Here is a 422309-nt window from a genome sequence, read left to right as displayed (position 1 = left end):
TGATTGTTTATGTATGTCAGTCAGAAACTCAAAAACTAAAACAATGAATGAGTTGGATTCATCAATCAATCAAAGGTTACAAACATTGTCTTTAATATGAAAAAATACTTAGATTTTTTTTTTTCTTAGACCTGGAAACTGATCAGATCAAATTTTCTATTTCTGCTTTACATTGTAAGATCGTAGAAACCCCATTCAAAGAAAAGATTTGGCACAAAGTAAAGCAAAAGGAGGACAAATTGTGATTATTTATTTAATTTTTTTACAAAATTTAAGCATTTGTGAATTTGCTTTTTCAATGTTTACATTACAAAATTTGAAGAGTATTTTTAAAATGTTACAAAACGTTTCCAAAGAAGAAAACTGGAAAAAAAAGAAACCCATAGAAATATTAATAACAAAAATAAAAAAACAACAGTCACATCCTTGAGTATCATAAAGATTAAGCATTATTTAGTTGAAACAAGTCTAGTTTTAAGAACATGGGTTATGAACTGGCATATGAGGCATAAATACTCCTACGCCAAGTGGATAAGCAACACAGTTATATACTAAAATGAGAATAACACTGAGAAACATGACAAAAAAGCTGAGAGTGATCATCAGTTGGTTTGTTCTCTTTTTGGCTGATCACTTGATTTGACAGTTTCCTCTTGGTTCAACCTCTCCGAGAGAAAAGGAAGACAAGAAACTTTGATTCTTCTCCCACTGAAGCTCATTCAAGCGACAACTAATTTCATAAAACTGTACAGGTTTTAATGGCTAACATTCATGTTCACACGTTTACACTTTTATCAAGTCATCAAAGTACAAAATAAAAAATGAAAGCCTAGATGCATGTACTGATATATACAGCCTATGTACGATGGAGATCCTAGTAAATGTTAACACTCACATGCAGCAAACATTTGAACATGTACAGTGGGTTTATTTTTGTCAGACAAGTTTGTAAATTTACCATGCTTTGCTCCTTTTCTTTTTGTCTTTTCTGGCTTAAAATTGTAAAATTTGAAAGACAATTTTATCCATGTGCTTATGCTGTGTTGCAGGAATTGTAGCGAGTTTAAGCCAGATGACAGGTGTTAGGGTGCTGGATTCAGCAGCATGTCACTGGCTGCAGTCTTCATAAGAGTTTGTGATGATTAATTTAAAAAGAAGAGCTGCCAACCTCCTCTTGTTGGTCTCAGTCTGGCTGCCGTCAAAAACCCAGGGACTGTCTTCGTCATCATCAGCACTATTTTTATCTGCCAATATTATCATCATCAGACTAGGTTTCCTAATGTTTGTTGAGGCAACAGCCAACGAGGAAGAGAACCACAGCAGAGCTGTGTAGCTCTGAGAGAAGTTATTATAATCCCTGCTGTTTCCTTTGCTGTGGCCTCTATGGCTGAACAGGATGAGATACCAAATTTCTTTGTGTGGGCATGTATGCATCTGTGTGGATAAATGTATTAGCAGGAGGAAGTTCCTGGACTGCAGCAGTTGTGGGGTGATTTCACAGCTCTGTGTCTGCCGTCTTTGCAGTGGAGTGGCCGTTGGTGGGAGGAGAAGTCTCGGTCTTAACCGCCTCCAGGGACTCTCCGTTAACGCTGGGTTTCTCCTGAGTTTCTGGAGGGGGGTTCAAAGGAGCCTCAGACGCAAGGGTGTTCCCCTGATTCTCCTGATCCACTGAGAAGGCTTCCTCTGCCTGCAGCAACAGTACAATTTAACATTTTAAAAGATTTAAATATTGCCATTTTTTAAAATCTCTAGTCCTCTTTTTTATACCACTTACTGATTATATATTTTTATCTTTAATCTCAAATGTACACAATGCACTGCCCCATTGCACATTTATCAACCAAAGGCAAATAATGTGTAAAAACAACGCATTTGCCTTGTAAAGCATTTAGATAATTAAGTAGCAACTAATTAAGCTTTCTTAATTAATCAGTCATCAACAAGTTTGAGCACCACTATAAAACCATAAACTATTTATGTGTGTATCAACACAATGCCAAGAAAGAATGACCTTTGAAAAACAATTTAAAAAAGCTTAAAATGAAATTTCTAGCCACTTGAAGACAAGCATTTCAAAGTGACAAACACTATGCCTGAGTGAAAAGCACTCAGCACTTTTTTTCTAGGAGCTGATGTGTCATTAAGTTCAAAATCTGAATTTCTTTATCATCAAGAAACCCCAATAGATGACAGTTTAATCCTCAAACATATATATTTAAAAAAGAATCAAAAGCCTGACTCCTTTTCAACACGCAGTTGTGTTAGAAAGGGATAAACATACCTTCAAATATTCTGATCTTTATTAAGAAATGTTCACATGTGGAAGTCTGATCTACAGTTTTCAATTCATAATTGGAAAAAAAAGTTATTTAATTGCACTTGAAGAACAGATAACAGACCATTGACTCTAGACCTAAATGATCCAAAGCAATAGTAGAAATATGATGAAGAAAATATGTCTACATAAAATTACTTTCTTATGATAAAGTCATAAGAAAGTCAATATTTTTGCCTCTGCACTATGATATTTTGGTACGTGAGCTTAAATGTTTAGGGAAAACATATTATTTTTTCATCATATTCAACAGATCATCCCAGGTGAAAAAAAGTATACTTTAGTATGGGCACCACCAGCCCCCCTCACCACCCTACAAGGATCAGTGTGTTCAGATCATGGATGGAAAGATTTTAAGGTAGTTTGTCTCCTTAAGTCCATACTTAAAACAGCTTCATAGTTGATTCTAACATCAACTGACTCAATGACATTGCTGACTATTTTTTTTCTACTTCTAACATAAACGGGCAAAGACGACACCCAGAAATGTTTTTCCACCCCAGGCATCCGGTCCCAATCATCATCAGTTCTTATGATGTCACATACATGGCGAGTCCACAACGTCTTAAAATTGTAAGTATTATTTTTTTATTTGCCATTTTTCTGTTCTCTTTAAATACAAATGCTTTCTCTGTTTAATTGCTGTTTAATTGTAAAGTTCATAAAGTTGTGAGTAAAATTGGACAATTTTAAAATATAGGTAATAAAACAAAATATTTGAATTGCCTTGGGCATCTTGTGTAATTAATCTTTACATGTAATTTTAGCCTAAAACAATGTAAGTACTGCAGTGTAGTTTTGCATGTCATGTACAAAATAGGTACGTAGGAATAAAGACTTTCATGAGTAATTAAAATTGTAGTTTATTATCAATACCAAATAGTATATTTAAAATATATTTGAAGTATATTACATATATATATATATATATATATATATATATATATATATATATTTAATATAATTCTGAGACAGAATTATTACACTCAAAATATAATAATTATATCAAAATATAATAATAAAGCTCTGAAATATTCTATTTAAAAAGTATACTTTAAGTACACTTGAAGTTGTTCCAAAAAAGTACATATAGTATACTAAAATATACTATTAGTTGTAATTTAATACTATTTAAATACTACTAAACTATACTAAGCACAAAATTAGTTGTTCCAAAATAGTACAGTTTAAGTACATCGATAAAAGTATACTGAAGTATGTTAAAATTTAGTATACTAAAGTATACTTTCTTTTTCACCTTGGCAAACAACAAATGCATCAAATATGAAGCAGTTTTCATGTTCGGATTAAACACTAAGACAGATGGACCCAATAAGCCAGAATGTTTCCAGCACTACCCATAAACACACAAACAAAATACAACCTCTTGTACGACCTCTGTCATGTTATGTGAGAGTTACAGTGAAACAACTGGGTAGATGAAACACTGATCATCGCAAATGCATAAGGCCGTGGAGAGCAGGGTGTGGGGCTCTGGATGAAGAACGCCGTCTTTCTCTGCAGCTCGTCTGATGGTTGGCCAGCTGCTTTCCCCAACTGGAGCACTGCCAGGCATTATCTACAAGAAAACTTTGCTGCTGCTTTGATTTCAGATATTCTAGTGTTACTTCATTAGAGCTCTGACATACAGATCCAAAAATGGGATCTGTACTGGGAAGCTCAAAAAGAAACCAATCATATGTTCAAAAGAATGATATACAACCATAAATCAGATGGGATCTGGCCAATGCCAGAGCTATTATTAAATTATAGGAAGAACACTCGTAAATAAAATGTTTCAAAATATGTCCTAAAGAATGATCTGCATTTACCCAAATGGAGGATACTAAGAGTGAACGTTACAAAAGTAAACTTTGTCCAAAAATTGTGGACTAACCAGATAGTTACCAGTTAATTTAGAATAAAGCATTTTATCCATTTTTACCAGGGGCACAAATAAGTGAGGAGGGTACTGTGAGAAACTTGAAACAGAATAAATAAAAAACATTCTTACCAGTTTTTCTCCCTTAGCGTCAGGCTTCCGTTGACACTTGAAGTATCCCACAATCATGCCGAGGGCAGCAAGAAGACCAGTGACCAGTACTCCAACAAATACAGAAGTGTTTGATGATGGTGGGATGCCATTTTTCCTATCCAACTACAAGAAAGTTTTATTAAAAAAATATTGGAGAGAAAAAAGTGAAATAAAATGTGGTTAATAGAAGTAAAACAGATTTAGTTCTCAAGCCATTGAACCATCGTGCATTTAGCATGCTGAGGTGAGTGATTCTTCACCAGTACAGATGGAGTGTTTACTTAGAGTTATTAAATTAAGTTTATTCATGAGCAGTATCATCACTTTAATTAATTAAGTTAATTGATCTGTGGTAAATAAATAAAGAACTGCAAGAACACAAACTTTAAATAAGTTTAAATGCGAGTTTTCTTCAGCAGTGGAGTCTTGCACAGTTAGTGTGGATATACGCCATGGTGGTTGACTGCATTACAATTTGTAATAATTAGATTATCTGCATTTCCTTTTCTTTATGTGTTAAGTACACACTCCCTTTGTATCTAGTGTGAGTTTCCTGTCAGTAGCCCCATTTTAAATACTACTAATTCTCTAAAAACAACTTGACAATTTAATGCATATTTTTTCCATCAGATTAAAAGTCAGGCGTTTTGGAAAACCATGGAAATGCAATTTAGGTAGTACTGTGATAAGGTAGGGTATAATTTAAGATTAAAGGATTACAAAATGATAAAAAAAAATACTTTTGACTGTTATCAGGTGTTAGAATGGGGACAAAATAACCTTTGATGAGGATTGCTTAGGTTTTAATTTATTTTTTAAAGACTATTGTAGATGTGTATTAAATGTTGAATGCCAATTTTTATCTTAAGTAATCCCAGAACAAGTAAGGATTTCTGTGCATTAAATATCTGACACTCATGACAAGACAAGAACTCATGACAGGTAAGGAATGTCTCAGAAAAGTCTGGACCACTTTTTACACACTCTAGCAGATGCATCTAATTCCTTTACATAGATTATTCTACGTCACAGAAGGTCATGTAAAGATCTTTTTCCAATAGAATAAAGCCAGTCGGAGTGACACAAAGATTAGCTTTCTCTGTGGATGACCTTTGAATTGGGAGGAACATTGGAGTTCTCCTGGGCACCTCTAGCTTGTTCATTGTGTCTGCTTGTCGCGACAACTGTTGAAGCAACTGTTGAAGCAACAGTAGAACCTGCAGAATCTCCACTGGGTCCATCAGCGGGAGCGGCACCGGGGTCTGATGCAGCAGTGGATGCTGGAGCAGCAGGTGGGGCACCACTTCCTGAGAACATAATACAGAAATAAGGCCTTGACACTTGCTGTGAAAAGTTTTAACTCTTGCCGTCAACGGCAGTAATTCAGTCATGTCTTTCAAAAATTGCATTTTTATCCCAAATTTCTCACCAGCATTAGGAGTATTTGTGGATGGGGTTGATGTAGTTGAATTGTCTTCACATGTCACCTCGCCTGTAGTGAAACAAAAAGAAACAAAAAAAAAACTTGAAATACTCTAATGTGCACATAGCAACGATACAGTATAAAGATAGTTTACAATTCCAAGCATTTTGCTTTTTTTTTAGCTGAATTTGTGATCCAAGCTAAAGATTCAAAGCAGCTTTTTTGTGATATATTTGATTAAAGAAATATCAGTAAGTGTGACTAAGATTGCTAATGCAGTTTTGAGGAATATGAAACATGATCTCCTGCACCTTCTTATGTCATTAAACCTCATTCATTAAACATGTTATTTGTTAAGATAAAAAAGAAAAAGAAAACTTAACATCTAAGAGACAATATTTGTAGACAGCAGATCGTGTACTAAAACAATTAATTGTATGAACCTGTGAAGTACATGTGATTAAATGCCAGCTGATTGTGCAGAACTTAACACACATTAGTGGTTTCAGTCAGGATAATCAGATTAATTCGTTGCTGTGGTTCACGTATGAGCCACAACCACGAAAGCAACTTTTTGACTTGCTGGGTTGCTGAAACATGCTGCGGGAATCCCCTTGAAAAATGCAATTACGTTTTTGTTATTATGTGGGATAAGTCGACCACTTCCTGGGTATTGAGCAAAAATATTCATTTGCTGTGGTTTCTATATTTTTAAGAAACATTGTGACATTTATAATTGGTTACTTGACATTTACCAACAAATGCTTATGCAAACAAACAGCAGTAGGATTTTCAGCTGGATAATAAAACTAAATGAAGTGACAGTAAATATACTGTATAACATAACAGTTACCCAGATGCAGCTTAAAACGTAGAACAACTGCAATTTAGGTTTTTCCTCTCTGTTCAGTCCCTTCCTACTTTATCCTAATTCTGGATTGTTTATGCCAGCAAGTATGCCTGCAAAATGTACATCTATAAAACACATCTTTGTGTTTTGGCAAATAAATTATGTGAATAACAACTCTTCAATCACACAGGACTCTGGCCAGCTTCTCAAAACATTTAGATACCGAAAGAGTGAAAACATGAATTTGGACACTGGGCATCATGGACTAGTACTGAAGGGAAGATGGATCTCTGTTGGCTTAGCTTTAGCAACTCTTGTATGCGACATTATTTTTGGTCTATGTAGTTCTGCACAAGATTCCACTGGACAGGCAGGTTTAATTTGGTGCTGTGCAAAAATGATATCTGTCTGATGAAAGCTGGAAAATTCAGAAGTTCTAATTTGTCAAATAGGATATTAAAATATGAAGATAATACACATTTGCAGAGGCCTTTTGTGTGAGAAATTGTTCAATATTTTTCCTTTTACTGTCAATCTTGTTTTACAATAACCTTTTCCACCTGAGAGTCTATTGAAGTTTAAAATTTTACAGGTGACAAAACCTAAAATAATTATGACCATGGTTCCTAAATGACCATTTTTACAGCTTTTTGTTTTATCTAAATCCAGCAGTTCATGTGCTGGGATTGACTGGCGAACACATGGTTTCATCGGCCGCTCATGGATCCTACACAGACGCTATTTACTGCTCCTAAATCCATGCCAAGTTTTAAATGAATGAGGCCAATTATGTTTATTTTAGTATCAAATTTGTCAAGTTTTTCATTGTCTTGTTTTTCTCCTTTTTTTAAAGGCGACTTGTAATGACTGTCTTGTTCTGTTTTATTTTCTGCAGTTTCCCCTGTGCTCTACATGTGACTTTATTGATGGCTTTTTATTTTGGCTCGTTAACTCCTAAACTTTGTGTTCTCTTGTATTTCCTTCTTTGTTTTTCTAGCTTTCCTCCGTTTTTTGGTTGTAGTTGGTACACACTGCAAAGTGTGTCCAAGAAAACATTTTACCAAGACCTATAAGCTTAGAATATGGGTGCAAACTAAAATCTTACTTTGCTCTGAAGGTCATTTTTTTTCATAACCAAAAACACACAGGGACCAATTACTTCTACTATGTGCTAACAGCATTCAGAAGCAGCTGATGGAGCGCTACAGCTTGTTTTGACTTGGGGTCACAAACTATCTAAAGGGAATGCAGCAAGAAATGACACATGACTTCTGTGACACTGGGGCTATTGTGAAAAGTATGAAGCATGCAGAGAGTAAAAGGTCAACGCAGAATGTTTTAGCTTTACATTTTTGGATTTACATTGCAAATGTAATGACGGGATGTATTACCAATATTTATATGATCAATTAATAAGGTGGAGTGAATAGGAGAAATAAGCAGTGAGGGAATTACAGTTGTAAATTCAATCATTTTATTCACTGATGAATTGAAATTATGATTTTCTATTAGGAGTTTTCACTAAGTATAACACACATTATAAACCTGAAGTTTACTAAATTCTCTCAACATGCCTTTTATTGTTTCACATGCTTAATTTTTAAATTCTTGCCTTGTTGCTTTGATTGTTAAGAAAACATCAGTTCATTTGTTGCTTTCTGCTTATCTGAGATCAGGTCATGGGGGCAACAAGTCCGGGAGGGAAATCCAAACCTCCCATCCCCCAAAAATATATTTTCCAGATTATTCTTGGGGAGCTTAAAGTGTTCCAAGAAGAGAATAGCTTAGAGATGTAACTATCAAGACTTTTCTGGACTATTGGGAGTTTTTGCCTTTTAAAATTTTCAGCAATTTTACTTTTTCTATTCCAAGGATTGCAACACATTCCTCAGATATCATGCTTCACTGATGGGGACCAAGCAAGTGATCTTGGTTCTGCATTAAAACATGGATGTCGACGAACATGTATGTGGATCCTGGTGCTTTTTGCAAAGGAGAGAGAAATGGATTAATAACTTAGTATTGGGATCTTTTTCTTGTATTTAATGATCCACATCTTATGACCGTAGTTGAACCATAAATTGAGACATTAACTTTTTTACTTTAACACAAAAAACTTGACAAATGCTCACATAAATGCAGACGAGACCTCTATCTGGGCTTTCAACCTCCTGCTTTATTCTATCATTTATGAACAAGACACCAAGATCCTTGAAGTCCTCTACTTGAAGCAGAGACTGTTCGATGGGAGCAGACTGCACAAACTCCAATAGGAGATCCAGTTACAGCACATTGATATTCTAAAATATGTATTTCTACGCAACGTTTGAATAGAAATGCAAGAACAAAGCATTCTTAACTTTGGAAATCTACCAGTTTCACTGGAAATATGCAAAAAAAAATTACAAAATCCTTTGACAATTCCTATTTTCCCACTTCCTTTCTTAGTTATTTCCAATTGCAGCTTGTCCTGTAGAGTGAAACCTCCTGTTAAGTTAATCAGTAAAAGCAAGATGTCTAGACCAAACATGTCCTAGGGTGGATCCTTCTTTTGAAGTTAACTTACAATACATTTAAGCATTGTTTAGGCGTGTAAGCTAAGCACTAAAAACAAGAGAGAGAGCCTTTCCAGGGTTCATGTGAGGTAAACGAACTTGACTTGGGTTAAATCAACTGATAATTATAATTAAATACAAACCGTCTAGAACTCTGCAAATCTATTAAACAGATGATGTTATTAAACTACTTTGGCTGAACGGTTTCCCCTTAAAAACGTGCAGATTTTCTACAGCCACCCAAACGAAGGTGAAACTGTCTGAATACAAGATAATATAATGACAGCCTTGAAGAAGAAAAAAAGGCAGTGAATGAGTATTAGGGATCAGGCTTCCCTTTTCAGCTTAGTTTCCATAAAGACAGTAAGTGTGTAACATCTAATCAAAACTTTCCTCCAGTTTTTAGCAATGTGATTTGTGGACTGATGACAATTTAAGGTCACAAAGTTCTTGAAAAATGTTTGAAGTGTTTACAATCCCTTAAACACGGGGGATCTAAATTCACTCTGTATTTATTTTACATCAGATCAAAAACAAGATCCTGTTCCAACATCATTTTCACAATGCTTTTCCAACAGAATAGACTGTAGTCAATGTAAAGAACTAAGGATGAACTCCGCAGGTGTAAAAATCTGAAGTAGGAGACATGTAAACAAGTTATTGCCTCGTTTGTCTTTGTGCTAGCATGATGCCTCTCTAGGCATTTGGGATTAACCCCACCTGGCCAATGAGACTCCAACTGGCAGAGGAAACGCTCTCCTGAATACGCCGGACCATAAAGCCGTTATATCAAACTGTGATGCGATGCTTAGTAGAAATGAGGCGTGTTAGTCATGCTTTTGAAAAATCTGGAATTTATACAGGAAGCGGGGGGGAAAAAACATTTTTGAGAGAAAGCCAGATGTAGAGCACACAACAAGCGCTGTTTTGGTCAGATCATGCCAAAATGTTTTGGTGTAATTGCGAAACATTGCATGAAAAAAATCCACCATACCCCATGAAACATGGTGGTAGCAATATCACAATAAGGACATGCATTTCATTTGCACAACTCACAAATTGTGGGTGCTAGTTACTTTCCCCCTGCTGGTCTTACTGCTTTATTCAAAAGTGCAACAATATGGAACTATTTTATTTATGTTCTATGTTGAATTGACTTTATCCTATTTTCTCTTCTCTTTCACTTTTTATAATCTTCAGAAGGTCTAACTTCTGTTGAATCATACATTAAGCTATTTATATTGTGTAAATGTAATTATAGTTTTTTTTTCCTGCTCAGTGATAGTTTCTTAAATCAGTTTTATATAAAAACGTGTCTCTAGGCATGGATGTGGACATTTTTAGCACTCCACCACTGTGTAAGGAATCTCCCACTAATTCCAGTCAGACATCCCAGCATCGGAAAACCATGGAAAACTTTGGTCTTAACACAAACACAGGAAAACATACAGAAACATAACCTTAGCCTCTTCCCACTGAGTTTCAAGATGGGAAATGAAAGCATGATGTTATGATGTAACCTCTGGGTTTGTGTGAATTTGTTCAGTTCTAATGTTATTTATCACATCTATTCAGTTACCCGGATAATCAGATTATAATTAGTGTTAGCTCTGCAGTGCTTTTTGTGCATATTTTCTTCAGAATTGCCATTCAATTCTGAAGAAAATAATGTTAACTATCTGAGAGTTGAACATAAGCTAGTAGCAAATAGTTTGACTATCTGCTCAGGCAGCCAGTCTGCAGTTAGCTGCTGAACATGTTTACTGCTCATAATTTGCCAAATCTAGATATACAGCAGTGTATTGTAGTGATGGATGAGGCTTGTTTTAGTGTTAGAGCTTTAACAGTTTTTACCAGCTGAAAAATATGTCAAAACTACAAATTAGTCCTGCAAGCAAAAGACTAAACTCCTTTTTTTTAAATATATGCAATAAATCAAAATGTACATAGTGATGAGGCTTGTTTGTCAGTTTCTACTTTTTAAGAGCCAAGATTACTTTTAATTGACCTAGATTTATGCTGATTATTTTTTATTGGTTGGATGTAATATTCATATCTTAAATGTGCTTAATTAATCTGCATATTGTGGTACACTTTGTGAATTAAGTTGATGAAATAAACAAACTTTTCAATGATATTCTGATTTGTTGAATATTTGGAATGCATAAAAATATCCATGACCGCCTGGTTAAAGCTTGAGAACAAGTTGTGTATTCTACTGTATCAGATCAATAAACACTGGAGTGTTATTTACTTGAACCCGCGTTTTACGCAATCGTGAGGTTGGGATATGAAGATATGTAACAATAAAGATTTCCTAGACAAACTAACATTTAATTAATTATGGGAGATCCAATCTCTCAACCCTGGAATGCGCTGCCATGAACTTCCCAGTCTCTGAAGACACATGGGAGAGCAGGGAGGTGTGATGATTAGCCGGAGGAGGGAGGCCCAGGTCTTATCATCAACTCTCACACTAAAAGTATTGTGAAGACTAGTTAGAATGTTTTTAAAAATGGTTCCTTCATTTCCTTTATCCTCCTCTCAGCCCCTCCTCCACCAGCTCTCACTGGGGACAACCCTTCATCCTCCCCCTCTCTGGCTAGCAGATGCAGTAACAGCATTTTGTGAACTCATCTTTACTGGAAAAGCCAGGTAACATGATTTCCTCTGGAGGGAATACAGTAAAATAATGATAGTAAGTGTAGGCACCAGAATTTACCAGTTAGTAAGTTTATGTTAACCTTGGTAACACTCCTGTTTCCCTGATTCTTTATTAACTTGAACTCACACATGAATGTAAAACAGCAACCAACCAAACTCGGCATGTCTCCATCTGCATTTGCACTACATGTAGATATTTATTATCTCCCAACTTCACCCATCTGTCACAGCCTTTTGTACTGAGGTAACCGCCACTGTTACTACCATCCCTGTGTTTAAATTTAGGGCCGGGGTGTTGCAGGAAATGGCTGCAAACGCAAACATTGTTGTCGCACTTGATTAAACTGCTCCAGCTGAGAGTGGGAACAGGGGGACATGACTTTTTCACTTATAAATTATGGCATTTGAAGATGAGTGTTGCTTCCTCCCTATGGGAGACAAGGGAGGAGACCTAATAGATGGATGGGGGAGAATAAAGGGTGCAGCTGCTGTAAGTGTCCTTTGGGAGCTCTTTCCCTCCCTGCGTACGCACTGTGCTGTGAACTCATGAAGGAGGAGGAAAGCCTCAGCCCAAAAGCTTGGGATTACGATTTGACCTCCACCCAGACTGCAGAGACAACACCTTGGATGTCATCATATAGCCACACCCTCATTCCATTACTCATCCAGATGTCCAAAGAGGACCCCCAAAATCTTCCAACCACACTTTTTCTGTTTATGTTCCTTTAACAGAAAGTGGCTGACTTAAGATCATTTTAGAAAACACAATGCAGAATAAAAACACTGAGACTAAGGCTGCGGATGCTCTTTAAACATTTGTAAACTGTTACAACCACAAACTTCAGTGGACTTTTGGATTTATGAAAAGTATAATGTACATCTGCTTTTACTGCTCAGCTTTTCCCACGTGTGTCATGTCACTTAAGGGGGTTTCTTTATTAACACTGCTTTTCTTCTTGCTAGATTTCTTGTGTGCACAGCCAATGATTCTCCTTCCTGAAGAGTGGATCTCTTCAGCTCTTCTACAGTTTCACTGGACATTGTGTCTACTTCTCTGATCAATGTACTCCTTTTAATCTCATTTTTAATCAACGTACCATTTTCTCTCAACTTCACAAAATTGAGAGAAATACAAAGAACTGAATATATAATTTTGTTGCCGATTATCTTTATCCAGCCAAGTTTTTTCTTGTATTTGTGAACAAACTTTGTTTGGGGTGGTAAAAGTTGACTTTTCCTCTCTGTCCACACCCTTTGTGTTTTCCAACAAAACACACGATAGTTTTTCAGGAAAAAAAATGGAAAAGAATGGACGACAGTGTTGGAATGATGTCCGTGCACATCCAGAGAGGAAGTGACCCCTTTGAACTGCAGAGGGAAACATACCGGGACCTACACATGCACATCATCCGTCACCAGAACTACTACGAACTCCTGGAGCAAACAACATGACCATTGTGTTCTATCCTGTCATCAGATTGGACTAAAGGACCTGCAGGCTGCTGAAAAAGTTACAATTTCTCTCCCCCAAAAAATTACTTTTTCTCTATTCTCTCTCTTCTTACTACATTTCTGAGTGAAACTGGGGCACAACAACTGAAAACACTGCCTCATGATTGATACTGACCTCTGAGAAATGTCTGTTTTTATTCAGTCTCGAGTTTACTCATTAAAATAGTTTGAGCCGGGCAGTGAAACTCTAAACCTGTTTCCAAAACAGACTGTTCATTTTCCAAGTGGATTAGAAGCTGGAAGCAGCAGCAGCTGCTTCAAGAAGCTGCTAACTGCCCTCCTGTCTGTGTCCGAGCCGACACCAGCAGATGTTGATGGACTCATTCCAGCCGCCTATCTCTGCGGGGGAAAGAGGTTACGCAAAGACATTAGAACCTCTGGCCGTACACGCCCAGGCCCAAGTGGAAGAGCAAAACTTCATAATAAACATTTGATAAACTTTCTGTGCTTGTCATGGAATCACACGGTATTAAGTATTCACACGTGTAACATAAGGGAAAGAGTCGTCCAAACTCAGGACTTCCTGGAGTAATAACAGGCCAGACCTTGTTTTTAATTAAGATGTATAAAGTATGCCTTTAATAGCATGCAATTTGGCCCACGTTAATTACCAGGAGCCATTATTCGAGTCGTCAAATGGCTCCAGCGAAAGCTCGTTAGGCGCTTTTGTTTCCGTGGATAAACAGTAAAACCTTCTGCAGGTACAGCACAGCCTGGTTCTCCAGCACAGAGTTTGTGCATTCCCTTCAATTCCCATCTTTATTTTCCTTTAAAACAGCTGAAGCTGTGCGAGAGAAAAACGTAGCAGTCCCCCTTTCAGCTGTCTGGTAGTGTGCAGCACCATACTGGAGAGGAACTGGGTTATTCTGTGCTTCAGAAGAAAAAAAACAACCTTTTTTAGGTACCTCATTAAAAGGCCTAAGACCAGTTTTAACACTCGTTCTGGGTTTTTTTTGCATGGACTGGAATCTGGAATTTAATCAATTTGAGAAAATTTCAGACATGAGGAATAAGCCTTTATATTGACATTTAAATTTAGAGAGAAGCTGTAGCAGTTTCCTGGCTGGGGCATGTGACCATCTCTTCTTGTGCAGACAACGTAGTCCCTGGCTAGCCCTCAAGTGACTTAATAAAAAGTGACAAGCAACAAATCTAGCGACTTGTTTATGTTATCTAAGATTTTTGGAGACTCTCAGCATGAAAGCACATATTGTTCTTATTCTTCTCAATGAACAGTGGGTGCTGCCGGGTCCCCTCCCCATCCCAAGGCACTCACAGTTGACCCAGTCTTCATGCTTCAGTCTGTCTCAGCTGCAACTATATTCACAGCCTCCAGCTATCTGAATCTAGTTAACATGTAGGACCAACAAAGAGGTCGACAAACAGAAAGTCTAACAATATAAAGGAAAGGAGAGAACGTAAAATCAAGTGTAATCCTAATTAAAGACTGTACTTGGTGTTAGTTTACCACATTTTTAGATCTACCACATTTTCACATTCTGTATTGTTGTTGATTGTATTAACTTTAGTGAAGTATGAGAGTGTTTTAACTGATTCAGTTCAGAATCTGTGATAAAAATTCCTTGTAGAAAAAATACGAAGGAGACTGAATCAGTTTCAAAGCCATGTAATTTTAATGTTAGCACAGGTTGTCCAAGCCTTGACTAGAGCAGAGATTTCATGATCAAAATTGGTGTGGCTCATATACTTACAATTTTGAGTGCTGAAAAAAGAATTATCAGTTTTTTTCTGCCTACTTTATGCCAGTCACAGCCAACAGCTATAAAACAGCAGCAGGGTGCCAGGAGAACGAGAAACAATACGTTCTCCAGAACGCCAGTAATTGGGAAAGGAAGATCTGAACTTTGGCGTGGCTTCTGCTTTTCATTAAGTTTTTTTTTTTTTTTTTTTAAGTAAACACTGTTCCTATTTCCCTCAAGGCAACCCCCTTTCCAGAAAAATATTTATCAGTGGAGGTGGTGGTTTTGTTTTCTGTTGAAATGTTTTCTTAGGAACAGTCAGTGATAAAGAAAATACATTAAAAATGGCACTGACACATTCAATGAACTAATGAACGAACAAAAGATTCGACAATAGCAGCTGCTTTGCAACATTTGGACCATTTTTAAACTTGATGCAGAAGTTTCTGAAGTAACGAGACAAAACCCAGACTCTAAGGTTAATTATTTAGCAAGCTCACGCAGGATCTTAGCCACAATTTCTGGCCCAGATGGACACACACCCTGCCTGACATAAGACCACTATCTGCCAAAAGCTTATATAAAGACCCACACCCTCTAGCTGATGACGTAATTCAAACTCTAACATCACATCTTGGGACTTAAAGAATGCTGGTCAACAGCCCGGGACCATGAGAAAGAGAGTGGCAATATTCTGCCTGTGTTTTCATTGGCAGAGCAAAGTTTCTAACCGAGATGCAAAAGTTTCAACTGTTGGAGCGGTTGATGTTGTCAAACTCCAAGAGATCCGCTGATCTCCTGGGGATTTTTGCACACCAGAATCTTCCAAACAAGAGTGCAAATCTTTGTTTTAGTGTGGCCCTTTTGAAACAGCAATTGCCACAGCTTCTAATGCTCTGCCCAGAGGCCCTGACTCTAGCAACAGGAGGAGTCATTGTGGATGACATGGTGAAATAAGCGAGACAAGATGTTTTTCTCCCTGGCTGGAGCAGATGTAAAGCTTGGGTTTTCCCCTGAAAGAGAGACAACTTATAACGTACTCTGAGAACTTTCGAATGACATCATCCAACTCTGCAAAGCATGGCCAGCTCAGTGCTGCATATTTGTACGCCTGCATAACTACTGACTGGCAGCCATGGGAAGTGGGAATATAAACCAAATCTGTTTGCTGGAGAGTCGGGATGATCGAGTTGCTTGCGTATCGCAAAAATCTCTCAACAAATCCTGCCTCTACATCTCTCTCTGTTCTCAACCATCTACTCTTGTTTGATTCACATTTGTGTTAAGAAACTGTAGCTCTCTACTGCTCTCCAGATGCAAATAAACAAAAAAAGACAAAACTACTTCATCCATGGATCATTCAACTCACTATAGTGCTTCAGATAGATGTATGTATGTTTTCTGGTAAACCAGTCTTGTCCTCCTGGAAGGCAAAACCTTTGGCCCAGTCTCAAGTCCTTTGTTGTCTCCAGCTGTTTTCCCCCCTACATTTACCTGAGTTTAGCTCTGTCCACCTTTTTGCCAACTCAGACAAGCTTCTATAGCCATGCTTAAGAAAAGTAATGCCAAAGTATAATGTTGATGTTTGTATTGAGGATAATGAGTAGTGTTAGTTTTCTGCCACTCACACTGTTCCATTTTAGTCTGATCGGACCAAAACTTAATCTTATACATTTTTGCCTTGCTCTCTACAACCAGCAAAATTAAAAATAGCTAAACAACACCTCTGACCTTGTCAAACACAGATTTGACCCCCTGAAAAATGCTAAAATTGGCCACTCAGGACACTCCATAGGTTCACTAAAAGTAGCCTGAGGGATCTGTCTTTAAAAGGTTAAGACCTTATCATTTAAGCCTCGCAAGTTGGGAGCTGCAGCAGCTCCCAACCAGACACGTTCCAGCACATCCCCTGGCTATGGGCTAATGGTTTCATCTACCCTGCAGCTGGTCAGAGTATAACTGACCAGCTGCACTACGCAGGACGTCCTCCTCTAGGCATGAGGTGACCCTGTTATTTGACCTTTGTTTACACCATTTTCAGAAGATAATGAACAATACGCCTAGCAGGCATGAACTTTGCCTAGCAAAGGACTTCTTCCATTCCTAAACCAGATTACGAACGACAATAATTAATGGTCCTAATTTGGTGAGGCATGGACTGATTGGTTATTTCTCCCCAAGGTGAACCAAATTTGAACAAGACATAACATCTGCATTGAACAGAATTAATAAAGAGGGTTTTTCATCGGGATGAAAACAAGCTAATCAAGCATGAGAGATCAAAACAGTTCATGTCTTTGAACGTCTGTTGACGTCATTGGCCAAGCATCTGACCCACATTTTGAAGCATTGGAACCACACTGTCTTATGTTTTTAAAAGTATCTGGATTGCTTTTTGTGACTTGTATGGTGCCATTAAGGCAGTTCAAATTGTGTTAATCTGAAACTCAGACAGCTACATGAGGTGACAAACTCTTGTCTGAGAATCTCTGCATATAAGTAGGTATGAAACTATCAAGTTTTCCTTTTCGGAGCTGTAAATTTGCCTGTGCAGTTATAACTTTTCACCATGGTGAAGTCACCAGACACAAATATGAACATTGTAGCAGGTCTATGTGATCTCAGAGCCAACGCTACAGTATAGAAGCCAGGGTGGGTCTACAGACACCCTCGTGATATTCCTTAAGGATATTAGTCTATAGGTCACTGAAAGAGCTTATATGTACTTTGTAATTAAAATGATAATTAAAATATTTGTTACCGTGTTATTTTCTTTCACATCAGGTCAAATCAAAGAGCTATTTCCTGGATGTTGGTCACTTTTTTTCATTACTAGCTTGACAGGAAGACCATGCAGTAAATGGCCCAGGGATCAAACCATCTGTAGTAAATATTCGCTGCTCTTGTCTTAACTTCTCAATGCCAACACAGCAGTTAAAAACATTAGTAAAATAACATTGATATAAACTTCTATAACTCTTTGGAGATTTGTGTTGTTTTAAAATGGTAGAAGTCCACTTTAGTGTTGGGTCCTCTCAGAATAGCTGTTAGCTTAATGCTTCCAGGTCAAACTAAATCAAACAGCATTTGGTTAAGCGGCTGTGAAATTTCAGGGATTCAGGCTATTTCAAGATAACAGAAGTCTGATTAGGTCCTGAACTCTCTCTGACGCTGGTGACTGTTGACATAAGAAAAGGAGGTAGGGAGTGGTCCACAACCAGTGATTTTCCTGTGTCAACATTGTGCTGAGAACAGAGCATCTAAAACATTTCCGGTCAGCATGACTGTCTGATAAAAAAGGTAAAGCGAGGTTAAAGTGAAACAAATACCACAATTAATGCAAATGCTATTTTGTACAAATTTGTTACAAAATAGGAACCAGAGATGTTATCAGTGTTTTTCTCATGTTATTATTAACTCTGCAGCAATGCCTCTTACAAACATTTCATAGGTGATCAGCCATCTGTTGGGAGAAAATGACTCATCAAAACAAACATGATCAGGGATTAGAGGTTTGTAAAATTGTCTTTGCATGTACAGCTCTGACCTTTTGGAGATTACATTAGTTTATGCATCTGGGATTAACAGTGTCATCTACTGCAGGTAAAAACTTGAACCACACATTTCACATCATGCCTGTTTTGCAGTCACATTTGGGGATTTTCTTTTTGGCTCTGCAGATTATTTTTGCTCTGTTGCTTTTCCAGATTAAGCTGACAAATAAAGACCAAGCTCTATGCCGTGCAGTGAACTTGGCGCCAAGTTTGTTATGAGTGAGATTGGGCAGCAAAATAACAAAAAAAACCCACTTGACTTGATTGGGAGTACCCAACGTAATTTGATTCTCATGTAAATCTAATTACCATCTGTTTCTCTGCTGCTGCGGCATAGGGTTTGTGGTATGCCCTTTTATTGCACAAGTCATGAACATGTTCCACCATCTCATGATCGTTTCCCTTTTAAAGTAAACGATTCGCTCTTTCCTTCAGTCTGCAATATTCCTCCTGGTTCTCCCAAGGTCAGTCCAAAAATTTAAATGCATCTGGGGCCTGACAGCTCTGCAGAAGTCGTTACAATTGGCTGGAGTAAAACCAGCACCGCCTTACAACTACTCCTTCCAACCCATGCATCACCCTGCAATTAGCATCATGCCTTGAATTGATTTGGAGCATGCTGCCCCAGTGAGTATGCAAAAACATGAAAGCGCGCACATTTACTACATACATGGTAGATTAGGAAAAAGCGCATGTAGAGGATAGATTTCCATCCTCATTTCCAATTTAAATGTGCTCTGTGAGGCCATGAAATCACACATATTTTGAAAAAATGCAAAGACAAGTAAATTGTCTATTTGGTGGGCACGTGGTTTGAATGTGGCTTTATCCATTTTTCACAAATTCAAAGACGTTGTAGCTCCACCCAGATGCTCGACAGGATGTAGAGCATAAGGATTTTCAACTGAAACTTTCCGTCTCCGAGCAGATCCTTTGTGTCTGCAGCCACCACACCACTAAGAATACGTCTACATGTTCACGTGCAAGCCTACTTTATGTAAACCCCTCATGCCCAATTAGGCATGGGATTTCTACTAATGTATAAATACAATTTTTCTTTCCCAAAAATGTGGAGACAAAACCAAAAAAAAAAAAAAAAAAGAATCTTGAAATTCTACAAAGAATAATAAAAAAAAAACCTTTGTGGAAACTACTAAAGGTGTGAATGAAACAGTGAAGAAGACATGCTATAATCAAAAACAGACTACTCACTGCTAAACAATAGAGCGCAAAGAAGCAGAACTCCAGTCATGCTTCTGCAGAGCCCATTCATTCTCCACATGGATGCGGCCATCCTCTGTTCGAATTCGACACGTCTGGCGGGACTTTGTGTCTGAAGGAAAAAAAAAACAGTGGGAAGTGAGGGCGAGCCGGTGGGCTGGGGTAGCTTCTCTTGTGAGGTCTGAGAGAGCGGGACAGGAGAGAAGGATAAAGCCTGGCTTGTGTTCTGTCTCTCTTTATACGAGCCCGCTCCTTCAGCCTCCCTTGCTCTGCTCTTTCCACACCCCTTTTCTAACTGCCTCATGCTAACCCATTTCCCCCAAAGCAACGGCCCCTGCTTCCTCTCTACTCTCAGTGTGTGTGTGCATGTGTGTGTGTGTGTGTAGGGATGTAGAGCAGGCAGCAAAGTGTGACGAGATGTTTCTGGGAAGAAGGCTGGGTGTTGTTTCAACTCGGCTTTGTTGGTACTGGGTCATGTTTCTTAAACAGAGGTACAGGTTCTATTGGTAGTACTCAGGTTGTTTGTGGTGGTGCTCAGAAGAATTGTTGATATTAGTGTTGCAAAAGAACAGTTTTCTACCTTACAGATTTGTTCTGTTTTTGCTTTTCTGTCACACGTTTCTGATCATCATACAATTTGTAATACAAGACAAAGATTACCTGATCAAATACAAATTGCAATGTGTTAAAAGCCATCCAAAATAAATCCCTGTGCCAAATATGAAAAGAATTGGTTATGCATTATTGACTGTTAAAATTGTATTATTTTTCTGAAATCATTGTTGGTTTTACAACAAATGCAAGGAAACACACATTTCAAAAAGCTCAACTTCTGTCTCATTGGTACACAGAATATTTCCTAGAAAAGTCGTCAACCGTGGTTCTTACATTGGTGCTTCCCTACAAATCCCTTTTATGTCAAGTATCTTCTGGTTGAATCATGAACACTGACCTTAACTGAGGTAGGTGAGGCCTGCTGCATTTTTCCATGTTGTTTTGGGTTCTTTTAAGACCCTCAAAATAATTCTCAAACGTACTCTTGGAATACTTTTGGTTGACTAGCCACTCCTAGAAAGATTCACAGCTGCTTGACGTTTTCCCCAGTTGTAGATAATGACTGATTCGTTGTAATCCCAAACATTCAATTTTATTTTTGAAACCCTTTCCAGACTGACTTTGTCATCTTTCTCATGTGTTCTTGAATTAGTTTACGTTGGCACATGATGTGCTGCTTTTTAAGATCTTTATGCATATTTTATGTTGCTAGAACAACATGAAAGCCTCTGGAAGTCATTTCTTCATTCTGTACATCAGGAAGTCTTCAGGACTGGGTGTGGCTTTGGTGACTTAAAATGAAACTTAATTTGGTCCAGATTGGAGAACCAAGCTTTGGAACTTGCACAAAAAGTTAATCCATTTATTTATCCTTTATATTTATAATGTAGGATTTTTTTTATCATTTCATTAGGGATAAGACTTAACTGGTTGCACTGGAGTCTGCTTGGCAACCATCATTGGCAGATGATGGTGGAGTTTGCAGGTTACTGCAAGAGAAAAGAGTCTTAAAAATCAAATCGGAAATTTCCAATTGGCTTTAAACTTCAAGATTTATTTTGATATGTTTTTTGCTTTTTTTTGACAGGACCTAATGCATGTTCTCGTCTTACACACAGAAAACAAAAACCCCACTGAAAAATATGAATAAAAACCCATAAATGTATTTGTGAGAGGTTCATTGGCTTTGTTTAGCAAAACCGATGTAAAAAGTGCAGAATCAGGTTCCTTAGAGGGTATTGCAAGTTTGAAATAGGACCAAAATTCAGACAAGAGTGTTAGAATAAAGTTTTAATGATGAAGATGACAAAGCTTACAGGTTGGGCATGGGCAGAACAAAAACACCAGAGAATCCCTGTACAGAGGAGATCTGATCAATGGGAACCAGGTAAGTCTAATCAGGGGAATGTTGAACAGCTGTCAGCAGAGGGCAAACAGGGAGACTTAGGGAATGAGACTTATTAACCCAGGTGATACACAGGGAGTTGAACTGGACACAAAGACAGTGCAAAACAATAACAAGGTTTTTCTCTACAGTTGTTGAAATCACTTATGCTTACTAACAGATCTTGAAGTAGAAATGGAAAGTCATTAAGTGGGATACAAACTGAAAGAGGAACAAATAAACAGCTTTTCACTGAAGATGTGTCTTGCAGTCATGTCAGTTTTAGATGGTGACAAACTTCCAACTTCATCATTTGGAAGACTTCATGACAACTGTGTTTGTTTTCCAACTTGGCACTTCAAGAGTGTGACTTTTAAAGAACGAATGAAGCACAAATAAACCACACCCTTTAAATATGCGGCACCAATAAAAAAATAATGTGTTTTTTGCTTTTCTGCTAAAATAATACCAAGGGTTTTGGTGGCTTTCGACATGAAGTTTAAGAAGCACTGATTTTGTGATTTGCAAGCATTAGATTTTTGGAAGTGCATAACAAAGGAAGGAGACAGAAAATAAGAAAAACAAAAATTCAAATAAAGCAAACTAAAAGAACATAAAAAAGAAAGTAAAAGGAAAAGATGTATGCCAAAGTGGTTTAAACAAGAAACATATAAACATAAGGAGTGTATACAGGAAGACGCCCAGAGCAGTTTTTACTCCACACCTGCAATGTTCGCTTTCCAGTCTTCCGGCTGACATTTACAACAATGGAACACATGTATTCTGTTTAAATTTCTCTTGGAGATTCACCTGGACATCGGGGCCGGCTCTTCCTCTCTCCTGCATGTTACAGCTGAGCCAGTAAAAGTACATGGCGTCTCTCAAAATGCCTGGACGCACGTTTTGTTTGTCTCTGGACAGACAAAAAGCAGCCAGCAGTGAGTCATTACTAAGCCCCAGAAGGACACACACAGACACACACACACACACACGCACACACACGCATACACACATACTGTAGCACATGTGCTTCATTGAACAATCACACGAGTTGTTAGGAGGAAAACACCAAGTCTGAGACCTGAAGTGTTTCAGAGTTAACAGCGCATGTTCACAGACTGAAAACTCAGAGATCTAAAACCTGCTCAAATATTTATTGTAGAATAACTTAACCAACTCAATGGCTAAGTTCTGTTGTGTTGGTAAAGAACTTTACCAACACAAATAAATTAAATCAGCTATTAAGTTTTCAGTTTTTATAATTTTTGTTATTGGGAATATATCATATAATTGCAAATGACTTCACTTTCATACTATGATTAGTCTTCTGACACATGCAAATCTACTATGTTGTCTTATTTCCCAAAGAAGAATCACCTAAGTATATACAGTGGTTTGCAAAAGTATTCATACCCCTTAAACTTTTCCATATTTTGTCACATTACAACTAAAAACATAAATATATTTTAGTGTAATTTAATGTGAAAGACAAACACAAACCAGAATACAATTGTGAAATAGAATGACAATTATAGAAAAAAAAATCTGGACAGTGCGGTGTGCAAATTATTCAGCCTCCCTACTTCCCTCAGTACCACCTTTTGCTACAATTACAGCTGCAAGTCATTTAGTGTTTTAGTGTCTACCAGCTTTTCACATCAAGTGACTGAATTTGTTTGTGCATTCTTCTTTGCAAATTCTATAATCGTGTATAATTTTCTGTTTCATCACTTTGTTTACATACAACTTTGTTTTGGTCTTTCAAATTCAATTCCAACGAAATTTATTTATGTTTGTGACAAAATATAGAAAGGTTCAAGGGGAATGAATACTGTTGGAAGCCACTGTAGTTAATAGCAAAAAAAACAAAAACTGGACAGCATATCTGTAAGTAGAATCCTGGTATTTGGGGATTTTGCTTTTATTTATCAAAATACACAAAGAATCCCTGTGTTACAGCAAGGGGGGCGATGAGGGGTACTGCCAGGACATCACGAGGATCAGCACATGGAAACAGGAACTCTGACCCTCAAGGACATTCTTTCACTTGTTTGTTTTCTTCCTCTTTTTTAGATGTTTATGCTGTTCAGGACTAAAATATCTGGTCTTATGCAACGAGAATTGAAAGGAAGAGAGACAGAATTTAGAGTGTCGGCCAAACCCAACTGGACTGTTTATTGCTGAAAAGCTCGATCACATTCTCCATGGACCAAAGTCTGCGGTTCCAGTTAAAGTCGGAGTCGGCATCTGACAGCCCAGCTTTGCAGTGGGTGACAAAAACAGAAGAAAAAACAAAAACATTGGCTGTCTTCTGCCCTCATTTCAGGAGTGCTCAGGCCTCCTGAAATGAGCCAACTTAACAAGGACTGATCCCACCGAGAACACAAAGTGTTTTCTTTTCTCCTGCCCTGTCGAGAATAAAAGGACTAAAGAACAACTTTAACCCAAGAACCATCAGATCAACAGTTCTGAGCACTAAGCCTTTAATCTAGATAAACTCCACAATTATACAAAGACTTTACAATATATCTAAATATTGATACTATTACATAATTACTCAGATACATTTCAAATTGAGTTTATACAATACATTTCAAATTCTAATCAGTATTTGCTTTCAGACATTTCAAAGTCTAAATGAAGCTACATGTTATATTTATTTTGGTACGCGCTGTTAAGCCTAAAATAATTCATATGTCTGGCAAATTTTGATTTAGAATCATCTTAATTCTGCCAAGAAGTTTGTTTCTGATGGGAAAATGAGCAACTGTCAAAATATAATAAAGCAGTGCCATGTTAGCGATCTAACTTTTCTTATAATCACTGGCTTTTTGCCTGATTTCACAGATATTTTCACAGCTTTTCTTTGGTGATAAGCTGTCAGTCTTTAGGAAGGCCTCCTTGCAATCACCCATCAGATAAAAGTTTGGACTGGGGCTCCCCAAAGAATAAATACATTGCAAAAATAAATAATAAAAAATACTTTAAACCTTAAGCTGCAAGGAGTGCCAGTAATTTTCAGCTTAAATTCAATGTCAAAATTACATCAAATTCACCAAATAGCAGCTTGTATGATATATCTAATAAATACTTTTTAAAGCTTATGAACTAAAGTAACACGATTAATAAACACACTTTGAGTTTTTTCTCAGTTTTTACACTTGCCACTTGTAGTAATTAGATCCTCCACCAGAGGGAGTAAGACATTTGTAGTGTTGAAGACCGCAGGTTTCAGAGAATAGTAAGAACTTTACAGCTGTTCTAACCTTTTACAGATTAAATTAAATTGCAACTATTAACTATTAAACATTTTAAAGATTTTATTACATATTTCAACAATTCATCATGTCTGTTTGCTTGTTTTTGTCTTATGTGGAGAAGTCTCATTGCTATTTGCAATCACAAAGGCTTTCAATTGTATCTGTTCCATTTTTTTCCTCATTGCAAGAAGAGATTAATTTGTTAATGTTAACAGTTATGCTACGTTTAAACAGTTATGTTTGACCAACATTTTCTTAATTAAAAAAATAAGATTTTAATGTATTCCAGCGTTCCCAAAATTCTGTAATATTTATCATCTCAGCTGCTAAATTTATGCATCTGATGTTGGCATGAAGTGTAGTAGGAGTCCCTCCAACTGGCCAGATATACAACCGACATCCAGAGTTTTAAGGCATTACTTGAAATGTAACGCAGTGTCAAAATTGTCAGCCAACAAATCTGTTCCAATTGCATCATTGCAAATATTGACATTCCGATGATGACTGGAACTCATAATATTAAGTAGCTCTAAAAGCTCAATTGCAGCTTGAAGCACAGAAAAACTGGAGGACTGTCATCTGAGCATGTGAGTGAAAAAGTATACTTTCATAAAGTCTTGAGAAGAGAACCAGGATCTGGCCCTTTCGTTCCAAACTGCCCAGGTATTTGCCGTTACCAGCGCTGCCAAAAACTTAATTTGAGCCTCCGACTGTAAGTCCTTTCTGCCTAAAGCTGAAGAGTGACGAATCTCCTCAAAATATCCGTCCGTTAAACTGGGATTCTAACATGACTTTACTTTTCCATTGCTACCCATTCCATTAAGTACATGCGATATAAGTCAGTATTGTTTTATTGTAATGTTTTCTTTGCTGAACAAATATCAAAGTACAAGCATCATGTGTCCAACATGCAGCACAAAAACATAGCTGATAGATGGAATGGCCTCATTGTTTGAGGTTTAATCTGGAGAAAAGCTGTTTCTGTTTGTATGCTAGTGAAAACGCTTCCAGATTAGTAGAACTGCTCTGGCTGCTCTACAGGCCTGCACTGAGCAGAATTAGTATTATTTATGACGGCGTTAACTTCTTCTGCTTTGCTGTGAATGTTGTGTAATCTCAGTGCGTTGCTGCCTGTCGTGGCCAGGATTCTCTTGCAAAAGAGATTTTTAAACTCAATGGGATTTTAATGGTGAAATAAAGGTTAAATAATTGAAGTAAAAATATTAACCACATTCTTTGACTTGATTCCTGACATGCGTAACTTTGAGGAGTTGAGATGTACAGTAGTTTCTCTCCAACTCAGAAAAAAGAAAAAAAATTAAACATGGACCAATGAGAAGCAAGCAATCATGATGGACAGTTTGTGCTATGAACAAGGTCTCAATCCCATTAGCAATTGATCAAATTAAAACCTTTCTATCTTTTAGTAATACTATAAATGACCATCGTTAGCATTGGGGTTGGTGACTGAAGCCCTTTTATAAGCCCTTACTGAACCACAGGCTCGCTCCCTTAATATCTTTAATGAGATTATTGGGGTATTTATGTCAGAGATTATGCTAATACATCAAAAGATGGATTTAATATTAAAGCCTGTGCTGTCAATCCGATTCATAAATATATGGATGTTAGGATAATAACAAATTATGGTGACTAAGTTTTACTTTTTATTTGGTCTCTCTGGGAAATATTAGATGTTGAAATCCCATGAGACTGTCTGACCAATGAAGAGCACTAAAGTGTGAGATAAAGTAAATTTTTTTCATCTAAAATTTTCCTTAATTAAGTTTGGAGTTTCTAAAAATATGGTTGTGTGTTTTACAGAGCCGTTAGAAATGCAGGTCCGGACTTTGTGAGGTTTCAAAATGTGCCGCATTATGAAGGATGTATTTTCATCATGTAGTCAGAAAAAGGACAATATTAGATGGGATGTGTGATAAATATAAAGCTTTAAACAATGTTTGTAGGATTTGGGAGATTTTCCTGCCTTTGTTTCAGTGTCGCTGAGGAAACCGTGTGCAAAACACCTGGCGTTATATTTTCCTACTTTTCTGAAAGGAAATTGAAAACGTCCTCAATTTTCATGCGATGTCACCATCAGGACTCCCCAGTTTAATCCACCTATCATCACACTAAGATATAAATACATTTCTGCTTCCTGCTGTTCTGTGTTTCACTCTTAACAGAAGAGCATCCAGTCTGTCATGTGTCTTCTGAAGGATGCAGAAAAACCCACTGATGACTTCAAAGACGACCACAGAATCATTGCACTATCTTCATGGCCTGCTTTTCATGCCCGTTGCATAAGAGCATGTGAAACATGACTGAGCTGGCCAAGAGTTTCTTTAATTTCATAGATGGGCAGCACCAGGGTGCTCGGCTAAAAATTAGCAACACAGAATGACTTGATGGTTTCAGCAATTAGCTGAACACAACAAAACAGCCAGGCCTCTAAATAATATTTCCCACATTCTCAGTGACGATTTAAACACTCCAAATCTACTTCTGAGGGGGAAATAAAGAGTTATTTTATTCAGCTTTTGTAGGATAAGATTCTATGTTTTTTTTTATACAATACTATGTTAGGAGAGAATCTATATTTCACATAATATTTGTCGACTTTTGCCAATCTGTTAAAAATGAAGTCAGCAAAAGCAGTGCCAAAAACCAGTGGCTGCAGGATTGGGAAGACAACTATGTGAATGCCGCTGACACTGCCAGACAGACAGAGCATGTTTCCATCTCATTTCACCTTCTGCAGGTAATTTGTCCTTCTGGCAACTGGCACGTTCTGGCAAAACTGTGTAAATTGTTCACGCTTCTAATTTGATCTGAACTGGTTTGTTTGTTTATTTAAAAACGTAACAGTCTGAAGTATTTGGGAAAATACTTTAGTCCAGGAAAAAAAAATAAAAAAAATTGAAATTAGAAATGAACAAAGATTGAGTTCTAGCTGGGTCCATATTCTCAAAGAATGTCAAGAATAAAAGTAGCTCCTAGTGAGGTCATTTCAGGAATATTCCTAGAAATCTTTCTTAGATTTTTATCTCGGAAAGATAAAAAAAATGAAATAAAAGATTTTTAAAAATATCCACCAATGTGTCTCTTATATATATATATATATATATATGTATATAATGTTTTTCTCTCAGACCAGTTTTAAAGAGCAAACCCATATTTTCTTTTGCTTTACTTCTCATTCTTCCTGACTCTCTGCTGATCCTGTACATATGTTCATTTTAAGCTCTCCCCTCTGATGGGAGCCTCCTCCTATTGTTCAGAGGCTCAGTCCCTGCAGACTCAACCCAATTCACAAAGCAAATGTAAGTACTTCACAAGCAGAAAACCATGCATACCTAATCTTGAACATATTCTCTCTGAACTCAGGAAGTTAGACAACATGTCAACATTTTACGATACGCTGGAGAATTGCACCTCGGAGGAGAATACTTAAATACCTAAATTCATTGTTCTCTAAGCGATTCTGCTTCTTCGTCCTCAGCTTCATTATGTCCTCTTTTTGAAAAGGGCAAACTCTGCAGGCATGCTACTAGCCCTAATTGGCTCTGATTGGGAGACATCTTGAAGTGATTTATTCTCAAGGACGAGAGGACTGTGAAAGCTCAGGGTGTAAAGGGTTTTGAATCACAACCCAAGGATTTTTAATCCCTTCTCCACATTTTCTTTCAACACGTGTTCATCTCGATGCAGAAGAAAGCACACACACACGGGATGGAGGCCAGATTGTATAATACTTCAAAAAGCATATCACAGCTGGTATTTCATCTTCATGCATTTGATAGACCGTGTACTCTTACATTCAGGAAATATGTCAGACTAAACCGTATCGTATCTGAATGCCATGTTACAGTCAACTTCAGTATATCATTTACTGGCCTTTAATGTGTTACACCAACAATGTAGTGCATATTTGTAAAGCAAATGGTAAATTACACACTGTTTTTTATATTCATTTATTTTTACAAATACAATTCCAAACTGTGTGACGTGTTAGTAACAAGGGCATGGCTTACTTAAAAGTTATGTGTACATATATTTATTGATTTATGAATAAATATAACTGTTTTGTTTTTGAGTGGTCCTCATAAAATAAAATGAAACAATAAAATTTAATTTAAGAACATACAGTATATGTGTAGTGCTGATTGGAGGTAATAATCCTACTGCAAGACTTGGTTATTTTGAATAGCATGACATCTGAACTTTCCAGCTAAGCTAATGCTAAGTGTATGTGTGTTTTTACCAGTGTTACAGTTACTTTATAATACCTTTGTGGTGACAAACTTATTCTAGAAATGGTAAAACAAATGTCCATTTCAAATTCAAAAACAGTCGAGGACCTGGTGACCGTGTTACAGGTTTATTTTATTTTATTTTATTTGATTCGAATGCTTTGTTCAAAACTGTTTGTCAGTTTCTGATATACATGTTATATCGGTGGAACATACAAATAAACTTTCACTTTTATTTATTTGTCCCATGTATTTTAACAATGTCAGACTATCCCCCTGGTCTGTAATCATGGTTTTGACTTCATTACCTGTCCTGTTGTTTTAGGTTATATTTATACCACACTTGCACATCTACAGATTTAATTTTTGTATAATTCTTCAATACAACACACCTCAAGCTTAGTTAGACGGATTTGGAGCATCTATAAAAATCAGTTTATAAGTCTTCCTTTACAGTCTCTACTAGATTGAAGTCTGGACTTTCCAGCTCTTGCTGTAGGTTCTTGGGTAGCTGTTGTGATGAAATCTACATTCCTGTCTTATTTTTCACCAGATGTATCCATACGTTCAGCACATCCCCACAATGTTCTTTAGCGTATCATTGTATAGAAATGTATGAAACAGTTGCAATAAGCAGGAAAAAAAACCTAGAACTATACCATTTTTGTCATGCCTTGTTGTTTTCATTCTGTTTTTATAAATATCTTAAAGATAACAATTGCTCGTGAGAAACTGTGCATATTTAAAACAGCAAACGATCAGATAAGATCTGTTAAAATTAATTTAATCAAATTAGGCCGCTCAAACGGCTCTAATTATCAGTCTGATTAATCTCTATGGCAGATTCCCATTAATCAAACTGCTGTCAGAAATGGTTATTAATGCTAATTTTAAACCTTCTGTATAAAATTTGTAGAAACAATATTTGAAAAATGTAATCTACCCACCTAAATCTGTGATGAAGGAAAATACTTCCATTTATTCTAAAACAATATGAATTCATTGCAGAAATCTTTCATTTACAGGAATTTGTAACTCTGTTTTGAGGTTTATATTTAAAGTGATTTTTCCACGCAGAACCATTAGATGGCACTATGAGATCAGCTTATTTTAGGACTATCTCAAGCCGGCTCCAAATGGGAAAGCTGTTGCGTTTAGAAATAAAGAGACTCTGCCCTCTTGTGGCAAAAAACGGAACAAAACAAGGTCCAGCCTGTGCTGCTTTTCAGGTTTTTGTCATGAGAAACTGTTTATTTTTTCCATGACATAATGACATAGGCAACTTCTTAATTAAGTTAAAGAGCAAGATATGGCATCTATTTGTATGTCATGTATTTGTTATGAAATACATGAAAGAAAACCAATATAATACAAAAGAAAATAAAAATAATGGGCAAAGAAACCCTAATTTTTAGACACATGTTTTTCGATCAGGCCTCCAGCCATCACAAAGCAAACCCATCATGAAACTGTCTGGTGTTTCTGGGTGTGGCGACGGGTGGAGGAGGTGATGTGTGTTCTGCTGTCTGTTTTGAAGCTCTACACACCTCACCCCCAGCCGCTCTGTGAAGTGTTGCTCTGGGCTCGTCGGGAGACGCTCAGGTCCTCCACATCAAATATTCATTCCACAGAAACTCCTAAGCCTTAAATAATTCTCAAAGAAGTGAGCCGAAAGCGTGGCCTTGCTATCCAAGGCACGTTTCCATCCGGACAATGGATTCACGAGGGGTGGGGCGAGGGTGTGGGGAGGCAGAATGAAAAGTGGGTGCTGGCAGAGAGGGTGAGACGGGGAGAATTGGATCAATTGTATGCAGCTATAACAGATGGCTCGGTTTAATAATAACTAACTGAGCAGGCCGAGATAAAACACATTAAAGCGGTTTTATTCAGACAAATCAGCTGACTGATCACATTTTAACCAGACCTAAGAAAAGGTGATAAGGGGGCAGGACAAACCAGTGGTTTTCATTGATTTAGAGGAGTGAGTGTTGATCTGAGGAGGTAAGAAAATCTTTTCTCATTCAGGTCCAGGTGATAACACATCTCATCTGATCTGACCCTGCTCTCATCCAGGCTTTTATTCCAACCGCATTAAACCATGATACCGAACACACATTAGCCCGCCATATCCGTGTCCCTGCCTGAGCAGGATCTGTCCTCTCTGGTGAGCCTGTGTGGCAGGTGGTTCATCGACTCGGCCCCCCGCCCCGGCCCACCGGCCCCCACACTCTGATAAGAGCTCAGCGTGGAAAATCAGACAGCGGCGCCCTGGCCTTTCAGCAGCAAGCAGGAGAAAATGAGCCATGAAGGAAATCGGAGGTGATTATCTTTATTATCAGCCGAGGGAGTAACCGTGGAAACAACGACCTGTGTGTATGCGTGTGTGTGTGTGTGTGTGTGTGTGTGTGTGTGTCTGTCTTGGGGTGCGCAAGCTGTTCCAGCAGCCTGCTGATTGGCCCATACAAGCACCAGTGGTAATTAACATCTGCATATGCAAACGAGCGCACCGGCAAGGGAAATTTGGCAACCGTTTCTCACCTGCGCCATGAGCCCGGAAGCAGCAGGGTTAGTTCGGTTAGTCTCGCTGTGTGGATGTGTGGGTGCGTGGCCTCCAACACATGGGTGCACGCAAACACACATCAATAGTACAATTATGTATGTTCTTGACTTTATATTCATGGCACAACCCGGCTTTTTTGGGCAACGTCCCTGTTTATTTGCATAGCTGAGAACTACCAACACCTGCACATTTTGGAAGCGCGCGCGGCGTGGATGGATGGACCTGGAGCGGAGGGGTGGAGTGAACGCCAGCCCCACACCTCTCCATGTTTGCTTTTCAGTCCTAAGAGATCAGGCCACACAACAGGAGGCTGTCAGCCGGCCTGCTGAGAGAGAGAGAGCCTCATTATCATCTCAGGGTCCAGGGACAGGCCACGTCCACAGAAAGTCAGCTAAACAAACCAAATCACAGTCTGCAGCCACGTGGAGCGGGAGTTTGAAGCGACGCCTTTTTTTGTTTGTTTTAAAGTATCACAATCTGTTTTCGTTTCCATAAATTGTAAAATTGAAATTACAAAATAGTTTTGTTTGATGGAAATGCCACATGCCAATTTCTACATTTTTGATTTAAAAAAAAGTTTGGTAACACTTTATTTGAAGGGGTGTGCATAAGACTGACATGACAACTGTCATAAACATTCATAAAAACTTCTTGATTTTCATGACAGATGTTATGTCATGTTTATGACAGTGTCATGTCAGTCTTATGCACAACCCTTCAAATAAAGTGTTACCAAAAGTTCATGCACTAGGATGAAGTGGTTTTTCAGCTGTACTTTGCTAAATTGCAACAGGAACACTTTTTTTGGCATCACACGAGTCATGTGATAAACAGCCGATTGTTGCTATTGGCACAAACAACAAAGTTTGGTTTAAAATGACACAGCCAATTAAAAACACAACAAAAAGGCAATACTTTTTTTTTTTTTTTTACTTCTTACAACAGTTTGAAGAATCTGCACTTGCTGGGAACCGTCTGGTTCCTTCAAGTCAAAGTTCCAGCTTTAGAGGGAATTCTTTTATATTTTTCCACTTATTGCAAAGTTGTCAAACTCTGGTCCCAGATGACCTTTGACCTGCAAGCTTTAGAAACCATTGCTACCCTGATTTACTGTCATTAAGACAAATTACAATGTCTAATTTCCACAGGCTGAAACTCACAACAAATCTTGCTGTTTTGAAACAATTAAAATCTCCAAAAACTTTGTGGACAGTAATTTGAATGCTATTTCAATTAAAGCAAAGGTTGGGAACTTTATGGCAAAAACTGTTCTTTGTTCCATTTGCCAATTAAGCTGATTTGCAGTGGTGGAACACACATTTTGTCAGTGGGAAATGTCAGGGTGACGAGGTAAAACACACAAAAGATTTTAAAAAATATTTGAAAATGATGAATGACCTGAACTTATTTAGCAATTTCAGCCATCTACACACACACACACACGCACACACACACACACACACACACACACACGTACACGCATTTAGATACAAATGGGTTTTCATCAGAAGGCAACAGGAGTATCAGTGCCCTGCACAACTTCCAAACAGTTAAATGGATGTTCAAATGCAATACATTTGTTCATGATGTTAGAAAAACAAGATTTCTTTAAACAACTAGCAATCAAAAAGCAGTGTTTGGTAAAAAGCCATCTTGATATCCCCATATGTCAGTAGTTTATCAGCGTCACATTTCAGACTGTTTTTATCTTCTGTAACACCATTTGTAGGTGTGGGCAATTCAGTGAAGCACATTTCTTAGGACCAGTTTCAAGATTATTTCTTATTGATTTTGTAGCACTTTGTCCGTTTGTGCCTCACTCACACACACAGAATACATTACATAGTGTAGATGGTAAAAGGACCCAGTGGAGACAGACTGCGATTCATGCAGAGCTCACAGACGTGTTTATTCCTAATGAGAGCGAGGTTGACAAGGAGCAGGTGAGGTGAACTGTGGACCACACAGAGAGATGGTTCCACATTATAAATGGAGCAAGAGTTAAACACCTCTCCATGACACTTTTATATCTTTGTAGTCTGCCTTATGTGAATGTCCACCACCATCTGAAAGTGTGCGTTTTTAGTTTTGCACAGAAATTTAACAACAAAACATGAGGCATATAAAAAAGCACAAATTTTCAGAAAAAGCATCAGATATTGTTTCATTGGAAAAAAAAGAGATTTAAAAATCACCTCTGGCACCCTCTTTTGCCAACTCACATTAATTATTTCTGAATTTGCCTTGTAATCCTGGCTGAAAATCCTACCCAGAACGAATGGCATGTCAGCTTTACGCAACTGCTTGTAAAGGCATTACAGGGCGTTAAGTCCCGCATGGATTTGAATTGGTCTCAGCAGTGCAGGATTAGAAGCAGCGGGGATTAGACCTTCCCCAGAGGAAATACAGAAGGAGGGACGGCCAAGGGACTTAAGATATAAAATACATATTGTTTGATAGTCTGACAGCACCGCCAAAGTTGAGTGATAAAGTCCGTCCTCATTTGGACCACTGATTAAGATGTTTACACGCCCTTCATTGACTTACATGAATGAATTTGAGTAAATGTTGTCAGTAAGGAAAAATATTCCAAGACTTATTGAAAAGTGTTGGGAATCCTGCCAGTACAACATTACACAAACCAACTTTGTCAACAGAAAAGGTCTGAGCCTTGATCCATAACAGTTTTGCTCATGTCCAGTCCTCTAGAGCTACTATCTTAAACTTTTAGTAGCGTCTGCAACACACCTGAATCAAAGGAGGGGCTCATTATCAAACCTCTGTGGAGCTTAATGACATGCTAATGGGGAAATTCAGCCATTGGGTTCAGGTGTGTTGGAGAAGAGATGCGACCAAAGGCTGCAGGATAGTAGGACTTGGGTATTCTAGAACTTGGGGAAAGAATAATCTTTCACCGTTTCTTACTGTAAAATTGATCTGCAGAGTCCTGGGTCTTTTTTTTAAATCCTTTATCATCTTCTTCATCCCAGGATGAGCTGAGCTGAAAGGAAGAAGTCCAAAGACTAAGACGGAACAATGCTGAGCTTCAGAAGCACATAATAAAGACAATTGTTCAGTCTCCCAGAAGATCTGTTTAAAATTAAACTTACATTTCAATCGCTGTGAAAAACAGGTGAATTCTAGATATTTTAAGCAAGCAAGAGAGCCGGTTGAATTTTTCCTGAGCTACACCTGAATTTAGCATCACATATTGTTCCTGCTTTGCCTACAAATCCCTCATGGGCTTCTAACAAATAGACATAATGAACGGGAATGTTGTAGAATGAGCATGAATATTCTAAGACATGTAAGAGAAGTAGTTAGCATCTCTGGCAGGTTGTGCCATAGCTAAAAAACTGAAACATTTTTTCAGGATAAGACTTTTCTAAGTAGACACAGATTGAAGAAGCTGTGCTGACAGAGTATCTGGAGGTAAACATGCAGGTGACAGAATGTTTCTTTGTGCATCTGTCCTCAAAATTAGCACCATTGTAGGTAGAAATAATGCATTACTCCCCAAGATGACATGAAAGGCTAGCTCCCAGAATTACAGGAAGATATGGTATTACTCTCCGATGATTTTGGCTGGTTTTTTTCCACACTCCACATTTACAACGTCCCTTTCACCATCAAGCAAAACAGAAAATTGGAAGCTTGGAGTCTACAGTGAGAGGAAAATACGAAGCTTGCCCAGCGAATCATTATTCATGTTGATTGTTCTCTGCTTAAGCAGCACTTGGCTTTGTTTTCGGCACTGATTAAAGCATCCTTTAAATGGGTATTGCAGCACAAATTTGTGCACATCCAAATAGAAGGGGTTTTAGTGTGTCAGAGCAATTTGGGCGGAAACAACAGCAGGCCTTCGACTGCCGTGTTGTTTCTGTATTATACTGCTGAGGTCATTTTAAAGCTTGGTGCCTGAAAGAAGCAATTTCATTCTAGAACAAGATTTTCTTCTTTATTTTTCTCTTTCAAATATGAACTCAGAAACATATAGGGAATTTTGATATACTGTGTGCTTGAACTTTTTATTGACTATGCATAATATTAAAATAAATCTTGAAGACAAAACAATTCACTTGAAGCAGTTTGAAAGAAAGCTATTGCTCTCTTCTCATCAACTTCACTTCTATCTAGTATTGTGGGATCCAACAAACAAGAACTTGGTATTGATACGACGGAAAGCTGAGATTTATAAGTTATTTTTTTTTTTGAAATGTTAGTTATTTGTTTGTATGACCTTCCAAATATAAATAAACAACAAAGACATGGTCATAAACCAACTCAAATGAAAACCCAGTCACCCAACAATCAGGACACATTTCAGTCTTAAATATACACTAATTTCTACTTTTAAAGGTTCCAAAGAAAGTTGGATCATTGCAGCATCCATCATTAATAATTAAAGACTTTTGGCACTAATTTACAGAAGAATAATTGCATTTGAAGCTTATATAAAGCACATATTCCTGCATTTCAAGCATGCAACATATTCCAAAATCAAAAGAACGACTTAAGGTTTGTGCCAAGTCATTTTTAATGTTGCTGAACAGGTGATGCCAATAGTTGATGGTAGAAGAGTCATAGAAAACCAACAGATTTATCCTGCGGAGTCTTTCAGAGTTGAGTTTAATTAGCGAGGTCATTCATCCCATGAACAAACAAATGGTCCTTATTTAAGAATGAAAAATCCTATGTATAGTAAAGTTGAAAACAAGTACCTAAAATGTTACGTTGCTCAGATTAAATGATCTCAAATGCTTTGAAAATGGAAACCAAAACTAGAAAAATGTCATATAATTTTAAGTAATTATATAGAGAACCCCACAAACCATGTTAAGTCTTCTTAAATGTTAAATTCTTGGGGTTCCTAACCCGAGCTTCAGTGTTCATGACATCCTTACTTTCATTGTTTTCTAGCAGCACAAGCAGAAGTAGTTATGTAACCAGTAGCGCTAAATTATGCCTGTAAAACATACAGTAGCTGTCAAACTCAAATTTTCCACAGTATGATTAAAAGTACATTCATCATAAATGAGCCTACCTTTAAAATTCAGAAGCATTTTACATTTTCAAATTCAATATTCAAAAGTGTTATAAATGTAAGAGCTGGCTCTTTCTTGGCAAATGTAACAACAAATATGACGTTTTGGGACTGGCAGCAATCCGCCTTAGATGCATCTCATCTGCTGAAGTCAAACATACTTCGTTTTCATCCTTTGTGAAGTGAGAACATACCTATCTGTGTTCAAATTTTCTTGCATTTTGCTCAAATGCAAAGGAGAAATGTAAAAAATAAACAAGAAAATGAAAAAAAAGACAGGATTACAGATTTTGGTTCTATGCAATTTTAACCAGCAAAGTTTATTTATATATAACAACAGTACAAAGTGAATCCTTGGCTTGCAAAATAGGTGTGCTTCATATTTACAATAGGTACACAATAATATATTATAATAACAAAATCAAAGCAAATAAAAAAACCAAGAGAACAAACTTTTTAAATACTTTAAGTTCTTACAATTTTCACAACACTTTTATAAAACAAGAACAGACAACCATTATTATTATTATCATCATCAATGCCAGTAATTGCTATTTTACAGTACTCCAGTGTCTAAAAAGATTGTTTTTTTTACTATGTGTTTAAAATGGAAGGATACTCATTTTATATTGAGAGTAATACATTGATTGGGACTTGAGTTTGTGTGTCTGATGCCATTTAGCGAGCAAACAAGCTGAAAAGATAACAAAACGCTCTGATCTGTGTAAGGAAAACCACGATTCACTGGAAGCAGAAAGTTTCACAAAGCATTTTCAGTTGTTCAGCTTCATCTGAAGTGAGGTTTGTGAGCATTTCTAAACATCTCTCACAACTGGCAGTCGAATGTAATTCTGCACTGCAGAACGGGTAAAAAAGAAAAATCCTCTCTTTTATTAAAATTAAATTAAAATGAGCGTACAACATGGTAACACAAACAAGCAATCACTTCATAACAACTAAAAAAAAAAAATCTCTGTTCACAATAAAAGGTGCTGCAATTTTAAGACGTTTACAAATGGAAGAATTGCCGTCAGGCTAAATCATAGCACAGATCGATATGTCAATAGGAACACAAGGCAGAACTAAAGCACGAGTTAAAACGCATGCATAAATATCAGATGAGAAACATCTGGGTTACAAATGTTTTAAGAGAGAAAAATCAAAGCCATTCTTAACCAGTTGGAGCCTAACTTTGTTTCTCACACTCCTGTGTTACAGGGGGAGGAGCTCACAGAACAGCTGGAAGGATTCTGTCAAAAAATAAAGTTCATTCCTTGGAAAAAGGAAAAAAAGGCATTAAGGTCCCATTAAAACAAAAAGCATTACTCCGTATAAGCAATGTGAGGTATGAGGAGGATACAATTCTAGTCGCTGAAATTGGGAAGACGCCTTCATCAAAAGGAAGAAGCTTCATGTTCTCTGTGTGTGTGCTGCGCATGTGTGCACTGCTGTGTACCTAGAGTCGGTTATTAGACCGTTAGGGAGCTTGAAAAATTAACATACTGCATTTGCAAATAAATACAACAACAAACTCGACAAATACAACTGTGACCTTACCCCTTAATTTTAGTTTGCTATAAATACTTTTGATTGGCAGATTCCGGGAAATTATCTTCAAGAAATTAGAAAATTGATATGTTTATATAAACTACCAACTGGTTCAATTTCAGATTGCAAGCTCCTTCTTTTCCTCTAATTATGCTGGTAAGTATTTTATTTATTTTTTCATTTTTTCCAGCAAAAGGTCAGCTATCCTGCAGAGTGGAACTGTGCCTGTGGCACAGAAGAAAACATGTTCTTCAAGCAAATACACTTTAGTTTTAAGGTCCAATGTAAGCACTGAATCATGAATCCTAAATCTGCTGTGATGCTAGTTTTTGTTTTTAGGACATCATTCAGTCCGACGTCTGCTTGACTCGGGTCCAAAATACGAGATAAGGTCTACCTTGTCTTTTATCAAGTTACAACCACAACCTGTATTTTATTTTAATGTTATGTGATATACCAACACAAAGTAGAATATCTATTCAGCCCTTTTTACTCTGATACCATTAAATAAAAGGCATACACATACACACACGCACCCACACACACACACAAAACAGATTCAGAACTTGAGTGAACCTGTTGATAAATTATTCATCTTGCACCACTTTGATGGAAGAGTAGTAAGAGTAGTTCACCCTGTACACACCATTCACACAGTAAAACATGGTGGTGATATCATGATGCAGACCTAGACCTAATACTTCATCCAATCAGATTCAGTCACTCTGTGATGAAGAGGGATCAAAAATTGCAGATTGTATTTGTGCAAAAGTGGAAGATGCCACAAAACACTTGCAGAATCATGCAGTGAATGATGATTCTGAAAACTGAGAGGGCCGAATGCAAATTTCAAGCACACTATTACAATTTGTATTAACAAAAAATCTGAATGCACTACTTTCCGTTGGTATATCAGTTAAAATCTCACTAAAATACATTGAAATTTGTGGCTGTGAAGTAGCAAAACATAAAAAAAAAAATCAAGGATTATCGATACTTTAACAGGGAACTGTCCACTGTTTGTGTGGCTTTGCTGATTTCATCAGCAGGTGCATTTTCAAACGAGGCAACACACTCCAGCCCCTCGTACTCACTGCTGCCCCCACTGGCATGACACAGCAACTGCACCTCACTCCTCACGTCGTCGGACATTTCTTCTCGCCTCTTAGTTTGATGTTTTCTCCTGATCACAGAGCGCACGCAGCCGACTCAGATCAAAGAGCGTCTTCAAAGCCAGAGTGGGAAACCAGAGCTAAAGGGGCTCGCTCTCTCATTCTACCCCTCCATCGCTTTCTCATTTCTCTGCGCTTCTCTTCAAACGGTTGGGGCGAGCCGAGTGCTGGGAGAGGTGCTGCCCGCCTCAGCCTGGCCGTAGCCTCTTCACCTCTCCTTTCTAGATCGTCTCACTATCCTCAGCTGAGTGCTGGTGCCAGGATTCACTGAAAAAGCGTGCCCTGGCTGAGGACTGGTAAGATCAGGGAACACTAAGCAGGCAGGTATCTAAGGCCACAAAGAAAAGAAGCACCTTTCACCCACCTGGTACATGCGCTCCACACACAAAACTGTACAAACGTATTTTCAAGTACTTGATGTAAACAACAAGCAAACATGTCTTGGAAGAAAATAAATCAGCATTTCAGAGGATGGAATCTACAGTTGTCAGCCTGGTTTTAGTCAGGGGACGCTTTCAAACAGCGCGAGTCATTTTATACATCTGATTTTTGTTTCCACCTTTCGGTTTTTCCTTCCTGCTTGTACATCGTACCTTTCAAAACTCGCCAGTCCAGCTTTCAGAGCTTTGAAGTTAACCCAAAACGTGTCCTCTGTAAAGCGTGAACCGATTTTGACACACTAGTAAGCAAGCTGAAACAGTAGGATCTCTTGGCACTTTGTCAAACTGAACCCACACAAAGTTCTTGTGGTCTGGGCAAACACATCGCCGTTAGTTGGACGGTATCTTCTACTGTAGCATCTCTACTGACTCATTGGCACTTGATGAAACCAAACTCTTGGAAATGTTTACACATCTGATGCGTGACTTTGGGGACGCTGTGCGAATAAAGTTTTATCAAGGCTCCCCAAATGAGACATTTGTGGGGAATGTAATGAAAATCAAAGCACATAGAAACTAACTGCTTCACCCGTCATCTTCTAGCTACTGCGTATCAAACTGCTGACTAATTCTCCCCAAGCAAATCGGAATCAGCGTGATTAATTTCGGCTCTTTCGTAGCAGAATCAACTACAAGTATCAGTGTGTCTCACTTAAACTGGTCCAATATTTGTTGCAAAACTTAAAAAAAAGAAAAAAAAAACAAAACATACATTCACATACACTGATTGGCGCCTTAGAACAGCAGAGCGAAGCAGTTCTGCAGCCACTTCACCTCCATCAGCCTCAAGTTTGTTTCATGCATGCTGTCGAAGCTATAACTCCAAAATTAAGATCTACTCACATTTCAAATGATGAGCAGAAGTTGTTTTGATCTCCTTTCTGATCACATGTAGAGCAGCATTTGTTCATGTACATGTTCTGTGAAGCATCAGTCCAAAATGGGAAGGAGTGAGATAAGACGCATCTTTAACAAGATGGAGTTAGGGATACTTTGTGGATATTTTTCTTTAACTGCAGATGATGATATTCACATTTACAGAGTACAAAAATAAAATCTGAGTAATCTGAATGCACACTGTCCAACATGAGATCGGCCTTTCGCCTTCGTTTTTTTTTTTTTACATTTTTTCCTCCATTTCTCGCTCAGAAGGGGGTTGGGAGGCTAAATCTGTTTCTCCATTTGCCTTCACAGTCTTACACGAGTCTTCCTCAATATGACACACACTCTCATGCACACCCACACATGTGAACACCCACATGACATGCAATTTCCTGCCAAATCTAGAGAGGATCCTTTGAGGAAAACGAAACCAACAAACTCAACATGTATAACGTGTATATTATTTCCAGCTGGAGAGCCTCTGCGTCAGTCTCATCGTGATGGCAGGGGAAAAGAATCGCAAACTAAAGCAGTTGTGTTTGTCTGGCTGAAGATGTACAGAGGTCCCAGGTCCAGATCGTGGTTGAAATTTCCCACGGTGAGAGGTAAGTAGTGACCTTTTAAGCAGGTCCATCGGTCCCTTCTCTCCCCTTCTTTGCTTTGGCAGCATTCACCTTCAGCTCTCCAAAGACATGGCAGAGATGAGCTGTTCCACCTTGTAGGCTAACCTCTGTTTCCTTGCCTGCTCCTCCTGCTCCAGGGCTGAAACAATCTGCAAAGAACAGGCAGCAATGTGGTAAAAAAAAAAGAGAAAAACACTCTGCCTTACCACATTACAACCATAAATTTCCATGTATTTCATATTATAACCACCTAAAAAAAGTAAACTGGGTTCCCGCCTGTGCATATTAATCCATTTTAAGGTCTATTTGGTGTCTGAACAGTTATATAGTCAGTTAAAGGGACTTTCAGAGGAAGTCTCAAGTGTTCCTGGATCTTAGGTGGAAAAGTATTGTGCACATTTCTATCAACCTTCTGCCTAAATCAGAACTTTGTAGAATCACTTATAGTAGTTTTACACCTTTTCCAGCTTAGAAATACAGACTAAACTTTTGCCTGTTCTTGTTTGCAAAATGGAATAAGCTTGAATAAATTGGGTGTGGAATAGAATAGAATATACTTTATTATCTCAATAGGAAAATTGGCAAAACATTTGCTTTTTTTATTTTTGAAGTCTAGTCACAGATTCTTGTTTGGATTAAGGTCAGTACTTTAATATTCTTATATGTTTGCTTTGATGCAAACCTTTATAGATCTCATCTCCTACTATTTCCACAATTTTATGGACACAAATGAAAAAAAAAAGAAGTTTGTAGTTGTAAATTGAAAAATTGCAAAAAAATAAAAATAAATAAATAAATAAAATTCAAGGGCAGTCTATGTGTCACAGCAGAGTAAAGCTTGAATTTATGAGCCCCTACATGGGCATCACATGAAAGAACATGTCTTTGAAAAAAAAACAGAAATATCATTCCATGTTTTATCTTCTGAGCTCCGTCTTTTAAATTTGGCATTTGTCAAGCCGGGTTCAAAAGGCAGTTGGACGCGCTCTCCTCTCAACTCTCTAATCTCGTGTCAACTTGTCAGGCTGCATCTCTGTCAGCGTGACGCCACCGTACGCAGCAAGGCCTCTTTGTACGAACACAAACTGAAACACAAATGCTTGTTTTCCCTTTGATATGCAGTCCTGTATTCAAATGCCACAACCCAGTTTAGCACATGGTCTCTGAATAGCAGCAGTTTCTGTTTGCGCTTGTTAACTAGCAGAATGCCGTGCTTTTCTTAATAATTAATATTTCCAACAAAATAATTCATAGAGCCATTTTCCGCATTATGTTATGTAAATAATTCTTAGGTACATGACATAAAATATGAAAGTTGGGGGGTGGAGGAGAGATGACAATCCATGCTGTGTTTTTATTTTATCTCATTTTATGTTTAAAAGTGTATAATAACTACCGGTATTCAAATCTCTGCCATTTTTTGTAGAATAGTGGTATAATCTTACATTGATAATCAAGGAAAAACCGAACCTTTAATTTGAGTAAATTTATTCAGTTGGGTGGAAAAAGGCCCATGCCAAGCCATCATTGTTTTTTTGCTAAATCACCTGTGGCACAAATAATTGCACCCCTGCTGTTGATGCTTTGTAGAACAGAAGTTTGCCAATAGGAGAGCACTCAGTCTCATCCTGTGAAATTTCATGGAGTTGGAGCACACAGAGACGGATCTTTGACCATTTCTGTTTCCACAATTCTTCAGCTTTTCTACAGGATTTATGTCAGGCGACTGACCAAAGAAGAAAAGCTGATTATCTGCAATTAATGACACATTTTCATCCTAAGGATTTTCATACATCGTAAGCGAGGGTGCCAGTAAGTACAGAAGGCTATTGTTGTTAACCCTGAAAAGAAGCAGACCTTTTATGTTTCATCCTCTTTGGCAAATTAATTATGTTTGAGGTGACCGTTTCTATTTTCTTCGTTCAAATTTGAATCTTGATGGCCTACAAGTTTCAACATCTCCTGGAGAAGCAACACACTAAACTTTATCTGCGGTGGCCTTTTTCAGCACCACAGTTTTTTATTTGCTTCCTGATCTGAAGCAGAACAAAGTATCTGTGTGCCCACCCACCATCTTCCACTCATCGGTTTTAAGACCTCTTTAACGGCTCGGTGTAATAGTCATAACGTTTTCTCCTCCTTGTCGAGCTCGAGTGAAATCCATTATTAATCTGCATTCCTTTATGCAGGTGAAGCCCTCCTCCCCAAATCCATTTAAGAAGGCTGGTGCTGCTCTGGCCTGGTTACTCTGAGTAAACCAATTAATGAGACTTGATGATGTTTTCTCGCACCAGAGACTGTGGGGGTAGAGGTGCACATGCCACGGTTTGTGTGTGTGTGCGTGCGCGTGTGTGTGTGAAAAATAAGCGCATTTGTAAATGTGAGCATCAGACAATGGCAACTGCAGAGGCAGCAAAAGCAAGAGTGTAAGATTCATGAAGAGCAAAGGGGAAGCTGACTGGATAATGAGCAAAAAGTGAAAAGAAAAGGAGGAAGAGAAATAAAGAGAGAGACAATCAGAGATGTAGAGAGGGAACATAAAGGTCAGACTGAAGTTTCCCACGGGAGGGGCTGACATTACAACCAGCATGTCTCCATAAATGCCTTCACACTCCCTTCCTTCTTCTTTTATACGTTTCCTGTGATCTAATAGTGTGTGTGTGATGCCTGTGATTCTACCCGTGAGATCTACACCGTATAGAACGGCTCTAACTCTGCACTAGCAAAACGACAGCACAGCAAGCTGACAGTTTGTAGACACTCAGTTTCTGCTCAGGTAAGAATCGGTGCGTTGTTAAGCTCAGGTCTTACCAGACCTCTGTGCTTTGGAAGGAAGTTCACTGACCTCGGTAACCTTTGCTAAAAACGTCCTGGGTACACCAAGGGCCTGACAATGCAGGACAAATTTGTGGCTTGCTTTCTTTTGGTTCAAATTATACTGACAATCGGCCTGTAATTGGCAGCTGATTTACTGAAGCAGCAGCTTGTTACACAATCAGTTTGGAGGACTGCCTTCCAGGTTGAATGTGCAACTGAGCGAGAAAAGCGTGTAAAAAAAAAAAAGAGAATTGTCTGACCTCAACCAAGCAAAAACATTAAGAGGCATATGGACAACTTTTTAAATGTTTATTAAGGCAGTCACCCATTTGTCATTTGTTGTGTAGAGTAAAACTAGTAAAAAAATAAAATCTATTAGTGAATTTATTGTGAACACTAAACAAATAGCGTTAATTATTCTACTTTCTGATTTAGAAATATTTGTTAATAATAAAAAACGGAACAGTTTATTTGAGAAAGTTTGCCCAAAGAAAGTAGATTTTGTTACAATGTCATTTTCAGTTGTGGTCTTACTTCTGCTAATCCGCTGAGAGAGAAGCTCAATTTTTTGCTTAGCATCTTAGCGGTTTTGCTAACTTTGAAAATGTTTAGCGCACTTAGCTTCTCCTAACTTATTCTTTCTGGATACATTATTTTAATTCTATTTTGCTGTTTTGTAAACTTTCATTTGAATAGAATTTTGGTGTGAAGTATCAAATTTGACCTTGTTGAGGTGATATACTCTGTTGGTGGGGATTAGCATGGTTGAATCTAGCGTTATAGCATTAGCTTCTCCTAAATTCTAGAGATGTGCCGATCAGGTTTTTTCCTGCCGATCACCGATACCGATCACATAATTATAATTTTTTTTATCATAAACACTACCGGTTACATTATGTGGAAAAAGGAACCATAAATTCACCTTAATTTAGACAAAAACTTGTTTTTAATAACTTTTTCCAAGAAAAAAACAAAACAGGCATTGTGCAAATTGTACTGCTATCTGTAATACTATCTTTAACAGACTGATAACATATGAAGGCTCTGAAGAGGCTAAATAATGCAAAGAGTCAAAATAAAACCTCTCAACATTGGCAAAAAATTCAAGTATAAAACTTAACATTCAAAGGCAAATACAGGTTCCATTACAATAAACAATCCTGAGTTACTGAATGAAAACTTCCTGATAGCATGGCGGCTAGCTGATTACTGTTAATTCTGATTGGCTGTTTCTGACTGAGCAGAGTAATTATGCAGAACAAGGAGGAGATCGATTATTTTTTCAGAGATGATCTGTCTCATGTTAGGACAGCGAAAGTTTTAATACGTATGTAAAATGTATTTTTTTAGATTAGATGCTGCAGCTTTAAGCAGAGGTTCGGTGTGAGAGTCACTACCAGGTGGAGTAGAAGCAGCGCTCCGTCTGTCAAATAGACGGAGCGCCGTCTATTTCACTGACAGCTGCTATGCTGTTGAACCGCGTAGCAGCGGTTCAAACAGCATAGCAGCGAGAGCAGAACCAGCGTCTTACATCGCAGCTTGAAGACTTAAATAATTTTGCTGGTTATTTGTTTAGCTTTCTGACCGTCATGCTAATCCGGGTGAGTGTTTGTAGCTGTGCGCTGCTTTACCTGCTATCTGATCCTCCGTATGTCTTTTTTACTGCAGTGAGCCTCGATGTAGCCAAACTCCGTCAAGTATGGTATTGTTTTTATGTCATATTAAATTTGTTGTGTTGATGCATTTTGACATGCTTCACCCCACGTGCTTCAATTTTCCGCCGCAACACACACACTTCCCCATTCACTCAGTGCGTTATAGTTCAACATCGTTTAGGATTTGTTGTTGCGAGTTTGCGCAGAGTGAAGGAAAGAGGAGACCAGCTGCACAGACAGGCTGCGAAATGAGATATAGGTGATCGGTTTGTGTGATCGGCATCAAGAGACCGTGATCGGCGATCACCGATCATACACTTTTTCACGGAAATCGGACGATTATGATCGGTGGCCGATCGATCAGCACACCTCTACTAAATACCATGTTGGCATAGCTCTCATCTTTTAGGGAAACTACTGTTTATGATTAGTGTTTTAGGGTTAGCGCTACTAACCTTTTAGTTAGTGGTGCCCAACTATATAGTACTATGCCATTTTCTTGAAGCCATTTACTAACTTATGCTGCTCCACACAAATTGGTCTGTAAATGTTTTGCAGTTCTAAAATGAATTGATCTTTTTTGCTGCCCTATATTTGTACACCCCAAGACAAAAATAAGCCATGAATGAAGGGGCTTCAGCTATTTCTTAAAATTTGACTTTTTTAACCAACTGAATAAATACACTCAAATTATGGTTGTATATTAAAAAAATGTTATACCTCTACAATAAAATATTGTGCATTTTTAGAGCTTTTTACTCGTCTTAACAGAAGGTGTTGTTTTGCTGTTTTGTATTGCCTGTGGTTACTTTGTTCCTATGGTAAATAAGCATTAAGCAGAAGTCCAATTTATGTAGTCAACGACAGTGCAATATGGGAAATGTGAGTGAAGAATACAGAGCAAACCTCTGTCACCTTAACCAGAAGGTCAGGTTGTATTGATCTTGCTGAAGCAGATGTAATGTGAACTCCAGCTAATCCAAGCGCTTACAAGATAAACACACTTATTTGGCAAAATTATTGACTACTATTAAAAGAGAAACTTCAGAAAAACTGTGCTCTCTCTCCAGCTGGAGCATTCAGACCTACCTCCTCACTGTACTTGCTGACGTAAGAGTAGATCTCATTGAGAGCGCTGAGCATGTTGAACTCTGTAGAGTGGAGTCTGGCCTGCTCAGCCAAATACGCATTCATGTCCTGATCACTAATCGCCGGCATCCGGGTGATATCAGCGTAGTACCTGGAAATACAGGCAACAGGAACACTTGGAGTCACTCACTGAGTTAATATGATTGTTCGACTGAGCTTTTTATTACTTTACAGTCATATTTTCAAGCCATTACACCACTTGTGCTGACAATTTATGCCTGCTAATATTCACTTGCAGAGTGCTTTTACAGACTGTGTCTGAGAAATGTGAAAGAAAAAAGAGCTTTTTGAATCAATTTCCAAAGATTACCCGGCTTTTTGTGTAAGAGGAGACAAAAAAAAAAGTGTGATTTGGAGTCGATGTTGAATGTAGTGGTTACACCTACCTTTCTACCCAGCTCTTATAATTAGGGATATCTTTAGCGTAGAGTAGTTTATTAGAAGGTGAGTCTTTGCCCAGCCGGTGCTCCGAAGTCGAGCAGGAATCCATAAAGGTCTGAGCTACCACAGAGAGACAGGCGTCCGTGATGCTGCTCTTATGGATGTCAAATACAAACTGAGGGTTCTTGATGACGTTCACCCAGAAACGCAATGGAAGGCTTTAAGATGAAGATGAAAAACATAAGTTAGGGACAGACATGGACCTAACTAGTACCACATTTGTTTCAGTTTTCACAGGAAAAAAAAAAAAAAGTCTTACCAGTTGCTTTTCCATGTGTGACGAACGTCTGTGTCGTAAATGCCATGTCTGTCTGCCTGTTCATCTAGGAAGTCAAACATGTATTTGATGGCCAGGGGAAGCGTACTCCCTCGATGAACCGTACTGAACAACGTCTCAAACAGATCATCGACGAATTTTTGGAGAGTGCCCTGTACGAGGCGATGAAGAGCATGATATCAAGACTGTGCATAACGCCTTGACGTTTGTAGAGGAAAAAGTTCAGCCAATATAAATATTTTTGCGATTGTCACACACGTACCTTAGTTGCCAACAACCGGGTTAGATAAATCTCAGAAACCATCTTGCTGCCTCGATCTCCTTCCTTCTGGTCTCCATGTTCATGGTTCTTCACCAAGTGCCAGACCTTTACACCGCTCTCCAGGTCCGGCGTGATCATAGGAGCACGAGACCTCAGGCTGTCTGGACTGCCCGTGTAACGGAACGAAGAGTCTGTCCGAGATTGAAAAATAATACATTTGTAGAGTTATATATAAGAATCCATGAGGTTCAGTCAGAAGTACATGCAGAAATCATAGGCATGAATGTGTACTTAATTTCAGATCGTTTTTTTTTAAAGCTTTTTCAAGTTTGGAAAGATGTTTAACATAAAACTTAAGATTTAACACACAAATTTGATCCGTTTTTGGCGATACACACACAGTGGAACTGACATATACTGGCATTATAATCATACATGGATCTACATTAAGCTTTAATTAAAGTCTGTAGTGTCAACTTGACAAAGACTATTAACTTTTTGACATCTACCACGGTTAATAGCAGCTTGTAGTTTCTCTTTTCCTTTGTAAAAGTGATTTGGTTAATAGCAGATCTCTTAACAACAAAATGGCACAGACATTTGGGAGAAGATGTAAGCGGAAACATTTTATTTTTAATATAATAAGTACTTAAAGGATGCCGTACAAGAGGGACGAACCTTGTATAAAATACATTAAAATGTCTTCTGGAGAACATTTTATGACCGATAAGACAATTAGTTAAACATTTGGTGACAATAACAAGGAGTATTTTAGAACAAGTTGAAACAAAACATCAAGCATGGTGTTTCCTCAGCCATTCATGTCAGAACTACTGATGGTATGTGCTTTAAAATGTGTGTGTGGTCCAGGTGTGACTTGCTGAAAGACATTTAAAGGTATATTATCGTGGGTGTATGGTTGCATTCAAGCAAACAGATTTCACAGAAAATCACCCCAAAATTCAAACCTTTGTGCCCAAATCCTCAAGAAAAGCTGCTGTTGCCTTTTGCAAAATTAGTCCACAAGAATGGTTGAAATAATTCATTAAAAATATTATGACACTCAAGCCCATGAGGAGATTATGTAAATGCTGAGGGAGAACAGGACTTGTACAGCTTTCCTTTGTTCATCATAACACAACCTCATTTTGCAGGCAGGTTGAAAATAATGCTGCAGATTTACTTCCTGTGATTATTCACTGTTTGATTTTTCTGTCTCCGTCATAAATTATGTGATAATTATCATCTTTTATCTTCTTCATCTACTTATATAATCCTTGGCTCATGAGGGTTGTACCTGGCTTCACTTAAAAGGCATGATTGGCTTTTCTCCAAATGCCATTTTTAAAATAAAAATCTCCGTCATGCCCTCATCAATGCCTCAAACAATCCCCGATTTGCAAAACTCTGTCCTTCACCAATACATCACCCTCATCATGCATCCTTCCACCTCACATTCTCACTCCGAATGATGCCGGTTTTACTTTCGCTAATTAGTCGGCATCTACTCCAGGCAGCAGCGTCTCTAGAGGTTCAGGATCTGAGGATCCCGTTTGAGGATTTCTCTCACCTGGCTTCAAAGGCCGAGCGGAACAAAAAAGCATTAGCTGCCATTTAAGCCCCCTATACCTTTCAAATAAGACCCTACTGCACCCCTTCAGTGTCCACTGGGGATGGAGAAGGTTGAATGCATGCGCCGGGTGGATTGGGATCCCAAATCCGATCTTAATCCAGTCACTGGCTTTTACTCCTCCTCTGTTCCCTTATGCTCTGTGTCTTACCTATTTCTGCAGCTGTTTTCCGAGCTGATCAGTTGTACTCGTGGCATAATGTGAGTCAAGATATACTAAACTCTGAAAATTGCATTAGTTTGAATCCATTTTCTTCTGCCCCAAACGATGATTAATGAAGGTCGGGCTAATGCCAGCAAATTGACTCCTCTCTATCCATCTCTAATGAGAGAAACAATCTTTTAAGCAACCTTTACTGTGATAACTATCATTTCCTTGTAGTGATACCCTCTAACTTTAATGTTTTATTTAAAAGAAGACTACTGAATGCTGAGCAGTGTTTCTAAAGGTCAATTTAGATGAGGACTGTTAATAAATGTCTCCTCACTTTATTCTACACTAAATACTCCAAGTAGATGTGTTGTTTAACCCAGAGTTCACAGGCACACTCTCTCTGTGTTTTCAGTAAATACGTTTAATTGCTTGGAGGAATGAGGGTGATCTTAGCTTGTTAAGACAGTTTAAAGGCAGACTTTAGCTCTTTTCCCCCAGTCCTCATAATTGGCCCTGCTCGCTCTCTTATCCTTTTTCTGTTTGTGTGAAGCATCATTCACACAGAATAATTAGCAATCATGAGTTGCCTGGCGCTGGCGCTGGTGCTGCGTCACTCTGGCAATGGACCAAAATTTGGCACTAAACAGCCCAAAGTAAGTCACACGTCTGACAGTCTGTGAACATGTAGCCACTGTGGCAAATGATGCGTGTCATCGATGTTAAAGAATTGGTGAGTTCAAGACCCGATACAAGGCAAAATGGAAGACTACAGCACTTCATTATACACTATATTGACAGCAATTTTGTAAAAAAAAAAAAAAAAAGGTCTCGACCTTTTCTTGATTGAAAAGAAAAGCATCAATGACGACCCAGATGAAGTCATGCTTAATTACTTCTACTTTGTGTGAGAAACAGATAGAGGTCAAAAATACTTAAACTTTTCTGGGCATATTCATGAAGAAGCACCTCCTGAATAACATGGTTATTCCCTGGGTTTGAAGAGTTAACCAATAGGAGTAGGCTGATATTTTTGCAGAGTGGACAGTCTCCCAACCAGGCTTTTTTTAAGAAATAAGTTTTAAAGGGTTGTTTTCTGATCTTGCACCAATCATACACAGGACATCATCTGAAGCTCTAGGAGTTGGGGTCGTTAATGCTCCATTTGGACACAATTAGATGTTTTCATTTTTAAAAATCTGTGAATCACTTAAAAATATATATTTAATTTCAGAGAGAGACTGCGGTTAAATAGTAAGTTATTATTGCAGATCACTGGATTGTAATCCAATAATCAGTAAATTTCATTTCTTTGAATTTTTTTTTTTTAAGTTTGCTATTCTGAAATCTTTCCGTGGAGTTTGGACCAACTTTATGTATTTTTTTGAAACAGCAAATTCACCAGTGACTTTGTTTCACTTTTGAAACAAAGTCACTAAGTTAAAGTTTCATTGCACTGCAGCCTTTTAACTTCTCTCCCACTGAAACTTGGCAAGACATTGATTACTGTAGTTCACTTAAAATCCATCCCCTTAGTACATTTTCACAAAGTTTGAATTGACTTTACAAAGTCAATTTAAAGTATTGAAGCCATTATAAAAAAAAAAACACTAAGATAAATGCTACATTGGTAAAATGTATTCACATACTGGACTTTGCTGTTTTAAAGGGGAAGTTATCCATCTTTCTAGATCAGTGACTTTCCACTGTTCTGCATGTTTTCGATGTTTCCCTGCCTCCACACACCTGACATAATTAATGAGTTATCATCAGGCTTCTGCATCACTTAATGACATGCTAAGGAGATAATCATTCATTTGATTCAGGTGTGCTGAAGCAGGGAAAACTCTAAAACATGAAGGACAGGCAGTTTGTAGGCATGAGGTTGAAAACCACAGCTGAAGGAGCAATCCTCCTGGAATAGGAAATAAAAATTTCAACAAATAGCACTTATGATTGGAAATGGACACAAATGAAACTACGAGCATGTTACCAGTACGCTACCCTGAACTTATATCTAGTTATTGCAGACGTGGTTGTAAGTGCAGTGGAAATGGAAGAGGGTAAATTGCCACCGGTTCCCAAAGTGCAAACACAGCTTACTTTATAATAATGAAACGCAAACACACTACAGCTCTCATTCTCTCAGATGTATTTTATTTTTTCTCTCTTTGTACTCTAGATCATTAGCAGTTTGAACCTCAAGAGGAATGTAAACAATTTCATAATTACCTATGTTGTACATGTCTCATTTTGCAATTAATGTGGAGCCAATGTGTGCTGACTCACCATATCTGCTGATGGAGGTACGGGTTATGCTCGCCGAAGAAGGAATGTTGTATGATGAGGTTTGCTTGGGGACCAAAGCTACCACGCTGCGATCAGAGACCTGCATGAGGAGACACGGACAATGCCACATTTCACTCCAGAATGCATATCTGCAATTTGTCACATTCTGAAGAGAGGTCATGCTTTACTCAAACAAAATAACAGGTGTATGCATGCATACAGTGTTTTCTGATAAATTATTCAAACTATGAAGATCAGAAGTAAACAATTCTCTTAGCAAAGACTCACAAGAATTCATGTTGCTCCCTGTTGTTCTGCACCACAACCCTGTAGCTTTTTTCAAGCTGAGCAAAGTGCTGCAGCTGCATGATGGTTGTACTCAACATGTCTGTCATTGTCAATTTCAATACTTTCAGAAACATTACAGAGATGAGGTAAGCTTTGGCGCTGGGAGTTTATGCAGAGAGGGGTAATGGTTGATGGAAAAGGAGGCTCAGTGTCTCAGTTCGAGTCCCTCCACCCTTACCATAAATGGTTGGTGAAAGTAACAAAACAAGTACCAGTCAAAAAAGACGATAGGACGAGGCGATAACATTTGAAGACGTTGCTCAGTTTAATCCTTTTCCCTTTGTGAATTATATTTCAGACTTTTTCCCCAGTTATTATAGCTGAAAAGCTGTAGGTAGAACACACAGCGCCCTACAGCACAAAAAAAATGTCTTTAAAATTAGCTTCAAGACTTGATTGTCACATGAGATCATTTATCAGTTTAATTAATGAATGCTACTGCTGCTAGCGGACCAAAACATCTCTGCTTGAGACAGCCAAAACACAGCAAACAACTCGCGGTTCTTCAGCGAGAACCAAAAACAACAAAAGAGCTTGTTGGCTGGCATTTGCAGCTTACCCCGAGGAGGGAATTCTGCTTCAGACCCAGCAAAGACAAACTGATGAGCCTCCAGTAGAGAAATAAACAAAAGGCAATAAATGCCAGGCTCCTAAAGGCACACCTTAGAGAAACAACAGGATAAAAGCAAAACATTTTCCCTTATATCTCTTAGCAGGAATAAGTTATTTTTGCATTTCGGCTTGGAAAATATCACACAGCATATTGTTCATGTTGGATGAAGCTTAAGCTGGGCTACTCCATTCCTCTCTCCCTCTAAACCTTACATTCCTTCTCAGCTGATCTCGCCAGTGAAGTTTCTCAAAGTACAAAGGAAATACCAAATCTCTAACGAGTGAAACAAATGTTCTTTAATCAGAAGTGCAGCATTCTCTGCTTTTAGCACTATTGCTACGTAATTAATTGAAACCATGATATCCTGAAGCCTAACTTAACACATTAACATTAAGCATCAACATCTTTTTAATCTAACTTGCAACAAACTAGTGATAAAGGATCTGGAAAATAATAAGGTCCGAAATAAAAATGATTTAAAAAAATAAGATGTGACATAATGTTCAGTAACAGCATTTTTGTAATATTGTAGTAAAACCCTGTGATCAAATTATCCCTCAATAAAGTATAGAGCACTCTACACAGTTCATGGGTTTTTCCCCTCACTTTCTTTCTCACCTCCACTGTTTCTTGTCAGATTCTGCTCGCCTTAACTTAATTTCTACATCTTCTCTGTCCCACAGCCTGGTCCAATTGGCTGACAGTGCCTAGACCAGCTCTAACACACCATCAGGGTACACTTCCGTGAAGTTTTCACTGCTATTCCTGTGATACATTTTCTCCGGGGAGCATGAAATAGCTTCTCAGTACCCTCTTTCCTTTTTACATCTACCTCCATCTCTCTCTTTCTTTATGATTTTTATGGCTGAAAGAGAAGCGAGAGCAGAGATGGCTCCTTGTGATAGGAGTAAATGATTGAAGGCGTGCAGATTCGCCCTTCAGGGATAATCCAGTGTGGGGCTGATAGTGGGCAGGTGTGATAAGGGCTGTGGACCCCGCCTGTGATAAGACCTTCCATTAGACACTGGTGAGTCGGCCAGACAGCTGAGTGTGGTCATCTTCTACCTTTCTTCCTCCCTCCTGCATTCTCTTAGATCATGATGCCTATCAGAGGAATCACCGCTGCCCAGTAGCTTGGAAATAAACTCTGTATGTGTGCAGCTTCTGTAAAAACTAGAAGGGGGGAGAAAAGTCTGAAGGCAGTTATCAAAAAAGAAAAAGTACTCGAGATTTATTTTATTTTTGACTCAAGGTGGAGTTTGGATATGGAAAACATGTAATTTTTTTGGGACTGTCTGCAAAAGTTGCTTTTAGTGATGTGACTCAGTGCAGCAACATTAACCAAGCATGTCACTTATTTTCATTTCACATCCTAAGACCATAGTTCTCCTTCTGATTAAAGGCTTGTATTCTAACCAAATTGAAAACAGACTCGAGACAACTACAGTGTTAGACTGAGAAACACAGCAATGAGCAAGTTTGTGTTGTACGTTTTGCTGTTCAAAGAGCCCAAAACCCTGAGATCAGTTTGTCTGCAGAGCTCCAGGAGCCGTCGGTCTGCTCTCCAGGTTCCTCTGGAACAAACAAGTCGGCACTCAAATCACCAGACTAAACAGCAGCTAAACCAAAACATTATGGTTATGATAAGTATTTATATTGAATAGACAAATACATAAAGGTGAAAACCTCTAACAAGAGGTTTTCCAGACTAAGCTTGGATTTTCCCTTCTGCTCTGATTTGTCTTTTTTAAAACTGCTTTAGATTTTTCTTGGGTTTCTTGTGTTCTGTTGTACCTTAATTTTTATTTTGTAGAATTAATTACTCTTAGTCACACCAGTCCTGGATTTGTGTTCATCATCTGTTGATTCATTAGCCCTCTGTGTATTAGTCAGTTGCTTTGCAGGTTGTAAAAAGTTATTTTAAAGGTACAAAACAAATAGAATTTTACAAGGTGACAGGCGCCAAGTGAGTTGACAAAGCTATAAGAATAATCTGCTCTGATCTCCAAGAATTTGCTAAATGAAAAAGGCAGTTTGCTCACATCACAGTAAGAGCAAAGGTTAAAATCTAAATTAAAACAGAGGAGAATTAATTCTTCAAAGCTGATCTAATGTTATTCATACAGATGTGAGTATCTTTTGGCATCATGCTCACTGCCCAGCTACCACCGCAGCAAGTCAAATTGTTTCAAGACAGCATTCCAGTGAAAGAAGATTTATTTATCTTAGCTCTGCTGTTTATCCGAGGATTGCCACACACGTATGAGCTACAAGTCTGAACACACATTGTGTGCATATTTGAGAAAAACTTCAATATGCGTCTATCTTTATCCAGGCAGGAAACAAATACAGAAACAGAGAGGAAGCTGTTGTAGAAGAGGAGTCTGGTCCCCTGACTATGAATACAAAAGTGATGAATAAAGATTGTGAACTCCTTTTCAGTTTGTGCATTTAACTTTTTCATTTTAGCGTAGTGGAAAGGTGCGCATTTCCATATCCAGGCTGTGTAAACCATTATTTCCAATGTAACAGTGTAAACAGCCAATGGCATTTCCTAGGTGGCTGTGAGACCTATGAATTTTAATGCCTTCGTCTAGTCCCTGTGTTTCAGCTATGGGAGAATTAGCAAATACTCAGGGTGATGCTCAGACTCACTCTGCATATTTCACTATTTCCCATTTTACCTCTTCTTCCATTATATTCTTTAAGCTTTCCCTCTCTCTCTTGGGTTTAATGAGATGATCCCCTTTGGTGTTCTTTTTTTTTTTTTTTTTTAATCCAGAGCCACATGTGTTGTCACAGCTGCCAGTTCGGCACCATGGTGTGTGACACAAACACACAAGCTCGCACAAGGGGGCTATTGCCAACTCATCCAAACAGTAATGATGCAAAAACATCTCCTTCCAACTCTGATCTCGTCCAGCACCAACTGTCCTTTTCCTCTCTTCCTCCTGCCACCATTTTGCTCTGCAGCCCGTCTCTATCTTCCCTGTAGTGATGCGGTGTTGGGCCTTACGGTGGGTTTTATGAAGGGACCCTCACATCCATGATCAATAGCAGTCCTGTGATCTGCTATTGAGCAAGGGAATAAGTGAAGTGGCCACATGCGTGTTCTGTAGTGTCTCCCTTGGCTAACGATGGCAGACAGACTGCAAGGCAAAGAAGTGCAAAAAAACAACAACAGAGGAGCCCATTATGTGGTAGAAGCAAACACACTGAGCTGCTTCACCAAGAGGAAACACAGAAGAGACCTAATCGAGGTGCTTAGAGGGGGAACAGTCACTGTTCAGCAGAGATGCAACACGTCTGGGTACTGAACCCCTGCATTCAAGCCAGACACTACGGTTTTAACAGGATTCAATGAAACTTTGGTGTTTGAAGCAATAAAATGCTCAGATATCCTAGAAATTACGACAAGCCGTCATTCGGTGTTGTTTCTGGTCTCTTATTAGCAGAGTTGTGTAGAAATGGTTTGATGTAAGGAGACAAAAGTAAGTCACATCAGGTTCAGGTTTGTTTTTCTGTGCTGAAGTGGCAGCAAGGAGACCAAAGTTCATAGTAGAAATTATATTAAACCTTAATTACATTTTCAGAATGCTGATTATTATTGTGCTATTCAGTGTTTTGCAGACATTTTTACTTTGTCAAAATTAAGCATTCCCTAAACTTTACATGTCATTTATAAACACCAAATAAACTACTAATGATGATAACAACAATTAATAATAATAATAATAAGTATAAGTGTATATAATCTTCATGAAAGGCTTCATTGAATTGTTTTCCTTGTCTGCCAAAATGCATGAAATGTACAAAACACAACAGCTTGCTGCTCTTGCACCCCAGAAGTTTCATTGACTTCCATTCAAATCAGAGGGTCTGTTTTCCCTCTAAAAGGGTTGTGAATGTGTGAGAGAAAAGGAAGCGGTGTTGGATCTATTTGCAGTGAGGTGAAATGTTTAAGAAGTAAAGTGTAAATGAGGCCAAAGTCAAAAAAAGTAACAGTAACGGCAGAAAGGAGGGTGAAAAGACAAAGGGGCAACAGAACCTGCATGGTGCCAAGTCCTGTGTGAAGGACACTGTGATGTGTCCTGTCTTCTAATGACTCCCACATCTGCTAAGTTACTCCCACCGTTCCTGAGGGGCAGGAGTTCACAGCAGCTCCCTGTTGTGAGGGCTTCGGTTTTGCCACCTCATGCCTTTTTACTGGCGTCTCCAGGCTGCGCAGTATTGATCTGCGATTCTAACCAAAGCTGCCACAGCCTCTGCTCCTTCCGCAGGTAGCCTTGAATCAAAGCTCATGCAGTCTTTTGACAGATGGCATCCTTCGGCCAAGTAATGAGGGATGGCTGAGCGGGCGCCGCAAAAGATTCATGACCTGTGGAGATGACCAACTTCCCATCTCCTTCGCCTGTTTCCGTCTTTATTTCCTTTTCTTTCGAGCATCTGCCAACTTCCACTTTAGCTTTCCTTCATTCGTCTGCCGTAAACTCCACTGAAAAATATCTTCTTGTTCTCAGCTGCCCTCTTTAGCTCACTACTCTTCTGTCTATTAAACAGGGGGCGGGAGACGAACTCGTGCCCCCAAAGGAGGACAAATTGTTACTGGTGCAGGGATGGAGTGAGAAAGAGACGCTCCTGTCGCCTCATCGTTCCAGGGAGGCGGGAGAAATGTCAGCTGTGATGCAGAGAATTCACCTCTCCTGCCACCTGTACAGTAATTGTACAGGTGGCTATTCCGTGAGTCACTCGGAGTGTACCAGCTATGAGCATGCAAATGAGAGACTGAAAATTGGGCTGCCTTAAAGTCAAGAGCAGGAAATATCAAAGTTTGCTAGAGTGGGCGGAACAATTTCCATAATAAAACCCAAAGCAAAAGTTGGACACAAATTAGGTTTTTCTTGACAAAAAGAAGTTTCAGAGTCAATTAGGGGGAAAAAAAACACCAAACTTATTTAAGTGCTTACCTGGTAGTGCAAGAGTGTGTTGAGTCTTTTCCAGTCGTTTTCAATCTTAGTGGTGATGTCTTCATCCTGCAGCACCACACGAGCCATTCGACCCTGACGCCACTCTGATGACGAAAACACACAAGCAGAAACGTAGTAAGTGAAACATGAAAATAAAAAAGTCAGCTCCTATGTGGCTCAGTCCTGACCTACAGTCATAGAAAAAAATAACTCCAAGTACTGTGTATATGATTTTTAGTCTGATTTTTTGCTCGTGAAACACACATTTCACGCTCCAGGTAGCAAACTTCACGGCTCCGTTTCACTCTCTCCGAGTTCTGCTACATTAAGTGAACTCTACAACACTTCTCCTCCCTCGTCCTCTGGCCGCAGCTCTACAAGGCAGAGGGGACCGACAACCTCTTTGCCTCTACTTATGTTCCTGGCGTTGTTCCAGCTGGCTCCAGGTGAAGACAACTTCTGCCTTCCAATAAGCTTTTAGCTCCCTAAAAAACTAACTCTCACCGACCAAAAAGTTAGCCAAAAAAAAAAGAAAAGAAAGAAAAAAAAAGTAGTATTTCTGCTTATCGATCTTCACCTGATGTCATAGTGGGATGATCATAGTGGTTGCCAGGAAATGGCTAAACGATGACAGCTGGCACAAAAAAATAGCTACTTTTGGGGTGATTTGTTTGCTTACATCAACAACATGTTGGACAAGTGACTGGAAAAATTCAGATGTGGATTCTGAATCATTTCCATTCAGTCAGATGGAGCACGAACATGATATATGGACTCTGATAAAGTTTCTGCTCCAACCAGTTTGGTCTCATATGTTAGAATTTTAGTGGATATATGTTGTGTATGTTTAGTTAATTTCAAGAGTATTTTGGAGTATTAGGATGTGTGAAATCGCATCTATTTCATTAGAAATCTTGGTCACTGGCAGTTCAACCAAAAACGTGACCATAAAATAATAAAAATATCAGCTGATGGCTCAAAGTTTCAAACAAGGCTGAACAGAACCACTTAAAAGGAGACATCATTTTGTTGAAAAATGTTGAGACACAGCTCCACATGCACACAAATGAGCAGATATCTGCAAGATTCCTGCGTGTCCTCAGACGGAGGTTGATATGCATCTTAATTTAACATTCCACAAGAACATTTGAAAGATGCATATTTAGGCAGCCTGCACACTTTAATTGGTACAAGTGTCACAAATGCAGCAGCAGCAGCAGCAGAGTCATCACTGCGGGGAAGAAAGGAAGATCAGATTGAGAAAAGGAAGCTCTGAGAAAATTACTTCCTTTCAAAAGCAAGCAGAAAAGGAACCATATGTAAAAACACCGAGCAGCACTGGTGGAGGGCAGTGACTGAGGCATCATTGTGTAGTAATAAAATGATAATAAGGTTAGTCACAGAGAGGCGGATAACCAATGTAGGCCTCATACTGGGAATGATCATTGATTTTCCCCTTGTTGACCGGGTTGTTATTGCTTCGTGTCTCGTCCAGATGACCACACGATGCCTCTGCCTGGCACAACATGGCCTCAAACTATCCACTAATCTGTGTTTTAAAGAGAATTGTACACCTGCAGAGAGTCTCACACAGATGCAATTACTTTCAAGCAATTATCCGATGGGAGTGTTGTAAAGACACAGATGCGTGCTCATTTGAAATAAGCATGGGACTTGGGGGGGAGGGGGTTATTGTTCTGCACACTTATGTGAAGTTAAAAGAAAATATGGTGAGGGACAGACTGACGGGAGGCGAGGCACGGACAGCAGAGGACGGCAGTGGCAGACTGTGTGGGAGTGGAGTTTAGTTTGTGGCGGCTGAGCCAGACGGTCAGCTCTTACCTGAAAACATGCATCATCAGACGCAATTCTCTATTTAAATCTTTTGAGGCTTGTTGGCGCCGGCAGGTGTGGAAAACATGCCAGCCAGTCAGTTTCATCGAAGCAGCACACTGAGGCTGGTTGGGAGGCTGGAGCACAGCTTTATCGCACTGATTATCTATCCACCATGCTCGGGTGTTCTCTTACTAATGCATGAATCTGTAGGTGTGAAGGACTCTACACCTGTCAGATGGATCTGTGTGTCTTTGAATCGTGTGTTTGGCTCTTTACCCAAGTCCATGTCGACGGCCCGCGGCCGCTGAGAATAGGGCATGTTCTTGTAAACCGCATCAAGTATCTTCTCCTTCACTTGTGTGATTGTGTCGCAGTTCAACACCTTCACGGGAATCTCTGGACTGTTTTCGTTGTCTGGGTTTACACAGTTTAGGATCTGGATTATGAGAAAGGGAAGAACAGAGAGGGGGAGAGAGAGTGAAACAACACAAGAGGGGAGGAGGAAAAAGCTGGTTCCTGACTGGATGCGGGTCCAGCTTGTGGCTTTTCCCTCATTAGAGTCTCCTTGGATCGTAGCAGGAGCTTTGAGAAACCATTTCCGCTCTTACTGGCATCCCAAAATCTAATTTCACACCTTCGGCGGGACACCAATTTCCAGCACTGCCGGGGCATTAGCACATAATGAGCCAAATTCCCAGTCAGAGCAATCAGAGCATTGTCATGTCACATGCTGGTTGTGTGAGAGCTTTCCTTTTTCTATCTGTTCATGATAGAACGTGAGGAGAGGTTTGTTTGGTTTGTTTCAGTCTATAACCGCCTACCCTGATGTTGGACCAACATGGCTTCCTGTGGGACTAATGCTTAATTTTCCTCCCAAGGTAGTGCAGCGAAACACAGCTACACTGCTCTACAAAGGCATTCATGCCCTTTGAACCTTCTTACGCTAAAGAATAACACATTTTGATGTATTTTATTTAGTGCATCTTTTTTTAGAATTGCAGTTTTGCCCAAATACCCCAAGTTCAGTCAGATTATATGGAAAGTGTCTATGGGAACCAACTTTTAAGTCATGCCAACGATTTTTTATTCGTTTTAAGTCTGGATTAGGATTATTAGGAGGTAAATCTCACACAGGTTTAGTCCAGGATTTTCCTGCTTTTAGTTCTATCCAACTTCACAGAAAAAACTGACCAGCTTCTCTGTATAAGATGATTTGTGCAGCACATGACAAATAGTTGTCAATAGATTCAATAGATTCTCTCAACTCAGTTGTGGTTTGCTGCAGCTCCGGTCACCAGTGGATTAAAGCTCTGTGTGTTTTGTTTGTTAGTTTTGGGTCAACAGTCGTGTCTGGACAGGTTTCTGGATGTGCTAAACTCCATTTTCAGATGAAGAAATGTGCTTCTTGCAATGCGTAAAGTTTGGGAACAATCAATCAAGCTTATTTAACGCAGATTTAAATTACATTTAAAATTTGTAACCTGATTAAAAAAAATGCTTATCATCATTTTTATGATGATAAGCAATCTCTGTCTGTATTGTCCTATAATTTATTGTATTTATATTGATTGAGGGATTACAGATTAAAACTACCCTTTATGGTCAACTCTGGCATATTATATAGATGTGCTTTGTCCCTTTTGAAATAAACAAAATAAATGTCATCTTAAAAATGGAAAATGTGAAATAAGTAAAAAAAACCCTGACGCAGTCAGCTGTGGGCCTCTACTTAAAACAAAAGAAGCACTTGAGTCTGTGTGTGTGTGTGTGTCAGCTTGGCAGCATCATGTTTGTCCACGTCTGCAAGCCTTTGTGCAAACTTCTGCCGTGTCTGCTGGTGTGTGACGTACCAGGGTTTTGTACTCGATCTGCTGGCGGATGAGCTTGTCTTCGCTCAGGGAGTAGCGGGCCTCTCCGGTGATGGCGTCAATGGGCCCCTTTTCCATCTGCTGCTTGATGGCGCAGTACAGCATGAACAGCGGCTCCCCTGCACACTCCTGTGAACACGCAAACGCGCACGTGCAGACAAACCCACAGGTTCACACATGACAGAGCACCACGGCGTGAAAAAAAGAAACCTCACCAGTCTGAAAACACAAAACTGCATAATCGCATCTTTAATCTGGAGGCTTTATTAAAAAGATACAAAGAATGGATTTGCATGTGCATCTATAAACACCTCCGCACATTTGTTGGCGCACTCACCTTGAGGAATTTGTGAAGGAGGAAGGCGAACCAGTTCGTGAGCATCTTCTCAGCAACCGACTCTGTTCTGAAATTACATAAAGCAGAATCAAAACAAAATGTAATTGTTGTCTCTCTCTCAATACGTCAAAACTTTCAGAAAACAACAGACTTCCATAATTCATGAGGTTGTGAGAAAACCTAAGGGAGATCTCCCTGACATCTTGGCTATGGAGCAGCCGCTTTTGGTTTTGCTTGTATACTGCCTACAACCCCGTGGTCACAGTGAGAGAACAGAGCAGAGCAAACAGGGGGCATCTCTGCACATAAGTGCGTGTGTGTGCGTGTGTGTGTGCGTGACAGAGCAGGCACGCGTGCAGTTGATTATTCATGTGCGGTTCAACACAGCGGGACATCAGCAGCTGTGACAAGCCTCAGCTGTTGAGAGAGACGAGAGCTGTCACAGCCAGGTAACGCCTGATCGCAGCCAAAACGATCTCTTCTCCTCTCATTTCCTCCCGTCCTCCTCCCCGCCTCCACTGCCCTTCCCAGTCAATCACACATGGAGCTACAGCCTGCTGCTGGGCTTGATTGGCCAAGAAAAAAAAACAACAAAAAAAAAAACACAAAAGTGCACTGACCTCCGACTATTTCTACCACGCAGCACAACTCTGTACCCTTTCATAATTTCTGCTCGTTTTTTGCTCTAAATGCCAAACAAATATCTCTACATCTACCTCATTAGCAGCATCACGAATCACAAGAGAACAGGAGTTAAATAATAAAAAAATAATAATAATACAACTACTAATGAGCACGAAGCTTAGATGAAAGGGTTTGTTATATTCACACAGAGTAGAATAGCAAAAATGAGCTGTTGACTCAGTTTGTAAAAAAATGCTCCCCTGTCTAACTACCTGCAACAATGGCAATAATGACCACCTTATCTTGATGTTGTTATAAATCATCACAAGGTTCAAGTAAAAGACATCAATATTAGGTTGAGCTTGGGGTGAAGTAGAGATGCAGGTGTCGTTTAATTTGATTTTCACTGCATCGAGATGAGGAAACGCTGATTGATTAACAACTATTATCTTTTTGTTAATTTATGACTTCGTTTTGAGGACCAGAAACCATTTGAATGCATAAGTTCAGATGTTTCTCATCCAGTCACCTCGGCAAACAGAAATATTATATGGAGGATGTGGGACTTCCATGCACCCAGTTGTTTGGACTTTGGTAGGAAGCCGTAGTACCTGGAGAAAACCCACATATGGAGGAGAACCTGCAAATTCCTGAGTTGAGATTTGAACCCAGAACCTTCTTGCTGCAAGGCAACAGTGCAATGTTCTGCAAATGGGGCTCCATCATGGAGCCCCATTTGCAGAACATGCTAAACTAAAAGAAAATCCATAACACGATTCTCCCCGGAGGAACTGACATAATCGATTTGTAATTACATAACAGCCTCATAATTAAACTGAATGGAGCGCCTAAAAATAATGTGGTCAGTGTTAAAGCAAGCTGATTGAAGCATCCTCATTCATGTCAGTCAAATTTACATAACTATTTTAACTTAAAATCGGATCTTTTCCAGTTTGAAGTTCCAACACAAAAAATTATCTTGGTATTTTTATGACATAAGTTGGAAAAGATAATTGTGAAAAATAAACTGATTCATCATATCAGCATCAACTGTGGGTTTTATAATCTTATAATATTATAGCATATAAGACACACCTTGGTACTTTAAGAACAGTAATCTTAGAAAAAAAAAAGATCTTTTCTGGAGTGAATTTATATGGCAAAAATGGGAACCTTGGAGAAACAGTTATATAGCAATAAAAAGGCCCTGAAAAGTAAATTACACAGGAGATGCTCTCTTTGTATTAGATTGTCTTTGTATGAAACAAGCTAAGGGAGATACTAAAAGAGCAGGTTTCTTGTGTATATAAGCGAAAATAAAATTAAATACCACACTTCTTGAGATTAAAATAGTGTTTATCTACTGTGTGCTACAACATAGTCTGAACTAAAAGTACTGCTATTTCTCCTCTTTGCTTGAATGCTGAATAGCACAACTAACAACCACAATAAAGTGTATCTGCTGTGTTTAAGACTGCGACGCTTTATGATTGCTACCTGGTTGCAAGTGAGCCCTGCCATAAAGCTCTGTGTGTGATCGCAGCCAATTTCAGGGACAATGCATTAAAACAGTTCCCTTTATGCAACAATAAATTACTGTGATTACTCTGGTGGATATGGCGAAGGACCCAGGCTGACCTGCGGATTACCGTGAATCGAAGCAGCAAGGTATTAAAGGCAAGTTAGAGGCTTCCACACCCTCAACAATGCTGGGGATGATTACACCTGAAGCGAGATTACTACTATTATTGGAGGTAATTGCGTTAAGTCATGTTTAAGGTGTATAAGCAGGAATCTGGAGCTGAGGCAAAAGCACCAGAAGGATTGTCTGAGTCAGGGAGGTCACGCTAGCTAACACTTTAGTCACCGAGATGAGGAAGAGTGTCAGTCATTCTCCGTTTCTCATTAAAACAGGAAAGATTAAGGATTTTCATATTTTACAATTCAACTCATGGATTTTTTCCCCCCCCTCTCAGTTGCACGACTATAAAGCTGGGGTTATATTTTGTTTTGAATGATGCATGACTGTCTGAGCTTTGATGATGTCTCCCACAGCCGGAGGCTACTCCCCTGTGAACGAGTCCACTGGCCAGTCTATTGGTATCTCGCTAAGAGAGGAACTGGATGAAAGCCCATTAAGTGTGATGCTTCAGCAGGGGGTTGGGCAAGGGTTGACGGGAGGTGGTGTAGATAAGTTCAACCCGTTTAACATACAGGATGGGAGAATAAACACTCCTCATATAGGGAGGAAGATGCAAACATATTTCTCTCTTCTACTCAATATCAATCAATTAACTATTGTGGAAATTTATTTAAAATCGTATTTTGTCAAAGTAAAATAACAGGAATTCGATGCACAGATGCAGGTTCTATACTCACTCAATATAAACAGAGATATCTGTTGGGGAAATTCAAAACTTTTTTTGCAAACTACACCTTAACCACTGGCTTTCTGTTGGCATTTAGAAGCTTCTTGTATATCTGTGGTTGGATATTTGACCATTCTACTGGGTGGAGTTCATTTGAACTAATTTATTTGCAGGAGCTTTACTTTACCACAGTGGGGCAGAGGTAGAGGTAAACTTTAGATTAGGCTTAAAGGTTCTGACCCGACCCAGCCTAAACCCCGTGTCCAAACCTGATCTAAACCAACTAAATAACTAATTAGAGGCCAAAGCCCAAAGTAAACCTCGGATTTCATTTTGAACTGTTACCAGTTTAAAATCCTTCAAGACTTCTGACTTTACTCTTTGCAGGCTTATTAGTGTAACTTCACTTAGTTGTAGCTGTTGTTTAAAATCTCTCAGCTCCAGTTAGTAGCTTGTTGTAAATGCAGGACGAGTAAAGCGCAAATCTTATGGGATGTGTGATTGGTAAACATTGATTTCAAGAGGAGTTTTGATGGGAGATTGGAATTATTGTGGAATTATTATGAGCCACCATAATTTGCAAATTTCCACCAACCAGCTGTTGATTTGAGAAGAAGTTATAGAATTTGATGACAGCAGTCCTTTATTCTGCTTTGCTTTCAGAACATTTGAAAACAAATCAATCAATGCAGTACAATGATCTTGGGGTTGAAAGCCTAAATTTAGAGATCTTCAAACATACTACTTGTCATTGTGTCTAAATAGTTCAACTATGGGTTTGTCTGAACATCACAATTTTCTCTAGAAGACATTTTGGCTTGTCCATGTAAGCCAGGAGTGTCCAAAGTCGGTCCTTGAGGGCCAGCATCCTGCATGTCGTTAGGCCTTTTAATGATCCATCATTTGATGCAGGTGTGTAAAACCAGGGAGTGAGAACTAAAACATGCAGGATGCCGACCCTCAAGGTCCGACTTTGGACACCCCTGATGTAAGCAATTGCATATTTCAGTGAGTTAAAGTTGTTGATTTTGCTACACTGGCTTTGGTTTAATAGCACATGCTGAGGAAAACATGTCGCATTGTGGACCATAATCTGGGTTTAAAGACTTTCCAGATTTGGAATGCTTAAGTCTTGGTGGTTTTCTGGGACGTTCCTAAACAATTTCCTTTCTTATGAGTGTGATAGTTTGGGTCAGATGCATACAGCTTGGATGTAGCTGGGATGAAAGTGAACACAAATAAAACTTGGTTTAAGAAGGAACAATTTGGGTTTCCTGAATGGGCTTCCAAAGGTTTGTCCTTAAAAGCCTAGATATCAACCAATTTAAACCCCATCTGTTATTCTAAGCAGAGTCGTCATGCATTCAGCCAGAAATATGCCATGACAAGCATGTGCTTCTGTAGTTATACTTTTACTGTGTGTGGATTCAAATAAAATCTACACATTTCACCAGGACTGTATTTTCATTTATAAACACACACAGGTGATGATGTCCGGGGACCGGACAAAGAAAGACATCTAAAGAATTCACAAGAGCAGAATGATGCACAATAACGTGCTGCACAGCAAAGCGTCTCAGTTTGAAAACATGTGAAGGAGCCATTAGAGCCTTGGGCTGTGTTTTCATGCTGAACACGCCTTAATTTATTGTGAATCTTTCTGGACAATGCCCCAAATCCCTCTGTAATCGCCCTCCTTCCTCTACAAGGATTTACCCCCCACCCCTCACTGCTATGCTTACTGTGCAACCCCCTCCCATTCCTGCTTTTATGAGACTTGCGTGTGTTAGAAGTTAATGGAACCTATTAAGCATTTTAATAAGCTCAGCAAGTCTCGAAGAAGGAAGTCAAATAAAGCCTTTTGTGCGGGGGCAGTGCTGACTCCCCCTTAATATCTCTTCTCTTGAATGTCGGCAGGGAGAAGCACTTTGTTCTCCTCCTTCTCCTCTCCTTCTTGTCCTCCTCATTTTCCTCTGCTTCCTTCTCTCTCTTAATTGAGTTTCATTAATGAACATCAGGATTTCATTATGCCACAAAGTGTTTAAGAGCAGACCCCATCTCGGATTTCCTAATGGTTATGTGGGTGCATGGGTGGATGTTTTAGCAGCCACTGAAATGTCTCTCAATGAAACTAATGCTAAACACAATACTCATGCTCTGAATAATGCCGCACACCAAAGCTCTGCATGGGCGGAAATCTCATTACGGAAATGCTGAGAAGAAAAATAAGACAAGATTGAGGAGTCTCAAGGTGATAGACGAAATGTTCTGTTGTTCCATTTAAAGAACATTAAGAGCAAGACAAAGAAACTGGGTGAGGGATGGCAAAAGTTAATATGATAGAGATAATGGGGAAAAGATCTTAACAGAAAAAGGAAGCGACTATTCCGGTATATTTTTTTTTTTTTTTTTTTTTTTAGAGTTTGCACTTTAAATGATAAGCAGAAAGAAAAGCCAGTGACAAAAGACATGGGTGGAAATGAGGATTATGTTATGAATAAGCAGAGAAAATAAAATCCAGATCCACTAAATAAAATCCAAACATCACAAGGTGCCAGGTGCTGCATCGATTCTCCTTAATGCAGTAAAGAGTGAGGAAATCAATCATAAAACCTAGATGCCTCCTTCAAAAAGCTTTTAGAAAAATAGTAGTGTTTATAAACTAAAAATCTATTTTCAACACCCAGAAAGCCTTTGAAATCTTTAAATACTAAAGGAAACTCACACTTCCCTGAAAAAAAAAAACACTTCAGAGAAGGTAGGAAGGATGCTATTTAACTTAATGGACTGGAGGTTTTCATATCATTTCTGTGTAAATGTAAGATACAGCAAATGCTACAGATGTATTTCTACTCGTCTGATGTGTTGGATGGGTAAAAGAGTAGGCATGTAAGAACCAATACTTTCCTCCAGGGCATTTAAACACAAACCTCCCTGCCAGTGACGCAAGTCAAGCCGAATTCTGTGTAACTACTTAAATTAATTACTTCTTGAAAACCAATGATTTGTTTTTCATCCTGCTCATTCATCCATTTTGTAATTCTCAGATAAACTCTGAGCCTCCAGAAGGAAAGAAAGGTAATTTAACTAAGCAAACATACAATACTTGGCAAATAAACTGTTTCACATTGTGCCTTGTTTTTAGCCTCATAAATTTGAATGGATTTTATTTGAATTTTATGCGCTAGGCAAACACAAAGTACCACATATTTGGTTTCCAGAATTTTGCTATGGAAATCTAAGGGGTGGCTTTGTTTTAGCACAATTTGCCTTCACAAGTAATTTAATTATTGAGTAGAGTATATGCATTTAGTAATTTCAGTATAAATACAACATGAATTTTAAAAGCCACAGTATTTATGTGGAATTCATGCAATATTTACTTTAAAATTTATATTGACCTTCAGTGGTCAGTAAGCTTAGATAAATTCTCATGGAGCAGCAGGTCTGCTAGCAGGCGTAGAGCTATTTAGACAAGAAGTAAAGTTACATTTCAGGCATAAATGTAAAAAATAGTTACAACTAAATATTCAGAGTTTTGGTAGATAATCTTCCTCTTTTTAGTTGTAATTTTCTGCTGCCTTAACAGGACAAAACATGTAGAAACATCCTGTTTGATGGGTCTCTTCATTGAACCAGTTTAATATTAAGAATTTAATTCAAAACAACATTACAAAAACAGGAAACCCTGGCATTTTCTGTTCTGTAATTTTCTCAATGACAATATATTCTAGAAATTTTGGCTAACGTCTATAAAACTGAATTCAATTATAGCATCAATGTGATGTAATTTTTCACCATTACCCTCATTATAAGCACATACATCTAACATGGCTAAAAGCAGCTTATTAGTTTGTGAAATCTATTATTTTTTATTTATTTAGTTTGCCATAACGATAGAAACATTGGAATACAATTTCACTGAATTCCTCTTTAATGTAAATTGAGCCCCATATGTTTTTACTAGCAGGTACTTAAACTAAAACACTCAGCAGAAAAGGAAGCTGTCGAACGGCCTAATCAAAGTTCAGACCCTGTGATGCTGTGACAACGGGCATAAAATCTCAGTACTACTTTACAAACCTCAAATTGGAGTGAAATGAAGCAATTATGTGAAGAAGAGTTGCCCAAAATTCCTTTTCAATTGCTTGATACCATGAATGACACAAGTAACCACTATATTTATGTCACATAGGTTGGCTTAGATTACAATAAATTCAAATCATCATTTTATATCCATTATTCCTTTGTCTGATGTCAACTTTTGTTTGATAATTTATATGTGCAAATGTAATTAAAAAGGAAAAAAAAAACAAAAAAGAACTTGTACAAAATAACTGAAAATGTTTTAAATTAATATTTCACAACACCGGCATACTCAAAAAAATGATAACCAAAAAGAAAACAAAACACACCACATGCAAGCAAACTGATGACACCTTCCGTTTGATTATCATCACAGACGAGTGTGTTCATGTGCTGGTTAAACGCGCTCACATCAGTCCACTGGCTCAGCACTCGGCTTTGCTCTAAATAAGCGATAAAGACGGCAACAACAGCAAAGAGCCGTGTCAAATCTGTAATCCCTTAAATTCCTCACATAAAATGGGAGATATGTAAAAACTGTAGGACATGTGCCCCTCCAGGCAGCAATAGAACAAACCTGAGGATTATGTACCACTGTGTTTCTAATGAGATGAGATAATGAAAACTTCGAGGTGACGCGGGGTCCTGCTGTCAAGTGGAATAACTTTATCTGGGTCGTTTGAAGCTACGCTGCTTTCATTCACCCCCTCTGTTCCCAAGCAATGGTTTCTGCCTTGCAGCTATTTGCTCATATTGTTGATTTCTCAAATACAGGCAATAAAGGAACATTACAATGAACATGCTGTCTAAACAATAGCATCTGCCTGCTGTCACTGTCTCTGCCTGTTAGTCATGTAAACATAATCAAAATCAGACCAAGCAGTTGGACTTTTCAGGTTTCTATGTGTTTGACGCGTATCTTTTGAGCTGGCGGCTGTTTGTCCATCCATTCCCGTCTACACAGCCAACAAAAGCAGCTGAGGACACCGAGGAAAGGACTCGGTAGGTGTTTAAAATTTTAATACATCATCCCCCAGCTCCCGAGCAGCACAATGTATGCTGGATCCACGAAAAGAGAGAAGGAGAGAGAGAGAGAGCGAAAAAAGTTAAGTTGAACTAGATCTGAATGTTTCATAAGGAGACCGAGCCTGAAGCATAAGTGAGACTGGCATTAAGAGCGAGCAGTGGGAGAGACAGAAACAGAGAGATTGTAGAGAATTCAGATGTTTCCTCTGATGTGAATATTACATGTCATTTATCTCGGCAAACTGAAGATGTACAATAGCTCTTATTACAAGCCCTTTTCTGCGAAATGTCTCTCCTCGGGAAAATCAGAATGCATTAAGGAAAAAGGGTAAGGAACATGCAGCTCTAAATGAATCCTCATCTGTCTGTCAATATGGATCAACATCCTCCTGCTGGCTCCACACTTTTTCCCATGGTTTTAAATGAGGACTCTACGTTTGGTGTCTGCACAACTAACCACACAGGAGGCAGGATCCACAATAAGCCTGTGTGTGTTCGATTTTCTCTAAATTAAACTTCAGAAACGGTTATATAACACAAACAGCATTACAAAGGATTAAAGCTCTTCCTAATTATGATAGGAATATGATAACAAAGAGGCTTTTATTTATGTTTTGTTCCTGATCTTCTTTGATTGTGTTACCTCCTTGAACTGCTTTAAAGTCGGAATGAAAACAGAAATGAATAGAATAGCTTTTCTTTGTTCACTTTCGACGTAATGCTTTCTATAAACCTGCCTAATAAAGTGCAATAGATAAACAACTTAATCAAGCCTTTTAGACGAAGCAAATCGATGCGCGTTACCTGCGCAGCAGCAGTTTGGGATGGTTCTTGCTCTCCAGGTTGCGGTCGATCAGGTCCGACAGCAGGTGTTTGAGAACATCAGTGGCGTACTCCAGTCGCCCCTGCAGGGCCGTCATGATGAGCGAGGCCACGTTGCCGCGGTCCCTCATGGAGAAAGAGCGCTGCATCTCAAGCGTTCGTATGAAGGTGAGCAGGAACACTTTGTTGTTGATGAGCTGACCAAACAGCTTCAGGGCCTTTTCCACATTCTGCTGGCCGTTGCCCGACACCTGAAGACGAAGAAGGAGAAACAACACATGCAGAGGTTAATGAGAACCCAACGTTATTCCTTGGTTATGACTGATAATAGAGCAATTTCTTCCCAACTACGGTGCTCTTCATAGTTTATTGTGACCTTGTCTAATAAAAAAAACATTTTTCCAAGGGCATCAAAATGATCGCTCATATTTTTAAGAGGCTCAATTATTGACCACAGCCCCAATAAAAAAAAGCATTGTGTCTTGACTAAGGCATTTTTTTCAGTCATATGTCATGATTTCACGAAATAAATCTAACAATGAAAAGTACATTTTTTTCCAAGTTTGCATAAATTATTTGAGTTCTTCGGATGGAAAGGTCTGGCTTATTACAAGAACATACATTTTCAAATGTATGATTATAGTAAATGAATAAGTAAGTAAGCAAAACTTTATTTATATAGCATTTTTCAAAGTGTTTCAACAAACAGAATAAAAAATACACAAAGCAAAATTAAACAAAAGCCGATTTAAAAAGATCAGTAAGTTTTAAACACAGGATTTTAGGCCCTGATGGGAGTGAAGGAAAACTTTTGATGGAGCTATTTCTGCTTTTAAAAGTGTGTACTCCTAGTTTTTCTTTTCAGTAGAAAGTACTCCTGGCCCTCTGTGTAGCTTTTTTTCTTTCTTGAATTTTGCATTTATCTGAGTTACTGCATGTCTGTGTTTCATTCCAGTAGAAAATACATCTGGGTGAGTGGTTCTTTCTGCCTGTTCTTCCAGTTTCAGTGCTGACACATTCCAGTGACGTGTGGTGAGGTTCCTGACTCCTCTGGAGTCAAATGTTAAAATATATTAAACCTAAACAAACGTTTATGTTCGAGTTTTGACCTAAACATTTTTTTTTTTTTTGTTATGTTGTGTTTTACTGTATAGCACTTTGTATCAGCTGTGGTTGTTTTAAAGTGCTTTATAAATAAAGTTGGATTGGATTGGGTAAACTGCCACATTACTCATTTTAAAAGCTTTTAATTATCCTTTACTCAATAACAAACTGTTCAATAATTTGATGGCAAAAACACACAAAAGAATAGTCATTAAAAGATCAAAATTATTATCTTATTACATGTGTTTTTGTTTGGTTTTTGTTGGTTGATCTTGAATTTTGTTTTCATTAAAACTGAAAATGGTCTCACCAGCCTGCATATGAGCATGTGACCTATCCTCCTCCACAAATAACCCTCTAGCTCAGTTGTAAAATTCACTCTTGTTTGCCGTGATGTTTAAAAATTTGGCTGCATTAACAGAGATAATCACCAAGGAGGAGGGCTGCCCTGGAATGGTTCGATTCCAACTGCATTTTTTTGTAGTTTTCCGATTGTTTTCAGTCTTTTCAACGCATAGAAGAATCACATCTGTTGCCCGTTGTGCAAATGGGGTTCAGCACTGCCCCCTATCAGTGTGGCATGGTACTGTTTGCCTCACTTTCCCCATTTTCACAGTGCCACCAGTAGCAGTGAGGCAAAGTTCATCACTGCCTGGTCCTGAACTTCCTTCCATGTATTTGAGCAGAAAAAGCGTAAATTCAGCAATTGGACTTTCTCCTTGTATGTACATCTGACTAAATGATTATGTTATATAACTGACCAGGATTCAATAGTACTGTATATATTTTATATTGGCACTGAATGAGATGGGGTAGTAATTCTTTATTGTATTTTTTACATAGCCATCTACTGGTTTAAAAAAAAAGTGTTAACTAAGCCCGACTTAAACCACAGTACAAATGTTGATCTTCAAATAAGATATTGGTAGCGATTATAGATCTCCTTATCTGAACACGGTGCATCCCACAAAATTAAATGCTGCAAATATCTGGAGAACCAAAGTCATTTCCCAGCCCTGCCACCCCCCGCAAAAAGGAGCAAAAAGTCTTAAACGGACAGTTTTTATCTCAGTGGAAGAGTCCACACTCCTACTTGAGGAGTGGGAATTATTCACTTCATTACCCCTCATACTGCAGCCACTGGTGGATGAAATAGCAATGTGCTGGGACCCTGTTTTCCATGAGGGAGCCTTCATGTGAGGTATATGTGTGTGTGTGTGCGTGTGTGTGTGTGTGGGTGGGTGTGTGTGTAGTCTGGCCAGCATGACTGACTAAGCATGCGTGTCAGACCACAGAGTAGGAAGCATAACTGGCAGACTGGTATCCTTTTCTCCCACTGAGCAATTCTGTGGTTATGGAGGCTACGCTACAGCAGGGATGGTGACATGAGACGCACTGCTCAGCTCTCCTTGTTTCTTTTAACCTTACTCTAACCCTCCTTTGACAAGTTTTAATGCATTAGCTGCCTTTGTGTCTCAGTTATCTTTCTTCCTATTTTTTTTGTTCAAGCTCTGCAGTTTGTTACCTCCAGTTCTCTCAGGACAGGATGATCCTCGATGCCGGGGAAGAGGACTCGCATGGCATATGTTCTGTAGTCCAGATGGGGGATACCGGCCCTGTCGAGGTCACTGGTAAGCTCATTGATGTCTGTCTGCAACTCTGCAAAGGCTGGTAGAGAGAAAAAAAAACAACTGAAAAACAGACCAGTTTGAGGAAATACGTGAGAAATGCATCTCTGAAATAAAACTGCTCCTTAATCCTCAAGGACCAAATAAGAGAATCCTTCTTATCTTTATGGCGCTTACTGCCCGCATGATGAAGATGACAGAAAGCTCAAGATCATCCTCACGTCAGAGGATCTCAGCTTTTCACATCTCTCTCTTTAAAAAACTACACACTCTTTCTTTCACAAACACACACACACACACAAACTTGCGTCTATTTTCCCAGCTCATTTTTATCTCCCAGCCAGTAAATTGGCTAAAGCAAAGGCCCCAAAAGATTGTGTCGTCTCAGTGTGAGGCTGCAGGTGAGTGCCAGTTAATTGGCTCCATCCTGACTCAGTCTGGTTGAGGCCCAGGGCCCTGCTGCTCGTCTGGGCTGCCCTTGGGGAGCCTCCCTGCCTGTAGCCTATCACATTAACAGCAGCGGTCCCCTAACACCCTTCTCTAAACCCAGCTATACCATCTTAGTCCTGGTCTCCTGGCCTCACAGTACCCCTGCGACTTGCAGGGACTTGCAGGGGAACCTGGGCACCTATCTAAATCCGGCCTGCGAGGCAGGACTCTCCTGGTCGCTGCTAATGGTTAAAACATTAATCTTCTCCTTTCCCAAGGCTGCCTGTGTGATTCTCTCTGTTTGCCTACTCTGTGTCTAGCCGCCTGTCTGTCATTTGACAATTGCTCACATTTTTTTTCACAGCTTAATAACACTGGGGGAGCTGGTCAGGCGGCGGCTGGAGGGGATAGCTAACAAGGCTTTCTCTAGCTGATCAAATCCTCTGAAAAGTGCAAGACATTGAGCTAATTTTGCCATTTTAACGAGTGGATATTCTGACCTTTCCATTACTGATTGTTTTGTGCTTGTTAACAGTGATAACTGGAGGTCAGGCTGAGGTGATTAGGAGTACTCTGCATGCAAAGAGTCAGAGTTCAAATTAACCACTGGGACCTTTATTTATCCTGAAACACAAGGGACTGAGGAGTGTTTGACAGAATTAAACGCCTAACAATAGAGACACTTACAATCAATTTCACAGCCGTTGGAAGATCATCGGATGTTCTTTTTTGAGTAAGGCTCAGTTTTATTTCTAAAAGTCAGATGTCAACATTGTGTGGCTAAGAAGATTGCACAAAAATTTTATGAAAAAAATGACATTTTATATCTAGCCTTCACAATACTGAATATCTTGACACTACAATTTAAAAAAAGAGAATAGTCTAGTTCTTTTTGGAATCATGTTGGGGTTACTTGGACTAGACCAGAGTTTTTCAAAGTGGGGGCTGGAGGCCCCTGATAGGCCAAGAGGGGGTGAAGGAAAAAATAAAATAAAATCAAAAAACTCAATCCAATAATTTTTTCTTATTATATGTGTTTTTCAATTATTCATAGAAAACAAAAGTTTAAATAATTAAGATGTGATTATGTATGGGTAGCATAGCAAGCATAAAATGGACAAGTCTGAAAAAAGAAAAAACAACCAGCAGCCAAAAAACCCTAAGAAGTCATAGACAACTAAAATCAAAAGGTATGAAGCAGCATTACGTTAATGAGTGCAGTAATTATTGAATAGTGAGATAAAAACATTCTAAATGTTGATGTTTCATAGCTTTTGTAGCATTGTGGGTTTGGAAAAGTATTCCCTGCCTAGAAGCTAATGTTGTTTGTGGGGACATGACATGGAAAAGTCTGGGAACCCCTGATCTGGATAATAAATACTTTTGAGCCAGTTTGAGTTGAGGCCTGTAGACACTTTTCAGAATCTAATATTCTGAATGCCAACATCTAATTTAATGCGTGACGGGTCGCATACAGTGGCAACTAACTAAATCTGTTGAAATAAACAACCAGGATGACTCACTGACCTAGATTTGGAGATAATTTAACAGCATTAATTTATGAACACAAACCGGCAGTAAATTACTTACTGTACATTACTCTCGAACACACATTTATGCTTATGTGATTACTCTATGGAAACTTGCTCCTCACAACCCCTCACTTGCATATGTTATGGAACGGGCGGTTAAATGATGGTGTATAATTATATTACGGAGGCCCAAAAGGTCCATGAGCATTCTCATTTTAAAATCAGGCATGAACTCTGACTGCGTTCAGGCTGTGCGGCTCTGACATCAACCTTCTTTGCATTCCAAAGCGACGCGGGACTCCAGGTTGTCCATCTGCATCTGCAGGCGCTTCAGGGTGAGATCGTTCTCCCGCGACTTCCGCTTGTAGGCGATGAGTACGAGGATGACGATGATGAGGAGGAGACCGCCACCTGCTGCGATGCTAACGATGGCGGGGAGGGTCAGGAGGCTGTCGGACATGATGTGCACCGCTCCTGGAGACACGTGGAGGCCTCCAACTTGAACCTGTAAATAATTGTACATGATTAAAAACTACAACATTAATTGTTTTTCTTGTGTCTCAATGATATTAGATTTTTTTTTAATTGCCTTGCATCACATTGGGATCTCAATGTAGAACCCTAATTATTCTAAAGCCAAAGTGAATATTGTTGGCTTACACTGATGCCGAGTGTAAACACACGGCTACCTGTGTGCTGCTGTTGAGAGGGAATTAGCGTGGGCCATGCACTCAATAACTGAGCAGGCAAGTAATAATAATTGCTGCGGTTTTAGTCGGAACTTTTTGACAGCCAGAGCTGCCCTCCCTTTTGACCCCATTCCCTCAGCTGAATGAGCAATGATGAGAACACAAATAATAGAGAGCAAAGGCCAGGGTGTGAGGAAAAAAATACAAATACAGGGATACATAGAAAGTGAGGGTCAAAGAAAGATACAAACGCAGAAAGTCAAACGAGAAGTAAAGAGAAGGAAACAAAGGAATACTGACCACAACTTTGTATTGGCCTGTGAGGTTGGGAGGCTCACACAGCAGTTGGCTCTCAGACACGGTGACAGAGCAGGGAGTCTCGCCTATCAGTACGGTGTAGTTAAGCTTCGCCCCTCCAGACGCTGGGGGAATCAGGTTTCTGCCCTGTAGGCATACAGGGAGAGAAAGAGAGAATAAACTCAGACACATTAAAAAAAACCCAGACAAAGAAAAAAATAATAAAAAATCCCAGATTTTATATGAGCCCAAAAAAGCCAATCTGCCATCTAATTACATTCCACTGGTTTGGACCCAGCTGGTGCGAAGTATGGTTTTTAGATCTGACATTGTTAGATGTTTCACAGTGTAGCAACAGCAGATGATTGAGACAAATGACTGAATTATATTACCTGATACATTCTGTTACCAAGAAGTAACAAAATTATTATGGAAATTAGCTGATGCCACAATCGAGTGAAGTTAAAAATAAAGACAAGTAACGTTTTGAACAAAGAGAAATGACTTACAACTGTCTTCTGCTTACAGGCATTAGCCCATCTTTGAACATTTTCCTCCGCAAAGGAGCTAAAATTTAAGAGAGGCTGCAGTTTTTCTGCAATTTTTCAATTGGTTTTAGGTCTGAACTTTGACTACATGCCTTGGTGCACAGCATTCTCTTGTAGCTTTTGTTGTGTGTTTAGGGTTCCTGCTGGAAGGTGAACATCTTTCACAGTCTCACATTTCTACAGTCTCCAACAGATTTTCTCCCAAGATTGCAAATTATATGACAACACCCATTTTTCAATCAACTCAGACCTAACAGGGTGCGGTCATTGGATTTTGTTGTGTTGTTTTTGAATCTTCTAATAAGCTCTAGATCTCTGCAGCTTCTCAAGAGTTACCATGGTAGCTTCTCTGATAAATTCCCTCCCGCCTGTCCGCTCAGATGTCTGGCCATGTTTTGGTAGGTTTGCATTGATCTAATATTCTTTCCATTTTTTGGATGAACATGTTCAAAGCTTGGGACTCTTAATTTATAAACTAACCCTGATTTGCATTTTAGCAGAACTTTATCTGTCACCAGTCTGGTGTGTTCACTGTTCATCATGTTATTTAGTTTGCTAATGTTCTCTTTGAAGCTTTCTGAAGACTGTTGCATTGAATTTTATTAATGGGTGTCAGAGGTAAGAGGGCTGAACACAATTAAGCTCTGAAATCTTCTTATTGAAGTTTTATAGCATGAAAACGTTTTTTCCTTCTTCTTTACCTTGAGGATGATTGGTGAACCAGGCTTTTGCTCCAGGATACCTGAGGTGCTGAGGGATTCAAAGAAAGGGTTTGGGTAGTATACAAGGTTGGTGTTGTTGTAGACCAGCAGCGCCTGGACGTTGTTGAAGATGAAGCCAAACTCATCCGCGTGTTTCACTGCGTCCAAACCTGGGAGATACTCTGCCATGAGGGAGGGAGCAAAGCAGCTCATAGCGGTGCTGTTCAGCACTTTGCACACCTGTACAGGGAAAGGGTATGAAGCAGAGAAGGAGCATCTTTCACTTTTTGCCATGCACCATACACATTATGCAACAAAACAGCCAAGAGACTCTGAAATCAAGGTGTGATTTAAACATCTGCAATAACCAGATTCTCTTTTCTGGCTCAGCAATAAAATACTAAGCCTCATCCTTTCTCAACTCATCTATTTCTAATAACCTAAGCTGAGTTCTTAAGTAACACACTTTGTTGCCAGCATGGACTCCACAGGGAGCTAACCAGCCTAATAATTGACACATAAAATCTCAATTCTTTTCAGGAAAAGGGATTTACTTGCTGCCATTAAATCCATATTTATTGTGGAGGAAGCCTCTATAAAACTAGAAATAAATTGCTGCTATTGCCTCACTGTAAAACACTTGAGGACAACATCCACAAAGGATGGAGGCACCGCTCCTCTGTCTCCTCAGGTAGAGCTTGAGCTATGGCTCTTTTATTACTTCTCTCCAGTTTGCCCAGATGTGAGAGCCGCCTTCCATCCATCCTCCCTGGCTCAGCAGCAGAGGGAAAGAGGAGACAGGATTGATTGCAGCACAGCACTCTGCTTGCAGAGTTTTCTTTTTTATCTCCTTTCGCTCCCTTCCAGCTCTCTCTCTGGGGAAAAAACTTAATTAGAGCTAAATATCATCAAAGATAGCGAACGGCAGCAGCTACCCCGCCTCCTACCTGTTGTCTGCTGCTGTGGAGAAAGCGAGGGAGATCGATGCAAACTCATCTATGTAAGGTACACCGATTGGATTTTGCCAGCATGAGGTAAGGTGAGCTGCAGGAGCTCAATTGGAGGAAGGAACTTGCATCTTTACAAACTCCCCTTTTGGAGACAAGAGTTTTCAAGTATCCTCATCTTCTGAGATCAGTGCACTTCGATTGCAACTAACGATCACTTCGATAAGCAATTAATAGGGCGAGTGGATGGCATCAAGGTATAGAAAGGTTTTACTTTCAAAACTAAACAAAAATTTCCAGTCATGCATTTCCTACATTAAATGGGATGCAGCAGAAAGAGCCAGAATAACCAGCTTCCTGTCTCCAATCACTGAGTGCAGCTGGTTGAAAAAGAATACACACTTATCTTGCATATAAAAGGACAACTTTGGCTTTCGGTTTGAAAATGTTTCTGGTTGTGAAACACATAAGTCACCAGGTGGAAACTGAGAAAACATTGCTGTGCTGTTGTAAACCTACAGTTGGCTAGATATAAGACAGCTTGATGCTGGCTGGCTTTCTGAGTAGACAGCCCTACTAATTGTAAAAAACATATTGGCAAGAGGAAAAAATATTCAGCACAATAAGCATTGTAAACCGAATTCAAAACTGTGATGTTTTTGTTTGTTTGTTTGTTATTTTGTGCTTTAGGCCAGTTGTTATATCATAAAAAAGACCAAAAAAAGCAACATGGCAATCCAGTGGCTTTGCTTAATTGGTTGAAGCTGGAAGTCAGAATCTCAAGTGAATGTTGTGGGTTTCTCACCAAACATAAAAATCCAATATGGCTGTCTTGAATATATAAATTAAAGCAGCTAATTTTCATAACATTATTTGTATTCAAAATATTCTGTTAGCTTCATTTTGCTTTTGTTTGGGTCAGTTCCTCAGCGGGAATCCCAAGACATCCACAGGTTAGCTCAGAAACATCTGAGTAAGGTCCAGTCCGGACACCCTGTGGAGGAACCTCATTTTGGTTGTGTGAATCTGCAATATCGATTTTTCTGTCACTACTCAGAACTTGTGACTACAGATGAGGGTAGAAACATACATTGACCTGCAAATCCAGAGCTTTGCCTTTTGGCTCAGGTCCATCTTCACAATGGACAACTCTAATGAAGGCAAAACAGCCTCGTTATCTGCAAAAAGCCTCGTTATCGGCAAAAAGCAGACCCAATGCTTATGCACCGAAACAGATCCTCTAAACATCTTGGCTGCACCTAGAAATTGTGACCATGAACATTATAAACAAAGAGCAAACTTGTCTAATTTTCACCAGTAACTGAAACGTAAGGAACTGAATCATATAGATATTTTACATTTTTGTATAAATACTGTAATATTTATGGTATTGTGTTTGGTATGGTATTGGCTGGAACTTTATTCCAGCCAATGCCTGCTAATTAGGGCTCTTTAAGTGTCTTTATATCATATCAATTAATCTCTTGCATTGCTTGCAAACGTTAAAAGTAAATTACATTCCCACTGCTGTGCATGGATAAAAGTAGTAGTAAGCAAGAGATGTCTTGTTTTTGCTCAATTATCTGTGAATATTTTCTACTATTGAACTACATTATTAAACAACTGAACACTATTGCTGCACACAATTTGTGACATTTAAACTGTTTTATCAACCTACATCATATTATTACAGCTCCAGCAGAGTGTAACTGCAACAACAACCTCTCGCTGCTTGGAAATTACTTTCCCTGGACTTGGCATTTTTCTATTTCCGTTTCCCACTTTTACATGCCGGAGTAGTGGCAGCAGCGCATGACGAGAGCGAGAAAGATAAGCCATTTTAAAAATAGATTGCGGAGCCAGATAGGTCTCCTGACACACTTTCAGCAAGTTTTTTGGGTTGTGTGAAATCACATTAACAACTGAAAAGTTATGAGAGGAGATGAAAGTTAATGAAAATTTTACACTAGCTTTTGAATGCATGGACTCTACTTTGCAGTGAACCAGAAGCAATTAATGTAATCTGTACCACATTGTTCCACAGCAACAAAAACAGACATTTATGTCTTTTTTTGCAGTTCACTGCTAGAACAAAGCAAACTGTTCTAGCAGTTTGCTTTGTAATTGTAATTCTTATAGTGGACTTTATCATTAGAAAAGCTGTGTCGTGATTTTCATAAGGTTATCCAAGTTGTTGAAGTTTTTTTTTTAACATATGGTGTGACGACTTTATGTTGTAGGACACTCAAACAGGGCGTATGAGTCAGTCAAAGAGTGTCTTATGTTGATGAGTAAAGAGACAGTGGAGGTTTAACGGCTGAAAGTCCTCGGGTTCAGCTCGACATGAGCCTCATTCTCGCTGTTGGCATAGTGACATGTTGTATAGACAAGCCCAGATGCTCCGGCAGGATCCTCGTGACTGTAGCATTGGAACAGCAGGACATTTGCAAGTCAACTAAAGCTCCGACTACCATCTGCTCTGCCGGAGATGGATACTGTGCTTTTTTTTTGTTGTTTTTATTCCTGTACTGTCCTTGTGCGCTTTCCAGTTTTTCTGAAATCCTTTCCCTTCACTGATTCCTGACAGGAGTCAAAAACTGCAGCCATCATCATGTAGGATGGTTTTTAGAATTCCTTGCTGTTAAGAGTGGAAACCCAAAGGGACGAGTGATGAAAATAGACACGCTTGTGTTTGGCGCTGTGGGACTGGATAAAGAAAATGGGACACTGCGATTCCTCTCTGGATGAGGCAATGAAGAGATGGATTTCAAGACACATGAACACTAACAAGCAATAATAACATTTCATGAATAGTCTCCTATTTGGATCTGCAGTAGGCTGCTGATCCAAATATGCTGATCTCAGCTTGATTTGTGATTGTCTGGTTAGAAACTAAAAAATCAGATCTTTTCTCAATCAGTGAATGCACCACACAGAAGAATATAAAGTATGAGAAGAAGACTCAAACTTGTCTATTTTCACAATCAGTCAGATATTTAAAATAAAATCCAAGGATGAGGAAAGATTTTAAAAACCATTTAAACCATCCGTCAAGAAACATGCTAGAGTTAAGCTTATAATTAGCTTTACAATTTAGAATTTTTCTAAAACAAATTACATTTTTATTTATTGTTTTGTTTGTATTTGTTAGTTTGTTTATTATAACTAATATTTATTTCATTATTTACCATTTATTAAAGCATATGTAACCAAGAAATCAAAGAAAATCTCAGTGTTAAGGATCTTAATTATCCAGTGGATACAAACAGAAATTGATGTTATAGGAAAGCTAGCTATGCTAACTGTGCTAATCATAATGCATAATGCTAAAGCTCGTTTAATATGTGAAGCTTATTATTATTACACCAGTTCTCTGACATTCAAGCAGCGTGACATCGCCTCTGCTCCTAACATTAACAATTAATGACCACTTATGGCAAAAAGGCTCAAAAATATTTTAAATACTGCTCTTATATGCTCTTATAGGTCTTAAGGAATCAGAACCAAACCAAAGTTTACAAAAATTGTTATTGCTTACAAAATTCTCTTTGGTGCAACTCTGCTTTCCTCTGCTTTTGCTAAAGTTTTTACAAGACTAACTTGCTCAACAAAAGCAACGTGATGAAGGATCATTGCGATTCTTCATCAAATCGCAATGAATTTATATTTGTAATGAAACCAAAACAGTTTTTACACTGCTACACCTCTTCCTTTAAGCCAGTCTGTGGTGTTGGAGACTATATGTGGTTGATAAAGTGATGAGGAGAATTGATAAGGTGAATTGAGGTCAGCAGTAAGAGGAAAATAATTGGGAATGGCTGCCTCATCCGTCTTCTTCCTCTACTGTTGGACACAGCGAGGCAGTTTTAAGGCAGCACCACTTCAACCCCTCGGGCTGAATGCATTACAATGATCTACAGTGTTGCTACAGCCCACTCAATCAGGCAAAGGTCTCTGACCAGTGTAGCAGAGAGATAAACTGAAAGGAAGAGCTGGTGGAGCTGTGAGCAGAAAAATGGAAGTGTCAAAGGTCATCTGGATGCTAATATTTAATATTGTATTGTTACGATGTGCCTGCACTTGGTTTTTCCTACTCTGGATTTTTTTTTAATGCTCAGGTTTTACTGAGAATAACTGTTTTCAACTCTAATCTATTTTTTTAACGTCTATGTGCCGATTTAGTTATACACAAAAAGCTTGTTGTTAATTATTTTCCTGAAGCGTATTGCCTTTTCAAAGCAATGAAAGTGCTGAATTTCAGCCATTTACGTTTGATTGTTTTCATCCAGTGTCACTTAGATGCTGGGAAGCCTATCTAAGCCTAATTTAAATCACATTAAAAGCCATCTATTTTAATTTGTTTCAGTGAGAGGAGGACATAAGAAGCAGAAAGTAGGTGGAAGTTAGGCAATTTAGAGTGATGGAGGTGTCAAGAGAAGCCAAGTTTCTCAGAAGGGAAGAGTATTAGGAGATTAAGGAAGGCAGGTAACATTTGGTGGCTATTTAATAGCACAATGAGTCTGGATTGAAACCACCTTTAAGAGTCTGTAATATGCACATGAAATGTGTCCAAACCAGATTTTGCCTTTCACTTTGCTTCTCAAACTGGACCGCTTAAAGTAATATGTACGCATTTATGAAAGACTGCCCCTACACTGCAAAAACTGAAATCTTAGTAAGATTAAATATCTTAAATTAAGGAGATTTTTCTTGTTTTCTTTCTGACAAGATAATTTTTCTCACCAAGAGGGATTTATGTTAGAATATTTTTCTTATTTTAAGTGTTTTTGTACTTAATTATCTCAGTAAGATATAAAAGCTTAATGTTAAGAAAATATTACTTATTATGAGTAGATATGTGCTAGAATCTAGAATATCAATATTTACCAATCAAACTTCAAGTCTAGAACTTATTTTATATAAGTAAAAATTTCTTATTTCAAGCACAGAAAGCGAAATCACATACTTAATGAAATGTCTTCAGATAATTAAAACAGACTATGTCCAAATGGAATCCTTTGTGTTTTTGTCAATGAAAAATAAAAAAAAACCCATGAACTTATACTCTTGTATAAGTTGGCAGAGTGTACTGGAAATTATAATTTAATATTTAAACGGTTGACATTTAACACAACAATTTCAGAGACAATATCAGCTTATATATCAAGATAATTCTTGGCATGTTTCCATCTGCTAAGGACCTTCTTAATCTGATCTTCTTGATGTAAGATGTGGGACCTCTTACTGACATGTCATGAAATTTCTATTGATGTGTGATTTGAAATGGCTGGTATTCCACACAATGAGATTAGAATCAACAATATTGATTGGGTCAATGTCATGATAAATATTTTAACTTTTGGTTTATATTTCAAATTCTTACTTTATAAGTTACTAATATTAGTTTGAACAATATTTTATTCATCATGTTTGTAACCCCTTTTATGACATCATACAATCCAAATGGGAAAGCGCCCAAAATGTCAGTGAGATGGTAGTAATGTTCGATACAACAGATTTTCTTTCCGATCCAATACCGAGTAAAATTTAAGATGGTATTGGCAATACAGATCCCATACTTTGTGCAAAGACAGTTAATTTGTTTCTTAATTAAATAAAAAATAAATGTAATCCATATCTTGGCTTCATAAAAAGAACACAATGTACTCTGATGCACTCATTTTAAACTCAGAAGTACATTGAGACAACAATCTTGTTTACTATAAACTATTTTAATTCAGCAGAAATATACAAAATATGTGAAAATGGAGTTGCAAACTAAAAAAAAGAAAATTAGTAAAGTAATAACCCTACTAAATATACTGCTCAAAAAAATAAAGGGAACACTTAAGTGTTCACTTAAGTGTTTAAGTGTTCCCTTTATTTTTTTTTTAGCAGTGTACATCATTGTTTAATTATTAAAACTACTATAAAATGACAGCTGAAATAGCTCCGTGTCACTTTTTTATAATCTGTCAACATGTCCATTTCTGAGTGAGTGAGCGTCAGCAGCACGCTGCGCATGGGCATTACGTCCTTACACCTTACATACTTACCAGGCGGAAGAAAAAGTAGTTCCCATTAACAAAGTTTCATTTAGGCAAGATCTCAATAATTTAGTTACTTTCTAACGTGCTCTTGTTAATCTACATTATCTCAAATTACTAAAATGTTGAAAGTATTGATCCTTGGATCTGACAATAGATTTTAAAGAATTAAGTTCTGGTATCGGAAGAATCGATATTTCAGTATCAATCCGCACATCACTAACGGCAACGCCAGAGATCATTTAACTGCCCTGATTAACGGTTAATTCAGTTGTAACAGCCTAACTAAGCTTTTATCTACTGTACTTTTATAAGATTTTCTTTTGGCAAATTCTCTAATCTCGGTTGGACATGGATGAAGATGGAGGACTTTTTTACGTGTATAGACCCTACAGCTGCTGTACTCAGAGGTAAGTTTAAAGTTGTCTGTCTTTCTAAGATAAGCTAACTGAAGCTAGTTAGCATGTCGTGATATGCCAATTTTCATCCGCGGTTAAAGAGCCGCTCTTGTGAATATGAGCTTTGAACCACAATAGATGTGGCTTAAAAATAATATCGACACGAGTTCTTGGTAGCTTCCGTTTTTTAACATAGCTAAGATGGCTTCTCATTCGTAGCTTCTGATTCGGGAAATGGTTAAAGGGCAATTCCGCCTAGTATTTCACTAACTGAGGGTGTTTGATGTGCTGTAATTTAAAAACTTAAATGCAATGAGTCTAATAGCCTAGGTTAGATATTCCACACTGTTACCAGGATATTTTAAACACTATTTTTAATTGGTGAATTTAAGTAGTAGTTTGATTTAATTAAAATGACTTTCTTGCCATCTTGAATTCATGTAATATTGTAATTGAGCACATGAACTAAAATAAGACTTGTTTTATTTTTCAAGTAAACCAAACTGTTGCCATGGTGAAGCCTATGCCGGATAAGTCTCCAATCACGTATTGCACCATCTACAAGAAACTTTGAAACTTTGGGAATTGCAAGTGACGGAGTCCTTCACATTCTTGAGGTAAGAAATGTATGATACTGATTCATCATGACACTGATTAGTCCCTTAAACGTGATTTGTTTTGTGATTGTTTTTCTGTCTGTGCTCCAAATAGCAGATGACCCAACAACTTCAAACAAGACCACTTTTCAGCTCTGCGGTGATCGTGAAACCAACTTTCTACTGGCCATTGGAACCATGCCTGCCCTGATCTTCTGAAAGGAGGACATCACAGCTACTACACCTTTCAGCATGCTTGTCTGTGGCCACTCCTCTCTGTGCTGCTGACAGATGTCTTGAGAACGGCGTCCGTAACTGAGGCAAGACTTCCACATATAAAAGGCTATGGCTTATTGGAAGAAGTTCATTGCGGAGGAAGCTCCTATTGTTGACATCTAATCCCAAGATTTTTCTTTGCTTTGGACAATTTGGTTTGCTTGACTCTTAGGGCATCTTATGAGTGCGGCAGATGTGTCAGATCGTCATTTTTCTGTCATTTTACAGGATTGTTCCAGAATCAGATGCCCATCCAGACTTTAAATTCTGGCCAGTAGTCATGTTTTATTTTGTTTATGTGAAACTTAAATGTAATAAAGATGTTAAAAGTAATTGAACTTATGTCTTCATTTCAGCAAGCCAATAACATCTCTTGTTCCAGTATTCACAGGATCAATTTGTAGATTTTTGTCTTGGCATAAGAACCTTGAGTAAAGCTATGACGAAATATATATTTTAATCCTATGCAACAATAAAAATAAACTAGATTTAGGTATATCACTGCAAAAAGTCCCCTTTCAAAAACAAGAAAAAAAGTACAAAAATAGGGTATAATCTTCTTAAAATAAGAAAAATTATCTGCCAACAGAACAAGAAAATTTATCTTGTCAAGATTTTCTAAAACAAGAAAAAATATCTAACCAAGATAAACCTACAAATATCTTAAAATTAGTGTATTTGTACTTAAAACAAGCCAATTTTACTAATACAAATAGAATATATGAGATTTATTTTCTTAATACATAGAGCATTTTTCTTAAAATAAGAATATTTTACGCTATTTCAAGAAATTCAGTGTCAAGTAACATTTTCTTTACTTGAGATAATTTTTCTTAAAATAAGATAATATATCTTACTCGTATAAGTAAAATTGGCTTGTTTTAAGTAAAAATACACTAATTTTAAGATATTGTAGGTTTATCTTGGTTAGATATTTTTTCTTGTTTTAGAAAATCTTGACAAGATAAATTTTCTTGTTCTGTTGGCAGATAATTTTTCTTATTTTAAGAAAATTATACCCTATTTTTGTACTTTTTTTTCTTGTTTTTGAAAGGGGACTTTTTGCAGTGTATGTATGCCTTAAAAAAAGGATTCATGAACTTTTTGCTGATTTTTGACCAGTTACAACCTCAAAATGGATGTATTTTATTAGAATTTTATGCAAGAGACCCAAATCAAGAAGGCTGTTGTATTAAAGTTACACATGACTTTCAAAATGTTTGTCATCTAAGTGATTATTTATGCTGAGACATAAAAACTGCTCTTCCATTCAGTTGGAATGAATTTGAGCTATTTAACAAAGAGGAACGGCCAAACATTTCAGTCGCCAAATGTGCAAAGCTGGTAGACTCGCACCCCAAACAACCTTCAGATGTAACTGCAGCAAAAGTTGTTTCTTGTATTGCATGCATCTCTATGCAAAAAAAAAAAAAAAGCGTAATCAGACATGAAGTTGCACTGATCTTAAACTTTTGAGGAGTGCCTCTTATCGAAACCAAAGAAATATTTTTCATTTTCTCTTTAAGCACTTCTGCACCCACTGTGTTTGTAGCTCCAGAGAGAACAACTGTCACAACTGTCACTGACACAAAAGAAGTGCAAATTGCTGTCGTCTGCTGGTCTTGATAAGCATGTATTCATCATGTTTTTATTGCAAACTGGTACAGATAACACATGCAAAACATCCTGAAAAAAACTGTAGGAACTTTTCACACTCTATTGACAGTTTAGCTGAATTGAATTTGATTTGAGGAGGAGGTAGTGGAGTTTTATGAGAAGTGGAGAAGTTTGTTTTTGTTAATCAACACTAGAATCTTTGCCACATTCTGCGCTGTCTACTTGTGTTTTAACTGCTTGTGGTAAACAATGTAGTCCAAGGAACATATAATGGTTTCGGCATGATGCTGAGGCCACAAAGCATGTACAAAGCTTTCAATAACATAAAATAACCTCCTAATAATGAAAGGATTTGGAAATTGGTATGTCATTGTTCAACATTGAAGCCAAAAGTAAGAAAAAGTGTCTCTAAGCAGTCAGTCCTTCAGCATCATCATTGGACATCTAATACACTGCATTGGTTGTTAACATGAACTCTGTGCTCCTTTCCAGTCTGTGAAAGCGAGATTCATCGAAGCGCATCCATGCTGTGAAATTTTCTATAATCAGCAGGGCTGTAAATGTACCAGACGTGCCGATGACGGCACTTAAGTCTAGACATCTTATATGTGGTGAATGTTGTAGATGAGATCCTTCTGGGAGAGGCAAATGTTTTATGGCTGAAAAATAAGCCTTTAGGCTTTAATCAAGATCACGATTAATGTTTCAATTGTGAATCTGCTGGCAGATGCAGAGCATTTTACAAAGAAAATTGGCTCCCCCCCCTCCCCCCCACCTCTGCCGGTTTCTTTGTGAGTCTGTGTAGGTGACACAAGGGAGACAGAGTAGAGAAGCAATTTAGTGGGAGACAGGTGATCATTTGAAGGCTATAGCTGACAGACAGCAGCTCCTAGTGCTATAGGCTGTTTTTTTGCTTTCCACTGGTGACAAAAAGAAAAACTACATTGAAACAAGAAAGGATGATTTAACATTAACATTCATAGAAGTAACACATTCTCTATGGCTATGAAGACAATCAAAACAGTGACGATGGCTCTTTTAAAATATGCAAATTTTTATGAGACAAAGCAAAGCACAAAGCAAGATCTCCCTTTCAATGTGTTGGAAGGTGATGCAGCCCCCCACCCATCACACACACACACACACACACACACACACACACACACACACACACACACACACACACACACACACACACACACACACACACACACACACACACACACACACACACGAGTCAAATCTCACCAGGCCTTCACACTTTACTCATTAAGTGTTGCTTTATTCTGCTTAAAACATATAAAATAAATGTTTTTTTTATTATTATTATTTGTAACATCAATGCTAGTTAGAACTCAGAAGGATTTTTCACATTGAAAACAACACTTTTCCATAAAAAAACAAATTTTTTATGTACACAGAAAAAGACTAAGATGAATACTTACAGTTGGTTTAAGACTGTTAATGTAAGGAGTTATGATGCTGGGAATGCAGAAAATGCTGTGATATGTGGGGCAAAATCTGTTATACTGATTTATTTGTGCACATGTGCATGCATGTGTATTATCCAGCAATAAAATCGCCTACAAAAGTTCACCACATGCTTGAGACCATGTGAACGTGAGGACAGCGTTAAGGTGGTTGGATGCACAATGGGTCAAACTTAACAAATTTTAACCAGCCGAACGAACTAGTAGCATTATCTGCATCCAATTTAATGTTTGATCCTCCTCTGTCTGTGTTCTGCCCACCTTACCTCAAACCACAGAGAGGAGATCCCATCCTCTTAATTAAACAAGGGCCCCCAGGACTGGGGATCAAATGTAATTTGTAACGATTTCCTGCAGCTAAGACTTTGATTATACAAGCGCTCTTTATGCTGACCAAAGGCTTCTGACGGCAGTTAATCTTCCGTTGAAAGCTATTAGGAGTCTCCTTGCCCCCGATCATGGACACGTCCAGCATTCTCCCACAGACTGACCTCACACCTACTGTCTGCCGTCATCCAGCTCCTCGCTGCACAAGTTTGACTATCCTGTCTTTAAAGGCTTTTCCATTGTACTACAGTGTGGCTGTTTGCTCTATAATTTTATACACAGACGCCTTGAAATTAATCTCGGTCTGAAACGTGTCTGGTCAATAAACACTTGTTTTATTTCTGCCATTCCTTATAAAATAATAAGAAAAGCACAGAAATGTTCATTCAGAGAATTACTTTGGGTTAATGGTAAAGGTATAAAACTGTTAAATTCTGAAAAATGGTTGGTTGTTCAGCCAATTTCTGCAGTGGTTTTGAAAGCTATTCTGGCTTCCTCCTACAACCATTATAAATTCAGGTGGAAGAACAGTCGGTTCCAGAAGAGAAATTATCTTCCATGTACCAAAGGTTATAGTTTTGCCCCTGGTGGTGCAGAATCCATTTAACTCTGCATTTTCTATACCCAATATAATATAATCCCTGTATATTGCACAGGGGATGGTTCCTATCTGCAGTGTACAAAAGGTAGGACATAAACCTTGAAAGGTCACCGGTCCATCAAAACAGAGATTTTTTTTTTCTTGTCACCGTTTAAAAATATATCTGAATTCAAAAGGTTGGTAAAATTCCAATCAACCACACTGGATTAATTATTCTGGTGCAATGATGCCAATTAATACAACAAAATTCAAAAGATGACACTCTTCTCTTTTCTTTGACACAATAGGCCCTTTCCTCTCGGTCATTAACTTATCAAATTAGATGTAAACTGAATGGAACTGGAGTTGGGGCAAAGATGTGGAATAACCCAAATAAATATGTTCCCAGTTGTGAGCTCCAGTACAGAGTGTGAATGTTGGCATGAAGTTTGCTCCTCAGGACCATCTCACTGGGACTCAGTCACTATGAAGCTCCAAAATACAGGATCTTCACCTAATGTGCAGAGAGGTGCACATCTAGAAATGCTCCATCTCTATGGTCTATGAGAAAATGGTCTATGATTTTCTAGAGCTTTTTTTGCATGGTCAATATTTGTTTTTGAAAAAATAATTTGTACAGTTATTTTATTTAATTTTACTAGTTTTTAAAATTCAGGGCTTGAATCCACCTGATGTGGTGCTAAAGCTACACTTACTGTATATCTAGCATTTTGGAATCGGTCCTGTGTTTTCCTGCATTTTGAAAAAAAAAAAAAAACCAATGCAGGAGAAATGGTTGTTTTAAAAATCAACCACCCCATCCCCACTCTCACACCCACCCAGTTGCTTTGAACTGCTGGTCATCTGGCAGAACAGAGGCTACTATGCGTTTCTCATGCACACAATAAAGAGAACATGGATTAAAAAAATACATTGTCTATACTCTAGCATAAAAACTATAGTTAACTAGCTAATATCCGCTTGCTACAATTGTAGCAGAAAAGGCAGAAAGGGATGGCATTCTGTGCAATCAACCTACAACTAAAGTGTTAATCTACAGTTTTGCCAGAAGTCTATGTATGAACAACAAAACAGTACAAAAATGCTATAAATATATAAAATAAATTAAGTCATGTTAAATAAAGCTTGGTTTAATGTTTCATGTTTTGGATCCTATTTAAAACAATCTTATTCTCAGACTTCCCAGAATAGTGGTGCTGCATTAAGAGAGAAGATGAGGTGCTTTGCCTATCTAACTATGAAGCTTCCTGGACACTTTCCAGGTATGATGTTAAAGACATGCGCAACAGAGACACACTGAGGGCATGCTGCAGAGATTATGTCACTTGACTGGCTTTGGAACGCCAACATCCCCCAGAGGGAGGAAGGAAAGAAGGAAGGGAGGGAGGGAGGGATAAAGAGAGGGAGGAAGAGACTTCAGAAGCTGTGCTTACGCTGCTGCCTCGACGACCCTGACCCACATTAGTGGTAGAAAATGGATGGATGGATTAAAAGTCTTGAATGAATACTGCATGCAGATCACTCTCACTGCCATCTGTATCACTCACATGCTCTTTGCTTAAGAAGGGATCGTTGAAGCAGAAGTCAAAGAAGCAAACAGACCTAGAGGGGCCACTGAGAGCTGGCACATTTTTCCAAAGCTAAGCATCACTTGGCTCTTTCTGAGCGTGTCGACTTGGGCCCAGTTTGATATTACTGTTCCACATCAATACAGTATGCACACTAGCAGATGCTGTCAGCAATTTCTATTGCACATACAGGTTCAGGGTTAAAATTAATCATTGGCTCTTACATTGACAGACTCTCGGCCAGCATACTTCACCCGGATTCTGGGTTCCTGAACCACATCCAGATTTGTTCCCGTCACCATCAGAGGGGTGTGGCCACTAAATAAAAAAACATGAAGAAAAAAAATAAATCAAGTCAACATATTTCTATTCACAAACTTAAAAAAAAAAAAAAAAAACATGTTAAAATCTGAACACGACTCAGAAAACAGAGGGAAAGAGCAGCAAAGTAGTTCAAAGACAATTCTCACTAAACTTTCTAACCTTGATGCACCTCTTCAAAAATCTTCCCCATCAGATGAAAATTAATGCATCAAATCGAATCCCATCGTTAAGTTTCTTTTGGGAGGTGATGGCCTCTGGAGTGGAGGATGATTAGAGAGGAATTTTAACCGATTCAACTCGTTACAATCAACTGACACAGATTTGAGCTTGAAATACAAAGACAGCTCAGGCATATTAAGATGCGGCGCTGATCAGGGGTTTGTAATGAGAGGCAGAGGTGTTCAGCCTGCACTGGCAGAACGTCTCCTCCTCCATCTTTGGTGGTGCACCAGTCAACTATTAGGGCAAACATTAGATGGTTACAGCTCCGTGGAAACGCGTCTACATCCTTTTGTACATCTTGTATTATGAGACAGATAAAGACAGGTTTCAATAATTTGATCATTTTTACAAACAAACTTTTGTGTTCAGGGCCCTTTACTCTGGCACCACTAAATAAAATCAAGTATTTTCAAGTTTTTAGTCAATATAAAATACAGTATGTGTGGTGGAAAACTAAAATTGTCAATCAATTTAAACACATCTCTGCATGGTGAAACATGGTGGTGACAGCATGTGTGATTTTCCTTAACAAGGAGAGAGAATCTGGTTAAAGTTGTTAAACTTAAAAGGTGATAAATAGAGATATTTTGTTATGGCTGCAAAAGGTTTGACCAGGGCTGAGATTCACCTTCTAGCAGGACTAATGTAAACGTACAAACAGAGCTGCAATAGAATGCATAAAAAAACATAGTTATGAATTAGAAACATGGGCAACATTTTCAGTCTCTTCATGTGTAAAGATGATTAGCACATACTGCAAAAGACTTGCAGGTTTAACGCCAACAATCGAAGGTACAAAGTGTTGTTTCATGCGGCTGAATCAACACTTTCCATTTGTCTAGGAAATAAAATCAAAATAAAATACATTCAAATTTGTAGAATGTAAAGTGAAAAGACGTGCAAAAGTTCAAGGGGTGTGAATACTTTTACAATTCACTGCATGTGCTCTGCTTTTAGGCTGAGGTTAATGTACTGTAGAAATGATCATATATCACGGTATTGACAGGAGAGCTCTTTCTACACTCGATAAATTCCTCACTTTATTTGCTCTGACGTTAAAGCCACAAAAGAAAAGGTTTCCACAGACCGGGTAACACTTCATTTCACAGCTGAATCTCAACCTCAACCTCAATCCCCTCCAATATGTTTGCTGGGTCTTTTCTATCAGATCCAGACTAATTGGAAGAAACCCCAACAGTAATTGGAAGTGCAGTATTGACTCCTGTCTGCTTCCTGTTGCTGACCTGAACTGACTTTCTCTAAAGATCTGGATGAAGAGGAAATCTCTGCCTCGGTTGAGAGCATGTGGATAAATGTGATTTTTGCGGAGTGTAATTTGGGTCACCTTGCGATGCTCCAGTCCGGCTCGATCCGCAGGACAGTGGGGTCCTCGATGTACTCGAAGGTGAGGCTCTCCCTGATTTGGGCATTATCCACGCTCACACTGATCTGAACCGAGCCGATCCCGGACAGGGATGGGGCCGAGTAACAGACTATCTCCTTCATGGTCCGCCTTAAAGACAAACAAACATTTAGATCTGTATCAGCAGAGTTTAAATCTGCAAGACATGCTACATCGGTGCAGAGATTAGATGAAAATACGATAAAATAATGACATCCTGTTAAAAGCTACATTACCAACAAAATTATTCAATTTGCATGAGCAAAAGGCACCACCTACAGCAACTGAATATATTATGCGATTTGTTCTACCAGCCCTGTTGTGTAATTACCTGAATAACAACGCAGCGTGAGCACAGCTGCACCCCATGCACACACTTAGTACCTCCACCACTTGCATGTAGTTTCTCAGTACTCCATTATCTACCTGCACACCTTCTGAATCTGTCCCAATTCATTAGCAGAGGGGACCTTGTGGCATAATGTCCCCATCCTCTTCTTCCTCCCATGCAGTAGCACAAACCACCAATTAACCCCATATCTCATTAAAAATGCCCCAACTCCTCAGCCTTACAACATCATAGTCACATTACTGTTGCAGGGCTTAAAATAGGCTCCTTCAGGAGTGAAATGCAAAAAAAAGGGCATGTGGGAGTATCTGAGTTATGAAAACATGGATGGTGAAGAGGGATGGAGGCAAGCATGAGAGGGAGAAAATAAAAACCGGTGGAGAGGCGAGGGGGGCATAAACACACCGATGGGAAGGTAATAAGAATGGAAGTGGATAGAAATGAATAAAGGGTTTTCTTGCAGCTGGTATTCAAAGGTTTGATTAAGATCTACTGTAGTTTCTGACAGCAGGAGAACGGAAGACGTTCCCTGAGGGAAGACTCAGTAAAAGCAAATGAAAATAAAGGAAGAGATGAGAATTAATGCACCTTATTTAATGGCAATGATTTAAAAAGCCAAGCTTTCTATTTTGAATTGCTCACAGCAAGCACTAAAGTGGCGACCGCATTTATTGGAACACCTCATGTGAAACCTCAGCAGCATAATCTCACACTGAAAGATTTGATTAAAAAAATTCAACCTTTCAATTTGACTTTTTTTATCCAGTGGGGTTAAATCCCAAGTTAAGAAATTGTTAATTTGATAAAATAAAAACTCACAACTTTCGGCACTCCTGCTGTTAATAACCTCTCTTTTGTCAACAACACAGTCTTTAGTCTTCTGCTAAAATATTTCACAAGATTGCTGGATGCAGAGGTCTTTGGATGACCTAATCCGATTGTGCAAAGAGGAATGGTCAGAGATCCGTCCACAATCAAATGAATTCTCCTCTTGAGCTCAAACAAGAAACTATAAAAGTTTGACTCTGAAGGTTATTGAAGAAGGTTTATTTCTGTCTGATAAAAAGTTTAGTGTTAATCTATGTATCCTGCTCACAACACATGATGGAATGATGAACATGTTCTATCCTCAAGCAGAGAGGCCACTTGTTAAGATACTTAAACCAACACATATTCATGTATTGTGAATTAAAGTTCCTAGAGACTCCCATCAACTTAAGAGAAAAGAAAAGTAGCTGTAACATAACAAAGACTTCATTTTTTGAGGGATCTTCAAAAATAAAGACCCATGCCACTTTTTATTTTGTTAAAGACAAATTTCTCTAATTATGGAATTTTGCCCCACTGTGTAAAAACACTCGCAAAAAAAATGTTGGCCTTTCCTAAGCACAAATACTGATGTTGAAAAACATCCCCATTTATAATGCATTTCTGTAGGACATGGGTCATAAACAGAAGTGTGATCTCTATCACTAAACTGCATACAGTCACTGCATTTAATCATACTTTCAAATTAATTTTTATCTACTAACACTTTCATTGAACAAACAGTGGATAAATAGTAAAAGCTTGTTTAATTTAGAAAATGTCATTGATTGGAATTTATTGTGACAATGACAAATCAAAATTTCTATCATACTAATAAATTTATTACAATAAATGCTAAACAATATGACAAAAGTCCACCCCTACTTAGAAATGATAGAAATTGAACCATAGCTTATAGCACATTATACCATAATGCATAGTAAACAAAAGAAAACACGTTGTTTTTCTAAATCACCCTATACAATTGGAAAATTTCAACCCCTATAATGAATTGAACAGTGAAAAATATATTACAACCATTATAGTGCACATAAAAACACAAATGAAACTTGTATGTCCGTTAAATCAGAGCTGCATTAGAAATGTGAGTGAGTGGGAAGTCTCACCCGAAGAACTCGCACGTCTGGTTTCCAAACTGAACGTTGACGCTGCTGCCAGCGCCGAGGTTTTCTCCCATTATGGTGACTTTGGTGCCTCCAGACTCTGGACCTTTGCTCGGGGACAGGCCTGTGACAGTTGGAGTCTACAAGAAACAGACAGATGCAGAGGAAGAAAGTGGTTAAAATAGACCTGAGAGCAAGTTAAAGCTATGGAGAAAAGCACAGAAGGAAGACAGCAACCGACAGATTAAAGGATAGATACTGTCAAGAGTAAACAGAAACACATCCCTGTGGTAACACTTGACAACTTTATGTATTATCACAGATCCCAAGCAAATTACAGTTATTCATGTTGCCAGGCTGATGGCAGCCGAGCGCAGCGCTGGTGGGAGAAAAGAGGATAAAACCAGGAGCTCTTAGAATCCCTGAGAGATCCGACTACAGCGTGTTGAGCACTGGTGAGTTGTGTCTGAGTGAAGCTTTTTAAAGATGCTCTGAAAATAACTAGTGTTTACAGCAGCAGGCAGCTAAGTTGCCATCACACAGACAGATGGAGAAATATCCATGTAGACAGCTCGTCATATGGGAAATGAGAGTACTGCACACTTACACAGGGACATGTGCTTATAGGGAAACCCGGAGATTTCTACCTGCACGAACATAAAGCTGAGTTTCTGAACCTGCTTCATGAACAGCCTGTCCTCATAACCCTTTTCCCACCTGTACACATACTGTGTGTTACAAAGAAAACTTAAAAAAGAAAAAAACTGCCCTCACACTTTTTGGCTGTGCAAGGAATACTGAAAATTCTACGTTCAGTGAAGAAACCCCTGAAGAATTTAATATCTTCGCTTGGTGGCAGGTGCATCACTCATTAAAGAGACATGGACACACAAAGCCAAGAGCTCCATAATGGCAAAACTCAGAACTGTTTGCAACAGTACGGGTGACTTCCAGGGCACGGGAACTAACCAGGTGCTCTGAGAACAACGCTGCTAATTACAGAACGCTGTTAATTGTTACGAGAAAGCTAATTGTGGAGGTGTGAGTGAGTGAGTAAGTGCAAATGGGATGGCGGATAGTCTGCTGGGTGCAGGTTGAGACTGAGGTGACGGAAGCAGGGAAATGTCTGTGAGTCAGAAAAGCCTCATTTGCATTTTAGCAACTTCATTTATTTGTCAGTCTCTTCTCTCTCATACGCCTTCCAACCCATTAAATCATGTTTGGTATCAAACACCATTTTTGGGACACTGTGAGAAGTTTTCTAAGAAGTCTGTAAACTATTAAACCATTTTCTTTGACATTACTTAAATGTAATGCAAGGAATATGGAGAAAGTAGTTGGACAAAGAGCAGTGATGAAATTGGCCACTTTTCTCTTGGCTCTGAGTCTTGTGTTTTTTTTTTAGCACATCACTTGAATCACTTTTTGACCTTAGTAAAAATCTAATTGAAGATTGGGAACACAGGGCTTAATGCATAAATTGGCATAGTCTTGAGATCTGATTATCTTCTTTTGGATTTGAAAAAGAAATGTCAGCAGTTCAGGTCATCTCATGGTGTAGTGGAAGAGTTGTCGCCCCACACAGAGGTCACAGTCCTCAGCGCAACCATCCTGGGTTTGACCGAGACCTGTGCTGCATGTCTTCCCCCTTTCTCTCTGCCCATTTCCTGCCTGGCCAATAAAGGTCACAAGTGCCAAAAAAAAAGACAATAAAAAAAAATCAGCAGGTTAGATCTCAAAGAAAAAAAAGACCATCAGTGTCAACCTTGAATGGTGGTAAAGCTGTCTTTGCTAAAATCGTTTTTGATCCACTCAAAGATGAATGGGTGTTTTCTTCAAGAATGTTTGAATCAGTAAAAGCGAAACAAAAAAGCATGTGAATGTTCAAGCTTCAAAGAACATTTCTACTGCACAATATTATGAACAAACAGCAAAAACCAAAGTGCACAGAAGACTTATTTTCATTGCTCCTTAATGTTTATAGTGTCTTGCAAAAGTATTTAAGTGGGAAATCTTACTGACCAGGCAGCTACTGGCAATGAAGGAGCAGTAAAAAAAATCTCTCTCTCTCTCTCGATGTGCACAGCTGACAAAGACCTCCCTAACCGATAAAACAATGCATACTACATGAGCTGAATTTCTACATTTTAAAAACACTTGTTGACCTATCACAAAAAATCCTAAAAAATAATCATGACATTGTTGGTAGTAACTTGACAAAGTTTTGCAATGAACTTTACAAAGGAAGAAAGTCCTCACGAGGCACTCCCTCAGAAACAATTTTACAATTTTTCCACTTCCATCAGCACAGCTAAATATGCTCCAGAGTGCCTCAGCAAAACCTTGTTACACAATGCAATCAGCTGTTCCATGAAACTGTTTTATGTATGAAAGGACCACGAATCCCTTGTGCTTGCGTCCTCTGGACAGAAGCACATGATATGACATATGGTTAGAAAGACAGTGGAGCAGCTTGTTTTAGGAAAAACAGACATCGGGGCCATGAAGTGGAAGACAATCAGAAGTGTTGTCAGCACAAGAGTCAAGCCGCGCATCTATGATGGCGTGTGATCACGGCGTGAGTCGCTTGCACATTTTTAAGGGTGCCATTCATGCAGGGGTATAAATTGAAACTTTGAGGATTCACTTGTTACAATCAAAGCAACAAATTAGCATTCCCAACAATTTGAGATCAATTTGAGATTAGAAAGTGGCCTTGAGGACAGAGTGCATGTGCTTACATATGTGGACCTGGCTGCAGTTTAGAATAGTGCAGAGAGAAAGCAGAGTGTGCCAACCAGATTCCTGGGTATCAAATGTTTCCAATTCCACACAGATGCAGTTAGCAGGAAAATTTAGTACAACACTTTTATACATATTTATGAAGAACACAGTCAGTTCATTTATATGATAGTTTACAATAGTTTAAAGAAACAACAACTTCAGAAGTTATAGATGTTTTCGTTGCTCTCAATTTGAAAGATCTGTTGCTTGTACACAGTTCAAAAATCTACGGAGATCTCTGGGCAACTTCTGCTTCTGTACAACCACATTTCTAAAATATGTAGCAATGTTTTATTAATATTTACTGAGTAACGCTGTAGCTCAGCTGGTAGGATGTGAAACACAAATTGACTTGCAAAACTGGAGAAAAGTGTAAAACATCTTTATCAAAATATTTATGAAGCGATATTAACCTCACAACTTGATCATAAATACAGAGCAGGAGAATTGTCAACCATGGACCACCACAGAATTCTAATAAGGACCTCTTAAAACCTTTTGCTGTCAATCAAGAAGTGATATTTCAAAACCTACTTATAAGCAAACACCGAGCTGCCTAATTACACTGGCGGTTGGCATGGCAACTTAAAAGTCTGAGTTGCCAGAGGCCCTCAAAACAATTAATTTGCGAGTAGCAATTCCCCTTCGCTCAACTAACTAAACCTGTACAGTAGTTTTATTCACAGCTGCCTTGTTGGACTTTTATTGACTGACGTTCAAACATGTAAATGTCTTTTTTTCTGTCCAGCAGAATTATTTGCTGTATAATGTAAATGCAAACATACCACAAAGGAGTAGAGCTGTGAGGAGCGAGTCTTGAGTTCTGGTCTGCATTCACCCACACACAGCTGGACCGGGCCGGGTCTGTTGTCTGCCGAAGCCGCAGACATCTCACACACAATCCTACAAGAAAAATTAAACAAAGCATATTATTAATGCACCTCTTATCAAACAGGTAAAAAAAAAATCTCATGCATGCAATGCCTTCTAAATGAATTTAAATGTATTCAATGTTTTCTACATTTAGCCATGTCACCTCCAACACTAAGTTCTGTGGATGTGGTTCGAAGCTCTAACTAAGAAATTGGAATTAAAAGTCTGTCTTCACTGGATTGCACTGAACTTGATCTGTCACTTTTATATTTGCATTTATATTTTATATTTACTAAAAAGTTTTTGAGAAACTAATCAAAACACTTCTCTATTTGATATTGATTTATCTACTGGCCTAATTGCAATCTTCTGTTATTGTTTCATGCAAGTCATTATGGGGACACATCCAGCTATCGACCAGAACCCCCTTGAAGACATGATAAATGAAACCAGCGCTCCTCCTCCTGTGGCGCTCCAACAGAACTCTGATCTGATTGAAGTAAAGTTGCCCACCAACAACGCGGCCCCCCGGCAGCGCTGCTCCCGTTCTTGTGATTCGACTTTAATGCAAATCACGCAGTAGGATCAATACCGCTCTATCATAGCGTGTGATCAGGTGACAACCAACGCAGCAGGTGACTAGATCAAATGACATAATAAAGTGAGTATCTCTATCGATTGCTGGTGCCAGGCAGTAATAAAGAACAAGGAGCAATCACAGTTTGCAAAGGGAGACAGAGTGTGTGGCGAGGCAGATGGCAGGGCTAGGTAGGGGTGGAGCTGATGAAGCACAGCTGATGCATTGTTTCTCCAGGACCGATTATCTGAATTAAAACAAATGGCTGTGGGAGTTTTGTGCTGTATGACACACCATGTGGTGGAAAGTGGCTAAAGGAGATTTTTTTTTTTTTCCTACCAGGCTTCAGAGGCTCAGGGATTCACTTACATTCTCACACAAAATCCCTGGTTTATCTTTAGCTCTTTGTTAAACTGCAGATTTATGAAAATATGTTTTGAAAAATGTCTGACTTTAATTCCTTAATACGTTGTGATACGAAGGAAGAAATACTTAATAATGAAGAGTCGATTTGGAATCTTGGATATCTGCAGCAGAAGGGAATGGTTTCTCAAAAAAATGGCTGCTGAAGACAAAGGGAGGAGTTTTAATCAAAGCAAAAGTGTTTTCCACCAATTTTTCTGAGTTAGTAATATTAACTCAGGCTTCCATCATACAAAGCCTGGTAACTGCATTACGCCAGGAAACAAACACCCACAGTTAGATTAGAAGATCCCTATAATTAAGCAGTTATGATCCCCAGAACTCCAGAGATAAAATTCCAACCCAAAATTTAACACATCAATCCAACTCTTTGCAAGTTTCGCCAAAGCAACTGATGGGTTATTTCTTCAAATTTGATCAAATATTGTTTTCTGTCTACCACATACTGTGAATGAATTTCCCTGCCTTCCCCCATTTAGATTAAAGTGCTGTCAGATCAGCGTGCTGCTGACAAATTGTCCCCTAAAGCCAAGTGGCACAATGTGAATTTTAATCACAGCTGGCCAGTGCGCAGCTTCAAGCCACAGACATGCTGCTCATTACAAGTTTCTGTATTTTTACAGACACACACTCTTATTGATATCCTTAAATTACTAAAAAGTTAGAAGAATTAATAAGAATACCTGCTTATAAGCGTCATTTTCAACAGTATAATAACAATGAGATACACATAGTGCAACGGTTAGCTGTTTCTCATTCTGAGGGCAGAAGTAGGCCAAGGGAAGAATTAGGGTTAAAGGCTCCTCTGAGGGTGTGTGGATGTGAATGTGTATTCATTCAGTCAGCTGCATGTGTGTTATCTCACTCTCACAGCACGACATGACACTATGTCATATAGGTGATTATAAATTACTTTAACCAGCCACTGAAGTGAGTCACACACACAAAAATCATATGGGAATATTTGCTCTACTTTAAATATTCTAAAAGTGTTTATGGCACCCTGATCACTTGATGGTAACACTGAAAAATCTACAAAAATCTCACCTTTAATTTGAATATAATTGGAAACATTTTTATTTTTAGACTAGCAGCTATCTTTTTGCTCACGTCTGCCTTGTTTGACGGACATAGTTTCTTGTATTTCCCATTTTGAAGAGCAAATAAGAAAAATCAAGCATCTGTTATTCCCCAGAAAAACAGTAAGTCGTGGATTATTAATAGAAAGTTCCTAAGAAGTCTGAGTTGCTTAATAGGTTCAGTTAGTTCTATTTTAATGTAATCACCAGGCTTGGCATCATTGCAAAAGCAGTCATTATGCAACAGAAACAGAAAAACCTTGATAAGTTAAATTTATTCCTCCGCGAATGACTACACTCAATTCACAGATTAGATTTTTCAACGTTTTTAGTGCGAGGTTCTACTTAGGCAATAAATGATTAATTTTTTACGTAGCTCTACTAGAGGTTGGGGATGTTGTTTGAAGCTTCATTTTTATTCGAACAGCACTTCTCTTTCAGATTGTATTATTCTGAAATCTTTGATAGCTGCAAGTCGAGTAGTTTGTGTCTTCTCTGAAGATTCTCCAAAGAAATTGCAACTAAGGGAAACTGAACTTATTTCTGATGTGAAGGTTTTTATTAAAGCAATATGTGAATGATCCCTTTGTAACCCATGTGAGGTTACAAAGGGACCTCACATTAGAAATGCAGATGTCAACAAACATCTGCATTTCTAGCTGGGAGCGAGATGATGGGAGAGCTGTGAGGCGCGGGCCATGTTTCATTAGTTCTGGGTGACTGGGGCAGACTTTAATATGATGTACGCCCAGCATGGGACAATTAGAGAGGTAAACACAAGTAAACACACACAGCTGTTGTGGGATTGTAGCTGACGAGATTAGAAACATTGAGAGAAATGGGTTAGTGTCCTGCAGGGGTCTAACAGCAAACTCAGGAACAGACTGCTTGGACCAGCTCCAGTCTTCATTAAAGGAAAGACAGTGAGGGAAAGCAGCTTTCAGCCTCAATGTGAACATATTGATTCATTTGTAACCTTTCTATGCAACAAATCACTTTTAAAAACTGCAGGCTGCAAGATAATGGTCAACTTGAAAAGCTGTTGTAATATTATGGTACTGTGTTAGAGAAGCTGAACATATTCAATACTGAAGTTTGCATACTCTTCCCATGTATTATAATACTACAACAATGGAGACGTTTTTAAAACTACAAAAAGGAAACACCGATTCAATTGAATAGACAAATTCTATAACATTTTTGTAAATTCTATAAAATCTAAATCTGAAAGAGACTTATGTGCATTTAAGTCATCATGTATATCAACCTAAAAATACAAAGATACACAGAGAAATCTGCTTTTGACCAGAATCAGTAGATGTTCAGCTTGATTTTATCAAATGCTCTGCAGCTGGATGAGTTGAGCCACACATTTAGGGAAGAATTCTCCAAAGTGCAAAAAGAAGTATGACATATCCTTCATGAGTTTTTATTTTTTGCAAGCTGAACTAATGCACTGTCTTCCAAATTGCAGCCTTAAATTGTTTTAAGTGACAGGACTATGCACAAGAAGATTATTTTGTCCAACCCGCTGCATATGGTCACCTGGACTAGAAAAAGGTGCTGCAGTAGATTATTTCGTCAAAAGAGAAAATTGCTGTTATAGAAGAAAAAGGTGACAGCAACACTTGTAATTCTCTTGGTATGTTGCTGTATTTGTCGGTGTATAAATGTTAGAAATGTATTGAGAAAGAAGTGAAAATAGGTATCTTAGAAAGATAAGGTTGGTAACCTTGTTGAAGGTAAGGGTAGAAAGTAAACAGGGATCTGTTTTTCTGTTGTATTTGACAGATGGAACTATAAAGCGAATAAGATTTATTAATACATGAATCATTACCACATAACCCAGATTCTTTGGAGAAAAGCTGATGACAACCACAAGCAGAAAAATCCTTCAAAAAACAGTCAGAGCAAAAAAAATGAGGCACTGAGCAACCAAAGTGTGATAAATCAGCAGTTCCCTAATGAAGGAACAGAATATTTCTGTGCGAGAACTGCACTTAACTTCACACTTTCTTTAATTATGCACTCTGTTTAATATTGATGACTAAATTCAGGCTATTTTTCCAATTAATTTTTGAAATTTTGCTCTTTCACTATATAACTAAATACCTTTTAAGTACAAAGAGGTTTCATAAGGAAGGGGGAAATTGAGAACAAAGCAATATAATTTTGTAAACATATCAGATTACGAAGGCCTAATAAACAGTCAGGAAGAGGGATTGCTCCAGATTCACTCGACACAATCAGCTGAGTTTCCTTAGATAAAACTTTCTTTCTACCAATTAGCATAATATGCTGAAATGCCTAGAGGTTTAAACTAAAAAGTAACAAGCTGATTAGCTAATTCTCCTGTTTTTGTGACTTACTGTTCAGCAATAATGTAGCCTTCCTCCACAGGTGTGCATCTGACACCGGCCACTTCTACGTTGTCCACCATGTCTGAGAAAGCAAGGCCAAGGTTTGTGCCATAGATAGTCACCCGAGTTCCCCCCTCTGGTGGTCCAGCCATCGGAGTCACCTGAAGGACACAAAAAGCAACTTGTCAAAAGAGTATTTGCACAATGTTTTGAACAACCAGCACAGGCCACAGAACATGTTTGTGTAAATATGTTGTGCTTCTTAAAGCAAATAATGTCAGGACCTGAGGTGAGTTACTGTACCAAGAGGGCATTGAAGTCACATAAGTAGCTAACGCACAAGTTTGGCTCGTCTTTATGTTAAAACATGGTAACACTTCAGGGTTTCAGTATTCTGGTGTGGGACACAAACCTCTCCTCTATCTCTTCCATCTCACTTTGCCCAGAACTCTTAGAAGTTTTAGAATAACAGTTTATAAGTGGTCATATTTAAATGTTAATAGCAGGCAGAACTGACTTGGCACAGAGCTTATAAATCCATTGTTAGGGTGCCAGTTTGTTGGGTTTCTAAGATACTGCTCAGAGTTTTTCTCTTCCTTGCTGGATAAGCTGCAATATAAAGTTTCAATTTACTCCTCAACTTTGACATGGCAACATCAACATTGCTCTGATGCCTGGGCTTGTCCATCAAATTTTATTTTTTGGTAACTTATTAGGGTTTACCAGAATTAACACCAAGTAAACCACTTGCACTGACTACACAGATCAGCTGTTTAATCTGAAAAAGTATTTCTGACCAAAATAAATTCTTGGTTGTTTCATTAGTTACATCCCACATTTCTGACTGCAGACCCACCCACATCTCACTCCAATCTGCACTTAAACATCAACAACCAGTAAAGATTTCCATTTCATAATTAAGTAATAACATTCACAAAGAAATGAAAGGGATTAACAACACCGGGGATAACTGCTTGATCAGCATCTTCTGCTGTTGCTATTAATGGATAATGTAACAAGGGGCAATATTAATGGTTAGCGTAGGCCACCTACTCATAAACTGCAATATGGCTTCCCAGCATGACCTTGGCACAGTGTGGCAAAGTGCCTTCTGTGCTGCAAAGCCACACTGAATAGTCGACCTGGCATTCATCCAGCCCTTTAGACCCCAAAAAAGGGACTGAAAAAAAGAGTAAGAGAGTAAAATAATGTTTGTGGGCAGGAAAGGGCGTTAACAAAAGACAGAAACTAAGAAAGAGGTGGGCAATAGGGAGGGGATGTCACTTGGCTGTGTAGCTGCTAGTGCAACGTAAAAAAAATCAATATGTTATTACTGGCCACTCATCCAAAAACAAAAGGCAACACGGAGTTTTAACCGGACACCCTCCCCACTCCGCCCGGTACACTCACCCCAGCTTTGCCGGTTTCCCTGTGGGACGCCAGCATTGTAATCTAGATTCAGCGGACATTAATTGCTCTGGATGTAAAGTAAGTGTGTCACTGCACTGCCTGAGGGGTCTGAATACATGAATTTTTTAGCAATGCTTGGGCATGCAGGGTATAAATGGGGGAGAAACATAATGGCTAAAAATATCCATGTCATCTATTTGAGTAGACTTAGTGACAGTTACATAAGCATGGTAGTGGCCTGAGACAGCAGGAGTGAAATGGAGAAGACAGACTGAGCATTTGGGGTGGGGTGGGTAGCGTTGGTAGGTTAGTGAACCCACTCTGTTCTGTCCCATAAGCCAAGATGGGTGACAGGTGAGGCGGAGATGGTGTTGCTATATCACAGATGGGAAAAAACTAAAAGCTTGAGAGACCTCCTCTCTCCTACCCTAAAGGCTGAAAAAGAGCCTTTCCTGTGGTGAAATAAGCACAGGAAGTCTAATCCATGCATGAAACCCATTTGACTGAGCTCCCCATTGGCAGACAGAGGCTTGATTCATCAGGATCACAGAAAATCAACCACTTCAAAGGCACACGCCACCAGTGTCTCCAGGCTGCAAGGCGCTTTGTCTCGGCATTTCTTACCTACATAAAGGGGCAAAATCTATAATGGATCCTTTCTGTACACAAGACTCTGCTTTGATTGCCAGTAAACCTAATTCTAATGACCTTTACGTACAGGAAGGAATGTATTAAAATGATATGCTGCAGATAATCTCATCAGTAGCATCATCTTAGCGTCGCTTGAGTTTTTTTAACACCTTGTCTACAGTGTCTGAAGGGCTGGTATTTCTTTAGACATGTAATCTTCACATGTAATCTTATAAGCAGACATTTTATTCCTTTTTGTGTGATGGACAACACAAAGCACTACATAACTGAAAAAGAAAAAAGACGATATTGGCTTTTCATTTTTTAAAAGAAATAAATATCTGAAGAAAGAGACATGAGTCAATACTTCACAAAACTACCATTTGCTCTTTCTCTCACTATTACAATTTTTTTGGCCAATTCCTCTCTACAGAAAAAACTGAATCTCATTCATTTTGGATTGTCTAACCTCAGCAAATTTCAAATTTTGACAATTCTCAATAGGATTTAAACCTGGGCTTGACAGGGTTATAATACTGCATGTAGATGTTTTGACATAAACTGCTCTACTTCAGTTCTGACTGTACAGATTGTTCTTCAAATAGAAGATGAACTTTTGTAAAAGTCTCAGCATGTTTTTCCAGAATTGTCCTGAAATAACTTCCTGCTATTTCCTCAGTAGCTCCAGTCAGTTACCCCGTCCCTCCTGAAAAAAGTATTCCTCATCATGAAGAAACCAACACCATGTTTAGCTGTGGGAACATGGTGTTGGTCACATGCGACTTCCTCCTCCAAACAACAACTTATGAGTTTTAACCATCATGCAGACTTCCAGAGGAAGCCTCATTGGACATGCATGCACACCCTAGTGCCCTTATTCCTTCTTTTACCACTCAGTGCCACCAATCCACGCTTCCTGTGTAATCCTTTTACCAACACTGCTGCTGCCTGTGTGACATTGTCACACTGTCAATGGAGCGTAATTCCCAACAAACAGCAAGCCTGCATACACACTTCTATCCCAGCATCCCATTAGTGCACTTTCTCCAGTCTAATCTATGTCCTTTGAACACAGGGGACCAGATTACTGGCCTCCTATTTGCTTTGACATCCCATCGTATTTTGCCAAAAGCATTATGCAGAAAGACTGTCTAAATTGAAAGGAGATGTTCAAATCTTCAAGAAAGAAATCATTATAAAAGAAATATTTTGTAGGAAGCTATGCATTTAAGCTGGAGGGAGGAAGAGACAATGTTCTGATGTGAAAAGCCTGGGGTTGCCTGTCAGTGTGGTCTTGACATATTCGGCTGAAGTAATTGTAGAAAAAGATGTGCTGATGCAGGCATGGCTAAACCCAATATACACAGCAGAGAGTAATCCACCACCCCAAGTGCCTTCAGGCCATGCAAGTCTGGCATGTCACTGCAGCTACAACTGCTGAATTTTCCAAGACAATTCAGCAATAACATTTAATCATCACATCTATCATTAAAAGTTAAAATATCAGCACTTTTTTCCCCCGTGTTCCTGTTTTCTGTTCACCGTTTCATATAACTTCCCAGTCACTCCACACAGAAGCTGCATCCCCCTCTCCTTTTACAGCATATTTAGCTTTGGAAATAAAATAAAGTCTGACACAGCTTAGAAGCTTGCAGCTAATCTCATTGTCTTTAGCCTCTACTCAGACTAATTTGAGCATGTCACGTTTAATTGTGAGTGAAATTTAATGGGCTTGATAAAACCGCTCTGGTCACTTTTTTCTCAACAAACAGCATCCTAAATTCTTTATGGGGTCTTAAATGTCTTGTAGAGAGCTAAGAGATATGGGGTGGAAAGAGAGAGAGAGCTCTCAGTGTGTGTTAGGAGGAGGAAATGTAAGGGGACAAAAATGGGAGAAACCAGTGTTGCTTTCATTAAACCTTTTACACACAAATGCCAGTCACATTTATTGGCACGCTTTTTAAAGATGCATACAAAAAAAAAACCTTGATATTGTACTGCAGTAGCACAATCTCACACTAAAAATTATGAACATCCTATCTGTTGTTTGAGTTCATTTACTCTGAACAATCACAGGGAAAAAATCCTTTATTTAAAAAAATATTAGATTTTAACAAAATCACTGTTGGCACAATTACTGCTTTTGCCAGAGGGACAGCACATAGTTATGATCTATAAAAATTCACAAAGTTACAGAGAGAGATTATTTTAGATACCGTAATATGGTGAACAATTTCTTGTTTCGGATCGGTATCCTGTTGAAAGACTCCATTTTTAGTTTACTCATTAAATTCATTTGATTTTTTTATTTAAAATGTACTTGATTTTTTTAAAGATCCAACAAGGTTCATTGGGTCTTTGGAAGAAAAACAAGCCCACAGCATCACAGTTCCTCCATATCTGAACTCAACATAAGGTACTTTTTCACATGTTCGCCCTTTGTTTTATGCTCAAACCAATATGTGTTTCTGAAAAACTACTCTATAGTCTCACCTCACCAAACTAAGGTCTCTGTTTACAAACTCCAGACATTTACGTCAGACAGAAAGTGGCAGTTGGCATGAAGAACACATCTGTTTTCCAAAAGTGAGCTTTTAAGATATTTTTTTTTACCTCCCTTATTGTCCTCACAGTGTTTGGTGGGAAGGTTAAAATTTGTCTTTATGTAATTTTGAGGCTGGTGACTAAAAGAAATGTCAGTTTTTGTTTTTTTTATCATTTTTTCTTGATTGCTAATGAATTGGAAGTTGATCAACTTGAAAATAAATGCGGTGCAAACAATAATCTAATTTAGCCGCATTTATTTGAAAGGAATTGTTCAGGTTACCAATGACTTAGCCAGCAATGATCTTGTTAAAAAACAATTGTTTATTACCATGGGATTTTTACCCACTAATTAAATGTGCTCAAATTAAAGGTTTGAGTATAAAATTATGGTACAGCAATGCAGGATGCATCTAATTTAAGGGTTTCTATGTTTTATTCTGTGCACAGCTCCAACAATTAGCCTAGAAAAACATACAAGGAGGAGGTGAAAGGAAAAGAAACTCTGAACCTGACATTTTTCTTTCCCAAGGCTACAGACCAACGTTTATACAGCCTGTCAGTGGCAGGCAGGGCAGCCTCTTCACTTTGCTGTAAATGCACACAGAAGCTATGGCTAAAGCCAATTGAACAGACGCCTTTTATATGCCCGTCTAACCCCCAGCTTCATTTGATGTTGTTCCCTCTGCTGTTAGTGGGAGCTTACATCTCTTCAATATTAATGGACCATGGTGGGAGGCACCCTGGCACTTAATAGAAACATTAATTATTTAAAAGGCCTATCTTGTGGTAGGCACATCTACTAATGTGCTAGTATGTATACAAATCAGCTCATGATGGGGGCTTCGGTGCATACAATCAAAACCAAATTTATTAATAAATTCAACCCCACTGGGGGGGATGTCTGCTTCTTAAAGCAACTGTAATCAATGAGAGACTAGAGGGGGGTTCTGGGTGGAGCAAACTTCACAACCAATGAAAAGGAAAAAAGAAAATAGGTGTGTCTGTGTTTGAAGTACATGCTCAAACACAGACACCCTACAGTCACAAAGAAATCTGACTTCAGATGGCTCAAAGTAGCCCTTTTCATTCAGAGCTCTGGTTGGTGCTGTGTAATTAACACTGGCTCAATTGTATCTTCAGATAATGTTAGTAAAAAGTAAACCACAACTCTTTGATGATTTAATGTTTAATGTCTTAAAAACAGCAGCTTTTGGAGTCAATCACCAATACATAATAAGAAAAGCAAATAAGATGCTTTCCATTTCCACAACAGTTTAATTGATTCATTTTAAATAAGCTTGAGTTTTATTCACTGTAAATATTTGTGCCATGTTAACAAGGAAACAATCATTGGAAATATCTTAAGGTGACACCTTGTCAGCAAAGCTGCAGCTATAATCAATAGACTTCTGGATAACAACTGGATCCAGCAATCCAATATTTCTGCACTTGCAGACTAATTTGAAATGTGCATTTAATTTTCTATTTTTAATTTGTCTCTCGTTATGGACTCCAAACATGCTCAGGTGAGCCGTAGCCATCCAACGGTCTTTGAGAATAATTTTTGATGTGTTAACCATTTCTACTAATTCAAATAGATGTTAAATAAGTGGTATCTTACCTACAATCAGTGAATTCAAAAGTCAGAGAATTAAAATTATGCAATGTGTTATTATTTACAAGTGATTAACCCAAGTTCACCTTAAGTTACGCAACACATTCTCACATTAGATCCATGCAAATTAGACATCCTATAAGATTGCATTAATGCAGGTTACTTATTCAAGTCATGAACTGGTTTGTTGGCAGCCATTTAATTTAATCTAAATGCTATTGCAAACAATTGAACATAACTTGGAATATTAATAAAGTGCAATATCTCAGTCAAAGTATAAACATGCATACATCCAACTTGCATAAAATGTATGCAAGTTGGTACTCACTAATGTCAGGTTTTAAAAAATTTATTCAAAGAGGAAGTTATTTTATTGTCAAGAACCATAAGTGTTCATATAAACACTTGTTAGTCATTTTCAACATATCCACTTCTGAACTGTATTTATACCATTTAAGGACTATGTGGGGGAGATGACTCAAAAACTGTGTTCTAATTCTGGATTTAAAATCTATGTTGTCAAGACTAAGAAATAAAAAAAAAGTAGAAAACAGAGGACTGGTGTGAAGGGGAAAACAATCCTAGAATCGCTCTCTTGTTTTCCACACAGAAAACTGGTTAAGATAAGCAGATCAATTAACCACCATGTTGAATTAAGTTTTTAATTGGCTAGAGTTTGATGGCGGTGAAGTCGGAAGTCGAATGAATCTATGTGGAGACAGAGAGGTCTGGTGGGTTAACCACAAAGCACTGGTGTGTTACCAAACCTAATTAAATAGTCAGTCCCTACTGGCCTGACTCCTCAGTGACAGCAAACGCACCAGGGTGGAGGAGAACGTGGCCTGAGCAAGCCAGGGCCCAATTATGGAAAACAGTTAACCGCTTCCAGATCACGACCCAGGTGTTGCTGAGATGGAAGATATTGAAGTGATGGGTGGGACTTTTGAACTGTGTGGGGGAAGCAGAAGGAGCTGCCACTCATACACATGCCTGTAATCTAATGCAAAATATTTATGTAACCTTTAGAGATATTTATTCAGACTTTTGATTGCAAAGTTCTACTGCCAACTATTTCTATGTGCCAAAGTTACTTTCAAAGGCCTGATTTAACCTTGTGCAAAGGCAAAAAAAACCTTAAAACCTATGAGGAAGCATCTATAGAGACTGCACAAAGCGAAAGCAGATGTCAAAACAACAGCCCTTTAAAACTGAATAAATCTGTCCTTGTTATATGTGTGAATGCACCCCCGCTTTGCCCTTGCAAAAATCGTGAAGGTGAAGTGAACTCTGAGCGTGACACATCCAACCACCTAAACAATTAGATGCAGATTCTTCCTCGCAATTAGATAAACCTGGACAAACTGCTGTCAGACACCAAGCGTTTAGAGATCTCACACAAGTAGGTGAGAAAAGCACCATGGGGAGCTCAGAGGAGGTTTATTCTCATTCGTGCTGCGTCCAGACTAAGCAAGGGAAGAATGGAAAACCTAGTTTTCTTGCATTTCTCTACAAAGTCATTCAGACATTTTAGAGGTCAGTATTTATGTGTCTGCACAAAACATGAGCAGCTATTGTCAGCTCAACTCTAGCAATGTTTTGTAAATACTAAAAGCTACTTTAGCTCCAACAAAGATCTTTAACTGTCACATTTTTTAACTCTTCTGCTAAAAAATGCGACATGGCTTTGACTGCACACTAGCCAGAACATACTATTCCCAGTGTGATTCCAGCATGAAGCAGGGGGGATGCTTCTCTTCTGTATGGACTGGAAAGTTTGTCAGAGTTAATGGGAAGATGGATGGAAGTAAATACTGGACAGTTTTGACGGGCTGCCGGGTCCGACCTGCAGGCAGGCTGCAAAAGACTACAGGCCGGAGCGAAGATTCAACTGGAAGGCCAACGGCACAAAACCTACAGCCAGAGCTGCAATGGAATGGTTTATATCAAACTATATTTTTGCATACTCAAAACAAATTAATGTTTACAAACACTCCCATTCTTATCTAACCGTCCTGGAGGTTTGGACTTTTACATTTTTCTCGATTTTGTGCATCTACTGAGGCACAGATCCATCACCAGTGGATGGGAAGGTTTGCCACATCAGAACCTGTTTGGCAAATACGTCTCTGCATCTCCCCTTTAGCGAATTCGGAAAAGCCACACACCACCTGAAGCAGGTTTAAGAGATGTTGTGCAACATTTAGGAAGTTATTTTGAATTTTGCAGTTTCCATCAACCTTTTGTAATGCAATACTTCAAAAATCAGATTGATGGACATGGGGCTTGAGAGGGAAAAAAATGAATGCCACAATTATAAGTTTTCTCTGTGTATAAAACCATGCATCTTTTTTCTCCCGTTTCATAATCATGCTCCATTCTGCTGTTCTATCACATAAAAATCCAATAAACCAGCATGAAGTTTGTGTCTTTAACACAACGAAATGTTGAAAGGAATGTGAATACATTTGCAATTTGGCACTCTGAGTGCAGTACTGCAGCACGAGATGATTGTCAATGATGAATTGTGACTGAATGAAGATCCAGATTGCAGTGGAAGCAGACAGTGACAGACTGACTGCAGCTGCATCTGAGTGGGCAGGCAAGCAAGACAGAAAGCTGATTATCAGTGCAAACCTCAGTGATGCGTGGGTTGGTACACTTGACGTTCTTGGTGGACAGGTTGAGCCAGCGAGTGGTGTAAGGGTTGATGAGAGGGCAGTGATGTCGCAGTGTGCACCTTCCCTCTCCGCTACACCAGCCGCACTGGAACTTCCTGTCTGCCTTCAGGCACATGCCACAGCTGTCCCGCTGGGCTGCACACTTATACAGGTGCACTGTGGGGTAAAGCAGGTAACACAGTAAAGACGTGGTCAGTGAATGTTTGTTAATTGTTGTTTTAAGGAAAACTGACAGCATGTTAGATGGGACAGTATCTCCTCCTTTATATTTCTATACAGTGCATCTCTAACATTTTATCTCATTTGCTTCTCTACTCTGTTTTCTGCAAACATCTACTGTTCTTACCTTGTATATTCTCTGGGTTGTCAATAATGAAGTTGCCATTCCACACCACTGAAAAATCCACAGGCAGCTCACTGATCCTCATTCCCTCATACAGATACTGGAGGCCAGAGTCAGCGAAGCAGAGACAGAAAGAGACAGAAGAGAGGATCACAGTGGAAAAGAGAAAGAAAGAAAAAAAGAAAGAGGAATATTTCAATGGGAGGTCTGGGAATTGGAATCCCCGAGAGTTCTTGTATAGCAGTTGCAGCAACATTTCCTTCCTATGTTACAGCAAACTTACATCATCTCAATATCTGAGCTGACACACAGGAACCACCCCAATAAAAAAATGGGTCAGCTGGAAACACTGAGCTTTCTTTGGTTCTCTCCTTTGTCATCACCTATTGCATTTGTCAGCTTTGACTAAACAATACTCGCAGAAACACAAGTATATGCAACATGTGGTAAAAGAGATCTGTGATATCTTTGCCAACACTTTCTTAAAATGGCAGAGATTGGTCGAGGTCTACATGGATACAAACAACCACCAACATTCATTTTCCAAGATGGATGCTTTCGGACTATTGGAAGACTGGAAAATGTATGCACAACTCAACACCAAAAGGACTTAACCATTTATGAACACTGGAGTATTCACAAGGATATTTTGTGCGTATGTGCAAACCAGAGGGCGCATCATTTAATTCTGAAGTGCACACAAAGGAAGGTCTGCTGCTGAAGTAGCACTACAGAACAAGCAACATCTCTGCATTCATTTAAGGTCAGCCAGGCTTTTTCAAATTCAAACTAGACAAAACTGATTTTGAAACCCTGAGCTTGGCATGAAGATTACATTAGAAATACAGCTGGTTGTAATTTTGATGCAGCAGAATTAAAACTGGAAAAATACTCCCTGCTGCGCTGTGCCTCCACCAAAAAGCAGGACAGTGATCACACAAGAGATAAAATTGATGTGAGCGGGAGTCCTCCCTGAGACGGCCTCATATTGTTCTTATAGTTCTGAAAGTCTTTCAAGTGGCTGTTTCTTATCTGGACCTGGCGCTCACTATTTGAAAATATTTTTCCAGACCTGTTTGATCACCTCAGCCCCTGCTGTGTTTCTGGCTACAGAGAGGACGACAGCAGCCTGATGCAAAAATAGGTACAAATTGTTCCCATCTGCTGGGCTTGATGGTCGTGTTTTGTTGTCTGAATGCATCTGTTTCATGAATCCAGAGCAGAGAAAACAGAAGATAAAACAAAACAAAAAAAAAAATAAAGAAAACTCCCTTTCTCCATGAATTCCCAAATCGGGTGAATATACAAAGCAGTTTCTAATTAAATTAGATGTTTCTACATTTTTTATTTTAAACCTTTTATGCTATTTCTGTGCCTTAATGGTGCAGCCTTACCAAAAGCAAATTAGGTAAGGCTACAGCTGCTGAAATGTTCAGTGTCTGTTACCACTTGTTCCTGCATAAGTGAACTAATAAATTCAATTCAATGAGAGCACCAAATATAAAACATTCTGCAGATTTTAAAAGATAATGGAAAAAGATATGTTTAATTTATTTTGGGTTAAAAATGTATCACATTATAAAATTAACATTAAAAATGCACTTGTGCAATTATATCCTTTTAATTTCAGCTTAATTTCTATGACAGGGATTGACCTCACTAACCATCTCCTCCTTTCTCTTTTTTTCCATGGAAACTGCATGAAGCAAACAGCTCTGGTCTTTGAGAATACAAAGCTATTTGCTGTATAAATCTATACAAATATATGAGTGCTTCTCCGTATAGGCATACATATCTGTTAATTTAATTGCGGACAAACTACAGGAACACTGGGAGATGCTATTTACGTCATAAGGTCATTTCCCCTTATCTCAGAAGTCAATGGATACATAAACTCACAAATTGCTTAAGAGTCCCACTTGGTGTACATGTGAGCAAATAACACAAAACTTTCCACTCAAAAGCCAGAGAAGTGAAGACATTTACACTTGACTTAGGAAGCATTTCTCAGCTTACCGAACTGTTCTGGCACTGTACGCTGGAGCTGTTGAAGCGAAGGGCGGTGACTCGATGGCTGACCCCCTGGATGTGGAGGACACATTCATAGCCTCGCTGGCCAGACTGGGGCTGTGGCAGGTTCTTGGCCTTTAGGGTGATTGGCTTCACCTCCCCTGCTGGGATCAGAATCTCCTCCGAGGGCACCAGCTGGGGACAGTCCTGCAGGGGGCAGAGAGCAGAAGAGTGTCAGCAAAACAGAGAGAGGAAATTGCATTTTGGTTTGAAGGTCACCAGCAAGGGGAGAGAAATCACAATGTCATGTAGGCGTCATGAATAAGAATATATTAAAAAAAGAGTGCTGTCAAAGTGAAGTATCGTTTTCAGTTTAAAGTAGCTGCACTACAATCAAAGCACTAAGTGTGTGTAAAGCCAGAATCTACCAAAGACACAGAGGTGTGTTTAAGCTGCTTCCATCTCACATGACTGACGTGGTCAGAGTGACATTGTTAAGACTTGTTAAGCTCAGTCGCTCTGGGGATAATGGACTGTTAATTGCTGTTGCCGAGAACAAGAGCTCTGAATGAGAGGCGGCATTTTGAAAAATAGAGACGATTCGATGGCTGTCTTTCAGAAGACATGCCCGGAGGCTGACAGAGAGCTGCAACACAGACGACGATGCAAGCAGAAGGAAACCGAGACGGGCTCTGTGTGTGGAGAAAACACAGGAACAGAGAATTTATCTTCTCGTGCGTGTGCGTGTTCCACCAACCTCAGAGGTGTTGACTCGTCCCTCCTGGAAGGAGCAGCTGGAGGGGTCATGGGTACACAAGTTGCGGTATTTGCACCAGTGGCAGCGGAAGGCACTGTTCACACATGACAGACACCTGGGTGAAGACAAAAACACACACAAGTGGTGAGCAGTTCACAGTCAAGAAGAGACAGAGAGCTTGCCAAAGACGGGGTTGGGGGAAGGAGTCACAAAGGAAATGAGTTCATGTCCCAAGTAGGCACATGCTGTTGTTGCGCCCTTGTGGCTGGCACTGTACCCAGTCACTGCAGGACCCAGCTCTGCCTGCATAAATTTAGTGCTGCCATACATTCATTCTGCATGTCTGACTTAATATTAGTCCTCACCGCCACAATCAGAGGGGGAGGAGCCGAGACGGAGGGGAAAACTTTGAGTAATGAGGACAAATAAAACATTTGCTCAGCTTGAGCCTGCAATTACTATTAGTTCAGCATTGTTTGACTGGTTGTGTTTAAGCATGTGCATGCGAGTATTTTTGAATGCATAGTATACATGTTTGCTTGGATCATACTGAAGGACAAAACTGTGTTTTAGTAATATTTAAATGACACAGCATGTAGTTACACCAAGTAAATGAGTAAAAAACATGTGAGCAAATTTGTACTTGAAATGCATCTAAATATTTAAATAATTTATTAAGCACAAGAATATGTTTATAAAAAGTGAAAAAACTCAATTAAAATAAAATATATTTATGTATGTAAAAAACTCAATTACATTGTGTGAATATTGAAAGAAATAGATTGGTAATTGCTTACATGTTTGATTTATTAAATACATAATTAAATATTTAAATTGGAATAATATATGTTAATATATGGAATAACTTAACTTAAATAAAACTGCTGTGAATATAAATATATATGTCAATATTTTTATGTTGTGTCGAGTATTTTTTTTTCCACCTTGTTTCAGATAATCTAATGTTAAAATTAGAAAATGATAACCTTCCTAGATCAAATCATTATTCAAAAAGCTGTGTGAAAACATAAATCCCCCTCACTTAAATCAGGCATTAATTGTGATTAATGCAGGTTCACTGCAAAAGAACCTGTCAGAAAACATGAAGTAGTCTAAACAATTCTAAAAAGCAACACCGCATGGCCCGATGCGCAAAACTTACATGAGAAACGGATCCATTGACATCTGTAAGTGTTGAAATGGGTACAACATTAAAGGGCAATGCTCATCAGCAGTGTCAGATGCGCATAAAAAAAACTAGCCATACTTTTCTTTTAATCACACAACCTTTACCAGCTGTGTCTCGTCAGCAGCCCACACTAAAAGGCCTGGTGTCCAGAGATCCTATTAAAGAGAGTTCTGAAGCTTTCCAAAGCTGGAGTCCAGTATGTCGCATCTCTGAACTTTTGTACAAAGGACCTAAAGTGTGTTAAAGGCACCGGCAGCTAACAGTATTTGACAAGACGTGCCATAAAACTCAAAATGAGCATTCTTTTGAAGGCTTTTGGACTCTGAAAAACTACAGGAAGAGCCATTATCCATGAGCAAAACAAAGATGGAACAGAAGTGAGCCTTCCCAGTTTCCCCAAATCATCTCAAGAGTGAAAGATGATAAAATAAACCAGAACAACATCGTAAGCATAAACAACCTCAGTTAAGATCAGTGTTTATGAACTAGCAAGAAAATGCAAAATTTTGACCCCAAGTGTTAGAACACTTGCATCGTGCAGAAGGACATTAACCAAAGCCTTGATCTCTGAATGTCTAAAAAATAATATGAAGAGTTTAGAGATCCCAAGTCTTGACTTAAATCCGATTAAAATACTTTGAAGGGACTTTAAGTAGGATGTTGCTGCACACACTATTCCACTGTAACTGAATAAAAACAATTAAGGAAAAAAACAAGCAGTCCAAAATTCTCCCACAGGATTGTAAAAGAGTCATTGCGGCTTACCACAAATACAACATAAACCCTTCTCGGCAAATTATTTATATACATCCCTAAAATAAAAGTGCTATTAAAAAAACAGAAATCATTCCATGAGAAAGCCCTTAGAAGCCCAGATCCATGCTTAGCTGCAGGGTTTGTAAGGTTGCTCAGAGTATTATGACTGCAAATAAAAGCTTCTTTACAGAAACTAGTTCAGTGAGCTTGCAGGAGCGTAATACATGGTGAACAACACTCATTATTAATGATTTTCAACAATACACAGGGGGAGGAGGATGCTGAGAAGAGACAATGTGTAAAAGAATTGTACTGAGCATAGAGAAATTCTGGCAAGGGTTTTAAATTGAGAACATAACTGCAGGCAGAACAGTAGTCATTGTGTTAGTACATAAAGCAAACCTGATTCAGCTGCAGTTGGTGACATTTAATATTTGTTTTCCACAGGGGGGTTGGAATTTGAGCAAAGCAGTGTGCAATGTAAACACTTATCAAATGAACCAATTGCGGTTGTTACCTTCTGCTTTGCCACAATGCACAGTTTATTTCTAGATCCCTTCCACATCACGTTATGAGGAAGCTGCAGCAGCGACTGGAACATTTACAACTCGAGCTCCATACTGAAACAAACCGAGTCCTGAAAGCCACTATTAGTAACTAAAAGTGTGGAAGGTTTATTTTAAGATGCCACAGTGGAATTAGCTTATATGGGAAAACAAATTAAGCAGGTGTGACTTCTGGAATATAAAATTAGCAAGTAACTAACTCACTTAAGTTAGATTGCTGGAGGTTAATGGGTGGTTTCACTTACTTGCAGTGCAAATTTTGTCCAATTTCCTCATATTTGTCTAGGTTTGCTGATTTAATCTTAGCTGTCATGTTATATTTCTGGCTGGATAGACAATTAGGAAATGTCAGTTTGGAATGTCATAATTCAACTCAACATAACAGATTTGGATCTCAATCAAATCTGCTACGTTTGAGTGTTGTAGTCACTGAATAAGTTGCACTTCCACTACCTGTTGTTGCTTCTGAGGTAATGCAAGTCACATTCTTAGTGAGCCATGGCTGCAGTTTATGAGGCGGAAAAAATTTGACAAATGCCATGAGCCAAATTATAAACAACTCATGCTAACACGGAAAGTAAACATGCTAGTGTTAGCATAGCACTTCAGAAAACCACTACTCATAAAAACATGGTCCAGAGGAGTAACATGGAAGTTAACTGAAGTTTGTAGCAGGATGTGTCAGTCAGTGGTGTAATGAGATCTCATTGTTAAAACATTATGAAACTGGCATGCATTTACCATATTTTTCGGACTATAAGCCGCTACATTTTTCCCCACGCTTTGAACCATGCGGCTTATAGCCCGGTGCGGGTTTTTGTGGATTTATCTTTATGTCCCTTGTGTCAATTCATATGTTTCTCAACAAACATTGCGTACGTTTTTTTAATTAATTCAAAACGAATGTGATTGCTTTCGACACACTGTGTGTTTACGAACAGTTGTTCAACAAGCACGTCTTAGTGTCGGCTTGCTTTCACTCTCACTGACAAGGTTGAGTTAGGCACACTTGCTTGTTGTTAAATATTTATTGGTGCAAAAGCATGGGAGGAACTTCTGGCACGCAGGCTATGCTGGAAGAAAAGGGTGTTTTCACCTTCAGGCAAACAGAGCCGAACATGTGTGTAAAAGGGACGGAAAGGGGGAGCAAGACTTGGCATCAAGGCACGGAAAGACAAGTCTGTGCCCTTTTCAAGTGTATGCATCTGTCTCTGAGCTTTTGAGTGTGTGTGACTGCGTGTATGTGTGTGTTTGTCATTCTTGGTTAATCGCGCTGATGTTAGAGAGCTGGTAATTCCATTCTGTGCCATCCCAGTAGGATTTTTGGGCAGCAGGAGAAGAAATGAAAGAAGAGACAGACTCAGTAACACTGCCCAGTGGCTAAAACATTTTGTTTTAATGTCAAGGGGGTAGTCAAAGGATAATATGACATGCTATCATTCCTGCAGCTCTGCTTCACTAGCCTTACTCTACTGCCTCATCTTTCCATTTCACCAAGTCAGAGAGGCCTTTGGATCTTGTACAAACAGAGTCTGCCTCAGTGGAATAAAGTGAACAATTGCAAAGGCAGCGCCGACACTGAGATCTCCGAACCGGGGATTCAAGGCAACATCAATCAATCAGGGACAGACACAGCATGAAAATGGGCGGAAAATTCTCTTCTGAGGACCCGTTACACCGAGAGCTGTGGGTATTGTACATCAGCACGTTTGAGAAAGAAAGCTTCATTAGCACAACAATGCAGAAACAGTGGGGCACTGGGAGCAGCAAGAGATCATAACACATTAGTTTTACTGAGGCTATTTTTAGAGGGCTGGCAAGACGAGATGAAGACCAAGCTGAAACTAGATCCCAGAGCATCGATTCAGGGCTTTACAGGGGAATATTTGGGAGAGGGTTTTTTGGGAAAGGGTTGAAATAGAGGGTGATACTCACAGCTGGTGGACACTACAGTTGTAAAACTTGATCTCAGTGCTGATGAGCATCTGACCAGTCTCCTTAGAGTTAAGCCTCAGCTCAACACCTGACCAGTCTGAAAGAGAGCATACAACAGATCATCATTTCCATGAGTCACAGCCATTGTCGAGATTTGTAATGTTTAATAAAATGTAATAAAATTATAGTTTTTCCAACAGCAGACCTCATTAAATCTCACTTAGGCTGTGAATATTTGCTTTCATTTTTGCTTCCACACAGGATATATATGCATGTCTGAGTCTCTCACTCATGTGAATGTGTAATTTTTATTTTGAATGCATAACTAAATCAGTTTTTATTGTGCTAAAAGACCAGGAGCTTAAGTAGGTCCTTAACTTTTCTTATAATCTCCCTCATAAACTCTAATTATGTAGAGTATGTGAGAATTACTTCTACTCTTAGGGGCAGCATTAGCATGCACAAAGTTAGTGGTTGCCATGGTTACGCCAGCCTTTTTTGGTCACCGATTTGTCTCCTACAAATAATCGAAAAGACACAGGATGCAATGGTTCAGACAAACAAGTGCTGTTCAAAACAGAAAAATGTCTAACTGTAGCTCAGAGCGAGCTTCTTTTTGCTGCGTTTTGTAGCTATGATGTGAATCCAGACTCATGCAAGAAGATTAGTGCTCAAGATATATTTGAGTCCAAGGATGAATTCTTTCAATGCTCTTATTTGGATAAACCATTTGTGTTATTAAAAGTCGTTCTCATCTGTAAGAGACAACTTATTTGTCTATAATTGAAAATTTGAGCCTCATGTCTAGGAAGTTCAATGACAGAGTAAGACTTAAGATTCGGGAAAATTTTGAACATTTTTGAGTTTCTAAAGTGCTTTTTTCCAGCTAGATCATACATTGAAGTCCCTCCAAGCATTGCTATGGCAGGAACCAATACATGTAAAAATCTTAACGTTGAACACAATTTCTTACTAAGACGTAAATTTGTTTGCCTTCACTTTCTTTGTCCCTATATAGCTCGCAATCATTACATAAATGATTCATAAATATGTGGATGTTTGCATGAGCCTGAATCTGATGACATTCAGTGTGTGGGAGGCTTCAGTAACCCTCAGCACTCTGTTCTCAGCAACTGCTGGGAATCAGGATCTGTTTCACACAAGTCTCAACAGCAGTCTCATGGCAGGATTCTAACACACATCGGTCTCCAAGGATCCGGCAACAATATATGGAGGTCTTCTTGGTATTAAACCTCCCCTCTGAACATTTCCCTTAGTGGAAAAGAGGTCCAGTTATTTCCTTTAATGAGTGCAGTGTCCTCACAGTTTTCCACTGACCTCTTTGTCAGCCCTCCTTTAGAGAATTTCCCTCTAATTTCTGCCCTGTTCTTTATTATGCATTCCTCTGCTCCCTTTTTGGTCTCATTTCCTGTTCTCTGTTCCTCTACTCTTGTCACATTTCCCCTCAGGTCATCGCCGCGGCACAATCAGTGTTGTCAAGCGGCGTCTGGAAAGACTCGCTAAAGGAACAGAAGACGGAGGGGGTTCCCATGGGAATGGATGGAGAGGGGAAAATGGAGGAGTAAACAGGCGGATGGATAGCTGGTGGGATGATGGTGGGACTTAACAGGAGGACTGGCTGACATTTACCTGAGGGAAAACACTTATATTAGAGCCGATGCACCGTCTCCTCTGGGAGTTCGGGGCAAACAGGGCTGTCATTTACTCAAAGCAGGCAAGGGGATGGGGGTTCACCAAACCGCCTCTAACACACATTGTTTTTCACAATCTGATTATGATCTATTATTTAGTGTGTTTACTTTTTCACATTGTGGCTATCTTCACCTGAAATGATATTGCTGAAAAGCAGGCTTTAATATTCGTACTGTACGTTTCTCCATCCTATAGCTTGACTGAGATCTTGGAATAAATTTACTATATATGTGTTCTTGGAATGCCTACAGAAATCGGAAGACTTCCATGCTATGAACAGAATTGATAGACATATTTGTTTGTAGCCTAAAAGCTGTATTTTTGCTTTAATGCACAACAGTAATTTAAGCTGCAGTCCCATTTGATAATCAGTTTTGATAAAGCGTTGGCTCATCTGATCATTTCGTCCTACAGATGGATCAGAAATGGTGAAAATTTAAAAAGTCATTACATTTGTTAAATCTATTTTGCTTTCCTGATCAGTCTCATTGTGTTGATGGTTTAACCGTCTCCACTCTACACACTCCACTCCGCTAAAAATGGTGCAGTCAGAAACAACATCATCCATAAAGGCACCCGTTTTGTCCAGACTGCAGTCCAGGCAGCCATCTTTCAGAACTGGAAAACGAAGTGACTCGTGCTGAACTAATGGCAGAAATGACCAGCTTTACAGGTCATAAGGAGACAAGTCTTCATTTTACAGCACAGGGTTCCTGCCTGAGCTCTTAGGTGTTAATATTTATGTACTGACAGGCATGACGAAGGTGTTTTCAAATTTCCATAGACAGGACAAGAGATCAGATGAGAGCAGTCTTAGCAGGGTAATGTATTTTAGATCTAATGTCACCGTTGTTGATATTATTGTTAACGTTAAAGTACCGTAAATGCAGACAACACAGTCAACTTTTGGAGTTTTTTTCCTTTTAAGCAATAAATGTATAAATGTTTTATATCTACCTTGGTCAGTCGGTATCAGCGGGACATCCTTTGCAGCAGGAGACACACAGAGTATCTGATTGCCGTTCACGTTTCCCTCGATCTCTGTCAAGTTGCCAAAGGAGCAGGTGATGCCCACAGAAAGGTCTGGGACATCGCTCACCTTCACCAGCAGCTGCACATGGGACAGAGAAAAAGCTCATTACTTGGGGACCAATCTACACACAGCACTTTGGCCACTGACCAAATCTGCTGAAAACATTTTCACACATAGTAGAAATCCTATTCATGGATAAATATTTAGGTACTGCAGAAAAAAAAGAAAACCTTTTTATTAACAACACCAGCTATGGTGAAGGTTATCTGATTGGTCAAGGTACAGGAAGGTCTGCGCAGAAATTTTGAAGAAATGTACCGACTTCAGAGCAGCAGTGCCAGCCTCAAAAAGAAGGAGGGAAAAAAAAGAAGAACAGAGTGCTGTTGGCAAATGCTGCCAAACTGCTTTGCCAAATATTGTTTCTGGGACTTAAAAGCCTGTGAATCAGAAAAAAAAAAAAAAAAAATAGGACTAGATTTAGATCCTACACCTCCATTTGCTTGGACGTTATATTATGAAGAAATACATGAAGCAAACTGAAGAATATGAAACCGACGAAAGCGACTAAATTAAATCAGTTTCATTTACTTTGTTCTGTTCTAAAGCATTTGAATTTATTAGTTGTGAAAGAAAGAAAAAGAGGAAAAGAAGGCAACAAAGAAAAAAAGAAAACATTTTCTGTACAATAAAGTTTGCATATGCGCATACAGGCGTTTGAAAGCAGTGACACTGGGGCTGGACTTTTCAGCAGCTCTATCTATAAATAAATGCATTCAGCACAGGGTGTGTGATCTGGCTCTCCAGCCAAGAAAGGCAATGCGGATAATTATCACCATGGCATTTCACAGCCTCGTTTTATTAGTTATTTTTGGGCCACAGCTCTTGAAGTTTTCCATTGTTTTATCTGCCTCTTACTAAACACCGCGGGGCTGCTGGGATGGGCGAGGCAGCAGAGCACACTAACTGCATGTCTTTTCAAGAAAACTACTCCGGCAGCGGATCGCGCTGCCTCCCTCGTTAACTGCCTTACTCCCGACGCCCGTCGAGAGGTGGGATGATTTCTCTTTTTCTGCTGAGGACCTCTCGTCTTCCCCCTGTTTAACTTCACCCATGTTTGTGTTGCTTCGCTGCGAGGTGTCAGAGAGATCCTTGATTACAGCAATCACAGCAATCAATGTCTTTTGTTCAATTTCGGATTTCCCGAGCAAGCTCTCACATTAATTAGCTCTCATCATTGTCACGCACATGCACACATATACAGTTAAACACTCAAACATTTGTCCATACGCACTTTACACTCAAAGTGAGAGAAAGTAAGCATGTTTGGGAGCGTTAAGCTATATTGCTCTTTTTTTGTTCTGCTGCCTTCCATGGTGATGCTGGTGGTGGGTGTTTTTGCAGCTTGGCAGCAGCCGACGTAATTGGTGGCAGATTTTTAGCGAGCATAATTTTTTTTTTTTTTTTTTTTTTTTCTCCCCACTGTTTCTGTATCTGTCCTGAAGCCCATATGAAGAGTCTGCGTTGTCATGGAGATGGCTGTTTGCACCTCTGGGATTTGGGAGCTGGGTGAATTTGCTTTGATTGGTTAGGTGAGATGACCCTGCAGCAGGTGTGGTTGACAGGTAGGAAATGACTAATATAGCCAACTGACATTCTGCAAAGTGGCCAGCAGGGTAATGTCAGCTGAGTTTAATTAAAAAGACACGAACAAAGGGATGATGCAAGGTCTATTTTAAGCTGAGGCATGGGCCACCTGGGCGATGGAGCTGCATTCAAAGGAATGAAAACAGCTATAGATTAAATCTCAGTTTACACCAACAAGCAACTTTATTGGGTAAGCCTTGCCAGTACCAAATTGAACCCATGTTGCTTTCAAAACTACCTTTAATATCTGTGGCATAGATTCAATAACAGGCCAGAATCATTCTTGATATTGTGGTCCATACTAACATCATAGAGTCACACAAATACAGCAGATTTATTTTCTGCACATCTCTGATGCTAATTTCCTCTCCCACTCTGCAAAGGTGCTCTGCTGAATTGGGATGTAGTGACTGTGTAGGTTACTGCAGTACGATGAATTTGTTAGCATGTTTAAAAAAAAACATTTTAAGAGGATGTGAGTGTTGTGGTGCACTGTCCTTATAAAAGAAGCCATCAGAGAATGAATGGCTGGCAGTTTCTACCAGTGTGATGTGCTCAAAATGATCCAAAAGGAGGCACCCACTGGTCAAACAAACAACTTCAAATTAGTGATAAATTCAGATAAGGGGTAGGATTAGATAAGTGTTAACTTTTTCCTACTCCTTTTTTAAACAGAAAAGTAGTGATAAACAAATGGTTTTTGTTCTTCATTGTTTATGCACATGGTTTCTCTGTACTACTGGTTGCTTGTTTTCTTGTTTTTAAAAACCTGTTTGAAATAAAACAATCAAATTTCGCCATTTGAAAAAAAAAGAAACTATACTTGAATTCCTCTGCCTGAGGCAGAGGCTGACACTCAGACAGACCAATTTATCCTATTATCGTAAGCTGGTTCCAGGTAATATTCATAGATATGCGATCTTGTTCATTACGTTCATTGCACAAGTCAGTCATTTTGATTTTTATTAAGCAAAATAGCAAACGGAATGCAGAAATCTATGTGTTTGTAAATTATTTACACTGTTTTTCAAGAGCAATGACACATCAAAGTGTTTGACATTTATATGAGTAATCAACAAGAAAACAGCAATGGTGATTTAAAGCTCTTTGATTTCAAGTGCATCTGCCATGCATTGCCCATAAGGATAAAAATTCACAAGCTTTAGTTTTAATAGGGGACTAATAAGAAAGTTATATCACTGGCAGTAAAAATACATACACAACAGTCTGTCTTGAAACCAAGACAAGAGGCAACAACCTGTAAGCAGAGAGTATATTGTGAGGTTTCTTGTATAAAATATATATAAGATTCAAATTGGATATTCTATCTTTGGCTGGATGGAAGAGTACCTTAACTATTGTCCAATAAACAGCTTGGCTTGGATTTGATCACGTTTTAGACGTTTTCCATGTTGTAAATCCATATAAATACACGTATGGAGATGACAGAAAAACTTATTCTTGGTTTCCAACTTACACATATTCAGATGATTTTACAATAAATAAATAAATCTGAGCTACATAACTAACTACATATCTGTGATTGGTATGCTTTGAAATATCTTCACATCAAATTCTATTTTCACACAGTTTTCTCCTGTACCAGTTTTTTAGTTTGTAAGAAAGTAAAAATGTGGGTTATCTAGTGCCAGTAGTTGGTCCAGTTTGAAAGGCTGTGCTGAGTAGTGCCTGAAGACCTAGAAGAGCTTGCCAAGGTAATAGTCAGTAGCATCGTAAGAGAACTTATCTTCAATGACACAGGTACCAAGGCTATATTTAAGTGGCAGAACTTTATAGCACTTTGCAAACTTGGCCAAAAAGTGCTGGCAATTTTTTTTACAAAATTTCAGAAAGTTCCAATGCAGCCACTCTGAAAAGAATGTTTCCAGAGTTCACAGAAATTTTACATTTTCTAATATCCCAAAGTTACTGTAAGCAAATCAATCTGTAAACTCTGAACAGAAAATGACCCTTTGTCAGTATGGGTTGATAAAGGCAAAGTATGTAACAGAGTTCTTACTAAAGATGAAGAGAGTTCTCCACAACTTTCACTGGTGATCTCTGGCCATTTTGACTCAGTCCATGAGGAAATAATGTACTGTACTCTTCTTCACCCTGGCAACTTTACCGCCTACACACTCGCCCACGCAAACATGTCTTGGCACAAATATTGACTGCTCTGAAACAAATGAACATATGCATGCCTAAAACGCCCACACAAAGCTCTTAAAAAATAAAAGAAATAAACCTTCCCATCTAATGTTTATGCATCAGCCACAATCACGACCAAGTGAACTGCTCGGTGGATTGATCCAAACCGCTCTGGCTCTTTTGCATTCATTGTTTCAGGAGAACCATTTATATGCACTGTGCATGGGAATGTGAGTAAACTTACAGGCACGCTAGGTTCGGACACGGCAATGCTGTCGGGGAAGATGGTGGCCTTCACACACTGGCTGAGAGAGGCGGCAAAACGATACGGCTCGTCTGCGCGCTCACATCGGTTCCTTTGAGAGCATCTGGATGGGGAAAAGGAAGAAATGTGTTTATTTGCCTTGTTTTTGACACTACAATTAAATAAGTAAGGCTGAGAAAAGAAAATTGCTAAATCAGTTTAAGTATTTAAGTAAATAAGAAGATGTCATTAAAATTAATATGGATGGTTAATTAATGCTTAGTTGCTTATGGTATAGTAAAAGTAAATTGACTTTTAGACCAAGACTATTTTCTATAAACTACTCCTTTTCATTCAAAACTTATGTTTATGTTTTGTAACATAAACATAAGTTTCAAACACAGTTTGAAATTAACATGTCAATTTCAAACTGTAAATGAATGAAATAAAACAAAGAAAAAAACTGAAATAGAAAAATGGGTTGACGTATCACATAAAATCTCAGTAACATGCACCGACGTTTATTGCTTGTAACTTGACATGAAGTGAGAAAGTTCAAGCAGAATCAATAGTTTTTTAATCCATAACTGAGCTACAATGATCTATGCACCCAACAACTGATCCAACAATCAAAGAATAACTTTGCAGACTTAACTAGTTGAGCAAATTGAAAGGTGCTTTGTCGTAAGAGCTCCTAATGGCCAGACAAGGTATCAAGAAGCAAACGACACAGCTACATCCCTCTAATTTAAAACTCTGCCTCCTCCTTCCCATTAAAACTGAGGGCTCCTTCCACACCGTTACACCAAAAGCTCTCTATCGTCAACCAACCCAGCAGTGTTGGCGTTTGGCTAACTGGCTGACTGGTCACAGCAGCCTTAATTGGACTCTGATGGGTCAGCCGTTGTCCACGGTGCTAATGTACTCCTGCGAGTGTGTGAGTGCGTGTTGGCGTGTGTTAGGGCTCGTATCATGCTCCTTAACCACACAGTCTCACACAGACAGACTAAGCTACATCTTCATCCCGAGCCTCTGTGTGTAATTATGTTGTCAGAAGTTGAAGCAGACTCAGGCACAGCAAAGCTCACACATGAACACACACACACACCCGCACACCCCCACACACACACACACACATAAAGTCATGCACATGCATAAACGCTCTTATGTAGAGTATTCCTTTGGGAAAAATGGAGAAATTATTACCCGGTTTCTTATTTCCCTTCTTATGTAATTGATTTTTTTTGCCTTTAAATAAGACTTTTTAAAAGTTATCTCTCCTGTTCAGTGAACACGTTTGACTCATGTCTGCTGTATTTAGCTTATGCCTCTCTCCCCATTATCTGCTTACGTCTTTCACTATTCTCTTTCTCTTTCACAAGTTGAAATTAGTACACCTTTTCTTAGACAAGGTGTTACTCTGCCTGCAACAACGTGCTTTTGGTTTTTTTTAAATCCACAATAGCAGCAGAAAATTATACTTAATGCGCTTTCAGGTGTGGGCTGTGGCACCATGTTTTATGCATGTCTCCAATGCTGTATAGGTACAGATGCAAATCCTGGCCTATTATTAAGGCACAAAAAGCTCTGCATTGATTTTCCACAATGTGAGATTTTATTTTATTTTTTCTGGAAAAAAGAAAAAAAAATCGTTTCAGTGGGGTGAAGTAAGATGAGAGCGCAGCGAGAGGGGTGAGGCGGCGGGGGTGGGAGATGTGCAGGATGGCTGCTGTTGCCATGGTTTCTGGAGACGGTCATTATCTTTGTGTAGTTAGAAGCTGACCCCTTTGCCTCCCTCATTAGCTGAAGAGTGTGCCACAGCGTGTTGACGACAGTCCTGCCTTCCTCATATTCCCCCCCGCTGACCCCCTCCACTCCACCAACCCCGGTACAATCTATTATCTCCCAGTCTGGGTCTGGCCTGTCACTCAGTTTCCTCACTGATGCTTAGCGTTTCATCACTGCATTCCGTGCATGTGTGCTCAAACACACACCGTCACTTCTCCACACATACATCCACTTCACCCAGTTCATTCCATGTAATAAGCAGTAAATATTTTTCTTTCCCTGCAGTAAAAGCTGGAGGCAGTTGACCCTGATGTTGTTCCATCAAAGCCCTGTCCATGGTGCTGAAGTAGCTTCTTCCATAGATGTATAGGGTTTTCTGTATCCCTTAAACGTTTTTCTTGTTTAAAAAAATAAAATTAAAAAATCAACAGAATAACTTTGCGTTCCATGAGGCCAGTTGTAAATTGCTAAAGGAAAGTCAAGTTTTTGTCAATAAAACTTTAACAGTCTTGTGGAGAAACAACTGTTGTCCAATCAACAGATTCTCCCTTGTGAGTTGTAGATCTCTGCAGCTCATCCAGAATCACCTAAAGCCCCTCAGTTGTTTCTCTGATAGATGCTCTCCTGACTGACCAGTAAGTTATGATTTGGTAAGATTGCAGTAATGACATATTCAATTCCTTTTTACATGACTAACTGAATGGTATAAACCACATATTAAGAAGAGGTGTTTTAATAAATACCTCACTTTGTATACCGTTCTTTTGAAAAAGAAAATTGAAAACAAGGTAACACATTTTCTTTTACTTTAAGGTTATGAACTGCTTTGCTCTATCCCAAACTAAAACCCAAAATGAATATTACAATTTCTTGTGAAACGAGACAAAATATGTAACACACAGGAGCAGTGACTATTATTACAGCCCTATGACTTCACTGAAGCCAAGACTGGTTTACATTTGCTACTGCAAAATAGAAGAAAGAAGTATGTATATGTAAAACCTCTTTCTACGCTGCATAAAGACAGAAATAGCCCAAACAAGACTTTGGTTTCCATCTTATTCTTATTTATAGTTATATAAAAAAAAAACATGTCTTGAAACACAACATTGGAAGGAAAAATTGCCTAAAAACATCCAAGCATCCAGGCATTTTCCTGCTCACATAAACACATGCAGCACCTTCCACTTAATCCTTCACACTGTTACACACCTTTGCACATATGCTTACACACACACACACCGCTGCCTTGAAAGCAGGGTAAAGATTTTGCTCTTCTATCTATCCCTCCTCTCCCTCTCTCCCCTTCCCTTAAGACTGAGGACGTCAGTAAAAGTGCGAAGGCCTGTCTGATTGCTGCTCTTGCTGTGAACACCATGTTTAAAAACAGGAGGAGAGGACAGAAGTGGAGCCATAAAAAACCCCTCCATACCTCCACACAGAAACAGGAAAAAATGCCATGTAGAGAGGAAAATGACAGCCCAATGGAGATGGTTTGCCTGTAGGGAAGGTGTACTGTTGGGAGGATGGAGGGGGTCCATCGCTTTAGTCCCCACTAAGCGCTTAGACCTCAGAAGTATGGTTTTCTAAATGTTTGACTGTGTGTGTGTGTTTATGGAGGGTGGTGGGGAGTAGGAGCTCACAACTAAGAAACCAGAGAAGAAATCAAGGAAAGAAGGAAGTAAGGAAGGAAAAAAAAGCAAGGAATAAAAAATGGAATCAAGCAGGGAAGAACAAAAGGTAAAGAAGGAAAAGATGCAATTGGACCGAAAATGATAAGTAAAGATGAAACATATGGAAGAAAATAAGTAAGGATTTCAGGAAGGAATGAACAAAAGCAAAGAAGGAACCAAAACATGGAGGAAATAATGAGGTAAGGAAGAAAGGAAAGGAAAAACACAGGCAGGAAAGAGAAATATCAGAGGAACGTGGGAAAAGGAACAGTAGTGAAAGGAGGGGAAGAAACATAATTGAGAAAGTAAGACACAAAAGATAGAATTTAATAATGAATAAATGAGGAAAGGGGTGAACAACAGGAAAGAAATTATAAAGACAGAAAGAAAGAAAAGTTCAGCAATTAAAACATGATTTTAAATTAGAAACCACAGCCTGACTAAGACCAATAGTTGAGGTGACACAGAGGAGTGTGCAGGTCGCAGGCCGGAGCTCATGCCGGGGTTAAAACAGCAGCCTCAGCTCTGTGACTGTGTGCTGCTCTCACTGATAATGTCACTGCAGGAAGGGGCCCACAGGACACGCTGCGCACGGCAAGGCCACAATCAATTCACATCATCTCCAATATCCCATTGCGAGTACTGTAGTGTAAACTGAGTCCGCCTATATATACAGACACCCTGAGCTGTTCATTCACATACCAGGTTTATGCAGGCCAGGAGTCCTTTAAAGGCAAAGGTTCATGAGGGAAACAGAATAACTAAGAGAGCTGGCGCTCCGCGCTCTGCATCCTGCCTTAAGCTGTCTTGAGTGAGAAAAGAGAGAAGAGCACAGAAAGAAAGCAGCAGAGCGGGCGAGGAAGCCTCTTAAAATGAACAGCAGCATGTAACAGACCCACTAACACACTGGGCTTCTACGGTCTTTAACTGTATTTTATGTCACCTGCCCACATGTACAGTAGTGCTGCCGAGTACCAGCTCTACGTGCGAGGAATCTATAGAAATATTGATGGAACTGCATGTTTGTGATCAATATCTCATTAGGCTCCATTGGGAAGATGGATGTGGCCTCCCCCTGTCTGCTAACTCGAGGTTTTAGCTGATGAGGTGGCCATTAGATACACAGCCCCACATTTACAATGGACTGAAGCAGCCATTTTCACCGCTGGGTTAATTGTTGTTGCCACTGCTAAATTAGAGGGGATGTTATGTTTGACATAATTTGTACTGTAGCACTGTGATCAACATATTGCTTGAAATACATACATAATCAGGAAAAACAAGGTGCTGGAAAAGAAATAAAACTTGATTTCTACAAGTGGTACTTGATTTAGATTTTGTTGAACAATTGTTTAATGCGTCACCCACACCATTCATGTTCAGTTTCTCTTTACTTTAGTTTCCTCTACCTATCACAGAAAATCACTTACAAAAGATAAGGTGTTATCTATACGCAGCCAAGAACCAGAATAAAATGTTTGTGTTTTGTTGATCCAACAAGTTCTCATTTTCATTGTAATCTTGTAATCTTAGCCAACAACAGCTTGGAGCAACAGCCATGAAGAGCTGCTATAAGCTCATTAAAATAATAGAATTAGAGTCGTGTGGCTTTGGCAAGTCCTGTTGATAACCAGGTGGAGAAGTCAGCCGTGTAAGTCAGACCAACCCTTTTTTTTCAAGCATCTGGACTTGATCTCCAGCTGGATCTCAGTGTTTTCAAATAATATGCTGTTCCTTTCTGCCCTGTGCTGCACAGAAAGGATGAAGGTTAAAAGCAACAGTCGAATGTGATGAAAATATTATTTTCTACATCTATTCATGCTGATTTTTTACAAGTTTTTACTAGATTTAAGGTGACAATGTTGCCTCTTTTTAAACTGACATGATATAATTATGTATATTACATTATACAAACACACGTCATATTTTGAAGACATTTACCTGTAAAGAACAAAAAATATGCGTTTGTTTTCTTCTATTAATTATGATCTACTTTTTGTTGGTTTTGTCTAGTAAAGCCGCAATACAACTAAATAACGGTGTTTGTTTGATGATGAAATTTCAGTAAGCTAAAGGGGTAGCAATACTTTTTAAAGACAATATATAAAACCTAAGGAGACAAACATCAGTGTCTGACCTTACAAAAGCAGTTTTGAACAAAAAGCCAAATATTCCTAAATGTTGGGGAAAGCCTTTCTAGAAAAACTGAAGCCGTTATAAGTGCAAAAGATGGCCTGACATCATATTAAATGAACTTGTGTGTTTGGCAAACATGTATATATGATCAACATAATTTCTTTAACACAACAATTAATCATGCACTTGTTTGTTTCTGGCAAACTTTCTCTGCTGTGCATCCTTTGACCTCGACACTGGAGCCCTCTTGGACGGAAGTCAGACTTGCTGCTAATCCTGACAAATCTGAACAAAGCCAGCCATACTCTCTCGCATTAAAGGAGCAAGTCAAGAGAACGGAGACAGAACAGAGATGTGGGACAATCTTAGATGGAAAAGCTTCTTTTGGCCATGATTAGACAGCTAATCCAATAGTGACGAGATGCAGGCAGAGGGAGAAAAAAGCCCTCTGGGGAGGAGGGGAGCATCAGCATAAGTCCGTGTTTTTTGGACAGCGGTCAGATGGAGGCTGAACTAAACATTCACGGGTCTGCGGCTGAAGAGCGCTCAAGATGATGAGTTCCCTTTGAGCTGCAATCAAAATGCAGCGCCGTTTTGTGGGCCGATGAGTGTGCAGCATCAAACACCCTCTCCCCTCTCTCACATTCTTTTCTCCTCATTCTTTTCCCCGCCCCCCCACCCCCCAGCCCCTCCGCCCCTTCTTCTGCCATCTCATTCTTCTCGCATTCAGAGGATGCCTAGCAGCTGCTGGTAATTAAAGGACTTTGGGAGGCTCAAACCACACTGGATTAAAATAGAACGACAGAGAAAACCGAGATGCCAGTTCTTGGTCAGCAACCCCAAATTCTCACCTCATCTTACTCTCAAATCAAACTAATGTCCTTCCATGTTCCTAATTAGCAACCTCACAATGCCGCATTTCAATGAACAAGCACGCACATACAGAAGAAAGGCATACAGGACACAACAAGGGTTGAGAGGAATAGAGGATGGATATTGCAGATGGCAGCTGCAGGAGGAAAAATGAGGGTGATCAAAGAGCGGGGCATTTATGTGTGGCAAGCCAACCATCTCTGGAGCGTCAGAGAGCCGACTCCAGAGGGAAGAGAGAGACCTAAATGGAAGCTGCGCTGCATCGAGCGGAGATGGGATGAGTGGCATAGCTTAGAACCTACAGTTTCACAAAGGGGCTTGGAAGGAGGCACAAAAAATGGAGGAACAGGGACAGATAATTTTATAAAATCAACAATGGCTTTAGGTTGGTGTGAGGGAGGAGTGGGGGGGCGGGTGAAGGAATCAGCAGCCATCACAGCTGTGGACAGCACAACGGCTGGGGAGAAATGTAATTTTGGGTGAGTGGGGCGTCGGGAGCTCTTCACAAGAAGGATGCAGCTGCTTTTTTTACTCCTGGCAGTCTTTGGCACGTCCTTCTATTCTTAGTTTTATTGCACATTCATCTAGCCTTTTTAGTTATTAACACTATTTCACAAACTCATTTGAGACATTTTTTGCCACTCACTCAAAAAATACTTTTGTTGGGAAATATTGCCACAGAGATGATTGCAGTAAGAAATGCTAGTCATTTCAAAGACACTTTATGTCACCTAAATAAAATCCAGTCAAAGGGAAATTGACTTTTCATGACAAAGAAAATTATTATTGAATTACCACTCTCATATCTGCTTTATGCCACATCTTGTACATTGTTGCATAAAGCTGGTAAATCCTTAAAATTTTTAAGGATGCTATGTTTTATATCTCTAAGATTGTATGGATGGGGCGTTGTTTTCTATAAAAATAATAATATTGTTTCGAGTTTTTCATAAATAACTTTGACTTTTTGGTCAGCTTTGTTAGGGATATAAAGCATAGCATCCTTAAACAAACATTTTAAGGATTTACCAGCTTTATGCCACAATGTACAAGATGGATGCCAGAACAGAAGAAGTGCCACCAAGATTGATAATCTTGCAACGGCTCAGCATACGCTTCTCCATTCCTCTCAGCACTAAGCCTAACTTATATCATAGTGATGAGAACTCTGCTGCTTATTTTATCATTATGTTGGCTAAAAATCTCATTTTATAATCTAGAAACACATGTCTATTTAGAACATATTGCTTTGAAGAACTATTAGTTTTTTAATGAACATTCATCGTGTAAAAGCTGAAAACGTGTATTCAAGTTATTAATGAAGACCACAGCTGCTGCACACATGGTAATGTCTATGGGTCCAACCTAATGGAGCTACATAAAAGCTTCCTATTCTTCCAGTAACTTTATTTCCTCCCTGCTGTAACTCTGCTGGAGCTGACAGGGGTCCTGCCACATTCGGTGCAGGGTCAGGATGGAGAAAGGGAGATTAGGACTAGAGACAGGTGGCACAAAGGTTCCCGTTATTGAGCGAACAGATGGCTGATCTAACGTAAATCAGGGTGCTGACCTTTTCTCCCCACAGTACAATCCACAAGCGCTTATAATTGTACACCAAAACTGACCCCGCACACAATGCCTTCATACACACATTCATACTCAAACCCGGCGCATGTTTGCACGAGAACCTGCACACACATAAAACAGATGTTTCCCTGTCACAGAGGCAGTTCCTAAACCTGTTCAGCATTTAGCATCCAGACGCCGTTTCCACGCAGCGGATTCAGATTCCCTTGGACTTGAATCATTCCGGTCCCTGCCACACCTACACAAAAGCATGTGATTAACAACCTCGCATGGAGGGCCGTGTTGTGGTAAATGATCTCTGTGTGAAGGCACGCAGCGCTGAAGGGAATACAGCACTTCAGTCAGCCTCACCCGTTCCTTCGCAGGCTCATGCTGAATTACCTTGTCGGCAGCCAATTATTTGTCCTGTCCCGGCTTTGGAGTGGTGTAAATTACTTTAAGTGCACTTTGCCAGGCCCGCCATCACGATAATGATAATTGCAGCGCCACTGTGACACACGCAAATATCCAGCTCTACCTGGGTAGGAGTGGGGGGTGTAAGCAATGGATTTAAGACGGAGCAGCTAAGATAATCTCTGCATGCTAGAGACAAAGAGGAACATAAACAATGACCGTTTTACTGCTGTGTTAAATTTACTTTGTGTCCCTTTCTTTATGATTTCATAATCTAAATGTATATAAAAAAATGCATCAATAGTATTTTGCAATCTGCATATCAAACACATGGTTATCTACTATAGCCAAATTTTTTTTCTTTTGCATTCTTTATGGATGCCTAAGATTAGTTTTCTTGTAGTACATGTTCAGTCCCAGCAGGTGTCACTCATGGCTATTATGCTTATTCTTGAAGCAGGATGTATAGACCCCAAACTTTCTCAGCCTTCTGTGGATGACAAGTTGTTAAAGTGGACATCTCTATAAGTCTTCCACATCTTGTTTTTACAAACCGAAATAGTTTTATAAACTGAATGAGATCACTTTCTTTAAAAACCATGGCAGAGCAGCGCGAACCTATACAGCTGCTACAAGTAGCTTTAAACCAGCTCTGCACCTCTGAGGCAGCAGCTGTCCATTTCCAGGCTGGAGCTGTCTGCTTTTCTCAAGCTCCATTAAATCTGAAATAAATGTTAAGACAAATAACCTTTATGCTCTCTGTGAGGGAAAACTTCAGAACACTTAAACAGAGACGTCAAGCTAAATCTGCCAGGAAGAAGAATTTCTATACAGATATGACGGTGACTGGTGGATACTTACATATTATGCAGGACACACCAGCCACAGTGGGGATCTCCGGAGCTCAGACACTCTCCACAGGTCCCATACTGCTCACAGGATTCAATAGGAACCTGGGTAACCTGTGAATAAAACAGGACGTCTTTGAGATAAAGTATTTACTTTTTAGTCCAAAGAAAATCAATTCAACTCGTTCTTACAAGGCATAACAATGCTCCCAACATCTATTGTCAGACCTGATAAAAAAATGTATAGAAAACCTTAAAATAACCTTTAACAGGCTGATTAAATAAATCTTTAATCAACCTGTAAATGCAAGTACATTTATTCAGAGGAGGAAAAATTCAATGTTGAGAAATATATTTAACAAAATCCCTGGTGACACAATAGCTGAAAATCCAAACAATTTATATGACAATGAATGAAAGCGATGATGAAACTTACAAAATACATTCAATAACCCATGACTTCATATTTACACTTTCCTTTAAGTGTAAATATGATAGAAGCCTATTTCTTTTTGCCACTCTTCAAAATGGGATTGGAAGCCACGGGGCTGAATTCACATTTAATTTGTCACCACATACAGTTAGACAGATGACAATAGGGGTAAAAAAAAACAACAAAAAAACAACTTTACTAATAAACAATAATGTAGCATAAATTGGAATCTTGGAATTATCCATTCTCAACACACACTGTCTAAATGGATGAAGAGGTCCAACATCGCAAACTTAAAATGTGTCTTACTAAACCTAACTGGGACTTTGTTGCTAGAAAGCTCAGTCTTCCTCTTATCTGACCAAACACTCTGCGATGATACATGAAAAAGCGTCATTGATACATGAAAAAGCGTCATTCATGGTCAACTCAACCCAACATATTTTATCAGACAGAAAAAGTCTAACACTTACAAAAAAAAATCCAATGATTACCAATAACCTGGTGAAAGGAAGTCCGTGACGTTACTTTTTTTTTTGGATGATGTCAATTGTACTTAACTCAAACCATGAAAACAGCTGTAAGCAGCTGGGACAATTTGGCTGAAAAAAAGGAGGTTTCTCTGCCATCAGTGGACGTCTGTGTGCCCCAGGGGCGACAGTCCACGTCCACAGATCCTGTGCAAATACGCCCACACATGGACGAGCGATGACAGATGTAGAGACTTGATTGGAGGAAATGTGTCAAGAGCTGAAGCTCCATCTTTCTTTTTTTTTCTTTTTTTTCAAAAAGTGTAACTTAGCTGCATAGCAAACAAAATGTCAACATGAATAAATCTGAGGTGGTTCAGACCAAAAGAAACATCTCATGTCAACCATGACCCATTAATCCAAACAGGACAACCAGTCTGCAGTCACTTCATGAACAATAATCCTTAAGCTTATCCTATTACTTTACAGGACAGATATTTTTTACTTGCATGAAAATACAGATGAGTTTCCACACTGTACTGTATGTGAAAACAACAGGAGAAAAATACCAAGCACACATCACCTCAGGTAGCCAAACACTGAGAATGTGAGTCAGCTGTGTGATCCACAACCTATTTTCAGCTGCTACACAACATACTCCCATCCCTCAGTGAGTGCTTTGAAACATACAGTAGTACTAGGTGGGATGTACACATGGGCATTCCTGATTTTTATTGCTGCCATGTAAACTGTGATAACTTGCTAGTAAAGGGTGCTGCAGTATTTCTGTGTTTTCAAAAATATGAGTAAAACTTAAGTTTTATAGCAAGTGTCCTCTCACACATGGCGTGACTTCTCCTTACATAAATAATGAATGACTGCTCACAAGAAGAAGACACAAAAGTGATGATGGTGTTTTTATATGTTCTTACAGATCCTATAGAGAACTCAGATTCACTGATTGGTGAAACTTTGTTGGTTGTTGCAAAAATAGCTTTTCCAATATAACTTAGAATTTTATTTAGTGCCATGTTGGATTATTTTCTGTTTAATTTCACATAGAGTTAAGTTCAGAAAATAGAGAAGTTATATACCACTGAGTTTGGAGAAACAGAAGGAAATTACGTTAAAAAAGTAAGGCTTACTAGTTTATTAAGGCTGGAAAAAATCCATTGACAGAATGTGCTTCAGTGATATAAAATGAGGTAAATGCTCATTTAGCTTCATCCTGATGCAAGCTAACACCACAGTAGCTGATTTTATAACCTACATTTTAGTAATGGTATTTCTGTTTACCATCAGTAAAACTCAAAACCTGGGAATCAGTTTTTAAGTAACGTTGTTTTAAAATAATAATGACGAAAAAGAAGAAAGAACATCATAGTTCTTTTCAGTGTATGATATCTGTGCATGTTTGTGCATGCTTTGAATGCATGCATGCAAGTCCCCCCGGGTCAGCCATACTCACTGTTGTACCTCATCATGCCAGGACCAGCAGTTGCACACACACTGACAAAGCACCAAAATAACCTAAATGAATACAGCGGATAAACAAATGAAGGGAATCTCTGAATATAATGCAGATTCATTTTCAGTTCTCCGTCTTAATTTTCTGCACATTGTCCTGTTGGATAATAACAGCAGATGTTGAAAACATTTGGAAGCTCCTCTGTAAAATGTGGGAGAATGAATGAGGGGTGCAAGTGACACCCTTTAGTAGCTTTTCAAGACTGTACATTACACATACTGGGTGAACATAATGTCCAAAGCTAAATCAATTTAAGTTTGTGGATGTAATGTGACAAAATGAGAGAAGGCTTGTGGCGTGTAAATACTTTTGCAAGGCCTTCTATGTAATGCATCGAGTTTAAAAACAGCTGACAGTGCAATTTGGAACATGTGTCTGCCATTGCAGTGTCGCTGAAAAAGTTGAGGGCTGTTAAACCTGTCAGCTGGATCCAAAACCTGAGAACTATATGAGACCCAGGCTGTATAGTATTCCTTGTTTTGTCTCCGCAATCATCCAAAAACTTCAACATCACCCATCCACCTGTCTGCCCCGAACCCTGCGGCAACTGAGAGACGGTCCCACAGGACAAAGGAAACCATTGACACCGTCGGGATTTGACAGTCCATGTGGCACTTCCATCGCGCAGACTCCTGTTATATTAACCCCCTGTCACTTCAACAAACTCCATTTGTGTGCGTGTCTTGCCTAGCTTCAGGACAAACAGGTGGCGCGCTGTAATGAGCTGCAGACGGGGGTCACATCAGCAGCAGAAGCGGCAACTGATGACAAACAAGCCCACCAAGAGCGAAACTCGACTGAGTGAGGGAAGCGGCAGCTCGGCGTGCGTGGGCGCGCACAGCTCAAAGCCTCAGCCCAATGTGAGAGCGCTTAGCTTTAGCAGCAGCTTGCATCTGCTTGAGTTTCATTACCTCCACCTTAAAGAAAGCCGTCAGATCCTTCCCAAAAGCATGCACAAGTCTGACGAAACTTAAGAGTGTAACTTTCACAGAGGCCCAGCCAGAGGAAAGGGTTACAGTGTGGAGACAGCTGTCAGGGAGTGGTGAGGACAGGGGGTCTTCATGGTCCTTATGGAGCTGTATGTAAACACAGACAGAACAGTCTGACCTGGCAAGCTGAAAGGAAGGGGAACCGCATCGAAGAGAAGAAAGGCAGCAAAGAGGTGAACCCTGAGATAGCACAGCATTATGGGGGGAAAAAGTGTGCCTTAGGTATTAAGGGTTTATCTTTCTTTGAGTTTTGTGATGCTTAGATAGGGCCTGGGTCAGCGGTGGAGATGAGGGGGACGGGTTGAGGAAGGGGCACACAGCAGCTGTTGCCCAGCACACGCTACAGTCACTCATCACAGCAGGCCTGCACAATGAAGCCCCTTCTCCCACTGCGCGTGCATGTGTTTGAATGAACACATGCACAGCGCCGTAACGGATGTGCAAACTGTTGTTTCTGGGTTTTCAAGAAAGACAAAGAGGGATTGCATGTGATCCGATAGCCGGTGTGAGTTTCTTTGAATCCGTTTCCCAAGACGACATTCACTTAGAAAAGTATTCTGACCCCTTGGAAATTTCCATATTTGGTCACAACAAAACTATCGCAGTACTTTATTGAGATTTATTTTAATTACCCAAGATAAAGAACTGTATAACTGAAGTGAAGGAAACATTATGCATGAGTTTGTGGTGATTTACAAACTGGACTTTGTATGACTACTTTCAACAATTGCATTATTTACCACTCTCCCAGAAGGGACTTATTTTGTCAAGTGTATTAATAATAGTTGTATTATAAACACATTCTCCCATCTGAGCTGTGGATCTCTGCAGCACCTCCAATGAACAGAAATCTCTCGGCTTTTGTAATGTTTTATCGAATTGAAAACCAAATATCCTTCCCAAGTCACTTATAATTATTTTCAAAGTATGCGCTACCTTGCATACTTTGAATATGGACGTCCGCCGGACGTGTTCACGCAAAGATAAATCTGTACGACTGCTTGGTGGGAAACAGTATTCACATAAGATTGAGAGTCGGTGTAACGAGTCAAAAGGATGCACTTCTGTCAAACTGCTATTTTGTATCAAACTAACAGGTGTGCAGTGAATACCTTCAGCACCCAACCAGCTCAAACTTAAAAGTATCCGTGTGGGAAATTAATGAATTTATCACAGAAAATGTAGGCCATTAGTACAGTCGTCTTTGAAATCTCAGCCATCCACAAACACCAAGTATTTGGTCCTCTTCAATGCCTACAGCTACTTTTTTTGGTTTATTTATTTTCCTCATGTAATGTACTCCCCCCTCCTTGAAGAACTCTGCTCCCCCCTGCGGGAAGCATGCCCTTAATTTGAAAAGCCATGTTCTATCGCACAATATTCCAATAAAACAATGAGGTTTATGGCTAAAACAAAACAAAAAAAAAGTGAAGAAGGCTTAAGGGGTACAAATACTTTAGAAAGATACGGTAAAGATGACAATATTGTAAGTTTAGCCCTGCCAGAGAGAAGCCCTGTGCCCTACTTTTAAATGAATGCTAATAGAATTCCAGCTGGAGTTGACCTCGCAGGGGGTTATTCAACCACAGAGGCTACAGTGGAGTCGCATACAGGAGCGATCAGGGTGACAGAGTGACAGCTGAGGGTTAAAACAGCTTCCTCTCTTTCAGCGTTAGTCTGAATAGCCTTCAGATCTCATTATTATAGCTGACAAGTAGCCAAGGAATGAATATTCTTACATAGCCACATTAATGCCTGGCTTTAAATTACAGTTTTATGCAAAAATACAGTCCAAAGTTCTTATTAACTGAGATTAAGTAAAGCAGTAGGTCTTTTTCACGAGGTCCTCTTTTATTAGTGAGACAAAGAATGGTTAGGAATTGTGAAATGGCAACTTTTACAACTGATAGTGACTTGTAACTGTCTAAATGGTCTAAATGAACTTTAATCCCTTTACAGCTATACAGAAACTTTCAGCAGATAACAGATAAATTGGTGTTCTGTTTTATTCCCTTACAGAACTTGTTGGATTTGGAAATTTGTTCAATTTTTTGTAAATCTCAGAGGTAAAGATATTCATACACAAAGACTGTTTTTTGTAATGCTGGCAGTGCTAACTGCTGATATAAGATGCTACAGATTGCTTAAAAGATGCAATCTGTCTGTTCTTAAAACAGTCTCTCTGAGTTATTAACAGTAACTCGTTGGACCAAAATATTTTTCAGTTCTGTTGTTGTATAATATGGTTCTAAAAAAGAAATCAGAATTGGCCAAAATTGTTTTATGTAGGTCAAAATTTAACAAAAAAAACAGATCAGAAATGAAAAGTAAGAAGTGTAATATTGGGGAACCATTGTTTTTCTGCTCAGGTGTCCGTATAACTTTTTTTGATAAAATAGTTTTTGTTTATTTTGGTCTTGGTTCACACTGAAATCGCTCCTGCTGTTTATGCCAGCACTTTCACTTATTGTGAGTAAATTATCCACTCTGCTTGGCAGACAACAGTTTTCCTGCCTTTGATTTGGAGACCGGGACTGGACTTCCTTCTTTTTTAGTTTACATTACACTCCTAGACAGGACGCCATATTTGACAGGACACAAATTATGGAGGTAAGGAATTACAGAAATCCAGCTATAAGTGCATTATTGATCACCATAATGAATGCAGAACCTACTGTGTTTTAGATGTACCACATGAATTAACTCCTGTCTATTGAGAAAATCAAGCCATTCAGCAATAACGTGTTTTTTTTTCTCCATTCTAAAACAGAATGAAAAAAAAACATACCAAAAAAAAAAAACAACAACAAAAGAAAATCCCTGGGGACAAATGTTCCTAGAAAGAAAAAAAAAATCCTGTGTGCCTTATTTTTAAAACGGTTCTTGGAGAAAAAGAAAATCACAAAGGAGGATCGAGATTTCTCGCAGTGGCAACAAACAGAGTCTGACAACGTATGCGCACTACAGAGAAGTAAGGAAGACTTTCATCTGTTCCCTTGTCCGTGAGCCTGAGAATGAATGGTGGCTCAATTTCTGCCCCTGTGCCCCGCTGCCCTGAGACCAAGCCGCGCTCACTGTAAGTCTGTGATGGATGGGGGCACGAGGGCTAAGCATGAAGAGAAGAAGGAAAAAAGTTATAAAGGAGGACAGAGCAGAGTGGAAACGGCCCATTGCACGCGGTTCTGATGGGACCCGGTGTGTGCAGCCAGATGTGCCATAGCAGCCAGAGTGAAAGAGAAAGCAATAGGAAGAGAAAAAAAATCCCAGTCACCAGTAATGGAGAGGAAACTACTTTGCACGCTGTCGTCAAGGCAACAGCCAAGGCTCTGACCTCAGGTACACCTCCACATCTAGCTGCACCAACACCAATCCCTCTAACCTTCAAAACCTTGAGCTGTTGCATGGCAAACAGCTAACACCTCTGGGACTTCCTGTCATCTACACCTCCTTTAAAACATGTATAAACACATAAGCGCGCACACACCAGTGACCCCTCCTTCTACACCTATCCATTTTTAATGAGAGTAAGCCAGGATACCACGTCACTGGAATGAGGCACATCGATCATGAACACAATACCCATTCCAGCAGAGAGGAAGAGAGAGAGGCACGGGAGGGGCCAGTGTAACCGAGTGAGTGCGTGTGTGTGTGCGCATGTGTTTGCGTGAGCGTGTGTGTGTTTGAGCGGGACTAATGACAAAGGCACAAAAGCAGAGCAAATACTTGCTGCTGAACGAATGAAAAGCGATGAAATGTTCAGTCTCGTACTCCCACAGTGACCCTGCAGCCACTCTTTTCTGCATTAAGGAGACCAACACAAGGACGACTGAACCTTTAATCTGCTCTAGTAATCCAGCTGAGGCTTCTGCTCAGGACAACAGCTACATATCCCCCTGCCTCACGCTCTCCTCCTCCTGGTCCCCTCCTCTAAGATGTAAATCCATCCACTTTACCATCAAAGACCCTAAGCATATCTGCCCTGTGGTGTTGTGGTGTCTTTTCCATAAAAATGGGAGACTCTCTCTTTGCAAAGAAGCTAAACCAAATGAGAAAATGAATCTTAAATGTTCCCTTTTTTAATTAACTTTTAGCCAGAGTTTTCTAAAGATCGATGGACAAATGGTCGGACGGATACTCATGCAAACTTGGAAACTACCTGGATCTAATTTGAAACTTTCTTAGACTGTGAATGAGCCCCCATTCTTCAGAAATAAAAGTGGGATAAATTACTCGCCTTACGCAACCTGAGGGTTCAGTCAGTCGCTCAACTTGTCATTAATATTCATTCTAATTCTGGCTAGAAGTGAAAAGCGAGGTGAGAGGTTCTGTTGAAGTGTTGTGGCTAGTCCAAGGATAATCATGCCTCAAGACTCGCACCAATTACTCCGAGCCTGATTAAGGACAGAATTGGGACACGGTCGTGATTGCCGGGCTGTGCGGGTTGCTGATCTTGTAAAGGCCCTGAGCTGAATGTGCTAAGATACCACCACAGCTGGGAGATCCGGTCATTTAAAACACATTCCAGAAGCTGATAAAGTGATTACATTTTGCAGCAAACAGTCCTTCTCTTTGAGTATTTGAAACAATCTACAACCTTTGTATCCTGCACATTTTTTTCTACAGTCTGTCTTGTGCTGTGTGTGTAGAAGCTGCTTCTTGAAATTGCTTGTTTTCCCTTTTTGCTGCTGTTGCTGTTGTTACAAATGTCAGAAGACTCTGTGACAAGTCATTTAAAGGAAACAAGTTTTATGTAGGAATTCAGGATATTGATTTTCTTCCACTGCATACGATTTCTTACATGGGTGCCTAATGCAGAATACATTGAGGATACATAAAAGTGGAATTCGGAGAGACGGCAATATGTGTATTAGAGTCTCTTCTGAAGGTCAGGCCTTTTTCTGCTAGGTGGTTTTCTTGGATAACTGATTTTGAAATGGGAGCAATATATTCAGGGTATTATACTCACTGATTTTAACAGGCCAAACATGGGAGAGGGAAAGAAAAGGCTGATGCTAAATAAAATGACACAGCTCTGCTTACCCAAAGAGCCATCTCACATACTCCACAAATAATTAGGTGTGAAAATAGGAGCTTTTAACCAATACCGTCAAGGCCAACACCTCTCAGCACATCTATCGTATTATTTTGCTAAATTGAAAGATAAAACAGACACACACACACATATTCTTTGTATTACTCGACTTAGTTTGAGCTCTGAGATCTAGGTCAATTGAAAACATCAAGACATTAGAGCAGAAAGAAGGAAAATTATAATGTATCCGTTAGTAAGAACCTCATGCTATATTTAAGCTAACTGATTTAGAAGTGATAGCAGGCTGAGGTGGTTATTGAGCTAAAACTGATGACTTTGATCATTTTCCAATCACAGTTTAGGGCTTAACCCCCACTGAAAGCCCTTAGTTCCTGCCAGACTTGATCCCTGGCAGCTCATCAGGAGGAACAGACTGGTGAGAGACAAAACTGCCAGGGAGCAAGAAAGGGGAGGAGCAGGTCAAGCATGTGCCTTCTGACCGAGGTTTGAACTCTAAAACGAAGCGGCCATGACAATTAAAGCTAAACGTGAAATATATAACAAATTTTAACTACTGTAGCTTATGAAAGTGTTAATCTTTAATTGTTGCATCATAAACACAAACATCGTATTTCAAGGAGAATATTTAAGACAGATAACACAGAGTAGTGTCCATCTGAAAAGTGATGCTCGTTTTCCACTATTTTGCACTTTTTTTGTTGTTCTAAATAAGAATCTGAAAGGACAAATTGTTTTTATCTGCAAAAGAAGTATGGCTTCGGAGAACATTTATTATTCACCAAGACAACGACGGGAAGCATCCAGCTAAAGCTACACGGAAATGGTTTTGTCTCTAAACCAAAATCAAATTGAGTATGTGAATATGTGGCATAAATTAAGAATTGATCTTCACCATCCAATTTAAGCGTGAACTATTTTTTGCAACAAAAAACACATTTGTTAAGTTTCATATACTCCAAAACAATCAAAACTGCAGCTGGAGTTAAAAGTGGTTTAACTGAAGCAAAAAGCAGCAAATAAAATATTGACATATAATTTACTTGATAAAAATTTGTTTTATTTGTCTTCAAATTCATAATGTTTTCCTACTTTCAGTTGGCCTTTCATATCACATCCCAAAGAAATACATTCAAGTTTTAAGATCTAACATCGCAAAATGAGGAAATGTTTGAGAAATATGAATCCTAACACAGGCAGTACTGTAGCAATAGTTTTATATTCAGTCTTTAGAAAGAAAGCAGAAAGCAGTTATACTGTATGTAATGCTATTTTGCCCCTGCCTGTCAGACTGTATTTGTTTTCTAGCCTCTATTATATTGTTCATAGATAACGTAGAATCATTAAAACACCTTCCATGGTCCTCCAGCAGCAATGGTTCACCTTTTCCTTCAGTCTAAGCAAAGAAAAAAAAATATGCTCATGCAGACATGAGAGCGAACACATGCCATACCGAACAAATAAACCAACCAGTTCTACAAACACAGCACTGAATACCAGCCGGAGTCCCCCAAACAGGCGGTCGACATTATAGATTAAAGACAAAGTGGGGCAGCGGGCGACATAAAGAAGATGGAACAGTCCGCTAATCTCCGTTTACGTGTGCATGTGTGTTTAGATATTTACAACCCAAATGCCTAGAGGGCGGAGTCAGAGGGAAAGGTGGGAGGCAGGGGAGGGAATGTGAGCGTAGAAGTAATGGAGTGAAAGAATCGACCAGTGAGAAGGATGAAAAATCCAACAAGTCAATGGAGCCAGGAGTTTATCAATTATGTATGTCCTCAATCGCCTTTTTGGTGAAGGAACGGAGGATCGTATGATAAACAAGAAGGTGAACGTTGTGTGTGCTTTCCATCATGCACAAACTGAGCTTTGGTACGTATCTAACTGCAGACCTTGTTGCTGAAAAACGCCAGGAACGCTCTTCAATACCTCCCATCAAAAATTTGATTCATAGCAATAGAGACAGAGAGAGATATTGATTTTTCAGCCACTCCTTGCTATCCGTTTCTGCCTTTCACAAGAATACATATTTACTCAATACAAGTAACAAAAAAAACTTTGAGACTGGCAAAGAGAAACCATGGTTACTTACTTATGCTTGATTTAACCGTTACTTAGAATAAAAGCAAACTGTCATGCAGTGCTAAAGATACTCCAGTTATCAGTCACACTTTCCTATTTGAGGTAAAGATGCTCAGATAGATATTAACATTATCACATTAAAGTCTCTGAATTTTTACAGACCTTTATTTTCTACTCATCTCCACATCTCTTTTCTTCCTCCGCTCTAAACTATCACTTCTCCACTCTTGGGTTCACTCTTTTCTGTGGCTGCTGGTCAAGGTGGCTTCCTTGCTGTCTAATTCAGTCAGGAACCTAAAAAGGAGGATATCCATGCTGGCTAACCACTTTGAACCACCAGCTCCCTTGTACCAAACTTTCTCACTGGTAACATTTTACTGACATTAAAATAATGGAAGCAAGTAGCTGCAGATGTACCTGAAGATGTTTCTGGATGTGCAACTGTGCATGCATGCAAAAATCTAAATAAAGCAAAGTGTTAAGTTAGTGTTAGTTAAAGATACTTTTGTTGCAAAAGGCTCCAGGTCAAATAACCTTTTGCAATTTGTGCAAAATTTAACAACAAATTATGTTCCATAATGTTTAGGCTTAAGTTATTTATATTTTAATTTCTTTCAATAGGTGATCTTTTAGGGTTGTCCGGGGAAATCTCCTACTGTTATCTAGATTGTGTTAGCCTTTCTACAACTTTTATAACCCAGTGTATCACAACAAGGATGGCATTATGGTTCTGACAGTTTTATCAAACCTGAATGATAAAATCCTGAGTTCACTTCCTCTGTATATTAAGCCAACACTTACAATGACCGATATGTCAAAAAATGTTTTATTGGTTAAGCAATTTTGACAAACACAAGGGTGAAACTCAAAAAATAAAAGCATAGTTCAAGTATGTATTTCAGTAACTTAAAACAATCCACTATTTTGCACCTCGTAATGTCAATTAAACTAAATGTAAGTGCCATAATTCTGCACTGCCGCTGAACCAATTACATTAGGAACTTTGTGTTTTATTAGACCACATTTCTTCCATATTGGTGTCATAAAAGGCTGCATTCTTCCACTTAGCCACCATCAGACATCAGAGCAAATTGTGTCCCAAAGCTAATGGCCTCAGGTTTCGGTAAAGCACCCACTTCACTGCCTAATATGGTATGAAATAAGCAGTTGGTTTTGAAATCCCACTCTTACATTGGTAAAAACTCTAATGTAATGGTTTCAAAACTGTAACCCTTTATTCATTTTATAAGTCATAATCTAGGATTTGCTAAAATAGATCCAAATACATTTCCATCTCTGCCAGACTTATTGTTGGGGGGAAAAACTATCCATAATATCAGTCCCAGGCCTGACAGCTTTGTCCAGGCCTGGGACAAGATAGTATTTCATGCTTCCCAATTAGCATTTTCACTAGTAGAAAATGAAGTCATGTTTACAATTAAAAGATATCACTGACACTGCACTGTCTAATTCATTCTTCTTCTATCTTCTCCCCGACTCTCCTCTAACGTCTTGCCCCTCCTGTCTGCTCCATACTTTGGATTTGTTTTTTATTTTTCTTGTTCAAACAGGTTTTAGTTTTTATCAACTTAAAACCCACCTGTTTAGAGTTGCTTATGGCTAAATTAGGGTTAGAGTGCGGGTTTTGATGTCTTCCATGTTTTTATGTCTTTAATGTTTTTAATTTTTTTTTTTTTTTTTTTTTTTTCTTCTTTCTTTTATGTATGGGGAAGAAAGTGAAAAATGAGGGTGGAAAATTAAAGTGGAATGGAAATGGAATGGAACCAGTTAAAGTCCGCGGGAGGGCAGACTCCTCTAACTATAAGTTAGTTAAATTCTGTGTGGGACGGCGGCGTCCTCTGGTAAGGGAGTTTGTTTTTTTTTTATTTTTATTTATTTTTAATTTTCTCTCTTTCTCACTGTTTATTTCTGTTTATGTTTTAATTATGTAAAGCACTTTGAAATGCCTTGCTGCTGAAATGTGCTATACAAATAAAATTTGATTGATTGATTGATTCCTTCTCTAGAATCCTAGTGACTGTTGTAGTCGGGTTTATGCGTCTCTTAACAACCTGCCAACCAAATGGGTGTTTCTGTGTGGACTTTGAATGTTCTAATCGTACATAATTGTTTTCAAGAAACTCCAGGCTCCAAGCAGAAAGCAGAAATGGTTGTTGGATCATTTAAACCTTTGGTCTGGCAATGTTAAAACTGCTAAAAACATGATAGCATTATATTTGTTTTGGCTCAAAGAGTTTCACTAACTCAAATTATAAAAGCAAAAAAATGAAATAAGGGCATAATTATGGACCAACTAATTTGTGACCATAAGTATATAATGAAACATCTTCCTTATTTTAACACATTGTACAGCATTGTGATACCAATTACCAAGATAAACATAATAATCGGGATTCCAAATCATCATATTGTTACCAACTTAGTATAGTGCAAATCTCTTTTCTTCATTGCCTGATGATGCCAGATTACCGTCCATTTCTGTTAATTAACATGTAACATCTGTTGCATCTTTGTGTAGAACTCGGTGTCACCTCATTTTAGTAACAAAGAGATGTGCATGGCCTTCCTCATTATACATTTATTTATAACTCTGCTTTACCGACTGCACTAAGTGGTGGTAGCTCTTTGACTGCTTTCCTCATCAGTCAATCCACTTGTGTGGACCTATTTTTACCCACCTGTCCGGGCCGCTCGTCTGTGTGACAACCTTCATGCTTGTCGCCCCACTGTACCTCTTTCGATCCATCCCTGCTCTCGTCTTTGTCCAACTTGTCTGAGTGTCTCTCAGTGGGATCCCAGACTGTCAATGCAGCCAGTAATGAGGTGTATGCTTCAGTCAGCATGTGAGGAGTTAATAAGGAAGCAGCACAGGCCATCACACATCAACAGGCATTGAGTGTGTGTGTCATGTGTGTGTATGGAGAGTGTGTTGGGAGCCTCCCTGGCACACTTAACGGCTGTCTGTCGACCAACGGGAGTATTGATTTGCAGTGGAAAAGCAGACAGAGATGAATTCTGATCCACAGAGGGACTCTGCAGCGCATGTCTGAGTGTGTTTTTTTTATTTTTTTTGTAAGCATGTGTGCATGAGTGTGTAACAGCATGTGTGTGTGTGTGCGCAAGTGAGCATGTTTGTTCTCTTTGTTTCAGCCTCTCTTCCAGCATACACCATGTACATACAAATGAAGGGTTTGGATACACCCCGCTGCTCTCAGGGCTGTTGCTTGTGGGTACACATGTGTGTCTGTGTGATGAATATTAGTCTGTGAGGAGCAAGACGGCGAGACGGATAGGGAAGGAGGTATTGATAACTAGGTTCAGGTGGTGAGGAACACATCATCTAATCTAAAACTATGCGTGTGTGTGCGTCTATGATTGTTTATGATTTATGTGTTCTGCGCACGCTACTTGGGCAATATGCAAACTCCAGCTCAGCGGGGCTTCGGCACTGAGATATTAATGGGATTCTGAGGTGCTGGTGAGGCTCTTCTAAGACCTCATCAGACCTTTTAATAACGTCCATGATTGATTCCAATTTGAGCCTTTGGTTGAGAATCAGAAACGCAAAGATTGATGGAAAACTTTTACATCGAAGAAAATATTATTAGATTTGGCTCTAAATAAATTCTGTGGAGTTAGAGGAAGAAAGCAAACTGCGAGTGATCTTGGTTGGTGTGTCTGAAAGTGCCTGGGTGTCTTTGTTTGGCAGTAGAAGGAGAAAAAAAAATCAACATAATGAGCCCAAACTGCCTTTGTGTCTCACTCTCTTCGTCTCTCTCTCCACCCTCTGTCTTTTTCTCTCTCTCATCGCACAATTTTCAGACAGCTGCCTCTGTGCAGCCAAATTAACTGCTCCCCAGTTGCTTTTGGAAAGTGGGAATTTAATAAACATTTTGCCTCCGAGGTACATGGTGCTTGTGGTTCCAGAACTTTAGTTTTAATTGCCTTGAGTGATAAACTGCAGGTTTCAGACCCCTCACTCGACATGCTTGAGCCCTTTGCTGTGTTGCTATATCTGGAAGCTCTGTTATCCTTATGGTGCCAAATATCAGAACTAAAGGTCATCAACGTGGTTATATTTCAAAGAAGAAAGAAAAATACTCTTCATTTCTGGTTTTGGCTACCCTGTTGCTTTACTAATGTTTTTACTCAAATATTGATTTAAAGTGTTATTTATTTTACATCTGAGAAAATAAAGGAAATACTGCTAAACATACAAGATGTCAATTATACAAAAAATAAAATAAAATAAACAGTGACTTACAAACAATAAAACTAGGGCGTATAGAACTGACTTAGGCCCTAGAGTAAAAATTATATTTTTTGTCAAAATCAATCCACATGCAAACTGCAGTTTCAAAATGCTTTCTAGAGTGAGTTTATTTTAAGGGGAGAATTTTTTTTCCCTTTACATCCAGGTGAACATAAAGGCTTTTTGAAAACTATTAAATATCTCAAATGCATGTAGCATTTTGGTTGATTTCTAATTTTACTTTATTATATTCTTTATGCCTACAGGTGATCTTCATCTCACTAAGATCACACATAAACACAAATATATAGCAACTATCTAAGCAGAAAATCACTATAGGAATGCCTACAGGCATATAAAGATAATCATTTATAGTAACACATATATTATGAAGTGATAGTACACCAAAGAAATACATAAAATCTAAGATACACACATTATTAAATTTAATCTTCAATGAGATTTTTTGGATTTTAAAGCGTACTGTTATTTCTTCTGGGCACCAAAAGTTTTAAAAGGCTACCTGGCATAATTTAATATCAAATACACTCCCATAGACAAACACGTACACATATTAAATCCACACTTGCACAAACTAGGCGATGCAATAATCCATCACTAAGGTGGAGGCTGACAGTTTTGTCAAATTGAGCCGCAGGGAATCGAAGAACGGCATTGTGCAATTGAGTTCTCCCATCGGACGCTGCTCTGACAGCAGAGAAGAAAGGAAAAGAAGACAGGAGAAAGGGGTGGAGAAGGGTGGGGAAGGGTGGGGAAAACTGGGGAGTGTGCTGCACAACTCCAACACACGGAGGGAGGGAAGGACTGAGCTGCCCTGGGTGCCCCATCAAAAGCAGAAGTCTTCCTGCTGTGTCCTGTAAACCTGGCCTCGCGAAGGACAGACGAAAAGCATATTGCAGCCCTGGCAGCATGACCACTATCAGTCAGTAAAACACACACTCACGCACACTGTTGCAAACAGCTAGGCACAAAAGGTCACCTGAGTCTCTGCCAAAGACAGCATATGAACTCAAGGTCTGGTTAAAAGGCAACCAGTGACAAACTCATTCACATGTGGCACACACACACACATGCACACACACACACACACACACACACACACACACACACACACACACACACACACACACACACACACACTTTCAGCCATTCAGAGGGCAGCTGGTGGCGTCATAAAATAAGCTGTCAGTGCATCTCAAACAAGAAAGAAGACCAGCAGTGTGGGACCTTTTCTCTGAACACCTGGACCAGAGCTGATGAGTGAGACCGCTACAACCCAACTGTTTTCACTGAACCTAAAAACGGTCTACAACACACTTCACACACTCACTGGACTCCACTGTCAACACTTGGAGAGAAAGGAACTAATATACATGAAGTGGGACAATGAAAGCAAGAGTGGGAGAGCAAGAGAGACTTTCAGACACAGCCTCCCCAATTATCGACCAAACATTGCTGCTGCTTTACTCTTTGCCTGGCTCCTGACAAGCCCTGTCGCGGTTCCTTCAACTGGCACTCGTGTTTCTCCCTGACACTCTCTAGGCTTTAATTAGGCTTGTAAATAATTATTGCAATTAAAGCTAACAATTAGGAGGACTGAAGCACTGCCATTAGTCTCACAGTAAATGTCATGAGCATTCGGCATAGGCGCTGGGAGGAAGCAGACAAATCCTGGGCAGACAGTGAGAGTGAAAAGAGACAGAATGAGGTGCAGTGGGGAGGTGGGGACGGGGGACTGTATGAAGGCAGCTGACGTAGTCTCAGCACTTAATTATAGAGCTGATTATTCTGGTAGGATGCCTCCTGGACCATTCCTTTTGGCTCGCATTTACAAAGTATACATGCACAAAATCCTGCACTGAATATCGACAAAGCCATTTCAAACCTCAGTCCAACGCAGAACCACCAGCGTCCAGTTACAAGTGAAATCTGAGACGATGACATTCAATTATTATTGATTTCCCCCCCGGACCCCACATTTTCAGTTTTCAAACATTGTTAAAGATAATTTATTTTATCAGTTTAATACAATGATTGAATACACTCAGAGGGACACATTGTGTATTTGAGGTTCATTCTGATGATGATGACTAACATCTTAAAAAAACAACAACGCACGGACAATTGGAACATAATAGAAGACTTGTAAAAATAGTCCTGATAGCAGCTTGTTACACAGCAGTAACACCAGGACAGAAAGTCATCAACTTCCACACGTTTGCTTAGAAAATAGCTAATAAATTAAATAGCTAATTATGAAAAGTTGGCTAGAAAGGAACGTATACACTGTTGCATTCAGACAATTGTGAAGCAAATCCCAAACATGGTTGTGAGGGAGATTCGTAGGACTCAACGGTCCAAAGTCCTGATATTAGATGAAAGCGGATTTAACTTTTTTCATTAGAAATCAAGGTCTCAGAGTCAGGAGGAACAGTGGAAAGGCAGGAAAATGTATGTTTCTTGAAGTCCAGAGTGAAGTTGACACAGGCAGTGATGATTTGAGGAGCCATGTAAATCTGCAGGTTTTGGTAAAAGTTGAAAGTTAGAGCAGTCACCTACCAGGAATGTTTTGACATTTGTTAATTTCAAATCCCAACATGACTCAACATCTGCTCACACTGCCAGAAACATCAGTAACTCCTTTAATGAAAATGGCATCTCTGTGCTTGATATAGACCAGTAAACTGACATATTCTGAACGTCACTGACAATCTCTAAAGTATTGTCAAGACGAAGAGCAAAGCCATTTCAAACAAAAAAAAAACGCAAAAGAAAGTTGAAGCCCTTCAATCTGGGTCTTCTTGCCACATCAACAATAACCTCCATGACCCACAGCATTGATGAAGTCATAACCAAGTATTAATACTGTACATATTTTTCAATAGATTGATTTTGTTTTGTATGAAATCCTGTGTGTGATTAATCTATATAAAATGAATTAAACTTTTTGATTAAATTTTTAAATACTGAGGCATAACTGTTTTTGTATGAGCAACAGTAAAGCTACCAGTTGCCAGATCTCTCAGGCAGGAAGGGAATCAGACTTTCCCAGAATCTAGTATCTCTTTTATGTTCTATTATGCCACAAGGACTGTGAAAGTTAACTGCACAGTCGGTGAGTTTAAGCTTATCACTGAGTGTCACAAAGTGAAATATAAACCTGCAACGCTGAGCTTGAAATTAATTTATTTGCAGTGAGTTTGTCCCATAGATTAGGTCAAGCTACAGATGACTCAAATTACATCCAGAAGCTCTGCTAACATGACATGATGATCTAGCCTCTGAGGCTAATGTGAGCACTATGGAATACTTTGTACTGACCTCCACTGATATAGCAAGAGCCATGTTGGTAGGATGTGAGAAGGAAGAAAGGAGGGACAAATGGGATGTACAAAGAGGGTCAGGCTGGGACACTGGTGTGCACAGGCTTCTTTTAATTAACAGCTTGATGGGGGCTGACAGGACGTGTGCTGCTATCAAATAATGAGGTTAGGGTTGGTCAATAGTTTCAGGGCAAAAAAACCTGATTAACACTAATCCTAGCTTAAGTCAATTAACAATGCCAGTTCAGGGATTCATGCAAATGAGGTGCTTTTGTGAGGTGGGCTTGCAAAGAAGGGTGCACATGGAGCTCAACATTCAGACATGTAAAACATCAATAGAACATAGCTAAAATGGTGAAGGGACACTTATTAGTGAGCATAAGAAAGCAACAGGAGAGCAGTGAAGCGTAGCTCGTTTCAGGGGTATTTAACCAGAGCTGCATAGTAACACCTTATGTCTGTTTGAAAAGACTTGGTTAAACCTTGAACTATCCATAACCTCTGACCTCTCTCTCAGACACAGCACAAATAAGTGACATATGCAAAAAAAAAAAAAAAAGGCATGGAGCACATGTTCCAATAAACATGCAAACATTGTATTGGTCTCTTTAGATGTCTTCGATGTTTTTAATGTTTTTATCTTTACTTTTCATCTATTTATTAATGTCACATACTGTTTTTATTGTAATTTTTTTTTCTTTAATTTTGTAAAGCACCTTGAAATGCCTTGCTGCTGAAATGTGCTATACAGATACAATCTGATTGATTGATTTAGGTTGGAAAAATCCACATATGGAGATTAGAGATTAAGAAAACAACCTCTTAATATTTTATACCTTTATATTATTAACATTTTTGCTCAGTACTGGTCTTAGACCAGAAACATCTGTAAGTGTGTATCCTTGTTTTAGGTGCAGACAGTAAATTTTGTAAAAAATCATCAACAATATGAGTGTATGTTCCATTTCAGAAAGTGTTTTAGGGTTTTGACAAAAATAATTTATCAATCAGAGCTTCAGATTAATGAAATCTAACAAGCGGCAGATGGGCAATGCAAGTTGTTTTTTATAATGAGAAGCTGAACGGCTTCATCAATAAGCCTGACCGTGTGTACTGACAGGGGATTTACCCTAACGTGACCACTCGTGAATAGCAACAGCGAGGCTGGCTGAGAATCAGCAAAGAATCTGAGCGTGAAGTTTCATGTTTCAGCTTCAGATTTGTTTCTCATCTGAAAAGCAACCAGTGAGGAAGCAGTCATGCGAATGATTTGCTGGCCTCCCCCTATAAACAGCCTCTAAACTGACCCTGCTGTTGTGCTTGCATCTCAGGTAGAACTCAAACGGCAATCTATCAAGATCGATGTCGTCTGCTTGACTGATGGCAAGCTGTCCCAAAGATGTTGTACTTCCACGTCGAGTCGCCGTGTGACTGGGGAACGGACACAGATGTGTGGTCCATGTGTTGCCATATGGCTTCACAGCTTTCCAGAGCATGACAGAAAACATTTGCTTGGACCACTTTGTTCACATAAACAGTGGTGGAAGCCAAAGTATTGGACTACACTCTGGGTCACGACACACCAGATGGGGGCTCTAGATATAAAAGTTTCACTGTATAAAAAACATTTCACATCAGCCTTGGTCACTTTTAGGAATAATATTTTTTTAGTCAAAGTGAAAACGCCTATATTTTTAACAGGGGGGAAAAAATTTCCCTAAATCTTTAACAGGAATACATTAACTGAATATTCTAATTTGATCTTTTGATTTGAAACATCTGTAAACACTTCCTTAAAGTATTTTTATAGTTTGTTTTTCTTTATTGACTTTACTTTCCAAAATTATGGCATTATTTGTTGAAGTGGCACAATCTTACAGCGTAACTACCCTTGCACAGAAATTTAAACAAAAATGTATAACATGATCTAATAGTTTCAACTTAAAACACCACAAAGGTATTCCTACTATTGTGATAATGTCGTCATTGATGGTTTTTGACAGATAAATTCTATTTTCTTTTGTCACATTAATAGCAACTTAATTTGTCTCAGTCTGGATGCAAAAAGGAGAAACTGAAAAATTCCAAGGAGGGGACTCTTTGGGAAAAACAGGTTCCAAGAACACATCATAGAAAGACTTAAGGGCTTGGAAAAAAACAAACAACTCATGCACAGAATTTAAATTTCACAGTTGAGCAACTGGAATAAATTGGTGGAGCTGAAAATATGAGGTTTTCTTTTCTGTAATGTTGCCGTTTTTTTACATGAAAGTAACAGATGAAGGCAGGATGGGACACAAACACTGGAAGCTGACAGGATTTAATGTTTTCTAAAGAGCCAAGGGTGTAGTGAAGAGTGACAGCAGCACATGGGCGAACGCTGCATGGGTCTAGCCATGAAAAACGAGCCGGTTTTCTTGGCTGGCTCAGTATCCCTCCATTGGTCAGGAATTTCACACTCATCCTTATAAAGAGCCAGCAATTAGAGTGCTTCTATTTCACTGGGAACTCCATTAAATCTGCAGAGGTCTATTATGTACGCTTGTGCGCTAAACCTATAAAAATTAACAAAGCCATTCAAGGCCACTACAAAGTCAACACTTGAATCCCTTTGCTACATTTAAAGAAATTAATACACTGTGTATGTGAGAGTTTTCCTGTTAAAAAATCTTTTGTAACCGCGGTTCTGAGCCGTCAGTGGCAGGACTATACCACAGGTTCCACTTCAAAGCCCTTTCACATGTTAAATCTTGATTGTTTCCCATGAATAATGCATTACAGCCTGGTCTTTGTGTACTGGCTTCTGACCACAACTGAAATAATGCTGCTGCTAATTCTCAACATGATGTGTGCCCACCCTTACTATCAGGGCCAAATCAATGCAAGACAGATAAGAGACTTGTTACAGAATGAGTATAAGAAGAATAATAATAATCAATGTACGCTGTTCAAGACCTTAACTGAACTCCACTGTGTTTCATGGCCCTCGGTTGACCTAATCCTCCAAAAACCTTCACAAGAGCACAAAAAAAAATGCTAATTCAGATCCAGTTTTAATAAAGCAGCTGAGGTTGTTTGTGTTTTTGGGCACAGAAAAGAGAAAAACATGAAACAGTAAAAGAGGTGGGGGTGGGTAAAAGGCAAGACCACTCCAAACCCTAACATAGATCTAATGCTCTACATTTGCATCAGCTGGCAAAAGCAACAATAAATAAGCTCTGCTGCAGCTGCCATTCAAACATGAACGCTTTGTCCACCTGTTTGATTAGACCGCCAGCTGGAATTGTTATTGCTACAGCATACTGTATCACAGTCAGCACAGCATATCTGGCTTCATATTCATCCTACCAGCAGATAAAAAAAAAAAACAATCCCCCTGTGCTTTACAATCAAATACTTGCAGATCATGTGAACTACACAGCCATGTGCTTTGCTCCACCAGTGGATGATGTGGTATTCGGCTTGAAAACAACAGCTTTTGATGCAATATTAAATGTTGTGAGGTGGATTTGGGAATGTAAGACATTTCAGAGGGCATTTCATATGACTTGGAGGAAAAGAAAGCAAGGATTGGAGGATGTGTCCAGGAGGCAGCTCAGCTGAATCCACCGCAACAGCTATGACCTTTTGTGTTCATCACTGGGTTTGCCAGTGGCGTTGCAACCAAGTCAAGTACCAAAACTGTGGGGATATATTCTTGGATGTAGTAGCAGTAGCCAACGTAATCCTACTACATCTACCTCTTGTCATGTGTAGAAGTCCATCAAGTTTATCAGAAAAGTGACAAGAATGTGCATAGAAAATTGGGATCCTGTTGACTTTTTACAAAACCTGCATACAAGCGATACAATAGATTTTGAAAAGAAATGTCTCCTTTTCACTGCAAGGTGACCAACAGACCATTTACAGGACTCTATATAAGCAGTGAAGCTGACAAAACAAAAATGTTTTCAGTCCTCCCTTTAGGAAATTCCAAATAAAACCATTTGGTAGCTAATTTGAAATAAACAATTTGAAGCAACATGTCAACAAAAATAGTCTTTCAGAATCAAGATCAGGAAGTCATGGACACCTACCAATAAAAACAAAGACAATATTTGTCAAAATGTATTTCTCTGTCTTGGCTGTTTAAAGGGAAAATCTCCTGCTCAGCCACTTATTTATTTAAAAAAATAAATGTGTCAAAAAGAGAGCACAACTAGAGTTTAAATCCTGTTAAATACAAAATTTCCTCCCAGCACAACCACAGACTTCTATGTTACCTGTTTTTTGATCAAGTAGATCACATTTGGTTTGTTAGAGTAGAAGAAACGTCATGAAAATCAAGAAGCAAACCAAACAAGTCGCTTCACAAAAGATAAAAGAAAAACCTTGCCTCTACAAAGCAAGATTGTTTCCTTTCCCTCTGAAATTTGTCACAAGCCAAGTAGGTGACAGATCAAACGTGTGAAAGGCCACACTTCTCACATTTCTATTAGAGTATATGCTTGAAAACCATGTCACATTTCGCTTTCACAATTATGCACGACTTTGGTATAAAATTCCAATAAAATAATTGAAATAGTTTGCTGCATGTAAAAAAGTTGAGGTAGTCACAACATTTCCACTGCGGTGTCACAGAAAATATGCACCTGTAGTCCTCAGCATAACATTTTGGGAAGAAAATCCTCTTTACTTGGACGTGTCGAAACTGTGAGTGATGATCCAGCACCTTACAGCAGGACAAGCCCCACATACACAACACGGATGCTGCTGATGGAGAAGAGGAAACAAGTCCGATTCATCAGTTCCACTGCGCTGCCCTCACATTGCGCCATTCTCAGGCTGTCATTAATATTACTGCTGGCATTGTCGTTACATCTACTAAGCAAAGCATCGTTTAACATGACAGCAGGATGGGGTGAGTACAAAACAGGAAGAATAGCATCCATTATTTGAATATAAGGAAGTAACAAATGAGAACCAGATAAAAGAAGGATGCCTGTTGAGTCTAATCTGCATGTGCTAAGTTAATGAGCAATACAAACACATTTTTGAGGAATTACACCAAAAGCATCAGGTAAAAACCTTTTGAATACTGAATGGAGGACAGATGCTTGAATGTATATGTAGCCTAAAAAGGCCAATTTTTCTTCCATGCGTGTGGTGGAGCTGGTGAACTCTCGGCTGCAGCACCAATATGCAAATAAAGTATTTTGCGTTTGTGCTTTGACTGCTTGTTTGTATATTTAAAATCACAAAGATTGTGAACCTGGCAGGTGTGAGGGCAGAAGCGAGAACGAGCCCAGGTTCACCAGAGTGGCCTTGCTACGCAAATATTACGCTCACTTCCTCGATTTCCGTTTCTCTCCTCCAGCCTCATGTCCCCCTCTCTTCTGTTCGCTCCCTTTCCCACTGTGCCAAACACAGAGGGCTTCTTTGTTATTCCAAGTCGGAAACGCAACTGGAGCCAAATCTGCCTCGGTTCCTGTTTGATATCATCCCTCCTTTGTTCTCTGCCGTCTCCCAACGCCATGTGCTTGGCCTCAGCCTGCATCAGTCAGACTCACGGGAACAAACGGACCTTAGACAAGATATATCCCGTGATAACTCTGGATGTGTGATTGGGGGTGACATTTAAGCCCATGTTGAGATAAAGGTCAAATAGATGCCTCCCACTGAGTGCAGCAGGGCTTGTTTAAGGTATCTGCTGTGTAATGTACGGCGGATAGCATCGCAGATCTTTAATGCATGTCCTTAGATGTCAGTTGTTCAGGTCAAGCAAAGAGAGAACAGTATCAAATCTGAAAAAAACTGTTGCTGCAGAGTCAAAGAATCCCGTAGTAAAACAGAAAAAGCAGAACTGAATCCCAATTCAGCCAATCTGTCAGGTGTGACTATCGAACTGTATCGTTAAACATTCAAGGCAACATCTCCAAAGCAGCTGAACGTGTGTGTGTGTGTGTGCGTGTGTGCGTGTCTGCTTCGATCCTCCCTAACCCCTGCAGAGAGAGACAGAAGAGTCTACAAGCTGAATACTAATAACATCCACAGACATAAATTCTCATTCAGATGACTAGCAGTTATGAGCTCAACATCAAAAGCGTGTTTCATCTGTGAAATAAGTGGGAATAAAGGATTTAGTAAACATGGGAAAGTCATTTCAGACTCCATACAAACTCTTCTCAACTTGTGCAATCTGTCCAATTCTGTGTTTTCTATATTCTGACTGTGCCTGGTATTTATTTATTGAAACCGACTCTTAGTGATCGGAAAAGATGTAATTAAATTCAAGTTGTCAAATTAAATATTTTGTTGCATAAATTCTGATGAAATGAGAGACCAGAGACTTTAAATATTAATTTTTCCCAGAATAATTGAAGGGATTTTTGATTCAAATACCAAATTCCTGCTGGGTCAAATTATATGTTTATGTGACTGTTTTATTGTTTATAAGTAAAAAATACAGAACAACTTATAAATTACTGAGTAAAAGGAAGCAAACTGCATAAAATGTGCCTCAATAAACATAATAAAATATACAATATTGATTCAATTAAAGCAGAGTGACACATGTCATGCATTTTTTATTATAATTGTAATGTTTATGACCTTTTAGTCAATGAAACTCAAAATTCAGTTTCTTAGGACAATTACAACAAAAGATGACTACATTTTTAGACTTAAAATTATTAGGTTATTATGTTATTACTTTTAATACACAAATATTATTTTATGGTTACAAAATACAGACCTTACAAAGACTGTAGATCTTACACCTATCCAACAGCCACTGACATCTTCCAGAATGTGGCTCAGCTGTAAAATGTTGCTGCTCAAGAGCTGGCTGGCAGCTGTGTCTAAGAATGCAACTTATGGAAAGTTGAGTGGAAGGAAAGATTGTGGTATTAGAATTGTGAAGCAAAGCCCATTTTATTTTGGGGAATAAATAAGTAAATAAATGTGAATTTCACTGCTTCAACAATCCCTGCACACATGTATCTAGAACATTGGTTACAACTGTTGCATTCCAAGCTGTCCATTGATCCTAAGCGGGGCTAAGCTATGCCGTCTGCTTCCATTGTTCTGTTGTCTTTTAATCACGTTCAAGAAACTTTAGAGCACTTTATGCTGCTGACAAGCTTCATAAAGATGCTCATTTATTTTTCCAGCAGGACTTCACACCTGTACTTTCTGCCAGGAGAATCTGATTTAATGACCGTAGCATCACTGTGCTTGATTGGCCACCAAACTAGCTGACCTAAACACCATAGAGAATTTGTGGAGTATTTTCAGATGGAGGATAAGAGGCACAAACAAACCTGATGAGTTGAAGGCTGGATCCAAAGCAACCTGGGCTTTTTGGTTTTATACCTCAGTGGTGTCACAGGCTGATTTTCTCAACGGTGAAATTCATGAAAAAAGCAACTTCATTCAAGTACTGAATAGCCCACATTCCTTAAGAGGATTTACAAATCTATGTCCTACTGTATATTCTAAGAAACTGAATTTTGGAGTTCCATTAACTGCAGACCACAATGATCAAGATGAACAAAAATAAACAAATCAAACATATCTCACTATGTGTAATGAATGGATCTGCTTCTCACTTTTCCAAATGAAAATAATATTTTTAAACTTGCCACCAAACCTCTTTGTCAAACTGAAGACAAAAAGTAGAGGAAATAAAGACACCTGCTTTGTATTAGTTCACACCTGTGCGCGGTGGCCAGCCAGTTGTTGACTGTGTTCAAAGAGCAGATGAGGAGAGAGGATGGTAATTCATCAGTTGACACCGTCGGCCTCGCACGTCGCCCGTCTCCGGGGCGGCGGCGCCACCGAGTCCCCTGCAGCTGCTTCTGTTCTCTGCGGCCTTCTCACTTCTCCTCCTCTTGTCATGTCTTTTCTCTGCAACTATCTCCTTTTCCGCTTTTATCGCCCGACCTCCGCGCCGTCCTTGCGTCCTCCCCTCCCACCAGCGTCTGGCCCCTTCCTCTCCACCTGTGGCGCGTGTCGCGTCGGCTGTACTGATGGCTATCAGTCGCTTCCTTTCTCGCCCTTCGATGCAGTGTCACTTCATCAGGAACAAGAAAAGATGACCTTGCACTCTCTGTTCCTCCCTTTACTCTAAGTCATGCACTCCCCCAGCTGTCTGTCTTTTTCTCATTACTCTTTCTCTCACCAGAGCCAGCCAGAGAAAGGAGTCCTTCATCTCCCTTATTCTCATTCTTACCTAACCCTTTTTGTGTCTCTATTTCTTTCTTTGTCTCTGCCCTCATTCTCCTTCTTCATTATCAAAAGCTGTCAGAATGCCACCCCCGCCCCCCAACCTCCTGCTGTGCCACACAGGTTATTTATAGCCAACAGGAGCTGGTGGATTTGGTAATGTACAGAGGTGAGCCATCCTGGGTCCTACTGGAGCCACACAGACTCTCCCTGACATTTAAGCATCTGCATACGCACACACAAAACGCATTAAAAGCCATCCGTCCTCCTGTTAGGATAGCTTGTATAATTAGGGAGCACGAGGTTTAAAAAGGCATAAAAAAAACCTCACGCCTACCTGTCTATCAGACATGACGTAGAGGAAGTTGCGGTCCAGAGAGAAGGCCATGTCTCTGAGGATGGGGCTGCCGTCCTTTATGACCGAGATCGTCTCATACTGGACGCCACCATGAGGAGGACCATCGACTCGAATCTAAGAAGAAGAAAAATAAAACAAGAGAAGACAAACAGGTCAGGCGGAGCTATTTATATCCGTGTCACACCAAGAAACATGAAAACAGACGAGCAGAGATTGACAAGAATGACAGACGAGAGTCACAAAACATTTGTCAACATTGTTCATCATTTACTGACTCTGAGATCCTGTTAGATAAAAATTCTGCATGAAGGCTGTTTGGAAATATGGTGCTTTGAAAGATTATTCACACCTATTCAACTACTTTAAATTTTGTCACGGTAACATTGAGGAAAATAAAAAAAATAAAATCGATGTACTGTATTAAGATTAACACAATGTAGAACATAACTTTGAACTGAAAGAAAAATGACCCATATGAGGGATGTTGTTTTTCCAGCGGTGGGAGGGATGGTGGTTGGTCCTGCTCTATGCATGAAAGGCCCAGTCGAACTCAAGACATAAATCCAAAGGAGAATCCATAGGAAAACTTAAAAATGGTCACAGATGCTTCTCATCCAGTCCAACTAAGCTGTTTCACAAAAAACAATAAGCAAAACTTCAAGTCTGCCATGTTTAGAAGTTTATGAAGAAAAAATCCCAAAGTAGTTCTACTAATCTGATCAAGAGGACTGAATACAAATGCATTCCACACATTTTTATTCATATAAAATGGTGAAAACTACCAATAATTTTCTTCCACTTTACAAATATGCACAACTTTTATTGGCTGTTTGCTGACTGTGAAGTCTTTTGCAGATTGAAAATAATTTTCTCAAATATTAGACCGTATTTGCCCTGTGTTCTGGCAAGTGTGGCTCTGTTGGAAGAGCACATTTTGCAGTCGAGGTTTTGCAGCGTGAACTGGTGTGAATTTGTTAGTTCAACTGGGTGAATTCAGCTCTGATGACTGGAGAAGCAAAAATGTAATCCATTTGCAATGCCCCAAAGCACAGCTCTAACTACTGCAAACGGTGGTTCTAGAAAGTCTGGATTCATCAGAACCAAATATTAATTTCCATCACTTTAGATTTTTATTTGTAAAAAACATTTTTGAAATGTGTTTTTCTTTTAATCGTTTTCTACACATGAAACCCAAATAAGACACGCTGAGGTCTGAGGTCACAACAGGTAAGATTAGTTTTATGCCAACTAAAATTTATGAATCTTTATATTTGTTAAACTCATTTGTAAGTACGAAACATGTGCGACAGCTTGGAGGATTATTTATTTATGAGTTCAAAGGAGTCCTCTGGGAGTATTTGCAGTTCCTTTAGTTACAGAAACTTTGAGGGATTAATTGCCGATACAATTAAGCCATTGTGAAACCTTAGCTGTGTTTTCCTTTCCTCCTTCTTCTGATGAATGATGAATTCCCTCACTAGGACTTTGAACTTCAAGCCAAGACCACCTTCCTGGAGAAACGGTGGAAAAATGGAGCAATACGTCGCATACCGGGTAGTGTTTCTTCACATTAAATCACGTTGACCAAATATGTAGCCACAACAGCACATTTTAACGGGGAGGGTGCAGGTTTATTGATGTGGGGCGTGAGAGATGTCTCTATGATGTCAGATGTCACAGATCCCTCCCCCAACCATCAAAGATGATGTCTCTATCATCTGTCCATTACCGTCTGCCTCTCTCCACCCCAACATTCATCTGTCTATTCGGATAGTGACATCCCCAAAGAGCAGGCTGCCTCACTAAAAAATAACTCAAGAGGGGGGAAAGTCAGGGTCATACGTCTGTCAAACTGGGAGGGTGAAGAGGTTTGGGAGCTGATGTGCGCGCAGACACACACACACGCACACACACACATCCTCTTGTTTGTTTGTGAGGCAGGGAATGTGTGTCAAAGCCATTAGATAGTCATGTAAGGGGGGAGAAAAGTGAGGCAGGTTAACCGTCGGCCCTAGAGATTGACCGCTTGAGTGGAAGAACTCAAACTGGTCAACCCTTCCGTGTTTGACCTGCGTCTGACCCGGGGGGGACCGATCCGGGAGTCACTGACAGAACATATGTGAAACCCATATGTGGGGAGGATGGAGGACGGACACAGGGGCTGGGGCCGTCTACGTCTGGTTACTGACACTGCAGCGTGGAGGGAGACCTCAGAAAATATGCTCGTCCATAAAGCATGTCAGCATCAGGCCACAACAGAGCTGCACACTGTGATATGTGTCCAAGCAGGCCGCCGCAAGGGATCATGAGATAACCCGACCTCCCCGCCCGCAGTTCGTCTGAATCAGATCTCTATCACACATTCTCTCACTACTGTCGGGAGGTCTCTCAATTCACATTTTGGCCACAAGCACATCTGGTGCAGTGGGAATGTTTTAGCAACAAATCCCCTCCTCTGCAGGTATAGCATCTGCTTAAATAGAAAACTAACACCTGGCGAAGAAGTAAAAACAGTTGATTTATTCACATTTTGCTGACTATGGCTGGGGGATGAGTTGATTTTAATCAATTAATAAATTCTTTGGTGTTTGAAGATTTAATTTTTGGAAAATCTGGATTTTGCACTCCTTGGGTTTCCATAGTTGGGAGCGATGTCAAGATGGCACACCCAGGCAGCCATATTGTTTCTGAAGCACGTTTTACAGTTTTTATTTATTTGGATATGGAAATCTAATCAACTCCACAACAAAGTATAAGAGTAAGGCTTGGCTGTTTTTTTTTTTTTTTTGGATAAGAATATAGACGAAATAATGTGATAAATAATAACTATTTTTACCAAAATACAGTCGTAATATATGGAGAATTAAGTAGTAATTTTATAACTCCAACAAAAGAAAAAATAGGAAAACAATATTACAAATATTACAAAAACTTTTTGTTTTCTTATAATTTCAAAATGTCTTTCTGGTAAAATTTTGTCACTATTCTATTAATATTATGACTATATTTTCATAATTAAATAAAAAGTCTCATAACCTGCCACCTTGAAAAAAAGCAAGCAAAAATAATTGGAAATTGGATCTGGTATGAAAAAAATCAGATTTTATTTTTAAGCCATATCGCCCAGCCTTACAGCTACCTAAAAAAATAAAATTTTCTTCAGTCTAACTTTACTTTAACGCTTAGCGTGCTTTAGAAGACGAACCTGGTCAAAGTTTGCCCTGATTGACCCTGAATTACATGTCAGACGAGATGAGAAGGCTGCAACCAGGTAATACTTCCCAGACAATCACACTCGCCCTCTATTAAAAAAAAGAAACCCTGCAGCCCCAGAGAGCTGCCCTTTGGTTCAGTCCGGTCTGACTCGGTCCCCCCATTCCAACTCTGCAGCTATTAGGCAGCTCCTCTCTTCCAGCAGGGTGGGAGGGAGACATAAGGAAGGGGGGAAAAAAGGTGAAGATAGATGAGAGTGTTGGAAAAACTGTCTACATTACTCGAGGGAGTCCATGGGTTGTATTTAACGGTTTCAAAAAAAGAGAAGATGACACCATGTTGAATTATAGATATTTAAACAAATTGCACAAACACACAGTAGGCAACTGGTGTTTAGATTCACGCTGCATGTGGGATTTGATATCCTTCATGTACAAACATAAATCCAAACACAGCAGTGATGGTGGAAGATAACGGAGAACAGAAATAAGTGTCCTCAGGCGGCAAAGAGTGGGAGGCAAATCCTGGAGCTGGAGCACTGTTTTCAGATTTTGTTTTAGCTTTATTTGGACTGCTGTATTATAACATAATTTAAAAGGGAGCATTTCAAACTCGGTTATGAAATTGCAAAGCAACACCAGTGGTCCCATGAAATCACTTGTCCTGTGCATCAACAGGCATTCGACATCTGTTTTCACTTTGTGTTCGTATAGATTATTATGCTTAGACCAAAGTTCTCTGGTTACCTTTAAAATCTGCAAAGTGTGAGACAATTTCAGACTGATCAATAATTGGTAATATTCTCAATGATTAAATTCAGTATGAGGCTTACTGTGCAATACATAAAACCAATCTTACATAAAAAAAATCATATTTTTAGAGCTGATGCATGAAGTCACTAAATATGAAATTTCTTCAAACATTGCAAAGCTGCTTCAGCCATCCATTATGTTTGCAAGTATTTTGCTGAGGCACTTGTTTTAGTATTACTCTAGGTAATATTTAAAGAAAACTGGCAGAACAAGGTCCAACTTGAGAGAAAGAGAAAGATATGTAATTTTCTATGCAAAACAATCTATTTAAAAAGGGGAGGGAGGTTCCTAAGCACACTACCAAGTTCAACTTTAAATGGCTCAAAAAGAAACAAAAAAGAAGCTTTTGGAGTGTCTAGTCAACATCTAATTTTCAACAGTTCGAGATGCTGTTGCATAACGTTTAACAGGCCATGCTGAAAACAATCCAGTACAGCTGAAGTAAAACACCACATCAATGTAAAAAGTTACTGCCAGTTACTGCAAATGCTTGATGGAAGTGGTTGTTGCCATGGGTGACATAACCAGTTATTAGGTTTAAAGGGCAATTACATTTTCAACATGGGAGAAGGTTGGTTTCGGTTGCCCCTTAATAAACCAAAACAAATTATGATTTTGTAATTCTTGCTCTGTCATCACATCTGATTGGTTGAACAACAGCACAGTTAGTGAAAGACGGAAAAAATAAATTGCAGTATGAATAAAAACACAAGAAAAGCCATCATCAAAGAGCAGAACTCAAACGGAGGCTCGATTCAACAGTTCACATAAAAGAGCGATCGGTTTCAAAAAGCACATCACCAGCATCATTTGTTCTCTGTTAAGACTCCAACTACATGTATGTTTTATGTTATGGTTCCTAAAACTAAGAGAGCTAGGAATTTGAGTTGAGGGATATGCCGGAGGGAAATGATGGCAGAGGCATCAGAGGCCTCCCCTTGTGGCTACAAGGGTCCATGCCAGAGGGGGGCTTTTGATCAGACCATGTAAGCACCCTGGAAAAACGTTTGAAGATTGACCAAACTCCAATCCAGATTGCCCTTCTCCCTCTTCCTCTCTCCGCCGCTCTGCCTTGGTCTGTGGTTTTGAACACAGTGCCAGACAGTGGATCACCAACTGTGAGAGTCTATGAGAAGCAATTTGCTTGAGTGAAAAGGGCTGAATAAATCCTGGCTAAAAGTGCAGCAAATGTGTGTTTTTGCAGTGCATTATGGATGCTGCAGCTCAGAGACGGAAGGAGAAGTAAAGGCCAAAACTGTCATTCATTCAAAAGACACATCCCACCCAGCAAGACAGCTTGTTGTGTCATACCATAAAACTCCTCAGGAGCAGCTAAAGCAACAACACAAACCTTTACACAAAAACTAAACTCTCCAAATTCCTCTCTGTTAAGGCATCCAGACGTAAAAGTGTCGTGTAAAAAGTATTTGCCCCAAAACAAATTTCTCTAGTTTTTCCCTTTCTTGTTCAGGCTCAAGTATTTCAGATCAAACACATTTCCGTATCTGCCAAAGATAAACTAAATAAAGAATTTTCAAAATGATGATTTCATTTCGTAGACAAAAAAAGTTCCCAAACAAACCTGGACAATAAAAACATGCAACTGTCCCCAACATCTAAAAGTAAACATCATCAAATATGGTTATTTGTGTTGGTTTTCATAAAGTGTCTTGCATCACTCTGAGAGAATCTTGTTCCATTTCTCAACTTTTTATCAAACAAACTGCTTGTATAATATCATAACGCAGCATCTCGGATTTAAGCCTAGTCATTAACCAGGCCACTGAAACCTTCATTTTCTTTAGTTTATTTGTGACGTGCAGAAGTGGATTTGCTAGAGCGCTTCAGATCATTGTTCCGCTGCAAAAAACAAATTAGTTTTGCTTTTGGAAATGTTGTGGTGTAAGGTTCTGCATCTTGTGTTGCAGGATGTGTTGCATTTTTAAATCTTTCAGTCTATACACACCAGCAGACGTTTTTGTTTAAGCGATATCTTGAATCAGTTGTGGGTGTGTCAAGTAAACAAAAACATTTAATCACAATTTAGGATTTAACAGCAGGGATCAGTCATATTTTCATGTAGAGCAATACAGGCTTACATAGTTTTTTTTTCTCTGAATAAACTGCAAAATGAATTTGTTGCTGTATTTGTCATATTAAAGTTAGTTTATGATAAAAAACATTTAAGAAAATCAAAACGAAATGACGTCTCTCTAAACTTTCCCGTCTGGATTTTAAACCCAGGCAGCACACAATACATACATAGTGTTTGTTCGGCACTAAATACTTTTTTTTTTTTTTTCCATTTAATAGCTCAGCTGCTAACTATTACCTGGGAGCAATTTTCGTTTCAGATTTGTCGAAATCCTATTTTTAACCATTAGCCTTGAGGGATGTTAGTTCTCTGAAACCGGAGATGCTTGTGCACAGGTAGCTGCCAAGCCAAATACAGATCAGTCTGAGGGTGTAGATTATTTTGCCTCTGTATTTCAGCTGGCAGAGAAGACTGTAAGCCATGTATGGGAATCTTTACCAAGCCACACAAGGGAGGTACAAACCTTGTGTCAAAATAAATCGGCAAAAAAATAAATGAAACTAATTGTATGTTCCCCACCTACACGTTGCATTGGAATAGCAAATTAAGAGTTGAGTTTCTGCAAAATGTGGTTTTCTGGATGAAACTCAGACAAGTTCACTTTTCAGAGTTAAAAGTTGAGCTTCCTAAATATCCAATCTGACAGCTATCTTCTGCATCTGCGCTTATCCAGTTCCGCAGTCTCAAGAGCGGGAGTGACAGCCACTGCTTTTATCTGCCTGATCCCACACACTGGATTAAATTCTGCAAAAGTACACCACCACTACACACTTCCACGCTCTGCCTCAAAGAAGCACTGACCCCCCCACAGAGGCACCACAGACGGGGCTCTGCTTAGGAAAGGGGGAGCTCTGTCAAGTAGGGTCAAACCAATTGAAAACAAAAAGCACAGGTCAGACAGATTTGACAAAGGCTACCGTAAATCTTATACAATCAAATCCAATCCACCTGATGGAGCCCATCTTGGCCTCTGGTAAATGGCTTGAATTTGATGCTGAGATTGCTCTGTGGCTTGGACCAAATGGGCTAAGTGTCAGACTGACAGGATTTTGAGACCAAGTCAAGCTTGTCAGGAGTCGTTTGGGATTTCAAAGGCTTTTGTGACAAGACAGGCACTCTGGTCACAAGACAAAGACATTTTCCACTATTCTGTAACATACGCCAAACCTTGAAAATATTCTACTTTTACACACGCAGATAACAAGTCACAGTAGTTGTATGATGGGAATTAAAAAATATATATAAACCAAGCAATCTATCTGAACATGAAAGCTAGCTATGCAGCAGGGGGTCCAGCTTTATATAAACCTTTATTTCTTCCTTTAAAGTTCATAGATAAGGTGTTTGTTTATTTAAAAGCCTCTCAAGTGAATATATGAAGGTGAGAAAGAATAGTGGCAGAGGGGTGTGAGGTGTGCTGACAGACCCACTGACTATCCTAATGGATAAGCATGCATGACAACACAAGCCAGGCCCTTCAGGCATCGAGATGAATGAGTGTGAAGGGATGAGTGGTATGTGTCACAGAAGAAAAAAACCCCATCAGAAATACACAAGAAGCCAAAAACAGACCAAAGCACAATGATAAAGGTATAACCAGTGATTTAAAAAAGATATAGATCACAAAAGTCTAGCTATCAGGAAGTTCAAACAATACAGCTACCAACAGCAATAGTGCTGATGAAACAGAGACATTGCAGTTTTCCCGTTTTAGATTCTGTTCCAGGAAATCCTAAAATGTTCTGATTTGCTGCGTTTCTCTGCTTGATGAAACCACTAAAAAATTACCATTGTCATTAACTGTTCACTTTACTTCTTAACTTTGTGTGCTGTCTGGCTTCCTTCTCTACTTTTTATTTTACACTCCCAATTATCTGGCAGAAAGAATGTCACTCACAAGAAAGGCAAATTCAGCTGTTTAGAAATATTTTCAGTAATAAGTAGTAAGGGCACTCCATTCTTTAGTTGGGAAATTAAAGTGATGAGTGGCTGAAAGCCACATATCTTTAGAAATAGAGTTTGAAGAATATAAGTTTATCAGAAAGATTAACCAGCTAATATCTTTTTTATAATGTTACTTAATGAGCAAAGAAGAATGTTCTGCACAGTCAACACTAAGTTTTATTTATGTTTTTGTGTAAACAAAAGTGAAAAATGCAAAAGAGCACAATTTTAGAGGAATATTAAACTTGTTTTATAACTTTAGTGGTAAAAATGATTGTTTCATTTCTGTTTTAAGAAGAATGGATCACATCCATCCATCCATCCATCCATTTTATTGCACCCTTGTCCCTTACTGGGGTCAGGAGGGTTGCTGGTGCCCATCTCCAGCTAACGTTCCAGGCAAGGGGCAGGGTACACCCTGGACAGGTCGTCAGTCTGTCGCAGGGCAGGATCACATCCTTTTCTGGTTAATATGGTGAGACATGTATTATTAGCCAAGGTTTTTCTACAGTGGCCTATGGGTAAAACAGGCAAATTAATGGCTACCATCGTAAAATGTTAACGCAAAATGCTTTGAAATAAGAAAATGACTTGTTAGAACTTGATGTGAACTCACACACAAGACTGATTGAAATCAGCCGCTTGTATTCAACAGCCTGAAGACGACACGGCTCATGTGTCCAACCCGGAAACCTGGCTTGAAATGTAGCAGACTGCTACTGTATTCCTTTACTTGAGTTGGAGTAGGAACCCATTCAGCTGGCTGTGGGTGTGTGTGTGTGTGCCTATTTCCCCTTCTCTTCTCACACTGGGAGAAAACATGGAGCCTGTCTCCACCTCGATAACACATCTAATCCATCACCGGTGGCAGGTTGAAGAATTCTGGTGTCAGCTGCGAGCGGGATGGAGAAATGCGCAGCGTGCATGTGTGTGAGGTGGCTCCCACCAGCACTGCATGCCGTCTCTTTTGTTCGTGTTCCTGTTGTACATCATAAGCTTCCACGAGGCTCACGTTAGCCCGTTTGGCCGAGTGCACTATGTGTCAATTCCCCTTGGACAGGCTGAGGCTGGAGAGGCCACGCTATTGTGACAGGGGAGAGGAACCTGAGAGAGGACAGGAAAGGGGTGACGAGGGGAGAGGTAAGGAACACGGACAGATGAGGGGTTTGGAAAAAAGGTAAGGGGGAAAAACAGACTGCATTCTCAGGGGATGATGTAGCAGGAAAAAGAGGTAAATTACAGGAAGGGAAACAAGCTTTAAAGGAGAAGGTGGCACTATATCTGCAAAAATGACCCGAGCCTCCAATCAATACAAGAGGCAATTGCTTCATATTTTTGGCCGGGCACCATAAACTTTATTGATTTCCCTCTATCCTCCATGAACAAAGCAGTTAACCCTTTACTCTACAACACCTCTCCGCATCCGTTTAAACATTAATAGAAGCTACTGCAGAGGACAAATCACACTTGATGGCATTTCGAGTGAATCGTTTTTTCCTGCCATCGATTCGCTGTAAATATTGAAATCAGAAACACCCTGTTAAATTGATCTCCAATGAGTCCTGACAATGGATCATCCGAAAGCTTTAGTGCCTCCAACTTGCCCTTAATTGCCTTTTAGGGCTTCTATATTTCCAGCTCTATGGGTCGCATAACTTACAACCCGGAACATGATGGTTTCAGCACTTTCTTCTGCTTGCCCCCGTTTCCAAAAGAGAAACCGGAGCCTGCGGCACGCATTAAGGGTCTGAGGAGGGGGTGAGATCAGGCCACCGCTCTAATCAGCCCGAGCACACACATTAAGCGCAGCGGCACAATGTGAGGCCTATATTTAGCAACAGTATTAAAACTCGAAACAGAGACCAATATAGCACTGATGGAGGCAAGCCAGCAAGGTTCTGAGAGAGCAAAAACAGAAGGGACGTGATGGGAGGGATTTTCTGCTTTAACTCTCAAAAAGTAGGGTGTCAGAGAGGCAGACAAATAAGTCTGAGAAGTAAAATACAAATGGTTTGTACACCAAACAGCAAGAGCTACAATATTTTGTTCTTTCTTTACTTGCTGACTGAAGTTAAAAAAGGATTAAATAAATGTGTTGTGAAAGTACAAAAGGCTCATTGACTGAAAATGAAAAGTGAAAGAATAAACAGTCAAGCAACAAAAGCAGCCACGGGGAAAAGGACGTCCAGCCATCAAGGGGTTTAACTATCAGGACATAATCAAATGTTCCAGGTCTTTAACAGGTTCTAAAATGGCTCAAATCACCGTCACATAAGACAAAATAGAAAATCTATATGTGGAAAACAATTTGAGCCTCAAAATGTATAACCACCCTTGTAAAAGCAGAAGTTTGTGCAGTTTTGCTGGTCTGATGCTTATGGGTGTTTGTTAACACAAGACAACATAAATTACTGCTGCCCCTCTTTTCGGGTGCGGTAATAATAGCATTTTCAAACGATGTGAAGTCCATCATTCTAAGATAATGATTATTCACAAGAGAAAAACATTTAAGGCAACTGTCCATCATCCCTTAAATGACTGAATCTGAGCAAATTTGCCATAAGGTCAGGCTGTGCTATGCTGAGGGAAATGTCAAAAAAACCAACAGTTCCATTTCAGACTTTACTTAGCAGGTTAAAATGTGAAACTTCATGACAGCCCAATTAGAAAAAGACTGAGGAAGTATGTTGTTTTAGGAACGGCTGAAAGAGAAATGCCACTTGAAAGGCAAGACTTCTTGAACAGCATCTTTTCACATTTTTCCATGACTCAAACCTCCGTTTGCACAGTAATTCAGCAAGAAGTACGATGGTGGAGGGATGATGATTTGGGATTGATCTGGAGCCACGTAGTTTGGGATTTTGAGCCACTGAGTTCAACTCCTCTGCAAACCAAATTGCTCAGCGTGAAGCCAAAGTTAGGTCCTCTGTTAGACAGCTGAAGCTCGAGTGAATCTGGAGAATTCAGCAAAAAGATCACAAACTCAATAGCAAATCTACAACAGAAAACCTTCAGGGAGAAATGAGCTAAAATGCTGTGGTGGAATAATAAGAGCCGTGGAAACCTGAATGAGCTGGAAAAATGTTGGAAAGAAGTGGGCAAAAACTTCTTAACAGCAATGGAAGACACTGGAAAGTCAGGCAAAAAAGTTCTATGAACTTCTGAATTATTGGGTCAGCTTACAGAGCTTCACACAGCTTTTTCATTTTGGCATTATCTGTGTTTAACAGAAGAAAAATAGTGAGGTGAAATCTTTTGGGCATGTTTTTTATCCCACTTTGGGCCTGATTTCAATTATGGAAGAACTGATAAAGGCCAGATCATTTGTATGCCGTCTCAAAACCCGATAATTGAGTGAGCTCATTATTTCTTTTTGTCATGACTATTCGCACTTCAGTCCAAATTAACTTCCAGGTAAAACACAGACAGCATTCTAACATTAAAGTATATATTCACACACCTATCTACAAGCACACACACACACACACACCTTTTTTGTTTCTCTCAGTTAACAATTCCTTGTAATGAGAACAAGGTAGCATACACCTCCTCACAAAAGCCTGACTTCTGATAAGGAAGGCTTGTCTCCAGGGAAAATTATGCTTCAAAGGTGGCACTCTGACTGCTATGATGTACGAGCAGACGGAAGAAAGCGGGGGAAAAAAAAAGTCAAGCTCATTTCATGTGAGTAAATAAGCAAGGAACAAAACAATCACATTACATGCAGTACACACACAGCCTCTGATAGTGAGACAAAAGTTATTATAGGAAAGTCAAACAGCCTGAGCCAGAAGGAAATATCACCCTTTCTGCTTTCTCCCCTGGTGTTCTTCAAAGTAGATCACAAAAGATACATGCATCAAAAAGTAGCTCAGGAAAAGGTTCAGGTGAGGGGCAAATTAGCTGAAATTGTTTCAATTCCTCCCACCGGATTTGTGAGATTTAAATGTGGGACAAGATTGGCAGGGAGCGATGAGACGCTTAGAAATTATAGCCAGCGGGATCCGAACCATAAATGAGAAGAAAAAAAACATACAAAACACTTCAATCAAGCCAATCAAGCCTACCTTTTACTTCAGTAATGCGCACGAGCATCAATGATGTCCCGATATGCTTCACGCAGCGGATGATATGCCTGCCATTTGCAGCACTGGCTGCAAAGAAGGCTTTTGATAAACGTAGCTTATTTCTGTAGTTTTGAAGCTAAATGCTTGTTTGATGCATTTCCGCTGGAGCAGTTCAGGGCTGGCATGAGCGTTCATAAAGGATCACATGAGCAGACCCACATATTTTACTTTTAATTTACATCAAAGAACTACATTTTTTTTTTAAGCATTTGAACTGGAGATTTTTAACTTTATTAGACTTTAAGTTTAACAACATGCACAAGATTTTTGATTTGTTCATAGATATAGCAGTACTTTATCACAATTGTGAAAATGGTTCTGTTGGAAGGAAAAAACATTTAACCCGAGAATGTGATTGACATATAATGGATTGGGAATGAGATATGTGCATGACTAGGCAAGACGACAAGTGGAAAAAAGAAATTGAAGCGACTACTCAAAGAATAGCACAAAGAGATGGACACAGAGAGAAGAAACAGGATAAAACTGAAGAAGGGATCTGCAGGATCCATATTTGGTTTATTTTGGTACCATCTTTGATCAGTCAATAAGCTATTGTTTCAGTGTTTCTGACATCTGCTTGCTTCCAGCCTGCTCTTTTCTAACAGATCTTTTCTAGATTCAAATTAAACCTAAAACTATTAAATCCTAAAACTCTGCATTAAATCCGTTGGCAACTAGCAGATGGTTGTGATAAACACTAAACAGGAGCAATCTAGAAACCCAAAGACAACTATTACATGGGCTATCAAAATGAATCAAATGAGGCCACTTTTAATGACCAAAATTGTTCATCCTCTCATGAAAACCATCTTTAGCAGAGCATTAGTTTGCTGCTACGACTTGCTGCAGTCTGATACATAACCAGACAAGCTTTTGGCAGCTTTTCTCAGAAATCCCAGCCCACTCATGGCAAAGTCCTCCATTCTATGGGTGTTTTTAATGCTGCAACATTTGTATTTTTTCCCCAACACCAGACATTTTTCAATAGAGTTCAGGTTAGGCGACTATAATAACCACCTTGTTGGACTTTTGAGTTTTGCTTGGGATCACTGTAAAGTTGGAACTTTGCAAATACCTTGATTTTTCTAATGCAGCCAAAAGAGGTGCTTGCAGAGAGGTTAAGTACCTTTAGGCAAAACTTTGCATACCCCTCAGGTCCAAAAATATCCCATACCACATTAAACTCCATAGAAACACGTGTCACAACCTTTAACCCCCCCACCTATCAAGTTGCTATTATTCCTTGGATAATTCAAGCTCCTCCTTTACATTGAGAAGAAAGGGGGATGGCAAGATGGACACTACACTATGAATCTGTAACCCTGTCAGGGGGGGCAGAAACAAAGTAAGGGGGGGCGAGGATCTGAAAGGAGGGCGAGCAGAGAGGGACAGGGGTGGTCCAATCAGTCCGTTTGCAGAGTCACAGTGATGCTACTTGTGAACCGGCGGGGGTTGGATTGTCTGACCCCTTTCAAAATGCTCACAAGAAAAGCAGGCCAGAACCCCATGTGCCGGACAAGGGTTGCCATGGCAACCCCTCTCCCCTTGAGCAGGAGGACAGCAGGGAATCAACTGAAAGCCTTGTGAATATTCTTTTTTTAAAAGTTGCATCATTGCCCATCTCTGCTTCGAGCTGGCCCGGTTTAAGAATGATTGTTCCGTCGCATTCGGTTTATTTGTGGTCTTTAAGGAACCCTCTGATGTTTCAGTGCTGCAGACATTAAAGGTCTGCGAGGCGGCGAAGGCATTCCAGCACAAAACTGAAAACAGGATATGCCTGGTCGCGACTCCTTGATAAACTCAGTTCACCTCTGTGTTGTACTGTAACAGCTCTCTGCTCTTGTCATAGCCCCTATGTAATAACTCTGGCAGTAATGCTATGATTAAATATTCAAGTGATTGAGTATTGAAATTTTCCATTGTTTGATTGAGGGATCAGATGTGCATCTGCACTATATGTAGTTACCAATACTTTTTATTGGAAGTAGAGAAAAGCAAGCATGACTCTTAAATCCTTTTGGGTTTTTTTTGTATTTTTAATAACTTTAGAATCTGATAAAGACTATGACCAGGTGATGAAGAATTTCTTATGGACAGATTATTTGTACTACAGAAACTAAACAAAACCAGTATTTCAAAACCTTTGTTTGGCCTGCATGAGCACAACAGTTTATACTTTGAAGAATGAAACTATTTCGTCTTTGTTCATCTTGAAATATTTATTCTGATGAAAACAAGCTTTTAACTCAATATCACAGTTTGTCCGTGACGATTGAAGTTGCTCCATATGCTTGTTAGTCTTGTTGTTTATGTATATTATTCTGCAACTCTATATGCACAAATCAGGCACAGCATTGTGAACACTGACACATCTTTACAATATTATTTTACTAATGCTATGCAGCTATAATCAGTTATGATAGACTTGTTTGTTTTTTTTCTATGTGGCCTAATTATTCTGCCAAGAAGAGCATTATACCTGAACAAGCCTTTGATTTGTAGGACATTTCCAATTGATCAGAAATCATACAACATAAATTACACAACCAGGTGTGTGTTAAAGATGGTGTTAATAACTCCACTCCATGTAATGCTGTCTGCACATAAAACAAGCTAATGACTTTGAGTCATATTTGCTCTGAGTGAAAGCAGTAAATGCAGCCCCGATTCATTATTCGACTAATTAGAAAGCTCTGTGAAGAAGGATTTATGCTCTCTGATCTGAACCCATCTTTGCACATTAATGACATTTAGTGAATGCAACACAAAGACCAGGTCAGACAGCCACACTGACATAATGCAGAGATTTTCTCTGTTTGCACATCACACGCAAAGAAACAACGGCCCGAAATGTTTCTGTGGACCTCGGAGATGCACATCAGGAAAGATGTGATGGTGACAAAGTGTCCCCCTTTATCCACCCCAAACACTGGGGAAAAAAAAACACACACACACACACACACACACACGCGTGCACACGCACACACACAAACTCCTCCATCTGCCCTCATCACCATCATAACTCAAACACATGGTCTGAAGTGGCAGGAGGGGAAAACGCTGTGTATGCAGAATAAAAGAGCAGCGTATACCCAGGTCAGAGAAAGCTTAAAAAAAAGAGAGAGAGAGAGAGAGGGACACATTTGGAGAAGATAGCAAAGGATGTGTGTGTGTGTGTGTGTGTGTGTGTGAGGGTGGGTGTGTTCTCTCGTGTGATGGTGGCACATTTCGTAGTCTATGAATCTTCACTAAAGCTCTTTAAAAATGCCGACCAATCTAGCTTCGTGGATTTAATGCCTGCTTCCATCCAGAAGGGATAGAACAGCCAGTTAAAGTATGCTAATTCATTGGCACTAAATACACTGCTTTAAATGTCAACCTTCCATTATTGCACACACGCACACACACGCGCCGCACAGCATCATAGACTCACTCAGGAAATCACACAAAACAGGCACGCATATTAAATCCCACAAATCATTGTGCAGCCAAGACACAGGGAAACTAAAAAATTAAAACCACTTTAATCAATCAATAATTTCACAGAGGATACAAAGACGCGTTCTTAGAGAAACTTAAACATTTGCAGAGATGATTGTATTGTAAAAGAGAAACCAATTGCTTAGAAAGAGCAAGAAAATGATGAGAAAGACAAGAGAAACGTGAGCAAACAACAAAGAAAAAACATTGAAATCAGAACCAGAGTGTCGCTCCAGCAAATAAAGGCAATCAACTCCCAAACTACCAGTAAGAAGCCTGACTCTCCTCCACAAGCTTGACAGGGCCATTAATTCTATTAACCCTATTAGCATTCCATCCTCATCGCCTCCCTGGGTCAATGCACACCTCCATCACACAGAAGAGCTTCTGCTTTTCTACTGTAGGCAGAGGGAAACACGATGGATGGACAATGAAGGGTTCAAGGTGGGATGGATGAATAGGAACTGCAAACAGTGGCACTTCCTGTGTGATAACCAGCGAGCTCTCAGGTATAATCTTGTGACCAGTTAGGACACAAAGCACATTAAACCATGCACCTGGGTGACACTTGGGAACAGGGAAATTATTTACATTCTTGGAACACTTTTGGCAGGAGATGTCATCACGTCCTAGGACTAGAAAGAAGGTTTTTAGAGGGCATATTTTTTGCAGAAGCCGCAAATTTACTGCTATCCTTGCACAAACATAAAACAGAGATGGAAGCTGACTATGTTGGTTGATGGCCATTTTCTTATGGCTGATTTATGTATGTATAGTACAACTAATAAAAAGCCTTTTTGACAAGAAATTTATGCCATACAGCACAAAGATGAGGTCCTGTTTAAGCTGCCTCTGGTCATTCATAAATTAACTTGATCATGTCCAGAGTATATGTGAGCTCTCATCTGTCTGACCGCAGGAGCAGAGGAGTGGAACTCAGCTCAGTCAATACTGTGTGCTTTGCTTGCAATTTGTGTCAAACATTACTGATTCGAAAAGATGAAACCTTTCAGAAGTCATGGGCATCACAAAATATTAATAGAATTTTAACACATTAATTTCAAATACACCGATTTTGAGACGTTAAAAGTTTTACCGTAATTTGAACCTTTGTATTTGCTCATTTCTGGTACACTCGCAAATCTGACGCACAAGCGACATTCGCAAACAACCAGACGCCAAAGCAATGTCGCTAATTTTTGCTTTTAAAAAATGATCTGATGGGACGATTGAAAAGACTATTGTTGTGTGAAAGTTGTGCAAAAAGGAGTTAGCCTATCACCAAACCTGTTCAAGCTTAAAAAACCACATATCAACGCTAAACGTGTTGCAGCAAGCACAGACAAACCCAACACTAATGTCGTCATCATCCACAGCCTACATCTCTACAGAAGGATTCTTCAAAAAAGCTACATGCATCATCAGGGGTTTCTGAAACACTTGAAAGCTAAATGAGGATAATAGCAATTGGCATCAATCTGATGGTTGAATAACTTAACAGATTAAAAACAATAAATGTTTGTTGTTGATCGCATGTCTATTTACTCAAACATTTAGAAGCAAGAAGGGCTTTTGAAATAAAAATTGTGCTTATAGTCAAAATACAGTTTTGTTTCTTAAAATGCAATACATTCGAAACCATGCAATTAACTCAAATAAAAAATGTTATCTTTTAAAATATTATTTTGACCGGCCTGCACCACATCCCTGACTACATTCAAGTGATCCATCTTGGTACTGACATTGCTGCATCCTGTCCTCAAGTCATGTCACGATTCTACCTAATTCATATATATAAAGTTAAACCCAAAGCTAAACCTAGTGCTGAGAAATTCAGGTGTATGGTAATCTTTACATTTTAATAAAAAAAAATTCTCCTGACAGGAAGTGATTTTGGAGGTTCTGACTTAAATCTATATGGCAAGCAAGTCTTTCAACCTCAAAGATGGCCAAATACAAATGTAAACATGCAGAAACTTGGTAGACAGTTTTAAAAAGGTTTCGTCAACCAAGATGTTTCCAATTATTTTAAAACGTAAAACAAAGACTATCCCTCACAATGTGCCTTTATACCTCTAATGCTTTGTCAGAGGCAAGCAGCAGGCCAGGAGCATTGAGAAATGAATGTCTACAGACAGCCTTCCCCTCCCAGCTTGTTCCCCTTTCCTCCTTATCCTCCTCTAGCACAGGGTGGGTGGCTGAAGTTGTCAGCAGACACTATAGCGTACCAAGTATGTAGGACAGTGCCATTAGGGCATTAGTGCAGGTCAGCACCAAGCCTGTGTGTGTGTGTGTGTGTGTGTGTGTGTGTGTGTGTGTGTGTGTGTGTGTGTGTGTGTGTGTGTGTGTGTGTGCGCGTGCGTGCGTGCGTGCGTGCGTGCGTGCGTGCGTGCGTGCGTGCGCGCGCGCGCGCGAGTGCGTGCGTGCGTGCGTGCGTGTAAAGAAGTTCAAGATGTGCAATAACAGAATCCGACTCCCTACTCGTTTGGGAATAACTCTAGGGAACTAGAATAAGCAGAATCATGTAATATCTTGCACCTTGACATTTCAAATCAGTGGCTGTCTTAAATGTTTGAATGAGGGGATGAGTCTCAGCAAGAACCAACACTGCTACCATGTTCTTACAGATACACATCACTGTGCTGTAGCCCAGAGCACCAAAGAGAGTGAATGAATAAAGAGTTGTGCAAGTTCTTCCTCTCCATTTCCCTCCATGAACTCTGTGCAGAGTAGCTGAAGCTCTAAGGGGCTATCTCTGCTGTGTCTGCAACTGAGAAGTATGATCTTCCCTGCTGACTGATTGCAGCCCATATTACCTGCGGGACAAGCTATTTCCTGTGTATAAATCCACTACTGTGAGGTAATGTCTAGCATTAGCAGCAGGGGCTATACGGGTGTTTGTTACACAAAAACATTGTCAGCCAAAGAGCATGCAAGGCTGGCGTGAAATCTGAAAGAGAAGCACGCTTTGCTGGGCTGTTGTTTTCTCTCTCTGCTCCATCCGCACTCGGCTAAATTTAGGATGAAATCATTCATGTCTACGTAATCGATACATTCACTGAAAAGCGCATAGCTGGTAAGAAAGCGGCTGGCATGAAAGGCACAATGTTCTTTTTTGTCATTAGTGGCATTAAAAACTGTGAGAAAAGCCACATCAAACAATAGGCTTCTGTTTTTTCCTCTTATTCATAAGCTGACCACAGACTCCATCCAGACGGCTCCAAGTTTGACCACCTCAGATTCCCCCCCTCCAAACTCCCTGGCTTCCTGTTATCCCACAACTGGGCTTGCATTCTCTCTGTGGAAAAATACATCTTCCCTGCTCTCTCCTGGTGTCCCTGACTTGTTCTTACTGCAGAAACCACATAAATGTTGGTGTCCACACAAATGTAGACGCTTGTTTTCCAGGTGGGTGGATGGGGGGGGGGTGCTAGGAAATAGTGCAGGCATTGTGGGTAGGATTCACAACCCAGTGATATGATTTGTCTACATGCCTCCCCAACACTCGCCCCCATATCCCCCTCCCTTAACCGCTGCTTACAAGCTCTTTGTTCGTCTGAAACAAGAGGCCAAATAATTGTGTCCATATGAGAGAGGAAAGTGCAAGAAAAAAACAGACAAGGGGGAGGAAGAGCAAGATGGGGTTTGGATAGTTAACGGTTTTTGGCATACCCAAGGGGGTATTTTCTCTGTCTTAGAGGACAGACAGTTTATAACCCCTAGGACACCCATACACACACCCTCCCCCATGAATAGTTAAAAAGGGAAGGTCAGAGTGCATTGAAAATGAACAAAACAAGACCAACAGCCGTACAGTTGATTTACTGTCCCTTTATGAACAGAAGGTGAGAGAAACAGAAAACTGCAAACAGAATGGTGTACATCACTCACTCTACAGCGTTCAGGCTTGGAAAAAATCTGTCTTCTTAGGCTATAAACCGCTTTACTGCACCTCAGAGTAGAAAAAAGATGCATGTGATTTAGGAGTTGCTTTCTCTTCTTGAACGAGCAAACAGTCCACATTTCATGTAAACCCATAGCCATGAATGATCAATTAATTTAGGACTTATGTATTTATGTGCATGATTTTTTTAAGTTGGAACAATGATTTTTATAAAGTTGAACTGGGTTGCCATCTAGGATATAACTTACAGCTTTAAAAATGTGTTTTAACATCAGTTAGGAAGTCGCAGAACTGGCTTTTCATTCCCATGAATAAGTTTTTGGTATAAGTCCGACTGAATGTGTCACCACCACTATTGGCAGAACTGGTAGAGCTCATTTCTACTCTAAATTTCAAAAAGGTTGAGGTCAGAGCTTAAGGCAGGCCACCCAGGAAGTTTAATGTTAACCTTCCAAAACAATGTTTCTTTTGGCTTTATTATCCTGTTGGAACACCTATTTGTGTTGAGGTTTCAGCCAAATTGTCCACCCAAGAATAAAGGGCAGGCAGTTATGGTGGTCAGGGGAAAATAAAAACATGAGTTTTCATTTTATGATTAGCTTATGCCACACACTAGTGACCACAGTGAAGCAGGTTTCACTTCACCATGGACTGTAAGGGAGCTGACCATAAGAGAAACTCCTGTTCCAAAGCCAGAGACTTCAAGCTTAACCGAAAGTCAAACATTTCCTGGTCAGACAAGACAAAGACTGACCTATTTTGCCAGAGTGGCGAAAAATATGTTTGGAGAGGGAAAAGTGAGGCTTTTAAACCTAAAAACACTTGATCAACTGTTAAAAAAAAAGTAATGGAAGCAATATTCTGAGAATCTACTTTGCAAAAAATGCCTTTTGTAAGTGGCGTTGCAAGACTTTCAAGGCTAATATTCCTGCCAAATGCCATGCCCTATTGTAGGGGCATCATGCTGAAGGTCTGTTTTTTTGTTGTTGTTTTTTTTGCAGTGCACAAAGTCGATCAAAAAAATAGCCTCAAAATCCCTCGTCTGTACTGCAAGATGATGAGATGAACTATCCATAAAATCTGAATTCAATTTCAACAAACTATTATTTCTGGACTTTGTTAATGAGCAGAGTTGCAGTATTTCACTGAGACATGCATCTATTCATTAATGTAAGCATGTGTTTATATTCAAGTCTGTATGTATAATTTCTACCTTGTGTGGAGTAGAGAAATATCACACTAACTGAAAACTGGAGAAACAAATTGTTGATTTTAAAATCTACAGGAGTTGTGTGATAAACTAAAGAAAATATTTTAAATAAATCATTAAAAAGCTTAAAACTCACAATACAGTGACAGCTAAAGATAAATGGATGCAAGGTTCTGCCATGTTCTTGCATGCAGGTGCCAATCCACACTGGCTGGGAGTTGTTTGAGGTCAAAGGTCACTAAATCCCATAATGAACTATTTCATGTGTGACAGGAATGCGGTTTCCTAGGGGGGTCAAGTGGAAACATAAAGAGAGCTGCCATGGTATCATGAACTATTTCCTGATGGGTATAAAGTTAATCCCTCAGATTTAACCAACAGTGTATCTTTAACCAGATTACCTCATGATAATCGCCTAAACATCGCTTCAAGAAATTTAATTTGGTGTCTCGCCATACGAATTTCAAGGCACCAACCAATCCTCGGAAGCTGAATAAATCTTAGCACTTAATCTACTGTATATACATAGGTTCCAGACATGAGCACAGCAAGCATTGCCTAATGTAATCCTCTGGGTGTAGAGCGATAGGGAATCATAATCTGAATTCCTTACAAAGGCATGGAACCGTTGCTTCAGCGCATGACACAAATAGCGCATGTGCAAGCCTGTGTGTGTTAATGCTCATACATGCTTAAATGATTTTTCAGTCTCTTGGGTGTTTGCTCCTCTGCTGAGCATGTGTGCAAAGGTTGAAGCTGAGGGGTGTTGAGACTACGGTGCGAGGATTCATAGATGGGTGTTAGGAATGTAGTCCTGAGGGCAAGGCTGAGGGTCAACCGAGGAGAGCAAACAGGCAGGCACATGAAAAAAGCCAAAAAACCCACATAGTACTTGCCTCTTATGATATTCACCTCACTATCCTTTTATCTATTTATTGCTTTTGATGCATTGCTTGTTCACGTGTGACAAATCCAAATGTTCTGAGGCTGGATGCGTCTCTGACGTTGGAGTAGAAAATGCGGTAGAGGGATCACATGGTGAGGGAGGCGGGAAACGGAGATACGCATGAGTAGTTGCAGGAAAGTTCTTCATGTCTACTTCCTGCTACAGACCAGGAGTAAGGGAGGTCCTCCATAATTCAATAACAATAATTCCCAATGAAGGCTGTATAAAGAAACCTGGGGTGGGTTGGAACTAAGTGGTCACACACCACCTCCTGCTCCGAACTACCCATCCATCACTGATTGGTGAAAAAGACTGGGGTAGCAGAATGGGGGGGTCGGGTTGCGGGGAATAAGCCCAGCTGACATGCCTGCAGCAGCCAGACAGACAGACTATCCCTTCCTCCTCTCCAACCTAGACATCCTCCCTCCCGTCGATCCTCCACCCCATCCTACCCCCGCTGAGCAAGAGCCAGGACTGCAGCTGACTCCCGTAGCTCCACTGGATGAGTGAGCAGTCATGACCGCTGGCTCCGCCTGCAACCCAATACATAGACAAAATAAAGCATACAAAACATGCAACTCTCCATCTCTGTCCTATAGATGATCTTTAGCCCAAATAAACTATTTCTTTGACTGCAATAAGAAAATCTCATGATTTATAACTGCAGATCTATGTCACATCTGAAGTTAAAGAGATTTTTTTATGAGTTTTATAGAAGCTTGTTTTTAGTGAAAGAAAATGCTTGGGTTGGTTACAGATTGACTTCAAGGTCTTGTAAGCAAATCCTGAAGATCTGTGGGGAGGAGAAATTATGGATGACTTGAAAACATACTTTAGACATATCTTTTAGTTTATTGTTATATTTATGTATTATTTTTCCCCATTTATAATCCATAGTCCACCTTTTACCATTTCTATTGAGTCCATTATCCTTAGCATCTCAGTCCTTTAAACTGGTTTCACTCTTAGTTTTAATAAAGTCATTAGTTTTTTATAACCTATTGATTTGTTTCATGATTATATGGATGGATGACCTCATAGTCTTTTATATATGTTTAGTTTTCCCAACTTCCATGACTACTCCTCTCATAAGAACGACAAATTAAACCTATCGACCTCATTGTCATTATCGTCTTTATCGTCTCTTCCGGCCTGTTTTCTTTCTGTTGATGACACTAAATGAAAAAAGGCTCAGTTCCGGTGCTCTCCACTGACCCTCCCTTCCTCATTTCCTTAGTCTAATGTCCAGCGCACATTACACGAGTTGTCGGCCCATTTTCAAAACCTGAGAGACACATTAGCCGACAGAAATCCTAGGTTTAAGGGTTCGATCGGGTTCGATTGTGCCGTGTGGTGTCACATGCCACATGGGCACAAAATAATGGCTACAAGTCCAGTTAACTAATTTTAAAATCAGGCATTAATCAATGCTTTACTAGAATCTACCTGTGATGCATGTGGCTAGAGTCAGAGTAAAGTCCTGACTGAATAAAAATCATTATAACCTATTTATGTCAAGTTAAAGAAGAACAGCTGAAAACTTACCGGGTTTATCAATTGCGGTAGCAATTTGGCTCCAACTAGTCTCCTTGTCATTTCTATATTCTTTGCACGAAATGTTAAATAAATGTTGATACCACCACATCATCTCCAATGTCCTCTTGATTTCGTGTTGCGCCGTGTCAGCTGTTTGGGATTCCCCTCCGTAATTTCCCCTCCGAAAGCACGGAGAGGAATCCACGCTTTCTGATTGGCTACTTGTCACATTCAACAGGCTGCGTTAAGCTCCCAATCGGGAAAAACCCCTGATTTAGATCGGAGTGGCTACTGCAGGATGATCGGTTAGATCAGCCAACGATCTAAGATTGTCATAAGGAGAAAATGGGGGCAAAAAATGGTGTAGAGTGAACTATTGCATCAGGTGGTCGGATGTGCCCATCTTCTTTATTTAAATCTAGTGATTACTGAAGGGCAATATAGTATACAGACTTCATAATCTGCACTCTTTAGGTTGAATGCAGTATTTATTTCCACTTTGGCTTTATGTTGTTTAGTTTTTATTCAAGTACGTTTTTTGTTAATGGAGACTGAGAATCCATTTTATTTTTGTTTGTGGTTGTTTTATTTATTTAGTTTATCAGTTCCATTGGCTGGGCTCTCTCTTAGAGATAGGGTGAGAAGCTCGGTCATCCAGGAGCGACTCAAGAGTAGAGCCGCTGCTCCTCCACGTCGAGAAGAGCCAGTTGAGGCTCGGGCATCTGGTAAGGATGCCTCCTGGATGCCTCCTTGGTGAGGTGTTCCGGACACGGAGGTGTTCAGGGCACGTCCCACCGGGAGGAGGCCTCGGGGAAGACCCAGGACACGCTGGAGGGATTACGTCTCTCGGCTGGCCTGGCAACGCCTTGGGATTCCCCCGGAGGAGCTGGAAGAAGTGGCTGGGGAGAGGGAGGTCTGGGCCTCCCTTCTGAAGCTGCTGCCCCCGCGACCCGACCCCGGATAAGCGGAAGAAAATGGATGGATAGATGGAGTTCCATTGTTACATGTTCTTTTGAAAATAAGGTATATCGTATGTATTATTAGTCATTTCCATTAAATTAGTGTCAAAAGGTCTTGAAACAATATTATCGTTTATCGCAATATTTGTTTAGACAATCGTCCAGCAAAATTTGTTATCGTGACAGGCCTATGTGTTTGTAAATGTTGTCTCTTCAGTTTCAGTGATGATGGCTTCATTATGGGTTCATCTTAGCTTATGAAAGATTATCACTGTATGAGGCTGTGATATTTGGTTGTCTGTTGCGTTGCTCGGTCAACCATTGCATACACAAACAAGTCTTGGAGTTAATGGGTTCTAATGCGACAAATGACTCAGTTGGTATCTTAGAGGGAAAGTAATTGTCTCTAACAGTTATTATATCAAGAGGTGTAACAACAACTGTAAGCAGCAAGAATGTACAAATTAAAGGCCATTAACCTTTAAATGTATCTGTTGTGTTTCATTTTTCTGAAAATAAATGAATTGTATAGAGATGCATTGTGTGTTGTAAGCTTAAATATGAATTAAAATATGAATTTTAATTAAACAAATGCTCCTCTACTGAAAATATAAACAAATGTGTGGTATCCAAACCTCAGTAAATTGATTCCAATGATCATGTCTCCAGGGCCAGACTCAGTTTTGTCTTAGATAACCAAAGGCATGCAAGTGAAGCACATAAAATGGGTTTTTTAAGTGCCCATCTTTATGCTGAGCTTTTTTCTGGAATCAGTCCACAATGCTGGACAGCTGTATTTAATAACTTAGACAAGAACATTGTGATTTTCTTCTGACAGGCTGTGGTTTACTCTTAGCGGACCATCACAGGAAACAAAACCATCGTTTATAACATCCAACATACTTTGTAAAAATCTTGTGTTGAAACATAAAATCCTGAAGCAGTGTCTGAGGAAAAAACTTTCGTTGCGTAATGTTCCTGTGAGGGCTGCTAAGTGTGGTGCATTTACTGGGCACAAATACATATTCTGTAAAAGGACGGTTACCTGTGTATGTGCTTATTGCTCTCAATATGCTTGTCAAATGTTGGGGAAATCTATCCTTTAAGGAACTGGTTTTAATTTAATTTTAATCTCACGTTGATTACAAATTAATTAATTGATGCCCATATTTTAAAAACTAACAATTTAGCTAAATTATTCAAGTTAAATGCCAAAAAGGCAACTTCATTGATCAGCTAGCATACCAGTTTAATTCCACTGAATTGGTGCAGTTTTCAGAATGAAACATGTACTACTCAAATGTTACTTAGTCTCAGGTAAAACTACGTAAATGTCCTGTTTGCACTGATTTACTCACCTCAGCATGACAAATGCTTGGATTGACTCGGACAGCATTCCAACCTACTTTTTAAATAACTCAGATCAGAAATATTTAACCACTTGGAGCCACTTAGTCTATGCAGTGAATTTATCAACCATGACTAGATATTTAAGGGTGAAAAAAAATAAAAACTAGATTCTGATTTTCAATGGAAGAGCAACGCATATTGTCTTAGTGTAGAAGGTTTTTGTGAACAGCACATCCTTTTGGTGCACACAGCAGAAAACTAGATTCTGTCTTGAGCGAAAAGATTGGTGATCCTTTCCTGAGAGACAATTTTGTTGTTAAAGTGTTTCAGTTTAAAACAGTCATTTACTTCCAAATAGAACATAATTTATTGTTACCACTCCTGAGCCTGTTTATGACAAAGATGTGCTCCATTAAAAGATGAGATCCACGTGGAAATGGGTCTCCCAGAGTTTTGTCTGAAAGGTGAGAACACTGCACTTGCTTACCTACAAGCTAAACAAACTTGGTTAGCCAAGCCAGACTGCTTTTAGAACAGATGGGTAAAATGTTATGTGGTCTCAAAAATTTGTCGTCAGATCCCTTAAGAAATGGAGCATGTTAAAACTGGAACAGACATCTTTTTTGTATTATGCCACCAAAAACGTGCAAACCGAGACATGCACACATGCTAGAAAACACGAGTGAAAGCAAGGCTATTATTAAGGAAGCAGACTGAAAATACAAGCAGACACAAAGCCAACAAAGACGTTGCTGAAACAAATGAAGACAGCTTAATTTAGTTGACTGAGAAAGGCCGTTTTTTCCATGAGCTGAGGCTCAGTGAAAGGACATGCATTGTAGTCCTTTTATTTTTGTGTCGACTTAAAACATCATGAAAAAAAAAAGGACTTTATTGTTTTGGTCTGCACGCCAGAGAATAGTTGCTGTGAGCGGAGCCATCTGAGTGGGAGACCTCATGATTGGTTACAGCTGCCTATTTGCTTGCTGTGGACACTTCCTTTTCTGCTGGTTTCTGCAAAGAATAAAGGTTGAGGTTGGCTAAATGGGCACCTCATTTGGCACCAAAACCAGCTTAATTTAACTGCAGAGAGGTGCCAAAAGTTCAAAGGAAGCCAAAACGTCTTCATTCAACTGGCCCCTGTAGCCGAGATTTAACATTTGTTAGTTAAGCATTGCTGTCACTGCACTGACATTGGCATGTATAGAGAGGGAAGATGTGTTTACTTTGAGGAGATGAGTTCAGGCTGACTTATCCTCTTCTTGTGGGAACCTGTAATGCTGTCTGATTGCTGCAAAGGAGTGCAGACACTCAGAGGCCTCAGCGCTTTGCCTCCGGTCATAGCTCCAAATGGCTGTGACTTACAATAACTCCTTATGAGTCAGAGACAGTCTGACGTCTAAGGCACTGGATTAACACTCTAAACACAGGATACAGCGGCTGTGGTGGAGCAATGCAAACACGCAATCATGACCATTTTCACATTCAGTCAATTAGTGAAAGGAAGGCACAGGGGAGCCGACTACAAGAAGAGGCTTCAGGCTGTTTCTTCTCCAGAAAGAAGCACTGAGTTACAGACTGAACAAAACAAATGGTGTTGCATTCATTTCATGGAAGTGTTTTTGCACAAATAGCATGTAGAGTGCTCCATTTTGAATTATTTTGTTATCAGTGCATTTTGGGGGTTTTTAAAGACTTTACCCACTGATGTATTTTTTTTTCCAACTAATAAAAATATACTGGCAAGAAAAACACAGTTGGGTTTTGAAGTATCGATTTCCATTGCAAGATTTTCTAAAATAAATAGTGCACTGAAGAGAAAAAATATATGTGTGCATATACTGGTGGATGACAGCAAAAATAAACAAGAAGGCAGTGATTAGCTGACATTAATAAAGACCTTCAAAGGAGGAACTTAATTGAAAACATGCAAACAACGAGAAAACAAAAAAATAGAGATGAGCATCCTCAAAAGAATTCGGATAAGTTGCTCTATGTCTAATCTGACGTGAAGATGTTTGCATTTGGGAGGAAAGTTTTTTCACTTGAGAAAGTTTTGCAATTTTACAAAAAAAAACAAATTTAACCACAACCTGTTGTTGAATAGATTAAACACTCACTAGACCTTTAAAAAAAACTGTCTGCAGCTTTAAGTCAGAAAAGTGCTGATAGAACCGAAAAAAAACTGTCTGGTTAGTGCTGGAATCTGTAATATTTCATCAGCGTGGCTGTAGACACTGTCCTCTGCCTGCTTCTTGTGTATCTGTGCAACTGTGTGTTCATGTAATTGTAAGGCCACTGTACTCCTACGCCAACAAAACAAGTTCTTCTCAACGTCCTGGTAGACACGCCAGTCATCAAGAGCAGAGAACTGATTGTAGCTAACAGTGGAGGGCATAGGTTGTAGACTAAATGTCGATGTTTTAATTACATATTTGCTATTTTCATTGGAGTCGCCCCATCCCACAGAAGACAGAAAAACGTTGGGGAGCTGCAAAGCAGACAACAATTTTAGTGTGTTCGTCCCACCTCGGTATTACAAAAAATACCCTCCAATCAACCACAAAAGCAGCATAATGAGGATGTGCGTTTCTATAGCTGTGCAGGCAGGTGTCTATGCCTGAATTTGTGTGTGAACGAAAATGTGTGTTTGCCTATTTTGAGGGAATGAAAGACAGATTTCAATAGCCTTTACTCGGAACAATGGGGCCAATCAGTCTCTTGGATCAGGCCTGATTAAAAGATGAGCTCGCTGTACTCGAGTACATAGCAGAGAGTTGATGGAGGAGTACAATCAAACGCAGACGTATAAAGATTCAAAGCTATCATCAATTGTTTTTACAAAGACGGACTGAGTGAACCCCTTGTGCAAAAACAGCCCTGAACAATGAAGAACAAGAAGCCATTTCCCAAAACAATCTAAGTGTTCCATCTTGATATCCTTGAAAGGCAAGAGCTGAATAACAACTGGCAGTGTAAAATCATGCCATCCTCATTACCCTCTGTGGAATGAAAAGAGAGAAAGAGTGTCGAGCAGGCTAATGAGCTAGTTAAGGTGGCAGTAAATGTCATTCCTCCTCTGGCAGCCCCCGGGCTGCAGTACCGCTGCAGGCCATTACCTGGACAGGGACCCTTAAAGCTTGCATCAGCACTTCCTGTGCAGCATACAATTCACACACACACGCACACGCACACACACACACACACACACACACGCACTCTCTCTCTCAGAAGCTAAAGTTAGCTTAGACGGAGGGAGAAACCACAAATCAAATATATAACAATATATAGTGCACAGTGGAATTGGTTGCATTGGAGCTTATTTAATAGATCTGATTAAAGGGAGTTACAACAAGTAAATATCACAATTTGGATTAAATTTAAGAGAAAATGGGTTTGCATTCAGGAGAGTCCTCAGTGACGTTGTTCTTCCATTGACAGAAACTGCAATAAGCAAAGAGCTTTTCTGGCTGCTCTCCCCTCCCATGTTGACTACTTTTTGCAACAATGCTAGCTGCTTGACTAGTTGGTTTGACCTTCAGTAATTTATTCACAGGTACATTTAGTGGGATAATATTTCTAAATTAAATGAATTCACCTTTACCAGAGAGTAAACAAGGACAAGAAATGACAAAGTCCATCGTTTTCAAAGGAATTCACAGAACACTGTGGAGTCGGTTGTGTGTGTAATAAAAAATATATATAAGTCAGTGGTAAACAAATAACCTCGGCATTGGCACTGTATTGAAGTTAAAAATCCCCCCGGACATGTTTAAAAATGTATATATTTAAATGCTCCACTTTGAGTAATAATTAATGTTTTTATATATAAAATGCTTAGCAAGGGAAGTTCAGAAAAATGCAACAACAAAAAAAACAAACATTTTAAAGTTACATTTCCAACGAAAAACATGAATAAAAAGCTATTACTTATTCAAGTTTTGACATAATGGTTGATAAAAGAATAGTTTTGCCAGGACATCCGATTTCTGAAACACTTTTAACATACATGTTTAACTCTCACATTACATGAAGATTTTGGAAGCAAAGTATGCATTTCTGAGCTTAATTACACAATAAATCCACCTACAGAAATGTTCAATAATATAAATATAATAAATTCACTTGATAACATTATTGGCATAACATGACCTTGTATAACTTAATACCTTCTGAGATCTGGTAATAATTAGCTCAATAATGTAATTTAGGGATTAATAATAGCAATGTTCTACCTGGAGCATGCTGTCTGCTCCTTGTGCTTTAAACCATGAAATAATTTGCATTTCTAGAGAGGTAAAATGAGATCCTGATCACAAGTGGATACTTGAGATGCTCGTAGAAACGGATTTCACTGGCAGGTGTAAAATGATGCTCTTAGCATTGACCGCTTGTTATTGCCAATCATCCGAGATTAATGTTAATGCGCAGACTAAAGAGGGTTTAAACTGAAGCAGGCATTTTTTTTTTCCTGATGGTGTAAAGCGCTCTACACAATTACTGGGATCCCTGGTAAACATGGCTACAAGTGAACCTCCAAGGTGCCACTCTTTGAGTCTCTTACCATTTCTCTCCCCAACATACACGTGGGTTCCTGTCCAGCTATATTGGTCACAGTTCCAGTCTTCTGAATTTGTGAATCCTAGACTACAGATATGAACAAGTTAAGGCGAGCAGCTATTTTCATGTGGCTATTTCTTGATTTTAAAAGAGGAATATTCAACTCCTTATTGAATAACATTCTCTTTGTCCTTTCAGCAGCTGAGAGAAAGAAGCCTCTGTGTCAAGCTGTAGTTAGTTATACCACGAGGAAGTCGTGTACAAGTGATGAAAGTACCATGAGACTCTGATAACTTAATGTAGAAATGTGTCAGATAAACTTGTTTTCTAGCATTTGTTAGATGTTTCTTAATATATGCCACTAAGCGTTTCCATCCATCCATCCATCCATCCATCCATTTTCTTGCACCCTTTTTCCCTCAGTGGGGTCGGGAGGGGTGCTGGTGCCCATCTCCAGCCAACGTTTCGGGCGAGAGGCGGGGTACACCCTGGACAGGTCGCCAGTCTGTCGCAGGGCAACACAGAGACACGAGACACACAGGACACACAACCATGCACACACACTCTCACACCTAGGGGCAATTTGGAGAGGCCAATTAACCTGACAGTCATGTTTTTGGACTGTGGGAGGAAACCGGAGTACCCGGAGAAAACCCACGCAACGCACAGGGAGAACATGCAAACTCCATGCAGAAAGACCCCAGGCCGGGAATCGAACCCAGAACCTTCTTGCTGCAAGGCAACAGCTCTACCAACTGCGCCACTGTGCAGCCACTAAGCGTTTCCTTAAAAGAAAAATTTCCCCTTGCAGGCTGGACTTTCCACAACTAGTCAGTGCAACATTATGTTACTACAATACATGATTCATTCATCTGATGGCTTTTTACACATCTTTAACCGGGATTTCTAATTAGTATGGAGTGCACTGTAGATATAAGGGGTAAGTGTGAACTCTACCTACAATACATACACTTTCCTTTTTGGGGCAAAATAGGGCCTCAAACATAAACGCAACACTGAAAAGTAAATTCGTGTCACTTCAAATATGCCACCATTGTTCAGTCTGTCAAGTGTTGCGTTTATTTTCCATCTCCTTTTGTTTGACAGCAAGATGGCGTGCCGTGTGGAGAGAGGTCAGCCACGTTGGTGGTCCCTCCAGCACTTAAGGCCCTTTCCTTGGCCAGAACACAAAGGTACAGCAAAAATCCAAATTTGAGATCGGCTGTCAAAGTAAAGCACCTTGTGTACAAACTTTGGGCATTTTGTGTTCTTTTACACCTTGAACCTAAGTGGACGCTAAACCCTTCACTTGTAAAATAAAAACAGCCCTCCTGTTCTCTCTACGGTCTCCAAGCCCCTCAGACAAATAAATGTTCTTTTAAATAAAGCTCGTAGCAGCTCTGGATTTAAATACACTCCAGCTCAGCTTCCACAGGTTCAGTCAACCTCCGGGTCCAGCGAGTGAGGTCGAGCTGCTGCCCACATGGTCCCCGCTGGATACAGCTAAGAAGCCCAGGCTCATAAAATGAGGCTCGAAGAAACATTAAAAACCTATTAGTGGAGTCTGAAGATCCTCAAAGCAACATTATTATCATTAGTACTTGAGATAGAATAAATAAATAAGAAGGAACAGTCTAAGAAAATACGCTAAGGGACGAGAGAAGGAAAAGTCTGAAAATAAAGACAAGTGAAACCATGGATGGTTCCAGGATGCTGTAACTTCCTTACAGTAACTGATGCACCACAACATGGAGTGGAAAGTGGAAAATGGAAAAAAGAGCAAAGTAGAGGACAGATAAATTGCAGACAGCAGAAGACAAAGAGGTCAGTGTTGTGGAAGAGATGGAGCCTGACAAAGTGATGCAGTTCAACTTACACCCTAGAGTGTCACAAAAGAGAAACGGAAAGATGGGGTGAGAAGGGATGGAAAAGAGAGGGAGGGAAAACAATGGGAAGGAGTATAAAAGGAAGTAATGATGATTAAACAAAAATAGACATAGAATCAATGTGCTAGCAATTATTTTTCTTCCCCACTATGATAAAAGTAAGAGACGACCTTTGTTTTGTGGCCAGGTAGAAATTCTGCTTACCAGGGAAATCTTTTGTATTGTAGAGTGGATGAGGCCAAGTCTGCACAAAGCAGATTAACCTGAACAGGTCAGAGGACCAGAAAACTGACTTAGAGTCACTTCTCTGGATATAGTTTAGGGTTTTCACTGGCGATTATACATAGAACACATATCCAATAAGTCAAGAGTGGCCAAATGCCAGAAAAATGTACAAAAATAATAAAAATCATGTTTCACTTTCTGTTGGTCAATCACACAAGTTCAATAATACACACTGACAATCGGTTGTAATGTGGTTAAAGAAAAAGGTGAAGGGTTATGAATCCTTTTTCAAGGTACCAGACGTGTTGTGTGTCAACTAAGCACAACATGGACTTTAGGGGTTAATCTGAGAATTGCCAGGGTGCCCACAGCTTAGAGTCTCTTTGAAGCTAAGCAGAGCTGCTGCGTGTGACGGCTTTCTGTTGTTTACATTCAACACTCCTCTGCTTTCCTTTAAAGCGAGAAGCTGCTTGTTATTCTGTCTTTGGAAGAAACCACTTGTATGTAACGCTGATGTCATTATTTCAATGTGAAATATACATCTCATGCTATGGAGCAGGTGACATGGCAGAGGACTCCACATTGGCATAAATAACCGCTGCAACCACAATAAGCTGCAGTAATGAGCCCTATTCTTCTCCTAATGTGCATCTCAGATGCTGATGAAGGAAAAGGAGACTGGACTTGTCATTTCCCTGTTGGGCCCTCGGGAGCCAGGTGTCTCTCTTTAATGGAGGCATGTGGAGACTAACGTAGGTTAATGAGCTCTACAGGCCCCAGAGGAGAGAAGCATTATAGGCTATATGAGATCCCCTCTCATCCCTACATTCCCTCATTTGTGTCAGACCCTGGGAGAGAGCCGGGGTACAAAGGACAGCGTGGTGGAAAAGGATGCAGAGATGCTAGAGAGACAGAGAACAGAGGCAGCCGAGGATTGAGAGAAACATCAGAGCCAAAGAGAAAAGCCAGGTCTGCCAGCCTTTTAAAAACAATTAAGGCCTGGATGAGATTTCCGCTAAAGGCTCCTCTGCCAAGCAAGGCCCAAATGTGGCAGTACAGGGAAAGCTTAGCAAGAGCCGGCCTAATCAGAAACAGACTCTCTATGACAACATTCCAAACCACACGGACACACAGGAAAGTCGACACTTTACATATTAAAGCTTGACGGGGAGGGAACAAAGCCTGTGGTAACAAGAAGTCATAATGAGGAACGCGCTGAGGGAGTTAGTAAAAGCATAAAAAAGGAAGAAAAAGGACCGGAGCTCAAACTTCTGATGTCCTGTGAGTTATACGGATGTTTGTTGTGCTGTGGTGTACAGCTTTGGTGCATTCCACTCTTCTGCAAGCGCTCAGATGTGGTTTTGTCTCTTGTTTAGCTGTCTGTGCCTCCACTGCTTAGTAAGCTCTGAACTTGGAGCACAACGCCACCAGAGGATGTTGCAATTTTACTTTCAAACAATAATAAGTACTTTCATTGGTATATTTGGTTTTACAGCAAAATATTCTACAAAATAGACACAGATGGGAACAGGAATAAGGTAAAAAAATTAACGGAATAGGTGCTCAAGAGAAAAAGAAATGCACCAAGTAAAAATGTGTTTGCTGGAAATTGACTTTAACCATTTGTCATTCATTTGTCAGTCAATACTCAGTTTTTGCCCTCTAATCAGTGCCGTTTTTAATCATCAAGTCATTATTGAGCAGAGAAGATTCAAAATTAGCAATTGTCAGTATCAGTGACTGTGTTGTCCAACCAAGAATCAAGATGTCTGCATTTAATTCAGGCAGCATTGGAGCGAGTGAAGGCACAATTCCAAGCAGATAACAGGAAGGGTGAATAGAGGACAGAAAAATTGCACTTTTTTTATCCTTTTGAGCTTTGACTTCCGTCCGTTATGCAACTCACTGAATGTGCACATGCTGGAAGCGTTTTGGAAACCTCATAGCTGAGCTCAGCATTTCCATTCTTCAGGTGATGCATAAAGACTTGGTTAATAATGACAGGTGAGATGGAAAGAAATGTTTAATATTGTTCTCATACATTTTCTAGTTCTTCAAAAAAATTAAACCACAAATCAGTATTGGTAGGTCAAAAACTGAAAACTGGAAATGAGCTACAAATTTATGACTTCTGCATCTTCAGAAAAAATATGCAAAATGTTGGTAAAGAAAGGTAAAGCTGTAAGAAGAGGAGAGAAAGAGGGGGCAAGATTTTTGACCAGGTTTGGGCTCAGAAGCGAGGAGGTTTGCGGCTCAGCCGATAGTCAGGCAGCCCCACATTCCAGCTATGATCCCATATAAACCCTGTCTGTTACTGCCGAACTGATATGGAAATAAGGGGCCAGATGGGGGCTTCCACTGGCCTTATAAGGGATTGTGGTTTGGCCTGGATGGATCACGGACGAAAAGCCACTGAAAATGAAAAATACAGAGGGTCATACAGCCAAAAAAAGACAAGATTTATTTTTTTCAACTGAAGAAAATAGAGGAGAAATGTAAAAGAATGTTAAACTAATAAAGCTCCAGTCAGAGGTTAGACATACAGCTATGATGGACATGGATGTAATAACACTCGTGGGTTTTTAACGATGCATTTGCACCAGTGTTTTTAGAAGGTGGAATAATTATAAATTGTACAGAACTCAAGGGATTTAGAAAGAAAAAGGCTTTGATTTAATTTATTCCTTATTCTCTCTAACTCACACTGCCAAAATCATTTTAGCATTTTGCACCTCTAGAGAATGTTATTTTTTTTCTGTTGTTCTCAATCAGCAAGTTTTTACCATAATTATGACAGATCATTTGACCTCTGCTTTGGACAGAACTGATAGTTTATTTAAACAGTTGGTTTCCTGGCACTGACAAGTATTAAGTAGAGTCTAATTTTTCAAAGTTGGTGTCACGGCCTGTGATGAAGCAAGTTTTAAATCAACATGGTCAGAGTGCGAGCCGACCAGGTGACAAGTCCCTTCTCCAAAATAAACACACCTCAAGCTCAACTGAAAATTACCTTCTTGAAAAAACGTTTTATGGACAGACATGTCAACATTGATTATTTTAGACAAAAATACAAGAACTTTGTTTTGAGGAACCAAGATGAGGATAATTATTTTATTCAGCATTTTAACTAACTTTGAAAATCTTTTCCTCCCCTAAATGTAATTTTGGAGATAAACTCTAAAGCACTAATTTACTTGGCTGGCTGGTAAACTTTCAGTTGAATAAATTTAAATATGTGTTGAAATTTTGGTTATTGACTGCTGAGCATTCTTCAAGTAGTTAGGTGTTTATTTACATTCTTTTATTTTGAAGTTAGTGAAAACTGTTTATGCAACAGTTCTGTTAAATCTCCTCACATTCTCATTTGAAACACAAAATGTACAGGAACAAAACAAATCAAAACGCAGACAGTAGAGAACAAGATAATTCCAAAACCAAAACGGGAGACAGGAAAGGATAAAACATTTTACCAGAAATTCACATAAAATATGAAGAGCAGTGAAGCTCCAGCAAACTGGTAAAGTATAGGATGTTACTGGCATGCAGTTTGAAGACCTGAGTATGCACTGTGTATTGTGCAACTCTTACAAAAACTACTGAAAAAACAGAAATCATTACATCTTTTCAGAAGATGGGTGGATTTAAGCTTATTTAATTTTCATTTCTGGAACATTCTGATCCATTAGTATATTTTCAGGGTCCTTGTTTAATGAAAATGGGATTCTCAAGAGCCCAAAGCATCAACAACACAACTAATTTAACTATAAGATCTAACAGGACTGGAATGATACTATTCATCTTGATAATATTGTTCCCGTGTCCCAAAGGTCCACTTCACTGGAGGAATTTTTCTCTTCCGTCAGAGTGAATAACTTTGTCCTTGGAAGAGACTGCACATGCCGAGAAGCAAAACCCAGCCCGCAAATGAAATAAGTTCCCCATGTTAACATCTTAGCTTCACAACACAGCTATTGGCGTTTTCTTTCATTTTACTCCCTTTGTTCTTCCATGTGTTTAGCACTAACAGTCAAGATGTTCAGACAGTGGGAGCCAACAGCCTGCTGAGAAACCCGATCAGCCACGCTAATCTGATCAGCTGCACTTTGTTCGAGTGTGTCTTACTTAAAGAGGACGGCGTTCCCAGCGTGGTGTAACCCAAACACCATCCTATCCCCTTTCAGCCCCGGATTCCGAGGAGGCAACTCATTCGTTTAATCTTCTGCACCATCCACATCCACCTCCCCGCACCCCCGTCTCTGCCCTCCGATCCGGCTCCCAGCTTTAAACACAGCACACCTCTGCCCCAGTGTTCACCCACCGGCACCCATCAGGACTTATTAGGGCAAAAACCCATGACACAAGTGTTTTCTATCCTTAATCGGTTAGAAGGCAAACCCCCACCACTCCTTGCTTACCTTCAGCCTCTTGCATGTGTGTGCATGTGCACAAATTTGTGTGATGAAACAGTCTTGAAATCGAATGAAACGCCGTGTCTTTTGAATGCATGATCAAGGGAGTTTATGCACACATCTCTCATACAAATAAGTGTGTAAAGAATCCATGTGTGTCACAGCAAAGAGAATTGTCACCTTGCCATTAACCACTAACTTTAAGCCACATGCAAGGTGTGTGTGCATATATTAATTCCTTCAAGGCGTAAGATGCAGATCAAATGTAAACAATCCCTATAAACCGGTCTGTCTGGTTTTTTTTCCAACTAATTCAATACCACAGTCAGCAAATATAGGCCAAGCGCACATGCATATAAATACAAAGCACACCTCCCCTATCCACACACCCCACTGAGCAAACAGCTGCTTCTGGCAGCACCAAACTGAGGCTGCCAAAAACACCAAAACACTTATCTGTGAGTGACAGTAGCATGTTATTCCCCACAGGAATACTCACTTGGGAGGAATGTTTATGGTAGTGGTGCTGCTCAGTGATTTTATCAAATTATCACTTCTGTGCTTTGAGTGAAAATCCAACCCGACGCCACGGGGCACATGTCACCATGGATGGCTAAGTCTCACCCTGGACACGGCCCTGACCCTCATGTTTAGTCAAGTTACCAGCAGCCTGGATATTGTTTTCCCAACCGCTAACCATTACAGTTTAATGAATAACAGCAGTGGCTGCGCTGACCTGTGACTGAACGAGGCCTCCTGCTCCTGCGCTGTTCTTTGATATCCTGACCTTGTTCATGTTTTCTCAGTGGCCTGGCAAGTATTTTTGGTGATGCAGGTGCTTTTGGAAATTGCATGCAGGAGCTTGCTATTCTTTTAACTTTAAACCATGATAATAATGTTCACCTTTGTTGCAACAGATCACACATTTTACTGTAAATAGATGATAAATTAAGAAATAAACTGTGGAAAGTTGAACTGTGGAAGAGTTAGATCATTGTTTTTTTTCCAATGCCAGTTCAATTTAGCTTTCTTTGACTTTCTCTTTGGATTCCTGTGTTTGATTTATCTACAACTGTGGACACATTTTCATTAGACGCAGTTGAAAATAAGCTTTAATCTTTGCAAAAGATGTATATTTCAGTTCTTGTTTGCAACATATGCATAAGATCAACTATCCATCCATCCCTGGATTGCTCTGTTCAGATTTGTATAGGAGTCCAGTAGCCATCATCAAAAAGTGATACTCTGAACAATGTGACAAGTCCAACACATGGCAAACAGTATGATAGGCAACCATGCATGTTTAAAGTTAAACTGAAGCCAATTTAAAGTCCTAATTTGACCAAGTAAGCACATTAATAGATTGTGGAATAAAGACAGATTAACCACAGAAAACACTCATGTTTGTTCCACACAGAAAGGCTTCAATTTAATCAACATAGCAAATTTTCAGGGAAGTGTTTACAGTTCCTTACAAGCTATGCAGAGGGATCTGTCCAGTTCCATTAAGACATATTTCCCCAGACTGCTGGTCCGTAAAGATGGAGTTTAGGCTAACGACTTTGTCTCATAAAAGCATAAGGCCAAGACCTGACACACAGCTGTCAGGGGTATCAGGTGCCCCGTCGTCTGTTTGTGTGTGGATCGTGTTAAGGGGCAAGAGGTGACGGGCAGGTAAAGGCTGAGTGAGCTGAGATTACTACTGGCTTGAAATATTATCACATGCTATTAGCACTGTATCACTGTTCATTAGGCTGATGGCTAGCTGGAACTCCCTGACAGGCCTGTGGTAACTAAGAGAGATGAAGGTGGTGGGAACAGGAGAGAGAAATGGGAGATTGGACACTGAAAAAATGTAGAGAGAAAACTGGAGCAAGAGCAAAATCTGGGAAAATGATAAAAGGCGGCTTGTTTCAATCGCTCACCGTCAGAGGGAAGGTTTCAGAGGTGAGTGGCAATTTCAAAGGACAACAGGACAAGGCATGTTAATACAGTCCTTTATTCCAATGCTGAACATGGTAACCAAATGGCTGCTGAACGAGGAAACGCACCCATCAAAGAAATGGTTTGTGCAGAGCTCATAAAAGCTTCTTGTAAACACTGCGTGATCACAGAAATGCATTAAACGCCTGTCACAAAGACAAGCATAGCTTTAAGGGAACTGATGGCTGCTGATGTCTTGTATGAAGCAGGGAACAGAAGAGCAGTAAATCTGTCTTGCTATCAGATAGAAACATTAGTCGCTGTCACACTCACTTTGCCTTGGCATAGACAACACTTTAGTATATCATCAAAGCCAGAACTGTTCTCGTTTCTGAGATTGAGTGGTGCTGTGCAACTTGAAAAGCCACTTGAAATGGAAGCACGCACATTTGCAAAGTAGATGAGAGGTTGTTGTTTTGGTTCCTTTGATAATCTACAAACATTATGCATGCCATCAAACACATAAACAATGCATGGTGATATTTTTTTTGTTTCCAACTCATTGCTAATGAAGATGATTATTAGGTTGCATGGAAAATATGGAAAATTCATCAAGCACTTGAAAAATCTCCCCACCATCGTGGGTCACAGTGAGAATAACTGTGCAAGTTGATAAAGTTAGACTTTGCACACACTCTGCTTCCTCCCCCCCCTCTGTCCTTCCCATTCTCCCTTTTTATCTAATTTTAGACCACTCTAGCCAGCGGTAATGAATTGGCTAATCACAGTTATCTGGCTCATTCAAGTGGTTTGTAAAGCAAATCAATAAACTCTGGCAGTGAGCCAGCCATCCACTTTGACAGATGTTGCTCACTAATCTATTTCATTTTTTTCCCAATCTTTCCTAAAGATGTTTATTCTCTTCTAGTTTGTTCTTTTTTGGAGGGTACGGGGGGGTTCTCAGCAAGGTCAATGGAGAAGCTATGGAAGAAAAGATAAAATCCTTTGCCAGCTGGCAACTCAGAGCAAAAATGACAACTGCGTTGTAGTTTTAGTCTGACAGAGTGAGAAATGTACTCTTTAATTGTTGGAAATATAAGACGCTGCAGCAACTCTGCTTGCTGTGCCTTTGGCAATAAAAGACAAAAATTAAGTTAAAATTAAATAGCAGTTCTAGAAAAACTAAGTCGACCTTTAAGATTTAATAGTTTTTAAACCATAATAATAATAACAATGTCACATATAAATTTCAAAAATAAAATAATATATTTAGATTGTATTCATGTGTAATCTCTCTCTAAACCCAGACTCGCGTCATTTACAGAAACAGATAAATTACAAAGTCAAGTGCAACAGACCTTGCATGAAAGCAGATCTGCTGCTTTTCATCATCCGCACATCCTAGAGTTTATGCAAAATGTTTCTGCAAAAGTTAAATACAAGGAAAGTCTGGACCCAGTCCACAGAAAATAAACTTCAACTGGACGACAGAAATGTTTCTTTTTCTTGTTGTTTTTCATTGGCCAGTCTTTGAACAAGAGTAACTGTAAAAAAAACAACTGGCTAATTAAATCCACTCACAAAATGAAGTTCAATTATGGGAAGCACTCAACAGGGTAATTTGCTTTACTAATAAAAATAAAAGCCACAACCAATAACATGTCTAATAAGTAAAATCTACTGCTTGGCTTGGAGTAAAAACGTCCCGTCTGTGATGGATAATGAATAAGCAGACCACAACATCTTTACATACTCAGACACCTAAGAGATCCACCCTTTAAAGGCTTCTGGGAATCAATTATGCTTGAATGAATACATGCAACTGCATATCTGTCAGCTAAATTAAGCCTACATGTCTAAAATCCATCTAAAATGTATGCGCAGTATAAGTATTTGTCTCTTGTTGTTAGATAATGAAAAACACTTCCTTTGAGACACTGGCAGAGAAAAGAGCAAGCAATTAGAGGAAGTGAAAGGAGAGGGAGACACACAGAAGCAGAGAGACAGCAACAGAGAGCTGTTTGAATGTGATTAATGAGATCACTGCAGGGTAGGCGGTGTCATTGTAATACTCTATGCGGGGAAAAAGCAGGAAAAATAGACTGGGAGAGAGAGTGGGAGACTAAGATAGAGAAAGGACCAGAAAAGAAGCAGGAATAAAAGCAGGGAAGAAAGGGAAAAAATAAGAATACACCTGGATGACCAGGTTACATTTAACTCCCTGAGAAGATAGAGGAGTAAGAAAGAACGACGCTCAGAAAGCGAGTGAATTTAGCTGGCTGAGGAGTAAAAAAAAACAAAAAAAACATCAGATATAAAGCTTGGATGAATGGAACGGCAGGGGCTCTCAGTTTTGCACTGGCCTTTTAACAGTGGACTGTTTAGAGAAGCCTGGACCAGGTCTGTCAGATAAAGAGGCCTGTGCTTTAAAGACACCATGAAAGGCACAGCCTGCCCCTGCTGCCTGGGGCTGCCGCTGGACACCGCTGCATCTGGTCCAAGGTTAAGATCCCAACAGCAGGGGGTCAAGTGGAGGCTGGGCTCTAAAAGGGTCACGCAGGCAGACATCTTGCCAGTTCACAACTCTGTGAACAAGCCAGTAATTAGCTAAATCAGGTGAATGATTTAGGCAAAAAATTGCATTTAGCAGAAATAAAGATGAGGCTTTTACTGACCAGTACTGATTTCTTGTCTTGTCAGTTTTTTGTTTTTTTTACAAAAGTAATAAAAGAAAACAAACACGTCTGAATCTAACAGGAAGTGAAGAGATATAAATGATTATACACAACTCTGAAATAAGGTATGTCTCTTCTCTTTCTTTCTGATTTCTACAGAAGAAAAAACATGGAGTTTTCAGATTTGATGAAAAAAAAAAAAAAAAGAAAATTCATATTTTTCTGCATTTGTCCTATCACCCACCATTTAGAACTGTTCAAAGGAAATTAAATCTGATAGACAGCAAAACTTGTGCTCATATTTACAGGTTCTAATAAATCAAATCTATTTTAAGATACACAGAGAAAATGGAGTGTGACTGAAATGGGCCAGTTTTCTGGATGATCAGGATGACCACCGACTGGCCAGTCCAATGCAAAAACAACTTTATTTCATAAGTGAACAAACCACAGACAACAACCTTAGTTCTGGAAGTTGTTACTAAAGTAAGACGACTCAAAATCAATAAAGTGTTTATTATTATTATTAAGAAGATTTGAGATTTAGGAAGCTATTTTAAAGAAAACTTTCTATGATTTGTAGAGACATGACTGGTTCATTCAGCTGTAACAGAAGTAACAAACTGGTGAATGACTTAATCATTCTGTCTTTATTTTAAAATGGTGGTAAATGTTCTAGTTCTGTTTCAAACACTGCAAGAGTTGAAATAATATTTCACATGTTGTTAATTGTAATATTTAAATTAGACGGCGCTGAATTTGGTATTCACAAAATTAGACGAGGACACGACAAAACAAAACAAAACTCAGATCTGCTACTTTCTGAAACTAAGGTGAAATTGTAATCCTTCCTCTAAAAATGAAGGTAAATCTTCAGGCCTTTTCAAAAGCCACAATCAATAGATCAATGATTAATAGAATTCCTGCATGCCGGGTTTTGACCAAACTTTTAGTTCGGCAACATATTCTTTTCGTGGGCGTTCAGCATTCTCTCTGTGAGCTACGCGTTGCCCGAGGCCTGAATGATAAAACAAAATATTGACCTCTTTTTGCAGTTTGTGGAAATTTCTCATTAAGTTTAAACCTCTCGTTGGAAGTGCTGTGAAGTTGTGTTGGGAGGGAAAATGTTTCCACTAGCAGAAGCAGTTCCTCAAGGCGATGCCAGGCTCCCAGCTACTTGGTGCCAGTGGGCAAACAGATTTCAATGGCAGTTCGTCTTGGTTCGAATTATCCCTGAAAAACAATGAGAGTGATTCCTTACAATAGCTGCAAGGAATATCAGGTAGAGAGCTGCTGTTGTAGTTAAATAAGTGAATTAATGTAACCTACCTCTTTATTAACATCTTTAAGAAAAACATCAACTAAATTCTATTATTTAGTGAATGTAGGAGCGATTAGGACACATTTTCCAAACTGTGAGGCAATAATTATTGCACAAGCGATTCGGTGAAAAGACATTGTTAGAATAATTGTTAACCAAGTCCACCTGGAGGCAGTTGAAATAGTTCCGTTGTTTTGTAATTGTGTGTCTTTTAATGGCAAATCAAGTTTAATTCCCCTTATACCAGCAATGACAATCCATGGTAATTAATACAATTCAGTTCCTTTAATCTCAGTTGGCTCCAATCCCACAAAAACCCACAAACTGTCAACTTTTACTGGTGAACAAGGTTCATAATTATATGTCAGATATATTTATGTGTTTATATGGATGTGGGTTGTAGCGGGTTCAGGACACAGGACTTCTAATTGTTCTACTGGAACAAAACCGCTTCCACTTGGTGCTTTAGCTGCTCCTTGGTAGCAGCTACTTCAGAGTTAACGCCGTTTGTGTCGTGCTACTCTAGTCTTTTCCCACTGATGCTTCTCTGATTACTTTTACATTTACCTCCAACCACCTTTGTCTATCATCTGACAGGAAACAGCTTCAGTGAGCCCAAATCCAGAGAACTGGGGAAAACAGTGCAAATATTATTCCCCATTCCCTCATGACCGTCGATGTCGGGCAAAGCCAGGCCACACCAAAGCAGGTGAGCAGCCTCTGGGCTTACAGGCCAGACAGACTGAGATCTCAGATCATTCCCTCCCGAGTGTGACAAATTTAAGGACTAATTCTCAAAGGCATGTTTGTGGGGTAAAAGAGCGTAGACGAGTAAAAGTGCGCTCAGAAGGGGGGTGGTTAGACCACATGTCCACCACCGGGGCTCTGTAGTAGCAGCTGCCGGCTTTTACAAGCCTTTCAAGTCTGCAGCGTTTCATGCCTTATGATCAGCTGCTTCCCTCAGTGACACTGTTTGCACACCACACACAAACCCTGCCGTTTTTTTAGGCCACTGTGGGCCTCTAATCTGTGAACCAGTTCTACAGGACGTTTGTCCAGTTAAAACACCTGAACCACCCTTTCAAGTTGTCCACATCAGCTGCAGACCATATCATCCAAGCCACTTCCTGATTATCTATCAGTGCATGATGAAAAGAAAAGCACATCATGTGCAGGAGCACATTTTATTCCCCCAGGGTTTACTGTAGTAACACTTCAAAATTAAAACAGTAGCAAAAAAGAAAAAGAAAAATGAAAGAAAAATGTGAATCAACCATGTTATGGAAAGCATAATTTCCAAAACCGTGATGACGCGATTCCGACGCCACAAGTCCAACCATCTCACAGCAAAATTCAAAAATCCTTATTTGTGCCCCAAACCCTCACAAAACGCAGCACAATTCAACATCCTGCTGCCAGCACTTCGCAACAACTCATAGGTGGAAGTAAGACTGCTGCCCACCACAAATAAGGATCCGGGTGGAACACGGTGCGCTACATAATAAAACATAATTTAACGAAGCGTAAAGGCAGATATATTTTCCTCGAGAAATTCTAATAATGGAGGTACTCGAATCATTCGACAAATTGTTTCTGCCTTAAACATCTGCATGAAGCAGAGGTCGCATACTAGCATGGACCACAAATTAAAAAAATGGAGAGTTCTCCGCTCTGAGCTGAAGGTTTGGACTTTGAAATTTTCAGATTTTCAAGCCTCTAGTAAGGCTTAGGCCCAAAAGTGGCAGGGAAAATTAGGTAGGTCAGAACTTATTCTGCAAATGTGTTTCTATCTCCTCTTTTGAGCATCAACTGTTTCAGAAAAGCCAAGTGAGCATAAAAACATTTTGGTGAAATCAAGTTATTTTGAATTTCACCATTTCCATCAACCATTTCTAATAAAAAACTTCAAAATACACATAAAAAAGTTGATAGAATGAGAGCTAAAGATGCACATTTATGCATAAATTCCTAGTCATTATATTGTGTAGTCATCCTTAAAACTCATTGCGTTAAAAAAAAACAAAAAAAACAATAGAAAATAAGGAACGTACTATTCAGGAAAGGCTGCTGTGTGGGAATGTGCCACATCTAAACTTGATTAAAACATCCCCATGTTTTCCTGGAACTCCAAGATGGCTTCAAACATCACTGGATCACAGGACTTTGGAAAACCTAATTTTAATGCTAATCCAAGCATGGCTGCACTTAATAACTTGTTCAGTCTGTTACAGTGATTCTGCAACATGTATCACATCTTCTTTACAATGTTTCTGAACAACCTGCTGAATTTCCTTATAAATATGTAAGATTTTTCTCATGTTCTCCATGAGGTACAGCCTATGTGGAGGTAGACCACCAACATGACAGCAAACAGGGGAAGTGTGTTTCTGTACAGAGGACTACACACCAGAGTATGCTAATTTTTGCAGTAAGTTTACCCTGTAGCGTAGTCTTCCATTTTCATACATTGGCAAATGCAGAAAGAATTAGGCACACAAAATGCAAACCGAGTCGTTTGAAGTGATCACTCAGACCTGATCAACAAATTCTCAAAAGCCTGACTTAGTTTTTTTACGACTAGACGGGACAATTTTAAATCAATGTTATGAAACCTATTAGCTGTTGCTAATGTTTCATCTTCCTCTTCCCCTTTCTCTTCATCACTAGATATAGTGCCATGGCTCTCTTTACAAATATACTGTGAAGGACCCTCCAATACCCAGCAACATCTATCCACTGTTTTTAATGTAGTGTTGCTACTTTAGGACAGAGGAAAGGAAGCGTTAGCCACCCATCTAAGACATAAGTTTTGGTAAATGGTGTAAAAAGCCATTGATGTTAAACTCTAAAACTCAACACTAAACAGTGGAGACCTGTGGTATGAGCCATCCAACACCTACAAGACAGCCTTGACTCTCCTCCCCAGGCAGTTTCACAACCTTTCACACTTTGAAACATGGGACAACAACATCCTCCATGGTCGGGTTGGTAAACAACTCAGGGGTGATAACAACCAAAACAACCCTAAGGACTGGTACATGGGTGGGTCACTGACCCACATGTGACCTTAGCAACTTGCAAAGTGGTGAAGACCCAACAACACTTCAATCCCCACAACTCAGAACTGAGGAAGCCGATAAGAAACCGATATAAATAAAGGTGCATTTAAAGAGTTAAAATCTGCATACGCTATGTTTCAGAGTTTAAGAATATAACTCCCTTCATTACAATCTATATTTTTGTTGCAAGGGGATCTTCTGCTCTTGACTGAAAGCCAATCCCAACCAAAATGTCCAGTTATGTTAAATACCAGCTTTCAAATGCCTGCAGTATGACTGTGTTTTTGTTCTATTCTGGGTTTTAGACATGATTGCCAAAACTAGGCAGCTTTTGTCAGACAATGGAATACAATCACCTTATGGCCTCCACACATGACCTCAGATTGCCAGTGTTGCTGCCCTGAATTTGGTATTATTGTTTCCTGCCGTCAATGTGACTGCATAGATATTCTCCTCACCTTAGTTTCTGCTTCTACCCCCTCTTAACCCTTCATCGTCACCCCCCAAAAGCCTGTCACAGACAGCGCTATCCGCCAACACATGCCTCACCATGCTTCAGCAAAGCTCAGGAAAACAGCAGAATATACGAGAGTCGGTCTTCAGGGAGAGCGAGTTTGAGGGCGGGAAGGAGGAGTGGGATTGAATGGGGAAGCAATAAATGGAAGGATGGGGAGAGGGCAACTTTGGGATGGAAGCCAATCCAATTACAAGAAGCGGTGCAATCCTAGTTTCTCTGGCGGCACTAAATTCACATTTCAGTGGTCTCCTTCACTTTCCCTCCCCCAATGCCTTCTTCCTTTCTCCATCTCTGCTTCTTTCTGCTACTCACTTCTATACATATATATACTTATATTTGTATATTTTAGATCACACTCCTGTCACACTCCTCCTTTTCCCCAGCTGCATGACTTTCTTGGTTGCATGAAAGCATGTATAGGATTGTGTCACCAGTAAAGCATCAAAGCTTGCCACCCAAGCTGTGTCATGCTCAGATCAGCAGGAAGCCTGAAGCATCCTACTTCATCTGTGTCTCTCACAATGCTCTGCATCATCCTTCTGCAAAAAGGCTGCAGCCAAAGATCACCACATACATCAGCCCTGCCTCTGGAGACAAAGGGAGTGAACGGATAATCCTCAAAGCATAAAAAAAAAAACACTTCGGGCACAAAGGCACACTCTGCTGTTATGCAAAGTTCTTGATTTTTATATAACTATTCAAACAGAGATGCACCAATCAATTGACCAGATATTAAAATCTGTTTTTTTTATTAATTTGCTCTGATTGGTAATGTGAAAATGAAAAAAACCAAAAACAATGATATTTTCCTTACTCATTAAATGCATCAACCAACTGCAAGTAGTCTGATGCACAAAGGTTTGTAATTTAACAATGCATAAGACGGGGATAGTTATGCAAGTCCTTCAGTTTCTGTCGGTTACAAAGATATTGCCTTTATCCAAGTACTTGCAGCACATTTTTCCTTTGTTGTGTTGCATTGTTTAAAACAAAAAGAAGAATTCAGAATCAATCAAATTTGGAATCAGCCGGTCAAATCTCAAAGTAAACCAGGGATTAGTATCTGGCTGGTGCACTCTTGTATTTAAAAAGTAAACCTTTATTTTTTCACACTGCAACATAAAACCACACAGAGGAAGGCTGGTTATGGTCATCCTTTTTTTCCATGCACATTGCGGAGAACAGTCAGATCTGGTCAAAGCACAGGCTTCCATGCAAATAATGGCTTCACCTTGACCAAGATTCTACCTGCATGCAAATGAGGCTGGTGCAGTTGCTTTTCTAGTCAAATATAAAAGCAAGTTAGATTCAGAGAATGGAAATAGTTCAGTGAAGAACAAGTCTTTGGATCTTAGTTTAAGCGATTAGAGTGCAGTTCAATTTCCTAACAATTTAGCACTCTCCTGTGTACAGCTTAGAAAGAAAAAAAAAAGCACATTTTGTACTACAAGCATTGTAATGAAATCTTTGTTTGGGAACATTAAAGTTAATCAGAGTCTAAACTTTTCTCATTTTCTCATCTAGTGACTCTTTGTATGTGTCCTACCAGGATTATGGTGCTCTGCGCATTGGACTGTGCTGCTTTTTTTTGTCTACGCGCTCGTCTCATATCCTGGTTAATTCCTTTTTCAGCTTGCCGTTACTGTGGCTACAGTCACGGCTGTGTGAGAAGCAATTTGAGTTCGTACACAGCAGCGGCAGCAGCAGCTCGCTTGTCTTTTTTAGCATGGATTTTCAGAGATCAGGGCAGATGATACAGAGATGGAAAGTGGGGAAGCGGAAGGCAGCCACAGGCGAAAGCGTGGAAGGAAACACAGAGATGAAACAATATCTGAACAATCTTTTCTGCCTTTTCTGCCTTTTCTAATTTAGCTAAATAAAAGGGAGGCAATAGATCTTTAAACGGCTCAAACAGTGGATTACATCAAATGATCTTGTTTCCGCCCCAATTCAACCACCACAGTGTAATCTGTTAACACATTTAAATTGGAAGCAAAATAACTGACTGGCTGCACTGTGGAGAAGATGGTAACTTTGTTGTCTTGCAGCAAGAAGCTCCTGGGTTTAAATTCCTGTCGGGGGTCTTTCTGATTGGAGTTTGCCTTTTTCTCTTGCTTGAACGGGTTTTCTCCCCACTACTCCAGTTTCCTTCGACAGTTCAAAACATGTCTGTTAGTTTAACTGGTTTCTCTAAATTGTCTGTAGGCATGCGTGCATGCATGTCTATGTTGCCCTGGTGGCCTGTCTAGTATGTACCCAGGACAGGTACTTCAATAATCTGGAGATAGGCACCAGTTACCCAACACAAACAATGCGGGAATTGGTGGATGGATGGATTATTTAAAATAATTTTTTTTTTAAATAAAAATGTTCAGCTAATGAAAGTCTCACTTTCTCTCACAGATGTAGAAAACAGTTATCCTGTGGAAAATGGCTTTGTTGCACAAATAATTGGTAACTTTAAGTTATTCTCCCCTCAGTAAAAAACTTCCTCACCAAATAATGCCATGCTTGGCAGAACTGGATAGTTCTTACTACCCAGTTATGTGTGATCACTGATTTAAAAAGAAACTCTTGATGAATCCAATCTGGTTTCTAGAGAACATTTGTCAAGCCTTGTGACAAAATCGACATGCACAACCGCTGCATTTGTAGCTTAAAACCGTGTTTGTATGGAATATACAAGGATGCCAACAGCCGTCTTGAATTACTCAACAAACCACAAGCAAATCTGACCAGTGGACAAATTTGTAATCTCTGAGCCCAGAACACAGAGCTCATTTCCTTTTGCCAGAGCGCATCCAGCGATTTAAGTCCTGTAGCAACGGAAGGAAATTCTATCACGGCAAAGTGCCAGGGCACCCTTTAACCTTTGTGGCTTTGGTATTCTCTCAAAACCAGAACTAGGGGCTTTAATGTATGGAGCAGCTCTCTTTTTTTCATGCTTTCAGTTGGCTAGAAGCAGAAAGGGGCCCATTAAAAGTAATAGGTCAGCTCAGGTTATTCAGCACTGGAACACAGTGCTAGAGGAGCTGATAATGACCATTACACTGAGTTAGCCACTCGTATCACCCTTCCCTGACAGTTCGACAGCAGGCTTTTAATACTAAGAAGATAATTTTGCCTCTGACTATGATCCACATGCCCAGAAATAGACGGACCTCATGATGTCAATACACCAAGAACTCTTGACAGGTTGAATTCCTGTGCATTATGATAATGACGAGAGTGGAAATCTATTACGCGAGAGGCATCAACCGTTTCGGGAGAACAGGACGCAGCAATTACCTTCTTTAGACGTCCACTCCTGGTGCCCACAAAAGCCACACAGTAGCCATTGTAGACATAGGAGGTCACAGAGGTCATGCGGTCCCGAGTCTCAGTGTAGAGCGTGTGGCCGGTCACCAGCTGAGAGCCGCCAAGCGGCTGGTTGATGTCCAGACCGCAGAAGTAGTCATCGATGGGCACAGGCTGCCGAACAAGAAGAAAAGCAGTTATAAAATTAATTGTGAAGAGAAATCAAAATGAAAATCTGAATCTGAAAAAGTGACAAAGGTTTCAGTGAAAACTTCGGATGTAGAGAGATTGAATGCATGAAATTTCACAGTAAATAAAATGCCTCAATATTTCTTATCCAAGCTGACAATGTTATCCAGTTACTTTATGTATTGAAGTATGTGTACATTGTTTAACATTAATCCTCCATGAGAGTCAGAAGCCAACACCACCATATTATCAGATTTGGGAGTTTGTAAAAATCAATGGAGTTTATATGTACCATGATTTAAAATTCCTATAATTTCCTCCAGATGACAACCAACAGTACAACAAATGTTGATCTCTAATTAAAAAGCTATTTTGAGATCATAAACATGTTTTTCTTTTGTGAAAATGAGAAAAGAAAACTGAGCAGTTTCTTCTGTTGGCATTACTGGTTTAGAAAAGCAGAAATTGCAATAAACTGACTTGTCAAAATCTAGACTGGAAATTTCTATGCCGATTACAGGTTGTAGAAAAAAATTATTTGTGAAGACAAAAAAAAAAGTTTTCCCCACAACAAAATTAAAATCAGATTCTATCTGAGCAAAACATTACAGTGTATCATCTTGTGAATTGAACGCATCGTTAAACTCTAAACAGAACTCTCAGAATGAATTTTGTGAACAGAGATGCATATAGTTGTTGTAAATTATTCATAAGGAGGCAAAACTGAAACACAAAGTATTGTAAAAACGAACTTTCTATGAGCAAAAACTAATGGGCTGAAACAAGAGTAAAGCGTGATGGATAAGCAAAGCTGTGGAAACGGAGTCAGACTGACTTTGGGACAGAAGTCAAGAGTGACAGAGAAGCTTAAGAAAAATGGACAGCTTGAATTATACACAAATGTGCCTTCTTATTATGCCTGAAATATGTACCCGCTCCACCTGACTGAGCTCCACCTTGCTCTGAATGTGGCTCATTACCCTGACCTACCATCACTTCTCTGCAAGAAGGCACACTGTGCATGATAATTGTTGTAAATAAGACTCTGTTTTTGTCAATTATTTGGAAAATATCATTGCAATCAGATCTTATTTATCTTTGCCGAGTAAGAGGGAAGAAATGCAACCTCTGCCCTCTACATTCTAGATAAATTTGCAACATCAGTGATGATAAAACAATGAAGATGGGAAGGTAAATGAGAGATAAGGAAGTGATGTTTCTGGTGTTGAATCAGGTCAGCTGACGCAGTTTGAGTGTCAGTGACCTCAATGTGCCATGTGGAGTAAAGTGAGACATCCAACTGAGCCCCCCACCATTTAAACATCCCATAACACCCTCTGAATATTCATCCCTGTGCTCTTACACCAACTCATTTGTTCCCTTTCTGTCAATGCATCCATCTCTCATCTGCATCCTCTGTTGCTGTCTTTGTTCTCGTCAGAGAGGTACAATTTATACAGACTAATTTGAGTGGCATTTCCATTCAAGGGAGGCAAATCAGCCTCTGCAAACACTTTCTACACAAAATTTCAAGTGCCATAATGCTGATGGTGAACAAAAAAACCCAGTATTGTAGTTACAAAGCTTGCTTTATTGTTTTCCTTTCACTTATTTTCTCCAAAGACAAATTTATACCCAGTCTGCTTTACTGCTCACTCGACCGTAAATCCTGTGATGTAAATTTCATCATCTGTACACGATGTGCACATGGCCGACAGCAAAAATAAAAGTCCAGGTCCAAAGGGGGATGCTAAACATGTAGAAGACAATGAAATCATCTGTACTTTTCTTCTTTTCCTCTAAACAAAGTGGACAGACCAGCAAATTACCATCCACTTTGACTCAACCGGCCCAAAAATTGTATGAATACAAGTTCAAATATTTTACAAGTTCTTAACAGCATACATCCATGTACAGAGAGAAGCAGGTGGAGGTGATGGCCGCACAATTTGAGCCAAGTATGTGATTGCAATATTATATTTCCATTTGATGTCAATAAAATTGCAATATCTCCAACAATCTCTGACATTTTTCTACTATGGGCAACACCGTCTGTGTCAGTTGATAGAATCTACTGGACCAAACAAATACTCTACTACAAACTGTCCATCGTAATATCAATGTTATGCACACTGTTATGGTGATGACAATGCAGTTTCACTATATTGCCCAACCATTGCAGATACCTTAAAATAGCAAAAAGATTGACCAATAAATTAGAGATGAACTGAGGAATCGTTTGGCGACCACAGGACCGGATTGGAAATCCTCTAATGGTCTATATTTGCTTAGGGACAACCACAGAGCCTACGCTGCAATTATCAAAAACCAGCAACGATGGCTTACTAATGTAAGATCATAAAGACTGCTTAACATGTCAACTCTGTTACAATTTTGGTTTTTATTTTAATTAAAAGTTTAACTTTGTTATACTACAACTGTGCTCTTACACACAAAGTATGACATTACCTCTGCTTCTAGTGTAAATAACTCTCGACTGTGCATTGCAGGGAAACTAGAAAAAAACACACCTTTTGGTTATTATTTACAGTTTATGAAGAAAAATCATCTAAAATCGATATGAGAATCAGAAGATAAGATATACATACCCAAATAAGCTAAGTTCTAAAACTTTAAAATCAAGGATTCAGTACACATAGACTGAAATCTTTCAAGTCTATATACGAGTTTCACCTCTAAAATAAGAGAAAAAATCAAACTTTTTCACTGTTCTTTAATAGTTGGAGCTGTACTTGTAGGAAATATCAGTTTGGAAGACATCTTGAGGAACAGGTTTAGCATCCAGACTTTCAATTCCTTCAAAATCAAACAGCTCCTCCGCATATGATCTGTTGGGATCCAAACCATTTGGTTCCGATTAGCACTAGATTGTACAGATGATGTACACTTTAGAATCGGCAGTAAATCCCAAATCCCTCCAGACTCCATATGGTTGAATGTAGTTGTTCACCATCTTGCAGATGTACATATTTATTTATTTATTTATTTATTTATTTATTTATTGGCTTTTCCCTGCCAAAAAGAAAAGAACAGCTTTGCTGAGTGGAGCTGTGGTTAGATTAAATACAGACCAACATTGTAAAATGAATCCTGACTGAAGTACTCTATAGCACTGATGTGACAAATTTTGCATGTGGTTATAGTTCGGCCAAGTTAAAGACAGGTCCATTTTAGAGGAATCTAAATCAACCTTTAAAATAATTTGAACAAAGTTCAGCAGCATACTTGCTTTCAAATCCAATCTCAGGGTATATCAGCATCATCTATCAGCGTCTTTCACCAGTGGTAAATTAGATGGTAGCACAAAAGCAAAAAAGCAAGACAAGATGATAGTGTTTGTCAGTGAGGAGAAACACACTCAGACAGACGGATACAAAAAAAATCCCATCTTGAGTCTCCTCTGTGGGATTGACTACAAAGATGGCATGAATCTCCAGATGGCAGAAAGCTGAACGGATGGGTGATAAATCTTTGATTGGCTGCTGTGTGTGTGAATCCCCCTGGTTCAGCCACAGCTCCACTCCCAGCGACAGCCATGCCTGAGCATAAGCATGCTTGCAATGCAACGTGTACAAAGAGGATATCTGCTGGGTGTATAATTAAAGTTGTCCACTTTGAGCTTACTGGCTACCTGTTGTTAGCATCAAGACAGAGGAAAGGCACACAGAAACACTGTGTAATTTGACTGTTTGAGGCGCAGTTAACAAAACCACAAGGAGAGTCCTAGACTTTAAATGGAGGGTCTAGCCAAAAATAATTTTATATCAGGAGGATTTTCTGCATTGCAATCATCTTGACTTTAATAATATAAGTAAAAGATTTGATAATGTAGTGCAAGCCGCACCTGGTAAAGATGTTGAAAAAGGAAAGGCAGACATTACAGCAATATAAGGCATATTTTAATGCTACAGCAAGAAAAACTTTTGTTTGGGTACATTTGGGACAAGGAGCCATGTTTATCTTGTCATCATACAACATGAGGTGTATGGTATAAATTGTAAAAAATGTTCCCCTACATTTCCCATCTACATACCAACTGGTTGTTTGGGATTCATGCCAGAAAAAAAAATAAATAAATTAAATCGGGATTTTTTTGTCCAACCCTCACAAATGCAAACATGTGAAATCTGCTAAACTCTGCTGGGACGTTAACTGGAACCATGTTTGTGATTTGGATTTGGACTAGGATTGAGCCATTTGGCAACAAATGCGCCCGGTGTCTTAGATGTAAAAAAATAAATAAATAAAAAAAAAATATATATATATATATATATACATATATATATATGTATGTATGTATGTATGTATGTATGTATGTATGTATGTATGTATGTATGTATGTATGTATGTATGTATATATGTGAAGGACCTCATTCCACAGATCCTCAATCTGTTTGTGCCTCTCTCTCAAAATCCTACCATCAATAGTGACACAATGAGAACTAATCCTTGACAGAGCAAGATCCCCAACTTTCTACTGGTTGAGAAACCTAGTGTGAGATTTGCAGCAAAACCACATTATCCTCAAGAACAAAGACAAAACGTTGATGTTTCCAAACCAGACATCGTCCTTTCTACCACATAAAACCAAAGAGCCAACGCTGGACTCCACACAATAAATAATGAATAAGAGGAGTGGTCACTCTGTATGCATCTCCAAACTTTAGAATTTTTAATGGGGACAACTGAGTGTTGTTCATTTGGCAAAAATGTCCCAAATACAATATATTTATAGCTGGTTTACTAACATTTGTGCCTCCAATAATTGTAACAAAAATCTATTATTTCTTAAAACATGCTCACATCAGGGGGTCAGCTTTTCTACATTTTTCCAGGAACATAATGGTGCTGCAACAAAAAACATTTGATTTTAGGGCTTTTCACACAACTTTACACACAGGGGCACCACGCTCCATATTCATTTGAGGAAATATGTGAAAGAGGGATTTCGGTTCAACATCAGCAAGGCTGGCATATCTGGCTGCTAAAAGCAGCTTGTAACGATTTAAAACTCCCTCGTCCGTCGACATCTCTTTGCATAATCTATAATACACTATGGATTTATTGGCTGCTCATCGAGCATGAGAGCACGGTTTAAAGGCGCATGTTTGACATTTCTCTCGTCTCTCTGGCAAAACACACACAGAGGCCATGTAGCCTTTAATCCGAGAGGACAGCAGAACATCATTGGCAGTGCATGCCTGCAGAATGGAGTGGGAGGAGCGGGCCTTGCAGGTAACAGCTGGCAACAGTCAGCGCACACTGGGATGATTGGGGACTCTTCTGGGAAGGTGGAAAAACGCTCTAATTCAAGCTCTGGCGGATAACAAGCCTCACAGCCACAGCACTGTCACCACTGTACACCTTCTTACACCCACTTTGCTGCATGCAACATCCTTTTCTGCCTTCTCAGTGGAGCTAATAAAAACCCTGCCACCAGTTTCTTAAGATAATGTCTTAGTCCTCACAGCTGACATTGTGAGGTGGTGAATTTGTGGATTTTAATGAGAATGATCCTCTGGGTTCTCTAAAGGGGATTAGCAAACAAAGGAGATAATAGGTGGTTTTCATCACAATGAGCGACACAGACATCATTAAACCTCACAATGCACATGTGAATGGCCAAGACTGGCAAGCTATTCTGTGCAAATGCAGACATATAACATAACCCAGTCAGTCAGAAGTCATTAATTCTTAATAATCTTAAGTTCCTATTAGCGGGTAGCGTAGTGAAAGCACAGAGGACTGCAGCCTCCTGGGACCGAAGGAGAATCAAGGAACTTAATTCTTCTTGACAACATGCAACAGATACACAGCCTTTTTATTATGGGATAATTAGGAACTTTAGAGGGAATGGACTGGTGTGTGATCTACACCAGCATCATAAGTAGACGAATTGGAGCAGCCCCTAGACACCCTCCCTCTTAAATCTTCCCCCAAACACACACATGCATACACACAACCGCACACGCACACACACACACACACACACACACACACTCCCAATTGAGGAGTAGAGCATTTATTTTGACTGCGCTCAGAGAAAATCACTTTGATGCTTGTAAAGAAAAATAAAGCCTGCGTAATTTATGAATATGTCTCCCTGAAATGCACTTGAAAGTGGATGTTCCCTGATATCAGAGCAACAAAACAATTTGACATCATTACAAGTAGTGTTAGTCATTTGATAATAGAGAGCATGAAATGAAAGGCAGTCAGAAACATTTCCGGATGATTGCTGTGTTTATTTTTATTACCACAAACGCCCCCCTAAAGGCACGGTGCAGTTTAGGCTCACCGAGAAACTTAATACATTCTCTTACTGTTTCTTATCTTTTATCAGAGGAGTAAACCACTGGCTGTAGCAGCTGTTTGACAGCTCCAAGACTTTGACCTTACTCATTTTTTAAGTGAACTATATTAGGAAAGTACTCAGATATTTCTCACAAACTTCTCTGGGATTAACTATGATAAACCAGCTGAAGTTGTGCATTATGTTGAAATTGAAATGATAGAATAAATGGCTTCCCGCCTTTGTTCATCATTAAAACCTGAAAAGTATGGGGTGCATTTGCACATCTGGAGACTGACCTTTTTGCATGTTTTACTTTGCAACACGGCTCTGGCTCGGTCAGATCTGATATCAGTAAATACAAACTTTCAAGCCTTTCCATACACTAATTCAATTTTGACTGTTCAACTCTAAAATCAATTATTTTATATCACCTCTGGAAATAAGTTTAGGCTTGTTTTCCTGCTGGAAGGAAAACCTCTCAGGCTTCCACTAAGAGGTTTTCTGTCCAATAAGAACAAAGTCCTCCACACTCATGCTTAGCCATGTTTGGCCTTGCAGACGGTGTACTGGAGATACAGACAGTGTAGTTTTGTGCCAAACAATTTGTCTTTCATGCTAAATTTCATCTCATTCGACCAGGGCATCTTCTTCCATACATTTGCACTTTCCTCAACAAAAAAAACTGCACACATGGCTACTTATGGCTTTGTGTATTAATACACTTTCGTGTCACTGTTCCATAAAGGCCAGATTTGCAAAGCGCACAACAGTTGCAAACAGTTGCCTTGACAACAGATTTTCCCACTTGAGTTGATGATTTCTGCAGCTGCTCCATAAGCTGGCCCACTCTGACTCTTCTATTTAGACGACTTCTGAAGGAAACTAATGGCACTGGAATTTTTATTTAGGGTAGAAGAGTAAATGGGACAACCAAAAAATGCCAATAAAATACAGTAAAGTCTGCGGTTAGTACTTATGTGAAACTATTTGAATGACCATTTCAGCAAACGGTCTCATTTAAGAGAGCAAAATAAACCTCTAATAAACTAATTTGGCTTTTTCTGTAGAGACTTTCATAGCCGTGATCAGCTAACAGAAGCACCCAGGACTATCATTTATCTCTGCATTTTTGTTTGTAAAGTGTGTGTTTTCATTAGGAGCAACTCACCGCTTTAGTACACTGGACGTCCTTCCCAAGGAGCCAGTTGAGCTCCAGGTTTCCTTCTCCCTGATAGCAGGACTGCAGGCGCTCCTTGATTCTCGCGTTGATGTCTCGGATGGTGAAGACGCAGAGCGCCGAGTCATCTGGCGGTCGATGGAACTGCTTCTGGCCCTTGGAGAAGACGGTGAACAGCACATCATCTTGGGCACTTAAGTTGAGCGAAGCGGCGAGAATGCGGCCCGGCCTGCCGAGGTAAGCAGCCTGCAGCAGGCGATACTCGACGCCGTTCTTCACACAGCCGATGGGCAGGGAGACGTAGGAGTGAAATTTGCGGTCGTCCTTACAGAGGCGAACAATGCGGGACGTGTAGAAGAGATCGCTGCTGGATCCGCTTGACGACATGCTGTTCTCCGGTGTCTCTGGCTGAACAGTCAGGAAGTAAACAAAGCTGCCACTCGCAAAGCCATAAACATAGTAGATGTCAAAGTGTGAGACAAGCGCTAGTGTGTCTGATGGTATCTTTATAAGAGAGGACACAAAGTCAGTATGCAACTCGTAGTCAAGCATGGCAGACGATTCCGGATCACGTGGCAACTTTCGGCTGGAAAGAGTGGGAAAGTAGTCCTGTTTACCATCCACTGCTGTGCCGATAAAAAGCGTTGCATCCTGGCCCTGCGACGGCACAATCACCCCATACATGGTTCCCGTCTGATTGACGCTGGAGAGGTAGTGCTCCTTCTTGTGGGAAGGCTCCACTAAGATAAACAGGTCATCCAATCTGAGGAGTTTACACACACCTTGGTAGAGGCTGCCACAGGCCAGCAGCCGATTTTGCGAATAATCAATGAGGAGGAGCTTGTTGACATTGTTGGTGGGCACAAGGGGCTCAGTACAGGGCTGTACAATTAGAGGAGGGTAGCAGGCCTTATTGTCATCCTTTGGGCCTGTATCATGGGAAACCAGGAGGGTGAGGTTGCCTGACAGCTTGTACACACGGTTGACTGCTCCAACATATAATGCACCAGTGGCTTGGTGAACAGTAAGGTGATTAAAAACCCAATCCCGTCGTTCAGGGTGGAAACTATTGAAGGTCTGCCCATCTGAGGCAGGAACCGCTAAAAGCCAGAAGAATAAAAGAGTCGCAACTGCTCCAAACGTGGGACAGCGCATGAAAGTTCTGTCTTTGACCTTTTGACCATCCATGTTTACTTGTCCTGCAAGGAAACCGCTGAGTGAGCAGACAGAATGGTTTAGAGGAAGAGGAGGGTGATCGTTGCCTTTTTGTCGATGAAGACCAACTCGCGGGTCGAACTTTCACAAGGACCTTCACATGTTTCTGAAAAGAGAAAACGAGAAAAGAAGAAGTTAGACTTCTCGGCACAAGTCGTATTCAAAACAAAAAACTCACGACCAGATGGAAAAACTTGTTAAGTATAAATGTTCTGCGTCAGAAGGGCAAAGGGTTTGCAAAAGAGGCACTGATTTAAAGAGACAATATGTGGAAATCATTATGCTACACATTCCAAGCAAGTTGCTGGATAGGGCAAGACAATGCAGGAAGCAGAAGCAGGTTACACCACAGGAAATTAGCCTGACCTGACTCATACAAACGATGCTGAAGTCGCACACTGGCCAAGCAGTTTCTAAGAACAAGAACGTGCAACAAAGACGCAGCCCACAGAGAGCCTTGGACACACAGCAGTGACTCACTGCATTTTACATTACCATCAAACACCACCTTACATCTAACCTGGATTCCTTAAGCATTTTATAATGCTTAGTGTTAAGCCTCCATTCATCCGTGAAAAATGGAAAATTTGATGACTATAAAGTTGTGGTGATTTCTGTATAGTCTTCTACAGTAACTTACAAAAGTATTCACACCCCTTAAATTTTTTTTTTCTACATATTTTAATGTTTTTGATGCCAGCCCCCGTTACTCATATCTCCCAATAAAATCCAGTGAAATTGCCATTAATAAAAGTAGTCAATTTCTCTGTATTTGAATATCGGTATAAAACACAACTGCTCTTTCAGGCCACCAGAGGTTTGATAGAGATCATTAGTGAAAACCTAGGAAAGTGGCAACATTTTTGAAAGAAAGTAAAAGAAGTCCAATTTAAAGTTTGCCACAACCGTTTATTTTTAGGGGACACAAGAAGCATGTGGGAAAAGGTGCTCTGGTGAGATAAGACAAACGTGTAACATTTTTGGCCCACATGCAAAATACTAAGCAAGAGTGAAAATTATCACTGTGCTTCACCCTCAACACACAATCGCCATGGTAAAATACAGTGGCGTCAGCATCAAGCTGCAGGGAAGCGTTTTTTAAGCAGGCCCAGGTCAGCTGGTGAGAGTTGCTGGGTGTTGGACAGAGTTAAATACAGGGTAATAATAAAAGACGCGTTGAACTCCAGTCCCTGAAGGCCAGGGTTTCCTAAACCTTTTAAATGTCTTTAATCCAACACACCAATAAAATGGCTAAATTACCTTCTCAATATGCAGTTAAGTTCTACAGAGTCGTGCTAATGACCTGATTATTTGACTGGCTGTTGAAGCAGAGGCACATCTAAAAGTTACATGTCCTCGGCCCTGGAGGACTGAATTTTCACACCCCAGTGAGAGGTCCCGCAAAAGATTTGAGACAGGGGTGAAGGTTCAGCCCCATGCAGGCCAGCATAGAGACAAACCAATTATGGAATGAATTGGACAAAAGCATTTTCATGTTTCAGACTGGCCAAGTCAAAGTCCACATCTAAATCCCGTTAAATATGTGTGGCAAGACTTTAAAATGAGTAATCAAAGCAGCAAAGAAGAATGAGATAAAAATTCAGGCCCTAGGCTGGGAAAACTGGTAGAAACATGCCCCAAAAGACTCTTAGCTGTAATTGTAGCAAAAGACGGTTCTAAAAAACCATCGACTCAGGGGAGCTAAAATTTAAATGCACACTGCATTTCTCAGATTTTTACTTGCACAACATTCTGAAAATGATTACGGTAATGTTTTTCTTTTCATTGTGTAACAATTACGTTACACAATGTTGTGTTCAATCGTAAAAATAGATTTGAGGTTTGTGGGTGTAAGGTGACAAAATATGGAAACAATGGGTAGAAAGATTTTTGTAAAGCAAGACATGTTAAACATCAGTTTACTGATTTAAGTTCATATCTGTTCTTGCAATTTTGTACACTTCATTTCAAACAGAAATCAGGAAAGTCTGAATTTTGTGACATCGTGCTTTGATTTGGCAGCAGGGATCCTCTCCATGTGTGCCATAAACCAAAAAACAGAGCTCTATGTGGTCTGCCCCATGAGTTAATTATCTCATCCATTGGAAGAAAAGGTCTGGATCTTATTACTGGAACAAACTGAGAACAAATTGGAAATCACTTCTATGCACCCTTTTCCTCACTCCTTGACCTTCACAAGGCACAATTTACAAAATTGGAATCTATTAATTGTTCTCTTTTAAACACTGCTGTTCTTCTTTTTTATCTTTTTATTTCAATCTTTTGCTTGCATGATTAGATAATAAAGGGATTAATCACCACTGCAACAATCACGTACAGTCAAGTGTGAATGCATGCATGTGTGTTTGTGTCTCATCTCGTTCCCTCCGTATTATCAGTGCGCTCCATCAGAACCAGGCAGTGTGAGAGGCTAACAAGTGGAGAGAATGGCAGTGCATCCCAAAATCAACTATGATCAGGCGTAGCGATCCAACAAGGGTAATTACTGTGGAGCTGAGGGAGGTAAGCTGGGGAGCGACACGGGGAAGCCAAGGGCTGGAACGTGTCAGAGGCGGCCTTACATCATTTGTCACGCTCCAGATTTGCATTTGCCGCCAGCTAGGGCGCTGGGAAGCAAGGGTGAAAGATGTGGCTGGAATAATCAGCCACTGCACCTTAAATGAACAAGCGCTTGGCACGACAAGTTTGAAAGCGAGGCAACGTGGATGGGTATAACTGATGTGGGATTCCATCAGAATGACGTCATAGACCTTGCTTTAAATCACATAATGGCCATTTCGGTGTCCCCATCCTCTACTTCTATCTGTGAGCACACTGCACATTTCCGTTTTAAATATAGACCCTGAGGAAGCGTATTGATCCATGTGTCCATAAACACAAGTCTTAAGGCCCAATCAAGCTGTTCTTGGCGTGCGTATAGGCGGAGGTGTGGGAGGCACCGTATCCCAGAGGCACTTTATTAGCATGGCCATAAAAGTGCCACTGCCTCTAAAAAAAGGCAGCAAGAGGCAGACCCTCACTCTCACTTTCTGCTGCCTGCATGCTGCTACGCTCCTTTGTGTGAGTTTGCACAAGCTGGATGTGCAAAGTGGATCCCATTGGTGGAATAATGAGCCTCCTGCTGAGCTAGCTTTTTGCACAAGCCCCACCGCCTTTTGCCCCTTAGGGCTTTTTTTGCTACACCCTCCGCCCTTAATTGTATGTGTGCTCAACATTTACTCCCATCTATTTCTTCTTCCTCTCCTCATTATTTTGGTCTTCCTCCCAAGTCATTGCGAAAAATAAATGCATCATGTTGAAGCTACAGCTGCACAGGCATAGAGTGTCACAATGCTCCAAATAAAACGAAGGCTCCACCAAGGTTGTCCATTCATATTGCTTTCAGCGACACGGGGAACAAAGTCTTTGTTTAAGTTGATTGCATGACCACCTCTTTGTTGCAGATGACATGGACTTTCTCGGTGCTTTGCAGCTGTGGTGCAGACTTGAAAAGAATAAACCCAACACCGGATCACCCCTTGTGCTCTATAGTTCAAAGCCATGTCTTTGTTTAGTTTATTAGGTGTCAGAGTTACAGAGATGGACATTAACATATAAATGCATTCAGGAATGATTCATAGATAAATACAATCATCAACTGACCTCAAAAAGAAGAGGGCATGACTGTTGCTGCAATAAATACGATTATTGTCTAGGTAGAAAATAAGGGAGAAACATTTATAACTTTTAATGGGTAATTTAAGTCAGAAGCCTTAAACTTTTAGCAACAAAAGCACCTTTTTCCTTTCCTACTTTACTTCTAACAGCAGTTGAGTCACAGCAATGCATCTATACCTCTAAAAACCAAACAAAACAGCTACTCAAATGGGGTTAGTGTGGAAGCGTCATAACGTCAGTAAATATTTTTTAACCTGGTAATCATCAGTCTTTAAAGCACACAATATATATAAATAATCTGTCTTTTTGTAAAATAACACATTCATGACACTGAACAGTCTTTTGTGCAAAATCCTCTAAAACGGAAAAGCTCCAACATATACGGACAATGACATTTCCTATTATAAACTGATTGACAAAAAAGACCTGCTAATGGAAAAACACTGAATGGATGTGTGGCTGCTTAATGGCAACACAGAAAAGCTCTCCTACCATCCTCAACCACAGTCTATGTAGTTGACTGTGGTTGAACAGGCATTTTGCATCAAGTGAAGGAATAATCCATGGCTAAGAAAATAGAACAAACTTTATACCACAACAACATATGGAATCAGCAAACAAACCACCGAGGTAACCATGGGTTTTTGTGAGCATAGAGTCTAGCTGAAAAAACTGATTTACTGTTTTTATGTGAACTCTGTCAGGGAAAATGTTTGCTGACATCTACAACTAATATTACTAAATAAAATCAATAAGTGGTGTCTCAAAACATTCATCCTCTAAATAACCCACAATAAAAAAAGCCTGCAGGAGAAGCTCATGTTCTGTTTTTATTCACTAAATGAGGGGCAAAAAATATATGTTGTTGTGAAAAAACTAATATAAACTGACTAACAATTTGACAGGCAGTGTCCTCAAATGCTGTTTGGACAACAACATAACTGTAAGCCTTCACAAATAAAACATGCCCTGATTATGGTTTGTAATGTAAGACTTCCAGCTGCTTCCATTCACTTTTTATGTAACCTCAATAAAACTCACTGGTGTAAAGTATTCTAGTTAGAAAGTTGCTTGAAAAACAAGGAGGACATATCCTGGTTCACAGAGGTCAGATGCAGGTCAGAAAAGAGGAAATAACAAGGTCAACCTCACATTTCAGTTTATTTAAATTACAGTTTTAGTCATAATAAATTATTCACATTTTTGGCAAACTACAACAGACAAGGTTTGCCACAGAGAACTTTCTCTGGTTAGAATGCTGGATTTTTAGGTCTAGATACTGATATCTCTCAGATATTCTTCACATTCCTTACTAGACAATTCAACCCAATAACCTTCACCTTATGAACTCGCATCTGAACTGCAGTCTTTGCAATCAATAGTTTTATTTAGGATTGCAATTGTGATCTTTGTTACAAACATAACTTCATTTTTTTGGCATCTTTTGATCATGTGTTTAGCTGGCCTGATCTAATTTTCTTGTCTCATGCAATTATGTCTTTCACAATTTTGTACATAAAATCAAATATGACTACCAAATATGACTTGTACTTGCTTGGACCATAAATACAAGCAAAATTGAAAAGCAAAACATTTTTTATGGCAAGGGCCACATTCCCAACAGTGTATTTGTGAGGTACCAAATAAAAAGTCATACAAAAGCATCCAAAAATCAGTAACTATATATTCTGCAAATTATTTTTGCATACACGTTGCTGACATGGCAAGAAAAGAAGAAAGGAGTGAAAAGAGTCTTAGATTCCAGCACACATGGAAGCTGTGATCATGGCTTGGAGAAAAGACAGCTTTTGCTAAACTTCCTATTCATAATGAGCAGTCAGGAACACAAAACACAGCGTTGGCACACTTGGCTAGCCAGTTTTCGAGTCCTTGTAAAACAGGCTGATCCCAGGGGCTGCCTGTGCTCTGTCACTGTCGTGACTGATTGTGGGGCCATTGATGAAATGTGGTTGATTTCCACTGCCATCGGGAATGATGCCATCACAGGAGCTACATTGTGGTAAGCCAAAAGATGCTAAGAGGCAGCAGAAGCCTTAGACGAGGAAGGAGAAAATTATAAGACACAAAATGATAGGTTTGACAAACCACCACTGAAGATTGTGGACACAACAGCCCGAGGACAACTGAGAAGCCAGCAAGCTGACACCAGAAGGGAAGCTTTGGCCTCTGGAGCCTGGAGTTAACAGCAGGTCCTAGGTTTATGTGCCTTTCCTTTTTCCTTTTTTTCTTTTTTCGTCCTCATGTACTAAGCTTCTTAACAATGTAGCGAAATTTGCTTGATCTCTTAAATTCATATTTACAGCAATTGCACTGCAAAAGATAAAGCACATGAACCAAATCCGTTTACAGAGCTAAATCCATTGTTGCTGCAAAAGAAAAGGAAATGGGAGACGATAATTTCATGCCTTGGATTAATGCGTTATTCCCAGAATGATTAATGTAAAGCGTGAAATCTGAGAGCTTAAGTAAAAGGGATATGCGGCAAATCAAACACAGTTTGGGAGAAATAAATCAACAAACAACACGGTCAGAAAAAATGGTCTAAATAATATGCAACACTTTGCCTGGTAAGATTTTCATAGGAGGTAGTAATTTGAATCGTAAAAATATCAAGTTTAATCTTCCCTAAAGGGAGATTTTCTATAGGAGCCCCATAAAGAAGCAGCAGCGGCGGCTAGTCCATTAGGTTTCTTTCTTTGCTTCTATTGAGTACAGAAACTCTGAGCCGACTTCCTGACATCTTGAGTTGGGGCCGAGTTATATTTAAGGATTATTTTGGACTCAATAGGAAATGATTTTTCTCTACTTCAGTGTCTCACACTGCCAGAATCTGAAAAAAAGAAACAACTATATTCTGAATCAGTTCAACGTTCCAGAACACTGCCAGGAAAATGAAACCCCTAAAATCACAACCAATCATTTCACTCTAGTTCCATGCACTGTTGTACATATCAAACATGCGTCTCTGCACCAATTAAAGACAATCACACTTGCCCAAAAAAATAGAGGAGATGACAGTGAATGGCTACTAGCAACACAAATGTCTTGTCAGAGCTTAAGGACACTGCTGCCACAAACTCAATCTATTTATTGGGTTGGAATGCGACAGACCAACACACTAAAGACACGACAATATTTTTTAAAAGTCTTGCTTTAAATTCTGAATTGAATATGCCTGAACTTTGGAAAAAACATGAATATGCTTCGATTTAAGCGGTTGTAGCCCTGGTTGTATGCTTAGGGATTGTTCTGAACAGCTTCTCTGTCCTTACTGATAGAAAGAAAATATTCCAATATCATGATGTTTTTCACCATCATGATTTGCCACAGTAATGGTGTGATAAGAATAGCATGTGGTGTTAATCTCGTAGTAATTGGTTAGCATTTGTTTGATTAATAGTCTATTTTACTGGCGTGTTTACCAAATCTGAGGCCTTTACATCAGATTTGTTTATACAAATGACATGCATTATCTAACTAGTTGTACTGAATTTTAGGAGTTGAAAGCAAAACAGACTTCAAGGTTATTTTTTCTGCTTTAGAAGTGAAAGCTACCGTACTTTTTTGGTGGTCCATTACATAAATTTCTTGAAGACGACACATATGACACACTGTGAAAAGGTTTGAGGGACATGATGTGGTTTTATAGGCAGAACTGATAACTTCACCACTCTACATTTTTATCTTGACCTTTTCTGAAACGGTTCAGTTTTCATCTCTTAGCACTTTTCACATGCGCGAACCTCTGAGCTGTGGCTAACTGCTGTAAGCTACTGACGCGTGATGCATTAATGCACACTTAGTCACAATTAAGCATATGTTTTGAGGGCACTCTCAGAGAGCACTAGCATTCAGTGCCTAATACGACTATCTTTGTTAGTGACCCATATCAGCACACTTGCTCATGACGGTCTGAGTTGAGAGGCCTGCAGCCAGGCCTTTAATTGTTTTCCACTGAATTGCACCAAGTGAAAGCAGCCTCAGTGTTCCAGACTGCCTTTACTTTTTTTTTTTAGAAGAAAAGAACACACAACTACACATAAATATTCCACTACAAAGACACAAGATCCTAGGACAGGCAGTATCCCTGAATGCAAACAAGTGTACATGCATCTAATATTTCCTTTCAACTCAGCTTCTCCTCTGCCCCCTTCTTGCTTCACACACTTTGAACTTTGCTTGAGAAAACACATGCTGTTATACTACATCTAAAATCTACAGCAGCCGCCGAGAAAGAACACAGCGTCATTGTCATTCTGGTGATTTTTGTTTGTCCTCACACAGCTGGAATTACTTACAAACACAATGCTCATATACTCTTACATGACCTGAACCAGGGTGTAATCCATGCCACCAATCGAAGGCTCACCTAAAGACAGGTGCACTTACATGAATTGTTCCCATCCCCCCCACCCCCCTCCAGCCTTACTTTTACTAAAAACCGCTGTGTGTTTTGCCTGTTTGGAGGCTCATGCCTAAGGAATAATCCTACCAGGCACTCCCACCACAGCTATACTGGTGGGTTTTACCTCATCATTGCCGTCTGTCATCCAGGGAGAGCAGATTTCTATTAGGAGGCATTTCCATAAATCTAAATTGTAAAGGGCTCTGGTGAGAGGAGAGGGAATTCTCGACGGGCGGAGAAAATAAACAACAAAAGAAGGATGTCAGCGGAGAGACCACAGGATCAGATATCCAACCTCAGCTCAGACTGGATCAGGCTTTTTGATTGACACTATACACATAATATCAAATTGCAGGGCCATGACGAGCCTGAAAGCATGCTGTTGTCACTTTGAAAGTCAATACAGTGGTACGATATCTTTGGCCAGGAAAAGAACTTAAGCGGAATTAGCAGAGGTGTACCTAATGCTGAAAAACCAATACCAGTAAACTACTAGTAGTTTACTACTAGTAGTAAACTACTAGTAAACTACTAGTTTACTACTAGTAGTAAACTAGTAGTAAACTACTTTACTACTAGTTTACTACTAGTAGTAAACTAGTAGTAAACTACTTTACTACTAGTTTACTAGTAGTAAACTAGTAGTTTACTACTAGTTTACTAGTAGTAGTAAACTACTAGTAGTAAACTAGATTGGGGTGTAACAGAATATTCAATATTTTCCAGAAAATTTTTCTTTGCGTGTTTTCACAAATACAGGTTTTATTATTTTCACATTTTTCTACGATTGAGAACTTCCTTCATGAAAACTGAAGGCAAGTTCTGATGTCGTCACAATTGGGAAAGCCAGAAGGTTTTGTTATGCCGCAATGCTTAAAGATTCAACGTGAATGTGCTGATGTTAGCACTGTAAACTGAAAGCAGCCATTAGCCATTCAGGAGTGAGACTGCACTGGTGAGTGGCAGCTCCCTACGTAAAATATTAACGATAAGGACAAACACAGCCGCAGCACACAATATTGTAAGCTCCGGCAAAATGGGAGTAATTTTGTCCCATAAAGTATTTAGCGGGCTCTGTTGAAATGAAGCATGCAACTAAAACTGAATCAACTGGGACTCCAAATTAAATGTTACACTTCAGGAAGTTTAGCCAAGCTAATATTTATAACTGCAACAATTTAAAAAAATGCAGTTGTGCATTTTCTACATTTGAATTGACTTCTTTCTGCCAGTTTCTAAACTCAAACACATTTAAGGGTTACTGAGTCAGAGAAATGAAATGGACTTGGCTGGCACAGCAGATAACAGGTGCAAAAAATAATAATAAAAAACAGCCAGAGGGCATTGGTCTGAATCGGCAACTAATGGAAATAAATAGATTAGTCAGTTTGACAGGCTGTACAGCAATTATATAGGATAAACTTTAGATCATTACCAACATACGCCAGCGTACTTGACAAATATATCTAAAGAGCATTTAAAATCTAAAGTTAGAGTGAGTGATTCTTTTCAAAGTTTTACTTTTGTTAACTGATTAATGGAAAACCATAAATTCCCAGAGAATTGCACAAGACAGTATATGCATGCAGTACTTGGTGGGGGCTCCTTTTGCATTAATTGCCGTGTCATTGTGGCGTTTAGATAACGGTACTGCTGAGGTTTTAAAGAAGACTAGCTTGCTTTTATGTCTGCCTCTAGCTCATCTGCACAGTTAGGTCAGATGAGTTCCTCGTCTTTATGACAGTACTCCACTGATTCCCAAGCACAAAGATACACTGATCAATAGATCAGGTATTGGTGTTTTTGATTGAGTGTGGAGGTGCAAAGTCCTGCTGTTAATTGAAAACAAAATCTAATCTGATCCTTTTCCCCTCGTCAGAGGTAAGATGTCTCTGCTGCTGGAGTGGCTTCACCAGATGCAGCCCATGTTCGGGACACGTCTGTGTATGGTGGCTCTGACTACAGCAGCAGTAAAACCTCTTGTTAAACTTTCACTAAACTCAAACAGGCATTGCTCAACAACCCACTGAAGACTGTGGTTATTCCTCTTGCTTGTATAAGTTTTCCCTCATATCAACTTGCCGTTAATAAGCTTGGTTACAGCAATCAGAACAGCCAGATTCCTCTGCATGACCGTTTTCTGGTTTGCCCTCCAAGTGGGCGTATGTTAGCAGCTATCTGCTGAACAAGTCAACTGTGTTCCCTAGGACTGAACATTTCTGTATTCAAAATCCTCTCTTTAGTCTTATGCCATATTCTGTTTCTCCATGAGAGTTAATTTTGAGTTATTAGTCAACAAAATTATAGAAAGAAATGCTTTGAATATATAATCAATCTCTAAGGAATCATTCTCATTTACGAACTTCATCATACTGTAATTTATTTAATGTGCCTGGATTGTGGGAGACACCAACTCAAGAACACAGAGATGACATTAATCCAACAAGATCCAGCCTCAGGATGACCTGTGAGCTCGTGTGTCCTTGCAAGCACCAGCGGCGATATTGTAGGCATTTCTGTTGGTGCACGAGTTTTGTTTATATGAATGCTTTCTTATCAGCAGCTTACCACTGCAGAGGAACTATTTGCCCTGAGCTGCAGGCTGGTAAACAAACCCTGGACTTGACTTTTCTGCTGGTTTGGCCTCTGCCCAATCACAATTAAGCAGCAATAGAATTTGTCCCCAGCAAAATAATCATGCAACATCTTCGCATAAGCGCCACCGAAGGGATCTGCTTTGCATTTAAGTGTTCTAATAAAGATAACATTAAAAATGGCTTCCGTTTTAGTAAGTACATATCAACATGCATTCATTCACTCCCTAGCAACTCTCTTAATCATTTGTCTCATCAAGATCATAGTGCTTAAGCCCGGAACTGTGGTCAAGGCGACTTACTGCTGGAGGGATTTAGGGATCAGGAAATGATGAAGGGGGGATGCGAAGCAAAGAGGGGAAATCTAAATCAGATAAGAAAATAATATTAAAATAATTTAAAAAAAAAAACAGTTTGTGCCAGCTTGTAAAATTTGGCAAGATGACAGAAAGTAAGATATACGAGCAGTAAAGAGAAAATGGTTATATAAATAGCAAAAAAGGAGTGGAAGGAAGGGAGGGAGGCAGGAAGGCAAAAGTGATGCAGTCAGTATTCCAGCTGGGTAACAAGCTGATACAGCCACAGTGGCAGCCACAACTCAAGAACTCGGTGTGGTACATCCGTTATTATCCGGTGCAAATTCACACCGCCTGACTGGCAGTGAGAGCCGGGTCAGTTTCAGAGTGAGAGGAAAAAGGGTTACAGAGGTGTGGATTTAAAAAAAAAAAAAAAAAAGTTAACAAAAATCTAGATAGGACTGTTCCCCTGGCCTAAGTGTACGCTACAGCCACTCATTAAACACAGAGACCTGTCATTTTACTTAGCAGACGCCAGACAAAATCCAAAATGGTTATATAAGACTTTCTGGGGGGATGAAAACCTCTTGGGAAATCCTGTCAGTCAAAGTAATCCCTTCAATTTTTCCAGCTACTGTTCATCTAAGGACTGTATGATATAGCCTGCAGCTCTGTAATCACACGCTGGCTGAAGGGATGAGGCCATTCTGGATTGACGGAGAGCCAGGCACTGGAAACCCAGCAGGACGCACGCACTTCAAGTCATCTCCACCATTAAAAACTCGATTAAAAGATTCCCCTGGTATGCATACATATCTTAAGAAACTCATATTATAGATACAACAGGGGAAACAGAGGTTATTTTTGAGCATTACATAAAACAATATTCATGAGGTGAGACTGGGATCTGTTGGAATAAAGACAACTGGGCCTGTGATGTAACAGAAAGACTGCTTTGCTGCAAATGAAATCAATTAGCTGTCAATGCAATTAACAGGACTGTGGAATATTAATTTAACTCCATGGTTTGAATCTTGATAATATTCTACAAAACTTCCCGAGGCCAATGCTATTTGTGCATCTTGCAATGCAAACATCACATAAAAGAGTGTTGTGAGCCGAGAGTTCAGTTGTAATAGGAATGACTGGAATTCATGCAGCTGGAGTTAAGGCTCCCAAACTAACAGATTTTCTGCTGCGTTCGCACTTCTTGTTTTTGTTGAGTTTTTGTTTAAGATCAGCCTTTTTGTAGCAACTCACAGACATGAGTACCCAAGGGAATCTGACAGAAGCTGTGATTAAAAAGTTTATATGAATTCTGTATGCATCTTTTTTACGATTTTGATTTTTTTTTTTTTGTTCACATTAAGGTCACAAACATGAATTAACTTCTTACTGTGGCTAACCGTGGAAAACATGCCCATTTGTACAGCACAGACCTCAGAAAGTGGGAAGAAGCTGGTGTTCTGGTCATGTCAGTGATAATTCTTCACAGTTACACAGAAGAACAATTTTTTTTATATTGAAATCTCTGTTCAGGTAAACATATTGCTATGCTTTCATTGCAAGACAAATACTTTTAATTCTTAAGACCACACTTGAAGTCTGAAATTTCAGCCATCACTTGTCGTTTTCTTCCTTCCTTCAAAGCTGTGGTACAAGTTGGGAGTTGTGTTCAGCGTGACCTGTTGCTCCTTTGCTACACATTTGACGACATTATCTAAAACACATGGCTCTAATTAATTGAATTGGAAAGATTGGCAGGGAACTAATCTGTATACGCTCCATGACCTGTTCACCTTCTTCAAATGTACAAACATCATTTCGTGTCCCCAAACTGACCGTTTCGCTGTTTTCTCACCATATTCGATTACTGGTCAAGCCGCCTAAACATGCAAGTCTGATTAAGCCTAGACAGAATCTGAGTCAACAGCGAAAACATCAAGAAAGAACTAGCATCATGGAGCATGACTCTGTTTACATGACCAAAGGTCAAAACTGAAGCTCCACATCCATTTCCCAGAGCTTTAATTCACCTCGCTTGAATTTTTTTCCTATTCATTAAATGTGTCAGAACTAAGAATTTCCACAACTTTTTGGTCAACATTTTATCTTCAACTGAGGTATGCTGTGACACACTTTTTTTAAAAGTTTCATAAAAAATAAAATCATACAAATTTGTACGCTTTGATGTATGAATATTTATAATCTTGAAATTCTTTTTTTTTTCCCCAGCTAGATTAAAAAAAAAAATCTAAAATCGATAAAATTGAAAACAGTAGATCTGACCTCAATAAAGAGCTGGAAATCAGCATCAGTGGATTAATTAACAATACAAACTGAACACTCCATGCATTTGTTATTAAATGAGAATGTTGGAAAACATAAAATATATTTTGGGAATTGTTTTGTAAACTTTAACAGGAGGAAGAAATCTTCCCTCATGGTGTTCAGGACCTGCTATAACCCTGAACATAATGCAGCTTGACTCTAAAACACACACAAGCGTCTGAGGACCATTAAAGTCTATTTTCAGGACGTCTCCGCTGAGGCACATATAACAGATGCATTATCACACCGCAGCAAAGGGCTCAGCCTCTCTCCTGTTCGCTCCCTCCGTCTGCTGCTCTCTCTACCTCCTGCCTAATAGAGGCCCTTCTAATTTCATCAAATGTGATAAAGCACCACAAAATCAAGTCTGCAGCTAGTTACTTAGCCCAATCTCCCTTTGGATGAGAGGCAATAACAGCATGTGGTGAGGAAATTGGGTGCTTACTCACTCAGAAGGATGCATGCCTAGCAAGCAGAATGTGCTGGTTACGGCAAAGACTCACAGAAGACCACAAGCACGAGGAAGGAGCGAAACCCGCCACGGTCGCAACAGCAACACTTAAAAGGTGGCTTCTTGACCACTGAAATGAGACATATGTAATATTATGGCCACCTGTTCACAATCAGCAGAGTGAAGAGGAGCAAGATCCCAGGAGCACATAAACTGTCAGGGTGGTTAAGAAAGATTTCTGTGAAATTATTTCAACAATTGAAACAGTTGAAAAGCTGTTGATTCAAAACTCGACTAAGGAATAAACCTACAACACATTTAAATGCAAACCTAGCTCGGACTTACAATGTGTATAAATAATAGAGCTCGCCGCTGTACTTTTTCTAACTCGGTGCTGTCACTCGGAGCGTGCATAAAAATGCACCTGACGGTCCTCTGGAGTGCAACAGCTGCTGCAGGGCTATGCCAGGACACAAGTGAATAGGATGGCACAAAGCTCAGAGAGCAGGCTGGCTGAGTGACAGAGGGCCTTGCTGGATCCGAGCTGAAGCACACATGCATGCCCTCCAGGCTGTTCCGTGTGAACCTCCGTACAGGATGCAGTGCTGGCTGGGACACGGTGGAAACTAAAGCATTGGCTGGTTTCCTTTGAGCCCCTGTGCTTAGAGCAGGCGAATCGCCATAGTGAGCTTTTTTCTAACAATGCTTTCAAATATTTTTAGAAGAGACTATTATTTCCTCTGACAGGATATTTGGCTGCTATTTATTAAAGAACTGTACTCTACTTTGAGCACATGATACACATATATTGAGGATTGTAGAATTATCCGTGAAATATTTTAAAACAAATGTTTTAAAAAGTCACCACACATACTGCTAAGTCTTGTTAATATGATTCCAGAAAATTAGCTGTAGAAATTAGGATAGTGTCACTCATTCGCCTACTGCTGCACACCACTGTTCAGCTGGCTTATAGAAAGGTCCAACACTTTTTCTTACTCTCTATACAAAAAAAAAAAAAAATCTAATTTGATCATACAAATGCAGAGAGTCATGGTGTGGAAAAGAGTCTAGAAGCAAACATATTGCACTTAGCATAATTGTCCTCACTTTCTTGTGTTGGGATGATAGGAAGAAGGGAGCAGGAAGGAAGGAAGGAAGGAATGTCATGGTGACCTACAAGGTCTTTGATGAAAACAGCATTTTGGCAGAGAACCAAGCAATTTGTAATTTCATTCAGTGTTTCTGTGAAGGTTGTGTATTGTATTGTACTGTATTGTACACCAGGGATGGGTGCATCCATTTATCAGAGCACCTCTGTGATAAAGCACAAAGAACCAAGGATCAGAAGGAAAGGAAAAGAGGTCCAATTCTCATTATGTTCGGAGCCACAAGGGCACAAGGGTGAAAAAAAGGCCTTGTAAGACCTGAGCAGTCAAGAAACACTGGAAGACGTTGCACCCCACAATCTAGTCCTATCCTAGGAATTGTATTTCTTCCTTACACATTCCTCTTTTGTCTTCTCTCAGTGACTCAGAGCTGATGATCTGACACATTTTTGGTGAATCAGGGAAACTCCTGCAGCCTGAAATGAGACTGAGGTGAATAACTTAGGAGATTGTGGCAAAGAACATATGCGCGATTCCTATACTTCACAGGTTCCATGAGAGTTAGAGCAGTATGAAGAGCAACTCCAGCCAGTCCGCTACAGTGAACCTGGGAATAAGTGGTTCACACTCATTTTCACAGGCCAGAGATTTCTGATTCAGTCCCCCTGCTCTGTGATAGATTTAACACCGAGACAGCCGGGCCATTCATAATCTGCAGACACATGCTGGAGAACATATTTTATATGTGGCTGCTGAGCCTCATATGACTTTGTTAGTAGTCCTCCTATGCTACATCTTGATATAGCCGCTAAAGCAAAAAGGCTCGATGTTTCTGGAGAGTAAGGAATTGATGTAATCGCAGACACTTGGATGTGCATAAGTAGGTCTTCAGAAAGAGAGGAGTGTGATTTTTTATAGGGGATGGGAATTATCTAAATCCATGCCTAGCAAGAAATGGACTGTAATTCCTGCATTGATTTGACTGTATGTAAAATGTTGGGCAAGAGAAGTACTAGCATAAAGCGCTTTAGAGAAACTGCTCTCTAGTGAAGTACCCCGCCTGGGTTTAGCCACCAAATCACTTTCACAAGCACAGCCTCTTCTTAAGATTAATGCAACACTGGTTTTCTGGGAATTATGTTTGATCAAAGACAAATCTCTGTTAGTGAGATGGTAAAATTAGCATCAGCTTTTTTGTGAAGCTTTTTCCCCCAGCAAGTGAGGTCAGCTGGGACTACATGGAACAGAGCAAGGCAAAACCTAAAAAATGCGACTTAAATAAATCACAATCAGCCTTTACAATGTGGCCACTATCATTTACGGGTGATGAATTGCAATAGCACAGTGGGATCATTTTTCACAGTAATCACGGGACAGACTGTTTGCTTGAAACAAAAACACTTTTTAACTGAAATCTGTCAAATGAACGTGCGATCGATTGTAACAATTCCAAAAATGGATGGAGTGAGTACTTTTGCTACAAAGATCATCAATATGGCTTCATGGCAGAAATAGAGGAACATAGGACCAACTTCTCATCAATTGTGAAATACAATATCTGTTGGAAACACCCGTTGCCCGAAGACTATGAAACAACTGGAATTCTGGTTTTTGGTTGGGGGAGGAGGAAAGAAGGTAGCACTAATTCACCACATGTGTTGTAGCATTAGCTTAAATTGAGCTTTTTTAGCATCAAACAATCTTTTGTTAAAGTTAATGATGGCTGGACACAAGTGTCCTTACTTTTAGGATTTCAAATTACGGCCATTGTCATGAGTGGTCATCTGCCACTGTGATTAATCACAGGTAGTTTGGGAACACTAGGTTGCCAGTTTGCTGAGTCTTAACCCTTCTGCTCTTTCTCCTCACTTCATAAATTACCATGTACATCTTCACTCAGTGAACTTATATTTGCTTTGCAATCATACTTTGATATCGCAATTTTTTTTGACAAATATATTTTACACTAATACCCTAAGTTGGTTATTGTAAACATAGCAACATTACTCACTTGTCCACGACTTTTGGTTGTCTTGTTTCTTCCTTTAATGTTTTGTTTCTTTTTTTGACTAAGCTCTTGATTATGGAATTGCTATAATCTTTGTGACCAACATGTTAGACCCCAGTTAAATGATGACATCCAGTACGCCTTCTAAAGAGAGGAAATATGAGGGCCGGGGGACATTAAAACATGAACAGAGAGCACAGTATTAACTGAAGAAAAATCCAATTCAAGAGCATTCCCATGCTTGGTCAGTATGAACTAAGCCAAACCGAGGAATTTCTCTGTGGCAGTTTCTTCCTCGTATTAACATTTTCTCAGACCACACACACAGATGATGGAGCTCAGTGAGCCACGCTGCGGCTCGACCACTTTAACAGAGATCCCTGGGTTTAGCGAAGCAGCAAAAGGAGGTTGCTACAAGTCATCCAGTCTCCATTCATCCATCTGAGGGATGTAACTGAGATTTCAATTCTAGTCAACAATTAGCATGTTTTTGGCAGAACCTACGGGTATGACGCTAAAGTCTGTGAAACACAGCAGTGGGCAGTCTGAGTATTTCCTTCTATCACAAAACTCTATCATTTCTCAATTGGTGGGTAGACGAAGAAAAAATATGGAATGGGGTACTTGGCAGGCTCTCTTTCAGCCAAACTAAACAACCCTGCTGCTGTTACCCTATAAACTGCATCAGCAATGATGAAAACATATAATCATACTCCAGCAAAAAAGTGCAATAACAGGAAGGAGGGAAAAAAAGATTAAATCAACTGTTTGTTACCCTCGAGAAAACGTAACCAAGGAGGGGGAAAAAAGCCCCATTCAGCATTTCATCAGCAACATAAATAGGAGCAGCTGGGGCTCGCTAACATGCTGAAGTGGGCTAATTAGGACACTTGGTGGTTGGTTTACTGTTGTTTTAGAATGGCTTGGACGGACTGTGAGTGACTGAGTCCACTTTCATTTTATTCTTCATGGCCACACTTCAAACCAACAACACGTACTGTATTTCCTGTGAGATCAAAGGGTGGCGAGGGAGGGAGTGAGCCGTTTCCCAGCCTTCAATTTTCTGTACTCAATCTGGTGCAAACACTATCACTTAGTTATTCTTCTCAGTGCCACAGAGCTCTCTTAACTTTCATGAAAACAGTTTTGCCTTCCTGTTCCGACCCTCCCTTGCAGCTTCCCCCTCTCTTCCTGTATGACTCAGTAGAATAAGTCAAAAAATCCCACACCTCCCTTCTTCTTCCATTGTTTTGCAGCAATGCTGTGTTTCTGTGGACTGGAAGTAGACTCAGACTGGAATGACATTCTTGCAGTTTAATGAACTTGAGGAAAAAAAATACTACATTCTCTGCATAACTTAAAAGAAATTTGACACCCTGAATTGTCCTCTGACTCTACAAGAAGCTTGTGCTCTTTCCAACACTTTGCCTTCAATGTGTCATGACAACGCCTTTCCATTATGCCGTCTAAAACTATTTTTAGGAGCGTTGAACTGAGAAGTAGCTTGTATAAGCCCAGCAGTTTCAGGTAACTGCTACTGCCGCTAGTCTGATGGAGCTGTGTGGGGAAGGAGCGGGGGAGGGGCAATCTGTCAGACCGAACCTTGGCTGGGAGACTGCAGCTCCAAAATGATTAGTTGGGCTGTATGCTCAGGTAGTCAGCTTGCAGTTGACTGTTTCACAGATCGACTGCCCGCAGGTTCCTAACTGTAGCTTTGTGTTACTTTCATAAGAGTAATGGGTGGCAAAAGAGGTGCTTTTGTAGTTTGTACAAGGCAGCTAACTAGTAGTATTGTGCAGCAACAGGTGGGGGAGGATCAGAATCTGTTTAATCTCTGGGCAGCCAGAGAAAACTTTGGTAACTATGCAACTTCTAATCCAGTTTCATGCCGTGTTAAACAGCAAAACATTATGTGATTATGGAAAATGTAGGAATTTTAAGACCAGAACTTTTCAAGCCTTCCCATGATACCAGCCTATTATCAGATTCTCAGGGCTCAGAAGAAAAGTGTACATTTATGTCACCAGATGTAGTCACATGACAACAGTGCCTGAGTTATGCAACAAGAAATAATGTACCTTTTTAGTATCACCAGAACTATGCCTCCTACGAACAGATACAACTCTAGTCATTTTGAAACTTTCTCTTTCATAAAAAATACTTTTAAAAAGAACTTTGTATACCCTGATACCGGTAACCAGCCAATGCCAAACTGAAACTGGGAGTTTTGAGCACGACTGAGATGACTCCTCAATATTTGAACAGTTGTGGTGGAACATCGAGTAAGAAATATTCATTCTATTCTCTGCAACAAGATTTTACTGAGGCTGTCTCTACGAACAACCATCAAACACACACACATATGCATGATTGCGTTGTCATCCTCTTGTTTCATCTACCTACAGCATCTAACTGACAAGCATTATCAGTGACAGCTTTTTGTCTCTAGTGCGTTGGAAGCTCATGAATGACACCTTTCTGTTGCATCGTGTTTCAGAAAGATTAAGTCATACATCTAAGCTATTAATACATTCACAAGTCATAATTCTGTTACTTTCATTCATAAACTCTTGCAGTAAGCGTCCTTTATTGCCACAAGCCGCTTATATGTAGCATCATATTTTAGAAAGAGCTTCTTTTGGTAGGGTTTGAAAGAAGAAGCTTCATGAGAACTTTAGTCTGTGTTGTTTTCTTTGCTTTCCCCTTTTCTCGTTTGTTGCGTCAAGCGGTAGCATTCAAAGACAGGTGGGGTTGTTTACCTTGACACAGAGCTACTGCACATGTTCAGTGCCTCGGGGACCCAGGCAAACACGCACACACACTACATTTCAGCTTTTCAGACCTTAAGCCGTTGAAGCAGCTAATGCTTTGTACAACACAACCCACAAACGCTGTAGCCTTGGCAGAATAAACAAAACCAAGGTGTCCTTTATCAGGCACGTCAATGTCTGCACAAAAGGAATCCATGGAAAATTTACATAGCGGTGAGAAGAACTGGGTGTGTTCTCACCAACACATGCCTAAGAAAGTGGCAGCACGTATCCGGTATACCGCCTTCTCCGGGTTTTTTTCACATTTTTGATAAAGAATGCAAACTAGATCTAAGCCTGCAGTTCTCAAAATGCAGGTGAATTAAAGCATGTGCCATAATCTGGAAGCATCTGAGCCATTTGCCAGTCCCCTCTGGCGCGCCTCCACCCAGCTCACGGTTTGTCTCACTTCCAACCTCCCAAAACAGACGGGAAAGAATGAAGCGAAGCAGAAGAAAGGGTTGATGCTGTGTCTGTTATTCAGTAAAACAAAACCTATCCTCTTTGTAAATTTGGAAGAAAAAAACAACAACAAAAAAAGCATCCATTACAGGACTAAACACCACTCAGAAAAAAAATGGTCCTAATTTAATCCGATGTTTGCAAAAACAACACCCAAAACACCGTGCTTGCTTTGTAATAACATGCAAATTCCTCTCACCTATTCACCCCTGTCAGGTGGAGCATGTTTTCTGAGAAATGTGGGGGTGGACTTGTGGCAGGCAGTGAGGTTGGTGCAAATTACCTAATTGTAAACATAATACCTACGAGTTCAGAGACGCCTCCTGCAATGAGGAAAAAGTGTTAAAAGTCAGGGGTAATCCAGATTTTCCAATATCTACAATATTATCTAAAAAAATATCCAATATGCTCTTTCTACACCAACAATGTTCAGCAGCATTTTCACCCAAAGTGTATATTAATTCCAAACTGTTGCAGATTAATACAAGAAAAGATGCTCATTCATTTCATTCATGTATAAACCTGCCTGGTCCCTTGTTTCATCACTTTTCTCACTCCTCCCTTCTTTACCTCGTGCCTCTCTTTAGGCAGGCAGATGTTTCGGAGCAGTCATATTTAATCAGCATCTTTATGGACAATACAGGAATTTTAAGTCCTATGCCGGAAAAAAGCCTCGGCTGTCACACTCTGGATAATTGCCTCTGATGCCCAGATTCATTCTTCCCTTCAACGCTCCAGAAATGACAATGCTCTTGACTGACATTGCAGCTGATGTGGGAGAATGTCGAGAATTCAGATTTTGTGTTTGGCCCTGCATGATATCGCATCACATCATTTATCCTGCACTAATTATTTGATTTGAAAGTTTCTCAAAGACACTGCTGTCACGATTCCCATTTCATTTATGATGACAGGGGAAGAATAATGTGTCCATGTGGGCGAGCTCCCACTGTTCCAATGACTACATGCAGTTTCCCTTTGATAGCAAAAGTCCAGTAGAAAGTAAGAGTGATGGAAAAACAACATCCAACTTCAACTATGATAGAACCAACTTGAGAGTTTAAAAACGTTGCTATGATTAGTCATGGCAAGGGATTTAACAATACTTCCAAGTCACAAGACCATACAAGGTGTTTGTATACCAGAACAAGACAAGATTTTAGTGACATTTCTGGAAAACCTAAGTAATTTTTTTATTATTTTCACAAAAGATTAAGTGTTTCAAGGCATGTGTTTCAACCAATCATGCTTTCAGGTTGCCACAAAAGATTAACACTGACAAAAGTCGTTAGATTTGTCCCTAGTCATATTTTTGAAAGTGGCTAGAGGGTTCTGAAAGTTGCTAAATATCGAGACAACGTCACTAACTTGTCAAACTGTGCTCTTATCCTGACCACAGGTCATCTTCACACTGGGCCATGCCTCTCATTGCACTACTTGCTTTGCTCAAATCTCTCAAAATTTGTCTGGAGGTGAGGTAATGCTTAGATATTAGCAACTGCAGTGGTTTGAAGACTATTTCACTGTGTAAGGTATATTTGGTCTTTGAACTATCAAAATAGGCAGTTATAATTGTTTTCACAGAGAGGGATTCAAGTATTTGATGATTTTAGCTATTGGGGGTCAGTTCAATCAAACAGATTGAGAAAACTGTTGCTAGCAGCATAATGGAAAAGTCTTGCCATTTTGAAACTACCTTGGAATGTCTTGGTACCAAGATTCAAACTTAAGTCACTTATCTGTGCTTTTAGGGCTCAAACTAATAGAATAAACATATGTCCCCAGACAAGGTTATCACTTCACAAAACCTAAAAGTAATCCAGCATCTTAATATTGCAAGAACTTGTGACAGGAAAGTTTGCAGCACCACCAGTAATGGCCATTTTCTCAATTTGAATTGACAGGACAAGCTCTAAGAAAAGCTGTTTTCAAAAGAGAGGGTTCCACATTACTTATTACGGTTTAAAACCTTGACTATGATGTATAAATCTACATCAAAACTGAGGTTAAATGAAGTAACTGTACATTTTCACAGACTCTCTAGGTGTTATGACAAGCTGCCTTCCATCCTTTTTCTCCCACTGGCTTCTGTGTGTGGATCAGAGTCATGTATTCATGCATAAACATTAATGTTATCCCAAGGGAAAATTCATTTCCCCTGGCCTGGACACAATAAATCACCTTCGGCCAAAGTAAAGAGTCTGGAGTTGCAGAGACCGGCGGCAGTAGCGTTAGTCAGAACTTTTTTCATCCAACATTAACCCAAGTACTTTCACAAGTTGAACCAAAATTTAAGTCAGAAAACATGGACATGTTTTTAAAATCATAAACGCAAGTTTGAAAGACGAAGTCAACTCGTTCTGTTTAAATGTTTGACTTTAAGCCTTTGTCGACACTTCTGGGAAACAAGTTTCCGCAATGAGCCACATTCCATGTTTTGAAGCTGAATGAGTTTCATGGTCTTTCATCATCAATTTATCCCTCTTTACTTTGGTCTACAACTGTGGAAAAACTTAATCAAGACGATGTGTGTGCACAAGAGACAGAACAAGATACTGTAGTGAAGAAATGAGAGCGGAAAGCTTTTCCAGACAGAGTTTTCTGTTTGCCATCTAACTCTGATGAATTCAGAGGGCCTTGTTTTCCCTTCCTCTTTCCTTTCTTCCCATCTCCTCGCTCGGTCAAAGCTACATATGACTTCAGGCTTCTGCTTCTCAGCGAAAGAAGATTTCCACACAGATAGCTGACCAAAAATCTGGTATCACTGAAGCATGAACAAGTGCAGAGATCTACATGTTACCGAGCAATAGAGCGCACTGGAAGAAATATTTGTAAATTTTACCCTGCAAGTCAAATTAAAGAAACATTCAAAACAATAAATGCAAAATGCATTAATATCTGTGAATTGTTTTCAGTATTGGACACATACCATCCAGTTAAACTGAGAGTATGATGAGAGGATTATGCAGTTAAAGGGGAAGTATGTGCTTTCCAGCCACATCAATAATTTTATAGCACAATCCAGTAGCTATGTTACCTTCATTTGTTATAAAAATGCTATATACATTAAATATGACAAATAATTTGACTTCATAATTTAACATCTGTCTCATTAAGAGACTCCGTCTTTCTGAAACTTCATATTCAGCGAGTCATCACTCGACTATTAACCCTTTAACAACATTTTTTACCAGCATTGTACTGAGAAGTATCTCCCATAATGAGCTCATATGATGCGCAGTGCCACCAGATGTTTGCCAATTGCTGTGGGCTAGTCTAAAGGAACCGAGTGAGGTAGCGTGAAGGGCTGCTCTGTAAGGCAGACGCTCAGTAGCTTGGAACCAGCACTTCTGAGGAGGAGCTGCACCTCAAAGGCGGCGCTAGACCCACCCAGGCATTTTGCAGGGCTGAATGGTTGTCAACGGAGATTTAAGGATTTCTCAAACATGCATGAAAGGATCAAGGCCAGGTATGTTTTTGATGAGGAAATAGCATTATAACATGATGCAGAAAAAGTCTATTTTACATGATGGTGCCTCTTTAACACCCTATGGTACTTCTGGAGGGGCAGAAGTACCAATCTCCAAGCTGAATCACAACTCAGCTTGGAGAATCTGTTGACAAGACAGCTTTCAGTTGTGCTATCCACAAATCTGACCTTCATGAAAGAGTGTGAACAGGGAAGCTGTTCTTAAAAGAAAATCATAGGAAGTCACATTTGCAGTTTGCCACAAGCCATGCAGGGAACACAGCAGACCTATAAAAGATGGACAAATAAGACCAACGCTGACCTTTCACAGCCTGCAAGTAAAACACTACGTGTGGTGGAAAACTAACGCTGCACATCATTCTGAACACACCACCCCCATCATGAAATACTGTGGCTGGAGCCCCCCAAGCTGTCGGGATGATTTTCATCAAGTCAAATGAAGCTGAAAGGTGTTGATAGGGAGATGGATGAAGCTAAATACAGGGCAGTCCTGGAACAAAAATGGAAGGGTCATCTTCTCTAGAAAGACCCCATGCATAGAGTCAATAGCTACAATTGAAAGGTTTGGATAGAAACATTCATCTGCGGCAATGACCCAAGTAAGAAAACTGCTCTTCACAGATTCCCATCATCCAATCTAAATCTTGAGCTTTGTTGCATAGAAAATGGGCAAATCCTTCTCAATCTATATGTACAAAGGAGGTGGAAACAAATCAAAAGATGGTTCATAACTGCAATGAAAAGTGGTTGTACACCGACTAAATACAAGCGAAGAAAGAAAAACAATGAATGAATTAAATTGTACATTTTTATAGTGCTTTATGTTGAAATACATTGATTTGTGGTTGCAAAGTGACAAAATGTGAAAAAGCTCGAGATGTGAGTGTTTTTTTATAAATCTGTAAATCTATGTTAATATACTGACCTGCAGGATTTCACAAGCATAGGGTAAAAAAAAAAACAACACATTAGGCAATTCCCTAAACATTATAAAATGCTTCAAATAGCTGGTGGTAATGGCCATAACAGGCCCCTTTGAGTTGAAAGGGTTCTTACTCTAACTGAGCTGCGGTTTACATAGTAGAGCAAAAAAAAAGCTGTTGTTGGCTGGGCTCCTTTATGGCACATGAGTTGACTAGACAAGCAATGTCTGCACCCCTTTTCCAGCAGTAACCATGGTGACAGTGGCAGGCAGGGGCATCCTCATCACCAGGGGGCAGTGTGGGCAATGCTACATAGTGGTCCGCACTGCCAACCCCATACATGGGCTGCACACAGTCACGCAAAAAAACTACACATGTGCCACACTGTCCAAGCAAATCCGAATGAAAATGGACACAAACGCACGCAGCCAACCACGAATTCCACACATGCACACTGTCATCTGCTCCTGACAGATGCCCCTTGGCGCTCAACAAAAGCCCCCTCCCACTCTTGCCTCTCTCCCGCTCCCTTTTGTTGCTCACTTATTGTTGAATTTCCACCAAACAAAAATGCACATCCTCCCATGACACCAGCAAATTGATTATTTATGGTGCCAGGAGAACTGACTTATAACTGACTTGTATTCAAATGTGTGTGAAAGGCAAAGATGCTTGAGACAATGGATTCAATCTCTTAAATGAAAAGAGAGCAAAGTGTATTTACATAAGAATTTAAGGTTCTTTTTCCTCCTCTTTTTTGCCGATTACCTGCTTGTGCTGTATTGGACAGGCCTGGGAGCAGTTTTAGGACTGCGAGATGACTTCACGAGGGAATGCAGAATGAGATCAGAAAACAGGCGGCCACCTGACAGGGTCTGGAGGAAAAAAAAAAAAAGAAATCACACAAGCCCTCATCCTCATGTTTGCAGAGGTGAGAGCCAGACTTGCAGCCAGCGTGAAGATCGGTGACAAACAAACAACCAGACTTGTTATTCTGCAGGTCCCCGTGCCAGGATTCCTGCCCTTATCGCTGGCATCGAGTAATTTTGTTACACATGGTAAATATAGGAAGGCTTGTGACAGCAGACATCAGATAAAAGCTGAAAGTGCCTGGGCAGCGAAATGTGGAGATGGGGCTGAATGCCTAAACAGGCTGTTATGTGAAGGAGAGAGACTGATGATTGTGGCAGGCAGATTGAGGTACTAAAGAACGGTGGAGGAGACGGATCCCGTCCCATGGAAATGTGTCATGAAGGCAATGCTATTAACATCTTAATAAAAGGCTTGCCAGGCCCTGGAGAGCCCTCCTGAGTAGACTGCCTCCTTCTTTCCACACAGGGGCCCTGAAGCCGCTTTTTGCTGCATATCAACGAGGAAACATTTAGGTTGTGCCAGTCCTGCATTGTGAGGGTGTTAGACTTCCCAAAGGAGTGGCCTAAATGCCTATCCACAAACATGCTTCGCTAAATTCCTTTATTCCCCCTTTCCCTCCACTTTCATTTACTGTTCATTTCTCCATCTGTTGGATTTAGTAGCCATACAAAAGCCTTTGTTTCAGCAAGCTGGCAGGCCTTTGGGACAGCAGAGTGCACTCTGGGGTTCAGTGCTAACTTGCTGCCATCAATAGATAGAGCAGGATCTGGACCAGCCACAGCAGCACCAGGCAGAGGGAGGACTGTTAACCGTCCTCTGATGAAGCTTGAAGCTGGCTGCTGACTGTCTGTGTTGACACACAGGCTGCTTTCTTCTCCCAGTCTGACAAGGATGAGGAGACAATTTCTCCTTACAGAATTCCTACTGACTCCTACATGAGTCTGTTACTAGTGTCATGGCATATCAGGGTTTTAAAATGTGCTCCTATGGTTTAACCTGCTTTTAACGAGAAAGTCCAAGAGTGATTATGGTTTTCTCTGTGTTTTTGGGGATTAAGTAGCTGCAGCCGCTCCCCCACCTGTCGCTGCGCCCTGTCGGTTGATGAGTCACAAGAAGGATCCTCCTACACATTTCCCTTGCTTTTTTCTCAAGAGAAAAAACAATTCAGGTGTTTTAGCACATGAGTAGCTCTGCCCCTCCTACACCTATAGCTGTGCATTGTTTAGCAGACTGAAGGAAGAATGGTACATATTTCTCTTAACTTTCTCTTGTTCTGATGCTTTTCTTGTGTTTATAAAAAAAAATAAATTCAGCTGACTGATCCTGTGCACAATGCACTTGAAATCCACAACTGCGTTTGATGGAATTTTGTTCTTTGAGTTCAAACTATGTGCAAAATCAAACTAACAAACGTAACATCTGAATGTTAAAATATGTCTTATTACTTTTGCAGCAATAGAAATAATTTTAGCAATTTCATCAAGTTCCACATCTTTGTAAAAACGTTGCATTTTACCTCAAACTTGTAATAACATGGGAATCTTTTCGTTCCCTGAAAAGAAAATAACTTTTCATTTTCCAAGGATAAATATGTATCGAAAAAAGATATTTGAGAAATTGAAACTTTATTTCTCTCTTCATTTACGGACAGATGAAATTCACTCCTTTTGAAAACAAAAAGGACTTTTTACATCTAGATTATGTCTTTTATCTTTGTTTTGTCCCATCACAACCCAGATAAATGCACACTCAAGCAAATGCCTAAAAGACTCATCTCATCGTTTTTCAGGCCCTCAAGACTCCCTTGAATTTTATCTGGACTTTTTAGTTTTTAAACAGCCTAGTTTAGACATACTTATAGATCACAACAAAAAACATAGATAGTAAAAAGTGAACACAACATGTGGTTTCAGGTAACAGCTCCATGTCAGGAAGGAGCCTAGGGATAGTAAGAACTTCCACTTTAGTCGTGGCATTTTCTTTTTCAACTGCCCAATGTTTTTCAAAAAGTCCCCAGTCTCACTGTGCATCATGAAAGAATGAAATGCAGAGTGGCATTGATTTCTGCACTCTGTGCCATGTGTTGCTCATACTGGGCAATCTGCTACTTAACAATGTAGTGGCCTGTAGTCATCAATTTAAAACGGTTTCAACGATTGGATAAGTCACTGAAGCCTGCACACACAGCTACTCAAGATGATGAAAATGGCTTCAGCAGCATGACAACACCATTAAATGCGACCCTGTGGTGTTTTCCAACATCTGTTATTGTATGAAAATTATCAAAGCTGAAGAACAGATCTATGGTATATGTATGTTGAAAACATGAGGGGTTCATCTTCACTAGAGGATTAGCAACCAAATCAGAGACCCTTTGGCACCAACTGGGTTTGTGCTGATAAGATTCTGTTGTGTGAAGCAGCAAACAAACCAGATAAATGTTCCTCCAAGTACAAAAACACTGAAAGATTTTGAACAATGCAAATAAAACAATTTCTCTCAGTTTAGCAGTTTGAATGAACTCTGAAGAAAACACTGGTTCCTTTAACAGCTTTATTCACTTTTTGCAAAAATCTAACTCTGAGCCAACTTTCCATGGTAAAACCTTCACACCTAAGAGTGCCATTAACACCACCTTGCAGTGGTAAAATGTGGAGCGTTCACTGCTTATATCAGGTTTGTGTGCTACTGATTTTTGAGGCTGGTAAAAATTCATATCCCCTCAATGCATCCACCAGCAGATAGCCAAGTGCTTTTCTATAATATGTTACATCATTTTAGGAGGAATACTTTTTGTACTTCTGTTTAAAATGAAAGACATTAGATAAGGTAATTGCCAAATTACATTATTTTTGTTAGTACCATAACATGAAATACTTTTTTTGTGAGTTGTTATCATATAACAATGCTCTCATACTGGCTGTCTGATGATTATGTGAATAAAATCTCAAAATGAAATGATGAAGCAGAGGAATTGTCTCCGCTAATGTCAAAAAACACTGTTAGCAATTGTGTTGTTTTCATGAAATAAGAAACAATTAGCATCACACGTAAAGAAGTTTGTTCTCACAATAAAACATTCCACGCCATGATCCTCCAACTACTTCCTGTTGTCTTTTTCGTGGTTCTCACCAGTGGCTCATGTGATGCAAAAAAAGTGTTTCCATTGCAATTCTGCGAAATAAACTAATTTCTGTCTGACCAAAAAAAAAACCCATCTCATCCTAACACCAAAAATGTTTACTAATAAACGAGTAATTTCGAAATTGCCATGTTTACAATTCATTTTTGAAATGTTAAATTGTGTAGTTATATGGTCAATGTAAATGCAGCTTGTTAAAAACCTGCAAAGTGCAGCAGCAGAATCTTATCCCTTAGGTTAAAATTATGTGCAACATGTATAACAACTATAGAAAAATGGAAAATAGAATACAGATTTCAATATAAAAAGTAATATTTAGCATTGTATATTTGAAGCTAGCACACTGATTCCCGTTTCAAGTAGATTACTGTATCAATGTTTTGTCTGTCAATAGGACTGTTATGACACAATATGAGAGTATGTTTTATTGGAATCAACAACTATTTCAGGAACCATCTCCAAATTAAGACTTGATTCCAAAAAGTGGAGAGATTTTAGTGACATTGTCACAATTAACAGATAAACAAGAAGCACTGGGCTATGATAGGGAAATAAATTATTTGTGATCTTCTGCTTTTTTTTTCCTTCTAAAAACTGAACTGACTAAGCATCCTCTCTGGCTGCTCTCCATTTGTTCACTGTCACCTACAGACCCAGATCTGCGTTTATGTCAATTCTCACGTGCTTACACTCACCAAAGTGCAGATCGCAGACACAAACATGTACATAACGAGGCTGAATGAGCTGAGCGTGTGTGGGTCAAGGAGATTGAGATCTCAGTTGTGACAGCTGGACAGTTGAGAGGTTCAGATAAACAGCCTGCAGAGAGCCAAGACGGGAGGCCAATGGCATTAAAACAAACACTTTGCTATTTGCACACTCCAGCAGATACGGGAAAGAAGGACCTATATCTATCAGCGAAAGAGTCACTGAAGCCACAAAAGCTCCATTATGTGCATGTTTGCGTGCATGTGGAAGCAAATAGACAGTTGGGACGGCGGGGGTTGCTGCAAATGATGATGGGGGGGTTAGGGAGAAATCGGGTCTGCGTTCAGAATACAAAACCGCTGAACACATTTGCAGCATTCACTCATTAAGAAATAGGTCAAGGATTCTGCTCGCATGCGTAGCAACTTGTCAAAATCTCTCAAGCTGAACTGTGGCAAGCCTCTCTGCCTTAAGGGGGGGAATCCGTAGAGAAGCGAGTACTGTGGTGGTCTGCCAACACAGACCACAGTGCTGTGACAGCACACAGAAAATAAGCAACAATTCAACTCAAAGTCCAATTGTGGAATGTAAACGATCACAACTCATTGCTCTTCATCAACAGAGGACGCTCTTGAGCCAGCGGAGTTTGTCGCAGATGCTGATGGATGCTGATAGTGGCAGTGGTAGCTGAGGATTATGACAGACTTCAGAAAGTCTGCAGTCCATTAGGGAAGCACTTGCTCTTACAGCAGTAAAGGTCACTTTTCTAAATGAAGTAATGGTGATTAAAAAGACATTTTAGGGGTGAAAACCAGTCCCATCCTGCCAGGACTAAGATCTATAAATAAAGTCATCACTCTGCATTTTAACCAAGCAAGACGAAATATTTTCCAATGGTAAATCTGGTAAATCTGGACAGACTAGTGCAAACTGCTTTACTGGACACATAGTAAACTAATGCTTCGAAAGATATTACAGCTCCTTGCAGCAACTTTGGAAAACAAGCCCAGTCCGAGTAATTTCTACCCAGCTCAGTAAGGTTGACCTTATTGATCGTATCAACGTGTGATGTTGAGGTTCACGAAAGGCAATCTCGGATAGAAAGACTTCAAAGGCACCGCTTTAAAAAAAAGAGAATTATTTAGAAAGAACAATCCTTCTGCTCTCCTTTATGTTGGTTCATTAAACCTGTCAACAATAGCACAAACGCCTAAAAGTCAAGGTAAATTTGAGTGACTGAAGCTTAGTGAGGGTTTATAAGAAAAAAAAAATCCAAGTACAAGACAAAGAATAGTTTCTTAATGATATAAGAGTTACTGAAAAGCTCAGCTGGTCTGAGAGAGCAACAATGCATAGAGCCTGCTTCTTTTTCATTATTAGATTGGAGTTAATTAGGTGAGCATAATCAGCATGTTATAATCTAAACAATTGTGTGAGCTAGTTTGTTCTTCTAAAGGGAGCCGCATGACACCCCCTCCCTAGCTAGCGGTTGCTTTGGGGAGGGGAGACGCAAGGCTGTGTCCCTTTGAGATGGATATTAAAATAATTGTGTGCGGGGGGTCATGCTTCAGAGGCTCCAAAAATGTGATTTTGCCAGGAAGGAACTGGTTTTGATTGCAAGGGCAGAGGGATTAATATGCTACCCATCAGCCGCGGCAGATGCAAGTCATTTTCATGCAAATGCGAGGCAATTTTCTACTTAAGACAACATTTATTTTCTTTGGAGTCACTGTCATGGGCGCTCACCAGGACACTGGGAGTCTGACAGAGAATTAAGATTTGTAGGTGCATCGGCTGAATTGGACAGATGAGGTCTGGAGCCGTCCATGGAGCTCTACGCTGATGACAGTAAAGGGCAATAATGTAATAACACAACTGACAGAGGTCTGATAACGTGAACTAGATTAGTGATCCAGAGAGGCCAAACCAAGGAAGATATTTATGAGTTAGAAAATCATTTCTGTCTCAGATTCAAGGCTCACTTGTTGCAGGGAAGCAGGTCAAAGTCAACAGCCTGACAGAGCAAGTTAAAATTGTCAACTGAATGGACTCTGAGTCTGATTTACTTGATTGAGGTCAATGAGTCAGAATCACTTGAATGCAGGATTGTGATAACTGTAAGCAAAAGGAAGTAAAATCTTCGAAGACTGAACAGGGCAGCACATGCCGAAAGAATTTAAGAGCCAAGAATGCTGCAAACCTGAATTCTCGTCTCAGTAGGAAAAGTTGGAAAGAAATTAGGATTTCCAATCCCGGTTTTCTTGTATCTTTGCCCGCTCTCCGCTGGTTTTTCACACTGCTGCTGGGTTCAGGTGATGACACAATCTGTTTCTCATCAAGTATAATCAGGTGTTTGAGTTCAAATTCAATTGAAATGGAATTTGTGTCATACATGTAATGATTTTAGGGAAAAAATAAATAGTGTTTACATGTTGTGCTAAACCTGTATTAACTGTTATGAATGAAGATGCAAAATATAGTTTTCTCTTTTCTTTTTTTTTTTTTTTTACATAAAACATAAAAGACAGCCAGGCAAATATGAAAAGACTCTGGTCCATGTGCCGAATCTGCAGGTTACTGCTCTGCTGTAAAGGTTTGATTCATAATAAGACTATGTGTGATGAACGTTTGTTTGGGCGTCAGAGTGTGAGCTGTGGCACCGACACAATGTAAAACAGGCTGCCACCTTATCAAAGCCCGCAGCCAGAGATGATAAATGTCTCTTCCCGGTTGTCTCTATGCAGTGTCGGAAATGAGCTCTCCTGCAGTGTCGAGAGGGGCTGTTTTGTGGCACTCAGTGTGAGATTCCAGCAAATAAAAATTCCCATAAAGGCAGATTTATCCGAAACAACTGAGGTGATCACTCACCTCTTCATTTTTAAACTGGATCTCCTGGCAGTTGTTGATGCGCTCCACTCACATCCACTGAAAGAAGAAGGAAAAAAAAAAAAAAAAAACGATTCCAAATGCGCTCAGTACAAGGTTGTAAGGGAAATCACAAATGCAGTGTCAGTTGTTTCAGTCCCTTTTAATGCAGGGTAGCCTCTCTGCAGGAAGGACCTGTTAAGCGGTGGCGTCATTCATTCAAAGTGGACACCTTGGACGTAGCAGCTGATTGCGAATGCAGCGCGTAAACTTCACAGCAGAGCCCGGGCGTCAGCATCTGAACTGACCTCCTGTAACGTCAACTTCAGCGGACCGTGTCAGTGCGGCAGCGGTGCATTCCTCCGGGTTCCGCAGTCAGCCTTCCTCCGGCGCGGCTCTACGGTGCGAGCCTCCAAGCCGCAGCCAGGCTCGCCATCACCCGCCGGTAGAAGAAGAAGCGTGTTAGCGTCGGTGCAGACCCGCAGCGTGGCTTCCTCACAAGGCTCTGCCGGACTCACACTCACAGAAGACTGGCGGCTCCATCCGAGTACAGCGGCGTGTTGAAGCTGCGTGTTTGCGTGCGCGTGTATGCGCGCGTGCTGCCATTGGCACAGAGCGCGCCTAAACCCAGCCCACTCACACTCCAGCTCATTACGGCGTTAACCGTTTCCGCCCAGAATTACACATTTTGTACGTAATTTGAAAACTTTGTATATGCAAGAAATAAATCTGAATTATCGCCTTGAAATAAAAGCTTTACTAAACACAGATGAATATGTTTGTTTTTTTTTAGATGCACTAGTTAAGATTTAGTTTGATAAGAGGTGAAACATTTTTCAAAGTTTTCCCTTATTGTTTGACAGAAACAAAAATACTTTCGGACTGACGCTCCAGTGTTGTAACATTTAGATTGCAGCTACAGCAACTCGGCACCGGACACTTTTTGCATTTTTATTCTTGATTGTTCTTTTGCCTGACCAAAGCGATGTAACATGGACACAGTTCTACAGTAGTCGCATCACGTCAAAAAAATGAACACGTCTTACCCATCAGTTGACTTTGTCTTCACAGCACACAGTCCCAAGTCAGTGACAGGTTCTCTTCTTCTACTTTGTATTAGAACACTGCCATCTATAGGTCAAAATTTGAATCTCTCTCTCTCCCTTTCTCTCTTCATCTCTGTCTCTCTCCACACGTACATTGCTCATGTCCAGTTTTGTTTTCTTGTTTCCTTTCTCTTTTGGACCTGAATCATCTGTGTCCTCAAAATTTATGCTGAAACGAGCTGGTTTTCAGGCAGCACAGCGAAAAAACAAAGAGTTTCTAAATCCTATTCACCTAAAATGATCAAATGGACTGTGGCATTAGAGAGGAGGACCTTTACAACATGGAAGAAATATATACATTACCAGAGAAACAAAATGCAAACAAATTTACATGCTGCACATACGTAGTATGTTAAATCAAGGTGTTGTATCAGGATTCTATCAATTTATAAACCAAAACAACAATTGTACTTGGACAGTAAGTCTTGCAAAAATGTGAATTAGCCTGTTAAATGGTGCCACATTTTCATTCCTAAAACACAAAGTTAAATGTATCTCATTAGGATTGCATATGATTTACCAACAAACAGTATTCAACATCGAGACACTGAAATCTTTGCAAAACAGACAGCTGAAGCTCAGTCAGATTGGATGGAGTGTGATTCTAAACATTTTCTCACCACACATTCTCATCAATTGAATTCAGGTCTGGACTTCGAATAGGCCATTATATGGCTCTGGTTGTATGTTTTGAGTCACTGTCCAGTTGGTAAACCTCTGTCCTGGTCTCAAATGTTGTCCACCCTTTTACAGATCTTCCTCCAGGCTTGCTCTGTATTTAGCTCCACCCATTTCCAATCATCTCTGAGCAGTTTTCTGTCACTGCTGAAGCAACACTTTGCCACAGCATGATGCCCCTACTAACAGGTTTTATAGTGAACATGTTCCGTATGGTGTACAGCAATAATTTTCTGCTACACAGCATTTTGCACGAAGAGAGTTGAATACAGTTTTGTTTCAAGAAACTTTAAAAATGATGTAGCATTTTTTTTTTTAATTTATTTGCTACTTTTTGTTAATCTAACACAGGGAGTAACTGTAAAGCAAGTGTTTGAATTTAATGTGGCAAGATGTGGAAAAGTACAAGGATTTGCAATTATTTTTGCAAAGTACACCAACTTTAAATATAAAGGCACATTTTCAATGTTTTCCAGTTGCATGAAGTTTTTTATCTCCCAAAGATATCAACTTTGACATAGTTACTAGCACATCAAAACAAAACCCAGACCGTGTGCATCTTTCCTCTTTTTTGGAGGGTTATTGCAAAAAGTAGGCTATCCACTTTCTCTGATGCATCAATAATGCAGAGTAGGGAAAAGGGAGCCAGTGTCTGCCATCAAAAGTATTGCAAAACTGCCAGGAGGAAGAAGATGTGGAACAACCAGCATAAGTACACTAAAAGCACAGCGCCCACTTAAAGACAGGGTCAATAGCTGGAGGGCGTCCATATTGGAATTCTGCCGCAATGCCTCTCAAATGGATCTCAGTCAACCCTGGACAGCAGGGGTAATCAAATACAGACTTTTTCAATCCATTACTCACGACCCTGTTCGGAACAAGCCATGATTTGTTTGATTGGAATATAACTCAATTCATATTGAAAGAACAGGTTGCTACGGAACAGTCTGGAAGAGATTTGGCCCTTTTTGGACAGAAAAACATGATAGATTAACTTATTCTGCAAGGAGAAGTTTAGTTATTACCTACAGAACAACTAAAGCCGTTATGCTTCACTTTCAGACATATCGACAGAATGAGTCGAGTTTTGGCGGCAGAGACTGTAAAACAAAATAGTGAGGAGAATATTGCTCAGATTGAAATTCGAAAAATGTGCTGAATCAGCCTGATCATATAATTTATATCAGGTTTTTAAGTTGTCAGTGGATATGCCACAAATGGGAAACAGTTTAGCAGGGAGATTTCTGCCTAGGTCTCCTGTGTGTCATAGTTTGAGGTTTTATTCCTATAAACACCTAAAGCCAATGCAAAGAACCAACAGTTTCTTACTGGTGTGATCATAACTCGGGAATGCTTGCCCACAGCGCAGAATGAAATCCCAGTGAGGTTTACAGTGACTTGCCCTAATCTTGGTCAAATTTTGTGACATTACAACAAATCTCAATGTGCTTCACTGCAGTTTTATTGGATTGGTCAGCACAACATGAAATGGAAGAAAAATGGTCCATACCTTTCAAAATGTTTTGCTATTGAAAAAGTATGGCGTGCTCAAACCATGACCTCCCCCGAGGTCATGGTTTGAAGAACTTTTCTCCACAATTACTGTGGATGTCACGCCACAGTAATTGTGGCGTGACCTCCACACGCCACAATTGGGACTCAAAGTAGTCTGTCCAGATTTACCAGATTTACCATTGAGCTGTGTGGGAATCCCTGATGGGAAATCAGAGATTCCCATCAGGGATTCCTATCCCTGATGGGAATCCCATCCCTGATTCCCATCAGGGATGGGAATCTCTGATTTCTACCCGATACAATAAATATCTGGATTCACATCCTACAATCTGATACATAAGATTACGTCTCATCAGCCACTGATTCAGTTAGATTAGAGTTCTGTCCTCATCACAATGTATCTCGATTTAAATGAACTTAGCTGAAAAATATATTGTTTGTGTAAATGTTTATCCATTAATAAAACTGAATGAAACAATTCAAATATAATTTATTACTGAATTGCTGTTTTACATAAAGGTTCTTTACAAAAAATATGTCATATAATCTTTGTGAGGGACATATTTAAGTGGTTTTTGGTGATGAATCCTGTTGTCAGTTGCTATGGCAACTAGACTATGTAGCATAGCCAACAGAGAATGAGAAAAACGAATAGGACTAGTTTAGAGTAATTCTTCAACGGTTTTTCTGCGGTATTTCCCCCTTTGCTGTGGCTCACTGAATTAATTAATACTGAATTAATAATACCTACATCGCCAGGTTTCATTTTGTTAAGGGAATAGTTCTACAGCGGCAGCTCGGCTATGAATGGCAGAACATCTTTTACCCTCACGCGTTGTGCGCATGCGCACAATTTCTGGATGGAAACATTAACATGCAAGAGGTCTATGACATCTGTTATGGCTTTTGCACAAGTGGAGTCAATAGCCAGTTGTCGGCTGAAAATGATGAAATGCTAGCCTCACCATGCTCGGAGCTGAAGGACGAAAAACGACGTGAATCTGTCTCTGATATGTGTCTTCATGGTGATTCCATGTCGTCATTTCAAGTGGGTTTTTATACAGTGGGTTTAGTCGTGCTTCCAGTGTATTTGACAGCAGTTTGCATATTGCATTTGCTTCATCAACCTGTCCGTTTCTCTTGTAAAGTCTGTAGTGTTGTCAAATCTTAGATTTACAGTGTGGCAGTGAATGTATCGGTTCTTGCTCCGCCATGTTTGCCAGTTGTTGTGGTCACGTACTGGCGCCTGCCCACACAGAAGCGGTCTACAGGAAGCCTCTTTGGTCAATAACTTGATTTATTCTATTTTATTTTATTTTTAATACAGTCATATCGAATTTTACTGGTACAATCAGGTAAAATCCGGTGTAGTTAGAATTTTTCGTGTTAAGTGCTGGAAATTGAAAGCTGCCATCATATCACGCATGCGCATGTCCGTGGATCGACGGGAACAGGTTAATCTTCCAATCACGAATGTATTCATATTCAGTTGATAATAATATACATCCCAACGAGTCTGGTTTGTCAGAATAAAACTACCTTTTGAAAATAAGTTTTAAGCACATAGTATTAACGTCACATTTCTGTTATTATAAATAGATTTTTTTATTGGTGTGATGTAATATTCTAATTTTAAATCTCATGTTTTATTTGCAATAAGTGGAAAATCACCATAATTAACAGAAATTGAGGCTTTCAAACATCCATCTGTGTGTAATATACTTAATCTACATAATGAGATTTACTTAATGTTAAGTTCCTAAAATAAATGGATTTTTAAATCATATTGTAATTTATTCAATTGGTTTGTATTTGTGGGTGTGTCTCCACCAGCTCTGCACATCTAGAAACTGAAATGTTAGATTAAGTGTTTGTCAACATCAAATTTCAATAAAGACTCTCAAAGAGAGTTTGAATCTGAACTTTGAGAGCCTCTTTAACCAGAGCACCTTCTTGTCTATATTTGCTATACCTTGAAGAAATTTGAAAATATATATTTTTTTGACTTTGTTTGCTATTAATAGCTTTATTAGAGCTGTGAGGTCCTCACAGAAGAGCTGTTTATATTGAGATAAAATGACACATGTTTGGACTGTTTACTCTTTAGTTGCATGCTTAGGGCAATTAGTTGCACAATTTTTTACTTAAGATTATTAATTATCAATTAAGCCTGAAAAAGATGCAAACCACACTTTTCAGATTTTTATTTATTAAAGCCACTGTTGAAAAATAATTGGTACATAAGGAATACAGATAATTTAACACACACAATAATGAACTACAATTATACTATAATGGATTTGCTTTTCACAGTTGACTATTTGGGGCATCTGTGTGTGTGAAACAATTAATACTGGAAGTGCAGTCTGATGAGGCTAGAGATGGCTAACATGCACAAAGCTTAATTCCTTGAAGATCACTTCAGTGAATATATGAAACAGTGGTCAGGTGGATAAATGTGTGCACATTGCTAGGGATGAAATACTGAATGCTTATGTGAAGAGATGGCCAACTGCAGAGCTGTTGCTTGACTGTTTTGCTGATCAAAGGGCCTCATATGCTATGATTTTATAGCATGTTGGAGGGTTTCAAAGAGGGCTCCAACTGATGCCTTTAATTCTTTCTTTTCTATTTGAGTGTATGAGGAATGGAAAGTGGGAAGCCGTCCACTCCACTGAACCACGGATCCCTCTTGTCTCAGGTACGTGAAAGGAATCAGCCGGAGCGGAGATCAAAACAAATACCAGGCAATAATTAGATGATAAACAAAACCTGAGAGCCATAATGCCAATGAGTTGCTTTCCAGAGGTAAATGTCAATTATAATATTCCCAATAAGCAATTGCTTTTTTTAATCATTAATGTTTTATTCAATTCTTTGTTGCAAGAAATAAGCTAATTAGTTTTTCAGTCTGATGAAAAATATTTACTGGAATACAAAACTGGCCACATTTATTGAAACCGCTGGTAGAGATGTGCAACAATTCCTCAAATAAATTAATCCTTAAAATTGCTTGTGGGGAGAATAAAACTGATTTCATTTAACAAAATATTGAGGCGTAAACAAGGCAACAGTGCCTATGTTCCCCAAAACAAATAAATCTGTAAGTAAAACAAATGTAAACCATTTGCATCAACCTGGTGGCCTGTGTTCAGATGTCCTCAGGCTATAACTTTATTGAACCACCTTTTGGTTCAATTTCAACATTCAGATTTATTTAGTTTGAATTTGTTAGCATCCAAGCTCGTGATTATACAGTATTTTCCCACTCTACCTTTCGTTATGTTCCAAATCTGTCAGATTTTAAGGGAATCTCTTGTCCAGAGCCCTCTTGACATTTTTCCAGAGATCTTCTGTTTTGTTTCGCACCTTAGTGAGAAACAAAAGACTAAAGAAACTTCAATTTTCTTCAGCAAACAATTTTTTTATTTAGATGTGTGTTTGGACTCACTGTGGTTCTAAATAATGAAATCCCTCTTCATCTTCAGCCTTCTAGTGGACATCTAAGATTTTGGGATGAAACCTGACCGATATTGAAAATGTTCAATATTTCTAAAAATGTAGGAGATTATTGTCACAACACGACCAGCATCAACCAGAAATATGTTCAGCACCTTCAGTTGTACTCTTGGTGACCTCCCTAACCACTTTTTGTCTTGCTTTATTTTTTTTCATCAGTAGTTTTAATGTTGTTACAGTTGTTTACATTTATTGCTCCAATTCTGATACCTGTTTTTTACTGTCGTATGATAAAAATAAATGCTGCGGATTTGTTCACGCTCTTCCTGACTGATGCCTTTGTACCGTAAGCTCCTTAAAATCCTTTGTAACCTCTTTTTGGGAGGAAGCTCCGGCATCAACGTGTGCAGTGTTGCCTTTAATGTGGCTGTCTTTCTTTTAAACAGTGGATGCCATAAAAGAGAAAATCTGGCATCTTTACAAAACAATGTACAGAGAACATTCATTATTTTACTTCTTTTTGGAAAGGAGTACAAATGACTAATTCTAACATGCATGGATGGTTTAGGTCACAGATTTGTGCCATTTGAACTGGGCCCATTATGCAAGTCCACCCCTGGTGTTTCCCTCCCACCATCCACCTGTTAGCGGCTACCATATACATACCCACGAGGCTTTATAAGGAAGACGGCAATGCAATCAACAAATGCCCACACTCTCTCTCTGACAGAAACCACATTCATACAGGTGGCCGATTGCATCAGTAATGGCCCACTGATGGAGCCTCAGCAACCATGTGGTGATGATGGACCAGTTTGCTTCTACAGCAAGGAGAAATACTTCACAAGGGAAAAGAAGGGGCAGTAAAATGGATATTAACTTCGACGCAGGCATTTCCTACGCTTATTTGAGTCAACAAATGTTGGCTACCTGTGGGTTCTGGGAGTGTACTCTATACTAAAAAGTCAGTTATTTTGCTTTCTGATGCAGGTTCAAAGCTAAAAAATTTGCCTAGTGTGTGGGCCAAATGTCTTTTTATGAGATTTACTCAAGTTTGTCTGTGGGCAAGCAAAATTAAAACAGCAATTAATTTCTACAGAGATGCAATCAAAGGAGATTTTGGTAATTATGTGGTCCTGTGATGTGTCTGCAGAGAGAAGCTTTGTCTGAAAATGGTTTAGATTATTTTTTATTTTGTCCTTGCTTGGAGCCGTTCCATTAGCTGCAGGCTCGTGCTGTAATCTCACACATCGGACTTGAACAAATCGCGGGCTCAGATGCCGTCAGTATGGCTCTTTAAAAATAGCAGCAGAGAGTGAGAAAGTGAGAAAAAAGAAAATGTACAGATGGTCTATCTTTCAACACATCAGTGCCATTGAGTTGTCAAATGAGATGAATAATGATGTTATGGAATAAACAAGTAATTTACACTCTGCATTAAAGCGAGGCGAGCAAAACTTTGAATGTATTACAAAGCAGGCACGCCTCCATATTCGTTTTGCGATCCTTTTGTCTCATCTATGTGTGCAGACTGCGTATGAAGGAAAATATTGAACACAAATTTCTTTTCAGTAGATACATTTCTAGTTGCCTTTTGGCACAAAATTCACACCATATGTCAGTAGCAACACAAACAATCTACACATAAAAAGAAATCAAAAGCATTGTGTTTTGAAACAAACAGAAAATGTCTGAAATCTGTCAGTATTTAGGAAGCAATATTGCCCCATGTCTATGCAAAATTATCTGCTGCGTTAATATTAATTGATGTACGAAAAAAGGTTATTTGTTTAGAAGATATTTCACAAGACGCATAATAGGTTAGAGCAAGGAGATTTCTTAAGAGCTTTTCAACCTTAACCAATGAGAAATGCTTCTCATTCGTTACAGAAGTTCAAGATTTCTCAATACTCCAGTGGACACAATTGCAAAGAATCGGAAAGAAAATAATTTCACCATAAACGGACCACAACAAGTTGTTCCTCACAAGATGTCTGACAGGACATAAAATAAAGAAGTTGTCCAAAGCTGCTCACAGAGAGCTTTGGAAAAGCCTACGTTTAGTAGATGCAGACTTTCTTTCAAAACAATGAAGTATTCTGAACTGCAATGGTCTGAACCTGAAGGAGTAGCTCTGCAAATTACTACTGAAAAACTTACCAATGGTCAAGTCTGGAGCTGAGAGCATCACAGTGCAGGGCTGTTGTAAGCAATATGGTGTTGGAACATTCTTCTTAACAATTTAGAAATTAATGTTGAGGGCGGATTACTCAGCAAAGCAGTTGTCTGATACACCAACTCACTTGGTTTTAGAGAGAGAAAATTGACACGTCATGTAAATTTCATGTCAGTGGTGGCAGAAATTTAAGAAGGAAAATGTTGGCGTGTTGAAAATTACTTCCCCGCCTTCCACATGGATGCACATGACTGCTGTTGTGCACACACAGCATGAAGACTGTGAAAAGGAAGAATGAAAATGGCAAAAGAGAGAAAATGAGCAAAAAGTCCTCTGACGGTGCAAAGCACTTCCATTAGACAGTGGACAGTTTTTAATAAGATGCCTATCAGAATTTGAATCTCAGGAAATTGCCAGCTATTTATTTTACTCGGGCTGCTTATTCTGTCTCGGCTCTTGATAAAGCATTTTGGTTTTAATTAGAGACATTTCCACTCTCCGCCAGGGATGACCTCTTATTATTATGAAGTAGGCCTGCTTAGCGGAGCAGGCAGCCGGGAACAAGCTCCTTCAAGCATCTCAATCATTCCTCATCCACGCTCATCTCCGGGGCCCTCGGACCAAATCAAAGGAGTCACTATTAAGCAGAACCAAATTGTTTAATGCAGTAATCACCTGCATATTTTTTCCACCGCTCGCTTGTTTGCAATTGAAAATGAGACACACTGAAAAATATGATGCATTGTTTTGCATATTAATGAGGGACCTTGGATGTCCTTACTCTTCACGGTTATGTAGAAGTGAACATATACTATTGCAACAAAAAACACATTTTCTCTCTCCCGAGTGTCAGAAAATCACTTTATTTGGAGTGTCCACAGGAGCAGAGGGAAATCCAGACTGCTGTATATGTTGAGTTGGATTACTGTTCCACCTCAGCTCATTGTTTGATGCTGCAGTTTGCAGCAGTGAGGAGCATGTTTCCTGAAATGAAACATGATTTTGGGCTTTGGAATCCCTGTGAAGCAGAGACAGAGTGGCGTACTCCATCAGCAGGCAGCATCTGCTACTGTCTGCTTTGCATTCAGATAAAAACAAATGACTTACACTTAGCTACCAGCTGTACGTGGCTGAGGGAGGAACATTGCCAGATTTATCAACAAAATATTTTTTGGATGACAACCAATCTGTTATTTGCTTCTAAATCTGAAGGGAAAAATTGCAGGGCCCCTCGACTGAGACTGAGAGCTCGAGCTCTCACATGTCACCTAATTTCATTTGGTCACTTTCAAGTGAGAGACAAATGGGGGAAAAAGATAGGTGGAGGACAAAGCAATTATTTCCACCAGTACATGCCATCAGGGTTGATCCCTTTGGTATGAGAGGAAGAAGGCTGTGAGGGAGAGGATGACACTGATTAGAGCTTACCAGCAGCTCGAGACCTGCTCTGCTCCAGACGGGGATTTAGATCTGCCTGCCTGCCTGTCCATAAGGTATCATGCGATCAGAGATACCTTAATCCGACTTGGCCTTTCACATCGGACGCCCGCGGTTCATCCAGATATGAAATGTAAATGTGAGATAGAAGAGGTCGATAGGAAAATTCTGGCATTGCAGGCAGATGTAGTCATGCCACAAGCTAAGAAGGAAGAACTGAAGACTTGATATCATTAGCAGAAAAGGAGCAAAATGGACTTGTTTAACATACAAACCCTGTCAAAAGCTGCACAGGAATGTATGCAAAAATGTTCCGTTTGTCCAGTGATTAAATGTAGACAGTTGCAAGTGTTTGCATTTATAGACTTTTTGTGCCTTTGAAAACTCTGCATGCGCCTTAGACTGCCTAAGTAAAGACCGAGACAAGAGCGAGACTTGAGGGATGCAAGAGCAAATCCAAGATCAAACAAATTCAAGAGCATTTTTAAGACCATCGCTGTAATCAGAATACTGGAGCATTTGCTGCAAATGTTTAACACAAATCTGCATGTAGTAGATCATTATCATGCTACTTATATCAGTGCTCCAATTTTTTTCTGTCACCTGCACTGCCACAACATTTATGTGAACCCAAACTTGTATATAAGCAGGAACTCAACTTCATGCCATTAGTCCAATAAATCTGACAAGCTGGTAAACAGTTAAACAGACTGAAAACACTCAACAGCACATTTAGCCTGTTAAACACTAACTGACTTAGCAACCTGGACGGGCTGCCAGTCCACCAAAGAGAACCAAACAACTATGGGCGTACCTAAGGACAATTTAGTGAGACCACTTAACAGTTATGTTTGAGTGTGAGAGGAAGCCAGAGTACCCAGAGAGAACCCACACATGGATAGGAAACATGCATACACCATACAGAAAGACCCCAGGCTGGGCTGCAAACCCAAAACCTTCTGGCTGCAAGACAAAAGCGCAACCAACTGCACCACCATGCAGCAGAACTAAACACAGTAAATGTTTTTGTTTTGTTGTCAGAAAAACGTCCATTAGTTGGAAAATGTTTCTCTCACTTGTATTATTCTCATCTTCTCACACTCAGCATGTAGGGACACAGCAGGCAGCCTGGAAATCTAAAAAGCAAAAATACTTTACTGGTTGTATTTGAATGCAGCCAAGAGGTTGACACTAAGCTGCAGTAAAGAGGAAGGACATTGCAGCTGGACTCTCAACTCCAGCACAAACAAGACCAAGACTTTGAAAATTTGCTTTATGACTGGTCTTGAGTACTATTTTACTCCAACTCAGGGATAAATCAGTAGTTGTAATGTGATAAAATGTAAAGACGTTCAAGGAGTATAAATATTTGTAGTTCTGAATTTAGGGGGTTTAATGGATTTAGCTGTGAGCTCAATTCTCCCGCAGACAAGAGAAAGTTTAATCCTGTCCTGCATACAGGATTAAATCCCTTTCTGGGTGGTAGCAACAGGTCCTTCAATCATTCATTTCTTTTCCAAAATTTAAATCAGATTAATTCAAAGTTTAATTTCTCAATCATGAAATATTCACTATTGAAATAACCAAAGCACAACCGAATGTCCCTGGTAGGAGTCTGAGGCTATCGCTATCCATAAAAAGGACATTAAAAATGTACACCTTGCCTGAGGACGCGCTTTAAAATTCCACATCTGTTCTCCCAAAGACATTTCTGAGAGACATTAACAACAAGTTTTGCTGACTGCATTCAAAGTGACTGTTACCAAAAAACGCAATTAATGTGCATCTGTTTAGCCATGCAGCGAATAACACCAAAGAACTGCGCATGAATCAAACATATTTAAAAGCAGCATACATGGATGTAAAATCATTTTTTGAACAAAGATCGCTCTGTTGCTGTAAAGAACAGATACAAAGATAGTTGCTCTCTTAAACTCTGCAGGTTTTGGAAGGATTACAAAAACAATAACTTCAAAAACAACTCCCTGAGTTGGCAGACATGCCCAGTATTTGAACGATTGAGGGTGTCATCATGCAAATCCTAGGGGCTCACCAGTGTATCAGATCTTATTCCATCTGCGCTGGAAGTTGTATTTATAACTGTGACATCTCTCCCTGTACAGGCTGCAACAAAATCCACAACAAGACAGCAATAACAATGACTCACTATATCTCCCTATTCATTGTCCTGCCAATTCTGATTTTGAACAGGAGGGTAGACAAAAGTAAACTTCATCTATCCAAGAGTTTAACCTGTCGTTCTCTCCTTTCATTTATTGGCTTTAGCTTTTCTCTGCACATCTGTTTGTGCGTGCTTGTAGGTGTCTGAGAGCACATTAGGATTTCCTCCACAGGGATCCAGGACCAGCCAAGCCCTTCTAAGATCCTCAGTAATGCTACTATTTTTGTGCAGCCTGCCCTAGCATGTGCCCCATGCTGCACAGCAAACATTGCTTATGGCAGGAAGTGTCCACAATTCCCAAAAAACAACTTCATCAGCATACATTTTGTGCTTTCAAGCTTCTTTTCCTTATCTTATTTTCCTTTTCTCTAAGATCTTTGTGGCCACAGGAAATATAATGCAGAATAGGCAAGAAAACAAAGAAAGTTCTTTTTTGTTTTTGTACAAAGATACAACCAGTTTCTGTTGTTTCAAGTTTAAATGACAGAGCAGATGTACTTGATTAGGATTTCAATAATACAGCTTTAAGGGGAATGAATTAGGATTTTACAAGTGAGATGAATGCATTAGCTTCGCCAGCTGGGATGTTTCACTTACCTTCATGAAAGTTTGATGTGTTTAATTGGCTTTAGTTAGTTTGACAATTCATGTAGCCTGTGATCCCTTTTTAGGCCCGTTTATCGGGTGCATAATCACCAAATGTTTAATGCTCATATAACGTTCTGCTGAAACAATGATTAGTAGTCAACATATTTCCAGAACCTTTAAGGACAATAAAAGTTGTACAGTGTGTCTTCAGCTCAAATGCCTGATAAATATAACACAGTTTATAAGAGAAACACAATTATTTTAATGTTTACATCGTACACTGCTCAAACAAATAAAGGGAACACTTAAACAACACAGTATAACTCCAAGTAAATCAAACTTCTGTGAAATCAAACTGTCCACTTAGGAAGCAACACTGATTGACAACAGGGACCCTCGTCGGGTCAATCAGTGTTGCTTCCTAAGTGGACAGTTTGATTTCAAAGAAGTTTGATTTACTTGGAGTTATATTGTGTTGTTTAAGTGTTCCCTTTATTTTATTGAGCAGTATATTACTTTTCTCTTAGGCACTGACTGGAAGTGCTTTGCAAGCTCCATTGGAACACAAACCTTTGTCACTGCACAACTTCTTACTTCCATTTCCTTTGGACATTATTACTGGTTTCTGGGGAAACAGCAGCCTGATAGAAAAATGAAAACAGCATTTGATTAAACATTATAAGACATTTTTGAGATAGGGCTTGATTTAAGTTGGTAGTAATCCAGTTCAGCTTCACCTAATCACTTACCTCCATCATGAAGCTCCATTTAAAATGCCTGAATTACTTTTCAAACAAAGGTGTGCTTTTTTCCCTTTCTTTACAAATTCTTGCAGGCAGTTTGTCAATAAACTGATAGGTCAGTTGGGTCTCTGCTCTCTGTTGTACAGCAGAAAAACAATAAAATAAAATAGTAAAATAAACTAGTTGAGATGAAATAAGCCTAAATTTGGCAGTAAAACCACCTCCAGTCATTTTCCTGGTTCCTTCTACAGAGATGTGCATATTATGCATCTGTACCACAATGATAAATATTAGACTTTTAGGGGCCATAAGGGCTAACACATTATCACTCATCAAACCCCACTCTCCCTGCCATGTGCAGATGTGAATGATGGCTGAACCCAGCTCTTTTAAATCACAACTGGAATCTGCTTCTGCTTCTGTTCCTGCTGCTTCACCTCACTGACTTGAGGGCTAATTAAGTTTGAATGAAGTGTGCAGAAAAAAATATGATGTATTCTCCTTGTGTGATGTGTCTAAACACAGCACTACAGTGCTCAGAGAGGAGACAAGAAAATAAATCTCTTGAGAGAAGAAAAAAGGATCATTACTTCCTTTAGAAACTAAAAGCCGGGAACAACAGGATGTGAAAAGACCAGGGGCTATTTTAGAAATAAACCTTAATCAGAAATAAGAACTTGAATCTGGAAGTGGCGTCATTTCGTGCTAAACCGTAATATAGTTTCTCTTTGAAAAACAGGTAGGATGTGCTCATTAGTTTGTTGTCGTCTAAGTCTACACATTGTTCTCTGCCATTCTTCCTGGATACTTTTCTGGGTCACTCTTCCACATTTCAAGTTTCACATTTTCCACTCACAAGAGAGGATTTTAATTATTACATGAATCTCATCCTGTCCTAGTAGAGACAACACAGATAGTAAACAACTAACCTGTCAAAACTGTTCCAATCATGAGACTACTGGGGGTATAACAGGAATGTTGTAACCTGAGAGCTCAGGATATCAAAACACAACACGTTTTTAAAAAAAAAAAAACGTCTGTCTTGTGCTTTTCCTGTCAAACATTCTAAATTTTGTAGCGTTAGTTCAACTGAACATGGCACATACAATGAACACACATTTGGCATTTAGTATGCAAAGTAGATAATTTGATATAGTTGGGCAACAGAGTTTTTCCAATATAATCTGTGGTATGTGTAGAATTTGCACCACCAGGCATGAGTGCCGTAGAAATAAGTTGCTAAGTGGTTTGTACATTTTAGGGTAACAAAATCCTGTCAGCTGATTTAACCTAATGTGTTCTGGCCTTTATAGTGATATAATTGCCCACTGTTGCTATAGTCATGTTTGTCAAATCTCTGGCAAACCTAATCAAGGCATTCATCGTGCTCTGCTTGACTCAATCCCAGCCATGGGTGAAGGTTCAAATGCTTGATTGCGTTAGCCCTACACCGCAAACAAAGAAAATGACCAGCTCTTACCCTCTATCATGTGTGCTGCCACACCATTTCCAGAGGCCGTGGTACAACATAAAATAATCAGTACAAATAGATATCCAAAATCCATTAGTAAAAACAATAATAATAATTGTTGGTAAATAATTGCCATATTTGTACATTTATACATTACCTTTTCTTACCCATAATGTAAGGAAGACAGATTGATTTGTGATAGCACATATTCAACCTATCAATATTAGTTTTCTCTCTTAAAAAGTTTACTTAACAACTTAAAAGATTTTTATGTTTCCTTTGAACTGATGCAAATGGTTTATGCAACCTCCAGTCTAAGTACTAACTTTAAGTGGAAGTTTCTGGCGTTTTAGGGGAGGGCTGTTGGGGACACCAAGTATGTTTCTCTGTGACTTGTTACGACTCTGTAAAAAGGCTGTAAAATCTTTATGAAGCTTGTCAACACAGGTTTGGCTGGATGACAGCTGAGCCCTCCACAGTCCCAACACTACACATTATTTAAAAGAACATTACAGAAGAACACTGTTGTTTTATTTTGCCTCATCTGACAAATCTTAACATTAAAATCATTGATTATTTACCCTGATTTATGGCTCATCTGTGGCACAGACTGACTCAAAGACTTCACAGCATGACGCAGATGCATATCTCTTACAATCATTCTTTCCACAAAATTTAAAATATGCGAGACTCAGTTAGAAGTCCACAGAGATGGTTTCAAATCATTGCATCAGTCTGTGAAGATGTGCAACTATCAACTGCTGACCAATGACATGGGCACTTAACCCGCAATCATTTTCTTTCATGCCTTCTATATAAATCTGAGATGATTCCTTGCGTCTTATTTGAAACGTTAAATTAGCTCATTATATTTCCAGCGCACTAAAATATGTGATGGTTCTACTGGGAGATCAAAGTTTCTGTCAATTTGCATGTGTATGCATGTTATTTCTGCAGTGGGAAGTCATTCCAGACACTCGGTAGCTTTCTGGTAGTTTTGTTGCAGGGCTGTGTTTGATTTTTCCTCAATTCTGTGTTGACAGATAGAATAAGCTGCCAGTCAGAGTCCATCCTGTCCACCTGCAGAAGTGTTGATTCGCCTGTGAGCAGCTCGGGGCTGATTGATTCCTGAGTGAAAGCTTCAGGCACATGACAGACACCACATGATTACTGTTTCCCTCATTGTACTATGTCCACTGATGGGAATGCTGCAAAAAGAAAAAAAAAAAAAGAAAATAATTATATATATATATATCTTCCATGGAATGTGCATTTCCATAAGACTGCATTTTTCAAGGCGATAAAAACGAGATTGAGATGCTTCATCAATTCGCCTTCCTCTGGAGGGTTATTACTTTAATGGAGTCTCAACCCAGTGAAACATTGAAAAAAATAGGCATTTATCTGCAGTTGGACTTAAATGTGCACTCATATGAATTTCCACTAGAATCATATACCATCATGTGTTTCTTCATGGATGAATCACAGGGCAATGCACATATTTTGAGTGAGGCAAATTATTCGTTTTCTATGTTTTATTGCACACTGCCCCCTGTAGAGAGGGTTGAAATAAATAATGAATGCATAACTTGCAGCAATTTTGATCCTATGCCCCGAGGCTGTGCAGGTGGGCAAAGTGATGATAGTATCACCCAAGAAACGTCTCTACAATCCTAAAGCACAAATGAAGATGTAAAAATGCTGAAATTTGTCATACTTTGGTATTTTTATTCACAAGGACAATATCAACTTTCAGTCTACCTTTAAATAAATGTCATGATTGAAAGATGAGTGCTCTTTGCACATACCTTGAATACAAAACAGTTCTGATATATATTCCTTTTAAATCCATTAAATTACATTTTTGCAATTTTACATCTACTCCAGCTCCTTTCCATTCTAACCCTTTCTATTAGCAATGCAGGAGAGCATTTCCAATCCTCTAAACTTTGACGATTGCCAAGTAATGACCACTCGCAAGTGCTACACAGGCCCAATGGCTGGCTTCAGTTGTTTCCATTCAACACATTCACATAAATGTGACCATCTGGGAAGAGCCGAGGCCAGAGGTAAATGCATTATTAAGAAAGGAAAGACTGAGCTGCCCGCAGGGTCTCATGGTAAAATTTGAAACTGACACAAAATGAAAACCGTTTTCTGCCCAGTCTCAAAACAAAGTGCATAACAGGCATATTTGTCCACAGGTGTGAAGTGCAGTCTCAGAGAGGAGGCCTAAAAAATATGTGGTGGCATTGTTTTATTAGCTTGATGTAAGTGTGGGCAGAAGCTGTTGCCATCTCTTCTACCGCTTTAAAATTGTAACCACAAACAAGGGATATGTTACCTCTGGGAAAGATTTGTGTTGTAAGATACACCAGTTGGGCATAACATTATGACCATGGACAGTCAGTGAATAGATCATTATCTCTTCATACTGAGTGGGACATATTACACAGCAAACAACCATTAAAGACTAGAGATGAACCAACAACAGGGTCACAAGAGGGCAATGCTCACTCCTGGTGCAAAAGGAGAAGTGGTCCATGTGGAGAAGTGATACAACAAATTGTGTACTGTAGTTCAAATTGTAAAAAAAAAAAAAAGAAAAGTTAATTCTCGTTCTGGTGGAAAGGAGCAGAAATACAGAATCCGCCACAATTTGTTGCTTTTGGAGTTCAGTTAATGACACACTCATTGGTGTCAAAATCACCAAAGAGGGACAGATTAGGATTTAGACAGGAACACAGAAAGGATATAATCTGCGAACTGTGGCCTCTTCATCCAATATAATATGCCCTGGCAGAAAGCAAAAATGGTTCAGGATTGGTTGCAGGGGTACAAGTTTGAGATGTTTACTTTACTTCTAAACTTTTTAGATCTCAATAAAATTAAGCATGTATGGAAAGTGCTGGGAAAACAAGTCAAATCCAACGAGGTCCCACCTCATAATTTAAAGGATTTGAAGGATCTCCTGCTCACACCTTGGTGTCAGATACAATAGCTCACATTCAGGGATCTGGTGGAGGGTTGGGTTTGCAGGAAAAGAAGAACAAATACACTAAATTGCATAAACTGGAGTCTGTCTCCAACAGCCAATGAAGGAGGTGGAAAAACCCAGGCAGGTTTATGTATTTTACAAGAGAAAGTGTTTTCATGCCGTTTTGTCTTAAACACAATCATAATCCCACATTTTTACAACCTAAAACAAAAACCTTGACAATTGGACATGATTTTCAAAGAAATGTGTTGCATTATGATAATGGGATCATCAAAACCACTTTTACTCAATCAGCTATTTGTACATTACTTAAAGGTATTATTGTCATTAAGCTTGAGTTTTCTCTCAGCCGTTTTGTTTCTATTGGAGCTACACCTAACCCATTCTTTCAGTGCTTAACTGTATTTTTTTCCTGGATGAATTCCTGTATTCTCTTTATTGTTTGTCTTCCAATGAAAGGTACTGCTAGTATAAAGGCTACAAATCTAAGCCATTTTTCTCTTGATGAATCATTGACAAAATTGTTGCTGCTGTTGATGCTTTACTTTTTGTTTTTCTTGTCCATTGGCATTATTCTTGGTCCAATGCTCCTTTCTGTCCTCTCAATGTTTAGTTTGCAGCAGATGGATGCTCATATACTGATACTGATTCTGCTGAAAGTTTCTTAGGGAGTTTTCTTTGGTTGTTACTCACTATTATATATTGATTAGATATTACTCTCTTTCCTGTACAGGATGAGTAATATCTGCAAAGTCAACAACTCAACTGGACTTTCCTACACAGAAAAACTGAGCAGTTGAATTTTATTGGATTATAATGAAATTTAAAAGTCAATCTCACCGATTAGATCTCAATGGAATGGGTTGGATTAATTTGAATTGAATTTGGACCGAACTGCATTGTAAATAATTAGACATGAACTCAATCTGTTGAAGACAGTGCAATTTATCTGGGCCTTTTATCCTAAACACGGGAATGTTTTGCCTCAATTTGTAAAGGATTTTGTTTAACAGCCATGCATTGGACTCAGTGCTGAACCTCCCAATTAACATAACTGAAAAGGCAATTACGCTAAAAATGTGGAGTAGGTTCTTTTTGAACTACAGATGATCTTGTTTTGGAAGATTGAGTTTGCTAATTCAGTTATGGCTCACTATCTGGAGCCGTGGCTTTGACCGTCACCTGGAGTGAAAAGGGAGAACGGAGTGCCTTGAACACTCAGCCATTGTGTACCTCACTTCCTGACATTCAAGGGCCATTAAACTGCATCATCTGTCACATACTGAGCAGATGCTTTCTTAAATAAGGCAGCAAGTGCTATGCTATGACAGCTGGTGCTAAAATGTTGAATGCTTAAACCCTTCATTGGAAGCATGAGTGTATGACCTAAAGGTCTAATTTTAGAACAAATTTAAAGCAATTTTCTGTTTCAAGACTCTTTCTTAAACATAAGTAAAAGACATGGTTGCGATGCATTTATGCATTTTTATCCCTGTGGGAGGGTTCATAGATTCAGGTCAATAGAAAAATGGTGTGACGTTTAAAAAAAACAACAACTTTGCAAGGTTTTTGATGTCTTGAGGTGCGTCTGGGTTCAGCTAAATGTGTGTGAGAGAGAATCAATGAGAGGGAGTCCATGACTGAGGGAGGGAGCTATTTGTTTGTCTTGGCCCCTGGCTTTGACCTTGACTGTGACCGCTTTGGTTTGTTCAGTGTCCATCCAAATCCCCCAATCAATCCTTCAAACAGGCCTCACCTTTTCCACCATTAAATCGATTGCGCATCAGTGGCCATCAGCGTTTTAAGCCTGATAGGAAAAGCACAGTCACAGCGGATTGGCACCATTATTTCAAGAAATTTATGGCCAATAAAGTTTTAATTAAAAAATGAAAAATAACCAAAAACTGAAAACACTATTTTTCTTTCAGTCTTTCAACTTTACTTTGATAACTCGCAGAAAAGAATTAGAGTTTTTACAAAATAAAATGCTGGTGTTGGGGAGGAGGCGCTATGCTAGCATCTAGTCTCTGCTCTCTTCTGACTAAATTCATGTCATGACATTTTTCTACTTTCTATGCTACTGACAATTAATTCAAATACATGACCGTTCCAACAGTCATCTATTTAAAATTGTTTGTGCTCGGCTTTTAAGCATCTTTCATAAATTTTAACAAGAGCAGAGGATGACAATGTAACAGACAGACAATGTTACACTGACAGACAAGACAACGTTTGAGCTATTTGGCCAAAATGATAAGAAATATGTTTGAGGAATCCAGGTAAAGCTTAAGAAAATGTGAAGTCTCAAGCACGGTGGTGGTGGTGACAACATGCCAATGAGATATTTTCCTCAGTGGCACTCATGCATCGCATAATGTGGGATGAATAATAAAGAATTAGGAAATGATCTCAATTCTTCAACTTCAAAATTAATAGCTAGATGGTTAAAAGTTGAACACCATCCAGACAATGATCTCTAAGCACACGTCAAAGCCACAACAGGCTAACATTAAACTCCTGGAATGATTCCAGCCTCAGCCATTTTGAAAATGTACTGACTATGATCTGTGCCAGGAAAATAGACAGTTTAAATGAGCCTTAACTATTCGGCAAAGAAGAGAAGTGAGACATTCAGCTGGAATTAGGCTAGAAGCTTAATTGTCACTTAAATGTATTTTCTCTGCAACTTCCTGAAGAACATTTGCACAAGAATAAGGGCATGCGTGAATTTTGACCTCAGGATTAGAGAAAAATTTGACAGCCCTGTCGGTTTTTGTGTTTCCACACTTCTCATGTGGTATTATAATATAATCAATAAACTCTGAAAAAAAGAGTGTTTCAAAGAAATCATTAAAATTTATCAAGATATTTATACCCACAGAGTGGGCAAGTAAACCTCTGACAAGCACAAATTGAGACTGACATAAAGCTCTTTGTCTTTCAATTTCAACAAAATGCCACTTGTCTTGATCCACAGAGTCTGCCTTGGTTGGAGTTTTTGAATGTAAATGTGGTGGAAAATAAAATAAAATGCAGGGAAATGAACTTTAAAACAAACAAACAAACAAACAAACCAAAAACAATATGACAAATTATAATGATAAATCAGTGATTTCATTTTAATGCTTTACAATCTGCAACTGCCAGAAGCATGTGTGTGAATTTGCTGGCAGTTCAGATTCATTTCACATATTAATGTATGCCTTCCCCTGTTTAGCATGCTTCCGTTTTGTGTGTTAGCTTCAGGAGTGTGCGAGGGAGCAGCTAACCTTTCCTGACCTCTACTCTTCATGGTTCATGTGACTTCTATTGACTCCAAGGATGACTGCCCCTGCTAACGCTGCGTCGGTGTGTCCGCTCACACAAAGGCCGACGAGCCTGTTATCAAAAGTCAGATCTAGATCTGACTACAATCTATTTGCCCCCTTTTGCTGCATCTCCTTTGGCACCTCCTGACAGCCGCTTTTCCAGCTCATTTCACAGGAGATAGTCACGTCACTCTAAAGACAGGGACATCTCTGCAGTGACCCCCTCCTCAATCAGCAAAGCCTTATTTGATTGAGCTCCGCAGCAGAGCAAACAAGGAAGAGCAAATGGCATGATGTATCCTTGATAAACAGGAGCTTTGGAGACACCGCTCGAAAGCATCGAGGTCGAAAGGGCAAACCAAGTACAGGCATTTTTCTTGATGAGCATTTTAAGGTCAGTCTGAGTCTAACTCCTGGAAAGCCTCATTTAACTCCAGGCCTCCTACTAAAATAGATTTGCTCTAATGCTTAATGTGGTGATGCATGCTTAATGGAAATTAAAGACAAGGAGGGAAGAAATTAGTTCAAAGAAAAGTTGAAGAGAAATTTAAAGACATAAGTCAATGTTTTCTACGAGATGTCCGTAGTGTCAAGACATCAGCCTTTGTTTCCTCCAGCCAAGCGGGAACACTTTGTTTGTCTCACCATTGTAAAGCGAATGCAGGTAGGCAGTTGGTAATAATTGAATTTCCCAGCTTGGTAACCAAGTCCGCTCACAAGCAGCCCTCTTTGTCTGATTGCATCTTCACCAGACTTGATGTCTCGTTTACAGCCTAACCCAATGGCCACAAACAAGATCCCCGAAAACAGCAGTGGATATTGAGGCACTGGATTAAATGTGACTGACAGGGACTGAGCATGTTTTCAGATCTCTCATTGGACATTTTCAGTGAATTGCTTGTTAAAGGTAAACTAATAAGTTACATTATATTTGCAAACTCCAAACAATGACCAGTTTGTCTTCACCTGCTGAGGAAAAGCAACTCTTCAACTTGATGATGCTACCTTTATGTTTCGGACAGTAACTGGGGTGATCACTGCCTCACATTTTGCATGTAGTCCAATCCTACAAGGCCTGTCAGTTTAGGTTGTCAGACATATCTTGGAAAATGTGCCATGCTCTTTGATTTTCATGTGATGGATTGGACAATGCTCCTTGAAATATTTAAAGTTTGTGATATTGGCAAAGATGTAGCACAAAACCAATTAGGGGATTTCTAAAAACAATTGGCAATTCTATTCAGATATGTCAGAGTAACTGAATACATATGCATGCCACACTGTGAAGTTTTACATGAAAAAATGATTCAAAATTTTTTGTCCTCTTCACATTTATGCCCTGTATAAATGTGTTCACACACAACAACTTCTTGTGTTTTTGATGTTAATTTGACTTGTAATAAAGCAGTTTTACATTGTTGATCGTTTTACTTTAATAAATAATTTCATCTTATTTATTGGTTTGACTCAATGTGCTGTGAAAGCATCATACTTGTAAAAAAGTAGCCACATTTTGCTGAAGAGCCCCCTCCTATACAGAAAAGTAAAAACTCTTGAGGAGACCACTCAACCTTCATCAAGGTTGTAATCCTGAGCACAGCTGGTGAGAGACGCTGACAGTTTAGTCGCTGAATTAATGTTACAAGTCAAGGTCAAGTGCCAACTGATTATGCACCTCATATGCAGCTAAGGGGAAAGCATACGGCAAATTCCTTTACACCTGGAGATGTGATTATGTGCCAATTCTTAAGTCACATTTAGCTCTCCTTCCGCGAGCAGATTGAAAAGTGCAGCAGAGGAAACCAATAGGAAGGGCACTCGAGGCACGCTTGCTTCTTCCTCTGTGTGACTGCTCAACCTTTGCTTTCTTTTGGCAGAGTGGAACCCAGCAGAGTGTGAGGAGATCGGTCACAGAGGCAGAGCAACATCCTGAAAGCCTGTAATCAGTATCTGGCTGCTCTTAATTGAAGATGTTAGTGCAGCAGAGTGGGAAATGACACAGGAACCTTCTTGTTCTGCCGCAGATGGACTCCAGATCCACACACACACAAAATACACGACACGCACCATGACCAACCTACATCTGTTCTTGTAGCCAGCTTTCACCAAAAGATAACAACCAGGGACGATGCACACCGACTGTTTCAATTTCACACCTTATTAATGTAAAAATATTCTCATTAAAAAATATTCACGTTTTAGTGTTACATATTTGCGACATTTATATTTTGAGAAAGTGTTTGCCCTTACAGGTTTTTTTCTTCTTCTTACACCTAAATAATTCAGATCAAACTAAATGTAGCATCAGCCAAAGATATTCTGAGTAAATACGAATTGGAGTTTTCAAATGATTATTTTACATATTAATCAAGGAAGGCCAAACCATCAAGGAAAACAAATGAAAATGAAAATGAATTCACATCACTACTGATAACTGGTTCTTAGCAGTCAGAATTTTGGAGGTAGATTTGCTGGCGAGCTTCAGATCATAGTCCTGTTTTATATCCTAAGTGGGTTTTAGATTCATGTGTAACTAACCCCCCAATTTTTTTATGTTTATGAACTGTCTAAATAGATTATCTAGGGCTCTATCTTTATGTTTCTGTATTAACTTTGATATTTTCTTGTAAATTAGTTCAGCTTAATTAAGCTTCTAGCTTGTGTTGTTTTTGATCACAGGTGGATTTTGTTGTGGATGTCAGTTTTTCTCAGTTATGAACCCTGACCTTAAGGTGAGTAATGCCTCGGTGCTTTAGATGTCGTTTATGACTTTCTTTGTCATCTCATGGATGACTTATTGAATTTTGTTAGGCCAATCTTTCCTGGGAGGGTTCACCACTGTTCCATGTTTTCTCCATTTGCTGATATTGGCTCTCCCTGTGGATCAGAGTCCCAAAGCTATTGAAATGTCTTCATAACCCTTTCATGACTGCTGGCTGCCTGTAATTTTGTTTCTCAACTTCTTCTTCTATCCATCTTCCTGTTGTCAGATCGATGCTGTTTAAGTCGTTTCTTGATTTTACAGGTTGGAAATCAGAAGTGGGAGTGATCACTTTTCACATCATGTCTAGTTAGACGTATGTTTTCCATTAATAAATGAAATAATCAGTTTTAAATTATTTTTTTGTATTTACTCTAATTTTCTTTAACTGATTATTGTTTTTACTGAAGCTTTTAAACAGAAGTGTCACAAAAAAAAAAAGCAAAAACAGAAGAAGTTTGTCACCGGGGTAAACATTTCCTTTCATTGCTTCAGCTGCCTGATGCCTCTGATAAATCACAACACTGCCCCCTACAGATGGATAAGAGAGCTGAACACATAGAGAGCACAGAAACCGTAGCAAGTACATTTACTGCTTTTTAAAATCCATCAAAAGACAAAAATAATTATTATGATTTAGATTTTCTCTTTATATGGTCAATTTTCAACTTATCCCACCAGAAAGATAGAGAGATTTTCACTTAAAAAAAAAATAAATCTGCAGAGCCATACTTTAAGTTAAAATCTCCATAACAGATATGTCAGTGATACATTTGCCAGCAGAAAGCCTCAGATGACTTCACTCAAAGCCAGCGCCTTGTCATGCACCGCATCTGATCTCCGCTGCTCGTCGAAGAACTTCATCCTCATCATGAAAGCATTTCAAAAACAGAAGATGAAGCAACTGTGACTCACGTTGCAACTCAAAGGCAAATCACTTGATGAAAGCTGCGATTCAATCAGCTGCTATGCTTCACGTCTATCACCCCCTGGAAGCAGCAACAGCTTCCCGCCAGGCGTGCCGTTCTTGCTGTTTATTTAGAATCGGGTGCTGAGGATCCCAGCATCGAAGCCTGGCTGATCTTCCGCTGAATGGAGGCTGATTAACTCTACACACAGACCCAGCGTGTCATTTGTACCTTGCCAATGAACGTCTACCAGCACCCTGAAGCATCACCCCCACCCTCCGATTACCACCAAAATCGACACACACTTTTACTAGAAACACCTCTCACCCATTCTTGTCTACCTCTTATTACTCTGCTGGTTGATTTTCTTAGATCTTATAAAGGCAATGAGTTTTATTCCACCTGAAATAGTTCCACCTATCAGATAAAGGAACATGCATGTTCTTGGCACCGTCTTGCCTGCGTTACTCTGCTGGGTGTCCTTCCACTGAGATAGGAAGCGCTAATTCAGAGCTGTCAGCACTGATGACAGCCCATCTTTAGTCTGTAATGAAGCGAGGAAGAGAGTAATGAACTCTGCACACAGGCCAAATATACAACAGAGGCAGAGCAGGATGTTCAGGCACATAAAAGGATGTGGAATAGGGAGGAGGTGGTAGATAACGAGACGGAGGCGCGACAGAAAGTGTGTTTACCACCAGGCTGATGGCAGAGACCTTATCCGAGGAGAGACAGGGCAACACGCCTCCTGTGCCGTGCTCCCGCCCCTCCATTTGCAGGCCGCCCTGCCTACTTTTCTGCTGAGACGTGGATTCAAGAGGCCGACTGAGGCAGGTGCTAATAGTGTTTGAGGGATAAAAAGGTGCTTCTAAGCTATCTCATTTTAAATAACACAAATGCATGAATCTGAAAGAAAAATTGTGTTTTTTTTTTCTGTGTAGAGTCTAAAGAGACGGGGCTGAAGGGGGATGGGAATGTCTGGCTGTGGTGACCGTTTGATGCTTTGTACGCAGGCAGGCGTAATGATGTGGCACAAGAGAAATTACTCCATCAGAAGACTTTTTCTCCCCCCTAGCAGTATTTCATTCTTAATCAAAAAGCTCATTATTGCAAACACAGATTGACTTGTCCTTTATATTCTGCTGAAATGTGATGTGGCCACCTCTAGAAGTCGATGCAATTATTCACAGGCAAAATAAAGAAAAAAGAAAACTTATTCTTACCTCTATCTTTTATCTTTGCAACTATTTGCTCACTTTTTTTTCTGCTTTTCTTTCCATTTGATTTCTCATTACTCCACAAGTAACAGCATAAGAACCACGGATGATGATGAAGGCTTTCTGTGCTGGCCTGCAGCTTTGATGGCCATTTTCCACATTTACTAAAGAAAGGCATTTCTATGCCAGGCTCTATTTAGCAAAATGGCCTATCATAACGATGCAATGTATAACCCCTTGCTCCAAATTTCTCTTTCAGTTTCCTAGAAACCAGCATGCTGTGCTATGTGATCAAAAAGGGCCTAAAGGCAGTGATCATGCATCTAATGCATAGTATTGTTGCAGCTGAATCTGAGCAGAGAGCAGGAAAAAATAGGCCAGAAAGCTGAACAACAATGTTTGCTGAGAACTGCTTGTTAATTGAGGCATATTCCACGGACATGACGGATAAATTAGATATTGTCAAGCGTCTCAGCTGCAGAGCATCACCTACTTCTTGGATCTTCCTGTCTGACTGTTCCAGCTGTATTTTGTGTGGTTGATTTATCCCGTGGTATGCTGATGCTACTTGCACAATTAGTCCAAACTCAGAAACTACGTCTAATTCCTCATGCAGAAATTGTTCGTAGCATAACTAGTTTTTAACAGTAAACACAATACAACAATATAAGGATATTACCTACTGAATAAACTCGTGAATCTGTTTGCAGCCACGGTTACATTTCCATCCAGACTATATTTGATGGCATCAGAAAATTGCTCAACATGCAATATCTTCACTTAAGCTTTTCACATTTTGCCAAATTACCACAAACTATTGGGAATTTCACACAAAGAAACAATCTACAGATTCTAACCCACACAGTGAATATGAACTTTAATTCAGAATTATTATTATTGAAGAATACTTCAGGCAGCATTCTCACAATAAAAGTGCATCAGATGAGCACATATAGTTATGGTCTGTGTCACATTCACAGAAAGCTGAAAAAAGTTAAAAAAGAAAGTTTAATCACATTAAAAATGAGCAAAAAATATTAAAATTGATATTTAAAAATTGTACTCTCTAGTCATCGTACTATATCTTGACAACAGCATGTAAATTAATCAACTAATGATAAAAAAAAACATCTAAGCAACAAGTTTGACTTTCCTCACATAAAGAAATCTTGTCTTTTCCTATATTTGTGTAATGAAGTGAATTACCAGCAACTCATGCATTTGTGCCGATGTAAACAGTTTTTTTTATTCCACTCATTATGGGAGGCAACAAAGTTTCACAAAGGACTTTCTCTAAACAGATGGGGAAGCAGCCTATTGTCCCATATATCTGGATTCTTTAATTTCTACACAGCTGGGCTGTGAGAGGACTAAAAGTCCAGACTGTTTTTATAGACCTCTCCAGAAAAGAGCAAGCAAGGCTAAACAAGAGCTAGGTGAAGTCGTGCAGCTGTTGGAGTCGACATATTGCAGTGCAATTTAATACAATCTGTTTCAGACGGTTGCCATTCTAAGTTGTAATAGTTGTGCATTTCTAATCGCATTTTCTTCAAGTGTTTATTTAACATAAATTTTTCTGTACTGCTAAAATGCAAAATGTGACTTTCCCATATGACGCTGTGTGGAATCTTACAAGACACAACTAATTGTGAATTGCCAATAAATTGTAAAAATAGTTCCCAAATTGGGAAAATGAGGAACTTTGTGCCACAATATATACACTGTAGTTTCTGAAATTTAGCGTTTTGTGTAAAAATTGTCCCTCTGCAGAGATTGTTCATGAAACAGTCTGAGGCTGTATGGCAGCTAATTTGGGATCAACAGAGGTTTTAATAAGGCAACCGGCTTGGAGAGAAAATCTTCTGGTTTTTGACCAGTTTTTATTGATCATTTTTAATATTACAGGTTGTTGCAAGACATAAATGTCACAACACAAGCGAAGCATAATGGTGTTAAGCCAACCTAATGAGATAACCCTGCAAAGAAGAGATAATGAACACATGACAATCTATCAAGTGTAGAATAAAAGTCCTGGTGAGGAGGAGCTGATCTTGTTCCCACACAGTGAACTTTTGTTGATACCCGGCCTCACTTCCTTTATGGAAGTCGTTGTGCTCCATTCAGAGCTGGCAGGCATGTTTCTAAATGGAAGTAAGTATAATTACAGGATGACGAAGGTAGGTAGCAGCCAGCCAGGCAATCAGTTCCCTGATTGAGACAGAAAGTAAAGGTCTGAAAGGCCATCAGAGTGTGAGCCCACGGCAGGTGCAAAATGACGCCTCAATAAGCCTGCCTGAAATTAGAAACTTCACGTTCAGTTGTGCACGCCTCTTGGACATGGAGGGGAGACGTTCATTGGCAGGTAGAGTCCAGGATGACGATATCTTTTTTAATGTCAATAAGGTTTCTTTGTGTCTTTGTTGCCGCAGCTTACTCCAGCATCATTCACTTTGAAATAGGCAAAGCTAAGCCAGGTTCTTCAATGCATAGCAAGTAATGGAATATATTTATTTGTCCAAAGCAATAAGAGAGGTATTTCCCTGGCGACATGAGAGGGTTGCATTTCACTGAACTGAACGGGATTTTTACTGTGCATAAGCACAAGTATAATGAGGCCACTAAAATCCATACATTAAAATTAACACTTATTCAAAATGTTTTTTTTTTTCAGTCTCTAAGTCACTGTAGTGAAAAAATGCTTTGTAGCTAATTAATTATGACTTGTCTTTGTCTTAGAAGAATAAATACACCTTAGGCAGTATAAATCATTTCTACTAGAGATTGACAGTGATCACTTTAATCCTTTTATGTAAGTCGGGTCTAAGCCAGCTGGCAGCAGATCTCTGCAGACATGCTGATGTGCTTTATAACAATAAAAAAACCTCATTACAAATTACATAGAGAAGGTTAAGTGTGATGCTTCACATTGCAGGAGGAATGCAATCTACAAAGAAACATGGCAGAGAGAGGAGATGGAGAGTATAAATCCTGATTTAGGAGGAAACTTGCAGTAAATATGCAAACATTTCATTGCCTGACTTAAGCAGAAGCAGCTAATTAATTCAGTTCTTTGAAACTTTTCCACCATTTGTCATGTCACAATAACAAACTCATTGAGATTCTGTGTGGTAAGTCAACAAAAAGTAATGCGTAATTCTGCTAAATTAATCAGTGAAAGAGTGAAGTGCAAGGAGAGTAATACATATAGAATTTTTCAATTAAAGTTTTTACAGTGGATATCTGTTCAGCTACCTTTACGTACAATCTTAAATAAAACCCAGTGCATCCAGTTTATTGGAAGGACAACTAATTTTCTCAAAAATACAAACCGTTTCTGGAGTAACAACGAAAAGATATTGTTGATGGAAACCATTAGAATTATGTGGCAGAACTTGAAATATGATGTTCAGACACTCTCTGCCCAATCTCTATGTTGATCTATTTAGTAATATAATAAAAAAACACTCACAAAAACATCTGCTTTTGTGAGTGTCTTTTGAAGTTTGGACTCCTGTGGGTGAATACAGATGTTTTCTTAGATTTTATAATTTCAAAACTAAATATGTGAAAACCAAGTAGCATCTTCCTTTCACTTCAGAATCATACAACAACACATTGTTGGTCTAAACACATTCAAAATGTTATAATATGGGGTGAAATAAAACATACTGAGGCATGTGGTTGTCAGAAGACAAAATATTGAAATGTGGTATGATGTCTTTTGGGAAAACTGAATTTTATTATTATTATTTGTTCCTCTTGTATGGGTTTTCAAATGTCCATCTTTTCATGTTCTTTCAGAAAAGAAACATGGCATGTGACGTTGTGTCATCTTAAGTGAAATCTAAGAAAGGAGTATCAAAAATACTAAAATGTTCAGACTTTTAGGCTGTGAATGTCACAGAAGACACTTCCATCTTCCCTGTTTTGTGATATGCAAGTGTGTGTGAGTGTGTGTCTGCGTGTGTGTGTATAAACTGAATGGATTAAACTTTAAAAGGCCCACAAAGGTTGGATCCTGCTATCACCCTAAAACTGTCTGCTCCTTTGGGCCCTCCTAGACAATGCCACACACAGTAAATGGATAAAAGCCAGAAATCCATCCAAGTCCATGGGCATAAATTTGAATGGCAAAATCTGCTCAAATATAATGCATTCTCCCTGTCAGTGGGAATCAAATAGAGAAACAGAGTCCAGCGGTGCTAGCCATTTCACTTTGGCAGGTAAATTAATTTTTTATGGTAATATGTGTGATGTTTAGAAAAGCTCTGTAAGCAGATTAAGAGGAGCACTTAGCCGAGCATGGGGAGCAGGAGCGAGGCGGCGGGTGACACAGTGGGATACGAGAGGTGCAGAGCACTCGCTGGTGTCAAGCATTAGCCTCCCCAGGCGACATATTCTCAACATTAACCCCGTGCTGTGAGACGCACTGCTGATGCTGAGCCTATATTTAATGAAGAGTGACAGAAAGGAAAAAAAAAACACAAAACTGGAGTAAGACAATGAGAGACGGATGTAGATGAAGCTAACAGATCAGGATGGAGAATATCTCTGGATTTTAAACACACAACAGGGTGCAGAAGATTTACTACATCTCAGATCTGCAAGACTGTTTTGGGTAATTTTATCATACCTTGAAAATCAATTTAGAGTTTGAAAAAAAAAGCAGCATGAAGGCTGACAGGGAAGTTGATGGGGATGTATAATCCCGAAAAAATTGCAGCCTTTGTCATACGGTGTAAATGAAGATACTCTTTTTTTTTTAAATGTGTTTCTTGTAGTTAGTTAATATTTCTTTTAGCCAACCTGACAGCTTATCTACAGCTGGTTAAGTGTAAAGACCCTAAATACTCTGTCATGTCTTCTACTTTTTAACACATCCTTACTTTAAAAGTGTTAGGGGATTATTTAAACTCACTGTTTGGACGTAGCATACCAGGAACAGGCAATTACATTCTTATTAAGGCCAGCAGTTCATATTTTTGAAATGTTGGCATATGCCTTAAACAATATTGCTGTTTGATATCCCATGTTTCCCATTATACACCTTTTGTAAACATTTTTGAAAAGAACTATCAATTAAAAACAGAAAAATTAATTACAAGATCTAGTGTGTTATTTATGGATACTCTATTGTTTTGCTCTTATTAATATCAGCTACAGATTTGTCCATCTGTTCTACTCATGAATTGAAATGATGACACACTGCCAAGCTGATGGTTTTGTTTTGTTTTGTTTGCTGAAACACCATTAAGTCAAAAAAAACAAAAAACAATATCTATTGCCAGGCTTCATTTTCCTCCAACGTCACGTCGAGTCAAATGGCAAAAATAATTCTTCCTTCCTCTGATGGCGTGAGGATGCTCTGGAGTAAACGTTCATCCTTCATTTAAGTCCTTATTTACATGACATCACCTTTAATTCATTTCATTTTTTAGCTAAAATACAGATTCTTAATACACACATAGTAAAACACGACAGATTGAATTAGAATTGTTTTCAAAACCGCAGTAGCTTTAGAGATCTAAAAAGTAGCAACATAGCTAAAAGGTTATGTGGGAATCAACAAAGATGAGCATTTTCTCTAAATATGTTGGTTCTTTATATGACAAACCAAGTGGACAACTTGTGGAAAAAAAATCTAAATATGTTTTTCAAAGTTTTTACAACAAAAAAAATTATGAAAACGTTTGTAATGAGTTCTTCCGTAGTCTGTGTTCAGCAATATTTTATCTTGTAATGATTTGCTTGTGCATATTAAAATGCTCCTACTGAAGTTATTAAACCTAATATGTAGTGTATTAAATTTATATTTTGGTTTCTAATTCATTTATCTATATACACATTCAACTGACTGTCAACAGAACATTTCTAATATCACTGCAGAAAGCATGGCAATAATAAATAATGGTTTTAACAGTTTTATTTCCAATGAGAAACCTTTTAGAAGTGAAGTTCCTTTTTTCTACTGCATGGAGCGATGGAAAAAGAAATCATGTTGTGTAGCATAACAAGTACATTCATTTCTGAAACTAGCAGCTGTTTCCGTTTTCCTCTGAATTTATTAACAATGCCGTCCACCCTCCCTGGCTGGTTTCCTGTGAAGCAATTAACACACACTTTGTCCGGATACGTAAACCCACTGTTTAAAAATGAGGCAAAACTGTGAACATCTTCCCTCTGTAGACCACCTACTCACACTATGCAACACTGTACCTCCCCATCTGGCAGTGCACGCTCTGTTTGTATGGACGGCATGTTTTTCTTCAACTGTCCGCCCACCAAAACTCATCATCTTAATTGTCCCTTCTGTTGATGTAAAATCCAATAAAAGTGGCAGGGACCGTCTTGAATTGATTTTGAATAGATGCCACTGCCTGGGTGTCTAAAATCTTGACAGCTGGAGGAGAGCTGATGCACTGTAATAAGCAAAAAATGTGTGTCTCCGTGTGTGTTTGTATTTGAAAGGGGGAGAGGAAAGGAGGATTCTTCATCACTGCGATTTTTAAAAGTAGTTTGCTGTTAAGTATGGCAGCACATCAGGGGTAACATTGCCCAGCCTCATTTTTTAGTTTATTTAACCTTGCTGGTAGTGTGAAGCAAATCTGTCTCTTCACATTTGTGTGGATGTGCTCTATTGTTCAGGGGGCATAAATGCCTCATTCACGCTGAAAAATTGGAAGCAAAAAAAAAAGAAAAATCGTCAAGCGCAAACTTTTCACATGACTGCTCTCTGCTCATTGCAGTTTGACAGCACACAGCTGAAGCTAAGAATAATGCTGCTTTTAAGTACTTCTGACCTTGACTCATACATAAAAAAACAGTATTTAATGTGCTGAAATTCTTACATTTTGTAGTTTCTTGAAAAACCTTCATCACATAACTTCTGTGGTGGGCAAAGAAAGAAAAGTTTACTCAGCAAAAACTCAGACGTGTTTAACAGGAAAACGGGATTGTGTCGTCTAAAGAATCTTGCACCTCTCACAGCAAAAAGGTTGATGCTTTTCTAATGTGTCAGGGTGAAGCATTAACATAATAAACCAGCATTGTATTTCTAATGGTCCACCTATAAATCCACTGATGTCGCTGTCAAGCAGAGAAGGATCAGTAAATGGTGTTGACTCATCTATGTTGTTAAAAGATTTTTTATGTTTTCTGAAGTTATTTTTTCCACACCTACATTTCATCTAATACTTTTTTTTTATCAATGGGTAATAATAGCCAAACTTATTCCTGATTAAGTTTGGCTGTTAGTCATTGACAAGTATTTGGAGAAGTTTCTAAGCCTGTGGGATTAGATTATCCACAGATTCATACAACATGGAACAGAGGTGAAGATTTGCAGGAATACCTGACCTGAAAAAATTACCCCAAAATCTGATCCATGGCTTATCTAGTAGATCATGAAATAAACCAGATCAACATGTAAAACACCTCTTGGCCCGGTTAAGATCAGTGTTCATGATTCAGCAATAATTGGACAAATATTCCATAGCTGGGAGTTTCTGAGGCAGAAATCATTACTGCTTGAGAAGAACACAACTCAATTCACTTCATGCTCACAGGTTTGCTGCTTTTATCCATGGTGGAAGAGCATATGTTTCATGTAACATGTCTAAAAAGAGTCATTAGATTTTACTGGAGCTGCTGATGATAGTTGATCTCATATATGCAACATGTATCTTGGAAAACCAGGGAAGAAATATGAAAATCAATGCAATTAGTTTTATGATATAACTTATGGGAAACTGAATTTTTTTAAGTAAATACATTTTCTGAGAATTGTATTTACTGTTTGGACCATGAGATTGCATCTTTTAAGGATGAGAACTGGATGAATAAAAGAAAGAATACTGAGCCATCCCAAATATCTCCGCTTCCAGATGAACAGAATCGCAGACAGAGGAGGAAGCGACTGCCGCCAACGAGCTCATCTCAGGCTGCTGCACAGCTGTGTTGTGAACCAAAGCTCAGATAATGAGATCATGCCAATAAATCTGAGAATGGAAAACTGAACAGAATAAACAGAATTTGCTTGTATTGGCGACTCTGCGTCTTAAATATTATTTTCAGAATTGGCAGCAGCAACATTTTGGACGACAGTGTCGACTTTTGAGGTTTAAATTTGAGAAAAACATCTGTAGTTGCCTGTAGTTTTTCTCAGTGAGTTTTTAAAGTCCCGTTATATAAAGTTGTATGTGTTTTTCTTCAGATGGTATTTTGGACACGTTTGGCATTCATTTTCTATCTGATCTGCAGGATGCATTGACTTGTATAAAACATCATTGTCTTGTGTTTTGCAATTCTGCCCTTGGAAACATTAAAATATTCCAGAACATTTAGCTACATGTGATCTTATTCACATGTTTATGTTTCCCAAACTCAGTTGCTTTTATGATCTAAACGATTTCATTGCCGAACATCTGTTAATCTACTCATATTTTTAGTTTACTTCAGACATTTACAGTTTTCTTTAAGTTTTGAATTATGTCCTATTTCAAACAGTGAAACAGAAATCTTAATAAAATTCAAATGTGGTGTATTTATGAATCACAGTATTGGTCTCTACAGGCTGCTGACTGTTATGTTGATGACTGAGCCAGAAAACAAGAAGCAGACAAAAAAAAAGCATTGACAACCAAGAACTGCCAGCCTTTTTTTTAATGGTATGCCCATGAATACACAGAGAAAATGGCAGTGTAAAAAGCAGTTAAGTGGCACATACAACCCTGAGGCAGCAACACAGAGAAAGAGCAGTGGAAATACAAAGACATTTGTCTCAAAACATGGATGTTGGTGTCCAGGGGACAACTTCTGGCTTCAGGGACTTCATTTGACTCCATTAGGTGAAGTGACCTGAACCAAATCGGGCAAACATGCTGAAAGGATGTGCTGAGAAAGACGGAGTGAAGTAAAGAACATTATTTTATTTTGTCCAGAGGAACATCAGACCCTGAACAATAGCTGGTGTCTAATGCACTAGTCTACAGGGAAACATTTTGTACTTGTGCCTGTAGTTATTTATACAGTGCATGTATGTGTGGTTAATGCTGCTGTGTTGAAATGTTTCCTGGAAGAACTAGTTATGTAGGACATGAGCTAAAAAATGTTCAGGAGAGCTTGAGTATTTCTATTTGTCTCTGCAGGGATTTGTTTTGTTGTTTTTGCAATCTTATGTTGGTAAGTTGGTTTCAATTACAGTAAAAAGGCTGTACTACTGACATTAAAAACCATTTAATTTCATTTTACAATTATGTGCTATTTTGTGTTGGACTATTACATAAAATCTCAATAAATTGTATTTGAGATTGTAAAGTGACATAATGGAAAAGGTTGTTCCAAGGCATTTCTGTATGATTGGGAAACATACTCTATTTATTTTTGCATTTATCTGTCCTCTGTAGTTAAGTAACTAACTGTGACAGGCACAGCTCTGAGCGTGTCAGTGGGGGTTTTGAACCAGTGGGAGCCAAAAGGACAAGGAAGATAAAGCCCCCAACACACCCCACACATACTAATCAACACACACATTTGTTTCTTGGTATCCAAGCCTCTAGCATTTTCAGCCAACTCTGATTAATTAGTCTCGTCAGGTACCGTCCGTTGCCACTCACAACAATTAGGCCATTAGCCTTTTCCATTAGGCTTACTGCTCTTAAACAAACAGCAGGACCGCTGTGCGCTTCCTCTCGCTCACTTTCAGTCCGAGTTTCTCACCCAATCACTGTCCTGCTGCTGGACCCTGGTGCCTGTCCTCATTCGTTGGGGGCAGACTGACTCGAACTGAGCCTGTTAACCTCCTGCAGCGAAACCCGGCACTTAAAGTAGAGCAATCACAGCAGAGTGTCAAACAATCCTTGTGTAACAGACAGACCTCTTTGGAGTCCTCGTCCTACCCTGTAAATGTCTACCTGCAGGATGCCACTGCAGAGCGCGGCATGTAGGATCTGAACCAAAGTCTTAATTGGATCTAGTTGGCTTTAGCAGAGCAGCAAGAGAAAAACACACGGGCAGCTAGATTTAACCCTGACTGTCACCAAACCCTTGAATATTAAAGGGGCAGTATTATGTGTTTTCCAGGCACATAGTGCCACTTTACTGCATAATCAAGTAACCGTGTCAACTTTAGATGTAAAAAAAATGCTATTTATACATATGTCAAAAGAATTTATACTTCCTTATTTAACGGCTTGTTATTGGGCCTCTGTCTCTTTAAAAACTCCTGCTTTTTCTGAATTTCCTCCTTCAGGGTGTCATCACAACACCGCTCCTCTATTAACCCATTCAAAATATTTTTCACCAGCACTTCACTGAGAAGTAGATTATATAACGAGCTCCACAGGGTATTTGCTAATTGCTACTGGCTAGTCTGAAGGAACTGACTGGGGGATCACGCTGGACGGGCGCTCTATGAGGTTGAAGTTTGGAAGACTGCAAATTGCAACTCAGAGGAAGATCTCCATCTCAAAGGTGGAGATCTTCACCTTTGAGATGAAGATCTCAAAGGTGAGATCTTTGAGATCTCACCTTTGAGATGAAGATCTCAAAGGTGAGATCTTTGAGATCTCACCTTTGAGATGAAGATCTCAAAGGTGAGATCTTTGAGATCTCACCTTTGAGATGAAGATCTCAAAGGTGAGATCTTTGAGATCTCACCTTTGAGAGAGATCTCAAAGGTGAGATCTCTGGTTGGGCAGGTGTGCAAAACACCTGCCCAACCAGGTGTTTTGCACAGCTTAATGGTTGCCATGGAGATTAAAGGATTTCTCAAACACGCATGAAAGAATCGAAACAAGACTCCGGGTATGGTTTTGATGAGGGAATAGCATTATAACATGATGTAAAGCCTACTTTACATAATATTGTCCTACAAATAACATGCTCCTTTCGAAGTAGACTAAATATTGTCGACAATTGAGAGCCTTGTGTTTTACAAAATCAACAGTAACACCAGGTTCATGCAGGATTCATTGCAAGCTGTCTGCAGCTTTGTGACATACGCTAACTAGATTAGCCATAGATATCAGTGAGTCAAACAGTCTAGCACAAGACAAGGGCAGAAAGATGAGCTCTTAATGTGCGCTGATTTGTTCCGTGGATCCAAGCATGTTTTCTGTGTGTCGAGGACGCGGCTGCTCGCCTGGGGTCTTTATGTGCCTCTCTGCCTCTGCTGTTTGTAGCCATCTCGTCACGTTAGCGCGTCAGTCAATCAAGTGGCGGGGGCCCCTCTCTCATCAAGGTGCTGTGCATGATTGCCAACGCTTGGATGCGCAGAAATTTGCACCTCCCCGGAGAGCGTCCCCGCTGAGAGGGAAGGACTCATCTGTCACACAGGCCACAGTGCCGATCCACAATGACAGATGTGCGTTGTGACTCAAACGGATGACAGCGCCGAACGAGAGGCTGAACAGTAAATACATACAGGGACGCCGACACGTAGCTAGAACAAACTGTTGGTATACAGGCTTGATGGTCGTTAATCTGGTTTGTATGTCGAACAAGTTCTCTATGCCTCAAGGAATGGATTTTCAGGGGTTTTTTTCTTCTTCTTTGATCTACTTACTTTTATAGCTTTAGTCAACTGAATAATGAGCAAAGAAAAAAATATAAGAAACACTCGAAAGCTTAGAAATCATTTAAAATGTCTACATAAAATTAAGGTTGCAAGTTTTTGAGAAAATATGACCATAGTTACAGATTAATGAATCAGCTTTTTCTAGACGTTTTTCAAGCAGAGCAATAAATTTAAAGTACTTTTGTAGCAAAAAAACAAGTCAAGACATATCTTTTTCTTCATCCAACAAAAACATCACTTAGGATTATGAACAGTTTGCGTCGTAGCAGGTCTATTGTGCAAATACTGGTAAGGGGAAAAATGTTCATCTTCTGCTACACAGTGAGGAAAAAAGTTAGACTTGACAAAAATCACCTTTTAAATCCCTGAGCTAACAAAGTTAATTTTTTTAGTCTTCACTATATTCACTTAGGTTTGCCGTCACTTTTGTCTTGGATAAAAATTGCATTCAGAAATAAAGTCCGAGTTTGGTGAACGTCACATAATCCATCACTCACAACTCTCAGCTGTGTTATTGACATTTTCTTTCACTCATTTTAATACATTTCTTGACTTTAGTCAGGGAGCTATAAGTCTAACTGAAATATCCGACCAGCCAGAATTTAACAGAAAAGGAAAAGTTGTAAAACTATTTAGATATGTCCTTTAAATTTCCTCTTGTACTCATTACAACAAATCTATAAGAGCTGTCTACATCAGACTTTTAGGAAAAGTGCATGTACTGCTGCTCTGTATATTTACTGTCAGTAATCATTTTCCTTTGTTGAACTCAGTCACATTTTCAGCCATTTTCCTCCCTGATGCAGTGCCGCCAGGCTTTTGGAACTTTGTCAAGTCTTCTGACCTGTAAGAGAATAAAAAAGGCACTCGGCGGTTACTGCAGCACAGAGGACCAGGGAAATTAGTGGAGAAAGGGATGAGCTAGAACGGAAAAAAGGATAGAGTGATGGGGGGGAGAAGGAGAGCGGGGACAGAACTGAAGAGCGTTGGGGTTTTGTTTTTTTCCTGTCACAGCAGTCCCATATTGTCCCCAGAAAATGTCACTCTGCCCTTGGGAGGCAGCGCTCCGAGGCGAGACTCATCTGTCTGACCGCATTTACTGAGATGTTCTGTGGCTGGATCCCGAGGAGGCTGGGAGGCGTCCCACTGCATTTTGCCCAACAACACCCCTCATGCTGATTGTCCCCCACAAAAGCTGCAAGTGTCTTGATCTGTGGGCCACGCAATGGTATTTGAGTACAAAAGTAAATATTTAACCTAATTCATATTCATTCCGGATTTCTAACAACACAAGCAGGCACTAGAAAGACATAAACTGACTTTTATCAGAAGTCAAAGATTCACTTTGTATTAAAAATAACAGAATTTTAAATTTGGGGAGTGAGAATTCTGGGTCTCCTCTGTGAGGCTGCTGCCCCCGTGACCCGACCCCGGAGAAATGGAGAGATTTAAACCATTATTATTGCTGGGTCTCTGCCAGGCTTTTCACACTGCAGAATATGTTTGTTTATTAAATACTGTTAATGTGTGTAAAAAAAAAACAAAACAAAAAAAACAGCCATATTTGTTCTCCTAAATTAAAGTGACTACCCTGAACCTTCTGTGATATATTGTCTCTTATTGAACATGTAAAGTTCAGTTTCCATAGTCTTTTTGTTGTTAATTAATACTTAAGATAAACAACTAAGCAAACAAAAAAAAAACTCCTCAGGGGAAATCACATAGGGCGGCTATGTCCATTTGTTTTGTTTTTTTTCCCCTAATTCATGTTGTTGCTTTAAATGTGCTTATCTGCATGCTGTGGTAATGCTGAAAATGTTATTCGCAATATTGATTATGATTATATTTACTGTAACAGATGAAGAACATAATAGGTTCTTAATTTCTTTACAGGTAACCTTTAGGAGGTTGAGTTCAGACTTCAGGGAGCGCTACTCACCGGGGAAATCACAGCTATTTAAGGATAAACATATTTATATGTTAGCCTTGTAAAGGCATCCATTGCTTCAACAATTATATCCAACATCCAAAAATCTTTGAAAAATAACCTCATGTATCCACAGCAGAGTCAGATAAACTCTAGTCTTAAACACATGTGGCTGAACCCATTAAAACTCAAGTGTAACTTGAATATTTCACACTCTGTCTTTACGTTTGTAAAACGTTGCTCAGTCTCCATATCTACAAATATCAGGTGAGCAGCTATTCTCTTCTGAGCACTTAAACATGTTTAAGTACTTTATTTTGGTAAAATCCTGTCAAGAGTTGAAATACTCCATAAACAATTATTCATGGGTGCATATTGATATTTCTAAGTACAACAATTACAGCACCAGTCAGCGTCTTTAAGACCACTTAGTGTTTGGCTTTTCTAATTCACATGTTATTGTGGGTGTAAATCAGTGTTTCTCAGTTCCAGTCCTCAGGGTTCACTGCCCTGCACATCTTAGATGCGTCTCTGTTTCCGAACACCAAATTCAAACGATTGCGTCATGTCCTCTGCAGCCATCATGTGCTGCAGAAGCCTGTTAATCACCCAATTATTCAAGTCAGGTGTGTGGTAAAAGGGGATCACCTGAAACATGCAGGGCAGTAGTCCCTGAGGACTGGAACTGAAAAACACTGGTCTAAATTTATTCATTGAGTTTTTAAATAAGATTGACCTGTACAAACAATTTATTATTTCAAAATGTTTCCTTTTTTGGCACAAAAATTACAAAGGAAATTGTACTATTAGTGTAAAATGCAGATGTGGTCAGTAAGGGTTGCATGTTGCTTGTTTCTACATAATTTCATACAGCGTTCACTGCAGTTGGGCTGGAAGGGCATAAAAAACCTGACTGGGAGAGAACTAGCATTAAAGCACAAAAACAGACTGTCAGCACCAGGGAGATAATACTGCAATAAAAAGGGCTAATGAGAACATATATTATCCCATTAAAATGAAGCACTGGTCTCCAGACATTCTCGTCTGGTGCATTTAATGAGTGGAAAGCATAAGCATTCGTTTTCATCACAGTGTATAAGTGCACTAAATCAAAGAGACTATTGGGACATTGATGTTCGCATCTTGTCTGGGATGGCTTGAATTAGAGTGATGTGTTGAACTACTTCTTGGCTAATTTAAAACAGTCAATCCTAAATGACTTAAGGCTGGTTTTGGCCAGGAATATGATGGCTTTAGTGTATCAGTGACATGTATTTGGATGTGAAGACCAACATACTGAGAAAATGTGAGGGGACTTTGATGAAAAGTCCATTACTTTGGACAATAAAATACATTTTTTATGTAATATTTAGCCTTTACTTCATGGTTTTGGAGTTTTGGCTGTTCTGGGAGACAGTGGTGCAACTACACATAATTCAGGTGGATGCAAAAACATAAATTGGCACCCCTCCACCCCCACAAAGGTACGTCAGGTCAGGGCTAAGGACCTAAGGACCTCGTCCACCCCCCCCACCCACACACACACCCGAGGCGACAATATGTGAAAGGTAAAACTCGCTGCATTTACCTCGTTATGTGCACGAGGTGAAGGAGCGTAAGGCGCGCTGAAGTGTATGGGAAAACATCATCGGCACGCCGTCCCCTCCAGACGGGGTTTTGGCGCCCCCTCTGGTGCTGCGCCCCTATGCATTGCATGCGCTACATACCCACTTTTTGCGCCACTGCTGGGAGAGTTTGTTGTCCTGACTAATCTCTGACTACTACTGAGGAGGAGGAAAACCTTACCTAATTAAGATTGCTAAGTGGATCAAGTCCGGTTTATTTGCATAGCACATTTCAGTAACACCAACACCTTTGATCAGGGTGAGCTCCTTACGTCCACGAGCGGCACAAACAAACTCCCCCAAAACACCAACAATTTGCAATCCAAAACAGGCAATGGTCAGGCACAGTGAGGTGGATGTGGGTTTAATGAACAAACGCTATACCAAGAATATTTCTTCACCAGTAGCAACTGTTTGAAAGGACTTAACATAACAAGTAGCCTCTTCTTTTTTCATGTCATCCAAGCTCAACTTAGGCGATCTTGTTTTAATTTTAGACTTCAAGTTCAGTCATTACAATCTTTATCGAGTGCCTTTTAGCACTATTATTTTCTGCTAATGTGCAATCACCACAGAGTCTATCATACCTCCAGATGGTGTTTGTCCACAACATGAATCTCTGAGAATATTCTTCCTCAAGGGAATGAAAAACATTGTACGTGCGTAACATGTATACAGGAGCGTATATGGCTGCTAATATTCCTTAAGGTTGGAATTAGTCACTAAATGTTCATGTTTGAACGGCATTCCTAGAATAGCTTGTGTTTATAAATTAGTACATAAATGCAAGAATGCGAGTAATCCTCTAATCTAGCATGTTTCTGTCGTGCTGAAAGGCAAAGCTACATTTGCTGCTCTGGATTAAAGTAGCTCATTAAAACGAGGTGCCCAGGATCGAAATAGGCCAAGAGCGATTCTCTTTGATTCAAATTGAAGACAAAGCAGCTCAAGGAAATAAATAGTTTATCAGAGCTGGGCAAGGCTTTCCTCTTGTCTGCTATAAGCCCCGGACACAACACTGGCTCATCGACTCGGCTGAGCACTAAGATTAAATGGCTTATTGACTGCGACAGGACAGAGGCATCAAAAATGAACTTGTGGAGAGAGTCACCTTCAGATGTCTCCGAGACACAAAAAGGGACGGATCACAAAGTTTGCAACTCGTGATTTAGTTTTTTTAATCAAGAAAAACTTGAGACGGGTCCGTCACCGATCCGTCGCACTTTCATTTGACACCGTCTTCAATATTTACCTCTGAATGAATGCCTGGAGAACAGCAAGGGAACCCTTATTTAAATGTCAGTGTGCAACACAACATATTGAACCAGTTTTACATTAAAGGAGGGACATGTTATTAAACGTTTAAATGCCATATTTTTCTCTCTGCTGAAAGATTCATAAAGGCCAGTTAGCGACTGTGTCTCTTCTGAGAGCAAATGGCTGAAAATTCATGCAGGGAACAAGAGTTTCTGTGTAACAACTGATCACCAACCCTCCCCAATGAAATCACAGAAATCAACTTAACTATAAAATTTATCTCCCACACTTTAGTAGTGTGCAGTTTTTTAATAATTTATAGAAACTTAAGAGCGTCCGTGGACAGAAGATTGAATTTTTCAAATGCAGTTTATCTGGCTCACCCAGCTGGAGGTCTCCAGAGGTGCATTGTGCAGTTTGTCAATATGCTTTGCTCATGTAGGCTGTGAAATTAAAATAAATAGGTTATTGACTGGCAGGTGACTTGGCAATGGGACTGCTGTAATGCACACCCACTTGCTCAATGACCCAACCTGCCAAGAACTGTTGTCCATAAATCAAAGAATAATGATAGGTTCCTGTTTTGTCTTCTTTTCAAACTCTGTAGGAGTCATTTGTTTTTAATTTGCTCCGATTGTCATTCTGCAGGCCCTCTTCACTTTAGCATAGCAATAAAAAGAAAAATTTCCACTTCCAAGCTTTAAATGCTTGGTATGTACCCACTGTAGTCATATTTTTAAGGGGATCTGAGGATACAGTGCTGAGGAAAAGGATCTATTTTTCTTGAGGTTTTCCCAATATTATGTTAGATGCAAACAATTTTAACGTATGTTATTGGAAGCTTTAAAATTTTCAAGACTCAAACTTACAAAGTTTGAAGTCGGACAGACAGATGGAAGGATGGAAAATACAACTCCTTTTCTTTTCATCATATTTTTCCAATGTATGGAATTTCTGCAATATTATGAAAAACTGTTCATCCACGTCATCAGTGGTCATGTAATGACCAGCCTCAGCATTCATGGCCGCTCCATTGAGGGGAACTAGTTGCTGCGTAGCAGAGAACAAGGGGGAAGGCGTGAGCAGCATGTACACAAGCATGATTGACATTGTTAAGACCCTCCTCCCAGCTCTGAATAATTAATTTAAAAAGATTTAAATTGGAAAGAAACACTCAAATCATCCTTCTTAGAAACAAAACCTAACTTTTATTCAGCTTAAAGCGGCAAGTAGTTTTTGAAAATTCCACCTATTGGTTTTGTCTTAAAAGGTGTAAATTGTAATGTTTTTAAGGGTTTCATTGTTGCACCTGGAGAAACAGCAGCCATCTTTATTTCCCCAGTTGTTCTATGAAAATACAGCACTGTTAGAAAACAGAATAGTAAGAGAGGGCAGACAATTATAGCGAGTAACCATTTTTCTTATTCTGTCCAGCGGACTTGGCAGTGGTTGGTTTGATGGATGCAAGGCCACCTGCCTCGCCGTGGGGTGTGTTTCAGTGCTGGGAAATGCCTCCAGCCAAATGTAATCTGCTTAATGTTGTGTAGATATTGCTGCTATTATGACAGAACACCACATTGCAGGTTTCCTCCTTGTCGGTACAAGAGCACGGAAAGGACGCTGGTTAAGAATAATGATACGGTGAAGGTGGCACGTGCAGGTGGGAAGGAGAAGGGAAAACGTTGCAATAAATCTAGTCTCGAAGCTAAAACTGCAGCATTGTGGCTCATTGAAAAAACATAAAACAAAACTGTGTCTTGCGCTACATTGACCAAGCAGCAGGACGCTCAGTTACACCAGTCCAGATGAAAAATGACTGGTTTACAGATAACTGCACAGCTCGAAAGTTTGAACACCAACAAGCAGGATTTTATTTTATTTTTTTTTATTTCACATCCACTACGTTTGGTTGGTAGAATGGTATGGAATATACCAGGCTAATCAAAAATATTGCTTTGAAGTTACAGCTGCTGCAAATTCAATGTTGGTGACAAATGAGTTGATTGCAATTACTTGTATGTCTTCAAGGTAGTTTCTAGTTAACTCTAATTTTGCTGGAATAATTTTAGTGGTTGAAGGTCAATAAAATTGGTGTTGCTTCAGTGTGTAAGTTTAAAAAACTTTCAAATTCCTGCCCCCATCCTGATCTGGCCAAAGATGACATGTTTAGTGGCAAACTGTTAATGACCAGCTGCTTGTCTAGGTGGTTTCCTGAAAACAATGTGGGAACTTTACCCAGCTTTACCCAACTATAGCAAGACATTTTCCCATGTTATGGTGAAATAATCTGTCATGGGAAGTTATTTAGAATCAGTATTAAGGAATTATTGACTTAAAACCAGCTTCTTGCTGAAAAGTTGCTTATAAAGTGGTTTTGTCTTATTTCAAATGTACTAAGATATTTGCACTAAAATTTAGACCAAAAATACTTTGTAAAATTTTGTTTTTATAGTGTATTCAGTCACTTATTTTGTGTCACACATTTTTATGTCATTTTGTTGAAAAGTTTTCATTTTGACAAAGAGTTTCATTGTCTTTTTCTGGTAAGGAAAATAATTATTGATTTAGTATGTGTAATGATTGTAAAAACATCCAACGGGGTGGATGCTTTTATATTCACTGTCAGTGGTGAGAAATTGTTGCCTTAAAAAAATTAAGGTTTACCCCATTACTCAGTTCTTGGTCCAGATTTTTAAAGAAATTAAATAAAATTTATTTGTTGTATTTATGTCCAGTCTGAGTGATATTTCAAGATGTATGCAGATGACAGTTTTATGTGGAGCCAGTGGCATAATTTTATGTTGTTGGGTCACGATGACTTATGCTTTTATTGTGTTTTATATTTGCATTTTAAACATGCCTTAGCAATCTTTATGATTGTATGTAGCTAAAAGACGAGCTAGGGACAGCTATTGCAAATTCTCTTGGGCTATTCGTATAAAGGTGAATAAATATTTAATACCCAACCCTTTACTACTACAGAAAAATTTTAAGATGGTAATAATGTAAGAAAAAGATGACAAATATAACACCATCTTTCCTGCACAATAAGTACGCTATATAATCAGCTCATTTAAAAATTTAACAGCCTTTGTATCACTTGCCAAGATTTAATGATACAAACATAATGACTGTCTGATCTCTACCAACCAACCATTAAATGTGATTCTGTGACTTTAATGTTGCAAGAGTCATTTCTGTTAATCTCTTGCTTAGATCGTCAAAATGACTAAAAATCTGTACAATTGTTGTGCAACATGACAAGGCTGCCTTGACGGACGGTAATTCTATGTTTTTAGAAATTGCCTAATATCCAGGGAGGACAAATCATTAAAAAGCAATCAATAAGAAAATATTTCAATTAAGAACTTTCAATCTGTAAGGTTTTTTCCTTTCGATTTCTGTTCTTCTTTGTTGCCACCACTTGAACAAAATGAAGTCTCCAGGCTGAAAGAAGCTAGACAAAGGAAATAGATTCCCAAACATGCATCCCCTCCTCCTTATTACCTCTTTTTGTATTTACTTTTAATTTGTATCGATCTTTCACCTGCACCTCAATTTTGCTGATGTCAGAAAGGTGAGGGAGCATTACAATATACAATACTTTTCTTCTCCTCTCTTATCGTGGCGGAAATGAAAAGCAAATGGCACCTTTGTCCAGGACGTGAGATCGTCCAGGCGGAAGGGCTTTGAAGCGCAGGGTGAAATTGAAAAGGTTGCAGGTTCACATCCCCGGACAATGCTGGCCCTTCTGCCTCCACTCCTGCGGCTCACAGGAGATTAGAGGAGCGAAAGAGATAAGGAGCAGCATTGGCTAAATGTTTTTTTTTTTTTCCAGAATGGGGGCTGGGCAAATTGGAAAAGCTGAAGTGCTCTAGTTAGCCAGAAGACAGACAAATAGAATCAGACTGGCAAAGCAAGAGCATAAAGTGAATCACTCAGACCTGACCTTGACTTGATCGTGTATAAACCGGTCTGCTGGTTCAAAGATAAAAATAATAACAAAAAAAAAAAAACTGAGCACAGGCGATCAATAGAGAAACAGCACAACATCAAAGATGGGATTTTAAAATGATGTTCTTTGTGCCAGTGAGCAATTATGTCGGATATAGTGACAATATTTTTAATCTTAGTGACTTTTGTGCTATATGAAAACCTCAGTGTGCAGCAAAAGGCAAAGTAACTCACAAGCATTTGTAAAAGAGTTGTGGAACTCTTTTAAGGTCTTCTTTACCCATATAAAATTCAGGATTTACAAAAGGTGATGTTTTAGGGAAATTAAGAAGGAAACAAAGGAAAATTCACCACATCGAAGACTGTCACAAATGCTGAGGTTAGCTAGCATAGCTACAGATGACGACAGATAAAACACCTTTAGTGTAAAAGTGAGGTGTTTCTCTACTATTAGCACATTTAGCAGTGCATACACAGGAGTGATTGACAATGCTAAGACACTCCCCCTAGCTCTGATTGGTTGTTTTTTTTCTGATTGGTTGCATTTCTTCAGACAGCATTAGTAGTACCTGAAGGAGGTGAAGGAGCTTGAGCTTTTCACACATTATCTGTCTCATATAATACCGTATGTAAATATTTTTTTATATATTTTAACAAATATGTAAAAAAACAGATTTTTGTAAAAGTTACAAACTGCAGCTTTATATCCATGCATAAAAATTTGATGGATACTAGAGGGGGCCAGCAAAGTTAGGGGAAGCCATTGCCCTCGTTTGGTGTCAGTGCTGGTCTGCAAAGAGAGTCAGACTGAAATAGGAGAATTGTAGAAACATGCAAGGAACCAAAGGAAGAGAAGTTGACAATATTATTGCTCATTAAAAAGCAAATTTACTAGGTGTCATTTTGGCCATTACGGAGTCCAGTTGTTCTCTCTTCTCCTGTGTCCCCAACCTGATATTTGAATTAGCAGGTCTAAATGACAAGACCGCCTCAAAGAGGAGCCCACAGGCCCCGCTCTCCCAGAGTTTCAAAGGCCCGGCAACCTGGTTGCTGCTGGCTGTCAGAGAGTCGATTGGAACGTGTGGCAGTGAGATAACCTGTACGAGACAGAGCCCAAAGCCGTTCGCCTCTTTGACAGGCTTATTAACGGGAAACCGCTGAGGAAAAAAAAAAGGTCCATATCGGCAGAGGGATCAGGGGAGAAGAAACCTTCCCTTATCACCAGGACACCGGGGATTAAAGCCTGCCCCGCTCTGATAAATTAATTATTCTCTCTTATCTCTCATGTTTAAAGACTGTCAGACAAACCCACCTGGAGCCATAGCGCTGGACAGCCCGGGTGACAGTAAGAGAAAGAAACATGTAGCCTGTGCCGGGGCTCATCTTGTTCTATCCAAATACGGTTTTCTTCCAGTTCCCTGGCTGCAACATAAAAACAAATAAACAGACTTTCCTTTAAGACTACTGCAACGTTTCAGGGGATACTAGTAAAACTGTGCAGAAGTGTTGACAATCATTACTGGGCAAGAGATTGCTTCGAATAGGAAATCTGAGAAATGGCACACACTTAAACCTCTTTCGTGGAAAATTTGTCGTGAACCCACAAGCAGAAACTGCTTTCTGAGATCCCTCAAAAATCACAAGTATGGAGCGCGTTCTCCCCTAAAGCTGTGAGTATTTAAAAATAAAGCCAGAACGCCACACTGTGGGAATGGAGACGAAGTTAAACATCATCTATACTATGGATAAAATCAAATATCTCTCCAATACAATTATTTTCCAAACAGTAATGCTGGACAAAATCAATGTAGCAATCCTGCTGGCCAAGGAGAGGCTTAAAATGTAAATAATGCATCTCACCATGTTGCGTTCCTGGAAATGATTTCTGAATCTTATGCATTTACATCCTGCAGCCTGCTGGACGCACACACCACACCTCATCCAGTAAAATCAGCTTGACCTTACACAACCCTACAGATGTGAGCAAAAGATCTGAAGGGAAATGAGAAAAATTACGTCTTAATCTCACCTTAAATGTTTTGTGAAAGAGGCTACAGCGATTTTATTGAATATAAACTCTGCCAGGTTCAATGTTCTGCTTCTGACCACTTCTGCTAAATCTATTCTTCACATTGACGTTTGAATTAAACGTAATGGCATTTTAAGAGAAGAAAACAAACAATTAAATGACTTAGATTTGCCATGCACACAGAAACTGCTGTTTTCAATTCACGCAAATGCCGAGTTTATACTGTCATACAGTTTTCACCAAACATTTGGGATAAAAATTCTAACCCAGTATATCTGGTTAGAGAGCAAGGAGTCTTGCCATTCCTTATTGGCCACCATTTTGAACCATTACAACCATTATAGCTGGTGATGTTTCCCAGTAAAAAAGAAGAAATTCTTTTCACATACTTTCTCAGAAAAGCTTTAATGTCAACAAGTCAGTGCAAACGGCTGAGCTTCCTTGGATAGAATGAAATTTACCAGTTATCATTGTAAGCTGTGTTGTATATTATAATTAGGACTGATTTTTTTTTATTGAATTGATTTGATTATATATTTCTAAATATAAATAGTCTTTTCTTGTAAAGTGCCCCGAAATAACAGTTTAAATGACAAGTTAATGCATTTTAATTTGAGTTCACAAGGAAATATTTTCATGTTAGTAAGAAATCTGATCAGTAAAGCATATTTAAAAACCTTTAAAGTTGGATAAAATTGAAGATTTTCTGTGTGGAGCTTTCAGGGAAAGCAAATACGCTTGTCCATCCATTTCAACAATGAATGGAAATGAATGTCTATGGGTTTACCAATTAAAAACCTAAAATTACATGTCATGTTTGGCGCCACGAAACAAAAACATGAAAGACAGACATTGTTTCGGTATCTATTTTGCCAGCATAAGGAGATTCTAAGAGGTAGGAGAGGTTTTCAAAGGCATAGCGTGCCTGTGTCACAATACCCTCTGATGTCCTTGAGATAGTTGCTTGAAGTCTGTCAGCGGTGCTCACCTCCAGCCTGACGGGGCCAGCGCACATGGAGGGTGATTGACAGGGTGGGTGAGTCGCAGGCTTCCCTAGCCTCTCTGCAATAATAGCAAAAAACACCAATGCCGGGAATGTTAATGTCCTTCATATTTTATTAATTCAAAATCCATGGGATATCAGCTTGGTGCTTTATGAAAAGAAAACATCAATCCTGCAGAAGTAATGAGTGCGGCAGCAGATTGGGGCTGAGGGAGAAGGCAGCAGAGAAGAAGGGGGAGGATGAGGCACCGAGAACCCCTCTAGGTATGTACTGAGGGAGACGGAGAAAACTAATATTTGACTGTCCGCTGTCGGGTCTTGTTGGCTAAATGACTGTGCCTCAGGGAAGAAACAAGCACAGCGGCTGTTGCTGAGGTGTCTCATCCAGCTCAGTGGAGTGATTGCTACACCTTATAGGCATCTGTGAATGGCTTTATGTTTGTGCACACACATGTGCATGTCTGTTGTTTTTTTTGTCCCGTGTGTGCGTGCGCTTTAGTTCCTTGATTGAAGTGTGGGGGCTTTGTTGTTTTCAAAGCTTGTCACATATTTTTAGGCATCAAATTGACAAGACAGAACAGCAGCTGCATTAAAAGTGATGTGTGGTTTTCCTTAAAAGCCTGCATATGGAACTGCCGGAAACAGTCTGAAGGTCACAGCAGAGAAAACAGGGACACAGCTTGTCAGGGTGCTACAATGTCACAGGCAGGTGCCAAGAAAATTCAGAGCAGCTGGTAGAAAAGATCTTAGAAGTCAACGTAAAACTTTAATGCACTACAAAAGACTTGCCACAAATGATTCGCTTCTCTTATTAGGCATGTAACAAGGAATATAGACTTTAAAAAAAAAAAGTTGCATAAGAAAATTCATATAATTCATAGTTTAAAAGTATTTTTTTTTAAATACCAACTCTTGGGTGAGAAAAGTAGCTATCAGATGTCCAAAAAGCAACTTTAAGATGCTAAACTTTGCATGTTTGAATGTGACAGACGCTCTAGGAGAGAAAAAAATTATTGTATGGGAGGGAAAAATATCCTAAATATCCTAAATATGTTTAGAACTTGAAGCTCCTCTGTTTTTATGCTCACTATGCTTCATTATTTACAGAGGCTAGACCTTCAAATTTGACGACCTTCAAACATTGAACAAGTGGAAGGTCATCTAATAGATAACACCTGTAAATTCTTGGGGTGGCACAGGAACCAAACTAGCAACTGCTACTGGTTGAGAAGGGGAACATTTTTTCCTAAACGTTTCCAATAACGTCAGAAAATGTCACCTGATTTGATGGTTTTCATTGTTGTTATGGAGAACAGAGAAATGTGATGATCCTCCCACGCTGCGTTCTGTACGGCCAATATTTCCCTTTCCTCTTGCGTTAAATAAAGACACATTTATGTCATGAACTGTTGTAGGTTAAGAGCCAGGCACTGTACAGACTGATAATTACTAAAAGAAATACTCAAAATTATAGTATTTCTTAATTACTATAATCAAGATATGAGATAACTGGAGAATAAATGTCCAGAACAATGCTGAGCTGGCAAGGCAGCAGGAGGACATGCAATCATGCATGGCATTTAATGCAAGGGTCTAACAGGAGTGCAGGAAACAAACAGGCTTATAAAAGCTTTGTAGGGGATTAGTAAAACAAGAACCAGGTGAGTTCAGTCAGCAGAAATGCATCACAGCTGAGGAGGGAATGTAACTTTAACATAACAGGTTCCTGCAGTCTGCTTGCAAATACTTTCTAGAAAACTGCAATAAAATTCTCAATTGTTTCTGTTAGGTGTCAGCTTTACCAATGATATAACCTGAAAAGCCCAATAGAGAATGTAGAGTTCTTTGCAGAACAACACAAGAAATAAGATATTTTTGCTATCGGTCTGGAAAGTTGCTACCAATTTTCAAAGCTTATTAAACATTGTGTAATCTTGCTTTAATTTATATTTAGACAAAATGAATATAATTGTAACAACCATTACTGAAGTAGCATTAAACATAGCTTTTCTGTTTAAAGAAAAAATATTATTATTTTCTACATTTTTACATTTTTGGGAGAAAAAATGAAAACCGTATATTTTGCTACGGGTTACCATGGTAGGAAAAAAAAAATATTGTGATGACAAAAACAACAACATGCCTCGATTGACTGCATATTTCTGCACTTTGAATCTGTGCTTAAAGCCTCACCATAAAACGTAAACATGATTTTGAAAAGAATAAAATAGTTCCTGCAGTATTAAGAGCAGGTGGTTCTCTGTATAGATTCCAGAACTACTAGGCAGCCGCTGTCAGTTTGTGTGAGGGGAACAGATGGAATCATGACAACTTCCATTTACGTCCACCATTCCCACCATTATTATCGTGATTTTAAAGACACTGGATTGAGCATATGGTGAGCAGGTCCCTAATGACATGATGGATGTTTAGTATTCTCTGGGGCAGTTCATTGTTCACAAATGGGTGAAAACAGACAGTTTAATAGTTTCAGGCTAAAACTGCTGCTGCTGCTGCTGCTTTTTAAGAAGGCCATCATGGCCAATCATTAAACATCTGGAAGTGTCTCTCAGCTGCCGCCATTATGGCTCCAATCTTTCCGTCTTCTAGCTGTGTTTATTTGAATCGCTGCAGGCTGCATAGCAAAAACGTGAGACTAATAAAAGTGATAAATGATTTCTTGGTGATTCACAGAAAGTTTCATCTGTTTCTCTCTGGGAGAAGAAATTATATTCTGAGAAGATGCCACCAGCTTATTCACACCCACATCTATCAGGCGTTTTACCTCACTGGTGACATTTCATCCTTGAATGAATTCTCCTGGCATCTAAAGCCTCTTTTCACCTGCTCTAACTCCTGCCTGAACACATAAAACAACTAAATGCATTTAACAAGCATGGTCACAAGAACTGACCATGGTTTTACACCTATAATGTGGTTTGAGGATTTAAGAACGTTTTGTCATTTGCCAATGTATAAGTTGACCCATAAGGATTTTGGTTTGTTAGAAAGCCACAATGGAGAGGTGCTACTCCTCAATTAATGCCTGAAAACCCCTTAAAATAAGTCAAAATGGTTTGGGGTATAAAACATTAATACATTTCATCATAGTTGTATTTACACATTTGCGTAAATGTGTAAATACAACTATTTACACATTTATATGTGTAAATATATACACATATAACACACATTAAAGAGTGTAGAAGAATCTTGCATTAGGCATTCAGATCCCCATAAAGGGGAGTATATCAGCTCTTAAGCCAGAGGTTCCCAAACTGTGGGGGGGCGCCGTGACATTGCAAGGGGGGTGCGGGAAGCCGTTTGGATGAAAAAAAAAAAAACATGAATGCACTAGGTTTTTACCTTAGAATGGCCAACTTTGTTATTCCTATGTCAATTTGATACAGTAGGGGCTTCGGCACTTCCCGTATCTGTCTCCTCTGTCACTGTTATCAGCAGTGAAAACTGTTTAATCCGTTGTTAACATGTGTAACCTGTTTTTCCGAGCCGCCTTTAAACGCAACATGAGCGCTACCTGTGCGCCAGGTGAAGGAGACCTGCTGCTGCTGTGCGGAGCTGCACAGGTTTGTTAGAATCATGGCAGCAAACCAGCAAAACGCAAAGAACCTTTCACAGTTTTTCCCCCAAACTAACCGACTGTTGACTAAAGCTGTTGGATGCAGGTAATGTTAGCTAAAAGATGAATAATATCAATGCATCACCTTAAGCTTAACAAGTAGCCTATAGGCTACTGATGTTGTTGTCTATGTTCAACTACTTACATTCATTTAGCCCCCCCAAAAAAAGTTGATTGCCCCTGTTGTTTTTATTCATTGCTTCTTAAGAGTTTTTGGCTAATTGTGTTTGAGAGAATACTAAACCACTTTACATTTTAACCCATCGTATGTGACGTCACGCTCCTCAGAGAGTGTCTGCCATGACGGACATCAACAAAACTTACTTGCACTTTAACTCTTTTAAAGTTTGTCAAAAAAACACACCCGTCATAAGGTTTGTTGGCTGTCACTTGGCAATGCACAGCTTCATTTCACTGTTTGATTTGTGTTTACTCTACATCTCCAAAAAACTTTGCCAACAATCATCGCCCACCTAAACTATTGATGGATTTGCAGCCCAAGCCATGTTCAGATCTTCTGTTTTTCTTCCCCTGGTATCCTTTGACACATCTCTTACTCATGTCGGTGGAGAGATTGGAATAGAAAAAAAATAACAGCTCTTTGCACATTCAAAGTTAAGGTTAGCCTAAATTACAAGCTGGTTGTAAAAAAATATACATTTTTCGCTTTGATTTTTTTTTAAGCATTTGTTTCTCCAGCTTGTAATTATCCTACCATAAAATTTAAAAGTTGATCATTTCATTGTAAGCCTGGAACCTTGAAAATTCAATGTGGAATTAAATATATTTTCCATGCTGTTTAAAGCTAGCATTTAACATTTTTTGCTTAATATTCTTAATATATGCTGAGATTCTGCTACTATTTAAATGAACCTTCATCTCTACCACAGAGCACAGGTTGGACTTTGGCCAGACTCTTAATTCTCCATCATATATTTATATAGAAGAGTCATTTGAACCCAGAGAACAGGTCAAATGGGTTTTACTATGTGGTGAATAATTTAAGATTCTATTAACATTTAAATTTGACATTGATTTCACACAGTCAGGCCTCAGCTAAGTGACAAGAAACATCAAAATGTTAGAGAAAGAGAGTCCTGCTATTTGTCCAGGTGGCATTTAAATATATATATATTTCTAACAATTGAATGTAGTGCTACAGAGAGTTTTAAGGACTCAGTTTCAGTTAGGATTCGTTTATGAAAACTTAAAGCTGAAAAAATGTTTTACATAATTCTTCCTCTCCTGTAACAAACATAAAACAACATTTTGAACCAACCAGATTGTTTTTTTAAGTACAATCTGACCAAAATATTATAGAAGTATGAAGTATGTCCAGAAATTTAGTGTATATTTCTGTGTTTAAGCTAAAGATTCTTTATAAAGTATAGTTAAAGTAGATTTTTTTCCAGCTCAACATAAGTTTGTAGATATAGATGTGAGGTCCAGGCATTGCCTTTTAGAGATCTGTTTACACACAGAGAGGGGAGACCTTTGAATAGGACAGACCTGCCACTTGCATTGAGGTCATTGCATTTAAAAATTGTATTTACTGGACAGATGCCCGGATAGTTCAAGACTGTGCAGATTTTATACTTACATTGGATCTAGCTCTGTTATGTTATGTCTGGGAATAATAATAATAATAATAATAATAATAATAATAATAATGCGTAGATATAATATTTCCAAGCTAACAGTCACTGAAGCTGTTGTGCTTTTATCCAAGGCTTTTACACATTAATGTTGAGATTTTGACTTTCAGTATGTAAAAGTCTTTATGCATGCATGTTCTATATGGTCAGATCTCATACCCTATATCCCATTTGAGGGACATTCATATTCGAGTAATACACACATTAAATCAGATATTAGACATATACCATTTTCAGAGACAACAAAGCAAAGATTCAGCACATCTGGTTATTATATATTTTATCCTGTTTTTCAGCATAAAGCATCAGGCAGGATTCTTTGGGATTTCTGTTTGTAATATCTTCTGTCATCCTGCATCCCCTGTATTGCTTTTCAAGTCAAAAGGCAGGTTGTATATCTGTCAAGAGGGTGCACTGCCATCAAACTCAGATGAGATTGCTTTTTTCAGGGTTATGAACAATAAACAGTGTTTGTGCAGCTTGATATCTGTCAGAACAAGACGGCATGACTCAGAGATCTCAATAAAAAAGAAATAGTAATGCTGGCTGGAATGATGAAATCAAAACTAAATAAAAATAGTTTAGTCAAACTTTGAATGAAAGCCAACATAAAGTTTTTTTTTTTAACTATCTGCAAATAATTGCTATGATCATCACTGCCATCACCCATTTATTCTGCTGCGTGTTAACTTTGCATTTTAAGTAGAAAAGTACACGGCTTCAAATGAATAAAACTCTGGCATCATCGTCCTACACATCTGGTACTGCAGCATCGCTTGTCTGGTAGGCCCAGCTGATACAGCTATGTAGCATAAGCTTCACAACTTACAGATGACAGATTAGTGCCACTGCTTACAAAATCTACACAACTGGTATTTAAATATCACAACAATAACCACATAATGTTAGAAAATCTCATTTTATGTACACGGAGAAAGACTCACATTGTGCAGTCCAACCTGTTTTCTGATCAAATCAGTAAATAATAATTTAACCATTTGAGGGACATTCATAGATCTTTGAGCTTTCTGTGCAAGATGGAAAAACAATCTTGTGGGAAAAAATTGACATTTACAGTAACTGACTTATGAGGGAGCAGCACACTATAAATTATACAGGCTTCACCCTGATAAATCCACACTATAAAAGCGCCTCATAAAAGATAATAAAAAAAAACGTTGCAGACATGACGAGACTTCATGTTTCATAAAATTTACATAATTTCTTCAGGTTTAAATCCTCATAAAATCAATTTATAGTCAAGCAAACATACATACTTGTGAAACTAAGAAGGTAGAATTAAATTAAGTTTTAGAATCTGTACACTTATTTTAGAGTATTTATAATATAATATGTTTATATATCATCACAGTTTTGGGTGCAATAAGATTTCTGACTCAAAAACAATTCTATGATTTAAATGAGTTGCAAATGTGCTTATTTAGTCCTGATATTTCATATTTTCTTCCCCTCAATTGGCATAATGCACTTTGATTTATCTCACTTTGACTTAATTTCAGGAGATTTTCTTGAGAACCTTGATGTTTTGTGGGCCACAGTTGGACCTCAATCCCAAGTTCTGGTACTCTTGGTTTTGAAGATTCTCGTGTGGATCATGTTTACAATGTTTTATAAACAATATTTTATTGGGTGTGGAGTCGGTTGGACCCCATTCGTAAACACAAGGGCTAATTGTGAATTTATCCTTCCATTTGCCTTTAGCAAATTTATAAAATATTTCGAGCATGTTAAGATCACTGTGGTACAAAATTATGTGTGTTTTGCATTCCTTGTTCTTGTGCATGATTTTTACTGCCATCATGTTCAAAATAAATAAACATAAAGTATGAATTTTAGCTGGAGCTACAGATATGGGCATATCATTATAATATTTAAATCCATACATCTATTTTCTGTAGTATCTTAATCTTTGCAGGGTTGCAGAGGACTATTTGCCTGTCCCCGGTGTCAGAGAGGCTAGGCACAAATTGGAGATTTAATCAGTCAATTATAATAGACACACAGCGATATACATAGAGAATTTCAGAGTGATCCTTTAACCCAATGTGCACTTTTTTACCTTCTTGTTGCAATTCAGCAGTGCTGAAACTTCCCCCAGTGCAGCCCTGATCTAATATTTTTTTAATATTTTGTAGGGAAAAAAAACAGTAAAGAAACTCATAATGTTTGCCAGTAACTTTTAGCAATGATAAATGTCTGCAGCTGTGGAAGGATGGTGTGACTGCTGCTAAAATTAGAAAGCAGTGACTCAGGCAGCACCGAGGGGTTACTGCTTCTTGTTAAGTGTGGGAAGCCTCACACATCTCCTCACATCCGGTATTATCAACTTGCCATATCTCTGCAGTTTTCTGCTTCATCTCTTTTTAAATTATTCACATTTGCCTCATTTAACAAAACGTGCTTCTCTTGACAGTCATTCAAGATGCCATTAAAGGCAGTCATTGTGAGGAAAGTGGAAAACTCAACAATATTTTCTGTCTTTTATTATGCAAACCTTTGTTGTACATCTGGTTAACAGAGTTATCGAGAACGGGGACATCTATTAGATTCAACCCTGGTCACAACCATAGCTCTGCTGCAGATGGTGTCGCCATGTTCCTGTAATTATGCCGTAACGTCTTGTCAGTGCAGTATGGAGAGTCAATGGGAGACTTTCTGTCTCTCTAAGGACACGAGTGGCTGGGCAGAGCTCATTACAGTGAATCACACGGGCTGAAGAAGCAGAGAGCAGAAATACCTTTATATGGCTACGGTAGGTCCCTGGTGGAAATGAGCATCTGTCATTTACCATCAACCACAGCTGTGTTAATTCCTCATAAACCTCTGACTGCGGCGGACTGTGGTGTCTCCAGAGGACCTGGGATGTGACAACCATCAATCAGATCTGAAAATGGGTCAAATTACAGACAGAGTAAATCCACTTCAGCCTTGAGAGGAGATAGCATTTATGTTGTCAGAGTCCTCACAGTGCATGCAAAAAATTCCACAGTGTAAAAATAGAGTTGGAAAAGTCTGAATTTAAAAAAGAAATTAAATAATTTCAGAGAAGAGAGATTTTTTTTGTATGTTCAGTGGTTGACAAGGATTTCTAATGTTGGATTATCTTAGCAAACAGTTGACTTTTCTAGTTACATCTCATAGGTCTGATGATATGGATGGTGGAAGTCAAGAACCAAGTCATTAGTATCATCAACAAGTCTGATACTAATCAGACTGGATATTAGAAGACAATGACTGAGTGATAGATAATCCTTGATTTGATTAAATGCAGGAAACATTTCAATTCTCTGTTTAGCTTGTATGTTGGGTCTGAGTTAGTGAATTAGCACAATGCTGTTGTGAACAGAGTATTGAATATTGATTGCTGATTTTCTGTTTTTTTTTTTTTTTGCTACAGTACAACAAGTACTGGGACAGTTAGATGCCCCAACACAAAACCTGACTGTGAGTAACTTCAATAAATGAATAACAAGCATGTTTTAATAAAACAAATGCACTGGATACAGACACACAGTTACACTTTATGTTTATTCCATCTGAACACAAGCTTTGTTCTTCTGATGTTAGTTTGTATCTGTGAGTCTGCTGAGAATTGTGAAGTTGAGAAAGATCCACTGTACATTATCACTGGAAATATTTGACCCTGTTCCAACATACCTACTGCATTAGTTCAACAAGTTATATGTTGAAAACAAATATTTGGAAAAGTACGTCTTTAATGTTTCATTTTAGTCTTTAACGTACCAAACTTTGCATATAATAACTATATTTTTTTTGTCTGTCTGATGACGTAAGTTTGAAACATAAAATCAGATGCTCAGTATTTGAGTAGACTTTTACCTCATAGTATTTACTCTTGCTTGAGTAAAATATGTTGAAGTAGTGCTACTCCTACTAGATAATGAAACAAAAGCTAACAAATATTTTATTTTCCACCATTTCATATGAGCCTCAGCAGCGTTAGAAGATAAATCATGGATGGTCCATAAGGTTGTCACTCTTTTCAAAGTGCTACAGAGCAACTCAGAACAAAGTGCTGTAGGTACACAAGTGAGTGATTCCAGTGATTCAGTGATAAAATGTCACACCATCTGTGCATTTAATCCATCAAACCCTGTGTTTGCTGCAAAAGATTCAGTCATGACAAAAAAAATCACAAAGGCTTATCACATTGTACCCTAAAATAAAGAAGGAATGACATGCATATATACATCATAAATTAGATAAAAGTGGAGCCCAGAGTTTGGCAACTAACCAAGCTACACCAAGTACATATGCGCAAGGAAATATGGGCCGCATAATGAGAATGACGACAAATATATGACAAGCTGAGAACCAAATAAAATCACTCTCTACCCTTTGTCACTTTTATATGCACTACATTGTATATGCAGTCACCCGGCAGATGAAACTCATTTATGTATTCATGCCCAGGAATGATGTCGTCTGCAGGTTTCAGCTCTAAAAATAGTTTGATGCACAACTTCTCTGGGTGCCACAATGCAGAGGAATGTAGAGGAAACAAATTGAACGATACATTTCAGCTCCTAGTCTTGGAAGGAATCATCTTCGTGAAGTAGATTTGTAAATCCGTGTAACTCAGTCACTGAAGGATGGGTGAGTTAATGCATCAAAAGCCCACCTTATACATTATGAAAACATTCCCAACCTTTCTTTCAAAAGAAACCTTTTATATAACTTTGCTGTTTGAAAACGAGGGATTGTTAAAACATTTCTTTGATATCAATCACATTTATTCATGTACAAGATGTCAGACTTATTTTGTATTCATGCCACTTTTGAAAGTCAAAACTTAAATGTAATTATTGAGCTTTTATGTGATAAACTAGTGCATAATTGTGAATTAGAGCAAAAATAAATATTTTTTTCTTTTACAAATGAGCATTTGAAAAGTGTGGCATGCAGTTGTATTCAGCACGTCATTCTGATACCCCTGATGCATTATCCAGTGCAGCCAGGCTTCTTTAGAAGCCACCTAATTAGCAACTAGTGTTAATGTGAGTTTAATTTAGTATTAGTATAATTACCTCCATTTTGTAAACGCCTCAGGTGTCTGATGGAGAACAAATACCATCAGGTAGGTCATATTTAATATCCTGACAAGTTTAAGTCAGGATTAGGTTAGAAAAAAGTTACCAACTTTTGTTCGTAAACACAATTTAATCCACAACCGCAAACTGACTAAGAAATGTTGGCTCACCTGAACTGTCGAGGTGTGAAAGGAAAGCATTAATCAGAGAAGCAGCCAAGACGACCACGGTAACTGGGTCTCTTGGCTGGGGAGCTGCAGAGATCCACAGTCAGTTTGATGAATCTGTCAACAGAAAAACCATTTGTCCTCTAATCCATAAATCTACTTTTATATCAAAGTAGCAAGAAGAAAAGCATTGCTGAAAGACAACAAAGCCACAAGAACGTGCATTTAAAGTTTGCCACAAGCCACATATGGGACAAAGCAAACACGTGGATGATGTACGCCAAGCAAACTGGACTTTCAAGGCAAATGAACCAGAGTTTGAATAAAGTGGACTAAACAGGGCTGGTGTGAATGCAGCCTTAGCTGACGGAATCCAAATGCACATAACATCACATTTATATTTGAATAATTATCCTTTCACAGTTATCCTGATAAAGTTTTGGATGTGACCTAAAATATTTGAAAAGTTAGAGAGGTCTAAATGTCTTGTAATGGTGCTGTTGGCAAATAAATATTAGGGGACATTTTGGTTTTAGAATCCTGCTGATGGGGCCTGACCTCACCATTCGGAGCAGACTAATACAAACAGGTGATAGGTTGTCTGTAATTACCACCTCAGACTATTACCTCAACTCACACACACACACACACTCACACCCACACATGCACACAGAAAGCAGAACTGAATAACACTGAATAATCATTGTGGCTGGCGAGACTTCCCTCATCATTACCCCAGCAGGCAGGAGATGGAAAAATCCCACTCCTGCTATATCTCACTGCTCTGGTGCATGGCTAATATCAGGAATATGGAGATTCTTTTTGCACAAGGTTGGGAACATACATCAAGCTCCATCAGCGTTAGTCACCCCCATCACCCCAAAACCTTACCTTAGGATGAATAATTTTGCATATGAGGTGGTGGGAAATAATCACTGAGTGAATCAGTGTTAAGTGAATGCCATTTGTCACTGTAGTACCCCGGTGTGATGGATGAAACACGGGGTCAGATCTGTTAGACAAAATAAAGCACGAGCGGAGTGGAGGGGCACGGAGGAACGGGGGATGGAAGTCTGTGGTAATGATATGGTCATATGTACACAGCAGAGCTCAGATGTGATTAAGGCGATGATATGATGGGTGGTGTCAGTGGCGAGCTTAATGACTAACGCAATGAGATGGAATTGGAAGAGACACTGGTGTCAGTCTGAAGTGGAATAATGCCTGAAGCCTCTGCAGCAGCAGACACATGGAGCTGCCACAATGAGCAGCCTCATAAGCACAAATTGTTACGGTTGCTGGAGACTTAGACATGCGTAATTAGCCTTACTGCAGAACAATGAAAGGCTGAAATTCAGTGCTTTTGACATTCTGTCAGGCAAATGATAAATAACCAGAAAAATAATGATGATGATTATTTCACTTACTGTATTTGTCACAAATCATCCAGTGCTCCGAGAGGATGTCCTGGTGGAGGGAGGAAAATGAGGAATGTTTCAACAATAATAATGACTACCATCACATGCAAAACTATTCAAAATGCTTTTAAGTCTGTGGTGCAAGTGAGGAGGCTGGCTTTTAAAAAAAGTCTTCTGCAGATTAAAATGTCAGCAACAAACAAGCTACAGTAGAGAGAGGACTATGAATTAGATCTGCATTACAGTTAGACTCTACAGTAGGGCCAAAAATGAGCTCCATCAAGATGACCAGAGACGTGACTTCATGCTGCTTTGTCGTGTCTTGGCCTTTCAGACGTCAGAACTGCTTGTCGCTGCACATTTCCAGTAATATCCTTCTGCATACTTAAAAAGGCTAACAACAAATCCTGTATTGTTTTATGGCGGCAATATAGATTTTATACAGCTCAGAGGAAAAGCGAATTACATCCTAAATTACAGAGATGTCGCTGTGAGATGTCAGCAGCAGGAGTTATATCAGCCTGGTGGCAAGTGTGCCATTTTGGCTGGGAGGCCCGCTGGGGACCTGAAGGCTCCAGGATGGGACTCAGCAGAGACATCTGACCTACAGAATGCAGCGTCAGCTCAAAATAACAAAGTTACCCAAACCCCCTGATGAAACAACAGGCCAGATGATGCCGACATGCAGCAGAGAACACACCGGAGGAAAGAACAAAACTAGACAAACACACACACACACACACGCACACACACACACTTACTGAGGTGAAGGGCATAGACAAAGGCAATAAATCTTTCTGCAACCATTTTAAAATGCACATTAATTTTTATTTACCCAGGGAAGATTTTTTTAAATGTTTCTGGACATAATTTAATGTAATGAACCAAACAGTAGGTTCTTAATGCGGAACCAGAGCTCTTTAACAAACTCCATGCTGGTATCTGGATCATAGTGTGTCATCACACATTACACTCACTTTCTCTACCTTGGTTTTCCTCTTCCTCTCCAGCCGGCTCTTGGGATGGGCCACTCAGGTTGCTGAATCTGCAAAAGGCTGCAGTTCTTGAACGTGAATCTAGAACAGATCCCAAACCCCCTAAAACAATGAGGTCTGTGTAGGAGGAATATTCTGAATCCCAGCTGTGTCACCATGAGGAGGTTGGTAATACTGAACCTCAACGACCTGAAGATGTCCCTTCAAGATGAGTAGGATACCATGCCTCAGCAGACAATAAGTCAACTTGTGAACAGAATGAGACGATGTTGTCAAGCTGTGATAGATGCTCACAGGCACATGACACACTATTGAGACATTGACATTTTTTGTTGTGTCACATAATCACTGGTGTTGTCTTTTCTTTCAATACACTATTTGAGATGAGGATATCAACATAGCATAACTATACTTGTATGTCCTACTGACATGAAATAATATCACTGTAGTGTGAAGCACAAATTGTAAGATTTAATTAACACATTTTCTGGACCTCCACAGCACTTGTCGGTTTCTCATCGACCGAAAAATAAAAATAAAATGGATGAACATGTTGGTAATAGATGTAGAACAAGTGAATCATTTTTTAAAAGTGGATATAAAATCTGCTTTGTCATATTTTGTAGTTAATTATTTAGCAATTCAGAGAACACATTTGCATAATTCTGTACTTCCAGTTGTAGCAGCAATTTTTCTGAACATATTTCCAGATGCATGAAGGATGAATTTTCATCTGGTAAAGTAATTTTGTTGGAAAGCCTATTCACTCTTACTGTACATTAATCTTTGGTTTTATCTTGGAATGGCCTCATTTCCCCTTGCATTACAGTGTGAGGGTTCAGATCCTTAGACAGGAGAACATTTATCACAGAGGTGCCCCATTTATAAAGTGACTGTCCAGACTGGCCTGCTTCCAGGCAGAGGAACCCAACTGTGGTTAACGGGATCCGAGCTGAAATAGCTCACACAGTGTCAGGAGGTGAAACACATCCTTCTGTGTCCTCAGGATCATTGCTTAAAGGTTACAGGAAACTATGCAGATTCTTACAACAAATTGAGAAGTTCATCATGAAAGTTAGTCAATAACAACTGAACGTTCCCCCACACTTAAGTAATAAGAAATTTGTGATTTTTTTTAAATTTTCTTATGTCTGCAAGCGCAAGAGGCCCCAGAAGTTCTTATAAAATAAGTCATTCAGATGCACAAGGAGTTTGACATTTTCAATGTCACTTACAAAGACAGTTGAAGATCATTATTCATTCAAGGTATACTGAATTATTCACCACAGAGAATAAGATTTCATCCCACCACAGAAAAGCAGATCTACAGCCCAGTTACAAATATATACTATCTAACTAACGAAATGAGGAAGAGCACCAAGAAACTAAGACAGGAATACACTGAAATGATTTAAATATCTTTATCAGTGTTCTGCTTTAGCAGGCTATGTCTGTGTATGCGTGTGTGTGTAAGTGTAAAAACAACAACAGCAGCAAAGTTGTTGTGTAAGCTCCTTTTATTCAGTGTCATATTCTTGTACAGTGCTCTGCAATTACTGGCTCCTCTGGTAAAATTATATATTAAAAAACAAACCTTCAATTCATATGTTGTTACAGAAACATAATATAAAACATGTAAACATTTTATGTGACTAGTTCAGTTGTAAAAAAAAAAAAAGAAAATTATTTATTACAAATTAATCTGTTGCAACTAATTAAATTTGACTGAAATATGATCTTAATTTCAAGCAGTGATGCCAAATGAGGCTACAGCAAAATTTACATCACCAGGTTTCCATGACAACCATTATTTAACAGCAATCTGTTATGTTTAGTAGTAATGCCACAAAATAAGCTGTTTTTGTACCACGATCAACAACAGAAATAGGCGGAGTTTTCCAAACTCCTCCAGGTCTTTAATTGGCATCATGTTGTCAGATTCAGCTTTTCAGCAACAAACACTTCAGGTGGGTCTGATGTAAATGTGGAAAAGCATCTTCCTGTTCAGCATAGTGGACTATTATAGAGCATAGCGCCAGAAACTCTAAAATATCAAGACACTTAATAAAAGAATCAATCAATGTTTATGTAGATATTTTTTATACTGTTTGTGCAATAAAAGTCTTGTTAAAATCTTCCCATTATGCAGAGGATTTTGACAAAAGGCTGTCAAAGAACCATGTGGCATTAACTCCCTAATAAGGTTAATAATTCTCTGAGCTATTAGGTAATGTGTAAAATTTCAGATGTTCTGCTTTGGAGAATGCCGACAGCCCTTGGTTCCGTGTCCCCCATGTGGACCACCATCTTACGCCCTTGATCTGGTGGCCCACACTCCGACAATGTGACAGTGACATTAACAAGCCTCTGCCCAGGGGGCCGGCTTAGTAGCCCTCACTGCTTCTCGTTAGCCTTGTTAGAGAGCATGTGTTGAAATAAAAGTTCCAGGGAATTACATCAGCTTCCTATTGTGCCAACACAATCTTTTTTAATGTCAAAACTATGTATAAATAAATGCAGATTGATTAAATGTGGAAATACCTTGCCAGCTCCACATATTTTATGCTTTTATGTTTGTTTATTGCTGTATAACCAGAAATACATGTGATCCTTAACACATTTAGCAATAAATTAACACATACTGAGTGAATCAGTCAACTGCAGGTGATAGACTTAATGTATTTCTTACAAAAATCAAAAATAATCTTTAAGTTTCCTAAAATATAAAAACTTAACATTTCCATTTAGTTTTTTTCTTTTTTAAGAACTTTTGATTGACTGACAAATGTTTTGCTCTAAATAATTTCCCTGAAAAAAATCTAATTTGACATTCTTGTCAGTAACATTCCTCAAAATGACTGAAATAAATATGTTTAAATGACACAAATGCATTAGCAAAACAAATCATTTGGTGAAAAAACATCCACTGTGTACAAATCTATAACAAAAACATGAAGGCAGTGTGGAGAAATTTCAGAAAGTGTAAAATTCCTCCATAATTACTGTTCCTGCTGCACAGAGCTGACCTGAAACAGAACTTAAACAAACTTAATCTGAGAAGTAACCTGTCATCATTTTTTTGTTGTGTGAAAAGAAAAAATATGCAGAAATGCTTATAGCTCCAAAGAATAATCTCTCATGGATCTGCATCCTGACTTTATAGGTATGAGTTAATCCTGAGATTATGTGCCGAATGTGCTGAGAAAGCAGAATGAGTCGATTAAAACTCTGCATGCTTATTTAACTGATGTTTAGATGAAGTTACAATATGAATCGTGCCTTATAGCCTTTACTTGTAGGAGTTTTGTGGACCTTTTCTGAAACATGAGGGCCACAAAGCCTGCCTGGTCACAAAAGCATGTACAGCTAACAAAACACAGATAGATTGCTCAGAGTTCAGCTGGTACTGATGTGTGTCAAAAAAAAACATTCACACGGTTACACCACCAGAAGCCAGAAATGTTTAAACACGACAGAAACGTTTAAACACGACAAGGTGGATCCATAATTTTATGCTTCCACTGGCTATGTTGTGCATTCAGAGATGGTTTTCTTCACACTTTGTCTTTGTTTCTTCCCAAACTGGTCTCTTCATTCTCCTCTGACCTTTCACATCAACAAAGCGCTGTAATCCACATTTCTAATCCCATTTCTTCCACATTGTTATGATGGGTTTGAACTTTAGTAAGCTGTTTACGCCAAGCACAGATGGATAAATGCACTGGATTATTGTTGTGTGATTAGCTGAATCACTATTTGTGTTAAAATGGCAGTAGAATGTATTTTTCAGGCACATAACGCCATTTTATAGCACAACCAACTAACTATGTTACCTTCAATTGTTATAAAACTGCTTTATGACTTAAATTACAAAGTCAATTTTCTTTTAACGCCTTGAACATTTGCGCGCATCTCTTGATTTTAAATATTGCAGAGTGTGTGTTCATAGAAAGCTAGTTCCAAGCATTCTGTTAAACAAAATCAGAAAAAATACAAAGATCTAGTTTTGCACTTTAAATCTTTGATAAATCATTACTCTCCGGCATGCTTTTGCACCTTTTGCATTGCACTAACCCTCACTTGTGTGAAACACAAGACAAATTTCTTCATGGGTTTTAATCTATTTCTACATTAACCCATTGCTGCTGCGCTTGACCTGCGGGGGTTTCCAGCATAACCCTGTTGTGTCAGCTGGCAGATTCATGTGTCATCTGCATCAGTGAAGCGAAGACGGGGCTACATTGGGTTGTTTGTTGATTTGATGGGGCTGCACGGTGTGGCCTGAGGAGATGGCCGCAGACTCGTCATAGGGTGTATGGCTAGGTAATAAATCACTGGCATGACAGGAATGGTGGCCTTTACAATGTGACAAACCCTCAAACAACAGGTTTAATGTATGTGCAGACAACCCAACAAGCAATTCTACAACATATTAGACAATCTAATAATTGATGTAGCAATGAACCACAGCTTATTCTATTGATGCTTACCTTCTTTTTTTCATCGCTCATTTGTTTTGTCAGTTAAAAGACAACAGCCTGGCAGTTAATAAGAATTTAATCACCCAGAATGTTTCAATATGTGGCTGTTGTCATGATTGATATCACACACAAAACAAATCAATAAGCCGAAGCATCTCATTCCCTAAGATACACTATCTAATCAAAACTATCAATCCTACATGTCCAAACAGGTCTGAAGTCATTACTAGCCTGCAGAGCCCAGAGCTATTAGTGCTGCCGCTACCTAGTGAGCTGAGCAGAGTACCTCCAACATTAGCGTGGTCAAACACAGTTAGAGCTGCAGAATGAATGAATAGCCGGGCTGCGGAGCCTGCAAAGTATGATCTCACTAATGGGTCATGGTAAATGGACCAGATATGGGTGTGATGGGCTCACTGGCCTGCTCTCTGATCCAGAGCAGTGCCTATTTCACAGTGTCTGCCTGGGACCTGGCTGCACTCACTCATCGAGATGGAGAGCTCCAAACAGGTACCAAATTTCAGGATGGGGTTTGTCTGAGGTCCCGGACCAATCATTGGAGGCAAATAGGGAGCTGTCTGTCTTTCAAAGTTGTGAGGGAGCTGATACAGCTTTTTACGTGAAAATCTGTCTTCGGTGACCCTTGAACACTTTAGATCATTTAACCCTCATGGCCTCACATTTGTTCTCAGCCAGCACCGCTTACAGAAAAGGTGCTCACTACAGAAAACTTTGATGCGCCTTTTCAAAGACTTTCATGAGTTTCTTTTTGTCAAAATTTAAGTTCCTAGCTTTAAAATGGTATTTTTCAATAACATTTTAAGTTTCATTCATAGTCTATGTTTAAATAACCATTTCTTAGCTAAAGGATTTTGAATTGGTGCGTTTTCAAAAGATCTCACAAGTATGTTTCTTTTGCTTGAACCTTTAGTCAAATAAAATCCCTCATAAGAAGCATATCTGTTAACAGAATGAGTGTTTATGAGCAGCATAATCTTGTGTTTCATTTATCTCAGAAGTCTGAACCCAGATCTGGGAATAATGCCAAACCCAGGTAGAGCGCTTTCTGAAAGGCAGACACCGTGTTGGAGTTGTTAATTACTGTGACATTAACTACTATTAGCAAGAAGAGCTGGCAACAATATGCCTCTCTACATATGTTCACAGCAGAACTTAGTGCAATATTATACACCACACCAGTTTATTGTGCGAATAAATAGTTTAAAGTGCAAATAGTAGCTACTTGTCACCACTGTCAATATTTGGCAGCCCGTTGGACATTTTCAGGACATCTTAGTCCAGAATATAGTGCAGTCCTAAGATACCGCCGGGCTTCTGGTAGAGGACCCTAGTTCAGAGGTTCCCAAACTTTGGGGCATGCCCCCAAAAGGGGGGTGCGGGAAGCCTTCTGGATGGATGAAAAAAAAAAAAACATGAACGCTGTATGCGCTGGGTTTTTACCTTAGAATGGCCAACTCTCTGTTATTCCTATGTCAATTTGATACAGTAGGGGCTTCCACACTTCCCATATCTGTGTCCTCTGTCACTTTTATCAGCAGTTAAAACTGTTTAAACCATTGTTAACATGAGGTGCGGCAGCGAAAGAGACCTGCTGCTGCTGTGCAGAGCTACGCAGGTTTGTTAGAATCATGGCAGCAAACCAGCAAAACACCAAGAACTTTTCACAGTTTTCCCCCCAAACTAACTGTTGAGTAAAGTTGTTGGATGCAGGTAAAGTTAGTTAAAAGATGACTAGCTAATATCAAAACATCACCTTAAGCTTAACAAGAAGCCTGTAGGCCATCGATATTGTTTATGTCCAGCTACGTAAATTCATTGTGCCCCAAAAAAAGAGTTGATTCCTGTCCGGCCCCATTCTTAGAGATAGGGAGTCTCTAAGAATCCTCGCCCTTCCCCTTCACACATGTCGTTCTACCAGACAGCTATTTGTGATCCATCCAGAAAATGTTTGGAAACCACTGGGGGGGGCCCAGGAGAAAAAGTTTGGGAACCACTGCCCTAGTTTGAGACGAAGAGCCACCCACCCTGCCTAAGTCTGAAATCAGGTGGATGAGAGAATAGTTTTTGTTCTTTATATACCCAGACACACATATATATCCACACACATCCATTCATGACTGAAACCAAAAAAATCAACTATGTGAAAGAAATAATGACTTTATGAAGCACCTTGTTAGTATGAACAGCTTCTGGAGGGAAGATTCTGGCTTAAATAAAATGCATATTTATTCCCTTAGATGGGAGACTCCTAACTCTGCTCTTAAGAGTAGCTGTTGCTTCCGGTTGTAGATACTTTACCAACCCTCAAGACATCTATGCGCGTCTCTAATTTCATTTCTGATCTCTGTCTGCCACAGCTCTGCCACACTGAACTGGAGCAAAAGTGGGGATGAAAAAGGAAGAGAGGATTTGTTGTCAAGGTGCCATCTAGTCTAAGCCCCCCCACCCGACACGAAGGGTAAGGAAAGGGAAAGAAAATGAAACCTGGCTGTCTTAGACGGAGCGTCTTCTCACAAGGATATGTTGCAGAGTTTCTTTTCATCATCAGATCAGAGATTTCTCAGGTGGGGAATCGTTAGGTTGCACTTACAGCAGAGTGAAGATGAGTGTTAAATATTTTTCTATGAAAGAGTGACTATCTGTTCCTTTCCCAAAGTCACAAAGTCTATCCTTGATGCCGGGGCTCATAAGAGACTCGCATTCCCTCCTTGTCTGGCATTAGCAATTACCGTCTCTGAGGAAAGGTCAGGAGATGTTTTTAAAATGCGACCCAGGTCTTTGCCTGACTGCCTCACTGAAATGTTGTCATACATTTATTGGGGATCCAATGAGGCTCCTGCAAGTGGTGCAAAGTAGAAAGGCGTGACACCCTGACATTTTCTAACCAGAGGGGAAAGGCTGTTAGAAGACTTTGTCTCGCTCTGTCCTTTCGTTGCTCGTTGTATAATTCCTGTAGTCTGATCATTTGGAACGAATTTGCAAGTAAAGATTTTGCCCTTTTTATTTTGGAAGGAGAATTTTATTTGAAAAGAAGGACATGCATCTTGAAGTGGTGTAAACCCAATGAAAGCTTTAATTTATTTTCCTACTTTAAATAGATGCTAATATAAATGACTGGGCTAAACATTGATAATTGATTTAGGTAATTAAACCTACAGAGGAAGTTACAATTTCATCAAGATAAGATTATTCATTCTTAAATTACCTTAATTTTAATAACAGAAAATAAAAAAGCTTAATTAATTTTTATATGTAATGCCAGGTAACACTACCAAATATCACATGCTATTCTGTTTGAATTACTTGATTTTTCACATTACTTACACATGTTTAAATTGGACTAAATTGTGACTGGGCAACATAATTATGAACAATTAAGAACAAAAATGTATGAATGTCATTTTATTTATAAATGCAGTTAAGCGTGAAGCATGAACTGTGTTTTTATCCAAAGGTATATTTACATTATTCAGATAATACTAATTATTCAATAAATAGTCTCATAAAAGCTGAGATATTTCTTTCAAAAATATTAATTGCACCTCATAAATCACTTGGGCTTGATTTATTTATATCACATTGACCCTCTGTATTGTGGGAGCTTCTCAGCTCGTCCTCTCTGCTGCATTTTGGTTTTAACGGTCAAATTTATAAGTTCACTTGTGAGCCTAATTTACTTCACCCCTCAGTAGTTTATGCTTTGTGACATCCATCTTACTTAAAAACGGTGCAGCCAGCCAGATCCCTGCTGTATTAAGATGTCAGCTTTATTACAACACCGAGCGCTGGGATGCAACAATGATTCATCCTGTTTATGCAACTCCAGACAACTATAGTGCAGAGAGAAGAAGAAACATTACAGTCATGGCTTGTGTTGTTGGCTTTTTGACTGAAACAGAGACAAAAAAGTACATAAATTATAGATATAAATATTGCTTAAAGTTTAAATCATTATGCATCAGATTTTGTCTTAATTTATTCCAGGAGAAAAAATGTTTCTTCTGATTTCTTTTTATTTTACTTTTTTAAATAAATTGCTCAGTCCTTAATTGAAAAGTTAATAAAGGTATCTTAATAAAACCCACAAATCCACACTGAACTTAAGAAAACTCAATAAAGATGGGAAACTGTCTCTATGAGTGTTACTGTTCATCTAATGAAAAACGTCAAGCTTTATAAAAACATTCTGTGTACTCAAGGCTAAATTGAAAATACGAAATATTATTGGTTCTGAGAAATACATTTTCTTTTTAAAAACTATATTGCAGGAGACTATTTCATCCAAAATAAAAACAGCTTCTGCACTTCCATTCGACACACACAAAACATTTATCCCAAGCCCCACAATTATTTTGTGGATCATTATCACCGCGCCTGCTTATGGATCTGTCTTGGCCTGTTTTGTTTCCAAACTGTCGTAGTAAACCTCTGCACAACTGCGGAGAGATAAGGGCAGAAGAGCAATGGCAGAAGCAAGCTGCATCATTTGTTTAGACTCTAAACTATGGATAGCTTTTCTGACTAGAGACCATGGCCTTTATTTGCGTTGGGTACCTCATCACGCCTGTGTATCTCTCTATTTATACTCTAGCATACCACAAACAATGACAGGGTGGCCATGAGCTGGGTGCAGCAGCACATTTCACCTTTTTTGATACTTTTTTTTGTATGTCTCCCAATTTTTCTTTCAGACAGGTTTTACTCTTCTTCTTCTTTAGTTGTAACTTTTTGCAGCAGCCTTGGCTTTTACACCTCTTTAAGTGTCAAACTTTGTTGGCAGCACTTGTAACCTCATAACTGGGTGCTCCAAAGATAAATGTTTAAAGTAAACTCTACACAAAGCCAGATGGAAAGCCAAACTAGCAGCACATAAATGAACTCTTACTGGCATATTTTTGACAGAAGGGGTTGGATTTAACTCAGAAAGTGAAACTCGTAGTTAGGTATATATTTCAAACATTTATCGGTGTAAATTTAGCTAATTTTGGTTTACAGGTATCAAATCCAAAATCATGTTTCTCTAAAAATATGAACACTATATTCTATCAAGAGAAAAACATTTTGTATTTTTTCCATTTAATAATATTTAATTGAAATGCATCTCTAAGCTGAATGCCAGTGAAGGTTTGATGTAGTGAATTTACTGAATGTGGTTTGGAGTTTATAAGGAAAACACCATACAAAGATTAATACACAGCAACATGAAAACAAACTGCTGCAAGGCTGTGGAATTACACACAGAACATCGTAAAAGGACAAAATTCTAGAAAAGGAAAAGAAAAACTGAAAAAGATTTCTCAAAGTTAGACTAACTGCATGTCCTGGAAGCAAACAACAAAACAGACCAAAAAAGAAGCCCAGTTGTTAGGAAAGGGAATGAAAGTTCTCACACAAATAATTGAAAAATAACACCCTGATTTACAGTGTGAGCAACAGCTAGAAGCCTGCGAAAGACATCGTTCTGAGAAGCATTCTTCGGAATAACAGGGACATATGTGTGCAATTTCAGAGCTTTAGTGAGCCGACATCGGAAGAAAGAGAAGCTGAAGCCATTTTCGCTGTCGGAGTGCTCCTTGTATTTTCACCAGCCTGCAGTGTGATTGATGACACCTAAAAGCCTCTCTGACCTTTGGGATTGATTTATGGAGTTTATTGTACACTAACTTAATGTTTACTTGTGAATTCATTTGCCCTGCATCGATGTGTGCTATTTGCAGGGTTCCGATTTCAGCCTCTTCTGATGACCTTGGGTTGTTTGTTTCTGAATGACTGACGGTTCCCCTTCCCCTGAGGTTTCTCCTGCGAGATGTAAGCTATCTGGTGTAACTTCTACGCTTAATTCTGTTAAAGGAAATATGAACAACTTACGTCCTTGAACAGAAAAAACAGCTTCAGTATTGGTTTATTTCTTTAGCATATTAAATGTTTTCATGGGCTGCACAGTGGTGCAGTTGGTAGAGCTGTTGCCTTGCAGCAAGAAGGTTCTGGGTTTGATTCCCGGTCCCGGTCTTTCTGCATGGAGTTTGCATGTTCTCCCTGTGCATGGTGGGTTTTCTCCGGGTACTCCGGTTTCCTCCCACAGTCCAAAAACATGACTGTCAGGTTAATTGGCCTCTCCAAATTGCCCCTAGGTGTGAGTGTGTGTGTGCATGGTTGTGTGTCCTGTGTGTCTCTGTGTTGCCCTGCGACAGACTGGCGACCTGTTCAGGGTGACCCCGCCTCTCGCCCGGAACGTTAGCTGGAGATGGGCACCAGCAACCCTCCTGACCCCACTGAGGGATAAGGGTGTAAGAAAATAAATGGATGGATGGATGGATGGATGGATGGATGGATGGATGGATGGATGGATGGATGGATGGATGGATGGATGGATGGATGGATGGATGGATGGATGGATGGATGGATGGACGGACGGACGGACGGACGGACGGACGGACGGATGGATGGATGGATGGATGGATGGATGAAATGTTTTCACTACTGTAGATATTGACAACTTGAAACAAAATGCTTTTGCTACTTTTGGAAACATGCTAGCGTTATCATTTTTCTTGACTTTAGCCGTTTTTAATTTTCCATAATTACTAGAAGTTTCTGCACTTTCACCATCAGTTCCAACCTAGTTGTGAAGAATGAAACACAATCAGTACTTTTCAGTATGTTACTAGAGCAGGTAGCTCAACATTGTGGGATGTTGCATCTGAAATGCCAGCAGCATCACAATAACTGACTTACTGTAAATGCTGTGTGACCTTAATGAGTTTTGAGCCGTGGCGCGTGGTCAGTGTGTTTGGTTTAACTTTAAATTCTTTGACGACCAAATCGCAGGCGTGCACCGATCCCATGAAATCAACATGCTGCTTCTGCTTCCACTGCAGCCCCCATTAGACCCTGTTAAACTGCCACCATAAGCATAACCATGACCTCCTCAGGGGAACTTTGTGCCTGCTCAAAACAGTCAGGGAGCTCTCATGCTCTGTCATACTTAATGTGTACTCTGCTGTGCTCACACTATGCAACAGAAGACCTCTCCAAGACCCCTGTTTTTTTAGGATTTGAGTTTCCCTACAATCTAAAAGAGACAAAAAGTACCGACCTTTGAGACACTAGACATTTTGTCACACACAAAAGTACACTGGTTGACGCCATATTATTAAAAGCTGCAGCAATAAAACTGTAAAATTAAGATACAAACTTTGTAAACATTTTTAGGATACTGTTGGGATGTAACACTGAGTGCAAAAACAGGAGGATGATGTCAAAGAATGACAATAAAGGGAAAATATCCTTATAGAACATAAACAAGAGAAGAAAAGTTGAGCACAAAAGTGCCCTAAAAATACAGAAAAAATCTTAAACTGAAAAAGTTTAGAGGATAAAAACATAAAACCTTGGAAGAACACTAAACCCACCAAACAAATCTTATTCCTCCACAAAACCTTGAAGATGATAAATAATACAAGAACAGGAATCTGTTCTGACCACTACACATTTTATACATACACAACTGAGCTCACAGTCTTATGCAGCTCAATATGTGCAGAGGCTAAGTTTAGCTGACTGAACATGAAAAACGGATCTAGAAACACAATTCCAACGGGATTTTTATGGAACAAGGATAAACCAAAATACAACGTCCATCAGATTCCCTGTCAGCTAACCATGAATGAAACTTTATTTAAAGCCATTGGTTTTCAGCTTGGTCACAAATTATGAGAAAATGTATTTTAAAAAAATAACGAAATCAATTGCCTCCAGAACTTACCCAATTATTAAATTGTCTATTAATGTGTAATTTAATCTCTATGTAAATATAAATGCCTTATGAAGGCCTCAGAGGTTTGTAGGAGAATATTAGTGAACAACAGAGACCAAGAGCAGCTGCTTTAAATGAACAATAATAAATACTGAGCCAGTTCAGTGCCTTATCATCTGCCTGTCATTGTGCTGCATTTTTAAGTGGATTTGAAAAGGCTGGACTTGGGTAAAGGTCAAACAAGATTGAATGAAACTCTGTGCAAAGTTTTTTTTTCCCTCTTGCTTCATCCTTTACAAATTTCTCAATTTAAGCTCAATTCTTAGTGTTGTAATTCTGCTGCTGGTTCTTTGTTTCTGAAGAATATCTGCTCCATAGTTAGGAGTTAAAGCTCGTCTTAAAACCCATCTACTTTACTTGGATTTCAACTCCAGCAGGATCTGGTTTTAAATTGTTTGTTTTTAAACTGTAAGAGTTTGTTTTTTTTAATTATGTTGTGTTTAAATTTACAGCACTTTGTATCAGCTGTGGTTGTTTTAAAGTGCTTTATAAATAAAGATGCTATGGTATGGTAAAGTTATATTTTCTCCTGCTCTGCTCCAGTGCTCCAATATTACAAACAGTTTGTTAAATTTTCCATAGTTGTAGTTTTATTTCTAAAACCATAACCAATGTCAATTAATCTGCTTTGTAAGGGAGACTCCCACTTTTTCCATGTTGTGGATTTCATTGACATGGCTGTCTAGCTGCGGTTCAAAGCATAATTTATATGCAAATGATTAATTAGGGGATGTCTACACCCATTTCTGGCTAAAGACAATAGCGGACGTCAGGCTTGTGCTTCTGGATAGACATTTACAGTGAGAGTATTCTCAATTTTAGAAAAAACAATAATGTTTTCAAAAATAATACTCGTGCACATTTCTATCTTTGCATTGGTTGCATTGTCTCAGTTTTGTGCATCAAAGCCATTTGTTTTTAGCAAATCTTCCTCTCTCTGGGAGTTAAACTGAAAAAGTGGCACCAACATACTGCGACCATTTTGCAGCCTGGAAGACGGTTCAATATAAAAGTAAATAGTACAACAATTAACAAATTATTTGAAGATATTAACTGTAATATTCTTGTGTTATTTTTATTTCTGAAACAAATTTTATGACCAGGAATTTATGACCGTTTAATAAAAGGTTTTAAATTATGTCAACTGCGACCAAGCCTGAACTTACATCAACTTCAATCCCGTCCTGTTTAAGGTCCCTTACAAAGTGTGACATCCCTAAAACGTTTCCAGGTTTTGAAATGTTTAAACCTCACACTCTCCTAATCAGTGCTGTTCCTCTGTTATTGATCAATTCATACACAAACAGCTGATAAGTACAAAAATGCTGGCTAGAAAAAAAAATCCCCACATAGATTTTGCGCCCCCTCTGGTGCAGCACCCCAATGCGTTGAGTACACTGCATACCCACTTTTTGCGCCACTGAAACAAATAGAACATGAAGGGTTTTACAAAACTTCCCCCCAGGCTCTGGTTTTTAGCCAGCAGAGCCAGAAAACACAGACAATAATCACATCAGCTGGGTCCACTGCTAATCACACTAATCACGACTAAAGAAGACAGTGGATGGATGGAAATATATGTGTCCGTTGTGCCTGGAACAAGACTTCGGCAGGTGTTCGGTTCCTCTGCCACCTCTGATGCCAGTCTTCACCCGCTGCCCATTTCTATTACAGCCTAAAGCCAAGGAAACAGCTTGCGAGGCGCTGGCCCCTGATCCCAGCACATTAGTTTAATGCCTAGATGTGTGGAACTGTTCCTGACTGCCTCCCCAGCCTGGCACAGCAGTCTGCCAGACACACACACGCACACACACACACACACACGCACACGCACACCCCCGCACACCCCCACACACGCACACACACACACACAAAGGTTTGCGTCATCTGCAAAGTAGCATCCTTAAAAACCCGCTTGACTCTATATTTTGTAGCTTCTGGCATCCACTGTGGACAGCTGTGTCATGTGGTAGAGACGTAAGCATTCAACATAGTTATAAAAGTAGCAAATATACGTCTTTGTGTATTTGCACTGCTATCTTGTTTCCCTTCCCCTATGTGCTAAATTACTCCAGATTTATTTATTCGCCATTAGCACAGCATGTGCTCATGATTAGAGTTATTTACCCTGAGTAAACAAGATCTATTCAAGTTGATCCGAGTAAATGCACAGCATGTTAGGGAGATGACCAATTGTACCCTAAAAATAAGCCCATCTATCCTCGTAGAAGCCATCAGAAGGAGACCAATGGGGCAACCGGCAGCCCATCTGCCTCTGTGTCAGCACCTAAGTGTCAGTGCTGAGGAGATGCAATCTGTTCCAGATAACCTGCCAGCGGAAGAGAGCAAATAAACATCTGCATGTATATTTATACATTATATCTGGGCCTGCAACCCTGATGAGTGTTAGGCAGATTTGATTCGGAGCCAGAGGTAAAGCTTATCATCTGGTGAGATCCTTTCGTCTGTCATATATGTGGCTTCGCCTGGGTTTGAACAGGTGCATGAGCCGCAGAGAGTCGTGATCCAAGGGGAAACTTATGGGCTGTCAGTAGAATGGGAAATACAAACTCTAATCAGACTTTTTCCACCTCAACAGTTGGAGTGGCTATGGAGTTAGCATTAGCATAAGATGTATAACGAAAAAAAAAGTAGCCTATTAAATATTTTCAAAAATTTTTATAAAAAACAATGACTTCCCAGATTTGTAAGAAAATGTAGATTTTGAGGGAAAAAATTTACTGAAAATGTTTGAACTATGAAGGGATTTTTACTAAAGTTGTTTTTTAAAAATTGGGAATTAAATTAATTTGCATAACATTAATTTTCCCTCAGTCTCTCCAGCGTATAGGTGCCATTTATCTGTTGATTTGCCTCACCTACTCCCTGTCATACTAATCCCCTCTTCAGTTCTTACCCAGCGTTTTGTCTTCTTCACTCTGCCTGCCATGCCTGTTCTCATTTCCTCCTGATGTCTCACCTGCTCTCTGTTTGTTCAGCCTAGTTGGCCAGAGTTATTCAGGCTGCCAAGGTGAGAAAAACTTGATTAGTGCAGTCAAAGCATCTCTTAATAATGTCATTATCCTTTCAGTTCCTCTCAATTTTGTAACATCTGGATAGATTTCAGATGCCCGGACAACGTAGCAGTTTTTTTTTTTTTTTAGAGAGAGTCTTATCATAACTACTCATCAAATTGCAGATATTACAGTATCAAATGTTTAGAAAGAAAATGCCAAATTATTATTTACCTAAGGCAGCTGATCTCAAGGCAGTTACTCAGTAGGACGATGATGAGACTATAAGGAAGCAGCTGCAGCTTTGCCAAAATTTATTTTTTTCCAAAGTCTCTGCCTGTCATAGTTGTTTAGGTCCTACTGTTGATCAAAATGTGCAAATGTGTACAAAAAATCTTATGTCCTGAGAGATAAAGGAAAAAGTACCAATGAGTGTGAGTTGTATAAGAAGATAACAAACCGAAAACAAACTTAAAAGCTCCTTCCAGACATTCTTAGGGTATATGCAAATCTTTCAAAACCATCTAATGGCTTTTAATCAAATTTACATTTCTGACATTAAAATTTAGCATTTTATATTATATTTCTGTTCTGCTGCTCAATAGTTGAGTTAAGCAATTTCAGTCCCCGATCTATCACACTACCCCAAACTACAACCGAAAAAGAAATTCTGTTATTGTGTGTGAGTTGATGCCTTTAGGACAGTGACAAGAACAACTGGGTTCATGCACCACCTGCCAATAATGTTAACAAGGACCCAGAGCTGCACACTGATGTGTCCTGTTCCAGGACCAGAGGGAATGCTGGAAGTAATGACCATATCTTTCCCACATGGTGTTTGGTTTGTAGGAATCCTGGCTGCAGGTTGCAATGCTGAGCAGTTAGCAACAAACAGAGTGAATGCCCTATATGTGCTAACAAAATTCCTGCATTTTAGACACATCAGCCTGCAAGATTCAAACTGATTTTGACCTCAGCTGGCCATAAAATGAGAAATGAATCCAGAAAACTGGCTTTAAAATAATAGTACATTTTCAAAATGGTTTGAAATAAGCATGAGCAAGGCTTCATTACCTTTCTGCTTGATTATACACATTTAAAAATTGGTAATGGGAGAAACAAGCTATGCAACATTTTTCAAGAAAATGTTTTTAACCAGGAATACTGCCTCGCAGTCATATCATTTCACGGTGTTTGGGCGATTTAAGCACAGTCACTCTATACGCCGTTACGGTATAATAAGGAGGAGAGGAAATGGTTTGTCAGCCTTTGATGGAAGTTGTGTATTACTCAGGGTGATGGTTGTTGTTTGTTTTCACACATTATAATGAGGCTAAAGTCGCCTGCTCAGTCAACTACATAAACTTTAACATTTAATGCTTGGAACAAAATTAGTAGGACTGAATTATGTGGAAGTAAGCATCCCACACATGAGAGCCAATCAGCTACAATGGGCAGGTTTGTTGTATTTATTGTGGCATAATCCCTCTGTAAGTGCTCTGTAAAATGATGGACATTTTAAAAACCTTAGAGAAAAAAATAGCACCTAAGCTTCCTCATGTAACAGGTTCCTCTATATGTCACCTAATAAGTAGATAGGATCCACCTACAAGTAATTTAATATTAACCCAGCCGTAAAGAGTTAATAGGTATGTTAAAAGAACAAACAGCATCATGGAGAAAAAGGAAGAATCAAAGTTGTGGAGAAGCTTAAAGCAGAGTGTGACAAAGTGGTTCAGTTTGTGTTCACCTCTTGTCCCTTATTCTTTCTGATTCACTTATTTTCCATATTTGGTTATTATGATTAATTTAAACACTGCAATTTTGCTTCACTTACTATCCCGGGTTTGTTTGTGTTAGCATTATTTCTGGATTATGGGTTGAATTTGTTTCAAGGTATATTTAAGGTATTTGTTTTCCTTTGTACTCACCATCGTTTGTTCTTGTAGATGTGCAGCTGGGCCAGCCGCCCGGCCCAGTACTTCCTGCTTAAATGGCTGGATGATGTCAGTGATTACCTTGCTGGGTTCTACCAATTAGAGGGTTTTTCTTTTGTGTATTGCTTTGTTTGTTTTCCTTTAAAGTAACCTTTTTGAGTTATCTTGTATTATGTAATTTATTTTGCAGACAACTTCATTATGTAGGAGTTTGTAAATTAATTTGTAATTTTAGTGTTTCTCTGTTTAGATTTTGTTTGTTTGACCTGTTCCTTTGTGGCTGTGTCCAATCAAGCACAGGTGTGGTGCCAATTGGATATGAAAACAGTGAGCTTTTGGATGCTCAGGGGAGAGAAGTCAGTGAAAAGAGTGAATAAAAAAGTCATTTGAAGAAACTGAAATGGGTGGCTGGTACTGATTTTCTGTTCACCTTCTGACCCTTGTGCCTAAACTACTTTACACAGAGTTAGACTGTAAATAAAATCCATAACTTTGCATCTCAATGAGATTCAATCCATTAACTGACAATGTGAAGCATACTGCAGCACAACTGGAAACCTCCCAACACATGATTATCCATCTAAACTGGCAGGTCAAACAGAGCATTAATCAGAGCAGCAGTAGCAGAGGTGGTGACTCTGGAGGAGCTGCAGAGATCCACAGATCATGTGGGAGAATATTGACAACAGTTATTAGTTGTGCACTCACAGCTCTGGTCCAAAGTAAAAGATATGCATTTTAATTCATAAACATTTTTGAAACTCATTCATCAATAAAATATGTTGAAGATTTTCTTTGTAACATTCTAAAATGTGAAGTTCATATAAATAACTTTTGGAAAGACATTTTGTCCAATTTCTCTCATAAGCTGCACAGAACCCTCTCTGGTGTCCCACTGCTGCTTGAAAAAAAAAAGAAATTCACTTTCTGATCTTTGAGCGGCGACCTTGGTAGGAATGGATTGCTCTTTTTCTTGGAGCACACATATTGATGAAATAAAAGCATAGTTACTGGCAGCAAAGTTCCAAAGTGCATGAAGTCAGAACAAGTTTGATAAGCGTACCTAACAGGCGATCGTGGCTTCAATAGTCAATGTAACTTAAATACAACATTTTTGGGAGGTGAAAAGATTTTCTGTTCAGTTTCACTGTTTTCAGCCAGCTATAACTGGGAGTCTGCATCAAACTGTTGGTGAGATATCCAGCACTTACATCATGTTAAACAGCATCTTCATCTTAAATATAAAAGGATAAAGGTCCAATGAAAAGGAAAGACAATGGTGATCATGACACATCATGTCAGAACAGGTGCAAAAACACCATATTAGCTGATCAAATATCAAAGAAGGCTTTAAGGTTGGAATGACTGTCAGAGAGATCTCACTAACTGTGACAAACATAAAAAATACAATAAAAATCGGTGATGTCCATGAATATATTTGGTCTTTAGTTGAAATCATCACTCATGTGCTTTAATTTGAACCTTAAAGTGATGTTATTTGGGCCGAACACAAAAACAACCGAGCAGATTTTATCCTACCTCTTCATACAGTGGGCTTTGGATCGTAAAACAGTTTTGCTCTGCCTTCATTATCGAGAGCACTCAAGGGTAAAGTGTTTCTCCTCACACGAGTGTACGTGCACTTTAATATTCCACAAACACATCACAAGGGTGCAATCTTGGAAAAAGGCAGTGGTAATAACCCATAACCAAGGCTCACTAAAAGAGCAGGATGACCCACTGATGAGAATATTACGTGGTAAACATCAGGATGCTGTTATGTCCTGCGTGGGGCTGAGATAAAATCTTCACTCACAGTATTCACACATTGGTACCTGCAGAGAATTGGGACAAATTCTCTGTTCAGTAACTCAACTTAGGACCTTTGAGGGCTTTTAGTACATGTTGTAATTATAAATCACGTTTTCTTATTAATTTGGGGCTTTGTGCGCCATTAGCCTGTGGTTATGGATGTTGTACTTCAGTAAAAATGTTATTAAGCAAATAATGTTTGCTCAGTGTTTGATGCAGCACTACTAGGAAATAGTAGTTCCTTCCTAGCACTACTAGAAAGGACCGAAGAAATGTTTTTTGCAATAGTTCACAAATAAATATCTGAAAAGTGTGGCCTGCATTGAATCCACTTTACCCTAATGCCCAGAATTAATGTCCAGTTGGATTAGTTGTGTTCAGCTCGCCAGAGTGTAATTTAATCTAACTATAAATGCAGCTGTTGAGTAAGCCCTGATTCCCTGTTCAACAAATCAACTTAGGACCTGTGCAGCTTCTCAAACCATGTTGCATTTATAAATTACTTTTACTTATTAATTTGAGGCTTTGTGCTCCATTAGCCTGTGGTTACAAGCATTGGAGTTCAGTAAAGATTTTATAAAGCGAATAATGTTTTCACAGTGTCATGTAGGGTTCGACTCATCGCCTCCCGGGGAACCTCTCTTCCCTTCATTACAACAAGTACTTTCATTACTACAACTGAAGCTATAATGGGTTTTTCTCTCTTCTCCCTTCAAGGCTGCTTCCATCCACTAATCCATATCGACATCAAGTCTGCAGGAGATGGACAGCACGTTAATCTTCAGTGCCCCTGTAACTGTTCATCATAGAGTGTCGGGGACCAATGGAAACGGGTTACTCATTTGAACAGCTCCTCCAATCATGTGGCCACTCATCTTCATTTTTATCACTGCTGAGGCACTCCAGGGAAACTAGTTTATCCATGTGTTAAAAACACAATGCATACATACAAGCATGCTTCACTGCAGAGCCTGAAGTCACAACTGTTGGGTGATGAGTGCTTTCATGGAGCTGCAGTGCTGTTATCTATTAGCTTTAATGTGCCTGCATGAAAAACAGAAACTCCCCCAGTCCTGATCTGTTTTTCTCCACAGTATTTTAGTGTATAAATGAAATGAGAAAGTAAGAAAATAAGCTGAACATCAAAGTACAGGCTTCACATTTACTTTCTTCCCTGGTATTTTACTCAATTTAATATCACACTGAAACCATAAGCAATGTGTCCTCAATTCAATTTTGGGCCAGTATGACTCTGTGTGACTCAGTAGTTTTTTAGCCTAACATGGAGACAATAATTACTGAAGGTGGGTGTATCTATTATATTTATAATTTACATGGAAAGCCTTCGGTTTGCAAGGTTGGTGTAATTTTTCAGCTTATTTGCTGCTTTGATAGGAGAAGCTCATAAGGTTAATTATATATATATATATATATATATATATATATATATATATATATATATCAGTGACATGCGGTCAGGCAGGTGAGGCAGAGCCTCACCTGTCATCACCCTGTGATTTGTCATCACCCTGTGATTTGTACTATAAAGTACCTATTTTTAATTTAATTTAACCAAATCTGATGTTATTTTTCTTCAAAATCGCTGTATTGTCGCATTTTCCCATTCAAATGCTTGGAAGCAAAGCAGGTGAGGCAGCAGTGAGCTGAGCCTCACCTGAGATTGTGCAACCTCTCGCTAACTGCACCGGTTGCCATTCTATGAGAGCATGCTCCTCCTGTCTGTACGTCGCCAATAAAATGGTTGGAAACATTTAATGTATGAACAGATTTTTCATAATTTAGTTTATGTATTTAATGTGCTGTGTTTTTATTGTCACCAACTGTGTGTGTAACGTGTTTCATGTGCTGAGGAGCGATCAGAAATGCCAGAGAACAGATTCGAGGTGAGGCAGGCAGTTCTCGTGCCTCATCGCTGGGGGCGCTCATGAACCCAGACATTGTGACTCCACAACTGCAGAGTAAGAGACAGTAACAGCGATCTAGCCATACAGTAGCTGCGCTGATAGAGAGCGAGAAAAATGTGGTTTTGAGTTGTACTTTAACGGTTTCTCCCTTTGCCGTTAGGCACAGCACAAAATTAATAACATCTACATGTCTAAGTTTGATTGAGATAACAGAATTATTCTGTGGCGCGTCTTTTTGTCCTCCAGCATTGTATGCATGCTCGAAATTTCCTTATGTAAACAATAACATGTAGGGGGTCTTGATTTGTAAATCTGATTATAATTAAGTCGGTGCCTCACCAGCTATGAACCTCACCACGTCACTGATATATATATATATATATATATATATATATATATATATATATATATATATATATATATATATATATATATATATATATATAATTTTGAAACATAAAAAAGTGTCACACATAGTGAATCATCAATCATCCAATTTGGCAGATCTTCACTCCTTTTTTAACCAGTTAGTCTACTAAACAATCTGGTTACATTTTTGTGTGTAATGGCTGAATACTTTCAGGTTTCATCACATAAACAAATAAATAAACAGAACATTTATGATTGCGTGTTTTTGCTCGAGTTTAGTATAAAGAAAAACATTAGGTACAATTTTATACTTAAATGGGGATAATCTTGAAATCCCTTCTTTTTCTTTTGGATCTAGCTCTACCAACAAACCTGCCTTGATTAGTTTGTGTGTCCTTAGTCCTGCTGGCAAATAACTATTATGTATCTGCTGTTCTAATGATGCTGGAGGATGTGACGTCTTACCTGAATAACGTTCCTGCATGCCTTTTTTAGGCATTTCATTATGTGGCATATGCAATCTCATATCTACTGAAGCCAGGCTGCCATACAATTTTTGGGCCTGGGGCTTGTCATAATTAATTCACAAATGCATCACTGCACAACAAGTGCTGCTTGTGACCAAAGCAATGACCCAATAAAAAACAAAATCGCTTAATGTATGACACACTATGCAAAGGCTCAATCCACGCTGATAAAGATTCACTCGTCTCTGTAAGCTAACGCAAGAATTTCCAGTATTGAACTTGAACAAAATAAAATGACAGTGACAACATGGGGAAAAAAAAATATTTCGTTGCAGTAGAAACTTATAAAATCCATATTCTTCAGTCCAATCCACACAGCCACACGTAAAATGTAAAGGTCATGTAAATCAAAAGTGACACAGGTACTCCAGACATTAAAGGACGTGGTATTTCACCAAATACAGTTAATCTCACTTCAGTTAGTTACTTGACATTCGCTTGCAAATAGATTGCAGCAGCTTCAAAAAAAGAAATCTGAATAAATGCATCAAACTACCATCATTTCTAATGTACATATATATGCAATATATTGGAAATTTTACAATCTGTGCCTCAAAAATGTCACTTCTGTTATTTCATTTTTTTTTTATCTAAGCATCTATTTAAAAATCTGGAGTAAACCCTCATCCTTTTCATACAAAATAGTGAAACTAATAAAACTTTTGAGCCATGGAAGTTTAATTGGTACATCTGGTTTGTCTGAATAGCGTAGCAGAGCAAGATCCAAGAACCTTGAAGTGACAACAACAAACACGATGACTAACGATTGCTAATTTTAGCAGCCCAGAACCTCTGAACCTTTGCCTTTGTTAAAATGATTATTTCCAACATTTGGCTTCCATCCAAGACAAAGCACAAACATCCTGAAAGCGTGACACGCTAAGGATTTCTTTCACTCTGCTTCACTCTCAGATGGAAAATATTGACTTAGGCTGAGCAACAGAAGTGAAGCTGCTTTGACACACTCGGGCCACCGTTTCTGCAGCTGTTTTGCATTGTGCTTCAGCGACAGCAGGGGCCACAGAATTGGCACCTACCTCCCTCCAACACTAACAGCATGTAAACCGCAGGCTGCTGCCGTCCATTTACACCTTCCATGTTGATTAAATAGTTTCACTGGGGTTTAGCCTAGAATAAACAAGATGAAACGGCTGATCCGGAGAGTTTTGCCAGCCAATGTAATGCATATTTATTTTCTGTTCTGTCTGTAGATGCCATTGTAAGAACTGAGTTTTATTAACTTTTACTAGCAGTGCCACAAGATTGGTCTTTCCTCTCTGTCCACTTATAACAGTGAAGAGGACAGCAGCAACAACTCACTGTTTGAAAACAATTTCTAAAAAAATGGCATCTAAACCAAGAGCTATTTAAGCTTTCAACAGATTTAGTTTCCAAAAAAATAAACCCTCTTCTCCCTTTTTTCTGTCATTTTAGCCATCTCTGTGCAAAGAGGATGGAGGCAAACTTTATGAGTTTGTTAAAAGCTAGTCATCCAAAAGTGAAGCCTACAGTAAATGTCTGGGTGAGGTGACTTTTGTTAAGTTCACTTGGTGCTGCACAACAAAACCACAAGAAAACAAACTCAAAAATAAATCTCATAGAAATACATTTTTACCTGCTTTTACATGCTACCTTGATTCACAAAGTATTTAGTATTTTCTATTGTCTTGTTGTGGGGTTTCTAAAGCAAATGTTTTTTTCATAATTCTGTCTTGTATTTCTGAAAAACTGCCATCTGAAAGGAAGAACCATTACAGAAGAATTTCACTTAAAATCAGAGCCCGTGTACTGATGTAGCATCCACAGTGTTATTTGAATAAATACCCGGTAGCACAAAACTTCCTCTGGACTTTAATTTAGAGTAAAGATTCAATGTTTTATTCATAAGCATATTGTTTCAAACACAAAGTGTCACAAAAAATATTGATTCAACAAACTTGAAAATGACTGAAGTATATATGTTTTACTTCCGCAGTCATGCAAGAAATATTTTTCTTTGCCTAGAATTTTTCTGTTCCTGCAAATGTTATTAAATGTTTTGTTTTATTGTATTACAATGAATAAAAGCCCAGTTATATCAATCAGTTATATTAAGGGTCAAAGCCCCTTTTAGCAGGTTTCACCTTGTCCCTGAATATTAAGAAATGGTTTATGCTGAAAAAAATTAAGTGAAATATCTGATTTCATTATGCCTCCAAATCAGACTTTTTTTTTTTAAACAATATAAACCCAGTTGTCCAAGCATGAATTTGAAAAAGCTTTTTAAAAGTGTAACTTTAGAAGTTGGGAGGTTTTAATTTACATATGCCAACATGCCTAAACCTCATTCATTCTGCAATGGATGATCAAAAGGGATTTTTTCACAGTCCCCGACTCCGACCCCTGCTAAGGGTAAACAGCTGGAACATTCTGTCAACCTGTTTTCAGGTCTTTGGAGCTATTCAGGAGCAGCGTTATGCCACCAGTCGGTTGGACCTATTAAATTTTAGTTCATGTCAGACTATGTCCCATAGTTTGTTATATTGGCAACATTGACCACAGGAAGCTCCAAGATAATGTTGAAGGGCTAGATTGCTCTCAGCAGTGGCCCTAACCTCAAACAAAAATTGTGCTTGCTCTGCGCAGTATGAGGAAACCTGGTGGAAATGCTTTGTGGCAGCAGTCAAGCTGTTTTCAAGTGATGGAAAAAAAATAATTGATTTGGAACAATTTCCAAATGGATCTGATTTTTGAATTTGTATAAAATGTCTTTGTTGAAGGCTATCTGCACAGGGCATCATTATTCCTCGCTGCATGTATTTCCCTTTTGAGCCTTCCAGTGATCAATCTGCAATCATGTTATTATTACGGACCCATTTTCAACAATAGAAGGGGGATTGAAGCTCCAGTGACTTGTTGAATGAAACCCTAATGGATAGCTGTGGGAAACCGCTACAGAGACTGATTAATTAGTCCGTCACTGTGAGCTCTAAAGCCTCTCATTCCCGTCTCATTAAAACAGAAACCCTCAAATTTTGTTACAATACTTATCCGTTCAGAGGGAAGAAAACTGATATTCTGCATTTATTCAATTGCCTCATGTTGAAGTGCAATGTCTGTCGCTGCCATGAATGGAGATGACATTTGTTTTCTGCAAATCCTACAGCTGCGCTTTATCTCAACCCTAATTCCTGATGAAAATGGCTGCCTTACTTTTGTCAGCCTGGCTGGAGCCTGGCTAGTTGTGAAGGGGCTGTGGGTTTCCGTAGCAGAGGGTGGATGAAGCTGATTCTTCAAATACATCTGGGAAGAGACCCCACACATTCAAAGGTGTTTCTAAAAACCAATATAAATTATTAAAAAGACATAAGTATTTAAATTTAAGGACATATAGCATCATATGCCATTGGTTTTCACATCTAGTCAGTAATTTATATCCACAGCAAGAAGCCAACAGCAAACATGGCTGATGATGCCAAATCTGCCAAATCAGGGACCTTCTGAACATCTGGTATGGTAATTATAAAGAGAATAGTTTTGTTGATTTAATAAAAATATGTGAGTCTTGCAGACGCTCTGGTCAGAACAGGAGCAAATATTACAACATCTACTCAAATGCTGGAAGATTCTTAGTCTTTCAAATTACAGATCTTGTTACCAGTTTTCATTCCCCACGTTGGAATGAATTACAAAGCAACCTCAGCTCCTAGCAGAGACTTTTTAATGCTCTATACAAAATGATGGTTTAAATCGCCACGCTCCTGCAGTCTTCTTCCTCCTCAGTGGATAAATCTTCACTCAAATAAATCAAATTCTCCATGACTGTTTTATCTGACTGGCCATATTGTGTTATCCACTGACGACCAACATCATCATCACTCTTCAGCCACTCTTAGCTCGATTCTTGGCTACTTTGCTTCTTTATTATTTCTTAGTTTTGGACACAGACATAAACATAGTGAGCTACTAAGCTATATATTAACTATAAAGCTAATAGATGTTTGTTAAAAATATGCATGTAGTTAGTAAGTAAACCATATAATTTCTATTTTCAAACACAACTGTTCCATACCTTAATGTGTTGTGTTAAATGCATTATATTATTCCAACCAGTTAATGTTTGCATATTTTCATTTATTGCTCTGCAATTGTCATTGCAGAGAGTGTTGCATTTGTAAATAATAATTCTCTTTTCCAATCTTTACAAAAACAAAACGCTCTCAATCACGGTGAAATCTTAGAATAACCCAATAATGTAACGAGAGTTGCTGTCATCATTGTGCGATCTTGCTTACTCATAAACAGCTGATACGGGATTCTGCCTGCTGAACAAATGCAAGCCTGATTACAGCATGCGTAACAAGAAAGAAGCAGCCAGTTAATTAGCCAATGAATTCTTACACAGAGAAACTGATTACCATAAAAACCTAATTCACAGTTCAATTGACTACTTCAAAGCGCGAGAAGACAAAGCTTTGTTTCGCAGGTGGATCTCCCCGACACGTTTCTGTATAAAATCCACAATAAATCTTCCACTCTCAGGATTAAAAATGCATCACCTTCTACCACTTTGTGTCAACGAGCATTTAATGGGATGCAGTTGGGCAAGCTGTGGCATTAAAATGCTGGCTAGCTGGCACAATGCCAGGGTGGACCAGAAACATCTGTTCGCATTATTAATGAATCAATTATATGCCACAGATGCGCCAGGCCTGCAGGGGCGAAGGGGGAGGAGAGAGAATCTGAATCTGAATATGCAGGAGGGTTTGGGCTCCCTGCACAGCCGTGGCCTTCAGTCATTACCGCTGCTCCTTTTTTCTCCCTTAGATGGCTCAAATACAACCTGTCAGGGCTGCAAGTCAGCGAGTATTAAATAAATATTTGAAACTCAATTGCAAATGTGCAGAAAATAACAAGAAATCAAAACGATGACGGGAGAAAGGAAATGGGATTGGCAAAAAAAACATTCTCTTATTTTACTGTCACTCAGTTTCTGTAAAAAAAAAAAAAAAAAGTAAAAGTAGAATATCCTGTCCTCTGAGTACTCTTTAAACACAATCATTATGTTACTGTCTCCAACTGCAGCTCCAGTCTGAAAAAATTCAGGCAGTTACCACATTAGTCTGTCATGTCCGCCGGCACCAACATACATGAATTGTACATCCACTATGAGACAGGTAATACTTACTGTTTATCCAGGTCCATGTGATTCATCATGCAGGCTGCATGCGAGGATGCTGTCAGGAAGCGTTTACATCATTAGAGAAGAGGCGAGGCCATCTTTTCACTGCTTAACATGGTGACCACTGACTCCTAATGGGCTGCAACATGGTTTAACCCCCCCAAGAGAAAGCTGCTTGCCAGGGCAGGTGAACTACATCGCTGTGCTTTCTCCGGTCCAACGCTGCAGAGATGGATGGAGAAAATGTGAGGGGAAAATATATTTATAACATGAGCAAACAAACTTTTTTTTTTTTCACATTTTGTGAATTTTGGACAGCAGTTTTTCAAAATATGTGGTTCTGTGGCACTTCTTGTTATTACATGTCCTGTATGGAAATAAATTCACTCAAAGTACAGATTTTTTAAGAGCTTCTCACTTTAAATTTAGCTAATAAAAAATCTTAAATCCAACAAGTAGAATATATTAAAACCATTTTGTGAGATGTGAGGATTGAAAGTAGGCCACAATCTAGTTCTACAGAGAAATGTCTCTTACACCTCAGTAGTTTCCCCAAACCCAATTTTTTCAATTCTGTCTCAGTTTTAAATGCTGGTCTTTCATAACTGTCAGAAGTAGTTAAGCTCAGTGCTGAACAGCCTATTTGTTTTATGCTGGTCTTCATGCCTGGAACTTAAAGGGGAACTATGTTGTATTTTGTTAGAAAACTAATATTTAATTGTTATGTTTGCCATTCTGACAGCATAATAGAATAATCTGTTTCTGTGGAAATCTTTCATTCAATTTGCTGTAGGTGGTTGCAGGTGTTTTGGCATTTTTTTCTGGAAATTTAAACTTTCAAACAAAAAGTTGTCTTACAAAAAAAACCAAATCTGAATATCTAATCCTTTTTTCATTTTTTTCAATGGCAGTACTCTGATTTTTGGAGAAAAAAAAACACGCTCATTTAATTTCAAGATATTCAATCAATTCATAATTTTTAAACAGCTTCTTGTTGTATTAAACCATTTTTGCTTCTGCAAACTGGAAATTAAGTTAAATTAAACAAAAATCCAAGTTATTCAACCCACTTTTACCTTCACTGAGTTTTGAATCGCTCAGCGTTTTTCACAAAGAGCTGTCCATCTATATTAAAATGAGCTGCCCTCCTCTGTCATACAAAGTCCCACACAGACTTGTATTTTCTGTTGACGCAGATAGCGGGGCTTTAGGCAAAATGACAACTTGCTTTTCGACCAGAACTGATGGATTTTTCCCCATTTTTGTTGAGACACAAGGGGAAAAAATTACTTCCATTTCAGTGCCCATTTGTTGCCCTTCCAGTGATGTGTGGCCCTGTTTTATTTGATTTCATTTGTTCACTTTCATCACTGTTATTCACTTTGATTTACTGGAATTGCCGGGCAGAGAAGTTGGACATATATTTGAAATGACACCGAGAAAAACCACCATCGTCATCATTTGAAGTGCTTATGTGGTTTATTTTTTCTTTAACTGAAACAATTTAAGAGAATTTTTTAAGAAAATAAAAACCATCAAATTTCAATCTATGTTTTCTTTTACCAGACATGTTGCAAGGCTTTAACAAAACTGTTTCCATCCATCCATCTTCTTGCACCCTTTTCCCTTAATGGGGTCAGGAGGGTTGCTGGTGCCTGTCTCCAGCTAACTTTCCAGGTGAGAGGCGGGGTCACCCTGGACAGGTCGCCAGTCTGTCGCAGGGCAACACAGAGACACAGGACAAACAACCATGCACACACACACTCACACCTAGGGGCAATTTGGAGAGACCAATTAACCTGACAGTCATGTTTTTGGACTGTGGGAGGAAACCGGAGTACCCGGAGAAAACCCACACATGCACAGGGAGAACATGCAAACTCCATGCAGAAAGACCAGGGCCAGGAATCAAACCCAGAACCTTCTTGCTGCAAGGCAACAGCTCTACCAACTGCGCCACTGTGCAGCCCCAAAACTGTTTCCATTCATGTGTTTTTGTCTGGTAACAATCATTCTTGTGACTGCAGATTTGGCTAACTTCAGTCATTAATTTTCCCTCCTCAGCTCAACAGTTAGGCATAGCCCAGTTATCAGTCTGTGCATGACATCGTGATTAACAACTTTGATAGTTTGGGGGCAGAGGGCAGGCAGCTGGCACGCTCCACCGACCTTACTGGGAATAATTAGTAATTTATGTCACCTTATAGGTTCTGTCTGTGCCCTTCACACCAGGATGAGACTGAAAATAAGGTAGAGCAGTGGCTCATGTTCCCCGACTGCTCATCAAGCAATTACTAACCGCCTCATCACCAACGGAAAAGGGGATTAGACATGGAATTAAAACGGAGCGTCAGTGAAGGGCAAAGGAAAACACACGGTTTGAATATCGCTGTATCTAATTTCTGCCTTTGAGAAGACATTTTGCTCCTATTGTATTCTGAGGTTTCATCCCTCGAATTAATCCTCGGAGAGCCGTCATATAATAATTACAAATCTCTGCAATAATTATGATAGCCGCACTAATCCAGTTAGTATTAATGTTTGAGAGGAAAGCAGATGAAATATTACGAGAAATCCCATATCACCTAGTGACCAGAGAGAGCTGCCAGTCACTTCTGCTAGATTGGACATGATGAAGAGACAAAGTACTTTTTAGCTGGACAATGACCCTAAACACACATCAAAGCAAAGTCAAGGCTGTTTGAAGTGTGCTGAAGAGTCAAGAGGCTGTTTTTCTTTTACCTCTGGACTTATAAAACTCAAATATCACAAATGTTGTGAGATGCAATAAGAGAAAAGTTAGAAATATAGTGGATACCGTGTTTAACTTAAAAACGGATTATGCAGGTAGACAGTATAGATACGCTGTTATACTGAAAGAATATAAAAACCTTCTGTGGTTGCTTGTGAATTATGAGAATGACATCCACAAAATAAAACAGCATTGTAATACAAACTATATTTGAGCCCTGTATAATATCTGATCCTAAACCTGAACTTTTACGGTCTGGACTCAGTCTTTGACTTTAAGATTTCTATAATAGGCAGAAAATCTTGCGATACTGAAATACATTAAAATGTTTGTCTCTAGGGTTTGTCAGCATGTGAATTTGTCTTTTGGTAAACGTGTGTTTAAAGCTGCAGGAGGCAGGAGAGATGAACTAGATTTGTTAATGAACAAAAATAAGAACAGTCTTACAGAAAGTTGGATTGATGCTGAAGAGAAAACCAAGTGAGTTATTATTCAGAATGTTAAATAAACTGAACAAAAAAACAAAGATGTTGTAGCTTCTAGTCCTACTGCAGGACTAATTCATTTATATTTTAAAGAATCTGGCATTAATTGGGAAACCCTTGAACTAAAAAATAAACTATTTAGACTGCTAGAAATGTAATACTACACTTAGAGATTCTACATCACACAATCTGAGACTTAAGTTTTGTCCTGGCGTTATGAGGACAAGATTAAAGAACTGATTGCAAAATGTTTGTATACCTATTCTGTGCTTTTTTGGGGTCCATTTTTTGACCAAATGCAGTGATTAAGAGTCACAACTCTATGTATGCACCGTCGTCTCCAACATTTATTTATTACCAGTCGTCTGCCAGAACGTTTAGCCTGAAAATTCTGCTTTGAAATTTGATTTCACACAGCTATATTACACATGTTTGCTCACAATGCAGACATATCAAAGTGAAACACCCGATCAGTAAAGTGCAGCTTGTCAACAATACAGCTGTCTTAACATTAGTTTAAGGCTGTTTCCATATTTACTAAATGCTGATTTTTCTCTCAAACCTAAAAAAAAATAGAAATTTGGCAAAAAAAATAAAAAATGGCCAAAAGGTAAAGCATTTGTCCCATTTCTATCAAACAAAGAAAACAAGCTATCCCCCAGTGGATAAAATGTCATCTCCAGCAAAGCAGTTTTGGCTCTGATACAGACGGACACGACCCCCACCACCACACACCCCCATTTAAGTCCAAGCTGATCTAACTGTACCAGATGGGAGTGACTTTTTCCCTCCCCCCCTCCACTCCAGGCCCTGTCACACACAGCTGCAGGGACCAAGCAGCAGGAGGGGATGGGGGCCAAGCCGATCAGCCCACAGGCTACCGGGAGGCTGGAGAGATGAGTCACCGGAGAGCGAAGTAAGACTGTGACCCCTGCTGTTTATCTCCATCACCCCGTCTCTCTGCTTTTCCTTTCTCCGTGCTTCATAAATGATTTGAATGTGTAGGTACTGGAACCCCGGTGAGCCTGGCCTCCTTCAAAGTGTCCACAACCCACATGCGTGAACATCTAGCCTTTAACAATGCTGGGCAAATTTCACCCACCCGCTTACACATATGCCTTCCCATTTGCACTAAATGTGCGTTAAAATCCCACAGAAGAGCATGCAGTGAAGCCCGGTTGCTTTCCTTCTGCCTCTAAACCAACACGGCCCATTTGTGGGATCCAGAGCTGCCTGTGAAAAGCTGAGGAGGTAATTTAATCGTAATACCATTTTGGCTCCTGAATGTCATTTTTCTCATCCCCCACCTCCTCCCACTCATTCTGATAAATATGAACAAATGAATCAGAGTTAATGCTTTAAATCAAGCGTCTGTGACCAGTCATTATTAAGAAGTTCTATAGGGCCTCTCTCTTGCAAGCTCATTATAGTATTGTTCATAATTTATTACTGTTGACTTCCTAATGGTTTCTTAAAGGACTATTACAAGTGCTATTTTTTTCTTTAATAGCCTCAAGTCAATCTGTCTAAGAGGCTCGAGTGCCAAATATGAAATATTCTAAAAGGGAAATTCACGATTTAATTTCCACAAAGACAAAGATGAAATGTCGACTAAATCACAGCAGCTCCACAAGCCAATAAACGCAGCTTCATTTTCATGCACACCCATGCCTGTGGATACAAGAAAGGACAGGGAAATGGGGGACAGGAAATGTTTGAAGACCCGTGTTGTGCACACATCCTACTAAGACGACAAATATTTTTATATACATGCAGAAGCTTTATTCTTTGCAACTTAAAACTCATTGAATATGAACTATATTTTATTGGCATACTTGTGACTGTGAGTAGGAAAATGAGTGATGAACACCACCATCTTTATGTGGGCTTTCTCTTATTTATCTAACAAAAGGTTTTACGGTTTGTTTTACTCTAGAAGACCAGAGTAGTTTGATTTGTTCAAATATTTTATTTTATCTATTTCTAAACAGTTAAAAAGCTCATGACTTTAAAATAGTGTAGTTGGTTGTTACGCTAGAGGAGGCGAAAGAAAGACAAGTGGACATCCTGTCTGTCCTCAGATCACCCGTATGCAGTGAACCCCTGGCATTCGTAGGGGTTATGAAACAGCTGCCCACTGTTAAAACAAAAATATACTTCATTATGCATTTATACACACACAGGAAACCGTCTTGGCTAGAAGAAAATGTCAAATTAAAATCTTCCTTACCTCTGTTCTTGGAGGTACAGCCAAGAAAAATAATTGCAGCTCCTGAATTTTCAGCTATTCAAACAGCGTGCCAAGATGTGCCTAGTTATTTCGTCTTTCCCAGATTTTATTCTCAAATATATTACATGTGGTCTACAAAAAAAGATCCCTGAACAGTTAAGTTCCACACAAAAATCTGAATTGAGGAATTTGTAAACACTGAACTGCAAATAGCAAAAAACAAAAAGAGGGAAAACGAGACATGCAACAGGAAGGGGATTCCACTGCCAGAACGAAAACAAAAACAGATACTAGATACTGTTGGCCAATAAATAAGATACAGTTGCACTTCCAATCTGAAGTGCAACAAAATATAATTTACAAAACGGTATATTGTCCACTAAAGACTTTGTACAATAACCTCCAACATCTTTGCTACCAGATTAAGCTGTGACAGGCTGGCATCGTCCTTTCTGGTTCTGCTGATTGCAACAAACCCGATACACATCAGATTGGTTTTGGGCCTAACAGCTTTTTAAAATGTTAATATTTCAAAGGATTTTATGAACAACCGTACTGTTAAACACATCCTGCATACTCTTTATTTACTGCAACACTGTGCCGTATTTTTGCTGCGTCTAGTTTCGGTGTTGTCCCATTCATCCATTTAAGTATCCAACACAGCTTGCCATTTGTCATTTCCGTGGATCTCTAAAGCCATCGGCAAAAAGGCAGGAAAAATGGTTAAGGTGGGAAAAATATTGCAGCAGTCAGCACTAGCCGAGAAAATTCAGAACGTATTATGCTAAAATATTCAAAGAAACAGACAAAGATATAGATTACAGCGAGCTGACTCAATTTAAATTTTTCATGCAGCAGTCGAAGAGCTCCCATCACCGAGCCGAACATTGTTTTAGGGTTTCCATACATCAGAACCATGACAACCCAATACATTATGTGGCAATGCCTCCGGCTGTTATTATTAGTAATTGGCTTGCCTTTCCCATGCCATTCCATGATGCAGGCTAACTGTGGAGCAAACAATGATGCGAGTGGAAGGTGCCCCTGTTAGTAGGATACAATAGATTAAAAACAGACACTGCTGCCTTTAAGCCTGACAGCATAACTGATGAGCAGCAAGCCTGTTCACACAGGATAGTTTGTCATGAGTGACATCTTCATTTTACCACAAATTCCTTAAAGAATAACAGAGAATGTCCTTAACTAAGACATTTGAAGCTCCGCTCAAGCATGCCAGCTCACATCCACTGTAAGCCACAGCCTTGAATTAGGAAGTGACTCCACATCGGCTTCTCGAGGGAAGAACAGATACACAGGTCTGTCTTTACTCAGAGACTCGCCATCCACGTAATGACTTTACATAATTATTTTCGTCCTTCTCACTGCCAGGGAAGGAATTCAAATCAATCTGTCAGATAGCTTTGCTAGTAAAGCTGATTGTATTTCAGCAACACACAGAGGGGAGAGGCATTCACTTACCAGACAAATCAGAACCTTGAGGAGATTATAAACCGGAGAGAGAAATTGAGTCTGGAACGAGCTTTCCATTCAATTCTGGCTTAATTAGATTTCTAGCCTCTAATTGACTTTCTAATTTTTCAATTAGCAATCAACATTAGAGGGGTTTTTTTTTGCTGAAGCTAAATCACATTCAGACTTACTAATCTATTTGAGTGCAAGAGGAAACAGATTTAGCTGTGACAAGTAAAAGAGGGGAAAAAAATTACAGTCACTCAGAAATGTTCCAGAGTTTGATCTTTCGGGTCATTATCACTGAAAGGAGGACAACATGATTTATCAAATCTACATTTTAGGATGTGAAGAGGCCTGCAGAACCAGACAGTCTGAATCAGTCATGGACCCTCACTGACTGCCTGATTGGCTCTCTCTGAGATGTATACACTGCCCCTTAATTAGCATCTCAGAGCTCATTTACACATGTTAATTAACTTATGATTATGGAACACAAAGATTTCAATCATCATTTACAAGCAAAACTATAAACAATGCCAGTTCTGAAGGGAACATACACTCACCTGCCATGTCACGAAGTGAGTTAAATCCTCCTTTTCTCTTTAGAACTGTCCTAATTCTTTGTGGCATATATTCAACAAGGTGTCAGAAACATTCCTTTGACCATTTAGATACGATAGCACTAGATTAGTTGGATGAATACCCATGATGCTAATCTCATGTCTCCTGCCTTAGATTGAGATATGGTGATCGGTGGCCAGGATTTCACAGAATTCTGTGGCAGCAATTGTGCAAACCCGCTTTTTATGCACGGTCTGTTTTATACGCAGGGCTTAACTCCATTACAGCAGTGTGTGGGGTTTTTACCCATTTGGGCCAGTTAAATTGAACACTTTTTAAGATATTATTGAAGACCACAAGAATTCTAACAATTATTTGATCAAATAAATGATTGAAAATAACTGCAAACTGAACGTGTTGCGTGTTTTTGATTGAGCTTATGCACCTTTTGCATATTTGCCTATTAGACAAGTTTGTTCATTCCCTTAAATATATATATATATATATATATATATATATATATATATATAGTAGCAAAGTTATGGGAGCAAAGGGATTCAAATGAAGGGATTGAGTATAAAATATCTGTATCTATATATCCGTTGTTGACTTTGAGGTCATTTAAGGCATCATGTGTGCAGCCAGTGATTAAACAAAGTTTGCTGCAAACATGAACTCATCATCTACATCACATTTAAGGAATTGAACAACCTCATTCCACATCCCCACTAACAGGACTACTGGAAACTCTGCAATGATTAGTCTCTGTTCAGATGTTAAAAATGTGCAAAATGTTAAATACTTTAATATGTTTTCACAATCTATCTTTAGTCTGGTGTGTTCAACTCGCCTCCTAAATGTGGCTCCAGCTTTTGGCTGAGCTGCTGCAGCAGAGGAACTGTCCAGGGCTAAATATCCCCAACAATCAATAATAAATCTGTTTCAGGTGTAACAGTTTTGTACTTTGTTCACCGAGTAAAGAAACAATTATTACAGCAGCCAAAACTTGGAACACTTGGACAGATAAATGGTGTAATTCATAACTAAATGTAAAGTAAGAAAAGTCTTTCAAGAATAATTATGGAAAAGCTGAATGTTTTGTTATATATTTGTATCACATTTAGATTGCAAATTTTAAGCCTGTTTAAGTTTGTTCATTCCCTTAAATACAAGATTCCAGTTGTTTCATAACCTTAGGATAACAGGGGAAAGACAGAGTGGCATTGATGTTTCATACATTTATGAGTTTAAAGTTTCCCAGCTTTAAAACATAATTATACTTGGTTGTTGAAGGTACTGTTTTTTTACGTATTTGTTAAAAATATCACTATGCAGTGACTGTATAACTGAGACAGATAATCCTGTGAAAAAATAAAATAAAATAAAATCATCAAGCTCCAACCTCTTCCTGAGCTACTATAGCGATCTGCAAAAATGCTCTGATCCTGGTCAAAAACAACCAATCAGAGGTAGGAGGAAGGTCTAAGTGTTGTCAATCATTCTCGTGTATGCGCTGCTAAATGTGCTAAAGGCAAAAATCATCTTACCGCTCCAGGAGGCAATACTAACTTGCTTGAGCATTTATGATAGACTCTATTGTTGGGTAGATGCAGTGGCATAGCAGAGAGCAGGGGGGAGAGTATGAGCGGAGCATACATGAGCATGACTGACAGCGCTAAGACTCTCCTCACAGCTACGATTGGTGTATTTCTGCAGTTAGTACTGGTAGAAGGCAGAGGAGCTTGATTATTTACACACATTATCTGTATATGAGGAATTCAGCTTGTAACAAATATGCAAAACAAAACATTTTTTTATAAAAGTTACATTTTAAAAGTGGCTTTAAATCATCAAATTAAAACCCTATTGCACTTTCTGTAAGGATTTCTGAGTTACCACTGCTGAGATGAAGGTTAGACCTCAGCTATACCAAAACCCTCCACCTGGGCCAGAGGAGCCTCCTCCAGTCGGACCATTCAGAGCAGGGCACCTCCTATGAGACCGCAGTGCCAATTACACCACACACTAATTCATAGCAAGCCCATAATGAAGTCCCAATTCTCATCAGCTCCAATTAGACAGAATAGATCTCTGAAAAGGAAAAACGGAGAGGGAGGGAAAGAGAAACAGTGAACATAAGAGAAGATAAAGGGAGGAAATAAATTTAGGATGATTGTGGAGAGAATTCTACAGCCCCACTCAGATACTGGAACTGGGCCTCCATTAAAGATTGTAATTAGTGTTTGTGTGTGGGAAAAAAGAGTTTCAAAGCAAATTTCCTTGGGAGGAGGAGAAAAAAAGGTACCCATGTATACTGTATGAAGAACATGTCACCAGTGGTAATTTTTGCATTTGCTTTCCCAAAACACAATTTGTGCCAAGCCAAGAGTATTCTAGTCATTAGCGTTGGGAGATTTCTACCCTCTGGAGGGTAATGAAGGCACATTTTAATACGTCTGCTGACAGGGTGTCTCCGTCCCTTTGTGGCGTACCTCCCATAGTGTATATTACATACTTTACAACCCCCATACTGCTCATCTGGTGGCAAAGCTGAGAGAAGGAGGAGTCATTTTAATTGGATTACTGAGCACCGGGGTGATTTCAGTGCTGTTGACAGAAAAGACTTCAGTTACCCTGCTCCATGTTCAAGGACAAACAGACGGATTATGATCTCAATGTGGACAAAAGCTATGCTAATACAGGCCAGAAAGGAAGCTGGGGTGTGTAAGTCTAAATGAAGGGGAAGTAAGTCCCTCATTAGTCTGTTTGCATTTTGGTGGCCTGTGTTTGGAGAGGGCTTTAGCCTTCAGGGGATTGGGGCAATGAGGGGCAGACCCAGGTGCTGCAATCTCCTCAGGGAGTCACAAATTCAAGACTAATACAATTTTTATATTTTGGATGGAAAAGCAATTCTTATGATTATCCCAAAGTGACAGGGCCAGTCTAATCCTTGGGGATATTATATGCATCTGCACCCAGTTTGTGAAAATAACAGCTGATCTATTTGTAAAAGACAATATATTTCTACCAAATTTAATAAACTTACAACCTTAAAAAGTTAATTCTTTTTTTTTTTTTGCTTTTTGAAAGAGTAACATTTGATTGTTATACTATATTGCTCTGGGCATTATTACAATTGGACAAAGCCACAAACCAGAACTCAATAATCTCAATCAAAGGGAACGTAACATCAGAAATGCATCATTTTCTGGAAACTTGTGAGAAAATCAAATTCTGTAAGTGGTTTTTGAATACGTACACCATTAATACTCTGCTGTTCTTCCAATGTCTGTGACAATTCTCTCATCTAGGGAAAGTCTACATCTTAAATCTAATTTAAATAGTTTCCTAAAATCTGAAACCACTGACTTCTTTCTACACAGGTGAATTTTTAAAACGTTACAATTTTAGTAAAACACTTTAGTAATTTAATTTAAAAGTGAAATTATGCACAGGTATGTATTTAAAGTGTTTATTTCTTTAGGCCATAATCATGAACATTTTCAGAACAAACCTAAATTAACTTGAAATTCATCTCATGCACATATCACAAACCAACGCTAAAAAAGCTCAGTTTAAGCCAACAAACTTATATTTAACTTACTGAAACTTAACTTGCTGTCAAGTTACTTCAATATAAGTAACTATGATAGTGTTCTAACAGTTTTTTCACAATTTATTAAAACCTTAAATTTACATCAGAATCATTTTAAAAGGATTAAAAAAACTGAGCAAAGCTAAAATTTGTATGTCTTTCTTTGAGTGGATTTCAGGCGATTGTTAAATTTGCTTCTCTGATAAACACGGACAACGAGATTATGAAAAGACTGAGATTATACTTCCCCTTTTAATCCTAAGGGAAGTTTCTATTCCGTGGCAGACAATGAGCATGAAATGTAATTTTCATTCTTATAAACATTACACTGATCAATCATAAATGACACATAAATGTGGGTTCAGTTTTGATAGTCAGTCATCCACACCGTAAAATGCAATATTGTTGTCAAGCAGCAGACGGAGAGAGAACCTAAATTAGATGGTGAAAATAATATAAATTTCGACCAGGTTATCAAATACTTTCTCAATCTGAACATTTAGATTTCCTTCAGGGGCCAATTTAGGCCTTGCTTTGTTTGGAGATATTGTCCACCATTATTCACATGCTGTAATTACATTGGAGCGGGAAAAAAAAACCCATGACAGTAATATGTGGAGGAGTGATGGCAATGTGTCCCAGTCATATCCGTCTCAGTGAGCATATTCCCAATTGGTCTAGTTAGGTGCAGGAAAATTGCCTTGATAAACTCTTTGCAGAAAACGGTAATAAGGTTGTGGAGATGAATAACTGCAGGGAAACTAAGGATTCTAACTGTAAACAAAGCCATATATTACCGTAATGTAACTATGTGGGAGAGCCACACATGCACAGGGCAGGTTAAGGCTCACATTGTTACTGGTGGGTGTTCTTTCAGCCTGCAATGTGCAGAGATGTGTTTTAACGTCCTGCATAGAAACATTCTCTTTAATGTTTAAATAGAAAAATCCTTCATTAATGTCATTTTCATGACAAATTTTATTACCTTGTATTCCTATATGACCATATTTACATTACACTCTACAACAAATGTTATACGAACTAAACCTTGAAGTCAATAGACTATGCATTCCTTCAGCTAATTTCTAAAGGCAGTTAAATGCACAGTGAAAAAGGGGTAATAATCCAGCAGAAAGCAGCATGGTTAGCTTCCTGCTGTCATTTTTCACAGACTTTTACAATCATTTTTACTGCATCTACTTTAGGCGACGGGATGCTACTGCAGTGTAGTGACCAAATAATACAATGAGACATAAAGAGAAATAATTACAGACAAAAACACAACACACTTACTTTTTTTTCCTACACTGTAATTGTATATTTATATAAGGTCAAATGTCTGACAATGTAATAGATCTTGGAAACAAGAAAGGGAAAGGCTAAATTCCCTGCATTTTTGCTAAAATTGAACTGTTTAAACAATTTATTAAAATAGCAAAATACTATACAATTTTTTAAAAACTATCTGAAAAATGTAATGACTTGTCCTGCACTGCTTTTTTCTGGTCTTGGTTTCTGTCATGGCCTTGGAGTGTGCTGTCTCAGAGGAACTCGCCTTCACTCCATCATCGGTTACAAATATTTATTAGAAAATAAATATCTGAAATTAATTTTACTTATTACTCTCTTACTGGCTTTTAAAACTTATCATACAGCTAATGTGCAACATAAACTGAGGAATTAAGTTTAGAGATTGACTGCATTTAATAACTTAAATGTTAGTTTATTAGTTTAATACCAAGAAGTAGTTTTGGTTAAAATATTGAATATTTTATGTGTATTTGTTGCTCCTCTTCTTTATCCAGTTCGAAGTCTAAGCTGTTTTTTTGAACTATGATGATTTGAGGTCACATCCAACTTAAATAGGGCCTGAAAGCTGAAAGGTTACAGAGGAATTCTGCTGTTTCAGCCCCCAACTTTACATAGATCACACCTCGCTCTTGGCCATCTGACCTTTAGATACGAGTGGAGGTTTAGGAACTGCGACAGGAACGCCTTAAATTTGCTTTGTAATCTTCAGAACTTAGCTTTGTCTTGGCAGGGGGCGTGCCGTTACGTCTGTCGTCAAGGTGCGTCTCTAATTTGAATGCTGAACGGGAAACATCTGCCCAGAGTCAGGAAGATTCATTTCTCTGCCTTATTACATCCCGCACACAGCATCCAATCTACCCCTCATCCTCACAGAGAGGGAGGGAAGCTTAGAGGAAAAATAGAAAAAAAACAACAAATATTAATGAGCTGTTACACTGAGAAATAACGATGTGTGCACTCCCTGATAGCATCTGTACTTCCTTAATGGCATGCACAATTATGTGAGCTCTCATTAATATCAAGGCTGGAACTGTCATCACCAAGAGCTTCAGTTCAATCATTGCTGTACTTCTTAAAGCCTACAGTAAAGAAATATATGCAAAATGTGTCTCCAGTGACTTACTATAAAGTCACATAAATGGCTGCTGGGGAGCAGAGCCAGCAGCAGCCCCAACAGTTATACAGAAAAAATAAAAATGAAATAAATATACTTTAAAGTTCTGTAAGGCATCGTGGCACATATTTTATTGGGTCTGGGAATACCTTAATGGCCAAAAGTAAGACAACTGCTAAGTTCTCTGGCCAGGCAGACGACTTCTCGGTTCATGGACTTCTACGTTTCACTTTTATAACTTTACTTGCAAAACATTTTCTGGGGTTAGAAAACGCTGGTGGGAGTAGTTGTAAATTTAAATCTATTCAGTTTATATACACACCAGAGTACTGGTAACACAGAAATGAAAGTGTCTGTTCAGGCTTTTTTAATATCTAAATAAAAACACAACTTGTGCAAATATTTAGAACCATGCAATCAAGATAACAATGTTAGAATGTGACATGACATTTAACCACAAAATGATACATTAAATTATTAAACTGACATGTAAAGCTATGTGCCAAAAGTCCATAATTGCTCAGGTTGTTGGAGGTCTCTTCTTCTCCAGTCTTGATTTGATCAAGCATGATAAAGTAAGAATAATGTACTAAAATGTCTTGTATTTGGCATAAAGTTATATCCGAACATTAGATTTCCACTCGAACATTTACTCAGATATGACCAAAAGCTATTTAAAAATTCAAATATGTACAAATTACTGTAGTGAAGTGCAGGCTGACAGGACTCTCAGTGGAGCGTTTCTTTAAACCTTTCTGTAGGCTGCCGGTTTGTTAGATATCTGAACTGAAAGGACATCTAATCCATATGACATTTAAGAACCTAAATTCAAGTTGGATAGTTTTGATTAAATATTATGTATTTATGCCAGATCTTGGGATTCCAAAAACAAAACAACTCTTTGAAAACATTTGTCTGCATTCTCCACTGCCTTTTGATTTTTTTTTCTCACGTGTCTCAGTCTGGAACTAGTACTAATGCAGACAGTATCTATGCTAATCATTAGCATTTGGTTTATGTATTTTTTCACTCACAGATCAATAACTCTTCTGCTTGTCTGGAATTCAGACTAGAAGCCCATAAACCGACTCCTTTAATTAATTCTATTTGTGCAAATGATTAATTTAATTATTTCCATCAAGGTTCTATTAGAAAAGAGACTCTTTCTCTGATGTGATGAGGAAAAGCCAAGGTCTGACACTCCAGTCAAGCACTTTTCTTTACGAGTAGCTATGAGAGCCGCATCCCTGTCTATGATCTTAATTAACTTCTGCTCTCCTCAGAGGACAGCAGCTGAATAAATCTCAAGGACAATAGGCAAGATTAATTCATTTATTTACCAAGCAAGTGCAGCTTATTAAATGCTAATATGGGCCCATCTCCTTCATGGATACGGCTCAGTACCTCACTTTACCCCAACACCATCATGATCCATAGCTGTTATAAGTACTAATAAGCCTGCTGGGATTTTCAGCAGACAGTGAAAAGTCTGTAGAGGTACCATGTGTCACAAAATTTCTTCTTTATTGAAATGAATGTCTTGGATAGAAATGCCGTCTCAATTTAATAAAAAAATTTATTTTTATTGCATGTGCATCATTTGTTCTGTAGGAATTACCTCAAATATACAATCATGATGTTCAACAATGCACCACTTCTGCGCCTCCCACTGTGTCTGATTCCTTCTTTGCAAAATATACCACAGTGCAATCTAATAACCAGTTAAAAATCCTTATCAAGGACAACCGAAAAGTTTTATGTGAACAAATAACTATGTATGAATATGCTAATAACCAAGTCTGTGGATTTGCTGTGGTTATAATTACATACCCTAGGGGTATAAAACCAAATAAAGACTTTAAAAAAATGCCTGCCTCCACTGTAATTTAATACTCACCCAGTCTGTTCTCCCCTCTCTGTAAACTTCAGCAAAAGTAGAGTCATGGCTGCTCTGTGTGCAGGGACATGAGAGAAATGGCTCGTTTCCCTCCACATAGGAAATAGTCATGGGCATGATGGAAATTGCCTCCTTTACAGACCCCTGTGAAGAGCATTTTCGTATTTCCATGCCTTGATCTTTTCCTTTGAAAATCGAGCAGGGAGGGAGGAGGTGGGGATGGGTCCTGCCTTGTGTGTGATGTGCGATGCACACACGCCGACGTGTGTAAAAGCTGATCAATCAACAAAGACAAGAAGGCTGTTGGCGGAGCTGTGCTGCACCCCAGAGTGAGATGGCAGTTAGGAAAGCCAATGGGACAGGAGCTGCAGCGGGGTTAACAGCATAAATAAAAGCCCCTGGTGGTGCCCTTTATCTTCTTTCCCTTTTCTTCTTTTCTCTTTGAATGTTGTTGACCAGAGCTGACGTTGGGATATTTTATTTCCAATTTATTTTTATTTCTACCCAAGATAAGAAAAATTGCCTCAAAAGGTTTGGGTCAGCTTTGATTATTTACCAGAAGTTATTGCTTCACACTGCTTTGCAAAGGCTAACCTGTTGCACAGGCTCTAAATTATATTTATGGTCACCGACTGTGCAAAAGAAAATACAAGCTAGATAAATGCAAAAATTTATTGCATTGGTATTTGGGCCTTTTAAAAACAGGTGAATGAAATCACAAATTGACACTACTCATGTGGAATTTGCTTACCTGTCAGATGAAAAAAAAACCCTAGGAAAATCAGCTTTTTTTTCCTTTGAAGAAGTAAAACATGACTCAAACTTTATATTCTGGATTTAAACATGTGAAAAATGATTAAATCTAAATAAAGTTGTTCCTGGGGCTTCTATAAATGTCAGTACAGGGTGTATGAGGACTCAAACTCAGAAGGAAAGGTGGAAAAATGTACGTGAAAAACAAAAACTTTGAATGTTAACTGGTTGAAAATCCCCTCTACCTCAAAGACACAAAGACAAGGAGGATTCAAAGCCGGAGATAAAACAAAACAAAAAAAAGTGAAATCCAGGAAGTTTATAACCAGAGGGAAAGGTGGTGAATGACATTGGTGTCAGGTGAGCTTAATGTGGTGCAGCTGTGACAGCAGATTACTGAGAGGAACTCTGGGAAACTCTGAGTACTTACCACAGAAAACACAAAGAAGTATTATCTAAAACAGTGTTTCTCAACCCTGGTCCTCACCGCCCCCCTGTCCTGAATGTTTTAGGCGCTTCCCTTCTGCCACACACTTGAATTGTATCTCTGGGTGATTAACAGGCTTCTGCAGTACTTGATGCTCATGCAGTTATTTGAATCAGCTGTTCTGGAATAGAGGCACATCTAAAACATGCAGAGCAGGGGGGCGGTGAGGACCAGGGTTGAGAAACACTGACATAAAGCAGAAGGGAATACATATAACACTAGAAAGTAAACTGAAATGTAAAATCAGAACACAAAAATAAGTAAGAAGCTAAATTCAAAACCGTGAACTAATAAGACTTTACCTAACCACAACAACCAACACAGAGGAAAAATTGATATGTGTGATATTTGATTTAAATATTCAGCCAAATTCATTTCAGTTTTGCTTTTGGATGTTCCAAACTTAACACAAAGATAATTGTATGTAATTTTACCACATCCAAAATTAATAACTTGAAAGTGTTTTATGAAACTTTCCATTGTTTACAACTCTGTTAAAGCAATTTTTAGGTCCAACAAATCCACAATCCCTCATTTGCAAGTAATATTCATACAGATGTCAACCTGAAAACTGAGTCAGGTTGATTTCAAATCTTAATACCCCAACACACCATTTTGTATTTTAAGATATGCAGAAGACTTCTGTCAACTCTGCAATGTGCAAAAAAAATGTACAGCTGTGACTCAAATGACAGCAATGAGCCAGTAATGTTACTTCATCTCATCGTGGATGCATTTTTAATATATTTATATATATTTATATTTTAAATGTCTTTATTGTGAGAAAGGCAGAACCAAAGTCAAATGTCTGCACATATTTGGCTAATAGATTTTCATTCTGGTGCTGTTCAGACGCTCTGTCGACACTAACGAAGATTCACTCACTTCAGAATGCCAAATGCTTGAAGTGGTTCCAGCGGCTGCTTTTTTGTTTACGTCAGCAAGTAAATGTTTGGCCACTTGTGGTGACTCATGCTTTATGTGTACAACATTAAACTTTGATGATGTTCTCAAGTGATCGTTTGTATGGAAAAAGTAAAACAGGAAGGTGACATCATGGTAAAAGTAACATCTCACACAGTGGAAGACTGAATTTTCCTCTCCTCATCATACTCCATATGAATCATACAGTTATGATTAATTTGTAAATCACTTTAATAGGTTAATTTTACTAATCTAGAATGATTGGTGAACCAAAAACAAACATGTAATACTGCTGATCTGTTTTTGCTTCTACAACGTAAAACTGTTGCGTGAACATCCTACAAGGTTGTGGAGATTCCATATTGCCAGAGGATGTAGGTACGCAGGAGGACAGAGGACCCAGGAAGTCTCTGAGGGTGTGAACGTGATTTAGAGATGGTCTGCACTGTCTACATGGCCTGCCTGAAGGGATGCGCCTCTGCTGGCTGCAGAACATTTTTAGCATGGGTTGCACGTCTCTGTGACCCCCCTTCCCTCGTCGTGTCTCACTCTCCCACTATCTCCAGCTGCTCAGGGGCACACGATGGTCTGGGAAAGATTAATGCATCTTCAACAGCCTGCCGTGAAATCAAATTAGTGTACTCTGATCCAGAGACATGGAGGTCTTAGGCCGGGACCACAACAAGGGACAATTCCTTAAAAACCTACAGATTTTTCACTCCCACTAAAAGTTACAGTCTGATAACTATTCAAATTAGTCTTGCCTTTGTTTTGTTTGTCCAGTGAAGTATCATCATAACCTGTTACTGGTTTTCCTGTTGTTTATTTTGTGTTGAACACCTCGATCTTTGACCCTACAAGTCACCAAATCACATGACAGTGGGGGAAAACAAAGGCTCCCATTGCAATGTCACTCTGCATTATCTCAGACCCACAAGCCCACGTTTATTGCAGGTTTCCATCAAATTCGGTCAAGGATGAACACCATTCCAGACGCAATATGCTGTTAAAATTGGATTTGCTGGGGGAAATAAGGGGATTATTACTACTTCAGTGTTCTGTTTCTGTACGCCGTTTTTTTCCCCTCTCTGTATTTGATCATGTAATCGGGCAAGGGCAGATGGAGTCAGTCTCAGAGCTTAGAGGGTAATAACCTGAAGATATTGACATTGATGGGGTGTGTGAGTTGAGGATGTGGACTGTGTGGATTGTCTGTCCTTGGATATGGAGATTCACAGGTCATGTCATGTCATGTCGCGCACTCCTAACCTGGAAGATATGCTTTGAATAAGGTACAGGTCAGTATATAGAAGTTCAAATGTATTGGTCATGACTTCTGTCTGTCACTGCCACCGACAAATATGTCCTAAAGTTTTCCAGCCATACATGTGGCACCGATATGCTACATTAAGCTGTTGTTCCATATGTTAAAATGTTACAATCTTTTAAAATCAGGATGAAGGAAGAGCTCTTGTTTTCCTACTAAACAAAGAAACTAATTTACTCGTCCCTCAGGAGATCATAAAAAGGCACATTCTCAATATGATCTATACTTTAAACAACCCACAGGAGAATGTTTACGAAAGAAAAATGATGATCAAAAATACTTTTGATCCATTAACTTCCCCCACCAGAAACACAAAGGACCTAATTGGAAAAGAGACTTATGTTGGGTGAGATAAGGATGTTCACTTTCACAGAACTACTTTTGTTTTATTTATTTTTTCCCATTTCTCTTTTGAATGGGAAAAGAACCAACCTTTCTGCTCCAACAGTACTTCAGATGTCTTGGTGCTTCCCAACTTTAAGCTGAAAACCTGGATGGTTACAAAATGTTCATGTATTATCTGCACAGAACTTTACAACAACTTGCAGCAAAGTGTGGCATGGTACGAACAATAAAATAATTGATAGGATCATTTAAAAGAAAAATTACAAACGTTAATAGGTGACACTAAATGCTAAACACTAGACAGATGTCCAAAGTGACAAAAAACTTGGAGCGTTGGATCGCTTTACACAAAAAAATAGATAAATATTAAGAACTATACAATTTAAAGGATTTATCAATCCTTGCTCCTTACAGAAGTATGAAATCTGTAGAAAGTGAATAAATATTTAAAATATTCTACACATTGTAGAGTGACTTGTCACATAGTATGAACTTCTGACCTGTGGCATGAGATTGGATTATGCCTAATTGATTTTACAGCTCAAAAGATAATCAAGACAAGCTAAGCAATAATGAGTATTGACATCCTGATGAAGATAACAAGAAATCAATGCAGAGGCGCTTCATGTTTAAACAATGAGAGGCGGGTGGCATAAGATCTAATCAGATGGAACCAATTCATTGGCTGCTGTATCACCTATAACTGTAAATAGTAAATATAAGAAAGGTTTTCTTGTTTTTTCAGATTTTAGCAGATTTAAGGTTCAGTGCAAGAGAATAACTTCCATCTGTCCTCATAAGTAAAACTTCTGTAAAAGTTATTTACCCAAGTAATGGACAAATACAAATTAATTGTTCCAAGCTTAGTCCATAAATCTAGTTGTTTATAAGTGGGAAAATAAGTATTATACATGCTTACAAAGATGTAATAAATACTTCTTAGAAGTCGTTTTTTGGTCATGATAATGTGAAGGGGCATTATATAGTGCAATTTTACAGCACAAGTTAGGTTACCTTCTGCTGTTATAAAAATGCAGTAGATATCTAACATAACTAAAAAATTATTTCACCTTGAAATTGGTCTCTGTCTCTTTAAGAAGCTCCTGCACTTTCTGACACTCCAGCACATTATCTCAACAATGCCGAAATATTATGCTGCTTACAAACGATCTTAGAAGGTTGGAATGAGAAACAGTTCACATGAAAAACTCAGAGGAGTTGCAGTTCCGATAGGTGTCTGCTAAATGCTGCCGCCGCTAGTCTGGAGGAGTTGAGTAGCGAAAGGTGCTCTGTGGGTGTAAGAAGGAGCTTTGTGGCAAAAGGCAACAGTTTGTGAGGGCAAACAGTTAGACACCCCAAAAGGTGTCTAACTTTTGGGGTTAGACATCCCCAAGCTTCATGATCAAATCATGAAGTTTGATTCTTTCAAACTTCATGAAAGAATCAAAGCAACACTCCTGGTATGTTTTAAAAAACATCATCAGATGATATAAAGTAAATTAAAGTTGATTTTACAATACACACCCATTTTAAGCTCCAGCAGCATTGGTATGGTTAAGTTCAGTCGTGGGAAAAGCAGGATGTGAGATAATGAAATTCTACAAGTAATCAACCTTTAACTTTCTTAACATGAAACACGGTTTGACCTTTTTAATTAATTTATACAATGTCAGTTCTCTGTCACTTCATGTAAACCTATGCACACAGGGATTAAAACAAGTGGCCCAGACTCACACTGCTGTACATCACAATGTGCACACTGTCCATTATCAACCTCAATATTTAGCACAGTCTACGTGAGAAACTCTGAAATCGACATCAGTTAAAGCAGCTGCAGCATATTTCCTTATGGGGAGGGACAGTGCTACCATCCCCACACACTAGTGGCAGAATTAATGTGCCGCTTGTGACATTTACAAAGTGCGTGACAATTGTTTTATTAGCTGTGGCTGCATATGGTGGTGAGGATGGTGGTAATCTGTTTTAGCCAAGGCAGGCGAGATAGGACATGCTGGTCTAACAAAGACAGACTGGGAGCTGCAGGGCTCATAGTTATACCAGCACATCCTCTCACACACTCCGGCTTAAAGCTGTGAAATGTGACCGTGCATGGATCACTGCTGACAGCCAGGAGATACCACAAGCATAAAGCAAAAAAGTACAAAACACAAGTCGTTGCTCACTTCTAAATATCTGGCAGGTTAAATTGAAAGAAGCTATAACGTTGGAGAGAACAGTGTAATAAAGAGCAAGCTGAATTTCCAATATCTGGACTTTGTCGAGCTTTGACAGAATTTAGCTGGTCTCAACGTCTTTTTAAAGATCATAACAGAAGAAGATATTAGAACAGCATCGAATTATTTTTTCTGCAGTTTTTGCTATTACATTTTTCTATTGCTAGAAAAGGCAATGCCAAGTTAAACCATGTATGCATTATAGTCCTTATTATATCAAACTGTTTTACCCTTTTAAAAACAATAATACTGACTTTATTGCAGCACAAACATTTAAAATGTATTTTGCATATTTAGTACTTCAGGGAACTAGCATAATTAAATCACAGTCTTTGAGTTTTTTCCTAAATAATGAGGATCTGTACTTTAACCTGACTGGAGCTGGGAGGAACTCCTGTAGGTGGACTGGGTCATCTATGAGTACTTTGGGATAAAAGCATGAAAAATACGTGCTTCCATGTCAATATCACAAGAAAGAGTTGATATTTTCTTTTAGCCAGAATCTTTTTTTGGACAAGGAGTTGGTGGAGGGTTTTAAATACTTCCTTAAAATAGCTACTAAGCCACAATATTGGCAGCAGAGATGAAATTTTCTTCGAAACAACCCAATAAATATTTGTGCTTGTTGCTGCTTCATTTCAAAAATCTCCAATAACAATGAAAATGGCAAACTTTGAGTTCTGTTCTTAGTGCTTACATGTGATGCGTTCACTGATAAACCAAAGATCAGATGCTTTAGTTATAGACTAGCTGGACACTAGTTAGATCCAGTCAAAATGAAAAATGAATTATCGGTGCACTTCTTGGTTAATTAGTCTATTAAGGTTTGCTCTTTGTATGAATATGCAAAAATGTAAAGGCAGTTTCTTTGCAGCAAAGTGCAATAAAGTGTTATATATCAATTTCTCTTCAATATTCTAGATCAAAGGTGAGCTTCAGATTAAGATTCAGAGCATGTATGTTTAACCAGCCTTTGGACAAGTGCACACATCTCGTGCATTTGATTCTCTTTACCCTATTGACTGAGGATGAGTCTGTCACCCAATCCGGATTAAAGTATTAAGTCTATCTATAAAAGGGGGCCAGGCAACGAGGGGGACTTGTCAAAGATTTGTTTGCTGTCAGGGTCTTGTTATTGCCAGGAGAAGATGTAGCTGCAGAATAACAAAAGGTTCTATTTCTTTTCCTGCTCCAAAGTCAAATCAAGATCAAACCTTACCATAATAGTAATAGAGTAAAGCTAATTACGGCAATTGTGTAATGACATGCTTTGATCCAATTTTAATATTGCAATATTGAAAAAAATTCCAAATCGGGTATCGGTGACAAAATGCCCAATCCAGAAAGGCAAATCTATTCAGTCTAATTCAGAGGTTTCTACATGTTTGACCAATCTTGTGGAGATGTTGGTGTAAAAAAATTGAGCTGTATTTGTTCAGAGTTATCAAATACATTTTAATTCAACACATTTATGGCTGTGTTTTTAAAAAGGAAGTGTTTAAAGTCAATTCAGCTCTTTTTCTGTATCACATCGATATCGGCTGACACAGAAAAACTGTATCGGCACAGATACCGATATCTGCATCAGCATCGGGAGAGAAAAAAGTGGATTGGTGCATCGTTATATAACAATAACTCAGTATGACCATAAATGTTAGGGCTTCACCATCACAAGCCTGCAGCATGCGCCATTTTTGTAGGCTATTCATAACAATCCTATAAAGTTGGATATTTGGATGAAATGATATAGCTTTGCTATTTTCTTAAAATGTTGGAGTACAAACTCAGCTGCGGTGACTACCTGTATATGTAGGCATCTTATTGAATTACTTATTTGTTTTTTCCCTATTTAAGCTCTGGTGAGGTAGCAGCAAATGTCTAATCAAGAGTAAAGCATCCCCAAAAGTCAATGAGTCTCTCCAAACACTTCCAGTATTTACACAAGGTCTAAACTCCTTTAAAAGCAATCATCGACTCTGCTTGACTGGCTAAGAGATAAAACGTTACCTGTGTCTCACTGCAAACAAAATGCTAATGAAAGGCCACCCAACAGGCTGCACACCAGGCAAGTGCGCCTCTGGAACCCACATGCAGATTACCTGCCTGTCGACCTGTACCTAATTATTATTCATGTTTACAAACTTTCATCTCATGGGACGGGCCGAAGAACCTCCAGCATGCGAGATGAGCAAACAGTGGCTGCAGAGGCATACAAGAGTGGCCATGAATTTATTCATGGCTAAAAGAGCCCATACGCGCAGCGGCCCCAGTGTCTGCTGTCTTCCTCCCGTGAGAGCAGACATTTATGAAGACATTCCCTCAAAATCGTAACAGCAGCATTATCATTCCACACAGGAGCCATGTACGTCACAACTGGATTTGTTGCCTTGCCTACACAGGGCCAAACAAGCCAGACCCAACCACACTGCCATGCCAATTTCATATATTCTGTGGACCGCTGTAACCACGCAAGGTGAGGGAGAGTTCAGTGACTGGATTTCCCATGGGATGTGTGGAGAGGCGCTTAGCGATAGTACGTTTTACACCCATTTCTCAGAGTGCCTCCCATTTACCTCCCATGAAGGGGTGGAATAACAAACTCAGTTCTAGCTGCATGGCACACCAATTCGAGCCCCTGTGGTTGCTCTACACACATCAGACATAGAGTCATAGGTGGAAAGATAAATAATATCTCTATGGACACATTCAGAGATAAATGTGTAAACAGTGCCTTAAAAAGTATTGGTACTTGTTGAACTATTTCACATTTTGTCACGTTATAATTATAAACATCAGTGTGTGCGATGAAATACATTTCTTTGACAAAATTATAAATGGTTTTTATTTTCCAGAGGAAAATATGAAAAGTGTGGCATGCACTTCTATGAAGCCCTTGTGAGCCATAAATACAGCTACAAGTTTGGAGGCCTATCAAATCAAATGCATTTTTATTTGTATAGCACCTTTCAGCAACAAGGCATTTCAAAGTGCTTAACATCACAAAACACAAAAATAAAAAGTCATAAAACACACAGTCAGCAACTGAAACTTTACATTTTGCCATCGTTACACATCATCCATCCATTTTCTTTCACCCTTGTCCCTCAGTGGGGTCGGGAGGGGTGCTGGTGCCTGTCTCCAGCTAGCGTTCCTGGCGAGAGGTGGGGTCACCCTGTACAGGTCGCCAGTCTGTCGCAGGGCAACACAGAGACACACAGGACAAACAACCATGCACACACACTCTCACACCTAGGGGCAATTTGGAGAGGCCAATTAACCTGACAGTCATGTTTTTGGACTGTGGGAGGAAACCGGAGTACCCGGAAATAAACCCACGCATGCACAGGGAGAACATGCAAACTCCATGCAGAAAGACCGGGGCCAGGAATCAAACCCAAAACCTTCTTGCTGCAAGGCAACAGCTCTACCAACTGCGCCACTGCGCAGCCCCGTTACACATCATATTGCTGATGAATATTTCATTGATTATGTTTCAAAAGCAACTCTTAACAGGTGGGTGTTTAGATTTAAAGGCACTCGGTGTTTGTTCCAGAAAACTGGAGATAATAGGAAGGCTGAACAGATGGACAGACCCAGATTTTGATTGAGGTCTTAACTTTGACGGGGTTTTTCTGAAACATGAATGTGATTTATGTTTAAGGCTGGTGTGGTGCTGCAAGGTGAACCACTAACTAATTTTCAAGTCGTCTGTTTTCAGCTCCATCCATATCCTCACTGACTCTGATCAGCTTCCCTCTTTAGAAAAGTGTCCCTGACTATGATTCTGCTATCAGCTTCTGTATTAATTCGTAATGGTCATTTTCCTTGGACACATATTGTGCTTGTGGGCCAAAAAGTTCAGTTTTCAACATATTTGTTGAGTCTTTTTCTTGGCTTTCTTCTTTCAGACTTTAAGATTGACAAACAGCTCTGAATCTCTGCAGCTCCTCCAGAGTAACCATCGACCTCCCTCTGCTTCACTTATTAAACTGTGGTGTTTACGACACCTTTTATGCGTTAATGTTCCCCAACAAACCTGTGCATCTTGATGAAACAGCCATTTTGATACTATTTGCTAATAACTCTATTTGCTAACTATTTGAATTGTGAAGGTAATTTGTTGGTCTAGAATTTATTTTTAGGGTATCAGATTGAGTGCATATGCACACCTGACTTAGAAATTTGGAAAATGTTTAATTTTCTTTCTAGTTCATGCAGCTTTTTGTTAGTCTTTCTCGTGCAAACTCAATAAAATCCATTGAAAAAAATATTTTAGTGTTTAAGAGAAATTAACATGTTTTAAGGCACTATAACTTTAATCTGTTTGAGTTTAGTCTGTCTTTCTAATTTGCTTGTGCTGGTGTTTTTCACGTGATTAAAATATACTCCTTCACACTTCTGCATAAGAATGTGGGTTTATTTGATTTGAGTTTTTTTTTTAATCAGCTCAGCCTGATAAAAACACATCAACAACGTCAGCTGCTTCATGACTGACGGCCACTGTGAGGGCTGTCAGCTTTGTCAGTCAGCTTTATCAAAACACAACGCTCTGTCCACAATTACAGCTTGTTGTCAATGCTTGATGAGGCATTAAGATAAAAGAACAAGTTGTCAAACGGAGACTCACGCTGCTCAAATATTGTCAACATGACATGAAATGCATGACGCCTGCCTTTGTTTCCTGTCTAGAATACCGCACAGAGACCACACATCCGAGAATAAAACACACAGAAACAATGGAGCGTTTTTTTTTTTTTTCTGTCACAAATTCATCAACAGTTTTCCTGCGTGGTCCACAAAGCGAGAAAGCCTTCCACACCAGAGGCAAATCATTTTTGTTTGTAGCCTCTTATTAGTTAAAAGGGATGATTAATGCACTAATGAACCATTAGAGGAGATCATTCCGGGTTATGGTGTGCCATCTCATGCAGTAATTGACCTAAATTAAGTCAATCTCCATGGGTCTTGCCTCGATCTCCCACTATGCGACCATTGCTCATCTGACTTTCAGCCGGCAGCTGGACGTGTCCAATCGGGCAGCTCCACGGGGTCAAAAAGAGCAGATGAAAACCCAGAGAGGGCGATATGGGAAATGCAGGGAAAAGGGGGAGTCTCAATAGTAATCCTGTGCTCCCAAAACAAATTGGCTCTTGGCTCCCTGTCTAAGTGCTGCAAGGAAGTACCACTGGGAAAAGAATCAATTCCACCTGACCTTCCAACTTAATCACTAATCGCTCCGTTGCCACTCTGGTGAGACCTTCAGCGCTGTGAGATGATGCAGGGGGCAGGAACAGTGGTGGGCCAAATGTCAGTGGAGAAAGCTACAGTAAGCATTTTCATTCAAGAGAAATGATGCCGGATGTTTTGAACCACAACTCTTGAATGACACCCACTTTAACGCAGGCGATGGAAATCCTTCAGTATTGGGTCACACTCCTACCTTCACCATGAATGACAACAGCATATTGTCAAACTCTGAAAATAAAGTGATATTCTCTGATCATTCCACCTTTTCGTATGTTTTCCCCGATACTTTACTGATCTGTTTTTGTTGATGAGCTCAGATTATATGAGATTGGGAGGCCTCCTTGCCATCACCCTAATCTTAAACTCCCTCCAGATTCTCTGTTGGATTTAAATCAAGACTAGGTCAGACCAAGGGTTAATCATTCATCTCAGGTAACAGGTTAGTGAAAGTCAAAAACTACTCCTAGTCTAAATCTGCTGGTCATATGTACAATTGTCATCTTCACTTATTTAATACTAAGGATTTTAAGGTTTATAAAACAGTTTTTGGAGTCATTAACTTTTGCTTCAGACCCACTTTGGTTAGTCATTATCTGAAAGAAATTGGAAGTTAATATATTTACACAATTGCAAAATGTAGCTCTTCTTTTGATCCTTTATTCCCTGAATTTATTACAGTTATAAGAACATGTGAAGTTTTTTTCAAGCAGAATACACATTTTCAGCAATGTCTTGTTATATAGGTATGTGTAGAATATGCATCAACAGACATGAAGGGTGTATAATGAAAAGACGACCATTAGTATGCTTGGGGTTTTATCTGTTCTACAGAGGCTTGTATTTCATAGAGTCTGTTTTAGAAATTGTGTTTTATTTTGTGTGTTCATATCTCATAAACCATCTTACAAATGCAAAAGGTGTAAAATGTTATAAAATTATCCAGTTTTAGAAAACGCATTTATTCTGCTATACTGTACATGTTGAAGCTTTTCTAAGGTCAAAGCAGAAGGAAACATGGTTTCTGCAGCTGCACATTGGTGTACTACTAAAAATACATTACAGTTCTGGTTCTACTTTACATGATAAGGCTCCTGTTTGTACAGAAACAGCTAAGAGAGGGATGACAACTAACTGGCATGTTTAGCTTCTAATTAAATCAAAGAAGTCCCGAACATACCTTAGTTATGTTTCAGTACAGAGCCTCTTGATTACAGAACTAATTTCATAATTTAGCATGTAAAATTATGATAAATTATTCAGTTTTTGATCATTTTGCATGTTAATTTATTTAAATGTATTCCCTCTGTCTGTAATCTTGTAACTTCACATACTTTCTAGTTAGTCCTACCTGTGCAGACACCCCTTGAATTGCCCTTCAAGGGAGGATATAGGAAAATAGCTCCATGGCTTCTCCTGCTGATAAGCACGCCCAGAGGCAGGTAGGCCTCTGGAGACCACACAGCTTTTCTCTACAACATAAACAGTACCCAGCCCTGTAGAAGGTCAGCAAAAGAGAAATCTTCTGTCTGCCTTGGGGACGAGAAGGTAGGAGGCTCTGTGACCTGACACCAGCGACCACTGAGCTGTATGCGTTAAAGAAGTAAATTATGTATGATCTAGTTTGCTGAAAGCAGATTTTCACCTTGTTTAGCTCTATACACCAGAGAACACAAGGTGTATAATGAAAGGACAGCGGACTTGATAAGTCAAACATATGGCAAAAGAAATGAGGTAATACTGCAGTTTGCCCCAGGAGTCTGCAGGCACTATGGCTTCCCTCCACATTCCACAAGTCAATATTTGCCGCATGTATTGGCTTCAGTAAATACCGCAGTCCGCAGACAGTGCTCATTCCACCGAAGTCGGGGAATTGAGTTCTCAAGCAGCTGTACAGCATGAAATTTTTTTGTGCCCCAGTAATGACAAAAACAAAGCCAGGCAGGTGGTAATAAAGATTCTTTTTCTGCAGAGATGCCTCATATCCGCACTCTCCCTCACCCTTAATTTATTCCCTGAGGTGCTATGAGTGATTCTGTCTGTACTTTCCCTTATATCAAACATCGCAGGCTATTAGCTCTCAATAATCATTTTCTGCAGCCCAGGACACAATGATTTCCCATGACACATAAAACTGCAATAACGTCAACTCGGTTTCTGAAATAATATTGCCGACATTCTTTTTATGTGTCTCTCCCGGCTGGAGAAAATACCATCACTTGATTCGCCCACTCTCACACTGCACAAACCATTTGTAGGTTTCAAAAGTTCCAACTATAAAGTTTCTTCTCATCCCCCACCCGCCAAAAAAATGTAAGTTTCAGAAGCCACATATATGTGGGTGGTGAGTTAGAACAGGCTTACAGTAACAATATATAGTGTTTACCTTATATTTACTTGACCCCCAACTGGCACAACAGACTCAGCAGATAGAAAATAACAGCAAAACAAAGATTCTGTACAAACAAGAGGTCTCACTTAAACATAAACTACAGACCTGTGTCTGGTGTATGTTTGTTCTATAATAAATAAAGGGCTGAAAATGTATAATCTCATTACTCACAGATGTTAGAATATCCAGAAATTTTACATAAATAGATACTTAGTAATATTACTCAATTAAAGGTAATAATTATGCTGTAATAAAACTCCTCTTGAAAGTACTTTTAAAAAAAAGGGTTTTCCAGTAAATGTAACTGTGTAAATGCAACCAGTTACTTAACCATCTCTGATAAAATGAAGTATTTTTATTAAAATACAATATGCCTTAATATGCACTGGAGGGTTCCAACAGCTACAGATTCCCTCTGGTGTATAGAAATAAATAAAACATGTTGGGGCTTTCTTCGGGCGCAAAGAAAACATTGTCTAAGTAAATAATTATTTTATTTTAGATATTACAGCTACTACATAAAGTCAGTCAGCGCGGCACGCGTAACGTTTTGTCACTATCAAATCTCACTAAGAACAATCTCCAAAAGAGCAAAAAGTACAGAAAAGTCTAATTTTTAAAATATTTTGTCAAGTTTAATAACCAGTCATGACTATGACCGTCACACAAAAAGGCCTCAAACTGGCCCCAATCCAACGGCTGCATATGGCTGGATTATCCCTAATTTTTATCATTTGCCTTGACATCTACGATTACATGGTTCTAACTGAGTCAGCTGTTATTTTAAGTATTCATAACAAAAAATTAGTAGAATAAACTCAGTAGAAAGTCCTAGAGTAAGAGTGACCAACTCCAGCCTTCAAACCAGGAAAGTTTTAGATGAGTCCCTGCTGCAAAAACTTTACACAAAAAAATTGTTATTAACTGACAGGAGCAGAACTTGGCAGGTCTAGTAGGTAATAAATCAACCTGAGACAAGTTTGTTTGAGCAGAAAACCATCAAGTATTTGGAGGAAACCAGCTCTGTTGTACTGCAGATTGATAACTACAAGGTAAGTCACGTAGACGCAGTATTACGTCAGATAAGAAGTGAACATAGTCAAAGTAAAACGTGAATAAAATCAAGGAAGTGCCATTTTACATGTTAGGTTATATAATTGTATAGTAAATTCATTAGAATTGATGTTTTGTCATTTATTCAACTCACTTTCTCATAACTGAAACAGGAAAAAGGCTGAAATATCCTTTGTTTGATGTTAGTAATGAGTGCCCTTTGTGAAATTTTGGTTCAGTTGGTCCACACTGTGCTCACAGTCTGTGTCAAGTGTGGATCAGGGTGAGTTAAAAGCAAAATTAAATTAAATGTCAGAAAAATGGAAGACTGCGTGAGAACTTTTAAAAAGGGGCTCGTTTCCCATTTCTTCTGGAACACAGTGTGAACCAGCTATGAATTGCAATCAAATGAAAGAGCTATTAAGCCCTCAGACATATTGGTAAGAAATTTCCAGGAGAGTTACTGACATTAAAATAGAGGGAGATGAAAGACAAATTCCACAAAATGTCAGGTTTAACATAAGCTGTTATTCCAATGACCCATTGAGTCCTGGATGGTACATTTACTTAACTGTGTAATGTAGTTTTACTCCTCTTTCAGAATGCAACATTGCACTTTTTATTTCTCCAAAGTCATTAAAGAAGTACCTTTAAAAAGAGAACTGATGAGATGTTCTTAAAGCCATGAACCATGACACACCTTGCTTTGAGGTAGGGGGTTCATTGGAAATATCTGAATACAGCTATAGGCTAACACTTTTAACACCACTTAATAATTTTTACATTCAAATGTAAGAAACAGGAGTACTCTCTAGCAACGTTCTGTAAATTTGTCTTAAAGAAGACAGGTTCGTAAACAAATTATCAACAAGACATTTCAAAACAGTGGAAGCAGTTTGACATTAGCTTAACTAGCAATCAGCTCCTTGTGGAAAGAAACTGAACAGAACAAGAGACATTTAATACATTTACTTAAGATGTTTTGTGGTTGGGCTGCACAGTGGCGCAGTTGGTAGAGCTGTTGCCTTGCAGCAAGAAGGTTCTGGGTTTGATTCCTGGCCCCGGTCTTTCTGCATGGAGTTTGCATGTTCTCCCTGTGCATGTGTGGGTTTTCTCCGGGTACTCCGGTTTCCTCCCACAGTCCAAAAACATGACTGTCAGGTTAATTGGCCTCTCCAAATTGTCCCTAGGTGTCAGTGTGTGTGTCCATGGTTGTTTGTCCTGTGTGTCTCTGTGTTGCCCTGCGACAGACTGGCGACCTGTCCAGGGTGACCCCGCCTCTCGCCCGGAACGTTAGCTGGAGATGGGCACCAGCAACCCTCCCGACCCCACTGAGGGACAAGGGTGTTAGAAAATGGATGGTGTATAGTCTTTGAAAGGAAGAGGATACAGTCCTGAATGTTTTAGGTTATTAGAACATCACTGAATCTTGAACATAGTAACTGGTGAGTGGGTTTTATCTGAAAGTCTTTTTCACATGAAAAACAGATAATTCATAACTTTGTAAGAGCTTACCAAAAATATGCTAATCTCAACTGTAGTCATAAATTTTATTTATTTTGCTCATAAGCTGTAAAGAAATATAAAAAAAAAATGTTTGATCATCATTAGTTGTTCTAGACTGGGGATGTCATCCAGGAAGCACATCTAAATTTACAACAATTAGTTTTCATATGTCTCAGCAGATGGCGCTCAAGACTGCTGCCTGTCTCTGTTCAAAGAAATATAACCTGGTGAAGCTCTACTCCAACACACCCTGCTCTATTGTTATTAAACTGGGGACTTCAAGATAAATTTTACTGTCTATTTATCTCATTGACCAACTCTACACTAACCATTGCTTACCCTGAGACTCTGTGCTGATCTAAATTGCCATCAAAGCAGGTAATAGTCTTCAATATGCCACCAAAAGAAGCTACACTTTTGTCAGACATCTCATTTCCTCTGTGGAAGTATGTTGCACTCATGCATTTTGAGAAGTATTTGTGAAGCATAAAGACTAGAGAGGTCCAAACTTGTACCTACACTCGGGGCGGGAAAGGTGTATTACCTTTCCAGTTCAAAGAAAATATCACAACTGGATAAGGTTTCAATGGCAGCCGGGTCCAGTGTCTTAACCAGAGTTAATCACAGAGGACAAGCAGCTCCACAAAGCTGCAGCTCATGTTGCCCTGTGTCAGCATCATTCAAGGAAAAATAAAAATAAAGGCGTCCTCTCCCCTGCCAGATTCTTGCAGTGACCTCAGCTGGATCCTCCAGATTGAGAGGATTGGAGTTGGTGGACGAGGTGAAGGCTAAAGCTTCATTTGTGAGTCAGCCTGAAGTATGCATAGAGCTGCGTCTGAGTTTTCTGCTAAAACCTCATTCTGACTCTGCTGATCCTCATCCCACAACAGCTCGACATGCTGGTAAACTTCAGAAAGTGAATATTTGAAAGCCTTAATAAGACCTAAAGTTTAGACTCATCAATCAGGGGCTGTGAAACATTGTGGTGGTAGTAACATGCTTTAGCCAATTGAATTGCTTGGATTCTCATGTATATTCATGGTGAGAATGGTGCAGTCAAAGTCCAGACCCTAATCCGATTGAGAATCTGTGGAAAGATTTGAAAACTGATGAGTGTGAGCTATTCTAGAGGGAAAATCATGCAAAATGTTCAACTCTAAATGCAACAGAAACCATATGTCCTTTACTTTCAACTTCACAATAACGTGTTAGTCCATGTTGGTGTGTCACGAAAAGTCTCAGTACAACACAAAAAAGTTTGTGATTATAATGTAGTAAAACAAAAATGTTGTAGGTTTTGTAAACCATTCACTTGTTTTCTTGCCTTCCGCCTGTTTAAAAGTTCATAAATCATAAATAAGAGCTTATTTTTAATTCATGTGGTCTAAATACTTTTTAAATTCCTTAAACTTTGATTATCCCAAACTACACCCTGATGAAAGTTTTGCTCTGCGGGTAATTTTCTTCTTATGCCTAAGCCCGTTTGCACAGGCACTTTCTCTGGAGATTGTGAGAGCCAGAAACAAGCTTCAGCCTGTCTGCATTCCAGTTCTGCAAAAACACCACTGGAAAATTCCTATCTGGGAGATGGCAGGAAAGATGGGGTGGAGATTTTTAAAGGGAGGTTTAAAAAAAAAAAGAAAAAACGAATAGCATATGCATCCTTTTATTGATTGCATAACTGGGAAATGAATCTGTCAGTGGTGTGTTAGTCGACATAATTTAATTCCGAGAAAATCTAAGTAGACATGCTGCAGGTCATAACAGACTCCGAAACACTCCTTAGCCGAGATTGCTTCCCTGTGCAGCCAAATGTCATGACTCAACAATGCATCCTGGGCTTGACCAGAATTTTTTCCATTAATTCTGGGCTCCACAACAATTGAATTAAAAAGGCCATGGGATGAATATTTATCACAGACTTGACAGCTGTGCTTTCAATCAAATGGTAAACACCAGAACTCTGTTGTTATCCTTATATAATGCAGCAAGCATCGACTGGGGCCACACACACTTCAGCATGATAAATGGCAACTTCCAGAGTCATACATCTGCCATCGCTGTTGCCCACATCTCATCTGGAGAGCTTGGCCTAAGGAGGCAAATCAGCGTTAGACGTTGATACATAATTTAGCTTTCACTGAGGTTTTATCCAACCTTTGCTACCAAATAAATATGTAAAGCCCAAGAGTGTGCTTATTTTTAAACAGCAGAAACTCATTCTGCAGCTCATGTTATATTCAGAGGAAAAGAAGCTGGGATTTCACCAGCAGCTAATTTCCAAGTGTCCAGTTTAGAAATCAAGTTTCTTTAGTTAGAACGACATTTAACAGATGAGCAATGAATTTCTGAAATGGAGTTTCACAATTCTAATAGCAAAATTAATTTCTCCAATATTGCAATCAGTGACTGATTTGGTGCAATGTTTCGGAAACCAATGTGTATTAGTTGCCATGGTATCAGAGCTTCATATGAAAAATATATTTTTCGCATATTTGTTACCATATTGTAACTGTATAATATGGGGAAAAAATTTTAGTTCCTCTACTGCCTCCCTGAGCAACCTTCTGAAGAAATACCCAGAAGAATACAGCCAGGAGGAGCGTCTTAGAGCTGTCAATCATCATCATGTACATGCTGCTAAATGTGCTAACAGCGGAAAAACACAGAGAACTGTTTATCTGCTGTCATCAGCGGTCGTGCTAACTAGCCTACACCTTTTTGGCAGGCTCCCTTGTAGTGAACCAGTTGTAGCACAATCTTTATTATTTTTTATAATAAAAATAAATTTTACAACACAAATGAAGATTCTTATTTCGATAAACAACAAACATAAGAGTGCAACGTAGCCATATTTTCTACCACATTCATTCAGGAAACGTGTCTGAATATGGCAAAGGGAACGACATGTACAAGCTCTGAATGTTCAAAGCCTGTCTGGGCTTGTGGACACTGAAACTATGAACTGGTTTCAGTTGTTGGCTGAAAAATCGAAACTGTTCGCTAAATCCAATCAAAACTGTAATTCCCTCTGGACAAACAGCTTTAACTGAACACTTAATCATGTAATCCGCTGTTTTTATTTACATATTTTTTGTCAAAGTAATGTAGTTTTGCATGCAGCACTGATTTCTGCCACCTTTATGCTGTGTAAATATAAACATTTACTTTAAAGGTTCTGGTTTAAAAGTTGATTCTGGTGATGAGATTATACATCAGGAAAAGGCCCTCACCACACCTGTACATCTGAAGTAATAGGAAACATCCATAAAATATGTTTGCAAAGAATGTGAAAGCATGAAAGACTTACTGCACATTTACAGAGTTTGAAAAACGGTTAAAAAATATATGCTTTGCATGATTTTAATTAAAACAGCACAAATATTTGTCATCTTACTCGTGTTTGCAGAAGCAACTAAAATTGGTTGTTTCTACTTAATGATGATATATTCACTCTATTTTAATGGGTCACCATGCAAAACAGCAGCCATATCTACACTTTTTTAGTCACCTTGGCTAATGTTGAATAATTCTGTAAGTCCTTGACCTTGAGCCAAACAGGTCCATCTCATCTCCTCTTTGTCCAGATCTAATTAAGTAATAAAGTTAAGCTAGGCATAGTTTTAAACAGTTCACTTATCTGAAACAGTTTTATAGATTAAAAACAGACATTTCCCCACAAGGAGGTTCAGATTGATAGCAAAAAACAAAATAAAGTAAAGCAATGGAGTAAAGATTCTCCACTAAACGACCTTCAACACCTGTAGAAAGTCACGTCAACAGTTGGCTGTTATTTAATGTCGTCTGTTTAGCAAAAAAAACAAACAAAGAAAACATCTTCACACTGAGAATGTTCTTCACACCTCCTCCATATTCCACATAATCTGTGTGGTAATTCCATCATGAAGCTACAAGGGCAAACTATTCTATCTCTTTTTTAATCTTTAACAAAAAGTTGTTTAAGTGTAAATTATTTCCAGTTGGCACAGATGATTTGCCAACTTGATCAAAGGGCAGAGTTTCTTAACAACATTGTAGTTTTGATGCCAATAACTGTGGCACAGAAACTGGGTTCACCACAAGCTCAGAACCATGTTGAACACAAAGTGGTCATTATTACCTTTGAAAAAGTATTTTAAATGCGACTTAGCAAGAAGGAACATGGCCAGGGCCGTAACATTCATTATAAGCTTCAAGACTTGTTAAAAGATGAAAACAATTCAAAGGGAAACATACTTAATTTTTTACTTTTTGAGTTTTGTCACTTATGGCAATGAGAAGAACCGAGATGCAGGCAGCAGCAGACAAAATGTCCTCATCATTTCTGATAACAGCAACTTCTTCTGTGGTACAACATAATACTTACACACACACACACACGCACACGCACACACACACACACACACACCCCCACGCACACGCACACACACACGCACGCACACACACACGCACACACACACACACACACGTGTCTAAAGGTTGCAGCTTAAATCAGGTTTTCTGATAATCACTTTAGTCAGTTTGTGGCCAGAAAGAATCTGAAGAGTAGAGTACTGCTCAAAAAAATGTTAAATATTTTGTTGATCCGACTTCATCTGATTTGTCTTTGGCTGTAAACTATGCAGCTGCAACTGCACAGATATGACCTCATTAGAGAAGCCAAGCAAGTCAACCAGTTTTGTGACCTGTTTGGGTTTGACAGAACTTTTAACGGTGAAGTGCAAAATTATAATTGTGAAAAGGACAAATTATATTTAATGTACTGCAACCAAAATATGGAAATGACAACAAAATCTGAAATCAAAACTATGCAATCAAAATGAAGTGAAGAAACGTGGGAGGAAAAACGACGGTCCGACTTGATCTCTAGGGTTTCTTCATGTTTCGATCTCGGTTTTGATGTCTAGCTGGGGAACCGCAGCGTCTCATTTGCTTTCTTTTTGGAGATGTTGTGGTTCTCTTGGCATTTCCTGTCCATTACCTTCAACATACAATAACATTCGCAGCAGAGCAGATTTCCTGGATGAGAACCAGTTATCGTAAGTCTCAGGCCACAGTTTTCAACCAGTCTTAGCCTCAGGCAGAAGGTTTAAGTAGCTATATGTCCCCAAATGATGGTGGGATGAAGCAGGAGACGGATAGATGAATTGAGGCATCGCTTTTTGTAGAAAAGAAAGAGCGCTGTCTGTGTTCAAACTTCCTCTGTAAGATGGCCAGACTTCCCCTAAGGAGATTCATTAATAGTGGGAAGCATAGAGAAGTATTGAAAGAAAACTGTGGAGGTGGTTCAGGCGTCTGACCAGGATGCCTGCTGGGCCCCTGGGATGTTTTCTGGGGATGTCCCACTCGAAGGAGACGCCAGGGCGGGGTCACATTTGTCTTCTGTCCAGGAAACAAATGGCGATCCTCAAGAAGGAACTTGAGAATGTTGCTGGGGAGACAGATGTCTGGATTTTCTGTTGTGAAACCAGATCTTGGATAAGCAGAGGACAACCGATGGATGGACGGACTGAGCGATTTTTTATTGTCAAATCCGTCATCATGCATTCAATCTCAGTACATTTTGTATTATTTTTTAGCCTCTATCTCCAAAAGAAATAAAAATGGATTTTGTTTTAACCTTTCTTAATGCAGGTTGCAAGAACCTGTTTGGATAAAACAAAAAATTATAAACACTAAAGTTATTAAGGGACTCAATTAACTAAGATAATAAATTATGGGCTATTAGAAGGGCAAGTTTAATAAGAATATTTCTCTTTCTGTCTTGAAGATATTTGAAATGTCCCACAGGAATAAGAGCTTCAGATCCTGCTGACAGCTCCTTCCATGCTGACAGAGCAGAGTTAGAAAATGCTTTTTTTACCCAACTTCTGACCATATTTATGAAAGGAGAGTAAATCCTAAAATAACCAAATTATTCATTGTAGAAAGACAATCAGTTCTGATCAGCCTCATCTTCTAGACCCAATTGTTTTCCTTTATGTACTTGTTTGACATAAAATAATGTGAATAAATAATGCAATATTCTTTCTTATATGAAGAAACAAGTAATTTTTATTTTAAAAGTTAGTTTTAATATTGATTTATAATAGTAAATCAGTCATAACATTTTAATTTAGCCTCTGTTTAAAGTGAAAACCACGTTTGTCTCTGTTGAGCTCAAACAAACCACTTCTGCATGCACAGTGTAGCGTTATATTCTGTTCACAGCAAATCACAAAATAACCTTTACAGAAAGATATTTGTTACAGTGTGCACTCAATTACACCTTGCTTCCCTTTTCTTTTGTCTCTGGATTACCTTTTTCCTTTAGAGGTCAATAAATTTAAATTTGCCTTTAGTAACCTCTTGAGTAACCGAGTCGAGCTACAAGCCCTGCACTGTGGGGTTAGCCAAAGCCAACAGAAATCAATCGCATAGAGAAAAGAACAGTTACTAAACTTATCATTACAAACTTTGGAGGCACACTTGAGTTCAAGATAGTAGTGAAAATGCCTGCTAGATTGGACGTGTTTTAAAAACTCATGTTCCTACAATAAGAATGCAGTTGCACAGGACCTCGCACAAGTATTTGAAATTTTCCATTTTCTGTCTTCTTACAATCACAAAATTCAAACATGCATGACTTCATTTTTTTGAGTTTGACTTCATTGAACATAGTGTAATGTAAGAATAAACACAGTTATACAGAAAATAAATTTAAAACAAAAGCATTTTTTTCTTTTACTTCAAAAGATGAACAGTAGTAAAGTATATTTAGGTTTTTACTTATGCAAATCTGAAAAGTGTGTAGTAGATTTGTATTCATCCCCTTGAGTCAGAACCACCTTTCAGTGCAATTACAGCTGAAAGTCCTTTGGGATAAGTTCCACCAGATTTGCACATAGAAACTAAAACTCTTTGTCTGATCTTATTTGCAAAGTAGCCAAAAAATATAACATTTTTCATCTCGTCAAAGAACTTAGTGGGAATTAATGTTTTCCTGCCTGACCTTACAAACCCTCTTTTTTCAGAACAGATTTGTGGAGTTCAGAACTAATAGCTGTCTTGTTGATTTCCTCACCTTAGCTTCTCAAGCTGCTATTAATGTCCTCTTCCTATCATACAGATAGACAGATCAGTGCTCCATGCGGTTTTAAAAGCCTGAGATGTTGTTTTATAAGCTAATCGTTCTTTAAAGTTCTCTATTAAGTCGTCTGTCCAATGTGTTTTCCTGTCATCTTGATGTTTTTCTTTGCTACTGTTCTCTAGCAAACCTCTACAGGCCTTCAGAGCGGCTCTGTTTCCCGGGAGACTAAATTTCAACCAGTTAAAGTTACTTCAGGTTGCATTGGATTTTACTTAGAGGTATGGTTAAATATAAATGCATGTCATATCTTCTTAAGGAAACCTATTTGTTCTCTTTCATAAAACACCTCTGAAGTTTGTAGTTGCATTGTGATTAATTGAATAAATACCCCAGGCAGTGTGAGTTTGCAGAAGGACACAACCTAAATCACCGTCGGCCCTTCAGACCTTTAAGGGGGACATTCCAACAGTCCGATATTTGACCCAGGTTCTCCATGTCTGCTCTATTGTGTGACCAGGTTAACTAATGGAGTAGCTAATCAAAAGGGGGATGGTCATGTCTGTCTCACCTTTGTCAACAAAGGAGTGCTGACCTTTCAACAACACCTGTCCCCTTCCCATCACACAGAAGTCGCGTAGGCTCCCACTCAGAATAAAGCAGGGCTAATCGACACCTTCAGCCTGCTGGAATTTCCATAGTTTCTTTGCAAGAGGAGGCTTAGTGAAATACCAGACAGGTATTCTGAGCAGAAAACAAGCCCAGACCCGTCCCCTGGTATGGCTGCAGCACGCTTTCAGAAATCCTGGGAGTGTTCACGACGCTTTTGTATTCCCCACTGAGAGAAACCAGAAACTATGCTATCATAAATGTAGCAACACAAACTGAAACGATTTCTTATTTTACATCTTAATGGCTACAGACATTGTAGGTTTTCTCACAACAAAGAGAAAACCAGATACAAAGCGTGTGGATTTGTGTGTTGCAGCAACGGCAGAGACTAGCCATTCAAGCTCCCAAACTCATCGGGCGGAGGCACAATGTTGCAGCAAAATAGGAGCTTTTTCAATGACTCCTGCTGGGATGCCATCCCACCACTGTTATTACCGAGCATTCTGTGTCAGTGAGAGAAGTGCATAAACACAGGGTACTGACAGACCCCCTGTCTCACACAAGAATAGAAGAATTATCCAGCTTGCTCCTGCCCCAAATGATTCATTTTGGGCGACAAGGTTTGTACTGTTATGCAAATGAGGGACTGTTTTATGCAATCTTAATTTACAGCCTCTAGAAACCAGATGAATCCAGTGGCTCTTGTCCCAAATGTATGTGATTTTTGTTCACTTTTAAAGTGTCATACATTTTTTAAGCAATCCACCTCAGTTTTAAACATTCTTAGTAATGGTTCATCACTTTTTACTGTATGTTTGTATGTTTTGCCTTGGTTCAGGTGAATGCAGTCATGGGAAAAAACAAATACACCCTGTGACTCAAAAACTTGCAGAGGCACATTTAAACATAATGAGCTGTTTCTTGTCTGATTTTGTCAGTTTCTCTCATTAATGTGAAGGAATTTTGGTTCAAACATGAGGTTGGCAATTATTTTTTAAGTTCCAGTTCTCTCTCTCTCTCTACGCCGATTCAATCACATTGAGTCCTTGACTTTCTCTGGAGCATTGAGTCACCTTGATCTTCTTTTCTTTCAGACACTTCACTTTAGATTAGTTGCTGTATTTGCTTTTGATGACTTTGTGTGGGTCAAGCTTCAGCTGTCGAAAAGATGGCCTCATTTTTGACTAATATTTCTGTATAGAGAGCAGCTCTTAGTTGGCTCAGTGCTTGGAAGATTCCCAGACTTAAATCCAAATCCTCACCCTCTACACCCATGCTTTAAAGCCTTTATTACTTATTTATGTTAATGGATTATGCTAGTTTTTGTTTCGTTTCCCCCAAACTTGATACAGATCAACTTTGGTCTAGTGTTAAGAAAAACAAACCATTTTTCCATTTTTTTAAATAAAGTTTGTTTGTTCTTTGCCTCACAAATAAAGAATTTCCAATAAACCATTAAAGTAAATACAGAAGCCTTGTTTTATACTTGTAAACTAAATTGTCTTTAGTTTTCTTTTGTCCATTTTCAATAAGGCTGACATTAACAATTAACAGCTTTTTCAAATAAAATATTGTTCGAACTTCAATAAACTTAAATCTTGCAGCTGCCTATCATAGTTAACATTACTGCCTTTAATAAAAAAAATCATTATTTATTCTTTATTCAATTGTTTTACAGTGATTCCCAATAAGACCTAATCAAATGTGCACCATATTTGTCTTGAGCTCACACAAATCATATTCGCACAGAGGCTGAGTTACATTCAAGCCGTTCTGACAGCCAATTTGTATTCCGCGTGAGACACTTCGGATCTGCATCCAAATAGGGAATGAAATATTTATGCTGCAAAACGATGATGGTGCTCCTCATTGTCAATTTGCTTCAACACAAAACTGCATTAGAAGGTAGGCGCATTCCTAGCCAGGCACATCAGAAGAGAAACGGCCAATGAGGCGTCAGAAAAGGAGATAAAGGGGGGGGATGTCGAGGAAGAGAAACCACCTCTGGGCAGATTCCTGACCAGCATCCTAAACCTCCAACAAAAATATAAAAATGTTCCCAAAGACAGGAGCCTTTGAAGCAAAATCCAGCATTTAAGAATGGAAAAACTCTTTCATTTTGGTATTTTGAGGTGTTCTTTGTTCTTGCAAACAATATGAAACTTATTCATAATTTAGCTTGATTCTTTCTACATGAATAAACAGCAGGCATCTCTTACATTTATGCATGACATTACTAATCATAGTTTTGAATACATGTCACCTCAATATGATGCATTATGCATCAGCTTTCCCAAGTAAATTTAAACTCAGGCTTTGATTTTAGCCATCTGTGGCCTCATCTATCTCAGCAAATATTTATAAAAAGCATATGAAGGTTATTTTGGAAAAGTGTAAATTCAATTATAATTGCACTTAAGTTTTATTTAGTTTGCTAAAAGTTGCATGAGATAAATTAATAACAAGGAGAAGCTTGTTTACTCACTAAGACACTGTTACTCTGCAGTCTGTCATAAAATGCAGATTTTTGCAGCTGTGGTCACAGTAAAGACATTTGTTACTCTGACACATATGGATGTACCATTGCAGAAGCTTTCTGTATGTCTGATTAACGTGTTGAAGTTCACATTCCTCACTGTGACATGTTGCAACGGAGCCATTGCTCTCTGTGCATGTTGCCTTCAGGGATTTTAGTCCTGCAATATGCCACCAGTAACTTGGGTGTTTGTGAGCACTTAACTTGCGCAGATATTCGGAGTTTGAAATTGATGTGGTTTGTACATTTTATGTACACAATCCATGATGTTTTTCATGCCTGAATTATTAGCTGATTTTTTTAAAATATATGTTTGAAAGCATAAGAAAATCACCAAACCAAACAATGGACATTTTAAGTTAAAATTTCTGTAACTTATCGTCACGTTTTGTGGCATAATTTCAACCAGAACTTCGACATTTTGCTGGAAGTTCTTCTACCACCTCATCTGACCAACAAATGCAGACATTGGAGAACAGGAAATGCAACACAATTTGTATTTTGTTAAAAATGGGACTGAATTAAACCCAAAACTACTTTATTTTACAAGCTTTTTGGGGGAGAGTTGCTTTATTCAGGTAGCACCAAATCCAGTTAGATGTAAACATGTCTTTACAATCCTGTAGCCATTTGCAATGTTTTTTTTTTCTTACTTAGCTGTAAACAAAGTCATGAGCTAGATATAATAATTTTGACTCCATAATTTTTTGGTTAATTCCAGGTCCTGAGCTGAAGTTGCTTAAAACTTTAAAAGCAACTTCAGGATAAGGTTTTAAAATCAGTAGTTAACTGATCCTGCAGATTGTGAAGGATGCCTCCAGGTAGCTATTTAATTCAGACATAAGTAGTTTCTGCAAATATGTTGGACTGAGGAAAACAAAGTGGCCATTAATTGCATCCTGCAATTTGACTTAAGAATAGGTTCTTTTATTTTTTTTTTAAAACTAATGCGTGCAGCTTTGATGACCAATTAATTGGTAAATCAATACAGACTCAATTTTACTCCAAACCTCCCTGCAAAGTGTGAAAAACAATAAAATAATGTGCATGGCTTAAATATTGTTTCACAAAAAATCTACACAAAAACAGATTATTTTTAAATCCACCATGAAAAATCTGACTGCTCCCTAACAGCATGGGTGTGGCTGATGTCAGATTTTGTTCACCAACAACCAGGATCAACACAGAAAGAAAGACTGGAACATCTACTTTTGATCTTTACAGCTTTTAACAACATCCAGTTCCTCAGACTTTAAAAATAATAATTTGCTCTATTTAGTAAAAAGCTGCTAATGTGGTAAAATCTGAGTGAAAAGATTTTAGAAAGGGGTGAAACAAAACAACACAGTCGTAACATCGCTATTCAACCAGCGGTGCTACAAACCGATCTCAGAAACTCTTTTTGAGTTTGTTTGGTTACCCAGATCCAAAGCTGCTCTAAGCAGAATGTTTTTACAGGCTCATTTTTCACCCGTCACCTTCAAGTGGTCCTAAAGATTAACCTGAACAAGTCCCACTGTCCTGAGCAATCTGGTCCACACCAAGCACTGAGGTAAAACACAGCCTGTCTCTGGGGAACAACAGCTCATGAGTCAAAGATACTGGTGTCCTTGTCAATAAAATCACACATAAAGAAGATTGGGGCTAAACGAATGTTCCCATGAGAGGAATACTTGGTCAGGTGAGGCTCAGTGCAGCCCTCAGGAATGTGTCAGCACCGCTGGTCCCCGCCGCCCCCTCCCCAACCTCGACCCCGCCATTGTGAAGGAGAGGAATGCTATTCAAAATGTCCCCTCCTTTCACGGCGCAGGATGTCGGGCATTACACCATTTCTCACGAAAGTTTGAAAGCCGGATATTTACTTGCATTTCAAACTCAAGTAAGATGCTTGGACGCAGTTCAAAGAACAAATCGAAACGAGTCTTCACAAGATGAAACAAAACGCTGTCTCATCTGAGTTATTTTAATAAGACGGGGATTATATGCTATGCATACAGATGTAAATGTTAAGCACATGCACTTTCTTTCTTTCTTTCTTTCTTGCCACAGTTGTGAAATACATTTCTTTTAAAGGAACTTGTTTAAGGAGCTCATGAAAGCAATTTGGTCTAATGGAGAATGCGGTTTGCTCTCGAGGGGAGGATAAAAATGAACAAATTACAACAGAGACTCATCAAATAATGAACACAAGGCCCTTATTAGATAAATATTACATGAAACTCTTTTTCATTGTCTTTGAACTACATAAGACGGTAACTCTGTTGTGCTAACAGTGAATCTATTTTTGACCGCATTCGTTTTAAGAATATAACCTGCATTTTCTTAGTTTTAAGATATTACATTCACGTTTCTTGGTAATAAGATCGTTCCGCGTGATAAGGTGTGGCAGGTTTTTCACAAAGACGAAAAAAAAAACGGGGTGGTCCTTCTCAAGCGCTTGCATCTTATTGGTTGGTGCAGTTGTCTAAAACACCACCTGAATGAGGTAGAGAAAAAAGTCAGTGAAAAGCTTGTCAGAAGTGCCTTCGACCTCCATGAAGTCTGAGTTGAGCTTCGTCGTTGTTTGCAAACCAGTGGGAGCTGCAGAACATAAAAGGTGAGTATTACGTCTTCATCTAGGTCGACTCTTTAGATACATAAAAAATCAGATACATTTTATCTTAAAGTAGATGATTTGCAGAATAAGCAGAAAACTTTGGGTCAGAAGAAGTAAGTAAATCACACATAGAATGGTGGCTACTGGAAAGTTGCAGGTGATTCGAACAGAAAATAAATGTTTTTTTCACCCCGGGAACACAAATCTTGGGTGGGCTGATAGCGAGGGAAGCTTGAGAGGGGCTGATGTGGCTCCGTGTTGCTGATGACTAAAGCAGAATTCGGCTCAGGCTTGTGATAACCTGTCAGAGCCACGGATCGTACCTGCAGCTCGGAAACCCTGGAGTCAAGGCGCAGGGCAGGCCCGGTCTCGCTCGGGTTTAACTTAAAACTCACGGGGAAAAAAGGGAGAGGTCGACATTCAACTCCTGGGGCAGTCACTGCCGCCTCCTCAACCTCTGAGGCTTCCTCATAAATCATGGAGTCACAGCTTGAGACTGCACCAGGTTTCAGGGTTGGCCTCTATCCTAAAGCTTAACACCGAAAATAAAGCTTAAAGGCTTATCTTAATGTGACTTAAGACCTGCTGTTGCTGCAAAAAAAATAAAAAGTACTGATTGTGTTTCATTACCTTAGGGAAATGTGAGAATCAGAGTGTCAGAAAAGAAGTTCTGACTGCGTGATTTTTTTATTTCAGACACTGCAGGAATATTCCATGTGTTCTATCCTTCATTCCACCGGAGTCTGTATCTGTATTTAACCAGATTTCAGTGGTGTGAAGCGTAAAAGACATGGACGCATGACTTCAGGAGCCGACCAGATTGCAAGAAGGACACCAGCACACAAGTCAGTTAGTTTGTTATTGTACTTCATCAGCAATCAAATATTTTTTTATTATTCTGCTTTATTTCATGCTACATATGTAAACCTTGGATTCTCTGCTGGAAACTGTAGTGTAACATGAATAAAATTCCTGACCTCCTGCCCTGAGTTTCTTTTTTTTTCCTCTAATAGTGCATCGTCTCAAATCATCGCAGAACCATTATACCACCCACTCCTGAGCTTCTGTGTTTCTCAGCCCCTGAGCAGATTTTTATTTTTTTCATTAGCCCACATGGAGAATTTAAGACTCCAGCCCACACAAACAAGCTTTACTTCTTGGCAGATGAAGCTTATTAACAATTTAAAACATGCCCTCGCCATAGCCCTCACAATGATGCCATTAAACATTTTCTCCCTGCTAAATAGATGCATCTCCACGACTTCCAGCACAACACTCTGAGGTTCTGCAATGGAAGGCGAAACAGACATAAAAGTGTTTGCTTTTTTCCCGTTTACTTCTCTGCAACAGTTGCAGCCGTGTTCACTCTTTGTAAAGTGTGAGCCACAGATACCATGCATAGACGAGTAGTATGGGTTTTCAAACTGTATGTCTTCAGGGTCTAACCGGGCCTGATCTGGGTAGAGCTTTTAAGTTCAATTGACTTTAGCAACAGAGCTCTACAGCCACAAGGCTGTGAACAGACAGACTGTCTCCGGTTTATGACAACCACTGATATTTTTTTAACATGCAAAAATCATAAAAGTGTGACATACTTATAGCACTTGGTTATCAATGTGGTACACATACAGGAATTCATATGAACCATTCCTTTTGTTCTCGTACACATTTGCAATGCTTTAAAATAATATATCTAAGGGATTTGTTGCTACCTGCAGCATAAATCTTGCAATAAAAAGAAAATGGTTAATGTATTGAACATGTATAAGTGTCTGTACCATGAGCAGAGACTATAGTAATAGACGACGTTGTCTTGGGTTTGATTGTCAACATCAGGCCAGTTTCTGCATCTTTCTCCACCCTGTGTCCCGTCACAAGGTCACTCAGCTCAAAAAGTAATCTTTTGAAAAAAAAAAAAAGTGAATATCAGTATAATAAATAAAAAATGTTTTCAAAGCTTATGTTTTTTGACTACAACTACAAGCTTCTTTGAGGAATTTATGTGAAAGATCACCACAAAGTAGTGCACAACTGTGTGGAAGGACACGGTTTCCAAAATGTTCTAAAAATTTGAAGTGTGTTGTATATTCATTTTCACATTTTATTGCTGTGATGCTAGGCCTAAATATTGTCAAGTGCAACCAATTCCCTTAGAAATCACCTTAGTGATAAACACTGCAGTGTGTAATTTAATCCCAGTAAAGTTGCAGCTCTTCTATAAAAATGTCAGAACATTAAAAGAACATTATTGAACAGACATGAAGGAAAACACCAGACGGGTCAAGAATAGGGTTTCTGACGGTCAAGTGAAATTCAGGGCTCAAAATGCAGGAAGGAGGCAGGCAGACAAAAGTTAACTTCAAGAAAAACAAAAAGCTAAAATAAAGTCAGTGGGTGAATCCAAACTACAAGCAGTCACACGAGGAAAGAAACTGAACTGACCATCAGATGTAAGCAAGAGGAATTGATTACTGAACAAGGAAGAGGTGGTAGATTAGAAACAGGGAGCAGCTGTGAGGAAACAGAAATATAAACAAACCAGAGACACAACCCAACGAAAGAAATAATCCAGATTCAACTCAAAAGGTCTGAAGTGAGCAGCAAAGCAACACAGAAACAAATAAATAGAAACGGATGGTTTTTAATATACGCTGGAACTAAAACACACAGAGAACTATAACTTTAAACTAAGACTTAGAGCTGAATAAAAATATGTCTCAAATATTTGAGTACTACAAGGACTGAACTGAAGCAAAGACCGATGAATTCCACCAAACCAAAGTTCATTATGTTGACAAGTTTAAACCAAGGAAATGCTGGGAAAAAAAAGACCATTTTCACATGTATAAAATATTAGTGAACGTAAACATTGAGTAGGGGGCGTGGCCAGCAGAAGTTTATTTGCATAAAAGTGACAGTGTCATAAAACAGCTGATTCTGAAAGAAGCTAAAAAGAAGCAGAACTGAGGAGATGAAATCTCATTATCTGAAAATAACTGCAAAAAAATGTATTAAACATGTTTTGAACAACCCATAGACTCTGACCTGTTTAAAAACAAGCATAGTAGATCATCTTTAACAGTAAGATGAAGTCATCCAGCGCTTCAGGATGACTTAAGGGTCCCTGGAGACTTGACTTAATAGCTGGCTGTCTGCATTCAGGCTGAACTTGTATGTGTGGGAAGTTGCATCGGATTTCCTCCACTTCTAGGAAAGTTTCCATTCAGGCTGATTTCTAATTCTCTTTAGACCTCTAAAAACACTTAACCAGACTCATAATCTGCAACAACTTCCTCTATAAACTTCCTGTCTGAGATACAAACAGAACAAATTTCTACTAATTTGAAGTAACAATGTTATAATTATGTGCCTCTGATATAAAACACATACTGCAAGTTATTTGGGAATGAATGTGGGAATGCCTTAATTTATTCCTCAACAAGAATTGAAATTTTCAAAAACACTTCACAGAAAATTTTAAACATCCTTCAGTTCATTTTGTTATTTATATATCTTGTATTTTTTGTTAAAATTTACTTTTAATATCCAAATATCTTAGTAAACACACTATCAACAATGTGTGATTTTCAGCATAGCAACAGTATCCATGGTGATTAGCTTCTGAGACATATGTTTATCTTTAAAACATAGTTTAAACTTGTTTGTACAAACTGATGAAGGAGGACAGACTATCACTGAACAGCTGACATGAAAGTCTATAAATTGTGCTTCTTTTTTCTCCTTCTTCTGTCCCAGAGCTCAGCACAGGAAGACACAGGTGAGAGAAACAGAGCAGGGGAAAAAACTTCCACAGATTTAGAGTTTTGGAGTTCAGATGCTGACAGTTTAATACACAAGCTACGTGGCAGTAGCTACAGCAGAGGTTGTTGCTATGTGGTTTTGTTTTTGTGCATGCTGCTCAGGCAGTGGTGGAGAAAGTACTCAAAAAATTTACTTAAGTAAAAGTACAAATACACAGACAAAAATGTACTTAAGTAAAAGTCAAAGTACCACATTAACATTTTACTTAAGTAAAAGTAAAAAAGTCCTGGCTCTTAAAAATACTTAAGTATTAAAAGTAAAAGTACTTGCTGAATGCATCACCTAATCGCTAATATCACCAATCGTATTTAATTTTAATACATCAGAAATGTGCCATTTTAATGAACAATGCCACAGATAAAGCATGTTTTTGTTGTGTTTACTCTGTAACATAGTTTCGACTTAGATATGTGATTCTATGCATCATAATTTCAGGGATGGAAACATCTCGTCTCCTGTCCTAACATAACATGAACTTCACTTTTTTTGCCACACATTTATTTTGAAAGAAATCCCAACTGGCAGAGGAGGACATGGAACCAAGGAGCCACGTAGCAGAGTTGTAGTCTAGACCACCAAACCCAAGACCAAATCAAAACCAGCACCCCGTGCTACATGACAATAAAATTTAGTGCACCTATCAAAATTGCTTCTCAAATTGATCTGAAAGATCCACATTCCCATAAAAACACCTAGATATTAAATACTTAGAGCTGAAATAAATTTAACCAGGGACAATTCAAACTCTTCTTCATTCTGTTTTGCTTTCATCTCTGTGCCACAATACACAGAGGTCTCCTGCCTTCCCTAAAAAAATAACACCCTGGGCGGTTGCCCATATTGCCAATGTCAGAAATTGCACCATTAAACATAGAAATTAACAACGCTCAACTATGAGCACTGTCCAAGGCCCAATAAGCAAGAAGTAACCAAGCAGGAGGAGCACCGTGACTGTTCTCATCCTCCCTCCTGCTGCAACGTCTGCCACCATGACAGGTGACGAAAACAAAGAGCAATGAGCATGCTCTGCGTTCCTACGTTCTTGTTTTATTTATTCGCCAATTAAATATAAAGATATTTTTAATGAAATAAAATAGCTACTGCAGTGTACACAGAGCATTACAAGAACAAAGAACGGCTCTCAGTGAGGCTTCAGCACTATAGGACTTGTTCAAGATCCGTCCAGAAGAATCGGATCGTTCCTGAATGTCATATTACTATTTTGCACTTTGGTCACAGCGTTGTCCCATATATGCAACACCTCAGTCAACACCTCCACACAGTAATTCAGCGCATGAGTGGCAACCTTTTTTCATCGCAGATGCAATATGTCTCAGTCAATACAGCTAGCTTTGCTAGCATCACGTCCACGGAGCTTACCTTTCTTTAAGCTTTCCTTCCAAGTGAAGTTAAAAATTGGACGAAGTCCCCACCATCTGTGAAAGCGAAGCGCTGCTGATTTTACATGTCGCCATATCTTATGATGTATGCAGCGTTATTATATTACTGACGCTCAGAGGAAACCACTGCGCATGTCTTGGAGCTCTGCGTGCGAGTAAAGGTGGAGCCGATGGGTGACAACAGACACTAAGTCACGTTATTGCTTGGATTTTACGGCGCCACCTTAAATCCCTGAACTTCACATTTTAACGGAAAAAAAGCTCAATGCGACTTGGATGTAACGAGTAACGCGACAGTTTTGTAGAAATGTAGTGAAGTAGAAAGTACAGATACTTACTGTAAAATGTAGTGGAGTAAAAGTAGAAAGTACATTATTAAATATACTTACTTCGTTACTTCCCACCACTGTGCTGCTGCCATTATTCCTTATTTTTGGTCTTTCAGTGGCAGAAGACATTGGAGTTCATCAGGTGGAGCGGTTAGTGGAGATGCTGACCTCCAGAGAGTGTGAGAAGCTCCTGCTTGCCCTGTCTCGCCCAGCGGAGGACATTCTTCACCGCACTGAACGTCTCTCTCTTGAAAATAATCGACTGAATTCTAGACTTCGAGCCAAGAGAGACGCCTCCTTTGCTGCAGGTTGGTTCACAGGTCATTTGAGACCTTTGACCCCTCTTAAAATCGTTGAAGGTTCTTTTTTATCAGGTGGAGAAATACAGTTCCCAGGTGGAGTTATACAACGGGTCATCAAAAAAGTTTAGATGGGGAAATGTCAAAGTAAAACAGTGAGGGAGATAAAATATAGTCAGCAGAACAATGCTATAGATACACAATGTTACTGATTTGTTAGACGAGCGGGGGAATCTGGTTGCAGTACATTGAATTTTTTAAAATTAATTAATTATTTTGATATTTTTATTACAAAACGTAACTATTTTTTAACACTTTTTAATACTTATTTTATCACAATTTTTTTAGCAAAGAAAGAAACATTCATCTTTTGTTTTATGTTACATAAATTATCAAATTTTCATGCATTTTTTAACAAGAGTACAGCAAAGACAAGATTATTTAGAGGCAATGTTAATATTGTACTTGAAAGTCTGAATCTGAACATCTACCAAATTGTGCAAATATAATTTTTTTTGAATGCCAAAATAAAAACGTCAGTGGGGGGAAAAAATCATTTTAAAGAAGCTCTTTCTAACGTGTCCAGCTCAGTTTTGAGTGCTTGTTGCGACTTCCTGGTGCTCAGTGTCATGTTTCTCTAATTGCCTGGTGTTTTGTGTTTAGCAGACGAAAAGAGTCAATGCAGGACATCCTTGTCAAACTGGCTGCTGAAGTTTGGTGAAAATATTTACTACGACAGGCTTTCTCGTGCCTTGCAGCACATCGGCAGAACAGACATTGCCCTAGGTGAGTTACGCCAGCGGGGACAACACAGTACACACTCACAGCCTTCACAGATTTGGAAAAGACTGGTTATGCTAACAGATGTTTTACAAGACCGGAGATCTTAACTGATCCTGCTAAAACTACAAGATTTAGAACAACTAAAGCAAACTGAGAGCATGAAACTCTCAGAGAGAGAGAAAGGAGAGAGACGATTTGACTGAACGGGCATCCAGTAACTAGCAGTAATGGAAGATATTTACAGACAATCTGTATTTCTGCTACATAAAAAACATAAGAGGGGCTGCACAGTGACGCAGTTGGTAGAGCTGTTGCCTTGCAGCAAGAAGGTTCTGGGTTTGATTCCCGGCCCCGGTCCTTCTGCATGGAGTTTGCATGTTCTCCCTGTGCATGCGTGGGTTTTCTCCGGGTACTCCGGTTTCCTCCCACAGTCCAAAAACATGACTGTCAGGTTAATTGGCCTCTCTAAATTGCCCCTAGGTGTGAGTGTGAGTGCGTGGTTGTTTGTCCTGTGTGTCTCTGTGTTGCCCTGCGACAGACTGGTGACCTGTTCAGGGTGACCCCACCCCTCACCCAGAACGTTAGCTGGAGATTTGGTGGGGACAGCAACCCTCCTGACCCCACCAAGGGACAAGGGTGCAAGAAAATGGATGGATGGATGGATGAAAAAACATAAGATGCATTTTACAATATTTCTACTTATTCAAGTCAATATGATTTGTCTACTGTTGAATGTTTTTCATTTATTTTTGCTCATGTTGAAAGCTTGACATGTAATTAAGGAAATGAGTTTGTTTAGGTGTTAGAATGACCGTCCTTGTTGGCTACATTTGACACATTTTTACTATTTTTATCTTAATACACCACAACACAATGTTTGCAAATACACACAAAAAAATTAGTAAATAGTGTTATTCTGTGTGGGAAATGGTAAATTAAGTTCCATTACTTTTATATGAAATATTTTAATTGTCTGGTTTACTTCAAAAAGATGTTCATTATTTATAGCTTTAGTCTTGAATGTTTCTCTCTGTTGTTTCTGTTTTGTTTGTCTTTTATAAGTACATCATTGCAGTTAATCAGTTGATAGATTTTACTATGCAAAGTGCTTTTATGTTCATAATGTTGAGTAGTTACAAATAAATTAACCTATAAAAGGTCATTTTTATAGTTCAATTTATTGTCCAGATACTTTGGATGGAATGAACTGAAATTAAATTTTGTTGTACAGTGACAGTAAAGGCTGATTCTGAACTAACGATTACTTTAGTAATCGATTATTCAATCAATTATTTTGACGATTGACTAATTAGATGAAAAAAAATGCCACATTATGTGGATTTTACATTTGCATGTATATGTTAATATACATGGCAATATTATGAAAATATTAAAAGATGAAATAATTAAATAATTCAGTTCCCTTTTTTAGTAAGAAATAAAAGGAGCAGATAAGAAATTAAACATTTTATTGCCTAAAATGCAATAATATTTAATGTACTTTTTACAGTTTTGGGTTTATTACTGCTCTGAGTGTTGTTTTTTAATGTTGTGTTTTAGAATCTGTGTACTCCAGTTTCTGATTACTTGGTTACTAAGTTAGCTGACGATTATTTCCATAATCAATTTATCACGATTAGCCTGATTAAACCTGGCTACATTCAGAGTTTGTTTGACTGTAACTGAGGTTTTGTTGGTTCCCATATCAAACTTCCCGAGTCTCAAAACTGACAGACTTGCTCTCCCAACTAACCACAACTACTGTGGACTGACAGGCCTGGGAATCTGATGTAAAATTGACCAAAATAAAAAAAATCATGTAAATATCCACAGCTTTAAATCAACTCATACACAAAGCTTACCCCTTGCAGCACGTAATTGTATTTTCTTTCATAAACAGGAATTTGTGTGATCCTACTAATTAGTTAGTTGTCAAATTAAAGCTGCTCACTTTTTACGTGCATTACCGTTGATAGCAGCAAATCCCAAAAGCACAACATGTCCCCTGACAAAAGGAAACTGGAACAAAGCCTCATTCTGCTACATGTCTGCATAGTTTCAAAACTGATTTATTCCTGTCAAGATGGCCTCCCCAAGACAGCAAGAGCGAACAATTGCTTCATCACTCTGAGGTTTGTTTTAATTGGAACTTAAAGACTGGGATAGTTTGTACGCTGCCAGTCTCTGGCATGTGCTGCCGTCCGGTGTGCACACAACTCCACAGCTGAGTGGCAACGGGAAGGAGGAGGTGTAAATGATCTGACAGAGGACTCAGTGGAGCTGACACGAGCCCGACAACAAACCATCTGCTCCTTTCATCAGCAGCTTTTGGAGTTACAAAAAATAATACAAGGAAAATATGCAAAGACGAGTTTGTAAGACAGGAATACGGAAGGGTGGGAATCAGCGTGATGCAGCGTGTAGCAATCATTGATCACTTGACTGTTTTGAAAAAAAATCTCAGAAAGGTTTGTCAACTGAAAGGATTACCAGTGGAGGAGAAAGTACTCAAATACTGTACTTAAGTATAAGTATGTATGTATTCCCTCATGTGACAGGGATGATCTGCAGGAATTATTATACCTTTGAAAGTTTTTATTTAATTCAAACAAAATGTGCTATTTCAACTGCAGCAAACACATTCTAGCTAAAGATGTGCTTGAAAAATGAGACATTATGCTTCCTTTCCACGAACATTTCAACTTCAGTTTGTCTTCAACGTCAATTAAAAAATACTTTATATTCCACCTTGTAATGGATCAATAGAGAACAATATTTTAAGTTCCTGATGCTACTTTTAAAACTTGGACCAAAAAGTCGATTTTTTTTTAACAGGTTAATTCGAATAAGTCATTGATTACTTTCAAATTAATAAACAAATTAAAAAAAAAAAAAAACAATGTGACGTGAATCTAACAAAACACAAAACATTATAGAAAGCTAGTGGAGTAGAAAATACAGATATGTAATGTAAAACGTAGTGGAGTAAAAGTACAAAATATCCACGATTAAATCTATTTAAGTAAAGCAAAGAGACATGAAAGCTTTATTGTGACAGTAAAATATGAAACAAATCATCTGTGAAAAGATCAATCTCCTCTGACTCCTCTCTTTGCTGCTATTTCCACCTGAAGAAAGGCACAAGTCCAATCAAAAGCAACCAATCAGAGGCAGGAGGCAGGTCTTAGTGCTGTCAATCAACATTGTTAATGCTCTGCTAAATGTGCTAATGGCAGAAAACAACTCTGCCACCATCGGTGGCCATGCTAACTAGCCTTAGCATTCACGACAGGCTGATGGGAGAAAAGTGTAGCAGAGAAAAGTGGTGTGAACGGCGCGCACACGGGCATGATTAACAGCGCTACGGCCCTCCGCCTGCCTCTGATTGGTTGTTCCTAGTTAGTGCTGGGAGACTGCAGAGGAGCTTGACTTCTTCACAGATTGTCTCATAAAATGCTGTCAGTTTTAACAAATACATAAAAGAAATTTTTTATAAAAGTTACAAAGGATCCACATGTAACGAAGTGGATCCTTTGTACCATTGAGGAACCCGTCCCGCTCCATTTGTCTCGGAGTATCTGACTGACATTAAAGCTTCTCAGGATGCCACCAGGATGATTGATGAGAGCTTATTTCCAGTAGACCTGTCCTCCTCCAACGACGCTTTGATGAGAACTGAAATCCTTGTAGGTGAAAGGTCAAAACGCTCTGCTGTGTAATGTGACTGTGTGTTTTTGTACTTTTGGTTTCACAGAAGTGGGGAAGAACATCAACCAGGATAAACTCTTAAACCTGAAGCGTTACGTTGAGGACTACCAGAAACAAGCCAACTCCCTAATCGACCCGCCCATGAAGCCAGACCCCCATGATCACCGTCAAAAAGGCCGAAAGATAAAGAGTAAAAATATTTCCCTCACAGATTTAAAGATGGACTATTATACAGATACAAATAGAGCGTTGCAAATGTTTAAGCAGGAATTTCTCGTTCTATCGATGCCAACGGGGGGATTTTGGTCAATAGCTCCAGAGATTGTCTGAATGATGTTTCGCTGAACCCTGAATCTATTAAGTGTTTAGATGAGATGCTGAATTAGATGTGGTGGCTGTGGGCATGCTTCCAACTCATTACCTCCTCAACATCAACACTCTCACTTTACAAAGTATATTTCCCAGGACATTAACAGACTCAAAAATGTAATTATCACCTCTCCCTTTATTTACTCTCCTGAGAGATTACTGTAGGTGAAAAGTTGTCAAAAAAAAAAAAAAGAAAGCATTCCCATCGTTCTCATAATCTTAAGCATGTTTGGCTTGTTTGTGCTGTGCTTCAGTTGAGGATGTGTCGTGGCGTGACCTGGATCTGATCGTGAAGAGAGCGGCGGCCCCCATGTATCCGAGGGGGGTTCTGGACGTGGCTCTGCCCGTTTTGTACGGCATCCTGCTCAGCTTGGTCACCTGCGCCGGTTTTCTCCTCATCCTCGTTCTTGTTTCTCGGGAATAAATTGGATCACTTTAGGATGTTTCCAGGACAATAAAATGTTTCTGGTTGAGTGTCTGCAAATAAATACACAAAATCTTCATTTTTATGTCCACGTTATGTAAGACTTACAGATTTCCTCCAATCATAGTTGTTAATTTCAACAAATACAGTGAGAATGGTTCCTCTTCGGAAAAATAATTATCCACGCTGCATGTTTTTTCAACCAGTAGGCAGTATTGTCTTGCCAGGGGCTATCTGCATTGTGATGTGGCAGATGCACTGGAACCCAGCCTTCACACCAAAGGTTAGTCCAGTGTTACTCTGATAGGGATGCCACTTTCCATTTCCCCTCTAAGTGACGGCACTGTGCCCGTCTGGCATCGAAGAACAACTAATTATCCGGCCTGGCGTCCATTTTCCCCCGATACCTCCACAGGCAATCCGAAGGACTAATAACAATGACAATACCAGCAGACAATTGGGGAACTCTTGTTTGTGATGGCAGCGTCTGCCGGCTGAAGGAAGCCAAAACTAAATCAGAGGAGTATCTTTTTTAATGTAAAAAGAGAAAATTAAAATAAGTTGATATCCAAGATTGGGTGAAAAGATGGGACCCGGAACGCCGGGGAGACAACTGAAGGGAAAACTAATTTTTATGGGTTTTGTTGAAATCTGTGGGCTTTAATTTAGAAAATCATTTCCTCTCAACAGGATCGTTTTCAACTACTTCACCCAGACAGTTTCATAATACCATAATGAAAAACACTCGTGGCGCTCGGCTACTTTCTTTCTTCTTGTTCCCAGTTTCTAACACCGTCCCCACTTTCTTCGTCATAATTGAGCTAATTACTTCATTACACAAATCTAGCCTAATGTGCTTCAGGAGGGCGACAGCTTGGATTAACACTGGCACTGAGCAGCAATTATGGTCTATTAGTCCATAAATCAACATTTAAACAAATTATAGTGCCAACAACTGTATGAGCAAAGCTCTGAAAGTCCAAAAGGGCATGCCTTTGAGTTACAGTAATTATTGAAGTACGTTGTGGCAGAAAAGTACTTATTTCCCTTAAACTTTTCCCCAAACTTCAGCCCATGTTTGTGATTTTTGATTTGTGAGAGACCAACACATGACAGGAATGAAGGAAGGAATGACAAGATTTTCAAACTTTTTTACAAATAGAAATCTGAAAAAACATACCATGCATTTGTGTCCACTTAGCTTTAAGTGTGGACTTTGACTGGGCCATTCTAACAAAATGAACATGCTTTGATCTGAACCATTCCACTGCAGTGCTGCTGCTGTCCTGCTGCAGGATGAATCTCCACTGACCAGGATTTTATTCTTTATCATCCCATCCATCTTCTAATCACCTCTGCCCAGGGTGTCTGCCCATGCTGAGGAAAAACAGCCCACAGCAGGATGCTGCCACCGTCATGACTCATCATAAGGATGTTGCATTCTGGGTTGTGTGGAGTGTTAGTTTCCTGGCAGAAATAGAATCCTACACTGATGTCATCCCATCTAACAAGAGCACCTTCTTTCACATCTTTTCCGTGTCAGCATGGGCTGCAGTAAAATTCCTACAGTTTTCTTTCAAGAAAATAAAGTCAAGATTTTTGTAATGTGTGACTAATTTATCCAGTTCACATTTTATCCCACCTGAGCTGTGGATCTCTGCAGCTCCTAAATATTTACCAGGCTGGAGTTGTGCCACAATCTTTAAAATATTAATGATGCTGTTTGTTCACTAAGGCTCTCTAACACCTGCAGCCTTTAAAGTACTGACGGATTTAGAATGATTTATAGTGAAAACTTCATGAATAATAAGAGTGGGAATGTTTTACTATCTCACGATTCAATTCGACTCTGATTTTGGCACCACGATTTGACTCAAAATGATTATTTACAGTCATTCTTTGTTCAGTGTATAGGCGTATAAAGTATCCTCATGATGCTTTGCAAAGCAGAATGACAAACGGAGACATTAAAGGTTACAGGGAGCACGCCGCACCTTTCAGCGACAGCCTCCTCCGTGGACGATGACATTGCAGTTTCCATCCAGGAGTTTTTAGCAATTTACAGTCTCTGTGAAGAATCCCACAAATGTATGTAATTCCTCAAGCGGTTATATAAAGTTTGAAATATTAACATTGCTGCCTGAGTGTATTTTTGCATAAAACATGGCTGCAAACTTCTGACCAATCACACAACAAACTGCTCAGAGCAAAAAACACTTATTTTGGCTCCACGCATTTTGAGTTGTTTCTGAAATCCTCGCTCTAAATTTAGTAAACATTGCACGCAGTGACGCTCACGTCAGCCTCGGTTTTCATGGGAATTCAGTCAAAAAACTAAATGAGTCCAAATGTTTGTCTTCGACATGGATGGGGCCAGTTAACTCTCTCTCTCTCTCTCCTTTCGTTTTGAGTTTTCTCCTGGTGTTGATGTTTTCCATGCATGTGTTCGTTCCAGTAACGTCTGCATGATGACGTCAGAATGCCCTGCGTGGTTACAAAATAGAGGCTGACAGCAGGTGGACAGGTTTAATTTTTAAAGTAAACTTGAGAACATTTTACACCAACTCTGAATCATAGCAAATGAGATTAAAAGACTCTCATGCAAATCTGCTTTTTTGGCACACTCCTATCCATCCATCCATTTTCTGTACACCCTTGTCCCTCAGTGGGGTCGGGAGGGTTGCTGGTGCCCATCTCCAGCTAACGTTCCGGGCGAGAGGCGGGGGCCCCCTGGACAGGTCGCCAGTCTGTCGCAGGGCACACTCCTAATGAACATTAATTATTGTATTTTAAAGAACAAAACTGTTAGTATCTCTGCTGTGTGAAACATTAAACTCTGGTGTCTCCAGACATCATTCTGTTTCACATTCATCACAAAGCTCCCCTGGCAGCAGAGGACAGCTCCATATGACTAAACTTTCTCTGTCCTTCAGTTTTCCCCCGCTGGCTGTTAGGATGCTGCAGGTGCTGACTCTGACAGGTTCACCTGCTGTGGGCTCAACCGCATTTCTGTAAGCAGTGGAGAGGAAAGCTGTACTTCTGTATGCCTGACTGACTCAGAGAAACAACATGCCACAAGGGGCCATCACGGTTGTGACACTATTTTGCAAGGATCCATCAGGAAGCTCCGTTCAGCTGGCTAAAAGAAAAAAATGAAAACAAACTCTTTAGGGTCATTGAGGCAAACTGTGGGAATGGAAAGCTTGTGAACCCTGCTGCACATAAAGTAATGGTTCAAAACATGTTTTAATATATTAGCAGATTATATGAATGAGAGTTTTTTTGTGTTTTGTTTTATTGTGTACAAAAGTCATCTTATTTTTCCTTTCAGTGCCCTGCAGTTTAATCACACCGGTTGAATGTTTTCACAGTTTATCATGTTGACAAACGCACTTTCTTGGGATTTTATAGATAGACCAGTATAAAGTATGACTCTTAATAAAGTGTTCTGCATAAGAGAAGCTAAAATTAAACTTTTTAGTTTTCATACATGATAGTCCAGCAGACTCAGTTTGACTGGGGATCAAAGTTGCACCATTTGTTACACTTTCAGCTGATGTGGTTGGCTTTCACACTGCACTGAGTCAAGTTAACCGAATCCTTTGAGCAACTTTTTTTCGCTCCTTTGCCGGTTTCCCCCTGGCAAACAAACTAGCTTGATTAAAGCAGACTAAACAGGACTGCTGCTGTGAATGCTTCCTGTTTAGTCCACTTGTGGTTTGCTTGTCTTGGAAATTCAGGTTATTTGGGGAAGTGTGAATGTGCAATCAAACTCCCGTCTGACTAAAAACCCAGATGTTGGTTCAGTTGAAGTAAATAATGCATTCAAACTCTAGCACGGTTCTAACGGCGGACGGCATTCTGGGTAATTACAACTTAAACTAATGCGTCAGTCTAACACTGATGAGAGAAATGCCTCGCGGTCATTGACCAAAGGCGAAAGAGAAATCCTACAACTCCCAAAATCTGACACTACTCCATTTTTGTTCACATTTTGTGAAGAAGGAAGTTATGCTCATTTCTACTTTGGAGGTTTTTATGTTGTTTCCTTCAGCGGTTCTTGGTGCAGCGCCACCACAGGTGAGGAGGTGAACAGGTTTTACAGTGAGCTTGGATCGTTTCACTCAGTGCAGTGTGAAATCGAACGGCACCAGCTGAAAATGTAACAAATGTTTCAATTTTGGTCCTCAGTCAAACCAAATCTACCAGACTATCAGTTGTGAAAACACCCTTAAACTCAGAAAACACCATCCCTATGATAAAGTGCTGTGGTATAACATTGTTACAGGAGTGCTTTTCTTCAACACGGGAGCCGATCAGAGTAGGAAGACGCATGGAGCTAAATATCTGGCAGAAAACCTGTCAGAGGCTGCAAACGAAATGAGACAGAAATAGGGTTTAACCTCTCAGAAGGACAGCAACACTAAACATACAGCCAGAACTACACTTGGTTTAGATTAAAGCATGTTTATATGTTAAAATGGCCAATAAGAATCTGAGCAGGACTTGCAAATTAATGTTAACAGTTACTTTCTATTAATTCTGTCTGAGATTATGATATTTTACTGAGACGACTGTGCAAACATTTCAGTCTCCAGAGCCACCAAGCTGTAATAGATAAACCAAAAAAGAACTGTCGTAATTGTGATGACAAGTTGCTCTGTAAACTCTTGATTGAGTGACATTTAATAAAAATGTGATTAAAATGAGACCAAATGGAAATAACTTCAACAACTTAGGAACATTTTCAAAGCAGGGTATTTGATTTATTTGATTCAGTGAAATTGAGAAAATTGTATATTTAAGGTCTTCTTTTTCATTTTTGGTAAAGATAATAAGAAATGTCACAGTGTAACTGCATGAATTTACAGTCTATTGCACAGCTTCATATTCTATAAAGAGTTTCCTGACCATGTGACTGTCTCCGAGCCCGTCCTTTAAGATGTTTCCCATTTATCGAAATCAGAAGAATAGGCCAGCGATCTATTCTTATGCAAAGGGATAAAGCAATCACATGGATGAATAGAGAAAGAATCTGACATGAAATTGACATTTACAGCCAAGGCAAAGCCAGGTTACGCTTTCCAGACATATCCATTCTCATGTAAAATAGAATGCTTTTTTCTCTCCGTCCCGCAGGTTTCTTTGGGGTATTTAATAGTTTGTAGAGCAGCAGCTTATGAAACTGGATTCTCTGAGGAGGACACATCTGTCCCTTGTCATTGGCTCAGTTTAGCATATGGAGTCAAGAGTTTGTCTGGCTGGAAATGTAGATGAACTGGATGTAATGCGTGCCAAGGGGACGCGCAGACGCTCGGGCTTCGTCCTTGATGTGCTGAGGCAGAGCTTTCTGCAATGTGGCCTCTGGGGTGTGCTTAGTGTCACTAAAGGCTTTAAATTCCCCCCTCCCTGCATTTGCATCTTCATTCATCTGCTGAGCTACCGAGGTGCCGCAGTCCCCACTCGAGCATCGCTTTTCCTTTTGCTCAATATTTATGGATCACAAGAAACAAGATCACAACAGCAGCTCTTTTAAAGTCATACTTTCTTTAATGGGCCGGCTGCAGCCTTCACAACTTTGTCTTTCATGGTTTACTTAGGGGAATTCTTCAAAGTTTCTGGCTCTGTCGAGACAAGTGAATTTGTAGGTTTACGGATTGAACCACAGTGCCATCATGTGGTCATAATAGGTCATTACAAAAGAATGATAATTACACGAAGTTTAAACTCAAAATCTGTTTATAAGTTTCAATCTAAAGCCTGTGACAGAACTTAACACTATATAAATTACTAAATAGTTCATACACAGTGCTGTGGGTCTGCAATTGAGAAACCCAGAAATCCCTCACACCAGGCATAACATTATGACCACCAACAAGGTAAATAACGATTATTTAATGCAAATGTGTTGCGTTAGAAACGGGAACGATGTGCAAGTGTGAAGATTTGAGACTTTGATGAGATTCTAATTGCAATATGAAGGCAACACCTCCAGCACCGCAGCATTTGTGGAACAAGCTGTGATCCATCTCTATTAAAAAAGGTAAAAGAAAATAAAAACATCATTGATGCATGAAGAGAGTAAAGGAGAGCTTGGGTGATCCAACAGATGTGGCTCAGATTGTTGAAAAAGTTCATGCTACTTCAGACAGAATGGTGTCAAAATGCAGTGCATCACAATTTGTTGTGCATACAGCCACAAAGCAGCATACCAGTGGAGACCATTGAAAACTATGACATCACTCAGGTCAATTATGAGCCCAGACACAAAGAAAAAACGGATCACCAATTGGTTGTGGCATACAAAAACAGAAAATGTGAATTAGCCTCTAGATTCTGTTTTCAGCAGCTTTTTTTCTGGCATCCTGTCAGTCATGATCTGTATCCTGTTATTATAGAAGAAGGTAAAACTGAAGTTGGCCCATGAACACCAGAGACAGGATCAGCGACAGTGGGCAGAGTCCAGCACACAATGGGAGCGAGCTTCACAGCAGCAGCCAGGGAATACGTTTAAGTTTTCAACACATAAAACGGGTAACTAAAGATGCATCACTATCTCTCAGAAAAAGGTTTTTTGTTTATTGTTTTGTTGCATTGTCCAACTAAAGCCTTCAGTATTAATTTGATTTATTTTAATTAAAACACCGCAGGGTTTGGATTCCCCTGATGGAGCAGACAGGTAAACAAAAGTGGGCCCGAACCTCTGGGTGCTGCCAGCTTAGCCTGTCTATTTACCGAGATAAAAGCTGAAGAATCCTCCTCTGGGCTTCAGACTGTTGTGTTTCTGCATCAGGGACAAACAGATGTCCCCAAGAGACGTTGCACAGACTGAGGGAAAAACAAAACTGCCAGAGATTTCAAGCCCATTTCGTCTTCTATTCAGCCTGCACGCTTTATTTCCATTGTGTGTGCCGCTCCGTTAGCAGCAGCTCACTGGAAAGCTGATGAGAACGTGTTTGTGTTAATGATTCAGATTTATAATGCATGCTGAAAGTTTGCACTTTCACCAGTGTTTATCTGTAAATGGACTCAGAAATTTGTAGATATGAGTGGTTGAGCGTGAAAAGCTGGTAAAATGCTGGCTCAGGCGACTTTATCAATATTATGGTGTGAAAAAACTCATGGTAGCTGTAGTTTTATTGTCGGCTTCACATAGATGCTCTATCGATCTAACTGGGAAGTCTGACAACCAGCTTTTGAGACGATCTTGCAGCTCTCAGAATAAATGAGGTAGCTGTGCACAAGCTACAAAATTATGATGGTGTAATAACAGTGGCAACCCTCATAATGACACTGAAAAGCATCATGTTGCGTTTTCTCATACTGTAGTTTTCTAATGAGTTTTCCTAGAGTTGCACCACACTGCGTTGTTTTTCATTGCCTTGCCTAATGTCTGCACCGACACTTAACAGCTCAGTGAGGAGCCGGGCATAAAGTTGTTACTCTTCCTTTTGTTCTTTGGTTGTTGTTGTTTTTTATTTTTAATTGAGAAGAGTCACTTGTTTAATGAGTGACTCATTGTGTTAAATGAAGTAAAGGCGCAGTAATATCACACATCATCCAGGGGTGTCAAACTCATTTTCGTTTTGGGCCAAATCAAGATCATGAAAGCTGTTAAAGGGCCAGAATGTCCTGATAAAACCTGTTCACAAACTGTTAAAATATCAATGAAAAAATGTTAAAGGTTCAAATGTAACAAAAGAACTCATTGCATCTGCAAGTTGCTAAAAAGAGGAGCAAAAATTAGAAGCAGGTTGAGCCGCATTTTCCATCAGACAAAAGGTTGTGGTTTGAGTCGTCCATAAATAATTAAACAACCCTTAATAGCAGACAGAAACTAAATAATTTTATGCCCTAATTAATCATGCGAGAGAGTTCCTTTGTTGGTGGATCTAATTGCTGCTGAACTATGGGAGTGAGACAATGTGCAGCATTAATTAATACCAGCTATCTGTGATCAGATTCACTTTCAGCAATTCTGTAAACAAACTGCGTCCAAAGGCATTTTGCTGATGCGGCACAATCAAGATTTATGGTTCCCTTGCTGTAAACTGGTCTGCTAATTAAAGGGGAAACAGAACCCTCCCTGTATGTGTAGGCTTGTGCAAAATACTAACAACTGATGCTTGATCAATGTCAGACCTCCATTACTTGGATTTCCAGAGGTGTCCAGCTGTGGCTTTTTCATCATCCTTCATTCTTTAAATGAATTGATGATCCTGGATCTTTGCGTTTTTATTTTAATTCCCAAACTGGCAACTAAGTATTTTTTCATATAACATCACAATGTGAGTGAAAGAAGAGATAATTTGTCTTAATAGTGTGAAGCCACTGGGTGCATAAATACATTTAATTAAAAAATGTCCTGCTCTCCAGTTTCTTAACCAAATCCTGTTAATTAAACTGTCAATGAATGTCTTAAGAATGTCAAATTATTTTTTATCTTAACTTGCAATTACAGAAGAGATAAGTATTTTATTTAAGAATGGATTTAGCAGGAAGTCCTTTGTAATTCACTGGAATCATCATCTAACTTTTGAGGCTTTTTTCCTAAAGCCAAAATGTTAAGAGGGTCAAACAAATGCAAGGAAAAAAATTGCATTTTGCAAACATGGTTGAGCAAAAAGGATTAAAATACCCAAATCACAAGGCAGCAATGTATTAAGGCATTTAGAAATAATGTAGACAAGTTGTTGAAGTTCAAACTAAGCATGAAAATGAGAACGATAGAAGATCATGAGTAACTTTTAAAGCTTTGTGATCATGTCAGAACCTGCTGACACAGGCAGAAATCTCAGAGTTTAACCTTATTGGTGATCAGCTGTAGGAACAAAAGCCTCGTCAGATCAGCAGCTGGTTGAAAAGGACAGAAAAGCAATAAAAGTTCAAATAACTACTGGTTACAAACAGGGTATGCAGAAAACAACCTCTGAATGCAAAACACCGAAGCAGAGCCACAAAAACAGCAAACTGATTTCATTCTTGTCAACTAAGAAGAGGAAATTCAGAATAAGGCTCAGTTACATGACCTGTATAAATGACCATATATAAGGCAAACTTGTTATGAAAAACAGTCGTCTAGCAAAAAATTCAGGATTGGAATAAATTACCTGAAAGTATAAGAGATCTAAAAACCACACTTTAAAAAAAAAGATTATTCAAATGTTATTTTAGTTTTAAATCTAGGTTTATGTGCGTAGCTCATAAAATGTGATGTCTGACTAATATTGTTCCTATTATATGTTAATGGTTTGATGTGTTATCTTTTTGTGATTGACCCCAGAAAGATTAGTAAAGATTTGGTGGAAACTGATAAACAAATACACAAATAAACTCAGGCTACGGTTCACACAGGCTCATCAAAGTCACAGATTTTAATGGGTCACAATTTCAGCTGCAATTTGGCATAAACAACCTGAAAACATGGATCCACTCTGCCATGTTAAATGTTTGTCGCGTTATGGTGTGAAAGGTACTTTCCTGACACAGTTTGAGTCCTTTATTACTAATTGAGAATTATTATGCATCTTCATGTTTTTATGATTACATCATTACGACCCATCTTGGTTCATTTTGATGGTAATCTACCAATATGAACCAAAATAATTGAGGAAGAAATCTTTTACATCTCCAGAGAAAATGAGTGCAGTGCAAAGGAAGCACCGTTTGTCACCAGCGCTAATAGAAAAATGAGATGTTTTGTGTGTATTTAAACATCAGCATTTCAGAAATGATAAAAGCAAGTAGACACTATGTTTGTGTGTAATTTTCCTGTAATTATGCTACAAATGGTAATCAAATAATCAAATTTCAAAAGGGAGGGACGTTTGAGAGAATTACATCAGTTCATCAGAATAAACCTCTCGTATAAAAAATCATCAACTCAAGCTAAAACAAAAAAAAAATGCAACAAATAACCCACAACCACAGATTCCCTCCCATCCAGTGAGGAGAAACTTTTCCAGGGATCTAAATTAAATCTGACGGCCATAGAAGCCTTGTAATCACTCTTACTGTCAATTTGCTGTAAAGACAAAGGGGAGTCGAGGAGCAGATGTGTGCCAGAAAACCTTAGGATGATTTCTTAATAGCTTTATGAATCCATTCATGCATCACAGGCTACCAGCAGCACTGAATGACAGGCTGCTGCCAGGCGAGACGCCACAGGCCTTGAAGCAACACGTCACAAATAAAGTTAGTATATTTTACATACTTTTCTTTGTTACTGTTTTTATCTGGCAACAATAAGGAGTGTAAAGTGTGTCTCTACAGCCCATAAATTTTAGTTTTAACACTTATTAAGCAGAGTCTAAATGAAATGGTGATAAAAATGAAATGTGTTAATTTGTAAATCCTTTGAGGTCTAAAAACAACCATAAATGGTCAAATATGTCAGTTTAAAAAGGAAGAACTGAGAATGTTTTCAGATATTAAACGTACATTTTGAATTTAACTGTAAAAAGCAGCAAATAAGAGAACTCCTTTACAATAAAACTGCAGAATTATCTAGTGATTAAAGGAACATTGCAACATTTCTGTGAGGAGCTTTGAGGAATTTTTACTTTCATTCTGTAGATAGTTACACGGCCTTTTGTAAAATATTGATACGCCTTCAACTTTTTCACATTGTCAACCTCAACAATGAACAATGTTTTGTTTCCTTTCCATATTACTCAGATTTGTGGATGGAATGAGCAATAAGTGCTATAAACTACTAGAACTGCATTTAAACATCTATATTTTTACAATGTAACAGTTTAATAAACAACTTCTGAACATATAACTGCAAATAGTTTCATATTTTCATCAAGTGGCATTCATAAAACTGAAATAAAAACTTGGTTGCATGGTGCGCAATGGCTGAATCTTCTCCCGCTGCATATGTGAGGTTTTTCCACACATTCCAGCTTCTCACCACAGTAAAATATTATTAAATGGACATTTCATCCTTAGGTGAGAGTAGAAATTGTGTTTCAAAATAATGACCGTGGTCCTAAAAAGAGCTTACAGGCCAGCAAAGCTCAGAAACTGCTGACCCTACGTTGTTTCACTCCTGGTTAGCCTCTCACAACGTCTCACCTCCAGAGGGACTCGGTCAGAGTGCTTGGCTGGCTGCACCTCACAGCTGTGCCCAGGCACATTCTCGGTTAATTACAGGAGCTCTGCACATTCAGCAGGTTTCCCCCACTGTTACTCTGAAAGGTGAGCAATCGAAGCCGCAGCGCAGCCATCATCATCTGCCTGTTGCTGGAGTCTCATAAAAAGCATCCATCAGCCTCTCCTCCAGATTGAAAAGCCTTCGCACAAACAAAAACAGACATTTCATTTAAATAACTAATAGTGGAAAGATGCTTAATCAACCGTACAAGTTCAACACGGCAATTATTCATTTTCATAAATTGCAAAATGACATTCAATATTAGCATTCCTCTTCATCTCCTCAAGAGTAATCAGTGCTCAAATAGTCTCTGTGAAGCCAAAGTTAGTCTTTAAGGATCAATGATGAATGAATGCTAATAAGTGAATCTGTCAGCTTGTGTAGAAAAACAACAAAGTATCTATTTATGATCCTTCTCCTCATTAAAGAAAGCAGCTTCATGTTTTCCTCAATCAGCCTGGGGCTGGTTCACAAATCTAAAGTCAAACAGACTTCATGTACAACTGACATGATTCTGTAATATAAATATAAAAAAGATAACATGTTCATGCAAATAAATGTTATTCTTAGCCTTATTTTTTATTATTATAATTAGCAGCAGCAGTAGACGTAGTAGTAGTACATAGAAACCAGTTTGACAAATGCCCTTAAGGTATTTTACAGACTAATTAAACATCAAACACTAAACATTCACTTTACTGTGTTTTTACCAGGCGACAGAATATTGTAAGGTGCCTTAATTAGCTTTATAATATGGTGGTTAGAGTTCACAGTGCAGTTTGATTAAAGTTCTTAATGTGAAGATCTGCTAGAAGTTGCTTCTTAGCACATCTGCTGTATATAATGAGCAGATCCACTGCTACAAAGTTGGTAGGTCAAAAAGTTTTTTGCAAGTCAAATAGACAATCCAGACCATTCTGAAGATTGCAAACATTTGACTAAAATTCAGCAAATTCAAAAACATGTTCAAAAGCCTTTTTGACACAACTTTAAATAACTTCAAGTCTAAAACGCTGCCATCTTTAACACTTGGTGTTTCTGAAATATCTCAGTTTTACTGAGTGTGTCAAACTCTGTGTTTTATGGACAATCAAAAAACTTTGATGGTTATTTACAGTGGTGGGAAGTAACGAAGTACAAGTACTTCGTTACTGTACTTAAGTACAGTTTTCGTGTATCTGTACTTTACTTAAGTAGATTTAATAATGGGGACTTTCTACTTTTACTCCACTACATTTTACAGTAAGTATCTGTACTTTCTACTTCACTACATTTCTACAAAACTGTCGCGTTACTCGTTACATCCAAGTCGCATTGTGTTTTTTTTTCCGTTAAAATGTGAAGTTCAGGGTCTTAAGGTGGCGCTGTAAAATCTGAGCAATAACGTGACTTAGTGTCTGTTGTCACCCATCGGCTCCACCTTTACTCGCACGCGGAGCTCCAGACATGCGCAGTGGTTTCCTCTGAGCGGGAGGAGATGTTTGTCTATAATATAATAGCGCTGCATAAATTGATATGGCGACATGTAAAATCAGCAGCGCTTCGCTTTCACAGACGGTGGGGACTTCGTCCAACTTTTAGCGTCACTTGGAAGGAAAGCTTAAAGATAGGTAAGATCTGTGCTAGCAAAGCTAGCTGTACTGAGACACATGTTGCATCTGATGAAAAAAAGTTGTCACTCATGCGCTGAATTATTGTGTGGAGGTGTTGACTGAGGTGTCGCATATATGGGACAACGCTGTGACCAAAGTCTGCAATATAGTGATATGACATTCAGGAACGATCCGATTCTTCTGGACAGATCTTTACTAAGTCCTAAGGACTGAAGCCTCACTGAGAGCCGTTCTTTGTTCTTGTGTACACTGCGGTAGCTATATATATATATATATATATAGTTGAAGTATGAACACAGAGTATGCTCATTGCTCATTGATTGATTTCGTCTCCTGTCATGGTGGTAAACATCGCAGTGGGAGGGAGGATGAAAACAGTCACGATGCTCATTCTGCTTAGTTACTTGTTGCGCCGTTGGACAGTGTTCATAGTTGAAAGTTATTTACCGTTAATTGCGATGTTTCAGTTGTGGTTTCTGACATATGCAATATGGGCAACCGCCCAGGGCTTATTTTTCTAGGAATAGCAGGAGACATCTGCGGATTGTAGCACAGCGATGAAAGCAAAACAGAATGAAGTGAGTTTTAATTGATACTGGTTAAATATATTTCAGCTCTAAGTATTTAATATCTTGGTGTTTTTATGGGAATGTGGATCTTTCAGATCTATCTGAAAACCAATTTTGATAGGTAAACTTAATGTTATTGTGTCATTTAGCGCGGGGCGCTGGTCTTGGTCTCGGGTTCGGTGGTCTTGACTACAACTCTGCTGCATGGCTCCTTGGTTGCATGTCCTCCACCCCGCCCGCACCTTCTTTACATCCCCTTTCAGTTAGATTTCTTTCTAAATAAATGTGACTAATGAAGTTCATGCTATGTTAGGACAGGAGACAAAATGTTTCCATCCCTGAAATTATGATTCATAGAATCACATATCTAAGTCTAAACTGTTACAGAGAATAAACACAATAAGAACATGTTTAATCTGTGGTAGTGTTAATTAAAATGGCACATTTCTGATGTATTAAAATTAAATACGATCGGCACACTTAATGATATTAGCGATTAGGTAATGCATTCAGCGAGTACTTTTACTTTTAATACTTAAGTATTTTTAAAAGCCAGGACTTTTTTACTTTTACTTAAGTAAAATGTTAATGTGGTACTTTGACTTTTACTTAAGTACATTTTTGACTGTGTATTTGTACTTTTACTTAAGTAAATTTTTTGAGTACTTTCTCCACCACTGGTTATTTATAATGCAAACTGTCAGACAATTTACCATGGTAATCATCACAGATAATAACACTTATTTAAGTGTGCAGATAATTACTTGCCTGGCTGCATTGTCCCAAGTGTAACGTTTGGTGGAGGGAGAGAAATGAAGTTATCTTTTAAGGTTCCTTTCTCTCCATGGAAGGAGTTCTTAATGCTGCTAAATATAAAGACTGTTGCAATATGCAAAATGAGCAAGCATCTGATTTATGTATGTCGAAAAAGGACTTCACTGAAATTGAATTTTCTTTCCTCTGTGCCTGTGTCACAGATTTCAGGAAAGTGAAGAGGAACAGAAAAAGTTGTTTCAACCACCATCGATTTAAAAACAATTTAGGGCTACGGCTGTCAAGTCCAATGAAACTGGGATGGCTTTGACTATAAGTGCACTATGTTTCTTAAGGAATAGCATCACTAAAATCAGAAACAGTAAATCTAATATCTCTGAAAGTAAATCAAAGTTACAACATGCACTGAGAAGCATCCTAAAAGATGATAAGACATCTGCACTGACAAAATTCAGATGTACGCATTGTTGTCTAACAAACAGATAGCTACAAACTCAACAACATGCACAAACATAAATTAGCCTCATTCATCCTGTGCATCTTTTTATTCTTCTGCAGCAATAAGATGTGTAAATGGCTCATGTTTGGTTCTCTGACCAGCCTAAGACACAATATTTCCACCATAAAGTCGAGCAAACATAGACAGCACTATGTGACAGCCATGTCCATGGAAAGTGGAAAAAGTGGGACTGAGAGCAGCTCTATGCTGCCTGGGCAACTTATCACTGTCATCACACAAAACTGCTGCAGATAAATCACCCTGGTTTACCAGGAACTATCTGGGGACCAATGCCCATGAAGAAATATGGGCTGAGGGGAGAGATAGAGGAATATAAAGCTCTGACAGGAGGTTTGCCAGGAGGGCAAACACATGCTTGGAAAGCAGCCAAACTGTGAGCTAAATCATTAAAGAATGGTACAAGATTTTATGCAAGGCAGTGGCTATCTGCTATGTGATGCCATCAGAGAAACGTGAACTGTCTGACCTTGGAGAACCTGGATTGTGCCTCTTCTGACCCATCGATGATATCACACAGTTGGGTTTCTTTAGAGCTCGCTCCATACAGGGAGATAAGTAAATAAACTTTCAGTCTTTCCACAGAGCATCTGGTAGTCACAAACAACAAGACTTTGAAGAGCTCCCGTTTTCTGATTTCTCTTTTTTTTCCTTCATAAAAGTCTATCACACATATCTAAGCTTTGCATTGATTGATGCCGTTGGGCTCTCTGCTGTTTGATCTCCTACAAAGCTTGTCAGACGTGGAGTTTGTGTGAAAGGAAAGAAATCTAGTGTGTAGCCAGACTGGATTCCTGTCCTGGAAGAGTGTTTTCAGTTTCCTGTCAAGTATCTCATCAAAGTCTGCAAGATTGCGTGACAAACAGTCAATCGGGGGTAATTTTCTTCAGCAGGGACAAGAAAGTTGTACAGATTTAATGGGAAAAGGTAAGAGTTGTTAAAATTCTCCTTCAAGAAGGACAACATTCCAGCTACAATAAAGACTAAGGTTTGCAAACTTTTAGATAAGTATCTGCTTAGACATACCTGAATCAAATAATTGATTCAATCAAATGTATTGATTTGGTCATTTGCAGGACTCTGCAGAGCTGGACAGAAAATGTGGTTCAGTGGAATTGGACAAGGGATGCATCTAAAGGTTGATAATCACCATCGACTGGTGACAAGAGCTTGATCCAATCATGCTCATGTGCTAAAATGACAATCCTAAGTGGTTATGTAGAAGGCAAGTAAACTGGAAAGTTCAAGTTAAGAAACCTTTTGGAGGGAGGTGAAAAATCTTCAAGAGACAAAGTAAGTCCAGTTTCCTTCTACCTTGACCACAGGATGTTGATTTTTGAAAACCAGTAAGCACTGCAAGTTAAGCATCTGGAAATTGTTCCCAGTTATGAAGCAGCTCCACAATATCTGATTTCACTTGACTTTCCAATCGTGTCAGACAATAAAGTATTGTTTTCCAGGTGTGCCCCCGAATTAGTTAAAAATATCAGTTAACCTATCAGACGGCTCCTTAGCCATGACATCATCTTCCGGGATTTCACTTGCTTAAAAGGATAGTAATCGTTCTGTAGACATTAATAAAGAAATACTTTAGATATTTGTTATTGCAGCATTTAGCTACTAGGAACAATTTTGGTTATTTTAACAGACTTAAAACAACAGAAGTTTGGTGTAAAATAATTTGAGACAGTGAGAAAATTTGTATTTTTATTCTGTGTATTAAATATTTTTGCTTGAATTTGGAGTTACAGATATCACAGTTCAGATAAATGTATAAACGTAAGCTGGTTCAGACTGCTGCTGTATCTCTGCTTTATTAATGAAGACTTGACATGACAGAAATAACAATAAATGCATTTTTAATGTGTTTGGTTTGTACTTGTAGTATTCTCACATGCAATCACTGACAAAAACTGTACATGTTTCATAATTAAAATGTAGACAAGAGAAACAATGAAACAAAAAAAATGACCTTAGCTTGATTAGTGAAATCAAACCAATAGGAAATCGAATGTTACATATACTTGGTTTATTACAACATTCCAGGGTTGAGACAGAAATTACAACCTGTGTGCAAAACAAGGGCAATAATGTAATTTACTAAAGTGCAACTCTGTATCAAATCCATGTGTTTTTTTTTTCCAAAACAGGAATGTTAAGAGTATCAGAAAGTGTTTTGTCTCCCCCTTGTGGAACAAACAGAGAAAAGCACTTTTTACATCAGAATTTAAATTTTTCATCCCATATTAACACCATTAGTAATCCAATCGCACTGATAGTTCTCTGATAAAAAAAGCTTTAAATTAGAACATCTGAACTTGTTCTTAAATGATGCAGGGGAGCCGAAAGGACGTCACACCAGATGACAGCAGGGCCAAATATTAATGCCGATGTTCACTGAAAGGTGATCATCCAGAAAGAACTGCAGGAGCTCTAAATGCTGGACAGGAACAAGTGGAGTGGTTGCAACACGCTTAGAGTTGTTACTAAAAATAAAATGTACTACAAAGTCTATGTGATAGTTTCGTCAGGGAAAAGTTACACAACTCCTCGCAGATTTGAGGACGTAAATGTAGAAAATAACTCATTTAAGGAACTCAACGACAACTGAAAGCAGGGAAATGTGCTGCCAAAACGCCCTCTTCTTGCATGCAAGTGTTTTGTGGTGTAATGTTTGTTTCTTGTTGCAACAAGACTCCACAAACGCATGATCACGTCTATCGTTTTAGACTGAAGTAGTGACAGCTCAAAACTAAGCAAGTAGCTGCTAAATGCATCAATAACCTTCAATCAAAGTGAGCGTTTAATATGCAACAGGGAAAACAAGTATTGAGGATGTTTTTCTCAGTAAATCTATTTCTAATAGACGTATTGATATGAAATTCACAAAGTGGAATGACAGGTAAAGCACTGGAAATGGGAGGAAAATTAGGTGAAATGTGTCTAATATAATCTGGAAGTGGAAAGATAATTTCACCTTAAAAATAAGTTCAGAGAAGTAATTTAAGAGACACACAGCATGTCAGGAAAACCAGGAGGGATTTTTTTCCAACAGTAAGTTATTCACTCAACCACTCTCTGCACAAGACTCCACTACTGAAGAAAAGGCATTTGAAACCTGTTTGAAAGTTTACAGAGCATTCGGACAAGTCGATAAAATACTACAATAAAGTCTAAATATTCATCACATTTTGTAGCTGTGATGACAAAAAGCTGAAAATTCATCATCACCGTTTTCAGCTATAAATCTATTACTGGACATACTTGCAAACAAATATTGTTCCCAATATCATCTAGTTTCATTCAGTAATGCCACAGTGCTGCTAAAACATATCCAGCAGAAGCATTAAATCATATTTTAAAACATAAAAGCAGCTTTTACAGCCGATCTCTGGGAGTTAACAAAGGAGAGAAGATCCAACGGTAACCTCAATTAATTCAGGTTTTCCATCGATTAGAGTGCGTCGTTATCATCACAGAATAAACGATCGATCATTTCAAGATACGAGTAAACAGTATGATGAATTCCTATCCCTAACATTACACAGGCAGACTCCCTTTAATTGAAGGAAGGATAAATAGACATCATTGATAAGAATCTGAAGATGAAATGAGGGGTGGATTGTTAAACAACACAGTCTTTCTCTCACACAGAGTCATGGGAACTCAGGCAGAAAATAAAGTAGCCAGAAGAACTTTAACACAAATCCCACCAGAGCAACGGCTGTTCTGGTGTGAACGTCTGGAAGACGCCGTTACTAAAAAGCCTTTTGGACGAAGAACTAAACAGAAAATTCATCAAGCTTCTTCAACGCTTATAACCTGTGCTTTGAATCTGCTTTGAATTTCATGTCAATAGCATCTTTAAAAATGTATTTATGGAGAAAAACATTGACATATTTAGCACCCATTTTCCCCACTGTAAATTATCATGTGCAACTGCTACTTTTAAGAGAAAAAAAAACAAAACCTGTATCAGTATTTTTTATTTTTATGTATTTTTTGGTATGGGAACTAATTCAACTTCAGTGGCACCAACGTCTCAACATCTGCTGTCATGAGATCTGTGGGAGACGATGAACTTTTTATGATGCCGTTCTCTTAGACGCGTCTTCAAAAGCCACCATCAACCTACCAAGGGTGTGGTTTCATTTTGGTTCTGAGAATCTCTGTGTGTTAAATGATGCATTACGACACCATAACGGTGGTGATTTCCGTTCACACAAGTTGTTTTTACAACAATCGAGAGATAAAATCTCAGGAAAAAAAAACTCCCTACATTCCCAGCAGTGCACTGCTCCAGTCCGAACAAGCATTCACCTTTAGCTGTAACTCGTGGTTAGGAAGTAAAACAGGTTACAAGACGAAGAGAAGAGCTTGTTATGCGAGAGCAACAAGTGCGTCTCCGCGTGGTAAAAGTCATACGACTTCCAAATCAGCCACGTCTGCTTTTCCTCCTGTCGTTCCAAAGCTCAAAGTCCAGCTCCTGCTGGCATTCCTAAATCCTTCAACCTTCACCAAAGTCTATAAAAATCCTCCTGGCTAAAAGTCGCTGAGGATGCTGATGTCGGCAAACTCCTGGCGGTATCTGTAAGAGTACAAGGCCAACAGGAAAGACCATTTGAGCGTCAGGAAGCTCCAAATGCAGGAAAGGTAGAGGCTCCGCGGGTCGATCAGAGCTGTGGGGCAGAAATGACACCAAGGCTTAGGGTTTGCTGGAGAATCCACATTTTTATAACTGAAACATTACTAGACCTTTTAAAAGTCATTTGACGCCAAAAGAAGAGAATTACATTGTTTCTGTGTGATGGCCAGACTTAGAAAGGTAAAGGCGGCAGCGACGGCCAGAACTGAGAAGATCACACCGACAGCAATGAAGAATTTGAGGCCCTTGAGCCAGGTGCGCCAGAAGTCCTGCAGGTACATGATGTGTGTGACTAGAACCCAGAACGCTAAAACTCCTGTCAGAAGAAACACACACGCACACACACACACACACACACACACACAGGTTACATTATTTCGATACGACTGCAACAAATTGGTAGCAAACTGTTCAAAAATCAAAAACTGAAATCATTTAAACTTCTCACAGGTTTCAACAAGGAATGAGTTGATCAGCTGTATCCCGGTATAACAAAGATTAAAAATATTCCAACTTAAAGTCCTTTTAAAAAGATACCAGAGGAAGTCCCTAAGAGTTTTCTCCAGCTGTTTGGAACAGAAATGAACTCCTATTTACACACTTAACACTGTTAATGCCTGCAACTAACAATTATTTTAGTAATTGATTAATCTATCAATTATTCAGACAATTAATCAAATCCAAAGCTTTGCACATGCTACACATTTTTCATTTAACCACAAGCCTTTTTATACAATATGCAAATAAATAAAAGCTTCTATAAGAAAAATATTTTATCACCATGACGTTTTTATTGCTTAAGTAAATTAGAATTTACTTAGGGTGACATTTGAGAATTTTTGGTTAAACATATTCAGAGACAAAGGTAAATATGTACATATGTAATGTATATATTTTTGTAAATTTTTAGCTTTAAAATGTTTGTTTTTCCACAAAGTGGCCTTTTTTTAGTCTGAATGCTCCAGTTAACGATTACTAAGTTAGTTTATGATTATTTCAATAATTGATTAATCCTGATTAATCGTTTCAGCCCTGATCACTGTGCACTGGCGGTCAGCTTACTGAAAAAAGGAGACTGCAATTTTCTGTCGTTTGCACAAAAGATAAATTTGGCAATTTAGAAATATTTCTGATTGTAAAAAAACAGACAGCCATGTTGTGGAAATATGGCATTTCAGCAGTTTTATTGGAGTTTTATTTGACATGTGTATTTTTAAATCATACTTAAAATGGATTAAAAACTACTGATGAGGACTATTGCAACAAAACTAGTTAATATTTGATACAGAACAACATTTTGATTCCCAAACAAAACAAAAAATAAGTAAATAAATGGAAACAATGTGCAACACAACGTTTTTAGACACAAACAATTAAAATAAATTGCACAGAATATTTCATTAAATGATACAACATGGTTCAACTGTATGGAAATGAAACGGTTTCGTTTAAATGGCGAAATAAACCCCCAAATAAAAGCTTTGAATATTGGGGAAAAATACCTAGTAAAAATAACTACAGGCATTTAAACAAACTATAGTTTATCTCTAAACGTCGATTAGTGACAGATACAGCAGCACTTCAAGGCCGCAGTCAGGATAAATACAGCCTTAAAGAGAAGGTACTAAAAACAAATACGTGAACAAATAATAGTTGGTTTTAATAATAAGTATGGAGCATTTGCGTACCCGACAGGCCTCCCATGGCCGCTGTCCATGGCTGTTTATAGGCGATATTCCAGACGAGGAAGGCTGAAAATCCAACCAGAGTACCGAAGCTAGCATAGCCTATGCTAATATGTATCCTACTGATTCCCATTGTAAAATTAAGCTAATGCTACCAACAGACCTGTACCGTCGAGCGGGATGAAAAGTTATTTTAGTTTAAAAAAAACAAGACGGACCGATCCGGTCTTTGGTTCTGACCTACATCAACAGCTTAGCGCCATATTATGTAATATCCCCAGCAACAGGGAAGCGACAAGATAGAAATCCCCCTCGGCTCACAGCCAGGAGAACAACGGCGCCTATCACCGTGGGGTTTTAAAAACACACCGTTCATTTGCCTAACAGCACGCCCTACACACACAGTTTATGTTAGAAGCAAACAAACGGCAGGGAAAAAAAACTGCTTATTAAGTCAGCTACAAAGCGCAAAAATATTCGCATAGAATTAAATTCCCATAAGTACAATCTTTTACAACATATGAACCACTGGAATATTGTGAGACACTCATCTCTTATGTTTTAAACATCTTTGTTCGGAAGAACGAGCAAACACAGCGACATCGCGCCCCTAGTGGAGAAAAGCAAAATAGCAGTTTTAGACTCCAACTTAGATGACGCAATTTACATTTCAGACTTAATTTAAGCGTCCCTCAATTAATGCTTGTCTTGGTCCGTGTGCCCTTTGTCTCACTTCTGAGACTATGTTGTCGACTAATTGAGATTTTTTTTTTTCTTTTCCCTAAACCTGGATTCCATGCACATCAAATGTATGAACAACAAGCTCTAAACCTTTGATAAAGACTCACACAAGCCAGGAATGATTTTAATGTTATGGGTAATTTCTGCTCTGATTAAAAAGCTTCCTTGAATATTGTGCTTGAGAGCAAACTGATCAAAGGGATTTTTACAAAATCTTTGTTTTTTATGTGGATAATCTGACAACGGACAATGGTCAGAGAAACAATAAAACCAGGAGCTACGTCTCAGTCTAGCATTTCACATGTTTAAGTTCATAACAATTCAATTAGAAACATATTAAATAAGAATGGGTTGTGTGAAAAGGTTGCCAGAAGGGGCTGTCTTTTAGACAGATGAGACTAAAGTAGGCACATTTTGACCATGCACATTTTTATGTTTGGTGGAAATAAAATGCAACATATTAGTATCACGGTGGTGATGAATTTAGGTTGTTTTTCAGCCACAAGACCAGGTTACGATTCTCTGAGGTCCTCTTTGTATCCTAGTTTCAGATGTGAAGCCATCTGTCTCACAGGCTCTGAGAAGATAAGTTCAAACTGGGTCATGGAAAATATTACTGAATCTTGAAATGACTGAGAAATTCTGCAAAAGAAAAGTGTTACGCACAGATGACGTCTCAGAAAATGACTTAAGCTTTTAAAGATGGTTCAAACAGGTATTAGGTGTTCATGTAGTGTTTACCTTCAGCCTTTCCATTATGTTTGTACTTATTTATCGTAAAATGACACAGTGCTATTTGAGATTTGACAAGTTCTTCAGGAATCAGGTGATTTGTTTTATCATTCCCTTAATTGAAATAGGATGCACATTATTTTTCTTCATTTAAAGTGGTGTAAATGCAGATCAATATGCTCCATATTACAGATATTCCATTACTACAAATGAGCAACCACAAAAATATATAAATTTGGCAATATTTATGCACCTTAAGAGCAAATATTTAGTTGAATATATGGCCTCAGCCGCATG

The 422309-nt window shown here is 39.0% G+C and overlaps 4 protein-coding genes and 2 long non-coding RNA genes across 15 annotated transcripts; 2 read left to right on the top strand and 4 right to left on the bottom strand.

Annotated features, from left to right (window-relative positions):
- Positions 1–239: 239 nt before the first annotated feature.
- cd34 (CD34 molecule) lies at positions 240–20129 on the bottom strand. The gene is made up of 5 exons (XM_017305993.2): positions 19841–20129; positions 5800–5862; positions 5481–5677; positions 4350–4493; positions 240–1687 (listed from the first exon to the last, which is right to left on the bottom strand). Exons 1-5 carry the CDS (start codon positions 19920–19922, stop codon positions 1496–1498), a joined length of 678 nt encoding a protein of 225 aa, XP_017161482.2. The 5' UTR covers positions 19923–20129; the 3' UTR covers positions 240–1495.
- Positions 20130–37193: 17064 nt separating this feature from the next.
- plxna2 (plexin A2) lies at positions 37194–255089 on the bottom strand. Of its 7 annotated transcripts, XM_081609237.1 has the most exons (34): positions 254333–254612; positions 254028–254084; positions 247205–247311; positions 220635–221964; positions 212953–213135; positions 163490–163624; positions 136789–136889; positions 127478–127601; positions 123363–123516; positions 120693–120789; positions 116247–116361; positions 115496–115696; positions 113483–113579; positions 113093–113292; positions 104266–104417; positions 99730–99847; positions 96164–96300; positions 93824–93991; positions 92157–92250; positions 78066–78305; positions 76820–76963; positions 76101–76335; positions 73767–73909; positions 71120–71388; positions 62211–62277; positions 61856–62002; positions 60282–60441; positions 58170–58273; positions 52242–52341; positions 48172–48362; positions 47892–48061; positions 47578–47790; positions 47132–47282; positions 37194–41719 (listed from the first exon to the last, which is right to left on the bottom strand). In XM_081609237.1, exons 4-34 carry the CDS (start codon positions 221829–221831, stop codon positions 41624–41626), a joined length of 5703 nt encoding a protein of 1900 aa, XP_081465363.1. In that variant the 5' UTR covers positions 221832–221964; positions 247205–247311; positions 254028–254084; positions 254333–254612; the 3' UTR covers positions 37194–41623. The 7 variants fall into 7 exon arrangements, with proteins under 7 accessions (XP_081465363.1, XP_081465361.1, XP_081465364.1 ...); XM_081609235.1 differs by having other exon boundaries at positions 254028–254612; XM_081609238.1 differs by lacking the exon at positions 247205–247311.
- LOC145552285 (uncharacterized) lies at positions 83658–86526 on the top strand. Its single transcript, XR_014088280.1, has 3 exons — positions 83658–85469; positions 85952–86074; positions 86169–86526. It is a non-coding gene; the product is annotated as an uncharacterized LOC145552285 (long non-coding RNA).
- Positions 255090–292203: 37114 nt separating the features above from the next.
- LOC103467803 (uncharacterized) lies at positions 292204–334784 on the bottom strand. 3 transcript variants are annotated; one of them, XR_014088057.1, is made up of 8 exons: positions 334152–334174; positions 316871–316938; positions 315903–315942; positions 314479–314592; positions 311995–312141; positions 303878–304000; positions 302222–302331; positions 292204–292990 (listed from the first exon to the last, which is right to left on the bottom strand). It is a non-coding gene; the product is annotated as an uncharacterized LOC103467803 (long non-coding RNA). The 3 variants fall into 3 exon arrangements; XR_014088056.1 differs by lacking the exon at positions 311995–312141; XR_534122.2 differs by lacking the exons at positions 311995–312141; positions 316871–316938 and having other exon boundaries at positions 334152–334784.
- A 57303-nt stretch (positions 334785–392087) lies between these two features.
- On the top strand, positions 392088–399657 carry tmdd1 (transmembrane and death domain 1). Of its 2 annotated transcripts, none has more exons than XM_008414478.3 (5): positions 392088–392222; positions 394112–394303; positions 394961–395080; positions 398832–398975; positions 399409–399657. In XM_008414478.3, exons 1-5 carry the CDS (start codon positions 392153–392155, stop codon positions 399576–399578), a joined length of 696 nt encoding a protein of 231 aa, XP_008412700.1. In that variant the 5' UTR covers positions 392088–392152; the 3' UTR covers positions 399579–399657. The 2 variants fall into 2 exon arrangements, with proteins under 2 accessions (XP_008412700.1, XP_008412699.1); XM_008414477.2 differs by having other exon boundaries at positions 392090–392222; positions 394958–395080.
- A 16245-nt stretch (positions 399658–415902) lies between these two features.
- Positions 415903–421033, bottom strand: slc48a1a (solute carrier family 48 member 1a). The gene is made up of 3 exons (XM_008414476.3): positions 420543–421033; positions 419003–419170; positions 415903–418888 (listed from the first exon to the last, which is right to left on the bottom strand). Exons 1-3 carry the CDS (start codon positions 420670–420672, stop codon positions 418752–418754), a joined length of 435 nt encoding a protein of 144 aa, XP_008412698.1. The 5' UTR covers positions 420673–421033; the 3' UTR covers positions 415903–418751.
- Between the last annotated feature and the right edge of the window lie 1276 nt (positions 421034–422309).

This window comes from Poecilia reticulata, chromosome 7, assembly GCF_904066995.2.
Source record: "Poecilia reticulata chromosome 7, P_reticulata-male-v2, whole genome shotgun sequence".
NCBI lineage: Eukaryota > Metazoa > Chordata > Actinopteri > Cyprinodontiformes > Poeciliidae > Poecilia > Poecilia reticulata.
Note: the sequence above shows the minus strand (reverse complement) of the source record. Positions and strands in the feature narration are given on the sequence as shown.

Excerpts from the sequence above, each read along its gene's own strand:
- plxna2 (XM_081609239.1), bottom strand. The coding sequence starts at position 221,831 with ATGGATGGTCAAAAGGTCAAAGACAGAACTTTCATGCGCTGTCCCACG. Across the intron at positions 115,697-116,246 it reads GACGAGTCAACACCTCTGAG|GACTGTCCCCAGCTGGTGCC; the intron begins GTTGGTGGAACA and ends TGCCCCCTGCAG. Across the intron at positions 113,580-115,495 it reads TACAGTGCCAGAACAGTTCG|TATCTGTATGAGGGAATGAG; the intron begins GTAAGCTGAGAA and ends TCTGGCCTCCAG.
- slc48a1a (XM_008414476.3), bottom strand. The coding sequence starts at position 420,672 with ATGGGAATCAGTAGGATACATATTAGCATAGGCTATGCTAGCTTCGGT. Across the intron at positions 419,171-420,542 it reads GGCCATGGGAGGCCTGTCGG|GAGTTTTAGCGTTCTGGGTT; the intron begins GTACGCAAATGC and ends TTCTTCTGACAG. Across the intron at positions 418,889-419,002 it reads GGCCATCACACAGAAACAAT|CTCTGATCGACCCGCGGAGC; the intron begins GTAATTCTCTTC and ends TCTGCCCCACAG.
- tmdd1 (XM_008414477.2), top strand. The coding sequence starts at position 392,153 with ATGAAAGTCTATAAATTGTGCTTCTTTTTTCTCCTTCTTCTGTCCCAG. Across the intron at positions 392,223-394,111 it reads CTCAGCACAGGAAGACACAG|TGGCAGAAGACATTGGAGTT; the intron begins GTGAGAGAAACA and ends TTGGTCTTTCAG. Across the intron at positions 394,304-394,957 it reads AGACGCCTCCTTTGCTGCAG|CAGACGAAAAGAGTCAATGC; the intron begins GTTGGTTCACAG and ends TTTTGTGTTTAG.
- cd34 (XM_017305993.2), bottom strand. The coding sequence starts at position 19,922 with ATGGCCGCATCCATGTGGAGAATGAATGGGCTCTGCAGAAGCATGACT. Across the intron at positions 5,863-19,840 it reads TTGCGCTCTATTGTTTAGCA|GCGAGGTGACATGTGAAGAC; the intron begins GTGAGTAGTCTG and ends GTTTCACTACAG. Across the intron at positions 5,678-5,799 it reads CACAAATACTCCTAATGCTG|GAAGTGGTGCCCCACCTGCT; the intron begins GTGAGAAATTTG and ends TTATGTTCTCAG.